At 42.0% G+C, this 576,716-nt stretch overlaps 1 protein-coding gene and 1 long non-coding RNA gene across 7 annotated transcripts; one reads left to right on the plus strand and one right to left on the minus strand.

Moving 5' to 3' along the window:
* The first annotated feature begins 120,943 nt into the window (after window positions 1-120,943).
* NTRK2 (neurotrophic receptor tyrosine kinase 2) lies at window positions 120,944-412,989 on the plus strand. 6 transcript variants are annotated; one of them, XM_075931775.1, is made up of 19 exons: window positions 120,944-121,230; window positions 121,626-121,843; window positions 122,192-122,636; window positions 149,789-149,863; window positions 150,149-150,220; window positions 155,290-155,358; window positions 158,435-158,592; window positions 178,375-178,511; window positions 184,173-184,305; window positions 185,805-186,104; window positions 193,268-193,300; window positions 202,126-202,226; window positions 203,426-203,525; window positions 288,262-288,438; window positions 337,902-338,032; window positions 344,369-344,541; window positions 351,837-352,071; window positions 405,750-405,908; window positions 407,703-412,989. In XM_075931775.1, exons 3-19 carry the CDS (start codon window positions 122,425-122,427, stop codon window positions 407,886-407,888), a joined length of 2,451 nt encoding a protein of 816 aa, XP_075787890.1. In that variant the 5' UTR covers window positions 120,944-121,230; window positions 121,626-121,843; window positions 122,192-122,424; the 3' UTR covers window positions 407,889-412,989. The 6 variants fall into 6 exon arrangements, with proteins under 6 accessions (XP_075787890.1, XP_075787889.1, XP_075787891.1 ...); XM_075931774.1 differs by having other exon boundaries at window positions 120,946-121,230; window positions 288,250-288,438; XM_006135900.4 differs by lacking the exons at window positions 120,944-121,230; window positions 121,626-121,843 and having other exon boundaries at window positions 121,919-122,636; window positions 288,250-288,438.
* On the minus strand, window positions 246,602-248,023 carry LOC142829854 (uncharacterized). Its single transcript, XR_012904721.1, has 3 exons — window positions 247,891-248,023; window positions 247,602-247,659; window positions 246,602-246,741 (listed from the first exon to the last, which is right to left on the minus strand). It is a non-coding gene; the product is annotated as an uncharacterized LOC142829854 (long non-coding RNA).
* Window positions 412,990-576,716: the final 163,727 nt, after the last annotated feature.

A 576,716-nucleotide genomic window follows, 5' to 3' on the forward strand; every position in this document is an offset into this window, starting at 1 on the left:
CAGTCGCTGATGTTCTGACCTTATTTCTTCACAAAGAACGCAAAACAGATGAGCATTGAGTGGTTCAGTCTTGATAAAGTTGACAATTTTAATTTTGAAGATTCATTTGAAACATCATGTAGCTAAGACCTCATCTTTTCCGAGAGAAATTACTTTCTGTGTATGATCCAGTGCGCCTATTGCAAGGAAGGATTTTCTTTTCTGATCCTTGCCACATGTCTGTTTACTCTCCCAGTCGTTATGGTGACACCATCAGTGCAGATGAATTTACAAGCTTCCGAGGGGTAGCTGAGTTAGTCTGTAACAGGAAAAACTTGAAAAACAATAAATAGTCTAGTGTATCAACTGTTGGGTTTTTTTTTAATCAGACATATATTTCTGCAAGTGCTACAGTGGCAGGCAAAATCAGATCTTCTGTACTTGTGCATGGCCTCTTTGATTTTACTGTAAGAAGGCTGACAGCATATGACATTTTGAGTGCTTTTGTAGATATAGTTGAAGCTTTTTTTCAATTTAAGCTGTTAAATCTTGAACTAAAAAAACTTTCTTAGAAGAAGTTTTACTGGTTACCCACAGGCACAGGGTGTTTTGTCTTCAAATATTATTTCAAATGCACTGGCTTCATACTGTTTGACAGAGTTTTTCTGCAAGGGAAACCCAAAGCTTGAGGTGGATTGCTATTTGTAGATGTGAAGTCCTACACAATATATCCCTTGCAGAACTGAGGAATGGGTTTTTCCACTCCTTTTCAATTGCTTACAGATCTCAGTGTTGCCACCACTTTCAGCTCCTCATTTTAAAAAATATCTATTTTTTACATTGCAACCTAATCTACACCAGAACAACTTCAACATATGTAATGTATGCATCAGTAAATGACAAAACACATGACTAATGTGGTGCATATGCACACATTACTTTACTTTATAGTATATAGAGAGCCATGTAAATAAGTCATTGCATGAAATTTTAGTTTGTATTGACATTTGCAAGTATTTTTTATGTCACTTGTAAAATTAGGCAAATATCTAGCTGGGTTGATGTATCCCCTAGAAGACATCCGTACAGTCTCCAAATTTACCAGTTACAATTTTACTTTCTAGAATATGGGTACAATTTGTAAAAGTATCCAACCCTTCAAATACCTGTGAGGCTTGGGTTTACTTTTTTGAAAACAGAACTTGGCACTTTTGGAAAAAAAGGTATTATGAATAAAATATTTGTTATCTTTGTTAGAGACAGTCATTATATATAGTCTATCAAAGTATGCAGTAGGATAAGAATTTACTTAAAAAATTCTTGGAAATCTCTTTTGAGCCCTATATTCTGCCCTAACTTGTTATGATCTCTGCACCAACCAGCATACCTACTGCAGTTGCTAAAAATATAACTCTGATTAGATTTAAGAGAGAGAGTAACATTGACCAAATCGTTCTATGCCTCTGTCTCAAGTCTTTCACTGGAAACATTCCTTTCTTTCATCTTACTCCACTACACTATAACTTGTCTGTTCTGTAAAACTGAAACAGACCAGGAGTCATTACACTTTCTGACGTGGAATCTTTAAGATAAGTGGATTTTTTTTAACCTTATACAGGCTAATTGTTCCTAGGGAGCTGACCAACAAATCCATTCTTAAGATTGATTCACTCTAACCTTGCAGATAAGCAGTTATCTATATTAGTGACAAATGGGTGTAAAATAACTCCATTCTGAAGTGGTAGCATGTTATATTAAAGCTATACTAATTCTGAATACAAATTGGGTAGAAAATGTAAATTGGCACAGTTTGCTGGTTATAGACACTGGAGACTGATTATTATAACACAATTACAGCTGCTTACATGCTGCTGTACAAATATAGGTTTGTGTGCTAAAATGTTTGAGGGCACCTTCACTTTAAAAAATAAAGGTAAGAGATGCCCAACTGGCTGACATAATGCTGCACAAAAGTTGTTTTACCCTACTCTCCTATTCCCAAAAAACCTCCCAAACTGAGTGGAGTCTGTTTGCATCCCTTTGGATAAAACAATAAAAAGGTTTTTCACAACAATGGGAATATAGAAACTTTGATTTCAAACCAAAGGATTTGAAAATTAGGCCATGACAGAAATATCATCTCCAAATCCAATCCTGCGTCCTTTGCTCTGAACATTTATGGGTTGCCAGATTTATAGAATCAGTAGAAAAATCTAGTGTCCACTATTTTCTGAGTTCCTCCTGGCCAGCATTTGTGTCAATGAAGCTGAAACGTCACAGCAATGCCCAACAGGAAAAAAAAAAAAAAAAAAAAAAAAAAGAACTGTACCTGGACAAACATATTTACTATTGTGTGTTATGGTTTAGCAATAATCTCAAAGGAAAGGTGAGAAACAAAACAGGGCCATTGTTTTCAATGGTGTAAAATTTCCTCATTTTGCTAAGAAAAATATTTGCTCTGAAAACTAAGCAACTGATCCTGCACAGTTTATCATTACCAATCCTGCACTAGTCTTAACTTCAATGGGTGCTGTATCAGGTCTATACAGTTTTGTTAAATTTGGATCAGTGAGAAATTAATCCTTATAAGGGCTGTGAAATTTCATGAATCTCACATTTTAACATATACACAGTTTTTTATAACCACTTTCTCCAGTGGAAAATTTGTATATGGTAATGAAATACGAAAGGGGAAGGCGAAGAACATAAGCTACTACTCAATACAGGGGAATATGTAAAAAGTACAAGTAACTAACTAAGAATTTGGTCCCTTTTCCTGGCAAAAGCCTGACTTTTTACTCCGTTTTAGTAAAGAAGAACATTTTTGTGAGTATTCTTCTCTGCTATTGCTCTTGAAATATGGATCTTTAATGAGCAATACACATGATTAGGTTAAGGTGAGCCACTTCATATTTTCTGAGAATATTTACAATTTTGATTACAGAACGAGATACACCTCATGGGACAGATTAGGGTGACTGACCTATAAGGAGCAGCAGAGAGCTGCTCTGAAGTTGAGAAATCAGGAAATGTTAGGGAAACTATGCTGGGTGTGAAAAGCTTTTGCAGGGAAGACTTAGCTCATGTGTATATTGCAAAACAAAGGAAAAAACCAAAGCACCCCACCCTCTCACACTCCTGAGGCAGTGAGTCTCAGAGCCTGGGTCTATAGACTCAGGCTCATGCTATGGTGCTAAAACTAAGTGTGTAAATATTCTCACTTGGGTGATGATATTCCCACTGAAATGGTTTCAGAACTGTAGACCCAGGATCTGAGACTTGCTGCCATGGATCTGTGCCCCAGCATAGACGTGTACCTTCTGACGTCCAGAGTGCTGAGAGAGGGGGAGCTGAAGTGAGCAGAAAGCTTCTGCTAGAGACTCTGGATTCAGGCCTTGAAGATAGAACCTCAGGGTTGAAAAGGGCTGAGCTTCAACTAGGTAAAGTCTGGGAGTACTGCAAGAGACCCTAACTGGGAGCAGAGTATGGGAACCAGAGGGTTGAGCTCCAGTCATGTAAAGCCTGAATGCAGTAACGGATATAGGGCAGGGTGAGTGGGGCAGCTGCCCCGGGCCCCGCGCTTCAATAGGCCCCATGCACGCGCTACTACCAGTCGGCTGTGGCCATGGTGCATGCACGAAATTGTGCTGCCTCGGGCCCCCGTGCTTCAATAGGCCCTGGGCCCCGCAAAACTCTCATCCGCCCCTGCCTGCATGCAAACCTACATTAGAAAGGTAGGTTGGCTAATTACATCACTGAAGACTGTGAAAAAATGTACTCCCAGGATAATGTAAATACGCTGATGTAAGCCTCAGAATAGGCAACTCTATGTGGACAGAAGAATTCCTCCATCCTCTCTGAGAGGCAGTAGCTAGGTGGAGGATTTACTATATCTGTATTAAAGTGCTAGAGCATCACAGCTGGACCTCTGTAGTATTCATAGCAGAGGTGTACTGAAAGAGATTTAGAATTGGGAACTAGCTCTGGGAAGAGAGGCTACGTTCTTCCTGCCTAAAGGGAACATGACTAAACTGGCGTTGGAGCCGGGAGACTCAATTACTGGAACCTCAGTAGAGAAATGCAGGCCTACCAATGGGGAGGGAGACAGGGGGGCAATTGTTCAGGGGCCTGGGCAGTTCACCACTGTGGGCAGTGTCGCAAGAATCACAGGTCCGATGATGCATACCCAAGGGGGGAAGGACAGAACCAGGTGGACAGTTTTATCAAATAAAAAATATTTATTTATGACAGTGATGAATTTATAGTATTTATTCTAAGATTTTTTAATAGACTGTGTTAATAATGAATTTACAGTATTTATTATATTTATTCTACGATTTCTAGTTAAATGTGTCAGATATAAGGATGGGAATGGCAAGGGGAATAGTTTCTAGTCTAAAAATATCCAGCTACACTAATTAAATAAGTGATAACTACAAACACTATGTACTACCCAAAACAACTACAACACTAAGCTTATACAACAAGAAAAAATCAAATCCTACATACCAACTTACACAGCACACCGAACATTTCACAGATATCGGTTCGGTTGCGAAGGCCTTGGTTATGCCCGAGAGTCGGGGGAGGTGGCTGGTCGGTTGATCAGGCCGGCAGCGCTTTGAAGTATACTTGAAGGCACACGCACGGTGGTACGTGTGTTGCGAAGACCTCCTAGAGCGAACTGTGCCATGGGTATTTATCCCCAAATCTGCACATTGCTTTCCTGTGCTTGCATATTACCATATATGGCCCAATGGTCACCAAGTGGGGGGTGGGGTCTGTGTCCCAGGGATTGGGCCGAAACTGTGCAGGTTTCATGCGACCAGGTAAGCCCCGCAGTTCTCACGCCAAGGTGACGGGTGGGAGAGTCTGAGGCTATTTTCCCCTTTTCACACCTTCCCTTTTTCTAAAGGCAATGGTATGCAAGAAGGGTGCGGCCGGTTTCTCCCAAGGAGTACTGCAGCCCACTATAGCAAGAGCAGCCTGGCCAAACTTTTTTACTGGGGGGGCAGTTTCTTTTCTCTAACAGGCAGTGGAATAGGGCTAAGGCAGGCTTCTTGTCTGCCCTTGCTCCATGCCACTCTCAGAAGCAGCCAGCAAATCCCTGCAGTCCCTGAAGGGCGAAAGAGGAGATCTCTCTTGATCTGCTGCTCACAAACAGGGAGGAACTAGTAGGGGAAGTAGAGGTAGGTGGCAACCTGGGAAGCAGTGATCATGAGATTTCAGGATCCTGACCAAAGGAAAAAAGGAGAGTCGCAAAATATACACCCTGGACTTCAGAAGAGCGAACTTTGACTCCCTCAGGGAATGTCTACACTTGCCGCCTAAATCGTACTAGGGCTGCAAATGTAGGCATTTGGAATTGCAATATTTAAATATCCCGCGCTTGATTTGCATCTTCCCGGCCGGGTGCCACTTTTTGAAATTTACAAGCCCGAAGTAACTGCCTGCGTCTACCCGCGGCAGTGAAACAGGCGTTCGAAATAAAGCCCTAGTTCAAACTGCCTATTAAACCTCATTGCAGGAGGAATAACAGGTAGTTCCAACTAGGGCTTTATTTTTGAACACCTGTTTCACTGCTGCATGTAGACGCAGGCAGTTACTTCGGGCTTGTAAATTTAAAAAAAAAAAAAAAGTGGCGCCTGGCCAGGAAGATGCAAATCAAGTGTGGGATATTTAAATCCCGGGCTTGATCTGCAATTCCGAATGCCTACATTTTCAGCCCTAGTTCGAATTAGGCTGCAAGTGTAGACATACCCTCAGAGAACCGATGGGCAGGATTCCCTGGGATGCTTACATGAAAGGGAAACGATTCCAGGAGAGCTGGCAGTATTTTAAAGAAGTTTTATTAAAGGCACAGGAAGAAACCATCCCGCTGCTCAGTAAGAAAAGCAAATATGGGTAGGTGACCAAATTGGCTTACCGGGGAAATCCTTGGTGAGCTTAAACACAAAAAGGAAGCTTACAAGAAGTGGAAACTTGGACAGATGACTAGGGAGGAGTATAAATATATTGCTTGAGAATACAGGGGAGATATCAGGAAGGCAAAAGTGCAATTGGAATTGCAGCTAGCAGGGGATGCGAAGGGTAACAAGAAAGGTTTCTACAGGCATGTTAGCAATAAGAGGGTGATCAGAGAGGGAGTGAGGACCTTACTGGATGAGGGAGGTAACCTAGTGATAGATGATGTGGGAAAAGCTGAAGTACTCAATGCTTTCTTTGCCCCTGTCTTCACAGACAAGGTCGGCTCCCAGACTAATTCACTGGGCAACACAGCATGGGAAGGAGGTAGACAGCCTTTGGTGGAGAAAGAACAGGTTAGGAACTCTTTAGAAAAGCTAAACATACATTAAATCTGGGCCCATGGATTTGTGTATCCAAGGGTACTGAGGGAGTTGACAAATATCATTGTGGAGCCTTTAGCCATTATCTTTGAAAACTCGTGGAGATCAGGAGAGATCCTGGATGATTGGAAAAAGGCAAATGTAGTGCCCATCTTTAAAAAAGGGAAGGAGGACAATCCAGGGAACTACAGACCAGTCAGCCTTACCTCAATTCCTGGAAAAATCATGGAGGGGATCCTCAAGGAATCTATTTTGAAGCACTTGGAAGAGAGGAATGGGATCAGGAATAGTCAACATGGATTCACCAAGGGCAAGTCATGCCTGACCAATCTGATTAGCTTCTATGATGAGAAGGGAGAGATTTGTGACAGGTCTCTGTAGAGGCTCCTCTTGCCATGGGTGCTCAAGAGATGACCTGAACCTTATATGGTCATTTACATTCATATAGGCTACATCTACACTGCAGGCTTCTTGTGCAAGAAGCCTTTTGCGCAAGAGTTTTTGCACAAAAAATTCTTGCGCAAGAGCATGTCCACACCTCGAAGCTCATTGCAAAAGCGATGTGCTCTTGCGCAAGAGAGTGTCCACACTGCATGAGGGTTCACAGAATGGCCATCAGAGCACTTGTGCTTTTTCCTGTTGGGGTTTCTTGCACAAGAAACCCCTCTGGAGCGTCTATACTAGCCTTTTTGCGCAATAGCTGTAGTGCAAAAGGGAGTTATGCCTTGTAGAAGGAGGTTTACCTACACTGGCAAAAGCCCTCTGTTCTGCCATTTTACGGCTGATTTACTTGTGCAAAAGCGCATTTGAGGTGTGGACACTCAGCAGGTTTTTGTGCAAAAACCTGGTAGTGTAGATGTAGCCATAAAGTGGTGGTAAAATGCTCCACCAAATAAGAATGACAAATGACCATCTGAGTTGCAAAGTGGTGAAAAAATTGTAATTCTACTGAGCAAAGTTGAAGAATAAGCCAAAGACACCTTCTGCTTTGGAAAACAAACATTCCCGTGGAATTAATACTTTAGGGAAAACACCACACAGTTAGCCACAAGATGAGACACAGGCTGTCTAGGTCAGAAGAACTGACCAGAGCAACTGAACTCAGAGGCCTCGAGTATGAGGACTGACCTCTTTTTTACCATTACAACAACTCTCCTCTGTGCAGCTATAAAATGTGCAGCCCAGAATGCTGGGAAGGAAGGAACAAGGAGGATGCAGAAAGCAATTCCTTGAAGGAAATAGAAATATAAAAGCTGTTTTCTTGCTGTAACTTTGTAGGTGTTTCAAAGCCTCCTTAGTGACTTAATGACACCTACATAGCCTCTGAAAAAATGAAGCACAAAGGGATGGGCACATAAGGAGGAGAACCTGGCTACATTCCAGTGGACGAATGCCACAAAAGGTGAATTAGAGGTAAAGGACAGTAGTTCACATATTTTATCTGATAATTGATCAATCTCAATTGTCATAAAAAATAAAGATAGGGTCAAAAGGTCATTTGTTAGGGTGACACTTTGAATAGACACTTGTTCCTCTCCTCCTTTCACTGGTTAAGATAGGCCTCTGGTATCTTGGTAGGAATCCCTGATCAGAATCAAAGTAACAAAACATTGTTACTTGATGTTTAGCTGATAATGGAATTCCTGCTTTCTGCTCAATAGGAGTGAAACTTTTGCCTTGCAGAGGGACAGCAGGCAACTGAAGTACCACTTAAATCCTCAAGACAGACTTGAAATGGTACTTCACTGGTGCCTGGATCTAGTGGAAACCCTTTCCAGATGTGTGAATTTCTCCCTAAGAAAATAACTTTTGTTATAAATGATTCAATTTAATAAATATTGCTTCAGTGGGAGATGTAGGATATGATCTGTATTAAGAATCTCAATATACATTTTAATAGTAAAGGATTTACCCAGGATTACTTGGGTGATTAACTCAATTTTTTTCTTCATTTGAATTTTTACTCTGGGGGTTGGGCTTGGGATGAGGGGGTTAAGTTTGCAGGCTACCTCAGGGAGAAAGGACAACCTCAGCTCTCTCCCATCTCTGCAGCTTGGGGCCAGGTGAGAAGCGTCTCTCCATGGCCGCTGCAGCTGGCATAGCTGTGTGGGTGCGAGGGAGGGGGAGAGAGGGTGCATGTTCCCCAGCTGGGGGCAGACAGATACATAGACCAAGGGTGGGAACCTTTTTTGGGTGGGAGCTGCTGACCCACAGAAAAATCAGTCAAGGGCCACACACAAGTGAGAAGCAGAAAAGCCCTCCCCACATTTCCCCCGCACACGAGAATCTAATGGGGTCCAGGCTAATAGATTTTGTGGGCTCCAGTGGGGAATCACTGGGGTGCCAGAGTGCTTAGGAAGGAAACCCTGAGCCTTGGGGGCCAGATCCAGGAAAGCTGGGAGCTGTATCTGGACCCCAGGCCTTAGGTCCCCCAATCCTGCCATAGACAGATGCACTTTCTCAAATATATAGTAGATAGCTGTCCCTTTCTCAATTCCTGCCCCCTGCTGGCCCAATGGGTTATAGCTATCCCAGTCCCCACCTCTTGCTGAGTCCATGGTCATTATACAGTATAACTGTCCCTGCTTGTAGACCCCTCCCTTTCTGTTTTATGATAAGTAATCACATTTCAGGCACATTCCCTTGTCCTTGCACAACCAAGCCCTTATCTTGCTTTAAGTTATGATAAGATGAAGCTGCATTCCAAATTTAGTGGTCCTAGCACTTACTGTTTAGGAGGAGTTCTTGAATAAACCCGCTCACGGACAGACACGCACACAGACACACACACAAACTCTTTCAAATTTATATAGATTAGAACCCACACGCTTTTTTAAGTAAGTTTTTAAAATAGGCGTAGGCATCAGTGGCCAATGCAGTCATTAATGCAATACAATCTCACATTAAACCAGTGGAGTAATATTGATCTCTGGGTCTGGCAGTATAAAGAATAAACATTTCTTTTAAGATTAAGTATTTGGAAGAAGAGCTCTTGCTTTAGCAGAAAATAAGAGCTTTTATACAAGGAAACTTGAAGACCTGGAAAGTCCCGAGATCAATTAAATGCCAGTATACCAGGAACAGATGTACAAATACAATAGCATGCAGGTAAATTCCCTTCTTTATGTTTATCATTTCCTTGACAAGTTTAACTATAATTCTGGTTTAGGGACTTTGTAAGGACATTAGAGACTGCTTGATCTAACTTACCTGGAAAACATTTAAATACTCTGATGATAAGCATTACAAAAAATCCTAAAATAAGTAGAAGTCTCTGAATTGCCCTTCCTCTCTAATCTTTCAATAATCATTCTGACTTTGGCTCTGCTTAATCTTGGAAGATCCAATCATAGAACTCAGCTTCTGATAGCCAAAACTAAGATGCTTCTTTTGAATGCCACATATTCTGGCCTTCATTAAACTCCTGGGCACGATGATGGAGGGCTACTGAAAAATAAGGGAGATGGACCTTCTGGACAGTCAGAGAAGAAATGAGGTATTAAAAGGAAGTTGAATGGGAGACCCTTGCAAAACTCATTCTAAACCTGAATATTAGGCTTTAAGTACATCTTGATAAAGTGGTACATGAACAGTTGGTAGTAGCAAGACATAATTTAGAACAAGCATCTATTTAAACTGAATAGTTCCAGGAAGGCAGAATAAAAACCAAAAATCAGTAAAAGGCAGCATTGGACGATAACTATATTAATGAATAGGATGTTCTTATAAAGATAGTCCCTATTACAGAACATAATGTAAAGACAGATGCAGTATACTAGCAAATGCTGCAGAGCATATTTAAACAGTAGACAATTTCACGTGTGGGTCACCAAGTAAATAAAACTAATTTTTTTTTAACTAGGCCTGTGAAGTTACATACTACATATCCCTGAATTCCTTGTCACATCTCATTGTTGTTGCCTCTTCAGGCATGGACAAAATTTCTTTTTGTACATTTTAGAGCTACTGGCTGCAGTCCATGCAGAACTCATCGGAAAGTTGTTTCTTCTGGTCATATACTAAAACAAATAACCAATTAGCTAAATGCACATTTGTTTCTGACTTACTATATAATACTGTCTAACTCCTCTTTGGCAGCTCCAATTATTTGTGATAGATTATTTATTTTACATAGATTTACACTTAACTTCTTTAAAATTCCTCTGGAAGAAAATTAACTTCCAAAGCTGCCTAAATCAGCTGCAGAAATGATTGTTAGAATCAAATCATAATGGGTTGGATTCACAGTGTAGATGCAGCAGTGACCAGGGGAGGGGAGAAGGGAGGGAGAGAGTTAATGAAAACAGATAAATTTCTTGATTCTATTGCATTTCTTGATTCTGTTGCATTCTAGAGGCTGTGGGCCAAATTCTGCTCTCAGTTCTTCCAGTGTAAACCTGGAGTAACTCCACTGAAATAATGAACTTGTTTTGTACAGTAGAGTCCGGATTATCCGACCTTCGGTAATCTGACATTCCACTTTATCTGACTCTGCAGCTCCCAGAGACAAAGCGGTGCCGGCAGGAGTGGCATCAGCGGCTCCAGAGCATGGGCCGGGAGAATGGCCCCGCTCGCTGCCCTGTCACTCTCCTTGAGCTGCTGATGTTGCTCCTGCCAGCGCCGCTTCATCCCCTCCTTGCAGCACCCGGGGACAAAGCGGCACTGGCAGCAGCAGCATCAGCAGTGCCAGGAGAGCGACGGGGCAGTGAGCGGGGCCATTCTCTCAGCCCATGCCCGGGAGCTGCAGGGAGGGAAGGGGCCGGGGCCAGGGCCAGGGCCAGGCAGGGATGGGGACCAAACGGCACCGACTACAGTAGAGTCCCTATCATCTGACGTTTTCAGTATTCTGACCACCTGTCAGTCCCGTTTAGGTCGGATAATCGGGATACTAGTGTATTTACACTAGGGTAAGCAGGCGAAGAATTTGGCCACTGTGTATACTCTATTTCTTTTGGGACTTGAACCAAAGGCTATGTCTACACTGTGGCTACATCTAGATTACATCCCTCTGGTGACAGAGGGATGGTAAATGAAGCACTGTGAAAAAGTGCAAATGAAGCGGGGATTTAAATATCCCATGCTTCATTTGCATAATTGTATCATGGCGCTCTTTCGAACAAGCGACATTTCAAAAGTAAAACTGTGGTCTAGATGCAGTTCTTTCGAAAATGGCAGGCTTTTAAACCCTGAGGTTTTCGAAAGAACCACGTCTAGACTGCAGTCAGGGCCAGCTCTAGGTTTTTTGCTGCCCCAAGCAAAAAATATTTTGGCCCTCCTCTCCTTTTTTTTTGTCTGGGGAGGGTGTGTACACAAATGCAGCTTGTGCGGCTTGCTAGGGGGTGGGGTGTGTGCTCCGGGGGGAGCCCAAACTCCAGGGCATTTTCATCTCGTAGGAGAATGCCAGGGACTCCCCATGTGAGGACAATGGGAGGGCAGGTTCATCCACAGCAAGTCAGTTAAAGACTTCCAAAGCACGCAGCTGTTCACATCACCTAGTGCTGGAGACCCGGTACCACTCCTCACTCTGCAAAGGGATTTTATTATCAGAAGCCTTATAATCGCTCAGACTCCAACCCCAACACATAAGCTGTCCAACTCTTGGTGTCCATGGACAAGAATCAGCCTCACTATACAATGAGATAGTTTAAAGGGATTAAGAGAACGTTTGTTTCAACTCCCCAGCTCTACTGTCCAGAACAAGACAGGCATCAGACAACAAAACCCCACTAACCTAGGACCTATTCCATTAGCGCAGCCCTGTGCTTTCTCCTTCAGGGATGGACCAAACAGCCTCTGAAGCAGGGTGGATTGATTTAAATAGCTTTGATATAATCTCTAATTTTAATCATGATTTAAACCGGTAAGCAGAAAACCTTGGTTTAAATGAGCAGTTAATCATTTAAATTATACTTTTAAAATATTTTCCTAACGGATGGTTGAGTCTTATTGATTAGCAACCTTTAAAACATGTTGATTTACAAGTAAATATAACCTTTATGCCAAATTTGGTGGTTCTATTTACTAACCAGGAGAATACACTCAGTCCAGCTACCAACTAAATAAATGCCCAAATAATTGTGTAACTTACATGTAATCAGATTCTTAATTTTTACATTTTTATTCTATTATAAAATGGTGTATAATAGGAACACTTAAGAGACAAGGTTTTACCCCATTTATTATTTGCTAAGTGGTGGCTACTTTTTTAAAACATACGATTTGCATCTACTTCTGTCTAGACGGAAATTCAATTTAAAATAAACAAAACCAGCATTTAAATAAAACTACCTTAAATGTGAAGGACACAACAAAAAGTATCCAAACACATTTTGCATCTAAAATTCATTTATTAAACACAGGAAATATCCATAGTGAATTTAACAGATTGATTCTAGTCATCATGTTCTTCAAGATGTTAGAATGCTCTCATAACCAGTTTTACTGAAAGAAGAGGAAAACAAGTTTTTCTGCTTTGTCAACTCTCGGTTTTGTAACGGTGAATGAACTAATCATTGAATTGAACTAGCTGAATAAACCAAAGTGATAAAAACATTCTCTCTTCACCTGCAGAAGAAGCTAGTGCTGATGTAAACACTGGTTCCAGGTGCTTACACAGCAACTTACACTAGTGAACTGGTAGGATTTCTTTAAAAGTTGACAGGACACATGTTCTATTTAATTTTTAAATTTAATTCATAAGTTATTTAAATAGGTTATGATAAATTTAGGCCATAACAATTTTTAATTTAATTTTAAAGGTATATTATTTAAAACAAAGGCTATTTAAATGGGATCACAATTCCAATTTTAATAAAGCTCTCCTGCCCCAGACAGGAAGGGACTTGGGGACACAGGCATTTGGAACGCCAGAGTTCCCCTTCCTTAGACAAAGGGGGAGGGAGAATCACCTAGGTCCCAGGCAGGGGTGAAGTTGTCAGGACATAGCACAAGGGGGCTGGGTTCCTGGGCAGGTGTGGCGGTGGGGGCAGGGTTCAGGGCCCCAAGAGTAGGGGGAAAGGGGATTCTTTAGAGAGCCAGACATCAGATGGGGATCCAGGAGGGTGGCAGAGAGGCAGGGTGGGGAGGTGCGGGGTTACTGGACAGAAGCCGAACTGGGGGAGAAGGAGAGGAGGAAGGTAGCAGGGAAGGGGTCGCAGGACAGTGGGCAGGGGCACACAGGTGAGGGGGGGACAGCTGGGCAAGGGGTGTTCACAGGCAGGGGAGTTGCAGGGGAGAGAACACAGGTGGGGAAAACCCCTCTGTTCTTTCGATTTACTTTCAGAGGTACGCAATTGCAGTGTGGACGTAACTTGGGATTTGTCGGAAAAACAGCTATTTTTCTGACAAAACTCTGTAGTGTAGACATACCCTTAGCCATTAGGCCACTGGGATCTCCGCCGACACTCACCTCACTACCTTCAGCTGATGCCTAATCCTGCTTGCCTTCAGCTGATGCTAGCTCTAGTATTCCCAAGATCATAGAATCATAGAGCTGGAAGGGACCTCAGAAGGTCATCAAGCCCAGCCCCCTGCTCTAGGAAGGACCAATTCCAACTAAATCAACCCAGCCAGGGCTTGTCAAGCTGAGACTTAAACACCTCTAGGGATGGAGACTCCACTACTTCCCTAGGCAACCCATTCTAGAGGCTAATGCCTTATCTATTAGGCCACTGAGACTCTTTTCCCTCCCCACCCCCCCAGCTTCAGCTGATGCCAAGGGTGGCTGCCCAGATGCTCCTGGGGTGGGCAGGAGAGTGTGTGGGTAGCACTGAAACATACAATCCCAGGCTCTGGAGGCTAATGCCTTAGCCTACTTATATTACTAAAGGGACACACATGTAAAACAAGGGCACGTGAAGTGAGGTGCATGATGATTGCACACAACATTGACTATGAGAGCCGTGTGCTTGTTTTGCATTCAGAGACATGCTACGGTTCAGTCTGAACATCACACAAATTCTCGGTATGCAAGTGCAATTAGCAAAATTACCCTATCCTAGGAGATCATCTTGGTTACAAGAATCTCGCAGCCACTGAGATGATGGAGGGCTACTTTTGCAGTCCATTCACTAGCCTAGGTTGCATATGACTGACCTAGTACTTAATACTCTAAAGAGATGGTGTGGGCATTGCAGCAATGTTTAGCTTTATTTTGTGCAAGCTGGTAATGACGATTATCATAAAGCCAGAAACAAAAATGTTTGATACCTCCCTGAGGGAGTAGGTTGCATCTTCTTTCCAAATGAGGGCAGCTATGCCTAGGGAAGTTCATACCTTGTGGACTGTAGTGATGTTTCTACCTCCACCCTTGACCTGAGTTTTGCTAGGCAAGCTGCTTTAATTTGTGATCAGTTTCATAAGAGCCCTACTGCTAGCTGCTGCTTAGGGAATGCAGGGAATTAGTACAGCTCTTTGTGGGTGCCTTGCACTAGGACAATTCCACTGTGGGTACACTTTTCACTGCCACAGATTTCAACCTTAGGCTAGGTGTTCTAGGTCTCAATCAAGCCAGTGGTGTTGAAATCTTTTCTTTTTAGGAGATCAAGAAAAGAAACAGACTTTAGATATCTTCTCAAGCACATATATGGAACCAGTCACACATGTATAAATCATCATGGCTGAAGTGGATTCACTAGGCTTACATTTGTGTAAATTAGATCAGAATCTGATTCATGCACTAACTCTCTTATGTCTTGCACAGAATGCATGTGTGTGTTTTCAGAGCTGTCATGCTTCTGTGCTTGTTTGCGTACACACAGTATTCATAGCCTAGTGGTGCAGCTGAAGCAATTTGTTCTGTGATGATGTAAAATGGGCACTTGATGGCAGTATTTCTCTTGGATTTGCCTTACCTCTAGTAGGTCTATTAGATCACTGTTTTCCATCATAGCCTCAGGAGACCTCTAGCCATTTCTGGAGGAGGTAGGAAGCAAAAATAATTTACACTCAATTCTTGCTTAGTCTGCATCATATAATCAAACAATTTCTTTCTATATATATATATATTTCACTATTAGTATTATCCTTCTGTCTCAGTCGTAGGCCATAAGTGAATGTGTGCTTGGATAATCTCAATATTTGAACTATCCCAGCATAACTGATACTATTTATATGTGTTAAATGTATTATGTTTGGGGGTAGGCTTATGTCAGTGCTAGCCTTAAGGAATCATTGCACTCAAGAGGCCAGATCTTTGGTTCTAATACAGCCACTTTGTACTCTGGTGGTGCCAGCCAGCTGAGGATTCTCCAAGCATGAGGTATTTCCATGTGATTCAGCAGAGCTGATATCGTTGGCTCTGTGCCACCATCACAAGCAGCATAGGACAGGGGAAGGGCCAAAATTGTGCAGCTTCTGGTGATCTATAATCAGCTAGTATAAATCAGAGCAGCCCTGAGGCTGCTCTAACTTGTGTTGGGCACTGATCCAAGTTCCACTATACTCCAGGAAGATGAATGTGTATGGGAGGGTATAAAGGTGATACTCCTATTTTGGGTACTCCACCAAGTGCATCTCACCCAGACCCAGTTACAGGAAATTCTAGAACTATGCCTAACCCCCCAGAGGGGTTAAAGAAAGGCGTGTGTGGAGGTCTGTTCCTGGCTTTTTTCTACTCCTTGTACAGTTTTGGCAGGGCTATTCTCAAAGAATACCATAAGCAAATTTCCATGTTATGTTCTGAAACCAGTGTGGGGTAAAAAGGAGGCAGATATTTTCAGTCCTCTATTATTGGCAAACTTGCTCCATGGAAAAATTTGGCATGTACTCTCTAATGTGCAGACAAAAAACACAAAGTGCTAACTTTAAGAACCAACTAGAGAACTCCCTAAACAGGAAGTTCCTGCATTTATTAAGCTTGCTGATGAAACAGATAACTGTGGAGAACCAGGAACTTTATAACTACACCACATCCCCCTTTCTTTATATATAAAAAAAGTTAAAACAAATTATAAACCAATGCACCTCTGATTTAAAATAAACTTCAAATTACTTTACACCACTATGTCCTCTTACCAATTGTGTTTAAATAAGCCTGAGCTTTATTTGAAAAAGACTGAATCTTTGAGGAGCAGGGTTGTGTGATCAGACTTCCAGACTATTATTCTCACTTCAGCTGAGTTTGTGCATGGAGTTCCCTAGGCAAAAGGTTGATTTCTGACAGACCACCTAAAGGTCACAGATATCTGTTTACTGTGTTGGCAAATACTAAAAATAAACCTGAAGTCCTCTGTGACAGCCTTTTGGAATCTCCACTAGGTAGGACCTAGGAGTTTCTGTCAACTTCCAAACAATTTCAGCTTTTGAGCCAAACACTGTGGCTTCAGCTCAGCTCTGGGAGTGTTTTTGCTCCATGTCAAACATTGAAGTTTTGCTGCTGCCAAACTTTTACTTTAGCATCAATTTTTTAATTTACTTCAGTTGAGGCAACTTAGGTTTTAGCTTTTGTGGTGCCACAGATTAAGGCATCCTGGATCATCTTCCCATCAGAAGTTCTGCTGGAGACAGGCCAGGTAAGTTGCTGTTAACTGATATATAAAGCATTCATATCCTACTATGAGTCCTCTGATTTTTGTAGAAGTCGTCTTAAAGTCAGCACTGGGTGTAACGCGGACGATTAATGCCATGTTCACATTCTAGGAATGTTTCAAGGTAAACTAAAACTATGATCAGATGTGAGCACTTCAGGAACAACATGTCTTGGAAAAACTGACTATTTTCTGGATGAACTGTGCTGATAACGTCTGTAAGTACAGCCAAGTCAATATATCTAGAGGTGTAACTGAGTCCAGTAATGTAAGTGTCTTTTCCAGAAAAATAAATCTGTGACTAGCCACTGCCAAGTCTGTCAGGTAACTTATCAGAGAGAGTAACAATTCTGGCAGGGTTTTTCCTCTTTCTCCTTCTTCTCCCCCTTCATTACTTCTAATAAGGTCTAACTTTGCATACTTAGAATGGGTCACTATATGCATTGTTGTGCACATGCCTTAATTTGTTTATACCTTGATGTACTTGATGGATTTTGAAAAGCCTCTGTTTGTAGAGTACCATGGGGATAAGAATGCACCATCTTTCAGAAACAGGCCATCAGCCGTGCAAAGATGATTTTTGTTCTACCAATAGGGCAGTATGTGTGTTGGAAGTTGGTTCCTTCAATCCCATCTCTCTTTGGCAGAATTGAGTCAGTTTCTGGCAAATCTCATCCTTTAGCTGTTCATCTTTAATTTGCTGAACTCATCTGGCAGATTCTGGAATTAATGCTGGCTCAAGGTCAAGTGTAGACATTGACATCTTTCTCTAAAGGTTTTTCTTCTTCCATCGGTAGCTGCTTCATTGGGGCGGTAGGTATTGTCTCTGGTATGAATGCTTTCCTGGTACAAGTTGAATTTTTCTTTAAACACTGGTCTGCTATCATCAAAATCTTTGGATCCAAGGGGGAAGGTCATCCAGTGGTCTCAAACCCAATAATGCAACCAAGAGCTTGTGGTCTGCCTCAGTATTAAAATCCAGGCAAAGAGATATGTGCTGAGCCATTCAGAGGTCCAACCTTCCTTTCCCACTTGAGCATCGCACCAGAGGTCTCCGAGAAAAGCAATGCTGCATCCAAGGAACACGTACGCATTTTCGGAACATTTTTTGAAAAAGTGGACACGCTCTTTGCCATACCTGTAAACATCATTTTATGAGGAATAAAGGATATGTTGAAAGAGCATTTTTTCCCCAAAATTTGGTGCTGTGTAGATGTGTATAAGGCTCTGACTGTTCAGATTCATTCTTATATACTATTGTGGATATAGTTTGACTCATCACCATGGATTTATTGCCATTTTGTAACACTTTCTTTTGTACCGATTCTAATATACTTGGGATACGTCTACACTGCGGAGCTATTTTCAGGTACCAGAAGTATCCTGAAATAGTTATTCCACATCTTTTGAGCATGCCTGTTACTTCGAAATTTAATGGGCTTGCTATTCTGATGTCTCTGTAAACCTCGTTCCACGAGGGTTAAGGGACGTTTTGGAATAGTGCTTTATTTTCAGAGAATCATAGAATACTAGGACTGGAAAGGACCTCAAGAGGTCATCGAGTCCAGTCCTCTGCCCTCAGACCAAATACTGTCTAGACCATCCCTGCTAGACATTTATCTAACCTACTCTTAAATATCTCCACAGATGGAGATTCCACAACTTCCCTGGGCAATTTTATTCCTACCCTGACAGTTAGGAACTTTTTCCTAATGTCCAACCTAAACCTCCCTTGTTTAAACCCATTGCTTCTTGTTCTATCCTCAGAGGCCAAGATGAACAAGTTTTCTCCCTTCTACTTCTGACACCCTTTTAGATACCTGAAAACTGCTATCATGTCCCCCCTCAATCTTCTCTTTTCCAAACTAAACAAACCCAATTCTTTCAGCCTTCCTTCATAGGTCATGTTCTCTAGACCTTTAATCATTCTTGTTGCTCTTTTCTGGACCCTCTCCAATTTCTCCACATCTTTCTTGAAATGCGGTACCCAGAACTGGACACAATACTCCAACTGAGGCCTAACCAGCGCAGAGTAGAGCAGAAGAATGACTTCTCGTGTCTTGCTCACAATATGCCTGTTAATGCATCCCAGAATCATGTTTGCTATTTTTGCCACAGCATCACACTGCTGACTCATATTCAGCTTGTGGTCCACTATAACCCATAGATCTCTTTCTGCCATACTCCTTCCTAGACAGTCGCTTCCCATTCTGTATGCGTGAAACTGATTGTTCCTTCCTAAGTGGAGCACTTTGCATTTGTCTTTATTGAACTTCATCCTGTTTACCTCAGACCATTTCTCCAATTTGTCCAGATCACTTTGAATTATGACCCTGTCCTCCAGAGCAGTCGCAACCCCTCCCAGCTTGGTATCATCTGCAAACTTAATAAGCATACTTTCTATGCCAATATCTAAATCATTGATGAAGATATTGAAGTGCCGATCCCAGAACAGACCCCTGCAGAAGCCCACTTTGTTATACCTTTCCAGCAGGATTGTGAACTATCAATAACTACTCTCTGAGTACAGTTATCCAGCCAGTTATGCACCCACCTTATAGTAGCCCCATCTAAGTTGTATTTGCTTAGTTTATTGATAAGAATATCATGCGCGACCGTATCAAATGCCTTACTAAAGTCTAGGTATACCACATCCACCGCTTCTCCCTTATCCACAAGACTTGTTATCCTATCAAAGAAAGCTATCAGATTGGTTTGACATGATTTGTTCCTTACAAATCCATGCTGGCTGTTCCCTATCACCTTGCCACCTTCCAAGTATTTACAGATGATTTCCTTAATTACTTGCTCCATTATCTTCCCTGGCACAGAAGTTAAACTATCTGGTCTGTAGTTTCCTGGGCTGTTCTTATTTCCCTTTTTATAAATTGGCACTATATTTGCCCTTTTCCAGTCTTCTGGAATCTCTCCTGTCTGCCATGATTTTCCAAAGATGATAGCTAGAGGCTCAGATACCTCCTCTATCAGCTCCTTGAATTTTCTACGATGTATTTCATCAGGCCCTGGTGACTTGCAGGCATCTAACTTTTCTAGGTGATTTTTAACTTGTTCTTTTTTGATTTTATCTTCTAAACCTACCCCTTTCCCACTAGCCTTCACTGTTAGGCATTCCTTCAGACTTCTCGGTGAAGACTGAAACAAAGAAGTCATTAAGCATCTCTGCCATTTCCAAGTTTCCTGTTACTGTTTCTACCTCCTCACTGACCAGTGGGCCTACCCTGTCCTTGGTCTTCCTCTTGCTTCTAATGTATTTATAAAAAGTCTTTTTGTTTCCCTTTATTCCCGTAGCTAGTTTAAGTTCATTTTGTGCCTTTGCCCTTCCTAATCTTGCCCCTGCATTCCTGTGTTGTTTGCCTATGTAATTTGTCCTACTTTCCATTTTTTATATAACTCCTTTTTTATTTTAGATCATGCAAGATCTCGTGGTTAAGCCAAGGCGGTCTTTTGCCATATTTTCTATCTTTCCGATGCAGCGGACTAGCTTCCTTTTGGGTGCTTAATAATGTCCCTTTGAAAAACTGCCAACTCTCCTCAGTTGTTTTTCCCCTCAGTCTTGATTCCCATGGAACCTTACCTATCAGCTCTCCGAGCTTACCAAAATCCACCTTTCTGAAATCCATTGTCTCTATTTTGCTGTTCTCCCTTCTACCCTTCCTTAGAATTGTGAACTCTATGATTTCATGATCACTTTCACCCAAGCTGCCTTTCACTTTCAAATTCTCAACCAGTTTCTCCCTATTTGTTAGGATCAAATCTAGAAATAGCTTCCCCCCTGGTAGCTTTTTCATCCTTCTGAAATAAAAAGTTGTCTCCAATGCAGAATAGTGCTTTATTTTGGTGTGTAGACAGTGCCAAATTTCAAAATAAGCTATTTTGAGGTAAGGGTGCTGCAGACACACTCTCTAGGTGACTTGCATATATAAAAATATCCCTTTTTTGGCATTTCCTAGACCCTGTCTCTTCTGCTGGATGTTACCACCAGTTGTGGCTTGGTCTCTTACCACATTCACAACTTTCCCAACCTTTGCTTCTATTAAGATTATTTTTTCCTCCCATTTGCACTGTTCCAAAGTTGTGAATTGGGTCTGTCTGCGGCTTTCACACTTGTTTCTTCTCTTTATTGTGTCGGTATTTTCTGATGCAGTCTCCCCTATGTTGTTAGCATGGAAACGTGGGCGGCAGGTAACTCCCAGGCTGTGGGAGGCTACTTCTTCTTCCCAAAGCTCTGACCCTTCCATTCTCACCCAGAACTCCCTCTATAGCACAGCCACTGGCCTGCACGCCCCACTCCAGGCTGGTTCCCTGTAGCCGCAGAGCACAGGGAAGGCTGGCAGCATATGGCCCTAGCCACTCCCCCAAGTTCTGGAGCATGAGGAAAGCAGGCAGTACATGGCTTCAGTCTCTCTAACTCCAAAGTGCTGAGCAGAACACGGCCCCAGCTGGGGCCTGGAGAGGAGTCTCATGAGGGGGTAGGGGCAGTGCAGAACGTAGTCCGGGCCACTCCTGGCTGTTTGGGAAAGCTCAGCCTGCCCTTGTTTATGCAATCTGCTGCACATGCATGTAAGTCACACTCCTGGTTCTTTATGGCTTCTTGTATTCCTGCTTTTGCTAGTATGAGATCAGAGTCTGACTGAACCTGTGCTCAGAAACTGGCGTGTCTTATATCAACAGCTATCCTGTCTCTTGTTATTTCTTTTAATATCCATATTTACTATGTTCAGCAAGACTGTGAACTGCAGTAATAAAGGTCTCAGCTGTTCCTGGCATCTTCTATTGAATTTGATCATTCCGCATATAATACTGTCTGACCATGACATGGGCATCAGAAGAATTTTGCTGGAGTGTGTTCTTTCTTTATCTTACCCACAATGGTAGGGCATAGAGGATATAACCTGCAGCATGACCTCTGGCAAACATCAGGGCATTTACCTGGTATTCTTGCACTGTCTCTCGAACCAGAAGCGACCCAGAATTACTCAGATTTATTGATCCAGCAAGGGCCAGCTGATCCAGGTTGCTAAAAATCAAACGTTTCTAACACGGCCATCTGTGCTATGGACTCCATTGCTGCTGTAAGACCAGGCTCTGCCCCTTTCCTGTAGCTACTGTCACAGATTTCCTCCCTGAAAAAACAACAAATGGTCCTGCAGCACCTTAGAGACTAACAACAAATTGTAGCTGGTATCATGAGCTTTTTCAGATGAATAGAGCAAGGGATCCAGAGTTGCAAATAAGTAGCAGGAAAAAAAAGGGGGACATCTCCTTCTTGATTTTTTCAATCTTTCTGGACACCCACACACCCAACTCCCAGGCAGCATGGTGTGTGTGTCTTTTTTCTTTTATCTTTTGAGAAAAGGATTCACTTACTTCTAACACCATTAAATGTGAGGACAGAAACACCTAAGCTATGTCTACACTGTAGCCTTCTTCCAGAAAAGCTTATGCAAATGAAGCATGGAGTGGAATATTGCTCTGTTTCATTTGCATAATTAATTAGCAGCCGCTTTTGCACAAGAGGCTTTTGCGCAAAAAGGAGCTGTGTAGATGGCTCCTTTTTGCGCAAAAACACCCTCTTGCGCAAGAGCCATTCTTCCTCATTTTTTCAGGAAGAACGGCTCTTGCGCAAGAGGGTTTTTTGCACAAAAAGGCTGCTAATTAATTTGCATAAGCTTCATTTGCATAAGCTTTGTCGGAAGAAGGCTACAGTGTAGACGTAGCCTTAAAGTCACACTTTAAGCCACAAATAGAGAACTCACTGCCACACTACTTCTTTGATAACTGTGGAAGACCAGTAACTGCCAAGTAATGCAGGGATCAGCTCTCACCTAGACCCGGATTGTGAGCACCTCAAAGAGAAAGAGTTTTTGAGTCCAGGCTTTTAATTTGGGCCATTGCCAAGCGTTTTAAACCACTGAGGCTTGAGTCCAGATATCCCATATGTGAGAGCTTCCAACTTGCTCCCAGTTTCACAGCTGATGTCTTTTATCCAGCTGAATTATTCCTCTCTTCCCTTGAAATGCTCTGTAATAAATTAATAATTTATGCTAATTGAAGCGATTCTGCTCGGAGCCAGGCTGATCAAATGCAAAGGTTGCGGGGCCCCTTGAAAGCAGTTATTGAAATCCTAATGGCCCCCAAAGAGCTCAAGATTTATTTGTGTGTAGGGGTGGGCCATTCAGTGATGGGAGGAGAGCTGGGCTGATGGAAATTTGCTCTATTTTGTCCCTTCACCTTTTCCCCAAGGAAGGACTGGTGGAGCCAGAGTCCTGAAATGATACACTCACTACTGCTCCTTAACAGGTAGGTTAGGCTTCTGAAGAGCCAGCAGGTGATGATCCCTGTTTCTTTGTTTAGCCCTTTAAAGCAATGAATCATACTGTGGACCTCCAAATCTCCTGTGGTTCATTGGATCCAACTCCCTTCAACCAACAGGACTGCATCCTGATTTATTCTCTTTATCATCTAATGTTTTTCTTAAAATACCCCCTAGAGAGGGTCTACTGACTGTCTCCCTTGGCTGACTAAGTGCCTAAGTGCTCTGGTTTGGCTGTGCCTTTAAGGCACAGGTTTGTGCTGGGAGAGCTGCAGAGTATGCATGTAACAGGCGTAGTTGAGAAGAGAAAGCCCTGTATTGGATGTGTGTGTTATATATGTGCTAGATGAACATTTTCTGTATGAGCAGAAAATTGGGGATTTGATTATACAAAAAATGTTCATGTACAGTGTCTGCTTTCCTTGATGTTTTTCACGTTGGCTTTCAGTTTGCTAGTGAGGAAAATAAATATTCCATTGAAAACATTCGAAATTCAGTTTTGGGCCAAAAAGCATAAGCAGCCTTTTGAAAACTTAATCAAAAATTAAAAACTGCTCTATGAGATAGATCAGGTGCCAATAGCTGGTGCTCAAGAATATGCAGCATTGTTCCTGGGGTTTGTAGGAGCAGTAAAATTGTGTGCTGTTGTGCATTCAAGAAGCTATTTGCAGTGTACCTCCTGGAGCTGGAGGGAGAGGCTTGCTCTGCCAGGAACAGTCCTGGTATTCTGCTGAGTGCAGAAACCACTAATATCCAAAGACCCCTGCAGCTGCAAGTGCTTTGATATCTCTGAAAATCAGGTCCAGTTGTTCCTCGTTTTTGCAACGAACATGCAAGGGAGGGAAAGGTCCCTCCCACTCCGTGTGCTCTCAATCCATAGGGGCAAGTGCTGGATGCTATGACCCTGTATTAGGAACCATTTCAAATGGTCTCTCACATTTATTTGGTTTTTGCCCGAGGAACACCACTTAGTTTTGCCATTTTCCGATAAAATATAAATGAGCTCCTTCCTTCATTCCTGGTACAACATTGTACATGTCCATTCAACTTCTTTTTTTAGAACAGGATTTCCCATGTGGTGTTATACCATTAATCTGAGGGAAGCAGGCTTCTCCAAATGGAAACTGTTTGAATCCAGGGGAAAATTTGTTGAGGAAAAAAAGTGTGTTTAAGAATTATATTTTGAGCATGTGAGCAGGACAATCTGCTGATTTTCATCAGAGCTGGGTCATTTCCATTTTGGACTCAGCAAACAAGCAGGTAGAGTATTTAGCATGCAGTATTGAATGTTAAAAAAATGGTTGCTGGTCTGGCAAGTTCTGAGCCGAGCCAAACCAAACAAGAATAAAAGCTTCATGTTCTTCTCTTTCCCTTGGCTTGCTCAAATGCTCCCTAAAAGAGGGGAAATCCTCAATGGGGAAGCATCCCTCACAGCTAGAAGTGACTGTTCCACGTTGCATACCTTGAGCTCTCTCAGCCACCTTGGACTTGATGTTATTCCTTTCAGTCGTCATATCACTTCAGCTGCCCTTCTCTCACTGACCAAAAAAACCCCCTTCATAAACCTCCTCAGAACCTTCTCTAATTCAGCTCCTTAGGGTGGAAGTATGATGAAGATTTTCCACAGGAGGTGCCCAAAGTTTGACTCCTGAATCCATAGTTGGGTAACTGAGTAAGTGGTCTGACAAAGAAATGATGAACATCTCGCAGCTGCCCCTGAAGTCTTTGGGAGGTGCTAGGTGCTTGGCATGTCTGACAATCAAGCTGCTGATTTGGGCACCTAAATCTGGATGGACTCAAGAGTCTCATTTTAGGTGCTCACTTTGGAAAAGCTCAACCCTTGCTGGGTGCTGCGCAGAAACAATAGTCATAACTGCTCATATTTAACTATCTACTTTTTGTGTATGAAGCTGAGTATCTATAGTTAGATTTATTACTGTTACACTCACCCAGCCACACTCCTACATTTTCCCTATTGATTGTTATGCTCGTTTGTTGCATCTGGTCTTAAATTTAACCATAAACTTTTAGTCTCCTGTGTATTTATACAACATCTAATACATTGGGGCTCAGATGCTGAGTAAAACTTTTCGGTACTATGGAAATAAGAACAACATTATCCTGATTTTCTAGGCTTTTTAAAGGTGAGGAGCCTCTCTGTAAATGTGGAAGTGTTAACCCATTTTAAATAAAATATTTATAAATCTAGCAAGAAATCTGTAGCAGCAGAATCTTGATTCACTGTCATTGTAGTCTCCTTTATACTACTGGTCTTGGGAGTTAGAGATCATTATAGAAATTGCCAACGTTGAAAGCTGAGAGTTTACCATAAATGTCACAAGCAAATGTATTAAACCAAGGGTCTCAAAAACCCAGCCCATGAGCCATCTCTGGTCACAGGAGTTGTGCAATCCAGCATTGGTGGTCTGGGTCAGGGTTGTCTATTTCTGTCCTCCCAATTGCCCCACCCTCTCACCCTATGGAACCCCAGAGAACCCTGGTGAGGGGCAGCAGCAGCGGTTGGGGCCCTGTGCACCCCCCTAAAGCTTTGGGAGCCACAGGGAAGCGGAGCACACTGGCCAGGCCCCCCTCCCTTCTTGGTAATCCCAGAGGCTGCTCTAGTGATAGTTTCAAAATTCAAGCCAGGTTTTGGTGTCTAAAACTCTCTTAAAATATGGAGATGTTTGGCCCTGTGATTTAGGCTTATCTCTAGTTTGGACACATTAGACAAAAATATATTTAAGGCAAAATACACAACAGAAATCACAAAGATTTCTTCCTGGTCTTCACCTGTCCCAACATGATGACCATTGATCTTCAAAGTATAATTTTAAAAGTATGCCAATGAATCAGTATGCAAGCCACTAGTTGCATTATTTATGCAATCAATAATGAAGCCCTCCAAGATGTTAAAAATGAATATGTTTGATGGTTCTTTGGGATTTGTGGGGAGTTCAAATCAATAAAAAAAGAATTTCATGCTATTAAAAAGAGACCAATGTCAGGATTCATGACACGGGGCATCTCATTTACACTGAAGTAAATCAGGAATTCAGTGAAGTTACACCAGTGTAAAACCAACATAAATGTTATCTGTGGCCCAGATACTGATAGTCTTATTGCTCTAGTCTTAATGACATCCATAGGATCACTCGTGGAATAAGGTACCATTTAACTTGACTAAGGGTGTCAGTGTTGCTCAGATCAGGCCTTAATCTGCTTCCTCAGTCTACACATTCTCAAACAGGCAGCTGTATCATCTCTGTAAACACATGTCAATCAGCTAAAACATGAAGAGGTTTGAAACATACTGGAGGTGTAATTATGGTCACGTTCATAGAGGAATGATTTTCAAGGCAATAGGATTTTAGCAAGTTCTATAGGAATGTTCTGGATGGGGAAGAGTTAAGGAGAGGCTGCTTAATACTAAGGACCTGATTCTTCTTCACCCCATTCCAGTGTTATGTTGATGTTAGTGGAGTGATACTGGCACAGACTGGGCCTGACTATGGAGTTCTTTGAACCTTTTAAAGTATTTTTAAATTACAAAGTTCACAAAACTCGCTTGAACTTACTACTGAGCTTTGAAGGCAGTACATATACTAGCTCAGAATCCCCAAAGTGTCCAATTTCTGCTAGGCCTGGCCTAGAGAGAGTGCTATTAGGGAGCGGGTTATGGCTACTTGATTTGCTATATGCTCTTAACTCTGGGTTCCAGTTAGATCAGCCTGGGAGCTGCTCTACTGTGCACCAACTCACTTTTGTCCCCAGGGGAACATACACGAACTGGGATTGGTGGAGTTCATCTCTCTGGAGTTCATTTCCTCTCTCCAGCTCTGCAGCAAAGGCTGTGGGGAGGGAGGTATGAGAGCCATCCAATCTCTGCACCTATTAGAGATGCTGCAAGGTGGGAAACATCCCTGGAGAGAGATTTATGGTAATTGTCTCATGTTTTTGTACCACATTAGCCATGCAAAAGGAGCAGTGCACAGCAGATTATCTAACCCATATTTATATTTTTACTCTAGAATTTCTCTCTTCTTTCTTCTGTTTCTCTTTTCCAGGTGGGACTTTAATTCTGTTAACTGTCTGTACCATATTTGCCTCCTTCCCTCCCCTGCCATTGAGTCTTGTCCATCTTTATTCTGTACCCCAAGCAAAACCTCAAACAACATTCAAGTCAAACTTTTGAGCCTATGATGATTTCAAACTGGGAATAATACTAATTTACCTTGGCCTAAAAATGTATGGCTAGTAAATACATATGCACTGAGAATGTGCATAGTATAATTCAGAATAGAAATGAGTAGCTGGGCAGAATATGTATAAATAATGGACATGAAATTGTGGTTCAATTACTAATAGATTATCACTATCAATAAATAAGTATATAAATCTCATGTTTACCATAAATTACATCCATTAAGTCCTGCTTTCCTCAAGCACATAAATCCATATAGTCTGAGCATACATAATATATTTATGGATTTAAAGGAACTGGTGTAATAGTTCTCTTTGAGAAGATAATGCTTTGTTCAATATTTTGTTAAAATGTCTCAAATGAAGCAAATGGGCTTCAAGGGTATTCTTTATAGAGGCTTGGGAATGCCACACATAAAACAAATAAAATCTCTTGCCACCTGAGAGAACACAAAACCACTAACTTCAAACACTGAATGGAAGCCAGTAAAAAACTGATCCTTATTTTTTTTATTATTACTTTGAGGCTTGAGGATCTTTGTGATTGATTCTAGATGATCTCTGAATGTTTTGACATAAAGGACAAGTGCAGAAGCATGACACAAAACCCACCTAATTTTAATTGCCTTTGTTATTACAAATGTAAGTTTTCCCTTTGTCTTAAATCCAATGGCATGTATATTTGGCAGCATCCTGCTAACCAATCGTTTCCTTCACCTCACCTACATTACACATTAAAAAGGGCACTTTGGCTGAGGAGGCCTTCTCAGAGATGGCTGCGCATGCGGGCTGGGACAGTAGGGGGCTGGGGAGGAGGTGGGGCTGTACTTGGGTCTGGGATGGCAGGGGGTGAAGGGAGAGCAGAGGGTGGGGAGGGGGTGCAAGCTGAGCAGGAGGATCAGGACCAGGCACAGGACCGGGGAAGGTCATGGCCTCCCGGATAGCAGTGCAAATATCAGTGCACTGCTGGACAAACTCATTCAGCAAGCGCCTGCGCCACTCTGCTTCTCCCTGCATCCTTTGGTTAAATGTGTCCTGCATCCCTTGCAGGACCGAGATGTGCTGGTGCACCAGGTCCAAATATGTGCGCCGGTGCCAATGGGTTCCTTGCAGCCGTCTGGGTGGTGGGACAGGTGTGGCACTCCTCTCCTGGCCAGCTGTGGAGGACAAGAGGGAAAAGTTGTCAGTCATGCATGCTCACACTTTCCCTAAGAGGGCATGCCCTCCTTCTTCTCATCAGGCAGTGCCTGTCCTAGGGTCAGGGGATGCTCATGTGGGTCTCAGTAATGCATGCTGTGGCCTGGCCAGCAGCCACAGCCTCCCTGGAGCCAAGAAGGTGCGCAGGCCACCATCCTGCCCCCCCTCACACATACCCCATGGCTAAGCAGCACAGACAAGTGTCAGGCCACAGTTGGGGTTCCCACAGGTTGCTGAGAAGCCTGAAGCTGTGTGGCAATCCCAGCGTTCCCAACCCATGCCTGCATCTGGCATCACTGTCTGCAGGAGCAGGTGGTTCCTTGCAGCCATGCGGGTGCAGGGGTAGGACAGCCCTCCCTGAGGTCAGCTGTGTGTGTGCCCCCCCCAGGCTGTGATCAGCATGACATGTCACAGCACTGCACCATCCACTCTGCTCCCACCTTCCCTACCCTGTTTGTGTTGGACCCTCACAGCACTCACCTGATGTTCCCTCCCCAGTGTCCAAAGTTGTCTGGGAGGCCTCCTGAGTCTGGGTGTCTGGCTCCTGGATCAGGGTCATGTTTCTCCTACTGGTGTCCTCTTCCTTCTCCTCTTGGAGCTGCTGGTCCTCTGGGGTCTCACCCTGGAGTTGCGGCTGCTGCTGTACAGGGGTCTCCAAGCCAGACTCCACAACCCTCTCGGGAGGCAGGGGTTCCCCTGCTCCCAGGATCCGGTCCAGGTCCTCATAATAGGTACAATAGTGTGCTGTTTCCCCAGGACGGGAGCTGCGCTAATGGGCCCTAACATACCCCTGCTGAAGCTCCTTCACCTTGGCTCTGACCTGGTCTAATATGCAGGGGTGGTGGCCTTTCTTAGCAAGGCCATCAACCATTCTGCCATAAATGTCCATGTTCCTCCTCTTGGATCATGGGGCCTGAAGAGCCTCCTCCTCAGACCAGAGCTCCAAGATGGCTTTGATCTCAGGCCCAGACCAGGAGGGTGCTCGGCATTTGGTGCCCCCAGCTTGCTGTGGGGATGTGTCCCTGGAGGAGCCGGCAGGGTCTTGGGGGCTTGTCCCTGGGACATGGCTCTAAGTGGCCCTACCAGGAAGGGTCCTGGTTGGAGCTGGCTTGCTGCCATAATGCTACTCCTGGGTGCCTGTGCCTTTTAAAGATGGCTACAGGCAGGAACAATAGAGTTGAAAGCTCTGGCAGGACTGTCCACCAGGGCTTCTTCCTGGATGCCTTTATTTTCTAAGTAAATTCTTCCCCGTGTCCACACATACCTTTTTCTGACAGAACTATGTCGAAAATAGCGTTATTTCTCATAAAACAAGGTTTACCGCCGTCGACAAAACCGCTGTGTTCTGTCGACTTACTGTCAACAGAATGAGGTGGTAGTGTAGATGCAGGTATAGTTTTTTCGAAAAAAGGCCACTTTTTTTGAAAAAAAAAGCCTGTAGTCTAGACACACCCCTTGTGATGAGCAGAATTAGCTGGAAAATAATTGTTTTGTGAAAAATATCAATGTTTTGAAACATGTCTTTGTTATGATGCAGAAAAAAAATTAGACTTTTTGATATTTTCCATGAAAGAACACAGGAGCAGAAAGCCCAAGAATAGTCCAGTGGCTGGAGCACTAAAAGAGGATATTTGAAACACAGGTTCAAATCCTTGTTTGTCTGGTTCAGAGCAGGAATTTGAACTTGGATCTCCCATACGTGCAGTTAGGGCACTGTTAAGGTTAGTCACTTGATTCTTGTTCTCTCTCCCCCTATAGCCCTTATAGGTTCCACTCTTGGACACAGGAATTTTCATCAAAACAGTTCACTTGTGACGAAATAGTATTGTTTTTTAAATGGTCACACATCAACTTGTGTTGTCATTGCATACTACTAGAGAATTCATATAAAGCAGGAAGTATAAAATATTCACCTGTACTTTGAGTGCAACTAATGATGTAAAGCTCTGTAGGAACAAGCATGTAGACAATTTCACTCCTGTAGTTTCACTCTTATTTTCTGCAGCTTGAGCTGATTTTCCCTAGTCTTTTAACATTCCATGGCCATAGTGAATATTATCTGACACTGCTGGGGTTCTGCAGCTGTGACTTTGGATGTATCTAACTGGAAAATTGCCCAACGGGCTGTTGTAGGCACATAATTGACCATTTAATCTCTGAACCACATCTGAGCTGTGATAGGAGTGTGATGCTGGATTCTTTAAAAGCCTTGCATGGCTTTTTGTCTGCATGGTTATATAAATCCATGAAAAGCAGAGTAATAAAGCAATAGCAGGATATTCTTCCTCTGGTAGTTAAAATAAACTGTTCAGAATACAGGGGCACAATAAGGCAAAAGAATACGCTCAATAAAAAATTTGTAGCAATGTGATTCAGACTATGGGCTCAATCCTGGAGAACCAATGCAGTTGATGGGAATTTTGCTATTAATCTGAATGGATGCAGGATCAAGTCTTAGACTGTGTTTTTCAAGACCACATATAAATAAATTTTGTCTGGCAGTAATGCTGCTACAAACTGTCATATGTTAGGAGCTTGATTCATAAAATCCTAATAACCACTTAAGAGCCTAATTTGCAGAATCAGGCCCCACTGGGATTTGACCCCTCTCCCCTCACTCAGCTGCTCCTGAATCTTATAGGTACCTAAATTAACTTGGGGCTTAAATTTTTGTTGTAAAAGTTCCTTAGATGCTTATGTGTCTGCCTCTGGACATGAGCATTGCAGTCCTATACCACCCATCCAGATACATAAGCCTCAGAGATATGCAGGAACCTAGGGAAGATAGGTGTTCCTCCACCTAACGTCCCCATGGGGTCCAGGTCAGTAAGCATGCTCATAGTTTGCTTACCAGAGTGCGCCCCTATAAGCAAACTTACATGAAACAGGGGATGGAGAAGGACCCTCCCCCCCCCCATTATAGGCCGGAGATCAAGCACTTACCTGGGCTTCAGAAGCACGTCTGCCAACAGGTGGGGGGAAGGGCCAATGGGGAGAACTGCCCCAAAGCTCAGCAATTTAAAAGGGACTGCATCTCCCGGCTGCTGCTACTGCAGCAGCGGCAGCAGCCAGAACTCTGGACCCTTTAAAGGGCCATCAGAGCTCCGAGTGGTGAGCTCAAGGCAGCACTGAAGGACTGGGTTGGGGAGATGAGTCCCCATGTCACTCCTTCTGCCCACCCCTTGTGGGGGAGCAGAGCCAGCCAGCACATCTTGCCCAGGGGTCCGACAAATCTGTCGGCTACCCTGTTCAGGAGACAACTGCACCTTCACCAGATGAAGAGAAAAGATTGAAGAGGGATCTATGACTTCTCAGGTGAATACTCTAACCATGAGGCTATGGGATATATTGATGCGGCGCTACCTCAGTCTCTCCAAGTGAAGCTGTTCTCCTGTGGGATAGCTAATTCAAGCTAGTGGAGCATAGGAACTGGATCTTCTCAGATGTGCTTTAACTACCAAGATACAATGTCATTCTTATACTTGCTTTCTCTCTCTGGCCTGGTGACTTTTAAAATCATTTAGCCACAGTGAAACAGATTCAACAGGAGACACTGAAAGTGCACCATGTTGGATTATCAGAGTCCAGAGATTAGGGCAACTATTCTTTTTTTTGATATTTTGTTATATTTTCAGCACTTTTCCTTTTCTATAGAATTTCTTGTAACGAAGGTCAGTGAAGAACACACACATACACATCACATAGCTCCCACCCTCAGTCCACTTACAAGAACTTTTGCTAAAAATGAATAAAATTGAATGAAAATAAATACAAATCGGTGGGTTTTATATAAATGAGTTTTAGGTTAGACATTAGGAAAAACTTCCTAACTGTCAGAGTAGTTAAGCACGGGAATAAATTGCCTAGGAAGATTGTGAAATCTACACCATGGGAGATTTTTAAGAGGAATTAGATAAATACTTGTCTTGGATAGTCTAGATGGTGCTTGGTCCTGCCAGGAGTGCACTGGACTGGACTTGATGACCTCTTGAGGCTCCTTCCAGTTGTACTACTGAATTCTGTGAGTGTTCACAAAAGCTTCCTGATCCCCAGTATGTGTCAAGCTCTAGTATAGTGGTAAAACCCCACTCCTCTGTTGGGGGAACAGCACAATAACTATACGCTACTTAGAGCCACTGAAGTCAAAGAGCAGTGTAAGCTGTTGAAGTACACCAGCACATGTGTCACATTGACTATTATTGTAGAATTGTGTGCAGCTGGGTTTAAGTAGATAAGTGCTATGCAAATCCTTGTGCTGATCCTTTTACAAAGCAGTAAAATTCACCTTGATGCTTTTAAAAGGTATAAAAATAAAGCAATGTGCTCAGAAAAAGCTTTACGATACCAACCAGTCCACAAATAGCCTTCCTCAGAAGTGTGTTAATGGAAACTTTTTTTTTCCAAACTGCAGACAGAATATCAGTCAACCCAACACAGACAGAATTTAAAATAAGATTACATGCTTTGCTGCAGCTCCCATCTTGGCTAGCTAGGAATCTTGAACTATGCTGAAAACCAGAAGAAAGAAAAACAAGGTTATCTTTGGAAGAAGCCCATCCCATCTGAAACACAGAACTATAAAAGCTTTGGTACTTGTCTGATTTGCATTAAACATTTCTTTTTAATCAAAGGATTATTGACTTGACTTGAAGGTTACAACTGAAAGAAACTGCTCAACCAATCAAAGGGCCAGATTCACTGGTAGACTTCAATTATTTTACCACTCTCTGGGATGCCAAGCAGCTATAATTTGCTGCTTTGCATCCCCAGTTGCTGGCACATTAAACCAGTTTATGGATGCTTTACATGGCTGGAAAAGCACAGAGCACTCAAAATACATAGTGAAAATGGTCCTGAAACTAGAATTTGAAGGATAAGGTCAGACTGTTGATTCCCCAGACAATTGACACTGCCCTCTTCAAGTTAACATTGGGAAAAAATGATAAACTAGAACTGAGTGATAAAGTCCTTTGTTATGTGGAGACCTGATAATATAGCAGTGACCTGCAACAAAAAACAGGAGACATGTGTACACAGCAGGGCTAAAGCTGAAATAAGCTACACAAGTTGAACTACGTCAATTGGGTAGCTTAAGTTGAAATAGCTTATTTCGGCTTTTGACACTGTCTACGCAGCAGGAAGTCCGAGTTAGAGCACTCTTCCTTCAACTTCCCTTACTCCTCGTAAAATTAGGGTTACTGGAGTCGGAGTAAGAAGTTCTCTAGTTCAACATTATTTCAACATTATGTCAAAGTAACTGCTTGCTGTGTAGATGCAGACTATGTTATTTCAGAACAACATTTGTTATTCCGAGATAACATTGCTGTATAGACGTAGTCTAAATATTTTAGGGCTGGGCAATTTTTTAAAAAAAATTCAATTTTTGACATTCAACCTTTTTGCCAGCTTCAGTGTTCTAATTTTATTAATTCTAAAAGTACATAGATATGAGGAAGAGTTTTCTTTTTATTTTAAACCTTAAAGATATTTAAAGTGAATGCAACTTCAGGTATTGCTCATTTTAATTCCTGTGGTTATGATGCTGATATATGTCTTACGTCTTCTAAAAAGAGGCATAGTCTCTGCCACTCAAGTTGTACCACTTCGGGATGGAAAATGATTCAATCAAACCTAACGTCTTTCAGGCAGTGTCAGGGAGTCCATAACCCATATATTGTGGAGCTAAATTAAGCTCTTATCTTTACACATCATATTAGATTATGTCTCAGAGTGTTGGATTCATCTGGATGAAACAGTATAATAGGAGAGGAAGAGCCTGTAGTCTGGAAAATATAAGCTAGCAAAATGCATTGGGAATGTATATATAACAAAATATTCCACCCCTATGAGAGACTGTGCTTCGCATGGCTGGTAAACAAGGAACTCCTGGGGGCAGATGGGAGAACAGATGTCCCACAAAAGAAACCAGTTGTTATTTTGTTTGCCCAGCACTGCCTGAAATGATTTTGGGTCAATTCAGCATTGCTACACTTATATTAAAAACTTAAGTTTTCAATTTCAGTCATAACTTGAATGATGAATCTTTAGGATTTTATTTAATTAGAAAAACTAGGAAAGTTCCCGAAACATATAGGGTGTAAATAGAGAGATTTCAGCAGGAGTCTCTTTGCCCGTGAACCAATTTGAATTGAAATTTGTATAAAATTTCTTAGCGGTTTTCAAAAAAGCCTACAAAAAATTGTTGCAGTACAGATCTGAATGAAGTCACCGATTCAGCAAAGGTCTTCAGCATTTGCTTAAATTGTTGCCCAAGTCAAAGGAACTTTTCACATGCAATGTACATTTCCAAATCAGGGCCTAAATGTCCATGGAAAAGTTTTAGAAAAAAGTTTCTATATTTGATCTAATGAGGTAATCGGAGTACAAGAGCTCTTTAAAATGGGCTTAATTTAGAAACTGGGTGGTATTCCGAATAAAACTGCCACATCATATATCTCAATTTACTGGAATATGCAAAGAAAACAGAAAGAGCTTCTCAGAGGCTTTAATCTAGTTTACAAATATTTATAATCATTGTTGCACTCTGTCAGTTGTGGAACAAAGTCCTTACTCTTGCCTCAGTCCTGTACGGTTATAAAATGAAAGAAAAAAAAAGTAGAGGACGAGAAAAATGGGCTGGCCCACTTTTAGGAGATGAAGTATTTGTATCCATGTATGTGAGGACTCTTGACCCTATTATCTTTTCCAGGGTGACATTCCACAGTGGTCCATCCTGGTCTGCTGCGAGGAGGCTCTTTCTGCTCATCAAGAGCATAACTAGAATATCTATCAGCAACAGAGTGGACTTCAATTAAAACCTAACTTTATGTAAAGGGAGAGAATTAACATTGTATACTGATCAATCTACAACTATAATCAAATACAGGGCCAATGGAAGGGAGAGATCTCATTAAGCATTTTGCTTGGCAGAGCTTTCCTGGGATTTGGGCTCTGGGGAGCACTCTCAGATTTGCACCCTTCCCCATTTTATCCTTAAATATCGGCTTCCTTTTTTTTGCTTTTCTTCTAGCTCTCCAGACCATCGAGGGGTGGCGGTGGGGTAACCTTGAATAACCTGGAAGTGCATTTCCCCTCCCGGACACAGGACAAACACACACATAGCTACAGTAAATATGGGCTAAATGTCACTTCTATCAACTGTTTCAACATGCCAAGGGACCGATCATGCCAACTTTGTGTGTTTTACTATTTCTATTACAGTAGCTCTTACAAACCTCAGTCAATACTGGGCTTCCATTGTTCTCAGAACTGTGCAAACACATAGTAAGAGACAGTTCCTGCCCTAATTAAGCAGACAAAACGTAGACAAAGGAAACATTGTTTCCCCCATTTACAGGTGGGTAACTGAGGCACAAGTAGTGCCTTACCCGTAACCACACAGGAACTTGATAGCAGAGCTGGAATATTAACCTTATTGTGCTTAATCACAATCCAGTGCCTTAACTATAGGATCGTCCTTAACCTACGAAAATCCCCTTGAATCCAGTAGGAGCTCTGCATCTATAAAGACTGCAAGAATAAGCTTTACCTATGAAAAACAACAAAAACCTATATCAAAGGTTTATACACGAGGAGCGAATATCAGCTAGTGGGTCAAACTGTGAGTCTCATTCTGCACAGATGTACTATATGACTCACTAGTAGCTCAGAAGTGTGTGGTGCGGAGTTTCTCCTGGGCGTGGACTTCCAAGAAATGCAGAAATGACTAGAGGGTGGCACAAGCAGCTGCAAAGAATTCCAAGCATGGTACCTAGCCCCTAGCAATCCAAGAACATCTCCTCTTTGCCTAGGAGTTCTGCTGTAAGGAGTTCACTTGACCCTTCAAATAATCCCATGTGTTGGCAGCTTGTTCATTAGAATTAAAATGTACAGATTGCAGGTCCAGTTGTGCCTCCCTAATACTGAATGCAGCTACCAGAGAATAAAGCACTAATCAGTGTGACTAATGCTGGCACAGCTAGGTCCAAAGGAAATAATAAACAGCTCCAACTTCCTGTGCAATCTACATGTCCATCATTGCAAAACTGCATGCTCTAATGCTCAGTGCTGTTTTCCAGTTGTTTGGCTAATCCTACAGATGCTATCAGATGCAAGATCAGCAAAGCTGCTTTGAACCAGCAAGTAATATAGGCTCTTGAGAAGGAAAGGGAGTGCCCAGGGTGTTGGTGGTACAGCTGGTCAAATATTTTCTGTCAAAAAATTTCTAATGGAAAACTGGATTTTGTAACTAAAGAAAAAATGGCATGTAAAGCATCCTCCAAAGTCTTCAATATTTTTGCCAGAAAACCAACTTCAGCTCCCCTGAGTCACCCAGCCAAACTTTGTTGTCGAAAACTTCAATTCTGGGGGAAGAGTGGGAAGCCTTTGGTCAAAACTTTTCATATTTCTTTGAAGATGTCCAGTTTTCATTTTGATGAAAACATCAATTTTAGACAGACAAAAAATGCCAACCATCTCTAATTAGCAATTTGCCATCCAGTTGTGTTTGTGAAGCTGTACATATGAATATAACTTGTTAGTTACCCTTCCAGAGGGTGCCACTACAGAAACTAATACCTGTCCTTAAGGAGGAGGCTTGTATTCTGGGAACTTCTGAGGTCCCTTGAGCATGGAGATTGTCTGTAAGGCAGTTTAATTTCTATACAATTGGAAACATATAAGGAGAAATGCTGGTCACACTGGATTTACTTCTGGTACTTTGTATGGAAACTCCAGAGACCAAAATACTCATTCCTTGCCCTTATTTTGCTCCACTTGCTCGTCTTCTTTGTAATCCTGTTGTCTCTTTGCTTCATTTTTGGGATGAAGATAAACTATGCTTGTTTAATATAGATCTTGAACATAAAGCCTCAGATATTTCCCCAGTCCCTGAATGTTGAAAGCTGAGCATACCCTTTTGATTTATATACAGGCAGTCCCCGGGTTACGTACAAGATAGGGACTGTAGGTTTGTCCTTAAGTTGAATTTGTATATAAGTTGGAACTGGTACATATTGTAGGGGAAACTCTAGCCAAGCATTTCTCCAGAGCTCAGTTTTATTCTCCCACATCTCACTTCCCTCAGTCCTTTATTCTCAAGCTGAGGTGTCTGCTGAGAAAAGCCACTCCGCGTCTCCCTGGTCTGCTGGGGGGAGCGCAGCTAGTGCAGGGTTGCCTCACCCCATTTGTAAGTAGGGATCTGATGTAAGTCAGATCCGTGTAACCCGGGGACTGCCTGTGTATATCTATAGACAAGTTCCCTCACACTAAATTTTCAGAAGCTCCCAATGTGTTTCTTAGATGTGATATAAAATCCTTAATAGTTATTTAAGCTATTTCTACAATTAGTCTCTAAGGGTATGTCTACGCAGCAGCATTATTTTGGAATAATTGGCATTCCAAAATAACATAGTATGTGTCTACACTACAAGCCTTTATAATGTCGAGCTGGAGGACTTCTTACTCTGACTCATGGTAACCCTCATTTCATGAGGAGTAAGGGAAGTTGAAGGAAGAGTTTCCTTCTTCAACTTCCTGTTGTGTAGAGAGCACCAAAAGCTGAATTAAGTTATTTCAAGGTAGGCTATGCAATTGACGTAGCTGAAGCTGTGTAGCTCAATTCAACTTCAGCTCTGCTGTGCAGACATACCTTCAGTTCATAAAAGTAATTTTAAATTAAAACAAGCCCTGTTTTATATATTTCAGACTGACATAATGTTCCATGGTTATTTTTTGAAATTGCACCATATCCAGCTCCACATATGAAATGCAAAAAAGATTGAACAAAGATGCATATTTTGGTTGGACTATAATATTTTTATGGATTGGACTCCTGAGAAACAATTGATTTGGTCAAAGATAAACTGATATAGACTTAGCTGAGCCCTGCATAGAACTGATGAAAACTTAAAATTAACTTACAGGTTAATTATAAAAATAATCATAAAGAGCCAAATTTTAAATAGCAACTCCATCTGATCGCCATTACCACATGATTCCTTATGTGTAAGCATAATCCATTGCTTGTGATATTTTTACAAAATTGTATGCATAAGTTTATACATAGTTGCTAAACAATATTTGTCCTCTCTTTGTGTAGTTCAGGAGAGCTTGACCTGTCAGTTATGACAGTGTTAAGACTAGATTGTGCTAGTGCAAAGTGGGTGCATTGTATTTGAAAATCTGGCCCTTAAAGCTTAAAGTTTGTGTGTTGTGTGCCAGCCTCCTAGTTGGAAGCAGGATTTAAAGCTAGGATGTTTTGGGAGAAAAGCATAGGGTCAAGACTTAAGGTCGAGTACAGTCCAAACCTACACTTAGGGGAGTAGGCAACCCTACAGTGTAGGTTTGGACTGGACTTCAGTTCATTTATTTGTTAATAAAGAGAAATCCCAGGAAGGGGGCCCATTTTCACCATTCACACGGCAAGATGACGCTGTCCTATAGCTGGTGAGAAAGTCATCAGCTCGCATTGTCTAAATGAGTGGGCCAGGCAGGCCTACAGGCACTGCCATATATTTAAATGTTCAACTACATTTTCATCATCAAAGACCCTTGTAGCCACTCGATCTGGGAGCAGGACACCAAAATGATGGCCAGCTATGGTTACCATGTAGATAGCTATAGCGCTGTCCTCCATAGGGATACAGCTTGAGCATGCTGGAGACAAAACTTTGTCTAGGGCTAGTCAGAGACCATGGAGCATATCCCCCTAAGATCTAAAAACTGTCTCAGTGCTCACCACTTTCCAATGGAAGTGCAAGGTTCACTTCTTTGCCATTACTTTCAATAGCACATGCCACACTACAGCAGACATAAAATAAGTAAAAAAAAATTAAACAAAACCAATTCTCACATAATTTCCCCCTTGGAGAGAGAAAAAAAGAGAGAACATGTGACAGATGTTAGTAATGTTGCTTAAAATGCACTTCTGGAAGGCTGTCATGCTATGATGATGAGCATAGTAGAAGAACCTATCTAGAATAAAACACTACAGTGAGGAGGTGGTATAAGGATCCGAATAGAAGATAATTACTATGAGGAGCAGGTGGTAAGCTCTTTGGAGCAGGGATGGTCTTCATTTTTTGTCTTCTCAGAGTCAAGAACACTATTTTTACATAATAAATCATTAATATAATGAGTCATCAAATTGGGTACCTCCTTGGCCAGCCCAGGAGCAACTACCTTAAATATTTGAGAAGTGATTGTCTAGGAAGGAGTACTGCTGACAGGGAGTTAGGGGTCGTAATGGATGACAAGTTAAACATGAGTGAACAGTGTGATACTGTTGCAAAAAAAGTAAACATGATTCTGTGATGCATTAACAGGAGTGTTGGGAGCAAGACACGAGAAGTCATTCTTCCGCTCTATTCTGCACTGATTAGGCCTCAGTTAGAGTATTGTGTCCAGTTCTGGGCACCTCATTTCAAGAAAGAGGTGGAAAAATTGGAGCAATTTAAGCAATGGGCTTAAATTGCAGCAAAGGAGGTTTAAGTTGGACATTAGGAAAAACTGCCTAGAGTGGTTAAACACTGGAATAAATTGCCTAGGGGAGATATTTAAGAGCAGGTTAGACAGACACCTGTCAGGGATGATCTGACAGTGGTTGGTGCTGCTGTGAGGGCAGGGCAGAGGACTGGACTCTCAAGGTCCCTTCCAGTTCTATGATTTGCAGCTGGATGTCATTGTGTTATCTTGGCAAAATTGCATTCGTATTATGGGTATAAAATATCCATGCTTATCAGCTGCAACAGCAGCTGAATTTTTCCTTGCCTTTTCTAAACTACTTTTTACCTTCTGTAGCACTATATAGTTGTAAAAGCCTTTTTGGTCCAACTAATTTTTCCTCAAGTGTAATTTTTTAGCAGGCTGGTCAGCAGCCTGTCTCAGTCCTGTCCTGCAATTGGTCTGGGACCCACCCCTGCTGTGGCTCTGTATTTAAAGTGTTATTAGGACATAGGTGGGCAGGCAGTTCAGCTCAGTTCCAGTTCATGTCGGGTCCAGGAGCTCAGATCCTTCCTCCACCCCGGACAGGGACTACTGCCACCCCTGTATTAGAGGAAACAGCATGGGGCAAGAGGCAGTTGGTCCACTAGTGGAGCTTGTTTTTAAAATGGCTCCCCCTGCAGACCAGCTCCCACTTGGCATCCCACACTGCTGCCTCTGAAATAGAGGCAGCAGCATGGAGAGGCGGGGGCTCCTCGGGAGTGGGGCTGGATTGCACTGACTGCCAGCTGTGCAACCGGGGACTATAGAATAATCAAGTAACCATTAAGAATTTATGAGGTTACTTGACTATTCAATTAACCAATATTTAACATCCTTAATTATAATAGATATAATTATAATAGTAAAATTACTCAGTTTTCTTGTCCTGTTGTACCAATTACATCTGCAAAGACAAACTTGTTGAATCTGCAAGTTTCAGATTTGTACTTAACTAACAACATCAGAAAGGGATTCCCATATTGCATCCAACCTACTGTATTATTGGTGGATAAATACATAAGTGGCATAATACATTTATTATTCTGGAATGTTCAACTCAATGATATCAAAATATGCTATTTTTAGACTGTGGATGAGATTTTCAAATGACACCAAGTAGACCTGACTTTCAATGGGTGTTAGTATCCTAACTTCTGTTTGTTCCTCTTAAAATATCCCCCAGTTTCATTGAAGAAGTAGATGGCTCAAAGTGTTGTTAATGGAACATGGAAGCTTTCACTTATTGGTCATCTGTGCAAGAATTTCTTTTAGGTTACTGTAGTAACCAAAGTTGTGCTATCCTGTCACTCTTTGGAGGCTTTGTTGATGGATACTTGTTGGTGACCAGTGTGTAATTCCTACTTATCTAGTATCCACATTGCCATCAGTGGTCATGTCCCAGTTGTAATCTCGAGATAAAAGCCAAGAATTGGACAGGTGTCTCTCCTGGACTCTTCTTTACCTCATACATCATTCACCACTAGATGCGTTTTGAGTCACAGTGTGGAAGAAGCTTACACTGAAGTTCTCTCTAACTACAGCACAGGCAACTTCCAGTGCTGTCTATCATTACACCTAAGCACTAACTCCCCCCCCCCCCCCAAAATAAGAGCTTGTCAACAAATGAGGAAATTGCAAGAGTTTTAACATATTTTGAACTGTTTTTAAATATAAATTCCGACCCACCCCAGAACTATTTGAAAGAAAGCAGAGGTGGTGCAATGAACAATTTTTATAAGCCTTTTACAATATTTTTGCTGAAATTCTGTCAAATTCCAGGCCCAAAAGAAATAAAAATCCTCACTGTTCAAGTTTTAGCAGTAGCTTCCACCACTACCTTCCTATTGCACTGATTGAACGAAACACTGAAGTGTTACCTATCACATTTCATTTTGATTCCTATACCATTTAACTTGTATCATACAGATTATTTAGGGCTTCCTATTTCTTTTCAGTCCTAAGTTTTCTTTTCAACAAACTCTATAGAAACCACTATCTACAAACCTAGTCTCCAATCTCTACAACCTATTATTCTGATACAGCTTATAGTCGGGAATAATGACACTCCATTGATCTTAGCATAACATGTTTCAGGAATAAGATCAATAATGAAGTCTGAGGATAGTGATGTGGAGCAAAACAAAGAGGTATTTCAATTTTGTAATTTCTTAAAAGGTTACTGTTTTGTAAAGTTCATTTAGGCCCTGATTCAGCAAAGCAACAAAGCATGTGTTTAAAGTTCACATGCTTAAATGCTTTACTGAATGGGGATAGAGTTCATGAGTTTAAAGTTCATAGCACAAGTAGATGCTGTTATTACTGCTTTACTAATTCCTGAAAGACAAATTACAGCTGATCTGACCAGGCATGTTGGTCTTCCCACTAGTGCACAGGCAAAGCAAGAGGTGTCAGGGTGGTCATGGTCAATGCCGGGGGGCCAACTGCTTCTGTGTGGAGGGTCGGCTCCATGTGCCCAGAAGGAATGGGGCCTCAGGTGGAAGGAGCAGAGACCTCAGTGCTGCCCAGACTGCGGCACTGGATCCTCCCAGCCCTTAGCTATGCCTGGAGCGTGCAGCAACAGCAGCCAGGAGCCCAAGGCCCCTTTGAATCACTGGACCGTGGGGCAACTACCCCCTTTGCCCCTCATGTCAGCAGGCCTGGCTAGTTAGTCTGTAGCAAGGCTTGGACTGGACAAGTTATGAGGGCAAAACTGAAACACAGCCTCACAGTGATTGTAAGGGGACAGCACACTGGCTACATCTCTTCAGAAAATAGCAAAACCCACTTCTCACTCTTGGTCTCCTCCCCCCGCCCCCACACTTGAGTACTTCTGGCCGGATCGCACATAATACCTGCAGTGCATGGACAGGACACTTCTTCCATTGCCTGTGCAGATCTTCTCTGTTGAGATGTCATTTAACTGTGAATGGAGGACCAAAGCCGCTAATGCCAAATTGATACATGGCAGGTGAACGGGCAGCACCAGGGCAAATGAAGTTCACTGTCAATAAATGCAATTAAGCCAGTGAGCCTTTAAACTACTCCTACACCCCACCGCATTCTAAATTATGAAACTATGAAAGCTCAGGAAAGAGCTTGGATATCACTGTAGGTTAGGTCAAAGATCTCTGCTCAGTATGCAGCTGTGGTTTAAATAAAAAAGCAGACTGGATGTTAAAATGCATAAGGAAAGGCATGATGGACAATACAGAAATTCTCATAATGCCAATAGGTAAATCAATGGTAGGTCCTCATCTGGCATACTGCATTTACAATTTTAAGAGGATATTGCCGAATTAGAGCAGGTCCAGAAAACGACAATGAAGATGGTTAGGAACATGGAAAGTCTCTCAGAAAAAAACTGAGGAGATTGGGATAGTTTGCTTTAGAAAGAAGATGAATAAGACGGGTCAATAATAAAAGTACCCAAAATAGCGAATGGTCTCGAGAAGGCAGAGGTTTTGTTTCCTATGTCTCATAACCGGACAGTCAAGGATATGAAAATTGACTAATTAACAAACAGAAGGAAACACTTTTTCACACATTGTGATATTACTGTGTGGCAAGAATTTAATACGATGCAAAAAAGGACTAGACATTTATCTGACTAATACGAATATCCAGAAATGTAACAATTAATTATACATATTTTGGAAACCTCAGTTGTTAAACTAATCACTAATTATTGGAAGTCAGGATAACATGGGTGGCAGATTATCCCACATCCACCTACTGCAGGTTCTTGCACCTTCCTCTGAAGCTTCTACTAGTAGTCACTGTAAGAGATGGAATGCTGAATTAGAGGGACCACAAAGCTGACCCCCTAAAACAATTGTGTTCCTATGCACAATGTCATAGCATGCCTTAGGTTTTTACCTCTCTGCCAACTCTTTGGCTATTATGCACTATAAATAAGTTGGACTGCATTTTTTCTCTGAAATATGCAACTAGGTCAATGAATAATTTGGTGAAGCATCTTTCTGTTTTGTAAGTTGCAATGTTCTGATTTGTTTTGAGCTTAGATGGCTAATGTGTAGAAACCTTTAGTCTCATTAAAATGACTCTCGTATTCTGCCATTCCACATCTCTGCTTCAGTCTGATGGGATCTCATATATTACATCGCCAAACACATAGCCATCTATAATTCACTATGCAGTTACCATGAATGTAGTTTTAACATTTTTTTATGTCTGTGGGTAATTGAAAATACACACTAAGAATAATAAATCACAGTTGGGGTCACTTACTCCTGCCTAATCCCACATGATGAGTTTATCACTATCTGCTGAGAAGTGCAGATGAAGACTGAAAATCTGAGTGTTTACCATAACATCTAGAGATTTAGATAAGATAGGGACAGATGGAAAGCAAACCTCTTGGCCTTTGTTATTAGTGCATTTACTATTTGTTTATAGTCTGTGGTTAAAGCACTACATGTCTGAGAGAGTTACTTTTATAAAAAGTTGACCAGTGGTTTTCAAACTTTTTGGCCTATGGCCCAAACCACTCAACATAAATCTTCCCATGGACAACCAGCCAACCACCCATGATGACAAAATGGATGCATGAGGGGGTGGAGGTGCAAGGTCAGGGAGGGAAAGAAGGTTCAGGAGTGGGCAGAGGGTGGGGGTGTGGTGGGAGGGTGTGTGTGTGTGTGAGTGTGAGGATGTGGGGGTGTAGGACCTGAGCATGATGGGAATGGGGGGTGCTTACCTGGCCATCAGGCACTGCCCTTTGCTGCTTCCTTTGTCTGGGATTCCGGCCAATGGGAATAATGGGGAAAGCCTCCAAGCAAACAGTTTCCCCAGCTGGGGGGAGAAGGAGCAGCAGTGTGCAGAGTTGCTTTCTCTCCACCCCCCCACGAGTCAGGTCTGGCCCACAAGACTCAGGGTTCCCCCACACACAGTGGGGAGCCAGCACTGGCACTCTAATGTTGTGTGTGAAGGAGGTGGGGTGGGGGCTGCAGGGCTGGAGCCCCAGCATGGGCTCCCTACTGTGGAGGTAGGGAACAAGTTTTGAGCTGGCGGCCCACTTGCAAGATGGTTGTGGACCACTAGTGGTCTTCAGACCCTGCTTGGAGAACCACTGATGCAGACAGAAAAGTAGGGAAAGTATCTAATAGGCTCAGAAGAGCTCTATAGGGATCCACATCGGGACTACTATAGCACTATGCCTAAGGAGGGTAGGATTATTATTTTTTGCCTACAATCTCCAATCATGGATCAGGGACGCATTTTGCTAGGTGCAGTAGGAACACATAATAAAAAAAATGATCACAATTCTAAACCATTTGCACTCCAACTAGGTAAACAGCCTCCAGAAGTGCTGAGTGTGGTGCAGTCTTCAGCGAACAACTGCATGGCAATAGGATCATCACTGTGATCAGATGCATCTTGGGGAGGGAGGGCAGTGAGCATGACCATCAGCACTGGCTGACTTCCACTCTATGGACAGGAGGTAACCTGTCCCAAAGCTTATACGTTTTCTTCTCCACTGTGCACCCCTGCTTCTGTCATCCAGACTTGATGCCATATCGCATGAAGCTTTCCTTTTACCACTATGCTATATATTAAGGGGAAATTTCTGTTTAAAAATATGCAATTTGGTGTAGTGAGTCTAAATTCCCTGATCTTGGCTGCCTGTGACACTTTGCACATAGGGAGAGAAATGACATTTTCTTGGTGAGCCTTAAAAAATAAATGCGTAACATATGCAGAGTACTGATGTGCCTAAATTTCAGTTTGATATTCGCAGTGCAATTGACAGAAAACCCATACTGTACATCAAGGTAATTGGACACTCTCCATCAGTAAACTCCATTTCATTTGGGGAAAAAAAACCCAGCTACTAGATTTTTCTCTTTATGATAATTTTTCTTTAGAATGGGGCTCAAATCCCCAGAGAGAAAGCATGCTGCAAATCCTTGTGGCACTCTGGCACTGCCTGTACTATGTGCTGAGATTTACAACACATGAGAGGTCACACTGTCTAGGAACACTCACGGGCTGCACGCTACAAAATCTGGGATAATGCCTTCTCCTTCCTTCAAGCAGGAAACTAGAAACCTGTCCCTGAACCCTTATATAAAATATTTTTAAGATGTTTTCAAATAGGCCCACATGACTTCTGTACTTGTACAATGTGTTTGCCAGTGGCATATGGAACAGAAAGCATAGTATTGGGATGGTTTAGTTTGTTTTACTCATATCTGCTCCAGCTTTGTGGTGTGAGTTTTCATGTCTCTAATCTTCTCAGCACTTACACTCCTGACAAGAGGCTATTAATGTACAAGATTTACAGCGGCACCTCTAGGAATGCAAAAGCTCTCTCGTTTATTGTACTGTTGGGATCAAACAAACTCCACTGGTACACAGAACAGAATGAACCAAGCCAAAGGCAGTTGACGGTGCTTAGTGCCTTGCAGTTAGGCCACTAGTAAGTAGACCTGGGACCTGTGAGAGACGGCTCCAAAAATTCCAATGTCTAACCCTATAAAAAAAAAGAAATAAAACTAATGTTTAGAATTGATGATCTGAGCCCAGAGCGATGGCTTAGACCTGATGAGTAATAGTCTCCAGGTAGGGCTACTGGTAACGATCACTTGCAAGTTCTAACTGGTGCAGAATGTCCAAACTTCCACAGAGACAAACCTCACAGAATTAACCAAAACAAAACGTGCATTAGAGAACCTATTCATCTGAAATGGTGAGTAGCCTTGTATAGATAAAGACCATGGCATTATGAGAAGAGAGTAAAAGCAGAGCAGCTTCTTTCCATGCAGTTGTGTGCTTCCAGCAAGTCAAAAGGCCTATCCCTGTATTAGATTACCAGATACTCAGGTTTTTGCTAATCCGTTTGCTATTATAGCTGCGTTCCATGGTTTCTATAAGAACTGCTACAGTTGTGAATCCATTAAGTGTCTCCTGAAGTGATGATGGACTCTTGAGATTATCACTCACCTCTCCTTCAAAACAGGATGGAATCTCCCCAGCGGCCTCATAACTCTGGAGGAGATCCAAGATAACCTTATACTATTTAATCCTAGCAAGTCTTCAGGAATGGGGTGGGACAGGAACAGCTTTCTCCCTGAATTCTATGAGTTCTTATCCTTCAGGTGTTTCCTGTTCTTCAAAAGGTGTGTAAGGACTGACTATAAAGATACCTTTGTGGCTTCCTGCAATTAGGTTTTCAGAGAGACAACGGCACCATGCAGTCTATTGAGTTGTACACCTTTCTCCTTGAAGGTGAAAAAGTTCCTGGTAATGTTTTGGCCATATGCCTAGAAAACTTGATCCTCTTACCTTGGACCTGATTCTCTTCTCACTACCCAGGGTTTACACTGGTGTATCAGAGAACAATTAGGCCCCTTTGCCAATCCACTGGCAAAAAGTGATCATTGCAGAGTCCAATATCTGTTTCCAATTAAAACAAAAGCATTTTCACTTTCTCAGCACTGCTCACACTACCATCTGTCTGAATGTATTTTCTTTTGTCCATTTCAGAGCACGGTGTACATGGTATTGGGTTGAATAGAGATGCACTGCAGTTGATCCCTTCTTCCATGCCACAGTAGAATACAATTTTGATAACCTTATAGTTGTTGCTGCTAGTCTGATTCACAGTGTGGCCATATTTTGTGCCTCATTAGCAAAAAGTAATTCTCTCTTCCAAAATTCACCTTGGCAGACTATCAGGATTTAAAAGTAGTAATCCTCGTACAGCATTAAATATGAAATGCTAAATTCTCCAGCTTACTCCAGCTTTTCATCTTTGCAACTTATCTATAATCAGGTTATGACTCTTTCAGATTTTTTGCTGTTTTCAATCACATGCACAAACCATTTTCCAAACAAATTTTACACTGTAGGCTTTTTTACAACCTGTCTGCTATAAATAACCAGGGCTGGCTCAGATTATTCACCCAAATAACACGTTTCTGTTCATGGATTGGATGGCCTAACCTTTATAACCTGGAGGAGTACCTGAATAAACAAATAGGACCCTCATCTTCAGCGAAAAGATGCAGGGACACTTTAGAGAAGGGGAAATGGAAAAAGGAGAAAATCAGTAATTGCTCAGTCCTAGAGGACATTTACAAGAATATTTTCCCATCTCTTTTGCACAAGCGCGTTATGTTGAGCCACTATGTTAGTAAAAGGAAATCTCTTAAGTGTTCATTAATCATTGTTAAATTACAATGAAATATCTATGGAAGTAAATATGAAAACCACAGCAATAACACACATATTCATTTTGGTAAGTGTCACTTATAACAAATAAAAATGAATAAATAATGTTGGGACACCACAATAAATAAACAGGCACTTTAGTACTGAAATATTCAGTCTCTATCCCCCCCCCCCATGTCATTCACAAACAACGTTGAGAAATCCAACCAAATTCAGGCTTGGGTTAAGAGACTACAAAATGACTTCCAATGGAGTTGCCTCCTCTAAAACCAGGTGTACATTTGGCTGTGTTTGGAAAGCTCTCCAAATGTAATGAAACACATATTTTCAGGATTTGTCACACTGTTCATGCCAAACAAATGTGTCTGAGATGCACATTCTACTTTGTTACCAGAATCACATCTCATATTAAATAGAGACAAAAACGTCAAAAGATACATGACTGTTCCCCCTGTGCTCAATCACGTGTTAAGCTTGTCTCAATTTTAATCTTGCTTCAAAATATCATTATTTCAGTTCTTGCTAGCTTTCTGTTTAGTTTCATTTTATCCTGCACACATTTCAGAAGAAATTAGTCTGATAAAGAACAGGTCAGAAAACCTTAGCCAGTATCTCCTAGGCTGCGTCTACATTGGCATGATCTTGTGCCGAAGCAGCCGCTTTTGCACACAAACATGCTGCCTGTCTACACTGGCGGGGAGTTCTTGCGCAAGAACACTGATGTTCTAATATGTGAAATCAGTGCTTCTTGTGCAAGAACTATGATGCTCCCGCTCAGGAATAAGCCCTCTTGTGCAACTGTTCTTGTGCAAGAGGCCAGTGTAGACAGGCAACATTAATTTCTTGCACAAGAAAGCCTGATGGCTAAAATGGCCATCGGATATTTCTTGCACAAGAGAGCGTCTACACTGGCACGGATGCTCTTGCACAAAAGCACATCTCTTGCGCAAACGCACATGCCAGTGTAGACGCTCTCTTGCACAAATACTTAACGTAAGAACTCTTGCGTTAGAGTATTTGCGCAAGATCATGCCAATGTAGACACAGCCCTATTGTTTACAAATCATTTTTAAAAAAAAAATTATTTCTATTATAAAGGCTGAATCAATAGATGTCTAACCTTGCTCCATTTTTAAATGGCACTTGTCACAGTAATTCAGTTCTTTTGAAATGTAGTTTAAAATATCAGGGCTGGATTTAGTTATGTTCATTTTCATTCATAGATGATATAACAGTTGGGTGTGGATCTATTCTTCACGCTTCACTCTGAAATCACATTTTAACTCTTAGTGATACCATTGGGGGCTTCAAAACTTATTTAATCTTTATGGTTTGAGAGAAATTAAGCAGGTCTTAAGCAGTTTCTCTTGCTGGGATATCACAGTATAGTCAGGGAATTTACCGTCTAAAAATACCTGAGTCAGAAGGGAGTGAGATGCATGTCTGCATGCAAGAGAGGTGATGGCCAGGGCAACCTGTGTTGCTGGCTTGCCCTGAGTACTTACAAACTCACTATTTGAAAATCATCATTCTGATGGAAAACAACAGGAGTGCTATCTGTCAAGGTACTGGCCAGCTGCACGTGGATTCCCCCTCTTTAGTCCATCAATAGGCTGGGGTAGATTTTGTAGACTTACAATTAAAAGAGTAGCATTATGAATGCAATTATTCAGGCCAGACCTATTCTTAACTTGGACAAGACTCTTCAGACCAAACTTTCAATTTCCCCATTTGATTTGATTCACTCATGAATTGTCACTTTCACGCACAAATGATAGAGCACACGAGTGAGCACGTACACACACAGATTGTATACAAGTGATTGTACAAAAGGAGGCCAATGTGGAATCTTTTGAAAAGCTGACCTAGTACTTTGCATGAAGTTATTAAAGTCTGTTGGTCAACAAATACAACTAAAGAGGAGATGACTTATTTTTGCAGTTCCTGCATGGATAATAAATATTAAATAAACAAGAAGAGGAGCTTTATGATTATTGCATCTCCAGTATAGAAAGATAGCTTTGACTTTAACATTAGTACAACTTATTGGCAATTCTAGGAAGGATTTATTTTCAAATGATCACATTCAGTGTTTTCTTATTCAATCATAGGCACTGAGTTCTTATGCAACACAGGCAGAGTATGAATGTCTTAAGTTTAGCTTTATACAAACTAAAATAATTATTGGATTCATGTCAATTCTACAACATTCAAATGTTGGCAAAAGATTCAGTAATAAAAGAAACAATCTGTACTTGAAAGAGCCGCAAGCTTAATTAGCTCAGTGAAAAGGCATGGGTGCATTAATAGGAGAGTCAAGACACATTATTTTTCAGATGCTTGAAATCACTACAAGTACACAATACTACATACATAGGCAATACCTCTAGGCTGAAATTTTCCCATGCAGAAAATCAACACAAAATCTGTGCAGCACAAAAGTCCATCTCTCTGAATATGGGACAAGTCCATAAGATTTATTTGGGGCAAAGACTTTGTACTGGCTGCTTTCCCAAGGATTCACTTCTAGGGTGCGTCTAGACTGGCAAGATTTTGCGCAAAAGCAGCTGCTTTTGCATAAAAACTTGCCAGCTGTCTACACTGGACACTTGAATTTGTGCAAAAGCACTGACTTTGTAATGTACAAAATCAGTGCTTCTTGCGCAAATACTTTCACACTCTCGCTCGGGAAAAAGCCCTCTTGCTCAAGAATACTTGTGCAAGAGGACCAGTGTAGACAGGGAAGAACTGTTTTGCGCAAAAAAGCCCCGATGGCTAAAATGGCGATCAGGGCTTTCTTGCATAAAATCGCGTCTATACTGGCCACGGATGCTTTTGCACAAAAGCACTTTTTGCACAAAAGCATCCGTGCCAATCTAGACGCTCTTTTGTAGAAATACTTTTAACGGAAAAACTTTTCCGTTAAAAGTATTTCCTCAAAATCATGCCAGTCTAGACGCAGCCCTAATGTTTTACATTGTGCTGTAGGATCCTGATTAAATGCTACATGTACATTTTATTGTCACATTCATTTGCATCACATGCATGAAAGTGATCAAGGCAGAACTGGGATGACAGTACTTAATACCAGAGTAAGATATTTGCATTCCCTTAGCAAATTAACCTGTTAGTGAAGGTAGCCACCTGCTTTTACTTGCCAAAACTTCAGTCAGCAGCAGTGCCTGCCTACTCATCTAGCCCTACCCTTGTCACATTCAAATTGCTTCTAATAGTCCACTTCTTTTGCAACACTGCTTACCAGAAGGAAATGCTCTCAGAAAAAAATCAGAAGACTGAAATTAGCAAGATAAATGACTGCCACCACAATGATTTCCGCTACAGTAAAATAAGAACATGCATGGGCTAAATTCATTCCTGCTACAGCTCCAAAGAAATGGCTGGCTATAACAGGTAAATATGTCCATTTTCCTTTTTGTCATTTCCCTAGGAGCATCAGAATCACTCAGTCACAACTTCCTTAGACCCAATATCCATATCCAGGGCATAAAAAATAATCTCTTCCTTTGTATACCCCTATCAGGTCTCTTGTCTCCGCTTTGATATTTCATTAGTTAGTAAGAAGAGTGTACTGAAAATTAAAAAGCATTCTTTTCCTCTTTCCTCCCCTCCTGGAAGGATACTCTCACCTTTACTCCCATTTATAAACCCAATATACAGCAATATCTCAAATCTATTCTTTCACAGATATTTTTCCAAGGGTTAACTGCATATTTTATATGAGAATTTCCAAACAGGATCAGACAGACCAGAGCACTCAGTGCTAGAGTCAGCAGTCTCTTCAGCTCACCCTTCCAAAGCAAACAGATGAATTCAATGCAGCTGAATGGGCCAATCCAGACACAAACCTAATAGGTGAATTATGAATTCTGCTACCATTTGAGAGCTAATGAGGGTTGGATTGACAGAATGCAAACAAGCTTCTGGAAGAGAATTTGTAACGTTAAGGCCTGCAGTGTGCTCTCAGATAGAATTCATCCCTGGTAGAATTCCTCTGGAATCAATGGATTTAGAAGAGATTATTTTAGCCCAATATGATGCCTTCCTGAAATCCCGAAGTACACCTATTGTTGAATAGAAACATTTGTCTCAACCTCTGTTTTATAAAGAAGTGGAAGAGAGGAAAATTTCATTAAAATGTTAGAAGTTAACAAAAGGTTCAACTTACCTGAAAAAACTTTAAAAACAACAAATGGTCCTGCAGCACCTTAGAGACTATCAAAAAATGGAGATAATATGAGCTTTCATGGGCATAACCCACTTCATCAGATGAATGGATCAAGGGGTCCAGAGTTACAAATAAATTGCAGAAAAACAATGGCATGGGGTATGGAAAGGGGGAAAAAAATCTTGTCAATATTAGCCTCATTTAGCACAGACACTCTAATTAACATTATTTTTTTCCTTCCCTTTCCTTTCCAGATACAAATAAATAGCAGAAAAAGAGGGTAATTCTGGACCCCTTGCTTCTATCATCTGAAGAAGTGGGTAGTGCCCATGAAAACTCATGATGCTATCTCCATTTCTTGTTAGTCTCTAAGGGTATGTCTCCACTGCATTCCTCTTTCGAGAGAGGAATGCAAATGCAGACAAACGAAATTGCAAATGAAGCATGGATTTGAATTTCCCGTGCTTCATTTGCATAATCGTGGCCGGCCACTTTTTCAAAATGCCCTAGTTCGAGCTAAAAAACGCTGTTTAGACATGGTTATTTCGAGAAAAAACCCTTCATTCTAAATAACCCTTACTCCGAGTTTTAAGGATTTTTTTACATGCAGGACAGTCTATTCTGTACTGTTATTTTTACAAAATAAGGCATAAAAGTCTCTCAGCAGCTGGTCAAAGAGTTTCCCTGGTGCAGGCATAGTAAAGGCACCATCACAAGCCCCAGTATGTGGGGCATGTTGGAGCAAGGCCATGGCACATGCAACTGCAGGGATTCTGGGCACCTCTGGATTACAACTTCCCATAAGCAGCCCAGACATGACTGCAGTAATTCAGAGCTTTTCCCTGGGCTGCTTAAGTCACACCATGCACTGCTTTGGCCTCCAATCATCCACATTCCCAAATCACAAGGATGATGACGGCTTAAAATCATCTTAGCCCCTGTATATATCCCTTTGTGTATTTCCTGTGCACACTCCTGTCCCATGTGTAGGACTTCTATTAAAATAAATTGTAATTGTATTTCAGCGTGTACAGTGGCTGAAAGATGACACGCCGAATATGATGCTTTAATGTATTAAGCCTTCTTCATTTTTCTATCAGCTTTGAGAAATGGCTACTCCTCATTCATTCCGCTGCTGTCAGAGAAATGTCAGAGCTTTTCATTAACATGTAAAGAGAAATGTATGGTCCAAGTTTCAGCCCAAGCCACTGCTCTGATGAATCCTGATTGGGGTATGTAGCACATTTGACCATGCTAAGACTCTGTATGCCTATTGTTCTGAAGGATTCAAGCACTAGGATTCTACCTAACCTAGGTGAAGGCATGCAAAGAGGGGTGAAAAACTAAATGGGAACAACCAGAATGAAGCTGGTCCACATTCTCCTTATAACTTGGCACCAAAGATCACTATTAAGGTCAGAACCATGGCTGGTTACAGTTTTAATCGTATTTATTGTCCACTGACAAAAAGACTCCATATGTGAGTATCTTTACTTATTTTACAAGTATCAGAGGGGTAGCTGTGTTAGTCTGAATCTGCATAAACAACGAGAAGTCTTGTGGTACTTTATAGACTAACAGATTTATTGGAGCTTTCATGGGCAAAGACCGACTTCCTCGGATGCATTTTATTTTGCAGATATTAATCAAGATACATATAGAAGAGTACTGCTAAATGAATGTGTCACTTCTAATGTCTGCCCACCTACTGTAAAAAGCAGAGCAAGTAGCACTGAATAGGCCTGATCCTCCCACTTAAATCAATTATTTTGGCCTGAGTAAACTCTTGTCTCATGGATGGCCTCATAGGACCAGGACATAATGACTGAGTGCCATGCACTAACAGGATAAAGGCGTGTGAACCCAGGTAATAGCTTCCATTGTATATAATATTCCCATTTCTCATTGCATGGGTGCACATTGGTGTGGCTCTGGTGTACATAAACTGTTCTATTAATAACTGAATGATACTCCCTGGGAACTCTTCTCTGGATTACTGTCACTCTGCTCTATCATTGGTTCTGTACATGTTCTTTAAAAATAATAATACAGGAAGTGGAATTTTTGTATTGAAATAATACTTCGTTCCAGGAAGAGGAGGAGACACTATAGTACAGTGTCCATCAAATTGGCAAGCATTAATCTCTTCCTGGAGGATAGAAAATGTTCCTAAGAGGTAATGGGAGGGTGTTTCATTTTTGAGTATAGAGAGCCGTATTTATAGGGGAGCCTAGATGCTCAGGTATTCCTTTAGGGGTGTAGGAACAACTTGTACAGTGGGGGTGCTGAGAGTCATTGAACCAAACTGTACACCCTGTATGTGATGGAAAGCACTTTAAGCTAGAGGGTGCAGCAGCTCCCCCAGTACCTCTAAGTGGACAGGAAATGAGCCAGCAGAAATTAACAGGCTGTCTCTGTCCACATACTTAACATATACTTGGAGGGTAGAACTGCACACCATTTTTCCCCCAGAGAGTCTTGCTCATTTCTCTTAAAGTTTATTTGAGAAGGGAAGGCATGTGACTAGGTAAGGGACAGAGTAAGCTGACCTAAGAGACATAAGATGAACTCTTGCTCACCTTTATGGATGATTTACCCCGGGCCAATGCCAGTGTCAATCTGAAGAGCTAACAATGTCTCAACATCACTGAGGCATGAGTACAGCAGAGGGATGGGCTTTCCCTTCTCAGACTGGGCAGTGGACATCCAGAGCTAAATGGACAGACTAGGGCATTAGGTAAGAAACAAGATCAAAATCAACCAGTGAGGAATCCATTGCATAAGAAGTGGGCAGACATTCTGTAGTGCTCAGCCCTGGTGCTATTCAGGTTGGTGATTATTCTCACACTCCTCTAGGAGCAGGAAAGACACAATGCCCTGCATGGGCTCACTACAGCAGATGTGTGTGATGCTGCATATGTAGGGCATGGGGCGGGTAAGCAAAGCCCTCCTGGAGCCCAGCATCATAAGCCCTAGAACCAAGCCCCCTGCTTTCTCCTCCAGCAAGATGCCATACTGCCCTGATCAGTCCAGTATTGCCTGCTGCCCAAATGGCCTCCTCTCACAATCCTCCTGGCATGATCAGAGCCTCCCAGGTATTTCAGAGCAGCTGAGACTCTGGCATTCTGCTACAGGTGACTCATTGCTGGTCGCAGCTGGGATTGCTAGGTCAGTCAGGAGTGACCCCTCCACTCCTCAGTGCCTTCCTGGACTCACCAGGGCCGCTAGGAGTGAGCCCTTGAGAAGAGAGAGACACACTAGAGACAGCGGAGCCTAGCCCAGCCAGCATTGTGGCAGGAGGAGAAATCACATAGGAACAATAGCACCTATTCCAAGAGCCCAACACAAACTCCAGGCAGGCACCATCTCTTCCCAGGCAGCTGCCCTTACAGCAGGGACATTGCTCTGAGCATAGCCCAAGCAGAAGGAGCTTCCAACCATGCTGCAAAAACATCAGATGAAGTATGGAGGGCACAGGAGCCAGCAAGGTGGGCAGTAGGTCACCCAGAGCCACTAGGCTGGATGCTGCAGGGGGTCAATATTCCTACCTGTGGGTGTGTTGCTTGCTCCAGACACTGCTGATGGGGGTGGGGGAGAGAAATCAGGACTCTTGGATATTTTTGGGGCTTGTAATGGCATGGCACTCACCTCTGAGAAACACTCCCTTCTGGTCAGGTGTGTCTGCACCATAAAAAATCTTGGCATCAAGTCATCCCACCAGGGCTTCCTCCCTGGATGAGATCATTTCACTCTGCTGGGTTCTTTCAACCCCAGCTTGGCTTTCTACCAGGAACTTATCACTGTCTAAAAGTAGGCCACTTCCTTCCCTCTCCTATGGGGGAGATCCAGGCCCGCTCACTACTATAAGTCCCAGCCTAAGGACCATAGAGGAGCAAACATGAACCATCATGTTCCTTTAACAAAACTTTCTTCAATTCCTGGGCCACTTCCCCATGGGCCCAACCTTCACAAATGCTTTGCCCTTAGCACAGAATTTTTTAAATTTAGGTAGGGTTGCCAGATACCTTCATGATCCCGAACATGGTGGGTCGAAAAAAAATTAATTGAAATTACATGTCCGGTATTTTCTGTGTGTTTATATATATATATACCAGACTGTCCAGGTGAAAACCCAGCAGCTCTTCCGCACTCCTCAGTCCTGGCCTTTGGGCAAGGCGAGTGAGGCGGTTGTCTCGGGCCTCATGCATTCAGGGACCCCTGCTGCCCTGCTCCCGGCCCCACCCACCCGACTGCTCACTCACTGCCCTGACTGTGTGGCTCAGCCACGCTGCCTTGGACATCGCAAACTCTTTGCCCAGGCCTGTTGCTATCACCAAACTGTTCATGGGGTTACAATTCCATTTAACCAGCCAAAAACATCATCTGCACTCCTGTAACTCCAACAAGGAATTGACTAAGGATGTTAAAATGCGGTTAATTGACTAGTCACTGGAATTTCCATTGACTAGTCGATAGGCACTTCCTCATTCCTCCTTTGAATGGGGCTCTTGTACATTTCAAAGGAGGAATGTGGAACACCACATACAGCCCGGGGCCAGCGGGAAGTCCCACTGACTCCGGGCTGCATGAGAGTGCCTGCTTTGAAATGCACAAGAGTCCCCAGCCTAGTAGATTTTGTGTGCTCCAGCCCTACAGTGGTGCAGCAGGCTGGTTGGAATGCCTTTCGGGCCCCCTTTCGGCTTTATTTTCTGAAAGATCCCTGTCTAGACTGGCGCTTTTTTCCAACAAAACTCCGAGCCGGAAAAAAGCGGCAGCCATGTTTATGCAAATGAAGCGGGGGGGATTTAAATCCCCGCTTCATTTGCAGTTGCGATGGGTCTAATTTGCATTCCTTTTACGGAAAAGGGATGCAGTCTAGACACAGCCTATGTGAATTATATTCCACCCAGGGAGACTTAAATGGAGCTACACTGGGACTGAATTAAACCACATTGTGCTTGATAGTACAGGTTGGACCTCCCTGGTCCGGCACCCTCGGAACCTGACCTGTCTCAAATGAGGGAATTTGCCAGACCGGTAGAGGTCCCCTGCCACCGGTCTCCCAGCCCACTGCCCTCCCTGTGGCTGGCTCTGTTCCAGCCCCACTGCTGCTGGGCTCAGACTCGGATGCAGCGGGCTGGCTCAAGCTCCTGGGGGTTGGAGCTCCTCAGCCACTGCAGCCCTGCTTCTGCTCCATCTGGCTGGGGCTTGCTGGCAGTCTTGAGGCTGCCCTGTCTGCCTCGGGCTTACCGGGTTCCCAGCTGCCACTGGCTTCCCGCCACTGGACTCCCAGCCACCTCGCACTCTCCAGTGCCAGGGCTCTCTGGTCCAGCCACATCTGTGGTCCTTCCAGATCACAGATGCTGATGGACCAGAGAGTCCAGGATTGAAGAGGTTTAACCTATATCACTCTACAAAGACAAAAGTGACAGCTGAGAGTGGGAGGGGAAAATAAATCATCTTTTCCAGGAATGGATGACCCTCAGCATCACAAAAGAACAGAATAGAGACTTTCCTCCCCTCAACTAAATAACACTTTTTAAATCTGATCCAGAGTCCTTGAGTTGGCATGGATGGCTGAGCTAATAGCAGGAAAAGAATAAATTATGTCCCTCAGAGCTTGTGTCCTTCATAAGTGGCTGCAGGGTTGGTCTAAGATTAAGTTAAGCCACCATGTTGTTATTTTTTTTTAATTAGGTTGTAGTCTTAGCTCAGTGGAGCTCAGTGTGAGATCATGATTTACACACCTCAGACTGAAGGACTGAAGTCCAAGATTGTGAGCTCCTTTTGTGCAGAGAAGCAAACTTATTTGTTCTATGACATACCCTACATATATATGGAGTCATGTAAATAATACTAACTAATGGACAAATGAAAAGTGAATCAAAGTCTGAAGAGCCATGCCCTACAGTCACTCAGTAACCAATGTGATGCAGGAACAGGCTGTGTGCCCGAGGATATGGCTCTATTGGAATAAGAGACGTGTGACATGGCTATGGCTGGCCCAAGTCAAATGACTTGGGATCACAGGGTTTGGGCTGTGGGACTATTAAATTACTGTGTAGATGTTTGGGCTTGCGGCTGGCATCTGAGCCGGAACCCAAACATCTACATGGCAATTTTTCAGCCCCACAGCCTGAGTCTCGTGAGTCAGAGTCAGCTGATCCCATTCAGCCAATGGTGTTTAGTTGCCATGTAAACATACCCTGATTGTTCTCTCACTAACACTGGTGTAAATCAGGAGCTCGCCAGTGAAGTTAATGGAATAATTTGTTTTAAAAGTGGTATAAGTGACAGCAGAATCAGGCTTTAATTCTGTATAAAAAGCCTATAGTTCAAGTCGTTACTGAAAAACTCTTTGTCTTCTGAACAAACCTTGCATTTTTCAGAAAATAAACAGTGTGTACACCATTTAAAGGTGAGGAACCCACGGGAAGCATATCCCAGGCTGGGATATCTACTTCCTTGTATTAAACAGAAACATTTAAAACAAGCACATTCCCAGCCATTCGCTTTACATTCAAGGTTGGTAAAATATGACATAATCCCCTCTGCAGTGAAGCCATTTGAAAGCAGAAAGTTAAAAAGGAACATGAAGCTAAACTATAATGTGAGGATTTACAGAATAAACAAGATTTTCATGCCAATAGCATGACCAGGACTACAAAGCAGTGAGGGAGCAGCTCTTGGGGAAGAAAAAACCTCCTGCTGCAAGTTCCTTTTCTGTGTCTCACATGCTGTTCATATCCTTAATCCTCTGTAGCTGCTGACTGAGTGAACTCCAAAATACTTACACAATACAAGTACGTGCTCGTTGGGAAGATATACAAAGCTCTCCAGAAAACTAGTGTGGCATAAGCTCCCTTCTATATGAAACCACGTTTAATAACTCTCAACCTTCTTTTATCTATCTCTGTCTGTGATATTTTAACGGAGGAGAGAGAGATGATCTCCCATAGGCTTTGTCTTACCCTGATTCCTAAATAAAATTGCAGGCCTGGAAGGTATCTCTGGAGGTCATCTAATCCAGTTTTCTACACCACCAAGTTTTGTCCACAGAACTTATGTTGACACTCAAGTTGACAAAATAAAAATCACCAGAGGGTGTTCACACTTGCTCTCACTGTCAACAGATCAGGTCAACACTGGGAACACCATCATTAACTGTGTGAGCTGAGCAAAGCAGTGTGTGTATGTATCCCACAGTTCAGTATTGTGGGAAGGCAGAGCTGATCGCATCTTGGGATTTCCCCCCAAGTTCTCCCACAGTCACTGAGGAATGTCAAAGCAGCACAGCTGTCTGTCCCCCCTCTTCCCACAGCAGCAGCAGTTTGCCTGCTGCTGTGTTCCAAGTGCAGTGCAGAGAAGGACATTCTAATGATTTGCTCTTTGTTTGTTCCCTAAAGGGAGCCTCACATTTAGCTATCACATTTTAACACAGGACTTGAAAGAGAATCCTCTGAACTGTCATTCATGCTTAAATTCGACACTTTACGCCTCGGTTCAAACAAAGACATTAATTATCTTACCCATTACAAAGATAGCCTCCCCAATTATCACCTCTAATATCATTAGCTCACAGACATTTACCTCCCGCCCTCATCCCCATTCTGTTCTGAAATTTGATTTGTCCTTTTCAGATGTGTTCATTTTTTTGATTGTATCCTTTGGTATATATGGTTGTGACAATTTTCTTCCACTATTTGATCCGAGGAAGTGGGTCTGGCCCATGAAAGCTCATAACCTAATAAGCCATCTTGTTAGTCTTTAAAGTGCTACATAGTCCTGTTTTTTATTTAGCTATCAGATACTTTCAGGACCTTTGAAAGGGGAGGCGTGCATATTGCCAGGATAACAAAGATCGAAACACTGATTAGTACAATCAGGGCAGGCATTGTGGGATACTGGGGGAAGCCAGTTCTATCAACAAAACAAATACCATTGTCTACACTGGCTCTTTATTGACAATAAAGGGAGGGGAAAAGGAAAAAAAGTTTTGTAAGGTGAAAGATTTTGTTGCTGAAATGGGGCGTTATTCATGACAAAAGTTGCACTGGAGAGTGTATACTCTCACTGTTTTGTCACTAAAAGGCAGTTTTTATCAACAAAATGGGGGAGTGTAGATATACACTATTATTTAGACTAGTGGTCCCCAACGCGATGCCTGTGGGCGCCATGGCGCCCGCTGGGGCATTTGTGTGTGCCCGCCGACAACCTGGGCCGGCTCTGCCCCCGGCGCGCAGTGCACTGGAGGCGCCGGCCCCAGGCGCGCGACACGCACCTGCGCCTGGTGTGCGGTGCTCGGGCAGCCCCAGCCCCGGGGCACATGCAGGCGCCGGCCCGGGCCCACGGGCCCCCTGGGGCACATGCCGGCGTCGGGTGCAAGGGCATCCCCGCCCCTGGTGTGCCCCAGAACGCGTGGCCCCGCCCTCCGGGCGCCTGGCATGTGAGTGGCCCTCCCCCTGGGCGCCCGGGAGGCTCTAAAGGTTGGGGACCACTGATTTAGACAATTCCTGACAGGGTGTTAGTCTAACCTGCGCTTAAAAATCTTCTGTGATGGAGATTCCACAACCTCCCGAGGCAATTTATTCTAGTGCTTAACTATCTGACAGGAAGTTTTTGCTAAAGTCCAATATAAACTGCCCTTGTTGCAATTTAAGCAGGACTTCTTGTGCTATTCTCAGAGGTTAATGAGAACCATTTTTCTCCCTTCTCCTTATAACAAAATTTTTAATGTGCTTTTTTATGTACTTTCTTTTCCCTGGACTATCTTCAATCTGTCCACACTTTCCCCAAAATGTTGAAGCCACAACTGGACCCAATAGTCCAACTCTGGCCTAATTAGTGTAAAGTAGAGTAGGAGAATTCTCGTGTCTTGCATACAACACTCCTGTTAATACATCCCAGAATGATATTTTCTCTTTTTGCAACCATTTACACTGTTCACTCATATTTAGCTTGTGATACACTATAACCCCAAATTTCCTTCCCACAGCTTTATTTTCTAGGCAGTCATTTCTGTGTTGTATGCGTTCAACAGATTGTTCCTACCAAAGTGGAGTGTTTTGCATTTGTCCTTATTTAATTTCATTCTATTCACTTCAGACCATTTTTCCCATTTGTCCATTTCTCCTGTTTGTGTTTTAATCATGTCTTCCAAAGCACTTGCAAAGCCCTTCCAGCTTGGTATCATCTGCAAACTTTATTAGTGTTCCCTCTTTACTATTATCTCAATCATTGATGAAGATACTCAACCCAAATCAAGCTCTATGTGATCCCACTTGATATGCCATTCCAGTTTGACAGAGCCACTGATCACTACATATCATGGGGAAGGCAGTAATTTTTTATGTGGGGGGCACTCCAAGATTTTGGAAAGTGATAGAGGACCACACTCTTCCATGATATTAATGGAGGAGGTGCAGAGTCTGGGATAGAGGTTGGGTGCAGAAGGGAGCTTGGGGTAAGGGACTAGAGCTCAGGAGGGAGAGTGGAGTCTGGGAGGGAGTTTGGGTGAAGGAGGCGGTTGTGACCTGGGGCACTGGACTTGGGTGCAGGGGTTTGGGTTGAAACCTAGGACAGGAGACTGGAGTTTAGGGATTTGGGATGGGACCTAGAGCAGGAGGGGGTTGTGACCTGCGGAAGGGGATTAGGGTACAGCAGGGGGTGCAGGGGTTTGAGCTGTGACCTAGGGGAGGGGATTTGGGTTGAGGAGTTTGAGCTGTGACCTAGGTCAGGAGGACATTATGATCTGAGGCAGAGGTTTGGGGTGCCAGATATGGGAGGGGATATGGATGCAGGAGGGGACAGAGTGTTGGGGAAAGGAAGAGCTGGTGTGCCAGGCTCTGGCTAGGAGACTTACCCGTGTGACTCCCAGCCAGCAGCCCAGCATGTTTCTCAGGCAGGCACAGACTGCAGAGCTATGTGCATGTGTGAATAACTATGAGCCAGAGGGGTAGAGGAGTAGTGCTTTGTGTGCTGCTTGTTATTTAACAGGCAGCTCCCATTGGCTGGTTTCTGGCCAAACACTGGCTAATGGGATTGTTCTGGGGGCAGGGAAAGTTCCCGAAGGCTTCCCCATCGCATCCAAGCTCACAGTTTTGAAAGAGAAATGGTCCAGCAGCTGCTTTTCTGAGCAGTATGCGGGTAGGGTGAGGCAAGCAGGTAGCCTGCCTGGGGCTCCCTGCAGTGTCCGCAGGCCAGATCTGGTAACTTGGTGGGCTGGATCTGGCCCACCGCCTGTATTTTGCCCAGGCCTGACATATCAGGTATAACATCACTGACTTACATGGAGTTACTTACATAGTTTATGAACCTGGTCCATTACTAAAAGTCCATTTTCTAACAATCATACGCAAACTGAATAGTACCTTACTTCATGGGCAGCTAACCTCAGTGGGATAACTTGTGCAGTAAGTTATTAGTGGGTGAAACTTGGAACAATTTACATCAGTGATTTTTTTTTATTGACGATGAATCCAGAATTTCACCCAGTGAGATTACTGGTATTAGCATCTGACCCTCAATATTTGTCCTGATTTTTCAAGGATTCAGCAGCCACCATTGAGATCAACTGGAGTTGCTAAAATCACAGCATCTTTTAAAATCAGGTCTTGTTGTGAGCACCCATTTTGGAAAACCTTGGTCTCTTCCTTTTCTGGAATTTACCTCCGTGATCTTACCCTGCCTGCTCTCCAGAGCACAACATCCTCTTTGAGGGAGCAACATTTTTAAAGGCTGAATAATTGAACTTGGCATTTCTTTTCTTAGTATGAAGATGAAAGAAGGGACATTAGCTAGTATTTAATCAAAGACTAAATCAACATAAATGATTGTAGGTCTTTCTTTTTGTCCTTCTATGCTAAAGGTACAGAATTCTGCACCAGCATTCAGTTTTCACAAGCTCCTTTACTAAACCCAACCCAGATGTATCTCTAGTAAAAATATAAAAATAAAATCTCTTGTTCTTCATGAATAAATTGGACATTGTAAAAAGAACATAAAGCACCTAATCAAGAAACTTAAAATATAAACCAGTCAATTAAAAAGAAACTAAAACAGGTGTGTCTGGTGTTTTCTGTGCATACTTTACATGTTTTTCATGGGTGTGGGACTCAAAATTCAAAGTAGTTCCTTATTTCACAAGCAGAGCAATTGAATTGGGTTCATCGGGATTATTTGTGGTGAAGAGTACTGTTTGGCATGAGTAAAGGTATAATCATTTTTATAAATATTTAGTTAGCTTAGGTATTCTATTGATTCACAGTAGATTATTATTAAGGTAATTTAAGATATGTCTACACAGCATTTTGGAATGTGGATTGCCTGATTTGGGGAAGTGAGGGTCATGCGGGTGCTCTAAAAATAGCTGTGTAGACAGAACTTTGAAGTGATGGGTTGGACTGGAGCTCAGGCTCTCAAACCTTGGGAGCCTGAGCTCCCTGGAGCCATAACACACAGTTATTTTTGGAGTGCTAGTTCAAGTTCTTCTAACACAAATCTGTTGACCAGGGCTTGGATACTGAATAGGGTGACTATTTCTCTAAACCGGGCATGTTAAACTCAAAGCCTACGGAGGGCCACACAAATGAAAACTTACAGCTTTCAGGGCCATTTAGGGTTCCCAGATGCTTTGACCAAAAAAATTTGTTATCGAGCAAAAAAAAAAAAAGAATTTTAGAAGGCACCAACATACCAACCCTACGGCCACCAAAGAAAATGTATTTTGTCAGAAAGTCGTAGTTATTTATTATTATAAATTATATCCTAGGTATTTTTTATAATATTACAATAACTTGATGTGTAAAATTGTTATTTGCTCAGATTACATATTTTTAAAATTAATTTTACATCATTTTTAATTTAAATTTAAGGTACTTTTAAATTTTGCATATGATACATAACTTGCTTTGTTTAAATAAAAACAAGTATAGACTATAGTTAATCAAATAGAACAGGCTTCTGTGAAAATTTAAGATCCTTTGTAAGTTTGAGATTTTGAGTAAAGATATAATTATTCATGCAATTGCAAAAAATTGACATTTTTTATATAAAATTAATATGCATTTTACAAAAAACAGGACTATGTAGCACTTTAAAGACTAACAAGATGGTTTAATAGGTGATGAGCTTTCGTGGGCCAGACCCACTTCCTCAGATCATATTTTGGAAGAGAACTGGCATGACCATATATAGCAAAGGAATACAATGAAAAAAGTGAACACATTATTAAACTGATTTATTACCTTACCTATTACAAAGATAGCTTCCTCACTTATCACTCCTGATGAGCCATTCATTGACTCATAAATAGCTATTCCCTCCATCCTTCTCCCTCACCCCACCTTCTGTACTAAATCTGATTTGTCAGTTTAATAATGTGTTCATTTTTTTCATTGTATTCCTTTGGTGTATATGGTCTTGCCAGTTCTCTTCCAGAATATGATCTAAGGAAGTGGGTCTGGCCCATGAAAGCTCATCACCTATTAAACCATCTTGTTAGTCTTTAAAGTGCTACATAGTTCTGTTTTTTGTTTCAGCTACACCAGCCCAACACGGCTACATTTCTATCTCTATTCAATATCCATTTTGTGATTTTATCTGGGAATAAATAAATACAAAACAAAATATTAACAAAACAACCCCTTCCTCTCCCCCAGAATCAGGTACTCCCAGCCCCCCCCAACCTAATGCCTCCCTCCTACCACAGAGCCAGCTCCCCCCCCAGCTAATGCCTTCCCCCCTCCCGCAGAGCCAGGCTCTCCCAGTCCCCCCCCCCCCACCTAATACCTGCGCCCCAGAGTCGACATTGCTTGAGGCACTGGGGTGGCTTGAGCACAGCGGCCAGCTGTGAGCACCTACTGAAGTGCCCAGAGAAGAGCACCCAGCCGGCTGTGAGCGCATGCTGGAGAGCCCAGCGCAGAGCACTCACCTGGCCTTGAGCGCATGTGCAGAGCGGCTCAGCTGGCTTTGAGCACCTGCTGGAGAGCCCAGCGCAGAGCACCCAGCTGGCCTTGAGCGCGTGTGCAGAGCGGCTCAGCTGGCTTTGAGCACCTGCTGGAGAGCCCAGCGCAGAGCACCCAGCTGGCCTTGAGCAGCCGCTGTGGCACAAAGCAGCCAGGCCAGCCGTGAGCAGGCACTCGGCCACATCCTCCGAGTGGCCAGCGGGCAGCACTTCATTCTTTTATAAAAATGTTCTGGGGACTGCAAAAAATTTCGATCAGGCTGCATGCAGCCCTCCAAACGCCAGTTTGACATGCCTACTCTAGACACTTCGTTAAACAAGCTAGGGACAGGACAGGTTGTTTGTTTTGAGACTGAATCACTTGATATGCTGCTCAGTCATTGCTTTCTCAAATCACAGGATTTTAATTACATCCAAACAAACTAGGACTAGTCTTCTTTCTACCACCCCACAGAGAAAAACAAAAGCAGCACAGCCCAACACAGTTAAAACAATCTGAATATCAAAGATTTAACTTGTGGCCCATGCTCAAAACTTGTGCCAAAAGGCCAATGAGCCGAAGTGTGAAAAACAAATTGTTCCAGGTGAAATCCCCAGTGGTAAAAATGAAGAGAGGATGTGTTGCATTAATTATGTTGACATCCTGCCCATGACTTTATCTCCTCTCTTCTTCCTTTGATGTGGCTTGAACTAGTAGCCTCTGTGCTCAAGAGAGTGAAGAAACTGCAGTTGTACTTTGCCCCTGCTTTGTACATGTGTAGGGGGAGGGAGAGGATGGAGGGGAGGTGTAGAAGTGAATAATCCTTGCAAGTTCCTACATCTTGCACTCCTGTGCAAAGGCCAGATACAGCCTGTCCCTGTGTGTTCTGTTGGTTGGCCTTTAAGAAAAATCAACCTCAGATGGTGTGGAGTCAGATTTACTAGGCAGTTGATCAACACCTCAGTAAGAATTTCCACTTTGTATGAAATAAGAAGTTAGGTGTGTAACTAGAACATGCTGTCTATTTTGGCCTGCATTTGCTGGTAAGGAGAAGAGAACATCATTCACATAAACAGAGAAAGTACAGTTGGATTCAGCTTCTCAAACTATGAGCTGGAGGGGGCTCCCAGAATCTCTTATTAAAATTCCACTACTAAAATAGAGGGAGGAGTGAAGTAATTTTCTTGCCTGTGATGGAGTCATCCTCTTTCTGGTTACTGTTAAATCATCCTTATGTGGGATGAATTTTATTTCTTGGGCTCATAAAAGCACCAAAGTGATCAAATCTGTTGCCGCTGGGATCCATTAGATTGAATTATATATCATGAATTTTCTAAAGAATATACATTTCCTTCCTGTTGAAATGTAATTCTTTGCTATACTACCAATCAAGTAAATATGCAGTGTTGTTTCTGTATATTTAATATAGCAGTATGGTCCCAGAAGTTGGGTGAAGTGATATATTTTATGGGACCAACTTCTGTTAAAAATGTGTCTCTCTTACCAACAGAAGCAGGTCCAATCAAAGAAATTTCCTTACTTACCTTGTCCTTAAAAGCCTACCCAATATATTAGAGACATATATTACTCTTTCCTTAGTATAATTTTGTTTGGTAAGTGCTGGTGCTTCCTTCTATGTTCATGGCTTGAGAAAGTGTGTTTGTTGTTTGCCTACATCTGTGTGTGTGTGAGTGTATAATATTCCCCTGTCTCTCCCACCTCTCAAGCCAAGCACATGCACCAGTAGGACAGATGGTTTATCACCAACTAAACAGAACATTCTTGTCCAAATCACTTGTTAAACTATTGGCAGCAGGTTGCTGACACCTCCTGGAGAACATGGAACACCCGAGGAGTAAAAATTCACAAAATTCATCAGGAAAGTTGCTTGTTCTTCTTCCCTCTCCCAAAGCCTTGGTAGGATTAAAGAGTATGAGATTATTCTGGATCTCCTCCAGTGATATGAGGCCTCTAGGGAAGTTCCATCCTGTTCTGAAGGAGAGGGGACGGGTAATCTCCAAAGTCCATCAGCGCTTCAAAAGACACTTTATGGATTCACAGCTGTAGCACTTCTAATAAAAACCATGGAATGCAGCTGTAATAGTGAACGGATTAGTAAAAACCTGAGCATCTGGCAATCTAATATTGGGGATAGAGGCCTTTTGGATTGTTGGGAGCAGAATTGCGTGAAAAGAAGATACTCTGCATTTCCTCCCTGCAGATAGTGTGCCAGATCCAAAGCCCATTGAAGTCAGTGGAAAGAATCCAACTATCTTCAGTGAGCTTCGGATGAAGCCCAGTGCCGCAGCCTTTATTGAAACAAGAATCCTCACTTTTCAGCAAACAGCTTATTTAATGCAAGTCCTCTTCTTTTCTCTCTCTCCTCTCTTCTCTTCTCATTCTTTGTCCATCATTGTGAACCCTGATGCTGGTAATTTGTGTTCTGGTTAGTCTGCCTCAGTAGGTGCTTTGGGTTTTCCTGTAAAAGACCCTGGCTGCAGAGCTTCATGTCTAAATACTAGCTTTCTCTTGCCTCTTTTTAGAGCACTGATCACTGAGGGTACGTCTACACTACAGCGCTAGTTCGAACTAACTTAGTTCGAATTAGTTAATTCGAACTAAGCTAGTTCGAACTAACGCATCTAGAACTAAAAACTAGTTCGAACTAGCGTTTTGCTAATTCGAACTAGCAAGTCCACATTGAGTGGACTCTGAACAGGGCTTAAGGATGGCCGGAAGCAGTGCTGGCAGGGCATCAGAGGAGGACTTAGAGCGTGGAGATGCTGTCTCAGGCTAGCCGAGGGCTGCGCTTAAAGGGTCCCGACCCCCACCCCGGACAGACAGTTCTCAGGGGTGCCCCGCTTACAAACCAGTCCTGGCTTGGAGTGCCCGAAGTACCCACACTGGGCACATCACACCACTCGGCCATCAGACCGGCTGCACTTGCCGCATGCTGCCATCTGGGGAGAGGGGACAATCGGGGGGCTGCAGGAGAGCTTCCACCCCCAGAAGCCCGCAGAGCCAGCCCAGTCCTCCCCATCGGGGGCTCGTGCCCCATTCCTCCCTCACCTCCTTCCACTTACTCTTCCCTAGCCCCCCTTCTTATTGATGTACAAAATAAAGGACACATGTGTTCAAAAATAGAAACTCTGTTTATTTAACAAAACTCGGGGAAACTGGGAAAAGGAGGTGGGAGAGGGGAAGAGAGAGGCTGGGAGAGGGGAGGGGGAAAACTGGGAGGAGGGAGCTGAAAGGGGGAAGCAAGGGAAAGGAGGGGGTGGGGAAACTGAAGGATCAGGGGTGGGGGTCTCGCCGGGCCGACCGCCTCCCAGTACAGCGAGGGAGGGGGCCTCGGCGTCCCCGGGGCGATGGGGTGGAGGGTGCGGAGGTTGAGGTGGGGGGTGTGGACATTGAGGAAGAGGTTGTGGGGGTTGAGGAGGGAGAGGTGGGAGGGGGAGCAGGAGTGGGAGGAGGGACAGCAGTTGGGGGGACAGCTGGTGCAGGATCAGCACGGGGCACCATGCTCTGCAGCAGGAGCTGCAGGTTGGTGCTCAGCCCTCGGACCTCAGACAGCAGCTCGTGGCGGACCTGCAGGTCTTCCTGCATCCATGACCGTAGTGTGCGGTGCACGGCTTGCAGGGCCCCAAGGTGCTGGTCCCAGTATTCCTGCTCCGTGCTGGCAGTCCGGAGCAGGCCGCGGGTGCGGGAGCATGTCCCAGGCGGGGTGGTGCGCCCTGCACGAGCAGCTGGTGCAGCTGTAGAGAAAGAAGAGAAGGGGTCAGTTCTCCCTGGGGACGCAGAGGATGATGCCCAGCCCCCTCCCCAACTCCGCAACGTGAGGGTGACCATGTCCTGCACCGTCACAGCCGCTGTGCTTGTACAGAGGCCATGGTCAGGATGTCTGGCTCTCCCCGGGACTGGAAGCTGCCCCAAGACCGCACCCATGTCCCTGTGCCATGTATAGTGTGGCTGGGGCGGTGGGGGGAAAGGGGAGATGTCCCCTGCCTCCGTGTAGAGGGGACATGTGAAGGGAAATCATCCTGCTGGGTCCTGCCCCGGGGTCGGGAGCATGTCACGTCTCTTTGCACAAGCATGTGCCTATTGGGCAATGGCCCCTGGGTGTCACGCAGCTGGAGCCACCTGCCCAAGGGTGGCATGGCACGTGCTCGCACGTGCACAGGTGTCTGCGTGATCCGTGGAAGGCATGGCCCACGCGCGCGGTCCCTGGTCTCCCTGCCACCTCCCCCCCCGAACTACTTAATTCAAACTACTTACCTGGTACAGTCTCCCTGGACGACGCTGCTGGCGGTGACCCTTCCGGTGTGCCCAGGTCAGGGCCCTCTGGTCCCGGCTCAATGTCCCCCGGGCTGGCACGGACCGCCCTGCCCCCCAAGACTTGGTGGAGGGCAGTGAAGTAGGGGCAGGTGGCAGCCCCTGCAGTGGCGCCGCCTCTTGTGGCCCTGGCGTACGCCTGGCGCAGCTTTTTAATTTTAATGCGCACCTGCTCCTGGGTGCGCCTGTGTCCCCTGGTGGCCATGGCGGCTGCTATGCGCCCATAGACGGCCGCATTCCTCCTCCTAGTGCGGAGATCATGGACGTTGGGGGCCTGCCCCCAAACCTCAATGAGGTCCATGACCTCCGCACTAGTCCAGGAGGCCGCGCGCCGTCTACGGCCCCTGGCTGGCCCCTGGGTGCTGGGGGACTGGGCAGGGGACATGTCACTCCCACTGGCTGCCTGGCTCATGGTGGGGCCACTGGTTCGGGGCAGAGACTCCTGGCAGGGCTGGCTGACTCCAGTGCCGTCTGGCCAGAGTCTACCCCTTTAAGGGCCCGGGGCTGGGGGAGAGGAGAAGAGTTTTCCTGGTTGTGCCCAGAGAGGCCACCAGGGGGAACCTGGGAAGGGCTAGCCTCCCACTAGTTCGAACTAAAGGGCTACACAGCCCTTAGTTCGAACTAGCTAGTTCGAACTAGGCGTTAGTCCTCGTAAAATGAGGTTTACCTAGTTCGAACTAAGCGCTCCCCTAGTTCGATTCAAATTCGAACTAGCGGAGCGCTAGTGTAGCACCTATTAAAGTTAGTTCGAACTAACGTCCGTTAGTTCGAACTAACTTTGTAGTGTAGACATACCCTGAAAGTGCAGTTCTTCTGTGCCAGCCTTTGTCATATGTGTACATGCTGTTCCAGTCATAACACATTAAACATGTCTGATCTTAACCATGCCTGAAAGAATGCCAGCATATCATTTCATTGAGAGGCAAGAAGGGAAAGCATTGCAAATGCATGAAGGACATGAAAGTTAATATCACAAAATTACATAAAGGTTTAAAAATTGCATTTCTAGAGCATCTTCCTTCTGGAGATTTCAGAATACTTTATTAGGTTCATAAACTCCTCCCTTATGCCTTGTACTGATGGATAAACTGAGGCACAGAACCATTCAGTGACTCCCATAGGGTTACACAGTGAATCAGAAGGGGAACAAGAGACGAACCCAAAGATCCTTACACCCTGCACTAGCCATGAGACTACACTTTAATTTTCCAGTATTATCTATTCAGTTTGGTACAGAACCCAAAATGGACGATTGTAAAAGAACGATTGTTCTAAGCAAAGAGATGGATACTGACGACAGTTGGACTGCAGTAGGAAAACAAAATGCCATGGCTAGTATGAACCAAACATAATAATAAACAGACTTTAAAAGTTTTACATCCTGTAGCCCTCAGGGCTCCCACACATTGAAAGCTCTTAGGATTTAGAAGATTTCTACATGTAGTACATCAGCTGCCAGGGGGCATCTTTCTCCCATCAGGCTCTCAATGAGGGATCAGGGCCTCACTCACAGGAAAATTATTATGAAGGAAAGATTCAGGTTTTCTGATTTAAATTAGATTACACTAATGGAGAGCTCTCTACATTCACTTATATAATACAAGCTTTCCACACATCCCATTATGATGTGTTACATATTTTACACTGTGAAGAATGTGAGGTTGCTGAAAAGTACTGAGATATCTAAACAGATGTTATGAGTTTACATTTCAGGTGCGAGCAAAGCTTCATTTTTCATTCTACACACCCCATTTAAGGCAGCCTAGCTCCATATTATATTCCACTATAACTATATATTGGATATATAGTTGCATATAAGATGGTCACTCCTTATGTGGGATGAATTATTTCTCGGGCTCATAAAAGCACCGAAGTGATCAAATCTGTTGCCATTGGGATCCATTAGTTTGAATTATATATCATGAATTTTCTAAAGAATATACATTTCCTTCCTGTTGAAATGTAACTCTTTGCTACACTACCAATATAGTAAATATGCAGTGTTGTTGCAGTATATTGAATAATTTTACCACATACATGATTCTAATCTGACACTGCTGCAAATCAGATTTTATTTCGGGGAAGCTGATGGTCTATATGTGCTTACCGCGGTAAGCTGACCTAAGTTATGATGCTCTAGCTACGTGAATAATGTAACTGGAGTTGACATAGCTTAGGTTTATTTACTGCAGTATCTACACCATGGTGTGTCAACAGGAGATGCTCTTCCATTGACTTACCTTACTCTTGTCATTTCAGTGGAGTGCCAGAGTTGATTGGAGAGTGCTTTTGGGTTGAATTAGCAGGTCTTCATCTGCATTGAACCCCTGCTGCATCTCCGGGAAGTGTAGACATGGCCTAAGAATCAATGGCAGAAACCCAAATTTTCTGTTTCTGTTTTTCTAAAGCACTACCAAATTCAGGGCCATTCAAAATTTGTCATGGATTATGAAATCTGATCTTTTGTGTGATTTTTTTTTTACCCTGTACTGTACAGATTTCACATGAGAGACCAGCAATTCTCAAACTAGGGACCCTGATCCAAAAAGGGAGTTGAAAGGGGGTAGCAAGATCAGTGTGTGTGTCTGTTGGATGTCACGGTATTGCCACACTTATTTCTTTGTTAACTTCAGAGCTGGGTGGCCAGAGTATGGTGGCTATTAGCTAGGTGACCAGCTCTCAAGGCAGTGTCACATGAACAGCTGCACAGAAACAAGGTTGGCAATATGATACCATGCTGCTACTCTTACTTTTGCACTGCTGCCTTCAGAGCTGGGCAGCCAGAGGGGCTGTCCTCTGACTGAGGGCCCAGCTCTAAAGGCAATGGTGAAGAAGTAAAGGTGACAATACCATACCATGCCATCCTTAGCTCTGTACTGCTTCTGGTAGCAGCTCTGCCTTCAGAGCTGGGCTCTTGGCCAACAGCTGCTGCTTTCCAGCTGCCCACCTCTGAAGGCACTGTTTCCATCATTTTCATCAGAGATGGAAGGGTAGCAGTACCACAACCCCCGCCCCCGACATTAATCTTGTGACCACCCCAAACAACAACTTTTGGGGTTAGGACCCCTACAATTGCAACATTGACATTTCAGACTTAAATATCTGAAATAATGACATTTATTATTTTTAACAACCTATGGCTGTGAAATTGACCAAGTAGACCATGAATTTAGCGGATCCTAATAATTTCTAAACAGACTGTAATAGATGGATCATTGAGATTGGATAAGAATAAGTTTTCCCAGTAGTGATTTACTGCTGCTAGTATTTATTTCAGTTACTTATAGGAACTACATAGGTTAAAATTTTATAATTATGGTAACTGCATAGTGAATTATAGATGACTGTGTGTGGGGCACTGTAATATGCGAGCTCCCATTATTATGAAGGCGACATACAGAACATCAGAATAAAAGACTCTTTGTTGGAATGAGGACTAAAGATTCCTACACATTAACTACATGCAAAAATAAATCAATATATTGCAATATAAAAAACCATTAAATAGTGCCTCAAGTTATTCACTGACATAATTTACATGTTAAAAAACAAAAAGAAGTCCAATGTAATTGCTATAACCTGGCACATATGGCTTCTTTGGAAGCTGCCCTTCCTGAGCCCCTGTCATAGTCATTAGAAACTTGGGGCACAATCAGTTGATGACACACCATGCACCCTCAACTCGTACTGAAGACAACGGAAGTTGAGGGTATTGTGCACCTGGCAGGATCAAGTTCTGTACTCATCCCTAGTGCTTCCTGGTTCTTTTGAATCTCACAAATGAGTGACAATCTATATCATGCATGATGATGATGATTAATAATATAATTTATGTAGATGCTTTTATCCTGAGAGATCTCTAAGAACTTTATAAACTCTCAATTTATCGGAATCAGATGTTGGCTACTGTCTAATGGAAAAATATTTTTTTCTAGTCTCTTTGAGTTGTAGGAATATTAGATATTACCTGTACCAATAGAAAGTTAAAAAATAATCAGAAAAAGCTTGAGTCATAGTTTCAAGGTAAATGCACTTGTATGTTCCCTTCATGGTCCATTGAGGGTTTTAAGGCTGCATAAATGCCTGCAACATATGAAAGCTCTAAAAAGGTATGTACAGAATTTATATCAATATTTCAGGATTTATCATGACAGTCTGGCTATAGACCAGGGATGGGCAACAATTTTTGAGAGAGGCCACTTCACAAATTTTGGTAAATCATCATGGGCTGCACATTTCTTGTATATTAATGAAATTATTCCACCATCTATTGTAAAAAGACTCCATTGTGTTCTTTACACAGCAAAGAGCAATTTATATAGCAAACCATTTTGTGAACATTTGTAATAAGGACACTAATCCTAAAGTTTCTTACAACTTAATTCATTATTAAAATTAAATATAAAAAAGGAATGAAACTCACTTAGTGTGAAAAAGAAAGTCTCAGATGGGCATTAATAAGGGAGTCGAAGTCAGATTCCATTTTTGTTGTTGCAAAGCAGAGCACTGCTGCAAGGGGGTCATCATTGATTGAAGAGCTGTTCTTTGATTTATTGAATTGCATCATAGAAAATGTCTGCTTGCAGATGTACGTTGATCCGAACAATACAAGCAGCTGTTGGGCATGAGCCTTGATCTTCAGAAAGTTCTGTTCATTGAGAAATGTGTAAACCTTTCGGTGTAGCGGCATTGATTTAAATTGCTCCACAAGCACTACATTGCACTGCAACTCAGTTAAGCTCAAGTTGGAGGTTACTTGGAGCATTGGTCAAATCACATGTGAAAGAGGAGAAGATCAAAGTCATGTCATTTTCTATCATTCTAAAATCCTCGAAATGGCAATGAAATTCAGCATGCAAAGCAAGCAGTAACGTATATCTTTCCAGGCTCTGATCAGATATTATAATCTGTTGCAATGTGGGGGAAGTGTGTAAATTGCTTGTTTCCAATCTGATGGGAGAAAAGGAGCAACTTTGTCATGAAAGACTTGACAAGAGCATACATATCATGAGCAAAAAGCCCCCTTCCATGCCATTTCAAGTTAATGTTGTTTATGTGACCCATAACATCAATGGCAAATGGGAAATCAGAGAGCCACTTCATAACTGAAGCTCTATTGAGAGAAATCAAATGTTTCCCCTTCATTTTCAAGAACAGATTAGTTTCTGCTTTCAGATCCCAAACTTCCCCTCTTTCTCCAGAACATTTCCGGAACTAAGCCATCCAACATTTGCATGGTACTGGGCATCTCTGAGCTCTGACTTAGACTCCTCCAGCAGGAGGAATGGAATGGGGAGTAATGGTAGTTCGAACTAGGAAGCCTAGTTTGAACTACCTAGTTCGTGCCCCGTGTAGCCACGCGGCACAGGGTTCGAACGAGCGGGGATTTAAAAATGGCGGAGCCCCGCTTATGCAAATGAAGCCCGGGAAATTCAAATCCCGGGCTTCATTTGCAATTGCGGTATGCCTACATTACCCTCCTATTTCGAATTAGGAGGGTAGTGTAGACATACCCTATTTCACCTTGACAATGAAACAGTTTTGAACTACCTTTTTTGTGTCTAGGTACAATATTGCAGCAGAGTCAAACAAACATTTCTTGATAAATTCCCACTCAGAGAATAAGTTATTGGTTTTGGTGATTTTGTGTGCAAACATGTAGTTTGTTCTTGTAATTCTGTCTTGTGCTATGGGTAGTTTCATGAAAAAGCTTTCCTCTTTTTGCATTCAAGCAGCTATCTAATGCACTTGTCTAACTTTCTATTTGCAGACATATTCTTATATTTGGATTCATGTTTGCTCTCACAATGCCAGTTAAAATTGTATTATTTGAATATGGCCACATTTCTTTGCAACGTAAGCACACAGCTTTCCTTGCCACATCAGTAAAAAAGTATTTTGAAGTCTACTTTTGAAGTAGTTTGTTAAATACTTGGTATTTGACGTCTACTTTCCTTTTCTTTGATAAACTGATTTATAAATTCTACCCCACCACTGCAGTGACAAATAGTATAATAGCTCATGCAAAAACTGAGGGCTACTCAATTTTTCCTCACAGCTCTCACCACTTAAACATAGCAATGTATAGCCAATCAGTCGCAGGGCAGTATTGACATTCTGCACGCAGACATTGCATTTTATCCTTCTATATATTGTTCATTGACAAGTAAATGTATATTAAGATAAAGTCTTCCTAGTGCTGTTGCTTCAGTGGTGTTTAACTAGCCATTTTAAGGATAACAGACGATCCAATTATATTAGTTTTAATGGAGAAATGTTCCAGTAGTTTCCTCAGTTGCTGGGAATCAAGGTGGACCAGACTGAAATGTTAGGCCAGATCCAGCCCACTGTATTTTGTCCACTGTAGACAGTGGCTCAAATCTGTTAGGGCTGAGTTGCATTCTGCATTGTGTGGTATCCTGTCAGATTTCCAGTAAGAGTTAAGGGTTTCCAGAATTTTGAAACTCTGTATTTCAATGATATATGTGATATACATTGATTCATTCTCTGGACAGAAGACATAAACTCCCTCATAGATTCCCACCAAAACTTCAACAGTCACCACCCATCCATTAAACTGTCTTTGGAACACTCCCACACTAGCATCAACTTCCTGGACATCATGATCAGCTTCAACAATGAACCCTACAGTCAAATTAAAATGGGGTCCCAACCCTTGTTGTGGTCCCAACCTACAGCTTGGGTACCGCTATGTTAAATAGTTGATAGCCAGATCCTCAGCTGCCCTGAAACTGAATTTGGTGTGCCTGCAGAAGGGGGAGGCAGCATACGTGGATTTTTATCTTTTTCCTTTTTGTCTTTTTCCTTCTTACTCCCGGGGCTCAGGGACCCTGCCCACGTTCTCCATCATATGTAAACAAGTCCGCCACAGTGCACCAACAACACGGCCGATGTCCCTCTATTCCGTTTTCTTGAGTATGCACCCCAAGCTGGATTCGTCGGCCAGCGGAGTAGGGGGGTTCGGGCCCGTCCTCTCTCCGAACCCCGGCCCAGGGCCCTGAAGGCAGGGACCCACGGTCCCTCCCTAGCGGATGGGGGAAGTGCCACAAAACACACCCGCTCACGGGCTCCATGACCCTGCCCTGGGCCGCTTCCTACTCCACCAGTCCTTAAGGGCTCGCCCCTGCCGCGCTATCCAGCCTCACCTCTCCCTTCTCCTTCCTCCCTACCGCTCCGTTCTCCTCCTCCCCTCTCGTAGTGCCGGCCCCAGGTTTAAATCCCCCGCCGGCTCCGCTCCCCATGTCCGTCACTTCCTCCGCGACGCCCCAGAGCCTTCCTTCCCCCGTGACCTCACCAGCCCACGCCTCTCTGGCCCCTCCCTCCTGGGCCTTGTCTATCGGCGCTCTTTGCCTCCCGGCGCTCCCCGCGCCGGGTCCTGGCGCGTCTGCGCAGCCCGTCGTGCTGGGGCCGTACGGGCTCCCCGCCACCCGGTGTGTCCACCCGGCGTCCCCCCAAGCACCCTGAGTGCGCGGCGGGAGCACCCCGTCACACTGACAAAAGTCATTGCAGTGGAAATACACTTAACCTATGTCTACACTGGCGACTTCTTGCGCACAAAAATCTTGCACAAGAACTCTTGCACAAGAAAACGTCCACACTGCCATGTGAGAGATGTGCTTTTGCGCAAGAGCATCCATGGCAGTGTGGACGCTCTCTTGCGCAAGAAAGCTATGATGGCCATTTTAGCCATAGGGCTTTCTTGTGCAAGAAATCCCTGCCAAGTGTCCACACTGCCCTGTTGTGCAAGAGCTCCTGCACAAGAGGGCTTACACCTGTTAAAAAAGAGTGTAGCTCTGGCGCAAGAAGCCCTTTCTTACCACGCCGTACTGTAAATTTCCTTGCCAAGAGCAGGCAGGCAGTGTGGACGCTCTGCGGATTCTTGCGCAAGAATGGCCGTACTTGCACAAGAAGCCGTGAGTGTAGACATAGCCTTACTGTTTTTTCTCCAAAAGTCAGTTTTGGCCAGTGTATATAAGCCCTTAAAGTTAACTTTAAATTATGTTCCATGCATCTAGGAGTCAGGCTAAGAGTCTCCATGTACATAGAGCTAAATCAATTGTTTTTTCAGGTGTCATTCATGAAAATATAATCACTTCTGATCAATCTAAATATATATTTTCATTTAATCTTTTTTCCACATCACATGTGCTGCTGCATTTTATGTAATTTCCAGAGTAAGATGAGAACATTACCTCATTCTGAGAATTGTAAAGTGAGGTTTGTTTTAATTAAAAAATTACTCTTTTTCAGATGGGAACTGATTCTGGAACTAGATGAAATAACACTGTGGATTTTTAGGTCAAGCCTGACAAATATTTTGAAAGGTTCTCACAATTTTCATGTAAGAAAATTTGTTGCCTATTTTTTTCATGTGTAATGCAAATGGAACTATGCACCCTGTGGGTGTTGGAAGCTAGAGAGTTATCAAATGCTTTCCAAGGTTAAGTGCAGCACATCTCTGTCCAGACAATAAGCAAAAGGCCAGCAGAACTCCAAAGGAAACAGGCAAGAGGCACAGAATAGGGGAAGAAAAACTGCTCTGCCTTTGGAGATTTCTTGCAGAGTGCAGGAATTCAGGCAGATCTAGCCATTTATAACAGCTTCTTTTAATGCAGTTTCTCCATTTTTTTTGCTAATTGCAAAATAAACAGCCACAGATACCCTCTCAACTTTTTTTTTGGCTAAGTGCAGTGTTGACAGGCACTAATGGAGAGGTCTCCAAAGCCCCATCGAATATCAGTTCCTTCACTCAGTAATGAATTTTTGGAGTGCCACTTTTGCTGATATGGAAGAGTTATTCATAAACAAATTGAATCTCTGATTCATACATAATGCAGGTGGAATTGAACCTGGGACCTCTGGAGCTTAGTGCATGAGCCTCTACCACATGAGCTAAAAGCCAGCTGGCTCTCAGCTAAGGCTATAAAGCAAATTCAGTCTTTCTGTAAGTGATCTCAATGCCACTAGATGGACCCACACCCAGCAGCTGCATGGGTTACACTTGCAGTGCACATTCCCTTTCTTTCCGTAGAATATATGTACTGAGGGAAAGACCAGGAGCAGAAAATTCCTTCTTAGCCACTTCCACGCTTTATAGTAGTAACTACTTATACAGGAATGGAAGGGCGAAAATCCCCTTGAGAAATACCAAATTCCATTTTTCTTGTAGGTGCTAACAGAGGCATTCCAAGGCAGTTCGTTTTAGCACAGTGTAACCTGTTTCACTCAAGAGAAGGAAAAGGGGTTTTTTTGCTTTGCTTTTTTACAGCCATACTGGGTCAGACCAAAACTCCATCTAGCCCAGTATCCTGCCTGCCGACAGTGGCCAATGCCAGATGCCACAGAGGGAGTGAACAGATCAGAGAATCATCAAAGGATCCTTCTCCTGTCATCCATTTCCAGCCTCTCACAGAAGCTAGGGACACCATTCCTACCTATTTTGTCTAATAGCCATTGATGCACCTAACTTCCATGAATTTATCTAGTTCTTTTTTGAACCCTGTTAAAGTCCTGATCTTCACAACAGAATCTGGCAAGGCATTAAGGGATGTGATTAAGTAATTGGTGACTTTGACCTCATTTCACTGTAAGCCATAGAGGCAGTTGATTAGTATTTGATTAAAGCATTCACCAATTTTTACTTTTCTTAACAAATATTTTGTGCACCATTTTCGGATGTTTATCCATTTCAAAATACCTTTTGTTGAATAAAAGGTTTATCATATATTGGTAATTCTCAACAGATAATTTTTTCTGATCTTCAGTCAGCAGAATGTCATTGTAACTAAATTCACTATAAGTAACTTCCAGTGTTACTTGCTGGCTCATTTCTGACATCCATTCTGTACATGGAGAGAGTAGCTACCGCTAAATAGCTATATTTTACTAACTTGTTTGAAAAGCACTGCCTTTCTTACTTTCCCATTCTCTTCCTGCCGCTATGTATAAAGTGGCTATTTTATATTTTTTAAAGTATTTTAACTTATATAAAATGATTATATAAATATTGGTTTTGTGTCTTTGGGACTGTGTTAGATACAGGGCATCTATACATATGATGGCTGGATCAGCAATTGTGTTGCAAATATCCATTTCCTGCTCATAAAATTTCCTTCCAAATAAATTTGTAGACATAAGCTGGTTCCCTGAGGCTTCATCTACATTGTGGCTTTTGCTGCAAGAGCCTATACAAATGAAGTGCGGATTAGCATATCGCTGCACTTCATTTGCATAATTTTTCAAGCCATTTTTGTGCAAAAAAAGTCCATGCTGCTTGTTTTTGCACAAGAACCCCTTGCGCAAAACCGGCTTGTATAAATTATACAAATGAAGCACAGAGATATGCTAATCTGTGTTTCATTTGCATAGGCTCTTGTGGCAAAAGCCGCAGTGTAGACGTAGACTGAATGTTTTAGGAAAAGCAGACAAACACTGGGAGTACAAACACTGGTGAGGTTGCAAGTCAGAATTAGCAAATATATTAAAGAGTTATAAAGAAGTGTTGAACCAGACACTAAGAAAGGAACAATCCAAAGAAAACAACAGGACAATAAGATATAGTTGATTTTTTTGTGCACCATCATCCCTGAGAAATGTAGTGGAAGGCTGGAGGAGGAAAAGAAATAGAAAAGACTTCTCTAAGTCAGGAACAAGTTTTCTATGGACAACAGATCACCCATTAGGAAATGGAAAGATAAACTAGAAAAGGTTATTCAAAGGCTGGATATGTATATCTTGTAAAGGTTACCTTGCACCCAGTTTTAGGCTTAGGGTACGTTTATGTGCAAACATTCACCAAAATAACAAAAGTTTCAATTAAAAGAAGTTATTTTGGTACAGGTCAGTGTGGACATTCTTACTCTAGAATGAAGTAGCTAAACTGACAATAGCTAGGGTTGGTAACACACCAACTTTACCTAAATCACCTGTATTCTGAAATAAGAGAGTTCATACTCACAGACTTTCACCAGAATACCTTTCAGTTTCAGTTTACTTTTTTCCCAGTAGCGTGGAAGTTTGTGTATGGACCAAACTTTAGGAGCTTCCTATGTGACAGACCACCTCTTGCCCCAAGCTATCTTGTCATAGCTAAGAGTAGAGCTGTTGGAGCTGTAATCATTCACCCCAAATGACAGAGGACAGCCAACAGGGCCTTCTTTGGTGTGTCCCTTTCCTTTGTAAGGAGTTTTGTCCTAGGTACTAATCAGTCTGAATCTGTTGATCTTCAGAGCATGCTTCAAGGTCCCTCTCTTTAGTAGTGTGACAGAAGAAGCGCTGTTGATAAAGGGTGATGTACAGGGGAAGTTGGGAATTTGGTAAATTTCTTCTGCTGCTTGGTCCTGGTATTATCATATGCCAGGAATTTGCTGATACAGCTTTTTTGCTGAATTATATTTTTAAGTATTTTGTAAGAGTTGCTTAGAATATTCAGATAGGCACCTAGTATTTTTATGCATTTAAATAATTAAATACAATTATTGATTATATTTACTTTCATACTCAACTTGGGCACACAACAGAGTTTTGAGCTGAGCTTTTTATCTTTGGTCATCTTGGTTATCAACCCATTCTCTTTTATTTTCATTCACATTTTCTTTCCTGTTCCCGATTTGTATTTTATCACAATTTAAAACTAATCTATTATATGGGCCTCTCCTAACACTACGATACTTTTAATATGTACTTACGATCTTACTACACTGATGCTTTTATATGATCAGCCTACTAAAATATAAGTTTATTTGGGGGTGGGGTGGTGGGAAGAGAAAGTGTCTGCACTAGATATAGCAGAAGGAACATAGGGGGAATTGGAATTGTTTTCATGGGCAGGGAGAAGTTTTTCCCTAAAGAGATCCGTGTGAGAACACTAGTGATCGAATGAGAATAATAAACTAATTATTTTACATGTTTTGTAGGAGATACTCTGAAACTACAGATCTTGGGAACAGAAGTGAAAGCTTAGTAAATTGTTTAAGGGCACTGAAACTGATTTCAGGAAATGAGCTCAACTAATGTATTGGAATTTATTGCAATTTGTTAATAGCATTGCTAGAAAAAGAGAAATACAGGCATTATATTATGCTTAGACTTTCTGGAAGCACATGACCAAGTTCCAAGTTCCTACCTAATGTGTAGAGTCATCCTGGAACAGGAGAAATGCTATCATGCCATATAAAATTGAAATCTGCAGAAAGACAGAAAAGAGAGACTATCAATCCTTATATGGAAAAGTGTCAGGCTTGTATTTCTTATGTTGCTTTCTCTGATGGTAATTAAAGCAAGGTTTCCAGCTCCACAACTGAAACTTATCTGGTTGGTTTGGTTTGTAGTCAAGATATTAGTAGCCAGTACTGGATGGATTTGCAATATGGAGGTAGCAATTTTTGGAAGATAGAAATTCAGTTCACATAGCAAGCATGAAAATGAAAAAACAAAATAAAGAAAGAAATAAAAGGTATAAAGAAAGAAATACAGGTTGCACCTGTATAAACCAGAATTCTCTGGTCTGGCAACCTGACCACAGATATTCCAGGATCAGTGTGCCCCGGTGTGCTGCGGGGGGTTGGGGAGCCCAGGAACCTGGCACAATGCTGGGGCGGAGGGGGAGGGGGGCAACGTGCGTCTCAGCTAGGTTGCAGGGATCTGGGAAGTCCTGCACAGAGCTCAACTGGCAGGGGAGGGGGAGACAGCACATGGTTCAGCTGGGTTGCGGAGGAGCAGGGTGGGAACTTGTACATAGCTCTGCTGGCCTGCAGGATGAGGAACCAGGAAGCCCATGCTGAGGTAAGCTAGGGATGGGGCCAGTAGCAGAAATAATCTCCCCTGGTCTGTCAAAATCTCTCATCCAGGACCAGTCAGGTCCGAAGGGTGCCGGACCAGGGAGACCCAACCTGTACTGTTACGGCTGAAAAATTGCAGAGGGGACTTGTTGGAGCAGATTGTGATGGGGCCATGTTCCCTTTCCTACTACACAACAACAAGGCTTGGAGAATGTTGTGGAGTGTGCAAGCTGTGCCTTTTCTAAAGATGTAGAAATATCAAGGGAGCCACTTTTGAAGTAGAACTGAGCAGCTTTTTAAAGGCATGCAACAATCCTGTGCAATGGGTTTATCTAGTTGGTACTGTAGGTAGGAAAAATAGAACGGAGCAATCATTGAAGCTAATCCTCATAAAATATGCCACGGGACTACAACTGAAGTAATCATAAATAGCTCACAGATAGAGTGAAGGAAGTGTGTGTGTACATGAATTCTCAGAATAGATTTTTAGAAATACCCGCTACTATCCATTTAGTTAATGCTGATAGTTTCATGATAGTACATCACGCTTCCTAACTAGTAGGCTGAGTCTCATGAGGCACATCAAGACTGAGAAATGTCAGGATGACTAAGAAAGAAGGAAGCATGGAGGGCCACCCACTGAATTAGAGGTGTTATTAGAGTTCAGATTGTGCTGTTTCATTGCGATTCCATTTCATATTGTCAGTGGGTAACTGATTTTCTAAAAACTGATATTGAAACACCTTAACAAAGCAACTGTCTATCACAAAGCAAAATAAAACCAATTTTCTAAATGAACAGGCATAAGAGGTAGGAGCAGAATGACAGAGGAATTCACTTGGATATAATTTGGGAACATAAATAAGGCTGTTTTTCCTCATGGATATAGATATATTACACTTTGTAAATGTTTCTTCCTGACCAGACTCAATTGAATAATGAACTATATGGTGCCAACATGATTCAGAATATGCCCAGACAAATTCTTCCTTATATTGTTGCTTTTTGGAGCTTTAAGTTGAAAATTTCTGAAAAATTAAAACAATAAACATGAGATTTGCAATAAAATCAACTTAAACTTTCTGGAGTTTCTACTATTAGAGAGTAGATCTTATGTTTATGGGTGAATGTCTCTTACCCTGAGCATTGAGAGGCAAAGGACAGATATTCATGCTTTCATCAAATTAAAAATGACTATTTTCTTGATATAGGGTGCTTTTTGTATCAAACAGCTCTTCTACAAACACCAGTTCTTTTCTTCTCACAGAGGAAGCTGTGAAAGAATCAATCTTTCTCTTTTTCACAATATGTGATAAAGCTTCTAGATGGTGATCCCATGTAATTTTCTGTCATGATGAATTGGAATCTTGAATATAGTTTAAAATGTATCATGAGATATAAGAAATGTTCTGCTTTCATACAGAGGAGGTCCACGTTTGGCAGAAATACTTCCACATTTAGAATCTGCCTTTTGTCTCAACATGTTACATCCTCCATACCTAATTCTCGCTTTGAAGTCTTTTAGTTTTGCCATTTTAGGGTAAAGAAGGCCACGGGAAAGAAACATATAAGAATGAAGCCTGTTCCCTTTGAAACCTGAGCAAGCAGTATCTGTGTAAGGCTGTTAATAATACTCCAAGGCCTTCCCTTTCTCTTAGGTTATTTAATATTTTCCCTCTCTCCTTTCTTAGTGGTTGTGTATCTCTGGTTTCTGAAAGAAGCCCTGCAGACTAAACAACTGAAGAGCACCTAGGATAAAATGGAACCCAGCGCCCCTCCTCAGAGAATACAAGTTTTGTTTTCTTTGGGACAACCAGGTCTCCTTAAACTCTAGTGTTGCTTTCTCCTTCCAGTGATCTTTGCTTTTAGTGGTCTGATCTGTAAAGCTGCTAAAGATATGCCTATACTGGAAAAAATATGTGTGTGTATGAGAGAGTGTGTGAGACAGAAAGATTTACTCAGGTTAGCTAATCTGTTGGCTAATTTGGGTTAAAAATAGAAGTGACAACAGCAACACTGCTTTTAACTTGAATCAGCAGCTTGAGTTCACGCTTTGAAGCCTTGTCTTCACCACTAAAAAAGATTATTTTTTTTATCCTCAGGGACTAATGCATGAGCTGTCCTAAGACAAAGACACAGTACATACAAGGCACTTTAATTTTACTGACTGATAAATAACCCTATGCATTTTTTATTTTATTTTATTTTATTTTGCAACATAGACTTATCCCTCAAAACACAAGAGCCGGCTAGCTGTCTTCAGCCTACAACCTGCTCTTAACGTTCTCCTTCCATCCACACCTCTATGAGATTGCACATGGATCACATCTAGACCTTTCATGGCAAATGGTCAACTTTACTTTTTCTGTGAATGCCATTCTTTTTTATAAGAATCCAGAAAGAGATGAAATACCTAGATCTGATTCACTAGCAATTTAGCGTTTGTATTATTAAGTTTAAAAATAAAGTATCTGCATTAGATGCTATTTTAGCATAATGGGAAAATAATGACTGTGTTAAGTCAGACTCTGTTAATAACTGTATGTAATGCTTTATTTTTTTTTTTTTTTTGGTGCTGGTTTCCTTTTTGGATCAACGAGGCATATATCTATTGAGACAGGCTTTTAGAGTGATGTCTTCTTGTCATACCATGAGGATTTCTGAAATCATTCTTCATTTCTAAAATGTTAATCTTTATTTTTCCTACAAAGCAGGGGTGGGGAATCTTAGGCCTGGTGGCTGGATGCCAAGGGTACCATTTCGGCAGGGTATGGGAGACAGCAGCCATGTACTTGCAGTCCATGCATGCCTCTCACACCTTAAGGGAACTCACCTACCAGGTGTGAGAGGCATGCACGGATTGCAAGCACTTTTCCCTCACTCCCTTAACGTCTGTGGAATGGGAATGAAAAACAAGCCATGTCCCGGAGTGCACAGCTGCTGCCCAGCCCCCTGAAATGGTACCCTTGATGGATGCGGCCCCTCGCTTGCCTAGATGAAGCCCCCCAAGGCTCAGGGCTTCATCCCCAGTATTGGGGAGCCTGCACTGGCGCTCCAGCCCCTCTGCTACTCCATCATGTGGCTGCAGCACAGAGAATATACTAGCATGGGTCCTCCTAGGCTCTGGTGTCCAAGGGGAATATGGGGAGTGTCATTCTCCTTCTCAGTCGGGCCAAATCACTGAGGGTTTTTTGTTTGGTTGTTGTTGTTGTTGTTGTTGTTTGGGGTTTTTTTTATTCTTTTGGATTTTTTGGATTTGTATGTGGCCTCCGACTAATTTTTCTGAGGGTCAGCTGCCCCGACCCTGCTATAAAGCTATTTTCATTTCTTAACATATTTAGTGTTAATTTATAGGTAGTAAAAATTAAACGGAGCATGGTTTTTAGTTAGGAAGCTGTTTCCACTGATTTCTTAAAGGAAATGCATAATTAAAGAAGCTGCATTATTTATGCAAAAGAATAATAAAATCCCAATTATTGTAATGCACATTTGTGGTACTAGGTTAATTTCAAATGTTAAACATAATAATCTTTTCCTCCGTCAAAAGGAAAAGTAATTATTCTTATGTTTCAGCTCTGGGATTCATGAGCTTTTCTTAGATTTAGAAATGGTTGTGAATGCATAGAAGCACACTGAAAAGGGCTAGAGAGAAAATGGGAGATTTCACTGGTCAGTGCCTCCTGCCAATTTTCTTGAGTTGCAGTCTACATTTTGCTTTGTGCTTCAGTTTCAAACTAGCCCAAATCTTAAAAGCATAACTCAACTGAATCTGAATTGGGCATTGCATGATTCTTACATAAGACCCCTGTAAAACTGTAATTTGCATGGTTTTGGTGCAAAACCATAACATGGTTTTGGTTTGATTTAAATATGAATCACTAAGGGTATGTCTCCACAGCAAAGTTAATTCGAAGTGTCTGCTGTGCAGACACTTATTTCGAAATAGGGGGCCGCCAGCCTTCCCAGGGTCCCCTGGTGGCCAGTCCAGCCTCAAACAAGAACACTCCTCTCCTTCTCCTCCCTCCCCAGAGCCCTTAAAGGGGTTGACTCTGGCCACAGTGCCTGTGCCAGCTCCAAGCCTGCCAGCCCAGAGCCAACAGTCACTTCCCCTGGCCCAGTGGCCCCAAAACATGAGCCAGCAAGCCACTGGCAGCCAGCCCTCCACCGCTCCCCAGGAGCAGCCTGCCAGCTCCCATGAGCCTGCCAGGGCCTGGAGAAGGTGGGTGCCTTCCTGGTCCAGGGTGGAGATCAGGGTGGACCTTACTCAGATTTGGGGGGGATGCCCCCAATGTCCATGATCTCCACACTAGACAGAGGAATACGGCCATCTATGGCAGGATAGCTGCCAGCCTGGCTGCCAAAGACCACATGCGAACCCAGGAGCAGGTTTGCATGAAAATCAAGTTGGTCTGGCAAGACCCCAATCCTGAGCCCTGAGCTTCCCCTCCCCCTTCTTCCCCTTGCTTCCCCCTTCCAGCTCCCTCCTCCTAGGTTTCCCCCTCCCCTCTCCCACCCTCTTTCCTCCCCTCGCCCACCTTCTTTCTCTGGTCTCACCATTCCCCCCTCCCCCCAGATTTTTGTGGGCAGACAAGGAAAACCATTGATTAGTTTTGTATTTGCCAGGTTTTTGTTATCCTACAGCCAAACCACAACAAACTACAACATTAACACAGAAATAATGCAGATTCACTCAGCTACATTTGTTTTCTTACATTCCTAATGCAATCTGTTACCTTTCAACCTCAGTATTTCAGACTATGATCTCTTCCTATCCTGTTATCAGGCATTATATCCAGATGAATCTGATGTCTTTAAAACAAATCTGAAGTAATATGATCAAGCAGGCAAAGTGTTAGAAATTCTATAAACCAGTTTTATCCAATAAGGTATTATTGTTTTCAATTTCAATTCATTTTTGGAATGTCATTAAGACTCCCATGCACTGTAATTAGTAGGGGGAAATTTAGTAGTACCTAAAGTTGCATGCACTTTTATAGTCTGTATACATAGGTTGTGTGCTTGAAGGGAAATACTTCAACCATGCCCATATATCTGATTTATTAAAGACAATCTAATTTGGCTTTTTCTTTCTCTTTTTCAGGTCACATCCACATTATTGCATGAATGTAATTTATTTTTCACTCACATCTTCTCTGGGAGAGGTCAATGCCTATTGTGAATAGTAGTGAAAGCTGCATTTAGCTGCTTTGTAGCATGTAGGTCTAAATGTGCATTGCTTTGATTACAAACCTACTTTATTATCATGTTCTTATACTCTAAAAACTATTCTGGAATTTCTTATAGCTATTAGTTTTAGAAATAATCACCAGTCCTCAGATAAATAGAAGCATATAATGCAATTCAGACAGAAGTAAAGTCCTTTGTTGTTGTTTTAAATTTCTCCCAGGCTAGATTTTGCAAGAGATTATCTCATAGAAAGGCAAGATATGATGATCACACTGTTTACTGTAGTTCTCATCTTAAATTACAGATGTGTTTGGGTTAACTCATACTTTGTTCCCTGACTTATTGCTCTTGCAGTAATACAGAGAAAAGTATAGCAATCCCAGTCTGTGCAATCCCAGTCCTTTTTAGTCATCAATCCCTCACATTCAGCAAGCACAACTCTTTCAGTGTGACTAAGGGTACTAAGAAAGACAGAGCAAATAACTTGCATCTGCTATATTGTGTATGAAAAATGGCTTTTAGCTGTGTTCATGTAAATTCTGTGTGTGTGAAGCACTTCCTATACATTTTTTTTCGTATTTACCAGAGTCTGTTGTTCTTTTCCAAGTGGAATTTTTTTTAAATGTACAAATTTGAAGGGAAGCTAAAATATCCTTGTGGAGAAGCAGAGGTCAGGGGTGCTTAGGAGTAAGATAATGCATTTGAAAATAACAGAAAATTTGGTCTTTCTCCTTAGGAAATCAGCCATTGTCATAATCTTAGGACATTTGATAAAGACTCTAGTTTGATTCTAACTTAAATCCACCAATTCAGGCTTTTCAGGGCACGATCCTGATTTTTTTCACATTAGAATAGAGAAATAGGATATCATCATATAGTGAAGATTTGGCTACTCATGGACAAAGCAGGTAGTTTGACCAGTTATTTTACCTGCCAAAAATTATTTTTGGTATTTCACTATCAAATGAATGTGTCATTGAAATGACTCACTTCAGGTGGGAGACGGGATATAGGAATTTCATGAATTATTTAATATAAATTGGCCTGTATCCGTCTGTAGACCTCATAAACTATTGGGTGGAGCAATGCTGCTATGTTTTTGTGGTGAGGAATACATCTAGCCTTTCTTCACTGAGGATGTGGAGAGAGAAATGAGCCTTGACAAGGTTTCACCAGAAGCATTACTACTTCTTGGTATGAAGACATAAAACAGCTGTCAGTTTTCATATCCTGTGTCATCTAAGGGTACAGCTATACAGCAGCATTATTTCGGAATAACTAACATTATTCCAAAATAACATAGTGCATGTCTACACTACAAACTTTTATTTTGAAATAATGTCGAGCTGGAGGACTTCTTACTCTGACTCATGGTAACCGTCATTTCATGAGGAGTAAGGAAAGTCGAAGGAAGAGTGTTCTTCCTTTGACTTCCTGCTGTGTAGGCAGTGCCAAAAGCAAAGTTAAGCTATTTCAACTTAAGCTATGCAATTGATGTAGCTGAAGTTGGGTAACTTAATTTGACTTTAGCCCTGCTGTGTAGACATACCCTAAGAGAACAAGATGCCTAGGATGCTGCATAAAGGTAGGGTGATAGCTATCCTCAAACTAGGAAGGTCTATACTATTGCAGTTAGCTGCCACCTGATATCACTTTTTAGCTGTGCTTTCAAACTTTTGGGGTGACTAATTCTGCAAGGAATCATGCCCACAGTATGTCAGGGTCTGAGAGATGACTAGGAAGGTTTCAGGCCTAATAAGAGCACTTATAATGAAATCCTTGGTCTTATCACCTATATAGAAAATGATTTTCAGCAGGAGGAAAAACAGGGGCTATTTTTCTTATCTAGACAGCAGGATATGATATTTTCGGACACACTGGCCTGCTGTTCAAGATCTCAAAGATATTTCCTCAGTGCATTGTTATGGCTATAGAAATGATGCTTTGAAACAGTTTATTTCCCATCATTGCCTGGAATTGTCTGAACATGCGGAGGAGTCAAATGAGGAGCCCCACATTTTTTCCAACATGTTTATGAATGATTGGCCTCCAATAATCTCAAAGCTATTTAAGTATGTAGATGACATTCACCTAGTGTCAAGAGACAGAGATTTCAAAAATACTGAGGATAATATGAACTAATTCCACAAGCCAAATACACAGGGTAGGGTTGGAACTTAACTTAATTTACAAGTTTGATTCTTATCAGAGAAGAATTAATAAAGATATATGTTGGCTCGCACATTACCTTCCACATCATAATGACTTAACCAACCAACCAAACAAACAATGGGCACTTATAAAGGTACAAATAGTTCTTATCAGCAGGGCTCGACAAATAATGTAATCTACTCGCCAGTAGATTACAACCCGGAAGAGCTGGTGCAGAGTGATCTGCGCATGCGCAGAGCGCAGAACCGCATAAAACCGCGCAGCTGGCAAGAGGGGCTCGCCACCGCTTGGCGAGCCCTGCTTATAAGCCTCTTGTAACTTGAACAATCTAATTCACTATTTTTTCTCTTTTTTTCCTTCCCCCTTCCATCCCCCTGCCTTCCCTTATTTATTCTTGGATCTGGACTTCTAATACTCTAGTCATCTGAAGAAATGGGTTGTACCCATGAAAGCTCATGATACCATGTACATGTATTGTTAGTCTTTAAGGTGCTGCTAGACTATTCAAAATAAAGCAGCCATCAGTGGCTATTACAAGAAGTGGAGACTTAAGCCCAGTGTATCATTATATTTCATCCCAATCATGCTAATGCTTCATGAGAACCCAGTCTTCTTGTAATGGAGAATGACAGGCGTACGACTCAAAACCAATATACTTTGGAGTAACTGTAGCTCACACACTTACATATAAGGACCATCTCACCAACATAAGCAAAAATGGCCTCTTAAACAACTCGGGCAGCTAATATACAAATAGTATTCAGCTCAGAGCTAGATATCTGAAACTATTGGAGAATATAGAGTTCCTGTGTGTTTAAACTCTCCACAGACAAAGCTAACTGATTTGCAATTGAATCAAATAATAAGAGTAACATCCATGTATATGGGACCAGCAGAGTGGCTACCAGTCCTTTCCAATATCCCTCCTCCTTTCCAATACCCCTCCTCCTAACATCAGGTGTTATATTGCACAGAATTTCCTTGGCAAAATCCATAAGATCTCAAACTGCCACTTTACAAGGATATAAGGGAAGTGACTCGTCAGATGACCAATCTGGATTATGTCACAGATCATCTCCATTGTGGACGCTGTCATACTGTAGTGAGCAGAATGGCAATGAGTATGTCTCTCTGAAAGAACGCCTTCCTCATCACTCAGCCTAATGAGAGACTGCCTGATTTTGAGCTGCTATGCTAAACCTAGCACGAGCTCAGCTGTTTCTGATGTGGGATGGTGAAATATACGGCAAATCTGGAGACTCAGAAATAGCCATCTGGGTAGCTGTGGTGAGGCAGAGGATTCCACACACACACGGAAACACCACCATGAGATGAGCAGCCAGTCGGAAACTTTTCAAAGTCCATACTGCTGACCCAAAGCTATTGAATAGCTAAAACTTGTGTGATATCTACTAAAGCCCTTTTGACATTTTTCTTTTTTACTTAAAACACAAATGTGATATTTCTCCATCTTATTTGTACCCCCTGTGAATTTGCTAATAAATAAATAAATAAAATTAGCAGACTGGTACATGTGATTTGCACTACGGAATGCGACATGTGTCACCTGAAAGTATCTCTCTACCAAGTAACATTTGAAGGAGCCAGCATCAATGTCCTTAAGAATCCCTAGCTGTGGGACAGCACTGAAATATACTTTTCAATGAATGTGTTAATGTCTCCATTTGTGAAAGCAGCTCTAATAAGGCTGCTCCAGAATTAAACCTTACAACTTTTATATTTCACACACACGGGGCATTCTTTGACCCAATACATTCTCATTCATCTCTCAGGCAGCACAAAAGGAGTGCAAATCTCTCCTCAAAGGTCTACTGGGACAAGCAGCCCTCAGAGCTGGCTTCCATGTCTCCCTACCTGAAGGTCTCTGCACAAAGGGTTGTGGTGGGGGAAAGGGTCAGGGAGGGAAAGTGGCTGAAGCACGTGGTTTGTAATACCCTGCTGGTGCAAGCTAGAGTGATTTGTACTGGGTTAGAGCAGCTGTAAGAGCTGTTGTAAATTCAAGGATGGCCCCCTGCTTTTGGTGCACCGGCAAAATGTCTAACGCAGATGAAACAGTCCCATAGGCACACAGAAGATCTGACCCTTTTTTGTGAAACAGACACTTGTGAATAGTTTTTGAACTATTTACTTGTACATCTCATACTCTTTGAAGGGCTTATAGGAGAAGCAGAAATTACTATAAATGTGCATAATGGTGTGATGGGCCTGAGGCATCAAACATTACTGGGGGCATGTCTATGGTAGAAAAGCATTTCAAAATAACTTATTTCAGAATAATAACTCCCAAAATAACTATTTTGAAATACCATGGCCACACTACAGAAAAGCCTCAAAATTAGTCTGAAGGCAAGCTCCCTTAATGTGGATGCACTACCTCAACCTACAGCCCCAGAGAGCACTGTGGAATAATTACTGTGAATGGTCCTAAGGAGTATTTATTTCAAAATAGCAGCAGTGGAGCATCCACACTACTGCTATTTTGAAATAACTATTTCAAAATAAGTGACAAGGAGTCCTGTGGCACCTTATAGACTAAGAGATGTATTGGAGCATAAGCTTTCGTGGGCAAAGACCCACTATGTCAGATGCATGCTAGGAGAGATGGGTAGGAGAGATGTCCTGGAGGCCAAATTTAGGCTGCTAGGAAAGAGACTGAAATCCAGGACCTCTATGGTGGCATTCTCAGAAATGCTTCCAGTTCCACGCGCAGGGCCAGGTAGGCAGGCAGAGCTTCAGAGTCTCAATGCGTGGATGAGATGATGGTGTAGGGAAGAGGGGTTAAGATTTATTAGGAACTGGGGAAACTTTTGGGAGAGGGGGAGCCTATACAGGAATGATGGGTTCCACCTAAACCAGGGTGGAACCAGACTGCTGGCACTAAACATTAAAAAGGCCGTAGAGCAGTTTTTAAACTAAGAGATGGGGGAAAGACGATTGGTGCGGAGATACACGTAAATCGGAGGGAGACTTCTCTTAGAGAAGAATCCATTGATAGAGATTCTCTAAGCTGTAGTCAGAAAGAGAAGAGGGGAGAGGGCGAACCATGGGCCAGGGCAGACAAACAACTGCATACAAAGGAATCCAATGCATCAGGGAAGGGCAGACAAATAAACAGTGGCAAATTTTTAAAGTGCTTGTACACAAATGCTAGGAGTCTGACTAATAAGATGGGTGAACTAGAGAACCTCGTATTAAATGAGGAGATTGACATAATAGGCATCACTGAAACCTGGTGGAATGAGGAAAATCTGTGGGACACAATCATACCGGGATATAAAATATATAGAAAGGATAGAGCAGGCCGGGTGGGTGGCGGAGTGGCACTGTATGTGAAAGATAATGTAGAATCAAATGAAATAAAAATATTAAGTGAATCAATATGTTCAATAGAAACGCTATGGATAGTAATTCCATGTTCCAATAATAAGAAATTAGCAGTAGGGATATATTACCGACCACCTGACTAGGACAGTGATACTGACATTGAAATGCTAAGGGAGATTAGAGAGGCTACCAAAATAAAGAGCTCTATAATAATGGGGGATTTTAATTATCCCCATATTGACTGGATACATGTCACCTCAGGAAGAGAAGCGGAGATAAAATTTCTCAATGGCTTAAATGACTGCTTCTTGGAGCAGCTGGTGCAGGAACCCACAAGAGGAGAGGCAATTCTCGATTTAGTCCTGAGTGGAGTGCAGGATCAGGTCCAGGATATAACCGTTACAGGACCGCTTGGGAATAGTGACCATAATATAATAACATTCAACATTCCTGTGGTGGGAAGAACACCTCAGCAGTCCAGCACCCAGGCATTTAATTTCAAAAAGGGGAATTACACAAAAATGAGGAGGTTAGTTAAACAGAAATTAAAAGGCACAGAGACTAGAGCCAAATCCCTGAAAGCTGCATGGAAACTTTTTAAAGACACCATAACAGAGGCCCAACTTAAATGTATACCCCAAATTAAAAAACATAGCAAGAGACCTGAAAAAGAGTCACAGTGGCTTAACCACCATGTTAAAGAAGCAGTGAGGGACAAAAAGGTATCTTTTAAGAAGTGGACGTCCAATCCTAGTGAGATAAATAGAAGAGAACATAAACACTGTCAAATCAAGTGTAAAAATGTAATAAGAAAAGCGAAAAAAGATTTTGAGGAACAGCTAGCCAAAAACTCAAAAAGAAATAACAAAATGTTTTGTAAGTACATTAGAAGCAGGAAGCCTGCTAAAAAGCCTGTGGGTCCCCTAGATGATCGAGCTATAAAAGGAGCAATCAAGGACGATAAAGCCATTGCGGAGAAACTAAATGATTTCTTTGCTTCAGTCTTCACGGCTGAGGACGTTGGGGAGATTCCTGAATCTGCACCGTCCTTTGTGGGTGATGAATCTGAGGAACTGTCCCGGATTAAAGTGTCATTAGAGGAGGTTTTGGAACAAATAGAAAAACTTAATGTTAACAAATCTCCGGGACCAGATGGCATTCATCCAAGGGTTCTAAAGAACTCAAATGGGAAATTGCTGAACTATTATCTGTGGTTTGTAACCTATCCTTTAAATTGGCTTCCGTACCTAATGACCGGAAGGTAGCCAACATGACACCAATATTTAAAAAGGGCTCTAGAGGCGATCCTGGCAATTACAGACCGGTAAGTCTAACTTCAGTACCGGGCAAGTTAGTAGAAACAATAGTAAAGAATAAAATTATGAAGCATGTAGAAGAACATAATTTGTTGGACAAAAGTCAACATGGTTTCTGTAAAGGAAAAACCTGTCTTACTAATCTGTTAGAGTTCTTTGAAGGGGTTAACAAACATGTGGACAAGTGGGATCCAGTAGATATAGTATACTTGGATTTTCAGAAAGCCTTTGACAAGGTCCCTCACCAAAGGCTCTTGTGTAAATTACATGGCCATGGGATAAGAGGGAAGGTCCTTTCTTGGATTGAGAACTGGTTAAAACACAGGAAACAAAGGGTAGGAATAAATGGTAAATTTTCAGATTGGAGAGGGGTAACTAGTGGTGTACCCCAAGGGTCAGTCCTGGGACCAATCCTTTTCAACTTATTCATAAATGATCTGGAGAAAGGGGAAAGCAGTGAGGTAGTAAAGTTTGCAGATGATACCAAACTGTTTAGGATAGTCAAGACAGAAGCAGACTGTGAGGGACTCCAAGAAGATCTCACCAAACTGAATGATTGGGCAACAAAATGGCAAATGAAATTTAATGTGGATAAGTGTAAAGTAATGCACATTGGGGAAAATAACCTCAACTATACGTACATATGATGGGAGCTAATTTGGCTATGACAAATCAGGAAAGAGATCTTGGAGTTATCGTGGACAGTTCTCTGAAAACTTCCACGCAGTGTGCAGCGGCGGTCAAAAAGGCAAATGGGATGCTAGGAATTATTAGGAAAGGGATAGAAAATAGGACCCAGAATATCTTACTGCCCCTGTATAAAACTATGGTACGCCCACATCTTGAATACTGTGCACAGATGTGGTCTCCTCACCTCAAAAAAGATATTTTGGCCTTGGAAAGGGTTCAGAAAAGGGCAACTAAAATGATTAGGGGTTTGGAATGGGTCCCATATGAGGAGAGGTTAAAGAGACTGGGACTTTTCAGTTTAGAAAAGAGGAGACTGAGGGGGGATAAAGAAAAGTTATTTATTAGTTCCCTAAATAGAAGAACTAGAGGACACCAAATGAAATTAATGGGGAGCAGGTTTAAAACTAAAAAAAGAAAGTTCTTCTTCACACAGCGTGTAGTCAGCCTGTGGAACTCCTTGCCAGAGGAGGCTGTGAAGGCTAGGACTATAATAGAGTTTAAAGAGAAGCTAGATAATTTCATGGAGGTTAGGTCCATAAAAGGCTATTAGCCAGGGGATAAAATGGTGTCCTTGGCCTCTGTCTGTCAGAGGCTGGAGAGGGATGGCAGGAGACAAATCACTTGATCATTGTCCTCTCTGGGGCACCTGGTGCTGGCCACTGTCGGTAGACAGGATACTGGGCTAGATGGACCTTTGATCTGACCCAGTATGGCCATTGTTATGTTCTTATGTTCATTTAGTGGAAATTTCCAGAAGCTTCTGGAAATTTCACTACATGCATCTGACGAAGTAGGTCTTTGCCCACAAAAGCTTATGCTCCAATACATCTCTTAGTCTATAAGGTGCCAGAGGACTCCTTGTCGCTTTTGCAGATCCAGACTAACATGGCTACCCCTCTGATACTTCAAAATAAGTATTATTCCTTGTGGAAAGCAGGAATTATTTCGAAATAACCAGCCCGTTATTTCAAAATAACAGGCATGGTAGTATGGATGCTCCGCTTTTTTATATAATGGGAGTTAATTTGAAATAACTCCTTAGTATAGACCAGGACTGAGAATTACTATACCATGAGTGGCCCCAGTGATGTCCAGGAACAAAGTATGGTAATAAGCATTGCCCTAGTAGTAAGTATTTGCTGGATGGTAGCTCCTAACATGATAATAGTGGGTGCAAGTGTACACCTGTAATTCTTTCTCTAATTACGGCATGAAATGAAACCAGTTTTGTATTTTTTTAAAAGGCGGAGTTAATATTTTGGCTTTGCAAAATGTTTCTTAATTTCAAAAGACAATTTTTGCTTTCGTGTTTTCTGCTTGTTTGTTTATGCATTTCGCATAAGTGCCCTAAGCCTTTGTTTGACAATATTTGTATTTGTTGGCAGCAAAAGACAAAACAAATAGCTTTGTAAAGAATTTGAACAAAGAAAATTGATAAGTGGTTTGCAAAAGTGAAGCTGGGCAAGAAGAGTTTATATGCACCCTAAATTTTTCCTTATCAACTTCAGATGTACCAGAAGAAAAGCCTTCTATAAAGCTGGCTTTTTATTTTAAAATTATGTTTTAAAACAACAACGTGTGCTTGGGGAGGAGGCATGGATTGGTGTCACAAAGCAGCTGCATTAGTTTTATATAAATCAAGACCTTAACTGCATTAGTTCACAGTGCAGTCTTGGATTTATATCAAATTCAGATGATTTATCACACAAACAGGTTCTGAAATTAAAACAAGAAAATACACATTTTTACTAGACGTAGGAACTGTCCCTCTGGAGAGGGGGATACAGTACCTATGTTTCCTCCACTAAACATTTTCTAAGTATCTTTATGGGCTATAAAGTTATCTTTAAAATCCTTCTCATGTGAACCTGGCTCCAGGATAGACTTTATAATCCAGATACTCAGCTGCAGCTGAAGAGTACATATTGCTATGCAAAGGTAGCTTTAAGTTACTTTTGTTTCCCCCTGATCCTGCACAGGCTGGCTGTGTCTAGACTGGCCAGTTTTTCCGGAAAACCAGCCGCTTTTCCGGAAAAACTTGCCAGCTGTCTACACTGGCCGCTTGAATTTCCGCACAAGCACTGACTTCCTACTGTAAGAAATCAGTGCTTCTTGAGGAAATACTATTCTGTTCCCGTTCAGGCAAAAGTCCCTTTTGCACAAAGCTTTTGCGCAAAAGGGCCGGTGTAGACAGCTCAGATTTGTTTTCCGCAAAAAAGCCCCGATCGCGAAAATGGTGATCGGGGCTTTTTTTTGTGGAAAGGTGCGTCTAGATTGGCACGGATGCTTTTCCGCAAAAAGTGCTTTTGCGGAAAAGTGTCCGTGCCAATCTAGACACTCTGTTCCAAAAATGCTTTTGACGGAAAACTTTTCCGTTAAAAGCATTTCCGGAAAATCATGCCAATCTAGACGCAGACGCTGTGGTCAGGTCCAGTCCCCAGGTGCCAATAGTTCTAAAGAGCAAATAGAGCAATTGAGGGGCCAATGGGGAGTAGCCATTTCCTCTTTCTTCTTAGCCACAACCTGGTGGCAACATGAGTGGACAATGTAAGTGCTGCTATTCTGGCTCTTGATGCTCCTACACAGGAGCTGGGGCTATGTGCTATTTAGTCTTCGCCAGAACTGAACAACAGCTCACACTGGATCTGCTTTTGGGAGAAAATGAAAGTATGCTCTAGACTAGTATCAGACCATATAACCAAAGGGAGACACACAAATAGAATACTTAAGATGCTATTGCTTTTGAATAAGGAGTTAAAATTTCCCTTTTCTCCCCCTTGTAAGCTTGGTAGTAGTATAGTAGACCTCAAACAAGTCTTTTATATCAAAGGGAGGTAAAGGTATCTCTAATACTTAAGCTTTTTCTTAGAGCATCTGTTTTATTATTCATATACTTTTAATAGCATCTCTTCTATTGTTTTACAGGCTAACTGCAACTTAAGTTAATGTCAAAGACATTAAGAGCATGCCTTTTCAATTTTTAACAAGAATAAAGGTTTACATGGAGCATGAGCTTTGTTGAACCACCTCTATATTACATAAAAATAAACAGACTCTTTCACACATTGATTTAAATATTTTAGTGGAAGTAATAGATGGCTTTTATATTTTTCTCTTTTGAGATAACTGCTCTCTAAGCAAAATACACACTGGCTTTGGTTGGTTAAGAGATCTTACAGTTTTCCATTTACCTGCTAGACAAAGTTCTGGGGGAGTGAGAAGTTGATGCTGATTAATTTCAGTTGTGGAAGAAGCTGTTGATTGTGTAGAAAAGCTAACTAGCAGATGGAAGGAGAAGTAAGCATGAAGAAGGAAGGGAGAGAGGGTCTTTTTGTGCTGAATTCTTATTCCCTTTCTTTCCACCATGTAAAGAACTATCTGCAATAAATCTATAGAATTAAAATATTAAAATAATTCTGACATGGGATTCTGAAAAAATTAAGATTCGTGGACATTGTAGCACAGATTAACCTCTTTACTACCGACATAAACTCAACTTAAATGGCAGGTAGATCAGCCAGCTTGATCAGCTGAAGGTCTTTATTCCTTTCAAAAAATAGATTCTTGATTTAGTTGTGTACCACCCAGCACGGTCTCTAAGGAAAATGCAAATCTTCTGATAATTTCAGAGGGACTGCACTTTTTACTACTGCAGCGAATAACCATGGAGTAGCCAACAGAGGTGAGCTTTTTTCCTTTCCCTCTTACTGGAGTCTGATTAGCAGAGTTCAGACAACATGAATTATTGTATACTATACAGTGAATTGAGGAAGAGGAAAGTAAGGGTATGTCTGGTGTCCTGGAAAAGATCTGCTGAATCCAAGGAACGTATCTGCTTTTCTGAAAAAAATTTCGGAAAAGCAGATGTGTTTTTCTGGCATCCCTGTAAACCTCGTTTTATGAGGAAGAAGGGATGTTCCAAAAGTTGTTTTTTTTCCGACATTTGGCCTCATGTAGACGGGCCAAATGTCAGAAAAGCCTCTTTCGGAAGAAAAGCGGAAAAAGATATGCAAATTGCGGTTTGCAATTTGCGTATCTTTTTCCGGCTTTTCTTTGTAATGTAGACATAGCATAAAGGAGGAGGAGAGGGACTGCTGAGCTGGGATCTGCAGAAGCTCCTGAGAGATTGCAGTCTCTATTCTCTTTACCTTCTGGGAATTACAGAAACAGAAGTGCTTGAAAGTTCGTCCTCTAGACAGAAAGAGGACACCTGCTCCATTGGGACCGTTGCTCTGTCAGAAGAAATAACAGACATTAGGGGTCTGTCTATGCACAAACAACAAGCTGAGAGCATGTCAGAACAAGGAATTAACTGTCCATTTGATGTCACTATAATAACATGTCTAAAAATACAGTATTGAACTCATAAGTTCCTGAATGGACAAATGTTGGCTATGTTTAGTTCTTCCTGTTAAATGAATGTGTGTATCTTATTATGCTACAGTGCTACGGTGAGAAAACTGGTTTCAGGAGGTGTACATGAAGCATTCATTCTCTTGGTAATGCTGGAGCTGGAAACAATGACTACTTCTTAGTATGAATAAATACACTGTGTACAGACTACCACTGTCATAGAACAAATTCCCTCCCCCACCGAAGATTTAATTTTTTTACAGTACACAAAGAATCCTGGTAATCTTTCATGCATTTCTTCTTTATGATGATAATTTGTTTTTCTGTTAAGCAATCTGTGATATCATTTGGGGGAATGGATGCTGTTCAGAGTGTGCTACACTAATGCCTCATGTGAAGGATACTAGGAGTACAGTCACTGTCTACTAATTGATTATGATGGCAGAAGGGTGTAAGAGGCTAGCTTTTTGTCTGGGAGCTGAGCCTGTGAGCTTCGAGTCCTAGAAGGAGAATCACAAATATTGGTTTTCTAATGGGATGAAAATATTGAACATCTCAGGATATTGTGCAGTTTTTAAGATGCTGGAATTGTAATATGGTGTGGTATAATAAATATCCTAACACCTAAAAGAAATATATCTTATATTGATTCTTCTTTAATGGCACCGATCATCAGGTTGTACTATTGCACATAGTCCTCCAAATGTATTTCCTTAATATATCAGCAAGTGTTTAGTCTTGAGAGAGCACACTGTCCCACTAATTGATGTAATCCAAGTTCTGAGTAGAGGCAGTGGTCCTTAGAGGGAGCTGTGTGAACTGTAGGAGAGATTGCTCACAACAACTTTCATAATTACTGCTCAGATTTCTATCCTGAGAGTACGAAGTTGTGGAAATTCTCACAATGATGTTGTACCAAATACAGCTTGTCTGGGATATATATGTGCAAAACATTTTAGGAGTTAATATCTGGAAATACATGTGATGGGCTGGATTCATCACTCCGTTATTGTAGTTCTATGCTCCCCAGTTTCAAAGGCATAATACTGACATAATTATACATTCTGTCATCCTACTTACTGCCTCTACATTGACAAAAACACTCCTTCTATTGAGGTAGGAAGCATCTACACAGTAAGGCCATAGATGCAGCTGTGCTGTGGCACAATTTGTAGTGTAGACAGTCTGTGCTGAATCAGGCCCTTTGTCTTTCTACACATTTATGATGAGTAGTCATTAACACCAGACAATGCTACTGACATTGCCTATAAACATGGCTTTAAAAACTCAGCATAGTCTGCGGCATAGTATTAACCTAAGTTTTTATTAATAACAGTTCAGAGTTGTTCTTTAGGCCTTGTCTACACTGGCAAGTTTTGTCACCCAAAAACTCTTTTTGGTGACAAAGCCTGGAGAGCGTTCACATTGCAACTTGATAAAAGTCGCAACAAGCACCTAGTTTTGGTGCCAAAAAACTTCCAACTCCACAAGGAATGTTAGTCTCTCCCCTCTCCCTTTACTGTCAACAATCATGCAGGGCATAACACAGTAGGTTTTTTTGTTGAGTTTATTGAACTCCAGCATGTTTCCCACAATGCCTGATTAGCCACTCTAACCAGCACTGTGAACTTCATTGCTCTGCAGCCTTGTAAACAGGTAAACAGATGCACCTCTCCTATCTGCCAACTCTGGGAACTTTAAAATCCATTACCTGATGTTTGGCTCATTGCGAAGTGATTCTTATGGCTTCTTCTCAGGGAAACAGGGGTGGCTATCATTCAAGATGCTCTCCTGCTTGGAGCACCTGAGAGCTTTTGGATCTTATCTGTGTGTGGGGTGAGGAATCAGTGCAATCACAGCTGCGAGATACCTGTAGGAGCTGGGATACATGTGGTCACATTTCTTGAGCCCTTTGTGTGAGGGGGTGTGATCAAGACACCCTACAATGCAGAGCCAAGATAAAGGAACTGTGACAGGTGTAGCAGGAGGTGAAGGAGAAAAACAGCCTGTCTGGCACTGCACCCAAAACTGGTGCAGGATACATTGCTGTGCAGATGGCAGATGGGGAGTGTGGGTGGCAGTCATGCGGAGAGGTAAGTTGCTCTAGTGCAGCTGGGAGACGGAGGGCGAGGGAGGGCTGTGGTAGCACAGGGTGGTAGATTGCTATGTAGGGCAGTAGGGTGGTGGTGGGGAAGATGGCAGCTCGGGAGGTTGCTTTTGCGGGTGGGGTGGGAGAGAGCAACTCCTGGCATGTCTGCCCTTCACCAAACTATTGTAGCCAGCTGCCCTGGGTCTGTCACAAATATAGATATGACAGAAATTAGGAGTTCCCTATATTGGGACATGTAGGTCATCTCTGTGCCAAAGCACCATTGTTCCCAACAGTATATTTTTCTTATGTTTTATCCAGTCTAATTTGAAATGTGCCAAGTATTGGCACTTCCACCTTTTCTTTTGGGGAAACTTTTCCATAATCTTTTATATATTACCCTCTGAGAAATGGTCTCCAATTTCAGATTTTTCCTTTCTTCACTTGTGTTTTGGCAGCAGCAGAAGGATATCTAATATGGTCACTTTTATCAACCCTGTATTCAGTTCTCTTCCTGCTTGATCTTACAAACCCCCCTTTCCTCTTGTCATTTCTGCACAGTTAGCAGAAATTTCCCAACAGTCTTCAAGATATGCTCCATCATTCTTACATCCCCTGCAATGAAGTTGTTTGATAATTTTAATCAATTACATGTATATACAGTTATTGAAGAGGTGGATTCAACATCATTATGATAGTTGAAGAGGTTGAAGAAACCATATCAATAGTTGACAAGTGACTGAAATTGGTTTTCTATGGTTTTCTAATCTTTAATAAATATTTTCATACATCTTTGAGAATACTCAGTCATTCCAGGTATCTAAGAACTGGAAGTTAATCCCAACTAAAAGACAATCAGAACATATCTTCATGGACACTGCTTTTCTTGCAAAAGTGTGTATTTTCTGAAACATAAAATTCTTTTACTTGTAGTCTTACAATTTGCATTTCTAGGTAACTATGAATAAAATTCTAGTGTACCGGTGGACAAGATGTGACCCACGGCTCCCCCACCCTCAGGTCCTGATAGGAAGTGTGCAAAGTCATTCACTGTTCAAAGTGCCTGGTGACTCTCTCCCCCAGCCAGGGGCACACGGCTCCTAGAGAGAGCCACCAGGCACTTAGAACAGCAAATGACTTTGTATAGTCCTCTATCTCCAGGTCCTGACTGGCCTGGAGCTGGGGGAGTATGCGAAGTCTCCTCTCCCCACTAGGGGCATGTGGTGCCCAGAGGGAACCGCCAACTGTTCAGAGCGACTTATGGTTCCCTCTAGGCATTGCCTGCCCCTGGCAGGGCAGTGGAGGGGGGGGGGGGGGGGCGAGAGACTTTGCGTGGTCTCCCATGCCCAGGCCCTGAATAGCTTGGAATGGGGGAGTGCGCAAAGTCTCTTCCTCCCACTGGGGGCCTGTGGCACCTAGAGGGAACTGCCCCTTTTTGCCTGAGGCCCCACCCTTACTGAGGCCCCACATCTTCTGGGGGGCCAGAGCCGGCCCAGGACCATGAACCAAAATTCCTGAAGTGCCACCCCTCCAAAAATTATTGCCCACTCCTGCTCTAGTGTGACTAGGTTTTAGATATTTTTATAAAGTTCTATCAGGACCATTGTCTTTTCAAATAAAACTATTACACTAATTCTCTTTACTCCATAAATATGTCAGCTCAGCCTATATGGGTTAATGTGCTCGGGAAGAAGAATCCAATAGATGTATCTTATTGTAAGCAAATGATATTTATATACTTACTTATTGGCAGTGATAACTGAACCACAGTTCTATTCCAGTGTCCCATTATTTATATATGATCAGTGCTATATGTTAGAATACTTTTTACATTAATTTCCACTCCGTTTTATCTCTAAAATTAAGTGTTTATTGAATTTTCAAGCAATACAAATCTACATAGTACAGTGAAAAAAACAAAAGAAAAAGGAAAAAAAAACTTAGATCACAGCAAGACTTCAAGAAGAGGTTTCACTTTGTAATTAATCATCTCCCACTAATCATATCACCCTTATAGTCAAGGTCCAAATTTCTAGATAGCTCAGTATTAATTTTTTTAAGGGTAGTAACACTTCCTATTCACATGAGATTAGCTCAGACTTGGCTGCATCTTGTTCCCAGAAAAGTGAGCCTAGCTTTGAACCAAGATCTAAAGTGATCATTTGGCATTCCTATTTTCAAAACATGGTTGAGGGGCCATGCAATCCAAATTAGGGAAATTCTCAAGAAGATCAAAATTGGCAGAATAAAGAAGCCAGATTCCACAAACTACTACAATTAATTTCCACATAGTTTCAATGCTTTTGATCCCACGTATTGGCCTAGAATTGGCTCATTATAACAGTTAATAAATTGGCAATCTGCTAGATCACTTTATAGGGTATTAAATGAGGAGGAAAAACAGTGTGCGTTACATCAGTGACTGCTTCTAAAAGTGCACTTAAATACTATCAACTCCACAATCAATGGCAATGCACATCTATGTTTAACAAAGCTTTTAACCTGTTAACCATGAGGTTGCTGGCCAGGATATATTACTCTTGGGGTGAACACTGTTCTCATTGTCTTGTACTGCAGTGGTAAATGGGAGTCTTTTACAAAGATGCAATGCAGATAGGAAGGAATGACCTATGAATGGATGCTTTCCATCCTCAGTAGGATATTTTCTCTTTAGTCAAACTGGGGGACCAACATGCACAGTTTCAGCAAGATATAGGGGAGAACTAGGCTCTTCTGCATGTCAGTTTCCTCATGGATGAACAATAATATTAGTGATGAGCTATCTGGTTTAAGTACTACAATTTTAACAGAAATTAAATTATATTAGGCTAGATTATGATACCCTTACTCATGTGAAGTTGTGCATTACTCTTTCAGACATATTGAAATCAATGGAGTAAGGTACTTCTTGCCAGGAGAAGTATATCCCAGGCTACCTCAGTGTTAGGTAGTCAGACAGTGTCGGTTCTCACTCACAATGAAAGAATGGTGGTAATGCCAATAAAGGCATTTTAATGTATTTGATAGAAAGGACAAACTATGTCTATTGTAGCAAGTGAGTCAGGTGCACATGAGCATTCACACACACACACACACACAAAGCTAAGCAACCATGTCACAGTAGTCCAATTATTCTGTTCATACCCTATAGCAACACTAATTTAGACAAACCCAGAAGAAAATTTCATTGAGAATGAGAGGCCACAACAATTAGCAAAAATCACATTTTCTTGTCAGACAACTAAATATGAAATTTTAGCTGCCCCATGGTCAGGTGATCAAGTTAATTTGCTCTCTCAGCTTGCCTCTTCTGCTGTCTTAATATTTTTAAAAACTAGATTCTGATGAAACACATTAAAGATCTCTTTTGGCTTTCTATTATAGCAATGCTTCAGATGTAAATTTTCTATTGGTCAAGTAAAAATATTGCTTATCTTTTAACGCACCTTTTAAATTCTATCTGGGCCTTATTTATCAAAGTCCATTTCCATGCTTTATCACACAGTATTTAGGCTTAAATTACAGGATACCTTTGTGTCTTGAACAATAACTTTACTTGTGAGATACGGATGAGCCTGCATGATACTTGGAGTTGCTAATATCCTGTCCTTCTCAAGGCAACTGAAAACTGGTTCTCAGCTGCGGTAAGTTGACAGGTATAATATTGCATAAACCTCCATATTCTCTTTGTAGCCTAAACAAAGAAACTCCAGAAAGTTATGTTTAGTTTGCTGACTACAAATGAAATTTCCACTTGTGAATATCTGAATAGAGAAAAGACACTACATGTAACTTTCTATTTCCATCCAAAGCCTTGCCTATCCTCTGCCAGTGCAGGAAGTCAAAGGAAGGTAACTTTACCAGTTGATTAATTTGATTTGGTTGGCTAGATCAATGAAGATTTTAGTGAAAAATAAAGTAAGTTTGTTGACATTTTAGCTACTTCATATCATCATGTTCATGCACTGTTCTTGGAATATATGCCCACCCTTCAAATCTTTGAATCCAGTGTATAGACTTGCAGAAAAGTCTATGATTGGAACGCAGATTTCAGTTTAAGTTTTGGAAGTGTTAAGAAAAAAGATGTCTTAGGGAGTGGCCATGCTAGTCTGTATCTGAAAAAATAATGAGGAGTCGTATGGCACCTTAAAGACTAAGGGTATGTCTACTACCATTCGAACTACCATTACTCCTCATTTCACGAGGATCAATTAGGATCTTTAATTCGAACTACCTACTCTGTGCCGCGTGTAGCCGCGGGCGTGGAGTTTGGACTAAGGGGAATTTAGAAATGACGGCACCCAGGAACATGCAAATGAAGCCCGGGATATTTAAATCCCTGGCTTCATTTGCAACTCTGGTTGCCCTCATTTGCCTACCTAGCTCGAACTAACGAGCTAGTGTAGACATACCCTAACAGATTTATTTGGGCATCACCTTTTGTGGGTCAAAATCACTTTGTCAGATGCAAGGTGCCACAGGACTCATTGTTTTTAAGTACAAATGAAGATATTATCTATATCCTTTTTACTAGCCACACACTGTAAAAAATATTTTCCATTTGTACCTTCTTGATGGTTCTTGATAGGATACAGCATACCAATGAACAATATTGCACTCTGGCAAACATTTCTGTTAGCACATTAGATCGACAGAATTTGGTGTGATTGAATCAATCATGTGATAAAATGATCCATCACAGAATTTTAACATGTCCAAACAAATTAATCCCTACCATAAAAAAATCCAGAGAAGGGAAAAGCAGCTGAAAAAAATTGAAAATGAATGCTTCAACACTTGCGCTATGCTCACAATTTGTATGAAGGAGAGGTACAAAATATATTACAGAATGCATAACTCCTAGTAGTGAAATGCCCTCTCGTTCACCACATAAAGTAAGATGCAGTTAGTATTATAAGAACCCCGTATGGACTTCAGATTCAGAACCCAAACCATTAATATGAATACTTTATATATAAAAATTAATATCTTGAAATACACCCTGAAACAAATCAACAACTACTTCAGCCTACAGAGCACATATGTAAAAATACTCCATAAAGCAAGCACCACTTAATAAGTAGGCAGCTTTATACTGCACTATGGGAGACTGAGAGTGGAGTCTAGGAGCCTTTGAGGTTCCTAAAGACTGCACAGATTGTGAACTTCATTGACACACACTCACGTAGAGGGATCAAATATTAACTCTACCATATCCTGCAAAGCTTCCAAGCCATCCACCAGCATCAGCTCTCCATTGTCCACACTGAACTTCAGTCAGCTGACTCCCATCCATGTTTTTGTCTTGACTGGACACTGGAAAAGCAAGGAAACCACATTCTCTGGGGGTGCATCTCCACTGGCTTGCAGACTGAACTAAAGGGATATAAATTGTAGTGCACAGCAAAGTGCAAAAACCTTTCTGTAATCTGCAGCTTCCCCCAGAACTGACTTCCAGACTTTTCTTAAAGGACCCAGGCTGCTCTCACTTAATCAGTCTCTCCTAACTTACCCAGGCAGATTTGACTCACTGGGTTTCTCCTCCTGCCTTTTTATAGCTTCCATGTGCTTTCTCCTATCCTCTTAACCCTAATCTACACTAGGGAGTTATTTTGGAATAACCCCCCTTATTTCAAAATAAGAAGTGGAGCATTCATACCACCCAGCTCGTTATTTTGAAATAATGGGCTGGTTATTTTGAAATCTGTACTCCTGCTTTCCTTGGGGAATAATGCTATTGTTATTTCAAAATAGCATTAGTGTGGACAATCTGGTGCTGCTCATTCGAAATAATTGGCCTCCAGGGGCTTCTCATAGCCACACCGTCTGGGGTCATGGAACCACACAGCAGTGCCATACATGGCACAGAGTCATGCCTGCACTTGGACAGCTTTCGCTCCAGGTCAAGCACAGTGATGCGGAGGCGACTGATTCCGTGCATGGGAACCTGCCAGGCGGAGGAAGAAGAGGGGACCCCAGGAGCACTCTTTCTGGCAAGTGGCATCTGCCAGTCACACACCCCTCCCCTGACACAGTCCCTCCCTCCACTGGGCAGGGACAGAAGTTCTCTGCAGGATGATGCCAGTGCCAGGCCTGGTGTGTGCGGGACACAGATGGAAGTCGAGCTGCCCCATCTCATCTCTTACCTGTAAGTTCTTGCCCTGGTGAGTACCTTCCAATGCCTGTTTGTTCCTGGGCTGTAGGTGTAGCAATGCTCTTTTGGGATGTTCATGCCTCTGCAGGAAGGTGCCCACTGTCTAGGCCATAGATGGCCTTGCTTAAAGCACATCGCCATCATCTGAACCGAGACCTTCAGTGTCGGTTCAGAGATTAGGGTTGAGGCTTCATACATAGTGTCTCTTGGGATGACTGTCCTTGTAACTTTTCTTCATTGCTGGGCCAGCTGTGAGCTTGGTGCATTCACCACCTCCCAGGCCATCTTCCCAACTCTGTGGGATCTGCCAGAGGAAATGAACCTGGGAAGACTTCATGCATGAGCAGATGGCCTGCCTCCAGTCCCTCATCTGGGGGCTTGACAAGGATCACTGGGAGAGGGCCGCTGACTGGGGAGGAATGCCGGGCTGACTGGGAGCAGCAAAAGGCCATCTGGAACAAGCTGCCATGCCAGAATGAGGCTGTCACGTTATTGGATTTTAAAGATCACTGTTGCACCCATAGGGGGTGGGAGGTGGGGATGTTTGCCCCAAAGTCTATACAAAGGGGTCCATGTGACCTGCTCTGGCCAGGAAGATGCCAGGAGAGGTATATAAGTGCCATATGGCAATCTCCATCTTGTCTTCAGCTACTGATTCCAGATGCAGCCTTGCGAGGAACAGCGAGCCGGAAAGAACCATGGACCCATCCTGACATAGGATGTACACTAGAGACTTTTAAGATAGCAGTTTATAACATCTCTGCTAAGAGCCTGCATCCAGAACTGGGTGATTCAATGCATGTAATGTATTCTCCTTAAACAACCTTACTCTCATGCTTTTCTTTTTTTTTATGAATAAACCTTTAGATTTTAGATTCTAAAGGATTGTCCCAGCGTGATCTTGTGGGCAAGATCCAGAGTTTAAATTGACTGGGAGCTGTGGTTGGTTTCTTGGGACCGGAAGAATCCGTTCAGGGTAGGTGAGATTGGGTTCTATAACCCCTCACCTGTGTGTTAGGCTTGGGGCTGATTGCAGCATAGAGGGAGCTTGGGTCTTAGAGGGGTTTTGCTCAGGCTGGCCAGAGAGGCAGCTGGAGCGCTGGTTTGTGGCCTGTTTGGGAAGGTCTCCAGTGTGGGGCTGTAAGGAGCCCCAAGCTTGAGCAATTTGCCCTGAGCAGACATCCTCAGCTGTGCCCAGACCTGGCCTGGTCCATCACAGAGGCCATGTGCTCCTCCCTCACCTCGGTGACAGAGCACATGGCCTTGTGCATGGAGTAGGGATGTTAACTATCGGTTCATTGACTAATCGAGTAGTCAATGGAATTTCCATCAATTACTCAATTAGTCAATAGGAGAGGGGGATAAGGGGAGGAGGGTTCCTGCTGAGGCTCTGCACTTTAGGCCCATTGGGCTCTTACTACATTTAAAGTGCGGAGCTGCAGCAGGGTTAGTTCCCCTAGACCACTGAAGCTCTGCCTCCCCTGCCTCTCCCTCCACACCATGGAGACAGCTGGGGGGAGCTGATAAATCTATGGGTGGCCACTTGTGGAGAGGCCCAGGGGAGAGTCTCACCACAGGTCTTGGCTGAAACTCTCTCTCAAGGCCCCCAGATGAGCACAGACCCTTGATGTGCTCATCGAATGGCAGCAGCGTCTGGCTGCTTATCAGCCTTGGCCAGACATTCAGCCTCTATTCCCCACCCTGGGAGGAAAGTCTCCCCTTTGCTCTTACAGAGGTTGTAGAGCACACACAGCAGGCTGCCACCACAAAGGGAATGTTGCACTTGCTGAGGTCCAGATAGGTAGGGAGACTCCTGAACCTCCTTTTAACCAGCCAAACACACACTCCACAACCGTGCGGCACCTGCTCAGGCACTGAAATGCTCCTTGGTGGTGTCCAGGCTACCCCGGTAGGGCTTCATAAGCCAGGGAAGCTAGGGGATCCAGGGTAGGCTCCGTTGCCCAGGATGCAGATGGTACAGGTGAGGAAGAAAGTGCCAGGGTGCATCTTCTGGAGCAGGCATGAGTTCCAGAAGCTGTGGGCATCAAACTTCTTCCCCAACCAGCCGACACTGATGTCAGTGAAGTGTCCCATGAGGGCCTGCAGCACCATTTTCTGTTTATGTTGTCTGAGGCCTGGTGGTTGGGGGCCAGAAAGGGGATGTGGGCACTGTCTATGGCCCCCTTGCATTTGGGGAAGCCATTGATTATGCTGTCAACATTGATGACCCCCGTAGCAGCGCGTGGTTTATGGCCTTGGCTACTTGCAGGAGCAAGACCCTGACTGGGGATTTCTTCATGCCAAATTGGTTCTCGATGGAGTGTTAGCTGTCTGGCATGGCGAGCTTCCACAGGGTGATGGCGACGTGCTTTTGCAATGGGATAGCAGATTGTAGTCAGGTGTCTTGTCACTTGAGGGCAGGGGCGAGCCACTCCCAGAACTCGAGGAAGGTTCTGGAGCCACTACTGGTTGTCCCATCGCTGCACGACAATGTAGTCCCAGCAGTCTGAACTGGTCTCCCTCTGCCAGAAGCAGTGTTCAATGGTGTCCAGGGGATTGAGGAGCATTTGCAGCAGCAGGAATGCCAGGATTTGGGTGAAAAGGTCCTCTGGTTTGGGCAGGTCCTCATCCTGCTGGAGCAACATATGTGCAGTCAGGACAAACTGTGTCATGAAGCCCGTGAGCCTACCACTGCTTTCCAGCAGTTCTGCCTCCATGCTTTGAGTACTGTGGTGTCTGCAAGAGCAATCAGAACACACTGTGTCCATTTTTGTGTCTGCCTTCCTGGTACCCTCCCTGGAGTACTTCTGGGGATGCTATTTCGAAATAATTCTCAGCAATTTCAATGCTCCCCTGTAGTGGTGATGCACTGTTTTGATTTTGTTATTTTGGGAGTTATTATTTCAATTTTACTTATTTTGAAATTATTTCCTAGTGTAGACATACCCTCCATGTTCTCCTGCTACAGCAGAATGGGGCTGGATCTATTTAGGCTGTGATCCTGTGACATAGCTCCCCCATTTAAAAAAAAAACACCCTGCCCCTCTGATAGGGAGGTTTTATCTGTTTTTGAGATACTTCTGGGGCTATTCACACCTCTAAACCAAAACATACTCTGCCCATACATATTCCATAAAACTTTCCTTGTAATACTCCATAGTCTTCTGCTGCACCTGGCCTCCTTACCCAGCCTCTTCCATATCACTGCCAGGACAGCCTCCTCAGTCCTTCTCACAGCCTCTCTGTTGGGAGATCATCTTTGCCCGAGGAGTATCCCTTACTCCCCTTGGTTCTCTTCTAAAAGCATGCAGAAAAAACCTCTCTTCCTGCTGGCTGGGTGACACATTGCCTGAGCAATAAGCTATAGAATCTTCCATCTTTATATCACTAGATCAGATATAACTCAGGGGAATAAGGGATTAAAAAGTCATTATTAGCTCCTGGTTTCTCAGGGTTTTAATAAAAATTACCTCATCTCAGTTTCTGTCAAGCAGGTGTCCATCATTGTAATACGCAGTTTCAACATACACAGGAAGGAAATAGTTGTTCTGGGATGATGCTAGAATACATTTCAGTTGATTTCTGATTCTATTAGGTAGAGGCACTGAAGATCCATTTTTGGACGCTAATTTTGTTTCAAAGAAGATTTCTACTCATCATTAGCTCAGCCTGGCTTAATGAGAGAAATGTAGGAATGAAAGGGTATGTCTACACTACAAAGGCACTACACTAGCGCTCCGCTAGTTCGAACTTAATTCGAACTAGCGGAGCGCTTAGTTCGAACTAGGTATACCTCATTGTACGAGGACTAAGCCTAGTTCGAACTTACTAGTTCGAATTAAGGGCTGTGTAGCCCCTTAATTCGAACTAGTGGGAGGCTAGCCCTCCCCAGCTTTCCCTGGTGGCCACTCTGGCCAACACCCGGGAAACTCTATTGCCCCCCTCCCGGCCCCGGCCCCCTTAAAGGGGCACGGGCTGGCTACAGTGCCCGTGCCAGGTGCAAGCCTGCCAGCACCCAGCTAGCAGAACCTGCACCTGGCACGGCTCAAGCCAGCCACCCAATGCCCCCCAGTCCTCCCCTTCTTCCCAGGACCAGGCTGGCGGCTCCTGGGAGCTTGCCCGGGACCGCAAGAGGCAGGCACCCGCCTGGTTTAGTGTGGACATAGTGGACCTTGTTCACGACCTCCGCACTAGGCACAGGAAAGTGGCCATCTAGGGCAGGAGAGCTGCCAGCCTGGCCACCCAGGAGCAGGTGTGCATGAAAATCAAGGTGGTCCACTGAGACCCCCGACCCTGAGCCCTGAGCTTACAATGGCCGTACTGGGTCAGACCAAAGTCCATCTAGCCCAGTAGCCTGTCTGCCAACAGCGGCCAACCCTAGGGACCCTGGAGGGGATGGACCGAAGACAGTGACCAAGCCATTTGTCTCGTGCCATCCCTCTCCAGCCTTCCACAAACCTTGGGCAGGGACACCACTTCTACCCCCTGGCTAATACCACTCCATGGACCCAACCTCCATCACTTTATCTCACTTCTCTTTAAACTCTGTTCTAGTTCTAGCCTTCACAGCCTCCTGCAGCAAGGAGTTCCACACATTGACTCTTTGCTTTGTGAAGAACAACTTTCTGTTACTAGTTTGAAGCCTGCTACCCATTCCTTTCCTTTGGTGTCCTCTAGTCCTTCTATTATGGGAACTAATGAAGAACTTTTCTTGATGCACCCTCTCCACCCCACTCATACTTTTATAGACCTCTATCCTATCCCCCCTCAGTCTCCTCTTTTCTAAACTGAAAAGTGCCAGTCTCTTTAGCCTCTCTTCATATGGGACCTGTTCCAAACCTCTGATCATTTTAGTTGCCCTCCCCTCTCCCACCCTCTCTCTTCCCCTCTCCCACCTCCTTTTCCCAGTCTCCCCGAGTTTTGTTCAATAAAGAGAGATTCTATTTTTGACCACACATTGTCATTATTTTGTACATCAGGAAGGGGGGCTAGGGAAGGGTAAGTGGAAGGAAGTGAGGGAGGAATGGGGTACGCGCCCCCGATGGGGAGGACTGGGCTGGCTCTGCGGGCTTCTGGGGGTGGAAGCTCTCCTGCAGCCCCCCAATTGCCCCTTCTCCCCAGATGGCAGCCTGCGGCAAGTGCAGCCGGTCTGATGGCCGAGTGCTGTGATGTGCCCAGTGTGGGCACTCAGGGCACTCCAAGCCAGGACTGCTTTGCAAGCGGGGCACCCCTGAGAACTGTCTGTCCGGGGTGGGGGTCGAGTCCCTTTAAGCACAGCCCTCGGCTAGCCTGAGGCAGCAGCTCCATGCTCTAAGTCCTCATCTGATGCCCTGCCAGCACTGATTCCGGCCACCCCGGTTCAGGGTCCACTTAATGTGGACATGCTAGTTCGAATTAGCAAAACGCTAATTCGAACTAGTTTTTTAGTCTGGATCCGTTAGTTCGAATTAGCTTAGTTCGAATTAACTAATTAATTAACTAATTAACTAAGTTAGTTCGAATTAGCGCTGTAGTGTAGACATACCCAAAGAGACCTTGAGTCATCTAGTCTAGCCTCTAGTATTGAGGCAGGACCAATAAATCAAGATCATCCCTAACAGGTTTCTTCAACCTGTTCCTGAAAATGTCCAGTGACAGGAATTTCATGACATCCCTTAGACGCCTATTCCGGAGCTGTGAGTGAAAAAAATCAATTAGGTTTGCAAACTTTTTAATAATTCTTTTGCAATTTCCACATTTCCAAATTCAAATATAAAGACTCGCCTACCTTTTATAGTGAAATGTTTGTGTATGCATGCTCACACGTGCACATACATAAGAAGGAACAAAGCTCAGCTCCATATTGGATCCTCTAAGGGGGAATTGATTTCCATGAAGTAGGCAAGACTATACAGTTGATAATAATTTTGAATGCAATTGAAATATATACCAATTAACAATAGCATAAGCACTACATTAACATTAAAGCAAGTTGACCACATTTTGTGGAATTTCTTTTTCCTTGATACTTTACTGGTAGACACAAAATTCAGTTCTGCAAATCTAAAGTTTTCCAGAGTTCAGCTAAAAATGAACTATCTAAGAAGTGGCCTGTGCCCATGAAAGCTCATGATGCCATCTACATATTTTGTTAATCTTTAAATTGCTACTAGACTGTTGTTTTTTAAGTTTTATCTAATTTATATGTAACAAACAATAGATTGTTCAAAACACTGGAGAAGAGAAGTGTTCTCCCTATTCCTTTAAACAAGAAGGAAGAGCTGTGCTTCCTCTCTTCCCTTAACTCTGGCAAAAGGTTTAGGTTTTTGTATAGAGAGAAAAAAGTCCCGTACAGCATGTCTGCTGAAGAGAAGTAACAGTGCTTATAGCATACTGCAAACAAATATAATAGAAGGCTATTAGGAACCTATGACTAATACAGGCAGTCCCCGGGTTACGTACAAGATAGGGACTGTAGGTTTGTTCTTAAGTTGAATCTGTATGTAAGTCGGAACTGGCGTCCAGATTCAGCCGTTGCTGAAACTGATCAGTTTCAACAGCGGCTGAATCTGGACGCCAGTTCTGACTTACATACAGATTCAACTTAAGAACCCCAGGCATCCCCAAGTCAGCTGCTGCTGAAACTGATCAGCGGCTGATTCCAGGAAGCCTGGGGCAGGGGATTCCTGTAGTCAGCCGCTGGTCAGTTTCAGCAGCGGCTGACTTGGGGACGCCTGAGGCAGAGTAGCTGGGGTGCTGCTGGGTTGGTCCAGTAGCGCCGCCGCTCCTCGGCGCTACTGGACCAACCCAGCAGCACCCAAGCAGCTCTGCCCCAGGCGTCCTGATTCAGCCGCTGCTGAAACTGACCAGCAGTGGCTGAATCAGGACGCCTGGGGCAGAGCAGCTGGGGTGCTGCCGGGTTGGTCCAGTAGCGCCCAGAGTGGCGCTACGGGACCAACCGGCAGCGCCCCAGCTGCTGTACCACAGGCGTCTGGAGCAAAGCCGCGGAGCACGGGGGCAGCGGGACAGCCCAGACGCGTCTGGGCTGTCCGCTGCCTGCGTGCTCCGTGGCTTTGCTCTGCTTTGCTTCCCGTCCCCCTGGTCTGCAGACCAGGGGGACGGGGAGCAAAGCGGCGGAACACGCGGGCAACGGACAGCCCGGACGCGTCTGGGCTGTCCGCTGCCCGTGTGCTCCGCGGCTTTGCTCCGCTTTGCTCCCCGTGGAGACCAGGGGGACGGGGAGCAAAGCGGAGCAAAGCCGCGGAGCACGCGGGCAGCTGACAGCCCAGACACGTCTGGGCTGTCCGCTGCCCACGTGTTCCGCCGCTTTGCTTCCTCTCCCTGGTCTGCTGGAGAGCAGGGAGAGGGAGGGCCCTGTTCGTAACTGCAGATCCGACGTAAGTCGGATCCGCATAACTCGGGGACTGCCTGTACATCTCTTCACCAGACAGAACCAGGTTAAAGGCCAAGCGACTAGATTATGTGCCACTCTTTCAGGACATCATTGGGACCTCCCCTGAAGTTCCATTGCATTGAAGCCTGGTGAGAATGTAAAATATATTATGGCATGGACTCAGGAACATTTAAATGTATTGAAAAGAAGTGTTCAAGAAATACAATACACAATTAATTTTGACCATGATTTCCTTAGATTCTAATTTCATTCTTTATTAAATAGGAGCACAATGTCTATTCTGGGATAACAGGAAGAAGACAACAGCTAATCTAGCCTCCTTCCCTCCCAAATAAAAAAAAAAGTACTTTTTAAAGAGTGTTAACTCTCTTGAGCACAAGAGGGCAGGCGTCAGCTTCACTCCTAGGGAAATAAGCATGAAGAAGAATGTGATGAAACAAGGAAGAAAATGCTTCTATTATACAGCAAAATCAGCAACAATCAAATAGCTAGACAAACTCATAAATAAATGGATCATTTCAAATAACAGGACCCAGAGTGTGGAATTAAACCATTAGCCTGTGTTGGGCCCAAAACCTACCACTCTCATTGACTTTAATGGAAAGTACAGTTTTTCAGACACTCCAGCTGTGAATATTTTGGCTGTTGCTCTTTTAAGAAGATTATCTTTCAATACTGTAAGAAGGCTCTCATAGTTGTATATTTTAATTTCTTCTGATATTTTCTACCATGATTATGTTATAATGAAAAGATCATTTATTTGTGGGGGCACAAGTTAACATCATAGTGATCAGTCTAAATCTCCGAGGACTGTAATTTCAAGAAAATATTTTAAACCTTTCACTATATTTAGATTTTGCCTGTAATGCAACAAGATGGATGTACTGTGGTGCCCTTCTATATAGCTGTTTAATTCCTGGTCCAAAGTCACACTTTCACTAATCTGCAGGTTTCCCACCTTGATGCTCAGGAGAGTCAAATTTGCCTCCATGAGATTACTAGGAAACTGTTGGGTCTGGAGGAAGTTTGTTGATGTGGATGGAGTTCTGTTTCTTTTCATTCCTTCCTCTCCTTGATCCCTTGATCCTGCCTTTCTTAGGCTATCTCTTAAGCGAAATTCTCTTAGGAGAGAAATTAGCTGCTGTTTCCACCCTGCACTTGAAATACCAGAGAAGACTGTGTTGCTACATAAATGAGCATGTGTTTTTAAGGCAAAAACTAAGCACCAATATAAACCAATAATCTTTTATAGACCTAGAATTAACATCATCAATGCCATTTAGTCTTCTCCACTGAAGTCTAGCTGTTCTTTATTCAAAAAAAGGGATATTAGCAATGCCATGATCAAACCACAACTGGAAATGAAGGGAGGGAGGCAACTGGTACAGGTGAGTGTACCAATCTCTGAGCCACAAGCTATGTTGAATGGATCATCAAGGTGGCAGAATGATCCTTTCTTCTTAATATTCAGCTAAGGTGCTTTATTCCTCCTTAATCATGCTAAAAAAGTATCCGTTTCAGCCATATATATCCTTATTTTGGTTACTTCTACAATACTTTAATAACTGTTCCATTAATATTGATATAGAGAGACCATCGCATACCAAGGTGATCCATAGTGTATTATTGCTTCTTCGTACTCCCTTGTCTGTCTAGGTATCTATCTGTTGTCTCTTGTCTTATACTAAGCCCACATCTCCAATTACTGGAGGATCGATGCTATGGCAATCGACTTCCAGGGTTCAATTTAGTGGGTCTAGTAAAGACATGCTAAATCAAATGCTAAGGGCATCTTCATTCACCGTATCAACCTCCTCCTGTGTGGAGCCACCTCAGAAAATCGACGTAAGATATGTCAACTCTAGCTATGCAATAGACATAGCTGGAATTGCATATCTTACACCATTTTTTTCTGCCAGTGTGGATTTGAGATTACATTTTTTGGGGGGGCAGAGACCATCTTTTCATCCTGTATTTGTATAACGCATAGTATAAGAGGGCCTAGTCCATGCTCTTAGGCACTATGGTAATACACAAATAATAAATAATTTCTCTCCCCCATATACATCGGGATTTTAAAAAAAAGGACTCATGAAAGTATTCTTATTATTTACACTGGTGTGAATTGGTAGAATTAGACATACATACAATTAATGTGAGAGAAGTATTAGGCACAACAAATGTCGTCTTTGCAGAAAATAAGAAATCAGGGACAGCTAAAAATTTATTTGGTCCTGTATAGGGATGTAAGTGACTAGTCAAATCACTACTCGACTACTTACTTCCTCCCACCCTTGCTGCCTCTGTATCAGAGGCAGCAAGTGGGGGGAGCAGGAGCCAGCACCAACTGCACAGTGCAGGGGGAATGGGCAGGAGAGGCAGAGGTGTAGTGGTCCGGGACCCTGTGGGAGCCAGGACTACTCAGTTCTGTCTCACGCCAGGCCAGGGACATACCCCTGCTGTGACTCTGCAGTTTAAATGTAGTAGGAGCCAGGATGCCTGTGTGCAGGGCTCCTACTACATTTAAACTGTAGAGCCTCAACAGGGCCCCTTATCAACAAATTGTGTAGTGGATACAAATTGTATCCACTACACGATTAAGTCAAATACCCGCTTCTTAACATTCTTAGTCCTGTAGTACCAAGATAATTGTCACTAAGCAGAGGAATCCTAGAAACGTAGGGCTTGGAGGGAGCTTGAGTCAGGGTGATAATTTTGCGAGGCCCAGGGCAGCGCCGCGGGGCTTGAGATGGCACAATTTCGTGCATGCGCTTCTGCAGCAGCCAACCGGAAGTAGCGTGCATGGGGCATGTGCACAGGGCCTATTGAAGCGCAGGACCCAGGGCAGCCGCCCCACTCGCCCTGCTCTATATCCACTGCTGGCTTGAGTCATCAAGTCCAGTCCCCTACGCTATGGCCAGACTAAAGAAAGATACACTAATCCTGACAAGTGATTGCCCCACTTGTTCTTAAAAACCTCAAATGATAGAAGCCCATTCCAGTGCTTAACTACCCTTATAGTTGGAGGTTATTGCTCCTAGCATCTAACCTCAATCTCCCTTGCTGCAGAATAAACTCATTACTTCTTATGCTACCTTGAGTGGACATGGGGAACAATGTATCATACTTCGCTTTCTAACAGCCTTTAACACACACACACACATATATATATAAGAAGACTATTACCAGTGCCCTCCACCCTCCACCATCTTCTTTTAGCAAGACTTACCATGCCCACTTGTTTTAACATTTCCTTCTAAGTCAGGTTTTCTAAATCTTAACATTTCTGTTGATCTCCTCTAGACTCTCTCCAGTTTGTCCACATCTTACTTAGATATGTGGCATCTAGAATTGGACGTGGTATTCCAGCTTCTGCCTCATCAGTGCTGAGTAGAGTGGGACAATTACCTTTCATGTTTTATATACAACATTCCTGTTAATACATGTCAGAATATTACCCTTTTTAAACTGCATCACATTGATGATGATACGCAATTTGTAACCTACTATAATTCCTGCATCCTTTTCTTTGTATGACCATCTTACCAATTATTCCCCATTTTGAATTTCTTCATTTGATTTTTCTTTCCTTAGTGAAGGATTTTGCAGTTGTATTTATTGAATTACATCTTACTGATTTCAGACCAATTCTCCCATGTCAAAGTCATTTGAACCCTCTTGTTTATGACCTCTCCCTGCTTGGTGTCATCTGAAAATGTTATAAGCATATTCCCCACTCCAGTATCCAAATTATTAATTAAAATATTGAATAGTGTTGTATTATCCCAGACCGATGTCTGAGACCCCCCATTGGATACATCCTCCCAATGTGACAGTGAATTACTGATAACTGCTTTTAAAGTATGGTCTGTCAACCAGCTATGTATCTACTATATAGTACTTTAATCTAGACCATAGTTCCCTAGTTTGCTTATGAGACTGTTGTGGGGCCCTTTGTCAAAATCCAAATCAAGATATATTGCATCTACATCTTCCCCTCTATCCATCCACTTGACCAGTAACTCTCTCAAATAATGAAATTAGATTGGTTTGAAGTTAGGATGACTGTTTCCCCTTTTAAAGATAATTACTGTAGCAGTCAAGATTTACTGGCATGGCTCCCTGACAGGTATCCTGCTTCTTTTATGATGCTGTTTGGCTGCATGCATTTTGCCATGACATAGGAAAGAAGGGGAATGTACTCTTGATAGTAGATTTATATCTGGATAACAATTTAATAACATTTACGCACATGCAAAATATATTTAATTTAACCCAAAGACATTGTTGGCAATATTTCCAAATACAGTAGAGTCCTTATCATCCAACCTAAATGGGACCGACCTGATGCGGCTCCTGCCGGGGCGCTTCTTCCCTGGCAGGAGCCGCATCAGCTGCTCCTAGAGAGCAACAGGACAGCTGATGCGCTCCTGCCTCGTTGTCTCTGGCAGGAGCTGCAGCAGCTGCTCAAAGAGAGTGACAGGGCAGCAAGCGGGGCCGTTCTCCCAGTCCGGACTGTATCCGACCCTGAAGCTTCTGGGGACAAAGCTGCAGGGTCAGATAAAGCGGAGTGTCAGATTACCAGGTGTCGGATAATCCGGATTCCACTGTATGCCTATGTTTCTTATCTTCAGTCATTCCATTAGAAGAGAGGTATAATATTACTAGGATGGCTGTGGCTATGCTTATAAGATAATAGGGATTTTGTCTGGAAGTGCCAAATCTTCGAGTGCCCAGTGAGAATTCAATGTTTTTTGAAGCCTGAGCAGACTTACACAAGAGTTGAGTGCTCATGCAATTAGTAAAAGTGCTATGTCAAGGTAACACCTGAGTGCTTTCAAAACATTGTGATCACCGCTTGATACACACTTCTAGAACATCACTTCAACCTATCTGCCTTTTTAATTCTACAGTGAAGTTCTGAACTAATTATATAAAAATCCTCAGTTGGTTAATATAAAATTAAGATGAGATAGAGCCTTCAACGCAAGCTTTGTAAAAGCTACCATTTCTAGACCAAACTGCTTGGAGGCCTACTTAGGAGAAATTTAATTAAAGGTGATGCAGTGAATGCACTGGTGTTTTCCACTGTTGTTCAATGGAGCTTGGTCAAAGGCGATCTGTGATGAAGAAGACAAGGCAACAAGATTAGTCATATTGAACCAGATATTTAAAGTAGGTGTGTGCTATTTCACTTAGTTTATATGTGCAAATCAGATAGTGGTGTGCACACCTGTTACATGCTTATTTACCTGTAGGAGATCTAATTTGTGTCCACACATCAATTTGCTCACGTAAATTAGAAAAGATCTAATTTACATCTAATTCCCATTTCCCTTTTGGCATTAGAGTAAAACACTAATACAACAGATAGCACAATTCTGAATTCCCTCTAAGACCATCACTATTACGGTGGATTTCCTTGAGTAGTGCAGCCCAGAAGAAGGAGGAAAGGATGTACACGGTAAGATGGGCAGTGTACTGCATACACTGCCTGCTGGCGCATTCTCTTTTGCTTGTGGTGGTGTTCAGGTTGTAAACACGCGGTGGCGCCAGAGCTCCCTGAAGTCTGAAGCACTGCGGTGGATTTTCCTGTTTCTTTCAAATTACTGCGGAAAAAAAAATCCTATAGAGCCACTAATGAAAAGGCAAATTCCCAGACAAGGCATTTTAATGTCGCTCATTCATCACATACCTGAGTTCTTAAAGCGATTGCATTTTATTATGCGAGCATGAAAGATCATATTCTTTTCAATAACCGTTTTTCTCTTCGCATATGTTTGTGTATTATATGCCCCAGCGGAGGCGTGCAAATCTATAAGGCGAATTAGCCTAATAGTGATCCCCGCCGAGGATTAAAGGGCTCGTGGCAAAAGCGGTGTATGTCTCCAGTCACTATTACGCAATGTAAGCGCACGGAAGGTCCGAGACACCGGGCCGGGATAACTGCATCCAAAAAAAGCAAGGGAAGAAACCAGCCAGCTGAGCAGTCGAGAAGGGGCATGTCACTAGGTATGTCAGTGAGCCGGGCACAGAAAGCCCGTACAGAGCGATCTATGCAGAAAGCCATGATGTTCATATTAGAACAAGCCACACGCAACCGGCTGCCTTAGGTTGTGGCGAAACGCGCTCCCTTTCCCATGCACATCACGTCTGTGTCTTTCTGGGGATGGGAAAGATGCGTGTCTGGGGTTGGAGAAGGAAGCTTTGGCTTCCTACACGGAGAAGACGGAGGGTCCAGAGGAGGGCCCATGCTGATGGTTCACCTCTCTCTTGTGCGTGTGTGATTGTTTGTATGTGTGTAGGCTCCTGGCTGCCTATTGGCATCTCCTTCTCGGCACCCTCCCTCCAGCCCTCCCTCGCCCCTGCTTGCTTTTGTCTTTTTTTTTTTTTTTTTTTAATTCCAGGCTCATTTTGTGGAGTTTCTGCCCCTCTCTGCGTCAGCCCCACGTCACTTTGCCAGCAGCTCCTCAGCTTGGGCTAGAGCAGGAGCCTGGGTTGCTTTATTATCAGCTGGAGACGGTGCTTAAAGGGCAGAGCCGGGAGCCCCGATCCCCCCGCAGCAGCAGCGCGCTGACTCCTCTGCCCCCGGCAGCAGCGGCCGGAGCAGGCAGCGCCCCCGCAGGTAGGAGCCTCCGCCCTCCGCCCCCTGCAGTGTCCAGCCCGGGGGCTGCGGGTGACCGGCTCCCCTGCCCTCCCCGCTCCGCCCGGCGCTTTGCAGCATCCTCGGGAGCCGAGGAGCTGCCGCGGCCCCGCCGCAGGCGCAGCTGCCAGGGCGGGAGGGGACGGTCCCTGCCCCGGGTGCCCGCCAGGGGCCCGCGCTCGGCTCCCGGGGCAGGTGCTAGTGCCCGCGGGGGCTCCCCGGCGGCTTCTCTCCCTGCCCCCCACCGAGGCTGTGGGGACCCCGGGCGGGCCGGGGGCCAGGCTGGGCCGGGACCGGCTCCGCTCTCACCCGCGTCTCTCTCTCCTCCAGCTCCGCCGCCTCCAGCGCTCGCCCCGAGCGGCCCCGGGGAGCCCGCGGGGAGCGGAGGCGTCGCTCCCGCCCGGCCCGGCGCGCCCATGTGAGCCCAGCCGGGGCCGGCACCGAGCCCGCCCGCAGCAGGATGCCCGAGTCGCAGCCGCTGTGAAGCGCCCAGGGGGCTCCGCGCACGGTCGCGGGAGGAGGCCGTCGGGGCAGCGGGCAGCGCTGGATTGATCGGGGCCAGCATGGTGTCCTGGCGGAGGAGGTGGCAGGGGCCCGGCCTGGCCCGGCTCTGGAGCGTCTGCTGCCTGGTGCTGGGCTCCTGGAGGGCTTTGCTCGCCTGCCCCGCGCCTTGCACATGCAGCGCCTCGCGGATCTGGTGCATCGAGCCCGCGCCGGGCATCGTGTCCTTCCCGGTCTTGGAGAGAAGCGCCGAGCGGGAGAACATCACCGACATGTGAGTAGAGCAGCGGCTGGGCACAAACGAGGAGATCCCTTTTATCGCTTTAATTTTATGTCATTTCCATTATGATACTGCATCCAGCTCGTGTATGGATATTCTCTCTTTCGGTGTATCCACAGCTAGTACATGTGTGTACCAGCTAATTTACATAACTAATCATTGTATTTTCTATGTGTGTACATCAATCTGCCTAGGAGAGAAAGCCAGAGAGAGAGTGTGTATGTATAAAGGGACAGAGAATCTCCACAGTATGTAGATACAAGAGAGAATCCTTTGCATTTTGTGTTGCTTGCCTCTAAGGCTTGCAGAAATGATGCTCACATTTTCCTTGCAGCATCTCTTTTGCAAGCCTCAACAGTAGCCAGTATTTTTTTTTAATTTCGCTCTGCGAAGAACACCAAATAGGAAAGGAGGTTTTGCTTAAGGAAAGATTGTGAACGATCTGTAATAGGAGAAGTTCTCTGCATTGAAAGGCACTTGCTCGGTAGGAAAATGTGATCGTTGGAAGCCTAAAAGCCTGGTATGATTTAATTTAGACTTGACTTCCCAAAGATATAATTTTGAAGCCATTTAGATTATACATCTTAATTGCCCTTGGTACAGTTTCCTGGGAATAAGTTAGATAATAAAGGAGTATAGCGCACAGATTGGTGCTGATTTTGGTAGAAGGCCAATGTGTTAGCAGAAAATTCTTCTCTGTCAGATTTTTCTTGGGAGAGGTATCAATGTAGCTGCCACTTTATCTTTCTCTTTTACAGATTTTTTTTTTACAGATCTGTAAACAATTGCTACACTACACATATCCCACATCTCTTCTAGAGAATAAATTAATAGGGACCTCTTTATTCTCTCATGTTCACCTCTACCTGTTCGTCCTATTCATTATTCATGAACAAGAACATTTTGATGGGTCACTCTTTCCCCAATCAAAAATTTGACCATTTTGTTTTCTTCACTTTTTTGAAATGGAAATAGTGCATTCTGATAGAGTAAAAGGAGGACTGGGTAATATGCATGTAAGCTCCTTGTGCACGTGCTCCTTTTCTGTAAGGTAGCTAAAAAGGATGCAATGCTGTGTCTGCTTGTGAATGCAGAGCGACACTCATTTCCCCCTAGTTGTAAGCAAGTATTGTACCATGATAATACCCTTATTTTTTATGGGGCTTTGACAAGTAGGTACCAGAGGGTTTTCAACTTCAGCCATTGTGAGCCACTACAGTTGAGACCAGTGTAGAGGATTGTGCTCCTGCTTGGGGCCTGATTCTGTATTCTCTGCTTAGGTGGGCCATCTTCCAATTCAGGGGTGGGGAACATCAAGTCTGGGGGCCAACTGCAGCCCCTGCCTTGCCTGGCTCTGACCCCTGAGCTCAGGACCCACTCAAGTATTGGGGAGCCCATGTTAATGCTCCAGCCTTCCTGCTGCCCCCCCATCTCCCGTACGGCTGAAGCCCACAAAATCTTCTAGACTAGTGTGTGAGGGGAATGTGTGGAGTGTCTTTAGACACAGTCAGGAGGCACGCCATTGAGGTTTTATGGTGGTTTTTAAAATTTTCTTTGCTTTTTTAAAATTTGTGGCCCACAACTGATTTTTCTGTGGGTCAGTGGCCCCAATTCAAAAAAGGTTCCCCACCCTTATTCTAACTGGAAAAAAAACAGATGTTTTATCTGAGAAAGGACTCAAAGATCCATATTTTGGATAATAGAGCTGTAGAAGTTAGAGTTGGAAAATATTTCTGCCTCTAAGACTATCGTGTTCCCCTTACCCCCAGCCACTGATGTATTGGTCCCTACAGTATATTTAGTGAACAGGTACCATGATCTTTTTGCCAGAAACTTTATGGAAACCTCTCTTTCTCTCTCTCCCTCTCTTTCTCTGTCTCTAGATAAATAGACGAAAAAACATGTTCAATTAAAAGCATATGCAATTCCATGTGCCTTTACATTAATTCTTGTCTGTGGCCTACCTTATGCAGTTTGATCTAATTCCTTTGCTGAATTTGCAATGTGTATGCATGGCAGGGGGAGGGTGGGAGATATTCTCTCCTACTATGGCCTACATTTTATACATCTATTTATTTTGCATTCATGCAAGATAATTATTATTTCTATGTTATACTAGGAAAGATAATTTCAGGTGTTTTTTAATATTCTGTAGGTTGCTTCTCCTGGAAAAAATCCTTTCATACCATGTACTACCACCATTCTATCCTCTTCCTTATTATCAAATCACTTCATTGTAGCAATAACTTAGCAATTTTGACTCATCATCTGAACTTCATTTGAAAGACAGAGAAAAGAGTCCATGTGTAAATATATGTGGCAAACTTGACCAACTTAAACATGTATGTTGCTGTTTACATTTTGATTTCTATTAGTTGATTTTTTTTCCTTTCTGCATTTTTTATCAGCATCATCATTTGTCTTTCCACCTCTTTTTCCATTACCACTGTGTTACTCTGTAACGTTGCATTTTGCATTGATGAGGGATTTAAAAATAACTTCACATCACTGAGTCCATAGCATACAGTAATGCATGTACTTAACACAGAAAACATTTAGACTTTTTTTTAAAGATCAAAACATGGACAGGCCTTAAGATGCAAACATAAATTTAAAACCAGACTACTGTAGCTTTCCTATTGTTTCAGTGTGGAAACTGAGGAAGCAGTGAACATTCTAGGAAGGCATTTTAATGTGATACATTCAGATTGTCAAAAAAGAGAAAATATTTTGAAATGCTCCACAGCCTGCTGTATGTTAGGTAACAGTATAAGATAATGGGATGTAAACTTCAGACTTGGTTCTCCATTCAGATATGCTAGGTTTACACTGGCATAACTTCACCAAATGATAAGACGGTGAGAGGAGAATTAGGCCCTAATTTTCTATTCATTCCCCTCTTTCTGAAAAAGTTTTGACACCAATGTTGCTTTATTGCACACATCCATCTCTTACGTGGGTACAGTTCCTACAGTTCTTGACTCCCAATGACTTACAAGGAATTTTTATTGAGCAAGGATTTCATGACAGGGACATTTAGCCACTGGGAATTTTGAGTATGCAGTAATTAATGGATTAGGTATCATGTGAAATTTCATTAGGTTAAACTCAGCCACATGCAGAAAGCTGGCTGAAGGCCTGATGTATGGCTTAGTCCCTGTGGTGAGACTATACAGGGAGGAGAAAGGGGCAAACTGTGGGTGGGTCTACTGCATAGTAGACTCTTGATTGGATGCAAATATGAAGGAGAGATTGGTGGGGGGATAGATGGGGTAGGGGCTAGAAGATCCACAAACACCCAGATGCAGCAACCTGAAACCCCAGCATAGACTCAAGTGCATATATAGGGGCACTGGACTCTATTCCAGTCCATAGGCAAGTGACAGAGGCAAATGCCATCCCATCCCTACTTAATTCCTTACACAGCTCCTGATCCAAAGCCCATGGAAGTCAGTGGAAAGACTTCCATTGACTTCAGTATATTTTTTACCAGGCCCACAAAGTCCAGGCATTGTGAGGGGGAGTGGTGAATTTCTTTCACTCTGTGTGTTCCTCATGATCATCTTCCATGTTTTTTTTTCCACAGTGATTTGGGCACAAACATGTATTTGTATTTTAATTGAATAAAATAGAAGTATTCTTAAAAATCTTTGCCTGTAATTGGATTAGATTTTATCCAGTTACTGAGGGCACTAGCATATGCTGGAAACATTCTGAAAAGCATGCTGCCACACTGAGATTATTGTACCATCACAAAGTGTAACCTACTTGTGACATGATCATTTCATAATATTGCTGTTACAGATAAATTCCAAAGTGAAACTCTGAATTAGAATCATGAAATCGGCCATTCCAGAGCTACAGCTCTCACTAGGAGCTAAGGAGCCAAAGCCGGAGAAAGCAAAATCCATATAATACAGGCACACTGGGACAGAAATATGTAATTGCAGAATCACTTGAGCTATAATATTAATAGGATGGTAAATTATCCTCTTAAGAGTTCTTAGATTTTTAAAGATCAGGTCTAATATTCTTCCTTTAATAAAAGGTACAGTTAGTGTATCAGTATATATTGTTGTTTATAGCTCTTGCTATCAATATCTCCTTGTAATACAGTCTGTTGCTGGCCTAGTTTAGCAGCTCTAAAGTCATGTCATTAACATACTGATTTCTGACTATTTAGCTGATCTAGGGTTAAAATAATCTGGTGTATTTAAGAATTAAATACTGACAAAATAGTAGGTGAGTTTTCATCTCTTTCCCTGTAGAATACAGAATGGATTGTGTGTATGCACATTTAAAAACCACAAAGTAAATTTCTAATGCAATTATATAAACCTCTCTAGGACTGTTAATAAATAAGCACACTATGTAATTTACATAGTAAATTATTTAATACATCTTCTGAGTGTGTCCTGAAAAAAATCCTAGTTACATTGACATGCAGTTCAGTTACATTTTTGGTCTTTTGTCATTTTATATTTCTAGTCTCTTGCTGTCGATTACATATAATGTAAAATTGTCTTGAAGGATGCCCAGTCTACCTCCCTCCTTCTACCTACGGCACTTTAGGGCTATGTCTACACTACACTTCTTTTCTGGAAAAAGGTTCGAAATGCGCTCTGCAATTTGCGTACCTTTTTCTGATTCTTTTTTCGGAAGAGGCTTTTCCAAACTTTGGCCTGTCTATATGGGGCCAAATATGGGAAAAACCTCCCCTTTTGGAAGAGTCCTTATTCCTCATAAAATGAGGAATACAGGGCTTCTGAAAGAGCGCATCTGCTCTTCTGATAAAAATTTCAGAAGAGCAGATGCGTTCCTTGGACATGGCGGATTTTTTCTGGGATAATTCTGGTGTCCCGGAAAAACTCAGTAGTGTAGGATGCTATGGTCTAGCTGGAATTGAAGGTTCTTCCTTATCAGTTGGAGACAGGGAGTAATAGGAGGTATCAGGATGCACATATTATTAAAGTATGGACAGTTGTGAAATAATGACACACCCTAACATCCTAGGAGCTAAGAATTTAGCCATGATTCCATTGTAAAACCTGTGCTTATAGGAGTTTCAGTATCTGTTTTTAATACTCACTATGAACTGAAAATTGATATTTTAAAAAAGCTGTTTTCCTTTTAGGATATAGACATTACAAAATTTTTACAGGTTTAGTTTTTCTGGTGCATTTTCCTTTTTGTCTCCCAGGGAATCCTTATGAACCCATTGTTTTCATTCTTATCTTTCCAATGAATGAGTACTGGATGGACTTCCTTTGGGAACCTGGTCAATGCGGCAGCACCTTAAGAGCGGGGCTCTAGGAATTGCTGAATACTTCCAGAGAAACATTGTGCTCCAGAGCTCAGCACCCTCCAGAAAACAGTCAACACTGCGCAGGACTGGGCCTACAAAGCACTGTCTCTCAGACTGTAAATCAGGGGAGGACAATAAGCATACTATGGGCTGGATAAGGTTCACCAGGGTTAATTTCTGGCAGGCCACCAGCACTTTATTTACCTGTGTGTCTGCAGGTGTGGCTGTTTAAAGCTCCAGTTGGCTGTAGATTAGCAATGTGAAAGTGTAACCATATACATGCTTACACACAGGCTCCTATTATGCACTGGGAGCTGGCTAAAAATGGGAGCTCCGGGAAGCAGCACAGACTGGGATACCACTTCCTGCAACTCCCATTAGCCGGGAATAGTTCCTGTAGAAACATAGGTAAATAAACTGCCGGCAGCCTGCCAAGTGCTAATCCTGGTAAACTGCATTTGGTCTATGTGGCGCTTATTGCCCAACCCTGCTGTAAATCCTTACTTGCCTAATAGTTTTATGAGTTCAGTGGAACTACATAAACTACTCATATAAGTAAGCAGCTGCAGGATTGAATCCTGAATATGTTATCTCCAGCACACTCCCATGAGAAGATTAGGGCCATGGAATTTAAATGAAGTCTTTTTCAGTCCAATGTAGAAGAGGGGCCCATTAGGACAATATCCAAAGATTGATATTTTTTTAACTTGGTTTAAGGGGACGCTGTCAGGGGATTTAGACTCCAAACTTGGGTTTTGTGAATTTTTATTACAAAACCTAATAATAATAATAATAATAATAAATCAATAATAAAAAATGAGGAAGAATGGCTCTTGCGCAAGAGGGGGCGTTTGCACAAAAAGGAGCCGTCTACACAGCTCGTTTTTGTGCAAAAGCCTCTTGTGCAAAAACGGCTGCTTGTTACTTATGCAAATGAAGCACGGCGATATTCTACGCCGTGCTTCATTTGCATATGCTTTTCCGCAAGAAGGCTACAGAATAGACGTAGCCCTATTGTCACCAGTTGGTCATTTTTCTAGCGTAGATCAGTTCAGAGAGCGATGTGCTTCTGCTTTGTCCAAGGTCTGAATAAACAAGCTATGTCCAGACATAAATGAGGGTATTGTCCTCACTCTGCAACCAGACCCACATGGTGCTAGACTCTTGTGAAGCAAATCTGTACAGCTGGTCCCCGACTTACGAACGAGTTACGTACCAAACACTAGGTTGTAATTCGATCTGTTCATAAGTCAGATTACATTCACTTATGTACGGCCGCGCTGTTCGTAAGTGCGGATTTCATTCGTAACTCAGGTTCCAGCTGTATAGGAGATTGGTCGTAAATACAAACAGTCATAAGTCGATGCATTTGTAATTTAGGATCCGGCTGCATTATTATAGCCTAAAGCAGGGATAAACAAACTTTTTAGTTTGAGGGGCACATCTTGGTATGGAAATTGTATGGTGGGCCATGAATGCGCACAAAATTGGGGACTGGAGTGCAGGAGGGGATAAGGGCTTCAGCTTTGGGTGTGGGCTAAGGGTTGGGGCCAGGAATAAACAATTTGGACTGTGATTGTGAGTTTCAGAGGGCAGAAGGGAATTAGTACTGGTCGGGGGTTGGGACATGGAGGATGAGGGCTCCAGCTGGTGGTCTGTGTTCTGGGGTGGGGCCAGGGATGAGAAATTGTGGGTGCAGGAGGGTTTTCTGGGCTGGGATAGAGGGATTCAAAAGTGGGGAGAAGGATCAGGGCTGGGGCAGAGGTTCAGAGGTAAGGGGTGGCTCAGCTTGGTATGCAGCCTCTGGGTGGCATTTATTTTAAGCAGCAACCAAAAGCAGTGGCATGTCTCCCTTCTGGCTTATATGTGGAGATGTAGCCAGTTGGTTCAGTGCAATGCTCATCTGCAGGCGCTAGTCCCACAGCTCCAATTGGCTGAATTTCCTGGCCAATGGGAGCCTCAGAGTGAGCACATATGGAGCCCCATAGTTACCCTGTAGGAGCCAGAACAGGAATATGACTCTGTTTGCGAGAGCCACGTGACACATGCAGAGCAGGGCAAGCCCCAGACCCTGCTCCCCGGCAGGAGCTTCAGGGTCTGACTAAAAGGTCTGAGGGTTGGATGCAGCACATGGGTATAGTTTGCCCATCCCTGATTTATGATCTCTATAGCTCAGACTTGCAAGGTGCTAATTACTCTGGCCCTGATCCAGCAAAGCACTTAGGCATATCCTTAACTTCAAGGAGATGCGTAGTTCCAGATTCTCTCTCCATTGAAGTTAGGGGCAAAAATTTCAGAGACTTCAATGGGATAAGTAGTTGATGAACCTAAGGCCCGCAGTCTGTATGCTGTCCCTGGCTTGCCTGGATCCAGCCTCTGAGGCTTGAAGGCTCCTCCCACGCATTAGGGAGCCCGTGCTGGTGCTCCAGCCCATCTGGCATCTTCCCATAGGTCTGGAGCGCACAAAATCTACTAGCCTGGAACCTGCTAGGCTCTGGTGTGTGAGGGGAGTATGGGGAGTGTCTTTCTCTTTCTCAGTTGGGGGCCACGTCAGCTGGGGGTTTTTTTTGCTTGTCACTTGTGTGTGGCCCCTGACTGATTTTTCTGTGGGTTAGCATCCCCTGACCAGAAAAAGGTTCCCCACCCCTGTTACAGAGCATATATGCAGTTATATATTGGCTCGGCAGAATGAACTCAGGATGAAAGGAAGCTGCAAATGTCCTGGCTTTTCTGAGTTTAAAAGAGAATGGATATTGTCAAGAGTTGTAGGCCCACAATTTGACTAACTTTTTAAAATTATTTTTTAACCCTGACCTTTTTTTTTTGTTATCTGAAGATTAAAAATAGTTAATATCAAACTAAATTAATATCAAATTAAGTATCAGAAGAAGTTCTGCATCAATTCCTTCATTTATTTTCATATTTCTTTTGATAAGGGCCTGACCCACTGGGAGGACTCTCATTGTCTTCAATAGGCATTGAATTGGGCCCTGCATTTTCCTATTTATATATAGCTGCAGCAGATTCTGAAGTGCTGTAGAATGCAAGGTCATGTAGAAAAATTTAGGTCAGGTTTGCTGAGGAGCACATGGGCCTTGGATAACATCATGAAATGCAAGACACTACTACCACTATGAATTAAAAGGTTGGAGGATTAGGACAATCTATTCTGGATTTTCTGGAAGGGATAAATCCAGGTAAATGTTTAGCTGCCTCTTTCAGGTACCAAATACACCCTGACACAGAACAAGTCTATACTACAGCGCTACGTTACCAGAGCTGCATTGCTGTAGTATTTTTGGTGAAGATGCTCTGTGCTGATGAGAGACCTGCCGTCAGAATAATTACTTCACCTCAGTGAGTTGCGTAAGTTATGTTGGCAGGAAAGCCTCTCCTGCTGACGAAGTGCCTGAGTGGACAGGGTGAAACTTGGAGGAGAGGAGGAAAGGAGGCTTTTTAACACCTTTGAGTGACATCAGTGATGGGCAACCTCGCTAGTGAATGGGCCGCATGAGTGGCCCTCCTTCATCTCAATGGGTTGAAAGGTTGTTGTAACCAAGATGGTTTCCTGAGATTGGGTAGTTTTGCTAACAGCACTTGCGCCATGTGCCAATTGAACCATAGTGGCACTTGGACTGGATGCAGACGGAGCACTCAGCTCTCACAGTCACTGATTTACATGCACGTGACTTACATGCACGTCACTTTTGTAATACTAGTAGGAAGAAAACTACATGAACAGAAACCAGAGGAAGATGGCAACACTGTGGGCAACGGTAAACAAAATTCCACACAAAAAACCCCAATAGACTGTATATAGCCCACAGGCTGCCTGCCAGGCTATGTCTACACTGCTGGCTTTTGCTGGCAGAGAGTATGCTAATGAAGTGCTCATTAGCAAGTTCTCGTGCTTCATTAGCATAATCTCTACCTGAGGCTTTTTGTGCAAGAGGTTTTTGTGCAAAAACTAGCAGTGTAGACGGATGCATTTTGTGCAAAACCCCCCTTTTGTGCAAGATCTTTATACCTCCTTTTTTGAAGCATAAGGATCTTGCACAAAAAGGTTTTTTGCACAAAACAGATCTGTCTACACTGCTAGTTTTTGCACAAAAACCTCTTGCGCAAAAAGCCTCGGGCAGAGATTATGCAAATGAAACATGAGAAGTTGCTAATGAGCGCTTCATTAGCATACTCTCTGCCAGCAAAAGCCAGCAGTGTAGACATAGCCCCACTGAATTAGATCAAATTAAGCAGCAGTGTAGACAGGCCCACAGTGTGACTGTAACTGCTGGCAGGTAGATTTGAACCTGGGGCCTCTAAAACTTAATATAGGAGCTGCTACAGCATGAGTTATAAAGCCCACTGGCACTCAGCTTAGATTGTAGAGCTCAGTCATTCTTATCTCTTGCTGTAAGTGACCTAAGTTTTACTACATGGGACAGTGACCATGTATTACACAAACACTGTTAATTACATGAACACTGTTAAATCTTTGAGTTAGAACCTTTTCTCCTAACGAAGTGTGTGGATGCCGCAGTCCTTATATATTTTCAAATAAGAATTAATGTGTTTATTGCACTCTGTAGGAGATGGAATGTTCCTACAAGGGGTTGGGAGAACCTGTGCATATTCTCCTTTGTTCTAACTTGTTCCTATACATTGAGGCAGATCATCCTGAAAGGGAGCAGAATGTGACAGAATGCTGCCTTTGATGTGGCAAATTGAAGGAGCCTTCAGAGCTCCGTTAAGCAGTAAAGAGGCAGGAATTTCAAACAGAGAGGGGGAAAGGACAGCCAGACACCCCACTAGCTCTTCTCAAGCTAGTGTGCTGACGATAGCAATGAAAGGGCAATATTGCTAAGATTTGTATGGGTTCTGACTGAATTATTTTTAGTTGAGCTTGCAAACGTCTTACAATCAAGTTGGTGGCTTTTATGTCTCTCTATAGTGCAATAATTTTTGAACTTTGCATCTGATCAATTCCAGAATTTCTGGTGATGCCCTTGGTATCAATGGACAGAACTTTTCTGATTTTTGGAAAACTGGAAAATGAAAAGAGAGAGAATGGGGAAGATCCCATCCCTTGATTAACATGGAGAGATCAATAGATCAAACCACAGCTGATTAATGGCATCCATTAACACCTTCCAGCATAACAATATCACTGCACATCTCTGCCTGTCCTCCCAATGGAGTTTAAGGCAGAGTGGCAGGAGAGAATGGGAAGGCATGGAGGAACTGGGCCATTGTGTGTGGAGGGAGAGAGGCTGGGGATCCATGATACAGGGGAAGGGTGGAAGGATCCTAGAATTGGTATAAATGGGGGGGGGGGGGGGCGGACAGACATCCCCTGGCATCAGGGAAAGGAGTACTTGGGGTGCACAGACAGTCCATGGTTTGGGAGGAAAATGGATGATGGTGGTATGAGGAGGAGGTAAGGAGGGTACATAGAATCCCTGACATAGGGCTGGGGAGAATGTTGGATCCTGGAAAGGAAGGAAGGGGGAATGAGAAGTATGCAGAACCCAATAGGGGTGGAGATCGGGGGAGCTTGATATGAGGTAAGGGGAACACAGCCCCTGGCATGAGAAGTAGATGGGGATGGTAGAAATAGAATGAGGCACACAGAGCTGCTGGCATGAGGGGAGAATGGGAAACTCAGGTGTAGGATTTGGAGGCTTCGGGGCAAATATAGGACCTCATGGCAGGAGGGGATTGACAAGTGGTGATGGACATTTGAGGTCACAAAACCGTCAGTGTCAATATGAGAGGGCACACAAGTCCAAGGTGTAAGGGACGGGATGTGGGAAGTTGCAGGTAGTCTCTGAGATAGAGGGGGATGGAAGAGTGGCCCACAGGGAGCATGGGAGGGGATGGAGGGTTCAGATTAACTTGGTGTGTGCAATAAGCTCAGCCTACACAAGCTCCCTAAATCCCTAAGGGTATGTCTACACTACAAAGTTAATTCGAACTAACGCCTGTTAGTTCGAATTAACTTTCATAGGCGCTACACTAGCGCTCCGCTAGTTCGAACTAGGTAAACCTCATTTTACGAGGACTAAGCCTAGTTCGAACTTACTAGTTCGAATTAAGGGGTGTGTAGCCCCTTAATTCGAACTAGTGGGAGGCTAGCCCTCCCCAGCTTTCCCTAGTGGCCACTCTGGCCAACACCAGGGAAACTCTATTGCCCCCCTCCCGGCCCCGGACCTCTTAAAGGGGCACAGGCTGGCTACGGTGCCCATGCCAGGTGCAAGCCTGCCAGCACCCAGCTAGCAGACCCTGCACCTGGCACGGCTCGAGCCAGCCACCCGATGCCCCCCAACCCTCCCCCTCTTCCCGGGACCAGGCTGGCGACTCATGGGAGCTTGCCCGGGACCGCAAGAGGCGGGCACCCGCCTGGGCTAGTGCGGACATCGTGGACCTCGTCCACGATCTCCGCACTAGGCACAGGAAAGTGGCCGTCTAGGACAGGAGAGCTGCCAGCCTGGCCACCCAGGAGCAGGTGTGCATGAAAATCAAGGTGGTCCACTGAGACCTCTGACCCTGAGAGCCCTGAGCTTACAATGGCCGTACTGGATCAGACCAAAGGTCCATCTAGCCCAGTAGCCTGTCTGCCGACAGCGGCCAACCCTAGGGACCCTGGAGGGGATGGACCGAAGACAGTGACCAAGCCATTTGTCTCGTGCCATCCCTCTCCAGCCTTCCACAAACTTTGGGCAGGGACACCACTCCTACCCCCTGGCTAATACCACTTCATGGACCCAACCTCCATCACTTTATCTCACTTCTTTAAACTCTGTTCTAGTTCTAGCCTTCACAGCCTCCTGCAGCAAGGAGTTCCACAGGTTGACTCTTTGATTTGTGAAGAACAACTTTCTGTTACTAGTTTGAAGCCTGCTACCCATTCCTTTACTTTGGTGTCCTCTAGTCCTTCTATTATGGGAACTAATGAAGAACTTTTCTTGATGCACCCTCTCCACCCCACTCATGCTTTTATAGACCTCTATCCTATCCCCCCTCAGTCTCCTCTTTTCTAAACTGAAAAGTGCCAGTCTCTTTAGCCTCTCTTCATATGGGACCTGTTCCAAACCTCTGATCATTTTAGTTGCCCTCCCCTCTCCCACCCTCTCTCTTCCCCCTCCCACCTCCTTTTCCCAGTCTCCCCGAGTTTTGTTCAATAAAGAGAGATTCTATTTTTGACTACACGTTTTCTTTATTTTGTACATCAGGAAGGGGGGCTAGGAAAGGGTAAGTGGTGAGTGAGGAATGGGGTACGAGCCCCTGATGGGGAGGACTGGGCTGGCTCTGCGGGCTTCTGGAGGTGGAAGCTCTCTTGCAGCCCCCCAATTGCCCCCTCTCCCGAGATGGCAGCCTGCGGAAAGTTCAGCCGGTCTGATGGCCGAGTGCTGTGATGTGCCCAGTGTGGGTACTCCGGGCACTCCAAGCCAGGACTGCTTTGCAAGCGGGGAACCCCTGAGAACTGTCTGTCCGGGGTGGGGGTTGGGTCCCGTTAAGCACAGCCCTCGGCTAGCCTGAGGCAGCAGCTCCATGCTCTAAGTCCTCATCTGACGTCCTGCCGGCACTGCTTCCGGCCATCCTTAACCCCGGTTCAGGGTCCACTAAATGTGGACATGCTAGTTCGAATTAGCAAAATGCTAATTCGAACTAGTTTTTTAGTCTGGATCCGTTAGTTCGAATTACCTTAGTTTGAATTAACTAATTCGAACTAAGTTAGTTCGAATTAGCGCTGTAGTGTAGACGTACCCTAAGTGATCTTAGTTTAAAAATGAATTTGAGAAAATTAATGTGCATACGCTGACCCTGATCCTGCAAACACACATGCACATGCTTAACTTTATGTCTGTGAGTAGCCTTGTTCACTGGAACTATTTATTGTCACTAAATCAAGTACCAGCGTAACTGTTTGGCAGATTAGGCCTCATGCAAACTCTGTTAATACACCTTAGGGTGCAGAACTGGCCTGAGCCATTCCGGTGCCCCAGGCAGACATTCTAATTGTGCCCGGGTTGGAGGAGGGTGCATGCACAGTCCCAACCCTCGCCTGGCCTGGCAGCACCGTGCGGCACCCCTTACAATCATGGTGCCCCGGGCAGCTGCCCGGCTAGCTTACCCCTTAATCCATCCCCGTTAGGGTGTGTTTTAAGAGCTGTGTAAATCCTCTGGGTTCAATCCAATTGTGGAGTTTCCACAAATATTTGGAGTCACCTTAAGTTTGCACTAGGGTGTGCCAGTTCTGAAGTGGAAAACATTTGGGCTAGATAGAAATTGGTTTTCTCATAGCTGACCTTCATTCAAATCAGTGGAAGTGGGCATGCTACAGGTTCCAAAGGTGTTCACAGAATTTCTGGAGATAGAAGTTAGATGACTGGCTATCTCCCTGCAATCAATCCCTGCTTGGGGGTTTGGGGGCTGGTATAGCTGTACAATGGGCATCTCTCTCAGAAACCAGTACTGTGCTTTTACTGGGGTGAACCCTCCTTGCTGGCACAGATATGCTTCTGGGGGAGGGAGAAAAGTGTACTCACCTGCTGTAGAGGTTAAATATGTCTAGTTGTACCTTTTAAAGTTCTGTTTATCCTAAATATGTTCTTACTATTTGCAAAACTACAGTACAGGTTTCACCCTCCAAATCCAGGATTCTCTCATCTAGCAACATCTGTGGTCTGGCATGACCATGGATGTTCCTGGATGAGAGAGTGCTGGGACAGAAGTGCCAACAGCTGGGAACCCAGTGCAACCCTGCGAGTCTGCTAGCAGTGGGGCCGCAGCAGCCTCAGTGGAGCATGATTGGGACTGTCTGCTGCCCAGCAGCGGGGCCAGGACCGCAGCAGCTCGAGGGGAAGCCTGGCCAGGCTGCATCAGCCCAGGAGGTGGCGATGACGGTGGCAGCACTAGAATCTGCATCTGGCGGTGGAGTTGGGGCTGTGTTTGGAAGTGTGTCTGGACCTGCTTGGGTGGCAGTGGAGCCGGGATTGATCCACAGACAGCCCAGCTGAGTTGAAGGAGTTGGCAGTGGGAAGGGGCAGCAGGCTGAGGGATTGATGTCAGGGGATCTCCCCTTGTCCTACAAATTCCCTCATCCGGGACCAGTCAGGTCCTGAGGGTGCTGGACAAGAGAGTTCCAACCTAGGGATGTAATAGTGTAGTCTATTAACTGACTAACAAAAGCGTATAGGTTAATGCTATAGACTACACGCATTTTGCCCCCCCCCCCGAATCAGTAAATTTTTTAGCAGCTGGCCAGCAGCCCAGCTCAGTTCTGGCTCACACTGGGTCCGGGTCCTACCACCACTGTGGCTCTGCATTTAAAGTGTATTAGGAGCCAGGCAGTCTGGCTTAGTTCTGGTTCGTGTTGGGTCCGGGAGCTCAAACTCCTGCCTCCCCCCCTGGACAGGGGCTGTTGCCAGCTTGTACTGCTGCATCTTTATCAGAGGTAGCAGCTCAGGACAACTAGCAGTCGGTTCACAAGAGGAGCTGTTTTTTAAACTTGCCCCCCTTGTGGACTAGCTCCTGCCTGGCACCCCATGCTGCTGCCGCCCCCAGGGACTATAAAATAGTCGCCTAACTGATAAGAATTTATGAAGTTACTCACCTATTCAATTAACTGGTACTTAACATCCCTAGTCCAACCTGTAATAGCAAAGACGGCCATCTTGGATTAAAGTTCCACAGGTTTTAATTTCTGTCTATCACATCCATTTTTAAATGCTGTATTTACTCTCATAACAGTGGCAGCTCCTCCTTGTGCCTCAAAGCATGCTTGAAAATATTGTTACTATTTTTATTTCTGCATTCTTTTTACTGTGTTTTTGTTAGACTCTGCCTGAAAAGCAGAAAAGCTTCAGAAGAGCAAGAAAATCTGACAGAAATGTTGCATCAAGTGTGCAATATGCTTAAATGCCTCAGATACAGGGTTCTGCTTGCCAGCAGTGTGCTATATCATGAGAATTACCAATGCTTTTCCATTCTGATTGATAGGGAAAGGGCAGTCGTGTGGTTTTAAGGAATAGGCTATAGGGCAGGAATTTTGGGTTCAGTTCCTGGTTCTACAACACACTTTGTTGTTGATTGGGAGGTGCTCAGGTTCTAGAGTAAGTGATAGTTTACAGGTAGATGGAATTACAAAGGCCAATTTTAATGTGGTGCAATTGATACTGTATTATTATTTAGTGTTTGGCTTGTGATGATTAACTGAAGTGCAACTTTAGTTTTGGTCAGTGTGGGGTGCCACACTGGAGGGGGAAGGAGTGCTGAGAATAGATTTATGATGGAGAGCTTGATTTTCAGGTGATCTGGTGGCATGCAATCCCACCTCTCAGCTTCTAGAATCAGGACTATATTTGTATTGCTCTTACTTATTAAAGCACTCTTTGTTATGTGCCTCTTATGTTAAGCCTCTAACTCTTACTTTAAACCTCACTTATTTGAAGGAGACAGAAAAAAAATAAGTCTGCAACTTCATTCTTGTTTTGACTTTGTCCTTATCCACCAAACTCACAAAGATGAAGTACCCATTGCCTCACAAGGTCAGACAATCTTCGCTTAACTTATTCCATATGCTAGTGAGCAGGTAGAAAGGCAATAGTACAAAACTATTTTAGGTCAAGTGACCCTGTCTCTGAACTGCAGTTTGGTAATCCAAGCGTGTAATTATATATTTTCCAATGTTTTATTTGTTTTATTACCGTATCTAAAGATTATAAAATATTTTGCAATCCATTTATTTGTTATTATTTATTTTATTTAGAATTAATTATGACAGCATGTCTGGCTCTGCCCAGGCCACAACTTACAGTACATAGCCTACTACTGTGAAGTCTAGAAGAAAGAAATAACACATTGGGTTTAAAATTAATGTTATATTCTAAATCAGGTTATTGGGCCTAGTCTTGTTGTGTGGTTGACTGGGAGCATAATACAGCTTGTTTCACTCCTATTTGCTCTTTCATGACTAAGGCCTAGATTCCCTCAATGTATTTTATTTGCAGTCAATGGGATTCTATGCAGACTCAGGCTACGTCTAGACTGCCCTGCTTTTCCGGGATACCGAAAGAAGCCCAGAAAAACAATGCTGCGACCAAGGAAAGCATCCGTTTTTTTGGAAAAATTTTCTAAAAAGTAGATGTGCTCTTTCGCCATCCCTGTAAACCTCATTTTATGAGGAATAAGGAATGTGCTGAAAGAGTACTTTTTTCCAAAATTTGGTGCTGTGTAAACATGCCAAATTTCATGAAAGCTTATTTTGACAGTAAAGTGGAAAAAGATATGCAATTTGCATACCGCAAATTGCGTTTCTTTTTCCGACTTACCTTTGCAGTGTAGACCTAGCCTCAGGAGTCCACTCATACAAAATAGGATTCCGGGTGGGGGCTCAACTCTAGTGGTTATTCATAAATGTTATCTCTTTTTCCAACTTTGTCTCACTTCTTTTTGTATCTCTTAATCCACAGCAAAAGTTGCTCTCAGAAAAATAGGTTTAAGGGCTTTTTAATTTTTTTTTAATTGAAGTTAGATTTCAACCCCTGTGTTGAAAACCATTCAATTTAAAGCTGCTCTTTCACCCATTATTAATGCAACTGTTTTATTTATGACAATGAAAACAAATTGCAGGCAATAGCTCTGGGGGCCACATCCTGCCATCAGAGTCCCATATATTTCTGAGAGCATAATTTAGATCATGCTGCTTAATAACATACAGCCACATCCTGGAAATGAGTACACTGTATGCTCTGAATAGTGCCACTGGGACAGATTCCTAAGCCCTAAACTGTGGTAGCTGCTATTGCCACAACAATCTATCGTTAGTTCTAGCAGCAGCTCTTCATTTTTCTGTGCCTGTCACAGCCCTCGCTATCACATGGGATTTCATTCATACCTATCATTTACCAATTTTGAAGATAAAATAACTGAGAGTTTGTAAAAGGTCACTTACCTGTAGGCTGAGTTGGGATTGGAATCTGGAGGTCTAATACAGCAAAGTCTCTTCCTGTTTGTTTCACTGTCTTTCAGAAGGTGCTCGTGTGACCAAAATTAATCATGTGTTGTTTTGTATCACCATGTAGCAACTAATCACATGTAATGGTTCATAACTTTACTACTTCTGTGATAAGAGAGTCTGCTCTTTAGTTAGGCTTTTGCCATGAGAGCTTCAGTCCCCTGCAAATGATCCAAACAGAAGTGGTGTTACATTTGGCGGTGCTGTCTGTAACCACAAGACCGCATTCTGCTCCCAGGGCCAGGAATAGAGAAGCCCTGTGCGTGGTGCTATCTTACAAATACTTATGTGACCCACTCAAAATGTATTTTGTGTCTCCTTCTGCATGGTGGTCCACATATAAGGTAACAACATGCATTACCTTACTGGTTATTCCTACAGCTGAAATAGGTTGATTTGTGCTGTAGATTGGAAAGATGTATGTGCAAACCCTCTTCATACTAAGAGCAAGTATAAGGACATGGACATCATTTTGGGAGTGGTTTTATATTTCAAAACATTTGTCTATAAAATGAATTTAGATGTGCTAATATTTGGGTTTTTCTTTTATCTTAGCATTTTTATTAGTAGTAATTGGCAAATAGGAGTGGTCCCTTTAAGAACAAGATGTGACAGACTTAGTTTGTACAAAACTGAAAGCACTATGTGGGAGATTTTGCCTGTGAGTCCAAGAGAGTGGAAGATCCTGTCTGTGCAAGCTTAGAAGGATCAGAACACTATTAAATAAACTTGCCAAAAAGTAAACCTCATTATTGAAAATATAACATTAGCAATTTTGGGAGACAAGATGCCTGTGGGCATTGGTAATGAGCTAGAGAGCCTTTCATCTGAAGGTCACCAGTTTGAATCCAGCTCAACTCAGCCAAGATTAAAAGTTGTTTCCTTCTGATGGATCTTCTACACTACAGACTTTTGCTGCTGCAAGTTACATCAGCATAAGCCACTGCAATTAGTGTCTTGCTTGTGCATGTGCATACTTGGTGTCTGGCATTAATACTGTGTGTACTGACCAGGAGTGCTTGTTTCAATGCATAGTGAAGTGCAAGGGGGAAGTTATGAGTGTGCAACTTGCCACCATCCAGTGCACTTTTTGGGAAGTCAGTGCACAGTATGGCAGAAAGGATTCACGCTGAGACTGCAAGCGGAAGTTCCATCATGCAACTTTCTCCATCCCATAATGCCATATCCAGCCTGTAATTTCAATGCCAATTTGTAAAATCCCATGCATGTGCTCGGGACTTGTCGCTGTCCACCATCTCTGACAGAAGCAAGGAGCCTGCACAGCTCTGCTCTATTGAAATGAGTGTTGCAAACACAGAATGCAGACGCCTATGGTATTTTCAGAGCTGCAAGAAGAGCCACAGAGAATAGAATGATTTCCTAGCGGTCTGGTTGCTCTGAGGCATAGTGAGAACCAAGTCAAAGTTGCTGTTGACAATCATGGAGCAACTGCTGATGGCAGAGTGCAGCTTCTAGGCCCAAGGGGGAAAAAACACACTGACTGACGGGGTTGCTTTGTAATACTGGTTTGATATGATGAGCAGTGGCTGCAGAACTTTCATATGTGCAGGGCCACTTTTCTGGATCTGTATGCTGAGCTTTCTCTAGTTCTGCAGTGTAGCGATACCAAAATGAGAACTGAACTGACAGCGGGGAATCAAGCGGTGATCGTACTGTTGAACCTTACAATGCCAGCTTGCTACTGGTCCGTGGGAAATCATTTTAGACTTGGTGAATCCACTTTGGAAGCTATTGTCCATGCAAGCATGCAGGAATGTTGATTGTCTTCTGCTATAGTGTACTGTGACTCTGAGCAATATGCAGGACATAACACATAGCTTTGTGGCATTGGGGGCCCTGAACTGTGGTGGAGTGGTAGAATGCAAACATATACTTACTTTGGCACTTTGCCCACCAAGTACAATAGAAAGGACTCCTTTTCTGTGGTTATGCAAGTGTCAATAGATCAGTGGGGTTGCTTCATTGACATTGGTGGTGTCTGATCAGGGAAGGCACGTGGCAGCCTCATCTTTAAGAACACAGGATAAGCAGGTACTTTCCCCCCGGCTGGTGGATTACCACTGGCAATGTTGAAATGCCAGTAGTGATCCTGGAGGACCGAGGACCCAACTTATTCCTTGTTCCCTTGGCTCATGAAGCTGTACACAGGCCACTTCAAGAGCACCCAAGATAGATTCAGCTACCAGCTCAGCAGGTGCAGAATGAGAATCGAATTAGGGATGTTAAATTGTAATTGACTAATTGAATACTCGATGCATTTTGCATCGACTATTCAATTAGTCTATAGGGCGCCTCTGCCCTTGAAGTGTAGAAACAGCCCTAGGGCTGTTGCTACACTTTAAAAGTGAAAGCGCCGCGTGGAGCCCAGGGTCAGCGGGGGGAAGGGGCGAGGGACACTCCCCCGCTGATCCCAGGCTCTGTGCGGCACTGCCGCTTTGAAACGCTGCAGGGAGTCTGGGGCCAGCTGGGGTGTCTCCAGCAGGGGCGGATATAGGTCAGGGCGAGCGGGGAGGCCGCCTCGGGCCCCGTGCTTCAAGAAGCCCCGCGCATGCGCCATGGCGCCACCACACATGCGCCATGGCAAAGGGGGGCCCCGCAAAATTGTGCTGCCCTGGGCCCCGCGAAATGGTCATCTTCCCCTGGTCTCCAGGCTGCACATGGCATTTCAAAGCAGCAGTGTTGCATGGAGCCTGGGGTCAGTGGGGGAGTTCCCCGCTGATCCTGAACTCCATAGGGTGCTACTGCTTTGAAACGCCGCTTGCAGCCTAAGGACACCCCAGGTGGCACCAGGCTACATGCAGCATTTCAAAGCAACAGCACCGTGTGGAACATGGTGTTTGGTCCCAGGCTCCATGTGGCTCTGCCACTTTGAAGTACTCCCTCCCTCCCCCCTTGCTGCCTCTTTCTGATAGAGGCAGCAAGTGTGGGGGGGGGAGGGAGAAGGGGGAGAACTGACTAGTCAACTAGCCCGTCACATCCCTAAGTTGAATGTGCTTTTAATAGGCTGAAGGGGCACAGGTGTGGTTTACTCACAGGATGGGAACTCAGTGAGAAAAATATCCCAATGATAATAATTGCTTCATGTGTCCTGCATAATAACTGTGAAGCAAAGGGGGGGGGAAGTTGCCTACTGAGTTTGAACAAAATGACACAAGGACTGTCCGAAGAGCTCAGAGTGGAGTGGTAAGGCTCAGTAAGGCTGTGGAAGAGCACTTTAACAACAAACCACAGTAATGCGTCCCGGTTTACTGTGCTCTACTTGAACCTATCGTATGGGGGCCTTTTCGGAATTGAATGGTGCTTGGTGTACATCTACGAATGTAACATTGACAGTGCCATTTTAGTTTTATGGTGCTTTCTGTATATTTATGATTATTACGCTTGGCCCTCTGAGTTCTGTCACGGTGTGCATCAAAAAGTAAATGGTTTTTTTTTCAGTACTGCTAGGCACCCAGAAGCTTATATTGAGAACTAATAAAGATGAATTATTTTCCAAAGAATAGATTTATATTAAGTAATGAAAACACTTGAAAAAATTCAGCTCAAGTTAAAGCAAAGACCTTAACACCTTAATATATTTCTGGAAATGGAAGGAACATTCGTGTGTGTTAGCTACTCATACGACAACTGTGATTCTCACAGGTCAGTGCATGTGAGGCTGTGGCTTTCCTTAATGTTCCCTGGTCTGGCATGGCAGGGATGGGGATGCAGCCCCTGGTGCTTCCTGGATTGGTGAGGGGGTGTAGGAAGGAATACAATGGAGTTATCCATAGACTGCATAGGGAGGTGAGCCTATGTATCGAGTCTGTAGGTCCACAAGAGTCTAGAGCATCTAAAGAAGCCTCATTATATCTTGGTGCTTCTCCCTCTCCTCTTCCTCATAGGACTCCTGAGCCTTTCACTTCTACACTCATTCCTTCTCCATACAGTCTGCAATGTTAATCTCCCAGGCTCTCTCTTCAGATTTTGAGGCAGCACTGGCTTGCAGGATCTCTCAGAACATGTTATCTCAAGTCCCTCGCCATCTGCCTCAAGTGTGCTAGGGGTATGGAAAGGGAACCCCCTCAAGGCTGCAACAGCAGCAGCAGCTACAGATAACACATATAAAACTATTCTTGTCAATACAGTTACAACAGAAAGTTTCAGGAGTTATCCGTGTGAGTCTGTATCTGCAAACGCAAGAAGGAGTCCAGTGGCACCTTAAAGACTAGCACATTTATTTGTGCAGAAGCTTTCCTGGGTAAAAACCACTTTGTCAGATGCACCTCCTCGTTGTTACAACAGAGAGTAAAAGTTAAGATTCAGAACTCCTTTCCCTTGCTCCCCTAAAGTTTTAAACAAGACATGCCGATTTACACTTCTGTTTCAGAATGCTTGTGCACGGCACCTGACATAGCAAATGTTGCCCACCAGGGATGAGAGATACAAGGAGCTGAATTTGCTTGATTGGATCTTTGGTTGGGAGCTGCAGTAAATAGCACGGGCTTCAGGGAAGTGCTGGCCACGGCTTCTCGCAGCTTTGATTGGTTGGGAACACAGAATCACAGCCACTGGAAAAGCTGTATGGGACCAGGCCTTTGGACAGTCAACATCAGCAAAATGTCTTGCAGCTTGCCATCAGATTACCCTGATGCACCAAAAGCCAAAGGTTGCCAACACCTGCTTTAGGGTTTTGTACCGATGCCTATTGCACCAGCAGATAAACAAGGGTGGCCATGGCAGTGGGCTTCTTTGAGCGTCTGTCTCATCTCTTTTTCCACTGAGGGTTGTTTCTCAAGAACTGGGGTGGTTAGTATGGTGAATTTTAATTCTGTTAACACTGCTGTCAACCAAATAAATACTTTGGAGCAGGCTCAGTCCTTCATATTTATAAAGGAACTGCTGTCTGTCTGTCTATGTATTTTAACTTAAGACAAGTGTCATGATATGGGAGCATTTTCTAGGTATTACATCTAATTAGGAGTCTGATCCTGCACCTAGAGATTCCCTGTTTGAGTAGGAGTTGCATTATTGAAACATGTATTTGAAACTTGACAGTTTTGGTGGATCGTACAAATATTTTCTTCATATTCAATCCATGTGCATTCACACCTCTGGAGTCTTGCTTTTGAGACTTCACTTCAAAGGAACTCAAAATGCAACTCATTTGAAAGTGCCTGGTTTCATCTCGTATGTCACATTTGCACGTCACGTGATTTTCATGCATACCCATAAATCAGACCAGGTTTGCTGAAATGGTTCATAAATGTCAGCAAATCTTGTGATGAACCTTTACTGACATTTGAGTTTGTAACAAAATAGGACATTGGGGAGCTTTGTGTGGTTTACCATTTCATACATCTCGAGTGCAAAAGCAATCTTCTAATGCAGACTAGACACATATTTGACTTGTCAATCTACAATGAGGTTCATCAAGTCTAATTCAAGGTCTAGAGTGCTCTGCTGTTCTCCCAAAAGGACTGGATGAAAAGAAATAACCCGTGGTAAAAGTTCTCCTGAAGCCTAGAAACTCGCGAATGACTTGTTCACTAGGGAATGTTTATTCATGTTGTTTTCAAAACCTTCCCTCCTCAGTATGACCCAAAGTTTGTGGTTTTTTATTTTTTCAGCTTTTAGACTTAGGAAAGGAATATGAAAATATAACATTAGAAAATTAAGAATGAATCCTTTTTTTCTGACCTGGTTAAATGCAAAAGAATCAAAATGGTTTTAAATTCTGTGAGCATGAAAATAATATATTTTTCATGAAAGAATAAAAAAAGTATTGTTTGCATGCTCACGTAATTTAGACATGCTTCAGTTGATTTTCTGCATTTTTCCCCAAATATTTCACCTTTGTGTTGAGCAGGAGCTTGTTACATTCTGGTTCAAAAACAAAATCTTTGAGAAAGTTACAAGTCTTTGATCATAGGATTTAAAATGGGCTTGCAATAGTGAAATATAAGTATGTGATGTTATGCAATTTGAATCGTGTTGAGACAAACAACTTAATGTGGATTGAAATATGAAATCAGTCTGAAATGCAATTCTGAATGTCTTTATCGGAATTAATAGGCCTCATAATGGCCACAGGGAGATGAAATTAGAGGTCTGGAAGCAACTATTGTTAACTGATGAATCATTCCAGTAGGAGAGAAATCTGGTTGTAGTATGTTCCAAGGAATTGTGTTGCTGACTGTTTAGGATTCAGTTTGGAGCTGTAATTGGTATATGTGTTCTGATTGGTTAATATCTTTCAAAACCTCAATATTGTTGTAATATGCTGTGGTACACAATGGTAGCTTCTGACTTATCACATGACTTCAGCCAATCATAGAGTACGGGTATTTTTCTCGTATGCTGCACTGATAAATGTTCAATTAAGAGAAAGGATGAGTATTTTTAAGGGCTGGCAAGTACATTACATTTCTCAACATCGCCCACTGACTTTCAGAGCTTTTAGGAGTATTAATATATGATGATAAGTAGCATCAAGGTAGAGCAGTTGTGAAGATGGTAAAAATAGTCTTCAGTCAAATAAGAGCTTTTATTTCAAACCTCTCTGTGACTTAAACAAAGGATTTATCTTATAGACTTCCCCTCCTAGTATATGTGCTACCGTAGCCATATCTCTTTCTCTCATCTATGAAATAGATTTGAAGATTTAATCAAATAAAATGTTAAGCAAAAGATAAAATAGGCAGTAAGAGGACACAACGTTTTTATGGTTAGCTTCAACAGCCCATTCTGCCTCTCTTGCCCCTGAACTGAGCAGCAGGTTGTGATGATTTGAGCCATTGTTATTCTTGCTCTGTCAAAGCAGTGAGTTTTGCTGCTGCTAAGCTGTGTGTCAGCTGTCTGGCACAGCAGCTCATCTGCCTTGACAGCAAACTCTTCAGGTCTCTCCCACTCTTATCTTGCCCTTGAAGGTAACAGTCAGTGAAGGCCAATTCTCCAAATTCCCTCTCATTGGACACTCACAGAATTTATTAATTTTGCTGCCTCCAAAGAGACAGAGCACACGATAACCTGTTAGGTTATCTGAAGACTTATATTTCTCTTCAATTTAACAGCACTGAGAAATGCTCTTGTAATAAACAAGACTAAGTTTTATTAACAAACAGAGGTGTAAATAATTTCAAATAAGTGAGAAAGAGAGAGAGAAGGTTACAAAGAAAACAAAACGTGCCTTCTAGTATCTAAAACTTAACTTTAGCAAGTTACAATTTTTGTCTAAGCAAGATTCTCATCTATATTCAGTTCTCAGAGATTTCAATCCCCTGGGTTAAAACAGGCCCCTACACAGGAATTTCTGTGTGGGGGTGCTTTTTTTGTAAATGTGGACCGCAAGGGTGTGAATGCATCCCCTATGGTCCTCCAAGTAAGCGGGAAAATCAGCCCCAGCTTTCCCTTGGTTGGCCAGAACATAGAGGAGGGAGGCTCAGGCAGCACTGTTCCTGCCTTCCCTGGGCTGTCTGGAACATGCTTATTTGGGAGACCATAGAGAGGTGCTTTCCCACCCGTTAGCACACACACCCCACCCCGCGGATGGGCCTGGTTGAAAGACTCACTTTTCTCAGTTTTCAAGGTCTTGTTTTCCTCTCAGCTGATGGATTGTCATTTCCCCCACAGCTGACGGATGGTCATTTCCCCCACTTGCTACTTTGATGGCTTTGGATACCTTATATGTAAATGTACTCCTATTGTTTCTGGTCTCACTTTGCTCGGTTTACATTGGAGACAGTCAAGCAGGTGAAACAACATTAATTTGTCTGGGGCAGGCTGGGGTTATGCACTGGTTGCCACTCCTATTTTAAGAACATATTTTCCAACACATATCTGTTATTCTTTAAACACCACCCTACAAATATCCCACAAAAACAGTAGTGACCAGAAAGCTATCTGTTTTCATATGAAACCTTACATGCTGCCTTTTAGATACAGATCATGACAACAGTGTGTTGAAGCAATGAGTGTATCAAATCTGATATGAGTAAAGGTATAGTGTGCCCTCTGCCAGTTGGCACTGGGGGGCTTGCAAGGTCTCACAGATAGAGGAAGATTCTAAATGACATCCCCTCTCCTGCTTGAGTGAATGGGAATGGGAACATAAGAGTGGCCATACTGGGTCAGACCAAAGATCTATCTGGCCTAGTATCCTGTCTGCCGACTGGCCAATGCCAACTGCCCCAGAGGGAATGAACAGAACAGGTAAATATCAAGCAATCCATCCTCTATGGCTCATTTCCAGCTTCTGCCAAACTGGGTTGGGACCCAATTCCTGCCTATCCTGGCTAATAGCCATTGATGGACCTATCCTCCATGAATTTATCTTGCTCTTTTTTTAATCCTGTTATAGTCTTGGACTTCGCAACATCCTCTGGCAAGGAACTCCATAGGTTGACTGTGCATTGCCTGAAAAAGTACTTCCTTTTGGTTACTTTAAACCTGTTGCCTATTCATTTCATTTGATAACCCCTAGTGCTCATGTTATGGGAAGGAATAAGTAACTCTTATTTATTCACTTTTTCCATAGCAGTCATGATTTTATAAGCATCTAACATTTCCTCCCTTAGTTGTCTCTTTTCCAAGCTGAAAAGTCCAAGTCTTATTAGTCTCTCCTCATATCAGATCAGGAAGATCAAGCTGATGACTCTCAAATGGGAGGATTTTATTATCCATCATCTTTAATATGTTATTTCATTGTTTTTGGATTGGCCTTTAATGAGTTCCGCGAGTTTAAATCAGATTGGCTTATAAAATCCATGGAATAATAAGATTTTTTTATTATTAATTCACAATGGCTTTAGTGTGCTACACTTATCCCAAAAAATCCTGCAGAGCCATCACTGTCATTTGATACTCATATCAGCTACACTGGTGACACATAAAGAGATGCCTGGGGTATAGTAGGGTTGTCTGATGCTTTTGATCTATCATGATCCTTTCTCCTTCTGGGGAGCTATATTCAGCTGGGGCTCATTTTATGCATAATACAACCAAGAATGATTACTTAGTTTTGTTTTTCGATTGTACTGTAGTATGGAATAAATACATCTCCAGCTAAATAGGATAGGCAGGGATAAAAACAGCTTAATGAATGATGATTTTAAATGTATGCAGTATTAACAAACTAGGGCCCGACTCTCCATTTGTGTACAATTTACATCAAGTGAGGGGCAGGCTTTTTTGTTGTGCAAAAGTAATGAGCTAGGAAAGAGCAGGTTTCAGTGAAAGTGGCATTATAAAGAAATTTTATGTATCACCTGATGAGTGTAGAGATCCCCCTCTCTGTGTATGATGTTTTTCCCTGAGTAAAAATTAAATGTTCAGGCGGCCAATTAAATACTTGGGAAGAAATATTTTACCTTGCAGACACAAGCACTACAAGTGCATGTAGACTGAAGCTGTTCAGGAATCTTCATAATCTTTTACATTTCTCCTATAAACAATGCCGGGGACAATTTAAATAACAGAGAGAAGTACTGGAGCTGCTCTCTTCACTTGTCTATTAACTTCGATTTTTATCTGCTTTGGTTTAACTATCCAATCTTTAGATACTTACTGATGCTCTGTCTCCCACCTCCCTCAATTTTTCTTCCCTTCCCCCTACCCTTCCCCTCTCCTATTTATATCGGGTGTGCAGATCCCAAACTCATAACTCTGGTCATCTGAAGAAGTGCCCATGAAAGCTCATGATACCATCTATGTGTTTTGTTAGTCTATAAAGTGCTATCAGACCATTTATTTTTTTTCTGTAATAGACTAACTTGGCTACCCCTTGAAGTTTCTTCACTTGCTGTTTCTGTTTTGTTTTTTCTATAGTTACATTGCAAACCAGCGGAAGTTAGAAAGTATCAATAACAATGAAGTTGGACTTTATGTTGGACTGAAAAATCTGTGAGTATCTGACCATACTATCTTTGTTTAACATTCATATTTTTAGTTTTTCTTACAGTAGGATCTATAGACCCAGTCAGTGAAAAGGGCCTAATTGTACTGGATGCAGTACAAACATGAATTTAAAAATATAGTTGTTGTCCCAAAGAGGTTACAATTTAATTAATTATAATGATCTAGGTTAATTGTAATCCCAAATCTTATTCTAATCATTATTACTATTTATCAATCCACTTTATTTTAACTGACCAACACTAATGATTTTAACATTATATGTTTTCACAGAACCGTGGTGGATTCAGGTTTAAAGTTTGTGTCCCGTCAGGCATTTCTGAAAAACACCAACCTGCAGTACATGTGAGTCAGAAAAACTCATGTTTTATAGGTCAGAAATGCCCAGACCTTGTTACTTCTGATCGCTTTCCTTTCTCGTTTTCCTGGTATAAAGTGTTTTAAATAGAGGCACATAAGGATCTTTCGTTAATAACTTTGGCATGAAAGTGGAAAGTATTATAAGCAAGGGGGAAGAGGGCAGCCTGTTAATTTTGTTGTGCTGGATCATTTCCCTTTGGACCTGGCAAAGGATGAGTAGTCCAAAGTCCTCACTGAAAACAACTCAGAAACATAATCAGCTCAGTTTATTTTTTGTTGGTTTGATTACATCTCGTTGAAGCAGATAGTTGCCATTCATTTTCGACTTGTGTACACACTGTGTTAATCTGCACAGAAGAGGTCTGAATTCTAGTTCACATCAGCATATCATGCACTAACTAATCCATGTAGATTCTGCTATTGTACACTAAAAGTTCCCTGGAATGTAATCATGTCTGGGACCAAGTTAACAGACACAAACGGTCTTTTAGCATGTGCCAGCAGACCAATTTGAGTGTGATATAGTGGTGAGCAGAATTTACACTCCCCTAGGGTACATCTAGACTATAAGCCTCTTTTGAAAGAGGCTTTTTTGAAAGATTCTTTTGAAAAAGCCTCTTTCAAAAGAGAGCGTCTAGACTGCAACCACTTCTTTCGAAAAAGCGAGCTGATTTTTTGAAAGAGAGCACCCAGGAAATCTGGAGGCTCTCTTTCGAAAAAGCCCTGTTTTCATTCAAAAACTCCTTTTTTCAAAAGAGAACTTTCGAAAAAAGGCATTCTTCCTCATAAAATGAGGTTTACCGCGGTCAAAAAACCCGCTGCGTTCTTTCAATTTAATTTTGAAAGAACGCGGCGGCTGTCTAGATGAAGGGGAAGTTTTTCGGAAAAAGACTACTTTTTTTGAAAAAACCCTGGTGTCTAGAAACACCTCTAGTGCAGACCTATATATACATAGCGTAGACAACACCATTAAGAAACGTAGTGCTGAACTCACTCCTCCTTCTCACATTTAGGATTGTGGTCCCAGTTCTACAAGGTGCTGAAATTTTCATCAGGGCTTAGAATATTCCATGAACTCTAGTTCAACAAAGCATTCAAAAGTAAGTGCTTAAGTCTATCACTATTCAGCAAAGCTCTTAAACACCTTCTTAACTTTAAACGTGTATGAGTGAATCAGTAAGGCTATGTCTACATTGCACCGTAGTTTGAAATAAGATATGCAATTTTAACTATGCAAATTGCGCATCTTATTTCGATTTTATTTTGAAATAGCTTATTTCACAGACAGTGCCAAATTTTGAAATAATCTGCTATTCCGAAACGTCCTTCACTCCTCATGGAATGAGGTTTACAGGGACGTCGGAATAGCGAGCCCGAAATAACGGGTTTGCTGTGAAGACGTGGGATCGCTATTTCGGGATATGCTGGTATCCTGAAAGAGCATTGCAGTGTATATGTAGCCTGAGAGCCAAGCACAGGCATTAAATTAAGCAGGTGATTGATTGAGTGCTTTGTGTAATAGTGATAAATAGCTGAATTGGGCTATGACTGAATGCTGTTAAACTATAATAAATTCCTTTCTGCACTTTTGCTTTCCAAGAAAAAATATGTTATAGGAGGATAAAATGAATAGTAATTTAAGAACAAAATTCATGTGATATTTCAATTTGCTGGCAGCAGTAGTAGTCTGTTATCTCTTATGTTGTCCAACTATGAGAGAGCAAATGTAACACATATTTTACAGGCATGTTAAATTATTTCATCTAGTCATTAATGTAACAAATTGCTTTGATCCGAGCTCATACCCATGCAAAGCCACATAAAATCATATAAAGTAAGAGCTATTCGCTGGATATATACTTGCTTTTCCTGTGACAATTGGTCTTTTACAAGTTGGATTAATAATATTGACAAATGTGTAAAAAGCTTACCTAAGACTAAAAAAGATTAGACGCTTCGGGGGTAGCCGAGTTAGTCTGTACAGTTTGTTGTCGTTGTTTTTAAAAAGATTAGTTAGTGTCACTTGTTATAGTTACAATAGCTGAGCCAATGTGACAGCAATTAGCATGAAAATAGTTCTGCCTATGTCTCCACTTGTGTTTTCTGTAGAAAAATTAATTTGTGTGTTCTTTTCATGATTAATGAAAAAAAATTAAAAATTCTCCACAAGCCTATTGCTTCAATGCCTGGGACCACTGAAATTTGGTGACAAAGCTTCTACTGACGTCCCTGGGACTAGGATGCACCCTGAAATGGACAATAAAAATTCTGAAAAACTGAAATCAGTCCCATTTAATGCACAGTAACCTCAGCAACAGAATAAGGAAAATCTGACATTTCATTTGAAAGCAAATTGGAGCTTGTGCAGGTTTTTTTTTACAAACAAACATTCTTATGAAGATTAATATTAATTGTGTGAACTTTAATTTTGCCACTCAAATATTATGGCTGTAATCCTTTCACTGGTGAATTTTCTGAATGCAGTTATAAGACTTCATTAAAAATAAATACCGTATTCTTACAGCATAAACAATAATAGCATATAATAATATCAGATGCTAAGGAATCTATTAACACTGAATTCTTTAAATGCTTTTTGGCATTAACTTCTTTCCAGGCCAAACCTCTGTAGCCAAAATGCCTTTCTACAATTGATGTATGATGATTAAGGTTCAGTAATAATGTAAACAACAGAAAGTGAAATGCTCCAATAGATATCATTTAAATGTAATTAATAGCCTGGTTAGTTTAATTCTGGTATTCTCATTGACCTTAGACTCAAATTACTCAACAATCACCTTTAAAAGCTATTAAATAGTACTGTTTTAGCAATCCTGTAATTTATAATCTCAGCAGCAGCTAACAATATTTTTAATAGACCTGTTTAATGCACTTATTTTATATTATATTAATACCTTTAACTGTAGGAAAAAAGGTCACCAGTAGTGAATATTTCCTAAAACATTAAAAAGCCATTGTCATGTACCAAGAATGTACATAACTGCCTGCATTTTATATATATTCAAATCTACCTTGGTATTTTTAGTGTGCTGTTACTGCAGTATCTGACTTGATTAGATTAAGAAAAGAGACCTAGGTTATCTATATGTTATCTAATACCAACCGAACTATAGCCTGTTCCCTTTGTGTAAATACAGTTTAACACCATTTATCTCTTTATAGCTGGTTGAGATTGGCCTCAGGCTCCTTGCTAGAGTTGACCTTGAACAGCTAAATTGAGGTTAATGTTCATAGGAGACTGGTGCCTGCCGGGAGTGGGGGACGGACAAGGGGGTGCAAGATGCAGGCAGGGCCATTCAGAGGAACAGGAAGGGCACAAGGGGGGCACCCCATTTAGCAATTAGAGTTTTGGTAGATGCACCTTTCAAGGGCTACCATGAATCACTCATGTTAATGGTAGAGCCCTGTAAATCTGTAGATATCCGTTTTATATTCATGGGTGTCTGCATCCACGGATATGGATGTGGATATCTGTGGCTCATTTTAGCAGATACCGATACAGATGTGGATACTCATTTTATATCTAGAGCCCTCCGAATCAGTGGATATCTGCTTTATATCTATGGGTATGAGCATCTGTGGATGTGGATGTGGGTGTAGATATCTGTGGCTTATTTTTACAGATATGGATGTGAATGATGATGCAAATTTTGTATCTGTGCAGGTTTCTACTAACTTGTGTCTGCACTAAGGAGAAGTTTGTGGTTAGGTTGGGATTAGCAGAGACATGTTTAGTAACAGGGAGCTGATCTGATTTTTTTGAATCACAGTGTAAATGTGCAGTACAAGATTTTGTGTGTGGTTTTGTAATCGAATAAGAAATGGATCTGAAGTAGAGTGCACGAAGCTGGTTTAAAACCACTTTTGCCTTCTTGGCCTCATCTTCCCTTCACTTCACAAGCACTTGTCCAACTTGTCTGTAGCTCAGGACAACTTGGCTACAGCTCAGGATCTAGGCCCTTAACTTTAAGTTAACAACGTCTTATGTGTGTATATGCTTATTACTGTGTATGCTTGCCTTTATTATTTTTTACTATGATATTAAACTGGGAAGGTAATTTATAATTACCCTTGAATTTGTTTATGAATCTAGTCTTCATAACAAGCTTCAGAGGGGTGGCTGAGTTAGTCTGTAACAGAAAAAACTTAAAAAAACAACCAATAGACTAGTAGCACCTTAAAGACTAACAAAACGTGTAGATGGTATCATGAGCTTTTGTGGGCACAACCCACTTCTTCAGATGACTGGAGTATTAGAAGTCCAGATCCAAGAATAAATAAGGGAAGGAGGGGGAGAGAGAGAAAAAAAGAGAAAAGGAGGGGAAAAGAAAAAAAAAGAGAGAGCTAGTGAGTAGATGGTTCAAATAGTTACAACAGGCTGATAATAACAATTAGCTCCGTCATTGTTTGGTTAGTTGGTTGGTTAAGTCATTAGGATATGGAAGGTAGCGTGTGAGACAGCCGATGTCCTCATTTATACCATTTGCATAAAAATTAAACTTGTAAATGAAGTTAACTTATGAACAAGGACATCCGCTGGCTCGCACACTACCTTCCACATCCTAATGACTTAACCAACCAACCAATGGAGGTGCTAATTGTTCTTATCAGCCTCTTGTAACTATTTGAACTATCTACTCACTGTCTCTCTCTTCATTTTTTTCTCCTTTCCCCCTCCTTTTCTCTCTTTTTTTCCTCTCCCCCTCCTTCCCTTATTTATTCTTGGATCTGGACTTCTAATACTCTAGTCATCTGAAGAAGTGGGTTGCGGCCACGAAAGCTCATGATACCATGTACATGTTTTGTTAGTCTTTAAGGTGCTACTAGTCTATTTGTTGTTATTAAGTTTTTTCTTTATAACAAGGTTCTGGTTGGATTAGGAATCTTCAAAGCCATATTGGAATAAATGGAATAAAATCCACAGATTTTCTTGGGGTTTAAATTGGGTTCAATTTTCAAAACAACACCTTTTCTATATTTTGGTTATGAAAACTAGAAATAGTAATAAAATTTAATGTTCTGTTTTCTCTCAGTAATTTCTCCAGAAACAAGCTCTCAAGTTTGTATAAGAAGACTTTCCGCCATCTGAATTTGTCTGATCTGTAAGTAGTGAGGCTTTTTTTAAATGAAGATTGTTTATGTTTTGGAAATAGAATAGCACTCTGAGAGCTTTTAGGGTGCCATTGACCACAGTGGAGCCAGAATTTATCCCATATCTTTAGGGAAAGTAAGCAGCTTTTGGATGATGACATTGTTTTAAACAGATATTAATTTAACGCAGTACCAGAGCAAAACACCATGGTATTTGCTTTCTCTCCAATGCAACATAAATTAATCTGTGAATAAAACTTGCATTTCCTTGTCAGCTTTAAAATGTTGTATTATGAAATTGTTTCACATGGAACTATAGAGTTTTGGATTATACAAGGTGGAACCCTCTCACTGCAGTACAGGCAGTCCCCGAGTTACGCGGATCCGACTTACGTCGGATCCGCAGTTAAGAACGGGGCTTTTCTCATCCCGGACGACGGGAGTGGCGGGACGCCCAGATGAGCCGCTGTTCCACCGCCCGCATTCTCCGGGGCGAGAAAAGCTGCTCCCCGTCTCCTTGGTCTGCTGGTCAGACCAGGGAGACACGGAGCAAAGCCGCGGAGGACGCCCGCAGTGGGACAGCCCAGACGCGCCGCGGCTGTCCCGCTGCGGGCGTCCTCCGCGACTTTGCTCCCCGTCTACCTGGTCTGCTGGTCAGACCAGGGAGACGGGGAGCAAAGCCGCGGAGGACGCCCGCAGTGGGATAGCCGCGGCGCGCCTGGGATGTCCTGCTGCGGGCATCCTCCGAGGCTTTGCTCCCCGTCTCCCTGGTCTGACCAGCAGACAAGGAGACGGGGAGCAGCTAGTGCCCCCTCTCCCCCACCAGACCAGGCTTTTCTGCCCACGACGCCTGGGGTAGAGCAGCTGGGGCGCTGCTGGGTTGGTCCCGCAGCACCGCTCCTCGGCGCTACTGGACCATCCCGGCAGCACCCCAGCTGCTCTGCCCCAGGTGTCCCCAAGTCAGCCGCTGCTGAAACTGACCAGCGGCTGACTACAGTAAGCCCGAGGCAGAGTTGCTCTGCCCTCGGCTTCCTGGAATCAGCCCCTGATCAGTTTCAGCAGCAGCTGACTTGGGGACACCTGGGGTTCTTAAGTTGAATCTGTATGTAAGTCGGAACTGGCATCCAGATTCAGCCGCTGTTGAAACTGATCAGTTTCAGCAGTGGCTGAATCTGGACTCCAGTTCCGATTTACATACAGATTCAACTTAAGAACAAACCTACAGTCCCTATCTTGTATGTAACCTGGGGACTGCCTGTATAGTAAAAATATTAACCACTTGCAGATCTTCATGTTAAGTGTTTTCCTCATTTTCTTGTATTTTACTGGCTTGCAGTTTGCCTAAAAACAAAATAGTTTTGAACTGAAATATATTTTATATAACCACATGGCTATAAAATATTTTGCTTATTCTGGTTGTTTAATACATTTATATTCCAGTCTCTTTTAAGCAGGATGTATGTATATGGATTAACATATAACTTTCTCACATTTAATCACAAGTAAAATAGGAAGAAAGAGATGTAAAATACCGCTTGTGTAGCAGTTGAGTGGTATTCCTGTTACTAGATTGGATAACCTATGCACAGAAGAGGTTAAGTGTTTGGGTCCTGGTTCTTAGATTTTGTGCTACTCAGTGCTGCAACAACTAGTCCCTTAGGAGCCTGCAGGCCAGTGGAATTGTCATCCACAAGGTAGGCATCCAAATTCCCCATACAATGTATGGGGAATTCTAGGTGCCTAAAGAAAGGACTTTCAGAAGCCAGTAAACTGAACAGGTTGTTCTGAAACAGGAAGGATTCTGGTTTCTCAGAGATCAGCACAAGTTCAGGGCCCTGGAAATATAAAGTAGACAAGTCAGAAATGTGCTGTAATCCCAGACATCTTTTGGAGTATGTTCTCATTTCAGTATAGTAGAAATGAAGTGCACACACTAAAATGAGATTATGCCCCTTAGGTATGTTCTGTTGATGATTAAGTGGTGTAATAACTTTACAGTCCACAGAACTTCGTTCATTGGAATTTTCCTTCATAATTTGGTAATCGTTAAGCATTCACATGGAAAGAATAGCTAGTTGTAAAATGCTTCCATTTGATTTGTCCTGTTAGGTATCTGTAATTTTTTTCTAAAATCCCAAACTCTCCTCACATTCTTCTTTCTGTTCCTGTCCACTCAAAAAAGGCTCTTTTGCCTGACATCTGGCAATAACTTCCCTGTCTGTATTTGGTAGCTGATATCACCTCAGCAATAATGATGATACTGGTTAAACTGGAGCACAGTAGCAAGCACAAATCAAGGTGTTGAAACAAAATTTTTGTCCCCTGAATTGCACAAGTAATTGCACAAATAGCGGGATTTGGCTCAGGGTAACTGTGAAGAAGTACTGACTTCAATTTTAAGTCCAAATTCTGCAATCATTTATGTCAGTATGTATCTGGAGTCACTTTGCTGTGTTTAGCTGAATAACTTCAATTTACACATGCACTACACTGACCGCCTCTGGACCTCTCTGTTATCAGGTGACCAATTTCTTATTGGTATCAAGGTTGAACAAGGACTTGAAAGGGATTTATTAAACTTAAACCACAATATGGGTCTGAATGGGTCCCTAAAGAGTTCACCATCGACACCAGTAAGTCTTTTTCAGGAGTGTTTTTTATAAATTAGTTGTCCAAAATTCACTATGGAGCAGATTCTGATTTTCATTTAATTGGTAAAATCCAAAATGATTTAATTGAAATGAATAGAGTCACTCCAGATCTTCACAGGTGAAATCGAGACCAGAATCTGGCCCTGTGTATGGTATCTCAGATTTGTGATAAGTGCCCTGGGCCATATTTTCATCTTGAATTAATGGACTATGGCTATACTGACTTCAGTAGAGATGTACCCATGTATACAAGCTGAGGACTGAGGCTCTGGATCCGTAATTTTATTAAACAAAGTATTTAATTTCTAGGCTGCTCTTGAGGTGGCATTTAAAAACAACCAAAACCCTTAACAAACAAAACAGAAACCATGCAGCAATGTGTCCACACACATGATGTCAACTGAATTTTAAAAAAACGATTTAATTTTTGCTATAGGATTCTAGTGGACAATCCGTTCAAGTGTTCCTGTGATGTTATGTGGATCAAGATATTTCAGGAGACCAAGTTTTCTAACACAGAAACTCAGGACTTTTATTGCATCAATGACAACAACAAGAGGATACCCCTATCAGACATGCAGATCCCGAACTGCGGTAATATACTTTAAACAACTACTAAGTGAAATTACCTAGTAAGGAAAAGTAAGGATGTTTTCAGCTCTAGGTGCTATATTTCTTTCTCGAGGTAGCATATCTGCATGAAATCTCAGGAAAATGTCCCTCTGACTCTTTACGCCTTTGCGGATTACTATTGTGAGCTTTAGTTTGAATGCTTAAAAAAATAATCAGAAATGCATCAAAATGAAAATATCTAAATATAGAAAATGTAGATACATGCATTAAATTGAAAAGGATGCTTTTATGCATCTTAAAATGTTCTTTGTTGCTTTCATAGAATCCCTAGATTAATTGAATCTTTATTTGTCTTTGATAATGCATACAATAATGCTATTAGCATCACCATTTTTAAATTCAGGCCATAAATTGTGCCTATTTAAAAAAAACATACAAGCAAATAATTATGTACTTTTGCATGCAGATCTTAGGAACTGTGTGTGCAAACAGAGCGAGAGAAACCTTGCAGAATCCACTTTTTATGGCTTGCATGAAGCAGACTCTGCAGGTTTCAGTTTGCAGCATTTGACAAAATACTAATCTACACTGGTTTGAAAAGAAATCCGATGATAACTCCCATCTCCCTACTTCACTTGCTTCTTTCCACAGCGTCCTTGGAACAATTGTCAGGTAGTTTCACTTCTTATTATATAGAAAAAGTATTCCTTAGCCTCAGATCTAGTGGCAGAGGGAGCAGCTGGGCTTGATTCCTTTCTTGAGCACAATTCTTTGTGACTCAAAGCGAAACTCACTAGCAAATACAAATTTCATTTTGTTTTCCTTGATGGGCAGAGAGGGGGAGAGAGAACTCGCAATGAAGCAAGCATGGAGGAAAAGCAGGAAGAGGGCAGCAGGACAACACACACAATGGATGTATTTGGCTGGAGAGAGGCAAAGAAGAGTGAATTGGAGGGGGATGGGAAGAAGCTAGAAACAAGCTCAGCTTTTCTTCCTTCTGTTGTAGCACTCAGAGTACTCTCTGCTGCTTATTTTTTCTGTGAGTGCTTCACAGACTGCTCTTCTCTGCAGCACTTCCAGTTGTGCCTGAAACTCATAATCAGGGAAGAGAACAGAATGGGAGTAAAAAGAGTACTCTGTTTCATAAGGACGCTGTTTAGTACATACTCCTGCCATGACTATATGTGTCAAGCAGAGCCAAGAGTGCTGATAATTGGAGAGCAAAGAACATCCTGGTATTTAATGGCTTTCCTGTGTCTTCAGAAGTGTCAGTGGATGAAGAAAGGAAGAGAGGAGCAAGAGTGGGGCTATGTACACACTGCCGGTTTTGCTGGCAGTGAGTATGCAAATGAGGCACAGATTAGCATATTACCACACCTCATTTGCATAATTTACGCACACCATTTTGCTCAAAGGGTTTTTGCGGAGAAGAAAGTAGTGTGGACGTTTTCTTTTTCGGCAAAAAACCCTTTTCCCGCCATATCCTTATGCCCCAAAAAAGGAGGTTTACTGATCTGGCGGGAAAAGGGGGTTTTGTGCAAAAAGAAAACATCCACACTACTTTCTTCTCCACAAAAACCGGCTTGCATAAATTATGCAAATGAGGCCTTGCAATATGCTAATCTATGCCTCATTTGCATACACACTGCTGGCAAAACCGGCAGTGTAGACGTAGCCGAAGAGTGGAGGGCGAAAGCAACATGGTATGCAAAATACAAATCTATCTGAAGTACTTAATCTCTCAGTCCAGCTCCGAGCAAATCTGTTTTCAAGTGCTGGCAGAACTTGGCTGATCTGCTTTGAGGGGCTTGAGGGAAAGCTGCTGCATCTTCCAATCCTATAAGGGTTTTTGGGAGGACTGGAATTAGTAGGCACCAAACAGAGATGTTAGCATAAAACGCTGGAAGCCAGAAACAGTCTCTATTCTGCTGCAGCTGGTCAGAGCCAACATAGAGACCCCATAATCCAAGCTAGAATCCCTCTGGTAACTAGAATAGTAATAAAAATGTAGCCGTGTTAGTCTGGTGTAGCTGAAGCAAAATACAGGACTATGTAGCACTTTAAAGACTAACAAGATGCTTTATTAGATGATGAGCTTTCGTGGGCCAGACCCACTTCCTCAGATCAAATAGTGGAAGAAAATAGTCACAACCATATATACCAAAGGATACAATTTAAAAAAATGAACACATATGAAAAGGACAAATCAAATTTCAGAACAGAAGAGGGATGCAGGGGAGGGGGGGGCGGAAGGTAAATGTCTGTGGGCTAATGACATTAGAGGTGATAATTGGGGAAGCTATCTTTGTAATGGGATATAGTCACAAAGATAGCTTCCCCAATTATCACCTCTAATATCATTAGCCCACAGACATTTACCTTCCGCCCCCCCTCCCTCCTCCCTCCTCCCGCATCCCTCTTCTGTTCTGAAATTTGATTTGTCCTTTTCATATGTGTTCATTTTTTTAAATTGTATCCTTTGGTATATATGGTTGTGACTATTTTCTTCCACTGTTTGATCTGAGGAAGTGGGTCTGGCCCACGAAAGCTCATCATCTAATAAACCATCTTGCTAGTCTTTAAAGTGCTACATAGTCCTGTATTTTGCTTCTGGTAACTAGAGATGCCCTTAACTCAACAAGAGAGACTTTTCCTGAGTCATTGAGTATCTGCAGAAAGTTTGGATTTGTTTCTCAGCCTGTGATGCCCTGTGTGTGGGAGCTGTGTTGCCTGCCACATAAAAGGGCTTTGCACAATCAGGTGAGTCATTGACCTATCTGGTAGCCCTTCCGAGTGGTCAACGTTAGAAGGAGGAAGAAAGGGGCACTCGGCCTTCAGTACCTCTAATGGAAAGGTTGGAGACCCTGTCTGTGGTGGTTGTATTTGAGAGGCCTATGTTTTGGAGGAGAATGGGTGTTAACATCAACACAGGACCACAAATTATTCATGTGCTTGATCTGATGTTGATTTTTGTGCATGGAACTTAAACTTACTTGATTATGGATAGATTTGTATTTCTCTTTAGCTTTAAGAGAATATTTAGTGAATAGTACCTTAATACAGCATTGCAGTTTACTCCCTTGAGTGACACTACAAACACAAATCCAGAGCATGGTTTTGTACTTGGAACAAGACACTCATCAGTGCTAAGTCTGCCTTCTCCCAGGAATATAGCAGATATACTTAAAGGAGACAAATCACAACATCCATGAGCACGACCTCCATTCTGAAATTCTTTTAAGAAATCTTATATTGAGCAACAATTTTAACAGCATCTCTCTAACATGTGTTTTACATTGCTTAGGTTTTCATGGACTTAAGATTCATAAAACCCACAGTTCCATAGATTGTAGCTGGAGTTGTGGCTCCTCATTTTAAAATCTGAAACCATATAATTAATTTTGTCCCCTGCAGATATTTTTCTGAAGCAGTTAGTCTGTTAATGAGTAACAAAATTTAAGTTAACAAAGGCTAGTTGTTATCTAACTCTAGGGAGCATTTAACTTTTGGGCTGATTAATTCTTTGCAGTTTTCTTCCTCTTTGTGGGAATTAACTACCCCTACTCTTTCTTTTGACTTTGGTAAGTGTTGTGAGTGGACAGGCCTTTGTAAACTACATTGTCACCTAACTGAGTAAAATTTTGCTCATTTGATATTCTTATCAATAAACTAGGCGAATACAACTTAAATGGGGCAATTGTAAAGTGGGCGCATAATTGGCTGGATAACCATTTTCAGAGAACAGTTATTTATGGTTCACAGTCCTGCTGGAAGGGCATAACAAGTGGGGTTCCACAGGGGTTTGTTTTGGGACTAGTTCTGTTCAATATCTTCATCAACTATTTAGATATTGGCATAGAGAGTACGCTTGTTAAGTTTGCAGATGATACGAAGCTTGGAGGCGTTGCAACTGCTTTGGAGGATACGGTCATAATTCAAAATGATCTGGACAAACTAGAGAAATGATCTGAGGGAAATAGGATGAAGTTGAATAAGGACAAATGCAAAGTACTCCGTTTAGGAAGGAACAATCAGTCTCACACATACAAAATGGGATAACATAAGAACATAACATAAGACCATAAGAATGGCCGTACTGGGACAGACCAAAGGTCCATCTAGCCCAGTAGCCTGTCTGCCGACAGTGGCCAACACCAGGTGCCCCAGAGAGGGTGGACCGAAGACAATGATCAGCGATTTGTCTCCTGCCATCCTTCTCCAGCCTCTGACAACAGAGGCAAAGGACACCACTTCTATCCCCTGGCTAATAGCCTTTTATGGACCTAACCTCCATGAAATTATCTAGCTTCTCTTTAAACTCTGTTATAGTCCTAGCCTTTACAGCCTCCTCTGGCAAGGAGTTCCACAGGTTGACTACATGCAATGTGAAGAAGAACTTTCTTTTATTAATTCTAAACCTGCTACCCATTAATTTCATTTGGTGTCCTCTAGTTTTTCTATTATGGGAACTAATAAACAACTTTTCTTTATCTGCCCTCTCCACATCTCTCATGATTTTATATACAGGCAGTCTCTGGGTTACGTACAAGATAGGGACTGTAGGTTTGTTCTTAAGTTGAATTTGTATGTAAGTCGGAACTGGTGTCCAGATTCAGCCGCTGTTGAAACTGACCAGCAGCGGCTGAATCGGACACGCCTGGGGCAGAGCAGCTGGGGTGCTGCTGGGTTGGTCCCGCAGCACCGCTCCTCGGCGCTACTGGACCAACCCGGCAGCACCCCAGCTGCTCTGCCCCAGGTGTTCCCAAGTCAGCCGCTGCTGAAACTGACCAGCGGCTGACTACAGGAAGCCTGAGGCAGAGCTGCTCTGCCCCGGGCTTCCTGGAATGAGCCGCTGATCAGTTTCAACAGCGGCTGAATCTGGACGCCTGGGACAGAGCAGCTGGGGGCTGCCGGGTAGGTCCCCGCAGCGCCACACTTCAGTGCTGCGGGGACCAACTGGCAGCGCCCCAGCTGCTCTACCCCAGGCGTCTAGCTGCGCCCCCCCCCCCAGCAGACCAGGGAGACGCGGAGCGGCTTTTCTCACCATGGAGGATGCGGGCGGCGGGACCGCCCAGACGCGCTGCGGTCCCGCCTCCCGCGTCCTCCGCGGCTTTGCTCCACGTCCCCCCCAGCAGACCAGGGAGACGCGGAGCAGCTTTTCTCGCTGCGCAGGACGCAGGTGGCGGGACCGTGGTGCGTCTGGGTAGTCCCTCCACCCGCGTCCTCCGTGGCGAGAAAAGCTCCGTTCGTAAGTAGGGATCCAATGTAAGTTGGATCCATGTAACCCGGGGACTGCCTGTACCTCTATCATATCCCCCCTCAGTCTCCTCTTTTCTAAACTGAAAAATCCCAGTTGCTTTAACCTTACTTCATATGGGACCCGTTCCTAATCATTTTAGTTTCCCTTTTCTGAACCCTTTCCAAGGCCAAAACATCATTTTTGAGGTGAAGAAACCACATCTGTACACAGTATTCTGACACGTTATTGCCCCACACGGCTTCCATAAGGATTGGACTCACAACCCTGGATTTAACAGGCCACTGCTCAAACCACTGAGCTATTGCTCCTCTCTAGGAATGTGACTGTCTAGGAAGGAGTACTGCAGAAAAGAATCTAAGGGTCATAGTGGCCTACAAACTAAATATGAGTCAACAGTGTGATTCTGTTGCAAAAAAAGCAAACATAATTCTGGGCTGCATTATTAGGAGTGTTGTGAGCAAGATATGAGAAGTCATTCTTCCACTTTACTCTGCACTGATTAGGCCTCAGTTGGAGTATCGTGTCCAGTTTTGAGCACCACATTTCAAGAAAGATGTGGAGAAATTGGAGAAGGTCCAGAGAAGAGCAAGAAGAATGATTAAAGGTCTAGAGAACATGATATGTGAATAGTGATAGAGTTGCAGCCATGTTAGTCTGGTCTAGCTGAAACAAAAGACAGGACTATGCAGCACTTTAAAGACTAACAAGATGGTTTATTAGGTGATGAGCTTTCGTGGGCCAGACCCACTTCCTCAGATCAATTTGTGGAAGAAAATTGGCACAACCATATATACCAAAGTGATACAGGCAGTCCCTGGGTTACATGGATCCGACTTACATCGGATCCCTACTTACAAACGGGGTGAGGCAACCCCGCACTAGCTGCTTCCCCCCAGCAGACCAGGGAGATGCGAAGCTAGCGCCCCCCACAGCAGACCAGGGAGACGCGGAGCAGCTTTTCTCAGCAGACACCTCAGCTTGAGAATAAAGGACTGAGGGAAGTGAGGTGTGGGAGAATAGAACTGAGCTCTGGAGAAATGTTTGTCTAGAGTTTCCCCTACAATATGTACCAGTTCCGACTTACATACAAATTCAACTTAAGAACAAACCTACAGTCCCTATCTTGTACGTAACCCGGGGACTGCCTGTACAATAAAAAAAAAAGTGAATACATTTAAAATTGACAAATCAGATTTTAGAAGGGGGGGGGCAGGGTGGAACCCCTAATATCATTACCTCACAGACACTAACCTTCCCCCCTCACCACCACCCCCACTGTAAAATCTGATTAGTCAATTTTATATGTGTTCACTTTTTTTTTATTTTATCACTTTGGTATATATGGTCATGCCAATTTTCTTTAGTGGATTAGTGGATGTGCAGTTAAATGAGCTTCTGATTTGGTGGCTGATGTGGTTGGGTCCAGTGATGAAATTGCTAGTGTAGATGTGTGGGCAGAGTCGGCGCTGGGGCTGATTGCAGGGGTGGGTTCCTTGATGATTATGATGGAGGTGTGTTGCGTGGTTACTGGAAAGAATTTGTTTCAGGTTAGGGGGTTGACTGTAGGCGAGAACTTGCCTTTCCCCCAAGGCCTCTGATAATGGGGGATCATTTTCCAGGATAGGTTGTAGATTATTGATAATGTGTTGGAGGGGTTTAAGTTGTGGACCGTAGGTGATGACAAGTGGAATTCTGTTGTTTTCTCTTTTGGGCCTGTCTTGAAGTAGTTCATGTCTGGGTACTCTTTTGGCTTTGTTGATCTGTTTTTTTCACTTCACCGGGTGGGTATTTCAGTTTTAAGAATGCTCTATATAGATTCTGTAGGTGTTTGCCTCTGTCTGTAGGAATGGAGCAAATCTGGTTGTATCTTAGGGCTTGGCTGTATACAACCGATTGAGAAATGTATCTGGGGTGGAAGCTAGAGGCATGAAAGTAAGTGTAGCAGTCAGTAGGTTTCCGGCATAGGGTGTGGAAATTTGTCCAGCATTTAATTATACTGTAGTGTCAAGGAAGTGGATCTCTTGTGTGGTCTGATGCAGGCTGAGTTTGATGGTGGGGTGGAAGTTGTTGAAATCCCTGTGAAATTCTTCAAGGCTCTCTCTCCCGTGGGTCCATATGATGAAGATGTCATCAGTGTAGCGTAAGTAGAGTAAGGTTCTTGAAGAAACAGACAGACAAAGTCTCTCAATATATAGTAGATATCATGCCACTTCACAGCAATTATTTTTCCTTGTCACTGGTTGTGTACCCTAGCCAGAGCTTCTTGGCCACATTTTCATAGTGCAAAAGCCCAATTTACATATTGTAGATGTGACAGATATGGCAATTTCCTGCAAAAACCTGAATGACAAATGGTATTGAGTTTATGTATTATTGTGGACAAGGATGGTATGTAACCACTTTGTGGACTGTATGAAACAAATATTGCAACCCAATATTGCAGAATCTTTGGGATCTGTTATTTTAAATGAATGCTTTAGCTAGGACTGTATTCTTCTGCATGAGGGAAGGCTACCCCAACTCCTGTAGTAACTGAAAAGAGTGGGTGGTGATAAAGGAAAATGAGCCAGGTTGTCACTCCCCCAAATAAGTAGATCTTCCTGGCGAGGCTTGCTTATGCTTGTTCAAAGCAGATTCTCCAGAGACCAACAGACAAAGAAGGACTAATGAATAAATAACCCAGTTTAAACTGGATCAAGGCTGTCTTTTTGATCAGCACATGGCCAGGGCCTTCTGTTAAAGGAGGTCTCAATCCATTCTGGGAGAGGTTGGAAGGACTGACAACCACTAGAGTCCAAATTTGGACCTGGGGTGATCTCTGGCAAACTTCTTAGTAGGACTGTAGGTCCTTTTATTATTTCAATTATTTTTTTCTGTAATGCTTTCACCTTCAGAATAAATATGCTTGCATATAAAGAGTTGTGTGGCATAACTGCTGGAGATGTCTGTGTTCACAGTTTGTGAAGAAAAAGCAAAGTACAGATGCTGGCCTGTTTGGACAGCACAGTACAAGTGGGTTCCTGTGCAGTCTAGAAAACCCCCAGTTGGGAGTGAGAGAAATGCAGAGCTCTATCCAAGTGTGGTGACAGCTGAAGAGCTGGGAGCCTCGCATGGATGCCCTTGAGGGATGACAGAAGGAAAGTACAGGTGTCATTGCCCTGAACTGTTATAAGAGAGATATCACAGATGTGTAGGCAAAGTGGGTATTTGAGCATGGATACTGCCTGTCATTCAAGGACAGCTTGTCTAAATGAGAACAAATCAGGGTCCAAACCTTATCTAAATAATAGGATTTTTGTTTTCATATGCAGAAGGGGCTGACTCTTTTCCCTTGTACATAGTATTGTAAATCTTCCAGCAGGGGTTGGGATTTGCGTGTTAACTTGTATTATGTAGCTGACAGACTTTTAGAAGGTGCTGCTCCCTGTTTGCAATTATGATCTATTGTTTGCTTATTTCTTGTTGTGTCCAGGAAAATCATGTCCAGTAGTTTGTATATGCAATGAGGAGTAACAGTTAATTCGAACTAAGGACTTAGTTCCAATTGCTGTTTCACTGCCACGTGTAGCCGTGGGCAGTTACTTCGGACTAGTGGAATTTAAAAATGGCAACCGGACGAGAAGATGCAAATAAAGCCCAGGATATTTCAATCCCGGGCTTCCTTTGCAACTTCGAATGCCTACATTAGCCTCCCTATTTCGAACTAGGGGGCTAGTGTAGACATACCCTAAGGTGTTACAGGACTCCTTGTCGCTTTTGCAGATCCAGACTAATACGACTACCCCTCTGATACTAAATAAATTAGACTCATGCAGGCTTTACTCCAGACAGGCCTGCACACAGGGGAGGGGAGCAAAGGGAGCAATTGCCCTGGGGCCTGGTGATTCAAAAGGGCCTGGCATCTGGAGTCCTGGGCCATTTCAATTGCTGTCAGCGAGTGAGGCAGTGAGCTCAGCCAATGCTGAGGGTTGTAGGGTGGAGTGACGTGCTGCAGTCTGGGCAGTGGTGAGGGCTGACTGCTCCTTGACCCTGTGCCTGAGGCCTCACCCCTTCAGGGAGCATGGAACTGTCCCCCCGCCCCCCTTCTGCCCTGCAGCTATTGGCCTGGTAAGGCTGCCAGCTCCCCTGACACCAGACTGCAGATATGGCTGTTGTGATGGATTTCTATTCTGGAAGTAGATAAATATAAAGTATACCAAGTTAGAGAGTTTTGTGGGGAACAGAGTGGGAGACATGGATTTCAGCTGCTAGGGAGAAAATGAAGACAGATTGAAAGATTGGCATGATTATTTGTTTAAACTAGCCAATTAGCCCGTCATAAGATGGGATTTTCAGGTCTCTCTTCCATGTTGGGCTTCTCTCCTGAGCCTCCAGTTTCGCACTCCATGTCTCTTTCTCTCACTCTCTTCCTCCTACTGCCTCCCCTCCCTCTCTCAGCTCTCCTCTGCCTTCTGCCTCTCTCTCTTTCTCTTCTTCCCCTACTGCCAATCACTGTCTCTCCGCACTCCTCTGTCTCTGTCAGAGATGCACGCTTGTCCAGGGGCATGTACGTCACCACCCTGCCTCCCTTTGCCTCCCGCCGTGGTGCTCGGCTGACTTCTGCGCTGCTCAGCCGGGCCGCTGTGCGGGAGCAAGCGGCGAAATCGGCCTCTCTCTCTCTTCTCCTCCTACTGCCTCGCCCTCTCTCTCTCTCAGCTCTAGTCCACCTCCTACCTCTCTCTCCATCTCTCTCTCTCTCTCTTTCTCTTCTCCCCCTCCCGCCTCTCACTCTGTGTTTCTCTTCTCCTCCTCCTGCTGCGTCTCTCTCACTGTCTCTCTCTCGCTCGCTGTCCTCCACCTCCTCCGTTCTCCTCTCTGTCTCCTCCACATCCTCTGTGTCTGCTCCGCTTTCCTCCTTTTGAATCCGGCGCCCTTTCCTGATGTCAGAGATGCACGTTCATCCAGGCCCCGCCCGCTGGCAGTTCCCTCTGGGCAGCGCTGTTGCCTACCACCCTGGCGCTTGGCTGACTTCTGCACCGCTCAGCTGAGCCGCCGTGTGCTCTCCATGCATGGACCCCAGCTGCTCTGCCCTGCCGCTTCCCCAAGTCTGCTGCTGCCGCTTGCATCCCCGGCTGGCCTGTCGCCGGCAGCTGCACGGGGCTTCCCCTGCCTCTCTGCAAAACTGCGGAGGGTTCGCCCCTCGCTGCGCCATTCCCCACTGACCCCACTCCCCACCCCCGCAGGTTGCAGTGCAGGTCCCGGCAGACCCGTCACAGCCTCCCGCTGGAGTACCTCCTGATACTCAGGCATATCCGATAATCCGGCACCCCCTGGATCCCAAAGGTGCCAGATTATCGGAAGTCTACTATCAAACGTCACAGATAAGGCTGACAAAATTAGAACATAACAAGCAAAACTATAGTGGGCTTTTTTTTTAAAAGAGTCATAAACATTCTCTCTGTATTACCTGTCAGAATATTCATTCACTCTTTCTTCTGCATTATTTACTTTGGCTCCAAGTAATAGCTATTGTGGATGATGTATGCTGACAACCTATTTTTATTCTCTTGGTACTGAGTTTAGTTCTTATCTGTGATCAAGATCAGATGAATAATGGTTTGTATGAGAGTTTTGACAGAAGCAGGGATTACATTGTAACTCAGAAGTTGAGTTACTGTTTTCTCATGCCACTGACTGTAATTAACACATTTTTCATTATTAAGAACTTTATAAATGAAAATAAGCGAGTTGATGGCCATAATTTATCTGTGAAGCTTCTGGTTGGGAGGGAGGGAGAGAATATATCTTTCAAAAGTGCATGTACCTCACTTGTGCACATATTGTGATGCATATATGCAGATCCAGATTATTCTCATGCACAAACGTATATATCTGGGCCTATTAGGGGTTGTGTGAAAGCAAAAGTAAATACATATTTTGTACATGCACTGTTGAAAATTTGCTCATAATTTAAAAACAACACTCCATGTTACAGTTGTGACTTTGTCTCCTAGTTACTTTGAAAGGGAAATATTTTATAATAGACATAGAAAAAAGAAATAGGAATATTTAGAGGAAGCAGGGACAGTAGAGTCTTCTACTGGGTAGTGCACTGGATTGGGACTTCAGAGATCTGGGTTATATTCCTTGTTCAACAACAAGATTGATGGGTGGCCTTGGGCAAGTCACTTAACCTTTGTGCTGCCAGCTCTCCACCTGTACAGTGATGATACTTATTCCCTTTATAATCCATTTGAGATGTGATGAAAAGTTCTCTGTAAGAGTTAGCTAATATTAATGATTCATTATTATTGTCATTATTATTTCATCTTTGTAATGTAACTAGATAAAGACTGATACTACCTCCTTTCCAAAAGTCTAAAGAAATGACTCTCTTAACTCCTTACAAAATGGAGTCTGGGTCAGGATTTTGCCATGAGGAATATACATACTTGATATCCAGAGTGTGAGATTCTTCTGATTCCAAACATTTTGCTTGGTCCTCTTCCTCAGACCTAAAGAGTTCAAAAGCTCCATGTTTCTCATATTGATGTTTGACTTTACTGCTGTGTTTTCAGTATTCCTAATGATAGGAACAGCAAATACTGCAGGTAGAGCACAATGAACATTTATTGCTCCATACTAAATGTGTTTTTTAAATAGTAACTATTGTACAAGAAGTCCTTTGCCAGAGATTTGCACTCCATCAATCCAGCCCTCATTAGCTTCCATTAAAATTGTTAGCAGAGGTCTTGATTCACCTGTGAAGGCTTGTGTCTGCTTTGCCCAGCTCAGTTGCATTGAATTCATGTGATTGCTTTGTAGCAGTGAGGTGGAGAGATTGCTGACAGCAGCACTGAGTGCTTTGGTCTGTCTGACCTTGCTGTGAAGCTCTCCCGCAAAATGAATGTGACTGTCTCCTTGGAAGTAGCTCTGGGAAAGGCTCTTTTGAACCTTTAAATGTGAGCAAAGGTGGGATTTTGCAGCCACAAAGGGTGGAGGAGGAAAGGAAATCATGCTTTTTATTTTGTGTAACTAATAATGCTTTGCATCTAATCTTATGGGGTATTTTGCTTTCAGTGCTATAGAAGCACCACAGAGCTGACTCCCTCATGGTAATTCTGTTGACTTAATTGGAAATGTACCCATTTACCCCATGGCAGAATTTGGATCACAGTTTCTTGGCTGCAGCTGGTTGCTAAATGCAACACAGCAGGTGCATCATGTTATCAACCATTCCCAGATTTATGCCCTAATTCAGGAAAGAAAACAACAATCCTTGTCTTGATTTTAAGCCCATGAAAACTGTAAGTATGTATGTGTGTACATATATCATTTTTTTCAGGATTTTTAGCATCCTTGTGTTCTGGAAGCTGGCCAGAGTTTGACTGAATTTATCCTACAAAGATGTTCATTTTTGTAGACCTATTTTTCTTTATATTTTCTAATTCTCAGCCAGGAAATTTACGTTGTTATTAGAGGAGCCATATTCTCTCATATCTTGCCAAGCCCACATCCATCCACCAAACAATATGATTGGCTGGATAAAATGAATAGCAAGTTTGCTGTTGGTGCTGTGCATAAAAACAAACTATATACTCACACTGGAGGGGATTCTCCCTGTCAGCATGAAGAATGCAGTGAGAAGCCTTGGATTGCTTTGGAAACTTGTGAGCGAGGCTTGCTTTGGGTTACTGTACCTCCTGAATTGTAGAGAATATTGGTAAAGAAGAGGATAGTAAAATGTCATAAGTTTAAAAACATAATAAATTATTATTGTTCTCCATATTAAGCTCATCAGTTTGTGACTGAGAGTTGTATTGAGAAGATGGTTGAAGAGATTCCAGCTAATTACTAAAAAAAACCTTATGAAAGTCAGATATAAATTGGCCTGTGTGAGAAGCTCTGGGTGACCGTTTTCTCCCCTTCTGCCCAACAAAATGTCTGTTCTTATCACAAGAAACATTCTTTGTTGGTATGCTGAGGGATAGTCCTTCTCAGAGCTCCGAGTAACCCTCATTTTCTCGCTCTTAGTACTCAAACTTCTGGGGTTCCCTCCACATCTCAGGCTCTTGAAACCCATCATCTCTGCTCTTACCCTGGCTAGAAGGGTAGTTATGGAAATTTTTTTTCCCCATCTCAGACATTAAGATCTAAATTCAAATCTCTAACTTGGTAAGAAACTTGGTGCATCAGAAATCAATTGTTAAAGATCATCTTTTGTGCCTAACATCATCCTGGTCTGATTTTAGACTAAGGGCTGCAGACTTTAAATGGACAAATCTCTGGTTGATTTCAGTGGGAGTTCAGGTTCCAATATGTATTTGTTATGTAGTCAGTATAAGTTTTACCATCGACTTTAGTCAGGTAAGGATATCACCTTAAAAACACTATGCCCACGTACATTGTGTATGCAATATGAGTGCTAAGTACCATAACTATGAATTTCAAGGCTGACCGAAAGATTTAGCTGCATGCAATCCCTTAATTTCATTGGCAGTTGTGACACAATCCCCAAGGCATCTTTGAAAATTGCAACCAAAGTATTTGTTTCTGCTGTTGTTGAAGTGCTTGCTTTGCCCTGTAGAGCGATGGACTGCATGGCTGTCGAACAGCAGATCCTCAGTGTTATGAACACCCAGAGTTATGCATTGAGCAATTAACCACGTGCATCATTTGGAGCCCCGTAGCAGGCAGCAACAGAGATTCCCCCATCAGCTTCTCTCTGTTCCAGGCCTTGCTCCCATTTGAACCCTCTCTCGAAGCCCTCCCACCACGCTACATTTTCCTGCCTCTGTTCCAGTCCAGAACTCACCCCATTCCATCTTCTCTCCTGACCTCTTCCTGTCCTTAAATAGCTGAATGTGTGGGACAGGAGGTGCTGGGGGTAGAGGGAAGTGCTGATCCATGGGGCTGCTGGTGGGTGCTGAGCACCCCATTTTTTTCCGTGGAGTTGGCACCTGGAGTTCAGAGTTAGAAACATTTCACAGTCATGAGTACCTCCATTCCCAAGGTTTCTGCACCACTAGAATTTGTCCATCTGTAATGTGGCTTCAGATAATAAATGTACACTAACAGAGCCTATGGAGGTAAATAGTGTTCCAATTAGTTTTGCTATTCAAGAATTTTGTATAGGATATAGCCAGGGCTTAGAACTGTTCACATAAGTGGTGCCAAAGTCAGTTGTGCCCACGTGTGCTTGTAATGAATTGAAGGTGTGTTCTGATAACATGTAATCTGAAAACTATCTGCCAGAGTAAAGTTTTTTTTTATTACCTTGAATATATTGCACAGACAACTTTTTTCATATACTGAACAGTATTACAGCTAAAATTGCTTAGTTATTATGTACATATTACATAATTCCAAGTTATACAATTACTCTAGGTGCTGTATTCTTTATGGGCACAAAGCATTTGCTCTAGGGAAACAGTATATCATGTTAGAACTGATAAGAAAGGGCAAAGGAAAGCTCTTGTGCATATGTCTTTTAAATAAACATTAAAAACCTCATGAGCTTAATTGTTAAATTAAATCTATTAAATTAGAACTGTGTAGACCAGTAAAAGGATATAATTAGTCCTGAATAAAAGTTTACTATGATTTAGCTTTATGCTAATTCAGTGAAAATTTAGATATTTCACTCTTACTTTTTATTCTACATTTGTATTTTAAAATTATGTTTAGCAATCCCGGACCACAGGCCTACTGATGGGCAGAGGCTAAGGCTACGTCTAGACTGCTTTCCTCTTCTAAAAGAGGAAATGTAAATGAGGAAAGAGGAAGTGCAAATGAAACGCCGATTAGTATTTTCTCATGCTTCATTTGCATATCATCTTCCAATCCTTTTTTTGGAAGAAGTTTCAAAAAAAGGAGTCTAGATAGGGTTTTTTGGACCAAAAAAACCCCTCCCTTTTTCGAAAGAACCCTGTAAACCTCATTTTTTGAGGAAGAAGGGATCTTTCAAAAAAGGGTTTTTTTGTGTGGAAAAACCCATCTGGACTGCTTTTCTTTTTTCGAAAAAACCTCTTCTGAAAAAATGATTGGAAGAGGATATGCAAATGAAGTGCGAGAAAATGCTAAACAGTGTTTCATTTGCATTTCCTCTTTCCTCATTGCATTTCCTCTTTTGGAAGAGGAAAGCAGTCCTAGATGTAGCCAAAGAGGGAATTTGCCCAGGGTCCGGGTGATTAAAAAGGGCTTGGTGTGGCCTGGTCACCACTGCTGGTGATGAAGCAAGGCTAAGGCAGCTTGCTGCTGGCCTTCACTCCCAGAAGTGGCCAGCACCATCCCTGTGGCCTAGGGGGAGCATGGGGAGACCACCCCCCATACTCCAAGCACCAACTCCACAGTTCCCATTGGCTGAGGATGTGTGGCCAGTGTTGCCTATAGGCAGTAGCATGTGGATGCTCCACAGTCCCCCCAGGAGCTGCTGCCAAAGGGGTGTGATGGTGGCTTTGGGAGCTGCTAGATGTAAGTGCTGACCCCTGGCCTCCTCCTGCACCCCAACCTCCTGCCCCAGCTCAGAGCCTGCGCTCTGCACCCTCCTGCATCCCAACTCCCTAACGGATCCTGCACATCTCACCTCCTTCTGCACACCAAACCGTGGCCCCAACCTGGTGAAAGTGAGTGAGAGTCTGGTAGAGTGAGTAATGGAGGGAGAGGGGATGGAATGAGCAGGGAACAAGGCCTTGGAGAAGGAATAGGACAGGATCATGGCCTCAGGGAAGAAGCAGAGCAGTAGGTGGGACAAGGATCTTTGGGTCTGTGTGATTAGACAGTAGGTCACTCAGCCAGTCGGGCAGGTGGAAACCTTGGCTGTGCCTGAAGAGAACGTCCATCAGTGCAGCCAACAGCACAATCACAACGCCACCCAAATGTCAGGCAGACCATGACTGTGCGGGCATGGCTTTTGCATGTGTAGGGGCCCATTTGTTGCTTTGCACTCTGTTAATTTCATCAGGTGTCCCCTAGTCCATATCTTATGTGAAGGAGTAAATAAAAAATTCCTTATTCACTTCCTTCCCACCAGTCAAGAGTGTATAGACCTCTGTTGTTTCCTCCATTAGTCATCTCTTTTTCCAAGCTGAAAAGTCAGTCTTTAAATTTCTCCTCATATGGAAGTGGTTCCACAGCCCTAATCATTTTAATTGCCCTTTTCTGTACTTTTTCCAGTTCTAATATATCTTTTTTTGAAATGGGGTATCCAGATCTGAACATGGTTTTCAAGATGTGGGAGTACCATAGATTTATAAAGTGGCATTACGACCTTTTCTGTCTTATCTATCACTTTCCTAATGGTTTCTGTCATTCTGTTGGCTTTTATTTTTTGATTGCTGCTGCACGTTGAGCAGATGTTTTCAGAGAACTATCCACGATGACTCCAAGATCTCTCTTTTTTTGACTAGTAACAGCTACTTTAGACCTTCTAATTTTTTATGAATAGCTGGGGTTAATTAGAGGGCACATGTTATATCTCTATCAAATAATAAATAGTCAAAAGAAGAACGATCAGGAACTTCTGTTTTCCATGTCTCATAACTGCCCCCTCCCTCCCAAAATGGAATATTCATTTAAATAAAAAAGGTGGCCCAAAAATCACAATTCTCCTTTTAAATAATTCCTGCCTGGCTTCTGGGGCTAGATGGGGAATATGACAAAAGTGTACCTCTCACTAATATTGTGATCAATACTGCTGCAGCACTTTCTACCTCAAGGATTTCTATAAGCCCATGTAGTCAGTTGCTAAGGAAACTTCAACACTCTGGCAAAATAATAAGATAAACTAGGATATTCCTCTAGTGCTGGTTTGAGCTGGTTTTTCACCTTCCTCTGTAGCATGGGGCACAGATCACAGCTGGAGGATTCTCTGCATCTTGGGGCCTTCAAAGTATTTGAAGGCTTCAATATCTAAGATATAGGTGAGAGGATTATTCTAAGAGGGGTGGGTGAGATTCTGTGGCCTGCACTGTGCAGGGGGTCAGACTAGATGATCATAATGGACCCTTCTGACCTTAAAGTCTATGAGCACAGCACACACAATTCAGCCATTTCCCTTTGAGAAATGGAGCCACTATGACCTCTGATGACCTTCACATGTAAGTAGAGTTAGGTCCCGTCGATCAGGGAACCAGGACCAATAATACCATTTGACTTTAACTCAGTTCAATAATTAAAAAGCATTAGAAGAAGCTATCTTGAAATTTTAATGGAAATCCAAGAAATGCAATAAATGGTAAACACTTTGAATTTTTTTTTGGCTTATGTGATAGGGTTCACATGAAGCTTTGTGTCTTAGAAGCTGTGTGAACTCCACCAGTGACACACTTTTTGAGTAGTTTTAATTTAGCATAAGAGATGTTAGCAGGTCTTGTCTAGAGAAGATTACTGCGAGGAAGAAGTTGGCTTTGAATTAGAATAGCCTTGATGGTTAAAATTCTTTCCTGGAATTAGGTATGACCACAGGAGTCAAATAGTTTTAAGAAGTGGTGTGTGAGGGTGTCTGCATGCGGTAAATTATTTCATTAGTTCTTCTTCATGGTCCCTATCCAACATAATTAATATCTAAATGTTCTGTAGAATTAGTCTAGTTTCCTGCCTGGCTGGATGACAATCACCACTGAGGTTTGAAGTCATGGCAAGCAAAAGCAGATGGTCACCTTTGTTAACAGATTACTGCATCAAGGGCTACAGCCATGTAGCTCTGTTTCAATAAACTTCAATGTATGATTTACAGAGTGGTCATAATAGAAGAAATTCATGATGCCTATAATCAGAATCATATTACAGTACTGCTTAAAGCACTAGCAGAATTGCCTAAGCAGTTATTGTATACTCCTGATGATTTCAAATCTTATTAGTCAAGAAAGCAGTGCTTGGAAAATAATTTGTCTTCCCTTTTCTGTTATGACTTTTCATTTCATTTTTATTGAACTAATTAAACTTCAAGTGGTATTTCAAGTACACATAGTTTCTATTGCATTTCTGGCCAACATATTAATGTGCCAAAATGAACACAAATCTGATATAAGAGACTAAGTATGGGTGTTCTAATAATAAAATAAATTCACCTTGCTAAACTTGTAAACTAGCAAGTACATGATAGAAACTGCTCCACCCTAATTTAAAAAAATGTAGATAGAAGCTCTGTTGCAGAAAAAGAAAACTCATTGCAAAACAATAAATGTCTAACACTGCTGTTTTGCTGTGCAGAATATTTGAGATGATAAATTGCTAACAAAACAGGTCTAAGATTGCTGCTGAATTGAGTCACAGTGAGGACAAAGCTAAAGTTATCTTTCTACAGTAGAGAAGGCTCAACATCCCATAACAAAGCTCATGTGCTTTCAGCATTCTGCTTATTGTCAGTGCAAAAAATATAGTTTTGAAGCAGAGAAAAACATACTTGTCATGTCTCATGTACCTGAAAAAAGTTGATTTTTTTTGGCCTAATATGCTGCTGACCATATTTTTAAAAGAGTTTAGGCTCCTAAATGAAATGTTTAGGTTTTCAAAATTCCTCAGAACATGACATCATCTATTGTTCTGGGAGTTGAGCTCTACCAAAAATCTGACCACTTCATTTGGGTGCCTAAAATGCAGCAAAGAGCTGAACTCTTCTGAAAATTTGCTCCAGCATAGATTCTCTCCAACACCAGAGCACCACCCAGTGCAGGTGTGGTGAAAAGGATGAGATATCAGGTTTCAGCTGCCTGATTCTTGGGTCAGCCCTGATCCAAACAGAAGGTAGAGCTGCTATCTAGCAAATGATACAGGGAGTTCGTTTAATTCTGTGGCTGAAGTATCCTAGAAATGCCCTGGAAACAGTTAAGGAGCAGAGGACTTGAATAGTTTGAGCTGCTCCAGATGTGCCTCTTCATTCCCTTGTCATGCCAATCTCATAGCTCTTGCCCTTCTTATTCAGTTTATCTCAAGATCTGGATATTTCTATCACTGGATTATGTGTGTGGGGGGGGGGGGGGGGAGAGGGGGGAGGATAATGACTTTGTGGACTGGAGCCACTCTGATTCCATTGTTTGTGGGACTCTTTCCTCACCTACCCTGCATGATGTTGTAGGCTAGATTTTCACTTTAGTACATATATGGCTCAAAGCGCAGAAGGAATACTACCACAGTGTTAATTAGGCAAAAGGAAAATTTTATTGTAACAATTACAAGTGAGAAAAGTAAGTAGTATCTTATTTTCCCTCTAGAATGGAGAGATTTTCTAAGATAGGCATCTGGCTGTCTTTTCTACCTTTTGAAAATGTTTCCCTTGTCAATATCTTAAGGCACCTGAAAACGAATTAAAATATTCTGGATTGGTGGAGTGGAGTAAAAGCACACAGTCACTCACTCGTGCTGAAAGATGGTGGTACCTATGTATTTCCAAAAGTGATCTTTGCATTTTGCCCCCCAAAGAGTATCTGACCTCAATGAATCTCTGATTAGCTGAGAGAGCAGTTTTCAATTACATATAGGCTCTTCTCAAAGAGGGAAACAGCTCGTTTGAATATCTATCCTATTACTATGACAAACACTTTTTTTTTTTGCTTGTGTCACAGGCTTACCCACAGCAAACTTGAGTGTTTATAACTTTACTGTTGTGGAAGGAAGGAGTGCTACACTGTACTGCGAGGCTACTGGAGTGCCATCTCCCAATGTCTCCTGGGTTGTCCCTAATCTTGTTTCAAAACATGAGGTAAGGTTTTTTGTTTTTTTGTTTTGTTTTTTACTTTCAAATAGCTGGCTATCCAGAGATGGGATTTACCTGTTGAAGTATAGTGTGTGGCTAATCTTCAGCTTATTATGTTTCATAATCGCAAATGCACAATGGCAAATGGTTTATATTGCATTTGGTTCGCAGCTATTCTTATTCCACAGTAATTGAGGCAGTGCTTAGAGACAAACCAACATTTCTTCCTTTGAGAAAATGGTTTTTATTTACATTTTTGTTCTTCCAGTTATACAATTCTATGGTAGGTTCCTGGTAACATAATGAATGAGGAGAGTGAAGGTCAAGTGAGTTTTGGTTGTCTCCCTTAATATAGAAAATTACAGAGCTTTCCCTACAAGACTGTGTGTGAATTTACTATCTTCACAAACCAAACATGTGCGGTAGATATGAATTATTTTTGTAGGGAAAACATCTTGAGAACCAATGTTTTTTCTACAAATCAACAAAAGCCAAGTGTAAGCCTTGAAACTCAGTGTTAAGTTTATACTATAAGAATAATGAAAAACAAGACTATGCTTATCCAAGAAGGTCACCTAAAGAACTCTGACTGTCCCTCGTGATCCTACCATCTCATATCCTTGTTTCACATTATGTATAAAATGGAGCTGCATCAATTACATCTTTACTAATGAAGGAGATATTGATAAGGACTGTAACAAGGCTGCAGCCTGTTCCTGCTGACAACTTAAATCCACTTAATTTGCTTTGTGCTCTGGAGTTCATGGCTTTCTAAGTGTGGTTACCTGCTACCTTGAGGTACAAACTACATAAATTATTTTTTGGCCTTCAAGAGGAGCATGGGCCTAGAGACAGCTGATTAGACTCTGGTCTTCATACTTTGTCCTGCAGTGCAAAGAGAACAGAGTTTGTCTATGAGGGCAACTAGTGATTAGGTCAGGGTTGGGCAATAATTTTTGTCTGAGGACTACTTTAAAATTTTTGAAGTGGCCCTAGGCTGCCCCAGAAGGGGTGGGGTCAGGATGCTTCTGGACTTCCCAATTCCCCGACAATGATTGGTCTGGTGGTTGGGAAGACCCTTTGCCCATCCCTTCCCACTAGGCACCCATTCCCCTGGCAGGGTGGGAAGAGGCTTCGCACTCTCCCGCACCCCCAGGCCAATCAGGGCTTGGGGGTTGGGGAGTGCGCGAAGCCTCCTCCCGCCTTACTCCCCCCCTCCCCCACCGGGAGAACATGGCATTTCTGCGCTCCTTGCAGTGCAGAAGGAGGCTTTGCATGTTCTCCCAACCCCCAGGCCAATCAGGGCCTGAGGGCGGGGGAGCTGTGTGAACCGTCCTTTGCTCTGCCCCCACCCAGTGCAAGTGTACGGCACTTTGAAGTGCCACGCACTCCTCGCAGGCTGGGGGGAGGGCGGAGGAAACTTCATGCAGCTCCCCTGTGCCCAGGCCAATCAGGGCTTGAAGGCAGAGGAGCTCATGACGTGTCCTCCCACCCTGCGATTACTACATGGTGCTTCAAAGCGCCACGTGCTCCTGGAAGGACAGGAGGAAGCTTCATGTGCTCCCCTGCCCCCAGGCTCTAATTGGCCTGGGGGCAGGGGAGTGGCAGGGCCTGCATGGGCTGGATCCACCCCACAGAGGCCCTTTTGCCCTCCCCTGGATTGGGAGCATTCTCAGGAAGGTTAGGATGGCATAGCTGTTTTTTTTTTTTCTTTCTCCCCTCTCATACTGTCTCCCCCCCCCCCCCCCCTTGCTCCTTTAAGTAACTCGTAGATCAGGGATACTCAACACGTGGACCATGGGCCACATGCAACCTGCAGCCTGTTTTTTTTTGTGGCCCACAGTGCGGTTTGGGTTTACACAGGGCTCAACATGCGGCCCGTGGGTGGGATTCTTTGAACATGGCCTCCACTGGGAACATACTCCATAATGGCACATCAATATAATGGCCTTCTGTTGATCTGCATTTTAGTAGTTAAATTCCTGGACTGTTATTGCTCATTAAAAGTGCTGTCATGTGGGCGGAAATCAGGTAAATATTGCATTTTATTAATATCAGCAGAAGTGACTTAAACAGGGCCTGCATGTTGTATAGTCTTGCCTTAATCTTTATATTAAGAGTGAAATAATATATTTGCATATATATTTGCATGTATATGCAACCACACTTAAGTTGCAGCCCTCAGCAAGTACTATGAGTATCATTGTGGCCCCCGGAGCTTTCAAAGTTGAGTAGCTCTGTCCTAGATAGTTTCATCCTTGTGTCTGCTTCAGTTATTTTTACAAAGAATTGCCTTGAATTTTGAAAAATGTTCACAGATTCCTTGGTGACAGGAGGATCTTGAAAACTGCCAAAGGACTCTTTCTCCTTCCCCCACTCCCAACAATGGCTCCCAACTTCATGTAGCTTTAGCCCTTTGTTATTTTCTTCATTGTGGCCATTTACATGGACCTATGCAAAATATATGGGACTTGCTTTGAGTACTATATATGGTGTTTAAGAACACAGGGACCTATAAAGTACAGAGAAACTGAGTTTAATAACTAAGGCAACCTGCCTGTAACTAGCCAAATGCACCTGTCCTCACCTAAACCAACAGATTAAAACAACCTGGGGAGTCTCTTGGTTTTTCTTCTAAGTTATGCTCTAGAACAAATGTGGGATAATACTCAAGAAGTGAAATCACCTCAATTTTTAAAACTCTCCTATCTTCAAAGTGTCTTTTCCAATTTACATCAAACTTTCCAGAAAAAAATCTATCTTGGCATAATTTTTTGCATGTGAAATTTCACAGTGCAGTATAATGGAAGGCTTTAGCCTTAGCTATGGAAGAACACTAGTATTATTAGTAATATAACAGAAGACCATCTTAAAAAACTCCTTTAGTGTACACCATTATCCCTGTCCTTCTGTTTGCCATGTCTCTGTTTTTAGTTCTCTGCTCTTCTCTTGCTGCTTCTGTATGTTTTCTTCCCTTCCATCTTCTATAAAGAAAAATCCCAGAAAACGGCTGCAGTCCTGCAGACGGCTACTCATGTGCTTCACTTTATGCAAACGTATAATCCAGTTGATTTCCATTGGAGTTTTTTTTAAACTGCGTACTTAAGTTCTGAACCTGCAGTTGACTGCCCATTGATGGACTGTTGGACCTACTGCTGCTTCTTAGTGAATAAGCCCCATGCGGCAGGTGATCAGGATTAATTTCTGAATTTGGTCGCCTGGTTGGATCAGTAGGTTCTTGGGCCAGGGCCTAATGGGGAGCTCAACATGAATGCTGATCTATGCCCCCCCTTAATGGGACTGCTCATGGCTACAGTGAATCAAATGTGTACTGTATGTTGTTAGTAGGGTTACCAGATGATTTAAAAAAAATACTGGACACACTTGATCTCAGATGGCAGGGGGGGGGGCTGGCCATGGAAGATTTGGGGGGAGGAGGGAGAAACAGCTGGCAGGAAGCAGGGCTGGTGGGGAGTGGGGCTGGCCGGGAAAGGGGGATAGCAGGGGAGGGAGAAACTGGCCGGCGGGGAGCAGGGCTGGCCCAGGCGCACGCAGATCCCGGGGTGCTGGCTGTCCCACGCACGGTCCTGGTGGTGCACACAGGCGAGACCAGCCCCAAGGATTCCATCCTGCCCCGCCTCCCTTCCTCTCTGCTGCGTAGTTGCATAGTGCCTGACTGGTGGACACACTCATGCAGTGTGAACATATCCCAGCCAGGCAGTATGCAACTACGTATTGATACTCATGATAATAATAAAACTTACTTAATTAGAAAATACCGGACATTTATATGTCTGGTATTTTCTCAATTTGTTTCCTGGACAGAAAGCTCAAATACTGGTCTGTCCGGTTCAAATACCGGACACCTGGCAACCCTAGTTGTTAGCTTTGGGATGAAATCCTGACTTCAGTGAAGTCAACAGTTTTGCTGTTGATTTCACCCTTATTAACTTTTATTATTTGTATTACTGTAGCCTCAGTACTCCATTGTGCTGCATGTTGTGAAAAAAACCCAAACCAGTCTTCCAAGGTCCTGATCTTGAAATGTGACACCCAAGGGTGGATCTTATACTTCATAGAGTGCCATAGAGGTCCTACAGCTACTGGAGCACTTGATTAGAGATTCAGTGGCAGGCTCAGCACTTAAGTGCATATTAAGAAGAATCCCAGCAAAGGATATTGTTAAGCTGTTGAAGCAATAGCCCTAACTGTTCATTTATTACAATTATTTTTAAAAATATTCCTTTATATTTTATATGAAATTAAAGACCAGAAATACTAACTAGAGGTCTTCTAAAGAAACCAATATTAAAGATCAGCAACAAAACTTCTTTGTTTTAAGTTCTAGTTTGTTTGTAGCTAATCCCAATGTACTTAAATTTTGCAGCACATATGGTGGTTTTTGTCGTCTATTTTGTGCGCTAAACGTACACAATGCTTTACAAAACATGGAGGCAATAACTGTGATTTTTTTCCCCTATCTGTCTATACTCAAATACACGTAAGACAAAACATGGGCCTTAATTTAGGTACTGTATGAAAGATTTAAGACAAGGAAGAGGTTTTCAAGAGAGAGCTGAGGGAGGAGAGAGGAAACTTGGTAGTCAAGCTGTGGGGGACCATACTGAGCCTACAGCAGGAGAATAGGTGTAAAGTCCAGAGTGAGATAACAGCAAAGTATTGATTGGGAGGATTGGAGGCAGGGAGAGAGCAAGATTAAGAGGATCTCTGAGCAGAGACGACTCTTGGATGTAAATGGTGAGGTGGAGGAAAGGGGATGGGTAATAAATTTCAAGAAAAACAAGTGGTGATCAGGAATTGAGGGGGAGAGAGATTGGAAAAAGAGTAAGGGCCAGATCCTCAACTGATGTATATGTGCAATGTACCACTGAAGCCAGTGGAGCTGTGCTGATTTGCACCAGCTGAAGGTCTGGCCCCAGGCCAAGAGGGTTAATGAGATGGTGAATGAGAAAGTGAGTTGAGAGAAATTTCATGAAGTAGTTAACGAAAGAAAGTCAGCGGCAGTGGAGTCAGCCTTTTCAACACGGAAGTGGATGTAATCCAGAATGATGGTAGGGGACTGGAGAGTGGGAGGATGTACCAGGAATAAAAGTGAGGGATAAATGGAGTGGGAGGATTGAAGACTATTCCCACATGGAGCAAGGGAAGGAAGGCAGATGAAAGGAGGGACTGGATGTCACAGGACAAGGAGTAGAGGAGCCAGGTGATTTATTTGGAAATCTATACTTGGGTTGTGAGCCAGAACCCCTGGTTATCCCAAAGTTTGGGATGTTTTGAGATGTTTGAATAAGTGAGGTTGTGTAGCATACAGAGTAGCAGTATTCCCTTTTCCTTCGACTAGTACCAACCAGCCAAATTCTACACTGGTTTATTCCTGATATGATCTCATTAAAGTCAAAGGAAGGTATGCATTAGCATCTTCCTCAGTGGGATTACATGGGTGTAAATCAACATGGGCCGCAGTCAGGCCCAGTACATTGACTTACAACATGAAATAAAATATTGTGGAAATATAATAACCTTGTTTTGTTGTTAGAAAATTAAGTAACAGGAAGGGTAACCGAAGGACTCTTTGGAACCTAATATCAAGTGTCTCCTTTTTTAACACTCGGTTCAAGCCAAACACTTTTTTCTTCTTGTTTGTAGAGTAATACAAGTAAGAACCCTGCTTCCCTAACCATAAGGAATGTTTCATCTAAGGACAGTGGAATACAGATTTCATGTATAGCAGAAAATATTGTGGGAGAAGACCAAGCTTCTGCTGACCTTGTGGTGTTCTGTACGTAAACAGGCTTGCATATAATTTAAGCTGCTGTCCAAATTATATCCATGCAAAATATTTGGGGTATATATTTCTTTGAGGCATGGAAGGTGCTGAAACAAAAATATCACCTAAGCATTTGAATTACATCACATTTAATGCTGAGGAACAGCACACCTAACAGCAGTTGTGCTGTTCCTTTATAAATGTGCTCTGAGTACTCTTACATATCTGTCTTCTTATAGCTGCTTGTCAGCTTCCAGTTTGAGATTCCAAAAGTAAATTTCTGAAATCCAAATTGTTCAAATGGTGGTGTAAACATGAAAAGGTATCTAGGTGCATGTGTATTTTATATACATATGAAAATAACTACACTTCAAAGATGGAAGCCAAGTTGTTAATAATTTGGTATTTTAAAGCCTTTAATCTAAGGCAATAAACTTGGTACATTTTTTAAAATTAAAAAACCCAACAACCCGGCTTGTAACATTAGTTTTCCCAGGAATATATTACTTTGTCTTTTGGCACTGAAATAATCTATTTATCTGTCAGATCCAGGAGAAAAGGATGGATGCAAAGGATAAAAACATTGACTCCTTAATTCTAAGCTCTCATCATTAATCTGTCTTAAGTTAATTAAGTAAACTGTTTTTACAAGATTTATATATTGACCATCCAGATCAACCCCGATTTTCTTAAAAATGGGCATGCTCATTAGAGAAAAATATTTGTTAGAGAAGTAGCTATAGATTAACTTCACTGAGTATGAAATAGCTAACGAAAAGGATATATGCTATAGATACTAGAAGGGTGTAAACAAGGAATCTTGGATTGGTATTAATATGATTGGTATAAGGACACAATACTAGATGTAATTAGATGCAATTAACAAAGGAAATTTTTGTGTTAGTATCAAATTTCCTGGTAGTTGAGATAATGTAGAAGGCTGTGGAGCAGCCTCCCAAGGAAAATACTAGAAGCCTATAACTTGGGCACTTAAACTGGATTGGACAAAGTACTAGAAAATTACTATGGCAAACAATTCTGCATTAGCAGGGGAATTCAGTGAATGAATTCACTGTCTGTTCCCTGACTCTATGATGAAAATTTTCTAAATGTTTGCATGCCTATCTGAATGTATTTTCATCACATTTGACTTTGGCCACCTGTGAAATACCCTTTTAAAAAGAGTACGTAGGTGCTTTGGTTCAAAACGGAGTGATAAAACACCTTTCACTGAATGTGCATGATTTATTTAAAGTTAGCCCTTGTTTTATCAAAGCCAGTTCCTACATCTCACTTTAAAGAATGACTTAGAGGCGTTGTCCATTTCAGGTCTGAATTCAGTTCACAGATATAGCAGAAGGCTTTCTGAATGCATAAATATATATATACCCATTAGCACAAGTCTGTCGTTTCCAAAACTGCCAGTTGTTTTTTTTTTAATTTGAAGCTATGTTCCCCAAGAATTTGTGTTTAGGATATTCTGATGTTATTCACTCTTCTTTTCAATATAGTTGCACCAAATATCACATTTATTGAACGTCCAACCTTGAACCACCACTGGTGCATTCCATTCACTGTGAAAGGAAACCCTAAGCCCACATTGCAGTGGTTCTATGAAGGGGCTATACTGAATGAATCTGAATACATCTGTACTAAAATACATGTTAGCAATCAAAGTGAATATCATGGCTGCCTTCAGTTGGACAACCCTACCCATTTGAACAATGGTGCTTATACCTTACTGGCGACGAATGAGTATGGAGAAGATGAAAAAAGGGTTGATGCTCATTTCATGTCAATGCCTGGAGATGGTGAGTACCCTTTATTATATTAGCAATGCCATGTTGATGACGTAGAACTAGTAATGTTGGCCAGGTTTTTTTTTTTTTTTTTTTTTGATGTTGCTGTTTAAAAGAGAAGCTTTTTAAAAACAAGTTTTCTCTTAAAATAATTTAGTTGTAGATATTTTGAGATAGCTGCTTTAAGAAGAACCTTTGCTTTTCAATTAGATTTGCTCGTGAGCCACATAGTACCTCTTTCTTTAATTCTGTGCCTTTGCTCCATGCCTCGACAAAATGAAAAAAAAAATTTTTCTGAAGTATTTTTCCAACATATATGTTCTGATCCTATAAATGATGAGTGCCAGTTCTATACGAATGGAGGGTGCTTTATTGGGAAGAGTTAGGTCTAAGCTGTGTATCCATAAGACGTGTACAAAGTGTTTTGTGTAGCCATAAGACCATGTACAAAGTGTCTTAAGTCTGTAGAAGATAATGGAAATTGGGCAGTGCAGTTCAGCATGTCGATGCCAATATTTTCTTTAGGACACTAGAGGGAGCAAGAGAGAAAATAAGGAACCAAGAGGCAGGAGGGACAAGATGGCTACTATTACATTTATGTGTGTTTTGGTATACTAACGGGTCTATATCAGTGGTTCTCTGCCTGCAGGCAGTTTGTGGTTCAGTCAGCACACAGCTGCGACCCATGTGACATCTGAGGGCCATGCAGGTAACATGTATGGATGCAGTGCAGATAATACAGAGAGAGATACTTATTTAGCACGCAGTGGTAAATAGGTTGAGACTCACTGAGCATCAGTCCTTTTTATTGCAATCTTGGCAGAATCAGGACATGAAACGTACCCAATAAACTGCAGGGATTACACTAAATGTATCGTTTGTTTTGCTTGTTTGATATATTCCCAGTTCTTTAAAATACATGTATAGTAATTGTACAGGTAAATGACCAGCAACTGTCCACTGGTATGAAAACTTATGCTAATTGCATAGGGAAATCAGGTGTGCAAATGCATGTGTATTTTATGTGTGAAAAACAGCAAATTCATATCTGAACATCTGGGCACTTGTGTACATTTCCCTAAACGTGAGCACTAACATACCAGTTGAAAAGTGATGTACAGTCCTATGTAATATTTCACAATGACAGAGTAGCTAGCTTTTTAGTCTTCTAGATTTTAATTTCTTTCACCTTCATTACAGGTTACACTAGTGAAAATACAGGTCATATTCAGTATTTATCACAAGCTGTTTTAAGAGAAACAATGAGCTATATGACACTTCTCTTCCAGCCTCAAGTAGGAGTAGATACAGAATTGACACAGAGAGCTCTAGTTACTCCTGCTACTCTTAGAAATGTCTCTCCTCCCTTTTCCCCCTAGAGTCCTTTCCCTAATAAAATTGTTACAGGAACAGACCATGAATTTAGCTACTGGCAGCTTCCAATAGTGCATTATAACAATTCAATAAAACAGTCCACTTTACATATATATTGTATAAAATGGAAAGTGATATTAATTTGGCTGCATTTACTTAGAAGAATAAACAGTTCCCCAGTAAGTTTAATAAGGCTGCTTTGAACTTAAAGGAATTTATTTTTCATTGAACAAAATGCCTTTTATTGGCACATTTTCTCCTTCAGGTTAAAAACTGAAAACCTTCTTTCCCATTAGTGGCCTTTTTAATTATCAATCAGACTCCTATAACCTTCCATTTATAGAGGCAATGTTTATAGTTTTTAATTGAAGTTGTAAATCTCAGCGAATATCTGTGTTAGGTTCTTTGAGCATAACCCCATTCTCTGAGGAAATTAGTATCATAAATACATTGTAGGAAAGACTATGATAAGCACTGCCTGTCTGCCTATCAGAGAAATCACTGCCTATGTCATATGTGGCATCAAACCAGTCTTAAAATTTAACAGGAGGAAACCATCTACTCAAGCAGACTCCTAAAACGTTTTTCTTCGTGGGATTTCTACATCATGCTGTTTGTGATCCTGGAGTTAGTATGCTGTACAGAATTGATATAGGTTCCTATATTTATACTTCCAACTCTCCTGCCCTAGAAGCTGAAAATACAGGTCAGAGGAAAAAATATAATTTCCTCATATTCATTAATATTTTTACTGTTGCTATCTAAAGCACAACCAAAAGTTTTGAGCCCTTAAATTACCTCCACCCCATGATATCGCTACAGTGTAATTTCTTTGTCCTGCACCGTACAGTGAAGCATGAAGATAGGCCCACACCCAGGCATTATGTTCATTTTGATTCCTGAAGGATAGAAATTAAATATTCTGCTCCATTAAACATCAGGGCAGGTGTCTTCATCAGGCTTTGAACTGATTCAATGACTCTTAAATCACTTAGGGGCAAATGTGCTGAAGCTAAAAACAAAGACAAATAAAAACCCCACCCATAAACTATAGAAATTAAACATGAATTATTAAAATAAATAAAAATGAAGCCTCAAGTGCTTTCGAGCATGAGATCATCCAGATCAACATAATACTCTACCTTAAAACCTGCATCAGTCATGATGCAGATAGGATCCATGCCAAGAATTTCTCAACCTACAGTGTCTCTTCTGCAAAGAGCACATTCTCTCTCATGTGATACTTGGCTGACAGTGCAGGTAAGCCAAAGTAAAGAGAGGTTATTTGTACTTGGAGCACAGTAATAGTATCACAATAATCATTGTGAACCACTTCATTCACTAGAACCTTTGTTTCAAAGCTAATTTTTGTGATCTGGAGCTTTGGCCCCTGGCCTTTTATATATCTTTGTAGTGAGCAAGTTAGCAAAGATCAGTCTTAACCCTTCCCTGCTTACAGCATGTATCTTATGATGTCTATCCCGCTTCAGGGATGGACACTATTCAAACTCATACAGCTTTAACCACCAACTATCCCTATATTTGAGGCTATATTAAGGAGGAGGTGTTGGCTCAAGGTGCCTGGGATGAGGCATACCTGGGAGGTCAACATATGCCTTTGATGTCGACCACAGAACGTCCAGACTACCGCGCTGAGCTGACAAACAGCTGATCGGCTCAGCGCAGCAGCCATGTAAATTTAAATGAAGCGGCGATTATTTAAATTGCCGCTTCATTTTCCTATGCCGGGTAGTCTAATCTACATGCCTCTGTCGCCAGAGGCATGTAGTCTAGACGTACCCTTTGTTATAGAATAGCGAGGGAATGTTCCATAATAATTCTCCCAGAAAAGAGTTGCCTACAAAAATCACCCTATCTCAGAAGGCCTCTATGCCACGTAGTTTCTCAGGGGTTTTTAAAATAATTTATTTTGATTACTATTTCTTTATGGTAGCACTCACTATGTGCCAGGCACTTCCCAAACATTCAAGGACAGTCAATCCTTGAGAAGGTTATAATCTGAACCTCTTAGTTTCCCATGATCTTGCAACAGAGGCATCACTATCTGGAGAATATCTCAGCTAGTTTTGCCTCCCCCAGGATAATCTAGAGCGCAAATGTTTAGTTTGTTCCCAGATGAACACAGAAGTCTGAGGGTGCATCTACACTGCACCTATAGCTCAAAATTAGCTACGCAATTGGAGCTATGCAAATTGCATAGTTTATTTTGAGTCAATTTTGAAATGGCTTATTTTGGAATTTGCTGCTGTCTATACAGTGCCAAATTTCAAAATAACCTGCTATTCCAAAACGTACCTTACTCCTCATGGAATGAGGTTTAGAGACATCAAATAGTGAGCCTGTTATGTTTCAAAATAATGGGATTGCTGTTAAGACGTGGAATCTCACAGTAGGCAAGAATTGAAAGTTAGTATTTTTTACTTACTGAAAAATAGTCCAAGGACAATAACTTAAAAAAGGAAAAAATTGAAATATCAAAATAATATCTGATACCATAGTTTTATGAAGGGGATGCAAACCGACATGTAGTTTCTGGTGAACTTTTGGTTTTCAGATGAAGGCTCTAGTAAGTATAAAAGGTAACTGAATGGAATATGTTACTTCCTAGCCTTTACCTCAAAGGCAGAGATTAAGGTTTTTTAAATTATTCTGTGTCTAATGGTTTAAATTAATCCTTTATTTAATGCAGCCTAGTTAGATCAGGAGTTAATTTTATTCTGGGGGCCAAATCTGATCCCACTGACATCTAATGAAAGTTTCTCTGTTGAGTTCCTGAGTTAATCCAAATACTTTGTGAATATCAAACATACACAAATGTAGGAGGTATCCCCTGAAAACTTTTTCACCTAATCTGAATGCTTTATACTAGAAAAAAATGTATTAATGAAGCTTTTCAAAGAGAAAAGTCCAATAAGAAGTAGCTTAAGGTTAGATAGCAAGTGCTCACTGTATGTGATGTTTATTTCTACAGATGAATGTGGCCATTCTCATGGGGGGTACCTTAATTTGCATTCTAACTCTAAGGGTGTATCTACACTGCACCCATAGGTCAAAATAAGACACACAATTTGAGCTACACAAATACCGTATCTTATTTTAATCTAATTTCGCTGTTCTTAATCCTCATGGAATGCCAGAATAGTATAGCCGTTATTTCGAAATATGTTTTGAAATAGTGGATGCATTTAAAGATGCAGAATAGCTATTTCGGGGTACTTTCAGTACCCCGAAATAGCGCCGCTGTCTAGACGTAACCTAAGTGTTAAAATATCTGCAAAGATATTTTAAAAATTGAGCCCAATACTATGATTTCATTCAATAGATGTTTTGCAGCTCCTAGTCTCATATTTCTCACAACAGATTCCCAAGCATTTAGCATAAGAAAAGAAGCAAAGGCTATGTTCCATTTATGATGGCTTTGTACTGGTGTTACTCCATTGCTGTGAAGTTACTCCTGAATTACAGTGGTGTAAATCTAAGCAGAATCTTGCCCACTGAGCTTGTTTTCCTAATTAAAGGTTTTAAATTTCTTTTAAATTAAATGTTCAAACTACATAGAACAACCAGTAAATATATAGAAAACTTAATTAGGAGATTACTTTATGGGATTTATGCAATAGAAAACATCAGATTATCATAAATGGAATTTTGAAATATAGTGTAAAATAAACAATAGCCTTTCAAATGGAAATACAGGCAGTCCCCGACTTACGCGGATCCGACTTATGTCGGATCCGCACATACGAACCAGGCTTTTCTCGCCCCGGAGCTCACGGGCGGCGGGTCTGCCACCCGTGTCCTCCGGGGCGAGAAAAGCTGCTCCGGTCTCCCTGGTCTGCTGGGGGGGGGGGTCCAGCGGCTTTGCTGGACCCCCCCAGCAGACCAGGGAGACAGGAGCAAAGGAGCAAAGCCGCCGCCTGTGTGGCTTTGCTCCTTTGGCCTGGAGCAAAGCCGCCCAGGCGGGGGAGGGGGAGGTCCCCCACCTGGGCGGCTTTGCTCTGGGGCAAAGGAGCAAAGCCGCGCAGGCGGTGGCTTTGCTCCGGTCTCCCTGGTCTGCTGGGGGGGTCCAGCAGCTTTGCTGGACGCCCCCCCAGCATACCAGGGAGACAGGAGCAAAGCCGCAGAGGCGGCGGGGCCCCCTCCTCCACGGCTTTGCTCCGGGTCTCCCTGGTCTGCTGGGGGGCGGGGGGCGCAGCTAGTGCGCCCCCCCCAGCAATCCTGGCTTTTGTTGCGGGTGCCTAGGGTAGAGCAGCTGGGGGCTGCCGGGTTGATCCTGCAGCACTGCTCCTCGGTGCTACTAGACCAACCCTGCAGCACCCCAGTTGCTCTGCCCCAGGCGTCCCCAAGTCACCCGCTGCTGAAACTGACCAGTGGCTGACTACAGGATGCCCCGGGCTTCCTGGAATCAGCCGCTGATCAGTTTCAGCAGCAGCTGACTTGGAGACACCTGGGGTAGAGCAGCTGGGGTGCTGCCGGGTTGGTCCTGCGGGGACCTACCCGGCAGCACCCCAGCTTTTCTGTCCCAGGCGTCCAGATTCAGCCGCTGTTGAAACTGATCAGCGGCTGATTCCAGGAAGCCAGGGGCAGAGCAACTCTGCCTCAGGCTTCCTGTAGTCAGCCGCTGGTCAGTTTCAGCAGCAGCGGCTGAATCTGGAGCCAGTTCCGACTTACATACAAATTCAACTTAAGAACAAACCTATAGTCCCTATCTTGTACGTAACCCGGGGACTGCCTGTACATTGATGTGATAGTACAGACAGAAGTAGTTCTGTACACTGATGATTTGTAGGCTCAGGCTCCTTCATGCTATATGAAACAGATACAAAATGGTACCAGAATTGAAGATTAGAAAATATAAATTAGTTTTGTTCACTTCAGTTGGTTATCTAGATTATTTTGATTATCTAGTTGCCAGGTGTATGGGACTCTTATTCTCTTCATTGAGCTGTCTGTGGGAGCAGCTATGGAATTGGTTCATTAGTCGTGCAACACCAGTAGAGTAAGTGACGTTGTACTGCTTAGTCTAGCAATCACTTTGACCCTAATTCTTTTGTGAGTTGCTGCCAGCTGACGGTATCCTAATTGGAAAGTAGTTTTTCTTCACAGTGGTTTAAGTTAAGAACTAGATGAAAGCCGTGCACGGATGTAATTTATAAGGTGCACACAAACTGAAAATTACTGAAAACTTAAAACTGGGCAGTAACAAACCACAAATATGAGTAGTGATTGAATCTGGTGATATTCTAGACCAAAGAAGTTCTCAACCATGATTGTAAATAGTTCCATCACTTCACACTGATAAACAGATATTCTGGGCTTGAGAGAAAAATATGGAGAGAGTTTCAATTCTGGAATCTCATTATATAGATTACAATCTGAATACATCCTGTGCTAAATCATTGCCACTCCCATTGAAATTAATAGTTCAAATTCAGGTTCAATGCGATTTTGCCATTGATTTGCAATAGGAATAGTACATACTACACTTACTCCAGATTTACAAGTGTGTAACAGAGCATAATTTGGTTCAGTGTGGAACTGTCACTATCTTTGCTGAGACTCAATTTAACCCTAGGAATAGATGAAATCTTTCACATGAAGCAAATATTAACATTTTGTGTTTCTCTGAAAATAATTTGAATATGTAATTGAGTAAAGAGCCTAGTAGTTCGAATTTGTGGAAAATTGATATGAAATAAACCAAATTTCTAAAAACTATTATTATTCTGGAAATTTGCAGGATATTTGCAAACTCTTTCTCTTCTTTTTTTTCTGTTCAGGTAATGGCCCAATCTTGGATCCTGAAGTTTATGGTATTTTTTTCTATTTTTCTTTTTTTTTTTTTAATGTACAAAAAAGAAATGACAAGTAACTTGAAAATTGAAAGAAGGTCTGTTATGCTCAGTTTAGATATTATTTTAATGTGAACCAAAGATTCTTTATTTTGATCATTCTTTTCTGACATTATTTTTAAGATACATGAATACAAATACCGCTTTCTACTGCTTTTTCTGCTGCTGCTGGTTCAGACTAGGCAAAGTAAATGCATTGCTATAGAATGCATATCCCTAAATGTAAGATTAGAGCTACTGTTGGCCTGACTCTCTTTTGTGTGTGTGTGAGAGATTTGGTGTTATTGCACAAGGTTATATTTTGGGGTGCGATTGAGTTCATTATCTTTTCTCCTATAAGTGAATTAATATTTGATGAATCAGTGTTTATATAAAGCATGTTTTAACCACCAATACGGAAGCCATGCTACATCTTGGAGAGGAAGGAAAATTCCCATTAAAAAATGAGGTTGGCACATATAAGTGCCTCTATTACTTTTTCTCCCCTTTCCCTTCTTTCCTTTGTCTCTCTGTATTGTGTTTGACTCCTTTATATCTGCTCATTTTCACCCTATTTTTACTCCTCCCTCTCTTCTTTTCTCCAGTTCCTCTTGTATAGTCATTATGTGTGCCTGTTAACATCTGAGTGAGAGTCATGCTTTTGAACCCAGATTATTTTAGTTGGTGCTGATTTAGGCAAAATGTGTTAGCCTATCCCCGGTGAAAGCTGAATCTGTAACTGTAATAGCAGAGTGGAGTGTAAACTTGATGATAGCACCATTATTCTCTTAACATCTCTGGACTGTCCTGTCCTGGTTCAGTAACAGTTTTTAAAATAATGAAATAAAAGTCAACGTGGGTTAGGTGCTGCAGAAAACTTTATCCAGACAATTGCCTTAACACAGATTACAGAATTTCTTTTTAAGCTGATAGTACCATGTTTTTGACCTCTTCCCATATGGCTGGCCAAACTATTACAAAATGATCCAAAAACACAACTGGAAGAAATGAGTCTTGTTTTAACACATGGAATTTGAGGGCCAAATGTCAGGAGACAAATCTGCTAAACAGTTGGCTACTTTAATAGAATATTGTCATATAACACAATACTGTTGTATTTGATTAAGCATGAAAATCTATCTTCAACAGTGCTTCCAAACTACCTTTTATGTTTTAGGCGGGGTTGGATCCTGCTCAGTACATGGTTATTTGGATGAAATGGCTCATGACTTAAGTTTCCTTAAGCAGATTTAAACTGTATTGCTTTGATTCCATTCCATGGCATTAAACTTCAGGAAATGTGCAACCGGGGCATCAAATTGTTTTAAAGTGATTTGGAAATATTAAAGCATGGCTTCCCCTCCCTTTTTTGCAAGGAGGGACAAGTGCTTTTTTGGGGGGTGGGGTTTATTTGGACAGTTTCCTACATGTACTCTGTTATGTAAGTTGTATGCATAACACACAGATCCTTTGGTTTTGATCTTTGTATTTCTCTGAGGCCCCCATTGTGTAAAAGTGCTCAAGCACATGCATAACTTGATGCATGTGAGCGGTGCCAATGACTTTAGTAGGGGTTACTTACATTTTACAGTTATGCATACTAAGGAGCCTGTAAATTCTAATCCCACTCAAAAACAAGATTATTTTGATATTTCTATTTTCTTCTTTTTAAGTTATTGGCCTTGGACCATTTTTCACTAACTAAAAGATACTGTCAATTCTTGCTTTCTTTGAGACTTTTTATAGTTCAAATTGTCTTAATTATTCCAAGCTCACAGGTCCACTTAGTGGAATGTGCTACAGAGAAAGGTGAAAATGAGCTTACTGGAAATACTGTATAATTAGTTTTTTGGGAGAGTCATTGGTAGGAGTGTTTTTACACGGAAATGACTTTGGGACTAGCTTCTGCTCTGTAGCAAAAACAAAAAAAAGTTGTTCTTAAATTCATCTCATCTGAAAAAGGGGGTTTTGCCCACAAAAGCTCATGATACTATGTTCATATATTTTTTTTAGTCTTTTAATATTTTATTATTAGATGCCACAAGGACTACTTGTTGTTTTTAAAGTTGCAGACTAACTGTAAGGGCTACCCCTATGAGACATCAAAGAACAGACATTCAGCTAATAGTGAACAAGAATATTGGAAACAAATAGGGTATGTCTACACTACCCCCCCTAGTTCGAACTAGGGGGGTAGTGTAGACATACCCATAGTTATATGGAAAACAAAATCATAACTTGCTCTTCGCAGCCTGTACTTAACTAACAAGTTACCAACTTGTCTGAAGAAGCTTATCTCACTCAAAGTTCTTCTTAGCATTTTCAGCCAAGAGCTGGTTGAGATCCCACTTTCATTATGTAAATTTGCTGTCCATTTAATTCCTAAATGAGGGATGACTGGGTATCTCTCCTGTGTCCCTCCATGCCCCCAATACACTTAAGCTGGGTCTCTTCCCTCATCCTGGAGCTATTTTTCTCTTCTTGTTAGTTTCTTTCTGAAGTCTGTCAGCTCTTCATTAGTATTTAAGGGATACCTGGTTTACATACAAATAGATAGCTGGATAAACATCTCTTGTCTGGCAATTTGTTTTCACTTTTGCTGATTGTATACCTTAGATACATATACTGAAAATTATGCTCATAAATCTTTATGTAGTGTCAGTACATACCTTACACAATTATGAAAATGACCAGACAGGTTTTTAAAAAATTAGAAACCTTACATGACCCTCTCTAATAAAATGTAAGTACCAGACTCAGGGGTTTCTGGTTACTCTGTCATCCTCTCTCTGCCCCTTTCCAGTTAGCACCAAGAGGTTCTTGGGTCACAGTAACAGGGAAAGGAAAAAGTTTGGACAAAAGGTCAGATTCTGAGAGCTTGCTCCTGGCATGTGCTAAACATCTTCTGTAAATTTCCAAGTGCTGTCTATTCCTGTTAACTTCAGTGGGTGATGGGAGTATTCAGTGGCTCACAGGATTAGGTGCTTCTTCAGGAGTGAGTATATACTGATGCTTGGATATGTGATAGGAGAGAAGAGACCACCATGTGGGGATGGTATTAAAGTCCAGATCAAATGTAAATTTGAAAGCTAATAATAAGGATAGTTGAGCAGAGTGTAGAAGGGATACCTTTTCCCCTACTGAAATAACATTGGTCAGACAGGCCAACCAGAAGATGGAATGGAATGGATGAATTTTCAATTTAAAAAAAAATCAAGAGTGTTTCCTCACACCCTAGTGTGCTTCAAAGATTTGTGATAGGTCTTCCAAGCTCTCTTTCTAGTAGTCAGACTGTGGATTTGGGCAGGTGATAAGCAAGATGGCATTGCGTAGGCTTGTCAGGTGAAGGGCTAAAAAGGTGTGGTGAAGAGGGACATTTATGCTACTCTTCCCAAAGACTTGTGTTAGTGTCTGAGCTGGGCCATGCTTGAGTAGACTTGGTGGGTGAGGCTGAGGCTTTTATGTGGAGAGAGCCCTTTGAGGTAGGATTTGATCCATCCCTCTGGAGTTAGCTCCATGTTGCATACGGTAGTTCTCAAATTTTCCATTAATTGTTTTTAGAACACACACTCACCATCCGTAGATTAGAACTTGGAATACAGGATATCTAGCTGGTAATGCTTACATTTACACAGCACTTTAGGTGTTAAGCACTGTGTTAATAAGCACTGCACAAACATTAATTCGTTAAAGAATTAATCTTCCCAATATGTCTGTGAGGCAGATGAGGAAGAAATATTAACTTTGTTTTTATATATGGAAGAACTGAGGCTGAGCAGAAGTGACTTGTCAAAGGCCCATCAGGAAATCAAATGTGAACCCAGCATTTTTGGTTCCCGGTCACATATTTATGCCTCCTTGCCATGCTGCTTCCCATCATATAGTCACACAATGATTTTATTAGGTTTGCAACAAGAGTGTTCATTTTATGCTGACACTTTGTGCTGGTAAAGGAGCACAAATGTTACCGGCCACTGAAGAATCAAGCCATAAAGTGGGTGAGTCAGAGTAAGGGTGCATCTGCACTGCACCGTTAATTTGAGATAACTGGTGGTTTTTTTTGAAATAACAATGTGGGGCTGCGTCTAGACAGGCAAGTTTTTCCACAAAAGCAATTGCTTTTGCGCAAAAATTTGCCAGCTGTCTACACTGGCTGCTTGATTTTGCGCAAAAGCACTGACGTTCTACTGTCTGAAATCAGGGCTTCTTGCGCAAATGCTTTGACGTTCCCGTTCGGGCAGAAGCCCTTTTCCGGAAATATTTTTGTGCAAGAGGGCCAGTATAGACAGCTAAAAACTGTTTTGCACAAAAAAGCCCCTATGGCGAAAATGGCAGTCGGGGCTTTCTTGCACAAAACTGCGTCTAGATTGGCACAAACGCTTTTCCGCAAAAAGACGCTTTTCCGTGCCTATCTAGACGCTCTTTTCTGCAAATGCTTTTAATGGAAAAGCTTTTCCGTTAAAAGAATTTGCGGAAAATCATGCCAGTCTAGACGTAGCTTGAGTGTCTACACAGCCATTCCATTATTTTGAAATAATTTCAAAATAATGGATGGCTTATTCTGAAATCTGTAAACCTCATTCTATGAGGAATAATGACTCTTCCGAAATAGCTATTTTGAAATAAGGTGTGTGTAGACACTCCACCACTGCTATTTTGAAATAGCCCCTCACCAGGGCCATTCTAACTTATTACTCCCTAGTGCCTCCTGGGGCTTTAAATCGAGATAGCACTTCTGCATTAGGGAAGCCGGCTTTGGACTAATTTCGAAACTTCCCTGCAGAGTAGATGTGCTATTTCAAAATAAGCTATTTCAGAATAATGATTCCAGAATAGCCTATTTTGAAGTAAACGTGCAGTGTAGATGTACCCCAAATGTTTGTGCACCTTATATATGTCACAATGCTACATTTGTATGGACAAATCCAGTAATTGTATGCACAAGAACCTATTTGAATGCAAAACTGCCCCACTGGTGCATTGCAAATATGCAGTTTTGCCCAGATGGTGATTATGCATGTGTTTTTCAGGGCTCACCCACTGCAAAGAGCTTTGAAAATTTGGTCCTCATTAAAGGATCCTCTGTTCTTCAGCATGAAGTGGTAATGCATCTCTAATGTGCCTAAGTGGCCTAATTTAATTCTTGCCCAATGTAGTGTAATACAGTATTCAGCATCTTTTAAAAAATAAGTTCTGGAACAACATATATGCTTTTGATAAGTTCAGGCCTACTGATGGGGCAATTGCCCTGTCCCTCAACAATACAAAAGGTCCAGGAGCTACTGGCAGGGCCAGAGCCCCGGGCTCTTTAAATAGCTTCTGGAGCGCCAACTGGCACACTGAGTAGCACTGAGGACTGCCTGGGGGAGGTTCTATGCTTTCTAGGTGATGCTAAGGGCTGTCTTGTCCCAGACCCACCCCTTCTACCAGAGGCCTCACCCCTTCTGCAGGTGCAGATCAGGGGTTCCCTTCATTCCCCAGGGACCTGGTGAAGCTTTTGGCTCCACTGGATTAAGTCCCTCAAGATACACTTTTGCAGGCCTACTGATCTATAGGAGGAAAAACTTTATTGACAAATATTGCTTGCCAAATTTTACCCTCTGGTACTTGCAGGTAATTAAGAACAAAGTTTGTCCCTCTGAAAATGTGATTACACCTTTATCATCACAATAGGACTATCTTGCTATCTATTAATGTGTGTCCTACCCTATTTCTTGTTTTATGAAAACAGATCCAAGAATGTGCCCCTGCAATAGAACTAGAATAGAAGACTAATAAGGTCAAAGTTTCCATAGTAAAGACATTGCCAACAACTTCACTTCTTGTGGCTGTAGTAGGTAGCTTTCTCTAGACCCCAAGTATATTTTGTCTTTTCTTCGCGCAACAAATTTAGGGAATGGAAAAATCACAATTCCCTCAATCACTGTGTCATATCAAGGTTTTCTATGTCAATTATTTTCATCTGAAGCAAATTCTTAAATATACAAGAACTTAACAAAAAGGGTTTATAAAGGAAAGTGTTACACAGTCTGGCTACGTCTAGACTGGCCCCTATTCCGAAATAGCCATGCTAATTTCAGACCTTGGAATAGGGACATCCGCGGGGGATTTAAATATCCCCTGCGGGATTTAAATAAATATGTCCGCCGCTTTTTTTCCGGCTTGGGGAAAAGCCGGAAAAAAGCGTCTAGACTGGCACGATCCTCCGGAATAAAGCCCTTTTCCGGAGGATCTCTTATTCCTACTTTCAGGCCCTACTTTCAGGTAGGAATAAGAGATCCTCTGGAAAAGGGCTTTATTCCAGAGGATCGCGCCAGTCTAGACGCTTTTTTCCGGCTTTTCCCCAAGCCGGAAAAAAAGCGGCGGACATGTTTATTTAAATCCCCCGCGGATTTCCCTATTCCAAAGTCTGAAATTAGCATGGCTATTTCGGAATAGGGGCCAGTCTAGACGTAGCCTCTGTGCCTTCACTGTAGAGTTAATTCAAGTGATCTGCTTTGGGAAGAGTTAGGGATAAGCATCTCCACCCCTTTGTGACATGGCAGGACAAAAGTGCTAGTGACATTAACTGTCAGCCTTCTCAGCACTTCTTGGCCATCCTACTGCCTCCATAGATGTGTAATATGAAGAATGCTGTCACCTTGCCTTACTCTACAGTTTGATGCCTGCTGCGTATGTGTAGCTGCTATCTATTAGAGCGGGTCTAAATCCTGATCTTGGGCCTATTATGGTACAAACCTAGGAGAGTCAACTTGGTCTGGCTGCTCTGAGCAAATTTAACCAGTGCCAAAGAGTCCAGCCCCCTAATAAGGGTCATATACGGGATGCAGAATGCTTTGCAGCAAGGAAATGTATGTGCGCAAGCATGAAAACTGAATGTGTCCAGACAATATATTTCCAGCATTCCCAACTAGCCTTTTCAGAATGGCACTGAGCAGCAGGTGAAAATACGAGTATTAGAGTGCAGATCTGTTGTATTATGCAAGCAAGGTACTAACAAACTTCAACAGGCCTTTTTTTTAACAAAGGAGAAACCTCTTTACAAAGCTGCTGCTGCTCCCCTCTGTAGCTCTCAATCAGCCCTGGCTCATCTCCTCCTTCCCGTTTCCTGTGCTTCCAGACTCCCAACAGCCAGTGCTCCCAATTCTAATAATTACAAGCAGCATCTAAAACACCACATTCCCTCCTCTCTTAAGAAGATCTCTCAATTATAAAATAAACATCGTTGTTCTAACCACAGCAACAAATATGGAATAAGACACTATACTGTTGGCAGAAATATTGCACTGAAAACAGTGTAAATACTATATAACATAGTTTCTAGTCCAGACAGATGGTTGTCTGGGTCTGACAGACCGTCTCTCAAGCCCCGATTCCAGTGCAATGTCTTGTTGTGTTGGTGCTACAGTGAAGTCATACAACGCGGACTGGGTGTTGGCCTGATCCACAAAATCCTCTCCCTCCTGTAGCAGCACTAAGGATCCTACCCCCCCCCCCCCCATTTTCAAATTCCATTTACAGAATTTTGACATCAAAAATTCTTCTTGATTTTATTTCAAAGTTAAAGAGGGAAAAAATGTGATTGTATGTATATTTAAATACAATCACACTGGGGCTGAATTACATTAGCTGTATTGATTGCATTTATTTGAATGAGTTTCTGTCTCTCACACACATTTTAGTATGTATTCCTAGAAGTAACTGCAACTTTGTATTAGTTTTTGTGTTTATCTTGAAAACAAGGTGGAAAATCTTGCATTTGATAACCCCAGTGTGAAGTTTTCAAATAATTATAACTTTGTTGGGCCAAACTCTTCTTTCAGGAGATTTATTCTGGATTTTTCCTTTGCACTAAGACTATGGTCCATTGCTTCTGACAAAATTTGATTTGAGAAATGTCTGGCACTAAGACTTTTTCAGGGTTAACTCTGGCAAGTTAGCAAGTTGGAACATAACATGAGACAATCTGTCCCTTCAACACTTTGATAACTCACTAGCTATATGAGCTTTTGTCAAATTCTCAAAAATAAAACAAAGGGTATGTTTATCCTGTAGTTAGGAGTGAGTCCCTTCCCTGCTTTTTCCCCCAGCCTAGATAGGCTTGCACTAGCTTGACTTACTCTAGTGTGCTATAAATAGTAGGGTAGATATTGCTGCCTGGGCAGCAGCTCAGGTTCTCAAACCCACCTGAATGAGAGCGTGGGTTCTTATCTTGATCTCCATTGGAATTTGAATATCCACACTGCTATTTGGAATGTATTAGTGTGAACCAAGCTGGCAGAGGTCTGTTTATCTGGTCTAGGAGGTTCAATTCCAGCTGCAGTATAATTATACCTTAGAAATCTCCCAAACTAATTTTTTTTAAAAGAACTCCTCTTTGGCCAAAATAAGGCTGAAATAGTTCAGTTTTGATGACAGTTTTGATGACAGTCGTTTGTTTTTAGTCACAAGCACCCATAACCAGGTTAACCATAAGAAGGTTAACCTTCTTTAACTTGAAATCTAGCGTCTCTTGGTAGTATATGTTACAATGTAGCTCCATCCTTTGAAGTTTTACAGAAAATAATAATAAATGAATTATTACTTTTGAAAGGAAAATGCTATTTTTAAAGACATTGACTGGTTACATGTTGGTTAAAAATGTCTGGTGCAAATAAAGCTTTGGCTTTGTAGATCCCCAACAGAATTCTTAGTTGACCAAATAGAAACAATGCATCTTTTACAAAGAATTCAGGATTCTCAAATGTTTCAAACATTGCAGTATTATAGTAATGCAAGTAATGATAACATTTTTTCTCCTCCCTAAGATTATGAAACCACGCCTAATGATATTGGGGACACCACGAATAACAGTAATCAAATCACTCCTCCAGATGTTTCCAACAAAGAGAATGAAGATAGCATCACTGTAAGTATATACATAGACTTTCTGACTGTAGAACTGAAATACTAACCTAACAGTTTACCAAAGCCAACACTAGAATTTGTTCAAGATGCCATTTTAAAAAATGAAGGGAGGTTTGTGGGGGGGGGGAGGCGAGGTGGAGAAGAGTGAGTGACTATTCATACCAAATAAAATGGATACTTAATTTGTGTCACTATTCCGATCAACTCTTTGGGCTTTTCTCCAGTACCAGAAGATGGACACTGCGGAGATCGATCTCCTGAGTGGTTTGATTTAGAGGGTCTATTGAAGACCCAATAAATCAACCTCAGATCGCTCTCCACTGGAATGAGAAGCATTGAGCTAAGTTGACAAGAGACTTTCTCCCATTGATGCAGTTTAGGCACTGAGATAAGTCAACCCAGCTACATTATTCAGCTTGACTTGCTTCACTTAGGTCAACTTAACCCCATAGCATAGACCTGTCCTTAGAGATGATCTATAATGCCATGTTGTTGTTTTTCTTAAGACCTAAAATACAGTAATTCTATTTTCAAAGAGATTGCACATCCTTGAAATTCAAGGCGATTTGAAAAACTTGCTCACCAGATTTAACAACCTAGTAGTCAAAGAGTTATGGGTTTGGGGCAGCAAATCTTCAGGAGCGTTACCTCACAGAGCCTCTTCCCACACTGACCCTGGTGTGATTTGTGCACAGCAGGGACCATCTTGTAATCTGCAGGATCCTGAGGGATCTGTGCGAAGTTAGGGCTGTCTGTAAAGAGGCTTTGTTCTGTACAGTGTTTTAGGTCTTTGTGGTCTCTGGTGCAGCTCCTTGTCAGTGGCTGTGTCCCAAAGGTGCACCGTATCAAAGGTACAACAGACTGTATTATATTTTCTGATAAAACTCTGTAAGACTGGATGGGTAGATGGTATACAGGCCTCTGATTCATCCCCTTCTCTGAACATCTCACTTGGTCTCCTCTCCCAGTCCCAGACCCATGAAGAGGTTTCTGCAGGATGTGGAAGTGGCAGTCTTTGTTTTTTGCAGGGTGGGAGAGATCCCACATGATGACCCCCTCTGTGCTTTTAGATGTGTTGCTCTTTGTTTCCTTTTAAAGCAAACTTTTCTTAGTTTGGTTATTTTTTAATAAATGCTGATTAATTTTGAAGGTGGTTCATCATCATGCAACAGAGTCAACTGTTCTTGCTCTCTCTTTTAGGTGTATGTTGTGGTTGGGATTGCAGCATTAGTGTGCACTGGCCTAGTGATAATGCTCATTATTCTGAAGTTTGGAAAACACTCCAAGTTTGGGATGAAAGGTAAGAAGGGTTATTTTATTTATATATATATATATTACCTTAGTTGTCATGGGTTTGACTAGCACACTCCATGTGCTCCTGCCCCCAAAGTACTGATGAACTACAAAGAATGGCATCACATCTCTGTCCATACTTTTTGAACAATAGGTAGGGAGATGGCAAGAGGTGAATAAATGCAGAAGTAAAGGTATTTGAACCAAACACATGATTAAGCAATCACCTGTTCTCTGGCCTGAGGATTTTTGTTTGTTTTTGCTTGAAGTTCCATTAATAGTACCTACCTTTGCAAACCCAATGGACTATTCATGGAGTGAGGTGCTTCTCAATGGAGGATGGCAAAATCTGGTCCCAGACAAAGGAAATTTACTCTGATGTGCATTGGATTGTGAAAGCCACACTTGGTAATTCAAACTACAGTTTTGGAAGTGGGTGTGTGTGTGTTAGAGCTGCAGCAACTGAAGGTACTACTACAAATACTACACCAGCAGGTTAGAGTTTCCTATTGCGTGGTGCTACACTGTAAGTAGAGCTTATTGAAAAGGTTGTCAGCCCTGTCTGAGGGGTGATAGAGTGAGATTCCTAACCTTTTATTTTTGTTTTAACCTTCAGTTCTACTCCTTCAGCTCATATCTGGAGATTTTCGAAGAGGTGTATTTTATAAAATAACTTGTGTACTTGGTGAGGATAGTCAATTAGGGACTATTTTACTATTGATCAAAGAGGGACCATGTTTTGTTCTTGGGTTGAGGGTCTGTGGAGAAGAATATAATTAATCTTTTAGACCCTTCATTTCCCTTTATCTTTCTTGGGATCACAAACCACACTGCCAATGCCTCTAAATCAGTCCATAAAAACTCAGTCATAGAATGTGGCTCTGACTGGACCCTAACACTGTGCCACTAGCTCTGTCTCCTGTATCATCAGCTGGGATTCTTGATGGGAGAATTCCTAAAGCATCTGATATGTAAACAGAGAAGAACTGTAGTTAGGGCAAAGCCACAGATATGCGTCCTAAGATGATGCACCACCTCCCTACGTGTATGTGTGCTGCTTCCAGTCTTTGGAAATTTCCAGGATATTATTGGGGATTTGAAGCCTAAAGGACAAAGGGGTAAAGTTACAAAGAAAAGAAAGTTATGTTAGACTGAAGAAGGCTTGAAATATGTTTCCTCCTTTGCTATAGGCACTGGGTTGCATCAGGAAAAACAAGGAAGTGGGAGCCAAACTGTAGGAAAGGATGGTTAGATTTCTGGCGATTGGATTCTAAAAATCTCCATGGAATAATGTGCTTATTATGTTACTTGCCATTTTTTCATGCTAATGTCTAAAGAAGTTATTTATTAAAAGTTATGTCTCCCTTCTGGTAGAGTGATAAAAATTAGTTCATTTTCAAAATTAGTAAGTTATACTTTTACAAAACACATTAGTGATCGCATGATTTGCTTTTCTTTCATGAAGAAATTTTGGGCTATGGGGCTGGTGGCAAGGGACTCCCCCCCCCCCCCCAACCCCTGAATTATCTTGTTCAGGACCAGTCAGGTCCTGACAGTGCCAGATCAGAGAGGTCCAGCCTGTACACCCTCCCACTTTGAAGTTTGAACCAAGGCCTGAACTTAACAACTTGGGTTTATGCTTAACCCAGAGCACCAGAGACACTTTTCAAAATATTACCACTATCATTGTGTTACAGTAGGGATTAGAGATCCTCCAGGGATTCAGATACCCAATGTACTAGATGCTGTAAATGTATGTAATAATAATAAAAAAGTCTCTGCAGCAGAGACATTGTAGTCTATGCATATGATAGGAGACAGGAAATGAAGATAGACTGGTTGCGGGTTTGGAGGACAAGGAAGAAAGGCAACAGTGGAGAGATTATATTTTGTACCAGTCACAGCATACTGTTTTAAAAGTTTAAAAGCTGTCATGGAAACAAAAAGGACCAAACGCACTGTTCCTGAAGTCCGTGGGTGTTGCTTTTCGAATGAAGACCCAAAAAAAGAAAAGTCAATTTACAATTGGTGTATTTTGTTCCAAGTTTTAGTTGGGATCAGGGAAATATTTAATTTGATGTGGGACAATCTGTGTTCAAACATGGCAAAAATCATCCTTTCAAGTGACTGTCTTATTAAGTGCTTATGTAAGCATTTTGCATTCACCAGAGTTCTCTTCCTGAATGACACAGGGCAAGAATACACAAAGGGTTTTTACTCCTTTTTTTGTTATCTTGAGGGAACACAATGAAAGCCACTCAATCACTACATCATTCAAAATTCTCTCCTCCCTTCCTCAAATAATGGTCCAGGAAAAACAACAACAACCCAAATATGCATGTAATGAATCTTGGTAATGAGCAGAAAGAAGTAGTAAGTGATCCTTTCCAATGTATCTAGTATCTACAAATGGGGGGAATATGTTCCATCAAATGTCAGAGGTGTGCGTCAAGGTTACAGTGATACACAAAGTATGGCAGTATCTCGTTGTGAGGAGTGAAATTCAAGCCTTACTTGCAGTCATGGCAGGTATCTGCAGTATTTCCAGTGCAACAGAACACACACTTTTTCTTCAGGGCTGGTTTAGTAAGTGCAAGGATCATTCATATTCAACTCACTCTGGGTACGTCTACACTGCATCCCTAGTTTGAACTAGGGATGCAAATGGAGACAACGGAAGTAGTTAATGAAGCGGGGATTTAAATATCTCGCGCTCCATTAACATGATCTCGCCGGCGCGCTAGTTCGAATCACAGCTGACTCGAACCAGGAAGTGCGCGCCGGGACGCGTTAGTTCGGACTAAAGCCCTTAGTCCGAACTAATGTTCCTCCTCAAAAAATGAGGAGGAACATTAGTTCGGACTAAGGGCTTTAGTCCAAACTAACGCGTCCCGGCACGCACTTCCTGGTTCGAGTCAGCTGTGATTCGAACTAGCGCGCCGGCGAGATCATGTTAATGGAGCGCGGGATATTTAAATCCCCGCTTCATTAACTACTTCCGTTGTCTCCATTTGCATCCCTAGTTCAAACTAGGGATGCAGTGTAGACGTACCCTCAGTGTCCTGGCTCAGACATGGAGGCCATCACAGTCAAGGGCCCTGAGGCTACGTCTAGACCACAAGCCTCTTTTGAACGAGAGCATCTAGACTGCAACCACTTCTTTCGAAAAAGCGAGCCACTTTTTCGAAAGAGAGCACACCGGCAGTCTGGATGCTCTCTTTTGAAAAAAGCCGTGTTTGCATTCAAGAATGCCTTTTTTTGAAAGAGCACGTTCAAAAAAAGGCATTCTTCCTTGTAAAATGAGGTTTACTGCTGTCGAAAAACCTACTGCCTACTTTCGATTTAATTTCTAAAGAACGTGGTGGCAGTCTAGACACGGTGGAAGTTTTTTCGAAAAAAGGCCACTTTTTTTTTTTAAACCCTGTAGTGTAGACACACCCTAAGGGTCAAGGTGATGCTATCCTCCCCATAAAGGGACAGAAAGGGGTAGGTTTCCCCTTGGTCCAGTGGCACTGTTGGTCACCCAAGAGTAGCACACGCTGAACACTTTCAAAGAGTGCAATGGTGGTCATATTCATCCTGATCTCCTAGGCATGATTGTGCCTGTCTTGTGTACAGAGCCTCTGGGAATTCCCACTTTTCTTCCCTGAACACTTGCAATGCACCATAGCCAGTGGCTTACAACCATAATGCATTGATCCCTGTATATCCAGCCGTGTCAGCAGAGTTATATAAAATAACTTATATCTGAGTTTCTCATTTGGTTTTACATAACTGAGAGGAGATGGTGGACAGGAACATTTTGGTGTTTTTTGCCATACTGTTACTTTTTCATAGTATGGGCGGTTAACTCTGCACTAGATGTGTGAACCAAAACCACCACCACTCACCAAGTAAGTGAAGTGAACTGTGGTTGAAGTTGAGGTTTGTGTTGTGTTGAATTACAGCTGCCAAATCAGGTCTTATTTCTCCTTCAAGTTGTGTCCTATCTCTTACACGATGGGAAAGTGCTGAGTCCTAATGTCTTGATGATTTACTTCAGAAATTAAGATATATGGCTGCTTGGCGTTCACTTCTTGAAACTCTCACTATATAGCCAGCACTGCATACCAGAAGCAAATATTCTTCTCTTCCCACTACATCTCCGAACTTCCATGTGTGCTGTACTTATAATAGTAAACTTGTAAATGCACTTGTATCTGATGAAACCTAAGGGTGTTTCCTTTTGTACTGGCCATTTCTTCCCCCCCCCCCCCCCCCCGGCTCTAAATGTGATCACCTTCATCCTAGACTTCTGTATGTTTCCTGAATGTGGGGCAAAGACCTTTGGAAATTCACCTGGGGTTATAGTGTAGCTGAAGAAACCTGTTAATTTCTTGAATTCATTGGCTAGTAAGGTCATCAAGATTTGTGCATTGTTCTTGTGCAAGTTTTTAGTTTGCATGTTTGCTGGAGGGCATGAAATGCTTGTGATGGGTGAATGTCTGACTATATCCATCTTATAAAACTGGAGGTGCTCAAGGGTATTAAACCAGAGAAGGCTGCAGTGAGTTCATGAGCCCTCTGAAGAGACTTATAGAAAAATACTTCTGGACACTTTTGAGACTACCTGCTCTATTAGAAGAGACATTCAGGTGAGGTGAACAGCTGAGAAATAAGCCCCCTTTTTATTTTTCAATTATTAATTAGTATCAATGTGACTCTAGGAGAGAATAGAAGAGAAGGAAGAAATATGATGTAATTGAGAGATTAAAGCTGGAATACAGCAAAAATGTAGAGGGTGACATTTGAAAGTGCATACTTCAATGAAAAAAGTTCAAAAATAGTTGCCATTTTGAACCAAAATTAAGGGAATTTTAAAAAATGAATTTATATTTTTAAACAGACAAGGAGGAGTTAAAAGAAACAATCAAGCCAACAAGGTGTTCATATTGCAAAGGCAATGCTTGGAGTCCCTAAGGTTCTTTGCTTTTTAAGAACTATGGGGGAAGAGTCGGGAAAAATAATTAGACCCAAGTTTTGAGAGAATTGCTCTTTACCAAAGACCAAATGGGACTATTATTGGAACCAGAAAGTGTGTAAGGAGATGAACCCTCTTAAGTAAACAACAATTAGATTAGGAGAGAACTTGAGGGAAGCATATGTATGCTTAATTCCCTTGAGCTAAGAGATTTTTGTGTGTGTAAAGCTGCTGTCAGTGCTTTAATATTTGTACTATAATCCAAAGAAAAGGGAACAAATTGAGTCTGACATTCCTATTGTACTTAAGCAATGCCAGAAAAGTCAAATTTGAGCTTTGTAGCCCACTTTTCAATGGCTACTTTTACTCCTCAAGATATCTCATGCATCGTAAAGGGGGAATGCATTTTAAAATTATGTTTATGCTCCCATGAGAGCATGTATGGAAGTCTGTATCTGCAGTCTGAACAAATAATAATATGCATCCATTTAATAAATAAATCAATGACCTTTATATAGCAATTGATTCAGTTTATCCATTTTTTAAATGCTGGACCTTTAGGCTCTTGCAAGTATATGATAGCAGCTTCTGTATGTAAAATTTGTCATAAACAGACTAGCTGTTATGGTTTTTCACTAGCTTGAGTATAAGATATCAATCCAACAAAAGCTCATATATTGATTGTGTGCCTGCACATAGGTAAAGTAAACGTTTTCTTTATTCTATTTTTGGTGCTTTTCCCCCCCTGAATCACTTCACCAACATCCATATTTAGGCCATGAGTTTTCTTTACAATTTTTGAAGTTTAAAAAAAAATCTTCTAAACAATATCACTGTCCACTGTCTTGAAAAAGTCTATCTTTAACCACAGTTTATTACCTTTGCTGACAAATTCTTCTCACATTTTGTACTTCAGTTTAAAGATAATATAGGAGAACACAGCTAGGAACTTGGCTTTGGATGTGACATTTCACATTTATCTTATGGTATTTTAGTTTAAGTAAAAAATGCTTCACAACCTTATGAATAAAAAAGGCTTAAATCACCAATATTGTCATTCAGTACTTCTGGTAACAGCTTTTCTGACATAATGTATCATCAATCCATTATTGTTAAAAGTCTTTTAACCCTCATTTGCCCAGCTTATCATATTTATGACTTTAAATAATGGGGCGTTGGGGTCAGATTGGGATACTTTGTGATTCTATTCTGTGTGTGCGACAAAGGATAGGGGTTTTTTTTTTTTGCACATTCCTGTGGAAAGAGCATTCATTGCCAGAGAGAAGAGTCTCTGATCCCCTACTTGTCTGTGAGCAGAGAATGCAGCAGACACTTGTTGTGTTCTCCATTTGAATATATTTCACTTTTCTTTCTGTGGGGGACGCATGGAGCTTCAAAATATCTTTGTTTCAAAATAAAGTCTGTATCCTTTACTCTGGTTGGTGTTCTTGAGCATTCCTAGTGTGCTAAACAAGTGGATTAAAGGACGTTCAGGAAAAGTGGAGACATACAATGTATTTTTATTTTACTCAATATTATTGCAACCCTACGTCAAGTAATTGTGCTTCCTATGAGCTAAAGGAAGAATCTCAGTATTACAAGGGAAGTGCTGTACTCCTTTTGGTGCACAACTAAAAGCTTTACTTAATCCCTCCCTGGGAAAGCCCTGCAATTTACAAAACATTATTATGTTTTCAAGCTTTTTATGTATCTGCAACAAGCCTTCAAAGAGCCCATTATGGACACTTTTTGTCTTGTATGTCAAATGATTTAGAAGCAGAACAGCTGGGTTCTTTTCCCAGGCCAGACCTAGATTTGCTGTGCAATCTTCATCCAGTCACTTAGGCCATGTTTCCACTTACCGTAGGATTGACACTCTGACAAGCGATCTTCTGAGGTTCGATTTTAGCAGGTCTAGTAAAGACCTGCTAAACCAAACCCTGAGGGCTCTCTCATTGGCACCAGTACTCCTTGCAGCTGTGAAGCATAAGGGAAGTTGATGAGAGTGTTTCTCCCGTCAACCTCCTGCTGTGGGGCTACCCCATAAAATCGATGTGAGATACGTCAACTCCATCTATGCAATTCATGTAGCTGGGGTTGTGTATCTTGCATTGATTTTCTTTGCCAGTGTAGAGACGGCCTAAAACTTTCCTTCCTTCTGTTTTCCCCTCTCTGTTGTGGTGGTGGTAATTCTGATTGTACCTGCTTTACAGAGGTGGTGTGAGAGTCAAGCCCTTGAATATCTTTACATTGCTTTAGTATTTTTTATTTCTATGACTGTTAAGTAAAATGTAGCAGAACAGAGTTAGTTAAAGATGTTTGGTGAAAATGAGATGTATACTTAAGACTTAGTATGTAACAGCAAAGAAAGTAGCTGGCTGCCATGAAACAGAGATTGGATGTTGTTTTACATCATTGTTCCAGTGCCACCTGTGACAGTGACTACCAGAGTGCCCTGAGTTTGCAAAACTTGCCCATCTGCCTTCACATCGCCCTCTGTAATGTGGGGATGGTGACATGTATCTACCTTGTGTTTTGGAAGATGAATTTGTTAATGCTTGTAAGTTCATGCAGGCTTAGCTCTCCCTACCACATAGCTAAGTCACTGCTTTAACATGCCCCCTTCTGGCTGGGTATGCCATTGCAGCACCCTTTTGCATCTGTTGCCTCCACTGTCCTTTGGTGAAGTCCAGCCGTAAGTGTCCTGCCTGACCACTTTACAGAGATGTGCCTTTTCTGGGGCTAATGGTTTGTTTGTTTGTTTGTTTTAAAGTCCCATCAAAATGTATATAAAACCAAACTTTCAGCCTAGCAGGGCTTAGCTGGCAGCCACCTCATTACCAGTATGACTCTTCTGCATGCTAAGAACAAAAAGTGGGGAAAGTGATGCAAGTGACAGAGATCCTAGTGAGAGAGGGGAAGATCCCAGTTGTAAAGCCTTAACCTTGGCAACAGCATGCCCTCACGTTTCCAAGGGGACTCCTTGTGTAAGAGCTCAGCAAGGTGTGTAAGAGCAAAGATAAAATAGGGTCTTGATAGGTCCCTTAATGGCTGTTAGGCTAGACCGTCAGGAATACTTTCCTATACTCTGGGTGTTCCTAAGCCTTGGATTGCCAGACTTGAACTGGATGACAGGGAGGGAACATTGAAAGTTGCCTGTTGTGCAAATTCTCTTTGAAGTGTCTAGTACAGGCCAGCATCAGAGACAGGATACTGGGCTAGATAGAAACATTGGTCTGACCCAGTAGCAATCATTCCTATGATCTTAAGTTCATTTTCTGAAGAAGGCCCCACTTCTCCTGTACATTTAATTGTGCTTTGTTGCAAAGACGACATAAGACTAGTGGATCTAGTTGCTCGAGCTTTTCTTTGTAAAAAAAGGAAGGGCCTTGAAAGGCACTAAACAACCATAACAGCTGCTTTGCAACACCCCTGCAGGCTACTTGTAGTGCTGGTTGAAATGGCCTTTAACTGTTGTTAAACTGTTACGGCTCCAGCTAGAAAAATGGCCCTTGTGGGCTGTTGGCAGCAGGTAAAGTTTACAGGAACTTCAAAATTATAGCTGGGATCTGGCCCAGAACCCCCTGGCCTCAGGGTCAGGTGAGGACCCATGTCGGGCTTTAAATTACTTTTTCACCCCTTCTCCATTCTGAGCTGTGCTAAATGCTCTCTAGGTGCAGTGTCTGGTCTAATTTTGTAGAGTTAATGCCAAAAAAAAATTACAATAAAATGTATGTTGTTTAAAGCTTAATTCTTTCCTGAAAATCATTTCGGAAATGTATACCAACCACTATTGAACCGTCTCAGTGGAGACCACAAACTTGGGCTGCTCAAGATATTGCGCTGCTGCTTGTACTATTTACCCGTGTGGCCTAGATTTTTTCCCTTCTTGTTCTTCAGTTGTTATTCTGCCCTTGAATGACAGACTTCTATTAGAATCATAGAATCCCAGGGCTGGAAGAGACCTCAGGAGGTCATCAAGTCCAGCCCCCTGCCCAAAGGAGGACGAACCCCAACTAAACCATCCCAGCCAGGCTGTTGTCAAGACGGGACTTAAAAACCTCTAGGGGTAGATATTACACTACTTCCATAGGTAACCCATTCTAATACTTCACCCTCCTAGTAAAATAGTTTTTTCCTAATATCCAACCTAGACCTCCCCCACTGTAACTTGTGACCATTGCTCTTTGTTTTGCCATCTTTCACTACTGAGAACAGTGTCTCTCCATCCTCTCTGGAATGTCCCTTCAGAAAGTTGAAGGCTGCTATCAAATCCCCCCTCACTCTTCTCCTCTGCAGACTAAATAAGCCCTAATTCCTCAGCTTCTCTTCGTAGGTCATGTGTTCCATTTTGGTTGCCCTGTGCTGGATCCTCTCCAATGTGTCCACAACCTTTCTATAGTGGGGGGCCCAGAACTGGATGCTGTACTCCAGATGTGGCCTTCCCAGTGCCTAATAAAGGGGAATAATAACTTCTCTAGATCTGCTGGAAATGCTCCACCTAATGTACCCTAATATGCCAGTAGCCTTCTTGGCTATTCTTGCTCCATTTATCTGAAGAATTGGGTTGTGCCCATTAAAGCTCATGATACTATCAACATTTTTTGTTAGTCTCTAAGGTGTTGCAGGTCCGTTTGCTGTCTGTTTGTATACTGTTTGGCTGATTGAATTGTCCGAATTTTTCTATCAGTCTTTGAGCAGTTCAACTTCTTTCATGATTAGCCTGGGGATCCCATGTTCTCAATCCGGATTCTGGAAAATGAGATAAGATTGGTACCTGAAATTCTATAATGTCTGGCCATATTGGATACATATCAATTCTTTCACTAGAAGACCATAATCTTCTTATTCTGAAGTGCTCTTTCTGTTGCTGCTGTTGCATTCAGTATTTAATTTCTCATCACTAGAAATAGTTACTTTGGTCTTGGAAATTAACTTAAACCTCACTCTGTAAAAAGCACATGATCTCCTTAGAGCTACCGTATTTTCCGGCGTATAAGGTGACTGGGCGTATAAGACGACCCCCTAATTTTCTAGTTAAAAGATAGGTTTTCGTCTTACACTCGCCGTATAAGACTACCCCCCTTAAGAGGCCAACCGGCAGCGCCCCTCCACCTCCCCGGCTTTGCTCCCGGTGTCCCTGGTCTGCTGGAGACGGTCCCCAGCAGACCAGGGACACCGGGAGCAAAGCCTCTGAGGACGCCGGCAGCGGGACAGCCGCGGCGCGTCTGGGCTGCCCCGCTGCTGGCTTCCCCCGAGGCTTCCCCCGAGGCGAGAAAAGCCCCGTTCCTACCTGCAAGTCGGGGATTGCCTGTATACCCGGCGTATAAGATGACCTCCGATTTTTGGGGGATGTTTTTTAGCATAAAAAGTCGTCTTATACGCCGGAAAATACGGTACTTGACACCATTGTAATTCCATTGACTTCAATGGAACTAATCTTGATTATAGTAATGAAAGGGAAATCAGAAGAAAGTTGAATTGATTTAAATTGAAATCAGACTAGTGGTAGGTGGATTTCAGAAACTCAAAAAATAAATTTGGATTAAAAAAAAAAAAGCTCTGAGACCTTTTTGAGCTTTTCCTCAACTATCTAGACTTCTTGGGCAATGTTGGTTTGGATCTTCCATGGGAACCGCCTTTATCAACAAGAGTATCAACATCTATGCTTCTGGCTGGTCTGGAAATGCTCCCATTCTCAGAATATTTCCATTCCTGGCATTGGAAGTTGGGACAGAACTGTCAAAGAACGGATTCTCTTGTAAGATTTCTGGTAATTCCATTTCTCTTTTGGAATGAGCAAGAAGTACTGTCACACAATTATCACTTCCGTAGCGATCTTAGATGGATCTGGAGAGTACAAAAGCTTGCAGAAATGAAGGGAGAAATAGTAACCATACTTTCTGAACCTCCAAGAAAGTTCAGTTTTGGATTGGTTTTAATTCCAGGGAAAAGTTCAGATAAAATTTTATCAGAACCAATGACCCTTCATTATCTCAGACACGCCAATGGACATGTATTTTTCATCTTTAGCAGCCAGTAAACCTCATTTTACAAGGAAGCTGGAAAAAATTAATAAAGAGCTGCCATGTCTGAGTATAAGTGTGGAAGAATTGGCGCGAGCCCCGTATTTCTCTTGCTCTTCTATGCAAGGAGAGCCGGCATTTCATGAGTCTGGATCCACTGCCAGGGTTCCTGTCTCCTAGTGGAGAGCAGTAGACAAAGCTGTTTCTATGTGGGTAGCTGAGCACGTGCTACACCTGTCAGCAACACAGTAACCGTGCTCGGCCTTCTTCCTGGAATTACACTGCCTACCACTAGACTGGTGCACCTCTGCACTGCCTTTTCTCTCCGGGTACATCTACACAGCAACATGTTTCGAAATAACTAACATCTATGCAGCAGGCAATTATTTTGAAATAATATAGAAATAATGTCATGTTGGAGGTTTTCTGACTCCGACTCCTGTAACCCTCCTTGTACGAGGAGTAAGGGAAGTTGGAGGAAGAGTGCTCTATTTCGAAATAAGTGCTGTGTACATGCTCCAAATTTCAAAATGAGCTATTTCGAAATAAGCCACGCAATTGACGTAGCTCAATTTGCGTAGCTTATTTCGAGTTAAGCCCTGCTGTGTAGACCCACCCTCAGACAGCACACAACTAAACCCTTCTCATTTATTAGTCTAAAAAATTATACCCCAATTCTGTCTTCAGCTGCAACCAGGCAACCCTTGCATTGATGTCACTTTGGCCCATGCGTTGAGTTGATGTGCTGTAAATCATTCAGCTAGTGCTCACTTAAAGTAACTTTGGGGTTGCCGAGAGCGTGAAATGAAGACACTAGGCTGTACTGACCTTGAGAAGGGAGCGTGGTAGCCTTACCCAAATGTATTTTCAGAATTGTGCCACTGCCAAATCTGTCTCCCTTGCCACCTTTCTGTCTGTTTTATCTCTCTCTCTCACTTTCCTTTTTCAAGCAATTTTCTCTATCTGTTCCTTTTCCCGTTCTGTCTTACTCAATGCTGCTCACTTCACTGATTTCTGAATCAAGAGAGGAATGATGCCTCCAGAGAGGAACTGAGAAGCTGATATTGGAAAATGAGATCAATTTTTAATTCTTTCTGAGATTTAATTTTCATAAAGGGAAGTGGACCAGGGAAAGAGGAATAATGATGTAGGGGACTCTCCTTATGCTTTTCTGTTCAAGTTATCTGGCACTCTTAAAAAAACCCAACCCTAACAGGATCCTTTACAATGAAGTAAAGTGGTCCCAGTAACTACTGAAAGCAGTCTTAGTTTTTCTTGGTTATTTTTACTTTTAATGTTAAAGGTTAATGCCACTGTTATTTCTTCAACTGTCTTGCTTAGCTGAATGCGCTGGGGCATAGTGTGCAGTAAAGCTAGCTATGTAAGAAGTGTTTTTAAAATGTCAGAGAAATATCCTTCATGTCCCCCACAGATTACTAAATACTTTCCCTGAAACTTTAATTGGTACTTGCACTGTGGACAGCTAGCCAGGCCATGTCTTTCCCATGCTCTAAATGGTCAACTGACAAAATGGAAAGATAGGGATGGTATGCATGAATACTCAGACATGTTGTAGTTATGTTTTAATGCCCCATAGGATTAGCTATCTCTTGAGTGATGTGTACATAATGGAGGAAGTGGCCCACTGGTAAGGGTACTAGCCTGGAATTCAAGTTCTGTCTGTTGTCACAGACTTGCTGTGTGCCCCATTGGCCAAGATGGCTTCCCTTTTTGTGTGTCTACCCCACCTGTAAATGGGGGTTATTGTACTTCCCTACCCTTACAAGAGTGTTACTAGGATAAACTCATTATAGACTATGAGGTGGTGGTCAGATACTATGGTAACAAGAGCCATACTAGTATTGAACAGATGCAAGCCACAAAAAATTATAATTCTGCCTCACTATGCAGCCATTGTATAAAATGGCAGTAGCCATTAAATCTGAGGCTAAAAACACCTTGACTTCCGTGTATTGTTAAATAACCTTCTCCTTTGTAAATGCACATTAGGTAGCTCCACATTATAAAAGAGAAGTGGGAGCCTGTTTATATGTTTAAAAGCATAAGAGGTTTGACTTTGATAAGAGGGTGTTACAGTATCCAATGATATAGCTAGTTTGAAATGTGGCAGTTGAGACTCAACATACAATGATATAGTCTTATGGGACCTGTGAATGGAGCACAGTCATAGCACGCTTTAGGAATGTCTGTGCATATATTTCTAAAGTTCACTTGTGGTCCCCAGATTTTTAATATTGTCTCTACATGCAATGCACACACAAACCAATGGATCTTTTAGAACACATCAGAAATTTACCTGCAGCTGTGGACAGTGAATATCGTCTGTTTAATTAAAATTAAAAAAGAGACGTATTATTCAAAGTAATTGAATTGAGTTAATGGAGATTGATTAGTCTTCTGTTACTCCTGGGAGTGTTTGAACACTACAACTGTAGCTGTGGCTGAAAGGTACTACCCTTATGTGTTTCTGAGAGCTCCTGGCCTGAGCCTTTCCATGCTTCTGCATTGTTTTCTGTTTCGAAAAGTTGGCATCTCTGATTCGTGATGTTGCTGCAAAATATGGCTTAAAAGGAAAATAAAAGCAAAAATGTACTTTGTTTTTGTTTTTTGCTTCTGCCTGTAGTCTAGTACTTGTGCTTCCCCAGTTAATGTTTTAGCAGATGGCTCAAACTGCCTAAAATACCACTATTACTTTTGCACTTATCAGTGTGTATACACTGATGTGTGCATAATGCAATAGCTAGTTTTTCTATTAGCCTTGTGAAAGATCATTATGTGGGTATTTCAGACCCTGTACATCAGTATCATTTCACAACTTCACAGAAATATTGCTTTTTCATGCTAAAAACTGCCCATACCACTTATGTTTTCTCTGATCCGTCTGTGGATGATCCATTGTAACTTCTTCTTTGTCCCCTCTCCCAAATGCTAAACCACCACTCTATCACACTTTTCACTTTTTACTGTGACATGTGGGAAAATATGCCAAAAGCAGCGCCTCGTTTCAAAAGTTTCTAGCTGGCTGAGGTCCAGCAGTTCATTTGCTGACCTGCACTTACACTGTAGATACTTGTGGGCCAAACTAAAGCATGCAGTATATTTCTTAGCTGGCAGCAGTTGCAAAACCAGGACTTCTGTCCAGTGCCAGACTTTTGTGGATTTCTTGTGACCTCTTGCAGCTCTGAGTCTCTGTAAAGAAAAAGTCTTGCATACACTGCAATTTCTTTTTATATTTTCTGTATTTCTGAATAGTCATTCTTATTTTTTTCTCCTACATAGGACTTCCTCCGTGCCCCCGTTTTCCTTATCTTATTGTATGACACCATCAGGAAGTCATTCAAGATCAGAGCCCCATTGTTCTAGGTGCTTTATAAATGTATAGTGAGAGAGACTAATCTAAGTACGTAGGACTGGTAAAGGGTGGGAGGGAAAACAAAGGCACAAAGAAGTAAAGTGACTTACTCAAGATCATCCAGCAAGTCAGTGGCAGAAATGGGAATAGAACCAATATTTCCTGACTCCCAATCCCATACTTTACCCACTAGAGAACACTGCTTCCCAATTTCCCTCATGATTATATTCTGCTTGCGTTTGGCTAAGATTTTTTTTGACACCATGGTGACCCTTTCTTGGTAATACTGTTGTTTTGCTATTGTATGCTGTGTGCCATTTCTTTGTTTTCCTTTGTTTTCTCTCACTGTTCTTTCAGTTCCTGATTCTTTACATCAAAACATTTTTTGCCCAAAAGCTAAAGCATAGGAACACCCAATATTTTTAATCCTTTGGTGGTGGTTGCGATTGGTTAACAGCAGCTTTGCAAACTCCTTCATGCAGTGAGCCATCACTCGGTCTTAAAAGTGGTCTTTTTATGGCTTTTTAAAAAATAGCATGTATTTACTCTCTTCCAGTCATGGCAAAATGCCACAAAGTATTGACACTTTGTACAGTAATGATTCCCTAGACATTTCAGTTTAAAATCTCTGCATTGCCTATTCCTCTTATTTATGCTAGCTTTACACTAACATAACTTGCACTGGCTTTCCATTTGCACTGATATAAGTGAGAGTCAACTGGCATTTCTTGGTGGTAATGGTGCATGTCAATGGTTGGGGGGTTATCAGTGTTCAGTTGAAATGGAATGAGTGGCAAAACCCCTGAGATATGGGTATGAATGTATTTAGAACAATTGGAAAAGTTTTTGGAAAATGCTCAGAAGGCTTGTGCTTTATAATAAGGACATTTTCAAAACCTGGATCTGAAGGTGGGCATGCAAAATATGGGCCTGTGGGAGGAAACAGGTTGTTGTGCTCGCACATATGGATGCACACACATCACGTTTGCACACAGCTGCATACTTGGACATTGACATTGACTAACTTGTGCCCTGTGAATATGCTTAGCCTGTGCATGTAAGTTATCTGTTTGTGAACATGTAGCTCTTGCCTAGCATAAATATTCCCCTTGGTATCTGAATACTAGAAGGTTGGATGATGGCATCATGATTAATACAGCAGGTCTGTTATGGGAAAATTATTTTGCAAAATACGCAGATGAGTCACATCCAACGATTTTTAAAGATCACCGATAGGTTGCAAGAATTTCTATGTTTTCGAGCTGGTCAGTCTCAAGCTATAGGCCACTTGTCTTCACTGCACTGGGAGTGTGCTAGAAGAGAGGAAGGGACCAAAGGCATTGGCAGCCTCTGCCCTCTCTCCAGCACAACAGCTGGCCATGACTCCAGCTTAATGTACCCTTGAACTCTGGTCCTGCAAAGTAAACCGAGGTTTCCAACTATAAGGGGGTCCACTGAGGACACTCAGACTCCGGACAGACGCAGGACTGTGCTAGTAGATCCAAATGTAAGAACAAGGGCTTGAATAGTAATCTGGGAGAGTAGCGATGTGCTAAGTGGACCAGCATGGTCCCAAGAGAGCACCGACTGCCAGTTTGGAGGCATGGTTTGACCCCAGTGCTCTATGTACCTTCTGACTTTGGCACATGCTGCTCTGGGATTTGTACGCTACCTAGCACATGTTCTGTATGTAGAATGTGATATCTAGTAGAGGGAATACTTTTCTGGTAGCTGTCTTGGAACTATCCTGAGCCTTGCACTCTGCTGCTAGTATTGCTAAGAAGAGGAGATTTTGCCCTCTATTAATAATAATGAGATCCAAAATATCATTTGGTGAAAATGGAGCTATTTTGTAGGTCATGTGACCATTCCCTGATAACCCTCTCTACATTTTCCCGTCTTATAAAAACAACCGAACCCAATGTTTTTGGTTTCAAAATAAAAGGAGAAATTCACTTCTCTGCTTTCATTGTGGGGGAAATGTGTTCTAGGACAGTGTTTCTCAATCTTTTTTTTTATAAAGTCCCCCCCTTAAAAAAAACAAAAAGTACCCCAAGTACCTACAAGTATCAGACAGGTAGCCATGTTAGTCTGAATCTGCAAGAACAACGAGAAGTCCTGTGTCAACTTATAGACTAACAGATTTATTGGAGCATAAGCTTTTGTGGGCAAAGACCCACTTACTTTTTACACCCGGCTACGATTAATTGTTTAAACAAATGTGTTGCAATGGAAGAAAAAAAAACCTGTGTGTCTGAAAACTGTAGGTACTGGAAGAACACTGACTGAAATGACTGAGATTATTTGCTTTGCAAAGGAGACAAATAGGAGAAGACGTGATAAATGTATATGAAATAATTAATGGTTTAGAGAGGGTAGATGAGAGCACCTGGTCTCCTTGCCCTATTGTACAAGAACAAGGGAACACAGAATAAAAATAAAAGATGGGAGATTAAAAACCAATACAAGATTTTTTTTTTTTTTTTTTTTTTTTTTTTTTTACACAAGATGTCATTAAACCATCAACCTCAGTGCCACTGGATGTCACTGAGGCCCAGAACTTAGCAAGATTTAAAAATAGATTGGGCATTTGTATCAAGAATATCCAGAATTTTGTTAATTTTGGAAGGGATATTTAACTAGGATAATTCAATCCTGATGGAAACATCAGTCCCTTGGATGTTTACTGTTGTTTTGTAATTAAACTGATTGCTTGTTAGTGTTTAAAACTGACAGGTCTGATAGATTGTTAGTTTCCAAAGATGGTGCTGTGGTGAAATATCTAATTCCATACCCGTGAGAAGAGCTTCTCTTCATAATAGAGAGATTGTGGGCTTGATTTTCATGTATACTGAAGACTCTTTACACTGCTAGTGAAATATAAAGAGGCTTAATGTAAATCACACTTGAGCTCCGTGAGCATATTGATTTGGGGGAGGGGTTAACTTTTTTGAGAGGTGGTATAGATTCTTTATATAGTAGACAAAGCCATTGTGGTTGGTTATGTCATCTTCTATAGCCATCTATGAGATTGTTTGTACCAATATAACACAGGAAATTAAACCCTCTCCTCCCCCTAAATACAACTGAGTCTTGGCGTTTAAGTCGACATTGTGCCAAGAACACACATGTTTTTAGATGAGAAAGTCCTCATAGAATGGTGCTTGATCTTAAATAGCTTTTTGGCTGAAATGCTTCCAGTGATTTAGAATATTGAATTTTACACTTATTTCTGAATATATCTGTTTACAGGTGCAAAAATCCATCTTCATTACTCTCATTCAGCAAAGCCCATTCTGTTGACTTAATGGGGCTTTTCAGGTATTGAAGTTAGGCAAATGCATAAGTATCTTGTTGAATCAGAGCCTATGTGCAAAATTCATGTATGTTTACACTGAACTCTTCATATCCATGAATGCAGGTGGGTCTGCACATTCAGGGGTTCCGTATGCAGCATTCCCCAGGGAGAGAGGTCTATCTCAGCCCTCTTTAACTGCAGCAGCTTGGGGCCGGGTGAGAAGTGCCTTTCTATGGCTGCTGCAGCTCCAGTGAGGGCAGGTCCTGGGCCCGCCAGAGTGAGGAATGAAGCAAATTATGCACTTTCCCCTCACTTCCTGACGGATGGGAGCAGCCAGCAATGTTCCTGTATGAATAAGAGGGGGAGGAGTGGTAGGAGAGCTGCAGCCCCCCAACTATCCCTAAAGGGCACTTGAGAGTGGGAGGTTTGGGGCTGATGCAGTCCCAGATGTGGGGGGGCGGGGGGGGGGGTGCGGAGGGCACATCTCCAGTCAGCCCTTTTCACCTGCTTGGTGGTTCTGTCTCTCTTCTGTATGGTTTTGTGTCCCTGGACTCATAGGGGAACAAAACCCATAATTTGCTTTGTTATGATAAGAGGAAGCTGTATACCAAAATGAGGTGGTCCTAGCTCTTACTGTTTTTAGGAGGAGTTGTTGAACAAACAGATGGATGGACAGAGAGATTTGCTCGCTCACAGACAGACAAATGCTCTCAAGTAGTTGACCTAGAGAAAAGGCTGTATGAATTGGACACATTTAATTTTGCGAAGTGGTGATTGCATAAATCTTCAACAACATAAAAGGCTGTAATAAAGATGACTGGGATCATTTGTTCTTCGTGTACTCTGAGGGAGGTTTAGACTGGATTTTAGGTAAAACTTTTAAGTCACAACGGTACTTAAGAACTGGAACAGGTTAGCAAAGGATATTGTGGAAAGCCCCATTTTAAGATGGGTGTTTAAGAACAGGATTGAGAAATACCTTCAGGGACAGTCTAGGTGTACTTAATTTTGCCTCATTTCTATGACTCTTAGATTATGCAGATATATTCTTGTTTCTCTAGTGTGTTGATACTTTATTCTTTTATATGGCAACTTTGTCATGTTGGGTGATCTCATTTTAGATTTATTCCTCATGATTCACTGTTTAGGATGTGGCTATGGTTCTGAGGCATTCCTATTGTTTTGTCTCATTTTTTAAAAAGCTGCTAAGTATTCAAAACATATGTACAAATGTAGTAAAAGAAGGCGAAAGAAACACAATGAATTTTAATTCTGTTAATCCAATTAACAAAGTCACTTACTTTGGGTTTCTTCTACCTGAAAAATAGTATTTATTTGTTATGATTTGAAGATTAGAGCTAAATTCACCACTGATGTAGATGGATGGAAACTCACTTGCATGGATTTGCACCTATTTTCAAGAGCAGTGCTTTTGGTCTTTAGTTTGGCAGGACAATTAATTTTATGTATTTTCCGAGCTTGACTCTAAAGTTAAGGACCTTCATGTAGAGCAAAAGAATAAATTACTAAATTGGGCTGACTCAGATATGTTTTAGATCAGGACAGGTATGACTCATACTAACCTTAGGACAGGCATGATAAATATCATGTTGTTTGTATTATCAAATGGACCAGAACTCCCTTGCACTAGGCAATGTACAAACACCGAACAAAAAGAGCTTGAAATCTAAGTATAAAACAAGAGACAACAAATGGATCCAAACAAGCAGGGGAGCATAGGGAAACATTGAAACTATATTGGTCACCATGATAGGCAGTGGCCTCCATGCACCAGTGGTCTAACTGATGTCAATTTTTTGTACGCAACTGTAAGGACAGTTTTATAGAGGATAATGAGGTAGCTTTGTGGATATTTATGGGAACCTCTATCCAAGTATGAGGGGCATCATCGGCAGATCGGAAGCAAAAGTCAACATCTCAATAGTGAATGAGAGAGAGGTTGTAAAAGAAAATGGGGAAAAAAGTGAAGACAAATAGCTCATATTTGAAGTAGTAGAGAAAGAGGAGGGATACAAAGAGACATGGTCAAAGTGACAGGCTTAGGAAAGGGATCTTTGCAGCAGCATTTTAAATGGGGGCAAGATGGCATTTATCAAGGTTAGAGAAAAGAATATTGCCATAATTGAGACACAAGGTGATGGGAGACTGGATATACCTGTGTGCATGGGTAGGAACAACTGCATCTTAGAGAGGTCATGTAGCAAGAAGACACTGTCATGGAAGCTATGAGAGGACAAGATTTGAAGACCATGTTCTCTGGTTATGTTGTCAAAGATGGCTGACAAGTATAGGAGAATGCAGATGGAGTCTGATTCTAGGGATATTAGATGGTGTGTAATTGAATAGTTGTGTAACTGCATGAAACTTTAGTGGTTCTATGATTATTCGATGCTCTCCAGGGGTTGGGATTGCAGCCTGTGTGCTCCCACCTGCACTCCCAGGGAGCCCCTTGCCAACCTGCACTGTTACCTCTCTCTATCAGAGGCAGCAGCATCAGGCGACAGGCCGTCGCTGGTCCACGAGGGAAGCCAGTTTAAAAACCAGCTCCCTGTGTAGATCAGCTCTGCAGCATGGCGGGTGGGCAGCCCCTGTCCGCAGGGAGCGTAGACCCCTCCAAAGACAGGGGACTATTGCTACAGAGCAGCCTCTGTCCACAGCAAGCCCAGGTCCACCATGGACTGAGGCTGTTCTGCGGCAGCCTCTCCTGTTCACCCCCTCCTCCCCCCACTACTACTTCTTCCGTAGGAGGAGGCAGGCAGGTCCACGGACCTCGCATGTGCGGAGAGCTACTTAAAAGCTGGCTCCTCATGCGTATCAGCTACTGCCTGCCCTCCTCACTCTCCATTTTGCTGCCTCTCTGCCGGCTCCCACCTCCCTCCCCTTTCTGCCTTTGATACAGAGGCAGCAAGGGGGCGAATGCATTTAGTCAACAGGATTAACCGATAAGCCCAGCTCATCAGTTAATCATGTAATGGTCTACACCTTGACATCCCTAATTGGTTCTTAGTTTGGGTCAGAAAGAGGTCAAGAATGTTTCAGTGGAATTCATGAGGTGGGAGCCAGAATGAAGAGGCTTTTGGATGGAATTGCCAGAGAAGAAATCCAGATAGTATGTGCTCAGTTAACTTAGCGGGCAATGAGTGGAGGAAAGGGTGAGAACCCAACTGGTGTTTGGATGTCACAGAAAGGCAGAGAGCTGCAGTTTTCCTCCCCTTTGCCTCTTCATTCAACAAGTCAGAAGGATCATAAACGTAGAAGCTGAAGTTACCCTGGATGAGTGTGGGAAGGATGTGAGGAGAGGGAAGCGGGGAGTCAGGAGATGAATTTAAAGAGGAAGGCTGATGGGGAGGAGATGGGTGATGGTAGCTGACAACAATGTAGGAGGAGGGAGCTGGATGCAATGTTGCTCTGTAGACAATAAAGGATAAAAAGGGGAGTTGGGAGGAGTTTGAAGGGACAGGAAAGGAAGAGGAAAAGTCTAGTATCCTGCACTAGCTCCTTTTACACTGGGAGAAAGGAACAGACTGGCATAAAGGGGCATTGAAGGCCCCAGTACTGGCTGGCAGAGGATTCCTTTAGAACAAGCACTATAGAGGACATCTGCAAGGCTGGTTTTTGAGTCTACCCTTGCAAGTCTTGTCTTAGGGGCATATTGGGCATGGAGCTGGGAGTAGTTCTGAGAATCCCCCTGAGCTGTCTAAATTACACTGGAGATGGCTTCTGCTGCTGGAGCTGCTTAGGACTGAAAATATGAAAAAGTGAGGCTAAAACCTCTTTAGATCCCTTCCTGATGGGCCATGAGTTCTATGCTGCTCCACCAAGAAGCACAGCATGGATTATCATGACCTGTGCTTCCTTGATTAGTAACTAGCACAAAGGGGGAGTCACACTCTTATTGGAGGCCCTGGTTACTAGAGTCATGCAAACAAAACAGACATTTTTCTCTTCCCACACTGATACAAGTTTGGAGTGATTCCACTGAAGTTAATGGAATTATGTGTAAACCTTAAGTGAGTGTGAAACTTAATCCAAAAAGTGATGGCTGCTTCACAGGTATCAGTTTTGGGTTATCAGCCAAGTGCTCTTTTGAGTTGTTAGGTAAGAGGGCAGGGCAGGGCAACTTTTAGGAGTAGGAGGCAAAAGAGCTTTGGAAAATTCTTACATATGTTTTGTCATTGTGGTGGAAGGTCAAGGAGGGGAACAAATTGGTGAGGAGGAAGAGAAGGTCAGGAAAGATGTGGAAGGTCATCTTAGGATCTGCAACTTCAGCTACATAAATAATGTTGCTTGAATTAACATACCGCAAGCCAGATTTCACAGTGGGAGGTCAACAGGAGAAACTTTCCTGTTGACTTCCCTTACTCCTCATTTCAGTAAGGAGCTCCAGAATTGATGGGGGTGCACTCAATGTTCAATTTTAGTGTGTCCTTACTAGACCCACTAAATTGAACGCTAGAAGATCGACATCCACAGCATTGATCTTCCGTTTAATATAGACATGGCCTAACTATATGCTAATAGTGCAAGTTTCTCCCAGTGACAGCAGGTGTGTGAATCTATGCCACAAGGGGAGCAGCAACAGAGTAAATATCGAGTCTTCTGGAGGACCAAGGCCTGCTATTATTGGGTAAGAGAAATCTGGCTGAATATTGTGGGTGGTATAATTGAGCGAGTCAGGGCTCTGGGGGACAGCAGATGAAGATACATGGAGAGTGAAGGACATTTAGAGTACTGTGCATGAGGAATTTGCTTTGTCTATTCCCGTTGTGGAGCTGGAAGATGTACTAGTCCAAGAGGAAGCACAATTGGATCTGGCCTGTCCTGTCACTGAAACAAACAACATACTGCAGTGCAAGAGACACCACTCCATTCCAAAATGAGACCAGTGGCAGAGTATTGTTCTCACGCTGTGGAGAATCTCCCCCACCACTGGTTGGCAAACCTTTTGGCCTGAGGGTCACATTCCATATGGAAATTGTATGTAGGGCTGGGCAGAAAAGACTGAGGGAGGCCATGCCTACCCAAATAGCCAGGCAAGACCTGGTGCCTGCTCCCATCCAGGACCTTCTACTCCCTGCCCCCCTGACCTTGCCATCCAGAGCACCAGGGCTGGCAGCACTGCAGCCTTGCCACCTGGCCAGAGCTGCAGCCATGCCACCTGGTGCATGGGAGCTTCCAGTGCAGCTATTGTGCCACCCAGGCACTGGGGGAACTGAGGCTGTGGGGAAGGTGGGCAGAAGGGGAGGGATGAGTAGCTTCTCTGTGCTCGCCGTGCTAGGCTGGCTTCTTCCAGCAAAACAGTCCCAAGCCCACTTCCCAGCAGTACTTAGGGGCCAAACTGAAGGGTCCGTCAAGATGGATGTGACTCATGGGCTGTAATTTGCCCCCTCTGACCAACACTCTACTCCTTAGATGGGTATGGGCTCCTCTGATTCTTGCTGGTGGTCCTCAAAGAGCCCAAGAGGTCGCAGACTGCTCTGCATCTGAGAGCTGTTTAAGCGGCATCTCAGCATTAATCAGCATGGCCTTGAGGCATGTACGATGGCATTGACGTCCAGCAGGCAAGGCCTAGAGTTGAACATCTCCAGCCACAACAGGATCAAACAGACTGGAGATGAGACAATTTGTGCAAAGTGACGCACCTAGCACAGCGGCAGCCAGACTGGCCACTAGCCCAGACACCTCTCTGGACAGCATGGAGCCAAAGGATTACTAAATTTTCCCCTGCAGCGCACACAGTCACAAGGCTGAAGGCAAGCACATCAGCATATAATAGAATAACAAGCTCCATCAGCAGCTGACCTTCACAGTAGTGAGCCCAGACCTACTGATGTAGGAAGGAAGAGCAACAGAAGCAATTTGCCCTTTGGCCTGGCAATGTAAAAGGGTCCAGAGCATTGGGCCCTTTAAAGCACTGCCAGGGCACCGTGCAGCACTTTGAGGGCCAGGGTAGGAGCACCACAGTCTGGGAGGCTCTGAGATCTGGTTGCCTTTGTCCCCAAGGCCCTGCCCCTTCTGGGAGTACGGAGTTGTCCCCCCTATTTTGCCTGGGGGTTCAACAAGGCTGTCAGCTCCCCTGAGTGAGCCACAGAGGTTTCAAAGGATAAAGCGAGTTTGTGTACACGCGATATGTGAATTAAAAATAATGATAACCAAAAGGAGGTCTCTCCCACCCACCCATGTGAAGCTATTTCTGTATAGGCAGGTTCAGCTGCACAAATCTAAAAGAAAGGAGAGATGGAGACGTAGTCTGGTGATTGCAAGATAGAGTTCAGCCAAGAAGGAGGACAAAATGTCTTCTTCCTGTTCTGCTGGGCAGAATCCTATTGTGTATTCTACACATGAAACTATCATGGACATAAGTAGAAGTTCTGTCTCAGTGTAGTCTGTGCAATATTACCTACAATACAGATGGTAGTATTTTGCTTTTGGTTTGTAATACTACATAACCCCATACATACCCCCAAACAGAATTATTCATTGGTTTGTAGGATTCTTTTTAGTCAAGTTTTCAAAATAATTTCATTTCTAACATGACACTAAATGGCTCTGTTAAGGGCTTGTAAAGCTAGCGTAGTCTATTTCAATTTTATACACACACACACGGTTCATTGCATGTTATATTTGCTTGAATGCATAGAAAGTTTATTCAAGATTAGTGGAATAAAGGAACCCTGCTGCACTAAAAGCAGCATTGTTTGTAGCACCCTGCATGTAGGAAGGGTACATGAGGAAATAAGGGGTCTGAAAAAATGGTGTTCTTTATGGTGTTCTGTTGTCACCAGAAACAATTAGAGGATTGTAGTTCTTAGAGATTCTTCTCTACTATTCCAGTACAAGAGAATTCCTTAACAAGAACTGTCCATCACCAAAACCCCATTATGTAATTGGTGGCTTAACTGCAATTTCCCAGTAATATTTAAAGCATATTATTGTCTGCCTTTGTTCTAGTATGTTTGCAGTGTGGTAGCCATGGTGGTTCCAGGATAGCAGAAAGACAAGATGAGTGTGAAATAATATCTTTCACTGGCTCAGTTTCTGTTGGGGAAAGAAGCAAGCTTTAGCAATACAAGCTTTTTAAGACAAGCATGATGTACCACAGAAGTGTCCCTTTTTCAGCAACAAAAGCCAGTGCAATAAAAGATATTGCCTCATCCATCTTGTCTTTTGTTCCAGTATGTTTTTTATAACAGTGTTTGACAAGGTGGTCATCACAATAATAAATCTTATCTCTTGCTCTCTTCCTTAAACACAGGGTAAGTGAATCTTCCTTACCATATTCTAGCTCATTGTTCCTTCAGAATAGTGTTCTCATTTTTTAAGGCAGTTTTCTCTTTAGGATAAAAATAGTAAATTTCTATGAAGATCAAAACGGTTATATTTCAGCTTTTATGCCAAAGGATAATTTCTGCTTTGAAAGAGACTGTTTTACACTGTATAAGCTGAAATCATGGGCACTCACTTCCAGTTACCCAGTCCATTTGTGTGCCAGATATGACATAACATTCTGTTGTTAAATGAATCCTGAGCCATTAAGTATGGAAGTGGTGACATTTTTATAGTGGCTAACAGTGTCATGTTACTGTAGAAAAGCACCTGAATTTGACACCAACTGTACTAATTTTCACCTCTGTCAATGGCATTATATTGTCCTTGGGAGCAGAGGTTAAATTAAATATTCCCTTTTTCTAATGTGCTGTTTTTTTCTAAGAATTATTACTGCTTTCTAGAAATTTGAAATCGCATTAGTGATAGAAGCAGTTATTAGAAGAGCTTAGAAGAAATTTTCATCACAGAGGACTGTCTAGAAATAGCTTATTATGAGGGCTATCAACCTTCCAGGATAGCCTTGAGTCTCCAGAAACTTAATATTAATCTTCCATTAAAATTATGTAATATTATGAAACCTCTAGGAATAGATTTAACCAGAATTGGCAACCATACTTGTTACACACACACACACCAGCTACCATAAAAGCTCTCTTTTATGTGTATATAATTTGAAGAGTTCTCCATAAACACTGTAATGCATTAATTGGACCAAGAACAAATGGATTTATTTCCTTTGCATAGTAGCTCATAAACGGAACAGTAATTTCATATCTATGGTTTCCTAATATGCATTTCTCTATTTGATACTATTGCTTCTGAGGAAAATACCTTGGATTTATGATAATTTGGCTGCTTGTGGTCTTACCAATGTTGGAAAACAAAATTGCTGCCTCTTACAAACTTCTGCCGAAATCTCTTTAATAAATGTAGGTCCAGTCCTTTTAGGTAGTGATTTGCTTAATAAGGGCATTCTGAGACCAAGAAGTCTCTTCTCCTCCAATTTTATTTGCTTTGTAGAAATAGATTATTAGACGTGTGCAGTATATACCTCAACTAAAAAAGTAAGTGCTCCCACAAAGGGCATTATAACTAAAAAATAGGCAGTTAGAGATAAAAAGATATCCTTTAAAAAGCTTAAGTCAAAACTGACTGAGGAAAATAGAAGGGAGTATAAACAGTGTAAGCGTGAACATACAATTAGGCAGACTCCCATGCCCCAAACTGAAGAGCATCTACAGGTTGGTCCGGCACAGTTGAGTCCTGATTGGTCCCGAATGGGAGAATTTGCTGAACCAAGGGAAGTCTCCTGCCACTGGCCCCCAAGCCCATTGCTTGCTGCTGGCAGGCACCCCAGCAGGCACCCTGCCTCACCCTCTCTCACCCCAACCTGGTTGGGCTGCTTGCCAAGCTACTGCTAGCAACCTGGGCAGCACAGGCGCTGGCTCCTGCTATGGGTTGTCAGCCCCATGCTCCTGTGGGATGCTGTGGTGCCCTAGCCCCGCACTCCTGCGGAGTTCTGCCCCAAGCCAGCCCATGCTGCTGGGGGACTTTGGCCCAGCCTCATGCTGCCACGAGTTGCTGGAGGCTGCCATGGGGCTTCAGCCTGGGCTCATGGTGCCCTCAGCCGGGATGCTGACCCTGTTGCTCTGACCCCAGTTGTCCCCCCTGGGCTCTCTGGTCCAGGAGCATCCATAGTCCTGCTGGACAATGGATATTGCTGGACCAGAGTGTGCCAGTTTTTGGAGGTACAGCCTGTAGTAGAATAGATACAAAATAACAGCAAAGAAACAAAGAAAAATTATGTGTGTTGGAAGCAGGAATCCTGCCAAACAGCCAGTGAGGCCACTGGATGATTGAGATGCTACAGGAGCACTCAATGAAGACAAGGCTGTTGTGGAGAAGATAAATGAATTATTTGGATTTGTCCTTTCTGTAGAGGACGAGAAGGAGATTCCCACAGTGGAACCATTCTTTTTAGGTGACAGATTTGAGAAACTGCCTGGATTGAGATCTCAGCTCTAAACTTTTTTGAACAAATTAATAATGAAGCAGTAAAAAGTCATCAGACCCAGATGCTCTCACCCAAGAGTTACTTCCACCTGGAACCCGGAAGTGCTCCAGGAAGCCGGACAATTGGAGCTGCTCTGCCCCGGGCTTCCCCGAGTCAGTCGCTGGTCAGTTTCAGCAGCGGCTGACTTCAGGCGCCTGGGGCAGAACAGCTAGGGTGCTGAGTTGGTCCCGTAGTGCTACCCCTCGGCGCTGCGGGACCAACCCGGAAGCACCCCAGCTCCTCTGCCCCAGACTTGGGAACGCCTGGGGCAGAGCAGCTAGGGTGCTGCCAGGTTGGTTCCGCAGCGCTACCTCCCCAATCCCACCCCACCCCAGACTCCTCATAGCCCCCCCCTTTCAATAGTCCGGCATGTCTGATAATCCGGCACCCCCTGGGTCCTAAAGGTGCCGGATTATCAGAAGTTTACTGTAGTTTAGACCAGGCTTTTCTGCATAAGCTACTCAAAGTTACACTTCAGTGGAGATCCAATTATGTTAAAGAAAAGCTGTAAAAGGTTTTAGATGGAATGTTTCATTCCAAGGTTTCCCTGCCACATTAAAAAGCTCAAGGACTGACATATCCTCTTCTGCATCAGTTGGAACTAGTGAGTACAATACATATTTGCACACACATGTACAGTGTCCTTTCAGTTTTGACACTTTTTTCTAAACATATTTTATAAAAGGGATGCTAAAATATGCAAAAGTAAATAGAGAATGTTTTTAAGCTACCTAAATGCATTTTAATATTTTTCAGGAGAAGTATATGTGGGTTTATGGAAGAAAGTGTGCAGAAAGGTTTCACTTGAACACATATAGGAATAGAATTAGGAGTATGCTATTCAAATTCATTAATGATTTAGGATGGTAGGTTTCAGTTTCACCTCCCTCTGTTCACAAGACAACCCAATCAATACTTCTCTATCAAGGTCACCACTGATGTCTCTTCCTTGTTTTTCTGATCATCGCTCCCTAGTTTTCTTCTCCAAAATCTACAGATATTTTAGAAGATCAATTTCTGAGGAATTAAAATAGAGATTGATATTTTTATCATACTGAGACTTGGACTTAAGGCTGTTTTATGTATAGGAAAAGCACTCCAGTTTTGAAACACTGGTTGCAAGCAAACCCTCAGAAGTCCAGATGCTTATCTGAGCTATTTAATTTCCTAAGGTTTGCAAAATTGAGCTGGAAATTGTGCATGAGAATGGGCTGTGTTCTGAGATTTCCAGTACTTTTAAATTCCATATTGAGAACAGTATTTGGTACAGATTTTGGACATGTCTGATTCCAGAGCTGCAAGTGTGATGTTTGAGGGAGGAAGAACCCCACGACAACCACTGATAAGAAGTCATCTGAATTTTTCTAAACCTATTGGGACATTGATTTAATATGAGCCAATACTGAAAAGTTTGCCACTTATTTAATCACCAGTTGTGTTTCTTTCAGTTGTGTTGGAATCTTAAGGGTAGATCCAGAATCAGTAGTTTAATTCCAGCCAGAGAAAAAGTGATCCAACAGAAATGAAAATCTGACTGCATCTATAGTAGCTTTCCTATTCTGAGAAATACAATAAATGGCACCAATGTATCTTAAATGTGCTTCTGTTCGAAATGCCATAGGAAATACCACAGCTAAGAATATGTTCTATTTAAGTTCTCCAATGAAATATAGATGTGTTATTTTGACTAAAAACAAGTAAGCATTCCCACTCTCACATGAGTTAAGGTCATGCATAAGATGGATCTGGGTTTGTTTGTTTTTTAATCTCAGTGTTATGGTTAAGAAATACTTCTAAAATTTAACTCAAGCTGAAAAAAAAGATATTTTTTTGAGGCAGAAGGGGAACAGTTGGGAACACAGCTGAACAAATCCTGCAAAGCAGCAAAAACAAGTGAATGTGCGAAATCCTCTGCTGGTGTAAATGGTTGCTGCTTCACTGACTTCCATGGTGTTTGGTGTGTTTATGCAAGCAAAGAATTTGGTGCAATATATTGTGAGCTGGATAAGGAATAGAGAAGAAAATTAAGGAATAATTTCTTCCTTCAGTTTCCTTGAAGGCAGAAGTGTACACAAAGACTGAGGGAAAATCCAGCCCCTCTAAGAGTCTTCAGTTTTGACATTATTCTGAGTTATCATAATAATTTCCAAAGTGAGCTGCTGGAGTTGAGCTACATTGTTGGATGTTATGAGCACAGTTAATCATGACTGTTAAACAAGGCAGATCCAAATTTGCAGTGGGTCATAACCCTTAATCAGTCAAAGAAAATACAGAGTTTGCTTTATTCATTCTACTGACGTTATGTTTAATATGGTTCAAACAATTTTTATATGCACTGTATTGATTTTATGCTGTTCATAAAATGTTGGTAATAGAAAACCTATTTTGCTCTGTGGAAGCAGTACCTTAATGTTAATGTAATTTGTAAGGGAAAACTGGCTTGATTCTCTTAGTTGCATGGATGGTTATTCAATGTATAACTATACCAACTCTGCAACAATACGGCTGTGTCTACACTGCACCCCTTTTCCGGAAAAGGGATGGAGATTAGACACATCGGAATAGCAAAATTTACATGGATGTTGCTTTTTTCCGGCTTGGGGATAAGCCGGAGAAAAGCGCCAGTCTAGATGTGATTCTCCGGAAAATAAGCCCTTTTCCGGAGGATCTCTTATTCCTACTTGAAAGTAGGAATAAGAGATCCTCCGGAAAAGGGCTTATTTTCCGGAGAATCACGTCTAGACTGGTGTTTTTCTCTGGCTTATCCCCAAGCCAGAAAAAAGCGGCAGCCATGTAAATGCAAATGCTGTGGGGGATATTTAAATCCCCCGTGGATTTTGCTATTCCAATGTGTCTAATCTGCATCCCTTTCCCGGAAAAGGGGTGCAGTGTAGACACAGCCCCTATGAATAAGATACAATGCTATGTAGCTGGCTAGGTTAGCTTTCCATGTATTTCTTTTTTACTGCTGATTAAGCTTAAGGTCAGTATGGTCAGATGTTGGTCCCCAAGTGGTGCCCACAGAATATGTCTGCATCAGTTGGGCATGGAAATGTCATGTTTTCAATGGTGGTGAAACAGTTCTGCTCAAAATGACCCTGTGCTAATGTAGTTTCCGGGTTTGCATGCAGCAGGCTTGTGCGTTCTTTTGCAAGTAAAGCTTCGCACTGGAGGCCGCAAATTTTGGCCTGACAGGCTTAATCTTGCAAGTCTTCTACGTATGATCGCTATTTCTCACCATTGGCTCAGCCTGATCTACTCTTGGTGCAGGCCCCAAAGAGGTTGGCTAGTGATAATGTGCTACTTTTGCATTTCCTTGATTGTGAAGGCAGTTGTTTGGTTCCTGATGTAGTAGTCAGGAGTCACTGGTGTGGTGTCCTAATAGGTCTCCTTCTCCATCAGTGATGATAACTATTCGGTTGCATGCATGTGTGCTCCTCTTGTGCATTGTGTTGACTTTGTGCCTCCAAAGACCACAAAATCAGTTAAGGATCTAAGGTTCGTTGTCAAACCAAGTTCAGTAATGGTTGTCAGTAGACTCTCCCAAACAAGTCCAGGGCTGGACCGAGCCATTCCAGCGCCCCGGGCAGACAGTTTAATTGCGACCTGGGTTGGGGCAGGGCGCATTCGCGGCCCCACCCCTGCCCGGTGCTTGGGGGAGGGCATGTAGAGCTGGCGGTGGCAGGACACAAGTGCCCAGCCTGGCTACCACTGCTGGCACTCAGCCCGGGGCCACCCAGGCCGGGCCGAGCCCGGCTGTGCAGGGCGTCGGGGGAAGGGCGCTGCTGGCCGGTGCTGCAGGGTTTAATGCAGCCCTCGCCCCAGGCGGCTGCTGCAGGATGGCTGCTAGGAGCTTCTGCAGCCCGCGATCCGGGAGCTGGGCTTGCGGCGCTTGATGGTAGCTATAAAGGGTCCTGAGCGCCCCTTACAGCTGCCATCAGGCACCCTCCATAGGTTGGTGCCCTGGGCAGCTGCCCAGCTAGCCCATGCCTTAATCCAGCCCTGCAAACCATTACTCGTATGTACCCCTGACAGTGGATCAACTCAGTCAGTGGGAGGGCCCACTGCCCAGCCCCTCCAAGACACAACTTTGTATACAGGTACAAACAAGTGACACATCACTCCTGATGTGTCCAATTGCCGCCCTCTGAGGTATACACCTATCACCCTGCACTTGGTGATTCAATCAAACCATCTCTGTTCATCATGCTGTCATTTTAGAACCTTTCCTGACCCTGGGTCACTATCTGTGGAGAGTGTGTGGCAACCAAGACCCTTTTTAAGGAGGGAGTGTTTTCATCCTTCTGGAATGTGCTTTCAACCTATGCCCAGTACCAGTTACTCTTTTACAGCTGGTAGCTAGTACCAATTACTATTTTACACCTGTGCCTATTATCAATTAGTGTTTTACACTATCAGCCTTGTTTGTGCCAAGTTCCGTGAGCAGGTGTCTGTCTCTTGCTCACAGCTTAGCTTTGCCTTATATTAGCGAAGTCTTGACCATTGTTAGGCCTCAGACCAAACCTGTGATACGTGGGCTTATGTTTCAGGCCCTCATCTTACTACATCTGACATGTCAGAGCAGCTGTAGAGGTGGTTAATGACCCGTCTGGGGCAGTTCTGTTGACCAGCATTGCAAGGATGCGAAGTGCTACAGACTACCTTCCTGCAGGCTTCTAGAACCTGCACTGTGCTAGGAGGGCCAGGAGAAAGTGCTGGCTATAGGCTACCTGGCGATTCTTCTATGCTGAGAAATACAATACAGGGCACCAAAATCTTTTAACTGTGCTTCTGAGGAGCAGCATAAAAAATGGGACAGAGCAGGGCTGAAGATCTAGTCTACTGATTTCAGTGGGAATCTTTCAAGCTTTATGAGCCAAATTCATAATGGAAAGTGATGCAGATGCTCTGGGCCAAAATAATTCTGGGAGATATAGCTATACTGGAGCAGGAAGTGCAATTTTCTGCTTGATAAGTCCTCGTGCAATCAGAGCAGGTGCTGGGGAAAATGCTAAAAATAGCACAGTAGCCACAGATTTATAATGGTATAATAGATTATGCAGTTAGTCCATTCTACTATTGTGTAGCTGCAATGCACTGCTATTTTTAGTGCACTAGGTTGGTGAGAGCTAGTGTAGGTGTGTCTATCTAAGCTGGAAATTGCTCCACCAGCTTTAGTGTATCTCTTAATTACTGAATATGAAGAATAAAAATGCAAATGATTTTCTAGAGCTATAAAATAAATGCTTGTGCTGTATCTATTTACTCTTGTGTTTGTATAGCCCAAATCCAGTAAAGTACAAGTATTAACTAAGGGTGCATCTACACAGCAGCATTATTTTGGAATAACGGACGTTATTCTGAAATAACAATGTGAGTGTCTACACAGCAATTCCGTTATTTCAAAATAAATTAGAAATAAAGGATGGTTTATTCCAACTTATGTAAACCTTATTCCATGATTGAAGTAGCATGTCCACAGTAGGGAAACCTGACTCAGACTAATTTTGAGGCATCCCTGTAAGGTAGGCACACTATTTCAAAATAAGCTATTTCAGAGTATTTCTTCCGGAATAGCTTATTCCAAAATAATTGTGCAGTGTAAACGTACCCTAACAGAGAGTATCAAAGGTGAATTAAGAAGATCAGTTAAAAAAGTAATAGGAAGGAAGGATATTACTCTGTATATTGAGCTGAATATTAAAAGCAAAACAAAGTAAAGTCAGTAAAAATCTTTATAAACAAAAAGTACAATAGAATTTACAGTAGCAAACGACTGCCTTCACATTAGATTAAAGTTAATACATTCTATTCCAGTTCATGTTGAAGTAAAAGGAGTTGGTCTTGTAGATCAAATGTGGCTTTCATTGCAAGATGGATAATGAAGGTGAGACAAGAGGATATATAGTCTCATAAACTATGAAGTAAGGACCAACGACTACATTGTTTTTATGTATACCTAATGGACTACTAAATAATTTAATCTTAGAGAAGCTTTCTTAACATAAAACAACATTACAACTAGATTTAGTTTTACTTCACTAAATGTTCTTTGCATAAATCAAAACTGGACACACCTGAACCTATATATAGTGAATAGTACATTTTAAGTTCAGTAAAGAATCTTTGACTGTCAGGATTTGGAGCTAGGTTTGAAATAAACCATATGTATTTTTGCAATATTTGGTACATTTGGACTGAATGATTGTATCTGATTGCAGTTTGCAATGTACTTTTGTTCATTGGCTCTACAATGTTGTGCACAGCTCAACATACATCTAATTGGTGTAAGCACAGCTGGGTATATCACCAGAAGTTGTGTCCCGACTAGTAAGTATGGTATGTTTAAAAATGTTAGGTAACTTGTTTGCAAACATGATCTATTTTCCTAATATAGACAGGTCTAGAGTCTCAAGATCTCTGCAAATAAAACTTCCTTAATGCCCTTTCATAAAGATCTTTAAAATGTTATCTGTTCTATATTTGTTAGTTTATTGAATCAAATAATGACCAGATTTGGGCAAATACCAGAAAAATTGATGTGTCACATACATTAATTGTTTGAAAACAGCAAAATCAGTTGAATAATGACTTTAAAATATTTGATCAGATGTAAATTCAGTATATATTTAAAATAGTATATTGCATATCTTTAAATAGACAGGTTTTTGTGTTTTCTGTAAATTAGTCATCCTGATGTGCATATATTGTAATTATTTCACTTACTTCCATGGTAAAACATGGCAAGCTTTAATGGCCTGATCTTTGTTCCTTGAAGTTTTTGACAAAATCTTCCTTCATTTTAGTAGAGCTAGACTGGATCCTAATGCCACACAGGGAAATCACTAAAATGCTCTGATGGCACTAGGGAAATGTTGGCATGCTAACTATCATTTGGGCTCTAGCACAGCTCATATCTACACACACAATTATGGCTAACATTCACTCCTTTTTTTGGCTCAGGCTTGCTCAAAGCAGGGCTAATCCTGATTTGTAGTCAGAAAGGAAGAGAAAGAGGAATGTATTTGGGCAGGTTGGAATGATTCTTGGCTCCACTGTGGCTCCTTTCTGCCGTGCCAACACACACGGCCATAAAGCATAACTGGCCCGGTGAAGAATCTTCTGGCATAAGGGATTCCCCATGTGCCCCTTTGTAGCCCCTGGTGTAGGGGGCAGGGCTGGAGCATCGCTGTGCACGTGCAACCTCTGGAATGCTTAAATTGATCTCTGTTGCAAAGTACGATTGGCCTGGTGCTTGGCAGTCCAAGGGCTGGGGCAGTTCAGAGATGGCTTATGTCATCTTTGCTACGCTAGGTATAGAGAGGCTGGGCTTAGGGATCTGCTTTTTACTCAATGAAAAATGTATGGCGTTGGTGTGGACCTTGATTGTGTTTGATCTCCATAACAGCACTTCTAGCAGCATTGTGCCACCATAAATGCTGCAGTGTGCTAATACTGGGCATTGGCTCATTACTAACTCAGAGGCATGTGTCACCTATCAAATCACTACCCCCCTCTTCCTCCAGTGCCTTAAGTGTTTTTTCCATTATTGCCTTGCCCTTAATTAGCATGTAAGGCAATTCTCCCTGAGGAGAGGCTGTGCTCCAGGCACAGGGGATCCTGCAGTAGCAACCCACAATAGCTTCACTCCATCCATATCCCTTCCCTCCAGACAGCTCTGTGGGAGCCAATGCCTTTGGCTCTGTGCTGGGAACAGGAATGTGGTCCAAATGCACTAACAGAGGCAGAGGGCTTAACGCTTGTGCTTTTCATGCTCTTCAGAAAGTCCCTTGTGTGGCACTGGTGCTCTCCCGTGGATGGTAACAGACATAGGCTTGTGTTTTGAAAAGGATTCATAGTGTCAATAACTCCTGTCACAGGAATGTAATTGGTTTTAAATAAGATAGCCTTACTCTAAACACTCACTTCCTAATAGCCTCCCCTGGTAGGGAAGGCAATAAGCAGCTAAACCTTGGTATCCATTATAAGATGAAATCTCTAATTTATTTTATGTTAATTAAGTTTATAATTACATAGTATCGTTTAGTAAAACTGTTTATTTTCTCCCACAAGAAACTCGCTGAGTCTTCAGTAGGGGCTTTTTGGTTGTAATTTAGATGCAATTAGCTTGTTAGAGGCAGTTTGTGTTTAGTTCAATTGGTTACTATTCAGTGATGATGTAGTAGGAGGCAAGGTAAAAAATTGAGACTCCTTACAGAGCTGGGAGCATGAGTGAACAAGGCAGGGCCAGGCTGGAGTCGACACACATTGTCTTCGCTTTGGCCTAAAGAGTTGTAGTACAAAGACTGCAGCTGATTTAGTCTAGAGTTGTATAACACTTTCCACAGAGTCCCCCTCCCAGGAGGGCTAGCAGCAGCCCAGCCTAGCTTCAAATAGCCTTGGTGCCTTGGGAGAAGGGGGAGCATTATTAAGGACCAGAGCCAGTTGAAAGCCCCAGAGCCTGGATGTGGTTGGCCCTGTCCGCCTGTGATTCTTTCAGGAGGATCTTTCTGGAGACTTCCTTCCCCAAAGCCTCCAAGGTCTTCTACAAGAGGCGCTCATGCAGATAAGGGGTATTGAAAGGCTGCTCTGCAGTTGATGCTTCTTCGGTGATTATTTCAGTCTTCATAGAGTTGCTGGTCTCTGGGATCTCTGGCAAGGCAGCAGTAATAGCATTTTACTTTTTGTGTAAAATAAAAACAAAATATTTTTCTTGGCAGTTGCATCTCTTTTCATTATGCTATCAGAAGGCCATCTATGGGGTACAAAGCCCAATCCTGGGTTATATCAAAACATAGCAATTAGAGATGGTTGGATCAAATAGTGATTTTTGCAGACTAGATCACACTGAAAAGGAATACAGATCAGCGTCTCCATGCTATTCGGGCCAGTCTCTTACTGTCTGGAGAAAGGAGAGGAAAGAAGCCATTCTGGAGCTAGACCATTTCAGTTTTGTTATCACTAACTCTGTAACGTTAATTTCCCCAACTGAGACCAGGACCTACTGTCACCTGACCCAAAGGGCTCGCAGTCTAAATAAACAGAAGCACATAGAGAGAGAGTGACTTGCCCTGAGCTAGGATTAGAATCCAGGTGTCCTTTCCTTAATCCACTGGACCACACTGCCTCTTAAAGGCATTTATCCACCCTAAGTCAGTCCTTGTGGTGGGTGTATTGACTCCCAAATGGAACTGCATGCATAGTAAGGGTTTTCTGTGGGTGGGAAAAGTGAATGAAATACAATAAGTAGACGAGCCAGGAGATGCCACAAGCAAAATGTTAGGCACAATGAATGATTAGCATATACATCTGACAAGTATAGTGGCACTCAGACTTCATAGATTTATAATATGTCCTTCAGAGAAAGCTTGAGAATTACTCAGTCATAATTGGAAATACTGTGTTAATATAAATTCCTTTTGATCTTTATAATTCAACATGAAGTAGGATATTCTTGCAGTATATTGATGTGGTAATGGTATGTAATTCCATAGCTATTCAGAGTGCACCAAAATAAGAAATATCAGTTCCTTCACTCGCTTTTCTAGGAATGTCTTGGCTTGGCTTTTATAGCAAGAAGGCTATATAGTTCATGTCTGGAAGTCCATTAATCTCGGTAGAAATTACACACACCAGATTGATGGCAGAACTGTCCCAACTGCTCAGGTAGAGAGAGACTGAATAAATTATAACACAGGAATTACTCTGCTTTTCATCAGAGTGAAATGTAGTTACACTGTGTGTTTCTTTCATGTGCTGTGATTTTCCTTTGTACCGAAGTAAACAGACACTTGTCAAAGATGCATTTGTGTTATAGTGCATTTGTGTGTTCAACATGCATATCAATGAGCATATTAATCTCAAATGGGATGTCAGACGGCAAAGAGTCCTTTTTCTTAATAGCTTTGACTTTTCAATAACTACAGAAAGCGCTAAGAAAACATTTCTTGAAATATTGATGGATTTCTTATGGCACTGAGATTTTCATGCAAATGAAGGGTGAGATAAACTTAAGAGGTTCTGATTTTGAAGAGTCTATGAGGCGAGTAACTGTTAGGCACTTTTCTGTGAATTGCAAATATGACTTTTCCAAGTGGTGTGAAAACAATTAATTTTTTTCTTTCCATTGTCTTTCATAGCATTTATATACCGTATCTTTAGTTCCCTCAATTGATAAAAAAATCCATATTTCTTTAAATGACTACTTTATCTTTTCTGTGGTTTTCTTTCATTTTACCATTTCATCACTTCAAATCTTCTGACTCTTTATTGTTTTGGACAAATGCTTGTTGTCAGAATTCTCATGATGTCTTTCCTAATTACAAAAAACAACCAGATACTTTCAGTCTGGGTTGCTTTTTTATTTTAGATTATGAAAAGCAACAAAATAAGAACAAAAATAAAGCATTTGTGAGAGAGTAAAAGAGAGCTTTGTGTGTATGTGTTCTCTGAAATAAGCTGCATCCGGTCTGTATGTCGTATGCCTCTAGAGAGGCCTGGTCCTTATACATTTAATGAGGCAGAATAGTAGGAGATGAGTTACATACAAACTACAATTCTTTATTGAATCTAAAGTATTCTAATGGAATATCAGGAGTCAGTGGGAATTTCCATGATCATAGAATTGTAGGGTTGGAAGGGATCTCAATAGGTCATTCTCTGAGGCCGTGTTAAGTGTAGTTGGCCAGCCCTGACTTGTGTCTAACTTGTTCTTGAAAACCCCCAGTAATGGGTGTTCTACAACCTCCCTCTTACGCTGATTTCTGAGACATTGTCAGATGAAAGAAGAGATGACCTTTCAGTACCCTTAGGTTTGCAGTAGTAGAAGGCATGTATAACCACAGCGAGAGCTCAGAGGGCCACCATGTCTTAGTGAATCAAAATGGCCTTATAAGTGGAAGAACAGTCTGGCCACTGTGCAACCTGGGATTGGCTGAAGAATGCACTTTTTCTTGCCACTGAACAGGAGCACTTCTGTTGAGCAGTGCAGCTCTCTCTGGCCACTTTTTACAGACTTTATTTAGCTGCAGAGGAGTAAGGACTGTCACTGTGTGAGCAATTCCTGCATGGGTGTGTAAGCTCCTTACCCTGTCTCTTTCCGCGGGGGTGTGTCTTTATGTTAGATGCAGCTGAGGTTTAGTGCCTCGGTCTGCAGTTGCCTCGGTGCTTCTGTCTGCAGCAGTTGCTTGCATGCTGTCTTTCTTGCCTGTGCCTGAATGATAAATTGTGCAAATCCTGCCCACTGTCTGGCTCTGCGAGCAAGTGGTCTGAGCTGCAGTTTTTAATGTTCCTTGACTCTCTGTATAATTCAGAACAAGCACAGCATCAGCAGCAGTCCTCTAAAAGGGAATATCTATTGGATACAGACAGCACTGGAAGACAGGAGGGTAATGTCTCTTCTTGGGAAACACACTGTATATATTCTCCTTATGAATGCTGAGTATGCTTTTGTTTCCTATCTGCCCCATACCGTTCAAGGTGTCAATGCAAGGGAATAGAACAGAAGACTCTTTCTAAGATATGAAGCCCCCATAAACTACCTTTAGATATTTAGTGTTCATAGTAGGCAGGGCAAGGGATCATGAACCCTACTTACTTTTCACTCTTGGAGCTGCTGAATAAATAGTCCAGATTTTACTACCTTTTGCGCCTAATTCATTTTATATTGAGATCAGCTTTATAGGGTGCTTTTACTAAAGTACATATAATTTTGTTTGACCCCCACCCTTTTTAGTTTTATGAACTTGTAGATCAATGACCCAAACCATTAAAGAGATTGAATGCTGCCTACAACAGTAATGTTAATGGCTCCAATTTTATTAAGATCATTTGCAAATCTCACATAGGCGGCAGTATTCCTGAAATGATAAACTGCATATCCATCTCTAGTATGCTTAAACTCAAGCAATAGAAGAAATACCAGTCGTGATGGGAAAGAACCATTTGGCAATATTTAATGAATTACAGGGGAACAGTATAATTTGTCATTTTAATTTCATCCAAATTAGCCCTTAGTCTTTTAGCATATGATATTGTAGTGTCTTATACCATGTTGTCTTTGGAGGCTGAGCAAATCTGGGGGCAGGGCTTCTCATTTCTATTCTTAGCTAATCCACTTACTTGGTGTTAGACTATATTGAGCAAGTAATTTAATGGCTTTCTCCCTTGATTTCCTCTGAAGTAAAGTGAATATAATAATTAGAAATGGTCCAGACTCACACATGTTGAACCCCTGTGCCATTTTGCACTCTGTGATTCTGGGGTTTTCAAGCCCGGGGTTTTGGTTCAGCCAAGGGATGGGGCCTAATGTGACATTCAGACTAACTCTCTCAAATATATACAAATAGTTATCCCTTTCTCTATCCCTGCCCCCTGCTGGCCCCATGGTGTTACAGCTGTCCTGGTCCCTATCTCTGGCCCCTTGCTGCCCCCATTTTGTCATTATTCAGTATAACTGTCCCTGCTAGCAGAGCCCTCCCTTTCCGTTTTATGAGAAATGGCTCCATTCTAGGCACATCCCATTGTCCTGGCACAGCCAAACCCTTACCCTGTTTTAAGTTATAGTAAGAGGAAGCTGCATGCAAAATTTGGTTATCCTAGCTCAGTGTTTCTCAACAATTACTTAGAAACAAGATTATCAGCTTTATTCCAGCAGTATTTTAAGAGCTAAATTAACAACAACCGTGGTATAATAATATATATTTTTTACTGTAGAGGAAGTTCCACAACCATAGGGTAAGAGTGCTTTACGAAGGGTGGGACAGCATTATTCTATATTATTTATGGAGATGGAAAATGAAGCTCAGAGAGGTGGTTACTTGACTAAAGTCTGTCAGATACTAGGGACAATCAGGAACAGAACCAGTGTCTCCTGACTGCTGGTACTCAATTGACTGCATCACAGTTGCCGTCCACAACCTAGTTGTGCTTTATCAACTGAAGGCATGATTTTAAAAATACATAGTATTGGCCTAATTAGTTGCTTTCAGAAATGATACCTTGAAACCACAGTATGGATGTGGTTGTATTTTTTTTTTATATACAGCACTGTCTTTGGGTATGTCTACACAGCAAACAAAAACCTATGACTGGCTCATGCCAATTGATTTGGCTCAGGGTGACTGTTGAGGGGTGATACAGAAGTACACCAGCCATATGACCTCTCTCCAGCCTGAGGGAAGGCTAGGACAATGCCCCTCTGTTCTGGGTCCTGCCCCTTCCCTGCCCTTGCTCTGCCCTCTCCCCTACTCTCCCCTGCCCTTGCTCCACTCCTGCCCCACATCTTCCCCCAACTCATGCAGCCCAAGGGACAAGCAGGGCTCAGGGGCCTGCCCTGGAAGCAGTGGTTCACCCATCCCTCTGCACTCACTAGTAGTGGCAGAGGAAGCATAGCAATCCATTTCTAATTTGCTCTTCTTCCTGACCACATTGCTTTGCTCCCCACCAGTGATAGTGGCGGCAGTCCTACTCCCTCCCTAGGGCTATGTCTAGACTGCAGGCTTCTTTCGAAAGAGGCTCTTTCGAAAGCATCTTTCGAAAGAGCCTCTTTCGAAAGATCGCGTCTAGACAGTAGGCGGATCTTTCGAAAGAGAAATCCGCTTTTTCGAAAGAGAGCACCCAGCGAGACTGGATGCTCTCTTTCGAAGACGGCCTGTTTACATTGAAGAACGCCTTCTTTCGAAAGAGGAACTTTCGAAAGAAGGCGTTCTTCCTCGTAAATTGAGGTTTACCACCATCAAAAGAAAAGCCGCGTTCTTTCGAAATAATTTCGAAAGAACGCAGCTTGAGTCTGGACGCAGGGGAAGTTTTTTCGGGAAAAGGCTACTTTTCCCGAAAAAACCCCTGAGTCTGGACACGGCCCAAGTGACACTCCAGCCCTGGTTTATACTAGGGAGTTATTTTGAAATAACTCTCTTTATTTCAGAATAACAAGTAGATTGTCCACACTATCAAGTGTGTTATTTTGAAATAAGGGGCTGGTTATTTCAAACTAACTCCTGCTTTCCATGAAGAATAACACTTAAAAAAATAGTTATCTCAAAATAGCGGTATGTGGATGTTCCACTGCTGCTATTTTGAAACAACTACTCCTCAGAGTCATTCAAAGTAATTAGTTCCTAGTGTCTGAGCCTGCCTGGGACTAATTTCAAGGCTTTTCTGTAGCGCAGGTACACTATTTTGAAATAATTATTTTGGGAGTTATTATTTTAAAATAAGTTATTTTGAAATAATTTCCTAGTGTAGACATACCCCAGGAGAGCAGAGCAAGCTGGGGCCATGTTGCTCTGCTTCCCCCACCTCTGCCCTTAAGTACAGGAGGGGGTGGACTCCTGCTGTGGACACCAGACCTCCCTTCCCTTGTCCCTTTGGTTGCCCAGGGACTCTGACCTCACTGAGTGCTGGCTGGCTCTTTGTCCCTCCCACCACAGCATTTGGAGCATGTGCATCGCCCTTGCTTCGACTTGTGGCCCCTGGATTTGAGGGGCTCTTTTATTTCTGTGTAGACTTGCAGGCTCAGAGACCTTGTGTGGTGTGAGGATCCCAGCCTGAGCCCAGAAATCTATACAATGTGGAAACAGCCTCACAGCTTGAGATCTGTGAGCCCAGCTCTGGTGACATACACCCACCACAGGTGCACAGTTGCTGGGTAGACATACCTTCTTAGAGTAGGTAACTTAGGAGACCTGAATTTGAATATTATATTGCATTCATCCATGTGACTGATAATCTGTTCTTTGCTATTGTTTCAACCAATTTTACCTGGTTCTGAATTCAGGCTTACTGTCCTTTAATTTCCCACATTGCCTCTGCAGCTTTTTAAAAGATTGGCATTACATTAGTTATCCTGAGGCTGATTTAAGCAATGGGTTACATACCATGCTTAGTAGTTCTGCAGTTTTGTATTTGAGTTTCTTCAGAACTCCTGGGTGAATACATCTGATTCTAGTGACTTATTACTGTTTAACTGATCATTTTGTTTCAAAACCTGCTTTATGCAGTTAGTATTTGTTCATGAATATTAATCTGATCGTAGTATTTATGAAAGTCTCGTCCGCAACTAATACCGGAACAAAAAATTAACAAATCCCATTTTCAGAACTGTGGACTTTCCTTATTATCTGGGAGTAAACTGCACATGTGATCTGACTTGCTGTCATCAGCATTACAAAACACTGAGGCTACGGCTACACTGCCTTTTTTTTTGCGGAAGAGGATTTGCAAATGGCTCGCTCATTTGCATATCTTCTTCTGATTCTTTTTGTGGAAGAGGTTTTGCCGATAAGAAGCCCCGTGTAGATGGGGCCATTTGTAGGGGAAAAAAAAACCTTTTGCGCAAGATCCTATAAACCTTATTTTTTAAGGAATAAGGGATCTTGCGCAAAAGGGTTTTTTTCCAACAAATGGCCCTGTCTACAGGGGGTTTTTATAGGCAAAACCTCTTCCATGAAAAGAATCGGAAGAAGATATGCAAATGAGTGTTCCATTTCCATAACCTTGTCCACAAAAAAATGGCAGTTTATCTGTAGCCTCAGAGTACAGCGTTGGTCACTCCCTATACACACGAATAACTAAGAAGAGAATCAGGTTCCGGTCTCTTTGTGTATTAGACAGTGCTTGGCACTTACTTGCTCTTAACACATAATAATAATAATAATTAATAATTGTCCTACTGAATGAAAACAAGGAATGAAATTGACTCTCAAATCATTTTCATTGCCTGAATTGCAATAGGCAAGCAACAAGCTTGAGATTCGAGAAGAGAACTTGGCTCTTTGAAATTCCTTCATGTGCAGCAGTCAATGGAGGTGTCAGTTATGTGTGATGAGTTTGTATATGTATAAATAATTTGAAATGAAACTTTAGATTTAATAACGAAAAAGCCCATACAAATGCTCTGAGTATACTACCAATAAACTTCCAATAACAATGATGATCATTCAGCAATATTAAATACTAATATGAAAGTTAGCTCCCCCAAACAGCACTATATTTTAAAAAAATCAAATGACGATGATGATTGAACACAGATCAATTGTGGTGATTTTAATATAATCTGTAGTGATATTAATGTGCAATTACATTGCTTCGAACTCTGCATCTTGGTCTTCTTCATGGATCCACGGCATAGCCTGAATACAGTAATTTAATTCAAAGTCCCTTTTCTGTGTGACAGGGGAAAAGCAGAAGAATTATCAAGATTTAAATGATCTAAATTATAATAAGAGCACTGAGTCCAACAATAACATAGTATTCTTTAGGAGTAGGTAAGACTCTCATCACTTCATGTTATTATTACTTATGTAACTAATCCTCTCAACAGTAATGTAGCCTGAAGCCTTCCTTTCCCAAAGTTTAAAAACAGTGTCTGTGCAGAAATTTAACAGCTCAGAAGTGATAGGCACTTGTACTGAAATTATATTTTGTATGCGGATTAGCCAAGCCTCTCTCTCTTTCTCTCTCTCTCTCTCTCTCTCTCTCTCTCTTTTTGTTTTTGTTGGCTTATCATTCTAACTCACATAGATTGTTTCAGTGAAAAAGAATTTTGCACACACCCTCTTGAAACTGTGAAGTAGCACCCTAATCAGCATGTTTGGCTTACATGTGTGCTATTACCTACACTCAAACAGAAGATATTATCTCCTAAAGGTTTAAATTAGCAAGAAATTAATTGTAAATGAATTAGTCACTGTTAGGTACTTTCTAACAATCAAATTCTACTCCTATTGAAAAATTCTCATTAACTAATATGGCATCAGGATTTGACTCTAAACTTTCAGTTGTTTGGAGTAATCTTACATCTACATAAATAGAGTTCTATGTGGATACAAAATCTGTATCTGCATGTGTAACCTCAAAAATGTACTGCAGATATCAGCATTGACATCTGCAGATATGGATATCAATGGATATAAAACAGATATCTGTAGAGCCCTACAAATCCACAGATAAGGTTTGATCTCCTCACAAAACTGTGTGGACTTACAGAGGCAAGACTAATAAAAGACCTACTGATGAAACTTACATTTACCGAAATCCAATGCTTGTAAATCCAATTCTCATGTTATTTCCTTGTTTTTTAACTGTTAGTAGAATAAACAATGGTGACAATAAAAAATGATGCATATAAAGACATAACTGCAGTCAGATAACAACAGTATATATAAGACGATGCTGTGCTAGGAAGTATTTATGAATTGAGTGTGTGGATTTAATCCCAGTTCAAAACTGGTTTTCCAAAGGTTCTCAATCTTAGACAGCCATCGCTAAGGTTTACCTTGTGGACTTGATAGTAGATTGACGGAAAAACTGACCTGTTTTTTTTTTAAGTTGTTTTGATTTAGTCATTGTTTTTCAGAGATAATTAATTCATTATGAAAAAATTGGTAACTTTTTCCTCAGTTGTAATTTTCTGTGTCATGACAAAATAAATGTTCATGATGCTGGGGACTTGATCCAGTACATAGACCGTGTAGAGTTTACTGCATATAAATACAAGGTAAAAAGTAGTAAACACCTGGGAACCTGATGCTGTATTAATAAGAGCATTGCAGTGTGGTAGCCAATTTTCTTTTTTCAAGCACCCAAAACAGAGCAAAAAGGGAGGGGGGAAATGTACTGATAATCATCCTTAAGCTCATGACTCCTCAGAAATTTCCATGGCTTAGCCATATCTACTCCTTATTTGGCAGCAGGTATGATTAATTTTCTTCTGGTCAATGGAGAGTACTATCCCTAATGCTTATCATTACTTGTTCCCATTTATAGTCTCTGTTCCTATAATACTACTGAGTCAATACATGGTGCTATTTTACTGGTACACTAATGGTCTGTCTACACTATGGAGATTAACAACGCTGAAGACCCACTAATTTGAACTGAAAGGGTGCTCCCATTGGCATTGGCATTCCTGCTCCTTATGAGGAGTAAGCCATTGACCTCCCACAGTATGGACAGCACCAAAACGTGATTTAAGATGCTTTGACTCCAGCTACATAATTAACATAGCTGGAGCTGCATATCTTAAGTTGACTTTCCCCTTTAATGTAGACCAGGCTTAAATGTATAAGGCTATCAGCATTTATAGACATTTAAAACTGGAAATGTTGTGGTGCTAGTTCTGATATCATTCTTTTTAGGAAGAAAGGATAAAGCTGGGAGGATACCCATCTAAACCAAGTATATTTAGGACTATGAAAATATGCCTATCACCATAGTCGGTATCTACCAGTTGTATTGCATCTGATTGTGAATATTCTTTGTGTTTGACATAAAAACCACATGCACAGTAATATTTGATTTAAATTAACTAATGAAAACCACAGCCGTAAGACACAGCAAATTATGCAATTTCCATAAACAGTTTTTATTTAGCGTTTATTTTGCACGTTTTGAAATGCATTCCATATGTTTGTCGTCGTCTTTATCTAGTGTTCATCTGTGTTTATTTCCTTGTGTTAATTTTTCTTTGAATTTTGTGAAGCATGATTTCTCATATTTTATTTTGTTTCTTTTAGGTTTTGTTTTGTTTCATAAGATCCCACTGGATGGGTAAATGAAATAAGGAAAAATGAGAAAGGGGCTGTGGAGCTTATTTGTTGAAGCTGCACACTAGGGAGTGGACATTGTTCTTGTCCTGTGAATTGCCACATCCTTTGGACTTCTGTTTTAGACATGGGTTGTGTTTGGAGGATACTAGACGTACACACAGCTCATTAGTTGTTTTGGAGACATCAGGGCAAAATCAGCCCTCAGGCTGCCATAAAACTCAAGAAAGCCCAGAAATAAGCTATCAGATTCTTTTTTATTATCCTGTTTTTAATGTAGCTTCCAAATGGCATTTAAATGAAATTTGGTTATGCTGTTTTGTCTGTCAAAAAGTTTTTCTGTTTGAACTTAACTGGAAAGATGTTGGGTTTAAGAAATAATATTTATTAAAGGTGAATTGCAAAGTTTTTTAAATTAAAAATAATGGAAAAAAAATCAAATGTTTAAAGCCCAGATTTTATTAGCACTTTTTGCATGTACTTAATTTTAAATTTGCAAGTAGTACCATTTAATTCAGTGGGACTGTCGATATACTTACAGCAAATTGGGGCCTAAAATCCTGAAGCAGTAAACATGTAGGTCTGATCCTGCAACTCTTATTCCTGTGAGTGGTCTCATTGATTTTACCGGGAAGATCCTGGTAAACAAGAATTACATGAGTTAGGATTACAGGATTGGGCCTTAGTGCATGTGAGTTGATTAAGCAAATCATGTAAGCAGGTACTCAAGCCCATCCTTGTTCAGAATCTTACTTAACTATGTGCTTAACTTTGAGCATGTGTTTGTTTCCTTTGCTAGACTGGGATGGTTTCAGCTAGAGTTTAAAATGCAGATGCAAAAATAATACCTTATAAAGTTGATTTTGCAGATCAGTCATACACATGTGCATAAGTATTTTCAAGGTCAGGGTCTACACTTTAAATATAATTTGTGAACATCATTTCCATGTCAAATGCTTGCCAAATCCTGAGTTCAGGACTTGAACTTTCCTATTCAGAAGGTGATAACAGGGTAAGAAAGAAGGAAGAAAATCAATTAAAAATGTTTTTGAAATTTAAAAAATGAGTTAAGAGGATTCTCAGACGCTGAGATGAACCTTTAAAGATACATAATATCTTTATATTAAATTTATATTTTCCATTTCTGCACACCGAATTTGTGGGTTTTGAATAAACAAACAGTCACTTGGAATTCCTCATAGTTTGTTAGAAGTTGAGAGCATTCTGTATCTCATTTATGGTTTATCTTTATTCTGTTCTTTCTCTTTCCATTCACCCTCATTTTTTTTCTTTCTACTGTTTCTACTAGTGTGTCTTTTGGTTGCTGTACTCTTTTCATCCACACTACAATCTTCTAGCTTTCATCTATGCTACAATATTCTATAATTGCGTCATTTGTTTTTGCTCATTTCCTTCCAAGCCTTCAATTTATTCTTTTGTTTCTTCATTGTGTATGATCCCTCCTTCACTCTTATGTGTTTTTCCCAATCTCTTCCTCCTTCCCAGCCCGGTGCTTTGGCGCTCTTCTTACATTCCATCCAAACTTTCACAACCATCATTCACTCTTCCTTGCATGTCCACCCTGAAAGAGTCTGCCTCTGAGTCAGGGAACAGGGCTTATCTTGTCCCAAATGGGATGTTATTTTCCCCCTCTTCGCTGATATGAGGAGTGGAGGGGGTGGGGGTGGGGTTTCCCTTTTCTTCCCACAAGCCAAAAGGCTCCCAATGAGGTGTCTTCTCCTGCTTCTCCCCTGGGGAATAGATGGAGATGGAGTTGGAATTCAGTGTATATTCAAAATCCACACTATCTTAGGTCAACCTATACCTGTTTTCCGTAGGCAGTAGCATGTGTGGGAGGAGGAGCAACAGTTAGGGCTAATCTTCACAGTTGTTCAGTTGGAGTGATATCAGCTAAATCTTTCTTTTGTTCCCCAAAATAAAAGCAGAATATCAGCCTTCTCTTTTCCAACTGCAAGAGTAAGTGCTCTTTCAAATCATATGTTTTTGGAGATACCTATTCTCTTCTACCTTATTGGTCTTTTTAACTCATTTTTTAAAATTGACTTTTACACTGACATCTTGTTTGCCCATGCATTTCCAACCTTATTTAAATTGCTTCTGATGTCATTGGGCCTGATTCTAATCTCTCATACACTTGTGTAAATCAGGGGTAACTGAACTGCAGTTAATGGAATTACAAAAGGATAATACTAATGTGATTTCAGAGCATGAAGTGCTGGGCCAAATGTCAATCTCAATTACAAAGGTGCAAATTCATTGTGTTTCAGTTAAGTTAGTCCATATTTACTCCTATGTAAATGAGATCAGGATCTGACCCCTTTTTATCTTGGCAGGGAAAGGACTAAATGCCAAACTCAGAATTTGGCAGCTAACTTAAGGAAAAGATTATTTAAAAAAAAAAGTTTTAAAATTTAGAACGTATATTCTATTACTGATTTAGGATCTTACATGACATTTTTTTGTATTTATTTTGTAACACTTTGCAGTTCAACTTTAAAGAGCAGCGATAGGTTTGAATTTCAAATAGCTCTGCAAGTACTGACACTATTTTGGATTTTATGTAACTAAGACATTAATATTAGTAAATCAGAACTGATTTATGCACTATTGATAGATAGCTATCTATCTAGCAATCAGTTATTGTAGGATATCCTTGTTAAGTATTTTGTACTGTCTTTTACATTTAAATGCACTGTTACTTAATACAGACATTCACAGAGCCTTATGGATTACAGCATGTGATTAGTTACTACTTTTTTTTACACAATGATAATGTTGAAATAGTGGAACTAGGTTATGTGTTGCTAAAATATATTCTTTCCATTATGTCAATAGATTAGTTTCTTAAAACTAAAGGGAGTTGAACTTCAAGCAGGGACAGAGCAATACATCCTAAATTGCTATTTTTCAGCTTGATTGTAAATGACATTGCCTGTCACTTTAGAGATTCTACTTTACCCAAATAGTGTTGGTTTACAGAGGGATCAGCAAATTACAGAATTCTTTGAACTAAAGTGAGATTCAAACCCAGAATCTGGCAGGAGCCAATAAAATGGTAAAAGTCACTGACCATCCAGCATTTGATACTAAAAAGCTTTTATGTTACTTCACTGAGCAGTAAAAAGTTAATTAAACATTTAAAGCCCAAGTTTACAAGTTTGCCAGAACTGAAAGGAAATAAAAATATATTTTATGATGTTAAAAGGGGTTTATTTATTATATACAATTTGTTTTAAAATGAGGATTAGTGGATCAGGCATTAAAAGGCCATATGGCAAAACTCTTCTGTTGATGAGCAGTTACTTACACAAATAGTTCAAGTGATTTCAACAGGACTGCTGCTCACCAATGGAAACAAGGGGTTGCATAGTTAGGTCCTTTATGTGAATAACGGTTTGCTTCTTTTCCCTCTGAAGTCAATGGGGAGTTTTGTGACTGAAGTACATCCCCCATTAAGGCAGGGAGCATCTCCAGGAAACCGATGGAGCATATTTTTGTTAGAAAACATTCCACTTAATTTATTTTGTGTATTTATTATTTCTAATTGCTTGTGATCATTGACCAGAATATAGTCCTCTCTCCTGCCACAAATAGCCCCTAAAACATTTTCCCAAGAATTACAAAGCTGTTTATGGGCAACTACAGTTGCAGGTAAAGGGATATGGTTTCTATTGATCTATACCCAATGCAAAAGGTCCAGTGTTGACTTCTTTTTGTCCTTTTGAGCTGTCAGTAGCCCCTGACAGTCCTTCCTTGTCATTCTCCAGAGAGCCTCATTTTCGTCTTTCATGCCCTCTATCAAATCCCTTGGCTTGTGTGCATGCATTCTGAACAGTTAATCCCAGGACCCAGTAGCTATGGATGCCTTTCTGGAGGGCTTTGGCATAATATGGGAGTAGGTGCACCAAAGTACATTGTGAAAGGTGTAGAATTAGTAACAGCAGAAAGGGTTCCTGAGTGCTGGGCACATTATATAGTTTTCAAAATGGAAAGTGGTGTGCTGCAAGGTGAGGGGGGTAGGGCGGGAGAGTGAGAGAGACAACATTGTAGGGAACATAGAGAACTCTATGGTTATATAGTTCATTGTCTTGCTTCCACAAAAATATCTGGGACAAAACTTTCAAAAGTGGCCTCTGTCTGTGCTAGCACTTTAATACCCATAAACCATCCTCTGCTCACAACGTTTGCAAATGCAAACGGATTGGTTAGGTGGAAATATGATGTCTGACTACTCTGTGTACTTACATAACTGTTATTTGGGCCCATCTGTAGAGGATTAATCGAGTCCACTTTTCAGCTCTCCCTATAAGAATTTAAGCTTTTTAGGACTGAAGTAATAATGGTAGTGGTGGGAATTAAAATACACTGCTAGAAACAGAACTACAGGCAGTCCCCGACTTACGCGGATCCGACTTATGTCGGATCCGCACTTACGAACGGAGCTTTCTCGCCCCGGAAGTCGGGGCGAGAAAGCCCCGTTCGTAAGCTGCTCCGGTGCCCCTGGTCTGCTGGAGACCGTCTCCAGCAGACCAGGGGCACCGGGCGGGTTCCCGCGCTTCTGAGGCTTTGCCAGAGCAAAGCCTCGGAAGCGCGGGAACCGCTGCTGCTGCCACTTGGGTGCCGGTGCCTGTGGTCTCCTGGGGACCGTCCCCAGCAGACCACAGGCACCGGGACCCAAGCGGCAGCAGCGGGCGGGTTCCTGCGCTTCTGAGGCTTTGCCAGAGCAAAGCCTCAGAAGCGCGGGAACCCCCGCTGCTGCCGCATGAGACCCGGTGCCTGTGGTCTGCTGGGGACGGTCCCCAGCAGACCACAGGCACCCTGACTGAAGCCGCAGCCGCGGGGGGTCCCGCGCCTCAGAGGCTTTGCCAGAGCAAAGCCTCAGAGGCGCGGCACCCAGCTGCCGCTGCGGCTCTGCTCCCCGTGTCCCTGGTCTGCTGGGGGGGGGGGGGGGGGCGCAGCTAGTGTTCTCCTCCCCGCCCCCCAGCAGACCAGGCTTTTGTTTTGGACTCCGGGGCAGAGCAGCTGGGGCGCTGCCGATTGGTCCTGCAGCGCCCGTGGGCACTACTGGACCAACCCGGCAGCACCCCAGCTGCTCTGCCCCAGGTCCTGATTCAGCCGCTGCTGGTCAGTTTCAGCAGCGGCTGAATCAGGACGTCTGGGGCAGAGCAGATGGGGTGCTGCTGGGTTGGTCCAGTAGCACCCCAGCTGCTCTGCCCCAGGCGTCCCCAAGTCAGCTTCTGCTGAAACTGACCAGCGCTGACTACAGGAAGCCCCAGGCAGAGTTGCTCTGGGGACGCCTGGGGTTCTTAAATTGATTCTGTATGTAAGTCAGAACTGGCGGTCAGTTTCAGCAGTGTCTGAATCTGGACGCCAGTTCCGACTTACATACCGATTCAACTTAAGAACAAACCTACAGTCCCTATCTTGTACGTAACCCGGGGACTGCCTGTAATTGCTTCTGTATTGTACAAAATATTAATTACAGTTGCATTAACACGAAAACATCCTCAGCTAGTGTAAATGTGTATAGCTCCATTGATTGTAATGGAGCTATGCCCCCCCCTTGCACCAGGGGGCAAGCTGACCCACTGAGCACAGTGCAGAAAATGTGCAGACCATTGCTTAAAGGAGCAGAGTCTCAGAGAGATTAGGATTGACTACAGAGATCAGTTCTGAGTGTAAGCATTTGCACTGCTTACAAAAAGGGCTAGACATTGCCTCAAATCCAGGTAAAATTTGAAAATGAAAGCACGAAGCTAGAGTTCCTACAATTTTCTTACATTTCACACCTGGTCTTGTTGCTAAGTTTTAATCACAGAATAAACTGGATGATGCTCACATCTGTACAAGAAAACTGAGTTACTTTAGAGTTAACCATTTGCTCAAAAATAAAGAAATGCAAGAGTTGTTCTGTAGGATTTCAGATGTGTGTGCAGTGGGGAAGATAGTTGTACTGAATTATAGGTGGAAGCTGGGGGAAATCCCAGCCCTTTGGAGACTAACTAGTTTTCCATTGTGGGGCCAGGATTTAATCCTCTAAATCAGTGTTTCCCAACCAGGGTTCCACGGGACCCTGGGGTTCCGCAGACCATCATCAGGGGTTCCACGAGAAATCGTGGAATAAATAAATATTTTTTTCTTAAATAAAAGCTGACATATATATAACAGCTCTTTACAAATACATTTTCTTGACAATAATTTAGCAGTAATAGAATTGCGTTCCCCGCTGTCAACTTTTTCTGGCCAAGCAAACGTTTTCATAGGTAGGGGTTCCTCGGGATATGAAAAATTATTTTAGGGGTTCCTCTATGGGAAAAAGGTTGGGAATCACTGCTCTAAATTTATGCTGATTGCGTGCTGACTTAAGCAAGTTTTGTAACATTGTAATACCATTGGTTTAATTGGCTTCACTACTGATTTACCCCAGTGAAAGAGCAGAATCAGGCCCTTATACCACAAATTAAACATCAGAACGTCGGTTTCTTGAGTAAATTTAGAAATTCTCTCTCTGCTATTCTGAGCTCTACATCTTAGTTGTTTTTAAAACTTTAGTTTCAATATAGAAAACCTAACCCACCTGTATCCAAAGTCTATTTTCTTTTATATTAAGGAAAATAATGTTCCACATGATTATCAGAAACTAGGCAGTGAGCCTAGCATACTTTTAAAAAATACATTTGCTGTAATCCATCAACATATTGTGAATCTTAGATTTTCCACTCCCTGTTTAAAGCTGATTTTATATTTCTTGTAAATAATTTAGTTTTTATTTCAAATACAATCTTAATAATGTGGACAGACTACATAAATGTATTTGCTGGACTTATTTTTAACAGGCCAATAAAGTTTTATCATTCATTATCATTGTGTCTTGTACTCTTTATAAAGACTTACCATGAACTTAGTATTTTACCAGTAATGTAGAATATTTTATTGGAAAACATGTAATTCTGTAGGGTGTTTCCTCAGTTATCACATGATACCAGATATTATAAATCAAGTCAGAATATGGATGTGTTTTTTTTGTTGTTGTTGAAAACACTGAATTTAATGTATGAATTACCCATAAAACCATGTGAAACATAAATTCTTGCATGAGCTCTGTTTAAATTGAAAAAAGAATAGAATTTTGAGGACTGAATTTATAAATATGTCTCACAAAATGTGTGCGCATGTAATTTGTGTATACAATACAACACTTGTGTATTCAGAGCAGGTAATTGTATAGATAACTGTATCCTTGTTCCTGAAAGAGAATGCTTCAGTTGGGCTTTGCATAGACAGAGGAGTCTACCCAAATGGATCCTATATAAGTATAGATTTATAGGATCAGAACTTAAGAGCATTACAATCATATAGTTCATGTTTCTGTTCTGGAGATTGCTTAGATAATACGGTCCTTTTTAAATAGATTTATAGAATGTTGACTACTTGGGTTCAAGGACAAACCATTCTGATTTTTTTTTGGTAACGTTGAAGGAAAAATCGGTAATATGGTCTGAAGATTTGAATGCCATAGTGTTACTGTGAGCAATGAACTAGGTTTCCTGAAAGTTCTATAGAGGTAGGAAAAAAGTTTAAGAATGTTAAAACAATTATGTCATAATTCAAGCCCAAGTTTTGCCCTTTTTGCTTTCTGCACAGGCATGTCATATTTTCCCATGGTTTTCATTAATGTAGTTGGAACTTGGCACATTCAGATTTGGCATGATAAATTGTTGTTCGTGTTTGTGAAGTGTACAGGCCCATATTTCACTTCTGGAAGGAATGTACATCCTCAAACATTTTACCAAATCAGCTTAATATGGCCAGAGGGAATAACTATTTTTTCTGAAATTAGTCTGTCAGATAGCATCTGTGTCAAATATACGTTCCTAGCCCTCATATAAAATATGCCATTGGAGATGACATAATGGAGCTTCATCGTCCAAAAGAAATGAGCCTCATGTAAGGCCCATCCATTTATTTTAAAAGGCTTTACGTATAACTTTCTACTATTGTAATTCAAAGGAATATTGTCCATATTAGTTTAGGTTCAAAATATAGGATGACTTTTTTAATAAAAAAAAAGCGTGGTTCAGAAGGGGAATAAAATGTAATTTGTCTAGAAATGTTTTAATGAAGTAAAAATGGGTGAGGTGTGTTTCAGTTTTGCTATGCAATATATTGCTGTATGAATTATCGCAAACACAATGGAATTGTGACATCTAGAGAGGAGAATCAAAAACTGAAACAGACAAGAAACAAAAGTGAAACTAACCATTTACACTGTCCTGGGTGAGTGAAGGAAGAAAACAAGCAGAATATGTGGTAAAAAGAGATTTAAAGAGACTACAGTTTAAAATTTAATAATCCAAGATGTCAGTAAAAAGATGATTCCTTTTAAATATATATAAATTATATCTTTACAGTAATTCCTTAAAAATAGGTTCTGGCAAAGAATAACTATAAGAGAGGGGATTAGACACAAACATAAACTGTACACATTCAAAATGTTTACCAATGCATGTGATATGTAGAATTGCTTTTGACAGTGGCATTTAATTTCTTCATTTTGAACACAGTGCAAGACTTTTGAATATAAGGAAGGAATAAAATCTCACTGCTGCCAGCATACAGTAGCTGATGTTACTTTTATTCTTACATTGTTTTAATAATCATAAGGATTAATAGACTGAAGCTAAAATAATTACACATAGTAATAATTTGTCAGCATTCCATGTCCTAGGATTACAGAATTAGACCCCAAAAGTAAAGAAGTCCAATCTTAGATATTCATGTTATTTGTGATGACCGCCCTTTGGGGGCAACATTTGTTAAAGTAAATAAAATATACATAAATTGCTAATGCAAATGTCTTGGATCTGGGATATTGATGATGAGAAAACATTAGTCAGGATATTAACAAATTAATTTTGCTCAAGGTTTACCATTCAAACTTCTAGCATCCACATTGTCAGAGAAACTCTTTAATAATCAAGGAGATGGAATACTGATGATGTGCTTAAACTAATAGAGAACAGAGCATTTAAAAATTCAATCTCTCACAAAATATAAAGCTACATATTAAAAGCCTAATAATAAGGATTGCAAGAAATGGATAAAGACTTGCTTCTAACCTTCACAAAAAGAAAAACACTCAACAAACAAAAAACCTAGAAAGACATATTTGAAGCAGGCAAGGATGTTTGGTCTAATGACTGATTGCAAGTTGATGCTGCATTTGGTCTAACTTGCTGTGGAATCTGCAAAGTAGCTGGGTTCAGTTAACTTCCTTGTGAGGCTGGTATTTCCCCTATAAACAAATACTCTACCTTATTTTGGTGATTCAGACCTTTTTCTCATAGCCCCACTGATTTACAGGCAGTCCCCGGGTTACGTACAAGATAGGGACTGTAGGTTTGTTCTTAAGTTGAATCTGTATGTAAGTTGGAACTGGCGTCCAGATTCAGCCGCTGCTGAAACTGACCGCCAGTTCTGACTTACATACAGATTCAACTTAAGAACCCCAAGCGTCCCCAAGTCAGCTGCTGCTGAAACCGATCAGCGGCTGATTCCAGGAAGCCCGGGGCAGAGCAACTCTGCCTCGGGCTTCCTGTAGTCAGCGCTGATCAGTTTCAGCAGCGGCTGACTTGGGGACGCCTGGAGCAGAGCAGCTGGGGTGCTGCTGGGTTGCTCCAGTAGCGCCGCTCCTCGGCACTACTGGACCAACCCAGCAACACCCCAGCTGCTCTGCCCCAGGCGTCCTGATTCAGCCGCTGCTGAAACTGACCAGCAGCGGCTGAATCAGGACCTGGGGCAGAGCAGCTGGGGTGCTGCCGGGTTGGTCCAGTAGTGCCCAGAGCGGCACTGCGGGACCAACCGGCAGCGCCCCAGCTGCTCTGCCCCAGGGTCCACAACAAAAGCCTGGTCTGCTGGGGGGGGGCACACTAGCTGCGCCCCCCCCTCCAGCAGACCAGGGACACGGGGAGCAAAGCCGCAGCAGCGGCTTTGCTCCCCGTGCCCCTGGTCTGCTGGAGACAGTCCCCAGCAGATCAGGGGCAGCTTTTCTCACCCCAGAGGTCGAGGTGGTGGGACCGCTGCCTGCGAGCTCCAGGGCGAGAAAGCCCCGTTCGTAAGTGCGGATCCGACATAAGTCGGATCCGCGTAAGTCGGGGACTGCCTGTAATTGTACCTGTATGCTTCACAAGGATAAATTTTGTATACAATTCCAGTTATAAGCACCAACGTTAAACAGACCTGTCTTAATTAAAATCTCAGTTTGAGTGCATTAAAGTAATGTAACCACAATATGAAGAAGTGTGGCAAGACCTCCCTCTAAGATGATTCCTAGCCAAGTTGCAGAGGAAAAAGGGGATGATTCACTCAGGTCTGCTTGTATTAAACACCTACCAATGGCTCAGAAAATTCCCTGTGCACACACATTAACGCACTTGCCTATACGAACATCCATACGGGTTTCTAGTCACACCTATATATTTTTATAAACACACAGTGTGAATTAAACTGAATTCATGGTTCTGAACTTTGAAGCAGTTCATGTTGCTTGAAATAGGAGCTATACAATGGTAACACGAAGAAAAGGTTTTTAGTTCTCTTCTCTGATTGTCTTGCCACAGAGTATATTGAATGAGGACCGGTTCCCAGTGAAATGAATGGAAGACTTCCACTGACTGCAGTGGGCTGTTAGACATGATTATTCAATGTATTGAATGGTTTTTTTTAGTAAGGTGCCCTATATATGAAAAGAAATCCAGCACTATTGGCCTAATGTCCCTCTCAGTTATAACTTTTGTTAACCCAGATGTAACTTCAGTGAACTCAATGGTGGTACACCTGTGATTGAATGTAGAGGTACAGCACTTGGTTTATATACTCTTTTTGCTCTGTTTTTTACTGAGTCTAGTACAATGACCTCTTGAGGTCCCTTCCATCTTATGATTCTATGAGGTCCTGGTCTGTGACTGGGGCTCCCCATGCTAGTGCCATATAAATAGTTGATATGTCAGTGCAACCAACAGAACAGTCAGACCTGTGTTGACTAAATTAGTAAGTTTGTCAGTCCTCACCCTTTTTCTGACTGCCAGCTCTAAACCTGATTAAAAACGTGAGTGGATGATCAATTAGCTCTACCTTTTGATTCGGGTGGAGGTAGAGGAGATTATTCCTTATTTTGTATTCTCTAATTCTTAATATATTGGTCATAAGAAAAATGAAGAAACCCACCAAGAAATGCAGAGGTCACTGATTCAAGGTCCATCTGTGTAAAAAAAAAAAATACTAATCAACATCAGGTAAGTTCAGAGATCTTATGTGAAATATCAGGTCAGGCGTCTCATTGTGTCTACTAATGCAGTCATTGCTTCTTATATAACAACCTGGGTTCCCTATCAAGAGTTCCCATAGCCTTTTTGCAGGCAAAGAGTTCTCAGTCCTTTTATCAGGATGGCATAAAAATCCCGTGTTTCTTTCTCTGGAAAGAAATGTTCATATGTAATTGTATTTTTTCTCTTTGAAGAGAATCCCAGCTTATCTCTTCTTCATGTATTATTTCAATCCAGATGTAGGATTAAACCTGTATTCTTGCCATAATCATTTCATGCTTTCAAATCCCGGGGGAACTGTTGTTTTATATCAGAATTATGTACCCTTTTAACTGGAGAGTGATGAAATCAGATCTCCCAGGAGATCCCAGTTCCAAATATAATGATTTTGGCTGGTATGTATGGTTCAGAGGCCTAAAACTTTTCTCCTATGGCTTAATGGTCTCAACTCCACCTAGTATGGAAGTGACTGAAACTCCTTGTTATCTGATGGCAGTTTGCTAACCTATGTGATATGGGTTGGATGAGCAGTGATCCCCAAAGGAAGGTGCTCATGCCAAAAAAGGGCCTTTTGTTGGCAGTCTGGCCAGGAATGTCAGGAATTGTATAGACATGAAAACTGAATTATTCTGTCATCCCACTAACTACTAATGGTTTGAATACCTCAGGGAGAGGTATGGTAGCAAGCTAGGGTGCATAAGGGAATCTCAGAGAAATGGTAAAACTTTATCTTTCTGGGACACATAGGCCTCATCTGAGGCATCATTTCAAGAAAAAAAAATAGACTTCTGAGGGTGTATTTGCTCAATGGCAATCTAATTCTTCCCCATGATAGTCACAGTAAGGGCCCACTATATGCATGTTTCAGAAGTCTGGTCAGCTCCTGGTCTGGTTTATCTAGTGACCTAAGTAGCACGGCTTAGTCTCTGAGCTATGTCAAGTAGTGTTTTATCCCTTCTAAAATAATCCAATTTGTCATCGCAACCATTGACACCAAGGGATTGGGTGTGCCTTTGTGGTTCCTGACTGTAGTCAGATCCTTGTCTGGCTCACTAAGAGCATGTCTATGCTGTAGCGAAACACCAATGGCTGGCCTGCATCAGCTGACTCAGGCTGGGGGCTATACAATTGCAATGCAGACATCTGGGCTTGGGCTGGAGCCTATGGTCTGAGACCCTGTGATGGGAGATGATCTCGGAGCCTGGGCTCCAGCCTAAGCCTCAGCATCTACACTACAATTTTATAATCCAACTGCCCGAGCCCTTCTAGCCTGAATTGGCTGATGCCAGCCCATTGTGTGTGTTGTATTGGGGTGCAGGTGCACCCTTAATTTCCTCTGCCTCTGGGCTCTGGTAAAGGATGCCTCTGCAGGATCAGTGAGTGTCCTCTCTGGAGTGAAATATGTCCACTTTCACTTACTGATCTGAAAATGTTTCACATCCTCTTTGATTCTCAAAGCACAACCTGAGTCCCCACTTCCTTGCATCTCCTGCTATTTACACCTATGCTACGTGGCTGTAAAACTGAACACAAAGAGGACGCTAACAAAAATTAAGCAACTTAATTTTAAATTAAAGCCTGCGTTTCATTCAGACTGGAAATAAAATGCAAATTCTGAGAGTAATTACTCTTGATGACAGTTTACCAAGGTACATAGTGGCATAGGCACTGACTTCCCCTCTACACAGGGAAGGAGGTTGGTGCTTGAAACCCCCTCCCATGGGTCAGGCTTCGCCCATGTTCCACCTCTTCCTGATCTCTTCCCCTACTCTACTCCAAACCCATTTCAGCCCTTCCCCCAAGCCTTGCCCTTTTCTGTCACCCCCCCACCCACCCGTTTCACTCCTTTTCTCAACTGCCACCCCTGCCTTCCTGAAGCTTCCTAAACACTGCAAAAACACGTCATGGCACTCTCAAAGTGCAGGGGAACCAATGGGTTGGAGACATGGGGGACAAGGGAGGTGAGGGAGGGCGTGCTTAGCTGCTGGTGAGTGCTCACAACCTCCTTATTTTTCCCTGTTGGTGAACCAACTCTGGAGCACCCGTGGAACTGGCACCTATACATGGTGGATTCACAATCACTGACAATTTTTAAATCAATATTGGATGTTCTTCTAAAAGATCTGCTCCAGGAGCTATTTGGGGAAAATTCTGTGCCCCGTATTATGTGTGAAATCAGAGTAAATGAACACAAGGGTACTTTCTGGCCTTAGACTATATTAATCGGTTTGTGTTGTTCATGCAATACGAGGAAACATCTTTACAATGTTATAACATTGTTTAATTTAATGTGAGTTTTTTTCTGGTTAAAAATCACTTAGAGAATTTTTCCAGTCCGTTTTTAAAATACTGATTTATGCACATTTTAAAAGATGTTTATTAAACAAATTAAAGGACCTAGTAAACCAGTTCTATTTTGGGCTGTTAGATGGTGAGTTTATCTGGAGTACACTATATTGAAAATATCAGTTCAGAAGACTTACTATTGAACTCAAAGACCATAACTACTTTGGTCTGATTTTATAAGTCTGTGTTTAGTATGATATTGATTATTACTATGCAAGTTAATATGGTTAACAAAAATGGTTTTAAATACATATTATAAAAAAACTTTTACTATGTATGAGTAATTAATTTTCTAACAATAATAGCTGTTTCATTAAAAAAAGCCAAAATGGCATAAACTGCAATATAAAATATCAAAAAGTTTCCCCAATCATTCTTGAAATGAAATTTTGCTTTATTTATAGGAACATAAAGTGGCTCCTGAAATGAGTTAATGTTGATAGACGTGTTAACCTCTCTGTATTCATTCTCCCATATGGCAGTTTTCAGCCCAGGAGTGAATTTCTACAACCAATTTGTGAAACTTCTGGAAAAATTCTTGTGGCCAGATCCTGAGCTGGTATAAACTGACATAGCTCCATTGACTTTAGTTGGGTTGCAGAAATACACAGAAGTTGAAAATATGGCCCTTAGTGTGTGAAGAATTGATATGGTTTGGAGGGCAGGGCTCCTGTTGATTTAAATCTGACCCCTGCTTTCCACAGAAAACTTATGGGAAGGGAAAACCGTCTATGAATTAGCACTTAAGGAATTCTTGATGCATTCTTGTAACCAATGCTGGATTAGTGACAGCATGTGATGGCACAGGGGGAGAAACCTACAAAACCTAGAGTTTGTGGGAACATAGTGTACCGCCCTTTAGAACCTGGCACTTCCCCAGGGATGACTTACTCTTCTGTGTTAGTTGCTGGATTCCATTCCCCCAGGAAGGAGCCCAAAGATGCTTTAATGCCATTGCTATTTTCTGCCAGTGCCAGATCTCCTCCTCGGAGTCTGGGTGTGCAGGCACAGAGCCTTATTTAGAACTTTCCGAAGGAACATATGCCCAGGCATGCTCTGAGTACTCCAGAGGCATGAGTTTCCGGGCAGGTGCAGCATGTTGCATTGTCTCTATTTAACCCTGATCCTTCTAATGTCATGGGTTTCTTTTTCATCCTTCTTCATTTGTTCTGCTCCCATATGTGCCTTAGAGTGCAGGGGTGAGTAGACCTATTGATATGAAGGTACAACATGCCTGCAAATTCACAGACAAGTGAAAATCACACCTTCTAGTAAAGATCTGTCCTACAGTCCCTGCATGTGCGTCACTACCACTGGAGCCCATGGCAACTGTGTGAATGCAAGAGCAGTGAAGTATCAGGCATTTGCTATTCTTTACAGTTCTAGACAGTGCCATTTTAAGAGCCTGGATAGATAGCTGGATAGATGTCATAGATTATACATTACTGGTGCTATGTGCCAAGTCATATAGTCTTAAAGACTTAAATCCCCACTCTGGCAAAACTCCCAATGAAGTGGATGGAAGTGTTGCCTGAGCATGAAGAAATTAGGAATTTCAGAGTTTAATCCAATATTAATAACTCAGTACGAAAGAAGGATGGGTTTTATGGATTTTTCAGTTAAACATCATGTAGACATGAAACTGACACACTTTATAACAGTAATACAGGTATCTGTAATTACTTTTTTGGCACTGTATCTTGGGAAAATATAGATCCATTACTTTAACCCATTCCTAATATAATTCATGCACAATCATATATTTGAGATGTTCACTTTCCATTTCAAAACCGACCACCACAGCAACGTAAAACCTTGTATACCAAAAGTCTGTAATTGTGCTTCAGAAAAAGTGGGTCTAATTCTGCTCTCATTTATGCTGATTTAGACCTTTGTAACTCTTGATTTATGTTCGCTTTAGATAATCAGGCACTTCACATCCATTCCTTCCATGTCATTGTTTTCTTTCATGCAGCTTCACTCATTTTTTTGTTTCATTTTTCCTTTAATCCCTGTTATGTTGCACCTCCATATTTTTAATAGAAATATTTTTTTAATATAAATATATCTTACTCGAATATGCATTATGCAAAATGTAGCAGGTAAACTATCATTGGAGAGCTTGTAATTCCCTGAACATGTACATTCTATTTGTGTGTGTGTATCACTCATGTATTTGAAGTTATAAATATAAAATATAAACCTGTTTAGATAGCTGGGTGTGCTAGTGAAGGACATTAGCAGTACTCAAGGAGCTTAATAGCCCAGTACTCAAAGTGATTATCTGAAAATAGTCATCCTGGACTAGTGTTGGTCCTGCCAAGTCATGTGTCCAGGTCACCTGATGTTGGAACCCATTTTGAATGTGGTACTTTTCCATGAGGTGTAAAAGTTTTGAAGCTGAATACAAAGCATTCCTATTTTGGGCAAAAATCTATTTATAGGGAGGGACCCAAACAATGGGAATTGGCAGCTGCTAGACACCAACACACCCCCTGCTTATCACCAAGATGACTGCTGGAAACATCAGAAACTGAACCAAGGGAAGGATTAGGCCCAAAGTAGGAGGCTGACTAGCTCGTGGTTGATACTACTTGTTACTTGCACGTAAAAAGTTTCTTAGAATATTAAGCTTAGCTGGCATGTTTGGTTTTGTTTTGCTTAGTAACTTATTTTGATCTGTCTGTTATCACTTGCAGCCACTTAAATACTATTTTTATATTTCATAAAATCACTTTTGTTAATTTTTAAACCAAATGTAAATAATTGTTACCTGGTGGGGGACAATAATTGTGCATATCTCCCTTTCATTGATAAAGGGGGCTAACAATTTATGAGCTTACCCTACATAAACTTTATGCAAAGTCAGACCGACTTATTTGGTATTATTGACGCTGTGTCCCTGGGGGCTGTGTTAAGTCCTTGCGTGTGACTGAGCCTTACCAGAGCTGGGCCTCCACTCTGTGCCTTTGTGTAGGGAGACCAGAGGTTCTGGCTCAGCAGAACAGTGTAGTGGGGTGCCCCAGATGGCAGATAGGCAGGCTTAGTAGTATGCGTAGCCCATCTAATGACTGTCTAAAGAGAATCTCTGTGACCCAACCCATCGCAATCCCCTTTCCTAATTCTGTTTTAATTGCAGTTTGGATTAATAAGCTATTTTTGAATGAAAAATGGTGTATATGTAAATCTTACAATTCTTGGTGCAAAGGATAACTTGGCTAAAAATGCTCAGACAATTCATATACCATTGAAAAATCTGTGAAAATTGGCCCTTTTTCAAGATTTATCAAATTATGAAAAACCTAAAATTTTAATTAAAAAAAATTATGATCTGTTCGTTGGCCTCTGTCACCAGTGTATGCCCACCTAGCCATGTCCTGAAATGAAGAGGGCATATGGAAGTACTATGTTTTTGTACATGCTCACAAAATTGCATGCCTAATTTATGTCAAAATACATGGGTACATCATCTGAAATCTAGCTCTCTGAAACCCCTGGTGAATTTATAGGTAGCTGTTTACTGTTTCAAATCTTGAGCTGAGGCAAGTGAAAAGAAGTTTTGTGATCTTGTATTGTCTGGTATAATTGTCCATCTCTGCAGCTTGTTGTTGCAATGCACTAGTTGGGGAAGTTTGTATTGTGTTGTTGCTTCCATCAGTGCTAATGCTCTATTGATAATCAAATTCACATAGCATTACAGAACTATTGTGTTGCTGTATTAGATCGCCAACCTTTAAGGGCTGAGACTAAGATCAAGTTAGCAACTTTTTCACCAGTACCTGCTTGTCAATATGTGTCTCTTCACATGGACCTGAAGGTATGATTGCCATCTGTAGGAGACACAGTTGTGGTAGCACAGGCAGCAGGCTAGCCACCCAAGTATGTATCTCTTTAGTGGTAATAGCCCTTCCTGCCATGGCTACACTACTGTTGTTAGTGTGCCAACTCACTGAGAGCTAGTAGAAGTATGTCTTCTCAAGATGGGAGTCAGCCCCAGAGATGCAATCAAAGCATACACAGTATTTTTATTTTCATGGGAATTTGGTTGATTTGATCAGTTTTTTCTAAGAAACAGCAATGATCGGACCTTAGGTAGAAGAGGTATTGATAGACTACTTCAACGGATAACATTCCATTCACATATACTAAAATTATTTAATGGTTATATTGCAACAGCTCAAAAGGCACCAGTCAGGATCAAGACCAAATTTGCCAGGTGCTATGCAAGGTGACAGGAAGAGATGGTACTGTCTCAAAGAGCTTGCAGTTGAAGAAACAAATTGCAAGAGGGAGAGAATAGGAGGGATTCGGGACGAGGGGGTTAGGTAGAAGTTGATATTGGCAATTGATCAGGGAGGGAGCTGTTTAGAAAGAAAGAGGACATTTTTCAGAGCAGACAGAAGAAAGTGGGAGAAGCTGGCATAGCCATGGGACTCTGGCCAAAGGCATCGAGCAGCATGGGAGAATTGTAAAAGTATTTCACGAAATGTTCTGAGAAATGAAAAATGGTTCCATGTTCAGCCCTACAGAATGGAAACAATGAAATTCCAAAATATTTTGGGAAATTGTTCCCCATTTTATGACCAGATTTAGTAAAAATATCAGAGACCTTTGGAAACCAGAACCTGGTATCGCTGCCATTGTACAAGCACAACTGGGGCCGCACCTGGCTTTAGTACTAGTGGGATTTTTTTAAAGTGAGGAGAGAAGATGAGGTGGGTGTGAGTCTCAGAGGGGCTGAAAAATGGTGTGGTGGTGGGAGGAGATGGCTTGGCTCTAAACAGCAATAGCATGGGTGAAGTAGATTACCATTGAGTCTTTGAACTCATCATGCAGTGTTTTGGCTGACAGCACTGGGGCAGCCCACAGAAACAGGCTGAAGTTAAGTGACAATAAAGGGACAAAGCAAATAATACTTATGCTCTCAACTCTGTTAGAATAATTTTCAGATCTGCATTTGCAGAGCATTTTCAGGTGTGATGACTCAATTTTAAGTGTGCTTGTGGAAACAAGAAATATACCTCTCTGAGCCAATCCCACTTTTTTTTTTATCCTGGGGCATGTAGAGTGGAATACTTGTCCAAAATTACAGAGAAAAAAAGCACTAGAACTTTTTTTTAAAAAGCAGAGCTAAAATAATGTATATACTGGGCCATGATCTAACTGCCATAATGAAGCGAGTGTTATTTATTCATCTTTTCAGTTTCTTGCAAACTCACAAAACACCAGTTGCAAGCATGAGTTTTAAGTATTGGTGAGGTAATGATGGTATGGGTTACCTTCAGGACGACCGAGAGGCGATTTCTATAATCTTGTGGCTCTCTGCAGCCATTCAAGACTGACATACCCAAGAAAATGTTTTCAGAATTGAGACTGTTGCAGGCTGACTGAAATTTCTGTGAAGGGAGATCATCGCTGATCTGGAAGAGAGATCTGTAGCTCTCAAGTACTCCGGGAGAAGGATCTTGTGCAAAAAAGGGTTTTTGTGCAAAAAGGAAACATCCACACTGCTTGTTTTTGCGCAAAAAACCCATGCACAAAAAGGCTCTAAATGATTATGCAAAATGAAACACGACAAAATGCTGATCAGCACTTCATTTGCATACTCTCTGCTGGCAAAAGCTGGCAATGTAGACATAGCCTGGGAGAACACTTGTATGGGAAGCTACTGAATGGCTGCTGCACCAGAAATAGAAAAGGAATCATTTTCACTACTGCCAAGGAATGTAACATAAATTAGGATAAATTATTAGCATTTATTGCTGCTTTATCTCTCTTAGTGGGTTGGTATTTAGCAAATCATGTGCGCATTGTAAACAACACTAATATGAACTGGTTTATTGGAATGGCTTAATTTGTACCATTTAATATGAGACCTCGAACAACAGTGAGATTTCATCAGAAATCTTAAATAAAATAAACGCAAGTATGAACAAATGAGGCCTCCAGTGCAGCGCAAAACATTTAATTTACATTAGAAGGATCATGCTCCAATCACTAGTGACTTTGTTTGTGCTATCCTCCTTAGTGCTTGGAAACAGAAGTCCTGATTCTTCTCTCTCTTCACCAGAACATACCAATAGTGGCTCTGTCAAACTACACCTATGAATAAATAGTGGCAGTGATAGGAAAATCAGGTTTGACCACAGTGGTGTCTGTCTCAATATAAAATATAAGATAAAAAACAATAACAATCTTTTGTTAGACCTTTTAAAGAAAAACCTGAGGGTAGCTCTGACACTTATGATTTTAGTAGCTGATTTTGGAAAACAATTTAGAAAGCCAGCTCGTAAGTGGCTGTGAAGCCAACAAACGGGAACTGCTAAAGGGAGTTCTGTGAGGGAGTTGAGATGGAGCGTGAGAGCTAGCTATATCTAATAAACATTCTCTAAAGTTAGGCCAAAATTCTCCCCACTAATCAAAGAAAGAAAAACAAACTGCACATAAAGAATAACAAACAAATCCACAAGAATAAAAATATTGGAGGCAGAATTCCAGTAGCAGAGTGGGTCTTTCCAATTTATTTCGTTGAGTGGAGCATGAGCGATTATCCACCTTGTGGTCAGACTTAGGTGGCACAAGTGTGCATTCAATGCAAGCAACTCATGCCCCTCAAAAACTGAGTATAGGCTCTTGAGAGTGGCTGAATTGGGGGAGTTAAGGGAGACAGAAAAGTACGTAGATACTGGGGTACTGGGACACAGTAGAGCATTCCCACCCCCAGCATGACAGCCTGTATGCTGTTGAGGAGGATGAACATCTCAAGAAGGAGAACATTAAGCTGGAGCTGAGGGATCCATAGTTGGGACTTTCCTTCCAGGTGATGCCATGGTATCCTCTCTCACTATCACACTGAGGATACTCCTCTGGGGGAGGAAACCCCAGTTATTGAGAACAGACAGGTAATAGTAATGGGGAATTTGAGTATTAGAAATACAAATAGTTTGGTTTGTGATGTCTGGCTGAATCTTTGCTCGGTGCAAAGGTTATGGCCCTTTCAAGACATCTAGACAGACTTATGTACAATGCCAGGGAGGATGTAGTAGTCATGGTATAGGGAAAGGTAGGAGAGAAGACTGGAGGCCATATTTAAGATGCTAAGAAAAAGAGTAAAGTCCAGAACCTCCATGGTAGCATTCTCTGAAATGCTTCTTGTTCCCATCACAGGGCCAGTTAGCAGGCAGAAATGCTGGGACTCAATGTGTGGATGAGATGATGTTGTAAAGAGGAAGGATTTAGGTTTATTAGGACATGGGAAAGGAAGAGCCTGTTCGAGAAGGATGAGCTCCACTCAAACCAAAACAGAACCAGATTTTAGCATGTAAATTAAAAAGGTTGTAGAGGGAATTTTCCCAAAGGGAAACAATACCAAAGAATTTCCATGGATAGAAATTCCAAGCTTGAATAATAATGCAAGTCTACACTACAAAATAAAGTTGACCTAAATTACACCGATGTACAGACACCACAGGAATTAAATGGCAACTAACAAATGATACAAAAGCTAACAGCAAACATTTTTAAAGTACATCAGAAACAGGAAGCCTGCAATGCTAAAACAACACTCAAGAAAGATAAGGTCACTGAGGAAAAGCTAAATTAATTCTTTGCATTGGTTTTCACTGCAGAGGATGTGGGGGATATTTCCACACCAGAGCCATTCTTCTCAAAAGACAAATCTGAGGAACTGTCCCAGATTGAAGTGTCAGTATAGAAGGTTTTGGCGCATACTGATAAATTAAAGAGTAAAAAGTCACCAGGAACAGACAGTACTCACCCACGATTTCTGAAGGAACTCAGATATGAAATTGCATAACTACTAGCTGTGATATGTAACTTAAATAAGCCTCTGTACCAGAGGACTGGAGGATTGCCAGTGTAACACTTTTTTTTTTTTAAGGCTCAAGAGGCGATCCTGGTAGTTACAGGCTGGTAAGCCTAACTTCAGTACTAGACTAATTCATTGAGACTATACTAAAAAACAGAATTATCAGTCACATAGATGAAGGCGATATGTTAGGGAAGAGTGTGGAGAAAGTGATTAAGGAAGTGTCGTTTACCTCTTCACATAATGCACCAACCAACGGTCACCCAGTGAAGTAAATAGGCAGTGGGTTTAAAACAAACATAAGGAAGTCCTTTTTTGCACTATGTTGCCAGAGGATGCTGTGAAGGGCAAAAATGGAACTGTATTTAAAAAAGAATTAGGGAAGTTAATGGAGGATAGGTTAATCAATGGTTATTAGCCAACATGGTTATTAGCCAGAGATACAGCCCTATGTTTTGGGTGTCCATTAACCTCGGATAGTCAACATCTGCAACTGCACAACAGGGGATGGATTACTTGATAAATTGCCTTGTTCTTTTTCACTCCCTCTGAAGTATTGACACTAGTCGCAGTTGGAAGACCATTTGTTTGATCCAGTATGACCATTCTTCTGTTCTTGTTCCTTTTCAGAAAGGGCACTCATGTACATGCTTAAAATCAAGCACGTACTTACATAATTTTCTGATGAGGGCCTACAAAATTTAGTTAGGGCCTTTCAAAACTGCATCCCTAGCCTGGTTTTTAAGTGTGAGGGAGTTTTTGGAAAATAAAATGAAAATGTTCATGCATCATTTGGATCATTGCTCTGAGGTGGGGCTGGGGATGAGGGAGCCAGAATACATGCTGCCCCAGGGAGAGAGGACTACCCCAGCCCTCTCTTAGTGCAGCAGCTTGCGGACAAGTGAGAAGTGCGCCTCTATAGCTGCTGCAACTCCAGTAGGCACAGCCAGGGGAGGCGTGCATGTCCACCAGCTAGTAATAGTAATCCCCAACCATTTGTATAGGGAAATTGCTGACTATTCTCCTTCATCATGGAGCAAGGGGAAAGTACACAGTTTCCTGTATTTTTCACTCATGCTGGGGAGGACAGAGGGCAGAAGAACCGGGACCTGCTCTAGCTGGGGGACATGCACGCCTCCCCTGGCTGTGCCTGCTGGAGTTGCAGCAGCTATAGAGAGGCACTTCTCAGTTGGTCCCAAGCTGTTGCACTGAGAGAGGGCTGGGGTAGTCCTCTCTCCCTGGGGCAGCCTGTATTCTGACTCCCTCATCCCCAGCCCCACCTCAGAGCAATGATTCAAATGAAGCATGAACATTTTCATTTTATTTTCCAAAAACTAAAAATTAATTGACTTAAGGACCTGAGCAACACCAAGTAAATCTTCTTGTTACGTATAATTAGACTGTGGTTGGAACACTGAGCTACAAAGCTAGATTCTGAGTAACTGGGTGAATCTTTTTCATTATGTCACAACTGTGCACCAACTCCCACCTCATCATGGATGGGACCTCATCATGTACCCGGGGGAGTGGGCAGTCCTTATACACATTAGTTTAAATGAGGAACAGAGAGAAGGACAAATTAATTTGAAGAACAGTGACCCTCACTTGGTCTCACTGGTTTCTTTTATCTTTTGGCACAATGTAATATTTGGGGTCATTTTGCTTATTTGGAATGCCCTGTGGATGGTAAATCTGAACCTAAGAAATGATTCAAAGAGAGCTTGAGGAGAAAAACAACCCAAAACTTTGTACTGATCAATTTCTAAAAACAAGTACATCCTAACTAACAATAAGCATTTCTTCAAAACTTAACTACCTAGATGATATGTCATAATGCCAGCTAATGATTTCAAGTAATGTTTCAGGTTAGGTGAATATTGAGGTATGGTGAGAAGGCAGTCTGGGAAGTTTTGCATTTGTCATGTGACTGTAGAGGAGCTTATTCACCAGATAGCACTAAAGTTTCTCTTTCACACACACATGAATAAGGCTACATCTAGACTGCAAGTTTCTTTTGAAAGAAGCTTTTCCGGAAGAGATCTTCCAAAAAAACTTTTTTTGAAAGAGAGCGTCTATACAGCAAAAGCACAAATTAAAAAGGATCTGCTTTTTCGAAAGATAGCGTTCACATTGATTGGATGCTATCTCGCGTTTCAGTTGTGGTTACTGTGGACCGAGTAGCCACCAGGGCACCTGTGCTTTTTCCTGGAGGCCTCTTCTTTTGAAAAAACACTCTTCTACATCCACACGCGCTTTTTTCCTAAAAAGCTTTTTCGGAAAAAGGCTTCTTCCTTGTAGAAAGAGGTTTACTGCTGTATTCTTTCGACTTTCTGTCGAAAGAATGCAATAGCAGTGTGGACGTAACTGCAGTTTTTCCAGAAAAACTCTGCAGTGTACACTTACCCTAAGTGGGAAAGGGAAGGTTAACATTTAAATTAGCTGGGAAGTACTCACTGGTAAGCAGTAATATTCCTAAAATGAAATGAAAAATAATAATTTTATTTTTAACTGAATACTTCTTGTTTTGCTTGTGTAAGCCATTCTATCTGATCTTTTATTCTCATCACAGATAATTTTCAGCATGGTATTTTAAAATGATTGTTATATTATCCAAGTTCCCTAGGCAGTCAAACCTGCACTTGCCTATGATAAATGGTCTGGATAATGTATATTAAAAAGATAAATCATTTTCTATCTGTTGTTAGCATTTTCTGTTCCCCAGATTAATACACCATCTCCCTACTACACTATAGGATCAGATATGTGTTTCATTTGCCTGCCATAAATTCATCATTCTCCGGTATAGGGCACACTGGGTGAACTGCTGCTAATATAAATGTTGCCACAAAACAGTGGGCAGCTTTGCAGTTACCATTTAGCCTGCACATGAAAGAATGGTACATGTCTTGCGAGGCTATATGGTCTGGTAAAAAACGGGGAGAGTTCCTCCCTAGTTCTAACAATGGCTTTTATAAACATTCGCTCCATGTCTTCTAGCGCTACTTCAACCTTCCACGTCTGCTATCTCAAAAAAGGGGGTAATAGCACTTATTTGTAAAGCACAATATTGAATAGATTTGCAAATTCTTGTGGCCCAGATTATGTCCCTGTGATTGGTATGCAAATATTTCCTGCTCTGGCAAGAAAGGGAGGTTGACCATCTCTTTACACAAACCTCTTTCTTCCTGGGACCTGGCAGAGATCTTTCTTCTGTGTTCCGTGTCTAATGTGTAGGGAGAGGTCTTCCTGTCAGACCTCTACAGATTACAAAAAAGAGGTGACAGAGGGTGTGTCTAAACTACATGGCTCCGTCGATGGAGCCATGTAGATTAGGCTGATCGGCAGAGGGAAATGAAGCGGCGATTTAAATAATCACGGCTTCATTTAAATTTAAATGGCTGCCACGCTGAGCCGACAAACAGCTGATCAGCTGTTTGTTGGCTCAGCGCGCTAGTCTGGATGCTCCCGCGCCGACCTGAAAGCCCTTTATCGACCTCCCCATTATGCCTCGGAGGATGAGGTTTACCAGGGAGGTCAATATAGGGCTTTCATGTCGACAGGGGAGCATCCAGACTGCCCCGCTCTGTCGACAAACAGTTGATCGGCAGAGCAGGGCAGCCATTAAAATTTAAATGAAGCCACGATTATTCAAATCGCGGCTTCATTTCCCTTTGCCGAACAAACAAATCTACATGGCTATGTCGACAGAGCCATGTAGTCTAGACGTACCCAGAGATATGGGCTTTATTATCTTTCCCTGGTGCAGAACAACTAAGGAAAACTCGCTTCAAGTAGGATGGAAGGGCTAGCTAGCTATGCTCCCCAGTAGCCATCCCATTTATGTGACTGGTAGATGCCAGATCTATCTTGGGTTCTAGAGGCAGAATGCAATTTATTCTCCTCAGGAGAGGGGATAAAGTGCCCCCTTCCTTTTGTAATAATTTGGGGGTGAACTGCATGTGCAGATCCTAGCAGTTTTCCCCAATTCTAATGACCTCCATTTGCAGGTATTTCCACTTCAAAGGTAGGTAGGGGTGTGTGTGTGTGTGTGTGTGTGTGTGTGTGTGTGTGTGTGTGTGTGTGTGTGTGTGTGTGTGTGTGAGAGAGAGAGAGAGAGAGAGGGGGGAGAGAGAGAGAGAGAGAATGAATATGTTTGTGAGAAGGAAGTTAATTAGAATGAATTGGGATGCTTTGTCATCCAATCCTTTGTCATCACAGGAATAAAACTGAAACAAATATGCAGTTGTATTGGGGGGTAGGGGTTGATGAATCAAAGCAACAACAAATAAACTGATAAAAATTTGAATAGATGCAGTCCAGTCAGTGTGTGTTAATTTCAATGGAAATGGCTAAAATTGCTTGTTCCTCATTCTCTAGGGGAGTCAAAGTATTTGATATGAAAGGCTTTTAACGTGTATTACAGGAATTCCATTGAAATCAGTATGACTGAACTTTTGAAACTTAATGTTCAAAATTCAGTATTGGGAAGCTGACTAACATAGCTATTATTTAATTACCCTCAATAGTACCTATTACTTAAGCTATTCTATATGATAAAGATTTAAATTTGTCACTGTAATACATTTTCTCAGCATCAAAGCAAAACAGAGTAATACAATTTAGCCCTCTTATGTCACTGTAACAAATATATTGATTCTTATCTGCTCCAAAAGGTAAAACATAATGAGAACTTGAACGGCTAAAAGAAAGATAAAATAGAGTTCTGTGATTCTGGCAGGTTTCATGAAGTGAATCCTGTAGCTTGGTTCATAGATGCAGAAATTTTAAGGTCAAAAGAGATCATTGTGATCATCTACTCTGAACTCCTGTATATTGCAGGCCACAAAACCTCAAGGACCCACTTCAAAAATAAACCCCCTAACCGAGTTACTGAGTTGAACTGAAATTACTGAACTCCTCAAATCATGGTTTAAAGATTTCCAAGTTATAGAGAATCCACCATTTACACTCATTTAAACCTGCAAATGACCTGTGCCCCAGGCTAGAGAGAGAGGAGAAAACCCCCCAGAGTTTCTGCCAATCTGACCTGGGGGGAAATTCCTTCCCGACACCAAATATGGCACTGTAGTAGAACCTGAGCATGTGGGCAAGACGCATCAGCCAGATACCAGGGAAAGAATTTTTTGTAGTGTCTCAGAGCCCTCCCCATCTACTGTCCCATCACCAACCATTAGAGATACTTGCCGCCAGCAGTTGCAGATTGGTTATGTTCCATTGTAGGTAGCTTCATCATACCATCCCCTCCATAAACTTAACAAGCCGAGTCCTGGAGCCAGGTAATTTTTTTTCCTCCACCACTACATTTGGAAGCCTGTTCTAGAACTTCACTCCTCTGATGGTTAGAAACCTTTTCCTAATTTTTAGCCTAAACTCACTGATGGGCAGTTTATATCTATTTGTTCTTGGGTCCACATTAGCACTTAATTTAAATAACTCCTTCCCTCCCTCATATTTATCCCTCTCATGTATCTATAGAGAGCAATCATATCTTCCTTCAGCCTTTTTTTTGTTAGGCTAAACAAGCCAAACGCTTTGGGTGTGTCTAAACTACACCCCTCTGCCGACAGAGAGATGTATATTAGGCACATCACTGTTGCAAATGAAGTGGGGATTTAAATATCCCGTGCTTCATTTGAATAGAAATAGCCACCTCTTTTTGCCAATGTGGCACTTTGCTAGCAAAAAGCGGCAGTCTAGACGGGGATCGGTCAACAAAGAAAGCCTTTTCAGACCCATCCCTTATGTCTGGCGCAATGAGGTTTACAGAATCAGTCGGAAAAGGCTTTCCTTGTCAACCAATCCTCATCCAGACTGCTGCTTTTTGCCGGCAAAGTGCCGTGTCGTCAAAAAGTGGTGGACATTTCTATTCAAATGAGGTGCGGGATATTTAAATCCCCACTTCATTTGCAATAGCAATGTTCCTAATCTACATCCCTCTGTCAGCAGAGGAGTGTCGTTTAGATACACCCTTTGAGGCGTCTCTTGTAAGGTAGAATTTCCATTTCTCCAGTTGGCCTAGTAGCCCTTCTCTGCACCTGTTCCAGTTTGAATTACTCTTTCTTAAACATGGGAGATCAGAATTACACTCAGTATTCCAGAGTTCTTGATCTCAAACCTTCCACCCCAGCCAATTGTTGAGCCGGTATTCTTAACAATCCTGGGTCAGCCAATTTCTTTGTATGTGAGAGATCTTCAGAATAGAGTCTAAGGAGTCTGCAGAGAGGGAGAAGAGACAGGAGCATAGAAAGGTGCAAGGATATTCACCAGCTCCCCATCCATGCAGAAACCTCACGTGCCACAGCTTTTATGAGGAGTGCACATTTTGCACAGCTCTAGAATGCTTTTCTCTGTACATCTTATTGGAAGAGCAGCAGCACAGTGAAATTTTAAATAGTGCTTAGGTACGCAAACTAGTACAAACAATAAATAATATGCACTTTATTACTTACCCTGTTAATACATATACCTGCCAAATATAACTCTTCTGAGCCACAAACTTAGAACTTAGTTATAGCTCGGAGCCATGCAAGTTGTAGGCTGACAGATGATATCCCTTGTTTGAGTAGTGATGGAGGGAGTCATTGTGTCTGTGTAGGATTCAGTCATTCAGAGGGTCTCCAGCGGTGCTCTGATTGCCAGCACTTTCTTCACCTCTGAAAAAGGTTAGCATATATTGCTTCCAGCTTCTTGCTTGCCAGTAAAATTTGGGGGTTTGGCAAGAGACACGCTAATGATACTCTTCAGACGGTGGTGGTGCTGATGAAAACAAAAGCTCTGGCAACTTCCCTCTGGTGCTCAGAGAACAAAACCAGTCCCATGATGTTTAATTCCTGTGTGGAAATATGGGTGTTGATATTTTGGCCAACATTCTATTGAATTTGGGATCTTGAGAGATGAAAGCATGAGTCTCTATATAGCTTAAAGTAAAGAACCTGGCTGTCCAGCTAGGAGCTGTAGCAGACTTACTTACTCTATGGCTCAGGCATCTAGAGGATAGAAAACACGTGCTGTTAGATTATACTAGCATAAGCTAGGGGTGGGGCAAAGAAGGAAGCCTGCCACTGTGCCATAAATGCTGGGGCAGCTATATGGTAAGCAGCATCACCTTGAGCAGCACCATTAGTACAGTAAAAGGTTAAAGTGCCGCTTCACTGAAGTCACACATTTCTAATGGTGTCTGAATTCACTGAAAGTAGCTGCACTCCCCTGAGGTGATGTTAAACAGGTTTGTCTCTGGGTGACCTGTTCAACTTGTCTTGTACCTTAAACACCAGTTTTCTTTCTGGTCTATTTATGCCTTTTAATTCAATTCCCTGTATTCAAAGTGCAGCATCTAATACAGCAATCATATAAAATAATGTTGATGTAATTCTATTACTTCCTATTCTGATGTGCTCTCTTCTCTTATTCACTTTAATAGAATTACTTAAACGTTATTAGAGATCATTATTGCTTCAGAGTTTGCCTGCGTCTGTTGAACGTAAATATGTGGCATGAATATTTAGAATAGGGAATGTCATACCTGGGTGGATAACCTTGCTGATGAACAGTGACTACAGGATAATGGCACATACCAAGTAGAAGGTGAGCTAGGGATTCAAATGGGGTGTATACTATGGTGAGAATCTCACATAGTGGTTTAATAAATCAGCTGGCCATGGGGCTTCTGTTTTGGCGAGCTTGCATGCTGGTTTAATAACAGGAAATATTGAGTCTTTGCTCTCTGGGAAGCATGAACCTTGTCTATTAATTGGGAAAAAAAAGCACTTCATAGAATCTGCAGCAAATATGGGAGTCTCATGGGGAAAAGAAACTTGCATAAGTGCCTTTTGACAGCCATGTATTTAATACTTAAAAATACACAAAAAAGAAGAAGCATCAATGCAGGAAGAAAATCAGTGCCTGAGAAAGCTGATGTTACAATGGTGACACATATTCACATCCTGCTCTTGCCTGGTAACACAGTACCATTAATGCATCTCTACACAGATTGATTTGATTGCAAGCTATTGCTTATGTTTCCTATGGAAGCAAGAGCTTGAAGTCACAAGAGCCATTACCAGTGCAAGATCTGGTGGGAAGTCATCCCAGATCTTATGAAGGAACCATGAAGTTCATGCTCCAGTGTAAGAGTCATGCAGAAGGATCACTTATAAGCATGACCACCTCTCTCTGATTTGTAGTAACTGTTTTCTTCACACGAGAATGCTTCATAATACTTCTATGGGCAAAATCCATCGCTAATGTAACAACATGACTTCAATTGCAAAGCCATAATTTACTGGCTCTATTAATCATCAGGCATCACAGCACAGGGAAGTTTTAAGGAGAGATTTGAAGGAGGCTGAAGTAGTGTTTTGCAGATTATTACAAAGAACTCTCCCAAGTATTGGGGTGGGGGAGGGGGTTACTTGGGAGAAAATAAAAAGGTGTCTATTAGAAAATGTGACAAAATAGGCAATAAAGGCTGGCATTGCTGGCAGAGCATGTATTGAGGGCTGTGTGCAGTGAACAAGATAACTAGTAGGGCAGGGCTAGTCCATGAAGGAGAGAAGAAGATTCTCCAAACAAATGTTCAAAAGAGAAAATAAAGAGGCAGGAGAGATAACAGGAGACGATAGAGTCATGAAAGCCTAATGAACAATGATCTGATATTAAGACACGTTAAGCCAGGGTTATCTAGAGCCAACATTCTGACTGAGGATATTTTATCTAAGCTTCCCCTAAAATCCAGGAGCCGAGGCTGTAAGTGTCATGGGGCTCCAAAACAGCCTTTGGCTTTCCAGAGAGGATGGCTAATAACCTGTGGTTTTTTTGAAAAATCACAGACAAAATGCCAACATTAGTGACAATTAGTTTATTTTGTAGCAGGCTTCCCCACCTCAACAGCGGGGGTGATTTGAGAGAGCCTGGTGAATGGACATTGAAACTCAGCATTCTCTTTTGTTTATCTTTTACTTTAGAGTTTCATACAGTTACCTATCACTATAGTATCTCGGCATCTTCCATTCAAAATTGATCGCAATAGCAATGTGCTTAGCAGACATCACAGAGTCTCTAGCTCTTCTTTTTCAGAGTAAAACCCCTGCATGGGATGGGGTGGTTTTCGGATTTTGTTTGTTGGCGTCTTTGCTTGTTTTTTTGGGAGCCTCTGATCTCCAGCATTAGTGGGTGAAGGACAGAGCTGCATTCAAGTTCGTCGGATTCTTTTTGACAGTGTTGTGCTAGCCTCATTCCTTTAGAAACCCCTAACACTACAATAGGCTCTCTGCTAGAAAAAGGACTAGTGTCAGCTGCCTGGTTGTTTAGCCTTGCGCACTGAGTACCCCTACCATATATTTATGGTTTCCCAAAAAGAAAGGGAGCTCAACACCCATAACAGAACATTTCCTCACACTTGATATCACCTATTACTATACTAGTAAAGAATAAAATTGTGAGGCACGTAGAAAAACATAATTTGCTGGACAAAAGTCAACATGGTTTCTGTAAGGGGAAATCATGTCTTACGAATCTATTAGAGCTCTTTGAAGGGGTTAACAAACATGCAGACAAGGGGGATCCAGTAGATATAGTATACTTAGTTTTTCAGAAAGCCTTTGACAAAGTCCCTCACCAAAAGCTCTTGTGTAAATTATATTGCCTTGGCTATGACAAGGAAAGAGATCTTGGAGTTATCGTGGATAGTTCCCTGAAAACTTCCACACAGTGTGCCGCAGCAGTCAAAAAGGCAAATAGGATGCTAGGAATTATTAAGAAAGGGATAGGAAAAAAAAAGACACAGAATATCTTACTGCCCCCTTATAAAACTATGGTAAGCCCACATCTTGAATACTGTGTACAGATGTGGTGGTCTCACCTCAAAAAAAGATATTTTGGCCTTGGAAAGGGTTCAGAAAAGGACAACTAAAATGATTAGGGGTTTGGAACGGGTCCCATATGAAGAGAGGTTAAAACGACTGGGACTTTTCAGTTTAGAAAAGAGGAGGATAGAAATGGTGTTCCTGGCCTCTGTTTGTCAGAGGCTGGAGAGGGATGGCAGGAGACAAATCGCTTGATCATTGTCTTCGATCCACCCTCTGTGGGGCACCTGGTGCTGGCCACTGTTGGCAGACAGGCTACTGGGCTAGATGGACCTTTGATCTGACCCAGTATGGCCGTTCTTATGTTCAGTTGACAAGAACATTAATGTATGTGACAAAGGCATCCAAAACCCAAATACCAAAGGGAAGAAATCCATGGAAAATTCCGGCAGTTGTAGCTGCAAAGCAAAACATCTTGGTAGCCTTGCAGTGGTCATAAAGGAAGAACATATGACCAAATTCTCTATTGGTGTAAAGGGGCAAAACTCATTTGACATCAGTGAAATGACATACAAGGGGGATCCAGTAGATATAGTATACTTAGTTTTTCAGAAAGCCTTTGACAAAATCCCTCACCAAAAGCTCTTGTGTAAATTACATTGCCTTGGCTATGACAAGGAAAGAGATCTTGGAGATCAGCTGAGATTTGGCCCATTGAGATTACTTTTGTTTTGTAAAAAATATGTATATTATAGAAGTTCTCATTGCAGACTTGTTCCTGTGGGCTAATCTATGTGAGTACTGCATGAAGCCAGGAAACAAACTGAACTGCAGAAAATGAATATTAAAAAGGCCATGATAAAATTATCTTTTGAAGTAAGGAACCAGTCAAAGGGCTATAACTCCAAATGATCCATATTGGGATCTGTTACACGCTTTCAAGCACTAGGCTTTGAACACATGATCCCTGCAAAATATAGCAGACAATAAGAGTACAGGATATGTCACTGTGACATGAACCCAGCTGGCCTGTGGTCTTGGGGCTCAGGCTGCAGGACTGTAGACGTTTGGGCTAAGTATGCTGGTTCCCAGAGCTCTGGCTCTTGCCCAGACCCCAACATTTACACAGTAGTTTTACAACCCTGGAGCCTGAGTCCTCTTAACCAGACTCAGCTGACCAGAGCCAACGTGGGGTGTTTAATTGCTGCGTATATGTGCCATAAGTGCACATAAGATGCATCATTTATCTTCTAACCACTATCAATGGATAGAAGTAGACAAACATAAGGGATTGGTTGTGACCATCTGATCCAAAGCCTAAAAATGTCTTTAAGCCAGGCCTTGCCAGGTATAAACCCAAACCATATGTTCTTTCCTTTGAGATTTGTCTGCTGCAGTGTTGTTCTAATTCAGCGTTTTTGAGCTTCTCCCCTCCTGTGTGCTATCATCCGAGTTCTTGTCTGAGCATGCTCAGCTGAGAAAATCTTAGGCCATTATTTAGTTTATGTCTCTTTTCATCTTCTAACATGTGGGAAGGTAATCTGCATTAGTTCAGTGGCTGTCAAAAGCCAGACATACTTCCAAAGCTAAGAAGCTAACTACCACAGGAAGTCAGAAATGGAGCTAGAAAAGAGCCAGAGGCCAAAACCAAGAAATCATGGTGACTACGATCAAGTGGAATTCATATAAAAATCCATTACCACTCTTTAGTGTCCCAACAATGATAGAAAAAAATCTCTTTCTTTTTATACTATGATCATGAAAGTGTTTATCCTGGTCAGAAATATCTAAGTCCAAGTCTACACAGGCACTAGAGTGCTGTGATGAGCCAATATGGACCAACTACAGCACTGGGAGCCGTGCTTCCAGCATTGTTAGCTACTCCCCTCGCAGAAGTGGTTTACATAAAGCGTTGGGAGAGCTCTCCCCAGCACTCATGCCACGGCTGCTCTTTAAACTGCTACATGTAGACAAAGCCTGAAATACCCTAAAATATAATTCTGTAAAAATATTATTTTTCCAAATCTAAGGAAAATTCAGTTACAAGCATGTAGAAAAAAAATCTGGATAAAATTGCCTGCCTGGGTCTAATTGTTGCTCTGTAATGCACTAGCCAATATCAGGGAAAGCACAGAAATGCACTCCCCCAAGGGGAACTGGGAGAGGGGCATTGTACATCACCAAGCTCCATGGGCTATCAGAGGTTTGTGCCCAATGGTGCAACCTTCTACCCATGTAGCCATTGCAAAGAGTGTGGATGTGAGCCATAGCTCTGTATTCTCTCTTCCCCCTCTGTGATACTGTGATTGTCTCTGATAATTTTGTGGTGTGTGCAGCAGGGAGCAGACAGGCTCCTTGTACCCTCCCACCTTTATGCATCTCACAACTATTTTTACCAAAAATATATATTTTCCCTAAATCTTCCCATGTGGTTACATCTTGGAAATAATGTGCATATAGCAAATGGGTAACATGCTCACGTCTATGCTACATTTCTTTTTTGGTGCACAGAGGGAGAGAGCTCAGCCCTGCAAGATATATTTTCTCATCATCTGTCTCCCTGGCTGACTGTTGTTTCTTATCTGTCTCCAGCTTCAATCTTTTTAAGACAAGAAATATGTTCTCTAAAAATATATATATACAGGCAGTCCCCGGGTTACGTACAAGATAGGGACTATAGGTTTGTTCTTAAGTTGAATTTGTATGTAAGTCGGAACTGGCTCCAGATTCAGCTGCTGCTGAAACTGATCAGCGGCTGACTACAGGAAGCCCTAGGCAGAGTTGCTCTGCCCCCGGCTTCCTGGAATCAGCCGCTGATCAGTTTCAACAGCGGCTAAATCTGGACTCCTGGGACAGAACAGCTGGGGCGCTGCCGGGTAGGTCCCCGCAGGACCAACCCGGCAGCACCCCAGCTGCTCTACCCCAGGCGTCCCGCAACAAAAGCCTGGTCTGCTGGAGGGGGGGGGGTGCACTAGCTGCGCCCCCTCCCCCCCAGCAGACCAGGGAGACCCGAGCAAAGCCATGGATGCGCAGAGGTCCCGCCGCCTGTGCGGCTTTGCTCCTGTCTTCCTGCTGTGCTGGGGGAGTCCCCCCCAGCACAGCAGGGGAGACCCGAGCAAAGCCGCACAGGCGGCGGGACCCCGCTGCCCGTGCGGCTTTGCTCCTTTGCCCCGGAGCAAAGCCACACAGGCGGCGGGGTCCCCTGCCTCTGCGGCTTTGCTCCTGTCTCCCTGCTGTCTCCTGCGCCCCCTCCACCCCCCAGCAGACCAGGGAGACCCGAGCAAAGCCGCAGAGGCAGGGGACCCCGCCGCCTGTGCGGCTTTGCTCCGGGGCAAAGGAGCAAAGCCGCACGGGCAGCGGGGATCCGCCCGCCGCCTGTGCGGCTTTGCTCGGGTCTCCCTGCTGTGCTGGGGAGTCCCCCCCAACACACCAGGGAGACCCGGAGCAGCTTTTCTTGCCCCGGAGGACGCGGTGGCGGGACCGGTGCGCTCTGGGCGGTCCCGCCACCCGCAAGCTCCGGGGCGAGAAAACCCCGTTCGTAAGTGCGGATCCGACATAAGTCGGATCCGCATAAGTCGGGGACTGCCTGTATATCCAATGAGGATATGAGGCACAACATTTCAGGATGGAGAAAACCTGTCTTTCTTTGGAGTTTTCTAAAAAACTGCAACTGTCCCTTGAAGCGGTGGCAAAGGACAGCCAATTAATTTAGTTTCCATTGGAGTCATTTTGTTTAACAATTTCTAACTTTGTGTATGAAGCCAAAGTTGGATTGAGACAGTGGAATCAATAAAAGGCATCAGCAAATGGTTGCCCTGCTCATTCTGCCTTTGACAAGTAATTTTGGGTGACCCCCTTAAATCAGGATGATACACTAGTTAGACACTGTTTAAGAAATTACCCTTTGATATGTGCTCTGGATCAATGATTCATGACAGGGCAATTCCAGGGTCTTGCCAACTCAGAGTGGCTGTTTTCAAATTGCATTCTGAAAATGCAGCAATGAAAACTTCACTGAAGTGTCAGCTGCCATGCTAGCCCTCAACTGCAATGCAATTTTAGTCAGAGCAATGCAGAAATGGAATGGTAAAGCAGACTGTCAACTAAGCAAGCAACGAAACAATTTGTGTACCAATTTACTCATAGGCTGTGTCCAGACTCAAGGGTTTTTTCGAAAAAACTTCACTTGCATCTAGACTACAGCCGCGTTCTTTCGAAATTAAATTGAAAGAACGCGGCTTTTCTTTCGACGGCGGTAAACCTAATTTCATGAGGAAGAACGCCTTTTTCGAAAGTGCTCTTTCGAAAAAAGGCGTTCTTGAATGCAAACGGTGTTTTCAAAAGAGAGCATCCAGACTGCCTGGGTGCTTTCTTTCGAAAAAGCAGCTTGCTTTTTCGAAAGTACTGGTTGCAGTCTAGACGCTCTTTTTCGAAAGAGGCTTTTTCGAAAGATACTTTCAAAAAAGCCTCTTTCGAAAGAGGCTTGCAGTCTAGACGTAGCCATATTTATCAGTGGACCCTGATGAAGTGGATGTTTGAATTGGTGTAAGTGTATTTGTCTCCTGATACGTAAAAAAACCCTTGCCATCTCTTTGATTATTTTTTAACTATATAACAGATGTGTAGAAAACAGAAATGGGTATTTTAAAATTAAGCAAAGGCCATTGTTTTATCTTTTTCTGGTTAGTAAATATAATGTGCTTATTTGGAGCTATAACTTACAGTCAGTTCCCTGTACTGAATATTTAAAAAGATTTCCTTGATTAAGTAGACCAATAATACAAATCACTGTGTTCTAGCATTTATCTTCATATTTTAGGTATTGCTCAAATATATCAGAAATGTTTTGAAATCTAATTAGTTTAACATGGAAAATCAGTTTAATTAGTTGGCTTAGTTTAGTACTCTCATTTATGAAGAAAGCAGCCACATTTTAACCACAATGCTTTGAAACGTGCAGTGATTCAAAAAATAATTCAAACTGTTCTCCCATGTAAAACTAGATAGAAGAATCTTGATCTGTGCAAAATGTATGTGATTAGCAGATTGCCTTCCTTTTTACTATTCTGTTTATATTCTTATTGATGGTGTAATGTACATTTCTTCCTTCCAATCCTGTGTACATGCGAGGAATGAACAAATGACAAAGGGATTTGTTTTTCATGCAATCTGAAAATGCTGTGGCTGCAGAGGACTTAGAAATACCTCTCTTAAGTTATGTGGCTAAGAAAGCTTACAAGCTGTTGCAATAAAATAGATGTGGCCCTTCACTCTAAAAATACATTAATATAAAAAGGACTGCATTTTTTCCAATCAAAATTTGTATTTGTCTGACAGCTTAGTGGTAACATTGACTTGAGAAATGGCAAGTTCAGAGACATGAGACTGAGTGGGTTTTTTTCTTGAAAATTTTAGCAAGATTTTTCATTCTTCTCTACATTTTCCATTAGGTTTATAGCAGCACAGATGTACACACAAACCCATACATATTTCAGATAATGCTATGACATGCTACATGTAGCTAATGTTCCGTCACAAGGAATGTTTTCTCCCAACTATTTGCTGGGCTCTGGACTTCATTAGATACAAATCTTCTCCAAAAAAACAGGCACAATCCTTGTAGCCTTGCTAGTAGCATTCATCTTCTAAGGATCTGCAATATCGGGAATGACAAGAACAGCATCAGTCTTAGTATTTCACTTGATAAATTGCAGAGATCTTGGTGCATTGCTTAAACTTGTCAACAGTGACTTCCCAGCAAAGTGAAAGGCATTTGAAAAAAGTTACTACTGATGTTTTGGGCTAGAGGAAAGCTACTTTTTCAAACAAAAAGTTTTTCTTTATGGACTGCTAAACCAAAGTCAAGATTTTAATTGGGGCTGGGGTGAGAATCAGGGTCTTTCTTGTAGTTGAACCCTTTAGGCCAGGGCTACTCAATTTTGGAAGCCTTGGGGACCACAATGATATTCATAGCACATGCTGAGGGCTGCAACTAAAGTGTGGTTGCATATACATGCAAATAGATATGCATATATATGCAAATAAGTTATTTTACACAATGCCCTGATTCTTGCGGCACCTCCTCCCTGGGAGCTAGAAATGCTGATGACCTGTACTCATCTGTTCCAGCCAGCCCATCCGCTTGCATCTTGCAGTGCTCACCCTGCCTGGGAGATGCCTCACTGTTGTGGAGTGTCCCAGTGGAGGCCATGTTCAAAGGATCCCACCCGCAGGCCCATGTTGAGCCCCACACAAACCCAAACTGCTCCATGTAGGGTTGCCAGAAGGTTTCAACAAAAATACTGGACATACTTGACATTACATCACAATCTACATTACATCTTATTTAGAAAATAACGGACATTTAAATGTTCTCATTTATATTTTCTCAATTTGTTTCCCGAACAGAGAGTTCAAACACTGGACTGTCCAGTTCAAAACTGGACACCTAGCAACCCCAGCGCCATGGGTCGCAAACAAATAGCTCATGGGCCGCGTGTTAAGTAGCCCTGCTTTAGGCTATGGTCAAAATGGCAATGACAGCTTATTTAAAGGCAGAATTCCTAATGTGATCTCCATATCCATTCCCTTCTTAGAAGCCATCTCATAGAATTATAAAAATGTTTTCATGATGATACTGTGAGCCAGTCAAGGAAGGAGAATCACATAAAACACACAATTTGAAAATGTGACTTTGTAGCTGACTCTTCAGTGCGAAGAGGAAGTTTAGCAGTGATTCGTTCTGAGCTTGTGGTGTGCAAACTGTGGCATACACAGAATTAAAGGAAAGAGAGCAAATAAGCTATAAACCCTGATTGGGTTGCATGGTTACTTATTCTGACCTTGAATATACTGTGAAATGTAAAATCAAAGCCTCTTAAATATACCCTGCAGGTGCACAATTTGCATAACCTTTAATTAATTATTTAATCTTACTACTTTTCATCTCACCTGTTGTCATGGCTTACTTGTAAAATAATAGTAATAATTAATCATAAAGAAAATAAAATGCAAAGAGAACAAAACAGAAGTGGCCATGCAAATACTGGGTTCTGACAGGCTGCCAGGGGGAGCATTATGCTCCATTGGGTTGGAACAGTCTTTGAACAATGACTCCACTGTCCCTCTGAGGCATGGGGTAAGAAATGGGAGGAGTCCTTCCTTTTGCCCTTGTCATGTATTTTCCCGGTACCTGCTATGGTCTGAATTCTGGCTTAAACCTCTTAGTGCTTTAGAATTCAGGCAACTTCCTTCCTCAGGGAGAATTCATCACATCTACATATCCTGTCTCACAATAAGGCTATGTCAGAGAAAAACATCCCTCTGTTTTTGATAGCCTTACATGTTTATGTACGTAGCAGGAACTAATGCAAACAAGCAGTGAATACAGTTTGTAACTTATTGCTAGAAACAACAAAGAATTCCCTGCATTTTGATATTTCTTCCACTTTATTGAATCTAGTGCTATCAAATCTATGTAATCTACCAATATAGGTACTTATAACACACGTATTATCATAGTATCTGAGTGCTTTAGGTCCTATGGAACTAAGAGTCTTGTGCATAAAAGGGAGTCACCAAATGAAGCCTCTGTTGTCCCATATGAAATATATTCTCCACCTCCCTCAACACACATACGAAATCCTCTCAGGAAAAACACCAACTAGCAAAAAGAAGGCTTCTAGATATTGGTGTTTGAGAACAGACTGGTCAGCCAAAGCAAGTGGCTGAGGGAGGGGAAAATTGTGTCAAATTACAGGGGCATCTTTGTTTCTAACTCTAGGTCCTTCTTCAGTTATCAGCAATGATGATGATTCGGCAAGTCCCCTCCATCACATTTCAAATGGAAGTAACACTCCATCCTCTTCTGAGGGCGGCCCAGATGCAGTCATCATTGGAATGACCAAGATTCCTGTCATTGAAAATCCCCAGTACTTCGGAATCACCAACAGTCAGCTTAAGCCAGACACCTGTAAGTACAGATGTTTATATGCTTTTTGGTCATGCATTTATGAGCTGGGTCTCTTTACCTGAGCTAACAGGGAAATGATGCCACTTGCAGGGATGGTGTTGGAGGGCATAAAATGTATGCAAGTCATTAAGAACATCAGTACATGGGATGAACTGCTTTACATCTGTCAAGCCAAATTCAGCCCTTGTGAGGAGTCAATTAAGACAGCTACACAGAAATCTTGATCCAAAGTACACTGAAGCCACTGAGAGACTTTCCACTGATTTCAATGGCCTTTGGATCTGGACCTTCTACTTAATTTGAATTTGACCCAGTGTATTCTCAATCTTGCTTTGGGCCAGAACCAGAAGTCAATATTTGCAGAATACTATATTATGTACATTCTGTTACCAAATTATTTATTTTATGGCTACAAATGTAAATTTACTTTGAAATATATTTAAATTATTAAAAGTAATACTAAATATAGTGTTGAGATTACAGAGGGTGACCTCTTTTATTCTTCTGCTTTATTTGTATAGTTCAGGCTATATTTTTAAAGAAAGGTGTTTGATATATAAGATGAAGCACTAGGTTTTGTTTTCACCTCAGATGTACAGGAAGTCTAATGGTCACATATATGTTCTCAGTCAATCAGGTTGGAGGTATGTGAAGGAAGCAGTTAAAGAAGCCCACCAGGTTTCTGTTACTGATCTTCAAAACAAATATTAGTTTTGCAAGTGAGAATTTTAAAATTTGGGTACAGGCAGTCCCCGACTTACACGGATCCGACTTATGTCGGATCCGCAGTTACGAACGCGGCTTTTCTCGCCCCGGAGGACACAGACTGCGGGACCTCGCGGTCCCGCCGCCCATGTACTCCGGGGTGAGAAAAGCTGCTCCGCGTCTCCTTGGTCTGCAGACCAGGAAGACGCGGAGCAAAGCCGTGGAGGGGCTCGGGCAGCCGGGCTTTGCAAAGCCTCGGGGGAAGCCGGCGGCGGGACAGCCCAGGCGTGCCTGGGCTGCCCCGCAGCCCCAGCCCCTCCGCGGAGCAAAGCCGCACAGAGACACGGAGCAAAACTGAAGAGCACGCGGGCAGCGGGAGAGTCCAGGCGTGCCGCGCTGTCCCGCTGCAGGCGTGCTCCAAGGCTTTGCTCCCCGTCTCCCTGCAGACCAGGGAGACGGGGAGCAAAGCCGCGGAGCACGCCCGCAGGGGGACAGCTCAAGCACGCCCGGGCTGTCCCGCTGCGGGCGTGCTCCAAGGCTTTGCTCCCCGTCTCCCTGGTCTGACCAGCAGACCAGGGAGACGGGGAGCAAAGCCTCGGAGCACGCCAGCAGTGGGACAGCGCAGCGCGCCTGGACTCTCCTGCTGCCCGCGTGCTCTGCGGCTTTGCTCCGTGTCTCCCAGGTCAGCAGACCAGGGAAACAGAGCAAAGCCGTGGAGGACTTGGGTGTCCCCACCCCCGTCTCCCTGGTCTGCTGGGGGGGGGGGGGCGTGTAGCTAGTGCCCCCTCCCCAGCAGACCAGGCTTTTCTTACCTACCCCTGGGGTAGAGCAGCTGGGGGCTGCCGGGTTGGTCCCGCAGCGCTGCTCTGGACCAACCCGGCAGCACCCCAGCTGCTCTGCCCCAGGTGTCCCCAAGTCAGCCGCTGCTGAAACTGACCAGCGGCTGACTACAGGAAGCCCGAGGCAGAGTTGCTCTGCCCCAGGCTTCCTGGAATCAGCCGCTGATCAGTTTCAGCAGCAGCTGACTTGGGAACGCCTGGGTTTCTTAAGTTGAATCTGTATGCAAGTCAGAACTGGCGTCCAGATTCAGCCGCGGTTGAAACTGATCAGTTTCAGCAGTGGCTGACGCCAGTTCCGACTTACATACAGATTCAACTTAAGAACAAACCTACAGTCCCTATCTTGTACGTAACCCGGGGATTGCCTGTACTTTGTTTTTGCTTGTTGAAACACTAAATAGAACAGCAAATAGTAAATATTTTTAAAGATCCTAATCCAAAGTAACAAGACCAATGAATGTTACAGGAACACAAGTCAGTCCGTCACCCACAAATATTGTGGATAAGCACTGACACTGAGGCCAGGTCTACATTAAGGGACAAAGTCAAAGTAAGGTATTCAACTCCAGCTATGTGAATAGCATAGCTGGAGTTGACATACCTTAGTTCAACTTACTGTGACTTTCCCACTGTGGGGAGTCGACGGGAAAAACTCTCCCATCGACTTCCCTTTTACCTCTCGCAACCTGGAGTACCAGAATACATGAAAATGCAATCAGTGGTTGATTTAGCGTGTACTTACCAGACTTGCTAAATCGACCCCCTGGGAGATCAATCTCCGCTGCATCAGTCTCCCGGTAAGTGAAAACAAGGCCTTACATATTACTGCAGGCAAGGCAGTGGTTGCTATAATCAGAGTTTTTTAATGGTTTCTATGCTAATTTACCATTTTCAGTCACTCATTGCTATCTTAAACTTTTAATTTTTGACTGAAATTGTGGCTTGGTCTCTTGTGATTTTTGTAATGCTTCAGCAGAAAAAAAAATCTCTTCAAATAATCTGACATACCACATCCACTACACTGAAATAATTTTTTGTATGTGATAAGCATGAGGAGAGTATTGGGTATATGTATTGTGACTGGGAAATCAATTCCTGTGCAAAATAGAATTCACAGAGGATTACAACTGGGGCAGTGTACCCTCATGCCATCTACGAAGTTACATAAAGGACCAAGTGTATTAATATGAGGCTCTTTTACCTCTGTTCCCAGCTATTTTAAAACACATTTTAATAGTTCTTCTGAAAGCAAACTTCCATGCATGCAAACTTCCATAAAGTCTATGGCTTTAACAAAAATGTACATGCTCTGTTCCAAAACAGAGAGGTCGCTTGAGTTTAATAAGAGGTTGGAGCTCAGTTATAGAAGCATTGCATCACAACTGAGCAACACCTAACTCATTTGTAAAATCAACAACCTCGGGTCCTGTTCCTGAGAAGACTCCAGTTTTATCTACTCAGGTCTTAACTAAAGCAGCAACATGTACTATGTGGGGGTGACCAGTATCAGAGGGGAGCCATGTTAGTCTGAATCTCCATAAACAACCAGAAGTCCTTTGGCACTTTATAAACTAGCAGATTTATTGGAGGTAAGCTTTCGTGGGCAAAGACCCACTTCGTCAGATGTATGTCATGTTAGTCTATAAGGTACCAGAGGACTTGTTGTTTATGTGGGGGGTGGTTTCTAAAGTGCATTGAAGTGTTGTGAATTAATTGGTCTGAGTCCACCTTGCTGTTGCACATTAAAAACATATAGAAACACTCCCCTATTGTGCATTACTTCGCCATATAGATGTGCCCTTAAATGTACTTGATTGTGTGCATTGTGAGTAATACCATTGATGCTGATGGAATTACTCCCATTGTGTAAAATTAAGCATGTGTGTAGATGAGTGGAGAATGAGGATCTAATGCTTCACATTACAGTGCATGATATGATTTGAATGAGAAAGGTGTATCTGAACATCAGATTCCACATTCTGTGACACTGTGTGGATGATCTCAGTATCTGAGATATTTGGGGTTTTATTATGTTTAACAAAGAGAACAAAGTAAACCACTATAGCCTGATGGAATCAAGTCAAATCTGGTTTCTTCTACTATATGGAGCATGTCCAATACAGAGGGTAATTTGAATTGTCTGACACACAAATAGTCTTCCCATGAATAATTTCACACTCTCTCTCTCTGTTTCATTCACTCACTTTTTATTGCAGTATTACGCTTGTCCTTCTTTGACCTGCAAACGTCCTCCTGATTTGTATTTTTGATATTTTTTATAAGCTATAAGCTCTAATACTGTTTTCCTGTTAACCAGTTCAAAATGTTATCTGGTTTCTCATCTCAAGTAAAATAATTAACATTTATGTTTATTTCCTATCCAGACTCAGTACAGCTGTTGTCTAAGTAGTAGACACTGGATCAATGACTATCATGATGGAATATGATTGTCATGCAGGACTTTGTGTGATTAATATTTTTATGCTGCATGTTTTGGGGCTAGGTGGAATCCCATCCCACAGTAATGCTATAATTATATGGAATTTGAAGGAGAATGTTTGCAGTGAGTAACAAGTGGACTTTGTTTTTCCATTATCCATTTAAGCAATGTTTTAACCTCTCATCATATACCTAATCCTGTACACAGTGAACCAACCTCGAGCATCAACTCTGAGAAGCATGTGCGTTTATAAATATAGTGATCACAATAATTCCCATTTGAAATTCCATCACAGCACCAAAACATCAGCACTTCTTTCTGCCACTGGAAAAAAAATCATTCCCGAGAAGTATCAGCATCTAAAAGTCTGGGAATGCGGAGATGAAACATGATGGTGCTCCCTTCCTCCCTCTCACTGGTAAAGTCACTCAAGATGAAAAATTAGAGGTTTGGTTTCAGTAAGCACTCAAAAGTATGAAGGTGAACTCCAGGCCTTGATTTCATCCCAGGTGCTTATCTAGATATTCACTGATTGTCCTGATAGACAACTGAAAGTGACCCTCCCTTCCCACTCTCCCATCCATGCCTATGTTATATTTCCCAATCTAAATATCGGTGGCTAACCCATCCATATTCCACTAACTGTCTGGCAAACCCACAGGACTATAGCTGCTGCTCATCTTCACCCCATCCTGCTATGAACACTCACTTGCTGCTAGGCTCAGGTTCCTCTGCCTTTTATTTAGAGCCATACAAAGGTTTTGGAGGATCGAGGAAAAATCTGACTCAGGGCCTCCATTCTTCCAAAGATATTACCACAGGGAGTGGGGTTGTTTGGGAGCGATGGCTGAAGAGGGTCTCATCCTGCAGTAGCATTTCTTTTCCTGGAGGGCAGGTCCCAGTGCTCTGCTCCAAGTGTTGTGAGCTGGTAAGTGTGGTTTGGCCTGCTGCTGATCAGGTTGTAAATTCTGCCAGCCCCTTGGGTTTAAAAATGTTTACTGGAGTTCCGTCATGACCTGGTGCACTAAATGGCTGTGCCACAATTTGGGAGCCCTCTCAAACAGGGGGGCTGGGCAAATTGCTCCTCAACTCCCTCCCCTGGGTGGCTCGACTTCTATTTGACTAACCTGCCACTACAGAAGTCCTGAGGGTTTTCACTTGAGGGCTTGCTTTCTCTGTTGCATTGAATAACTTAGGGCACTCCAAACTCACTTCTCTGTTTTAGGCGCGTACGCAGGAATTTCTGTGGGGAGGTACAAGTCGTGGGGAGAGACGGGCTGGTGGTGCCCCACCACAGCAACCTACTCCTTCCCCCGGTGTTGCTCCTGGGGGCAAAAGGAAAATCAGCCTGAGCTTTCCCCTGGTGGGCCGGAGCACGAGGGAGGGAGTCTGGGGCAACATGCCACTCCTGCCTTCTCCAGGATGGCCGCAGGTAGGCTGGGTTAATGCTCTGCCCCAGATTCACGCTTATTTGGGGGATCCTGCAGGGGTGTGGTCGCAACCTTTGTGCGCACCCCTCCTCCCCCTGCTTATGGGCCTGTGTTTCAACTTAAAATCAAGAGGCAGCCTTTTTATTTGTAGGCACCTGGCTAAATATAATGTGTCTAGTTGTAAATAGGTTAGCAGTGGTCTCCAATGCGGTGCTTGCGGGCCCCATGGCACCCGCCGGGGCATTTATGTCCGCTCACCTAGTGACCAGGGCTGGCCTGAGCCATTCTTGTGCCCCAGGCGCTCGGGGCATGCGTGGCCCCCGCTCCTGGGCACCCGGCAGCCCCAAAAGGTTGGGGACCACTGGGTTAGAGCACTCACAGCCTGGCTATGACTAGGGATGTCACCTGTTAAATGGTAAGCATCACCCTTTCCTCACCTGTTTAATCAGTAAATACAGAGTTTAGCTCAGGAAATGTGTCTTGTGGATTATTACTAATCCTATTGAGAAACTGTAAACTTGAATCTCATTAGCCTTGATTGAGACCAGGACTTTTCCAAGATCTACATTCAGATCTGACAGCTAAAGTTACCAAACTGACCTACCAAAGCTGCTGAGATAGGACAGAAAAGATGAAGCCTATAAATTCAGTAGTGCATTGCTATTGAATTTCTCAGTCACTTTGAGAGCTGCTCAGCGTGTGGACCCTATAAGACCATTACAATTATGTTATAAAGATTAAGGATGGAAATTCTCACAGTAAATAACTCTGCCTTGTTGGTAGTAATGTGAAAGACAAAAGTTCATAAACAGAGATGTGTAAAACATCAATGGGATTGTAAGTGATTTAGTGCAGAATTATCTGAAGTAACACCACTAACTTGAATTTCCCCATAGCAGCTCATTCAAATGCCATATAGTTGCAATAGGCTCGGAGTTACAATCCTCCTCTCTCTAGTTATTTCTTAAGATATTCTTATGTCACAAAATGACATTATTTTTTTTAGTGCACAAGATGCTGTTCGTGTCTTTGCTATGAATTGTTTTCACACATCCAGTTGGTATCTGTTAGTGAATGCTGCTTCTGCATGCCAGTTGTTAGAAATAATGTGGTAATTGTAAACTAATCACTACTAATTTTGCAAAAATAGAAAAAATTAATTTACATCAATAGCTCCAGTCCTATTGTATATTTCTAACTGCCCATATGATGATTCATTTTTAAAATAGTAGCTTTTAGAGTAATTCTTCTATATGCCATTTTGAAAACTGACAGTTTCTTTGAGATACATTTCAAAAAGTCACACTACCTTATTGAAGTTGTTTTAGAGTATTTTACTTAGTTTATTGTGCCTTCCAGTTACAAATTTGTTAGCTTATTAAAAGCCAGATTGTGGTTTACCCTGACATTACTATCTGGGGGTGGAAACTGAATATTCTATTTTGAATCTATTTCAAAATAGCTTATTTTGAAATTTGGCGCATGTACACATCGCTTACATTTCAAAATACTGTGCTATTTCGAGACATCCCTTAACTCTCATGGAAAGAGGGTTACCGGGATGCTGAAATAGTGCACCCGTTATTTTGAAAAATATTTTGAAATAACTGGTGGCTTGTGTAGACACAGGGTAGCTATTTTGGGATACCCCAAAAAGGTATCCCGAAATAGCCGTGCAGTGTAGCCATACCCTGGGAGGATAGATGGAATAACTCTGCACCAGCCCCTCCTGGAAACTTACAAACTTATGGTAGGGTTTCCCTGACTATGGATGTGGGATCAGGGAAAGAGAGCAAGGAGTGTTGCCAGCTCTTGTGATGATGAGTATCTCTGGTGTTTCTGCTTAAAGCCCCAGCTCCTGGAAATCAAGTAATCATTTTGGATTTTAGCTTAAAAACAAATGAAAACAAGTTTCTAGTCCTCCTGGCTGTGGAGAAAGGTGAATGAAAAGATCCTACCATTTATTATTTTTTAAAATCTCAAGATTTTAAAGCCTGTCACATCATTCTGAGTGGTCTGATTCCTGAATGTTTGAGGCTGGCAATCCTGATTAGGGCTACATAACTGGTAGAACCCTGATCATGAGGTCAAGTATCATGTGGATCATGTGGACAAATATCATGTGGATACAAAGAAGTGAAGCTAAGCCAATGAGCAGGCCAACAGAGTCAAACATCTCCGCAAGAAGTGAGGAATATGATATACCCAATAAAGCTGTGTATTACTCCCCCTAGGACGGGGTGGATAGCAAGACAGAGGTGATTCTCCAGGGTTAGCCTCTAGTGGGCCACCACTGCTGTATTTACCTGCGCCTCCGCAGGCACAGGTACTTGCAGCTCCCTTTGGCTGTGGATTGCCATTCCTGACCAATAGAAGCTGCGGGAAGCATCATGGACCGGGGCGCTGTTTCCTCCAGCTCCCATTGGCCAGGAACAGGGATTCATAGCCAACAGGAGTTGCAAGCACCTGTGCCTGCGGAGGTACAGGTAAAGGCAGCGATGGTGGCCTGTCAGGGGCCAACCCTGGCAAACTGCATGCAATTATTGCCCACTGCTGCCCTGGGAGGAGCAGAGAAATAATTGTGTTTCGAAATTGCAGTTCCTCCTTGGGGCTCTTCCTCCATAAGCAGGGCTTTGAACAAAGGCTCAGTCACGCTTTATCTCTTCGAAGGCCAGTCCTGCACCAATAGTAAACAGCAGCTGTGGCTCTCATCTTCCATTCTTGCAGTTTCCCCCCATATGTTAATGACTCTAGGCACTTATAAAACAGCACACATACCAATATAAACCCCTTCCCCCCAAAAAAACTCCACTGAATGGATAGTCCCGATTGAACCACTTGTGGTAAACAGTACTACCCAAAGTAGTAACAATTAATAATTGCTAATAACCTCCCATTTATAGTCACACCATATCCCATATTTCTCCTGCTCACTAAAGGTCTGAGGAAAAGACCAGATTTCCTGCACCTCTCACAGGTTAACAAATCTCTCTGTTGGGCCAAGTGGGGAGGCAAGAACCCCTTGCAGAAAATCTGATTCCAAAAGTCTCTTCCCTTTTAAACAAGGGAGCGGTTTGCATGAGGGTCTCTGCTCGTCACAGTGGTGAGTCTGTGGCACACAGAGAAAGAGAGATGCTCTGTAAGCTAGGCTCCAAACCTAGGCATCACCCCGTAATTATTATTAATAGTCAGAGTTCTACATTTTTAAACAGCGCTGCCCTTCAAAAAAGCTGTCCTGGCCTAATGCTCCAACTGAACAGAAAACAGAATAGCAACAAATCCAAATGATGTTTAGTCAAAGCTTAATTAAATGGAAAAACCTCACAGCATGATCTGAACCTGTCAAACTTAGACTGAGCTGATAGATGTGGTTCCAAAGATGGGAATCTTTAGCGGAGAACACCTTGCTGTCAAAATTAGCATGTTTAGACACTGACAATTAAGGGCTTCAACTATCATGGTGGGATACAAGCAAGGGATGATATTTATATTTTTCCCAATCAAGTTGTGTGTGTGGCACAGAAGATATTTGCATATCTTATTCATCAAGCTAAATTTTCTGATTCAGTTGCTCATTCCATATTGCTGATTCCATTAGATAGACTACCTTGGCTTCTTGTTTGCCCTGTTGTGAACAGGTCCTTCAGTGCACCCCGTTAGCGCCTAACCACCTCCCCTTCCCCGTGTTCCCATCACCGTTTCGAGTGCCCTCCGGCATCCAAGTCTGTCTTGCCCAAGGTTCGCAGGGCCGTCCCTTGTTTGAAGCTTTGCTGGCCCCTGAGCCGAAGCCGGCTTTGCCCTGACCACGGGGAGAAGGGGGGCAGGGCTCGCCCCCCTCACAGATCCCAGCCCAGGGCCCTAAGGACACGAACACCTCTACCGTCCGGTCTGGCTGATGGGGCATCCACCATAACTCGCCAGCCCACGGGCTCCCTTTGCCCGCCCTGGACTACTTCCTCTCTCCGCAGTCAAACATGCCCTCGTCGTTGGGTTCACCTCCTCGCCTTGGGTCCCATCCATCGTGGATCCTCAATGTGGGGCCGCTCTCTCAGAGCTCCTCTCTTCCCCAGCATCTCCCAGGGTTTAAATCCCCGTGCCGGCTCCCGGTCCGCAGGGTCCCGCCCCTTCCAGCATGCCCACCCTTCCGGTTTGTCGGCAGAGCCGTGCACCGACGTCACTCCGCCCGTGCCAGCACCCAGACTCCCGGGCGTCCAGCCAGGGCCACCCAGGAACAGCTGGTGCACCGCCGGTAGGCGGGCACCGGTGCCGCTTGGCCCGCAGCCGGCAGCGCGCCCGGCATCACTAGTCTGCCCCTCACCCCAAGAGCTGCCAGACAGGCAGCTGCCGCCGGGACTGGAGTGCAGGGCACCTCCGCCCCGTCACACCTGTGGACTTCAGTGAAGAAAATATTGTTCATGCCAGTAATGAAACTTTACTTCAACTGTGGTTGAAAATTTTGACATTGTAGTCCATTGCAGTTTGAGTCTTATACATTTTGCTAGTAATCTGGCTGCATATTTCCTTTGCCCAGCAGACAAAATGTAACACAAAATAAATTTGGTAAAAATTAGAATGTGTATCCCCTGCTCTTCTGCTAGAATCTCAGCAGACCATTCATTGCTTTAGTTTGATGTGTGTAGATATAGTGTCATGAGCGTTCAAGGGCAAAACCTACTTCTTCCGATGAGCTTGAGTGGAAGAAATAAAAAGAGGGGTGGGGGGCCACACAATGTATTACAGAAAAAGAAGGGAGAAGGGAATAAATACCTATCAATTGTAGTGCTGGTGCTAATGAGGCTGAGTGGCTAGCACATTATAAAACCTACTTTCCTTACATTCAACATCCAATTGACATCAAAAGCTCAGTGTCCTTTCAAGCCCAGTAAGCCTCATTAGCACCAGCAATACAATTGACAGGTACTTTTTTTCCCCCTCTCTCCCTTGTTTTTCTGTTATAAGTTGTCAGGGCCCCTCTTTTTCTCTCCACTCAAGCTCATCTGAAGAAGTGGGGTTTGCCCACAAAAGCTCATGATGCGCTCTCTCTCTCTCTCTCTCTCTCTCTCTCTCTCTCTCTCTCTCTCTCTCTCTCTCTCTCTCTCTATATATATATATATATATATATATATATATAGAGTTAGTCTCTAAGGTGCCACAGAACTACTAGTTGGGTTAAATAAAAAAAAACCAAAACACTAAGTTCTGGCCCACCATTTGTGAACTATGTAGTTTAAGCAGCCTATTGGGTGAAAACTCAACCTGTGAAACATGCTTTTGGAAGTTTATAAAAACAAGATCTGAACTGAAGTATGCTTGTCGATGTAGCAAAGCACAGTGTGGAATGAGCTAACCTGAAATGTGCAGCTTAACGACTAATGTATATAGAGTACCAGTTTCTGTGGTTGAAGTAAATACTTCATTAATAAATTTGACAGCTCAATTAGGCTCTACTAAGCAAACCATCCCTCTTTAACAAAGCATCTATGTACATGCTTAAAGTTAAGCACATATGTAATGCAGAATAATGGATGGAGGTGCTTAAGAGGTTTTCTGAATTGGCGCCTTAGCTAGGGATACTGATGGATCAATAGAACAGGCAGAAAAACTGTTGAACAAGTGTAACTTCAGTGGCCCCCATTGAACTGGGCCATTTGCCTCAGTTATTTGACTGTTCAGTTCTGTCAAAAATGTATCCAGCACCTTTTGACTTGAAAGAATATAGCTAAATCAGTGACAAATAACACCATACAAGTTATAGTAACTGAATGACTTGTCTCCAACTGCATGGTGTCTGAGAAGCTCAAGAGGTGTTCATTTTTAAATATATAGATATTGAAAGCATTTGGTAAAATAATTTAAGGAGATTCCCTCTGTGACATTTGTAAGAAAAGATGTAATTTATGAAAAGATCTTCAGTATTAAGAGTGCAGGTGGGATTCTTGTTCCTATACAAGTTAATGGGAGAAGGAGAAGTTAATGGGACAATGGTTCTGTATTCATTGCCCCAGTGGAAATTTTGTCTCAACTAGAAATGCAGGTTCCAAGGAGGAAAAATAATATGTAGACACAGAGAACATGAGTGCAAAATAAGAAAAGAATAAATTGCAAAATGTATAGTTTACATTTCAACACATAATGAATTCAACTGTGTGACGCTATTCTTTTGGCATAAAAAGTCTAATAAATCTTAAAGTGAGAGAGTCAGAAACAAATAAAAAAAACCTCATAGCCAAAATGATTCATAAAAGTATCAAGTATCACATTCTTTCTAATCCATTATCAGTGATTGCCTCACTATTAAGAAGTTTGTGCTTGCTTGATGTGCCTGATCTCAGGCAAAACCATTCCAAAGATTATTTTGGAGAAAATGAATGCTTGTTAGTACAATAATCCACATAACATGTTGATTTAAACAGACTGGTACTTCTTGCAGTTACAGTAGAAGCAACATTGTTTCCAAACTATGCAGAGTTTTCATTTCTCTTCTCAGAGAAATGCCTGGAAGAAAATGAGATGCTTAATACTATATGATAGTATTGAATTGAGTGGGGTAGATTCTGTCCCACACAGACGTGCTAATGGGCCTGGGAAAAAGTGAGAATATTTCCAGTGTAGAAAGAAAGGAAAGTGTGAAAAAAGGGAGATTTGGAGTGGGAAGTAGCTAGAGCCTTTTTGGTATTGTGAGCTACGGAAAAGCTCATTGACAGCTGTGGAGATATATGCCAGGAGACTGCGTCAGTCTAGAATCCAAACAGGATCTCTTTGAACTAGGCCTTCTGTACAACAGTGCAGCACAGAATCTAGCCCAATAACTCTGATGATATCCATGCCCTCGTAGGGGACTGTGCTACTCCCTGTGGAAAACTTTGTCAAGAGACAATTATACAGCATCCTCAGGAGGAAATCCAGTCTAAGCTAAAATATGAATAAATTCCAGAGCAGGTTGTCGATGAATCTTGATCAGGATGTACTCATGAATTATGGGCAATTGGAGGGTCAGAGAAAAATGGAATGTAACTTTTAAAGTGTTGCCAGTGGAAAAAATATTATCTAGCACCTACAGAATGTTTTTGCCCCTTCAAAGCACTTTAGAACCTTTAATTAATTCATCCTATTGATATCATTCCAATTTCTTATTGCCCATGACAACAGTTAGGTCAGAATGATAATGCTGTACTCCTCCTTAATCAATTAATTTGATGTTGGCACTCCTTGACATGTTTTGAAAATACATTTATACACTTACATAATTCCAGGAACTCCCTTCATGCAGTAATTAACATAAATCATAGCCCTGCAGCTAAAATATATTTCTGATATTTATGATCTTCTATCAGAGCCTTCCCAGTCTTCCTTGCAGGTTGGGAAAATGACTGGGCCTTTCAGCATGCTTTAACTTAAATTAGTTTTACTTAGGACTGGCAAGAGTGAGTTTCACAGTTGAAGGGTGTTTCAAAGAACATCCTGAAGGCCATAAAACTGAAGCCTTGAAACTTTAATTAGCCCAGCTGTTTGAAGTCTCTGAGTGGTTCATCACTCCCTGGTGATGAGGGGCAGAGATGAACTGAACTAAGCGTAGAACACTTGCTATAGAAAATCAATTGCGATCCAAACTCAAGAGCCACAAATGCAGGCAGCTATCAGGAACATTTTGGTGGGAGTTTAGAGAGAAACTAGGAGAGACTCAGTACTCTGTGATATATCATTTTGGACAGCAATGGAACAGTGATGCTTACATGCTTCAGATGTGCCATGTTCTTTACTGCCTGAAATTAGAAGCAATATCTTGTACATGCAGTGCAAGTTGTTCTCTGTGCTTTATGAAAAGATGATTGGCTTGGAGGGGCAAGATGAGAAGCTATTGTGAATCAAAGAAACTGAAGAATTCCTAGACAACCAGATTTGGTAAACTCTTATACCCCAGGTTTAAGGAAGGAAGGGACCTGGTTGCAAAGGAATCAGTTATAGATGAAGTCAGAGAGGAGGTCCGGCAGTTCATAGCCATCTCACAACCATATTCTACATGACTAGAGATAGGATAGGCAGAGTGTATTGACCAGAGAAAAGAGAAGTGGAAGGAATTCCACACATCTAGAAGTTGCAGATCAATACCTGCAATTCCTCATGGAAATGGTGGAAGATACTTTTCAAGATCCAGCAGGTTCAGGGGATTGGAGAGAACACATTGATAGCAGCAGCATGGGTCAACCCATAAGAAAATCCATCATAATCACAGAGTTCTCTAATCATTCAAGGTAGACAGACAACCCTTGAAGAGATTCAGTTCTCAGGATAATTGAAGGACCTTCTGTCACAGATGGGCAGACAAGACATTATATGTCATGCCAGGATTAGATAGGCTTCTGATGTTGAAGAGCAAGAATCCATTAGTCATGGTTCATATAGGCACATATGAACATCATGAGACACCTCACAGATAATAGAGGACTTCAGGGAACTCGGAAACATAGTGAAGATGACTATCCAAGCTGTCTTGTCTGAAATCCTTCATATCCATTGAGCAAAGTAAGACAGAAGGCTGAAGATTCTGGAAGTGCATTGCTGGCTATATAAGTAGTGGAGAGTGGAGGACTTTTAGCTTGTGGAACATTGGTCCACTTTCTTTGGGGAGAGTGGGCTGTCTTTTTTGGAAGGCCTCCATCTCAGTAGAAGGAGGACTAATCTCTTCAGGTACAGGTTGGCTAGAGCAGTCAGGTGATAGTTAAACTAAGTGCAAAAGGGAAAGATAAAAAGAGGGACAGTCTGAGAAATCAGTACAAAATGGAGGTGTTGAGAATGAATCCAGGAACCAAGCAACAAAAAAAAGAGAAGAAATTCTTGAATTGACTATGCACTAATGCAAGAAGCCTGGGTAACAACAACAACAAAATTGGGATTGCTCATTTATCAATATACCTGATATTATAAAAACCCAGTGGGTTGGTTCCCACAAGTGGAATGTTCAAATCAATGGTTATAACCTGTTTAGGAAAGATCAGAGAAGGGGAGTGGCGCTCTAAGTTAAAATAGCAATTACTTGTTTTCAAGTCAGGGATAATGCTGAAGAAAATAATCTTCAATGTGTGTAGATCAGTGTCATAAGAACAGCTGTGCTGGGTCAGACCAAAGGTCCATCTAGCCCAGTAGCCTGTCTGCTGACAGTGGCCAGCACCAAGTGCCCCAGAGAGGGTAGACTGAAGACAATGATCAAGCGATTTGTCTCCTGCCATCCCTCTCCAGCCTCTGACAAACAGAGGCCAGGAACACCATTTCTATCCCCTGGCTAATAGCCTTTTATGGACCTAACCTCCATGAAATTATCTAGCTTCTCTTTAAACTCTGTTATAGTCCTAGCCTTCACAGCCTCCTCTGGCAAGGAGTTCCACAGGTTAACTACACGCTGTGTGAAGAAGAACTTTCTTTTATTTGTTTTAAACTTGCTACCCTTTAACTTCATTTGGTGTCCTCTGGTTCTTCTATTATGGGAACTAATAAATAACTTCTTTATTCGCCCTCTCCACACCACTCAATATTTTATATACCTCTATCATATTCCCCCTCAGTCTCCTCTTTTCTAAACTGAAAAGTCCCAGTCGTTTTAACCTCTCTTCATATGGGACCCATTCCAAACCACTAATCATTTTAGATGCCCTTTTCTGAACCCTTTCTAAGGCCATAATATCTTTTTTTGAGGTGAGGAGACCACATCTGTACACAGTATTCAAGATGTGGGCGTACCATAGTTTTATACGGGGGCAGTAAGATATCTGTGTCTTATTTTCTATCCCTTTCTTAATAATTCTTAGCATCCTATTTGCCTTTTTGACTGCCGCTGCACACTGTGTGGAAGTTTTCAGAGAACTATCCATGATAACTCCAAGATCTCTTTCCTGATTTGTCATAGCCAAATTAGCCCCCATCATACTGCACGTATAGTTGGGGTTATTTTTCCCAATGTGCATTACTTTACACTTATCCACATTAAATTTCATTTTCCAGTGTCCTAATAGATATACAGGAAGATGAGGGTACTAGATGAAGTCTGATATAGACCACCAACCGCACTAAGGAACAGAATGAACAGGTCCTTCTGCACCCATCTACAAAATATAGGGGCAAAAAAGCCTGTGACATCACAGGTGACTTCAATTTCAGTGACTTACTCTGGAGGTCTCATGCTGCCAGTACATTCTTGTAATTTATAAATGCTCTAGATGACTATTTCCTAACTTAAAGTGTGATAACCAACATGGGGGAATTCTAGATTACATCTTGTCCTAACAAATAAAGAGGGAGCTGATCACATAACTAAACATTAATGGTATCTTAGATACAAGTGATCATGACTTGGTTACAGTTATAATGTGCAATCAGAACAAAGTTCAGATGAATAATATATATACTAGGTGCTTTAGTAGGGCTAATTTCACAAGCTGAAAACAATTATGAACCAAATATACTGTGAGGAAGAATGTAATCAGATAAATGTGAATGATAATTAGGGATAATGTAAGAGTACCTTCTTAGATTACAAAAAAGTCACATTCCATAATCAAGAAGAGAGCTGAGCTGTGCTGGTTAAAAATTAGCCTGGTACAGTGGAAAAGTGGAAGGGGTAGGGTGTGTGTGTGTGTGTGTGTGTGTGTGTGTGTGTGTGTGTGTGTGTGTGTGTGTGTGTGAGTGTGTGTGAGAGAGAGAGAGAGAGAGAGAAGGGGTGTGTGTGTGTCAGAGAGAGAGAGAGAGAGAGAGAAGTAATGAATATAGTGTAGAAATTGTCAAAAAAACGATAAGAAAAGCTAAGGGATACACGGAGAAATTTATGGACAGCAGAGTTAAGGACAAAAAGAAGAGTTTTAAAAATATATTAGGAATAAAAAGATGAAAATAATATTAATAATAATGGAGAAAAGGCAGAATATTCACTAAATATTTCTGTACTTTATTTGTGGAAAAACATATGACATAGTCTCATATGGTGACAATAATACTCTTTCTGTATCACTAGTATCTCTGGAGGATGTTAAAACAGAAATTATTGAAGTTAGACATTTTTCAATTAGTAGGTGCAGTTATTAGTATTGATTTTCTATACTTCTTGGAGAACTGGGGAAGATTCAGATGATTTTAAGAAAGCTAATGTTGTACCACTTCTTAAAAAGGCTAAATGGGATGACAAGCCTAATCATAGACCTATCAGCCTGAGATTAATCCAGAGTTAGATAATGGAGCAGCTGATATAGGGCTCAATTAATAAAGAACAAAAGGAAAAGAATGTAACTTATGCAAACCTACATGGATATATAGAATTGGGACCCCCTCAAACTAACTTGATACCTTTTTGATGATTTAACAAGTATGGTTAATAAAGGTTATAGTGTTCAAGTAACAAACTTCTGTGAGGCTTTTACTTGGTACCTTAGAACATTTGGATTAAAAACAACAGAAAGACATAAAATCATCATGGCACACCTTGAATGGATTAAATATTGGCTAACTGATAGGTTTCAAAATTTTATTATGAATGGAGAATCATCATTGGGCTGATTCCAGTGGCTTCCTGCAGGGATGGGTTTTTTGCCATGTTCTATTTAACATTTTTCACAATGATGTAGAAGAGCATAGAAAATCATCACTGATCAAATTTGTAGGTAACACAAAAATTAAAGAAGTGGTTAAATATTAACAGGATAGGTTGCTGATTCAAAGTTATCTGGTTTTCTTGATAAAATGGGATTAGCAGAGTGCCCACAGCCAGCAACAAGTGTTTTTATTGGCAGTGCATCATCTGCAAGTACCTTGTGCACATAACAAAGTTTATTCTGCACACAGAAGGAAAAAATAGAGGGAACATTTGGAGGGACTCTATCCTGAGAAGAGAGAGAGAGTGTGTGTGTGTTTGAGAGAGATCATCTTAATATGAAATCCCAGTATGGCCCTATGGACAAAAGAGCTAATGAGATCCAGGGACACATAAATGGGAATTTGAAGTAAGAATACAGAGGTTATTTTACCTCTCTTACTTAGCATTGGTGTCATCTTTTCAAGACTACAGTGTCCAATTCAAGTGCCCACTTGAAGGATATTGATAAATTGGAGAGGGTTAAGAGAAGAGCCCTAAGAATTATTATAAGATTAGAAAATAAGGAGTGGAGCAGGGGTTGGGCAGAGCCAGAGCAGAAGGCTTGTCATGGGCCCTGCTCCTGCGATACTGGGGGCAGGTTGCCAGGCCTTGTGCCCCCCTGAGGATGGGCATGCTGAAGAATAGGGTTACCAGATGGTTTAAAAAAAATACCGGACACATTTGATCTCAGATCAGGGGTGGAGGGGAAACTGGCTGGTGGGAAGCAGGGCTGGCCAGGAGAGAGGGGGGGGGGGGGGGGAGTGGTGCTGGCTGGGGGAGGAGCAGAAGGGGAGAGGAACCAGCCAGCGGGAAGCGGGGCTGGCTCTGGTGCATGCAGATCCCAGTTGCTGCCTGTCCCACTCATGGTCCCAGCAGGGCTCACGGGCGAGTCTGGCTCCGGGAATTCCATTTGGCCCCGGCCCCTGCCCCCCTTTTCCTCTCCTCTCTACTACGTAGTTGAGTAATGCCTGGCTGGTAGACATGCTCACGCTGTGTGAGCATGTCTACCAGCCAGGTAGTACGCAACTCATGATAATAATAAAAACTTAATTAGAAAATACCGGACATTTATATGTCCAGTATTATCTCAGTTTGTTTCTCTGACAGAAAGCTCTAATACCGGACTGTCTGGTTCAAACCCAGACACCTGGCAACCCTACTGGAATCAGTGTAAGTGTGATTATATACCAGCAGAGAGGAAGGAAAAACCAAACAACTGAGATCTAGACTCTATGGTATAACTTTAAATTGTTACATTATGTTGATGAAAGGTTTAGTAACTCTAGCTAGCAGCATTCCTATTAACGTTTTCAGAAGTCCCATTGTCAAAAGTCAATTACAGCAAGATTTTCAAAAGAGTTTAGGTGCCTAAAGATACACATAGGAGGTTACTGGGATTTTCAAAAGTATTTCACAGTACTTGGTACCTAAATCCTGTTGAAATCAGTGGAACTGAGATGCCTGTGCTGGTTGATGCTTTTGAAAATCTTACTCGGACCTTTGAAAATCTGGCCCTTGGAAGTCTAAAGCCTATTGAATGGCAGTAATTCAGTGATACAATAGGAACCAATGAAATTCAAAGGCCCAGGCCTCCATGTGGCTGTTCTGTGTTGCATCTGTAGATTGGGATCCAAATTAAGGACGTATAAAGAGGGCTTAAAACCAGCTTTGCTTCACTTCCTTACTTTAAACATCTTTCTTAAACGCAGCTTTGAAAAGGACAAACAGAGAGTACTTGGACTTTTGCCTCTGTCAAACCTCCAGATCTAATTATTTTCAGTCTTGGGGGTTGGAATTTGTACCTGACCCCAAAACTTTCCCTAATTGTATTGTTTGGATTCAGTGTATAGTTTTGACTTCTAGAGAGTTTTAAACAGCAAACATGAATGTGCTTTCATTTTTGTGCCCAAAGCCTGAAGGCCTGTGACTGCGTTAATAAAAATAACTGAAAACAAAGGACAACACGTCCCAAATAGAGCAATAAAGAAAAAGAAAAGAAAATCCATCCCCGCTTTTCATAAATAACATAAATAGCTTATTCAGGCTCAACCTTGTGAGAGTTTTTTGGTCTCATCACTATTCAAATCAGGAAAAAAAAAAAAGCAGCACATTTTTCCATGAATGGCAGTCTCTGCTCAAGAGAAGTTTAGGACTGAAACAGAAATGGGGTTGCAGGCCAGAATTGGGCTGCATTGAAAAAGTTTTGTGGGGAAGCTTGCACGGCTCCTGAGTCTAGTGGCACAAACCTGAGGTATTTGTTTTATCTTGCAAACGTGAGATGGAAACTGACTTAATCCTCATCAACCCATGTAATTCAAAATAGTGAGTGCAGGTTCCCCACTCCACACACACACACACTAAAATCATGCCTCTTTTTGGTCATATCTGAGCCATTTTATCTCTGGAGATCTTGCAGATGTCCTATGTCTTTCCTCACAGATCTAGGAAATCACAGGGCAGTGTGCTGAAAAATAACTTTAATTCAGCTATTGCTGACCATCTCTATTCTATTGGAAAGTGACCTTTTACCCAATAAACATCTTCTTTGTTATCTAGCTGAGCAAACTTGTTTGCCAGATGGAATCATCTCTGCAACTTATTGTTATGATTTCTGGGGATATTTCTTGCCAGTTTGTTTAGGATTTTATGCTTATGATTTTTATATTTGTCCCATTTTGCCACAGCATTCTTGACAAGCCTGGAGTTGAGCCAGGCTGATGAATAAACATAATGCAAACCAAGGCAGGTCTTTTAGAATTAGAGAGAGAGAACAAAGTTGCAACATTTCCTTGCAGTAGTGGCTTCTCTCCAAGGGCTTGATCCAAATTGATTTCCCATTAAGATCAACAGAAGTCTGTCTGTTCCACTGATTTCAGTGTAATTTGAATCAGGTCCAGGGTGCATAAAATAGGACATTTCAAACAGGAAACAGCACAGTTAAGTAAACCTACAATATTGGGTTTTTGTGACGTGACTCTTAATAAATCTAACCCATGAACATTCTGTACCTTTGCTATACATACTATGCTGCAGTAGGAGGTCTATGCTGGGCCAGTAAACTTTCTTGTTTCACATGCATGAAGAATCATAATCTTATAGAATAGTGTCAAAATAGAGCAAAATCCCAAGCAGTGTAAAGGAAGCCTTGTCATCTCATGCCTTAAGCTTGTGTTGGAGATTAATTGAATTTGATGCATTGAAAGTATGCAAGCCTTTTGGGGAAAAAAGGAGTAGGTGTTATTTTTAACATTACAGAGTAAGTTTATGGGGAAACCTTGACATTTTACTGGTGCTTTTTTTGTGTGGGTTAGAGAAGGGAGCTCTGCCCAAGTATATGATATTTATTTTGCACCATATAAAAAGAGTTATTGCAAAATCATGCCCATCCCAGTAAACTCTTGGATTTATCAGCTGCATAGTCCCATCAAAACTTCCATAAATGTCTTTGAGGGAACATTTTGCTGTGCGGTATTTGAGTTTTCTGTGTATGTAATATATTCAGACGCAAGTCAGAATCTTGGGTGTTTGTCAGCCAACCATCTCAAGTGCTGAGTTCTTGAAACTCAGTTTGCTTTTCTATTATCTCAAGTACAGAAAAATAAAACCTCAGCTGATTACACAAAGATTGGCTGTGTGTTTTGAAACTCTCCTCAGTGAGAGCGGGAAAAAAATCAGAGAAATATTGAGAACAAAATGTTTTCCTGCATGAGATTCTTTCTATCCTAAGATGTTGTAATTCTTATTGAGATGAGAGAGGGACAATTATTTGGAGGAAATGCAGTCTAAAATACAAGAGAGGATGATGACATTTTAGACTGAATGCTCGTGTAGAATCTCAGGCTTCTATTCTGAGGAGATGGATACTGTATACCTCTTGATTTAGAAACTCATCCCCTCCAAGTCTCCATCCTGAAGTATTCTGTAGTCTTAACTTTAGCAAGTTCTCATTAAGTTACATCACGATTGCTGGCACTAGCTGAAATTCTATCTTTGGTTAGCATTGTGATAATCTGCAAAACACACAATAGTTAAACTTGCTAAGAAAGTCATATACAAGTTGAACCTCTCTAGTCTAGTCTAGTACCCTTGGGACCTTACTGGTGCCAAACCAGAGATTTGTTGGACCACAGGAGATTGATACTATATAGCAGAATTACCAACACTTCCTCTGCTTACTGGGATGTTAGAAGACATTTAGGGGTAAATTAAAATTAAGTAACAGCACAGAACAGAGAGCCAGGACTAGTGGCTGTAAGCAATCTTTATGGGGCCATGGGAAATTTGGCCACACCCATGATAAATGGAGAAATTAATAATCTAGTCCCTTAAATTGATAACAGTTATAATGATGAAAATATAGAACAAAGGATATTCTGTGGAGACTCTTAAAACTTAACTGCTTTGATAAATAGATACTTTTACCTTTGTATTAACAGCATTAACTATACTTGTCCATGCTTTACTATAAGGAATATATTTTTATACTGCAAGTTAGGAGAACAAGTTATTTTGGTCTCTATGGATATGACTAGAGTGCACCCTTCTGTCGGCAGGAAGCATAAGGGATCTGTCGAAAAAGACCTTCTTTCTCGACAGAGCCCCCTCTAGACTGCCGCTTTTTGCCGACAAAGTGCTGAGTTGGCAAAACGCGGCAGCCATTTTTATGCAAATTAGGCATGGGATATTTAAATCCCAACCTCATTTGCAATGTCAGCCTGCCTAATCTGTATCCCTCTACCGACAGGGATGCAGTCTAGACATACCCTAGGAGTATGTCTACACAGTAGTGTTATTTTGGAATAACTGACATTATTCTGAAATAATAAAGAGTATGTCTACACTGCCAGCCATTATTTCAAAATAATGTTGAGCTAGAGGACTTCTAACTCTAACTCATGTAACCCTGATTTTACTAGGAGTAAGGGAAGTCGAAGAAAGAGTATTCTTCCTTTGATTTCCTGCTGTGTAGACAGTGCCAAAAGCTGAGTTAAGCTATTTCAACTTAAGCTACACAGTTGACGTAGCTGAAGTTGCATAGCTTAATTCTACTTTAGCCCCGCTGTGTAGATACCCTAAGAAAATTGGCATGTTGTAATGGCTGACCAATGTTCATGGCAATTGTCATAATAAATATAAACTCGTATGCACAATCAGTAATAAAAATCATTAGATAAGACAAAACTTGAATGGTCTCACAAAGCTGAAATACATAAATTACACTCAGACAGTAGTGAAACTACAGGAAAATATACAAAAGCCTATGATTTGCAAGTATCCAAGCAATAAACAGAAATCTGATATGTACAAATTTCCCTCTTCAAGACAAATAGAAGGAGAGAGGGTGAGGAGCAGACATGACATTGAAGATAAGAAAGACAAAAAGACAGGTTTAGTGGTCATTGACTCATCATATCATTATGTCTTCAATTAAGACAATATTTTGCAGCTGTGCTGCTCCAAAATTCAGGAAATTAAATTTACTAATAGCTTTTTACCCTCCCTGACAGTTTGACTGAAATTTGGGGTCCAGAAGCAAAAGACTTGGGGAGAGTTACCCTTGCTTTTGATACATTATCTGACTTAAGAGCTGTATTGTTTGATGAAAGGTCTTTTTAATTGCCTTTCACTAGAACGATTTGTTGGTTGCTGCTTTCCTTTCCTTCTGCATTTCATCCTGACAGCAAGATAATTGAATGTGCTGGTTAGGTTATGAAGGGAATTCTAGCTACTTGTCCGCCGAGCCAGAACTCTGGCCACAATTAAGAGAAATGGAGATCAGTGTGGTAGGGCCTTATATCAGTTGCTTCAACCGCATGTTGATATGGTTTTCTAGCTTTTAAGCTGAAGTGCATTGTCTCTCTAAATGTTAGGAATTCCCCTTGAATCCCTGATGGAATTCAGTTATGGTTATATTATAAAACATCTCCGATCTTCGGGGAGTATGAGCGGATCAATAAAGTACGGAACAGCTGAGGAACAAAAAGCTCTCAAGATTGTCTCCAATTCTCTCCCGTCTCCCTTTCCCCCGTCCACAACCCTGTCCCTGGAGAAGTCTGTGAGGAAAGAGTGGTGAGTTATCAAAAGGCATAGAGTAAGGGAAACTTAACAAAAAAGGGGAAATTATTGTCTCAGATGATTAGATTAGTAGCTGGGATTTCAGAAAATGTTCATGACTTGCAGTAGTAGTGGAGATGTAGATAAGAGCTGCTGCAAGATTTTTGTTGCTGTTGTTTTATTAATGTTAATATAAAACACTGGCAACTCTGAATGAGAAACTCTAAGGTCCAGTGTTCATTGTAAGCCAAAAAAGAGGAATTAACACAAAAGTTACTATTCTGTACCAAAATTCTGCTATTTTATTGGAATAACAGATGCATGTACTTTCTCAGTGAAAGGGAAAACCATGCACATATGGAAGGCTTATTTACTGATACTTTTTTCCAGTAATACTAAGCTACATTTCAAAATCTGTTGGTGTGGGGGTTCTGGGGTGGTGTTTTGTTTTGTTTTGTTTTGTTTTTTTTTTTTTGCATCCATTTTAACTTGTGGAGAATAATAGATTTTCACTGGAGATGGATTAGAATCACAATATTCAGAGGTGGATACAAAGTCTATTAGGCTGTGTCTAGACTACATGCCTCTGTCATCAGAGGCATGTAGATTAGACACATAGGCAAAGTCAAATGAAGCCGCGATTTAAATGATCGCGGCTTCATTTAAATTTACATGACTGCCGCGCTGAGCCGACAAACAGCTGATCAGCTGTTTGTCCGCTCAGCACGCTAGTCTGGACGCTCCCCTGCCGACATCAAAGCCCTTTGTCGGCAGCCCCATTATTCCTCATGGGATGAGGTTTACCGGGGCTGCCGACAAAGGGCTTTGATGTCGGCAGGGGAGCGTCCAGACTAGCACGCTGAGCGGACAAACAGCTGATCAGCTGTTTGTCGGCTCAGCGCGGCAGCCATGTAAATTTAAATGAAGCCGCGATCATTTAAATTGCGGCTTCATTTGACTTTGCCAAAACAACAAATCTACATGGCTCCGTCGACAGAGCCATGTAGTTTAGACATACTCTTAGAGTCCAGATGTTTTCCAAATCTTGGTTTTTGGTTCAAGCCCTTCTCTTTCTTTAACCCAGTTATGCTAACAATTTTTGTGATTGATGCTTGGCACGATTAATGCTAAGTTCTGGCTTACATTCCCAGCCCCCTTTCAGGCACACACAATATTCAGAATGAGTTTCTTTGTATATTAAATTTAGCTGAAAGGTAGTGATTGCTTGATAAAATAGAGAAAACCCCATTCTAACTGAAATGTGTGGGGCTCCATGCTGCTGTAGAGATCTGCCTGCATGCTTCTTTTTGCAGGCTTGGCACCCACTCCTTGTTTGCTGGTAGAATTAAGAGCCTGGTTCCTACATAAACGTGCAAGGAAATAGAGGAAGTAGGCTCCTTGTATCTTCTTTCCTCCTTGTGTATTCATCTAGGACTAGGATAATCTAGATTTCATTGTATTATTTCATAATTGGCACAACTCTTTCCCAAACTCTGTCTTAATGATATGTACAGATGAAATTTTAAATGTACAGAAGTAAAGCTGTTCAAAAACCAAACTTTTCCTTACATGGAAAATTTCAACATTTCAAAGTTATTTTCCATTTCAAATCAGAACAAAAGTAAAAACATTGGCCATTTTCATGAAATAAAAAATTCCCAGAATTTTCAAATTAGAAATGTTGATAGAAATTTGACATTTTCAACAAAATTGAAATGATTCACCATTTTGAAATGAATTTTTATTTCAAATAAATATTACAAAATGGATTTCTTCTGAATCAACTTTTTGTAATCAAAAATCTTATTTCATTTTGAAATGTTGATTCAAAACATGAACATTTTATTTTGATTCTTTCAACTTGAAAATACAAAAAAATAATTGAACTCAATATTTCCCCATAGAGAATGTTTATTTCAGTTAAGCAACATTTTACCATGGGAAATTGTTCAATAAAATAGTTTTAACCAGCCTTACACAGGACTTAATGTTGAGCAATATCATTTTAAATGTTCTGACATTTATGCTTTTTAAAATATGAAGCATTGTGTCACATTATTACACTTATTTCCCTTTAATTTCTTTTGCTGTTTTATTGTGGGTTGGGAAACAATAAAAAATGTAGTTGTATATATTTGCATGTGATGTCATGCTGGGCCAGATCTTTTGGTTTTCAAGGGTGACACTCTATTGAAGTTAATTAAACTGTGCCCATTTAAACCAGGAAAGAATTTGGTCCATTGACTGTGATCACAGTATTGCAAATTGCAATGGACGCACACACATCTGTGTATATTTGGGTTAACTCCCTGCTTCCCAGCACATTGTTAGAATATAGTCTTTTTTCAAGTGCTTATGCATTTATTATTTTCAAACTAAATTTCTTCAGATTAGGAAGCTGCCATCATAATAATCTAACCTTGTGGACATTTTGAGTTTTTAAAGAAACTCATTTTGAGTTATCTGGTGACAAAAAATACTACAACTATTGTATTTTGACATTATTATAAATTAAAAACAATCTAATAGAATTTTACCATACTTTAAAAATAAAGCAAACTAAAAATAACTTACATTTGGATTGGTAGGGAAAATTCCAGCAGGAAAAATGTCAGTCCAAAATGTAATTGTTCTTAATTAATCCCTGAAATTAGGGTTCTTAATAAAAATGTCTTCCCTCCAATTACTTTTATCATTATCATAACTCTATCATACAGTATTTATATTGCATCTCTCTCTATATATAAGAAAATAGATTGCACTTATCCAATGAGGGACAAATATAGTTTCTTTTGCTTGACTATTCAGTAATGCTGGGTTTTCCCTCCTTGTCTGTGCTCTTTTCCTTAAGAGGAGAGGAGAGCACAATTATTATTTATTATTCCTTGATTGCATTATATTAGCAGCTTGAGCCCACAACCAAAATCAGGGCCTTGTTGTGCTAAGCACACTATACTAACATATAGTAGCTGGTTGTCCCTGTCTCAAAGAGCTTAAACGCTTGGGCCCCCATCCTTCAGTCCTTTGTCCTCTGGCAGATTGTTGAGCCTGCATGCAACAAATTGCTGAATGAGGGCCGAATGGACAAGACAGACAAAGGATGGGAGAAGAAAGATTTATTGTCCCAATTTTATAGATGGGAAACTGAGGCATGTAACAATTAGATGCCTTGCCCAAGGTCACACAGGAAATCTGTGGTAGACCTACGAGTTGAAGCTAGATATCCTGATTTGCAGTCCAGCACCTCAGTCAAAACCATCCTTTCTCTCTGGTATAACATTCCCATTGGCCTCAAAAGCAGAAATTTCTACCCAAAGAGATTTTCAGTTGAATTCTGCTGTTGATCAGTTTCTTTCTCACCAATAGGTGGAAACTGACATCCCGGTTTCTCAGGTGACACAAGGAACGGTTCTGCCATCCCCAAATGAGGCAGGAAAAACACCATACAGAACAAGGATTTTTCCATAAGAAACTGTACCATAGCAACTGAAAAGAACTTGAAGCACATGCTCACACTTTCTCTGCTTGTTGTGGCCTGTTCATTGATGTAACAGGATATCACAAATGTGAAGACCTGTTTTTTCTTATTCCTTTTGGCGAGGATAATGAATGCTTTAACCGTTACTGTGTGATCATGGTGAATTTATTGCAAAATTCTGTAATCTTTCCAGATCCATATCTAATGTCCAAGTCAACAGCCACCACTTGTGCACTGGCAAGTGTTGTCATGCTGCAGCAGAGGGGGGTGAAGGAACTGAACCGCCAAACCTCCATAATAAGGACCACAGACTGTTGAAGATATAGGATCAATAACCAAATGGGACACAGAAGTGTTTCCAACAGGCAGGCAATTGTGCAATGTGTCACACCAAAAATAAAGCGTAGTCACTAAGAAATTGTGAATAATGAGCTAGCAAAGTTTCTGTATTTTTTCCCTCTCCCTTCCCTCCTATCCAAAAATGCTTGGCCAGCTTAAAAGAGGAGGTCAAGGCTGCAACAACAAGCAATTATGGCATTGGTTATGATGCAGGGCAATATAATTTTTTGCTGAATTATGGACAGTATTTAATCAGAGTGATGTGCAAACTCCCAGAGAGGAGCTTTCTCTAGACAGATGTTTGACCAGTTGCTGAGCAGATGCTACAGGCTGTTCAAGATTAATGAATCTAAATTAACAGTACCTAAAATGCTTAAGTGGGAAAATGGGAGGTAATCTGATTAGTGCTACAAATCAACTGAGGTTCAGAAATTTCCTTTCTTTTGAACTGCAATGGGTTAGTCATCCTCTTTTCCCTTTTATTTAGAGTTCATGATACTTCACCCTTTCCACATTTAATCTTTTCCCTGCTTCCCTTTTACAATCCTATCAGCCTCCAGCAATTCACCCTGACACTTCTCACTGCAGTTAGTAACACTGTGCTGAAAATACATCTCACTTTCCTGCCTGACCAGTGACAAATATATATTAATAATGTCGTGAATTCCTTCTTTCTATTATTTCCTTTTGGCTCTAAGAAATCACTTCTCAAGATAATCAGAATATTTTGTTTGCAGCAAGTTGTACCTCTTCTGATCCTTTGTTAGACTGACCATTATGGGTCTTATCCAACTCCAACAGAGGTTACTGAAAAGACTCCTACTGTTTTTAATGGAAATTGGATCAGGCTGTCTTATTGGAGATGGAACTGCAGCACAGAAGTCAAGACTTTATCTTGGAGGTATTCTGAGCTGAGGCTATGAGTCTTGACCATCTGTTCTTAAAATCAGATTATTCTCACCTCAGTAGCACAAAAATATGTGCATTCTTTCCAGAATGCATATAACTCCTCTGCTTCTGAGAAGCAAGACTTCTTTTATGAGGATAATGGTTGACAATTTTGTTGAAAGAAAAAGAAGAGGTCCATCCACTGAGAAGATTCACCTAACCTATAACAAATGTGTCAAGGCTGAATTGCCATAATTGGAATGCAATTTAGCATCTCCCCAATTTCCATAACAACAAAGTCTTTTCAGAATCTAAAGCCTGAAGACCTACCACACTGGAATACTGAGAGAGAAACATTCCAGGCACTTCTATTCAGAAATCTTGTCTTGTTTACATTGACAAAGGTATGGAAGAGAAAACATATCAACTATTTTTGGAGTGCTGGATATATAATACTAAACCCCAAAGGCTTGTTTATTTCTTCTCAGAATGATATATAAAAGACTATAAACCATCACCTGAATACAGGAGGAAGAGAATAATGTACCACAGTTAACAAAGGAACAGACTTAGCACGAGTTTCTTTAGCTGCATAGCATGTTTCTTTTTGTATAATTTTTTAGTACTGTACTTTCAAGATATTGGGCTAGATTCTCCTGTCACAGCCATGGAGATAATTCAGTGGAAATTATTCCTGATTTACCCCATTTACTTGAAAACAGGATTGGATCCCATCTTGTGTCAGCTAACAGTGATGGTAATGTAAAAGAAAACAATGTCAAATCTTTTTTGTCAGAGACGTTTTGTCCTTCAACTTGTTCTTATTTTCTGAATGTATTTTAATACATTTAAAACTTCTCTGGGAGTTACAAGATCTAGAAGCATACAAATCAATCAAATCACATTCTGTACTTTAATATATGTTCAGACTTCTCCATCAAGGCATTGAAGTTAGCGGTGCTTTACCAGGAAGGAATTTAAATCTTTGTTTTGAAAACAGAATTTTATATAAGAACTTCATATTATTATAGTATTTACTACTTATATCTCACTTTACATCTTCAAAGTATTGTATAAACATTATCTAATCCTCAAAAGAACCCTCCATCCTCCCGTCAGCTAAGTAGGCAACAATTATCATCACCATTTTCCAGATGGGGAAAATGAGATATAGAAAGATTAAAAGATTCACCCAAAGCCATAAATGAGTCACTGGCAGAGCTGGTAACAGAACTAGGAGTCTTCACTCCAAAACCCCTGCTATGTGTCTGTCTGTCTTTCTAGGCTTCTATACAATCACAGTTGACAATATAGCCTCTCTATACTTTATCTATAAGGAAATGCAAATGAGTCAATATTTGTAGCTAGGAGAGTGCTGCATTTTTAGAGCAGGCAGCTGAGTTACTATTCTCATATCTAAGGAAATGTTTAAGGGAGCCAATATGACCAAAACAATTATTATATTAACATACTAATATGTTAAAATATGCCAACTGAAGGCACAGCATGTCTAGAAATACTTTGAGGAACATTCAGGTTGTTGGCATACAAAAGTCAAAGCCTATGTCCTTATTATGCACTACCCCAAAAAGCATGATACATGGAACTGCCTTTCCTGAGGCCAATTTTAAACTCCCCTTTTCCACTCCTGGTAACATTTGAAGGGGAACGGAGGGCCCTGAGCCACTTATAAACCTTTGTAAATCGCCCTTTTAATTTACCATGATGACATCTCTTTATTCAGACTGAATAATGACTAGGTGCTTTTCATTTACCTCAGTGTTTTGAGTAGTTCTTGTTTGCTATAAACATGCAAGTTCCATTTCCTTAGCTGCAAGTGTCAGTGCAGAGTGAATTAAACCAAAAATCCAACTGTTTTACTGGTACAATTAAAAACTACTGTATGTTATATTTCCCTTAGGAATTTGCATATCTTCTTCCAATTGTATTCTTGAAAACCGCGTAAACCTCCTTTTTTTAGGAAGAGTGGTTTTTTCGAAAAAGGGGTTTTTTTTCAAAGAAAAAAATGCGTCCAGACTACATTCGTTTTTGAAAGATCCTCTTTCGAAAATGCTATCAGAAGAAGATATTCAAATTCCTGCGGAATTTGCATATTCTTTTTTGAAAAATCTTTGTAGTTTATACATAGCCTTAGTGATGAACTCTCCCCTTGGCTTGAATTACTCTTAACTGGTTATATATAACAGCTAGTTATTACTATTTATGAAATTACTAGTGCATAAGTTGCCACAGTAACTGAATATGGGGTAAAAGAACCCAGCTGGTATATCTTGCACTATGTAAGGGTTTTAAATTCAAGAAGATCAGGAGAGCAGCCCTCCATCTCGACCCATTTGCTGTGTTTCCTGATTACAGAAGACTTTAACTGTACTGTAAAGTCATGCTGTACAACATTTGTAGTGAGCCAGTGGAGGTATTAAAAACAGAAGCAGCCAAATAGATGATAGGTCTTCCTTGGGCCACACATTTTGCTCGCTTGAAGAGACGCAGGAGTTGCATTTACATTCAGTTCACTACACTGCCCTGAGTGTTCTGAAGATTCAACTGCAACTGTTCTCCAGGAATTAAGATGAAAAGGGAGAGAGATGACTTTGATTCATGGTGACACCAATGAAGCTTTTATAGAAGATAATGCACATGTTCTGGCTATCGCCATAAAATTAACTGCTCATAATTGGTCAGAGCTGCCAAATCAGCTTGCTTAGGAGTGTAACATTCTTTCTTTTAGGTCATGTTCATTATATCGGTGTAGTAAGCTGGAGCGTGAGTAAAGTTCATTCAGCCATTCCTGCCATTCCTTATTATGTTTCCCCTTGTTACGTTTGCATACTGTCATTCAATGAGGTCTCATAGTCACATGGAAGCTGGATCTCTATGCCTCTGTTGATCAATGCCTTCGGTGTTTTCCAGCAACGGTGGGCTGTGGCTATGGGTGGGCAGGTGTAGATAAATAATCTCCTGATATTTTCCCATTTTGTTTGAACTGACCAGAACAAAATGCTCAGTGCTGTTTCTCTCAGTCTCTCTCTTTCTTCAGAAGAGTGTCGCCGAGTTTATTATTATATGATAAATCAGCCAGTTAACTTGCATTATGGTGTGTTTGGGCAGCTCCTGCTCCTTAGTGACAGCTGCTTGGCATAGAATGTTGTAATTATCAACTCAAAAAAGAGAGGCTTATAGGTGCTGAAAGCATAATGGCAGTGGCTGAGCATGTCTTCAGCTTCCTCATCAGCCTCAGCTTCAAAGCCCTGCTTATGGTTGATTATATTCTTGGCTGTTGGCACCATGACTCTGGGAGTCGCCATCACTTTGGATCCTTTAGAAAGCTGCTGTTCCTGTAAAAGGCAATGGGTATTTTTGTTATGTGCTAGTTGTCAACATGTAACTGTGGACACATCCTTAATGTTTGTTGGTGCATTTGCATTCATTCTCTTTTTTTCTAAAATAAAGTTTTTAAGGGAGGATAAGCACATCATACGTTCAATCGAAAAAAGTTTTTTTTAAAATAGTACTAATCATATGGCTGAAGAAAAACTACAACAGACTATTTGCTTGATCCCACACAAAGTCATGTATGTATAACATCACACACTGTGGGTAGTTCCATTGTGGGGCCTCGTGAATTAAAGCAGCAGTGAAGTGGTTAATGGGCCTCCCCTTACAAAAGCAGACTAAAATGGCTTGGCTTGTTGAGGCTAGCAAAATGAAGACTGAGTAGAAAATTATTGTTCTCTATAAGTATGTAACCTGGAGCCACTTAGATCACTGAGAAAGGGACAATGAAGTCTGCTCTACAGCCTTAGTTAAGAGCCAGTTGGCTTTTAGTTCATGCTGTAGAGACACGTCTTTTAGGCCCTCAAGGCGCAGGTTCAGTCTTACCTGCTGATGACCTGGGTTTGTCAGCTTTACAGATATGTCATGGGGCTAAACACCAGAGAGAGGAAAAGCTATGGAAACTAAAGGTTGATGGTGGCACAAGAACGAATGGGTATAAACTAGCCATAAATAAATTTAGGCTGAAAATTAGGTTTCCAAACATTAGAGAAGTGAGATTCCAGAACAATCTTCTAATAAGTGTAGTGGGAGCAAACAAAGTAGTTACTTTTAAGATGGTGCTTGATGCGTTTGTGAATGGGATTACATGATGGGATTGCCTACAATAGCAAGGGACAGAACTATCTGACTAAGGAAGTCCCTTACAATTGTATTTCCTAATAAAGCAAAAAAGATACTTTTGGAGTTTATAGTACTTGAGTGGAGCACTTTCTTTACCTCTGTACATGCCCTTCTAAGCTTTGCTTTTGCAACAATACAGTACTTTAGTATCCATCACGGATACTGTTCACAGCACATATAAGATTTGTATGTGTGTCTTTGCAGAGTCAAGGCTTAAATCTTGAATAATAATTTCTTTAAAGTGCCCTTTATATAAAACATTTCAGTGTGAAATAAAGAAGCAAGCATCAGCGATGTTATAAGCCTGATGACCAGAAAATCAGGGCTTCAGCCAAAGATTCAGGAAGCAGTGAGACAGAGATAGAGAGAATAGCAGATCTCCATAACTTTTATAGAGGAGGAAGATTAGTGTTATATGGATGTGCATACTAAACCTGAGCAAGGGAGAGAATGGAAAACACTTAGAATTTTCTCAAGAGAGATCTCTGGGAATTTTCCTCTATTTCCTATATCCAGATGCATGTCTGGGTTTCCTTGTCTTCATCCATGTGGCCAAGTTTTGTTTCCTCTTTGAATTGCCGTGAAAACAGTTCACTATCAATGAAAACTTTGAAATATTTTCAAGTATTTTAAAGTCTTACTGTGTTATAGTTTGGTTTACTTTCTAGTCATAATCTAATCATGAACTCAGTAGAGTATACATGCAAATTCCACAGTTGGGGCTAAATATAGTTACCTCATCATACTTGCCTAAGCTCAGACCTTAGCAAAGTTTTTCAGAATCTCAGCACTGCCTAGTGGGCATAAGTCTCAGAACTTTCAGTGGGCATAAGTCACTCTGCGTGTAAAAATCTACTTACCTTTTTCACAATGAACCTATAGGTTTTTCTCATCCAGTTAAACATAACTACACAAGCAGGTTAATGGAGCAATATTCATCAGTTGAATTTTTACATATTGAAGTGTCATAGACCTTCAATATATCGTTTTAATTAAGAAGTACTGGACGTGGTACCACATTCAAATGGAAGCAGAAGGAAAATCTTTACTATTAGGTATGTACAAAATCACAAAAGTGAAATGAATAAGTACGTTAAGGCTGAGGGACTGATCCTGCATCTACATTTTTGTTAGTCTTTAAAGTGCTACCAGACTATTTGTTGTTTTTAAGTTTATATCCTTAAAAAAATAGGTCGACATAGCTTCATCTGTGAGTGACCTGAAAAAAAAACACACTCCTGAGTGGCACAGCTGTGCTGATCTAACCTACACTGTAGATGCAGTAGTATTGATGGAAAAATACTTCCATCGATGTCTCCACTGTCACTCAAGGAAGTGGTGTTCCTTAAACTGATGGGAAAATCCCTTCAGTCAGCATAAGTAACGTTTACACTATGTTGGCATAGCTAAGGTGACCTAACTATGGTAATATAGTCCCTATAGTCATACGCTTAATCATATTCAGTCCTGCAAACCTCCACGTGATTTCAGCTGGATGATTACATGAGTAAGGGTTTCAGTGATTTCATATGCAATAGGATAACAAAACTGTTACAATCTCCGCCTGCTTTGCAAGTGTGCATGATACACCTGGTGCAATTAAAGTAATAATTCAAGTGTTTTGTGAGTGTACCTTGTATGTGCTGCCGGATGAAACTGCTTTTGTTTTTAGTAAGCCCTGAGTGGCATTCAGAAACTATAGGAAGGGCCCCAAAGAATATACTACTTGGGGCACATAGGTGGAGCCCTGTGTTATTTGCAAATGTAAAATAACATGAACTAAAAGGAAAAACAACAACAAAAGTGATCCCACAGCAGAAGCTTCTGTGGCTCCTATTGATGGGGATGAGCCTGGCTCTCCACTCCAGCAGGCTGCATGATCCAGAAATGTAAGAACATCAGAACAGCCATTCTGGGTCAGACCAAAGGCCCATTTAGCCCAGTATCCTGTCTTCCAGCAGTGACCAATGTCAGATGCCCCAGAGGGAGTGAACAGGAGAGAATCATCAAGTGATCCCTCTCCTGTAATCCATTTCTAGCCTCTGACAAACAAAGGCCAGGGACACTATTCCTACCCATCCTTGCTAATAGACATTGATGGACCTAACCTCCATGAATTTATCTAGTCCTGGTCTTCACAACATCCTCTGGCAAAGACTGACTATGCACTGCATGAAGAAAAACTTCTTTTTGTTTGTTTTAAACCTGCTACCTATTAATTTCATTTGGTGACCCCCTAGTTTTTATGTAACGGGAACAAGTAAATAACTTTTCTTTATTCACTTTCTCCATACCTGTCATGATTTTACAGACCTCTATCATATTCCCCTTTAGTCTCTTCTTTTTTAAGCTGAAAAGTTCCAATCTCTTTAATCTCTCTTCATATGGGACCTGTTCCAAACCCCTAATCATTTTTGTTGCACTTTTCTGAACCTTTCCCAAGTGGTAAAGAAACCTGCTAAGGAAAATACAATACAATAAAGAAAAAAAGTCCCAAATCTGGGAACTGCCACTGCTGAATGGGGGAAAGAACTCATTTAACTGCATCCCAGGCACTGCATTATTTTATAATGATTATATCCATCATCTCTTCTGCTCCGGTCTTTACCGCAGGCCTCAGATTAATGTTTATCCCTAGTTTGTCTCCATAAGGGGAAGATGGACTGTCGTCTTTTTCATGAAACACATTTGGTTATTTTGGAAGGTCTTTCCCACTCTCAGTTCATTTCAGGGAGGGACTGTGGGGAGCTCTTCCTCTTAAATCCCATCATTGGAGTCATAGAAAGACAGTCTCCCACTGGTTGTGTATGGGAATGAACAACCAGTTGATGTGTGTGTCAGAGCGGGAGTGGTGGTTCTTGCCTTGCAGTTGCCATTATTCCTCTGTCAGAGGGGGCTGGGGTGTGATGCGTGTGGAGTTGTTAGCTGATGGGGCTCTCTTCCCTCTGGCTAAGCAGCGAAACAAACTGTTAGGGAGATGACTTCTGTCTGGATTACCTCTTTGTCATTTTTCTTCAGGAAGAACCCACCCTCCTCTGACAGAATGTCAGCAGATAGTATCAGCGTTGTCTCCCAGCATTCCTCTGTCCTGACTGAATCCTGTGACAGGATCCCTTCCAGGAAAAAGAGAGAATGATAAGAATGAGTAACCAGCCACTATGCAGTTAAAGTACAAGGAATGCAGATAAAAAAAACCCACAGCCCATCCAATGACAGTTTGCCTGGGGTACCTCAAAGAAAATGGAGTTACAAAATGTGAATACTAATACACTTTCCTCATAGGAGGCAGCAACTCAGCAGCAAGTGCATTAACCTAACAGCCAGCCTAGTGACCAAGATGTATGTAACCCTAGCCAATTTGATGGGAATTGTAACAGTTCCTTTGGGGAAATGGCAACCAATTATTAGGAGAAGTGGTGTATTATATTCTGGGGTTCTATGGGTTGGCTTGATTATACTGTGACTTTTCTGACATCTGAGATTTCTTAGATTGAAACACAATGGGGCTGCAACTGTGACCTCAGAACTGGTCAGCAGACATATGCAGATCAGCTGATAGTGCTGTGTGGCTCCAATCCAGAAAAGAATGTCAGCGTGTTCTTAATTTTAAGCATGTGCATGGTTTGATTTACTTCAGATTAAGCACATGTTTAAATCCCGCATTGGATCAGGACCTAAATTCAAGTTTCTTTTGTAAGTCCCCTTTAAAATGACTTACAAAGTAAGTAAATCCTGCTATCCTCCCCCATATGGAGGTATGTAAAACAGTTCCCTGCACCTTTCAAAACCAAAGAGCAAAAAGAGAGCAGAGACAGTTGAAGTGTAAATGGAGCAGCCTTTCTGACTATTGTAAAGTTACACCTATTTACACCAGGCCGGAATTTGGCCCAAAGTTCTTGAATTTATGAAGTTGTCTTCATACCCTACTCCTCAAATTTGGGAGTGCCTGAGTTTAGTGAGGCCAATCATATAAGAGAGAATCCTCACTTCTGAAAACAGAGAGAGAAAAGAGTTAATAGTGTGAAGCCAGTATATTTATTAGACCTTCTCCCCCCTCTGGTTTCTGTCATACAAGATGTGCTGCATGATACATTCTCATTCTTCCCTGTGTGCAGCACAGTAGATACCTAAATATTAGTATCATGCTGAGGCATAGGATTTCCTGAGCTGTGCTGAAAGAAGGGAGGGAAGAGAAGGGTGATGATAATAAATGAGATCTGTCTCACTCCAGTTAACTTACATGTGGAAGAGTGACTGGATTAGCCATAATGAAATAATACCAGCAGTCATTTTACACAGTGGCTCATACATGATAGCCTTGAGGCTTTACAATCAGTTATTTGTTGAAAGAAATGCATCTGCTGTTATGGAGCATATTAAACACATAGATGTATAGCTACACCCACAAAGGCAAGGGGTGGCTGGAAACCTGGCAGGATTATTTGCTCAGAACTGATTTACCAAACTGTATCTGAAAAGTGTTAGCTTTAAAAACTAAGCAAGAGAGGAGATTGACATAACATCTGCCGTCTGCTTTGAACATGGTGACTCAGATTTGGCTTTCCATTACACTGATACATCTCAGTTGTTTTAAACCTTTATAGCCCAAACCTATATTTCATACACACCCTACTCTTCTACTCATGTCAAGTACAGGATCAGGTTTAAAAGGACTGTGGAGTCGGTCAGCTTTAAATACTTTCCCGTTTTCAAATGTAGAGCCAAATTCAGTCTGGGTGTAATTATTCAATTTGGTGTGCTTGTTTACCCCAAGGTAAAATGTAGTCAATAGGACACATTAATTTAAAGTTATGACAATACAGTTTTTATTATTTATTAAATAATTCCTTTACAATTGCGAAGCAAAATATAACAATACACATATCTTAAAGAAATTATAGGGAACTAGGCCAAATACAATAAATATCAGAGGAGACACATGCAATATCTTACATGACCCACGCAAAAAACAGTAACTCAAATCCAACAACTCTCAAATTTAAACCTTAAAAGAAAACAACCACTGAGTCTCACCTAGAGATCTGCCACTGATATCCGGTAGTAAATAGCCTTACCTTAGCTGTCAGCTCTTGAATACAGTGGTCAAGAGCCTAACCCACCAAAACCTCAGAAATGAAGATCCATAATCAAGAACGGTTTCTCAGCTGTGCCATGCTGCATCGCTATGCAAGCATAACTGCCAGTAAAGGTAGCAGAAGTTGTGGGTTCTAAAAGAACAGCCACAGGAGGATTAAAGTCTAGTTATAAATACAGCTATAATACAAACTGTAATATTTACATTCACACAAGAGCCTTTCCTGAAACTAATCTGTCCACTTCTCTCACAAATGTCTCTGTATCTTCTTCCATGCTGTCCATTATGCATGAAACACTTTTCCTCAACTAAACCTGAAATTACCTTCCCAGGACTCATTTCTGCTGCAGAGGCTACAAGAAACATCAGTGTCATGAGGGCCAAAGTGAGGGTCAATTGGGACAGCTCATATTATTTATTTCTTCACTATACTGTACCACAAGAAAAACTGGAGTCATCAAGTTATGTGTTAAAGCAGCTATGTGACTGTAAATATTACCTTCATCCTCCCTTTTCTCCTGTTATTTTCTGTGTTCACTGGAGACTAGACTGAATTCCCATTGTAATCAATGACAAAAGTCCCATTTACTTCACTAGTGATGGCTAATGCCATGGTTGCACCTTGGTTCAAATTATAGTGTAAGCTTGTGGGGGGAAAGACTGTGTTAGTTCAGTGCCTGGAACAATAAGACTCCAATCCTTATTAGTATTTTGGTTGTCACTGTAATATGAACCTTAAACAATAATGATAATAAAGTTACAGTAATAATTAGTGAAGATGATCAATAATAAATAGGTGGAAACAAAACCAGAAATTATTCTAAATTCAAATTGAAGGATGAGCTGAGATTTCTGCTGCAAGACACTGTCCACTCTGTAAAGAAAGATTAAAATATCCAGTCAGTGTCCAAGTGCAACAAGATTCTTAGCTACACAATGTTGATATGTGAGTGACTGTGGGTGGCAGGCCAAGTCTTCCATTTTGCCTAGCAGTAAGAACCCTAGAGCTGGTGCTGCCTCAGAGTCAGGAGGACATGAGGCTAGCCTTGCTTTATTCCATCCAGGGTGATTTAATTGCCCCTCATTACAGCATTATCTCTTCCAATCCCATTGTTAGGGAACAACAAGTGCAATTCGAAGTTGGAAAGCCATCAGATCAAATTAAATCCAGTCCAGTCACTTATACCTACTAATTCTTCCAAGATCTTAGAAGTAGCTGTGTCTGCTTTATATGGCTGTCAGTCCCCGTAATACACGAGGTTCGAAGGGATGCCGGAAAGGATGAGACCACAACTGGGGGTTTCAAAAAGTACAAACTGATTTTATTTTGATGGCGCCAGACAATCATCAGAATAAAAATTAAACAGATTGCCAGACAACACAAAACAATTCCCTGAGGCTTTTCTAAATCACAATAATTCCCAATAACTGCCCAGGGGTTAGGAACAGTTGAATTAACACTGGTATTATCCATAGGGCTGACTATTTACACAACTTTATACAAGGAAACAGTAAAAAACCTAAACCACAACTATTTATAAACTAACTTAGTAACTTTTTAGCCACTGTCACTTGGCAAGCAATAAGGACAACTAAAAAATCAATTAGGATAGGGATGATGGTGGGGGGGGGGGGTGTTATACCAGTTCTGGAGACAGCAGGAACACAAGTACCGGTCACACGCTCATAAACTGTCTCCACTCGGGTCGACCAACTCGGAGTACGCTCAGTAAGACTCAAGAGCGGGGGGTGCAAGGCGTCTGGGTGATCAGGCCAGGCGTTCACTCAATGCGAATCCCCAGTGAGAGAGGGGCTGCCTGCCTGTTTTATTGCCTGTGAACTTATCACCCCATAGGTTGGTTTTTGCTGCAGTGGGTGGAGTAGCAGGCCTGAGCACCAGTCAGCCCACTGGCTGATCTGTTACTGCAATGGGTGGAGCGAGCAGGGGAAGATTATTAATTTACATGCCCTTATATGGAAAACACTCCACCTCACAGACAGAGCCCCCTATACCAGCCTCAGAGGTATTACAGGCTATGGCTCCCTGCGACGGGCAGTCATTTCTGATGTTCTGTCTCGGACATGCCCCTGTGGCTGTCCGGAGCAAGCGGTAAGGGGGTTGCCTAAGGTGAGAGCGCACGTAAGGGTAATCAGCAAGAAGCCAATTGGGTAAATTGAGGTTCTGGTGAGCTGCTGTCTTCAGAAAGGGGAGAAAGGGAAAAGTAAGCAACAGTAACAGGGAAAGCGGAAACAACTCTGTGGATAAGAGCTTTTGCAACAGCAGTGCCCACTAAAAAGGCTAGTAACACAAGAGCACATACAATCAACCACTGCTTAATGGTGGATGCCCAAGTACTCAGTCCTCAAGAGGAAAGTTTTGTTTGCCACCAGTCCCATTCTTCCCGCTGTTCGCGAATCTGAACTGCAAGTGAGGTCAGCTGTTGGGTGATGGCTGAAACGTTGTTCCACCCGGGCTTGAAACGCAAACGGTATTGGTCCTTAAACCTGGGGTCAAGGTCCTCGAGTGCCATACAAAAGTCCTTCTGCAATATAACCTGTATCATTATACGATTCTTTTCGGCATAATGAGCTAGTACAGTAAGAGCCAAATCGACTTGTCGAAACCCTTCAGCGGTCAAATTAGTGAGGGCTTCGAGATTGCGGGACATTTGGTAACATATTCCCAAACGAAAGATTCAGTGGCAGACTTAAATTTTTTCCATCTTAATGGTTCTCGTCGGCTCCGGAAGTCAAACAGCCGGTGGGGGGCTCGAATGGGTTGGTACCTGAAAAACAAAAAGGGGACAAACAACGCCCTCAAGGCGGGCTAATTAAGATCGAAGAGAAAGCCAATTGTGACGGACTAACGTAGGTTGCTTCAACGCTATTTAATCCCTGTACAAAGACTATCTTTCCAGTGGGGGTGTGGGACATATCGGGGGGGATGATGGATACCTGTGCCCCCGTGCCTAACAAAAAGGGGATAATTGTCTCGTTTTCGGTAGTCAGGTTTTGATAGGGTCGAGGGTCATTTAAATCGGGCCGAGTGACCGCTAGGCACTCGGCCTCTCCCCGTTTTTTGGCTGCGGGGGAATAGGGCGATCTTCCCACCCCAATTTCACAGCCAAGTCTTTCTGTTGATCACTATTCATTTTCCTAATAGCTTCCTTGGCGAGTCCCTTACCCAATAAAAATCCAAAAATCTTACGCTCGATGAACGAACGCTCGGGGTATTTGGGTTTGGGCACCATTTTGGACCCTTTCACCAGAGTAGAGGGGGTTGCAAGTAGGGCGGCCTTTAGTGTTGCCCACTTCACCCTCTCTACAGCGTCGTATAGTCGGCCAATAGGTTGTCCTGTGTATCCCCTTAGCCACAGAAGAGCCCCTGTGTCTAGATTAGGGCTGTTGTCCACGGCTAGGGTAACAGCCGCATCTTCTATGGGAATCTGAGTGGGATCATCAACAAAACGAAATGGGTTTTGTGCTACCGTCTGAACGTTAGTTAAGTTGAGGGGGTGTGCGGTGGGATCCCAGAGCAGAATAGAACTCCCAGCGATTGCGTACATAAGGGTAGTGGAGTTATTCACACAATCAGGTGGCATCTGTACTGCGCGAAATCCCCCTTGTATTTGGAGGTGCGCGGCAGCTGCGGCCGTTACAGGCCAATGATTATTCGCTGCCAATACTCCCCCCATAAGGCCCCGCGACCAACTCCCGGTACGGGTTAACGTTAAGGCTTCCTCCCGGTCAACCCAGTCACTCCCCTGTTCCAAGGCTAATCTCCCTACCCAGATTATAGGAGGCTCATCCGGACGTCGGGCAGTATCTGTGATGAACTCCTTCATTTCCGCCTTGGTTCGGGGGCGGGTCTCAGTTACCTGAGAGGTATTCTCCTGACCATCCCTTTTTAATCGGGTTACAGTCACAGGGAGGGCCTCCGGTACAATCAGGTCGGGAGCTGTGGGTATGGTTGAACTCAGGGTAGTCAAGCCAGGGTAAATGTTTGGTGGGTCATGAGAGCCTTGGTATGGGGGAGGAAGTTGTGTCTCTAAAGGAGGCGTCTTTGGCGCCTGAGGGGAAAACTCCGGTTCTCCCTCTGACTGTGAGTGCGCCACCCCACGTGCACAATTTGTAACGGCCCCATGGTAGACGGTAACTTTATCAAGGGCCGCTGCTAGGGTATTGCAGATGGCAGCCAGAACATCCTCTGATTTATAAGAATCGGGGCGTAGTTTTTTAACCTTTTTTATCCCATCTAACCTTTGGACCAATCCTATTAACAGGTGGTGTGCAGGTGATCCATGTGGGGCTCTTGGCTCGGGGGCCAAGATGGAGGGGGCTACCCCACAGAGTTTAATTACTCTGTTCACCTCTTTCCAGAGGCTAAGAGGGTTTGAATTAGGGGCTGTCTCACCCACTTGAGTGAGACACGGTTGAAGGCTATTATCAGCCGGGGTGGCCCTGAAGGTGGGATGGCAAGTTAGCAAGCAGCCCACATCGCTCAACCCCAAAGGAATGGTGTAGGTCCTACAATCATGGCCGTGTCCTATGACACAGACCCAGTCAAAAGTGTTAGGGGCCCCTTCGCGCTGTCGAGTACAGAGGAGATGGTATTGCAAATGATTAAACTGATCCTCCTCAGAACCTGGGGTCTCAGTTTTAGCCCAGGGGCAACTATCAGAGTTGTCATGGTCTCCGGGGTTCCGGCATCCTGTTCGTGACGCCATGTCAGTCCCCGTAATACACGAGGTTCGAAGGGATGCCGGAAAGGATGAGACCACAACTGGGGGTTTCAAAAAGTACAAACTGATTTTATTTTGATGGCGCCAGACAATCATCAGAATAAAAATTAAACAGATTGCCAGACAACACAAAACAATTCCCTGAGGCTTTTCTAAATCACAATAATTCCCAATAACTGCCCAGGGGTTAGGAACAGTTGAATTAACACTGGTATTATCCATAGGGCTGACTATTTACACAACTTTATACAAGGAAACAGTAAAAAACCTAAACCACAACTATTTATAAACTAACTTAGTAACTTTTTAGCCACTGTCACTTGGCAAGCAATAAGGACAACTAAAAAATCAATTAGGATAGGGATGATGGTGGGGGGGGGGTGTTATACCAGTTCTGGAGACAGCAGGAACACAAGTACCGGTCACACGCTCATAAACTGTCTCCACTCGGGTCGACCAACTCGGAGTACGCTCAGTAAGACTCAAGAGCGGGGGGTGCAAGGCGTCTGGGTGATCAGGCCAGGCGTTCACTCAATGCGAATCCCCAGTGAGAGAGGGGCTGCCTGCCTGTTTTATTGCCTGTGAACTTATCACCCCATAGGTTGGTTTTTGCTGCAGTGGGTGGAGTAGCAGGCCTGAGCACCAGTCAGCCCACTGGCTGATCTGTTACTGCAATGGGTGGAGCGAGCAGGGGAAGATTATTAATTTACATGCCCTTATATGGAAAACACTCCACCTCACAGACAGAGCCCCCTATACCAGCCTCAGAGGTATTACAGGCTATGGCTCCCTGCGACGGGCAGTCATTTCTGATGTTCTGTCTCGGACAATGGCAAAAAAGGATATTTCATTGCACAATAGTATTTGCAAGGAAGGTTTTCTAAAATACATTTTAAAGACTTTGCATGGCTTATAAAATATCTTTCTAAAGATATTGAATAGTCTATCACATAATAATTCTATCAGCCATTGTTTCCCACTTATAATTTTCACCAAATATGTTAACATATTTTCTTGCTCTGCTTTGTTAAAGTATTATAGTGCTAAATTCTGTTCTTAATGACAGATGTTATTGATTTCACTTGGGATACTCCGCACTACACTGATGAAGAATTTGTGAGATTATACTCTGAAAAGCAGTGACTGACAAGGACAGAGGGGTTAAAAAAAACCAAGCAAATTAACATCAATTCCTGATACAGCAATGTGGCAAAAAGGGCTAATGTGATCCTTGAATGTAAAATGAGAGTAGTGGGTTGGGACTAGGAAGTTATTGTACCTCTGTATACAGAGTTGATGAGATTGATATGAAAATACAGCAACAAGCTCTGGTGCCTACCCTTTGAAAATGAGAAGAGCTTCAAAAGGATTCAGGGTCTGGAGAAAATGCCTTACGGTGAGAGTCTTAAAGAGTCAACCTGTTTAGCTTAGTAAAAAAGAAAACTGATAGGTGACTTAATCACAATGTGTGAAGTACCTTCACAGGGAGAAAATGCTAACCACTAAAGGACTTTTTAACAGAAAAAGGTATAATAAGGGGTGAAAGTTAAATTCAGACAAATTCAAATTAGAAACAAAGCACACATTTTTAATAGTGAGAGTGATTAGCTATTGAATAAACTACCAAGGGAAATGGAGAATTCTCCATTTCTTGGTACCTCCAAATCAAGACTGCATGCCTTTTCACAAGATAAGCTTTAGTCCAATACAAGTTGTTGGGTTCAATACAAGGGAAAATGGCTAAAATTCAGTGGCCTGTGTAATAAATGCAAGGTTCAGATTAGATAATCTAATTAATGCCCTCTGGCCATAAAATCTATACATCTAATATCCCTCTCCCCCCCCCCCCCTCAGGAAAAACTAAATAAAAGACATTTTTACTTGCTGTTGCTTTTGACTGTTAAAATAGATGTCATCAAATTTTAATAGTTTATATTACAAAGTGTCTTGATCCTATTCAAGTCCATGACTTCAGTCAGGCCAGGATTTCATCCCAGTATGTGAAATCCTGTACTCGCTTACTATCAAGAATAGACTACCTGACAACAAAGCATGAGGCCCAGTAGGAGTATTTGTAGGAAGAGGCCCTCAATGCATCTTTTAAAATATTACTTTCTGAATGTAATATATTTGACTAAATAACTATAAGGGTCCTAAGTCTCTGTACTGTCAAGGAGAATTACATATGTGCTTGAAGATGATGATAGGTTCTTTTCGTGTAGAATTTTCTGTTCATATTGGTGGAGTGCTCCACTTCATCTCCAACTCACCACACTCCACTCCAACCTACTACTCCTTTGTTTTAATTGGATGACACTGTAATTTTTCACCACTACCTGTTTTGAACAATGTGCTTTTTCTGATTTATCTAGTCTAACTTTGTTTTATCTCTAATTTTTCCCTGAAGTATTTTGACTCATTCTCCTTTCTAATCTTTTTCTTGTAGTCGAGTGAGACCCTTTTGGCTTGTAGAGGGGAGGTTTTCAAAGGCTCAGGTATCATACATGCCATTCAATGGTTGTTCACTATCTGTGCCTTTAACAACCTACCCGTAACCACACTAAGAGCAGAATTTGACTCAGTCTTTTTGGCTTCTGGAGTCTCTTCCCACCCAAGTCCATAGCAGCATGTTCGGGCTATACATTTGCTAACTGGATTTTTCCTGAGCTCATATTTATGTCACATCGTATTGTATATATTTGATTAACGTATGTTGTTTTCATATTTAATCTGTGCCCACTTACTCACATTCCCTGCCATTTTGTATTTATTTAGCACTTAGTTTTGCACAGAAAGGTAACTGTGATCGATACAATGTGACAAGTTGCAAATACATATTCTGTGCAGATCTATTTTGCTGCAGTTGACATAAAGAACTTTGGAATAATGGTATGCTGTGTTTTGCATTTGACACTTTGTTATGGGACAAGTTATTCACCCAATAGTTACTTTATATAAGAATATTTTTCTGTAGCTGTGAGTTCTCTGTAAAGCAATATTTAACCATTCTTATTTATTTTACTGTCCATTGTGATGTCCTCTTAGAAACTTGACAATAAAATCTATTCACCACTGGGACAAACACTGATGCTTCTCTGTGTTTCAAATGGAGATGAACAAAGTTAAAATGTCTGATTTGTTTATCAGCAATCGCTCCTTGATAACATTATAAGGAACACAGAAAAAGTTTTGCTGTTGACTTCAGTGGACTTTCTCCCATGTTCTCTGCCTAACAATAGTTACAAGGTGGGGCAAGCATTTTTTAAAAATATGATGTCTGGTAGGTGGATCTGACTTGCCCCCTCTCCTCCACAAAAGGAAATGAGACAGTCTTACAATGATATATGGGTAGCAGAGGGAAAGGAAATCCCAAAAGCAAATGAAATGGTTGACCGGGAGTCAATCCAATGGCGTGGAGGAATTTTCAAGTCCCTTCCTGATGAAAGATGGAGCTGCTGCTCTCAGTACTTCAGAATCCTAATTGTGGCAAGAACATAGGTATTTAACAAATGCAAGGTTCCTGAGCTGATAAAGCTTCTGAAGAGCCTTTTCTAGTCTGTCCAGTAGCTAACTCTTAAGGGTGCTTTAAATCTTTCCAATGCCATCTTAGCCACTGCTGTACTAATAGTCAAGAATGCTGGTGTAAAGTGAAAGACCCAAATGTTTCCAGTGAAGAGAGATCCAACCTCTTATCAGTACCAGAAAGCTTCCTTGAGATTACCCCTTCCCTCACCCCCTCAGAATCTCCTTATCCACTGGAACAAAGTGGACCAGGACGTTCTCTGATCACAATTGGCCTTCCCTCCACCCCGACAATCAACCTTTATGATGATAATTTATTAACTCTCCTCACCTCAAAAAACTGGAAACTGCAAAAATGGTAACGACTGAAGAGATTTGAACTGCATTTTTGCGAAATATCCCTCTCTCGTGACCTCTGAGCAGTAATTCAAGACTTCTGTTAGTGAGAGGGACTGTTTACTCAATTAATTATTGCCCGGTTTGAAGTAGCTGAATTGGAACGGGAACAATTAATAAAAGGCAATGAAAGCAGAGCAATTAGATCTAACAGGATGTGAACTCTTAGGCTATTGCTGCATACCTCAGGCATGTTGTGATCCACAAAGCCTAAGTCATGCACCAGTGACCCAGGAATGTGCACCCTATTTTGGCTTAGTGCTAATTTCTATTTGAAACATACTCCATATTCACAGAATTTAGGCCACTCTCCAAGACATTAGACTGCAGTCCAGATTTGATACTTATTTTGTTGTGAATACTTAATGTGAATAGAGATGAATGTAAGATATTAAATACAGTTTTGCATCTGTCAGGGGGAGAGTTTGGCCTGGCTCTTGTTATAACTTTTATTACCCTTTACTTTAAAAAAAATTCCAATGTTGGGGAGGACATGGAAATAGAATCAGATCTTCAGATAGTGACAGCTTCATCAATTTCAATTTAACATACCAATTTCTAGCACTTTAGGACCAGCACCGAAAACTCTATGTCAAACAGTAACAGCATATTATAGAGTCCTTTTCCTGGACTGATAATGGAATTTGAGACCAGAGTCTCACAGAAATGGATTCCTTTAGTACAATGCTCTACTATCACGAGCCATTCCTGGCTTATGGCAGGAGTATCCAACCTGTGGCCCAGCCCTGAAGGCTTGACATGGTGGCTGCCAAGTTCAGTAGGTCAGGATTTACTGGTGTGGTGAGCTACTATACTAAGAAAAGGTATATTCGATTAGGCATTGAAAGTGTGCTCCTTGGGCCTCACCCTATAATTTTTAAACTGAAATATCTGAATCCGTCCTGATGATATGAAACACCACTTCTCCAGCTGCCTCCCATTGGTTTCCCTGCAACATCAGGAGGAGCAGCTCTGTTCTGAGTCAAAGGGGTCTGAGCATCTATTGCCCCTTCCTTTTCTTAGTTGCTCATCAGCTTCCTTGCTGGCCATTGGCTATACTCGATAAGAAGGAAGTAGTTCTGGCTACTCCATTGTTGCTTCCCTGACAGGCAGTGGGAGCCCAAGAGAGAGCTTTACTGGCACTACTTGAACCCAAGAGATGTCTCTCCTCACCCTCACCAGGAAACCCAGCAGCAGAAGAAAAAGAGTCAAAGCTGGGAACCCAAAACCTATTATGGCTTCCAGATTCTCTGCTCTAGTACAGCGTAAGGACTGCTATAACTTACTCCAGCTGTCTATGGTACCTAATAATGGCTGTTATTCCAAAATAACTATGCAAGTGTCTACCCAACAATTCCGTTATTTTGAAATAATTTCAGAATAATGGCCAGCTTATTCTGACCTCTGTAAACCTCATTCTACGAAGAACAACACCTATTCCAAAATAGTTATTTCAGAATAGGAGTTGTGTAGATGCTCCACTTCTGCTATTTTGAAGTAGCCCCTCACCGGAGCCATTCTAAGTTATTCCTCTGGGGCTCTAAATCGAGAGAGCATATCTACATTAGGGAAGCCTGCCTCAGATTAATTTTAAGGCTTCCCTGTAGTGTAGATGTACTATTTTGAAATAAGCTATTTCAGAATAACTATTCCAGGATAGCTAATTCTGAATAACTGTGCACTGCAGATGCAGCCTAAGAGACCATATAATGGATGAAGATAGCTGGAGGCCAGAACATCTCAATCACTCCCATTCATAACCCATGCAGTAGGGAATGTGAAAAGGAAGTTCAAGGAGCTAGATATGCTAATTCTGTGCCTACTGGGGTCTCCCCCATATTGAGGGAATCCCCATCAAGAGACTTGAGAGTGACCTCTCTTCCCACAATAAATGTAGTGGAGCATGATAGAGAATATGCCCTAAAATCGTAATTGGGGCCTCCTTTGATCTTTGTGAAATAACATATTTGGTACTCAGACTGGAGCAGTGGGACACCACTGGCTTGTAGGAACCTATTGGTGGTGGGGCAGAAGTAGCCATAAGTTCTCTGCATTCCTTGCCTTCTATATGGGGAGTTACAACTTTTGATGTGCCAGGGCGTGAATAGCCTTTCTTGTATCATGGGCTTCTTTCCACCCATACTGAGCTCCTTCCTTTGTTTCCTACTGAGTTGCAGCCAGCACTCATGAAGCACTCTTCATAGGCTTGTCTCCAGCAGACTAGCCATTGAAGAGGCACAGGTAGCCCTGCAGCTGTATGCTGGATTATTTCAGCATCAAACTGAAATATGAATACAGTAATTGTATGCAGGGGTCAACAGCAGCTGTCTGTGGCATAAATATCCATTTCTCCTTATGCTGTGGCTGCTTTCTCCTTGTGTCCTAACACTGAGGGGGAACAGGAGACCATTTGGATTTTTTCACTAGGGTGAATGGGAGCACATTTTTAGCAGTCTGTGGCTGTTTTCTAGAGAATGGATGGGCACTGGATTAGAGATTGGTCCATAGACTTGAATTATCCAACGCTCACTGTAGCTTTCCTGTGTGTTGATTCAACAAAGTTGGTGCAATTACATATATAGGTTGGAGTGACATTCACCCCTGTGCAAATAGGGTGCAAGAGGCCTATGTACCACTTAAGACCCATTTATTTTTCAGGTTTTAATTAGGACTGAAGTGGTGCATAGGCTTTGTGTTGGATTTCCACGTTTGTGAAACAATGAATTTCCACTTTTGTGAAACCAAATAAATGAGGCAAGGGCAAATTCACCATTATGCCGTGGCTGCTTTGTGCCACTCCTGCAACACAAAGAAGCTATAAACACAACTTATTGGACCAGCTAAACTGGGCTTTCAGTGGCTAGCACAGTGCGAAGTTGCCAGTAAATCTGATCCAGTATTTTTAAATATTAAATCCTTTAATTAAATTTTGTGTTCAAAGGAAAGAATAAAAATTATGCTTAAGGGCTTTATGCATTGGTCCATTAGTAGTGAGTTCTTTCAGCAGATAGTTGAAAGGTTCTGTCAGCAACAGTGACTAAAACCTAGGTCCATCTTGTCTTATTTTTTTCATTTACCTTCAAGCAACAGTGTAAATCATATTTATGAGAATGAAATATCTGCTCCATCCTAGCTGTAGCATGAAACAGACAGAGCAAGTGGCAGTTCAATTTAAGATGAACAAGTGATAAGCAGAGAGCCACAGAGTAGATTGGATTTAATTAAAAGGGGGCATACTTTATCTTCTTGGATTATGTGAATGTTTTATTTTGTTTCCTCTCTTTCCCTCTTCCCCATTTTTTCTTTGGAGCTGAATGAAAAGGATCAGCTGCTGCTAGAAAAATAAAAATGGAAGTGTCATGAGAGAAGGTTGATCTGATTCCTGCATTTTCCTCCTGTTTTTATTTTTGGAAAAACAATATTCACTCTTACGTTCAGAGGACTTATCTAAGTCATAACCCCCTTCTTACTGATTTCCAGGTTCTTGGTGCCATGTCTTATAAAGCAAATAAATTGTGCTCTCTCTCTGAATATATTAACACACACTTCTTACAGTGATTTGACTCGACTCTAATGACATCCTTGGCATTCTTTCTCGAATATGCACAGTGTCCTATACAGGCAAACCCTCTCCCTCTAGAGTATAATGGACATCTGGGAACCCTTCCACCTTTTTTCCCTAGAATTCATGTCTCTCATACATTTTATGTTCACTTTACAGTTGTTCAGCATATCAAACGACACAATATTGTTCTAAAAAGGGAGCTGGGAGAAGGAGCCTTTGGGAAAGTCTTCCTGGCCGAGTGCTATAACCTGTCTGCAGAGCAGGATAAGATCTTGGTGGCGGTAAAGGTAAGAAAATCTAGGATTTCCACTGTGGTTTCAGCTAATGATGTTTTATTTGTAAGTGATCTTGTTTGCCTGTTCGGTAAACCCAATGTGACTCCTGTGATATATGTGCAAGGACTCATGAGGCTGATGAAATGTCAAGAGAATATGATATTTGATCTTGCTGTGGGTTACAAAATGAGAGCTGAGTTTCATAAAGAAAAGGGGGGAAATTAGAATATTTCACTGGAGCAAAGTCTTTCATGATCCATCTGAAATATGAAGAATGAAAAATAATGGCAGACGTCATTAAAAATAGATGGGGAATCGTGTTCATATGTCTAAAAAAACTACTTAAACCATAGCCAGCTACATGACTAGGTTACACATGTAACTGCTAGTCAACAAAGAGCTATTTCACAAAGGTTCATGTGGTTCTTAGTCAACTGCCAGAATTTTACAATATCTCTTCCTGGCCTAAACTTTTAGGGTATAGTTGTGTTGTGCTCTTAAGCAGCTGCTATATTGGAACCCAGAAGAGATTGCATTTCGGTACGAGGAGGATAATTCTTGGTTCTAGCTCTCCATTCTGCCCTTCCAAATTAAAAACAGTGAGAGGAGGAAAACTAAGGAGAAAGCATCAATAACTGTGAAGTTGCTGAGATCTGGAATTAAAGGGGAGCAAGAGTTTATCAACGTCACAGAAGGGACCAAATTATGCAGAACCCCAGGCTCCAGAGAGAAATAGGAGGACATCCCCACTGGTCTTGGGACATCTGTACGGTAGCTAGGCTGTTGCACAGGCACTCTCCTGCCAAGCAGCAGAACTCCCAATCCCATCTGTGGACATACAATAGAAAACATAGTTCACTATGTCCTTGTCTACACTAATGGGCACCGTTGATCTCCTTCAGCTATGTTATTTGCATAGCTGAAGTCAACATATGCACCGCAGCATCTTACATGTGGAAAGGTTGTCAGGGGCTGCTCTCCTGTCAATACCAGTTACTCTTCTTGTCTTGGTGGAGTACCAGCATCGATGGGAGAGCATTCAGAGTCAATTTATCGCATGTAAGCAAATGTGATAAATCAAAGGCCAGAGGATTGATCGCTGTAGTCAAGGCCTGATCCTCACTAATTTCCACTCCAGATTTTGGAGTTTGCTGGGAGCATCCAATGAAAAAAGATCAGTTCCTCTACTCTTCCCTCTACCTTTGTCCCACCAAAACACACAAGGTTCTGAATATGAAAAGTAAGGGTATGTCTACACTAGCTCATTAATTCGAGTTAGGTAAGCAAATCAGGGAACCGGTGTTGCAAACAAAGCCCGGGATTTAAATATCCCAGGCTTTATTTGCATGTTCCCGTCCAGCCGCCATTTTTAAATCCCTCTTAGTCCGAATGAACTGCCCCATGGAATGAGGAGTAACAGTTAATCCGAACTAAGGATTTAGTTCGGATTAACTTTAAACTGCCGTGTATAGCCACGGGCAGTTCATTCAGACTAAGGGGGATTTAAAAATGGGGGCCAGACAGGAACATGCAAATAAAGCCCGGGATATTTAAATCCCGGGCTTTGTTTGCAACCCCGGTTCCCTGATTTGCCTACCTACCTCGAATTAACGAGCTAGTGTAGACATACCCTAAGAGTCCCATTAAAGTCAGTGGTACTATTCATGAACATCAGTTTTGCAGTTAGGGAACAAAAACAATACCATGTGACCTTTCACAACTAAACAACTATTTGCAAATTTTGAATATTCATGCTCTATCCATAGAGTAAATCATCCTAGCTGATCTTCAGCATATAAATGTAACCAGCAAATAGATCTGAGTAACTTGCAATGTGAGAACAGGAAAAAAGGCAAGACTTGTCAAATGAATAATTTCTTGCAAATGTTCTCTGAAATGTAGCTTTGAAATGATATATCAGAAGCAGGGAAGAAGTAAGGGATTATATATTACAACCTTAGGATAAATGAACAGTAACAAAATATGTAGCTCTTATATAACATTTTTCATGTATTATTTTGTGGAAGAGGTGAGATTATTTTCTGATCAATTCATTAATAAATCTACACTTCTTCTCTTTTTCCTCACTTAGTAGCGTGGTGCTGTAATCAGAGCCTTTCCACTCTCTTCCTCCCTTTGTCGGTACTGAACGAATGGAACCCAAAGCATAGTCACTTCAGGGGCTTTTTAGATGCTGCCTGCCCTCTCCCTTCTTTGCTGCTCTTTCTCACTACAGTTCACAATGAAGATTACCCAAGGCTTTGAGGGATGGATATCTCCATGGATTAATGGAACAATTCTGTCAGTTCACAGCACCAAGGCTGGTACCACAATCCATGCCTAGGGTAGTACTTATAAGCCATCTTATAGTGAAGGAAAGGATCTAAGCCTCATGTTCCATGGCATAAGTTACCATCTAACTGAACCCATTACGAAGACATTTCCTCTGTGGACAGGTTATTTGCTAATTGCCCATTTGGGCATTCTTACCCCTTTCTCTAAAATATGTGAAACTAGCTGCTGTCAAAGAGACTTTGGACTAGGGTGACCAAGAATGTTTCACCGAGTGTGGCAATTCCTGTGTTCCTTTACCTCTATACATATGGTAGAGCAGGGTCCACTGAAGTCAATGGTAAAGCTTGCATTGACTTAATTGGGAACAGGAATGGGATCCGAGGGAAACATATCTCAAAGCTCAATTCAAAGTACAATTTCTACCTGTCAGAGTTCTGAATAATTTAGAGGGTTTTCATACCAGTAAACCTAGGAAAAACCCCTTGGGACAGAGAACAAAATAAAAATGTTCCTGTGAAAAAGCTTTAGCCATCATCATTGAAGTGCATATTTGGTGACAAATATGTCTATCTCTGGAGGATTTAGGCAGCAGAAAAGCTGGGCATGCTAGCCCAGGGGTGAGCGTCTTTTCACCTATGTGAAATTGTTGTCAGAGCTTCTTTTTATTCATTGGAGGTTCCTCTGGATCTTTGACATGCCTTCTGCTGGTTGCCTGGGCAACCGCAACAGCATTGTGCATGCATGTTAAGAAATAGCTTATTGTGCCTTATGGAAGGAATTGGGCCTGACTCAAAATACAGCACTTTCCTTTTGGCTAGACAAATATGTTAAAGTTTGATATTGATTCAGCAAATGATTTCAGTGCTAAGAGATTCCAAAATACCTGGTTGTAGATAAAATCATATACACACCCAATTACCCATGCTTCTTCCGTTTGGAAATAATACTATTTTTTGAGCCAGTTAGGTTTCATATATTTTGACGTCTAGGTTTTCGGGATAGTGCACTGTGTGTACGCAAACTCTTTTTGTGTAGCAGTTCCTATGCACAGAAGACTTATGTGAGATTTAAATGGTGCATAAGCCTTTAACGAGCCCCCTCTCTACATGGTTGGGCTATTTGCTTCATGGCAGTTCCAGAGGGTTTGGTGAGTGGATGGAGGAGTAGCCGCATCCCCCTCTACTCTATGTCACATTGTCTCTCCAAACCATTACTGCAGACTTAGGGTTGCAGTACCCTCCATAAGCCACTGTCATGGGAATAGTCCATGGGCATTATCTTGGATTCACTTGACCCCAGTAGAGTCAAAGGGAAATAGCTCCTTTGTGGTCTTCCTGAGCCTATGTGGCTGGAATGGCCAAGACATGTCTCATGTTATTGAGCAGCTGGATGTTCAAGTCTTGATCCTGTTCTCAGAAACTCGAATGCACCTCACGTATAGTGCGGGCTACAAGCTAGTGGTGTGATTCCTCTGTCTGTGTGCATATCTCTGTGCAGTCTTTCATTATGATTCAGGTGGGTTTATACATGGTGCGAGCTCAAAGAAAGGTAACCCAAAGATTTGTACACAAACCAGGGACTCACATCCATATCTTGTAGTGTAAATGTAGCCTTGAGAGTCAGCTGCTGCACTTGCATATAGCCATGCATGTGTAAGTGGAGTAGCTGATTTTAAGAGACCAGTGCCTACTATTTCTGACATCAGGAATGAATCATATAGATGGCCATTTGCTTATAGATTTTTATTCTATTTAGGGAAATTCTGCCTTTATAATACACAGAACTACAAACACAACAAAAAAGAAAGGTGAGGATTTTCAGCTTGTCAGATTTACCCAGTTCAAAGAGTTTTTTTAAATCGAACCAGACTTTTCAGTGAATGAACAACTTACCTCCTTGCATGGCATGGGATGGAGAATTGAACCCAATAAACAGTGAAAAGAATCTCATGGTGAAAGCTCAATGCGCTGTGAAGGAAACATATCTATATGATTTTGTTATTCAGAACATTAATGGTAATAATTATTATGATAGACAAACCCTCTAATCCTTCCGTATGGTTCCCTCCTGTTCCCCATGCTTTTTTGTGGGCATACATCACAACTCCATTGCATACTGATGGAGGGTGGGGATATCCTTGTAACAAGTTCTGCACCATGCACCGGCAGAGCAGAGACCCAGAGGAGCAATTTCCAAGCTGTTTCATGAACAAGGGCATGGATTGGGCTAGGGGGAAGGGAAAAATGTGGCCAGTTGATCCATGACTAAACAGACTTTTATCTAGGACAATTCAGGCTGTAGCAGATATGGGACTTTTGCAACAGGTATGGAGGAACTCTGCTACCTATGGGGATACTATGCTATGGAGCATCTCTGCCAGCAGCCAATGTACTTGGGGAATTTGAAGGGCCAGAGTTGTTTCTCAGTCCTCGCTGGCAAAATTCCTATTGACTTTGCTTAGCCTCTTTGTCACTAATGATCATTATGACTATCTCAATTTATTTAAGACACTTCTGTTTCCCCTCTATGGTGAGAATAAGCCAAATATAGTATTCTGTGTCATTTGTGTGTAAATTCTTTATTAATTTTTGCTTACCACAAGAATCTCCATGTATGCCTATTTCATCTCTCTCTAATGCAGTAAAGTTATTGTGTGTGCTACATAGGGAAGAATGAAGGGAAAGATGGGAAGAAGTTGAAACAAACCCCTATGGTAGCAGAAGCTCTCACTACCAACCAGCCTACCCAGATTTTAGGTCATAATTCATTTTGCTGTTTGACGGAAAATGTGCAGTTACCATAGCAACTGCTCCATCACAGGATAATGTTGCTGCTTCTTGAGGGGAAAAAAATAGTTTCTGAAAAACACAATATACCACCTTGATAGAACAAAGTTATCAGCATTTTTACAATCCTTCCAGGAAAATGTGTTATAGGGAAGCACATGTTTCCCCCAATTTTTATTTTTTTTAAAGTAGTCCTCATGAATGCTTGTTTTTAAAAATTAGTTTTACGATGAACTACTTTTTTAAAGCTGTCATATTGACATTTAGTTGAATAAGGGCCCAACTAAAAGCATCACAAGAAACCACATTTTGACGCAGTTGTCCCCTGTAATACCATTATTTGTTGTAGACTGGACTTTAGCTCTGTTCCTGTACTACTCTAAAAGTCCTGAACAATCTAATAATGTGTTATAACTTGGTCCCGTAAAGTGGATATACTGTGTCAGTAGATGGAAACTGAATTTATGTTGCTATTAGATGACTTATCACCATATAATGATGTTGTAGAATGGGTAGGTAGTGCAGCAACTAAAAGCCATATTGCACCTCTGACAGAAAGAGCAACCTGAGAGTTACCAACACCTCAGAAATGGAGATTGTTTGTAACTTTGAAATGTTTGGAACGCTGAGTACAACACAGTGGTTGTTCTTTCAAAAGTTTACAGCTGAACATTGACTTTATGCAGCTTCAAAACTTCACTATGCAGAAGAAAAATAATGCTTTTAACCAGAGCTTTTTTTGTGATGGTACTGCCCAGTATGCAGTACCGGCACCTCCAGACAGAGCTCAACAACTTTTCCCCTGGAGTACCAGCACCTTTTTTTTTTTTTTTTTTTTTTAACAAAAAAAGCACTGCAGTTTTAACCATCTTAATTTAGATGAAAGAAGCATAGAAACAGTTTCCTTATATAAAATCATGGGTTTTTTAAAGTTCTCTTTGTTTTTAGTAGTTTCTGTTTAACACAATATGTATGGTATTTGCTTTCTTGTTTTGGTCTCTCCTGCTTCCTGATTATGTACTTCTGGTTCCAAATTAGGTGAATGGTCGACTGGTCAGTTCATAACTCTGTGATGAAGTATAGCAGAGGCAATGCTATAAAAGCACAAATCTATACTTTATTTGGATCTATAGCAGATATTTACAACCAGTCATGCCAAAAATGCTCTGTCTCTGACACAGTACATTACCTTCAGCTCACTCTCTCACCTCCCCCGCCCCCAAATTGTTCTTTTCATTTTACATATACCTTTCCCTTCCTCCTCCAGACACTGAAAGATGCCAGTGATAATGCTCGAAAAGACTTCCACCGAGAGGCAGAATTGCTGACTAACCTGCAGCATGAGCACATTGTAAAATTTTATGGCGTGTGCGTGGAAGGTGATCCACTCATCATGGTTTTTGAGTACATGAAGCATGGAGATCTGAATAAATTCCTCAGGTAAATTCATGAAGGTGTATTGTACTGGGCAGTTTTTCTGAAACCTGGTAAGGGCAGAAGTATCATCCAACCTAAGCAAGAACATCTGCAAGGCTATTTTTAGCCTCTCAACCCAAGCCCTGTGAGTACAAGTCAACTGACAGTCTCTCTATGCCATGTTTTTTTCTTTGAAATGTAGTCATACCCTAAGAATTAAAACCTGTAAACATCCAGTTAATTCACATTTTGTGATATGTCTTGCCTCATCCAGTTCTTTACCTAATTAGAAGTATCTTTAAATCATTTCCTTACATTTTTTACATTGTACCACACGGATTTTTCCCCAGTTCCCTGTTTCATTGGCCATAGTTTCCCACGACTAATTCTGCAGATGGTGTTTGTTTATAAAACGTTGAGAGCTTGGCTAAAATGGCATCTGATTCCGAATCATCTTTGGTTTTGCAAATCCAAAGCTTGACTAATGAAGTTTGGCAAAATCCAACTCATATTGTGTTTTTTATTTCTTTCTAGTACTGGGGCCAAATGAAAAACCTGGATGGAAACACCCCTGAACTCGGGGGGTGGAGGGGAGGGAGCGGGGGAGAGAGAGTTTGGATTCAAATCTCAGTTTTGCAGCCCATTCTCTTTTCAGTCTCTATTGTAAACTTATAGTATGGAAAGCATTTTACAGAATTTCTCACAGCTTCTTTTGCTGTAAGAAGACACTTGCACAAGCCTTTTTTCTGCAAAGGAATATTCTAGGTGGGGCAAGCAAAGGGGGAAAGGAAAATGCAATAACAACAGAAAGAATGCATGAAATTCTAAAAATAAATCTCTCCTATTGGCGCATAAAGGATTTAAGGAGCAAAAGATAGAACATTTCAAAAAACACCTTTTATTGTATTTGTGATTTATAGTATAGGTAGAGAACCACATCATGTAATTGCTTAATCTATAAAAGTTGAGCCAAACTGAAATCTTAGATCCGCATCTGAGATGGAAAAATATTACAAGAATTACAAGAGGAAAGATTTATTCCCAAATCCACAACTATTTTGTTTTAGAATAGATCTAGAGGAATTTGGTTTGGGTTTGTTGCTTGGTTAGAGGAGAGTTCCACACTGGATGTAGGCAAAATCTTACAAGATAATGAACATTTACAACAGTTTTTTTCCCCCCATGAAATGTATCTCTCGGGCCTGAAATCTTATGAAAACACCTCACAAAAATGTGTTTGTGTTTCTATTCAATCAGAAATCATCCCTTAAAGATTGTCCCTGATTTAAACTCAAACACAAACCTCAAACCCCAGTTTAAACCTAATATAGAGTTAGGGTGTGTCTAGACTACATGCCTCCTTCGACGGAGGCATGTAGATTAGCCAGATCGGAAGAGGGAAATGAAGCCGCGATTAAAATAATCGCGGCTTCATTTAAATTTAAATGGCTGCCCCGATCTGCCGATCAGCTGTTTGTCGGCAGATCGGGGGAGTCTGGACGCGATGCCCCGACAAAGAAGCCTTTCTTCATCGACACAGGTAAGCCTCGTGAAACCAGGTTTACCTGTGTCGATGAAGAAAGGCTTCTTTGTCGGGGCATCGCGTCCAGACTCCCCCGATCTGCCGACAAACAGCTGATCGGCAGATCGGGGCAGCCATTTAAATTTAAATGAAGCCGCGATTATTTTAATCGCGGCTTCATTTCCCTCTTCCGATCTGGCTAATCTACATGCCTCCGTCGAAGGAGGCATGTAGTCTAGACACACCCTTAGATGCACACATTCAACCTATCCCTGGAATGTATGATTTATGTTGGTGTTTCTGGATAGATGTTATGACTCAATTACAGACCTAAAAGCTTCAGTGGCATTGCATCTGTTTAAACCAATTTAAATTGGCCCTAGGAGAGGCTGGTAGAACTGAGAATTTGAAACACAGTTACAATAAACAAACTATTTGTTTTATTTTTCTAGATATAATAAATATTTTAACATTTAAATTATTTTAGTGCTGTACTTTGTACTCTGTTGCTATTCTCTGCATACATGCCAATGTATAAGCAGCAACTATAATTCACAATAAGATATGAATGTCCTTTTAAGAAATAAGAATCTCTTATCCTAACTGGCAGTGTCACCCTAATTTTAATTAGGTTTTTTAAAATTGGAAAAGGTCATTCTGTTACTCTTTGTTGCCCTTGATTCTTAACTAGACCTAGTATTGGGGATCTAGTATGGGGACATAGTGATCTAGTATTGAGGAATGGGGGGGGGGGGACACATAAGACAGCATAGTTTGTGTTTCAAGTATATAGAGTTATAGCAGGTTGCCACCCCTCTCTCTCTGGTGGCTTTCACAGCCAGAGAGCATTATAGCCTGATGATGTCATTCTGTCGCCCAGCAGGAAAAACTTTTTTTATGTAGAGAGAGAGAGATTATAGAGTTTAAGGCCATAAGGGATCACCAGATCATGTAGTCTGACTTGTATATCATAGGCCACCAACATAAGCCATCACCCATTCACTAAACCCAACAACCAATATTAGATCGAAGTATTTTATAGCCCCCCAGGAGATGAAACTATTATGTGCTACAGGCAAAGACTAGGAGCAACTGAGGTGAAACAATGCTCAAGGCCTCTACAATGAAAGGGAATTGATTAATACTGGAAAGTGATCCACAATGCATCTGGCAGATGAAAGTGAAAACCTGCAAGATCACTGCCAGTATGACCTGGGAGAAAATTCCTTCCCAACTGCACATATAGAAATCAGTTAGAGGCTGCATATGGGTGCAAAAGCCAGGTAACCAAACACCTGACTACGAGAATGCTCTGTGCTGCCTCAGAGGACTGCCCCTCCCCGATCCAGAGTCCTATATCCAACAGTAGCCATCTCTGATGCTTCCATACTCCCCAGCCCAACATACAAGAATACACTCGGAGGGAGAAGGGGTAATCACTTCCTGACCCTGTCAGGTGACCATCTGAAGCCATGAAGCATGAATGTAAGACATAAAAAGGAAGGGAGCCACAGGGCCATTGAGCCTTGCTAACCACCATCACAAGCGACCCCATCATACAGTTCCACTCACAAATGGATTGAGTTGTTTGCCTTGACAACTCCTACTTGGAGGTTGTTCCAGAACTTCACTCCTCCGATGGTTAGAAACTTTCTTCTGGTTTACAGACTAAATTTGTTCATGCCCAGTTTATGCCCATTTGTTATTGTTCCAATATTGACCTTTAGGTTAAATAGCTCTTCACCCTTCCTAGTGTTTATCCCCCAATGTATATATGGAGCTTAATCATATTCTTTCTCAGCTTTCTTTTACTAAACTAAACAAACCAAGCTCTTCCTGTCTCCTCTCATAAGATAGGTCCTCCATTCTTCTGATGATCCTAGTAGCTCTCACCTGTTAAATTTAAATTAATATTTCTTGAAAATGAGTGACATGAATTGTATGCAGTATTATAGAGGAGGTCTTACCAGTGCCTTGCCCTATGCCATGGTATTAATACCTATGCATCTCTACTGGAAATGCCTTGCCTAATACATTTTAGGATCACAACAGTGACTCATAGTCATCCTGTGATTGACCAAAACATCAGGTCTCTTTCCTTTTCCATATCTTCCAACTGATAATCCCCCAATTTATAACACAGTGTCATTTTATGACACTGAGCTGAATGTGCTTATATTTGGTACTATTGAATTTCATCCTATTTCTGTTACTCCAGTCCTCAAAGTCATCTAGATCTTCCAGTATAATATTCAGTTCCTTCTTTATATTGATGATGCCTCCTAACAAATTTCACATTTACTTTTGCATCAAGGTCCTTAATAAAAATATTGAAAAAGATTGGTGCCAAGACTGTTGCAGAACTATACAAGTAACCTCCCTCTAATCCGATATTTCATCTTTCCACACAAGTTGATGTCGTCTCCTCTTAGCTAGTTGCTTATCTACTTTACTATTCTTGTATTCATCACTATCTTCTGTAATTTATCTAATAGTTTCCCATGTGTTACCATGTCAGATATTTTACTGAAGTCCAAGTACAGTATATTAGATCTACAGCATTTTTCTTATTTAAAAATAATCAGTTATTTTCTAAAAGAAGGAAATCAGGTTAATCTGGCATGCTCTACATTGGTAAATCCAAGTTCCAATATATTCCCTTTGACATTTCCCTCCATTAATTTAATTATTAATTTATTTTCATGATTTGTTCCAAAGTCTTTAATAGTACTGAGGCTAGACTAACCAGGCTGTAATTGCCCAGATCACATTCTTTCCCTTGCTTAATAACGGTACCATGTTAGGTATCTGCTAGATATGTGGTAGAACTCCCAAATACATATATTAATTAAAAACACTTGTTACTCAACTAGCAATCTCAAGTGCCAGTTCTTTCAGTATTCTAGGGTAGAAATTATCTGGTTCCCCCAATCTGTGTGCATTAAGTTCTTTGAGGGTTTGTTTTTTTTTAATCTCAGATGTGATCATTTCCATATCTATACACTGATTTCCATCAAGCATACTTGATAACCGGTTCCATATTAGTCTTCATATTGAAAATTCAGGCAAAGTATTTATTTATAAAAAGAAATGAATCGGGCTCAAAAGAGTATGGATACCATTTTTAAAAGTGAATAAGTGACTTAGGATCCTAAGTTCCATTTTCAAAAGTCACTCAGGCCATTAAGTTTAATGTGACATAGGATCACAAGGACAAGATTTTCAAAGGTGTTTAGGTGTCTAAAAATGCAGATAAGCTCCTAATGGTGCACCCAGATGCTTTTGAAAATCTCACTTGGTGCTTCTGTCCCATAAATCATTTCGTGCTTTTTCAAATTTTACCCTTTATCTATAACAATACAATTATGAATAAGGACTGTTCCATTAAGGGCCAATTGTTAAATCTGGAGTGTTGTCACAAAGGAAGCATCAGAGAATACTAATGGTCTATTATGGTATAGCAATATTGATAGTTCTTGATTTGATTAAAAAATGCAGTGATATGCATCTCGGTTTCAGAGATTGAAATCAGCTGTTTACTATGTAGAATTGCTATTATCAATGAATATGTGTTGACCAAATACTTGTAGGTAACTCATGGACCAGCCTAAAAATTTGTTGGTTTTATGTGTTAACTCTATACACGGGTATATATTGCCCTGCATAACAGTAAACAAGGACAGAATTTGCTCTTAAATGAAAACATTTTCATAGGGGACAGCAAATTCTGCAAAATCTTCTTGATGATTTCCAGGCCCTTGTTCCACCACAGGGATGAGGGTGCCGAATTAACCCTTCTGATCCTGTTGGTTTCAGGATCTATTGGAGACAGAGCCACATGCATAGATATCCCGCGTTATCATCCTGCATCCTTCCACCATAGCAGCTTGCCCACATTTCTCTGTTTGGGCAGCCCTGTTAAATCTGACAGGGTTTCCCCGGGGTGTAAGTATCCCTTGTTCCACAGTGAGAAACTCTGGATAGATGAACTATAAAGCAGTTTTAGGGGAGATATGCAAGTTACTTGTTTCACCTGTATGGCCCTTCTCTGTCTATCCCCACCCTGTCTATAACCTCTGCTTTTGAGACATGATGCTACCTGCACTTGGCAAACATTGTTGGTCATGACTGGCTGGTCATAATATTTCAGCATTAAAACTGCCTGGAATAGTAGCAGCTACTTATTCATCATTTGAAATATTGATTTATTTGTTTATGTATTCTCTCATTAAATATAGGTTTGTAACTCATGCACTCTGGTTTTGAAATATCATATAGTAATACAGTTTAGCAGGCAGTACATGCACCACATTGGAGATTTTTTTATTAATAAGCTGTATTTAGAATATACAATGATTTATGTTAGGACAAGCTGTTTAATCTGATCCTAAATTTGTCATTCCTCTCACATTTGCTACAGCTTGTACTGCAGATGAAAGGTTAGTTGTAATTGGTCTGTAAAAGAGCACCTTATTTCTTACCCTGCAGCGCCACCAAAGGCCATCGGGGGAAACTGAATCCAGAGTTTCAACCCTGTAGGACCAAACTGAGTCTTGTTGCTTCCTGCAATAGTGTTGCATTTCAGAACTAGGACCTGAAGGTCAAAAGCTTCCCTTTGTGCACAATTGTGGTGTCGGAGGAATGATGTAGATCAGGCAGAGTCTATGCTACTGTCTCTTGCAGCTGTGCATTGCTGAAGATAAGCATTTTATGATTAACAAGGAAAATCAAGAAGATAAGCAAGATGGGATGAACGTTAAAACAAAAGCAGAAGTTTAATTAGAAAATAAATATGTGGTGAAAAAGGAATAGTTTCTAAATTAGTAAAGACGTTCAGCTTCCTCCATGAGGAGGGCTACTAAAAATCTGTGCAATGAGGATGTACTGTGCTTTTCAGGGTGACCTCACATTTGGGTCTCAGCCTGGGATTTCACATCCTGCCTTTATTTCTTTAACTACCACCAGTTGCATGGCTGTCTGTGCTCCATGGCAAAACATGTGTAGCTAGCTTTTCTGCATAGTGCCAGCTGCAGTTCCAGGGATGTGACAGACCTTTCTCCATTTATCTCCCAGATCTGTCACATCACCTATGAAGTTTTTTTCCCTCTCAGCAATTTTTATATCATATTTCTGGTAGGCAATATCAGAATTTGATCTTGTAGATTTTGATTGATTGGCAGACATTTTCCAAGCTCCTATACTTTCTTCCCAAGGATGAATTTAAGGCTAAACATAAGCCACGTTGATCATAAAAGATTTCTTTTTTTCTGTTCCCCAGAGTAAAGTTAGCTCTTTCACCTTAAATAAATAAAAAATGTGTGTCCCATCTCCCCGTGGAAGGGGATATTAGGCTTTAGAAAGCGGGAAGCAGTCTGGTGTTACTACACTGGCCTTTCACTTCTAGAGACCTAAGTATAAATCCTGACTTTTATGCTCCCCTGCAGCCATACAGTTACAACAACTGGCAGTCTTTGCTCAGGGATGGCCCCTATGCTAAAGCAGGAGGAGTGTAGCAGATTAGGATGGGATGTATTGTTATTAGTCCCAGATCCTTGCTTTCAGGAGTCATATATTCAACCAGCTCTCCTCCCCTCTCTGAAAGAAAGAGAAAATGGTGAAGGAAAAGAAAAAACACTAAATCACACTAATTCCTACCATCCGGAAGAATTGAGCCCATCATCTTTAAATAAGTCACTATTACATTTTCAGTTTCCCTACTGACAACCCCACAGTCATGCTAGTTTATAAGGCACCTCTTTTTTTTTCATGAGCCTGTATGTTTGTGTGCTCCACGCAGGGCGCATGGACCAGATGCAGTGCTGATGGCAGAAGGCAACCGTCTAGCTGAGCTGACCCAGTCCCAGATGCTACACATTGCCCAGCAGATTGCAGCTGGCATGGTTTATTTGGCATCACAGCACTTTGTGCATCGTGATCTTGCCACCCGGAACTGCCTGGTTGGTGAGAACTTGTTGGTGAAGATTGGAGATTTTGGAATGTCCAGAGATGTATACAGTACTGATTACTACAGGGTAAGTGGACTCTCCTATTCTGGGTAACTGGGGTTGTGTTCAATCTTCTTTTAACATTGATCCTACTGCTGCCACTTTTAAACTGGATGATACGCACATTGGGGACTCTTAAAGAATTGTATATGGAAGGCTAATCTTGAGCTTTAAAGTTTGTTAAATGTGGAAGCTCATGACAAGAGTTGATGGAGAATCCTTTTGTTGAAGTACACTTGCTTTGGTTTTCTTATAAAAGTGACTTAACAATCCTTCCGAGGTCAGAACTTTGGCAAATTTACTTGGCTGCAGAAAAGAAAGGCACCTTTAAAGCGATGATGGTTGAGAAAATTTGGCATAGTATGAGGTATTATAAAAATGTGTTCTTACAAATGTCTAAGACCAATGGTTTGCTTGAATGGATATAACCTATAGGCAGCAGCACTGCACCTATAAAAATTATTTTAGTGAGAAAGAAACAGAGATTAAGGCAGAACCGTTTACAGCTGATATGCTCAGCAACCAAAAAGACATGCCTCATAGCTGATAAGTATTTCCTATCATGAACTAGGGATGCTAAGTATTGGTTAATTGAATAGTTGAGTAACCTCATGAATTCTTATTGGTTAGTCGACTATTCTATAGTCCTTGGGGGCAGGGCCGGCAGCAGTGCAGGGTGCCAGGCAGGAGCTAGTCTGCAAAGGGGGCCAGTTTAAAACCAGCTCCTCTTGTGGACTGGCTGCTTGTCACCCTGTGCTGCTGCCTCTGATAAAGAGGCAGCAGTGAGGGGTGGCAGCAGCCCCTGTCTGGGGGAGGGGGAGTTTGAGTTCCCGGACCCAGTGTGAACCAGAACTGAGCCAGGCTGCCTACCCGCCTAGCTCCCAATACAGAGCCACAGCGGGGGTAGGTCCCAGACCCAGAGTGAGGCAGAACTGAGCTGGGCTGCTGGCCAGCCTGGTAAAAAAATTCCTGCTGGGAGAGGGAGGGAAATGCATGTAGTCTATAGCATTAACCTATAAGCTTTTGCTTATCGGTTAATCGATTAATCGACTGAACTATTATATCCCTATCATAAACCCATTGCATTTGCTTTGTTGCACTCTTAGTGATGGTTGCACTTTGATGGCAGGTGAAGCTATCCTGGTATACATGCTGGCCTATATGATATTCATTCATGTCTGTGGGATTCACTTCCATTTTTTTCAAATTTGCAAAGGACTTTAAAAGCCTTATGACTAAAATATACTGTGTTCATTAATGATCAGTTTTACTGTTGTGTGATAAATATTTCTGTCATCTTCACCTTAATTTATCTGCTCATTCTGTAAGAGGACACGGTTGATTCTGCACAGTTGTTTGTGAGAGGCCTGAGAAGAGACTGTTATTACATATGGTTGGGAAGGGGCAGGGCAGGGTACACACAGGAACTACTGTAGTATTTATATTCATTGAGTTGTTTTAATTAAGAGCTGAGAACCACAAATCTTTTTGTTTTTGTTGTTTTGCTTCTTCCTTTTTTTCAATGGGCAAAACATAGCATTTAGTAAACAACTGAACCAGATTTCCATCACATTTTGTCCTTTGGGAATCTGGTATTTCAAGCTATTTGATGATTGTGATGGAAGAATGACATAATTCCAAAACTTGAAAAACTTGTACTGTGGTGGTTGCTGAATGTGCAGCACAGACCTATTTATCTGATCCAATTGAGACCAGGGCCTGATCAGATGTGAGGCTGCAGTGCCGTCTAGAGGCCACAGGAGAGAGCACCCACTTCTGGAGTTATTTGCACTGGTTGTATAGTTAATATGCAGAGCAGGATAATAGAGGGTCAAATAAACAGGGTTCTACTGTATTTTTTTATAGCAGAGAGTATTACAGCAGGGGGTTGAGACTCAGGGTTTGTGGGGGTTCTATTTGCAGCTAAAGTATCAACCTTACTTGTTATGAGTTGGGCAAATCATCATTCTATGCTTTGTGTCAGCCCATCTGTCAAATTGGTAAAAATGAATTACAGAGCCATGATGAGCCTTAATAATGAACATTTGTAAGGCAGGTGGCCAACCTTAAATAGAAGGTGCACTGTAATTGCAATGCCAGTTTTAATTACAAACACCTTTGTTTTACACTTGCTCGATGGCAGATGGGAAAGGGATGGGAACGTGGATCTAATGCTGTCAACTTCAAATGGGCAAACCTAGACCTGGCACTAGCAGGTGGAACTTCATTGATAGCATTCTGCTTGTTTACACTAGGACTGAATTTGACCCATATGTATGTTCTTGCCTCATCTGTACTCAGGCAAAACTCTCACTTGAAGTAAATGGGGAAAGGGGAAAGATCCTGCCCTGACTGGCCCCAAGCCACATGTCAGTTGCTCAAGGCACATTTCAGAACCATCTGTCTAGACCAGGGGGTGTGGAATCTCTTTTGGGTAATGGGCTGCTGACCAAGGTTCCCCTGTAAGGTGCGCTCCTCCACGGGTGTGCACCAAGAATTTCAGTCCTGCTTACCCCCGCAGCCGTGGCCCCAGCTGCCCCCAGGGGTAGGGCCACATAGCAGGTGGCTGCCCCACCCCCGGAACAGCTGGGCAGCCACCACATGGCCCACATGGAGGCTGCTGGAGCTGGAGCCTGGGCTGTGGTACTAAAAAGAGCACCATGGCTCCGGCTCCAGTCTCAGCACACAGGGCAGCCACCCACCATGCTGTTTTGCCTGGTAGGTGCAGGTCTCAAGATGGCAGAATGGAAGGGAAGGGGCAGGGGGGAACTAAGGGGAAGGTAGGGATGAGGAGAAGAAGGGGCTTATGCTGAGGAGAGAGGGAGACCAAGGCAGGACTAGAAAGGGGAAGACACCAATGGGCAGCATGGAAGAGAGACAAATTCCGGGGACCAAGAGGAGGCAATGAGGAGAAAGGGCAGGAGGAGCGGCTGGGGGGGGGGAGGTGAGGTAGGAGGTGAAGGGCTGGGAAGGTGTCAGTGGGGGTGAGAGAGGGGAGGGGACAGGGTGATGCTAGGAAAGGAGAAGAGAGGGGCAATGGGGGCAAGAAGGAGGAAGAGGAGAGGAGTGGGTGCTGGGAGAAGAGGGGTTGAAAGGAGGGGTGGGCATGAGGAAGGCGGGGGATGGAGCAAGTCATGTGAGAGGGTTCAGAGAGGAGTGAGGAGAACTGGGACAGAGAGTGGTGACAGGAAGGAAGAGAGCAAGGGAGGCAGGTGTTGGGAGGGCCAGGGCAGTGAGGGATGAGGGGAAGCACCAGGAAGATGTAGGAGGTAAACGAAGGTGAAGGTGCCAGGGGAATTGTGAGGGTGAAGCAGAAGGACAGACACGGGGAGGGGAGTGGACAGAAGGGATGGACACCAGTGAGCAGAGGACGGAGGCAGGGCAGGTGGGAAAAGGGAGGTGTTAGGAGAGGGAATGGGGGTGGCTAGAGTAGGAGAAGAAAAGTGCAAGTGGAGGCGGAGTCAGAGAGGAGGGGGAGAGGGGCAGGTCCCAGAAGGGCTGAGGGGAGTGAGAAGGGCAGGAGCCAGGACAGCAGAGGAGGTTGAGGGGTGGGGAGCAGCAGCAGTCACAAGGGAGCAGATGGGGCAAGGGGAGTGTGGGAGACATGGCAGCAGAGGGGAAAAGGGAAAGGTTTATAACTTGAGTTCCACAGTGGCACACGTCCAAACAAGCACACGTGACCCAATATTGGTGCACAAGACAAAACTCGCTCTGCTCCTGGATGGAAAGTCTTAGAGAGAACACTGCTGCTGGCCCACAGAAAAGCAGTCGGGAGCCACACACCAGTGAGAAGTGTAAATCCCCCCCACCCTCACTGATGTGGCCCCCTACTAAGAAGCAGAAAGACACTACTGGCATTCCTCATGTACACCAGAGCCTGCAGGGGCCCACGCTAGTAGATTTTGTGTCCCAGCCCCGCGATAGGGGGTGAGTTGGAGTGCCAGAGTAGGCTCCCCAATGCTGGGGAGGCTGAGCCTTGGGGGCTGGATCAAGGCAAGCTGGGGGCCACATTTGGTCCCTAGGCCTTAGGTTCCCCACCCCTGATCTAGATAATCCAGTACATTTTTCTCTCTCTCTCTCTCTCTCACACACACGTCACTTTCTTTTCCTTCTCTCACTCTGCAAGAGAGGAGACGAGAGCTGGAGAGAGAAAAGGTGGTGGGGAGGGAAAGTGGAAGTAAAAGAGTGAGTTGTGCAATAACGAATGTGGGGATGCAGTGAATGAAGCGGGAACATAATTTGTGGAGAGGGATGTGTGACTGAAAAGGTAGAGTGTGATGATGGCAGCAGAACAAATGGGGGACTGAATAGGACATGGGGAGATTTTGCCTATGGGCCAGAGCCTCAGCTGGTGTAAAGGAGTGAGGCCCTGTTGACGTCAACGAGCTAGGCCATTTTAGATCAGCTGAGGGTGACACACAAAAATATTTCTTTTGAGCTTGGGCATTTCTTTTGCACACAGAGAAGCTCTGTTGCTCTGCACTGAGTAGGTCGACAGGCAAATGCAGAAGTTGAACAGAGCCATGACCTGCCTCTCACCCCACCTTTCAGACTGGTAGCACCTGTGGAGCTGCTAGTAAAGACCAGGGACTATGTACCCGAATGAGATTCTGACAAGCTTTGTGAATAGGGGAGCTAGTTATAATGGGATCCTGAAAGGCTCAGGCCAGGAGTGATTTGCCAGAGGGCTGTCTAGAGAATTATGGCAGTGGCAGGGATGGATAATGGCACTGCCATTAGGTGATGTTGGAGAGACTTTGACCTTTGTGTATAGTGAGGTCTTTTTAACAGTTTAAAGTTTAATTAATGTAGGGAGGCACTTCTTCACCTGCACTTGACAGTTTCATCAGTTGCTCACTGGAGGGAATTACACCCCTCAAAAATGCAAGGCAAGAAATGCTTTGGTGGCTGCCAAAATCCATATAGGTGAGTGTATTGATACAGTGGAATTAGTTTACTCTGAGGCAGCCCACTCTTATTGGTCAATCCATTCAGGTTTTAGGTTTGTTCAAAGAGAGTTGTTTGATGTTTGCATAGTTAAGTGAAGATGGTCCTCAGCCCCTACACTCTGTCAGATCAGTGGTCTTCTGCACGATGTCGGGGCAGCTCTACAGAGATGCTGCAGGGATGACTGTGGAGAGAAATAACGGTTTGTGTGTGTGTGTGTGTGTGTGCGCCGTGTGGCACTGGCTGCACGGGCCTTTATTTTTTTCAGGGTCTGTCAGTAATCTTAGTGGAGAGGTGGGAGGGAGAGAAATTTAATTTGCTAGTCCAAGTGCTAACATGTAATGAAACGGCACTAGTTTTCTAAAGCCATACCAGATGAGCCTGAGGACACAATGAAATTGCAATCATTTTTTCTTCCCCATGCTGTCACCTACCTGAGCCGAAATATGGCGACTAACAAGCAATTAGTTTGTCACCTGCTTTAAAGAGCTCTGCTGACACTCTGTAGAATTACATTCCCTTTATAGCATCACATCCTTGCATTTATTTGAAATATTTGTATTTCACAGTGGTGGCGAGCTTTTATTTATTTTGCTGATGTCTACTTTTTGTTGATCGTGCTCTCATTCCTCAAGACTGGGGGTTTCTTCTGACATCAGTGTGACTCATCCACACTAGTCGGTGACATGCTGTAGTGACACTGGATCCTGGCAACCACAATTTTTGGGGGTATTTGTTCCTGTATTCAGAGATACTATTTCAAACCATTTTATGCATCCACTTCAAATTTGAAGGTACTTGCTCTGTACTTGTTTTGTTTAGAGCTGTTAATGAATTGTTCACCTTTTCACAGGAGCTCTTGGATCAGAAATTATTCAGAGCCATAGCAGCTAATCTGGCTGGCCATGCATTTGATCATATAAAACACTCTCTAAGGGTATGTCCACCCAGTGGCTGGCCTATGCCAACTAACTCAGGTTTGTAGGATGCAGGGCTGTTTCATTGCGGTGTAGACTTCTGATTTTGTGCTGAACCCTTAGCCCCAGAGCCCTCCCATCCCTGCTGGATTCTATAGTCCGGGCTCTGATCCAAGAGTAGAAATGTACATAGCAATAAAACAGCCCCACAGCCTGAGCCCCACAAGCCTGAGTTGGGTTTTTTCCTTGCTGTGTAAACATACCTTAAATGAGCCATCACAAATTCCTCTCTCTCCCTTGAGCACTGGGGAGCTTCCATTGGCATGATGTAGCTCTGTACCTCCATCTACCAAAGGCTTTATGGTATAATATAATCTAGTGTGTGATACGACAAGAACAACGATAATCACAATAAATCTGTCAGGTGATATGGCTTCTTCTTCCATCTCTGGCTTAACTGTGAGTGAGTCACTTAAAAGTGATCTGCAAAGGCCAAAAAATAGAGCTTAGACAATATTTTTGTTTCTTTTGATGTTTAAAAAGGAACAGGAAGACCTTTGTTTAAAAAAATCTGTTTTTTCCCCTTGTTTGATTTTTTTTTTCACTGAACAGTTGAATCTTATCTAGTCTAGTTGTGACTGGAGAACTAATGAAATGACATCATGACTCAAGAGATAGAAAGCTAAGCAAGTGGGAATGGGAGCAATTTTAAAATAAACTGTAGAATTATGTGCAGTTTTGCTTTAATTGTTTTGTGTTAACAGCTATTTAACTCCTACGGTAAATGAGTACATCAAACAAAGGCTGGTTTTGTTAAACATTCAATCCTGCTATCCCTTCAGTTAACGTGTGAGAACTCAGTACCATTCTGAGACCTCAGGAAAGTTTTCCAGCAATGATAAAGCTGATCTGACTTGACATTCCTGTGGTAAAAATTGAACATTTAAAAAAAACCAATAGCCCTCTATATCATAGAAATACTATTCAAAAAATCCTTTGCTGGTCATCTTTATCCTTAAAAGTCATATCATTCTTAGCATATACTTAAGAAATTAGTTATATAGGTCTAAATCCAGAGCAATGCCCTTGAAGTCAGTGGAGTTAAACTGGTTTACAACTGATGAACTGAAGTCTATTCTGTACCTTAGAATATAAGCCTAACTCCTAGTATTGTACAGTGTTTTGTTCCTGGCAACTGCCCATAGTATGCTTTCTGTTGACTTGACATATAAACTGTTTGTTAAAGATAATGCTAATAAAAATAATCACCCGAGGGTGAACTCACAAAGCCTGTTTCCAGGGCAAAATGCATGTTTGTAAAGAAAATTAAAAAATATGACAGCAGGATGCTGAAAAAAGCAGAAGTTGGGGGTTATATTTATTTGAGCTTTAACTAGCCAGGCTAGCACCAGAGTACAAATGTTTACAGCAAGGGACAAGTGTCTCTTCAGTTGCAATTGGCAGTAGTGGCAGACATCTCTCAACTGTTAGTACACAGCTGTTTACCCGTGGGGGTGAGTTTGGCAGAGGAAAAGCAAGAAAGAATTTGTGAGTCAAGCATCTTGTCAAGGCATCCTCGTAGGTGTCTGTATTCAATTGTCACAGTTTGAAGGCTTTTTATTAGTTGCTATTTCAGCATCTAATGCACAGATGAAATTATCTCTTTCCCTATAAGGTCTTTTCAGCTTTGCTCCTCCGTCATTGCATTGCGTAAAGAGCTCAAGAGTGACAGAGGGTTCCTATAGCCATGGAGTATGCACACCACTGTGCAGATGATTCCACAATCCACATAACTGATGATAATATTATATACTATAAACAATGGGCCAGCTGCATCAGTGTAAATTTGGAGTATCTCCCTTAAAGTCAATATAGTTACTCTGGTTTTACGTTTCCAGAAGATTTTAGATGGCTAATATGAGCTTCCAGGAGGTCGCCATTATGTCTTTTGTGAAGAGTTTATATACAATAAAGTCATATCCTGGTGGCCAAGTTTAGAGCTGGCACACTTAGGCACAGTTCCCTAGACATTTGTGGACCTGCACTGGTTTCTGCCAGGCTCAATTTGGCATTGGATCTCTAGTTGTTCACAGATGTGGTTACTTCTCAAATACTGGTTTATATGCCAACTTTGCATCCCTTGCACAGGGTTCATAGAGTTTCCATCTCTTCTCCACTGACACAGACCTTGCACCAGGGGTGGCCAACTTGGCTCTGGAGACACCTGTGGCTCTACTGAAGTTAATATGCAGCTCTTTGCTCAGGCACTGACTCTGGGGCTGCAGCTACAGGTGCCAACTTTCCAGTGTTCAACACCTGGCTCCACCTCTTCCTCCAAGCGTATTGTGCCCTCGTTCTTTCCCTCCCCCATGGAGCCTCCTGAGTGCCATGAAACATCTGATTGAATTGGGCAAGAGGCGTGGGGAAGGAAGAGGAGGTGCTGATCAGTGGGGCTGCTGGTGGGCAAAAGATACTGGAGATAAGAGAGGAGGAAGCACCAGATGGAGACTGCTGACAAATTACTGTAGCTCTTTGGCAATGTACATTGGTAAACTGTGGCTCCATCTCAGACTCAGGTTGGCCACACCTGCCTTGCATGATATATCCGAAGAGGAGAGCCCAAGACTCTTTTGTAGGCAGCGTCTCTCTTTTTGCCTAATAATCCTGACTGAACACAGTTGGCTAGAGGAAGGAGTGTTACATACAGGTTATACCAAACAATGGCAGACCATTAGAGTACATATATCCTCCATGTACAGAGATATTATGGATACTAAAGTAAGAGAACACAATAATAAGCTCATCTCTCTGCTTGGGCTTGTGCTGACCATCTGAGTTTGGCATGTTGCATTTAAAGAGCTCAAGGTTTTGGATTTCATGATGCTGGTGACTTGTCATCTCTGGAGTTTTAAGAATTCACACAGTTTCTATGATTTAAAAAGGAAGAGAAATGATAGGCAGATGTCTGAGCAGCTGATGCAAAACACAAATATGATATGTATATACAATATTTTAGAAGGCACATCACATTTTCAAAACCAATTATATAAAATATAAATGTGCATACCCACCCACTGCAAACGTACTCCTGCATTTGCATGTATTAAATAGGGTCTGTGATGTGTGAGTGCCACAAGCCTGCACAGCTATCTATTTGTGTACACAAAGTGGTCTTTTTGCACACACAAACCTGCATTTTGTGGCATAATTTAGACAGGAAAAGCCAAATCCATCTTTGGTGTAATTCTATTGTCTTCACTGGATTAATATCAAGGATGCATTTGGCCCCTGGGTTAGAAAAATTGGGCGCTCAAATAAAAGTTTGAAAAAATCACAATGACTAATAGAACACTAGCTCATTCTGTACGTGAAAGTTTGAATCTAACTCTGACTTTACTGTCTGATATTCTGCTTACAGACTGTTTTTCAAAAACAGTAGAGGGATGGCAGCAAGAAAAAATAGGGTAAAATATGGGTCTGAGTAATAAGCATAAAATTCCAAAGCAATTGTAGCAAATACAGGAGGAGGGGCTTCCAGTTATTTTATTTTCCATTGGACTTGGATGGCTTAGAAAATCTCCCCCAACACTAAAGATTTATACTAGAAGTGGTTGCCTATGAGGCACCACAGTGGCTCAGCTATGCAGAGACATCTGTCCTGGAAGATAGAGTGTAGCCAGGGAACGGGGGAGGGAGGGTGTGACACACCCAAACTGCAGTTCTTATGAGGCACTCTGGTGACTCAAGCAAATACAGAGACTAATCTTAGCCCAACCCAAAGCAAAATGTTTATATTTGGGAATGTAAAAGAATTTTGTTTTGATCAAAAATGTCAAAACATTGTGACATTTCCAAATTGAAAAAATTTGGATTTTTTTCTTCCGTTGTAGGTCTGATAGTTCTACTTTTTGTTCCAATTTTGTTTGAAAACAAATGTCAAAATCAGAATTCCCCCAGGGACGGAGATTCTGGTTTTGATCAGTTCTGTTTTATACTATTGTCATGCCATAGATTTCAATGAAGCTGCTGCCAGTTTACACAAATAAGAGAAGACTCAGACCTAGTTCATATACAGTATGGAGGACATCCACCTGCGTCAGCTTGTCTTTTGGGGGCTTCTGAGCACAGATGTCGATTTGCTTAGAATATCTTTTTTTAATGCATTTACAACATTGTATCATGCTTTAAAAAATGAAACAAAAAACCACAGAGACATGAGTCTAGACTGCAAGAAAGCAATGATTCACAACCTGAAATTAGTTCTGTGAACCCTGGGCTGTGCCTACCAGTGCTGAGCCTTACACAGCCCAGTCCCAGAACTCCCTTCCTCCCGCTCTGCGTGGGGGATGAGGAGGGGACTATAGCTGTGCGGAAAGGGGTTGCCAACTCTCCTGGACTGGACGGACTTGACAACAGATACCATTAAGCTAGGGGGAGAGGTAGATATGTCAGAGGGTAGGGATAGGGTCCAGAGTGACCTAGACAAATTGGAGGATTGAGCCAAAAGAAATCTGATGAGGTTTAACAAGGACAAGTGCAAAGTCCTGCACTGGGGATGGAAGAATCCTAAGCATTGTTACAGGCTGGGGACCGACTGGGTAAGCAGCAGTTTGGCAGAAAAATACCTGAGGATTACAGTGGATGGGAAGCTGGATATGAGTCAATAGTGTGCCCTTGTAGACAAGAAGGCTAATGACATATTAGGGTGCATTAGGAGGAATATTAGGAGGAGCATTAGGAAAATCTATTTCACTAGGAGGGTGGTGAAGTACTGGAATGGGTTACCTGAGGAGGTGGTGGAATCGCTATCCCTAGAGGTTTTTAAGTCCCTGCTTGAGAAAAGCTCTGGCTGGGATGATTTATTTCGGGTTGGTCCCGTTTTGAGCAGGGAGTTGGACTTGATGATCTCCTGAGGTCTCTTCCAGCCTTATGATTCTATGATTCTATAATGTTGTCCAGTCCGGGAGAGTTGGCAGCCCAGGTGCAGGGTCGGGAGAAAGACATGGGCCAGAGGAGGTGGTCATGCAGGTGGATGGAGAGAAGCTGTACTTTTAAGGGGAAATCACCACTTCTCTCCAGCTGCTTGTTGCATGGCTGCCCTCTGCTCCATGAGTCCTCTGGTCCTGTGAATGCTGCTCAGTGAGTGGGATGGGGATGGGGATGAGGATGGGGGCTGCCAGACCCCATAGGCAGCACACAGCTTCATGGGGCACCATGAAATTTGAGCCAACGGTTGGTTCCGTGTCTGCAGATTTTGCCTATGGTACCCTATGTGAACCCTAATGCTGGAGAGGTTTTGAAAACCCCAATCAGAAAGTCTTCCTGCTGCCAGTAAATAGAAGCTTGATCCTGGGAGGTCCTCAGCACCTCCTTGGGGGTGTTGGAAGGCCTCCACTCCCATTTAGGCACTCTGCGTCTGACAGGACCATGCTTTGGATCAGAAATCCTCTCTCCACAAACCAAAATTTGCTGTCCATTAGTTTATAGTTTTAGGGGAGGAAGTTGGTTTGAAATTCTGCTCATTGAAGGCAATAGAAATTTTGTCACTGATTTCAGTAGGATCAGCATTTCACCCAGGGTCTTTCAAGATACATTTTCAATCTATTTTTAATACTCATTCTCTAGAATATGGGGATATAAATGGTTCTGAGGAGTGACTCCTGTGGTATCTGTTCCTGGGAAAAGTATAGATAGAGAAAACTTAGATCTGTGTGCACACCATTTATAGCATTTTGTAATGGGGGGGGGCAAGATATAAATACCAATACCAAGAGAAAGACATTGTATAGCAGTGCATGTACTTTAGGGATGTTAAAATTAGATTAATCAGCTAATTGATTAGTCGATAAGGGTGCTTCCACTTTGAAATGTAGCAAGAGCCCGCCTGGCTGTTGCTACATTTCAAAGGCAGAAGTGCTGCATGGCATTCCGCCTTTGAAATGTACAAGAGCCCCAGTAGGGGCTCAAAGATTGAAACGCTGTGTGGAGCCTAGGACCAGCAAGGGACTTAGAGTTCCCTGCTGGCCCCGAGCTCCATGTGGTGCTTTCACTTTGAAATGCCACATGGCGCTCGGTACCAGCGGGAAATTCTGAGTCCCCCTCTGGCTCCAGGCTCCATGTGGTGCTTGTGTTTTGAAATGTACAAGAGCCCTAGTGGGGACTTTTGTACAGTTCAAAGGTGGAACGCCACTGCTGTGCCCCTCCCACAGAGCTGGAGCTGGGAGGAACTGGCTTTTTAAGCTGGCTCCCCCCATCACCGCCTCCTCCCCCTTACTCCCCCACTGCCTCTTTCCGATAGAGGCAGCAAGGGTGGAGGGAAAACGATTAGTCACTTACATCCCTAATGTACTTACTCCTATAAGCATTCATTTAGGCTGGCAATCTGGAGAATGACAGAATCTAGTGGGTTAAAAATCAGAGTTGTTGACTTTGTGCGTTGTACAGAATGGAAAAAAATCTGGGAACAGCGTGGTAATAAAATCCCTTCCTGAGGGATCAGACATCTCTGATCTTTTCCACCACAGTCAGGAATTGGAACTGTTAGCTCTTTCCCTGCTGCAGAACACTGATGCACCTTGTGGGAAATTGGCATTGCCTTCCAAGTGAAGTGGACACTGCAAAGAAAGGCCACCCAGAGGGATCAGGAGAAAAGGGAGGTTTCTTTTGAGAGGTGGTCACTGAGCAGTTCTCAACAGAATCTTCATTAGCCTCCAACAGGGGGGCTTTTTTTATGTAAATAGCCTTGAAATAGAGAAAGTGGTTGCTAGGCAGTTTTCCTAAACAAGCATTTTTTGCCCCGTCAAAGGACAACGGGGACATTTCTACTAACAGAAATAAGAAAGTGTGGAAAATGAACAGTGATGATTAAACTGAAATATAATATATAAAGGGGATGGATGGAGGTGGAGAAGGGGTTGTGTCAGCTAGTAATACAGCAAAGCCTGCAATTCTGGCTCTGTCAATTAATACACAAGTTTAAAAAACTATTGACAGGGACACAGTGGGTGTCTTGTATATCACAAGGCATATACCTCTTCCCTTTTTGACTCACTGACAGTGCCTGGCACAATAAGTCATGGGTACCCAAACTGCATGTAAATAGGGCCTACTACTAGGAATGTAAATACCCATTAAAATAATTAACCAGTTAAACAATTAAAATTGTAGCATTTAACCAGTTTACCATTGGAGAGCTGGTGCAGAGCAACCAGGACTGGAATCCTACCGGCTGGCCTGCTGTGGGTAGGGGAGCTCCCCAGCTTGTGGGATGGGGCTGCTCCATCCTGGCCCACTGTGGCTGGGTCCTGCTGGCCTGCTGAGGTCAGGCGCTGCTGACAGGCTGGGCCGCTGGGCCCGGGGTCCTGCTGGCCGACCCTCTGTGGCTGGATGTCCACCGGGGTTTGGTGGCCAACTGGTTACCAGGTAAGCATTTTAGTATGCCTAATGCTTACTGACTAACTGGTTAACCTTTTATGTCCCTACCTACTACCCACACATATTTTGCTTCGCTTGAACTCTTGGTCTTCGACCAGTTGCCCAGGTGCCTTAAGAAGGCCCTGTCGTGCTGTTTTTCTTTACCAGAAGATGACTTTTAGGAGAGCCATTGCTGTCCACTTGTTCTTGAACATATTAGTGGTCCTTACATATCAGACTGCAAATCAGTTAATGAACACTGCTTTCCAGGTCTCAGTGTCCCAAAAGATCTGTAATATTGATCAGCCTACCCAGGTCCACCTATGCAGGCGTGAAGGGGTTGAGGCAAAAGAGAGCAACTGCCTCAGGGTCCAGCGATTCTAAATATTTTCTTCTGTATATTCTAAATGGTTTCTTACTAAATAATGCAGTTTTGTGCTACTCTCTGATGAGACATAAATATTATCTTTTCAGTTTTCAAACTATTCCCCCAAGTATGTTTGTGGGGGTCAAAAGTTTAACATGCTGAGTACATTAACTTTCGTTTTATGTTTATGGAGGCGTAACTCTGCTAGTGCTACAGCTGCTCCTTACTGCTCCCTTTGCTGAGGGATCTATTAGCTTTTTAGTTGTGTTTTAATTCCTGATGTGACCTAGAAGGATTCTTTTTAACCTACTGTGACATTTTAACATGTTTGTGACAGTGCTAAAGAAAAACAGATTTGAATATGGTTTTGCTCCTAAACCTGTTTTCAAGCCCATGTTTTCATATGTATTACCTGGCCAAGAACCATGTGAAACTGAATTGTGTCTGCACTAAAGAGATGGTGAATTGTGTGAAGTCAGAAATGTGTTAAGAGACTAATCTCTTTTCAGAGAATCATGGCTGCACCCTCCTTTCAAAATTGTGTCATAAAAACACTCTAAGACCCCTTGTCAATTCTATGCTGGGAAACTGAACAATGTCTGAAATGAGTTTTTAGCAAGATGTATCCTGAGTTAGTGCTAAAATTGTATCTTCAGCCCCATTGTATCTTGTATCTTCATCCCCATTATAAAAAAATGTTGTTCTTGACAGGTGTGTGCTGCCAATTTTGTCAACAAGGGCTTCCTATATTATTGTCACCTAGAAGCACTCAAAAATCATGAGTCAGGCACCCCAAAATCTTGGGATTGGCTTAAAAATCATGAGATTTTAAAATTAATATATTTTGGAGTCCCCTTTCCCTTCTCTTTTTGAGCCACAACCATGACAGGAAATGCCCTTTAAAAAAGGCAAGTTAAGATTCTCTTGGAGGGTACAGCTACGCTGCAGAGAAAGACCCATGACAGTGAGTGTCAGAGCCCCAGGCTATAGATTCAGGCTTGGTCTCATGCTATGTTGCTAAAAATAGTGTACATATTCCCACTTGAGCTTGAATTTAGGGAGGGTTAGAGGCCCAGCAAACAGAATGAATCTTAAGAGTCAAGTTCCAACCCTAGAGGAAACATCTACACTTTTATTTTTAGCACGGTAGAATGAGAAAGTTGAACCAGGCTCTCAGACTTGCTGCTGTAGGACTGAGTTTTTTGTTTTGGGGGATGTTTGTTTGTTTGTTTTTGCAGAGGAGGCCTACCCATAATCACACAGCTCAAGGAAATGGAGCTTTAGGAAAAACAAATATTGTGAGACTTATGATTATATAGTGGCTGTTGGTAACCTGCTTCAATGGACATTCTGCGATTCTCTTTAGCAGCACCGTTTGTGCCCGTGAAACAAACTACATGCTGTTTTCAGATAATAAAGAGACTTTTAAAGATAAACGGACCTTGGAGCTGAAACAGAGTAAAATACAAAATATTCACTATGATCCTTCTTCACATATTGAACAGATTTACAATTTCCTGGTAAAAAGGGGCGGGGGAGTATATTCTCACGGGTAATCTTGGCCAGTGTCCAAACCAGTGGGCAAAACTCCCACTGACTCCATTGGGCCAAGCTTTTACCCATAGACCCTCTGAATCACAAATATTAATTGTTGACAGTGTAGTTCTATCCAAACTGTGATTTCAATAGATACATTTGTGGGGAGGGGGGCAGATTCCATTTCAGCATGTGGTAAAATCTCCATGCTCCAGGATCCAGGCACTTGCAGAGTGGAGGGAGAGACCCTGGGGAGCGTATTCATGTGTTTTAAACACAGACACTTTCCCACAACTAACTAGGATGCGGGTTGGGGGGAAGCTTTGCTGGAAATGGTTAGTTTTCCTCCTGAAAGCTATACTTTGTATATTAATGGATAGCAGTTTTCAGTTAATATATTATTTGAAATAAGTACATCTTCCCACAGGGAATGTTTTGAAAATAATTTGGCCCATGAAGAAAAAATAAAATTTCTCCTTAGAAATATTTTTATGATCTCTAGGGATATGTCATTGCTACAGGGCTCGATTTAGCAGGCTCTAGAGAAAGGGGATTCCATCAGGGCAAGGAAATCACCCAAGCTTTTCTTTCATTTTGAGTATGCAGAGAAAGAACTCTTTGTTAAAAATATTTGCAAATCTCCAATCATGAATCAATCAGGTTGAAGTTTGCAATTGTTTCACAAACAGTTTGCAAACAGAAAAAAGGAACATGTATCAAATAAATGATTAATTACAAATTACTTACTCATATCTCATCACTTGCTACCTTTCACAGGATTCAGCTTTACTACATGAAGAAAAATGCAATTGTGTCTTGGGAATACACCTGCCTTGAAAATGGTTTAGCAGGTGCTTGGCATGATTTTTTGGTGCATTCATTGTTTTGCAAAGGAGAGATGATGTGCTAAGTATCTCCCACAGTTTGTTCTATTTAAATGTCTTTTACAATAGTTCATATTGCCCAAGTTATTTTCTGATCATGAGATATAGTTCAATGTAACCGGTTGATGATCTCTCTTTAGATTATTTTTTTTGTGAGGAGTGAGTGAGTTAGATGAGAGGCAGGACCCTGAATTCCTGGAATTACATCATATGCATGAACTGTTTGATTTTTTAGATTTTTCAGTAAACATTTTAAATCATCCTTAGCACAAGAAGACATGAATAAAAAGAATGATCAGAACAGATATAAATATTTCATTTCACAGAGTAGCAGAATAGCTTGTCTTATCTGCTACCTTTTAAAGTATGAATAAAAAAAGATTTCTGGGAGTCTTTTTTATATTTTCAGTTTTTAAGCCAGGTGAATTTTTTGTATATTCTTTGAGTTCCTCACATATTTTAGAGCCAAATTATTGTGCCATAGACAGCTTTATTGGAGAAGAGAACCTAGTGCTGAGAGACTTTTTGGGAGAGGCATATTTATATTATAGCCAGTGGGAAAGTCAGTGAATAAAGTAGAAGGCCTAAAGACAAAGTATGTCTATAAAATAAGGGTTGAATGCATTTTAAATGTTGCATAGGTCTTATGTTGTTCCTCTGCAGAGGGATGGATTTCACCCAGAATGAATGACGGGAGACTAGTGTAACAACTCCTGCTATTTGCATATGCTCACATGTGCATACAGACAAAACTATGGTCTGAGTCATGTTTGAAAAAAATGAGTTTTGAAAAACAAATATTTGTGTGGTACTTTTGAGCTGGAATAGATGGTGAGTTTGGACCTGAATGGCTTTGAATATTCCTTCGTCCCATGTGTTAGTAAATCTACTGCTTTTTGTCTTTGTTCTCTTTTATTATGTAGAAGGAAAAAGAAATAGAAAGGGGAAAGTGAAGGTTGTATAGCAGATACAACTATACTAACTTAAAAAAAACACTTTAATGCAACTTTAAGAATGCACCATTAAAATCACAAAAAGACAGAAAATGCACAGCAGCATTTACTCAGTTACATTGGAGGTCCGGAGAAACGGTTTATGAAATGAACAGTAAGGCTACGTCTAGACTGGCATGATTTTCCAGAAATGTTTTTAATGGAAAAGTTTTCTCTTAAAAGCATTTTCGGAAAAGAGCGTCTAGATTGGCATGGACGCTTTTCCGCAAAAGCACTTTTTGCGGAAAAGTGTCTGTGGCCAATCTAGACGCGCTTTTGCGCAAAACAAATCTCAGCTGTCTACACTGGCCCTTTTGCTCAAAAGATTTGCGCAAAAGGGACTTTTGCCTGAACGGGAGCAGTATAGTATTTCCGCAAAAAGCACTGATTTCTTACGGTAGGAAGTCAGTGCTTTTGTGGAAATTCAAGCAGCCAGTGTAGACAGCTGGCAAGTTTTTCCAGAAAAGCGGCTGATTTTCCGGAAAAACTGGCCAGTCTAGACAGAGCGCAATATATGAATGTACACATTTAATCAGAAAAAGAAATAAAATGCTATATTCAACACGTCTGAGTCAACACTGCTTTTGGAATTTTAATGAATAGCCTTTTTCTGATTTTTTTTGTGATTTTAACTAGTCTTGATCTTGCATTATTTTTGCATTCAATTTTATAAGAGTGGTTTAAATAAAAAGCAGTACAAATAAAAAGAGGGAAAATCTTGATATTTTTGGCTTACAGAATTTATAAATTCCTCGTTCAGCATTTATTCAATCTTTAAACATTAATAGTTTCACATTTTATTTTCAGCTCATTTAGCATCTAAATATTTGGGTACAAATGCAAAACTTGTCCTTCCAATGAATCTTATAATTCTTTTCTGCTGTGTCAAACTACTTTGCACACTCCCTGACTGGTACCTGGAACTGCATTTTAGAAAGGCTGACTTTATTTGCTTTAAAATTCAAAAAAGGTTTGATTCCAGGTTGGGCCATATTTGGGAGCAGAGTGAGAAAAATATTTTATGTGAATCGGTTTGCTCTGTCTTTAACAGTGAAAAAGACACTGGAATGAGAGATTTTAAAATTTGTGGAAGACCACTTACATAATGATGAGATATGCCCTATTCTGCTAGACAAAGTCTCATAGGGGTATGTCTACACTATGGGATAAGGTCGAATTAAGATACGCAACTTCAGGTACATTAATTGTGTACCTGAACTCAAAGTACCTTAACTGGACTTTTGGCACTGTGCCCACTGCAGGAAGTCAAAGGGAGAACACTCTTCCTTCAACTTCCCTTACTCCTCATGAAAGCAGAACTACTGGTATCGACTGGAGTGCCCCTTTCACTTCAAATTAGTGTGTCTTCACTAGACCTGCTAATTTGAACCCTGGAAGATCAACAGCAGCAGCTTCGATCTTCTCTGTATTGCAGATATACCCATATGGCACATCTACACAGCAGAGCTAAAGCCGAAATAAGCTACACTACTTGAGCTATGTCAATTGCATAGTTTAAGTTGAAATTGCTTATTCCGGCTTTTGGTGCTGTCTACACAGCAGGAAGTCCAAGAAAGAGCACTCTTTCTCCAACTTCCCTTACTCCTCATAAAATGAGGGTTACAGGAGTCAGAGTAAGAAGTCCTCCAGCTCAACATTATTTTGACATTATGCTAAAATAACTGCTTGTAGTGTAGACGCCGACTATGTTATTTTGGAATAACGTCATATATTCTGAAATAATACTAGGCTACGTCTACACTGGCCCCTTTTCCGGAAGGGGCATGTAAATTTCATGAGTCGTAGTAGGGAAATGCGCGGGGGATTTAAATATCCCCCGCGGCATTTAAATAAAAATGTCTGCCGCTTTTTTCCGGCTTTTAAAAAAGCCGGAAAAGAGCGTCTACACTGGCCCTGATCCTCCGGAAAAAGTGCCCTTTTCCGGAGGATCTTATTCCTACTTTGAATAAGGATCGGGGCCAGTGTAGACGCTCTTTTCCGGCTCTTTTAAAAGCCGGAAAAAAGCGGCGGACATTTTTATTTAAATGCTGCGGGGGATATTTAAATCCCCCGCGCATTTCCCTACTACGACTCATGAAATTTACATGCCCCTTCCGGAAAAGGGGCCAGTGTAGACGAGCCCCTGCTGTGTAGACATACCCATAGAGAATAATAATTTCTTAGCTTTCACCAGAACAGCCGGTGCCATGATCTTCAAATCCAGTGCTTTTTTTTCTGTCCATGCCCTCCATGAAAGGTGAAACAGAGTTAACACAATTCCCGCTAGCTCAAGTAGGGAGAGTTCTCTTTCCACTCATTTCAGAAATGCTGCCACAGCTCTTGAATTATCATTGTAGGGATACAGGAATTACTACACTGTGCCAGACCAGTGATCCAACTCTGATTCCTGCTCCAAAAACTAGAGCTGGCTATCTAGTTTTGGACCTGACACTCGGGGAAAGTTGGGATCTAATTTTGGATCCCAATTGTGTAGTTGGAACCTATCTATAATATTGCTCTGGTTCTTTCTGATTAGTATCAGACACAGCAAACATTGTTTAATCTTTAGTTTCCCCCCATTTCCCATGATATATCATAAATATTGTAAATTCAATATCAAATGTCAAAGAATGAAAAAATGTATGAATACTCTTTTTGTGCGTTCTCTGTATCTCACTTCTGGTTTCTTCCTTTTTGTTTCTTTTGAGAAAGGGGAAGAATTACACTTTTTTTCTGTCTATGTCCTCCATGAAAGGTGGAACAGAGTTCACACAATTCCCGCTAGCTCAGGTAGAGAGAGTTTTCTTTCTATTCACCTCAGAGATGCTGCCACAACTCTTGATTATCATTGTAGGGATACGGGAATTACTACACTGTCAGACCAGAGATCCAACTAGTCTAGTAAAGTGCAGAATATGTAATATATTGTTCAATGTCTCCCTTGGGGATTGGTCTACAAAGGCTGTGAGAGCTGGCTGTCTCTGATACTGTGATGATTCGTACTTTTAGCTCTGGAGGTCCCCGGTTAAATCCCCTGGGTGTTGGGAGGAGGCAGGAGCTTTTGGGAAGGGGGATTGCAGGGAGGGTCCAAGAGCTGCAGTCAGTATAGGAGTGTTTAGAGCTTGAGGGGGTTGAGGCTGGTGGTGGGGAGAATGCCTCAGAGTGAAAGAGGAGGGTCAGGCTGCTATGTGTGTAGGGTTTGTTTGGGGGGAGGGAGAAGTGTCCCAAGTGAAAAATTTCAGAGGATGTTCCTGGCGCCAATCCCTCCACTGGATAAAACATCCAGCAGAGGATGTAACAGATATTAAACTGAGGCTGCCTTTGATCTTATTCAAAAGGTCAGTGTTTATGTCTCAGTTCACCTCTCCCTATCAAACCCAGGAAAGCTATCCTGTATGGAGTCATGATGCAGGGCATTTATCTTAGTTCTCAGACTTTGAACAGCTTAAATTCCAACTCAGTTCAGGTGCTTGATTTCCTGCATTTCTCTGAGCATCTGTTTTAGAATCAGTCTTCCATTGCAAGCTTGACAGGGGAACTTCAGGGAGCTTGAGAACCAAGCTTTAGAACCTCGAGGCGGTAGTGGAGTTTTTGCGCCAAGATTGAAATCCCAGTGAGTAGCTCTCTGCAGCTGTAATTTTAATTACATAGAGATACTCCCCTGCCTTTTGAGGAGCAACTATCCAGAGTTAAAAGGAATCTGGAGACTGCTGGGCATAAGCAGATTAAATTATAGTTATTAGCAGACAGCTATTTAAAGATCAAAGATGACTACCCTCTGAATAGCAAATCTGCCACCCCCTATGAAACACAAACAAAACAAAAAGTTTGCTTGTTATTCCAGAGTTTCACTTGCAGTCAGCCAATAATTTGCAAGGTCCAATGTTTCACTCTACTGCTCTTTTTTCTACTTAAAAAAATCCTTCTTTGCTATTCTGAGTGTGCCAATCCCATGAAATTAAAGGCATAATTGACTTGCACATTCTATTGCTCTGCTTCACAGCTTTTATTTCTATTGACTTATTTGATTAATATGTTAGGCTTCAGTTTGAAATAAACCTTACCTGTCCACGTAGCAAATGTGAAATGTGTATATATGCAAGTGTGTGTTTGTGTGCGCGTGTGGATTCACATACATATGTAATTTGTATTATGAGCTGATTGACACTCCTTTATTTAAAAACAATGAGTAGTCCTGTGGCACTTTAGGTCATGTCTACACTAGGAAATTATTTCGAAATAACTGAGTCCTCTAGCTGATTGTTTGAAGGTCATCTCTATATGTAGCCAAGTGTGTACTTTCAGTATGTATGCATTAACAGTGTCTGTCATACATGATGTTTCTACAGCAGGGCAGAATGGCCTTTCCTTCTCAAGTGAGCCTTCTGGCATATTCACTCAGACATGCACTTATGGCCAATTTACAAGGGCCCTGTGTAAATGCACTAGAAATAGGAAAATGTCATCTGTAATTTAGCAGCAGGGACTGGAGAGCACAGGTAAGGTCCAAATTAGTAGCATCATTAACATTAGCATACTTAAATCGGACATTTATGGATTGGTTGGGCACATTCCCCCTGGAAGCCAGTGAAGTTGCACTAGCATCATGCTTAAAGATTTAGCAGTAAGCACTTCCTTTACATACTTACTCCCTACCCCAAAAGTAACAGTGGATACATTACACTTATCATAGACACAGTCTCTCTTGGCACTAGGGATGGTAAATATTGGTTAATTGAATAGTTAAGTAACTTCATGAATTCTTAACTGTTAGTCGACTAGTCTATAGTTCCTGGGTGTGGGGCCAGAAAACAGTGTGCCTCACTCCCAAAGAGAACCCTGCCACTCCATGCTGCTGATACAGAGGCAGCAGCATGGGGTGCCAGGCAGGAGCTGGTCTGTGAGAGGAGCCAGTTTAAAAACCAGCTCCCCTCGCAGACCAGCTGCCTGTCACCCTATGCTATTGCCTCTGATAAAGAGACAGCAGTGCGGGATGGCAGCAGCCTTTGTCTGGGGGGATCTGAGCTCGCGGACCCAGCATGAGCCGGAACTGAGGTGGGCTGTCTGTTTGCCTGGCTCCTAATACACTTTAAATGCAGAGCCACAGCAGGGGTAGGTCCCGGACGTGGTATGGGCCAGGACTGAGTCAGGCTGCCTGACTGCCCTGCTCTTAATACAGGCTACATCTAGACTACGAACTTTTATCAGAAAAAGGTACACAAATTGCGCTCCGCAATTTGCGTACCTTTTTCCAATAGTTATGTCGGAAGAGTCTTTTCCGAAATTTGGCCCATCTACATTGGGCTAAGTTTTGGAAAAAAAACTCCTCTTTCTGAAGAGCCCTTCTTCCTTGTGGCATGAAGAAGACAGGGCTTCCAAAAGAGTGCGTCTTCTCTTCCGCAAAAAATGTCAGAAGAGCAGATGTGTTCCCTGGACGTGGTGGAGTTTTTAAAACTCCATAGTCTAGACATAGCCACACTTTAAATGCTGAGCCATAGCAGTGGTAGCAGCATGCTAAAAAAATTTACTGGTAGTGAGGGGGGGAAGGAGAGAAATGCATGTAGTCTAACATTAACTGATTAGCTTTTGCTTATTGGTTAATTGGTTAATTGAATACACTATTGCATCCCTACATGGCACCACTACCTCTGATAAAGCTCAATTTTGTCCAGAGCTGTATATACAAACATTGTATCATGTGAATTCAGTATTCATATTATTCTCCTTTCTTTCTATAATTGGAAATTACTTCAAAACACATTCATTAGTAACCTACCATTCTGGACTCTGAAATGTGAGGTTAGTAGAAGAGTACTGTGGAGGCTGGCTATGTGTGTATATGTGCGTGTGTTTTCTGGTTTCAAGGGCATGCCAAGCTCACTCATCTGAGGAATCAGTATACTTTCTTAGATAAGGAAAAGTTGCAGGATTGGTTGCATCATTGTCTTGAGAAAAAAGGGTTAGCCACGTGATGGTCCATGATTTGAATTATCTCACATTACAAATATCTAAAAACACACTATTCCAAGTTGCAGATCAAAATCTTCTTACTTACATTTTATAGGATGGATGAAAATATAGGTCTTTTAGAAATAATTAGACTATGAAAATATATCCCCTCTTCGTTCCTATATCATAAAGCCTTAAATGCTAGTTAAATCACTGTTTCGTATATGAAAGGTACTACAGTTATAATAGAGTACAGGGAACATTAAAATTAAGTCACTTTATTTCTGCACACTAAAAATGAATCATTCAAACTTGTATCATGCTAACAAGTAGGAAATTGTTTTATGGCCTAAACTTTGGGGGCAACATGCGATTCTGCCTGCCATCAAACTTAATTTCTTATTTGATATATTACTCTCATTTGATTTCTTCTGTTTTCTGTTGTGCACGGATTCTGTAGATTTTGTAAAACAGTTACCTGGAACTATGGTTAAGTTATATTTCTGTAAGTAACTAAATCCCTCCTCTTGTATTTCCTGGATCTTTACATTATTATCATTAGCTGTGACAAACCTGGGGCATTGCAGGCTTCTGAGAAGCCAATCTTGTTACTTTTCAGTCCGTGGGAATTGTGCCAGTGTCCACAGTGGGTGCAAAATCAAGTCCATATGGAAGAGCACTCAGAAAGTAAAAGGCTCACATTGCTGGTACCAGATGAATAGGGGAATCACAGTGGGAATGGAGTTGTTCTGTCTATATCTGTTATAACAAAGAACCTCCTTCCTGCTAATTATAATATTGTATGCAGCCGGGTGCTGCAGAGTAAGAACCTTCTTTGCTTCATCAGAATGCCAAGCAGGGCCTGTTGTCCTGTATCCTTTGGTACTTCAGCTTCAAATCTAAACACCACTTAACTCCACGAGGCAGTCTGACTTGGATCTTAAATGAGTTCCCAGCATTAAGTTGGTTTGTTTGAGTTGTCAGTAATGCCAGACACAGAAAAAAAGAGCTAAAAGATTTGTTAAGCCCTTTGCATGAGAGGAGCTGCCTGGGACATAATCAGCTCTGGTTTCTCTTTAGAAAAGTGCTGAACAGGTCTCCATTCTGAAGAACATTCCCCTTAGAAGAACACTTTTTCTTGTTTTGTTTTGTGAGCAAAAACAGGTTTATCAACATTATGTTCCATGAAGGCTCAATGAAATAATGAGTCATGTTCTGTGGAATTGTGACGTCAAAGGTTACATCGAAAGAGATGGTACATTGCTTTCATTACAGCTAACAAATAAAGAGGGAGCAGAGGGAAGTTTCCTGTGAAGGCAGAGCCTTTGGAAATTATTCAGGATGAAGTGAAAGCACCCTACCCTATCCCCCTTCCTCCACTCCCTGAATATGTTTAGGAATCCCAAGGAGGCAGAAATAAGACTAGTGGGAGCTAGGGTTCTCACTGTCACAGATCTAACCATTGAAGAAAGTCCTTTGAAATGAGTCTTGAGGTAGTTTTTAAAGGCTTTTAAAGAAATGTTTTAACCCCCTTTTTCCTACAGGATGACGGCTCAGATTGTTTCAGAACAACAGAAATCCTGTTTGTTTATGACAGTCTAGCCAATACCTGTCCTTTACACATTGTAGTAATGGTCTGCAATATATTTTCAAAAACTGGCAGTCACTCTCTGAAATGCAGAATCTATAAAAATATTACGATACATGCTCCACATTATAAAAGGGGTGGAAGAGCTTAACTCAGCTAATTAAAGACAAAAATACATGGAAAGAATCTGATAGTGTTCCATTTATTGTACTTTGGATGCGTATGAATGTTTCTGTATGCTATGTTCATGGTGTGTGTACAGTTCTAGAAATAAACACATCTCAGCCCCCCCACCATGCCAGTACTAGCACTATAGCCCCTACTTCCAACTCCTCCCCCTTTCTTTGTGCCCTTCTACTAACTATCTTCTTTTAAGATTCACCAGTGGAATTTGTTCAAAATGTTGATATGGCAGGTTTTGCGCATTTGGAGACTCAGTTTCCATGGTAGCAAACCTCATCAGCTAGGGGCAGGCCATTCAGAAAGGGGTGGGGGGAGAAAGAGAGAGAAGTCATTAAAGTGTGTCAATTAGTATGCAGTGCCATCCTTGCCTTTGTAGTGTGCTCTGACAAAAGCAAGCAGTGTTTTGTGGTGTCCCAGCCGCACAGAGCTGGAATGAATGAGAAGATGGATTCTTCTGCTTTTAACTAGAGCCAGGCAAAAGCTGAATGGCAATTAGCCATAATATCAACATTAGCATGCACAATAACGGAAGGTAGGAGCTAGGCAGGAACACCGGACGTGTTCCTTCTATCCTACAAATTTACTGTGATCACTTCCCACTTCCCCATCTGAAAATAGACCACAAAAATAGTTCAGTCTGTTAGGGAAAAGAAGACATTTATTTGGTTCTCAGAGGACAAGGAACAGGGCAAAATATAAAGAAACCCCTATGATGTTGTAGTATTGGACAGTAGCATAGACAATGCAGTAAAATGTATCTGGATAACTGGTAAAAGAATAAACTCAGATTAAGACGATATTTTCTGGGCAACCAACCATGTAATAAAGAATAGCAGATCAGGGCTTTCAGTCACATTAGATGCAAAACTGAGACAAGGGCCACTTGTAATCATTAAAGATCCCAGGCCCCTTTTTAATTAAAGCAGAAGGGTCAGATCCAGTGTCATGGCCAGATTATGATTTAGTAAATTACATTATGCTGGTCTGAATTCACACTTTCCACTGGACACTTACTGGCCTATGCAATCGACAGATTTTCTTTACGCTGTTGAACAGCTGCAACATTTTGCCCCAAACTGGTTACATTTCAGTCATGGATGAAATCATACCTATGCATAGTTTACCAAGTTGCATATATTTTGGAAGCCCTTTGTTGTATTTCTGGATGAAAGGTGCTGTATAAATTTAAGTAATTTAATTGATTAATTACAAGAATTAATTCTGGTGTGATAAATATCTATTAAATTCCATTGTGATAAATATCTACTAAACTATTGTACAAATAATATTAAAAAATTAATATAATATTGTAAAATAACACCTTTTACACATGTTAGGTAGCTCATCAGGTACCACGCAACATTCACGTGGTTGGGTTATTTTATAGATTGATCCATTTCCCGTAAGTCCCCACCCCATTATTTTCATTGCTAGAGTAATCTGCCCCATAAAATTACAGATGGAATTGTCCTGTTAATTAATTATTATTGTTCATATTTATTGGCTATGTCAAATAATCCATCCCTTTGTTAATGTAGGATTATTCCCCACAGTATTCTTTTAGTTCTTTATTAAATATCCAGTTGTTTTATTACATGGATTATTGATTCCCACTGAACGGAGGGATTTTTTTTTCCTTCAGTCTCTCTAAGGCAAATCCTTCCTTAAGTGCAAAGCTTGAGTGGCTTGTCTGAATACTGATCCCTTCAGCAGGGAGCAAAATCTTCCCCACCAGGCTGCAGAGATGCTTAGTAGCATTAACTTCTGTGGCTTACGTGCTCCTCCTTCTGAGAGGAAATAGCTGGTGGAGTTATGTAGTGACTAATCCACTACTCCCATTCCAGCTCTTCCCCCCAGCCACACTGCCAAACTACCTATGTGACAACTATCTGGGAGGTCCCTCCCCCCCCCTCCCCCCCGAGGTGTGCCCCTTAGTATACAGGAAGGTGCATTCAGCAATTCAAATAATTTCAAAATCTTCCTGTTACAGGGGTCTGACTCTGGGCCCCCAGAAGGGGAAGGGGTTCAGACAGAAGGGATGGGGTAGTGGTCAGCCTCTCCTAGCCAGCCCTTTAGTGCTGTAGGGTGCACACTGACTGGGACGTGAACACTAATTTAAAAGGCCCGGGCTCTGACTGCTGTCACAGTAGAGAAGGCAGTGGCTGGCAGCCCGCTGGGCCCCTTTAAATCACAAGGCCCAGGGGCAGCTGCCCTGCCCCACCCCCATCTGCAGCCCTGTCCCCCTCTTCCACATTGTCAGCTCTGTGGCTTGAAGGAAGGGAGGATGGGGAGTGGCAGTCATGTTAAAGCGCTGCTGCTGCATGTTTCCAGAGCCTACCAGCAGGACTACTCCTGGGGGGCAGATTGTGTCAAAAAGATCAATGACTTTGAAGCACTGCCATGATAGTGCTTTAATATCAGCTGTGTTGAGGCCAGTACCAGCAGTTACTTTTTACCAGTCCACCGTACCAGCCCGTACCAGCTCACTTTCATCTCTGTGTACACCCCATCTGAGATCTCTCCAAATTAGCCTCCTTGTGCAGTAGAATCATTCCACTTCCCTGAGACCACCTGGACAGCAGAGGTAGCCAGGAGTCAGATTTTCTTGATGTCTCTTTAAAAATATGGCTTGGTCAAAAATTTTCCATTGAAAAATGTGGTTTCTTCTAAATTGCTGTGGCTGTTTCTCAAATTTTCAGAGCTAAATTTTGTTTCAAATTAATACTACAGTTTTGTTCTCAAGGTGGTTGTTCAAAACACATACACACAAAACTTTTTTTCAAAATGTTGGTTGGAAACAAAAAAATAGTTTTTAAAAGTCCAGTTATTTTATTTGGATTGAAATTTTCTAGTCAAGCATTCAGTTCCAAGCTTTTCAAAATGTTTCATTTTGTGCAAAATTTTGATCTTTTCATCTTTTTTTTTGTTCCAATTCAGAAAGGAAAGTAATTTCTAAATATCAAAATTTCTCACTATAGGAAAATTCTGTGTTATGAACTACTCTTGTTTGTTGAATAGATTAGTCTAAGTGTATTAATAACCCAGGGAGTAGCGTGTGTAAATCTGTTTTTGACATAAGGAGGATGTTTACTTTACAGTCCTATGGTAGCTAGCACCTATTATTACTCTTGATGCATCTTATGACATTTTTTGTCCTGTCATTACAATTCACTGTGAGACCTCTAAATATACAAATAGTGTTCTTGTAAAATAGTCATTATTAATCTTCCGTTATGCATAAATATATTAAATGCTCTCCACCCCCTTCTACCCTGCATCTGTACAGTATATTATTAGCTGTTTTTCCTTACACTTGTACATAGAGCAAATAAATCTAGATGCAGTAGCAGGCTCAATTTCCTGCAGACTGTTTTTGTACCCTGAATGCCCTTCAAACTATATTGAAAATAGAATCCTCTGTCACCATTTCTTCTTAATACTGTGGAAAGATTCTGGTTTTATCATCTGAATCCTAACTCCTACTTGTAGTCTGCGGTCTGTCACTTATTTAAAATTGTTTTCCACTATGTGCATGCATAACTGTTGTTGTTAATTATTATTAATTATTATTATAACTGTAACATTCATTGTTACGCAGATGCATCCCAGGAACATTCAGCATTATTGAGAGAGCGAGATGCATCACTGTGTGGAAGACTAGCACAAGGCTTATGGCCTCCTAAATCCCTCTCTGCCTTAATTTAAGAGGTGTGGGATTTAAGTAGTCTGGGTCTATTTGTATAGAATCAAGGACTAAGACAGAAACCATATAATTGTATTAGATGTTAATTATGCAATTTATGAATTTATATTATATCTTATTCATGCAATTTATGAATTTGAAATAATATTTCAACACACAAGACACTGATAAGAAAGATAAAGGACTGTAAATGCTGTGTTAATAACAGTGGGGGCCAATACTTTATGCAAACGAGAGAAGATTAAATGCTGTTTAAAAGGAGCATCTACCAGCACAGGGCAGAACACTCTTACAGCTATTCCACATGGGAATTGCAACTACACACAAGCTATGTGTTGTCCCTGGCTTCCTCCCTCATCTAACTGCAGTAACTGTACTTTGCAAATCTCAAGGGATTCATGTTTGTATTGGGTATTGAGATTCACCCCCAGACGTCCATGTGAGTTTCACGCAAGCTAACTTTCTCAGGAATCTCACTGGGGATGGTTGAAATGCGCAGATCACTGCAGAGCCTTCTGAAAGCAACTCAATCTGTGAAATCCTCCAATAAGTCAGGGAAAATTGGCCTTGCAATACATTGTCTCCTGGAGTTAAGTGCCCTTGGGAGACCTGCGGTACTGTGGAAAGCATGTCATTTCTTCACTTGTATCCTAGAGAAGCTCTTCTAAAAAAGAGAATCGATTTCACTTTGCCTCCTCTCCTAAATAAATAAATAAATAAATACTCCTAGGCGCTGTTCCTGGACAAGGACATGGCATTGTATTTCTGTTTGTCTGTCACTGTGAAATAGGGTAAATATTTGTGCACAGCCTGCAGACTTCTCTATACAGAGAATTACTGCATGGCAAGCCATGGTGTAAATCTACAGCACACCACCTCACCATGCTGTAATGCCTAGCACACGAGGCATCCCAGACTGCAGCTTGACTTACTATTATTTATTATTACTGGAGAAATGGTCTGAGGTAAATAGGATGAAGTTTAATAAGAACAAATGCAAAGTACTCCACTTAGGAAGGAACAATCTGTGTCACACGTAGGCTGTGTCCAGACTCAGGGGTTTTTTCGAAAAAAGTAGCCTTTTTTCGAAAAAACTTCACCTGCGTCTAGACTGCAGCCGCGTTCTTTCGAAATTAAATCGAAAGAATGTGGCTTTTCTTTCGACGGTGGTAAACCTAATTCCACGAGGAAGAATGCCTTCTTTCGAAAGTGCTCTTTACATTGGATCCAGTGCTCTACAAAGTGTAACTCAGTGGATCTCAGCCCGTGTAAGTAGGTGTCCTCTATGTGGTAGATAAAAGGATGGACATATGTCCATCTCACTGTGTCATCACATGCCAGGGCATAGCACAGAAATGATTTTCTGCCTGTCCTGTCTCCATTCCCTTTCCCTTCTCATCTTCGTAACATGACAGTGACTCTGCCATGGCATCTCCTACTGGTTCTTCTTGGAATTAGCTCTGTTATTGGCACGCCTCACTCTAGTGGTGATTCCCTTTATCACTTCTGCTGTCTCCAACATCTGGATCTGCCTCTCTCCAGATGGCAGGATTCCCTTGAATTCATGGCCCTCTGACTGAGCCCCTGTCTCTCCCCTTTCAGGCCCACCACTTGCTTAGTGGTCATCTGCAGTCTGTAGCCTAGCCCTTGGCTTCAGAGCAAATTCCAGTCTGGATTAAGGCCACTCTCCAAATTGGCAAGTAGGGGCAAAAGAGGGGGAGGAATCCCAGGCCCACCCACTATTCTGTGTCCCAAACCAGGACCCTTATAGCTAGAAGCCACTCATTGTCCCACCTCCAACTCCCCTGCTGCCTCTTTTCCCTGGGCCACTTCCCCCATAGCCATAGCATTGTATCTATCCTTCCTTCAGGGCCTGAGTCTCACAGCAGTCAGACAGAAGCTCTTTCTGCTCTGATACCCTGCCTAGCACTGCTCTAACCATCATGCTCCTAGTTTGTCAGGAAGAGATTGCCCTCTGCTCTGTTGAGCAGTCCTTGATATGGCCCCTGCTGGCCCTGACTGGCCATTTCCCAATTTGCTTCCTCAATAAGCCCTCTTCTAATAAGCCCTGTTCTACACTAGCTCTCTCTGGACTGCTTTAATTGCTCTTCTTCCCAGTATGAGGGAACACACCACTACAAACTTGTTTTTCTCTTTTATTGGTTTCTGGATTTATTTATTTTAATGCTTTTTCTCACTTGTTCTCACTTTTTTTCACTTACTTTTGTATAGATTTACTTCCAGGTCTTTGGAGTTCAGTGAGATTACTCAAGTAAATATGCATTAGTAGAAGTAAGAAAGCCACAATCTTGTCTCTCTTTACCACTAAAGGCAACCACTAGTGTTTCTGTGGAGTCAGGACACAGACTCCTGGGACCACAAGTGGCTTCTATTAGGACCCATCACAGGAGGACAGTGGATTTCAAGAAGCTGTCTGCCACTATACCTAGATCATCACAATCACAGGAGGAAACAGAATAGACACTTCTCCTTTCTTACTACTTTTCAGTGAAAAATATAGATACAGGGCAACTGAAGCTTTCTATGAATTTGGATCATAGAGTCACTGAATTGTTTCAGATAAAAAAAAATCCTTCTAAAAACAAAACTCCCCCAAAAATCTAAAGGTTTCTTTTCATTTTTTAAACTAAACATCTCAATTTTTAATTTCCCTTTGTTTAGAAATTTCCTTCTGATTTTATTATTTTTTTAATGATTTGAATACCCAAAATCACTAGAAACACTTGTTCCACCTGAAATGCTTTTAAAATTTGATTTACTGAAAATTCTGTGGTACATATTTAGGTTGCTCCAAAATTATTTCCCTCCAAATTTTTGGAATTGCCAGCCAAGTAAATATTGATTATTTGCACTGTACTAATTATTACTAATACTTCATTAGTTTTTTAAATTCCATTAATGTCCACCATCATCCACAGTCATTCACACACAACTGGACTACACATTCCTTTCCTTCTGTTCTGTCTTGCTGTCCCCTGTTCCTCTTCTCTGCCCCACATCTCTGCTAGTCTAACCTGTCACCTTGAGGAGTCTGATTTTGGTGCAGCCCCAAGATGCTTGCTTATTGGCTTCCTTTTCTCTTCTTCCATTCAGTTGCCCTGTTTGGAAAGTCTATGGCTAGTGCCATGTAAAGAAACCCCTTAGAAGGAATATTACACTTATGGATTGTCTGAATTAATTCATACTAGACAGCAGCTTTGGGGTATATTATGTCATATACTGTTGATCATCTTTTTAAACTGAGGCTCATAGGCAATGATGTGTAACTTTTATTTTAGAAAATTACACACAAGCAGTTGAATCTCAGGTGGTTAATTCTCACCTCAATAATTCCCAAGCCCAATAATTCTCACACAAAAAATGGCAGTTTCATTTCACGTTCCAGCAAAGATTTAATAGCAAAGAGCAACAGTGAGGTCTCATATCATTAAGAGTTAATTACTTTTACAAAATATACGACAGTACATTTACTAGTAGGCTATGAAATACCATCATAAATAATTAAAACTAAGCAATACTTGTCAAAATAAATGAGGTGCATTTTGTAATTTAGTACTCATATACTGTTTTTTAATTCTTTGTTTTCCTTTGCTTCCTAGTCCATAAAAGTCAGTAATCTATAATAGGGCTTCTACTTCCTTGTACAAATTGATGGGGTCTCACTGTATTAGGTTTTCAATGGAATTTAAAAAGCAGATGTATTAAAAGTAGGTTAAATATCATGCCCACCAATCTTGCTAGAATAGATATAAATGGATGGCATTCATAAACAACTATCATGTTAATTAATCAGACTCCTTTGACCATCTCAACTCAGCTCTGATGAACTAGGTATTGGGAATTAGTGTTAAAGGTGAAACAGCTAAAAGATAAAATAGAATCAAGAGTCAGTTAAAACTGGCTTCTGTGGATGATGGGAAGTTAAACTATCCATGCATGTATGTTTGGGAACAAAAAAATACCTTGGTTAGTATGTGGTTTTGTGAACTTTATATTACTATGTAAGAGAAGGATCATTTCATAGATTACCTTTTCACCACCTTTTATCTCTCTCAGGTTGGTTCCTAAAATATTTTATTCTGTGGAATACCACGGCTGTCTAGAGAGATTGCTGGGGGTTCAAAACCACCGTACCAATGGTTTAATATAAACCAAATGAGCCAAATAACTGAGAAAGGTGCTTGAGGTAGAAATTGGCTGTCTTGAAAAAAATGATCCTGTTAGCTAAGAAAGGCAAACCTTGCAGGCATACTTTTAGGCTGTGAAAGGAAAGTTACTATTTTGTGCTGTCTGTAGATAAAATATCCATGCCCTGTAAGTCAAGATTTGTCTCTCTTAGATCTAGATTGTGAGCCTGGCTACCTTCCTGCAGAGACAAGCAATAGAATGTAATGGGTTCCCTTCTTGCCTGCGTAGGGTTATCCATATTGCTTACAGAATTGTGACGGGAGAGTAGCCACCACAGAGGCTCTTCTTCCTTATAGAATCATAGAACCATAGAACGGGAAGAGACCTCAGAAGGTCATCAAGTCCAGCCCCTGCCCTAGGCAGGACCAATCCCAACTAACTCAACCCAGCCAGGGCTTTGTCAAGCCGAGACATTCCTGTGCTAAGGAATGGAGTGGAGAACACGCTGGCACTTGGGTCTCCACCTCACTGCAGTGTCCAGTACAACTGAGCAGGGACAGAGAAGGGAGGTCAGCTGTGCCAGGAAAAGGACAGGTGAAGTTTATATCCCTTGTGGAACAAAGGGAAAGTGGAGACCGAAATGTGATTGTCCCCATCACAATTCAGTCCCTGCTCTGCACCAGTGGCACTGTAGCTATGCTGCCCTTAGTGATATTTTCTGTAGGATCTGAGTAGATGCCTTTATTTTGAGATGTTTTTCAGTCTGTTTTGATAATTTGCCAATACATCTGTGTTTATTTAAGAGAGCTGGAACCAGACTCTCTTAGATGGGTGAGTGACTGACTGGTGTCTCAGAAAGAAGCTGATCTCAGACACTGAAGGAGGGTAAAATGAATGGGGTTTTCAGCCTGAGTGCGAAGGGGAGTGTCCTTCTACGAGCAGTATCCTCTCTGGGCAGACATAGGTCAGCATTCATAGAATCATAGAACTGGAAGAGACCTCAGGAGGTCATCAAGTCCAGCCCTCTGCCCAAAGCAGGACCAATCCCAACTAAACCATCCCAGCCAGGGCTTTGTCAAGCTGGGACTTAAAAACTTCTAGGGATGGAGATTCTACCACCTCCCTAGGTAAGCCATTCCAGTACTTCACCACCCTCCGAGTAAAATAGTTTTTCCTAATATCCAACCTAGACCTCCTCCACTGTAATTTGAGACCATTGCTCCTTGTTCTGCCATCCGTCACTAATGAGAACATCCTCCATCCTTCTCTGCATCCTCTCTGGAACTTCCCTTCAGGAAGTTGATTCTGCTATCAAATCTCCCTTACTCTTCTCTTCTGCAGACTAAATAAGCCTCAGCCTCTCCTCATAGGTCATGTTCACCAGCCCCCTAATCATTTTGGTTGCCCTCTACTGGACCCTCTCCAATCCCACTTCCTTTCCATAGTGGGGGGCCCAGAACTGGATGCAATACTCCAGATGTGGCCTCACCAATGCCGAATAAAGGGGAATAATCACTTCTCTAGATCTGCTGGAAATGCTCCTCCTAATGCACCCCAGTATGCCATTAGCCTTCTTGGCCACAAGGGCACACTGATGACTCATATCCAGCTTCTCTTCCACTGTAATCCCCAGGTCTTTTTCTGCCAAACTGCTATTTAGCCGGTCAGTCCACAGCCTGTAATAGTGCTTGGGTTTCTTCTATCCCAAGTGTAGGACTCTGCACTTGTCCTTGTTGAAACTCATCAAATTTCTTTCGGCCCAATCCTCGAATTTGTCTAGGTCACTCTGGACCCTGTCCCTGCCCTCCAATGTATCTACCTCTCCCCCTATCTTAGTGTCATCCACAAACTTGCTGAGGGTGCAATCCAGGTCATTAATAAAGATGTTGATCAAAACCGGCCCTAGAATCTAGAACTGTCACCCCACTTGAAACCAACTGCCAACCAGACATCGAGCCATTGATTACTACCAATCAAGCCAGTTTTCTATCCACCTTGCAGTCCATTTATCCAATCCATACTTCCTTAACTTGTTTGCAAGAATATAGTGGGAGACCGTATCAAAATCTTTGCTAAAGTCAAGATATATTACATCCACTGACTTCCCCATGTCAACAGAGCCAGTTATCTCATCACAGAAGCTAATCAGATTGGTCAGACATGACTTGCCCTTGGTGAATCCATGTTGACAATTCCTGATCACTTTCCCCTCTTCCAAGTGCTTCAAAATGGATTCGTTGAGAATCACCTCCATGATTTTTCCGGGGACTGAGGTAAGGCTGACCGGCCTGTAGTTCCCTGGATTATCCTTCTTCCCTTCTTTAAAGATGAGCACTACATTTGCCTTTTTTCAATCATCCGAGATCTCTCCCAATCTCCACGAGTTTTCAAAGATAATGACCAAAGGCTCAGAAATGACATTTGCCAACTCCCTCAGTATCCTTTGATGCATTAAATCTGGACACATGGATTTGTTTATGTCCAGATTTTCTAAATAGTTCTTTACCTGTTATTTCTCCACTGAGGGCTGCCCACCTCCTTCCCAGACCTGCATTTCAAGGTCTGAGAGCTGACCTTGTCTGTGAAGACAGGGGCAAAGAAAGCATTGAGTACTTCAGCTTTTCCCACATCATCTGTCACCAGGTTACCTTCCTCATCCAGTAAGGGCCCCACACCCTCTCTGATAACCCTGTTATTGCTAACATGCCTGTAGAAACCTTTCTTGTTACTCTTCACCTCCCTTGCTAGCTGCAATTCCAATTGTGCTTTCACCTTCCTGATTACTCCCCTGCATTCTTGAACAGTATATTTATACTCCTCCCTAGTCATCTGTCCAAGTTTCTGCTTCTTATAAGCTCCCTTTTTGTGTTTAAACTCACCAAGGATTTCCCTGGTAAGCCAATCTGGTAAGCATTAATGAGATAAGAAAACCCCCCACCAATTTAGTGCTAAGTCTGGTTACTATGGATTGTTGTTTTTGTTTGTTTTGTGTTTGAATTGTTATTTTGAAAGGGAAATATAGAGCAGAACTCCAGAATATACCACAGTGAAAAATTAAACACACACAGCAGCAATAATACTTACCTGGCAAAAAAAACCAAGATTACTCATCATGACCTGAACTGTACAACATTAATAAAAATATTGAGTGCGTTAGATAATACTGTACATGGACCATAAACATGTCTAAAGAACCATATAAAATGGCATGACTTTAAGAGGAAACATAGACTTTACAGAAAAATATTTCAAAAGTTTTCATTTAAAGCATATGAAAATGTTTCTGATGGACACAAATAATCCAAACTTCATTAGCATGTGTAGTGAACACAAGTTAAAATGCAATTGTTATTGTGAGCACTCTCCCCATGTTTTACAGTTGTTCAGATAAAATATTTATTATTATTATTTATTACGGTAACACCTAGGAACCCTCATACCCCATTGTCCTTAGCACTGTGAAAACACAGAATAGAAGGACTATCTCTGCTAAAAAAGCTTAAAGTCTAATTCCTTTTGGTGTGAAATTCTCTAAGGATGCACCTAACAGCACCATAACTTGAAATAAGATATGCAATTTGAGCTATGCAAATTGCATATCTTATTTTGATGCTATTTCGAAATAGCTTATTTCATCATTTGGCGCGGTCTACATAGCGCCAAATTTCAAAATAAAGCACTATTCCAAAACATCCCTTACTCCTCATAGAATGAGGTTTACAGGAATGTTGAAATAGCGACCCAAAATAATGGGCTTGCTGTGAAAATGCGGGGTCATTATTCCAGGATACTCTGGTATCCCAAAATAACATTGCAGTGTAAACGTACCCCAAGAGATTATTTGTATCCAGCATGTAGAAGTTATTTCACAATCCCCACAGTGCTCAAATGCTCTAGGGTTTGAGATGATCTTAAAAATAAAATGAAAAAAATCTTTACAATCTAGCACATAATTTTCAAACTATTACTGAGCATTACAGCCTGGTACATTTATATATTACTGAACAGGGGGGCAGGGTTCCTTCAAACTTGACTTGTTTTGTAGATATCAGTGACATTTAAAAGATTTCAAATGCTGTAATTTACTATATGTACATCTGTGTAAGAAATCTCCATTTGTATTATACTAAAAATTGTAGTAAATGACACATTTTTTAACAAGAGAGAGGGAGACAGACCGACAGACAGACAGACTACAGGGACTAACTGATCATCCTGATTACTGTAGTATAAAATCGAACAAATGTAATTTGGCTCAGATTCTGAGCCTGTCTTTCAAGGCAAAAACAGATGAGGCAAGAGCTAAATATTGAGCTTTCAGCCTTAACATATCCTAAATTTAGTGTGATTTATCAGCCTAAACATTAATACTAAGTTTTTGAATGAATTATATAATTACAAAGTTGTACAGTGAACATACACTTTGGTAGGATTCCCATTCCTGTAGGATGAGGTATAATCAGCTTTTATACACTGTACAGTATGGGAAAGGAGTAAGAAACCTTTCCCACTTTTCATGGTTAGTGTTAAGGTTCATCAGACTCTGTGTTCCCCCAAAGAACATCTCACTCCTCCAAGGGCACATGAAAAGGTGGGCAGATGGCAGAGCTGCTCTATTTGGCCTTCATACACTGTCCCTTACAGCTGGCTAACCACATGGGGGAAAAGGCGGAATATGCTGGACCCCTTAATGGGGTGTGGCATTTTCTGTTGTTCTCCTTGTACCGGAATGCTTAACAAGGCATTCTTAGTCTCTGAAGCCTCTGGGACATGAAAAAATAAGCAGCAGGGCTAGTTGAGGTCAGAGAGGGCCCTTAGCTTGGCTGTAATGCAGCCCCACTGCCAGGAAATTGAGAGGACTGCTGGAGGCCAAAGAGTGCAATGAGAGGCCAGAACCTGTGCACAGATGGCTCTGGTCTCCCAGCAGGTCCCTAGCTCTGCCAGCTTTGGGGAGAGATTGTATAGTCTTAAACTCCATAAGCCAAACACACACCCCAATTATATGCTGTGAGAAAACCTTCATGTGGAAAATCTGAGAGTGGTTTCTTCCTAAAATAATCCTTCCTGCCAATTTTTATGTCAGAGGAAAAGATCTGGCCCAACTCTGAAAGCAAAAGAAAAGCTGTTTTGGCATGATAGTCCTCTATGTAATTTTCAGCTCAGTGTTAATGTTAAACAAAAGCAGTCTTGGTAATGCCGGTGCCATTGAAAACACAAGACAATGTGACATCGGCCAAATGGAAAATGAGAAGTTGATGGGAGAAGCCTGCATTACTATGAATGAAGAGAGGAAAAATAAACATGGAGTCACATTCTGCACTTTTACATTTGTATCAGCAGAGAATGTTGCCCCAAAATTCTAAATGTTCTTACAAGTTGTTTCCACTACACTTTGTCATTTTATGTTAACGTACAATATTTTATACGCATGATAAAGGCTAATCAGATGTATGGAATTGATAAGAACAAGCCAACATGTTTTAAACATCACAGGAAAGAAATCATGAATGATGTTTGGCTGCCTCTTATAGCAACAGAATCAGCCTCTATATTTTCTAAACATCAAATTCAGTGCTTGATAACCATGTCACTTTGGAATTAATGCATCTATTTCAACTCATGCACAATAAGGAGTTAAAAGCTTTCATATGTGGAAGGCCACTAGAATTTTTTTCTGGCCATTCTTTCTTGGGAATTTTCCCTTTGTATTTTACATTTTACATCCAGAGAAACTGAATCACAAAGAAATTAAGGGACATATTCATGTGGTGCTGCATATGAGAAGGGGAGAAAATACAAAGAATATCAATATCTGGCTTGTTTGCTTGCTTGAACAGGGGTGAGTAATCCTAGGATTCATATACAAAATGGGCAGGGAGGACAGGCAAAGATTCCCTCTTCTTTCTCCAGGTCACCAGAACTGATCCTACATGGGAGAGAATGTATGGTGAGCATAGGATGTAATAGTATCTGTGTTCCTCCCTGTGTCTCATAAAGGGTTGTGCTTGTCTCCAGGAATGCCTGTTTAGGCGGTGCACCTCTTCATTCTTAATGCAGTCAGTTGTTTATAGGCCACAATTGGCCCCAGGTGAGATACTCAAGGTCAGGGCCGGCCTTAGGCCGATTCAACCTATTCCCCCGAATCGGGCCCCGCGGTCCCCCAACCTGTCGATCGCGATCGATTGGTCAATCGTAAGGCCTCGACCAGCCGATCGTGAGCGTTTGTGGTCCCTCACCCTCCATTTTCTCCCCACCTCCGAGAAGCCCCACTACCTACCAGCATAGTGCCGGCTTCCCACGGGGTGGACAGAAGTCCTTCCTGAAGCAGCTTTGCGCCACTTCCGGGAATTCTGGAAGTGTGCTGGCTGCTCCCCTCCCACAGCTCTGTAGCATGCCAGGCGAGCTGTGGGAAGGGGTGTCGGCCCCGGAGGAGGAGTGTGGTACCGGCGGCTTCCTTGCACCATGGCCACAGGACTCAAGAGGGGTGAGTCGAGCGCAGGGATTTTGGCTGCACCGCGGGAGATTGGCCCCGGGGCAGGCGCGGGAGGGGTTTTGGCTGTGCCAGTGGAGGGGGTTTTGGCCCTGGGGCCAGGGCAGGTGCGAGTGGGGGATTGGCCCCGGGGCAGGCACGGTGGTGGGAGGGGTTTTGGCTGCGCTGCGGGAGGGGGGTTTGGCCCCGGGGCAGGCGTGGGAGGGGTTTTGGTCGGCTTCCCTCGGAGGGGGGGAAGAATCCTGGGAGGAGGCGGGTGTAGGGGACTCTGCCTCCACTCCCCTCCTGTTCCTTCTCCCCACTCCCCAGCCTCAGAAACCTGTCACCACTGGCACCCTATCTCCTGCCCTCCCAGCCCCCCTATTCCCTCTCCCCTGCCGGCCCCCTGTTCCCTCTCCCCACTCCCCTGCTCCCTCTCCCCAGCCGCAGAAACCTGTCCCCACTGGCACCCTGTTCTCTCTCCCCTCCCCACTCCCCTGATCTCTCTCCCCACTCCCCTGTTCCTTCTCCCCAGCCGCAGAAATGTGTCCCCTGCTCCCATCAACACAGTTGGGGCCACATTAGTGAAGCTTGGGAGGGGGGATTGGAGGAGGGTTTTTTTGCAGCTCACTTGTGTGGCCCCAACTGACTTTTCTGTGGGTCAGTGACCCCTGACTCAAAACAGGTTCCCTGTCCTCAGAAATAACGACAATGCAGAAACTTTTTGTGTTTGACATAGTATTTTATTTAAAAATGAAGCCTGGCCAACAAATCCCCTGTTGGAGCCAAGCCCCCATCTGGCCACTGCATCATAACACTCCTGCACTCCCCTTTCCTCCAAACCCTACATCTGAGCCTATCATACACTGGGACCCCCTGCCCTGAGCCCCTCACATACCTCAACCCAAATTCCTGAACCCTCACATCCAGAAGTCTGTGGCTTAGTACCCTAACCCTACATCTGACCCCAATACTGCCCAGCCTGGAGCCCCCTTCATGAGCAAGCGTTCCCTAATCCACCTCCTCCTGCATCCAGATTTCCTCCCACAGCTTGCACCTCTCACCTCTTCCCACACCCAAATCCCTCATTCCCACTCCAGAGCCTACACATCCTGTCTCAACCCAGCGAGGTTCCGGCTAGACTACAGGAGTTTTTCAGGATTCCGGAGATATCCCAGAAAAACTCTTCTGCATCCAGGGATGCATTTGTTCTTCCACTTCTTTTAGTGGAAGAGCAAACATGATCTTTCAGTCACCCCTATATTCCTCTTCCCACAGGGAATAACGGGGCTTCCAAAAGAAGGGGGTTATCTGACATTTGGTCCAGTCTAGACAGACCAAATTTTGGAAAAACTTCTTCCTACAGAAGAATTGGTAATAAAAGCAGCAGTATAAGGGTTGGGAATAGCAAGTGATGGAGAGGAGGAGAATAGAGAGGGTGGGGCTTCAAGGAAGGGGCGGGGCAGTAGATCTTGGCTTGTTCTGTCATTTAAAAAGTGATCTTGGGTGTAAAAAGATTGGAGACCACTGATATAAAGCAACTTCCTGTTTTTTAACAAATCAAGTTGCGCCTCCTATCTCCCTTATTTTGTTTCTAGACATTTAGTTTTTTAGTTATTTTCTTTTTCTCTACCACAATACGAATTTTACTTTTATTTCATGATTTAATTAAGGGTCATTTCACATTAGCGCTTACTGCCCGCGCGTGTTTGGGTCACACACTGGGGATTCAAAGTGGCTGTTATTGTTTTTGTGTGTGTGGTGGATTGTTTTTTTTTTTTTTGCTCAACAAAAAATCCTGGCTGCCGGGGCCATGTTCGAATTGGGCCTTGCATTTGCTAAAGCCGGCCCTGCACAAAGTCATCCCAGAACTCTGTGACAGAGCCAAGAATAAGATGTAATGTTGCTGAACCCCTAATCTGTGCTTGAACCAAAAGGTCATTCCTTTCCTTGTGTTACTAGACATGGGGACTCAGCAGATCTCTTCAGTTACCCATATTTTAGAAATTAAATGCCTGAGTCCTGGTCTACACTAGGAAGTTATTTTGAAATAAACTCCCCTTATTTTGAAATAATAAGCAGAACATCCACACTACCACACCCTTTATTTCAAAATAACAGGCTGGCTATTTCAAAATAACAACTCCTGCTTTCCACAAGTAATAATGTTTATTTCAAAATAGTTATTTTGGGAGTAGTTATTTCAAAATAATTTCCTAGTGTAGACATACCCGGGGTGTCTCACTTTGTTGCCTTATGTAGCTAGAGGCTGCTCCGCTAAATTAGCTATCAAGAAACATGGGTTGAGACTATCAAGCTTAATTCCAAGGCCTACAACATCTGAGGCATTATGGCTGAAAACCGTGGTTCTGCCACGCTGTATAGATTATAGAAATGCTTTTGTGACTCCTAGGGGAATAGTAAAGCTATGAACCAAGCTCTTTTCCCTTCCTCCCCTTTTCTTCCATGATGTAACTTGACATGACCGATGGAATCAGACATGCTGTGTTAACCTGCAATAAATTTGATAAAACATGGTCCTCTGTAAAAGAAAACATGGGGAAGGTTGTGAACTCTAGTGTTCAGAAGACAGTTTTCAGACTTGACATTGGGAGTAAAGCTTTCCCTCTGAATTGTACTGATGCAAACTGATTTGCTTGGCATTTTGCTTAGCCTTCTCTGGGTCTGAATTAAACTAACTGTTCCTTTTAGATATTGAAATGCAGCACAGTTAACATGAATAATATTATACCCAAAATCACCAATAAAAACCAATATAATTTAGAGTTTTGACCCTAATGTAGACTCTGCAAAGGCTAAATTTGCAAACACATGGGCTACGTCTACACTGGCATGAATTTCCGGAAATGCTTAAAACGGAACAGTTTTCCGTTATAAGTATTTCCGGAAAAAGAGCGTCTACATTGGCAGGATGCTTTTTCAGAAAAGCCCTTTTTCTGGAAAAGCATCTGTGGCCAATGTAGATGCGCTTTTCCAGAAAAAAGCCCCAATCGTCATTTTCACGATTTGGGCTTTTTTGCGGAAAACACAACTGTGCTGTCTACACTGGCCCTTTTCCGGAACAGTTTTCCGGAAAAAGGACTTTTGCCTGAGCTGGAGCAGCATAGTTTTTCTGGAAAAGCAGCTGATTTCTTACAGTGCTTTTCCGGAAATACAAGGGGCCAGTGTAGACAGCTCGCAGCTTATTCCGGAAAAGCGGCTGCTTTTCCAGAATAAGTGGCCCAGTGTAGACACAGCCATGTTGTTATGAGACCCTCATTCACCGTAATGACAATCAGCTGAATTTTAACAAACATTGTTTTCTCTTTCCCAACTGCATTGTAATAACTAGCAGGCCTCCAGATTGTTTTATGAAAATATTGGTACAGTACAAATGGCACTGTGGTTGCTTGATTAAAAAGTATACAACTGTCTATGTCTGAAAGCTCATAATGCTGATGCTGAAGTTATCAGTGGCTACATGTCATAGTGGTGCAGGCTAATGGAACATAGGGCATGTTAGGAGCAGGAAGAGACAATCTGGTTCAGTACAACAGCCATTTTCTGGGTTATGCTACTCCCATCTTTCTGCTTTTTGACCATGCTCCTAAATCCCCGATATCTCCAGAAACAAACTGAGGTGTCTCAAGAATCTCTTAATATATTGTGATTCAGTTGCCCTTGCCTATAATTTATACCATATGGTTATAACATTTAGTTTTGGCGTAGATCCTGATCTACAGTCTAAACTAGAAATGCATGTCATTAAAAAAAAAAGAAGTATCCCTCTTTTTTAAATTGACAGACACTTCAGTCCCGAGGCATCTAAATGCTGATAATTGCACCAGTGTACATTACTTTGGGGCGGGGGCTGCTATTTTTCATTCAATTAACACTTCTTCAGTTCTTTTGCATTATTGCAACCACTATGGCAACTTGCTTCTAATCGGGGGTGGAGGTAAGGGGTGAAACACATGGCCTTTTCCATAGCCATGGTCTATTCATGCCACTATTTAGGGCTCTCATCTTGGTTTCTTGGAAAAGTAGTCCCTGCCTATCATTATTACCACTACAATTATGATTTATTATTTGTTTAGGGTTACCATGTGCTTTGTGCTGCACAAGAAACAGCTTCTGCCCTCAGAAGTTACAGTTTAAGGTACTGATTATGCAAATTATTCCAGATCTCTGTGCCTGCCTGGAGTATTTTATAGGACTGTGACATAAAAAGCAGGCATAGGTCAGAAAGATCACACTGAGACATCTAGAAAAGGGACTAACTTACTTTTAAAAGTATATTTATTAATTAATGCCACCTGTGGCCAATATGAGAAGAGTGGTGAGGGTTTTTTTAGAAGGGATATAAATGTGGAGAGGGACGGTTATTCTGACTGGCCTGGTTGTGTTTAAAGATTTCTTCTCTCTATCTATCCTAAATATTTAACCCTTCCATAATGTACTGTGCTTTGACGACAGTGGCCTTAGGAGGAGAAGTCCAATTCACCATATTTTATAGGGACTTTTCTCCTGTCTCAGAGGGCTAAATCTTGCACCTGGTTACCTCACCACAACCCATTGACATCAGTGTATGTCAAAACTTAATTTGATGCCATTTTTTATCACTGTATTTTGGCTTACTATGTGAATTCAAAGTTTTGTTGGCTTTGAAAAGGAGAACGTTTAGAAAAATTGTTAGAAAGTAATACAAGTTAAACCAGCCAAGCCAGGATCACATTGTTAATAGATCATCTCACCTCATGTGTATCCTCTGCTTGAAGGTATGAAGTTAAAGACATCTCTAAGGTTACATGGGGCAAGGCTGAGAGGTTAAGAAGCTTTAAAAGCTCTGTGGTAGATGTTTTTTGAACTAGGAGATTTAAATGATCACAAACATTTTCTTGTTCCATTTAGGACTTTATTCTGCCACATTGACACGATTATTTCCCACTCCTCAATAGGGATTGCTTAGCCACGCTGATAATCACTAGTCCCTAATTTGTACTTGTTCCAAATGAGGATGTCCTATCCACTGCATGGAATGGAGAGGAGAATTTTGTTTTAAGAGAGGATATTGACACATGATTTTGAATCGGCGTTATGCAGATATTTTGTAGAAAACACAATTCGCAGAGTTCAATAAATTGTTGGTCAGTCATCATTTCAGTTTTCTGACAGTTATTGTTAGTATTATTTAAGAGCTTTATGAATGAGCCCTTTATTGAACAAAGATGAGTAAAAATGGGGTTAAAGGCCTTTGTGGAGTAATATTGTTCATCATTCAGACTGGGATTGTGACAAAAATCTACTGCGCTTCTGCAAGTGGACATGGCAGGATTAATGATATTTCAGGAGAAGACCTTGACTTTGTCTTCATGACCAGAGTATGGAAGAGGGAAAAACAACAATTATTGATCTGTCTTGTGCCAAGAGAAACATTTACCATTCTTTTATGAGAAGGAAAGAGGATAGACTCATCAAGAGACAGGAGGTTTTCGGTTTAAGCATGACAGGAATTTTTTAAATTGCAATTATAGCATGTTTTAGGAGTGGGTATAACATAAGAGACCCAAAGACAAGTAACACAAACCACCACTAAAGTACGATAATCAGCCTGATGCACACACTGCCTGGCATGTTTTATTAAGTTTGAGTGAATCATTCAGATTAAAAGACAAAATAAATAAATGACTGTTAGAATTAGCCTGGTGACAAACTAAGGCTCTAGTTCAGCCTAAGTCCCACCAATGTTTAACTAACTATGTGGTTAACATCTTTTCTGAATTAGGTCTTCAGGCCTCCATCCTGCACTCTGATCCATGCAGACAAATAGCTGCGTAACACGGCTGCCATCCCATCCATGTGGTTTCATATGGGTGTTGTAGTCCATCCACATGAGTGCTGTGGCCAATGCAGAACAAGTGACTAAGTCTTGTGCATCTCTGGCAGTGCACAGGACTTAACACGTAAACAAAATCTATTAGTTATTCTGGGGAGAAAGGTATGGCTGGCCTCTAGGGAGAAATGGCTGGGGCAAGGATGGAGGGAGTAGACAAACATGAGAAAAGACAGAAAGGGAGTAAAGAAGGGTAGACAGGGGTTTACATTGTTTTTAGAAATCCAATATATCTTTCAATAATTTAAGAAATATTTTCCTTCCCTTTAATTTAACTGTGTTGGCATTTTGAGTATTAATGGCAATATATGTTTTCTGTGATGATTTATTATTTATGCAGAAGTAGCATATAGAAGCTTCAACCAGCTCAGAGCCCCCTTGTGCTTTAGGTGGTGTTGTGACAATACAGTGGACACATGTGAGTATAGTGTTGTTCTTTTAAAAAATGGCTTGAGTAATGACAATACAGTATTTTAATGAAAACAGAGAAATGTGATTTAAAAGAATCACAGTGGTTTGGGTTTTATGTATGCAAAGGAGCTTAAAAAGGAGGAGGGATCTGAATAGCTTTAACATTGTGAAAACAATTGTAACATCATTCTGATTAGTTATAAGAACATAAGAATGGCCATACTGGGTCAGCTCAATGGTCCATTTGGCCCAGTAGCTGACACTGGCCAATGCCAGATGCTTCAGAGGGAATGAACAGAACAGGGCAATTTTGAGTGATTCATCCTGTCATCCTTTTCCAGCTTCTTGCAGTTGGTGATTAAAGGACACTCAGTGCATGAGGTTGTGTTCCTGATGTTCTTGGCTAATAGTCATTGATGGAACTAGCCTCCATGAACTTGTCTTTTTAATCCAGTTTTACTTTTAGTCTTCACTATGCCCCATGGCAGAGAGCTGTGCGCACTGACTGTGCATTATGTGAAAAAGTACTTCCTTTTGTTTGTTTTAAACCTGCTGCCTATTAATTGCTTCAGGTGATCCTTAATTGTTGGCTTATAGGAAGGGGTAAATAATTCTTCTCTTTTTCCACACCTTTAATGATTGTATAGACCTTTATCATATCCCCACTTAGTTTTCTCTTTTCTAAGTTGAACAGTTCCAGTCTTTTTATTCTCTCCTATGGAAGCTGTTCCACATCCCTAATCTTTGCCCTTCTCTGTACCTTTTCCAATTCTGATATATCTTTTTTGAGATGAGGCAACCAGAACTGAAGGCAGTATTCAAGGTGTAAATGTACAATGGATTTATGAAGTGGCATTATGATATTTTCTGTCTTCTTATTTACATCTTTATTAATGGTTCCTAACATTCTGTTAGCATTGATGACTGCCGCTGCAAATCGAGCAGATGTCTTCAGTGAATTGTCTGCAATGACTCCAAGATCTCTTTCTTGGAGAGAGTGTAAAGGGCTTCATTTGAAAATTTAACAATTAAGCAAGAATGGTTTGATGGACTATTTGGAAGTGAGCCATCAATGGTTCCATAACAAGTGGAGTGGCAATAGCAAATTTAGACCTATTTGAATTGTATGTGTAATTGGGATTATTTTTTCCAAGGTTCATTAATTGACACTTATCAACATTTATCTGCCATTTTGTCCCTCAGACAACCAGTTTTAAGAAATCTCTTTTTGTAACATCATGCCAGTAACAAAAACTTGAAGGTTCATTCTATTCACAATAACTCTACCCTGAGCCAAACAAACTGGAAGCTTAAAATATTTGGGTTTTTTTATATCAAGACTCTGTATCTGTTGCATATAAAGGCAACGTTGCTGGATGATATTGGTAAAAGTGTATAGTATTAAAATATTCATAAACAGTTCCAAATGTGGGATTAGATGGCTTTTGATAGGATATAAATCCCTTCACAGCTAACTGATGCCAATGCTGCCCAAGTGGATAGTATCTAAAAATTGTTACTGTGTGAAGACTGTTCCATAGTCTGTGTGACACAGCTTTCCATTCTTAGTACAGAAATGTCCTCATCACAAAAAGCACTATATGGTAACTTCAGCAAGAAGGACATAAGGAATGCATAAGCATAGAAAGTCCACTAACGTCCCAATTCTTGAGATAGACATTGTAGTTCAAACTGAAGGCACATTGGTGGGGCAGCGCAAAGCCTGATACTTGTTCTGGGGATAAATAAAGGGTGGGCATTTCAAAGCACTGCTTATCTGGCATCTTTCAGGAGAGCTAAATTCATTTTGAAAATACAAATGGTGAGTGATGAAAGCAGTGATCAGTGGAATGACATTGCATTGTCTAAAATGTGACATTTCATATTTGAAATATTGTGGCAGCATTTCCTTCTGGAGGTGATTCTTTTGAGAAGGACATCATAGCTCAGTGGCTTGGCATACTGTCCCTGTGGACATTTAGGCTACGTCTAAACTACACCTCTCTGTCGACAGAGGAATGCAAATCGAGCACATCAAAATTGCTATGAAGCAGAGATTTAGATATCCTGCGCTTCATTAGCATAAACATGGCCGCTGCTTTTTTCGACATGGAGCTTTTTTGAAAAAAATGGCAACCTAGACGTGGATCTTTTGAAAATAAATCCTTTTTCGACAGATCCTATATTCCTCAAAAAATGAGGTTTACAGGATCTGTTGAACAAGAGTTTATTTTCGACAGATCTGCGTCTAGACGGGCGGGGGGCAGTTTTGGTAGGTGGGTTTTGAAAAAGCTCTGTGTCAGAAAAAAAGCGGTGGCCATGTTTATGCTAATGATGTGTGGGATATTTAAATCCCTGCTTCATTAGCAATTTTGATGTGCCTAATCTACATCTCTCTGTCGACAGAGAGGTGTAGTCTAGACACGCCCTTAGTGTGCAGCAGAAGCTAATTCTAATTGAGATTATAATTGAGTCGCTAGTAATATAAGAACACTGCAGTGCCTGTGATTTCTCAGTTACCTATATTATGACTTGGAAACAAGAGCTTCAGTCTCATTAGGTTTATATGGCTATGCAATTTTAAATAAAAAGTGAGCCATAATAAGGCAACTGTCTCCAAATAAGAACCCAAGAAAATATACCATATTTTTATTGAATTTATCATTTTGTGGTACTGATAAAGCTATAATAAAGATTTAAGTGATAGCTTATTCAGTTAAAACAGTAATGCTGTTAAAGCTGTCATAACCTTAGCTATAGTGAACACTAAAGATGGTCTTCATCTGAAATGTTATTCTACAGAATTTTTAAGTGATGTATATGTAGTAGTATTATAATCATACTTTAGGCAGGTCCCTACAAGGTCCTAAGCACCTGTAACGACAATTAAAGAATGAGCCAAGGGCACTTAACAACCTTCAGAAATACTCAGCACTGTGCAGGAATGCTCCCTATATTAATATTTTTACCCGTTGATTCTTCTTGGGAAACTCCCATTGATTTTGTTTAGAGTTGCCCATGGGTGTTATGGCATGGAAGTATCGAGGTGTGAGGGTAGTGAACAGAGAAGAGAGGATGCTTTAATGTACAGCCTCTCCCCGACTTACGAACCGGTTACGGACCAAGCAATTGGTCCATAACTCGGTTTGTTCGTAAGTCAGACCCCATAGAGTTACATGCAACCGCGCTGTTTGTAAGCGCGGATCGCATTTGTAACTCGGGGTCCACCATTTACGATAGCTTCGGTCGTAAATGAGAATGGTCATAAGTAGACTGTTCGCAACTCGGGGAGTGGCTGTATATATTTCTCAGGACGCAAACAAGGAAGTTCACTTCCTTGAGCTGAACAAGGAAGTCACTCAGTAGTTCCTCTTGTCGCCCCAGGAAAACTCCAACTCACTTCTCCTGGGGGACAGCAGAGGAGCTAGCAGGACATCAACACAGTCCTGCTTTATAAGCAACTTGAATCTATTTATAGTTTTGGAAGAATGACAAAAATCTATTTTTTTCATACACAGTGTGTCACCATAACACAGCCCTTCAGCTTACCAAGCAAATAGACTTAAAACTCTCTTGGCAGTGGCAACTCAGTGGTTCTTATTAGGCTGACAAAGGAACGACATGGCAGGTGTAAGTTGTCAAGTCAAGAAAACACGGATGCATGTGGTAAAACACATACTTAAGTCCTGCCCTAAGTCGTGATGGTTTGTTTTTCTTGAAGTGAGGACTTATTGCTGAATCATTAATTATTGGTACTCAATACAGTAGACTTCTAATAATCCGGCACGTTTGGGACTTAAGTGGTGCTGGATTATCGGATATACCGGAGTCCCAAGAGGTACTATAAGGGGGCATACTCCCAACTCAATCCCTCCTCCCCACCTTATGCTCGGGTCCCAGAGCCACCGGTACAGCCACGCATCTCCCTCCAGGTGCTGAGGCATGTGCGCTGAGTGGCCAGCTTTTCAATGAGCTGGCCGGGATGCCGTGTGCAACCCAGTCCCCCTCCCCTCTCCTTACCTTCCCCAGAGCCAAACACCTCCCCTCCCTCCTGTCATCCAATCCCCCTTCTCCTCCAGTCTTATGTCCGTGTCCTGAAGCAGCTGCCTGTGCTCAGTGGCCGGCTGCTAGCACATGCAGGCTAGATGCTCTGTGCGCTGGGGACCATGAGTGGAACGGCGCGAGCCATGATAGTGCATGTGGCTCACAGCAGCTCGGCCGTGAGAGTGGCTGACCTGAGCAGTTCCGGGTTCCAGTTAATGCCGGACTATCAGGAGTGCCGGACAACTGGATGCCAGACTATTGGAGTTTTACTGTAATTAAATACATGCATACATTGCATGCTGCTTGGCCAAAACCCATCAGATGACAAGTACCTTGATGAGCATTAATTTCAGTGGGAGTTGCATGTGCACTGAGCCTTTCAGAATTTGGTCCAACTGGAGCTGAGGGCGCTCACCCCTGCAGAGATTGTGCTGAACATCTTACAGCCTGGGTGTCTTGTGATCTAAATGCAGCTTGGCAAGAAAGGCCAGAGTGCAGGCAGTACTTTCTTTGCAGGTGATGAACCAGGCCTGCTTTTCCTGGTAAAGGAGACAGCTAGAGTTGAGGTGCCTTGGTTTTGGTCACCAGAACAGTGATTGTGCTACAGTCATCTATCATAATTGTACAGATGGTATTTTTTCCCTTTAATTGATTCTAATAAAATCAGTGCTCTGTCCTACCACAACTATACTATGGTTTCGAGGTATCTAGCCCTGGGGATTAGAGTGGAAAAAGTTCTCTTTTTAATTTGCTTTTTAAAACCTCATATCACTGATATGACAAACAAACAATAATAAATAAGAGAACCATATTTCACAGTTGATAGCTTTCATAAATTTTTAAGGAATGCGTCAAAGAAATTGCTGAAACAAAGCTATCATGGATGCTGTATGATGAGCAGATCTAAGAGACACTTTAATATTTAACAAGACCAAAAGCCTTTAACAACTAATCATCTTTTACTGGCACTTGCCCTTTGGCCTGGCAAGTGACTGTGTTTCTAAGGGATTAACATTTTTTACTTTCTAATGAATTATCATTCAACAGTAAATATATATGGCAGGATGGAACTGTTTGCTCATTAGTTTAGTTCAGGAAGCAGGATCTTTGTTCATATATCTTTATTTTAATAATACTTTATTTAAAACAATACTTCCTATTCTTTAATAGTGCCTTTTCAGCCACAAATTATTCATATTAATTAATCGAGCTTTACAACATCCTTGTGCTATCAGATGGGTATGCAGTGACTTCACATAAATGGGCCTTGATTCTGCAGAGCTTAGGCCTTGTCTACACTAAACAGTTTGGTCAACAAAAATCAGCTTTCCCCAACAAAACCATGGTGGAACACACCCTGCAATGTTTCTCCCACCGATTTAACTTTCCTACTATGCTGACATAATAAAACCACCTTAACAAATGACATAAAAATGTTTGCAACTAAGTTAGAGCAACGCAGGGTTAATGTAGACACTGCACTTGCTTATGTTGCCCTAACTGTTTACCAGGAGGTGTCTCACAATTCCCACTCTGGTCAGCACAGTGGAGCAGTTTCACCTCTGCCTCATAAATGTCATGAGGAGCACTGCAGACTCTATGACCATAGAAATACTTTTCTTAGTGAGGTCTAACCTGCCCAAAAGGCAGCACCAGCAAGCCCTTAATTTTCTAAATGCACTTTCAGTGGTCATTCTGCACCTGCTGAGTCTGTTGTTGAAAAACTTCATGCTACTGCCAGAGTTTCCAGTCTAAGTCTTCAAGAGCTGTGGGAATAAGGAGTAGGCTGCGTCTCCCAGGATTTTCATGGACACTTCCACAAGTCCTGTTGGAATTTTCTGGTCTAGAATAAAAGTCCCTGCATACATGCAGCTTTCTGTATAGGCCCGTGTTTCTGAAGATGGAAATGTCATGCACCTTCTCTGACTACCTTCTGTTGATGTCAGTGGAATGATCCGGTGCACCAGTGGTTGCAGTACTATTGAGAAGTAGCCCCTTCTGTTCATGTACTCTGTCTCAAGAGTATATCTTGCGATAGGTGTGGGGCCAAAATTGGGATATATATGCCATCTATCACCACACTGCAGTTAGGGATTCCTCTTACTATTCACTGTCCATTGTCCAGAATCATAGTCCTTCATAGCAGGAGGCAATTAACAGCCCTGCACACTTGCATCACTGCAGAGATAGTGAGTGCAAAGTTTATACAGGAAATTGAAAATGGCATACCACATAGAAGCCCATGGACTAATGGAATAGAAAAAGCTACATTATTGGGTGGTGAGCTCATCCCTATAATGCCCTGTGATCCATTCCCAGAATACCTAGTGTCAGAAGATGGTGATTTGCACAGTGCAATAGCTACTCACAGTGCTGTGCTCCATCTGTGCTAAAGCACCAACTGTGCACACACTCTGCCAACACAAGGAGCATTGTGTGAACATGCACAAGTGATGTAATGATAGCAGTTTATCAGTGATGACAAAACTTATGTCAACTCACGTCAACCTGTAGTATAGTCATGGCCTTAGGCACATGTTTGAAGTTCAACAGTCTTAAGCCACATTGAAGTCAGAGGGAGTTAGATCCCAATTTAGGTCCCTGTGCACATAGTCCATCATGAAATACCCAGGAATAGAATTCAGTCCTGACTTCCAGTCTCCGTATCTACCTACTAGACTTCACTCTCTTCCATATTATCTAGATTCAGGTGCAGCAAAAAAGTGCCTAGAAATAAGACATACCTATATAGGTTGTGACACTTGTATGCATTTTTATGGAAACAACAGTGATCTGAGTCTATTAAGGCAGTGTATGCAGCATGATTGTACTAACAATGATGACTGTATTTTTGATATGCTACACTAATGCTGAAGCACTGACAAATATATGGGAAAATATTTTCCGATTGCTTTAGAAGTAATCTGAACCCTGACTGAACTTTTATTAGTCTCTGCTATCATTTGCTCTTTTGACATCAGAACAAGGAAAATATCATTTATAACAACTTATGTAAAGTCCCAAGTAAGAGGAATGATCTTTTCAAAGAATGGAATCTTAAAAAGTGAAAAGTGTGTTCTGATTTCATAAATTAAATAAATTTATGGTTTCATAAATTAAATTATTGGACAGGAAAACACGTATTAATCAAAAATTATATATCCTTTAGAAAGAAAATATTCTTTCAGAGATAATCAGAATGCCATAAAATGGTCATACAGAACGGGCAATTTAACAAGTGATCCATCTCCCAGTTTCTAGCAGAGAGTGCCAACTCATAGTAGTTCAGTAGATCGCATTTTTAAAGATACATGTGTAGATTTGTTAATTTGTATAATCCAGTTGGAATGACATATCCAGAGGCAATAAATCAATTGAAAAATGGAAATATATTTTTAAAATAATTAAGCTTAGTTATTTATGCAATTTGAGAATCACAATTATTTATACATTTTGACATTCTAATCTTGACACATAATTCAACTTAAAATTCACTTTTCTCAAAGGCTAATTGACAGGAATCTCTAGAATATTTATGAAAAATTAATTTGCCACAATGCTAAAGCTTATTCACTGGAATGTCTGTGAACTATAAACACCGGAAGGCCATGAATATAGTCAAGACCAATATATGAAAAAAATGCTGATTTTCATAGGTGAATATTAATTCTCCTCTCCCAGTTCACTTTCAGTTCTTCAGAGGAGGAGGGGAGAAGTCTTTTGGGCCAGGCATGGAATTGGGAATTAAGAGATAAATCACCTTGGCTCTGCTTCTACATATCGACAGACTGCTGTGGAGCTCACTTGAAGTCAATGCGGGTTTGATCTGGGGCAGGGCAATGTCTGCACAGAACTCATGATGTGATACCTTAGTCCATGTGGTAAAGTGAGGATAAAAATACTAACCTGTCTCACAGGGTGTTGTTGGATTGTGTTCATTAATGACTCTGAAGTCCCTGCGACAGAAGGCATTAAATAAATCTAAAAAAACAGTATATAATTCAGAAACAATTTCTTTGAAGGTACCATATGATGGAGAAATTGATCTTGGTAGTGATTGCCATCGACTTGCATTGATTGAGAGATGAATTTATGATCGTAGGCAGAAGTATCTTGCTAATCTGTTCTTACAAGCTCTTTAAAGTTAATGGGCACTAATCAAAAATATCAATATCCACTCATCCATTTTGACATCCATTATGCACTTCTTCCCCAGGAACCCATCCGAATTCTTTTAAACAAGTTTTTTTTTTCCATTAGGTGGGTGGTCACACCATGTTACCCATTCGTTGGATGCCTCCTGAGAGTATCATGTACAGGAAGTTCACCACGGAAAGTGATGTTTGGAGCTTGGGAGTTGTTTTATGGGAAATCTTCACCTATGGCAAACAGCCGTGGTATCAGCTCTCAAACAATGAGGTGTGTATTAGGCTCTGTGGATAATAAAATGTGCTTGAGATGGTGGAATTTAAATAAAGATATGGATGCCACCAGGGAATCATCTCCTGATTGGAAAGGATAACACACAAGCTGCCATGTTATTTGCAATAAAAAATCACTATACTCTTGCCAACACTTATGATATCACAAGTGTCATAGTTGGGGTCCACTTTTCTTGGGGTTTTTAATTTTTCCTGCTAAGAAAGAAGGTTGTTATCTAAGCTGAATACAAGAAAGTTGTGGGCTAGGTTGGAACCTTCCAGGAGTATGGAGAAAAAAACTCAGGTGACAAGGTGTAGCAGTCTTGCTAAGGAGAGGGGCTGGAGTACATCTTTAGTACAGATAGTCAGCAGTGTGGGGACATGACTCAAGAACAATGCTGCTGTCCCATCGCAATCTATAACAAATTAAGGAAATTGGAAGTCCTTTGCAGCCCAGGAAAACTCCAACAGGGATGAACCCTTGCATCCCCTGTGATGCCTCTGTGAGAATGTGGGAGTGGATAGTTCTGAGTGAGAAAGGGGCATGCAGCGTGAGATATGGAGTATGTATGACACCTCCTACCACAATTGCCAATACTTAGGGTACTTGTGCTCAGTTGCAGTAGAGGCTTTTGTGGGTTCTACAGGTGAACTGAAGCCCTCAGAATGAGTTAACCTTTTAAGTAGGCCGGCCCCTTCAAGTTAGGATTTGGGGACACTGATGGAACAGATCTGGGAAACATATCCCATTGTTGCCCATGAGTTCAGTAGACAGAGAATTTCAGCCAATTTAGCCCCTTTCTTAAGAAATTCATACTGAGTGCTTGTCTACAGAGGAAAGTTGTACCAGTATGAGGCAAAGTATGAATTTAAACTGCTATGGCTATATCATTTCACTCCCCACAAGGACCCTTTTATTCCAGTCTAAGAATGCCTTTATCTGGTTTAGCTGATGTCATTTTGGAATTGGTTCAAGCTATGCCGATAAAGCCAGTCTTATTGCAGAGAGTGTCCACGTGGAGAGTTATACCAGTATATTTATAGTGGATTAACTATACCAATAGAACCAGTGAAATGTTCTTATGTAGAAAGGCAAATTTCAGAAGACTACAGGTTCGTTTCGGAAAAGTGTCCATGAGCTCAAGTGCAGATGCAGCCTTAGTCTGGATATGATAGCTATGTATCTTAGGTCTGCAAAACTGCAGGGAGAGGCTCAGAGAGGATTCTTCTCAGGCAGCTGCCCTATTAGGGGAGATCTGCAATGCCCTGTTGTGTCCATCACACTCCTGCTTCCTACTGTTGCATCTGACCTGCCCCTTCCCAAGGGCAGATTCCCAGACCTGCAAAGTTCTACCGGCATCTGTACACAAGTGGTTGGTGTCCCAGAGGTCACTATTCCCTCATTGTTCCCATCAGTCATGGAGGGGGTATATCCTGGTGGATGATCTCCCTCCTGTATCATATAGTACACCTGCTCCTGACTAACAGATTAAAAGTGCCCTCCACAAGAGAATCCTGCCTAAAGATACATTTGGGTACAGAGCAAACATAGGTGGTAAAATCCTGACCCTATGGAAGTCTATGGGAGTTTTGGCACTGAGTTCAATAGGGCCAGGATTTCAGCTATGATGCTGATGGATCAGATGGCTTTTTGGAAGCTCTTTGAAGTAGGAGATTAAGGGTGTTGGGCAAAAGTTAATAGGGAGATGTGCCAGGCATAGGTTTCAAGTGGTCTGGCTGAGCTAGACATAAAAGTATTGGTCCATTGATTCTTTCTTTGCTCTTTCACTAGGTGATCGAGTGCATCACTCAGGGCCGAGTTCTGCAGCGACCTCGCACGTGCCCAAAGGAAGTGTACGACTTGATGCTAGGTTGTTGGCAACGGGAGCCTCATATGAGGCTCAACATCAAAGAAATCCATTCCCTTCTTCAGAACTTGGCCAAGGCTTCTCCAGTGTACCTGGATATTCTAGGCTAGAGCCTCCTAGCATTTCCTCTTCTGGGCTGTGTGAATGAATGTGTTCAACTGCCGCTGAACTCCATCAAAATATGTTCTTAACTCTAACAGCAGTAATGGTATGGCAAAGATGCGGAGAAGCTTTCAAAGGGCAAGCAATGTGCACTTCTCCATCTGTAGACACAGTATCGACTTCTTTGACATCACTGAGATGTATCTCTTTCTGTTTCTCTCATTTCCTCTCTCTCTCTCTGTCTCCTTCTATTCAATCTGGCTTCTGCGTAATTGTAACTCTGCATAGACAAAGGCCTTAAAAACCTGATCTGTTATATCAGCAGACACTCCAGATTGCCCACCACAACTAACAATGCCTTGTCGTATTCATGCCTTTGATGTGGATGAAAAAAAGGGAAAAAAATATTTGACTTGAACTTTGTGACTTCTGCTGTACAGATATTGGGAGTTTCTATTTATTCACCTCTACTTTTTTGCTTCGGTGTGTCGGTGGACAAAGAAGATTGGTGCTCTCTATGGGAAGCTTATTTCTAGCTAAGATAAAGCCAGGTAGAAAGAAAATGGCATTGTGAGAACCGCTATATGGAGGAACTCTGGGATCAGATGGCATCCAACCCTACTCAGAAACACTGAAATGATTTAATGGGAGGAAAGTATTCCCTGCTTTCCTCTGGGAGCCTGTCTAAGGAGTAAAGAGATTGTTTAAAGAGTGTGCTTGGTTAGCACTTTTCATCACCAGATCCAGTACAATGGTCTGTGGTAAAAAGAAAAAGATGCTGCCTGCATTGCACTAGATTACACAACACTCTGATAAACTAAATTTCAATCCCTCAGCATATTTTAGAGTAGGCTATTGTGTAAACACTGGTATGAACATGTTCTCCAGCTAACCTTTGGTAAGACAGGCTGAAGCTAGGCTTATTAATGTACACTATGAATTTCAGGGTCAAGTGTTGAAGCTGAGGACTTTGATCAGACAGAACAAAGTTGTAGATGCTGAGGCAAGCTGTAGATACCATGCTTGTCAGGCAGCACATTCCTACTGCTCTCCTCCATTCCTGTTGTTTTCACTGTGCAAGCAAAATTGTGCATGGTCTTCGTCGATTAATGCCCTTTGTGCAGAAACTATTGCTCATCATGTTGTACACTCTGATAGGAATAGCAAATCCATAAGGGAATAACACGTATTTAATTAGAGGGAGCTAATGGAGGTCATTAGCTACATTCAGATATTTTTACATTGTAACAGGTATGATAGGCTGATACTACTCAAATAATCTAAAACATGGAAATAGCAGATTATGTTTGAGCCATGACGGGGGTAACGGGGATAGAATTAAGTCCCTGGAGACAGTTAGATGTGATCCTGCAGTTATCACTTGATATTCATAGCATACAGATCCTGAGTTCATCACTACTCTCTGATTGATATAGTGGTGTCATTCCCAGCATCCACAGTTCCTTAATTAATTTATGTCTGGTTGGAAAGGCATTGTGTGCATACGGTATATGCATGGCCACTGTGCTGATGGCAAGTGCATGGGCATCTTTGTTTATTTTTCAAACAGATGCTGAAGATTTAAAATTTAGATTTAGGATTATTTTTCTTATGAACTTTACAAATGGAAACAAATCTTACCTGTTCCTCAAGAACTTTTGCCTCCCTCTGTGAGGGGGCCTGTGCTGCAAAAAATTGTCCTTTTTAAAAAAAAATTTTTTGAGCCAGATCAAAGAGTAATAGTTCTTCATCTTTGTGTTGTGGTATTTTATTTAATACGTTAAGCATTTTATTTTTGTAAGTGTTCCCATAATATTTTAATATATAGTTTGCTTGCATATTTTATTTATTGAGGCACTTTCTTTTTTTCCTTCAGTGGCTTTTAAAGCCAGCTCATAGAGATTTTGAACATTTTCAGAAATAAAGCTATTGACTGGACAGTGATGGAGTTGAACCCTCCTCTTTGTCAGTGGGGGAGGGGGAGTGTTAAAAATAAACTTAACAATGTAACTATAAAGCCATATGCAGTATTTCTTTAATAAACCAGATATTATTTCTGAACCACTAGAACTGGAAATAAAAAAAATCAAATCCAGGAGACGATTAATACAAAATGGGCTTTATGATTTTATCTGGGCTGTCTTAGAAAGTTTGAATAGCGATAGCCCTGTTTAAAAAAAAAAACAATGTTTAGGGAAACCCATTCTCTTGAGGGTTGAATTTTATGTATTTACGAAATTCAGTTTCAATATAATGGAAAGTGGAAAAGAAAATGTAAAGTAGCAGAGTCCACTGAGACTGCACTTTCAGTGTAAAAAGGGAAAGTGTGTTGGAGAAGGGAGGCACAAAATTCTTATCTGTTATAGTCCTTTATGCCCTTTAGAAAACTATCCCTTCTGTCTCCAAGATATTGTTTTGGCACTAACCTGAAATCAGACAGGTCGGTTTTGCAAGAACTGATGGAGTATATACCAAATATGAAAAAAAAAAAAGTTTAACTGAGTGGTATCCTTTTTTCATTATTAAAAGAGCATACTAGAGTCATGTATGGAGAAGATGTAGTATGTTAAAATACTCTGTGCAACCACCATATCAGTATGTCAAACTTAAAGGACCAAATGTTCTATAGAGCCAAAAATATGGATAAATTTGGCTTATATCACACGTCTGACCAGTATTGCATAAAAGCTGTAAACAGTGTAGACTGGCTACTAACAAAATCTAAATGAGATTTTGCATTTAATCATAAGAAGGGGTGTAAGTGTAGCAAAATGGGTGGAAAAGAGAAGAAATATTTTCAAATGGCAAAGCGGGGTGAGTGTATGTATAGACATTTGTCGTGCTTGCAATTTCAGCCAAATCTTGTACACTGAGCAAATATGACAATCAGGCTCATTACAGAATCTTTCTGGACTATGCTACAAACTGATCATATATATAATAAATATTATATATATGTGTTTACATAGTGTATGTATATATTCATGGGATATACAGATATGTATATGTGTGTTATAAATATTTGATTTATACATATGCAGACATGCATATTTAGTATGTGTGATTGTGTGTATATGTATAAATTTACATATACATATAGTCTAACAGATGATAATTAGGGTACAATATTACTAATAGACTGATAAAGTTTGCTAAATAACCAAAATCTTTTTTCCTTTAATATTTCTTTTTCTATGTTTATACGATTTAACTTTTATGTGAATGCTGTTCTGCCTGGGAGGAGGGAGTACTAGAATGCCAGAGATATTTTGAACAATCAACATTTTTTCCAAATGATTGTATGAACGCAGTCCCTCCATTATTGTCTAATTCATTGATTTTTTTGCAGAGAAATGAATGGCTTCAAGCTTCCTGGAGGAGAGTTTGGTTTAAAATCATTTCTGGTTTTGTGCTATTATTGTTGTATTGTTCCAACAACAGTACTGCAGCTCCACTGGCATATTGCACTTCTCTTCAGTTACAGCATAATTCCAAGAATAAGACGGAATTTTTCAGACTGCAACACAAATGGTAGAACAATGGTGAGAACTCCAAAACCCTGCACTAATAATGGCAGCAAGCTAGTATTGGGAATTTCCCACGTTCCCTCTTTCACTCTCAGTAAATCTGCAGAACTCAGCAACCAGCTGTGGCAAACAATATTTGTAAAGCAACAGCACCCCATGAGGCATGTTGTAACTTCTTTTTACATAGGAGTTCATTCATTTTGATTTATAAACCAAACTATTTATATATTGTCTAGTGTTCAATAAATAATTACCATTTCTCTCTCTCTCTTTCTCTCTCTCTCTCCTTGAAGATATTTTTGTTGTGGTTTATATGGACTTTCACAGAACACTTTAAAGATAAAAGAAGCAACCCAATAAAGCAATGGAGTCATTGGCTGACTAAGTTATAATGCATATATGTAATAAGTCTGTCTCCAGGTTGTTACAAACTGTAAAAGAAATTCAAATATTGTTGTAAAAAAGTAGGTGTAGGGTGGGGTTGATGGTTCTGGTCAAAAGTGAAGGTTTTGATAGCACAGGAAGCCGTATTGTTGTCAGGGCAGGGATGAACCACTACTGCTCTGAATCAAAAGGTCCTTGAAGAGCCTTAGTTGATTTATTTATTTATTTTAAAACATTTTTTGCTACATTTATCACAAATATGAAGCAAAAAAAAAAAGTCTACAATGTTGCAGGGAAAACACTGTGAATTTCACAACAGCAACCAAGTGACTATTTTGCCATCTTTTTAAAGTACGTCTCAGGAGAAGAAATGGGAAACGATGGGTATATTATTTTATTGTCTATGCATTATAGGCCAGGTCTATGGGCTTTTTTGTTTGCTTGTAGAAAGGTCTGACTGAAGACTGGCTGAAATGTATTTTATAAACACAGAATACTTTGGACAAGCATAGCAGAAGCTGCTTCTAGCAAGGCTGTTTGACAGGAAGGTATAAGGAATCAAAAATCAAATCAAATCTTTTCAGAGGCCTATATCTTGCAGCTTATATGTATTGTTCTTTAACTTAATTAAAAACAAATGTTGAACATGCAGCTGAGAATGTTTTATACACAAGTAATTCAATTCAGTGTAGATATTTAATTACATCACCAATAGAGAAAGTTTCAATTTATTATGAAATAATTGGCCCAGCCCTGCTCTCTACCTATACTTCATGTGTATATATATATATATATATGTATATTTCAAAATGCCAGTCTCTCTCTCTCTCTCTCTGTCATGAGAGAGACAGAGAAAGTGAGATATCTGCATATAAATATAGATTGCTAAATTGTCACTAAAACTGTGACCTGGTGTTTAGAGCTATCTTTCTCCTTTCTTTTTCTTTTTCTTTTTCAATGTGAGGTCCCTGTGCAGATAATTAATGGTTCTTGTTTTGCAGTTTGTTATAGAAATTCATTGCTTTAAAAGATCCAGTGCATCTTGGCTGATTTTGAAGTGATGCCTAAGTATCAGTGTTAAAAGGTTTGTTTGTGAATCCTGTGGCCAGCTTCTGTCAACATGACATGGAAAGTCTCTTGTACTACAATGTATTTAATACAAATGATGTCTTTCAATAAACAGTGTCATCAAAAGAAAGACTGTAAGTGATACAATGATGATTACTTTAAAACTGTACATAATTGTCATGAAATGTGCTGTGGTATTTTCTTTTATTTGAATCACAATAATGATTGTTTATAAAACACAATAATGAATGGCTAAATGTGCTTGGAAATGTGATATAGTTACAGTCTAAAATAATGATTATAACAGACCCCTACAGGTACTGTAGCTCCTATGAGATGATAGACGCACCACAAAAAAATACAGTTATAAAATTTACTACTTGTATTTACATAATTAGGGCTATTTTTTTTCAAACAACCGAGTCTTAAAATTAATCAATGGGAAAATTTGCACATATAGGTACATGTGCATATGAATACTTGTTCATCATACAGTTATCCACTTAGCATACGCTGCCCTGCAATAACGTGTTTATGAGTGGGTAAAAGTATTTTCTGGCTACTGTTTAGGTGTATACTTTTAAAAATGTGTCCCGTAAACCAAAGCACCATTAACAAACTAGTGCAGATTATGGTTTGAGTTTCTTCCTTGTCCCAACATAGCATTAAAATGTTGTGAACAAATGTAGCATTAATTCCAGGCTAAATAGCAAAGTAGTTGAAACACCTATATAGTAATTTCAAGACAATGCAGTGTGTATACATTCACCTTGGTTTCATAGTTGAAGATCCTGCTATAGGTTATTCATTTACTCAAGGCCTTCAAGTATAAAGATCACCGATAGGAAAGCTGTTGAATGGCTACCTCTGTTTGACTTGGCCAAGAGGTCTGCTTGAGATTGCAAGAGCTGGCTGTCAACTTTCTAAAAGTTTGAGGGGAAATTATCTGGCAAAGAGCAGCCCAGCACAAGACTAGTCTGATGTTATAAAAATAGCATCAAGATCCGTGCTCGTGTGACTGCCAACAAGTGGGACTGAACCTGGGACCTTTGAAGCTTAGTTCATGAGTTTTGCAGCTTGATCTATAAAGCCAGTGTGTCTGCTGCTAAGACTGTAGAGGAGACTACAGGTTTTTTCTCTGTAAGTGGTCTAGGTGCCACTACAAGAGACAGTGAACCACAGCCAGGTGGTGTGTGGGTTAGACTAGCAATGTACTTTCACTTGGGATATGTTTCTGCAGCCTGTGGAAGCAAGCCTCCTAGGGTGGGTTGATAGACTGAGACTAATAGGGCTCCCGTGAGTGCTCTAAAAGACTTGCGTGGACAGCACTTTAATGTTGTAGCTCAGGCTGAAGCCCAACCTTTGAAGCCCAGGAAGAGATGTGGATTTCAGCCTGCCAACAGGAGGAGGGCAAAGGGGTAGATGCCCTGCAGCCAGGTGATTTAAAATAGCCCAGAGCTCTTGGCCATTGCTTCTGCAGCAGCAGTGGCTGGCACCCCAAGCTTTTAAATCACCACCAGAGCCCCAAGTAACACATGGTGGCGCTGCAGGGCTGACTAGGAAGGAGGAGACTAGCCCCAGCCCCACCCTCCCATCTAAGGACCTGCCCTTTCCAGGAGCACGGAGCTGCCCCTCCACCTGGCCCAGGATCCCAGTGAGCCTCACCAACCCTCAAAGCTTGGTGGTTGTGCTGAAATGTATCTCCTATCCACGATGGTCTTGGCTCAACTTGAAAACTGGCTTGTTTGTGATTGAACTAGATACACTAAACCACTTGAAGTGGAAAAAATTTCCTTGTATCCACACTTCCTGGGCTGAGTGGGATTATGTTTTTCCACTTGTTCCCACTTGTTCCAAGTAGTGTCTTAAGCCATTTCACATAAACCTGGCCATAAATTCTAGATGTTGTTGCCAGCCACACATGTGCACAGAGAGACTGTAAGGGGAAGCCTAGGTGAATTGTTGCAGCTTGTCTGTGATCACACTGACACTAAACTAGTTAAGCCTTAACTAGTTATTTATGCTGTGAAAGATAACCTTTTCTAGCTGTTTATGTATGTGCACCCTTCTGCAAACATTACTAGGGTTATAATAACTGATTTAAGTTCTCTAGAGCTATGTGCAGTCTGCAGGCTTCTTTTGGAAGCGATCTGTTTTTTCAAAAAAAAAAAAAAGTCCATACTGAATGGACGCTGTCTTGCATTTAAGCTGTGATTACTATGGACGGAGTGGCCACCTGTGCTTTTTCCTCTTCTTTCATAAGAACTCCCTCTTCCCTGTCCACACATGCCTTTTTCTGAAAGAGTTCTTTCAGAAAAAGGCTTCTTCCTTGTAGAAAGAGGTTTACCAATGTTGGAAAAACTCCTCTGTTCTTTCAATTTTTTTTCAAAAGAACGTGATTGCAGTGTGGACGTAAGTGAAGTTTTTCGGGAAAATTACCATTTTTCTGAAAAAAAAAACCTGTAGTGTAGACATACCCTATACAAGGCCAATGTGACAGTTCACACAGTTGTGCTAACTGGACTCCTCCACCTCTCTAGCAGCAAAGTGATCCAAAGTACCTTGTAGCCACAGGCTGCCCATTTTATTCAGTACTCCTTCTAGAGGATGGTGGTGTCAGACATGCAGCAGGATACAACAAACTCTGACAATCAGGCAAAGGGACCATAGGGCTTTTAGAACCTGATCAGTGGGACATTTTCCAGTACCAGGAATATTGGATGAGGTCCTTGCTCAGGATCATGAAGGTTTGATCCAGCATCATCCACTAACACAAGAAATTGTCATATCTGTATTCTGTAGCACCTACTTGGTGAAGAGCAGTGCTACTAAATACACAGAGTAGCATTACAAGAGGTTTAACTTAATGTTTTTGTATTACTGGCATTGTTTATTTTCTTTAGTTCTTGGCAAGTGCAAAGATGAAATTTGGTTCTGATTTGCATATAGGTATGCATTAGAAAGGCTGACAAGCTTGCAGATCATCTCAGTATTTGCAGTGAGTGATTGCCAAACTGTGATGGTTTGCCAAAGCCTTTTGTTATCACCCCACCCACAAAATGTTAACAAAGCATACTCACCTATGTGCGACTTTACCTAATAATGATTTGTAGGCAATTGTCAGCTGTGTCACAGAAATCCCTGTACCCTTTCTGTTACATTCTTCTCCTTAGAGTGCATAAACTTATTTAAAATTGTGTGTGTGGTGGGGTGGAGGGTGAGACTGAATGTTCAACCCAACTGCTGTGGCTGCTATGGTTTTAGAAAATTTCACAATTGATTTTGTGCTGAAAACAACTGTCAACCCTGAGTATTAAATGCTTCAAATAACTGTAAGATCAATAATCTTGATAACTGTATTATTAAAAAAAATCATTGACAGTATCTGATTGATTACTCCTTAGTATTTTTAATTGACATAATTTCTTCTGAGATCAGTGGAAAAGTTCATTTTACAAAGAATAATTATGATGATGGGCGATCACTCATTGCCGAGTATGATCATCTTCCATGGGAGTTATGGACCTTCAGGTGGCTGATAGAACTTGTGGTTAAAGAATCAGCCCTATTACAGTGAGGACAGATGTTTCCAGTTACAGCAACAGGCTGTTAACCACGACTAGAAGCCAGTCTCGCCTTCCTCCTGCATCTCTTCTCCTCTTGAACGTGTTGGCAGGCAAATTCAAAATGAAGGGGCCATTGCGTAAGACTTGTTTCCATTTTGAGCGATCCTGGGCAAGTGTCTCCCAAGTGTCAACATCAGTGTTGCATTTGTTTAAGTTATCCTTTAGCAAGTCCTTGTAATGCTTCCATTGTCCTCCCACATTACTGTATCTTTCTTTTAGCAGAGAAGACAGGACCTGTTTTGGGAGGCAATGGGCTGGCATGTGAACAGTGTGACCAGTCCAGTGAAGTTGCTGGCAGATGATCATTGTCTCAATACTGGTGGTCTTTGCCTGTTCCAGAACACTGGTGTTAGTGCACCTGTCTTCCCATTTGAAAAGAATAACAAAAGCCTGTGAAATATAAAAAAATTTGAATCATTAGATGAGGTCTAGTCATATTCTGACAAACTAGATCATCCTGGATCATTTACAAAAAAAAGAAAAGAAAAAGGCAGTTATTATCCAAGCAATCTTCTCTGAGGGCCTTCCCAGCCATCTAGCAAAGAAAGGCTGATGGCAGAATATTCTGGAAAAATTCTGACTAGGTAAGTGGTGTAGGGTATAGAGCTTTACTTTGTGGAAAACAGGTCTACCTTCTTTGAGGTGAGAGGGCTGTAGTTTGGATGGCCTCCACCTCAACGGTAAGACGACTAATTTCCTCAGGAACAGGATAACTTTAGAGCAGTCAGGTGGGAGTTAAACTAATAGTAAAAGGGAGGATAAAAAGAGGGGCAATAGAACTCAGCACAAAATTGAGGTATTGAGAAAAAAAATTAAGGTACCAAACAAGAAGCATTCTTCAATTGACTAAGCACAAATGTTAGAAGCCTGGGTAACAAACAAGAATGGGAATTGCTCATTTATGAGAATAAATTCAATACAAAAATCTGGCGGGATGATTCCCACAATTGGAATGTTCATATCAATGGTTATAACCATTTAGGAAGGATCAAGTGGGCAAAAGGAGGGGGCAGTGGCACACTCAGTCAAAATGGCATTATCTATTTCCAAGTCATGGAAAACTCAAAGAAACATGATTTTTAATGTTTATAAATCAGTGGCCTAATAGATATAGCACAAGATGTTGATGTCTGCTACAGATCATAAAAATCACACTAGGGAGTAGAACGAACAGTTCCTTATGTATCTAACTACAAGTTATGGGGGGAGAGAAATGTGATCATGGGGAACTTCAGTTTGAGAGTCATATGCTGACGGTCTCATGCTGCCAGTCCAAAAACATTCTTGGAATTTTTAAACATTAGAGAGAACAATTTCCTATCTTAAAAAGTGCCACAGCCTACATAGGGAAATTCTGTATTAGGCCTTGTCCTAACTAATAAAGAGGAATTGTTCATAGCAATTAAACGTTAATGGTAGCTCAGGTACAAGCAATCATGACATGGTTGTATATATAATGTGTAAACAGAATAAAATCCAGAGCTGTCATTTTCTACATCTATATCCATATACATAAATACAACCAGAAAACAATTAATAGCCAAATCAGCTGTTTTTAAATAGAAACATTTAAATTATAATTGAGAATCATTTAAGAACAATCCTACCAGATGACCAAAAAACTGCAATCCCACCATTAAGGAAGAAGGCTATGCTGGTCTTGATGTAGGGGGGAAATGAAGGCAGCTTTAAGATACAAGGAAAAATGTATGGCCAGCATAGCTAATGATAATAAAAGAGGAGTTTTTAAAATAGATTAGGAATAAAATGGTACTACAGACTGAACCTCTCTAGTCTGACACACTCTGTTTCCAGCAACATCTGTGATCCAGCATGATTCTAGTTAGCCGGATGTCCACTTATCATGAGTGTGGCCAAATTTCCTGTGGTCCCATAAACTTTACTTGCAGCCACCAGTCCTGACTCTGTGTTCTGTGCTGTTATTTAGCTCTGATTTACCCCTAAATGTCTTCTAAGAGCCCATAAGCAGTGAAAGTGCCGGTCATGCCACTAGACAATATTGACCTCCTGTGGTCTGGCAAATTCTCTGGTTCAGCACCTTGCTAGATGGAAATGGTAGAGTTATCAATAATAATGTTTAAAAGATAGATATGTTTAATACATATCTCTGTTCTGTGTTTGGGGGAAAAATAAATTACCTAATCTCATCATATGGTGATGATAATACTCTATCCATTCCACTTGTATGTCTGGCAGATGGCAAAAAGGCACTACTAAAACTAGATATTTTTAAATCAGCAAGTCCAGATAACTTCCTTTGACAGTTTAAAAATGTTGTCTAAGGAGCTTGCTGGACCATTAATGTTGATTTTCAATAAGTCTTGAAAAACTCGGGAAATTCCAGAAGTCTGGTAGAAAGCAAATGTTCTACTTTTAGCAATGGGTAAAGAGGGTGACCTGTGTAATAATAGGCCTGTCAGCCTGACATTGATCCCAGACAAGCTAATGAAAAGGCTGATACAGGGCTTGATTAAAAATGAACTAAAAGAGGATAATGTAATTAAGGCAAATTAGTAAGGGTTTGGTGAAAATAGATCTTGTTATTCTAACTTGTTAGCTTTTTTTGATGAGCTTACAAGTTGGGTTCATGAAGGTAATTACATTGACATAATACACTTTGACTTGGTAGAGTACAAATTATTGATTTAAAATAGAATATACATGACATACATTAAATAGATTAAAAACTAGCTAACCAATAGGTCTCAAAATGTCACTGTTAACAGAATTTGTCATGATTCTGGGCCCTCAGCTATTCAACATCTTTATGAATGGCCAGGGGAAAAAAACATGAAATCATCACTGTTAAAGTCTGCAGATCACATAAAAGATGGGCAAGTGGTAAATAATGAAGAAGACAGATCACAGATTCAGAGCTTGGTAAACTGGGTACCAGCAACACTATGTATTTTAACATGGCTAAATATAAATGGATATATCTTGGAACAAAGCATAGAAGCCACACTTACAGGATGGGGGACTTTGGAAGTAGTAACCCCCCCCCCAAAAAAAAGATTTGGTGGAGAGATGAAAAATTAGCTGAACATGAACTCCCAGTCTGATGCTGTAGACAAAAGAGGTAATGCAGTCTAAGGGTACATCTATCCTGTGGGCTAAAGTAGAGTTAAGATATGTAACTTCAGCTATGTTAATTGCATAGGTGAAATCGAAGAACCTTAACTCAGCTTTTGGCACTGTCTATACAGTGGAAGCTGAAGGAAGAACACTCTTCCTTCTATTTCCTTTCCTTCTCATGAAATGACGATTACAGAAGTCAGAGTAAGAAGCCTGTTATTTTGAAATTATTTTGAAATAACAGGTTTGCTGTGTAGATGCACACTCTGTTATTTCAAAATAACATAAGTTATTTTGAAATAAGCATGCAGTGTAGACATAGCCTAAACAGGGGAACTTCAAGTAGGAATAGAGAAGTTATTTTACCTCAGTATTTGGTACTCTGTGACCATTGCTGGAATACTGCATTCAGTTCTGGTGCCCATAATTCAAGAAGGATGTTGATAAATTGGTGACAATTCAGAACAGAGCTATGATAATGATGATGGAGTGAACGTGTGCCTTATAGCAATAAACCTGAGGAGCTCAATCTATTTTATCAAAGAGAAGATTAACAAGTGACTTGCTTACAGTTTCTAAGTTCCTACATGGGAAACTAATATTTAATAAGGGCTTTTGATCTAGCCTAGAAAAATGTAACATGGGCCAGTGTCTGGGAGTTGAAGCTAGACAAATTCAAACAGGAAATAAGGTGAATTTTTAAATGGCGAGAGTCATTGGAACAGTTTACCCAGGGCGGTGGGGATTCTCTGTCACTGACCATTTTAAAAATCAAGATTGGATGTTTTTCTAAAAGCTCTGCTCTAGGAATTGGCTTGGCTAAGGCTTCCTGTAGTATACAGGAAAGGAGACTAGGTCCCTTTTAGCCTGAGAATCTATGAAAACATAAAAAATAAAAAGACATGACAAGATCACTGCCACGGAGAGTTTGCAGTCTATTTTGCAGACTGATCCGTGTATCTGCATGGAGTCCCTTGGCTACAGTAGGGTAAGGTGTGATCTCAAGTGTAGCAATATCAGGGCCTAATTTTAGGTGTGTTACAAGGAATAAAAAAGGAAATTGCTAATGTTAGCTCTTTGGGCTGATTGTGATATGCATATTCAAATATATCATTAACAACAAATCACTAAAAACTTAGAATTGACCAGGACAGGGAACTAATAAGGCTGCTGAAAGCAGAAGAAACTCATTGCATTTTGAGCACATTCAGAATGAGTTCTTAACATAGTGTGTTGCCTGATCTAAGATTACATTATAATTTCTAATTACCCACTTTTAGGGTTGACCGGTTCTTTGTCCCTGGATCAGGCCCAATATTCGATTATTCTATGATTGGGAACCCTAATGTGCACAGTTGCAACACTCACACTATAGAAACTCTTCTATATTTACAAATATAGTTTATTAATACAGTTAGCACAGCCACAAACACCCCAATTTCATAAGATAGGGAATGTACATCCATATTTTCATACCATATACTTACATCATTCCTTCTAGAATAATCTTAGGTGTTAGCCCATCATCTCTCTCATTATTTTCACCTTCCCCATCACCAGCAGTCATCATTCTGGCCCTTCCTTGGGCTACATCTTCTCCTCCCTCTGGACCCTAGACTGAGGTCCCACTTCTATACTATGTGACGCTGATGCTGACATGTTTGATGCACATTCAGTAGGGGATGCTTCTAATGTTGAAGTGTCCTTTTCCTATAGGTCAATGTATCATTGCTCTCAACTTATCATCACGTGTCAATTCATTACCATGGGCCTTTGTGGTCATTTATCACATCCTGTGTCCTGATTGCTCAACTCAGCCTGAATCAGTGACTTTGGGACTATTATTTAATGACGCACCTGCTGATTCTGAGAGTATTTTTCCTGCCATCCTATGGGGGTGAAAGGTCCCAGACATAAGTTCCCTTTTCAGTCCCGAGAAACCATAAACAAGCTATGACCTGTAGCTGGGTGAGGCCATGTCTCAACCATGGAAATCTGCTAACCTTAGCTTCTGCTGATCTTGCAAACGGCCTGTTACAGCCTTTAGCAGATTTCTAGCATTTCAGCTCTTAACTATTACATCTATACTTAATCTACCCATTAATATATTAATGAATTTGTTTAAATCATCACAACCATATTATTAGCATGATAGGCAAGTACAGTAACTTGATAGGCTACAAGTACATGATATGTGTATGTAGGGGAGAGGAAGAGGTTGATGAGGAAAGAGTACAGATCAAAGTCATGTTCCAGTTAAGAACAATATTAATTAAAAACACAGAGTGAAACAGCCGAATATATATCAGCATCTTTCAGCAACTTCTTTATGTTTATTGCTCCACTTTGTGAGTTCAAAGCCAAAATAAGAACAGGCAATTAAAGCAAAGATGGGCCAAACCATGTATTTTGTGTGTCTCTTATTCAAGAGAAAAGGTTAATAGGCCTATAAGGAGAAGCAACTTTGTATGGCTTGGCCAACATGTTCTGTACCTGTCCCTGACTGAAATCTACTATGTATTTAAATACATGTAGAAAGTTACTGTTTCCTCTGGTGAGAGAGAATTCAGAGTGAAAAGTGATCTGAATCTGCCACTCTGCCAGGGTAAAGGCTGATTAGGAATGTTGGTGACTCAGATAAGATTAACAGCAAATGGTGATATCAACAAACCCTAGAACTTTAAAAAACCAAACAAAAAAAACCCCAACCAAACAAAAAAAACAAAACAGAAGACATGTTGTCTTCTGGGTTCAAATTCTGTTCCCAGTCACACAGCTGGAAAGAAGGAATTACTTAATTGACTTCAAACAAGCAGTCCTCCAAACTCAGAATTGTTGAGACTTGGAATAATAAGGATGATCAATTTAGCACCTTTTAGTTCGAAACCTCAAACAAATTTATAAACATCACAGAGCTAGAGCCCTTTAGGTAGCAATTTCCTTTATGATTGTCTGGATCCTGCTAATTCCACCAGTGAAGGGTTGTCCTCCAATTGGAACATTTTCCCCAGCATGCAGTTCTAGGGCTGTGTGTTTAAATGTGGCGGAGCTGTGATCCAAGCTACTTAGTGCATTGATTTGGATTTCATCTATAGTTATTAAAGCATCATTCATGAAATAGAAATATCATGTGCAGTAATTGAAAAAGCCTGCCACTTGTTACCAGTGCAAATACCTCTGTGTGTGTGTGTGTGTGTGTGTGTGTGTGTGTGTGTGTGTGTGTGTGTGTGTCACTTGTTATAAATTGCCACATTTCTCCAGAGTAACTATTATGTTAGGACATCATGTAATGCTTTACTCAAAACCACAGACCATGGAAGGAACCTGCAGGAGCCTCCTCATTATCAGCTACAGGATCACCGCACATTGGACCAAGTGTGCTGGGTTTGCATTGAGCAATGACATGATGTCACCACTATATAATCAGACAGACTCTGTGTTTTTTTGGTGAAGTGTGTTATAACAAGTTCTTAAATTCTTTTATATGATCTCCTTAGAGAATCAAGGTTTGGCACTTGAAAATGGAAGAAAAGAGTTTTCACTCGGATGAAAGCACTCAATATGTTGTGCATAAAGCCACTTTATCTAAGGTGAGTAAGGATGAGCTCTCTACCGAACACCTGTGGTTCTGGCCATCTTAAGCCCTCATGCCCTGTGGTGGGGTGTCTAGCCCCGCGCCATCCAGCCCTGTGGCCGAGTCTCTTATAAACAGGCCCTGCAGCCTAGTCTCTCTCCAGCAGGCTCAGAGGCCTAATCCTTCACCCACGGGCCCAGAGGCCTAGTCTTTCTGGATCTGCCTCTAGTCCGGAATCTGGGAAGGAGGAATAGGAAGGCTCTCCCTCTCCACTAGGCCCCAGCCCAGAGCCCTATCAGTGGGGAGTGGTTCCCACCACTGGCTCAGCGGGGAGTTTTCCCCGAAACATGCTGAGCCCGCTGGGCCTGTTCCTGCTCCCCATCCTGGGCTGCTTCCTACCCCGTCTCCCTGTCTGGTGTAGGTCCCACCTGGGTATGCAGGTCCAGCTATAGCAGTGGCGTTGGCAGGAATGGCTGAGGCACTGACTGGCAAAGCATCTGGTGCAACGGTGTTGTCAGGTTTGGGGTCGACCACTGGCACGGCAGCAGCTGGGGTGGTAACAGCGGCTAGGGTGGCTGCAAGCCGTGGGCGCCGGGGCGGCAGCGACTGGTGGGGTGTCAGTAGCTGCGGTGTTGGCTGGGCCTGTGACTCTGGCTCAGGAGACAGAGGTCTGGGCCAACTGAGCTGTTTCCCTGGCCTTTATACCTGGCCTGCAGTTGGCGCATGCCCAGCACTGCTGTGGGGGCGGGGCTGTCACAGCCCAGCAGGACAGTTGGCTCTTTCCTTGGCCAGTGCAGGGTTGGGCCGCTCCGTCACATGACCTTAGTAGGGCATGAGAACTCCTCTGCAATGTGCATCACCAACCAATGTTGTAGTATTTGAGGTCACATGAAAATAAAGAGTGTTCCCTGTTAATACCTTGTCCCCACACTGATGCTGGAGGGGAGTGCATGCTAATAAACCCTGGATACTCCCTGGAGTGCCTGGAAGCACCAAATACATCCTTGAGTTACAGAGTGGAAGGACAGTTCCAACGTGAGCCTGTGCCTAATAGACACGACTGAGTCATGTGTTGCCTTCATGTGTTGCCTTCTCATTGCATCTTACTGTATCAGCTGGCTTTTAAAACAATAGCCTTGCTGCTGCAGGCACTGATTTTGCACAGATGATAAAATAACTCTGTTGCAACACTTTTGTAGCTGGTTGAGCTGCTTTGAGGCTGCTTGCTATTGCCAGCAGGGTGAGGAGATTTACACCTGCTTTCTGGGTGTGTCTAGACTACAGTTTTGTTTTGTTTTTAAAGTGGCCTTTTTTTGAAAAAACTTCCCCTGCATCTAGACTGCTGCTGCGTTCTTTCAAAAGTAAATCAAAAGAACGCGGCAGTTTTTTCAACTGTGGAGAACCTTGTTTTAAGAGAAATAATGCCTTTTTTCAAAAGTGCTCTTTTGAAAAAAAAGGCGCTATGTAATGCAAACTGTGCTTTTTTGAAAGAGAGCATCCAGACTGCCTGGGTACTCTCTTTTGAAAAAGCAGCTTGCTTTTTTGAAAGTACTGGTTGTAGTCTAGATGCTCTTTTTTGAAAGAGGCTTTTTCGAAAGTATCTTTCGAAAAAGCCTCTTTTGAAAAAGGCATGTAGTCTAGACATACCCTCAGAGCTACGCTAATTACGTAGCTTAAGTCAAAATAACTTATTTCAACTTCTGGTGCTGTCTACACAGCAGTTATTTCAAGATAGAACACTCTTCCCCCAACTTCCCTTACTCCTTGTACAATGAGGGTTACAGGAGTCAGAGTAAGCAGTCCTCCAGCTCAACATTATTTCTACATTACGTCGAAATAACTGCTTGCTGTGTAGACATGGACTATGATATTTTGAAATAACACCAGTTATTCTGCAATAATGTTACTGTGTAGATATAGCCTCAGAGACCTTGTGCCTGCAGCAGGCGCAATACATCCAGCAGTGCCAGGGAAGGGTGCACATACAATCAACAGCTGCTTCCTTCTCTAACAGGGTGCAGCATCCAGCACCTTTGTACCAGTCCAATTTTGCTGGTGCAGGAAAGGATGGGTTCATGAGCTTGCCTTAGCCTCATTCCTCCAGGCTCTTGTTAGGTTTCTTAGCATGGCTGCTGACATACCATCCAGGTCTGGTTGCTTGGAATATCACAATTAAGATTGTGATTAGCCCTCTGCAGAGTAGGGGGAAGGAAAGACTTTGCTAGGCACAGCATTCCTATAAGTCAGTTAATAAAGCACAAGCTGGTATGGTTTTTGTTATTTTAATAATTGTGAGATTAAAACACAGAGAGCTCTGTGTTGGCCTTATTGCATTGATTGGCTCTTGTGTTGTGAACAGATTTAATCTATATTGTTCCATCGGCTATTTAAACATACTCAGAGGCACAAGCAGCCACCTCACCTTTCACTCATTTATCCCACTTGGAGGTTAGCCCATCATAATCACGCAACATGACAGGGGGGGCATTCAGACAGATGCAAATTCACCCCAGCTGCCTACCCTCTTGGACCTCCAATTATGTTGCTGACTTAGGCTTAATCATTTCAAGCATTTGCAGGTTCCTCTGGCATCCTACTCAACTCACTGCTCTTCCATCAGATGCTTTTTGGGAGCTATTTTAGGAATCGGCACACACGCACATACACAAACCAATTACTAGATCCCCCAGCAATTACGGAGATGATAAAAGTATAGTCCTTCTGTCTCCTAGCAACAGAGAGGGTAACAATGAAACTCAGAGACCTGGTTGCCGAGCAGTATTCCTGCATGTTAGACATTTGCGCATTTTGCTTTTGTTGAATTTGATTGCTATTTCTAAAACTGGCTTTTAATTCAAGTGATTTTTCGGCACTTAAGTTATTCATGTAAGAGCTCTGCTGACATCCCAAATCCTGTAATTACCATTTCAAACAATCATAACCTGGAAGTGGGAGCTTTTGAAAGGCAAAACAGGATGAGCATATGAAGAGCATATTCCCTTCCTCTATCCACAATGGTTTCGATGGACCAGGTGACTGTTTTCTAATTCCTTCCAGACTGTCACTTAGGAACATAACTCTGCCAATAAAATAACATCATGGGCTCAGGTCATCTCCATTTATTTCTTGTGTTTGTACTATGTTTGGGAACAACATCCACAAATGTTGTAAGCACCTGTCATTTTTAACGAGCTAATCTAAAAATGACTTAAATGAGAGAAAGCAGCCTGAAGAGAAACACAATGTCTCTGGTACCTCGGAGGCTGTTCAGTAAACACTCTATTCTTTCCCTTAAAATGACACAAAGTGGTAAACTTTGTCCTTGTTTTTACAAGTGAAGGAGCGAGAGCCCTAGCTAGAGCTTGGCATTGTAAACAACAAGTGTTGTTGTTTACTCCACGTAACACAAGAGCTAGAGGTCACCCAAAAAATTAAGAGGTGGGCAGGCTAAAACAAACATAAGGAAGTACAGGTTGTACCTTCCTGGTCCAGCACTGTTGGGACCTGACCAGTCCCAAACCAGAGAATTTGCCAGATCAGGGAGGTCAATGCTGGCTTCTCTGCTGCCATGTTCCACTTCAGCAACAGAAAAGGGGATGACATTGACCAAGTGGGGACTGGGGGAGAGGGGCGGGGGGAGGCAGGGTAGCTGCAGACGTCTGCACCCAGGGGCTAGGAGCACAGCCCCATGGGAGTGCACCTACCCCCATAGCTGCTGTGCTGTGCTCCCAGACCCTGCTTCTGGCTGCAGGACTACACTCTGGTGGCACCATGGGGCCCATCATTGAGGAGAGGACAATGGGGAGGCCCTGGGGGAAGAGGCAGGGTGGAACTGGAACCCCCAGGTTTACAGCTTCACAGAGCTCCACAGCCACCTTGCCTTTTCACCCAAGCGCCCCCTTCTCCACTTCTCTCCTTCCCTCTTTTCCTTTTCCCACCCTGAGCATGTGGCACTCCAGAAGCTCTGGGAGGGCGGGGGAGGAATTGCCAAGCAGGGGACCGGCTTTTCCCTGTGAGTGTTCCAGCCTGGGAACATCCACAAGAATGCCAGACCACTGATGGTGCCGGACTATAGGAGTCTGGACCGTAGAAGTCAAACCTGGACAGTACTTCACACAGTGAACAGCCAGTCAGAGGAACTTGTTGCCATGGGAATGTTGTGAAGGCAAAAAGTATAACTGGGCTCAAAAAAGAATTTGGCTCAGGAGCTTAGCCAAGATTTCAGGAATGCAGCCTCATGTTCTGCATGTCCCTAGGGCTGCACAACAGGGAATGGATGGCTTGGAATTGCCCTGTTCTGTTCATTCCCTCTGAAGCATTTGTCATTGACTACTGTCAGAAGACAGGATACTGGGCTACATGGACCATTGGTCTTACCCATTATGACCATTATTATGTAAATATTAACTTATAGAGTTGTGAAACCCAAACTGTGGCAGTGACGGACAACCAGAAATGAAAGTCTGTTTTAAACAATAATGAAGCTAGCTGAGGTCCAGTCTGAGTGCTGTAACCACAGAAAGGTGGAAATGTAAACTTGAGTTCAAAAACCTCTCCCATAGTTAATTAACTTAGATGTAATTGGCAACATTGGTTAAGGATATTAATTTTTAAAATAAATGTGTAATAATATGGATAGTTCCCCTTTAAAATTTTGTTCAGTAATGTACACCCAGTGGGACCGACAGCCACCATGGTCCTGAGGGCAAAATGGAGGGGGTGGCTCTGTGCCCTGGAAGGGGTGGGACCTCAAGCAGAAGGGGAGGGACCAAGGGCAGTCAGCCCTTTGTACTGCTCTGACCGTGGCGTGCTCCCCCCAGTCCTCAGAGCCACGCAGAATGGTGGAGTGGTGCTCCAGCAGCAATTCAAAGGGGCCCAAGGTTCCAGCCACAAGTGCCCCTTTTGCACCTCTGCATCAGAGGGCATGTGTATCCCAAATAATCCCTATTCTTGACTCGTAATGTGTTAAATATTCTAACAAAAGGACACAGACATACCTCCAGCTTGTTTTTCTGGTTATTCTGGATAGTGCTAGCAGCCTTGATTTCACTGGCTACCTGAAGTTCAGTTACTGCGTATTACTATTCTGCTCTGACATAAGGCCTTTGTCAAGAGAGACTAGTTACCATGGCACTGTCTCTAAAATAGAACAAATCCAATACACATCAATGCCTGTACAATAAACAGAATAAAGTAGTACTACTTATAATACATTATTCTGCATTCACTGGGTAGTAATTTGTGCAGAGGGCTGCATCTAACTCTTTTTCATTTAATTATGGGAAAGCAATTCTTCAAATCGGAAATGCTCTGTGCTTGAGTTGAAGCAGAGCAGGGGAGCTGTGTGAATAACAAGACAGCACTCGTTGCTCAGTTAAAAATACTAATAAATTGTTCTTCATATAAGGGCAAATCCAGTTAAATTTGTCTTCATTCAGGGCTGGATTATGCCCATCATCACAGAGATGCATGAAGCATTTGTGGCTTAGTTGTAAAATGAACTTGTTGAAAAACAAAATGTAGGGGCAAAGTATCAAGTCTTTGTGTCACCAACCATCCCAGGGTACATGCAGAATTTTACACCAGCTCCATTGGTGCATGCCAGGTGGAGTTAGCTCAGCAAGGACAGCTTCGCAGAAGTAGGAAAGACTCAAAGATCATTAAAGAAAAAAGGGCAAATATGTCCAGTAGATGCCAGAGGATATGTGGAGAGTCCTGTCTTTGCAACCATTGGAAGGGTTTCAGAACAAAGCATGATGGGAAATACTGTCATCACAGTTGTGATGTTAGTACTTTTTCAGACATATATATGTCTTTCAATCTTAGGAATGTGTTCTCTCTAACACTAAACCAGAGTTAGTTTGTTGGAATAAGCCTGCTTGTTTTAGAGTGAAAAAAAAGAGAAAATAACTATCCATGTGATGTGTTGTACATATAGAAATAATGGTTACTGCTGCCCAGTAATTTACAGTTCTTGGTTGATTGTGAGCTGTGGAAATATTACCATGAATGTCTAGGGTGAAACCTGGCATCAGTGAAGTCAATGGAAAACCTGCATTGGTCAGGATTTCAATGCTTGTTCCAGGAGCAGTAAAATTAGTATGTGGACATTGATGTCCAACAACATAATTTACTTTAGTTTTGATGGGTGAATATTGCAGATATTTGTGTCATTCAACAAATTAAATAGTCAGTTGGCTGATGCCTGGTTACATATTATTGGACTGATTCTAATTCTAAATTAGCTTGGTAGCTTATTATTTATATCATAGTGCTTTAGAAATCATTTTTTCAGCCCTTAATCACACTGACTAGCATTTTTTCATTCATGTAAGACCCTTGAGTAAGAGTCCAAGAGTCTGAACCTTAGGGATCACACCTTCTGTACGTTCACTGGCACAATGGTAAGCCGTCATGTTCTTTTTTTCCAATTGCCATAGGGCAGAATGTAAGATTTCCTGTTCACGTTCCTATTTCTGCTACTTACAAAGTTGCAGCTTAGTAGCTCAGTAGCTGCACAGCTATCAAAAAGGGATTGAAAACAACACACTAGAAACCACTGTGGTATGAATAAAGATAGAACTATGATAAAGCATGGCTATTTTTGGATAATTATGGTAAGAGGCACTCTTTCAGTGAGCTTCATACGTGGGAGATGAAAGTATGGTGTCAGTTCAAACTTTTTTATATTAAACCACTTGGTCTGGAGAAGTAGGAGAATGGATTTTTGACTAATGTGATTCCAGCAGTATGTCATTTGGGTTCAAATTCACTTTGGATTTTCCCCAGACATTGGAGTAGAATAAATAGCAACACAAGTCTGACTAAACCAAGCCACTGGTTCAGTTGCATGGACTGTGTTAATAGACTAGCAGTAAATTTGGAATGGAAGTCTGGAGTCCCAAATAAGAGTCTATTATAGTGTCATGAGGAGAAGATAGTGGGATGGATCAGAAATAGAACCAGATTACAAATAACTGATTTCATATTCAGGAGTGAAAAGATAGAAGGAAAATGCATTACTTCTTTATTAAATGTCATAGCATAGTTCTGTCTTTCTGCTTGAGTACATATAGAGTTAAATTCTTTTCTCGCTACCCCTATTCATGGATTTTTTTCAGCCCTTGATGACAGAATTTTTACACTACTTCAAACATCTTCCCAGTAACATTTATCATGCAGAAATCAGTCATCTTCACAATTAGAATCGGCCAACATTTTTCAGTTGAAACATTTCCCCACTAAAATATATAGTTTTTCTTCAAAAATAAAGGGCTTGTCTTTTTTGATTGTGGGGAAAATGTCATTTTCAGCAAAATGTTTCTACAGGAATATTCTGTATACTTCCAAGTCTTATTTTTTTATCATAAGAACATAAGAACGGCCATACTGGGTGAGACCAAAGGTCCATCTAGCCCAGTAGCCTGTCTGCTGACAGTGGCCAGCACCAGGTGCCCCACAGAGGGGGTGGACCGAAGACAATGATCAAGAGATATGTCTCATGCCATCCATCTCCAGCCTCTGACAAACAGAGGCCAGGGACACCATTCCTACCCCCTGGCTAACAGCCTTTTATGAACATAACCTCCATGAAATTATTTAGCTTCTTTTTAAACTCTGTTATAGTCCTAGCCTTCACAGCCTCCTCTGGCAAGGAGTTCCACAAGTTGACTACACACTGTGTGAAGAAGAACTTTCTTTTATTAATTTTAAACCTGCTACCCATTAATTTCATTTGGTGTCCTCTAGTTCTTCTATTTAGGGAACTAATAAATAACTTTTCTTTATTCACCCTCTCCACACCACTCATGATTTTATATACCTCTATCATATCCCCCCTCAGTCTCCTCTTTTCTAAACTGAAAAGTCCCAGTCGCTTTGGCCTCTCTTCATATGGAACCCATTCCAAACCCCTGATCATTTTAGTTGCCCTTTTCTGAACCCTTTCCAAGGCCAAAATATCTTTTTTGATGTAAGGAGATCACATCTGTACACAGTATGTACAAACTAAGACTGTATTATTCTTTCCTTCTTTTAGCTATTGTAGAGCCAGTACAGCTAGGAGTGAGTTGGATTACGCTATGGCTCATAAATCAATAGGAGTTTTAATGACATTCAAAGGATGGAGTGGGCAATAAGCAGACTGTGGGCTGGATGTAGTTCACCAGAGTTAGCCCCTGGCAGTCCACCAGCACTTTATGTACCTATATGTCTGCAGGTATGGCCACTTGCAGCTCCCACTGACTGAAGATCACCATTCCCAGCTAATGCGAGTTGCAGGAAGCAGTCCCCTGGTCCGTGACACTTCCCACAGCTCCTATTGGCTAGGAATGGTGATCAGCAGCCAATGGGAGCTGCAACAGCTGCACTTGCAGACATGCAGATAAATAACAAGCTGGCAGCCCACCAGGGGCTAACCCTAGTGAGCCACCTCTGTGACTTATTGCCCACCCCTGGTTTGAAGTGTTACTGGCTCTGTTCAATATCTTCATCAACAATTTAGATATTGGCATAGAAAATACATGTATTAAGTTTGTAGATGATACCAAGCTGGGAGGGGTTGCGACTGCTGTGGAGGATAGGGTCATAATTCAAAATGATCTGGACAAATTGGAGAAATGGTCTGAGGTAAACAGGATGAAGTTTAATAAATACAAATGCAAAGTGCTCCACTTAGGAAAGAACAATCAGTTTCACACATACAGACTGGGAAGCAACTGTTTAGGAAGGAGTACAGCAGAAAGGGATCTAGGGGTTATAATGGACCACAAGCTGAATATGAGTCAGCCGTGTGATGCTGTTGCAAAAAAAGCAAACATGATTCTGGGATGCATTAACAGGTGTATTGTGAGCAAGATGCGAGAAGTCATTCTTCCGCTCTATTCTGCACTGGCTAGGCCTCAGTTGGAGTATTGTGTCCAGTTCTGGGCACCGCATTTCAAGAAAGATGTGGCGAAATTGGAGAGGGTCCAAAGAAGAGCAATAAGAATGATTAAACGTCTAAAGAACGTGACCTATGAAGGAAGGCTGAAAGAACTGGGTTTGTTTAGTTTAGAAATGAGAAGACTGAGGGGGGACATGATAGCAGTTTTCAGGTATCTAAAAGAGTGTCATAAGGAGGAGGGAGAAAACTTGTTCATCTTGGCCTCTGAGGATAGAACAAGAAGCAATGGGCTTAAACTGCAGCGAGGGAGGCTTAGGTTGAACATTAGGGAAAAGTTCCTAACTGTCAGGGTAGTCAAACACTGGAATAAATTGCCCAGGGAGGTTGTGGAATTCCCATCTCTGAAGATATTTAAGAGTAGGTTAGATAAATGTCTATCAGGGATGGTCTAGACAGTATTTGGTCCTGCCATGGGGGCAGGGGACTGGACTCGATGACCTCTCGAGGTTCCTTCCATTCCTAGTATTCTATGATTAATAATATAGTTTAAGGATGTTCACCTTTAAAACTAAATGTTTATGCTGACACTCTTTCTTTACCAGAATTAAGTCAACTAAATTGTAATGATAGAATACATATTCTTGCAATTATACATGGTCCAAAAATAGACCTGCTTGATCTTCAGATCCCAGGTTGCATTTACAGGGCTGACAATGAGAAAAAAATGTTGCTTGTACACTGAGTAAATTTGATATGGATTGGAATCATTAAGAAACAATAATTACACAATCCATTAAAAATTGGCTTAGAAGCATTTTCAGTTAACTAATCTGTGTATTTTTATTTACAGACACGTACTACATGTCTTTCTCTGCTTTTTTTCTGCTCTGCCCCAGGCATCCTGATTCAGCCGCTGCTGAAACTGACCAGCAGCGGCTGAATCAGGACGCCTGGGGCAGAGCAGCTGGGGTGCTGCCGGGTTGGTCCAGTAGCGCCCAGACTGGCGCTGCGGGACCAACCGGCAGCGCTCCAGCTGCTCTACAACAGGTGTCCGGAGAAAAGCCTGGACTGCTGGGGGGGAGGCGTACTAGCTGCGCCCTCCCCCCCAGCAAACCAGGGAGACGCGGGAGGGGGACCGAGACGCACCGTGGTCCCGCCGCCCGGGTCCTCCACGGCTTTGCTCCGCATCTCCCTGGTCAGCTGGAGACCAGCAGACCAGGGAGATGGGGAGCAAAGCCTCTGAGGACACTGGCAGCGGGACAGCCGCGGCGCATCTGGGCTGTCCGCTGCCCACGTGCTCCCTGGCTTTGCTCCCCGTCTCCCTGGTCTGCTGGTCTCCAGCAGACCAGGGTGACGTGCAGCAAACCCCGTTCGTAACTGCGGATCCAACATAAGTCAGATCCGCGTAACTCGGGGACTGCCTGTAGTGAATAGGATTGTTCAAGTTACAAGAGGCTGACTTAACCAACCAAATAAACAATGGGAACTTATAGAGGTCCAAATTGTTCTTTTCAGCCTTTTGTAACTTTAACGATCCAATTCACTATTTTTTCTCTTTTTTTTCTTTTCCCCCTTTTTCCTCCGCCTTCCCTTATTTATTCTTGGATCTGGACTTCTAATATACTCCAGTCATCTGAAGAAATGGGCTATGCCCATGAAAGCTCATGATGCTATCTACATGTTTTGTTAGTCTTTAAGGTGCTGCTAGACTATTCGTTGTTTTTTAAAGTTTTTTCCAGTTACAGAATAACTCGGCTACCCCTCTGAAGCTTTTGAACAAATTTTTTGGTGGCCTCAGAGTACATCCACTAACTCTTGCTAAAATACTTGTTTAGCTTTAGAGAGAACAAACAAATGTGCTCATTTACACAATCAAGTCAGTGTAATTTATGTAGGGCTTTTTTCAGATTCAATAATAAAAATAATGCTTTGAAAAGTGATATTTGTATATTTGTTAATATCACTTTTCACAGGACACTTAGGCTGTGTCTACACTGGCATGAATTTCCGGAAATGCTTAAAACGGAATACTATTCCGTTTTCAGTTTTTCCGGAAAAGGAACGTCTACAATGGCAGGCTGCTTTTCCAGAAAAGCCCTTTTTCCAGAAAAGCATCTGTGGCCAATGTAGACGCGCTTTTCTGGAAAAGAGCCCCGATCGCCATTTTCACGATCGGGGCTTTTTTCCGGAAAAGACTACTGGGCTGTCTACACTGGCCCTTTTCCGGAACAGTGTTCCGGAATAAGGACTTATGCCCGAACGGGAGCAGAATAGTTTTTCCGGAATAGTGGCTGATTTTGTACAGTAGAGCATCATTGCTTTTCCGGAAATTCAAGGGCCAGTGTAGACAGCTCGCAGCTGATTCCGGAAAGGCGGCTGATTTTCCGGAATAAGTGGCCCAGTGTAGACACAGCCTTGCTGTGTGGGAGGCTGTTAAAAGCTATATTAACAAACATTTACATATCACTTTTCACAGCCTCCCAGCCATCTAGTGAGTTTGGTGTGAAAAAGTGATACCTGCATATTGTGAATATCACTTTTTTCAGCAAGCTCCAGGGCAAATTAAGCCCTGGTTAGGGAAGTCAAACGGGCAGGCAGCAGGTGCCACTAACAATGATGGGATGGATATGTGGCCAGGGGAGGCAACAAGGGGGCCAGGGTGATGTGGGGAATGAATGCAAGGCCAGGAAGAGAGGAGGATCCAGAGGCAAAGGGATAGGAGATGAATATGGGGCATGGTGAGGCAGCAGAAACCAGGTGTGATGGGAGTGGCAGGTGAGCCCCACTGCAGTGCAGTCAGAGGTGGGGGTTGGCACCCTCTACTGTGTGGCCACAGGTCAATGCCTGCAACCAGAGCTGGAGCAGGAGCCACATGGCTAGAGCTGGGGATCAGAGCCTGCTGCTGCATGGCCGAGTTGCATAAGAACATAAGAATGGCCGTACTGGGTCAGATCAAAGGTCCATCTAGCCCAGTAGCCTGTCTGCCGACAGTGGCCAGCACCAGGTGCCCCACAGAGGGTGGACCGAAGACAATGATCAAGCGATTTGTCTCGTGCCATCCTTCTCCAGCCTCTGACAAACAGAGGCCAGGAACACCATTTTATCCCCTGGCTAATAGCCTTTTATGGACCTAACCTCCATGAATTTATGTAGCTTCTCTTTAAACTCTGTTATAGTTCTAGCCTTCACAGCTTCCTCTGGCAAGGAGTTCCACAGGTTGACTACGTGCTGTGTGAAGAACTTTCACTTATTAGTTTTAAACCTGCTACCTATTAATTTCATTTGGTGTCCTCTGGTCCTTATATTATGGGAACTAATAAATAACTTTTCTTTATTCATACCCTCTCCACACCACTCATGATTTTATAGACCTCTATCATATCCCCCCTCAGTCTCCTCTTTTTCCAAACTGAAAAGTCCCAGTCACTTTAGCCTCTCCTCATATGGGACCTGTTCCAAACCCCTGATCATTTTAGTTGTCCTTTTCTGATCCCTTTCCAAAGCCAAAATATCTTTTATGAGGTGAGGAGACTACATCTGTACACAGTATTCAAGATGTGGGTGGACCATAGTTTTATACAGGAGCAGTAAGATATTCTATGTCTTATTTTCTATCCCTTTCTTAATGATTCCTGACATTCTATTTGCCTTTTTGACCGCCGCAGGCACTGTGTGGACGTTTTCAGAGAACTATCCATGATAACTCCAAGATCTCTTTCCTGATTTGTCGTAGCCAAATTAGCCCCCATCATATACATATTATATGTATAGTTGGGGTTATTTTTTCCAATGTGCATTACTTTACACTTATCTACATTAAACTTCATTTGCCATTTTGTTGCCCAATCACTCAGTTTGGTTGAGATCTTTTTGAGGTTCTTCACAGTCTGCTTCTGTCTTGACTATCCTAAACAGTTTAGTATCATCTACAAACTTTACTACCTCACTGCTTGCCCCTTTCTCTAGATCATTTATGAATAAGTTGAATAGGATTGGTCCTAAAACTGACCCTTCGGGGACACCACTAGTTACTCCTCTCCATTCTGAAAATTTACCATTTATTCCTACCCTTTGTTTCCCATCTTTTAACCAGTTCTCAATCCATGAAAGGACCTTCCCTCTTATCCCATGACAATGTAATTTACACAAGAGCCTTTGGTGAGGGACTTTGTCAAAGGCTTTCTGAAAATCTAAGTATACTATTCCTACTGGATCCCCCTTGTCCACATGTTTGTTAACCCCTTCAAAGAACTCTGGGGGTATATCTACACTGCCACTCTACTTCGAACTAGGGTGGCTAATGTAGGCATTCGAACTTGCAATGAAGCCCGGGATTTAAATATCCCAGGCTTTCTTTGCATGTGCCCGGGCGCTGCCATTTTTAAATTCCCCTTAGTTCGAACTACCTGCCCTCAGCTACACACGGCACGGACTAGTAATGGTATGAGGAGTACCGTTGCAGGAGGAGTAACGGTAGTTCAAATTAGGAGCTTTAATTCGAACTACCTAGTCCGTGCCGCGTGTAGCCGCGGGCAGGTAGTTCGAACTATGGGGCATTTAAAAATGGCGGGCATTTAAATTCCGGGCTTCATTTGCAAGTTCGAATGCCTACATTAGCCACCCTAGTTTGAACTAGGGTGGCAGTGTAGACATACCCTAATAGATTAGTGCATGAGTTAGTGCCATGGAGTAGTGCACAGGTCTATACAGCCAGAGCTCAGAGCTGGGTGCTAAAGTCCAGGGCTACACGGCTGGAGCTGGGGTCAGTTCTTGACATTTACTGCTGCATGACCAGTGGCAAGGGCAGGCATCCAGGACCAGGACCATCCAGCCATGCAGCCAGAACCATGAATTTCAGGAGAAAGACACTGTCCTGGATCCTCTAGGAGAGTCTCTGTAAAGTTCTTTGGACAGAATGGAGAGGAAATTGAGACAGGGTAAAGGCAAACAGGCACGTTCATTGATTTGTGCTTCTCTATTGACGAGTAAAGTAAAAGTAAAGTCTTTAGAATCAGGGACGGACTGGCCCGGCAGGATACCGGGAATTTCCCGGTGAGCCATCCTCCAAAGGGCCGGCCGAACAGCCAGCTGGGAGCTGCTGGAGGACGAGGGGGATTGTGATGGGTTGCTGCAGCACCGCACTTTAAATTCCCCAATGCTGGCCATGTACGGGGGACAGTGGGGCCAAGGGAGCGCATGCGCGGTTTGCTCAAACACCGCGCAACAGCTGAGAGGAGAGATGCCTGGGAGTGGCATGACATCATGGCCCGGGACTTTAAAACCTCCCAGCCCAAAGTTGCACCGCGCGACCCAGCTCCAGGCCCACCAAGCGGTCTAGAGCCCTGGAAGCAGCTGGGGCCAGGGCTGTGGGGACTTCTGGGGCCCGATCACAGACTCCAGCACCGCAAACTGGAAGGCAGAAGATGGAGGAGGGGAGGGGGAGGGGGAGGTGAAGGGGGAAAAATAGGGGGAAGGGGTGGGAGAGGAAGGGGCTTGTGCTGAGGGGTAGGGGGCAGGTCAGAAGAAGAAAGAGGAAGGCACCAAGGGACAGGGTGGAGGACAGACAAATGCCGGGGGGGCAAATGGAGACAATGAGGAAAAGGGCAGGAGGGGTGGTGTCAGTGGGAGGAGGGACAGGATTATGCTGGGAGAAGAGAAGGTAAGGGCATTGAGAGCTAGAAGGTAAGGGTGAGGTGCTGGGAGAAGGCTTGAAAGAAGGGGTGGGCATAAGGAAGACGGGGATGGAGCAAGTCATATGTGAGGGCACAGGGGGATGAGGGGAACGGGGGCAGAAGGTGGTGAGGGGATGGGCATCAGGAAAAAAGAGGGCAAAGGGGGTAGGAACAGTGAGGGAAGGGGGGCACCAGGAGGGTGCAAGGCTAAGGGAAGGTGCAGGTGCCAGGGGATTCTGGGGCTGAAGCAGAAGGGCAGACACCTGCAGGGGAGGGACCAGCACCAGAGGAGAGAGGAAGGGCAGGTGTGTAGAGGGAGGTGTTAGGAGAGGGGATGAGGAGGGGTAGCTCACATGATCAGAGTGGGGCTACTGGAGGAGTGGGCACAGGGGGTAGAGTAGGGCTGGTGGAGGGGGGCAGGTTGCAGGAGGGCTGAGGGTAGTGAGTCAGGACAACAGAGGAGGGTGAGGGGTTAGGGGGAAGCAGGTACCAGGGGAGCTGATGGAGCAAGGGGAGGAGACATGGCAGCAGAGGGAAAAGGTAGAGGTTTATAAGATATTTATTAATAACTTGGGTGCCACAGTGGCGCATACAAACAAGTCACATGAACTCAGTACAGGTGCACAACACAAAATTCATTCTGCTCATGGGAGGAAGCTCTTAGGCTACATCTACGCTGGAGGCTTCTTGCTCAAGAACAGCTGTTCTTGCATAAAAACTTGCCGGGTGTCTACACTGCACACACGTTCTTGTGCAAGTAATTTTACAGTCTAGTGTCGGAAACCAGGGCTTCTTCCAGAAGAATTATTCCTCTCCCCACAAGAAATAAGCCCTCTTGCTCAAGAGGGCAGTGGAGACAGGATGAATTTCTTGTGCAAGAAAGCCCTGTGGCTAAAATGGTCATCAGAGCTTTCTTGCGCAAGAGAGTATCCACACTGCAGTAGACGCTCTTGCGCAAAAGCACATCTCTTGCGAAAAAGCCCATGCCAGTGTAGATGCGCTCTTGTGGAAGACTTTTTGCACAAGAACTCTTCCACAAAACAGTTCTTGCGCAAGAAGCTGCCAGTGTAGACGTAACCTTAGAGGGAACACTTCCCCCAGCCTCTCCGCCCTCTCCGCCCCCGAGTTAATGTCACACACATTGGGTTAATGCAATTGCAGGATAGTTGCATGAGGGGAGTTTGGTGGGGGTCAAACTAATCCCTATTGGTAGAAGGATGGTGGGAAAGGTCCTTAGAGAGGGGTCACATGACACCTTTTACTTCTGGTCATGTGTCCATCTTGCCCCGAGAGTGATACCTCTAGAGGCCTGGCTATTGGGAGTCAGGGGGTGTAGCTAATTGGGGTCAGGGGCATGGTTAACAGGGTTCAGGGATGTGGCTAATGGGGGTCAAAGAGTAAATTAAAAAAAATATATTTGATGTGAAAAAGTTGGCTGTTTGCAACCCCTTTCCTGGGCCAATTTTGATTGCCAGTCCGCCCCTGTTCAGAATCCTGTGCAAAGTCAGTCAGTCAGTCAGTCTGGGTATGTCTACACTACCCTCCTACTTCGAACTAGCAGGGTAATGTAGGCATACCGCACTTGCAAATGAAGCCCGGGATTTGAATTTCCTGGGCTTCATTTGCATAAGCGGGGAGCCGCCATTTTTAAATCCCCGCTGGTTCGAACCCCGTGTAGCTCAGCTACACGGGGCTCAAACTAGGTAGTTTGGACTAGGTTCCTATTCCAAACTACCGGTACACCCCGTGGAACGAGGTGTACCGGTAGTTCGGAATAGGAATCCTAGTCCGAACTACCTAGTTCGAGCCCCGTATAGCTGCGCTACACGGGGTTCAAACCAGCGGGGATTTAAAAATGGCGGCTCCCCACTTATGCAAATGAAGCCCGGGAAATTCAAATCCCGGGCTTCATTTGCAAGTGCGGTATGCCTACATTACCCTCCTAGTTCGAACTAGGAGGGTAGTGTAGACATACCCTCTCTACTTTCACTGTCAGATCTACCTTGCAAACCCAGAACACCCATACAGATGGAGTTCTGGGCAAGGGTGTGCTTAAACTATGGTGGATTCTGAGGAGTCTGTAATAGTTTCAGCGGATAGACAAGGAGGTCCTTGGAGTCTCAGAAAGGATTGCTAGACAGAGGAATTGTGCCCTAAAGGTATGTCTATAGATAAGCCATGTATAGTGCCTGGAGTCTGTTCACACTCAGGAAGCTTCAGTGAAGTGGGTTCCAAACAAAACAGTCTGGGGGAGTGTCCAGCCAGAGGTGAAGCTCTTGTGTTTTGAGGGAGAGAGGAGTTCCAAATAATTGTATCCCCCTAATTATGAAATAAATAAATAAATTCACGAGGCATAATGGAGCGGTCGACAAAGGCTTCCATTGTCGACCACGGAGCATCCAGACTGCCCCGCTGTGCTGCCAAACAGCTGATCGGCAGAGCACAGTGGCCATTTTTATGTAAATGAAGCGGCGATTATTTAAATCGCTGCTTCATTTTCCTATGTCTAGTAAACTCATCTACGTGGCTCTGTCGACGGAGCCACATAGTCTAGACATACCGTTGGGTTCTTGCAATGCCTCAGGAGACACTATAATTAATGACAAGCAAAATACTTACTATTACTAATGATGACTATTTTACTATTAAAGAAAGAAAAATAAATAAAACCGAACAGAACACAAGCATACAAATTATATATAACCAGATACCATCTCTTTGGAATGTCTCTGTGTGCACAATTTAATGGAATTATATCTTAAGAGTTCCTTCTTCACTGGTTGGGACACTTCTTTAGGAAAATTGAGACCAAAGTATATTTTTCACAAAATCAGTTGTGAGCCCTGTCTCGGTGAATTATAGATAACTGAAACAGTTTATAGGTGGGCAAAGGAATTTGTTTAAGGACTTTTTAATCTGTTTGGTTTCTCATGGATAAGTTTATAAATTGGCAGAGGTTAGTAATTTTACTGAAATGTTTTTGATTTTTTAACTCACTTAAAAGAAGCCAGTCAAGAAGCAATCTTTAGACAGGCAAATTAATAAATATCAAATCCCACAACTATTTTCTCTATATATTAAGGTGATTTTATGTCTCTTTTCTAGGACTACACTATCTGAACAATCTGGTGTTTAGCAGAAGAAGATGTTAACATCCAAGATTGCAAAAGCATTTCAATAGCCCATTAAATTATTATTATTATTATTATTATTATTATTATTATCGCAATTGAAATCTGATCCTTTGGCAGTGCTTTTGCCATCTCCAGCTTCCGAATGCTGCTGAAGTCTCAGCAATGTTGCCATGTAACACAAGCAGTGCCAGGGCTGAAGGTTGTGTCTCCCTGATGCTGTGTGGTGGCTTCTTGGTTCTTCTTAGCTCTCTTGTTGCTTGCTTGCAGAGGTAAGATGAACAGGCTAAGCAGACTTCTGAGATCATAAGGCTACATCTACACTGGCAGCTTCTTGTGCAAGAACTGTTTTGCGGAAGAGTTCTTGCACAAAAAGTCTTCCACAAGGCGCGTCTACACAGGCATGTGCTTTTGCGCAAGAAATGTGCTTTTGCGCAAGAGCATCCATGGCAGTGTGGACGCTCTCTTGCGCAAGAAAGCTCTGGTGTCCATTTTAACCACAGGGGCTTCTTGCACAAGAAATTCATGTTGCCTGTCTACCCTGCCCTCTTGTGGAAGAGCTCTTGCGCAAGAGGGCTTATTCCTCGTGGGGAGAGGAATAACTCTTCTGGAAGAAGCCCTGTTTTACAATGCTATACTGTAAATTTTCTTGTGCAAGAACACACGTGTAGTGTAGACAGCAGGCAATATATTGATTTCAATGGCAGCAAAGAATACAAAGTGTATAGTGCTCACTTGTGTTTATTTTTTATTACAAAACATTTACACTGTAAAAAAAACCCTGCTGTTCACCTCACTGAAGTATTGTAGTGCAAATTCTATCACGAAAATTCTTCTATATAATCCATATATTTGTGTCCTGTTCAAAAGAGTCCTTTTTTAGCTCAGCCCCAGCTGCAGGTGGCACAGGGCCAGAGGGGGGTAGACTCTGCTGTGGACAGTGCAGAGTTTGGCGGAGCTCAGCCCCCAACTGCAGATGGCATAGGGCTCAGGGGTGGGGAGGTCAGCCCCTGGGCTTTAGGGGGAGGTAGACCCCATCATGGGCAGTGCAGAGTTCGGGAGGGGGAACTCAGTCCCAGAATCAGATGTGTGAGGAGGGTCAGTCCCAACCCCAGGGGGCAAAGAGAGGGTTGCTTGGGTGAGCCTTGCTGGGGTGGAGGGGAGACAGCTTGGGCAATGTCCCCTTCCCCCCATTTGTTTTATTTTAAAAAATATCACCTGGGAGAGGAAAGGGATGGGTATTAGGGTCTTTACTTTTCTTGTTTACTTCTCCGCTGGAGCTGGAACCACACTTCAGTTTTTTTCTTCCTTTCTGGCTGCTTGGTTTTAATATGAACCCTCTGATGGCAGTTTGCATTACTGCACCTTACCAGAGACAGCCTCTGAAGCAGCTCATGCTGGTTTGCTGTCCTCTGCGATTAATGCAAGTTACATTTTTTTAACGCATTAATTCTACCCTGCATTAATCATAGGCGTTAACACCCACTAATTGACAGTGCTATATTTTTAATAAAATATTCCAAAATTCTTAAAACTGTTATTGAAAACTTTGCTCAAACAAGTTTTAACCAAAACATAGCAGCAACAAAATCCTGGTTCATGTACTTGCTAACTTCAACTTTCCCATTTTACTGTATTCAAGGATACATCTACGCAGCAGAACTAAAGTCAAATTAAGCTACACAACTTGAGCTACGTCAATTGTGTAGCTGAAGTCAAAATAACTTAATTCGGCTTTTGGCGCTATCTACACAGCAAGAATTACACTCTTCCTTCAATTTCCCTTATGCCTTGTGAAATGAGGGTTACCATGAGTCAGAGTAAGAAGTCCTCTAGCTCGACATTATTTTGAAATACAGACTTATAGTGTAGATGCACACTATGTTATTTCAAGATAATGCCAGTTATTCCGAAATAACACTGCTGTGTAGACATGGCCCAACTGTCTCACACTAGCAGCTTCAATTTCTCTTAAACCTCTGCGGTTAGGCTAGATTAGGCCAAAGCCTAATTGCTATTTATTTTTTAACATAAACTATCCGACAGCCTACAATATGCAGCAGGATTTCACCTTTTACTTTAATATTATATTCATTTTGTCTTTCTTGGTGGCAAATCTCAAACCATCTTTAAAGACAGTTAAAACTTTTTTCTTGTATTAACTTAATTTTCTGCAAAACCCTTTAATTTTGTCAGGGTAGACTAGGAATTGAAATTTTGTTTCAAATTAGTCTAGATACTTGGATTTCCCGTTTTAGTCTTTCTGCTGTCTCATAGAGCCTTAAGAGAGAAACTTTAAACTGAAATATTCATCAAACAATGTACTGTTCAAATCTTTCTAGCACTGTATTATGAGGTTTGTCTTATCTTTCTGAATTTGGAAATTATTTTTTTTTAATTACCAGATAATTAATTAATTCCCCAATTAATATAAATGTTTTATACTAACAGTTCTTACATTAATAATCAGTTATATGTGTATATATATCATCTTACTATTCACAACAGTGGCATCAGGAAATTTATTATATGAAGGGCTTGTACCTGAATACCGAATATTTGCAAATATATATCCCAAAACCCTACAAATAATAATATGCTATCTTAAGCATTTGAGGGACAATGAAAGAATAGTTATATAGAAACGTAAGTTGGAAGTATCCAATGTAGTATGCAAAGTATTTTCCTACTATAATTATTATCCTTAATATTTGAAGAATGAAGACTTCACAGTGTAGATAAAATCAAAATCAAGTTTCAATAAAAATATTTCTAGAATTCTTTGTGTAAGTTTAAAACTAAATTATTTTCTTTTTACAATAAGGGGTAAAGAAGCATATTTTAATAACTTAGTTTACAGCTCTGACAACATCACTCTTCTCTGGAATCACTTGAATAAAAAATATCCTCATATTCTTTTACAACAACCAAGTTTTTTCTAAAACATAAATATCTTGAGAGTTTTTTGTTGTTTTTAGGTAATAATTATGTGGACACCAAGCTGCTGTCTTGTGAAAAGGGATGTGTCCTGTTCTTTGAGAAGTCTCTCTTGCTGGTGGTTTATCGCTTGATAAAATGATTCCTAAAATGATAACTTACCATTTGTAGCATATTTACAACCTGCAGTTAATGACTCCCATTAAATAGTCTATACAAAGCATGCATAATTATCACTTATAAACATCATTCAAAACATACCATACAAGAAAATAGAGCCAAATAGAAATTATTCTGGCCATGGGTCCAAATGGTTAGCCAATACTCAGTTTTTTGATGGATTATTTCTATTATTAGGGGAAATGGATTATATGAGTCAGTTATTTCACTGAGGCAATCCTTAACTTCTCTCCTTGTTTATTTCCTTATTTTCCTTATTTACAAAATTGTACACTAAGTTCCATTTCCCTACACGCAATAGAAAGAAACAGCAAGCAGTTTCCTTGCTCATAATTTCCAAGTCCTCCTTTGCAGCCAGTTCTGTCTCTGTTTCCCCTAAGGCCCTGCTCACAATGACTTCTCTTAACTGTCTGCTGGCTGCCTCCTGGATTTCTGCTCCTGTCTACCTCTGACACACTAATAAATACCACGGAAACCAATCAATGTCTTAGCCTCATGTTTGCAACTGGTCTCCAAGGAACCTCATTTGCATACATGACTTAGATTTTGCTAAGGCTTTGTCAAGATGTCCCATGCTTTGGACATTAGCTTCAATTGCTTAGCTATCATTACACCAAGGAAAATTGAATTGCTCCTTCTTTTAGCCTGAATGAAATGAATACACACCTCATTTTAGCCAGGTCTAAATTTGCTGATAGCCATTAATATCTTCCAGCATAGCATTTTAAATCTGTAGCCCAGAAAATAGAAATATATGTGGAAGTAATGAATACAATTTTATGGCTAGGATGGGTGTCATCCTTTTTGCAACTTTTAATGCTTATCACTAGTTTAAAAAAGCAGAGATTTCCTAGGAATTTCCTTAATTAACTTTGACATTTCATATAACAACAAAAGTAGCAAAATATGGGCCATATAATCTCCAAGCATCAAAATTCAGTAATTGTGAAGGCAAATTTATAACAACCTAAAATTACAATAATAATTATACAGGTTGTTCCTCCCTAAACCAAGACTCTCTGGTCTGGCAACATCTGTGGTCTGGCAGGTGGTGGCAGTAGGACCAGCAGCCAGCAGCCCAGTGATAGGGGGCCCGGCATCTGATAGCAGTGAGGCCAGAGCCAGTGCTAAGGGACCCAGCCAGGGCTGGCAGTAGGGGTGCTGGCGTCCAATAAGCCTGGCCAGGACCAGCAGCCCAGCTGAGCCAGAGGCAGGGGGTGTGACTAGACTGGAAGTGGAGCTGGCAGCAGGGAGGGGCAGAGGGCTGGGAGGCCTATGGCAGGACACCTACACTGGTCCAGCAAATTCCCTTGTTCAGGACCAGTCAGGTCCCTAGGGTGCGAGACCAGGGAGGTCCAACCTGTAATTACATAATAGCCATTATTGCAGCTGTACTGAAGTCTACACAGCCAATGGGATAAATAATCTCAGACATTGCTTCTTTACCCTGTCTATTCTGGAAATTCACTCAAGGGGAAGATACCCTCTCAACTACAGCTTTGCCTGCCTGAGGTTCCTGTAAGTGATACTGCCAGGTTAGAATTGAGAAAGAACCCCTTTAGAGTTGTGAGAATTAAAACTGTTTTTTAACAGTTGTGACAGTCACAAGTACATCACAGCTCTCCAGAAACAAAGAAGGATGGGAAGCATCCCCCAGCCCAATGGCAGGGAGCACTGAAATTCATTTTTCCACCCTCACCACTTGTCTGTCAAGTATTTTTATGTATTTGTCCCAATGCAGCTATTTTCTCATCATAGCTACTCAGGTTCTTTATATTTGTTCCCCATAGTAACAACTGTCTGTAACCCTGTCAGTCACCCTCACAACCTACAGTCTGCTTAGGTATATTTGTGTCCCTCCTTTAACTTCTGGGATGTCCTGAGAAATACTGTCTAGATAATGCTCCTGTAAGGTTGGTGCAATACTGGTCGAAAGACTTTACTCAAAGAGCAGTTCTTCTTTGAGGTTCCTCAGACTTGAACCCCTTGTGCCCTGTTTCCTCTAGTCTGTTTCTGTTCCATTTTCTGCATGGTCTCTGAAGAAACTCATCTCAGGCTGCCCCCAGCTCCAGCTTCTTGCTTCAGTCCCAACCTGTGAACCTAGCCAGTTCCGATCTCCCTCTTGGGGTTATCTGTCTGAAACCCAATTTGCTCACTCCGGCACCCAGATTCCCACTACATTGCTCATCCCAGACTCCCTGCATAGATAGTCCCCTGCAACTCATTCAGCCTCTTATCCTATCTGGTTCCTTCCCTGTTGCCCCTCTCCATCCCCCCTTCAGCTCCCTGTGACCGTCTCCTCGCTAAGCCAGTCACAGTTTCATCTAAGGGCATGTCTACACTAAGAAATTACTTTGAAATAAAAAATAACTCCCAAAATAACTATTTCAAAGTTCAGTATCAGAGGGGTAGCCATGTTAGTCTGAATCTGCAAAAGCGGCGAGGAGTCCTGTGGCACCTTATAGACTAACTGAAGTGTAGGAGCATAAGCTTTCGTGGACAAAGACCCACTTCGTCAGATGCATGTCAAAGTTGTGCATTCACACTACAAGGCAGCGTCAAAATAGCACAGAATCACTTTGAAATAGCATGTCCACAATAATTGGAGCTTGCATTGGATTTAAAGCCCCCAGAAGCACTCCGGGGAGGGCACCAGGAGAACCGACGCTTCCTGTAGTTGCTTGCTGAGGCTAGCTGGGACACATGCTTAAAGGAACTCCTCTCTACAGCTACATCTCACACACCACTTCTCCACTGCTTACACTCTCACGGGACACCAAACTCAGGCTGTGTGCTCTGGTTGCCTTTGTGCATGCCACAGTATTTACAATATGGAACTGGAGCTGATGCAAACCAGTGCCAGCCTCACAGGCCTCGTGCTGTGCCTCATGGCACAGTTCATCCACACTGCCCACATGGTGATTAAGGATGATGAGGACCAGACCAGAGGACCTCTTCATCCAGGCCCTGGCACTCCTGCTTCAGTAAGTGACCCTCAATCTCCTGTGCACCATAAAACACCACTTCTGGCAGAGGGAGACCAGTTCCAAGTTGTGGGACCGCATTGTGCTGCAGCAATGGTACGAGCATCAGTGGCTCCAGAATTATGCATGCAGAAGGCCAACTTCCTCAAGCTCTGCAAGTAGCTCACCTCTCCCCTCAGGCAATGGGACACCCACATGAGACCTGCCATTGACCTGCAGAAGTGTGTTGCCATTGTTCTGTGAAAACTCACCACTCCGGACAGCTACTGCTTTGTGGGGAGCCAGTTTGGCGCACGGTAATTCACAGTTGGGGCCATGTTTATGCAGGTCATCAAGGCCATCAACACCATCTTGCTATGGAGAGTCATCACTCTGGGGAACATTGACCCTATTGTGGATAGCTTTTCTGCCATGCATTTCCACAACTCCAGGGGAGCCATAGACAGCACGCATATCCACATCTTTGCACCGGACCACCAGGCCTCAGACTATATAAACAGGAAGGGGTACTTCTCTATGGTGCTGCAGACCCTAGTGGACCACAAGGGACACTTCATGGACATTAATGTTGGCTGGTTAGGGAAGGTGCATGATGCCCGCATCTTCAGGAACTCAAGCCTGTTCCAAAGGATTCATGCCAGCAATTTGTTTCCTGACCACACCACTAGGGTCAGGGATGTGGACATGTCCATCTGCATCCTGGATGACGCAGTCTTTCTCCCCTGGCTGATGAAGCCCAACATGGGCAGCCTGGACCCCACCAAAGAGCACTTCAATGCCAGGCTGAGCAGGTGCTGCATGGTGTACAAGTGTGCCTTTGGCTGGCTAAAGGGGAAGTTCAGGAGTCTCCTCACCCACCTGGATCTCAGCAAGGAAAACATACCCTACATGGTGGTGGCCGGCAGTGTTCTCCACAACATACGTGAGAGCAAGAGGGAGGCTTTCCTGCCAGGATGGGGCACAGAAGCTGAACAGCTGGCCAGGGATTGTGAGCAGCCAGACACCGCTGCCATACGGAGAGCACATAAGGGGGCTATGCTCATCCGGGAGGCCTTGAGGGAGTGTTTCAGCCAAGGCCAGCTGTGAGAATCTCCCGAGGCCTTTCCATGAGGGGTCCCTGCATAACCCATGTTCCTTTCCTCCCCCACCCTTCCTTCCCCTGCCCTCCATTCCTACCTTCCCCTCCCCCCTTTAAGACCAAATAAAAAAGCCTTTTTGTTTTGAAAACACAACTCTGATTTTTTATTTGGGGGATATACAACATGGGAGGGACTGGGGAAAGAACCTGGAATGGGGGAGGGGGAGCTCAGGGATGGGCCTGGACTGGTGCCTGCTTCGGTTAGTTCAGGAGGCTTCAGCTCCATGAGAGGTCACACTGTCACATGTTTGGGAGCCCCGGCAGCCCCGTGTGTGTGTGTGTGTGTGTATGGGTGCAGGTGTGAGGAGTTGGGGGTCCAGGTGCGGGGAGGTGGCTGGTGGCCCATGCCATGCACACAGTTATGCACTCCATAACAGATGTTATGAAGGAGCACATGGCCTCATGCTGGCATGGCAGATGCCCCCACATGGCCTTCCACTGCTTCTGGTCAGCCTGGCACTCCTCGTGGATGGAGGCTTGCTCTTGGTACTCCTGATTGAAACTCCAGATGAGGGACTGGAGGCAGGCCATTTGGTCCCGCAGCAGGTCTTCCCTGGTGCACTTTGTGCAGCAGATCCCAAGGATTCAGGAAGATGGTGTGGAAGGTGGTAGACATGCCATGCTCACAGCTGGCCCAGCTATGAAGAAAAGTGACAAGGGGAGTCATCCCAGGTGACACTACGTATGAAACCTAGCCCTAATCTCTGAGCTGACTCTGAAGGTGTCAGTTCAGATGATGGTGATGTGCTTTGAGCAAGGTCATCTGTGGCCTAGTCAGTGGGCACCTTCCTGTGGGGGTATGGACATCTCAGGGGAGCATGGCTACCCCCATGTCCCAGGGACAAGCAGTCATGGGAAGGTGCCGGCCAGGCCAGGAGCCTGTGGGCAGGATGTAGGGTCAGCAGTGAAAGAACTTCCATACCTGCCCACTGGAGGAGGGGAAGAAGGTGTTGTGGAAGGCATGCATGAGTGACAGAGGCTGCTTGCTGGAGAGAGTGCTATTGAGGCTCCTCTTCCTCTCCCCAGCAGGTTCCTATGTAGGGGATCAGTCTCCTCTGCATCACCACACTTGACCCCATGCCATGTGTGGCACTGCTGTGTGTTTTCATGACCCCAGCCTCCTCAGTAAGTCCAAAGTAAGGCAGGCCTCTCCAGGAACCTTGTGAGAAGGAGTGAGGGGTTCCTATGTGAGAGCGTCACAGAGCTGAGTGCTCTGGCCTGACGCTCCATGTGCACCCATATGCACAGGCTGTTGTGCAACCCCCAGACTGAGAAGACGGAGCAAGGAGTATGCAGCACCTTGTAGCCTGCCACCTGTCCCCACATGTGTATAGGGAAAGTTATGAAACTGATTTGAAGTGCCTTCCCCAGGGTCGTCTGCCCTTGGGAGACATCCTGGGTGGGAGCAGGAGGACCAGCTACAGGGTGAGCATCAGTTCCTGGCTGGCAGGCATCATATCCTGGCTGGCTTCATCCTCCTCCACAACACCGCCCTCATGGAGGCTGATGTCGGGCGTGTCCTTGCTGAAGTCGATGTTGACGGGGAGGGAGGTGACTGATCTCCCTCTGGGATAGCATCCATTTACTCACAGAAGTGGCAGGTGTGAGAAGCCAACCCACACCATGAACTTTGCTCCCTGGCCTTAGTGTAGGCCTGCCAGCGTTCTTTGATTTTCACGCTGACCTGGTCAAGGGTTGGCACATGTCCTTTCTCTGCCAAGCTGCCAGCCATCCAGCTGTACATATCTGCATTCCTGCTTCTGGTGTGGTGATCCTGGAAGTTGGTCTCCTCCCTCCAGACCTTGATGAAGTCCAGGATCTCCTCACCAGTCCAGGACATTGCCCTTTTTCATCCCTGGCCAGGGGCATCAGAGGATACCACAAGAGAGCTGGTAGGCCTGGGGGGAACAGAGGGAGCAGTGGGGTCAGCCATGGCTCCAACAAAGGGTGGTGTGTGACATGGGGCTAGGCAGGCTGTCCTAGTGCCACAAGCCCTTTCCTTTCTGTCTGCAGCTTTGAACTCTGCTGGAGAAAGGGAGCATTGGAGTTGTCAGGTGTGTGGCCAGAGCAGCCTCAAGTGCAGCTAGGGGAGGCCTCTGGAGGTCAATTATTTCAAAATAGCAGCAGCTGAGCATCCACATTAATGCAATTTTGAAATAATAATTTCAAAATAAGCATTATTTCTATCATAAGCAAGAGTTGTTATTTTGAAATAAAGGGCTTGGTAGTGTGGATGTTCTGCTTGTTAATTTGAAATGAGAGTTATTTCAAAATAACTCCCTAGTGTAGACCAGGGCTAAATCTACTCCCTCTGAACTTCCCAACTGATTTTTGTCCCTTTGTATTCAATCGGATGGCTTTCTTCTCCATGCTGCTTGGATGCCAACAGGAGGAGCGTGGAGAGACACAATCTATCTGCCCTCAATTGCTGTGCCTGCCACCATAGTCACCATAGCAGCCAGAAGGAGCAATTGCAAGGAAACTCATACTCCATTCTACAACCCTCCGCTGGAGCATGCTCTATGCGGATAGAAGATCAGGAGAACGTAGCTGACAAACTCTATCCAGTCTCTTGATAATGGGCAAAATGAGATTTGTCAAAAGCTTATAACTCAGATGAATGTGAGTGCCTTTTCATGGAGAAAGCAAAAGGCAAATTCTGGATATCACAATAACATACACTCTCCCTAGCCAAATGGCAATTCCCTCCTCCAAACCACAGAGGTACTCAAGCCTTCCAAAAAACATAGTTGTAAGAATTGTTCTAACATGTCCCAACAATGTGTTTTCCTCTGACATTGCTGAATTATGTTTGATGATAATAATGTTCAGCCTGGGGCAGATACTTGCCATGAAAAAATTCAGCTTAAATGATTAAAAGTTGGCAAATGTAAATCCTTATTTACATTGTGTATGCACAAGTATTCCAATTTGAAGGGAGGCCCTCTATCCCATGTCTCTTTCTAATACACAAAAATGTAGGAAAGCCAGGTTAAACCTTGTCTTGTCTATTTGTGGGATATTAAAAAGTTCTCTGTAAAAATGAAGGCTGCTTGCCCATGGTGAAAAGCTAAAGGTTCTAGTCTATTCAGGGAAGCCTATTACTAATCAGGATCTAAGCATTTAGGTAGCAAGAATATGGTGGGACTTGGGGGGGGGGGGGTTCCCATATGCAATCAATTGGAATTACTACCTGTTTTTTTTTAGTAAGGCCATGTCTACATTAGGAAACTATTTCAAAATAACTAAATTTGACTTAAGTGCTCCCAGTTTAACAGATTCAAACTAGCATGTCCTCAGTATGGGAAAGCATTGAAATTAGTCAGAGGCAGGCTCCATTAATATGGATGCACTACTTTGGACTTAGAGTCCCAGGATATGTCTACACTACAAAGTTAATTCGAACTAACAGACATTAGTTTGAATTAACTTTGATAGGCACTACACATGCAAACCACTGGTTCGAACTTAATTCGAACTAGCGGAGCGCTTAATTCGAACTAGGTAAACCTCATTCCACTAGGACTAACGCCTAGTTTGAATTAACTAGTTCGAATTAACTTGTTCGAATTAAGGGCTGTGTAGCCACTTAATTCGAACTAGTGGGAAGCTAGCCCTCCCCAGCTTTCCCTGGTGGCCACTCTGGGCACCACCAGGGAAACTCTTCTGCCCCCCTCCCGGCCCCAGAGCCCTTAAAGGGGCACGGGCTGGCTATGGTGCCCGTGCCAAGTGCAAGCCTGCCAGCACCCAGCCAGCAGACCCTGCAACTGGCACGGCACAAGCTAGCCACCCGCTGCCACCTAGCCCTCCGCCTCTTCCCGGGACCAGGCTGAGGGTTCCCGGGAGCCTGCCCAGGTCCGCAAGAGGCGGGGACCCGTCTGGTCGAGTGCGGAGATCGTGGACCTCATCTATGACCTCCTCACTAGGCACAGGAAAGTGGCTGTCTACGGCAGGGTAGCTGCCTGCCTGGCCACCCAGGAGCAGATTTGCATGAAAATCAGGGTGGTCCAGTGAGACCCCGGACCCTGAGCCCGGAGCTTAGAACGGCCGTACTGGGTCAAACCAAAGGTCCATCTAGCCCAGTAGCCTGTCTGCCGACAGCGGCCAACACTAGGTATCCTGGAGGGGACGGACCAAAGACAATGACCAAGCCATTTGTCTCGTGCCATCCATCTCCAGCCTTCCACAAACAGAGGCCAGGGATACCATTTCTACCCCCTGGATAATAGCACTCCATGGACCCAACCTCCATGAATTTATCTCACTTCTCTTAAACTCTTTTATAGTTCTAGCCTTCACAGCCTGCTGCAGCAAGGAGTTCCACAGGTTGACTATTTGCTTTGTGAAGAAGAACTTTCTGTTATTAGTTTGAAGCCTGCTATCCATTAATTTCATTTGGTGTCCTCTAGTCCTTCTATTATGGGAACTAATGAAGAACTGTACTTTATGCACCCTTTCCACACCACTCATGCTTTTCATATCCCCCCTCAGTCTCCTCTTTTCTAAGCTGAAAAGTCCCAGTCTCTTTAGCCTCTCTTCATATGGGACCTGTTCCAAAGCCCTGATCATTTTAGTTGCCCTCCCTTCTCCCACCCTCTCTCTTCCCCTCTCCCACCTCCTTTTCCCAGTCTCCCCGAGTTCTGTTCAATAAAGAGAGTTTCTATTTTTGAACACACGTGTCCTTTATTTTGTACATCAGGAAGGGGGGCTAGGGATGGGTAAGTGGAAGGAGGTGAGGGAGGAATGGGGTACGAGCCCCTGATGGGGAGGACTGGGGTGGCTCTGCTGGCTCCTCGGGGTGGAAGATCTCCTGCAGCCCCCCGATTAACCCCTCCTCCCCCGATGGCAGCCTGCGGCAAGTGCAGCTGGGCTGATGGCCGAGTGCTGTGATGTGCCGAGTGTGGGCACTCAGGGCACTCCAAGCCAGGACTGCTTTGCAAGCGGGGAACCCCTGAGAACTGTCTGCCCGGGGTGGGAGTTGGGTCCCTTTAAGCACAGCCCTCGGCTAGCCTGAGACAGCAGCTCCACGCTGTAAGGGTACGTCTATACTACATGCCTCTGTCGCCAGAGGCATGTAGATTAGGCTATCAGACATAGGAAAATGAAGCTGCGATTTAAATAATCGCCGCTTCATTTAAATTTACATGGCTGCCGCGCTGAGCCGACAAACAGCTAATCAGTCTGGACGCACAGGTGGCGACATCAAAGGTATTTGTCGACCACCCAGGTATACCTCATCCCAAGAGGCATACCTGGGTGGTCGACAAATACCTTTGATGTCGACACCCGCACGTCCAGACTATCGCGCTGAGCCGACAAACCGCTGATCAGCTGTTTGTCGGCTCAGCGCGGCAGCCATGTAAATTTAAATGAAGCAGCGATTATTTAAATCGCCGCTTCATTTTCCTATGTCTGTTAGCCTAATCTACATGCCTCTGGCGACAGAGGCATGTAGTCTAGACATACCCTAAGTCCTAACCTGATGCCCTGCCGGCACTGCTTCCGGCCATCCTTAACCTCGGTTCAGGGTCCACTCAGTGTGGACATGCTAGTTCGAATTAGCAAAACTCTAATTCGAACTAGTTTTTAAGTCTGGATGCGCTAATTCAATTAGCTTAGTTCAAATTAACTAATTTGAATTAAGTTAGTTCGAATTAGTGTTGTAGTGTAGACATACCCCCAGAAAACTCTCTGGGGAGCTGCGGGAGGCTTCCTGGAGGCCAATAAATTCAAATTAGTGGCACTAGAGTGTCCACACTAATATTATTTTGAAATTACTATTTCTGAATTAGCATTACTCTTTGTGAAAAGCAGTTTGAATTCCATGGCCTGTTATTTCAAAATAATGGGCTTGGTAGTGTGGACACACTACTTATAAATTCAAACTGGGGAATGGTTATTTCAGAATAAGGTCCTGGTGTAGATCAGGGCTAAGAGAGCAATAATAGAGAAAAGAGTAAATATGAAATCTCCATAAGAAAGCACCGTTTGTGAAAGAGTTTTTGTGCCCTCTCCCTAAGTTTTCCTGGCTCGCCTTTTGATGATATGTACAGAGAGAGAGAGAGAGAGAGAGAGAGAGAGAGACGTGGCATCAGATGTCAGAACCACAGGCTTGGTTATCTTAACAAGTTGTATGCTCCCAGAAACAATAAGGCTGTGTCTACACTGGGCCACTTATTCCGGAAAAGCAGTCGCTTTTCCAGAATAAGTTGCGAGCTGTCTACACTGGCCCCTTGAATTTCCGGAAAAGCACTGACGATCTACTGTAAGAAATCAGCTGCTTTTCCGGAAAAACTATGCTGCTCCCGCTCGGGCAAAAGTCCTTTTTCTGGAAAACTGTTCCGGAAAAGGGCCAGTGTAGACAGCACAGTAGTCTTTTCCGGAAAAAAGCCCCGATCGCAAAAATGACGATCGGGGCTTTTTTCTGGAAAAGCGCGTCTACATTGGCCACGGACGCTTTTCCGGAAAAAGGGCTTTTCCGGAAAAGCATCCTGCCAATGTAGACACTCTTTTTCTGGAAATACTTATAATGGAAAACTGTTCTGTTTTAAGCATTTCTGGAAAAGGGTGCCAGTGTAGACGTAGCCTAATAGATTACTGGCCTACCTATACAATGAACTGGATGTTTTGGTTTGTTTGTGTTTTGCAAGGTAGTAGATGGTCACTGTCTTTCTAGACAGCATCATATTAGAAATAATGCAAAGTGTATATTAATTTTCAATGTAAACGGAGCAAATGTAAGAATTAATAGCCATGTGTCTTGTTTTTTTGTTTAGCTTTTATCTGTTCATGGCTTTAGAAAGTCATCACTCTCCCTTTTGCTTCTCTAAGTGACATTAAATGCAATGAAAATACCATCATTGTGGAAATAACTTTGCTTAGGAGTTCTATGACTGTATCCTTGGCTTATAAATTATCTATTGGCTGCTCAGCATATGGTAGTTAACTGATTCCCATTTGATCTGTGGGCCATAATTCATTCTCAGAATGTGTTTTGGTTGTCTTGCTTTCCCTTTCACAATGATCCCTGCATAAGCTTAAACTGATTTTTACCAAATAAATCCTGGGTTTTAAAAAAAGTAGAATTAGGATTTTTTCCGATATTAACCATACTTTTGTATCATCCAAATATATGTATAAAAAACTTGTTTTTTAGGAAACTACAATACATTGCATGAGACACATGTATTTTGATAGACATTAGTCTGTGCGTATATACACAGCTGCTGGTTGGAGTGAAGCTACATATCAGTTTAGAAGATACACATGATAAACAAACATTCATGCATGCAAGCAAGCTCTGAAATGTGTGCACATCTCAATGTACTGATGAACCTCATGTACAAATTTCAAGCTGTTAGCTGTTGCCAGTTTAAAGATTTGATACACAAAAAATAGAAAGAAAAGGAAAATCTGTATCCGAATATTTTTCGGAATACAGTAAAACTCCAATTGTCCGGCATCCAGTTGTCCGGCACTCCCAATAGTCCGGCAGCAACTGGAACCCAGAAGTCCTCCTGTCAGCAGCTCTCACGGCCAGGCCACTGTGAGCTGCATGTGCACTCCCAGCCCATACTGTTCCACTCTCAGTCCCCAGTGCACACAGCATCCAGCCTACACTTGCTAGCTGCCGGCTGCTGAGCACAGGCAGCTGCCTTGGGACCCGGACCTAAGGTTGGGAGAGAAGGGGGACTGGGTTACTACAGGAAGGGGAGGTGTTTGGCTCTGGCGAAGGGGAGGGGAGGGGAGAGAAGGGGGATTGGGTTGGGAGTATGCCCCCTTATAGTATCTCCCGGTACTCCAGCATATCTGATAATCTGGCACCACCTAGGTCCCAAAGGTGCCGGATTATCAGAAGTCTACTGTACAAGGAAGTATTTGGAAGTTTAAAACAAAACAGGGGGAAAGGACAATGTTCAGTGCATATATTGCGAATAGAGTAGGCCAAATATTAAATGTAAATATGTATATACTAATAGTTCTACGTCTACAACAGTAAACTGTTTATTCAAATGAAAAGATTAATTTGGAGATTATAGGTATATTGTTTTCTTAAACTTGGAGATGACACTGTTTTTTGAGTTCTGTTTCAGTTCTTGCAGCAAAACACATTGTATTCCATTCATCAAAGCTTTAATCTATTATTACTTTCCCCCATCCTTCCAATCATCAAAATAAACCCCAGTATTTATCCAGAAAAAATATTAATAGTTTTTCCACAATTTTTACCTGTTTTTGCTATTTTAATAACACAAACCGATAAAGAGGGAAAAATTAAATAAAATAAAACCCAAACACGAAGGGCCCTTATCCATGTAGTAACTCATTGCAGATGTCAGGCTTGACCATCAGTATGAAGTAAAATTCTTTAAATTCTCCATATCAGATGTACCCCCTTGGAACTTCAAAGTAGCTTTTCCCTTTTTTAGCACAGTGGTATGGTAATAATTGTTTAGCTCTGCACTGCCATTGCCACAGTGGCTGAACTGTTTCTTTTGAAGCTCAAAAGGTCATTGGGGAATGGAAACAACTTTATTCTCTATTGCTGAAATCACTTTCTGTAAATCCACACGACATGTACTCTGTTAGCTAAAACAAGAAGAGATGGGGAGTCAGAAGGAAAATATTATTGATAGTCAATTTACCTCCAGTCTCAAGGAAGTGGCAATTTGTCATCTCACAAATGAGTGGAGGGTAGGTTTTAACAGCAAAAAAGTGAAAGGGCACATGGTTTTCACTTGGTGAACCATCCCATTGATATAAATAAGGGTATGTCTACACAGCAAAGTTATTTTGAAATAACTTTCCTAGCTCTACACAGCCAAAAGGCTATTTTGAAATAAATTCAAAATAGCGGAGTGCTTATTTCGAATTTGGTAAACCTCATTCCACAAGGAATAACGCCAAATTCGAAATAGCTATTTCGAAATAAGTGCTGCGTAGACACTTATTTCGAAATTGGGGGCCTCCAGCCTTCCCAGGGTGCCCTGGTGGCCACTCCAGCCTCAACCAAGAACACTTCTCTCCCTCCCCCACTCCCCAGAGCCCTTAACGGGATAGACTCTGGCCATAATGCCTATGCCAGCTCCAAGCCTGCCAGCCCAGAGCCAGCAGTCACTGCCCTGACCCAATGGCCTGAAAACATGAGCCAGCAAGCCACTGGCAGCCAGCCCTCCACCACTCCCCGGGAGCAGTCTGCCAGCTCCTAGGAGCCTCCCAGGAGCTGGAGAAGGTGGACGCCTTCCTGGTCCAGGGAGGAGATCATGTTCCCTGGTGGAGATGATGGACCTTATTCAGGTTTGGGGGGAATGCCCCAATGTCCATGATCTCTGCACTAGATGGAGGAATGCGGCCATCTATGGCAGAATAACTGCCAGCCTGGACACCAAAGGCCACATGCAAACCCAGAAGAAGGTTTGCATGACAATCAAGTAGGTCCAGTGAGACTCCCAATCCTGAGCCCTGAGCTTCCCCTCCCACTTCTTCTCCTTGCTTCCCCCTTCCAGCTCCCTCCTCCCAGGTTTCCCCCTCTCCCACCTCCTTTCTCCAGTCTCACTGGAGTTTCATTCCCTCCCCCCAGTTTTGTTAAATAAAGAGCGCTTGTGTTCATGAAAATACATGTATTTTATTTTACATCAGGAAAGAGGGCTAGGGAGGGGTAAGTGGAAGGACATGAGGGAGGAATGAGGCACAAGCCCCCAGTGGAGCAGACCAGGGAGGCTCTTAGTGCTCCTCAGGGTGGAAGCTCTCCCACAGGGCCTCCTGGACACTGACAGCCCCCCGATGGACCTTCCAGATGGCAGCCTGCAGAAAGTGCAGCCAGGCTCACAGCAACGTGTCCAAGAGAAGCACCAGAGTGCCCAGGGGCAGCTCTGGTTCCATGTTGCAGAATGCTGTGGTGTCCTGAGTGAGGGCAATCAGAGCACGCAGAGACAAAATGCTTTGCTGTCCCTCATTGAGGTAGAAAAGCAAGCAGGGAAACCTGAGAACTGGCTGTCCTGGGGGGTTCCTTTAAGCACAGACCTCAGATAGCCTCAGGCAGCAGCCCCACACAGTAAGTCCTGACCTGGTGCCCTGCTGGAACTGGTTCCGGCCAGCCTTAAATGCGATTCAGAGTCCACTCAGTGTGGACACGCTATTTCGAAATAGCAAAATGCTATTTTGAAATGCATTTTGTGTGTAGTTGTGTTATTTCAAAATAAGATATTTCAAAATAAATAAGATAGTTTGAAATAACACTGTAGTGTAGACATACCCTAAGAAAAATAACTTCAGAATAGAATGAAACCTTCATTCTACTTCTAGGTGCCACTGACAGCTGTTAGTTAATTAACCAGAGTAACTTTCATATGTGCTTTAAATTGTCTAGTAATGCCCAACATTCTACTGAGGACTACAAAGTAGCAGTCCTAGAATGTCAGGAAGGCATCCACTTAGGAACATCTCAGCAGTTAGGGCATGAAGGAATGATGGGCACTTTCAAAGTGCCTTTAAATGAGTGCATGTACAGCTAAAAGGAGTTACATATCTAGTGCCCTACAAACCTGCAGATATCCACTTTATATCCATGGGTATCTGCATTTGCAGATGTGGGTGCAGATATCCATGACTCATTCTGTGGATATGGCTGCAGATACAAATTTTGTATCTACAACTCTGCAGATTTGCAGATATCCACTTTAGACGATGTGTCTGTGGATATCTGTAGATGCAGATGTTGATACAAATGTTGTAGACGTGCAGGGCTCTATGCATGTCTCCACTTCGAATGTGAACTCACAACTGCCCCTGTTTTTTTTATCTCCATAGTTTTTAACAAGTTCGTAGATGACTTTGAAGAAAAATGGCCAGCTCATGTAAGTGGGTGTCATCAATCCCATCAAAATCTTTTTCAGGTTTAATAAATTGGGAGTGGTAGTCACTGTAAGGCTCCTCACATCTGGAAATAGGGTCTGTTATCTCTTGGATGCCACCAGCATATCTGATGATGTAGGGTTCAGAAGCCTTTGGGCACGTCTACACTAATGGACAAAGACAAATTAAGATGAGCAACTTGAGCTATGTTAAGTGCGTAGCTGAAATCAAAGTAGCTTAACTTGGCTTTTGGCACTGTCTACACTGCAGGAAGTAGATGGAAGAACACTCTTTCTTTGACTTCCCTTACTCCTCGTGAAAGCAGTGTTACCAGCATTGACCGGAGTGCCCCCTCTCACTTTGAATTAGCTGTCTTAACTAGGCCACTAATTTGAACCCTGAAAGATCAACAGCAGCAGCTTCAGCCTTCCTCTGAAGTGTAGACATGCCCTATGAGCCTTATGTGGTCAGCATCACTGGAAGTACTGACTGACTGAGCCTACCAAATATTTCATGGTTGGCCAGGCACCCCATTTAAGGCTGAAGGAAAACTTCTCCAGGTTCTCTGTGCAACTATGTGAATAACACTTTTGGGCAAAAACTTGCTGCCTGTCTACACTGGCCGCGAGTATTTGCGCAAGAACACTGACTTTGTACTTCTTGCTCAAATACTCCGACGGTCCCGCTCAGGGATAAGCCCTCTTGTGCAACTATTCTTGCACAAGAGGGCCAGTGTAGACAGCCATGTTAATTTCTTGTGCAAGAAAGCCCGATGGATAAAATGGCCATCGCAGCTTTCTTGCGCAAGAGAGCATGTGGCACGTATACTTTTGCGCAAATACTTTTAACGGAATAACTTTTCCGTTAAAAGTATTTGTGCAAAATCATGCCAGTCTAGACACAGCCTTAGATAAAACTAATGTCTGGTTAGCTCAAAAAATCTGACTAAAACTACTACATTTCATGTCTGCCTGCTATGCACTGTCATGTGTGCCTCTGAATCTATCTCCTTTGAACATCACTAACAAGTAATAGCTGAATGGAAGAGATGACAGAATGGCTCTTATTGGAGTAACAGATACAGAGCCACCCTCCAGACCTTTACATAGCTCAATAGAAAACTATACTAGGTAAACCACTGAAATAAATTAGCACTGTGATTCTCAAAGTGGGCTCCCATAGCACTTCCCAGTTGTCCACGGAACAACTTCTGTCAAGATAATGATACATAAGTCTGTCTCTCAATTGGTAACACTTCCTGTTAATTGTACTATTACTCAGTCTAGGAGTCTCAGGATTTTAAGAATCTTTTTAACCGAATACATTTTTTAAAAAGTTAAATAATAAAGTTAAGCACATCTCTTTACATGGTCTGCCTACTTAGCATTTGTTGTTTCTTTGGTTTAAATTCAGCTATGATCCAAATTATAGTTTACACTATGGTTGGGAGCACAGCAAATTCAAATTAAGGCAAAACCAATGTAAAGTGACCTAAAGAGATTAACAAGGGATGATGCGCTACTACCTGTTTGAACCTCTCTAGTCCAGCACTCTCTGGTCCAACAATATCCATGATCCATCATAATTTTAGTTAGCCATATGTCCACTTATTATGGATGTGTCCAAGTTTCCCATGATCTCATAAAGTTTGTTTATGGCCACCAGTCCTGGCTTTCAGTGTTCTGTGCTGTTATTTTGCTCTAATTTACCCCCAAATGTCTTCTAAGAGCCCAGTAAGCAGTGGACATGTTAGTAATGCTACTAAACAATATTGACCTCCTGTGGTTCAACAAATTCTCTGGTTCAACACCAGTCAAGTCCCCAGGGTGCTGGATTAGAGAAATTCAACCTGAAAATGGTTAGCAAATGTGATTATTTTAATCTTTACTTCTTAATTCTAGCTAAGAAGAACTAGAGTTGCCACAGGGGAGACATTAAATAAAGTTTGAAAGGGGAAGTGATCCACGTTAAAATTTTTCTCATGTGGTCCATGGTTTGAAAAAGTTTGAGAATCACTCAATTGGTAGAAGTGTTCAGATTTGATTGGTAACCTCAGCAATACTTAAACAGGGTTCTATTTTGGGAAGTGAGCTATGTTACTGATATTATCATTAGGAATTGTGTTTTATGTTAGAACAGTTTGAAAATCTTTTGCTTTCCATTTGTGTCTTCTGTTTTCTCATCTTCTTCATTTCCTTTGTGCAAATATAAGACTCCAAAGCTTGTTAGAGGAGAAAGAAGCAGATGATGAAAATAGTGCTTTTTAATAACAAATGTATTTTTTTAAAATCATGAACAAATATACAAAAAAAATTACTTTAAATGTTCAACGTTTTAAAACCACTGAAGCAATTTATTGGAAATTAATTTAGTCTTAGATCTCTGCAAGTTCTATATAACTATTCACATTACTTGTGTTTATTTTTTAGTGTTTCTGTGCTAGTCATATGAAGAATTTATTATTATATAATATAGAGAAGAGTGTAGCTTTTTTCCTGCAAGCATAAGTTTAAAAAAAAATTCCTCTTTTTTTTTCTCAAACCCTAGCCAAAATATTTCACGCTGGGTTAAAACAAAATATATTAATCTAATTCATTTTTTTCAGTACAGCTCTGTTCAGCCATAAGATTTCACACATGTGGATCTGATTGCCAGACTAGAACTTCAAAATGGATTAGAACCCAAACTTATCTGTACCACGTGAGCTAGCCAGACTTCAATAATCCACTCACCAGTCTTATTTCTTCAGTCCCAAAACACCTACATTGATGCTGATTGTTTTATTCTCTTACCTACTCCCATGTTATATCAGTACATCTCATTTTCACCAGTGTAAATGAGAGGAGAATCTGGTGAACTTATCTTAATATAATTTTCTCCAAATTATTTTAACATATGCTGTACTATTAAACCTTACCTTGGCTGTTTTATGTAAATTTTTCTTGTAATTTCTTATTGCAGACACATACCTAATAATATCTTATTTTTTATTTTTTTTAAATATTACTTTTAGTTCATTAATGACTTCATCTAAAACCCAGTGAAGTCAATGGGGGTATGTCTACACTACAAAGTTAATTCGAACTAACAGACGTTAGTTCGAATTAACTTTGATAGGCGCTACACTAGCGCTCCGTTAGTTGGAACTTAATTCAAACTAGTGGAGCGCTTAATTCGAACTAGGTAAACTTCATTCTAAGAGGACTAATGCCTAGTTCAAATTATCTAGTTCGAATTAAGGGGTGTGTAGCCACTTAATTCAAACTAGTGGGAGGCTAACCCTTCCCAGCTTGCCCTGGTGGCCACTCTGGCCAACACCAGGGAAACTTGTCTGCCCCCCTCCCGGCCCCGGAGCCCTTAAAGGGCCACGGGCTGGCTACACAGTTTGTGCCAGTTGCAAGGCTGCCAGCACCCAGCCAGCAGACCCTGAACCTGCCACAAGATGAGCCAGCCACCCGATGCCACCCAGCCCTCCCCCTCTTCCCAGGACGAGCCTGGTGGCTCCCAGGAGCCTGCCCGGGGCCGCAGGAGGTGGGCGCCCGCTTGGTCTAGTGCGGAGATCGTGGACCTCATCGAGGTTTGGGGGTAAGCCTCCAATGTCCACGATTTCTGCACTAGCCACAGGAACGCGGCTGTTTATGGCCGCATGGCTGACAGCCTGGCCGCCAGAGGCCACCAGCGGACCCGGGAGCAGGTCCACTGCAAAATAAAGGACCTGCGGCAGTCCTACTCCCGGGCCTGCCTGCCAGGGGCCCACCCGGAGGCCTGCCCCCACTTTCAGGCCCTGGACCGCATCCTGGGGGCTCAAGCCGTCCCTGCCCCCCGGGTGGTCATCAACCCTGGGGCAGAGGGACCGGTCCTGGACACCGAGGAGGAGCCGGAGGCCGCCGCGAGCCAGGAGCCTGCCAGGAGCCTGCCCAGGACCCAGGACCCCCGAGGAACCCCACAGACAACATCTCCTGTGTCATCCGAGGCCGGGGAGGCCTCCACCTGTGAGTACCATCATGCTCCCCTTATGTGTATGGGGGAATGGGGGCAGAGAGGGAGCCCAGGGACCGTGCGCCTGGGCCTTGCCCACCATGGAGCAGCAGCTGGGTGTCATGCAGGGGCCTTGGCCTTGCAGAGGGGGGCTGGGTTTCACCCACCTTGTCCCCAGGGGGAACTGACTGCTGCTCTTGTTTCACCACAGCCGCAGCACCTGGGACTGCAGGGCGCACCAACCCTCCTGCAACAGCCACCCAAGCCCGGGCCAGCCGGCGTGCCAGAAACCAGGAGGACTACCAGCGGCGGCACCTCCGGTTCATGGAGCAGCTGCTCCGCAACCAGGAGCACTGGGTCCGGGAGGACCTTCGGCTGCACCAGCGGAGTGTGGATGCACTGGAAGAGCAGGGCCGTGGCCTCAGAGGCCACCTCCAGACCCTGGTGGACCGGTTCCTGCCTCCTCCTGCTCCGGCTCCTGCGGCTGCCGCAGCTTTCACTCCTCCTCCCACCCCTGCTGCCCCTGCTCCCTCTGCTGCCCCTGCTCCCTCTCCCACTTCCTCTGCACCCCCCATCCCTTCTGCCCCACCCTCCACACCCGCTCCCCCCCCGAGGTCCCCGCACCTGCAGTGTTGTGAGACGGGAGAGCCAGCCGGACCCGCAAGCCTGAGCTTTCCCTTCCCTTCCTCCCCTTCTACCCCCTTCCAGCTCCCTCATCCCAGGTTTCCTCCTCCCCTCTCCCACCCTCACTCCTCCCTCCCACCACCCCAGTTATGTAAAATAAAGAGGGGTTTTTTTGCCAAAACAGGTGTCTTTATTTGACATTAGGAAGGGAGGTTAGGGAGGGGAAAGGGGAAGGGAGGGAGGGTGGAAGAAGGCCCCAGTGGGGCATGCAGGGAGAGATCAGTCCTCCTCCTCCACCTGGAAGCTCTCCCGCAGGGCTTCCCGGATCCGGACGGCCCCCCGCTGGGCTTCCTGGACGGCGGCGGTGTGGGGCTGAGCATACTGGCCAGCCATGCGGTCAGCCTCAGCCATCCAGGCTGGCAGGAAAGCCTTCCCCTTCCTCTCGCACAAATTGTGCAGCACAGAACATGCTGCCACTATGGGAGGGATATGCTCTGCGAGGTCGAGGCGGGTGAGGAGGCACCTAAATCGGGCTTTCAGTCACCTGAAGGCCCCCTCAATGATGATGCAGGCCCTGGTCAGCCTCGCATTGAAGGCCTGGCGGGAGGGGTTGAGGTGCCCCGTGTAGGGCTTCATGAGCCAGGGCTGTAGGGGGTAGACCGCATCCCCCACCAGGCAGACGGGCATGTCCACGTCTCCAACCCTGATGTGGCGGTCAGGGAAGAAGGTCCTGGTGTGCAGCCTCTGGCACACGGAGGAGTTCCGGTACACCCTGGCGTTGTGTGCCTTGCCGGACCAACCCACATTAATGCCCATGAACTGTCCCCGGTGGTCACACACAGCCTGCAGGAGGACGGAGAAGTACCCCTTGCGGTTCACATACTGGGAAGCCTGGTGTTCCGGGGCACGGATGGGGATGTGCATCGATGACCCTCCCGCAGTTGGGGAAGCCGAGGGTGCTGAACCCCCGGATGACGGCGTCTGGGTCGGCGAGGCGAGGTGGACCACCCTGTGGAGCAGTACCCGGTTGATGGCCTTGACCACCTGCGGAGAGACACAGCAAAGCGTGAATCAGTGGGGAGCCTGGGTGGCTGGGAGTGCTCGTGCCCTGGCAGTGCCCCGCGCCCCACTCCCGGGAGCAACCCCCCCCCCCAGGCGGGAGAGACCGGCCCCTCCGGTGCGGGGCACTTTTGCCTCCTCCCCCCCGACCTCCCGTTTTCCCTGGGGTGGCCCATCCCCTCCTTCCTCCTTGCAGCCCCCCTCACCCCCAGCCCAGTGGCCGGCGAGTGCCGTACCTGCATGAGCACCGCTCTGACGATGGCTCTCCCCACGCCGAACTGGTTCCCAACGGATCGGTAGCTGTCCGGCGTGGAGAGCTTCCAGAGGGCGATGACCACATGCTTCCGGAGGGGGATGGCGGGCCTCATGCGAGTGTCCCTTCTACGCAGAGCAGGGGCGAGCCACTCGCAGAGCTCCAGGAAGGTGTCCCTCTATATCCTAAAGTTCTGGGTCCACTGTTGGTCTCCCCAGCGCTCCAGGACGATGCGGTCCCACCAGTCGCTGCTGGTGTCCAGACGCCAGATGTGGCGGGGCACGCCGGCGCCCAGGCGCTGCCGCAGCTGCTCCATGGCCCCCAGGGTGGCCAGGCGGAGAGGCAGGGGGCTGACGTGCACCAGGTGGAACCAGGCAGCCTCCAGCCATTGCTGGCAGGCTTGCAGCAGCAAGTCCATAAACTGCACCAGAAAGTGCAGGGCGAGCTCTGGCTCCATGTTGCCACCTGCGGCGGCGTCCCCAAAGGGAAGCACCGACATAGACAGGCACAGAGAAAAACGCTTTGCTGTTCCTCAGTGAGGTAGGCAAGCAAGCGGAAAAACTGAGAACCGGCTGTCCAGGGGGGTCCCTTTAAGCACGAGCCTCAGATAGTCTCAGACAGCAGCCACTCAAAGCAACTACTGACCTGATGCCCTGCCGGAACTGGTTTAAGCCGCCCTTAAATGCGCCCCTGCATCCAATCAGTGTGGACGCGCTAGTTCGAATTAGCAAAACGCTAATTCGAACTAGTTTTTAGTTCTAGATACGCTAGTTTGAATTAGCTTAGTTCGAATTAACTAATTTGAACTAAGTTAGTTCGAATTAGTGCTGTAGTGTAGACATACCCCTAGGGTCTTTACACCTCAAATCAAATGAGATACTAATAATCAATGATGGATGAGCTAATTGAAGATGACTTTATGGTTAATTAAGGGAGCGAAAGAGAGATTTTTGAGTTGAAGCCTATATCTCTTCATTATAAAAGATTTTTCCAAGCACTTTTTAAAATAAGTAAAAATTATTTTACCTTTATCTCATTTGCTTTTTAAAATATTTAACTGCAGTAAAGTGTGGAAATGGGACAAACCCCCTGGCTACGTCTACACGACAAGCTTCTTGCGCAAGACCTTTTTGCGCAAGAGTTCTTGTGGAAGAGCATGTCTACACTGCCATGTGCTTTTGTGCAAGTGTCCATGGCAGTGTGGATGCTCTCTTGTGCAAGAAAGCTCTGATGGCTATTTTTGTTGCCCATCCACACATGCCTTTTTGCGCAAGCGCTCTTCCTCGTAGAAAGCGGAATAGCTCTTGCTCAAAAAGCCCTGTGTTCTTACGATGTACTGTACTTTTTCTGTGCAAGAATGGGCTTATAGTGTGGGCGCTCCACAAGTTTTTGTGCAAAAACTCTGCAGTATAGACATAGCATCTGTGTGTTTATAGAAGCATAGGAACAAACACACATTCACATTCTTAACACCATTTATATAATTTCTACAATTTAGTGCAACAAAGCAGTTAGATTAATGCATTAATTGAGCTAAAAGTAATGAAATATTTGCTTATTTTTAAAAACTGTCCTAGAAAAATTATAATTAGAAAGTGTGTTTGTGTGCATATTTAATTCATGTTCATGTCTATTTCAAGTTCAACAGTTAAGGTTAATTTTGAGTTTGTATGCATGTGTGTATATATATATACACACACACAAATATAAAAACAAAATATTTCATTAAAGTTGATTAAATTTTGATTTTTGAATATAAGTAACTCATCCACTCTGCCCTGATCTGTATGAAAAAGATGATATTATTTGTTTAAATAAACAAGAGGGAGAGGACAGAAGTGAAATTAAGCAATATGAACAAGGGTGCAGAATTACACAGGCTCATCTAAAAATAAACTATACTAGCTCCTATGCTGATTATGTTTAGAGATATAATTCCCAGTACATTAGAGAGCTAAACATGTTGTTAAGGGGCTTGGAAAGAAAGCTCCAATTCAAGGCACTTAGATTTGAAAGTATTTTAAATATTACCAAGGAGACAATTCTCTTCCTGTCTGATGATATCCTTTGGCTCCAGCTTCAAAATTGTTATGAGGTTTTTTTGTAATCATAAAGCCCTCTTTAAATGACTCGTCCTTCACAAATGCAAGTTAAACTTCATTGGTGATTAAATTTGAATGAAAGGAAACTGCTAATTTCTAACAAACTTGATGATCAACTGTCTTTGTTGTGATGCTCAGAGAAACTGAATCTCTTAACAAGTCTGCCAGTTCTACACAGAAATACAAGGACACAGGAAATTGGCAGAAAGAAGAAAGGGGAGGAGGAATGGCCAGTTCATTCTCAATGCCGGAATATTCCTCAGGTGTTGAATATTTACATGACTAAAAAGTAAATTCCCATTAATTACTCATGGGACAAAATAACAGAAATGGACAGTCTCTCCACACACAAAAATAAAACAAACAAATAAACAAAAAAACCTGTTGTAATTATAAAGTGGGATTTTTGGAAGCAGCTGAGTCAGTTAGGAACAAAAATACAATTGGCAGCCCCAGTTTAACACAGTTTAACAGATGAAATAATTGAGGCACAGAAAGGTTAAGTAGCTGACCAAATGCCACACAACAAATTTTGTGATAGTTAGAAATAGAGCCTTGCTTTCCTTACACCAAGACTTCTCCTTTGTTCACAGAATGACCCAAGCTCTGCTGTAAGATGTGGAGCCAATGCACAGGGATGTCTCTAGTCTGAAAACTGACTCATAAGTACAGCTTGCGAACAGTTAACTGAATTTCTAAATCTCAGATTTTAAGGCCAGAAGGGACTACTAGATCATCTATTCTGATCTCCTGCATATCATAGACCTGCGGTCACCAACAGGTCGATCGTAATCTACTGGTCGATCGCGAGGCCTCGACCAATCGCTCGCGAGGCGTCCTGTCCACCCCGCCCCTATTTCCCTCCCACCCCCCAGAAGCCCCACTACTTACCTCAAGAGAAAACGGAAATAGTGTCGGCTTCAGAAGTCCTGCAGCTTAGCGCCACTTCCGGCGATTCCAGAAGTGCGCTAGCTGCTCTGCCGGGTGTACTGTGGGAGGGAGCATCGGCTCCCTGTACCACACAGATGGGGTGAGTCAGCCCCATGGGAGGTGCGCAGGGGGTTTCCTGGCGTGCTAGGGGAGGATTGGCCCTGGGGCAGGCATGCACGCGCGGGGCTTCTCTGCGCAGGGGGGGGGGGCTGGCCCCGGGACAGGTGCATGCACGCGGGGCTTCCCTGCGCCGTGTGGGGTCGGCCCCGGGGCTGGCACATACTGGTTTCCCTGGGGGGGGGGGAGAATCCTGGGAGGAGGCAGATGCAGGGGACTCTCTGCCTCCACTGGCACCCTGTCCCCACTCCCTACCCCCACTCTTGCCACAGAACGCTGTCCCCACTCCCCTGTACCTAGCCACAGAACTCTGTCCTCATTCCTGTCCTCACTCTCTGAACTCTGTCCCCACTCCTCTGTCCCCAGCTACAGAATGCTATCCCCACTCCCCTGTCCCCAGCTACAGAACGCTATCCCCACTCCCCTGTCCCCAGCTACAGAACTCTGTCCCCACTCTCCTGTCCCCAGTTACAGAACTCTGTCCCTATTCCCGTCCCCACTCCATGAACTCTGTCCCCACTGGCACTCTGTCCCCTGCTGCAGAACCCTGTCCTCTGCCCTCCCAGCACCCTGTTCCCTCTCCCCTGCCCCCAGCCGCAGAACTCTGTCCCCACAAAATGTATAATTATAAATGCTTCATTTTAGATTTAAATAGCATGAATAAAAAACAGACCGTTTATTTCATAACTATAAACACGTGATTTTAATTGAATGTATCGCATAATTTAAAAATAAACTGTTTATCAGAGTGTTTAAGTAAGGGCTGGGGATAGCAAGTGATGGACAGGAGGAGAATAGAGAGGGCGGGGCTTCAAGGAAGGGGCAGAGCTTCAAGGAAGGGACAGGATAGTAGATCTTCGCCTGTTCTGAGATTTAAAAAATGATCTTGGGTATAAAAAGGTTGGAGACCACTGTCATAGACCATTAGAATATCCTACATATCAAAGACCCATTCACTCTCAAAAAATTGTGTTTTGCTAAAGCAGATCTTCCTAGTGTCCAGTCTTAATATGAAGACATCAAAGAATCAAGTACTTTCATAGATAATTTGTTACAGTTTCCAACCATTGGTTTGTGTTATGCCTTCTCCATAATGACACTTGTAGTACCTAGTATTTTCTCCTAGTTAGGGTGCTTAGATGCTGTAATCAAATCATCTCTCTGTCTTCTTTTTGATAAAAAAAAGTGATTGAGCTTGCTAAGTTTCTTATTGTGGGGCATTATTTCCAGCCATTGAAAAATTTTTGGTGGCTCTTATCTGCATTATTTTCAGCATCATTTAAAAAAAATGTGGACACTCGAACTGGATGTAGTATTCCAGAATTCATCTCACCAATGCCATTTACAGAGGTAAACTCACCTGTACTCCCACTCAATACTTCTCTGGTTACACATACAACAATTACATTTAATTGTTTTTGCCATAGTTGCTTACTGTTGAGTTGTTTGCCTATTATGCCCCTGAGTCCTTTTTAGAGTCATTGCTGACCAGGATACATTTCTCTTCCCCTACCTCCATTCCTTGTATTTGACCATATTAAATGTATTTTTTAACAGTGACAGCTTCTTGAGACACATTATGAACTGTTTTACTAAAATCCCAGAATATCACTTAAACTATGTTCTCTGACTAATAGGTAATTATTAGGTAATTCCAGGAGGTAATTAGGTGATTCCAGGAAGTAGGAGGGGGAAATACGATGGTACTGGTATTTGGCCCCATCTATCTAAACTTATAGAGGCCAGTGGAAAATTACTGCTCCCCTGGAAGAAACCTGGAACCTGGAAAGGAATTCTGACCCCTTATTCAGTGTTTCACTATTTTGCTCTAGGAATGGTGTAACTGCATGCTTCCTTTTGCTCAGGACAGGTTGCAATGCTAAAATCTAGCTCTTACTGGCCACTGCTAGGCCACATCTTCTCTTACTGGAGGATGGATGGTCTGGTGATCAATGTTTTGAGGTTCAATTAGGCAGGTCTAGTAAAGACCCGCTAAATCAAACGCTGAGGGTACCCCCATCAGTGCCGGTATTCTTCACTTTTGCAAAGAATAAGGGAAGTCAAAGGGAGCATTTTCCCCATTGCTCTCCTGCTGTGGAGATGTCACTGAGCTCAATTTAAGATACATCAACTCCAGCTATGTTATTTACATTTCTGGAGTTGCATACCTCTTAAGCCAACTGTCCCCCTGCAGTGTAGACATGGCCTTTGTTTGTTTGTTTCAGTCTGGGTCTGGTAAGCTAGGCCAGAGGCATTACATCCAGCACCATATGCCTAAATGTTTAATCATCACGGAGAAGGAGCCCTAATGAAAGTCAGCATTTTAGAAAAATGTTCAGGTGAATAGATGTAAAAAAATTCAAATAAAACCTATGCATTTCATTGTGCCTTAGTTTTCACTGTGCTTAGTAAAATTTCATATTATATTGTCTGTGTGGCCTTTACATTCAACGATGTTACATTGTACGTGAACCAAAGATTCTCTATGAACATTTAACAATGTTTCATGTAGAATTTTACAGACAAGATCTATTGGGATTTTCTTCCCCATATCTGTGCGTTTTCTACAGGAAAATGGAAGGTTAATTTATATTATCTTCTTTTCTTGCCTCTATTATTATATTATCAAGCATCATTGTAAGACATAAATAGTGTAATTAAAAAAAACTAATACAATGGACTTCACTGTTGATACATAGATGGATTATGAAAAAGGATGTCTTTCAATCAGGGGAAAGAAATCTGAGACACTGTTTGGTCATATGTATGTTTCAAATTTACAATCTTAGTGGTTATTTTTAAAAGCACTTTACTTTTAGTGAGGTAGAAAATTGTTAATATTGAATAATCATGTTCATAATGTAGCATAATTGTCCAATCCTTAATCTGGCTGGGTTAAAAGAAAATCTTCCGATTGTATTGCAGCAATTTGTTGTTCTTTCATGAGATGTAATTTAAAAAGCAAATGTTTTAAATGTTCAAAAATTCATCCAAAATATCCATCCAAAATAATGAGATTAAAATAATTTGGGAGTTCTTGTTTTCATTCTGCATTTTGAGTTTTCAGGTGCAATTAGGTCATACAGTCTACCTTTTGTCTGCAATCACAGCAGCTAGAAACTTTCTTAAAACAACATAACAGCCACCCAACAACAAACAAACAAATAAAAATGACCTGAGATTTTCAAGCAATTCAGGATGTGAAGCTTTAAAAAGCAAAACACCAAATATAGTAAGAATTGTGACAGAATTGTGTGAGTTGACAACACTGAAAAATGTTACTTAAAGTGTTTGCAGATGGCATGGAATCAGCTAAACAAGACAAGCAAACAGTGAACTGTAGATGACATTACTTCGTTAATGTCTGTTTGTTCATTTTGATCTCGCTCCCTAAACAATACTAATTCCTCGTGAAAGCAAAATGTTGTTGAGTTTTGCATTGTAAAATACCAAAGTAGGGGCAGCAAATTAATTAATAGTCTATTGCCTTGTTGCAAAGTAAGAGCTATTCATTTAAAAGTGTCTGTGGTTTCCTCCCTTTTCCTATATGTTTCGTTCAGTTTTCTAATGTAGTGCCTGGAAATAAGAGAGGCTGTTCTTGGTTCAGTCACTGATGATGGAAGAAAAACCAAGAGCCCAATCTGGCTTTCCTTATGGAAAATTCTCAGAGTGAAATCCTGGACACACTGAAGTCAATGGAAAAAATTGTTTTCCTTTATTTCCTTATATGAGAGTTGGAGAGATTAATCTGTCTCTTTCGTAACAACAAATAGTCCTGTGGCCCATTAGAAAGTAAGAAAAATATATATAGTATCTTGAGTTTTCACAGGAAAAACCTACCTCTTCAGATGATGAGCTTTATATTTATATTTATATGTTTTTGTTAATCTATAAGGTGCCTCAGGATTACTCGTTTATAAAATTGTAGACTAACACGGCTATCCCTCTGAGACTTTTTGTCTCTACATGTTCATTCACAACTGGTTACAATAACCAGACTTCGTGAGACAAATGGATTGAGACACTGCCAAATAATTACCTTGAGACTAGTTACACACTAGTTTAACTCCCATGTGGATCTGCCTACTATTTCCCTTTTTCACAGTGGTGCTTCCAGGCGTGATTAATGAGGGCCAAATGCTGGCTGTTCTAGTGCTGCTGGCAGAATTTGGAACTGTGCCTGGGAATTGCCAAAGGCAGATACAGGTATAGATGTTGAGGGCAATGGCATTTCTGCCCTACAAATGTGCTGCATGCCCTTTACTTTGTGCTTGCTGTTGGATGGCAAGCAAAGTTTAGATGAGGCGTAGTCATGCTCTGATCCAAGTTGGTCACATCCCATTGGAATTGTGAAGCACCACTGGGCACAGCATTTATCTCTAACACTAATGCTCGGAAGGTAGGGGTAGCCTTTTACCTGAGTAGCCTTCTACATGTGCCCTCAGTGGTGTGCAAGGGGAAGAGATATTACGGACTGTTCCGTCAGTGGCCACCTGTACAGGGATAGTCAGAGTTTAACTTTTTATGGCTCGTCAGAAGAAGAGTGCTATAAAGTTGCCAATTATTATTACTATTAATATTACTAATATTATTACCCCATGCATATTATTTCAGCTTGCTGCTTTTTACAAACTCTGTCTACACTGAATTGATTCCCATTGTAATGCTATGTCAAGTCAGATTCTTTTTTGGTTTCTAAGGGTTGAAGAGAATTAGAGGGACTCAGGACAACTGAGGATAGCTGGATAGCCAAATAAAAGGAAAAGGAGCTGTGGCAAAGCGTAAGTTCTAAATGTGTGTATGTCCAACCTCAGGTTTCCCATTTTCCTGTCCTGTATTTTCAAGTTGCACAAAAGACTATTAGAGACGCTGGTGTTGAGGTTTGCTAATCTTGTACTACAATCAGGAGCCCATTACAGTAAAATTATTAATCTTCCATATTGTCTTAGGGTATGTTTACACATCAAGTTAATTCGAAATAACAGCTGTTATTTCGAATTAACTTTAATAGCATCTATACAGTCAAACCGCTATTTCGAAATAAAATCAAAATAGCGGGGTGCTTAGTTCAACCTCATTCTACAAGGAATAACGCCAAATTTGAAATAGCTAATTCGAAATAAGCACTGCATAGATGCTTATTTCGAAATAGGGGGCCTCCAGCCATTCCCAGGGAGCCCTGGTGGCCACGCTGGGCCAAACCAGGAAAACCTCTCTCTTCTCCCCCAGCCCCGGAGCCCTTAAAGGGGTAGACTCTGGCCACACTGCATGTGCCAGCTACAGGCCTGCAAGCACAGAGCCAGCAGTCACTGACCCTGACACAGTGGCCCCAAGATGAGCCAGGCAGCCAGATCCAGCCAGTCAGCCATCCACCACCCAGTCCCCCAGCTCCCAAGAGCCAATCAGGGGCCAGAGAAGGTGGGCACCATCCTGGACTAGTGCAGAGATCATGGACCTCATTGAGGTTTGGGAGGAGGCCTCCACCATCCATGATCTCCGCACTAGACAGAGGAACGCGACCGTCTACAGCTGCACAGCTGCCACCATGGCCACTAAAGGCCACATGAGCACCCAAGAACAGGTGTGCATGAAAATTAAAGAATTAAGGCACAGATACGCCAGGGTCACATGGGGCAGCTCCCCAGTCACACACCTGCCCCTATTTCAAGGCCCTGGACCACATCCCAGGGGTCGGGATGGTCCGTGCCAGACCAGGAGGCAGCGAGCCATGAGAAGAGGGCCCTGACCTGGGCGCAGAGGAGGAGCTGCCATGGAGGGTGCCACGGAGGGTGCCACGCTGGCCAGACCCCAAGCTGTCCCAGCAGCGGAGTCACCAGGGTCATCCAGGGAGTCCACACCATGTAAGTGCCATCGCTGTCTCCTTCCCGGGGGGTTGGAGAGGGAGACTAGGGACCGTGCCTGGGCTCTATCTGTGTGCCACACAGGGGCCGTGGTCTGATAGCCACATGCATGTGTGAAGAGACCTGACATGCTCCTGACCCCTGGGCGGGACACAGCGGGACACCCTCCCTTCACAAGCTCCCACTACACAGAGGCATGGGACATCTCCCCCCACCTCGGCCATACTATACACAGCACAGGGGCATGGGTGCGGTCTTGGGGCAGCTCCCACTCCCAGGGATAGCTGGAAAATCCGAACATGGCCTCTGTGCAAGCACATCGGCTCTGACAGTGCAGGGCATGATCATCCTCACCTTGCAGAAGGGGGCTGGGCTTCACCCACTGTGTCCCCAGGGAGAACTGACCACTTCGCTTTTTTCTCCACAGCCACACCAGCTGCATGTGCAGAGCGCACCACCCTGCCTGGGACATGTTCCTGCACACGAGGGCTCCAAGGGAGAACCAGCCAAACACTGCCAGGGTAACGAAAGCAGCACCTGGGGGCACTGCAAGCCCTGTACTGCACCCTCGACTGCTGGGTGGAACTAGATTTGGAGCTCCGGTGGGAGCAGCGTGCCAGTGGGCAGACCTGGGAGGCTCTTAGTGCTCCTCAGGATGGAAGCTCTCCCCAGGGCCTCCTAGATACTGACAGCCCTCCGATGGACCTCCCAGATGGCAGTCTGCAGAAAGTGCAGCCAGGCTGATAGCAATGTGTCCACGAGAAGCACCAGAGTGCCCAGGGGCAGCTCTGGCTCCATGTTGCAGAATCCTATGGTGTCCTGAGTGAAGGCAACCAGGGCACTTCGAGACACAAATGCTTTGCTGTCTCACAGCAAGGCATGCAAGCAAGCAGGGACACCTGAGAAGGGGCTGCCCCATAGGGAGGAGGAGGTGTCCCTTTAAGCACAGGCCTCAGATAGCCTCAGGCAACAGCCACACAAAGACACTCCTTACCTGATGCCCTAACCCTGACCTGGTTCTGGCCAGCCTTAAATCCGAATCAGTGTCCACTCAGTGTGGACATGGTATTTCGAAATAACAAAAAGCTATTTCGAAATTCATTTTGTGTGTAGACGCGTTATTTTGAAATAACTTATTTCGAATTAACTCTTTTGAAATAAGATATTTCGAAATAATGCTGTAGTGTAGACAGACCCTTAGAGAATAAACAACAGCTTGTGAAACGACAGCAAGTTGGGAATGATGGAACATTAAAAGGATTCTGTTTGGAGACCTGGTGTGAAACCAACACAGCGAGGCTTAATTTAAATGAAACAAAAGCCATTGCATCCTTTATACTAGCAAGGTTAAAAGGGAAGGAATGGGGGAGGGGTGGTTGCAGAGTCTGGAATGACTGTCACTCAACATATACTGTTACATAAAATATCCTTGGTGTCCCTGAAAATGTGTTTTTTCTCATCCTGTTGCCAGATCAGACCAAGATTAGAATGTGAAATGTAGTCTGTGCTGAGAGCCTGATCTTGCAAAGTGCTATGCACTTTCTGTTCCCTTTAACTTCAATGACAGGTGAAGGTGCTCATCTCATTTCAGGTGAAGGCTTTAAGAAAGGTTGGAATTGCTGCATACTCTAGAATGATTATTGATACCCTGCTTTTAATTTTATCACATTGGCAGGTTAATGAGCCTTTTTTGTATGGGATGTGAGATACATTATAGAGATAAATGCCTTTATAGGATATCATCATTAGTGCACAATGTTCTACTAATGCCACTTTAACAAGCACAAATATAGTGTTAGAGGTGATTTCCACTGAACTTTAAGAACTAGCAAGCAAAATTTAAAATGAATCACACAGACTACAATTAGTGTCCTCGTGTGATTCATTTTAAATTTTGCTTAAAGTTCAGTGGAAATCACCTCTAATACTACATGACAGGAATAGTCAGTTTCTGCTCCACTCAACCTGATTCATGTTGTGTGTAAAACAAAATTACTGTTTCAAATGACTGAAGTGGAGGTAGGTCAGTGCAAGAGACTAAACACATCTGGGACAATTGAGGATACCTTCATGGCAGCAGGGTTGTCCTTACCCATATGCTGAATATGCAGCTGCGTAGGGCACCCAAAAATTTGGGGCACCCCTGGCTTCATTTCCACTGGAGAGGATCTAGTTAACTTAAAAGGGAAAAAGGTTTCCAGACCTATTAACAGAGTACCCAATCTGTAAGAGAGCCATTCAAGTGGTAATGAAACCATTTAACAGGCATTTGCCAACTCCAGGGATATACTGTCAGTTTCTGAATTTACTGGATTAGTCTACAGGACTTTAGTTTACAATTTGCTTTAAAAAAATGTCATTAGTGTGTTGCTGAAGATTATAATATCACATCTCTAAAAAGCACCACTCCCCTTCCCCAGCTGCCATCAGGCATAGGAGCACTTGTTTAATAGAACTGGCTAGCGCCCCATAAATCCTAAGGATGGCCCTGTTTGGCCGACTGATATCACCCTTTCATTTCAGTAAGACTTCAAGAACTTGCCTATATGTTCACAAAAATTCTTGGTGCAGCATCTCCCTGGCCCTCCTTACCACAAATCCAGATAGAACAGAAGATAGTGAGAAAAGCTGTGACTGGCCAGGAGACGGAGCAGATGATCAAAACCTATAACAACTAGCAGGAAAGTCATAGAAGCACTGAGAAGAAAAGCACTTACCCAGTTCTTATAGTTCATAGCTATAGGCAATGCTGCTTTGCTCTCTCCTTTCCCCGCTAAGCTCAGTTTGATGGTGGAAGTAACCCCCTACTAGGTTCTCAGCCTATGTTGAGTAGTAGATAGATGATTGGGATTATGATTCATGAGCCTCTTGATGAAGAATCCCCTCCTCTTTGCAAACAATTCACTTCAGACCATACAAACTCACTACATCAAACACATTACCTACATGGTATTTGCCCTTACAGGGTAACATGTAATGTCTCTATTGAATGTTTGCAAACTATCAAAGTTCATAATCATGGTATGATGCATGTATAGGTAATATTTAAGGAACATTTTAACTGTATTGAAGTTTGTACCCCTATGGTCTTAAGGTTCGAAGAAGTCACTGGCAGTGATATTACTTGATGCTGACCTATCTGTGCAGGAGGAAGTTGCTACCCCACCCTGGTCAGCTGGCAAGGTAATGCAAGATTCTATTGTCTACCGTTGCACCATCACAAAACAGTCAGTGAAAAACCACCAAAAACAACTGCAAACAATCAAAAGCACTTAGAGGTAAATAGGAACATGATCACATACAGGGGATCACTCTATGAATAAAGTCAAAAGAGACTAAGGAACATGGAGTGGGGAGAGGTTCTGTGTATACATTCACTGAGGAGATATCTTGGGGTATGTCTACACTACAAAGTTAATTCGAACTAACAGACGTTAGTTTGAATTAACTTTGATAGGCACTACACTAGCGCTCCGCTAGTTCGAACTTAATTCAAACTAGCGGAGCGCTTAGTTCGAACTAGGTAAACCTCATTTTACGAGGACTAACGCCTAGTTCGAACTTACTAGTTCGAACTAAGGGCTGTGTAGCCCTTTAGTTTGAACTAGTGGGAGGCTAGCCCTTCCCAGGTTCCCCCTGGTGGCCTCTCTGGGCACAACCAGGAAAACTCCTCTCCTCTCCTCCAGCCCCGGGCCCTTAAAGGGGTAGACTCTGGCCAGATGGCACTTTGCAGAAACAGCCCTGCCAGCAGTCTCTGCCCCTGACCCAGTGGCCGCAGGATGAGCCAGGCAGCCAGTGGCAGTGACGTGTCCCCCACCCAGTCCCCCAGCACCCAGGAGCCAGCCAGGGGCGGTAGATGGCGCGCGGCCTCCTGGACTAGTGCGGAGGTCATGGACCTCATTGAGGTTTGGGGGCAGGCCATGCCACCCTTGGGCAGGTGGCTCCAGCTGTGTGACACCCAGGGGCCATGGCCCAATAGGCACATGGTTGTGCGAAGAGACCTGACATGCTCCCGACCCCGGGGCGGGACCCAGCAGGATGCTTTCCCTTCACATGTCCCCTCTACACGGAGGCAGGGGACATCTCCCCCTCCCCCCCCCCCCCCCCGCTGCCCCAGCCACACTATACATGACACAGGGACATGGGTGCGGTCTTGGGGCAGCTCCCAGTCCCGGGGAGAGCCAGACATCCTGACCATGGCTTCTGTACAAGCACAGCGGCTCTGACGGTGCAGGACACGGTCACCCTCACGTTGCGGGGTGGGAGAGAGGGCTGGGCATCATCCTCTGCGTCCCCGGGGAGAACTGACCACTTATCTTCTTTCTCTACAGCTGCACCAGCTGCTCGTGCAGGGCGCACCACCCCGCCTGGGACATGCTCCCGCACCTGCGGCCTGCTCCGGACCGCCAGCACAGAGTAGGAGTACTGGGACCAGCACCTGGGGGCCCTGCGAGCCGCGCACCGCACACTGGAGGCCTGGATGCGGGCAGACCTCCAGCTCCGCCAGGAGCAGCTGGCTGAGGTCCAAGGGCTGAGCACAAACCTGCAGGTCCTGCTGCAGAGCATGGTGCCCCGTGCCAGTCCTGCGCCTGCTGCCCCCCCAACTGCTGTCCCTCCTCCCACTCCTGCCCCCCCTTCCACCTCTTCCTCCTCAACCCCCACACCCTCTTCCTCAATGTCCACACCCCCCACCTCAACCTCCGCACCCTCCACCCCATCCCCCCGGGGACGCCGAGGCCCCCTCCCTCGCCGTGCTGGGAGGCGGTTGGCCCAGAGAGACCCCCACCCCTGATCCCTGAGTTTCCCCACCCCCTCCTTTCCCTTGCTTCCCCCTTCCAGCTCCCTCCTCCCAGTTTTCCCCCTCCCTTCTCCCACCCTCTCTCTTCCCCTCTCCCACCTCCTTTTCCCAGTCTCCCCGAGTTTTGTGGAATAAAGAGAGTTTCTATTTTTGAACACGTGTCCTTTATTTTGTACATCAGGAAGGGCGGCTAGGGAGGGGTAAGTGGAAGGAGGTGATGGAGGAATGGGGTACGAGCCCCCGATGGGGAGGACTGGGGTGGCTCTGCGGGCTCCTCGGGGTGGAAGCCCTCCCGCAGCCCCCCGATTGACTCCCTCCCGGATAGCAGCCTGCTGGAAGTGCAGCCGGTCTGATGTCGAAGTGCTGTGATGTGCCGAGTGTGGGTACTCAGGGCACTCCAAGCCAGGACTGCTTTGCAAGCGGGGAACCCCTGAGAACTGTCTGTCCGGGATGGGGGTCAGGTCCCTTTAAGCACAGCCCTCGGCTAGCCTGAGACAGTAGCTCCATGCTCTAAGTCCTCATCTGATGCCCTGCCGGCACTGCTTCTGGCCAGTCTTAACCTCAGTTCAGGGTCCACTCAGTGTGGACATGCTAGTTCGAATTAGCAAAAAGCTAATTCGAACTAGTTTTTAAGTCTAGATGCACTAATTCGAATTAGCTTAGTTCGAATTAACTAATTCGAACTAAGTTAGTTCGAATTAGTGCTGTAGTGTAGACATACCCTTGGGGAGCAGAGATGTTTTTCATGAAAGAGTGAATTGTGGTTCTTGTGAATCTGGCCAGCTTTGCAAAAGACTGAACTCTGTGGGAACTGGGTAAGGGAACTTACTTTATTAGTTAACAGAGCTAAGTATTAAGTGTAGGTCCTAGCTTGCATTTTATGATTTTTTGTTTTGTATTGTGACCATTTATTTCCATCACACTTTTTTTTGTTTCTAGTGGAATCTCTATTCTTTCTTAAATAAGTCTTCTTTTGTTTTAAGGTATAACTGGGACACATGCTCTTTTGGAGGCAGAAGCTAAGGAATTTCTGTGAGTAGCCTGTACCTAACTGAATATCACAGTGGAACATTTCTAGAGGATGTTGGGACTGGGGGGGCATCTCTTATTAACCTATAAGGCAAACACAGGTCTTGGATAGCCTGGGGGAGTGCGCTTGAGTGACTGAAAGACTGGTGATGTTAGCTTCCTAAGATCCTGTTCGCATAAGCAAAACTCCCTCAGTCTGGAGACAGAGGTTACCAAGTCCTGGGTACCCCAAGAACTATCACTTGCATCTTCTTTGACCATTAGCCTCCTTAGATAATCTGCTGCTTTGACAACATAAGTGCAGTCCATGTGGCATCCCCAATCCCTGCTCCTTAAGCCAGAAGGACCAAGCAGAAACTGGAAAAGTGGGAAATAAATTATCTAAAATGTTAGATATTAAATGTTAAAATTAAGCTTTGTTAAAACTCCCCTGAATTTTAGCTTCAGTCAGCATTTGTCCAGTCTCAGTCTTAACAAGAACTACATAAGAAGTGAACAGTGTGGGAAGGAAAAAGGAGCAACCAGGAATCCCTTGCCTCTGGCCCTGTAGAGGCATAGGAGAGCAGTTGATGTATGAAGATATGTGTGCTCTTTCCTTACAACTATTTCAGGAAGCTGAGAAGGGGTCCTAGGAAAAGTTTGCAGAAAAATTAATATAATAAAGAAGAAACCAGAACAAAGTGGCTTCCGCAAAGACCAGTTTTCTTTATTCTGATCAAATCCTTCTTTCAGCATTACAAGGAAGTAACTTTGTCCTGCGACTCTATACCTTTGTCTCATGATAAACTGCATCCTTTTAAAGAGCTTCACATTGTCTGTGCTCCTTCTGCAGTGGAGCATGCATAGTTGCAATAGAACTCCAAAGATACACCCCAGAGTTATGGACTGAGTGGTCACACAGGAACCATGTGAAACTAAAAGCAACCAATGAGTCATCAACAGGGAAGAGAAAGAAAGAAAGAAAGAAAGAAAGAAAGAAAGAAAGAAAGAAAGAAAGAAAGAAAGAAAGAAAGAAAGAAAGAAAGAAAGAAAGAAAGCCAAAGAGTGTACTGTGCCTGTTGTATCTTAAAGATAGGCACATCTGGGCTGCCTGTCCCCACTCCTACCCCACAAACATTGGTTGGACGAATTCCTGTAGATTTCATTTACATGACATCATCTTTAATTAAAGATTAATCTTTAATTCCTGGAGACTCCAAGTCAATCCTGAAAGGTTGGCAACTCTACCCTCTCCGCTCCAACTGGGAGGGAGACAGAAGTTTGCTCAGGCAAGAAAAATTAGCTGCCTTTGGCACTTGGCCTGGAGTGTAAACTGCTGGAGCCAGAACTGCATTTTGTTCAGAGTTAGAAATACTTCAGAGTTCTGGACAACCTCCATTCCTGAGGTGTCTGTAACTCTGAGGTTCTACTGTATATGAAGCACGATGATTCCAGGAACTCTCAATAAGGTGGTGTAACTCCAAACTCTCCCCAACACTCATAGCATCTGAAGAGCTACAATCTATCCCTAAATGAAGGCCTTATGGTGCCACTTATTTCCACAGCCAAACAAGCTTTCACATGCTTTGCAGTGTGTGACGCGCATAAGTCCTTATACACTTCTAGAATCACTTATGAGGTAGTGCACTACAGATTATTAGCCTGTGATATCTATCTTGCTGCACATGAAAATATTATGCATGCAGAGAGTAACAAACTAATTATCCCAACTGCTGGTATCCAAGATACAGGCAAAGAAGATTAATGTGTTGTGCTCTTTTTCCCTCAGAGTGAGAGACAGTGGTCCTAAATAAATTGCACTGAATTGCAAAGAAGATGAATCAATCTCTTATTTCACTTCAAGCACTGTTATATGATCTATAGCTATCTGAGGTGATTTCCATAACACACAGTGTAATATGCAGCACCTTGTGCTCTATATTAAAACTGGGAAATCTTTTAGATAAGGAAAAAAGGCAACAACAGTTCACTTTAACACTCTCCCTAAATTACTGTTTCCTAGTGTATTAGATTTTCCTTAATCTCTCTATTCACTGTGCAATTGGTCCAGAACAGGCATGGTCTACATTGGCTTCAGTCCTACAGACAACGCCTCCTCTTAAAGGTAGCCAATGAGAGTTTTCATGGAATAAAACCTAAGGATGAAACCCACAGAACTACGTAGAGGCCTAAATGCTCAGTTATGTGCTTACTTCTCCCATTGCAATCCACCGAACTCTCACTGAACACTGGGGAAGTCTAAATCCATTCAATGCCTGTGACTTTCCAAGAAATTTCCTAGTGACTTACCCCAGGGGCAGAGATAGTGCTGCCTACTCCACAACTTTTAACTTTAAGCGGTTTGAGCAATCAGCTAGGATGTGGGAGACCAGAGTTCAGTTCTCCCCTCACTGGTAGATGGGACAGGATTAGAACTGGAGTCTCCCACTTCACAGCTCTAACCAGTGAACTATCAGATAGCCTGACATGGGTGCCCTCAAGGTCTCCTAATAAATATATTCCACCATGTCTAAATCAGTGTGCCGGAGAGAGAGTGGGGATGATGCTGTAGTCCACTGGTTAGAGCATCTAGATGATGCGGGGGGAAGACACAGGCAGGAGACTCTGAGACCAATTAACTTCCTCCATTCACTTTTCATGTATCTATCCTGGAACAGCTTCAATACGCAAGACTGAGGGATCCCAATATCTGTTGGGTTAGAGCACTCTCCAGAGAGGAGGAAGGGTGTCCATAGTGTCACATCTTTTTCCCATTCTGACAGGGAGGCGGGAGTTGAAGCTGGCTTTCCAACTGTAATTATTGGCCTAAAAATTATAAGGTTGTCATATCTATCGCCAACCGTTTCATGTAGGGCAAGGCAAGGACCTAACTCATTCCCACAAGAAACTGCATAGGTGCCTAAGCCAGGAGATGAGTTCCTGTCTGTGTCTCTCTATAGCAGAGCTGAGTACCTTCTTGCAGCCTTGACTTAGGCACTTATCCCTAAACAAGGGAAAGGGCTTGCGCATTGGCATTTCCCATTGGCTAGTTTAGGCAGTAGGACACCTAACATTTCTGGCTTTGTGGATTGTATTCTAAGACACCGATCTCCCCCGTGCAGTGTATAGGCAACCTAGGCACTTAACTCAGCTTTGTGGATCTCTGTTGCTCCTATGATCTTCTAGGCACATTTCATTGTTTAATACAATTATTTTTTATTTAATCAAGCTGTTATTCAGCCAAACACAGAGAAGTACAATGAGGCAGAAAGCTGAAACAGAAGGATGTCAAAACCAGAAATATTTTAAGTGATACTGCAATGATAAGATTGACAAAAACACTTATGAGCCATATTTGTCTCAATTTCTATGCATACAGTTTTGTGAACATAATCATTGTCAGCCGACGGTCAAGGCAGTGTGTGTGTGTATGCTTCCGAGAAAAGGTTTAACGTCCATGTCTTTACTGCTAGGACCGGAGTCCCATCGCAGAGGGTGGCCAGCAGGCCAACAGACACCCCGTTATATAGGAAGAGCTTATTACACCTTAGATTTTAGCTGCTAGAACACAGGGGTTCCAGAGGGATGCAGATTAGGCAGGTTGACATTGCAAATGAGGCAGGGATTTAACTATTCCGTGCCTAAATTGCATAAAAATGGCCGCCACATTTTGCTGACTCAGCACTTTGTGGGCAAAAAGCGGCAGTCTAGAGGGGGATCTGTCAAGAAAGAAATCCTTTTTCAACAGATCCTGTAAACCTCCTTGCAGGAGGCATAAGGTGGTAAAACACTGGAATAGGTGCCTAGGTGGTAAAACACTGAAATAAATTGCCTAGTGCAGTTCTGGAATCTTCAGCATTGTAGATATTTAAGAGAGGTTAGATAGACAGCTATCAGGGTTGATCTAGTGCTTGGTTCTGCTGTGAGGGCAGGGGACTGGACTTCATGACTTCTCGAGGTCCTTTCCCGTTCTAGTATTCTATGATTCCATTATTGGGAGCAAATCAATACCCAAGACTGGAATTGTGAAAACCACTAAGAGGACTCCTGTTAATTAATTAGGAATGGGACTTAAGCATGAAGCTGCTTGGCAAAGACATCCTTTTGTCAAATGGCATTGGTATCTGGAAATCAAGCAAGAGATTTGCGTCTCTAATAAGGAGAGGCCTGTGCAAATGGAGGTTACAAGTGTCCTGCTTAAATCTCTGCCCTCCCTTGCCTTTCCCACCCACCCCCATAAAGGCCCAGGTGGCACCCAGAGAGACTATCCAAAGCCCTCTTCATCTGTGCAGCTACCAGGCAGCCCCTGGAGAACTTGCCCATCAAACACAACAGAGGCTGAATTAAAATCAATTTGAACTTTTGGCTCCATGTAAATGGATGTTCTGAAAGCACGGAGTCAAACTGGATATTGAAAAGAGCACTTGATATACAATTCTCACATCTTAGTCTCGCCCAAGAGTTTGCTTCATCTTGTGTATGGAAAAGGGAGTGAAAGTATTAATATTTTTCGTCTTTCTTTTTAACAATTTGGAGCAAAGAAAAAAAAAGAGAGCGCAGTATATTGGACTTTGAGGATGGGGTGAAATTGCAGTAATCTGAATATTCAAATAACATTGAGTATTGAATCTATATATTTCATGGTCCTGAAAACAGAGGCATTTAATACATGGCTCTTTGCTTGTACTTTCCTTGGGTATTTTATATACCATTATCTTCTTACGAAAATTTTAGACAATAGTGAAAAGTAGTCATGCTGTTGTACTGATCATTCTGTTTAATATAGAATGCAATGTGACATCTAGCCAAGTTGCAGAGAGGATCAGATTTTCATGGCAACAAGCAACATGTTGCAGCTCAGAATCAGAAACCTTTTCTATATAAGAACATAAGAACAGCCATACCAACAGTCAGACCAAAGCTCCATCTAGCCCAGTATGCTATCTTCTGACAGTGGCTAATGCCAGATGCCCCAGAGGGAGAGAACAGAACAGGTAATCCTCATGTGATAACTACCTATTAGTTGAAACATGTTGGGGGAGGAACGGGAGGCGAATGAAGCAGATTCTCTTCAACTTTTTACTCTTGCATTTTATTTCCCATGATTCATCAAGATTTTAATTCCTTGGGTTTGGCTCATGCTCTCTCTCTCTCTCTCTCTTTTTCTAAGTGTGTGTGTGTGTGTGTACACTATTTCGCAGAGGCTTATTAACTGCCTTATCACCTTAACATTCATTGTTAGTTGTAGTAGAGCCAGCCAAATAAAAAATATCATGTCAGGGGGAGAGAGGACAGGGACAGGCATGGCGGGGGGGACAGGGACAGGAGTAGAGCCAGGAGCCAGGTATGCCATCATCTCCCGTATGGTGGCACACATGTTTTGGACCTGTTGCACCAGCTCAGCCCACATTTGGGTCTGCCATTGTGCATCCTCCTGGACCTTTTGGGCCAGGGTCTGCTGCATGTCCCAGAGGACAGCCACGTGCTCCCTCATAAGGTCCTCTTGGACCTTCCTGTGCCTGCAGCTCCCCCGGGGTTAGGCGGCTGGCTCTGCTGGGGGTGATCGCCCCTCAGTCATGGCTGGTGCAGCAGTGGAGAATAAAGAGGGAGAGATGGTCAGTCATCCATGCAGACACTGTCCCTGAGCCTGCCCTCCTCTGTGAGCTGCGAGCAACAGTCCTCGGGCCAGAAGACAGTGAAGTCCTGGAAGCAAGTTCATATGTGGCCTGGACAGCAGGCTCTGCCTCCCAGGGGACAGGGGTGCCCAGCGGACAATGCTTCCTCCCCGCCCCGCCCCGCCCCCCCATCCCATGGACAAGCAGGCAAGGGAAGTGTCTGGCCACACTGGGATCCCATGGGTGGGAGAGGGGCTTGGAGCAGCCTGGCCTTCCATGCAGGCCACACACACAAACCTGTGCCTGGCAGAGTGGTCCCTGGGAGCAGGTTGGTGCGATACTCCTCAGTGTGTGTGCGTGTGCACCTTTGTTCCCAGCCTGCTTCTAGCGATGACTGGTGGAAGGAGGGCATCCCCCCCGGGGATCAGACGAGTGTCCCCTCCTGGGGATCAGATGAGTGTGTGGCCTCCCCAGAGCCTGTGAGCAGGAGCCCGGGGTGCTCTGGATCTGCCACATGTGGCTGCGTTGTGCAGACTGGCGCTGCACCTGCATCCATGTGCAGAGACTGCAGTGCGAGGGCCAGACCGAAAAGGCCATCGACGATCGCACTCCAGCCCCTTGGCGCATGCCTCCCCAACCCTGTGTGTGTGAAAAACTAAGAGCACTCACCTGATGATCCCTCCCCAGCCTTGGAGGATGCCTCAGAGACACCCAGGCCCTGGGATACCGGCTCAAGGGTCAGGGTGACGATGCTTTCCATCTCCTCCTCTGTCCCCAGCTCGGCATCCTCCTCCTCCTCATCATCATCACTTGGGACCCCCAGTGTGACCACCAGGGGTGGGGAAGGGGTTGCCCCAGACCCTGTGCTCCTTGGCCTTGGCATAGCCCTCCTGCAACTCCTTAACCTTACTCCTGACCTGCTTGAGGCTCTAAAGGTGGTGGCCCCTCACAGCCAGGGCCTCAGCCATTCAGCCATTTTTGTCAGCATCTGAAGCAGAGATCTTTCAGGGTCTCCTCCTCACCCCAGACCTCCAGGAGGGCCAGGATCTCTGCTCTAGACCATGACGGGGCACACCTTTTTGTGCCCCTGGCAGGGTTCTGGGAGCCCTGTGCATGCTCTCTGTAAGGGCCAGTGCATTCTCAGGGGGCCTGAGGCTGGGCCATGGGTGGCGAGGAGTGTTGCAGTGTGAGACACACGGTGAGGTGAAGCTCTCAGGGCCAGCTTCCTGCCACAAGCCTTGTCCCGGGTGCCTGCAGCTTTAAGTGCTGGTAGGAGACAGGAACGACAGAGTTGTGATGAGTTTGGACGGAGTGGCCACCAGGGCACCTGTGTTATTTCCTGGAGGCCCCTTTTCGTCAGAACTCCCTCTTCCGTGTCCACACACGCCTTTTTCCAAAAAAGCTTTTTCGGAAAAGGCGTTCTTCCTCATAGAAAGAGATTTACCCCCATTGGAAAAACTCCTCCGTTCTTTCGAATCCTTGTTGAAAGAACGCAATAGCAATGTGGACGCAAGTATCATTTTTCTGGAATAACGCCCATTATTCTGGAAAAATGCTGCAGTGTAGATATACCCTAACATAATAGGATCTTGAATTTGATTGTTGTACATAATAATAATATGTGATTTTTTTGGACACGATGATATTTATTTTAAAACTATAAAAAAGTATCTTGAATGTCCTTAAATCTTCATTAGATGGAATGGACCAAATTCTGAATTCTTCATTCAGATTTTACTTATTTAGCAAAATTCTCAGTGGGCCAAACTCTGCACACCCAGGGTACGTCTAAACTACATGGCTTCGTCTACAGAGCCATGTAGTTTTGTTTGTTCGGCAAAGGGAAATGAAGCCGCGATTTAAATAATCGTGGCTTCATTTACATTTAAATGGCTGTCCCGCTCTGCTGATCAGCTGTTTGTCAGCAGATTGGAGCAGTGTGGACGCTCCCCTACCGACATGAAAGCCCTTTATCGACCTCCCCAGTAAACCTCATCCTACGAGGCATAATGGGGAGGTCGATAAAAGGCTTTCAGGTCCGCGCGGGAGCGTCCAGACTAGCTGACAGCTGTTTGTTGGCTCAGCACGGCAGCCATTTAAATTTAAATGAAGCCGCGATTATTTAAATCGCGGCTTCATTTGCCTTTGCCGATCAGCCTAATCTACATGGCTCCACCGGTGAAGCCATGTAGTTTAGACACACCCCCATTGACTTCTCTGTGCAATCTCAATATTTGACCCACTGAAATCAAAGAATTTTTCAGGAGTAAAAACTAAGTCAGGCACTTTAGGATTTAGCTCCATAATACTATTCCATATCTTACGTTTCCAAGAATCCCTCTGGGATTTATGCACATTCCCTTGTTTTCCTTTCCCTTCAATCCCTTTTTCCTAGATAATATTTAGAAAGGGATTATTAAAGCATCTGATCCAGCTGAAGTCTTACTCCTACAGCTATGCTACTAAACCAAAAAATATATATATTTAGATGTTTTTTCATATATTTTAACAAAATGAAAAAGTGTTAAAAATATTTTGGATTTAACTAAATGGTTAATTCAACCCAAAATCAAAGGTTTCATTGGGGGTGAAATGAGTGTTATCCCTCTCTCCCCCTTCCCATAAATGCTTAGTAAAATGTTAATTAAAAAGATGTTTTGAATAGAAAAATGAATACATTTAATTTTGAAAATGTTGAAATGAATTATTTAGATTCCTTTTTTTGGGCGGGGGGAAAGGAGGGATGAAAGTGGTCTGAGGATGTTCTGTTTTTTAACCAAAACTATTTTGTGAATTTGACTTGACTTAGAAAATTGCTTTGGTTAACCTTATTCTCTTTGTTTTTAGTGAAAAAAGCTTTTTCACAAAAAATATAATTAAACCCTACTTAAGCATGTTCTTACCTTGAAGCATGTGAGTAGCCCAACTTTAAGAGTCAATGGAACTATTCATGTGCTTGGAGGTAAGCAAATGTTTAATTGCTTTATTGGATTGGGGATAATAATCAAAGCATTTACCACTGGCGTAGTCCACTTCTTTTCTTGTCATTTTTCTCTTTCTGCACCCTTCTGTGTCCAGAAAGAGGAGTTCCTGGCTTGGGTGGAGAGGTAGTTTTTCCTTATTAAACATAAACTTGCTTTTATCTTTCATAGCTTGAAAATAATTGAATCTAGACAACTTCACCCAGCTTGTCCAGTTTAGAAATGGACAAAAAAGGTACATGCTAAATGTTTTTAAGGACAAATGGACCAATATTTTAAAAAGCATTAAGAGCCCTTTTACTCAGTATGTTCCCAGAATATTGTACTATTTCTAATTATCCTGCTTTTCTTCAAACCTAGAAACAACAAATGAATAACAGATGTCAACTTCTATTGAAGGCTACTTACTGAATACTAGCTATTCTTGCTTATTGGAAATCCTTTTAGAATGATTTTTTCTTTCTGTTGCCATGACAATATTTGGCCTAGTCCCATAGCTTTGTTTCACCAGTAAAGAACAGAGTGTAGGCCAGTGGAATTGTCATTAAAACTAATACTATTCTGTTTACAATGAATGTCTTAAATGTGTCCTCCTTTGGAAGTGTTGTGTTGTTAATAGGATTTCCACAAGGAAGGAATATACAAACACTCATCTTTCCTTGATTCCCCCCAAATTGTGGGTATGCTATAAATCACTTTGGAACTCAACTATCTTCCTAGTAGGGTGAAAGTGTTCTCTAATCCTGTATTATAGCAAAGTTAGCCAAGCAGAGACTGGGTATTTTAGTGAAATATCAAGTTCCAAAGCTCCATAAAAAAATCTGTCTGTCTAATTTCTTATTCTTCATCTGAGACACAGAGTAGTGTGTGTGTGTGTGTGAGAGAGAGAGAGAGAGAGAAAGAGAGAGAGAGAGACAGTGTAAAACAACTCCAATTTTAAACCTATGATTAACTGCACATATACGTGTTAGCATGTTGCTCTGTAACTATGCACTTGAAAAATCAAGGACAATTGCAGTCTATTTAAAAATATGAAACCCCCACCACCACCAATTTTACTACAGTGGAAGAACCTATCTGAGTCACAAGTATTTGCAGTGTAACTAAATAAATTTAAATTTTAAATTGAATTAATTCTTTTAAGTTAATTTTCCCTTTTACATTAGCAATTCTACCTAAAATGAGATTTTTGACTTCTGGTCACTTGGGTATGTCTAGATTACATGGCTCCATTGACAGAGCCATGTAAACTAGTTTACCCAGCATAGTCAATGAAGCGGGGATTTAAATAATCCCCGCTTCATTAAAATAACTATGGCAGCCGCACTATGCCGACGATCAGCTGATCCGGCACAGAGCGGCAGTCTAGACGCGGATCTGTTGGCTGAGGAAGCCTTTGCTGACGGATCCTGTAAACCTCGTTTCACGAGTCATAAGGGATCGGACGGCAAAGGCTTCCCCAGCCAACAGATCTGCGTCTAGACTGCCGCGCTGTGCCGGATCAGCTGCTCGTCAGCACAGCGCGGCGGCCATGTTTATTTTAATGAAGCGGGGATTATTTAAATTCCACGCTTCATTGACTATGCCGGGTAAACTAGTTTACATGGCTCCGTCGACAGAGCCATGTAGTCTAGACATACCCTTGTGTGTTTGGAAATCATAAGAAATAATGTGTAAGAGAGGATTTGAAGGAGTTGAGGCAGGTGGCTAGACAAAGACTAATTGAGAGGACACTATGTATGAGAGGTAGTGGGGGGGGGGGGAGGAGAGCGGGGGAGAAATAAGTAGATTATTTAATGGATACCAGCACAGGTCACAGGCATCTTTCATCTTGCATTCTGCAAAGGAATTGAACCTGATAATACTTTTTCAATTAACAACCACTGTCCAGAGGTTTTGACCATCACCTTCTCTTTGCCCTTAGTGTAAACCTTTGTATACACTATCTGCTCTGCTAGACTTGCTGTGGGTGGAACGCCATTGGGTTAGCACCTTCCATCTGGAATGTGCAAGAGCTAGATTATTTTACACCTGCTGTTCATTCTGAATAACAGACTTAATTAAGTTCACCAAGTGAGTAAAATAGGTGCCGATTTTATAATCTTATGCCAAATGTTTATGACTCTCATCATTCTTTGGAAAATCCATGCATCAACAGATTCTGACTTTGTATAAAACATGGCATATGAATGACCTTTATATCTCAGGGTGATGTGATCAGTTTGGCTCTTGTACTTAATAAAACAATGTGAGGGACCCTAGGAGGCAAAGCATTCAATTACTTGTCTCTTAAGTTTTCAAGTAGGATGCTGAGTAAGTTTTATTAAATGGAGAGATGCAAACAAGGCAGCTTGTTTTCAGAAGTTACTGCCAGTGCCTGAGGTGGATTATTCCTCTTTTTGCCTCCTCATGTGACAGCTGCTGAGTTGCTGTAAGAGTCATTGTTAAGTGCTTTTCATCTTCTATGAAAAAGTAATTAAGTGGACATATTGTGATCACTCTGGCTTCTTAAATGTAATGGCTTCCTGCTTGTTTTAATAAATTGGATGCTTTGTCATACTGCTTTGACATTGTGCAGGTTCCAAAAAGATTTTGCTATGGGACCAAAATTGTCCAGATTCATTTCACTCCCTCCCCCTGTGATGTAAAAATAATATGACAGGGAAATAAAAAGGTATAGATTTGTCTCTTACAAGAGCAGCATTTGGGGGTTTCAGATGATCCTTTGTATGATCTTCTTGCATGTTTGGTTAGTGTTGGACTGAGAGGGCTAATGTAATGCTAACCAGCAAATATAAGACCAGCCTTATTTCAAGCCTTTCTGAGTGTAACACTAACACTTCAGTACCTGACTCGCTCTGGTTCACAATCTTGAGCTTCAAATCTAGAATTAAAATGCTTTTAAAAAACTTAAACGTATGCTTAATCCCTGGACCAATAACACTTCAGACACTGTAATGCAATTGGACCTACAATTTGTTCTCTTTTGAAACAAGTACAGTGTCTAAGCTCTTGGCATTTGGCTCTTTTCTCATCTAAAAAAATGTAAAAAGTTGGAGTTAAATTAATGTATTCTCCCTCTTTCTAGCTGACTGGTCTCAGACTAGAGTCAAACCTTATGAGCCCCAAAGGAGCACTTTGTATATGTGTTTTTAAACATGGCTTGAAACTCTGAACTATATTCCAGAAATAATGTCTTCTTTATGAGACTTGTGTTTGGAAAGGTCAAATGCTTTCCCAGTTTCTTGTCTTTCTCATTCTGATGAATGGCCAAAGGCAGTAAAGCATGTGCATACACCCCATATAATAATTTTATCTGCCCACTGAGAAAGTGTTGGTGTGATGTCCTGCTGAGTGTCTTCTCATGATTTCAGAAGGTTTCTGGAGGTGCCCCATTTGAAGCAGTTTGCATTTCCTGATGACTTGGACAAATTATTATTTTTTTATTGACAGAATAACAGGAACGTTTCCGTTAAGTTTTTATACAGTCCATTATAAGTGCAATTTTTAATCTGTGATTATTAAAGAATTTTGAATTGCCAATTTCCTCTGAGATTGCTGTTGAGTTTCAGACTGTCTCTTTTGACAGCCAGATGGGTGAATCTGAATGCTAAGTCAGCTACAATAAGCAACTTTAATAATTCATCATTGCCAGTCTTTAGTGACTGTGGTTCTCTCTTCTCTAATTGGAACCCAGGAAGATAATGTGGTTTCTGATCATGTATTTATTTAGTGCACCTATAAATCCATTAAAAGAAGCCCATATCCCTTGCTCTAGGAGTGCCTTTAGAATTCTTAAATAGACAATCTTATCCAGACCATTCCTGTAACTTCCCTTCTACATCAACCAATAATCTGACAGCAGAAAAACATGTTTAAGGACTCCTACCAGAGCCTTGCCATCTACAAGTGAGCCATGCAGTATGCCCTGAAGATAATAGTAAATACTGATGATTTAAGGAATCCACTGTATCACCATTTGGAAGCCAGTTATATTGCTCAAGTATAGTATCTGTCTGTTACCATCATATCAGATGATATCAGTACCAGTGGTAAATTATGCCCCCCCTAAAAAGTGCTCATGTCTGATGACTTCTTGTCTTAATAGACTTCTTGAAGCATGTGGCCTGAAGCAAGATGCCTCACATCCCATTTCTTTGCTTTAGCCGTAAAGCACTTTTTAAAATAGAGGAAGGGACACATTTAGTATTTTATATACATTATTTATCTGAATTCAAACCAGCACAAGGTATAGATTAATGAAATACATCAAACTAAAAGGAGAAAATGTTCATAAACTTTGGTTTTGACATTATGGCTGTGTCTAGACTACATGGCTCCATCGATGGAGCTATGTAGATTAGACAGATAGGCAAAGGCAAATGAAGCCGCGATTTAAATGATCGCGGCTTCATTTAAATTTACATTGCTGCCGCGCTGAGCCAACAGACAGCTGATCAGCTGTTTGCTGGCTCAGTGCGCTAGACTGGACGCTCTCACGCCGACATCAAAGCCCTTTGTCAGCAGCCCCGTTATTCCTCGTGGTATGAGGTTTACCGGGGCTGCAGACAAAGGTCTTTGATGTCGGCAGGGGAGTGTCCAGACTAGCGCGCTGAGCCGACAAACAGCTGGTCGGCTGTTTGTCGGCTCAGCGCAGCAGCCATGTAAATTTAAATGATTTAAATCGTGGCTTCATTTGCCTTTGCCAAAAAAACAAATTTACATGGCTCCCTCGATGGAGCCATGTAGTTTAGACGTACCCTATGTGATCAACGTTACTGTGTTGTCAAGATCTCAGAAGTTTGGGAGCAGTGATATCTTGAAGTGAAAGGAAAGCAAAAGGAATCTGAGGTCTGTCTTGGAATCCTGTATTGTCAAATGCAGGTTTGATGTTAAAAAGGCATCCTTTTCCATGAAATACCTTTCTGAAACTTCCTGTCTCCACTCTACCCTTGTATGGTGTGCAGTCAAAACTGAGGGTAGGATGCAGGGATAGAGTGTAATAGTGCCACAGGACCAAATTCAGCTGATGTACTTCAATGAGAGTACTTATGAGACCTGCTCCTCCAGGATTAAGGCTGTGATTCAGCAATATAGTTAAGTATATACCTAACTTGAAGAATTGCAGTAGTCCCATTGACTTCATTGAGACTAGCCATGTTTAAAGTTAGTCATATGCTTAAGTACTTTGCTGAATCAGTTGACTAGAATGGGTTCTCCAGCAGAAGAGTCTGTGGCACCAATGATTATCCATGGTCAGAAGAACGTATTTCATTTATAGTTGGAAACTGAAGGAGAAGACAGGGACAGAGAAAATGTTAACACTGTAAGTCCTTTGCATCGCTATTTATTCTGTAGCCTTGTGACTGTCAGGGAAAAATAACTGCATCAGGCTTTGTCTACAGTACACTGACAATTCAGCAACAAAGCTTTTGTTGTTCACAGATGCTTAATCCCGCCCTCTCCCCACCAAGAGTAAAAGCTTTGTTGAGGCAATTACTAATATAAACAGTGCTTTGTAGGGAGTAGGTGTTTTTGTTGGCAAAAGTGCTGAAAAAAGATGTTTATACTACCTGACTTTTAGCAACACATCTGTGTCAAGACAGCCTTGTGACTAAAAGGTGTGTAAGGGTATCAATATACTAGGGTATGTGTACACTGCCACCCTAGTTCAAACTAGGGTAGCTAATGTAGGCATTTGAACTTGCAAATTTAAATATCCCGGGCTTCATTTGCATGTTCCCGGGCGCCACCATTTTTACACGTGGCACGGACTAGGTAGCTCGAGTTAAAGCTCTTAATTCAAACTACCATTAAGCCTCCTTTCAGGAGGAAAAAAAAGGTAGTTCAAATTAGGAGCTTTAATTTGAACTACCTAGTCCATGCCGATTGTAGCTGTGGTCAGGTAGTTTGAACTATGGGGCATTTAAAAATGGCGGCACCCGGGAACATGCAAATGAAGCCCGGGATAAATCCCGGGCTTCATTTGCAAGTTCAAATGCCTACATTAGCACCCTAGTTCGAACTAGGGTGGCAGTGTAGACATACCCCTAAGGATTTAAGGGTCACAGTGGACCACAAGCTAAATATGAGTCAATAGTGTGACACTGTCACACAAAAAAGCAAACATGATTCTGGGATGCATTAACAGGAGTGTTGTGAGCAAGACACGAGAAGTCATTCTTCCACTCAGCTGATTAGGCCTCAATTGGAGTATTATGTTCAGTTCTGGGCACCAAATTTGAAGAAAGATGTGGAGAAATTGGAGAAGGGCCAGAGAGGAGCAATAAAAATGATTAAAGGTCTAGAAAACATAACCTATGAGGGAATATTGAAAAAACTGGGCTTATTTAGTTTAGAAAAAAGAAGACTGAAAGGGGATATGATAGCTGTTTTCAAGTATCTAAAAGGGTGTTACAAAGAAGAGGAGGGGGGAAATTGTTCTCCTTGGCCTCTGATGATAGGACAAGAAGCAATGGGCTTAAATTGCAGCAAGAGAGGTTTAGGTTGGACATTAGGAAAAACTTTTTTCCTGTCAGGGTGGTTAAACACCCGAATAAATTGCGTAGGGAGGTTGTGGAATCTCCATCACTAGAGATATTTAAAAGCAGCTTGGCTAGGCAGCTATCAGGGATGGTCTAGATCAGTGGTCACCAACCTGTTGATCACGATCAACTGGTCTATCAGGAGGGCTTGATCAGTCAATTGCAAGGCATTTGGGGTGATGCCGGCTCCAGCAGGGTGGACAGAAATCCTGCAGCTGCGCACCACTTCTGGGGTTCCCGGAAGTGCTCTGCCTGCTCCCCTCCTCCAGGTCTGTGGCGCGCCAGGGATTTGCTGTGTGGGGGGAGGAGGAAGGAGTCCCGGTGGGAGGTGCACACTGGGGTTTCCCTCCTCTGCAAGGTGGGAGAGGAATTAGGAGCCCCCAGAGGAGGCATGTGCTGGAGCTTCCCTCCTCTGTGGGGGATGAGGGAGGAGTTCTGGGGGGAGGCATTCGACGGGTATTCCTTCCTCCACGGGAGGGGCATGTTGGTTCCGAGGGGGCACATGCGCAGGCTTCCCTGCTCTGCGAGAAGTGGGAGTTGGGCCTGGAGGAGGCATGTGACTCTCTGCCCCCACTGGCCCCCTGCCACAGAACCCTGTCCCCACTGGCACCCTGTCCCCTTCTACAGAAACCTGTTCCCTGCCCTCCTGGCACCCTTTTCCCTCTCCCCTGCCCCCAGCCACAGAACCCTGCCCCACTGGCACCCTGTCCCCTGCCCCCACTGGCACCCTGTCCCCTGCCCCAGCACCTACTAGCACCCTTCCCCAGTACCATGTCCCCTGCTCCCACCAGCATAGTTGGGGCCATGTTAGTGAGGCTTGGGGGAAAGAAGGGTTAGGAGTTTTCTTTTTTTTTGCATCTCACTTGTGTGGCCCCAGCTGACTTTTCTGTGGGTCAGTGACCCCTGACTCAAAACAAGTTCCCTGCCCTTCTCAGAAATAAAGACAATGAAGAAACTTTCTGTGTCTGACATAGTATTTTATTTAAAAATGAAGCCTGGCCAACAAACCCCACAGCTGGCCACATCATCACAATACTCCTGCACTCCCCCTTCCCCCAGACCCTACATCTGAACCTATCATACACTGGAACCCCCTGCCCTGAGCCCCTCACATACCCCAACCCAAATTCCTGAACCCTCACATCCACAAGCCTGTGGCTTGCTTAGTACTCCAAGCCTCCATCTGACCCCAACACTGCCCGGCCTGGAACTCCCTCCCCAAGTCAGCTTCCCCTTCTCCACCTCCTCCTGCAACCAGATTTCCTCCCAGAGCTTGCACCTTTCACCCCTTCCCACACCCAAATCCCTCATTCCCACCCCAGAGCCTACACATCCTGTCTCAATCCAGCGAGGGTAGGGCTAGACAGCAGGAGTTTTTCAGGATTCCGGAGATATCCCAGAAAAAATCTTCTGCATCCAAGGATGCGTTTATTCTTCCACTTTTTTTACCTAATGATTAGAGCAAAGATGCTCTTTTGGTAACCCCTATATTCCTCTTTCCACGAGGAATAAGGGGGCTTCCAAAAGAAGGGTTTTTTCCAATGTTTGGTCCAGTCTAGACAGGCCAAATGTTGGAAAAACCTCTTCCTTCAGAAGAATTGAAAAAAAAGCAGCAGTATAAGGGCTGGGGATAGCAAGTGATGGAGAGGAGGAGAATAGAGAGGGCCGGGCTTCAAAGAAGGGGTGGGGTGGTAGATCTTGGCTTGTTCTGTCATTTAAAAAGTGATCTTGGGTGTAAAAAGGTTGGAGACCACTGGTCTAGATGGTTCTTGGTTCTGCCATGAGGGCAGGGGATTGGATTTGACAATCTCTCAAGGTTCCTTACAGTTCTAGTATTCTATGATTCTACAGGTATGTGTAAACTACCAAGACTTGTTGACAAAACTTAAGGCAACACCAGAAAGTCAACAAAACAAAAATCAGCAGAGGGCATTCACACTAGCTCTCTCTGTCAACAGATCATATCAACTTTGGGAACACCATCATTGACAGAGTGAGCAGTGCTGTGGGAAGACAAAGCTGAGCCCTGTGCATCTTGGGATTGCTTCCAAATTCTTCCACAGCTTCCTCAGCTGCTGGTAGTAGCATCATGAGTAGCTCTGTGAGCTCTCCATGCTAAGGAATCTCAAAGCAGCAACCCATCTGTCCCCTTCAGCCTGCAGCCACAGGCCATATGCCACTGTGTTCCTAATGCAGGACAGAACAGAAGCAGTCCAATGGTTTGTTCTTTGTTTGTCTGCCAAACAAAGCAGGTCACTCAGCTGTCAGAAACTTCCCAGAGTTTTGAAAGCAGAAAGACCCATGCCTGTGGGGCAGCAGAGATAAATACACTGAGCAGAGCCATCAGGCCAGGCATTGTGGAACTCTGGTAGAAGCCAGTTCTGTTGACAAACAGGAGAATCTACACTGCCTCTTTGTCAACACTAAAGTGAGGAGAAAAGAAAAAAAAGTATTTTCTCCTAGGCTATGTCTAGACTATGGGTTTTTTCCAGGATACGGGCTACGAAGAAAAAGGGCTCTTCTGAAAGAAAGTTTTTTCTGAAATTTGGCCCAGTGCAGAGCACAATTTGCGTACCTTTATCCAATAAAAAGCAGCAGTGTAGATATAGCCATAGAGGTGGAAGCTTTTTGTCACCAAAACTGAGTGAATGCTCCCAATGTTTTGTTGCCAAAAGGCAGTTTTTGGTGACAGAACTTGGTAGTGTAGAAAAAGTCTTATGCCTACATACCCTGAGGGTGAAATTCACCCCTGTACAGGGGCCCAGCAAAACACCTCTGTGCTGCTTAAGCCCTGAAAATAGGATTTAAATGGTTATTAGGACTCATACCAACCCTAGATGTAGAAGTGAATTTGATTTCCACATAGAGTAAGAAAACACAGCAGTGGACATAAATGGGCAGGGAAAAGAAAAGATCTGAAAGACTTAAGAAAAAATAATCAATAAAAGCAGTCACTAGTAAAATATAAGCAAAATGTAGATATTAGCTCCTTTTTTGCACAATAAAAACAGTGACCTCCATATGAATAGCAAATAGTAACCTCACGCAAAGTCCAAGCAACTGATTAACAAAGCAGTTCTGGTGACCTCATCCATCATCAAAACTCAGTGGTTGTAAACAACTCATCTGTGTGCGTGAAGTATGCTTAACCTCTGTCAGAGTTTAGAAAATTAACAAACATAAAAACCAAACATTTGTTTTGAGCAGATCATTCATATGTCATCATTCAAACAACACCTTGCCTTTGCTGGTGGTTGCAAAATAGATGTGAAAAGCTTAAATGTTTTAAGGTGTAGAAAGCATGGCAATACTCAGCAATACTCATTAGAATAACCAGTAAAAAGTCATCCCTTCAGTAAAGCAAGGTATTTTCAAAACACACTATTTATATGTACTGGTAAGTGGTTTCAAATATATATATATATTGGATTGACTCAGTTTGCACAAATTGTCTTGAAGAGATAGAAAGTTTACAGAATTCTCTACGAGAGAGTACATGAAATCCTTGCCCCATTTATGCCAAATGGTAAAATTTCCATTGACTTCAGTAAAGCTAGGATTTCTCTCAGTTTATGTCCTGAAAGAAGAATATGGATTTTTATCCAATTTGGAATGATAAAGTAGAAGATTGTGAAATCACCATTCCAAGAGACAAATGAACATGAGCATTTTCTGGACTGTCTGTGAAGAATAAAGACCCAGTAGGCTTTATGATTCATAATTGCAATATATAAAGATGGAATAAGATCAACAAGGCTACATCTACATTACAAGTTTTCTCGGCATAAAATATGCAAATGAAGGACACATGTGAATGAGTCGCAATTTCATTTGAGTATTTTCTGCCAATCTATTTTTGCGCTGGGGTTTTTGCGCAAAAACAAGCAGCGTGGAGTTTTCTTTTTGTGCAAAAATCCCTTTTTCCACAAGATTGGTAAGGAACTCATGAACTCATGAAAATGAGTCCTTCATTTGCATATTTTTTGCTGAAAAAACCTTGTAGTATAAATGTAGCCCAAGCGTACTTTCACTCTGATATTATTCATGAAAAGGAACATGATTTTTACCTAAATCATTAGTAATAGCAAAAAATGTCAACTCTGAGAAGTCTAAAAGGGAAGCAAAGAAATATTTCCACAGCAAAGAGGGGAAAGCCCATTAGATGGATCCAAGAATAAAACACCAGGAAACAAATTGAAGCACAGCTGGGTCCTGGTTAGTATTAGAAAAGTTAAAAGCTAAAATCAATTCCAATTATATATTTTAAGATTATGAATCCAATTCTTGCTCTCAGCAAGGAGGGAGGGCTTGGACAGAAGGCTGGTCATTCTAAGCATTACACCACAATTCTTTTTTGGTTACATGTTTCGGGGGGTTGGAATTATTTCCACATTTCTTACAAAAAGAACCAGGTCTGAACATATAATACAGAGTTGCACTTGGCAGAAACCACATAAAACATGTGCCAACATGATGTCTCCAATATTTCCTTTCTGTCTGTCAGATAGGGAAATACTATGGTCCCCATTTAGCGATAAGGAACTGAGGCACAAGAGCCTAAGGCTCAAGTGTGTCAAACTTATTCAGGTTGTAATGCTTCCCTGATTCAGAAGTGTAAATCTCATTTAAAGTCAATGGGACTTAGGATCCTAAGTCCTGTAGGGTATGTCTACACTAGCCCCCTAGTTCGAACTAGGGAGGCTAATGTAGGCATTCTAAGTTGCAAATCAAGCCCGGGATTTAAATATCCCTTGCTTGATTTGCATCTTCCCAGCCGGTCACCATTTTTGAAATGTACAAGTCTGGACTAACTGCCCGCGTTTACACGCGGCAGGGACCCGGTATTTCTAATTAAAGCCCTTAAATCGAACTACCTGTTAAACCTCCTTGCAGGAGGAATAACAGGGTAGTTTGATTTAGGGCTTTAATTCGAAATACAGGGTCCCTGCCACGTGTAGACGCGGGCAGTTAGTCAGGTCTTGTAAATTTCAAAAATGGTTACCGGCCGGGAAGATGCAAATCAAGCGTGGGATATTTAAATCCCAGGTTTGATTTGCAACTTCGAATGCCTACATTAGCCTCCCTAGTTTGAACTTGGGGGCTAGTGTAGACATACCCGTAGTCACTTGAGAATGAGCTTCTAAATCAGTTAGCTGGTGAACACTCAGCACAGCACTGCCTAAATCCTTTTAAAAATCTGGGCCATGGAGAGTTGCCCAAGAAGTCTATAGTAGAACAGGAAATTGATTTTAAGTCTTCCTGAATCCCAGGCTAAGGCACTAACTACTGGGCAGTCATTCCTGCCCTCATTCTCTAAAGATTCATGGATATGCTTAACTATGTATGTCTGTATTCCTATCAAATATCATTCCTTGCAGCACTGGAACCTTCAGATTTGTTATAAAAGGAATTTTTAAAGAAATACGCCTCTACCAAGGCACCAGGTTTGATTATGATTTTGGAGTCATACAGCTAAAAGAAACTTGTGGTCACTGGTATGATAACATCTCTGTTTCACAAAGATTTTCACTGAAAAAAAATAAAGCTTACTAAAGCTATTACTTTATAGTATTTCTAATGATCATTTAATCCAATTTATGAATTAGTGTAAAGCAGGCATAAAAATTCTTGGCAGCATAGAATAAATGGCATTGTATGACATTTTCTGTATTGCTATTCCTACAGAGGATTGCTTTAAAAAGAAAAGAAGGGATCATTTTAAATTAGATTGTTCAAGTCAAAAATGTTTGGCCTAGGACCTTGAGGAGCACTCATTGCAACCCACAAAGTGGCTTTAAGCCAAAATTATGATCCTGGGGGTGTCTAGGCACCCAGCTATTTAGAGGAGCCTGAAGGCTGATACAAACCTATTCTACCTGCCAGTGGCCTCAAGGGAATGCTTAAGCACAGGTAAACTTTGACCATACCATCTTTTACCCAGCCATAATGCTATACCAGTTACACTGAACTGATCCTTTACACTGAGTTGATCATTACAATATCACCTTCAGGGCCACTCTATGGCTATGTCTAGACTGCAAGCCTCTTTCGAAAGAGGGTGTTTCGAAAGATACTTTCGAAAGAGCCTCTTTCGAAAGAGCGCGTCTAGACTGCACACGGAACTTTCGAAAAAGCAAGCCGCTTTTTCGAAAGAAAGCACCCAGTGAGTCTGGATGCTCTCTTTCTAAAAAGCCTGTTTGCTTTCAAGAACGCCTTCTTTCGAAAGAGTACTTTTGAAAGAAGGCGTTCTTCCTCGTGGAATTAGGTTTACCACCGTCGAAAGAAAAGCCGCATTCTTTCGATTTAATTTCGAAAGAACGCGGCTGCAGTCTAGACGCAGGTGAAGTTTTTTCGAAAAAAGGCTACTTTTTTCGAAAAAACCCCTGAGTCTGGACACAGCCTATGGGAAAAAAGTAAGGAGCCTTTGAATAGTGCCCGAAGTACATTATTCTGAACATCTGTCCTGGTTGATTAAATGAGAAAATTTGCAGGCTGGAGCTTTCACCCTGGCTTCCTTTGCGAGTACCAAAATTCTAAGAGAAAAATGAAAAATCCACCTCTGTTCTTACCCTTTTTCTGGCATTAATTTCAAAAGTTATGTCACAGATGCAGTGGCTTAATAATATATCATCACATATGATGAAGCCATAATGCAACAAAAAAGCACACTTAGCAAATTTAACCTGAACTCACTTGCATCCAAAAAGCTTACTTTGGCAGGAGGGGGGCAGGGAGGACTGAAACTTAAGCTTGAACCAGCTTTGCTCATCTCAATTTTTATATGAAACAGACCTCTTTCTAAGGCCGTGTTCTTATATTTCACATGATGGTTACCAAAACACAAAAACATGCTATGATACGATGGAAGCACCAAATGCTGGTTTACTAAACTGCAGACTTTAGAAATTGAATGAACAAATTATGTGTCATGTTCAATACAAATCCAGTAAACAATTTTTAGACATAAATTATAACTCTTTTTTTTTCATAAGGTCTATTTGCTGTGTTACTGTAACATTTGTAGCTCATGTCAAATGTACGCTTTGAATATTTATGTTCTTAATGCCTGTTAGGGAGTGTGGAGCTTCAGAAATGGTTTGGTTTGAATTACAAGCTTTCCTCCCATAAATACTATTTGGCCACCTTAAATGAAAATGCATGTACACAGTCAATAGTATTGTTATATGCCACATGTCTTTTCCTCTTCTCACATAAAACTGTCTTGCTTTAAAATTTAGGTACAATTTTTTGGCTTCTGAAAATGAAAGAGTGACAGCCCTTCATAGGGGAAGAGCAGAGGCTGCACAAAATTTCCTGCCCACTTCTTCTGAAGCATCTGTCTTGGGCCATAAGAACCCAAATATCTTCCGTCCTGATTAGATATAGCCATAATTCCAAGTTGTGAGATCCACATGCAAAAAAGGTTCACTTTTGGTAATGGGAATAGGCTAATCCCATCAAACTCATTACACTTGTAAAACTATGATTCTGTTTATTGCTTATTCCCCACTGGCATTAATCTGCTAGTTCACATGCATATCAGCTCCTCGGGGATTCCTCTAACTATACTGTTACAACATAAGATGTGTGAGACATAGGAGTACTAGCATTATACTTGGAGCAAGCTTGATCTGTCCTATACTATAAAAATAGCCAGTAAGGTGCCAATTACCAACCAGCAGCTGAAAGAGAATCCAGACTCCTTCTCTCAATGCACTCTTCTTTCAAACCTTCGTCTTATTCCCATGTGAGACAAAATGGGGGAAAATAGGGGAAGCATTTTGGATTAAATGACTGAAAAGAGCTGGACTGGTCTGAAAAGAGCTGTTAAAGATTCAGATAGCAATCTTAGAGTTTGAAAGACTTTATGGGCTTACGGTAGATTAAAAAATGGACCAGGACTGAATGATACAATACCATACAGATGTCATTAACTGGATTTAGATTTACCTTCCATTGGAGCGGAGTTGGAGCTCTTTGGAGGTTTAAAGGAAAGGGTGAGATTTTCATTGTTGGGACCTCACAGTATTGGACACCGCAGGCACATAATGTGGAATGGCTGTTGCCCCAAAGAGCTTACAGAGATAGAGAACGGAAGATTATCATGGATGAAAGAGAGGGAGACAGTCAAATACATACAAAATGTTAATATCCATATGTACATTTGCAATTATGTTATTGTTATAAACTACCAACTATTCCTTAATATCCCAAAACTTAGCTACCATTAATTAGGCAGACTTTTTTCTAGGCAACGTTACAGAGTATGTCTTGAAGAGAGTGTTTGAAGGAGGAGGTCATAGCTCTATAGATCAGTTTGAAGAAGGCATTCCATAGCATGGAAGAGGGCATGGAGATATTTTAATGAGATTCTGAAAAATGGGCAGACTTGGCTGATATTCTGGCTGGATCAGAGGAAGCAGGGTGGTAGTGTGTTGCAGTAAAACACAAGCCTGAATTAGTAGGGAGGAATAGATTTATGAAGGGCTTTGAAAGTGAGGACAAGAAGCTTAAGCTGGACGCGGTAAGTGTCAGGGTTTGGTTGATTTTTCAGAAAATCTTGTGCCCCATTAAAAAGGCATGAGCAAGTGTCTAACTGATGCTGCTGTCCAAGGTCACAAACCTAAGCAGTTTTATGTGAGTAATTAAGATCCAAATGTGGTTTTAAAAACGGCATGTCTTCTGCACAGGAAAGTAAAGATGATGGTAATTCACAGTGGTAATTCACACCTAATGTGTGTCTTGGGAGATCCAGGGTAGAACCATATAGCACACCAAGAAGATGTGAGGAAGAGAGAGGGGGATGCATGTAGAATGGGGATAAGCGGCCCATGCACTTTACTGCATTTTTGATGGTGTGGTAAGCCCTTTACATTAAAAAAAAATAAAAACCAACCCTAACAGGTGCCTTTCACTGTTGAAAAAAAGAAAGCAAAGTACTGCTGTTCTAGCAATAGTGAAGTGTTAAGCTACAGTAAGGCAAAAATGTTTGACTTGTTTCAGATATTTTCAATGTCTGCTGTATATAAAAAGAGAAAAAATGTGACCCAAATCTGTAAGTAAATAGCTTCAGTGCCAGGTGAAATTTTCACATAATCTTTATTTATTTCCCAGTCTGCCCTCAGCAAAATTGTACTGCTCATTTTAGGGAACAATCTTCTGGCCTGATGAAAATGTCTGTCTGCCTATTCCTGAGTGCAAGTCTGTGATGACTTGGCGGTGAAGAGGATAATCTAAGTGTATGAAAGGGTTTCATTGAAGATCTATTGTCTTCCTATCTCAGCACAGTTGGCATGCGACTGCTATTCATGGTACTTTAGAGCACACACTGCACTTAACCGTGACATTTTGTTGTTTTAGGTGCTATGCCATTGGCAAAGATATCTTGTTGAAATGTATCATTATATACTTGACATTATTTTAGTAGCTTTAGTAAATGCATCAGAGAAATAAATACATCACAGACATGCTGCTGGGCATGGGCTTCTTTTCATGTCATTTTCTGATTTAATTCAATACTAACTTTCTCCAAAGTTATCCAAATGTTTATACAATAGATCACAACCACCTACCTTTGCAGTGTATTTTCACTGTGTGTATGTATGTATAGGGATTGGGGAGTTCATACAGATGGCTGAATTATTCCTCTAATCGAGAAATCTGAGTCAACAGAAAATAATGACTTTTTATTTTCCTTAAAGGATTTTGTTGTCATAACAAGAAGAAATTGGCTAAAAGAACACTGTGCCTTTTATACTCTATCCTTGCACTTAGAGTTCAACAGATAAAATATCCTAGGAAGTCCATCTCTCCAGGTGGGCATGAAAATATACTATGAAGATTCTTTAAAAGGACGCTGCCATGTGGCATAGTCACAATTATACTAGAAATAATTTTTATTCCTTTAAAAAAAGATTATGAGTAGTGTGTTAGATCTTGAAATCATAGCATTGCCACATCATAGTTATTGTATATCAGAGTTGATATATTACAAGAAAATGGAACTTTCTAAACATTAAAAGTATATTCCATTCTGAATTATGTCAGTAAAAATATGCATATTGATAGGATGAGCATATAGTGAAAGATCAAATAGGAAACTGGGACTCAATTTAATTAAGGAAAAGTCAATAATGAAACAGATCACAGCACACAGCAAAAACTGGACTTTTCTGAAATAAAATGGGCAAATATTTTCAATAACATTACATGGGCTCTTGCCATAGAGCTCTTGTATTGTTCACTGGAAGATTTATCTGGCATTACTCGGGTCCTTAATTAAAATAAGTTGTTTTGTTTTTCTTCATTTAAATCATTGTTCTGAGGTAAGACTAGGGATGAGGGGTTCAGTATGCAGGCTGCCCTGGGGAAAGAGGCTAACCCCAGCCCTCTCTCACTGCAGCAGCTTGGGTATAGGTGAGAGGTGCCTGTCCATGGCCGCTGCCACTCTCACCTAGCCCCAAACAGACATACAAACAGACAAATTCTCTGAAATATATAGTAGATAGCTGTTCCTTCCTCCATACCTGCACCCTGCTGGCCCACTGGGGTTATAGCTGTCCTGGTCCCAATCTCTGGCACATTGCTGCCCCCTGTGGTCATTCTAACATATAACTGTCCCTTCTACCAGACCCTTCCCTTCCCAATTTATGAGAAACAATCAAATTTCTGTAGCCTAATCACCTCCCTCTTAGAGCCAAGCAAGAGACTCAGATGAGGTTTATGTTTCTAGCATGCAAAGAAAATTATGGAATGCATAAACAAATTGTCTCTTACGTGTTATAAATGAAGTAATATGTATAGGTTTTTTCTATTTTAGTATGATTTTTTGTAAAGATATGTTGCTTTTTTAATTTGGAAAAGTAATAATGACCTTATTGATTTTTAATAGTTGAAATCTATAAAGCAATTATTTAGCCATCACTGCAATAACTCCAGAGTGGGAAACTGACCGAAATGCAGGTACCTAATTCAGTCAAAGCAAAGATTATGTCTCTGCTACATTAGCTACAGCATCACAACTCTAGTACTGCATCAGGGTTGCTATAGCACCATAGTATAGACATCTTCTGCATCAACATAAGGTATTTTCCACTGATGTAGTTAATCCACCTCTCCCGTGGAAAAAATATTTCATTAATCTCACTACATTTGCAGGGAGGGGTTAAGTCAACTTTACTATGTTCATGTGGTATGAGATCTCTTGTGGTTCTGAGCAAGGTAGTTAGATCAATCTAATTTTTAGATGTAAACCGGACCTCCTATAGGTTGGAAGTTAATGAGCCAGGTTCTGCTCTCAGTTATGCTGGTGTAAGTTATGCTGAAGTCAATGCTGTCCAAACGCAAATGTGTTGAATGATATAAAATAACCCAAAGATTTCTATCACTGTTTCCAGAAAAGAAAAATCCCAGCTCTGCCCAAGGCCCCCCAATCATAAAGCATTCACACATATGAATGAAAGATTTTTTTAATCTTCCTTTTTATCACTGATAAAGCCGAGAGGGCGAGCTTGTTTATTATAATGAGCAAAACAGTTTTTCAACCTTAAATTCAAATTTGATTAAACTAAAACTTTTAATGGGAGAACACGCAGTGATGAAACTGTCATCAGGAAAATTTCTCAGGTCCAGGATGAAATTTCTATGGAAAATCAGAGCAAGAGAGCGAGGCTGTTTGGAACGGGGGAGAAGAGCTGGGCCTGGTGAGCTCTGAATAGAAATCCTGGTGAGGATGGTACAGGTGGCTGGGTTTGAAGGTTATGGGGGCGGGGAGTCTTGGGACATACCATAGAGCTGGTGGAGCGTTGCTGATGAGGGTGATTTGCTTCTCTCTGCCTGCACAGTGCTCAGTTCTGGGGCATCTCCATTTCAGAATCATTAGCACCGAAGATGCCAGGCAAAACTGCTCCAAGCATGGGACATTTTTTATGCTCTTAATTGAGACAAAAATCAGCTCCTCCATTCTTATTTTCAAAGTGCTGTTGAAAGACCCTCACAGAAGTTGTCTAGCATACCATTATGGGATACTCCCTGAACTCAAATTTCTTACACCCACCATAAAGCACCAAGACAAGAACTTTGGACTGACACCTGAGTCACAATATCAGATTTAAAATCCAAACTTTCTTTGCATTGAAAGCTTCAGAATGAACTTGTATTGCATGTTATAACACAGAGGATCTGTTTTCTACTGGAGATAGTTAGGTACCATTCTGAGAGTTTAGGCCCAATGGGCTAGATTTACAAAAAAGACTTACACTCATTTTTGCAATGCTGAAGGCCTTGTCTACACAAATAGAAGGTCACCACTGCTGCAATCAATCTTCCTAAGTTTGATTTAGTGAGTCTAGTTAAGACTCACTAAATCGAACTCAGAGGGCACCCCGGCCTATGTCCGGTACTTCTACTTTTGTGAGGAGTAAGGGAAGCCAATGGGAGCATTGGCTCCCATCCACCTCCTGCTGTGGGGACACAGTTGCATACCTTAAGCTGAGCTGCCAGTTCTAGTGTGGACCTGGATTAAGGTTTATGTGCCCTGCCACCTAGTAGAATTCACAGCCCTATGTTAAGTACCAACTATCCCTATACAGCGCATGGGGAGAGTGAAGTGCCTAAGAATGGGATCCACAGAAGTCAGAAAAATAGAAATTGCTAAGGAGAGAGGTGGGTCCTATATCCTACTTCTCAAGGGAATTTAGATGCCTAAATCCAGGCTGGAAGGAAGCCCCTCCCTCAGTTAGGGATTTACATCCACAAATCCTCTCCTGAGAGTGGTGACTAAGCCCTTTCTCTCAAAAAACTGAGAGGAGGTGGTAGTGCCTCCGCTCTTATAGATTTTAGCCTATTGGTTAGAACACTCACGCAGGATGTGGGAAACCCATCACCTTACCTGAAGGTTTGCTCTCGAGGGTGAATCTTCCTGTCTTGGGCCACTAGAGGCCTCCTGTCAGTATTTCATGTTGCACCAGAAGAAAAATTGATGTCCTCAAATAAAGTTCCTCAGTTGCTTCAGTGACAGATGTGTTTATAGCAGTCTCACTCGCATTCTGAATCATGCAATAGAAACAGTGGTCAAAGGGGCACTTCAATTCATAGAAAACAAATTTGGCTTAAGTTCCACAGTGATTCCATAGCCATGAGAAGTCAGATAACAAGCAGCACAAACCCTGATTCTTACTGTCATATGCAAGATGACTGTATGCTATTGTGGCTGAATCCCATCTGCTCTGGTTCTGTTTCCTGAAATAGTGGGAATTAGTGGTAGGACACCAGTACATAAGGAAGTATAGATGTTCTCCCTCCTGCAGTCACAGAACTAATGGGTTTAGTTAGATTACAATTTTATGCTACAAAATACTTCATTAATCTATATTTAATAAAAATCTACAAAATCATTGCAATCAAAATACCTATGGCTGTTATTCGATGGGATGTTCATATGAGTGCTACTGCTGCTGTTAGCTAAAAGGGAGAAAAAAATGTTTACCCTCTGTTCCTTGTCATGGAGATGTAGAAGGATACAATCTCGATGTTCCAGAGACTCCTTTAAGGTATCATTGTACTGAAAGATTCCAATCTGTAAAAATACAACTCTGCTTTTTCTCCAGCTTAGGTCAGCAAAAAAGGGTAGAGAAGACCTTTGTGTTATTCTGAAATATGCATGAAGTGACTATTGACTTAGTATAATCGTATTTCCTTCATTAGTTTTAATCCATCAGCCACATTAATTTGGCTTCAATTTCTCTGCATATTATGTTGGATGAATAGCTTGTGAGAAGCATAGTCTTCAGTAAGAAAGGGAGAAAAGCAAAACAGAATGTGTTCTACTCACATTTCATATTTAAATGCCTACAGTTTTATAGGAACAGACAAGATCAAACCTGAAGTCCATCTAGTCCAGCATCCTGTCTCTCACATTGACCAGTTCTGGATGCTTCAGAAGAAGGTACACAAAACCACATTTTAAGCAACTGCGGGGTAATCTGTTCTCATTAAAATTTCATCCTAAACTCCAATAGATAAACTCTTAAACCCTGAAATATGAGATTTTATATCTCTTCAAACCTTTTTTGTTTCATTAACTATTATAACTGGATACTCTTCTTACACACAGAAACATCCAATCTGTCTTTGAATTTTATTAAATTCTTGCCCTCAGAGACAACCTGTGGCAATGAGTTCCACAGCCTAATTATACTTTGCATGCTATATATTTCCTTTTACTCAATTCTGAATTTATCACCTTTTAAGGTCATTGAGAATGTCCCCTTGTTCTTGTGTTATGTGGCAAGGTGAAGAGAAACTTCTTATCTACCTTCTCTAAAACATTCATTCTTTTATCATCATGTCCTTTCTCACTTGTCTCCGTTATAAAGTACACAATCACAATCTTTTCAATTTATCTTCATATGACTATTTTCCCATGTTCCTAGGCCTAATCATTTTTATTGACTTATTCTGCACTCCCTTTAGTCCTGCACTAGCCTTTATGAGATGGGATTACCAGTCCTGAACACAGTATCCTCAGTGAGATCATACCATCTAATCATATTCACAAGAATAAAGCTAAGGGTGGAGGAAGTCATTCTGAACCTGTATGAATGCTGTAAATATGTAAATTTGATTCAGTTGTGAATGTTCTTGGGTTCATGTTCCATTTTGGAAAGAAGTCCATAAACTATGAATACATCTTTAGTTTGTCTAGTATACTCATGCAAACTATGTCCCAAAGTGCTTTACGAAGATAAATAATACAGTTACAGAATTCAATCACAAATAAGAACAGTGACGGTATGTCTATACAGCAGAGCTAAAGTTGAATTAAGCCACGCAACTTGAGCTATGTCAAGTTGCGTGGCTTTTGGCACTGTCTACACAGCCTGCACAGCCTCTGACTTCCTTTACTCCTCGTGAAATGAGGGTTACTAGGCGTCAGAGTAAGAAGTCCTCCAGCTCACCATTTTTTTCTAAATAATGGCTTGCAGTGTAGACGTGCTGTTTGGTATTTCAGAATAAAATCCGTTATTCCAAAATAACACTGCTGTGTAGACATAGCCGAAGAAACTAAGGCCCTAGTCCTGTATAAACTTAACCCTGTGCTTAACTTAACTTATGTGAGCAATTCCATTGAGCCCATCCAAGTTGATAGGGAAAACAATCTGTTTTCCTATCAGACAATTTTGCTAATTGCACAACAAGTAGCAGTCCCTTTTGTTGTTAGGAATCAGTCTTTTGGCCTCTCAAGCTGTTATGCATGCATTAATAGTGAGTTTGAAGGGTAAAGCTGAAACAGCTCAAGGCCAAACTGGAGCATTTAGCTAAGCAGGGGATCAGTACCGAGCTGTTTCACTCACTGGGGAGCTCTGGGAGAGACTGTAACACAATTTCTCACCCTGGCACAGTGTGCAGGGAGATTGAAAGTGATATCGTTTGCCTCAAGTGTGAAGCCAAAGCCATGACATTGGGAAACACTTGAGGAAGCAATCACTGTGTTCACCTGAGAGCATGGACTGTAAATATGGCAGATCTATACATTAGACCCTGGCTTCAGACCTATATACAAGCCAGGCAGAATCTGTCCCTTTGAATATTATCCTTTAGGCTTCATGTGCTGCACACAGCCTTCCTACTGTGGGGAGAGCTTGTCAGTGGCAGGAGGCAATGCAGAGAACTGGTGAAAATGTAATAAGAAAAATGGTCTAAATTTCTTTTGTAGTCATGTATGTTCTTGTAATTGTTAGACTGAAAAGCTGTAGAAAATAGTTCAGAAAACAATGAGAGTAAGAATCATAGGAAGAGACAGGAGCTACAGAAGAAAGACAGTAAAAAAAACTGGATCCAGAACTAATGGTGAGTGGTGTAGAAGGCAAAACAGGAGACAAATGTGTGTCCAATTGTCCATAGGCACAAAAGACAATCAGCTTGGAAAAATCCCAACAAGCAACTATTATTTTCCGCCTAGATACAAAGGGCAGTGGAAATACAATCTGCTATTCTTGTAAAAAAAAGCATCAGTAGAGGAAAGGAAGGCAAACATATGGGAACATCTGCTCCACTTGAAAGATAAGCATGCACTAAGGTGGAGATATGCTGGTACTATAAGCATCACATTACTACTAACACAGCAGGGAAGAAAGAAGGAGGAAAGGAAGGAAACAGAAAAGAGGCTGGGGTCAAATGCAGCTAAAGCACTGAGTAGAGTCAGCAATTCTAATAATGCAGAAAAAATGTTCTTTCTCATTGTCATGTCCTCCAAATCTGACAAAGAAATATTTCTTTCATAGCTGGTATTCCTAGCCTCCAATCAGCAACACTAGGAGCAATAGTGGGCAATTAAAATGAGCAGGAGTAATAAGGTGAAAAGACAAAATGTGTAAAAATTATATTACACACCACACACACAGAGACTTTTGGCACATTGAAGCAAGCCACCTTAAGTCAACATAATTTAAGCATAAGCAGTGCCATGAATCAGAACCTAAGAGAATGTAAATATCATTGCTCCGGTTAGGCACTGTACCCTAGAAAACCTGAGGAACTGCTGCAAATACGACAGAAAAAAATAAAACCCACACGAAAGACTATAGAAATAGACATGCTGCATAAATCATATCAGAATGATAGGTATGGCTAATTAAACTACATGGAACACATTTGGGAAAGATGTCATTTTGGTTACGTTTTAATATTTCCTTCTGGGTGAATAAGCCACCATAAATTAAATAGTTTGAGTTCATCCATTTTCATTTGTGAGTACACCAGATCTTTGAGACACATTGAATTCCCTGGGGGTTTCCTTGAATAGTGTAGCTATGCATCACCTCTTACACAGGGCAAAGTGCAAAACCACCAGCTAGCTCTTACTAGCTGTAAAATGCTCTTGAGTTCCTTTTAAAAAATCGTGTATAATTGTGCAAAATGTTTTTATAAGTGGCTGCAAAAATTCAGTCTAAAATTATGTTAGTTTGTAGTTTCAGGTAAAAACTCTGTAACTACATTAAAGTCGCTTTTTTTTAATAAAAGATACAGTATTTGGTCTGACATCCAGTATTCTGAGCCAAAATGCCAGTTATAAATAGCAGAAAGCTGGAGTTTACTATGAGAAGGAGTAGCATGAGGCAAAAAATTGATTTCATTGAAGACCACTACACTTGATGCCCAGTCCTGCAAAGGTATGTGCATGTGCTTACCTTTATATATGTGTGTTTAGCACCATTGACTTCCAGTTAAGCACATGTGTATACTTTTGCAGAATCAGAGCCTAAAAATAAAGTATGCTGTTGAGTGCTCATGTAAAGAGCAGCTAGGGGAACCCATTTGCAGTCCACAAGAAGTTTTATTGGTTAGTCGGTTAGTTAGTTCTCATGCTGTCACTTCAATAACCCAGAAGCCACCAAACATGTTCTGAGTTTCCATGCTGCTCTGTCCTGTTCTGAATCTGATACTCTATGTGACATGATGTGAGCGAAGGGTGTCTGACACCATCCAGCTACCATGTTTTAGTTTTCTAGGATGGGAGAGTGGGGTTTCTTCCATCCTGCATGGGTCAAAGTTTAAGATGATTCTTGCAGGGAAGTTGATAGGCATTCTAAACAGATCACTATACCCCCTTTCAAGCATGTTGGGTGACCACATGAGAGATCTGGACTTGTTTTGCTGGAAAATGGATCTTTTCATTGGACTTCAGTTCATACCATTTGATGTTTATAATAATTTGGCAATGCTTCATTTGAATGGTGTCTAACTTTTTTTTAATCTTATCAGTGAGGGAACCATGCGTCAGCCCCACAAATCAGCAAACTTACCATCAAATTATTATGCATCCTCAGCTTCCTCTATTGATGAGGCACTTCAAATTACTGACAATGGCTAATATTATTGGTTCTAAAACAAATCAGAACTTTTGATACATAAGTTCAAGGGTCATTTATTGACATATATCTTTTAACTAACTATGTTAATATGTACAAATATAGATCATTGCTGTTATAAAGAAAACAGAGCTGATAAAAAAGTGGAGAAACTGCTTTTAAAATACTATCCTAATTTTCATTCTATAGTTTTGCAGTAGGAGATAATTCTACCGTAAATTACTATTTAAAATGAAATATGTTTTGGTTTTGTTAAATCAGACATTTACATCCTTATTTACCATGCCATAGTATTGTATCATTCAAATTCTCCTTTTGATTGAAAAAGTTTAAAAATTGTTCCTTTGATGATAATAACAGACGAGTGAGAAATCTATACCGATGACTTTAGAACAGTTACCAGCCTGGCGTTCATATGACTCCAAATAGCGTTTGGATCTATTGCAATGATTTATCCTCCCATAGTCTTTCATGGTCAGAAATGTTAATCTCTGCACATATGCAAAGATTTTTCAAATGCAATTATCTCTGAAGACCATCACGCAACCAGAGAGCCAAAATTAAGCTTCCATAACAGCATCCTCAAGACTGGAGAGATCTCTCACGTCTGGGCTGTTCCTCTGTAACCGCTTCCTGGAGGGCTGCTTTCATACAGAATTCAGCTTGAATATTCCCATCCCATTCCCCCAGGGTCAGCATTGCTGGTTGAATATAGCACACTGTTTGCAGGGATCAGGAATGTTTCTTCTAAGAATTAAATATCCCCAAATAAAATAACACAGGGTGAGATTCTGTCACCCTTCCTCATTTTGCACAGGGCCTAGCTCCACTATCAGCCCCATTGACTAACATCCAAGTGGGAGAATCAGGTCCATAATAATTGCTGTATCAGTCCAGGATTCGTGCAGCTACCCCAACACCAAGACATTTACACAGCAGGGTCCAGAGAGCCTCCTGTGCATGACCACACTACATAGTTTTATTCCAGGCATCTAGAGTTCCAGAGGTTTATTTCTGATCTGGTGCAACCTAGTTAATTATGGGTGAGTGCCACCAGACTATGGCTGGGAAGTGTTTATTGACCTGAAGATCACTTGAAGTGCAGGGATTTTGTCTGAGAGGTAGGCAACATGACCAAAAGAGAGCTAGCTGGTGATAGCCAATGATGAGTTCAGTCCTCCCCAGGACAGTTCTCAATGATACATCCCTATTACTGATAAAGCCAAAGCATCTCATACTGAGTAGATGCCACTGGCAACACATAGGAAATGCCTGCAGCCTTCATGTCTACTGTTTAATTCTGATATTCAAATTGTGTAACAGCAGGGTGTATCTGTGCCTGAAAAATTGGTGTGTGAGCTTTCCCACTGCAAGTGTAACATGTATAAGGTCATAACCATTTCTGGGGTGTCTGGGGATTTTTAATCAGAAAAGCAGTTTAACTTCATGAAGGATGAAAGGCAGAACTTGACAATGGGCCATGTAATGGCACAAAGGCAGATGAACTTGAGTTCATCAAAAACATTTGAAAAAGATAAGTCCCCATCCTCTGTTACCACTAAAAATGTAGCAAGTGGTAAAAATGACAATGCAAACAGCTCATTCACTGTCTCTCTACCTTCTGTCCTTATAAGCATGCAGCATTGCTCCAAATATTTTTGGAATTTACTGTATTCACCCTACATACATCTTTATCATTTATCATTTGAAAACTTCCTGTATGTGTGTTTGTATATGTGCTTAGTTGAGGTATGACGTGAAGTTGTCAATGATACTGTAAGCCTCTGGGCAAGATGAAACAATTGTACCCAAAATTTCAGTTTTGCACAGTTTCAGAAACACTCAGGTCTGCCAACAGAGAGGGGGCAAATGGCACAACAGTCCTGGAGTCTGGCAATTCAAAGAGGTCCCAGCTGCCAGACATGGACCCTAGATAAGGCTCCACTTCTGCCTCTGCTCCCACCCCCAACTGTAGCCTCAGCCTCAGCCCCCTTACCTGGATCCATGTCTCCACCCACTCTGACAGAAGTAAGGAGGGGGGGCTGCAAGGAAAAAAGTTTAGGGACCTCTTTACTGGGCTATAATTCTGTGATATGCAGGAGGGAGTTTGTTGATATCAAAGCCAAACCTGACGCCACATTCCAGTCTGTATGTATAGGGAGAACAGGTTGCTGTGCAGTTTCCTGACCAGTTGCTCTGACTTTGTGAATGTCAGGAATCGTAGTTATTATTATAAGATGCTATATTATTGATTGGGGCCTTTCCATAGTTATTTCATTCTTTCACTCACACTCACAAAGGAAAAAAAAACTCCCTTCATACGATCATTCAGCTCCTGTAATTTAGCTGCAATTAAATTTAGTGGGAGCACAAAAAAGATCAATAACAGGAGATGACTGCTCCAGGGATCACTAATGAAAGGTCTCAGGGAGGTAAGATAACCTTAAAGTCTGTCCAGAGCTATCCCAGAAGCACCCTTTAGGTGACAAGCTACAATTTCAGTAGCTATTGAGTGGTTATATAATTGTGGGAAGGCCTTGAAGATAAAGCACTCCCTGGGATAACTTAGTGCCTACCATATGCATTGCCTACTATTAACCATGCCTCAGACTGAAGTGATGAAGGCTGTGGTAGAGAGATGGAGTGGGGTTTACATGCAATTAGATCTCCTTCTAAAATACAGACCAGAATACATGGTATCAGGGAGAGACGATGGGCTTTGGAAACAAATGAGCAAGAGAATGGGAATCCAGTGTGGTGGTAAGTGATTCTTTGAACATAAACATAGTGACTCCTTACTCCTTTCAGATGAACCAGGTAGCGTAGCACCATTATAAAAAGAAAAGTGGAGATCAGGTCAACTATTTCATTTTGCAGGTGGCGTGGGATTCTGTAGTAAACCGTGTTCTCGGACTGTGCTGGGTGCAGAGCAGTACCCACAGTATCAGCCCTTTTTAGAAGAATCATACTCTAAGGGTTGGTCTACAGTGCAGTTAAACACCTGCGGCTTCCCCATGTCGACTGACTTGGGTTCATGGAGCTTAGACAATGCAGCTATAAAATTGCAGTGTAGACATGTGAGTTTGAATTGGAACTCAGGCTCTGAGACCCTCCTCTCTCATGGGGTCCCAGAGTTCAGGCTCCAGCCCGAGCCTAAAAATCTATCCTGCAAGTTTGTAGCCCTGCAGTCTGAGTCAGATGACCAGGCAGCTGCAGGTCTTTTATTAAAGTGTAGAGGGTATGTCTATTTTTGCAATGTTAGCCTAGGATTTAAACTCAGGCTCTGGCCTAATGCCCCATTTTTTTTATACAACCAAAACTCAGATCCAGGGCCTTGTGACCCCACAGTAATAGAGGTTCTTAGCCTGAGTCAAGCCAGGACTCAAGGTTCAAGCCCTGATGCTCTGCAGTGTAGATACATTCCCACTGGACTCATACTCTGTGAGGCCACCATAAGTATTCCACAATCCCACCATCAGACTTTGTCCTCTGGGAAGTTAAGTTTTCCCACACTGCAGCACTCTCTGTTTTTATGAGTGTGCTCGGAAGTTTGGGAGATGGGTTATTGGACTCAGAGCCCATAATGCAGTGCAGAGGGTGGAGCACAAGGTTGAGCCCCATGGTTTAACAATTCCTAACATGGTGTTGCAAATGAGTGTAGATGCTCAAGCACTGGCTTTACAAACCCAGGGCCTGTTAACTGCAATTCTACTTACCCAGGTCTTCCCTGACAGTATGGACACACCTTAACCCAGCACATCCTGGCTGAGTCTTTTGTTCTTCAGTGTCTCCCTTACGCTGCCACTATCTCTCTGAACCTACAATGATTCATATCACCGTGCCTCTTAAAATACACAACAAAGTGTAGAGGGCACTGCACAGCCGTATTGCCCTTGCTACCATTTTGGTCTCTAATGGAAACCTGGCAAAAAAAACCCTCTTCTAGGCTGTGTCTACATTGGCAAGATTTTGCGCAAAAGCAAGTGCTGTTGCGCAAAAATTTGCCATCTGTCTACACTGGCCGGGAGTTCTTGCACAAGAACACTGACGTTCTAATGTGTGAAATCAGTGCTTCTTGCACAAGAACTATGATGCTCCTGCTTAGGAATAAGCCCTCTTGCACAAGTGTTCTTGCGCAAGAGGCCAGTGTAGACAGGCAACATGAATTTCTTGGCCATTTTAGCCATCTGGCTTTCTTGTGCATCGGAGCTGTCTTGCGCAAGAGAGCGTCTATACTGGCACGGATGCTTTTGTGCAAAAGCACATCTCTTGCTCAAAAGCACATGCCAGTGTAGACGCTCTCTTGAGCAAATACTTTAATGCAAAAACTCTTGCGTTAAAAGTATTTGCGCAAAATCTTGCCAATGTAGACATAGCCCTATATTATATACCGGCTGTCATTTCTTACAATTTTGACTCATGTCCAACCTTGCTGATATGTAGGAGGAAAGGAAAAGGGGCAGGATTGAAAAAAAATGGCCAGAAAGGATTAAGCATCCTGCAGGATAAATTGTCCAAATTCAACCTTTAGGGACATACTGGTAAATAATATTTGTGTTTGTGTGTTTACATATATACTGTTAGTGAGCAGTGTCACGAAATGGTTCTGTCTATGCTGTATTCATCTCTCTTTCGAGTATATAGCAAATCATCCTTGCAAATAATGGATAACTGGCGACTGCATTGTGTTAATCTGTGTAGATAATTATTGATGATGCTTAGGAAATAAGTCTCCAGGATTGCCTATTGTTCACCTAAAGACTGAATTGGACAGAGAGGCCTGGGACTGTATAAAGACCCTGGGGATCTGATCTTTTTAACTCTGATTTGCTTAAGTTTCATCAAGGGATGTTGAGTTGCCAAGATTGAGATATTGGACTATTACCTGTGGACTAATTTTGAAAGAATTCTTTGCAGCTACAAAGTTCAACATCTTTACTATGGATCTGATCTCTGAACTGTATTCATATTTATACGTGTGCTGATCACTTTTAATCAATAAGCTCGCTCTTTCGTTTTTAAATGAATTTTAATTTAGTTAATAAGACATGGATGTAAATGTACATTGCAGTAAGATCTGAAATATTCATTAACCTGGAAAGTAATGTGTCTGATTCTTAGGGATTGGTAGAACTTTCTTATATGATGAGCTAGCAGATGTACCTGGCATTGCTTGGGTCCTTTCCTTAACTCAATTAAGAGATGTGTTTTTTTAAAGAAAAATGTGTTTTATTTAAATGATTGTATTTTTCAAAAATACAGTTATTTTAATTAATTTAATTTTAGTTGGATTTCTAACAAAAAGTAATTGTTAAACTTTTTCCATTTAGTTGGTTTTTTAGTAATTTTTTAAAATGGGAATTCCATGAAGTGTATTTTTTTTCTTAATCCCTATAAATTTTTATCATTTTCTATGTTTTAATGAAAAAGGGGTATAATCAATGCAGGGGTCGCAATAACATTTTCTTCTAGTTTTCAAATGTTAAGACAAAACAAACCTTGCTCCAAAACAGAGCACTACTCCAAATGTCTCTGTTTGTATCTGTTTTCTGAAAGGCTTATTGAGAAGCAATCCTGTTCCTGTTCCATCCTATTTTTCTGTCTAAACTTGGTTCAGGACAAGGGTGAAAGTAAATTTCTAACAGGGCCTTCCGGGCACGAGGTTAGGGGTATAAGGGTTGTGATACAATACTATCTGTAAGAAATTTGTGTATGGAGTGAAGTGCAGGGAGGAGGGGCCTAAAGGCAGGGGCTTGAGGAGTGTTACGGTGTGAAAGTTTGGGGAAGGGGCCCAGGCTTGGGGATGTTGGGGGCCCTCAGAACAGGGGGCTGAAAGTGTTGGGGGGGTGCAGGAATCAGGGAGGAGAGGCTCAGAACAGGGAGCTGGGGTTCAGGAGTCAGGGCTGGGGGTAAGGAGGGGCTCAGGGCAGGGAGTCTGGCGGGTGCAGGAAACAGATGGAGGTGAGGAAGAGCTCAGAGCAGGGGGGTTGCAAGACTCAGGGTTGGGGGTGAAGAGGGGCTCAGGGCAGGTGTGTATGTGTGTGTGTGTGTAAGGGTATGCGGGGAGGGCTGGAGTGAAGCCCTCCCCCCTCCTCAAGATACATACCAAGACTTATTGCTCTTCCCCTTCCTGTCCCTATCAAAGACGAAGAGCAAAGCGCACAGCTCATATGCCTCCTGTGTTCCCCCAGCCAGAATGAGGAATGCAGCAAACTGTGCACTTACCCCTTACTTCCTGACAGTGATGAAGAAGAACAGCCAGCAACATCCCCGTATAAAGCTAGGTGGAAGAGCTTCAGTCCTCCCTCACCCTCTCTAGAGTCTCACTTCAGCACAGACTTATTTTGGCGGACAGGTGCCTTCCTAATCCCATGAGATCTTTCCTTTGTATTGCAGGACCTTCACATGGGCATAGAGGAGCACTACTTTTACAAGTGGCACTTCCTGCCCTCTGCTGACTGAAAAGACACAAGACAAGTGGACATAGGAGATAGGGAGGAGTAGAAGGCAGCAGAGAAAACTCTACTGTCCTAAGTCTGTTGCTGAGGCTTATCCCAGGGATGCCCTGTTCAAGCCATCAGATGGAGGGGAGTCCCAGTGCAAAAGGGAAACAATCAGGAAACAAGTAAGTGAGGGATGTGAAGCTAGGGTTCAGGAGATTCTCAGAAGCCTGTCAGGGGCTGGAGAAACTGGAAGATGCCGGGTTGAGGAAAAAGAACAGGGATCTGAGTTTTGGATTCCTGCCTGAGAGTGTTTGGTGGGTATTTTATTCTTGGAGTGAAACAAATAAAGCTTTGGGGAGCTGGATGGGGAATGAGTAAATAGCCTAAATATCCAAAATCCCTGCAGTCTAGAGTTTCCCTGTTGTCACTCCATCTTTTTAAATGGGGCTGCACATTGGCAGAGAATATTGACAAGAACAATGGGATGTGAAATGTAATGAACACTGACATAAACTCATGCTGCTGGCAGCATAAATGTTATTACGCCCATAAATACCCTAAATTGCTATAAACAGTTCCAACATAGTACTAGAAAGGACAGCATTAATAGTAACATTGACAAGCTGGATGGGCGCAAAAATCCATCCACCTTTACAAAAGTTGTGATGGTATGATTAGAGACGTTCTTATACTTACAACCAGGAAAATGTAAATTCTATTGATCTCTCTGTGGGATTTTTTTTCTTTTGTAGGGTGGACTAACTGGAAGTCACATTGGCTCTCCTAATGGAAATGTCGGTGGAGGGGGATAGAAAAGGAGGTGCCTGGAGTGTCTGGCAAAGAACAGTCATCACAATATGTCATAATCAGCAAGTAATGCAAACCAAAAGCACCACTTAACTGGCAATACCGTGGACTGGATTGTAGTTCATTATATTGCTTTTTAATGTGGCATCTGTAAAAACAATTAGCTTTAATAAGCTTGACGATCTTTGCCAAAAGAAAGCAAGACTAAAACATTGTTTAAGCAGCAATGTTTTTCCTTCCCTTGGCACCAGCAAAAAAGAAACAATAGAATGTAAAATGCCATAAATCAATGGATTGGTGTTATATGTCCTTTCGCACCAGGCCACTACAGCAGCTCTCCTGATGTGATCATTGTTGAACCTCACCCTGGGCATTACTGCTGCCTCAGCATTTTCAGTATGCTTACTTGAGGGAGTGTGGAAAGAGGAGACACAAAATGGGGCATGGTGCCAAGGTGGAGCTGGGGAGAGAGTGAAGAAATGTATGTGGGGAGAACAGATGCAATGGAATGTCTAAAGCCCTATGCCTCAAGCACCCCCATTCATATCCAGTCTGCTTCTTTCAGAGGGGAAAAGGGACACTAAGGCTATGTCTACTCTGGTGGGTTCTTGCGCAAGAATGGCCATTCTTGCTCAAGAACCAGCAGACCGTCCATACTGCCCACCTACTCTTGCACAAGATTTACAGTACGGCGTCGGAAGAGAGAGCTTCTTGCGCAAGAGTTACACTCTTTTCTAACAGGTGTAAGCCCTCTTGTGCAGGAGCTCTGGCGCAAGAAGGCAGTGTGGATGCATGGCAGGGGTTTCTTGCACAAGAAAGCCCGATGGCTAAAACGGTCATCAGAGCTTTCTTGCACAAAAGAGCATCCACACTGCCATGGATTCTTCTGCCTAATTAGGCTATGTCTACACTGCAAGAACCCGCCAGTGTAGACATAGCCTAATTAGGGTATATCTACACTGAGGCACTATTTCAGGATACTTCTGGTATCCCAAAATAGCTATTCCTCATCTTGGCAGCACGCCCGTTATTTTGAAATATTTTTCGAAATAATGGGTGCACTTTTCCGACGTCCCTGTAAACCTTGTTCCGTGACGATTAAGGGACATTTTGGAATAGCGGTTTATTTCAGAATTTGGCTTTGTATTGACAGCACCAAGTTACAAAATAAGTTATTTTGAAATACATTTGAAATAAGCTACACAATTAGCTCAAATTGCATAACTTATTTCGAGCTAAGGGTGCAGCGTAGACGCACCTTTAGAAGCTAATTCATTCATGTCCCATAACTACTTTGAAGCCAATTCATGAAGATCTCCTTAGCAGAACTGGTCAGTTTCTTAGCGGGCATGTTTCATGGTGGAGCTCCAAGGCATAATTTTGCCACATATAAACTTGATAGCACTCTGCTTGTGTTAAGTCTATACCCTGTTGCTTTCACAGATAAAATAATAGCTCTGCATCCACAGAACGGAAGGGAAAATGGTAATGTCAGGTCCTCTAAAAGTTGGCCCCAGGAGCTCCACATGCTTGCATTGGCCACATATGGTTTCTTGATGGGCTGCTTAGAGTCATTTCTTAATTTTTGCCATCACAGCTACTGATAGTTGCATGATTTAGACCATTTGCTCAGTGGCAGATTTGGCATCACAAAGTTTGTTATCTGAGCGTCTGTTTAACATGAGGGCACAAGCAATGCCATCTCCTGGCTCTGACTCAGTCTGGCTGAAGCATGATGAATCAGAGTTCATTATTTTGTCTTTCATTATATTTATGCCATTTGCAGGAACTTCAGTGGATGTTTAAAGCACAAACATCTGGCAGAATAACAGACACACAAGCTTCTGCTATACTTATCTTTTTTCTCAGTTCTTGAAATGATCTGAATATACAAATTACCAATTCAGCAATATTTCCGGGATGGAGTCAAAGCCATGGCATTCAGAGATACAAATTCATAGAGCATTTGTTTTCAGTGATATCTTTCTGCAAATGAAATGACAAATTCTAACTTGGAATATGGATATTGATTAATGGACAGGCAGTTTCCTGTCTTACTTTGTCGTGAGTTTAACAATTGGACAGTATTATGTTTTAGAACATTTTAAAATAAAATAAAATCCTGTTTACCAGGAACCCTCCCCCAGAACATTTTCATATCCACTTTGACCTGTGTTCATAGTGACCAGATGAATATTATCTAGGCGAGGGGAACCAAAGGCTTAGGAAATTCTTAAAGCAGAAGATTTAATTTTCTCCCTTACATTATTTTGAAAGAAAGAGCTGGGGCCAAAGGTCAGAGTTGGCTTGTAGCAACTGTCCCAGCCTGGAGTTGCCCACAACTCATTTTCAGCCCATCTTGGAATTTCCCTGGAGAGAATTATCTTATGAAAGGCCCAACATCTTCCAGAACAGAATGAGCATCATCAGGTATCGTCAGCAGGGGGCTGAAATGTGGCTACAGTCTGTGGTCGGAAACTACATGGAGCAAGCATTGCTTCATTATTTTCTCTATTCAGGAGAGATTCTTAGTGACCCAAAATTAATTTCTACAAGTTATTGAATATCACTAATGTTCTATCATCTCTGCTTGGGCAAGGAACACGTTTTTGTGGTGGTGTTCATTCTTCTTGAATTATAAAGTAGAGGTTTTCAGATGGCTCTATGTGGCTTGGCAGCAATATATGGAACCCTTCCTGCTGGGCCACAGAATGAAATATTTGAGTACCAACTATAAGGGAATTATGTTGGAAAGCGGTTCATAAGTGGATCTGTCTTATGAAGTAAATGAATATACTGGGGAACTCCTGGCACAGTGTAGAAATTGGCACTATCGCTTAACAAATGTGGATTGCATAGCACATATTGGTCAAGTTCCAAATCTCCTGCTTATTTTTTCCGAGAGACAACCACAGAGTTAATAACCTCTGACAGATTGGTTCTGGAGAACAACCAGTTAGAGGCCCTACTATGGAAATGGCCATTATTTCCAGAATGAAGAATGGAAATGACCAGAATCCACTTTTAATTGCCAATTCTGTAATGTTTTTCTGATGATCTCAAAAGTGAAAAATGTGGCACTTGTATGAAGCTACATATTATATACTGTCAATACATTTGCTAGTAATTCATTACAGAGCGTAATGTTTGGATGTTCAACACGTACCAAGTCAACTTGGGAGGAGAGGGCAGAAGGAAAGAATTCTATTCAGAACTTAAATTAGAAGGAAGAAATTTTGCAAACAGTTCAGACTATGTTTACACATCAAACCCTATTTCATCAGGAATTCCCCTTGTGACTTATGGCTTTAACTAGTTTGGCCTGTTCATAATTTAAGCTGACACACGAAGGTTCTAGCCTTCTGTGGTCCATAAGTTATTTACCTGTGAGAGAGAAGGGTAATGAGCATTCTTAACCTCCAGTCAATTCCACTACATTGACTTCTGTCAATGGGTCTTTGAGGTCACTATCAACTATTTTGTCAGCAATTTGTTTACAGATCAAAGCCTCTGAAACGTTTATGTAACTGGAGACCAGTGGGCATTACGGCAAAGACCTGACTCTTGAGATCCACCAGATCCACTGTGAGTCACTGACCTGTAAGAAGTCTGTCCTAACATGTAAACACATCAGAATGACGTTAACCATATATTTGCAAGGTATAGAGATGAGTGGTCCCATTGTATGCATTCTGATAGTGCTTTCTGCTGCGAAGCTCTTTGAAGTAATATGGACTATAGGGAGACTTAGGTTAGATACTAGGGGAAACTTTCTAACTATAAAGGTATTTATGCACTGGTATAGGCTTCCAAGAGAGTTGTAGAATCCACATCATTGAAGGTTTTAAGAAGAGGTAGGACAAACAACTGTCAGGGCTGGTCTAGGTACATTTGGTCTTCCCACAGTGCCAGGGGATAAACTAGATGTCCTCTTAAGGCCCCTTCTTGTCCTACAATTCTATCATTTTATATTTTTATTAGAACTGTGTTCCTTTAACATAGTCTTCTACATAACTTCTTGCACTGAAGAACAGATTGCATGCCAATTTGGAAATGTTTTATCAGATCACAGTCTTTAAAAATTAAAAAAAAACAATAATTTGCTGACAGGCCAACATCTGAAAGCTATAAATCAATACATTTGGGGCGAACATTTTGGGAACACCTTTTAACTCTATCAAAAAAATCTCTATTTCAGTCACAGATGTTTTGCTAAAAAAGTTAGAGACTCTCTCACCTTAAGAGAGATTATTGACATTTATGCTTTGAAGAAAGTCTCTCTTATTCCATATAGACATCCTAACAGATTGTTATTTAAATGAGGCCCGACTGGTAGTCTCCTTTTTAAAATGGGATATGCCTTGGAGTGGTTAGTGGAAGATCATGCAAAAATGGGAAGTAGTGATTTAAGAGCACAAGCTTCGGTTTCTATGTATTTTGTTCCTTCATAATTTCAAGGGCATTAAAAACACTGAAGAACAGTTGGAAGCTGTTATGTTCGACTTCAAGGTATCCACTTAGGCAAATATTTCAAGGTTGGCCACCAATATTAGGCGGTCTGATTTTTTAGAGGAGAGGGTGCCCTTAATTGAAATCAGTTGAAACGCTGGTGCATATCTCACAATAAGGCATATATGCTGGTGCCTACGTATGCATTCAGATGCTTACATATGCATTTAGACACCTATCTTCAAAAACAATTGAAAAGTTTGGTCTTAGCTTAGCTACACAATTATCTCTCCAGTATGTCAACTTCAGCACTGCTAGCAGATCCACATGCTATAGTGCAAGTTCTTGTGGAAAATTACAGAAGAAAGGAAGGACCCCTCTCTGTTATTGACAATGTGACATAATTCACACACTAATTTTATTCTACCAGAACCAAGATGCCATAAAATAATGAACTAAAATCCACAAAATCATACTTTGAAACAATATGATCCTTTGTATGTGTCCTTCTGTTCTACATTTGCAAATGCATAAAACAACTAAATCAAGAAAAAAAGTCTCCCAAATGCTTACTTTCTGACAAACAGACACAGAGTCTTTTAATGTGATCTTAATAGAGAGAATATAAAATAAGAGTTTACTCTGCCACACAACAAGATGTTGCCCTTCATGCATATAATGTACATCATACTTCCCAAGCCCTCTAGTTTCAAGCTCTACACACACACACATTATCAGGAGGGCAAATCATTTTCTTGGGAAAATTGCTGATTTAAGTAGTGACAGACCAAATACTGTCTGGGTCTGATCCTATATCCACTGAAGTCCTTCAATGGGAAACTGAAGAGAGGGAGACAGACAGAACAACAGGATTTCCTGGGAAAGTATTGGATTTTTGTTCTATGGTCTGAATCAATTTGCAGAATGCAGGTAACCTACAGAATTTCAAAGACAGTTAGCTGAGCATTTAGGACCCACAGAACAAATTCAGGCAGCTTGTATGAGCTGAATACACTTTACAATTTGTGGCACTTCGTGTAATACAGAGAAGCTAATGTATAAAGAGAAACAATATATTACACAGGTATTTAATCATGCTTGTATATGTTAGACTCAAAATATTAAAAGATGTTGATGAATAACATTAATAGACACCTTTTAGTTAATTGATTTCATTACATTTGGGGTGGGAAATGATGATGCTATCCAAACTTTTAAAGGTTATGCCTATGTCCTAATACTTTACCTTAGCTTGTCATCTGAAGAAGTGGGTAATGCCCATGAAAGCTCATGATACCATCTACACATGTTTTGTTAGTCTTTAAGGTGTTACTAGACTATTCGTTGTTTTTTAAGTTTTTCCATTTACAGACTTACTCGGCTACCCCTCTGAAAGCTTTAGCTTGTTTGGTAAGCCTGAGGAAACCAGTGGGCACAGAGGCAGAAAGGAGAAAAGCTCCAGGAGAGAATGTGTGGATCATGAATGCTGGGTCAGAAAGTCACATGTAAAGCTGAAATAGAAGTGGACCCAACATTTGTATTTGGACATAAGAGTTAAAGCTTTCGCTTCAGACAGTGTAAGGACAGCTTTTCTGGGGTTGCTAGTTTGCCCATTGTCCCGAGTTAAAGGCACATGGCCACAACAGATAATGAGATACAGTGTGCAAATCTTTTTACTTCAAGGGAAAATTTACACTTCAACTGTCCCTGCATTGTCTCAGTAAGCCCTTCAGGAACAGCTGATGCTGAAGAAAATGTGTTTTCAAGAACAGTAGAAACATCAAGAGTTGATTTCGACATGGACTTCTCGTGACTCCCCTTTTTGAGAGACAATGTACAAGTTTATTCCATGCAGCTGCCTCTGATATAATATTGTGTCACTGCTCGATTTTAGTAAAGTAATATAGGAGACCATCGCAATCTGCGGAATCGCCATTTGCAATTTTGCGTATTTGTGGAGTCTCCTGTCCTGGCGAATGTGGGGCAGCAGGGGCCAGAAGCTGTGGTGAGTTCTCTGTGGCTCTCAGCTCCCAGCAGCTGTGGTGAGTTTCCCACAGTGACTGGGCCAGGGCTGGGGGCAGCGATAGCAGGGGTCTAGAAATGACCTCCCCTGGTCCAGCAATCCCGCATCTGGAACTGGTTACGTCCTGAGGGTGCTGGACTAGGGAGGTCCAACCTGTAGCAACATCCAGAATAGATTTTCCACCTGTAATATCAAATAATCAAAACAAAGCAAAAAATACAGACTACAATCATATTCTGTGTTGATATAAACAATGGAACCTGTATAAAAGGCAATCTCCCATTTTAAATGACCATTTTAAAGTATTCGATGGTTGCCTTTGTAATTTTGTTTTACCTTCAGTTAAAGACTATCAGCAACCAATTTTCACTGGTTCCTTCAGTGGTTGCTTAAGACAGCTTTTGCGGTATATAACATTCGCATAACAGTGGAAAGTAAATTCAAGGTTGTTAACATTTACTGTTGAAGACAAATATCAGGACTGAAGGCTTATTTAAGTGAATCATTAGCAGCCATCTATAAATATCACCATAGACAGTCTGTGTTTGTGACTGTACATCTCCTTCAAAGGCTCTTGCCTCCTGGCAAATGCATACAGTATATATTGTGTGAATGGCAGCTTACCCTAAAATTTGTCCCTCAAAGTAGAGTAAGCTTAATGCTGACAAATATGCATTTTCCTGCTATGCTTTTCTTACACAAAGAACAAAACATATTTTTAGTCATGATTGCTTTTAGTTCAGTTTCAAGGAAAAACAATAAATGTGAAGGAACAAATATAAAACAAGTATTACATTAGGCCCATGTTGGATGGGCAAGGTCATTTTGCATAGGTTACACTTGTAGGAAAGTTCAAATAATTAAATATATGTAACAGAATTTTTTATTAATGTGCTTGCAAAAGGGAAGTAGAAGAAGTTTTAAATGTGTAGGATTTATGCTTCAAACATTATTCATTTTATTGAACAATTACCTTACATAGTAAATTTGAATCAGAAACTCGTAAAGCTTCCATAACTCTTTCCGTAACTAATTTGAATTATTTTGTGATTTGTAACAGTAAACATTTTTTTTGCACTAAAATGACAATTGAATAGATGACTCAATTTTTAATTTTGTTAACAAATATTTTTATGAATTCTAATCATAATAGTCATGACTATTTTCCGATTAAAATAAAAAATAATTATTTACATCTTCACCCAGCATATTCAGGTGTAAAAAGTAATACATTCAGTTAATTTAAGTGGCAGGATTCTTTATGCAAAATTTGGTATCTGTATGTAAGTATGACTTTATTTTGCACAAACAAATCCATATACAAACAAAGCCTTCAAAATATATAGTAGATATTGTCAACTCCTGTCATTCATATATCATGAGTCAACCCCCCAAAACATCACAATACTCGTTTAACATTATGAGATTTTAAAAATAATAAACATTGGGTTATTTTTATTTATCTTCTGTGTTTTCAATGTTTATGTTTTCAATCTCTCCTTTGCAACCAGGAGGACCAGAAAAATTCTAATTTTAAAATATGAAAGCTGAGATTCTCATGTAATGATAAAATAAACCAACGACAATAATACTGTTGCTGAATGAACTCCGGCTGAAGCTGTGGTTCAATAGCTTTCCTACACTCAGGATCAATGTAAGACACAGTTAAGCACCATTTTTGGAGTAAGATAGCTGAAACGATAGGAGCCATCACCCATAACACAGGTCAGGGTAGGCCAGCCAGAAGCAGAACTATGTGGACAGAATTGTTTTCACTGCAGTCTGAAAGCAAGTTCAGAGGGCTGGATGTTGCTTCTGAGGAAATACATGGGGGGGGGGGAGGGGCAGACAGCCCAAAAGAAAACACCACTGAAGCAGAAAGTCAAGGACAGCCAAGGACACACTTGAGGTGTGACTTTGAGGGAAAGATAAGAACGAGTGATTATAAGGGAAGCTGAGAAAGAAAGGTTTTTGCGTAGAGTGCTGCCAAATCAAAAAAGTTTACCATATTGAGCAAAGAAACTATCCGCTGCCATTGAATTCCTGCTGTTCAGGGAAACTGCTCTCTATACATTTTTTGCACCAAAGAAATATCTGACTTCATCAGCAATTTCTTCTCCTAATAGAAACAACCTCAAGTCCCTGAATATTCATAATACTTTGTACTTATTTCATGCTTTTAATGCTTTTCAAGGCTCTTATAAAGGTGGGTACATACTATTAGCTCAATTTTAAAGGTGGGGGAACTATAATAATATAATTTCATGTGTTTAGGCCTTAAGAAAAATATCAGATATAATGAAATTCAGGATAGAACCAGGATCTTTTTGGATCCTGGCCAGAGTAACAAACTTTCTGTCTGCAAGAAAGCAGAGTATGTCTCTTGCTCTACAAATTCCTTCAGTTTGTTAGCCTATCCCCATCCCCATCGTCAGAACACTAGTAAGTAGACTTTTTTTTAACAAGTGTTGAGGTACAGAATCCCCAAAACAGCATCTTACACCACATTTCTCTCTCTGTTCAGAGGAAATTGCAAACTGCAAGAAATCTAATGTGTTTCAGTGGGGGTTCAAGAATGCACTGCCATGAAGAAAAAAGAATGTCACTGCACCTTGCAGTACTGTCAGCATATCAGATTGTTTATCTTCCTCTACCACAAGGGCAAACTATCCCTGAAATACCAATCAGTAAGTAAACTGAATGACTGAGAAGAATTGTGCAGCCATGTCTGCACAAGTCCAGAATTTGCTAACCAGCACATTTGAGAGGCTGAATATTAAAGGGGTTAAAAAAAAGACCTACGTTTCTAAGCTTTGCAATTACAGCAAACCTGTTTCTTTCCATTTTTTCTTCTTTATTGCAATCATTTCCTATCTTTATGATGAAGGTTATATAAGCAACGAACAAGGTCTCAAAGTAAAATAATATTCCCTGTTGGAGAGGTTAAATTTCATTTAAAAGGTGGGGGTGGGAAAACAGTGTCTCAGGGGTTCAAGAATGCGGTTATTCATTTCAGTGGCAAATGATACTTTCCTCTTAAATCAGGTTGTTACATTTAATTCATTGATCAAAACTAATTAGCAAGGTCCTCAGCTGGTGGAAACCAACTGAGTGCCATTGACTTCAACAGAACTATACCAGGTCATGCCGGCTGACTGTCTGCCCAACAGTTTGTAGCAGACAGACTTCTATTACAAACAACTTTGCAGAAGTGAAACATGAGTTAAACAGCACATGAAAAACAGAAAGAAAATGAGACTCAAAAGAAATGAAAAGAAAAAAGACATAGAATACAGACCAAAGGATTTATTTATATGTAGATAATATTTAAAATCTTTCTTGGCTGAAAAGCCATACTCTGAACTCCTTACTCATTTATGGCATCTTATTTAAATAACCTTAGTGAAAGGTCAAGGCAACATCATCTGGATCTTCTGTTTGTATTCCAATATTTTGTTTCCTTTAACGAATGTTCACCTAAAGTCTACAAAGGGTCTTAGAGACTACAGGGGTAAGATAGAAAGGGAAAGGGTAAAATTGGTAATAACCCTGTTTGGTACATAATACTACAGAAATTCACACCTAATGTGGCAGACGGGTTTTTTGTAAATTAGTGGAAGTAACACTTCTTACACAGATAACAGTCTTTACCAGGGGATTCGCTCAAGTTTTATGACTCTGCTCCAGTTTTCTGCATGATATTAGTAAAATAAAATTGAATACTCATTTTGGGACCTAGAATCCTCTGAGTAACTCCCTCTTTAGTCCTATGGGATAAGAATCATGATTTTCTGAGGGATATTTCTACTTTTCTCATTGTAGAATGCTGGCAAGCTTACTGTACATGCTAGATGGCAAGCCAGTCAGAGAATTAAGCAATAAAATCTTTTGGACGGTTTCAAATATATGTATGAAAAGGTGAAGAAAACAATTACTTTCTAGATACTTGTGCCAATAAAACCCTTTCCATATGACTAGAGATTATTTCATGATGTTACCGGATGATTTAAAACTAGTAACAAAATAATTTCAAATATAGTTATTTATAAATGACCCCTCAATATCTTGAGACTTAATCACGTAAGAGACCACGTAGCTCCCCGTGTAATACTGCAGTTCTTCAGAGCAGTGCACCCTTGAGGTAAAGTAGTCAAGGCAGAAGGGAACCCAGAGCACCTTGCCTTTCTAGACTGTGGAGTGAAGGATGGTCCCGAGGCCCACGTAATTTTTGAGTGAGCATGGAAGCCATGTGCCTCAGTTTCACACATCTGAAAATAGGTATAATACTTACACATTTCAGTAGGAGGGTTGGGAGGCCTGATTCATTAAGATATACAAATATGTTGGGATCTTCAGATGGACATCTCTGAGCCAATGGAAAATATATATAGTAAGCCTTATTACTTATTTAATAGTGTGAATTACGGTCAGGCTGATTAACTCTTAGCTGCCTCATTAGGTACCATTGCAAAATTCATGTTTAGATTATTCATATCTCAGATGTGAAACTCAGATGCTCTCCAGTGACTGAGATTTCAAGGCAGATTATTTTACATTACTGTGGCCACAATCATTATTGTCACAATATTTAATCCGTAACTCAAGCTATCATTACTATAGTTCCGAGGTATGGTTGCTACCTCTTACAATTGTGAACAGCTCTGAAGGCATGCGAGTTTGGAATGGAAAGGGGAGGGGACTTGAGAGGGGTATCGTGTTCCCTCTGCAGTTTTATTGCTAATTATCTAGGGATAACATGATCCTTCTAGAAATACTGGCAATGCAGACAGAAGGCATGAAATGAAAGAATGGATGAGACCTTCCTTAATCTATCAATCTGTTCCTGAGCTTACTATAGAAATAAAGTATTTGGAGAAAATGCAATTTGCAGAAATAATTATTTAGGAAAAAACTCTTTTGAACAAAGCACCAATTTTTCCCTTAAAAAACCCCTATCCCTTGTTTACAGTAATGTTCCTCAATTACTGAAGTAGGACTATAACTGCATTCCAGTGTACTGTTTGAACACGTTAGCATAGAATACACCATGACACTTACTTTCAGATTTAGATTACTAATATTAGATGCCTAAATATTTAAGCACTTTAATAAAAATTTTAATGATGATGAAACCCAGCAGCTTCCACTAAGTCAAGCAATGATGGTATCAACACCTTTGAAAATTAGGCCATCTACATCAGTTTTTAAATATGGATTTAGATGCCTAATTTTTGGCAACTAATTTTGAAACTTTTAGTCTACAATCTTGATTATCGAAACCTTTACTAGCCAAAATGCCCTATGATCTAAAACAAAGCATTGTCCCATATTCCTATGATCTTTACTGAAAATTACTCCAATTTATTCAATATTTCCTGAGGTACAGGCTAATGGGGGCTGTACTTCCTCATTCCTCGAGGTGTACCGGTAGTTCGGAGTAGGAAGCCTAGTCCGAACTACCTAGTTCGAGCCCCGTGTAGCCGCGCTGCACGGGGTTCGAACCAGCGGGGTTTTAAAAATGGCGGCTCCCCGCTTATGCAAATGAAGCCTGGGAAATTCAAATCCCGGGCTTCATTTGCAAGTGCGGTATGCCTACATTACCCCGCTAGTTCGAACTAGCAGGGTAGTGTAGACATACCTTCAGAGACACAAATAATGGAAGCTTGGCAAAGGAGAATGCGCTCTATGTATGGGGTGGTAGCATTTTAGCAACACCATCTTAAAGGCTGAAGACATAGAGGAAACACCCCCACACTGGAAATTCACATTCCCTTTTTTATGACGTTACCATTGTCCTGACAACCAGCAAGTTCTTTGATGATTGAGCTGTATAGTCTAGGAAATACAGATAAAACCTATCAAATATAGCCCTCCCAGATCAGGAAAGCCCAGCAAAGTGCAAGGAAACGAGACACAGCAGAGTCTGGCAGTTGTATTGCCATCCCCTCTCCACACTGCCAAATGGAACTTTTTCTCAGACCCAGTACATAGCATGAATGACATGCAACAAGTGAAATGACTTGACCTGATTCTAGGATCCATAGACACAAACAAAATCTACTTGAGGAGGACAATAGTGAGAGTGAAAAGATGCACAGTCTGAACTGGAATCCAGCCTGACCTGAATATTTGTGTTATTTTCTAGAGGGCAGCTGTTCGGAGAGAACACATTTGACCGTGACCAAATAATGAGCAAAGAATTCTTACACACAGGGGACCCCTATGTTGCAGATGAAAGAAAAACACACAAAAGAAGGTTTGTAAGCAGGATCATGCATCATCACTAATAATTCTCCTCCTATCTATATCAATGGACTCTGTGTGAGGAATCATTCAGGTCTTGAAGAAGATGGAATCATGCTCCTTCTCACCCCCTATGTGACGACTGGACCATGCTTCCTCTCTCACAAGTTTAAACTACTAAGGATCATTTAACTCGCCATCAAAACATAGCAACTTCTGTGATGAAACATAGCTGCTTTGTACAGGGTCTAGCTACAAGACACAACATTTGCCAAGATTACAGTGGAGAGGGTAATCCAACTGAAATTACAATGGAAGTTTAGGTAGGCAGAATAATGCATTTGCCCAAACAGGAATTTGCTAGAAGTCTAGAGACAACAGGTGCCAGGGTTTTTATTTTGTTTCTCATCTAAAAGACAGCACATCTACAGCAAAGGGTTCCATTACATTGCACTGTTAGGGCTCTGGTTCAATACTGGCTTGGAAGGAATGCCACCTACTGGATCACCCACATCACTTCTTATAGGACCTAGTTGTTCTTTAGAGGTTCCCCTTCCAAGTACTGATACTGCTTAGATTGTGACATTTACCCTGTTGTGGCTGCTGATTATCAGTGGACTTTTATTTATATATTGCCTTAATGGTAGATAAATCTTCTCTGTAGTATGCTGTCTTACAGGAATTCCCAGGTGGGTGGTCAATCCTTCCATTACATCTAATGGACAGATGTGTTTGATAAATTAGTTTTGAGGAGGAAAAAAAGGGAAAATAGCTCATTCAAGCAATGACGGTCCTGCCAACTCCCCATTGTGAAGTTTGTCAGGTTTCAGAAGGAAAGCTAAGTCTTTCAGGGTAGTATATGTGTGGTTTCCAGTGTGAGGAAGGAAAATTATATTTTCTTCCTCCTCTTCTTTATTACTTACATTACAGTATCTAGAGACCTCATCCAAGATCAGGATCCCATTGTGCCAGGCACTGTGCAAAAAGGTAGTAAAAAAGAGTTCCTGCTCCAATGAGTTTACAGTCTAAGCAGACCAGATATACATAGACATGCCATCTTCATTAGGAATAATATAAAAATATTGCAGCTATTTTTCCAGCAGAAGTGCATGATGTCCATTTTTCTATATATGCTTGTGTATATATTTTTGCCTCCTTCTTCTTTTCATTTCACAGAGACCTCTCCTGTTCTGCCCAACTTGCTTCTTCAAAGGAGTCCATCAAATGAATCTAAGCAGAAGCAGCAGCTATTTTCTTGCTGTCCCCAGATCCAAATTATCCAAGTGTACCTTTTTAATTGGCTGAGGAAAACAAGAACAATAAAACAAAATAAGCACAACATGCAATCAGCATAACACAGTGGCTGTGTCTAGACTGGCAAGTTTTTCCGCAAAATCATCTGCTTTTGCGGAAAAACTTGCCAGGTGTCTACACTGGCCATTTGAATTTCCGCAAGAGCACCGACGATCTCACGTAAGATTGTCAGTGTTCTTATGGAAATACTGTGCTGCTCCCGTTCGGGCAAAAGCCCTCTTGCACAAATCATTTGCGCAAGAGGGCCAGTGTAAACAGCACAGTAATGTTTTCTGCAAAAAAGCCCCGATCGCGAAAATGGCGACTGGGGCTTTTTTGCGGAAAACCGCATCTAGATTGGCCACAGACGCTTTTCCGCAAAAAGTGCTTTTGCGGAAAAGTGTCCTGCCAATCTGGATGCGATTTTCCATAAATCCTTTTAAAGGAAAACTTTTCCGTTAAAAGCATTTCTGGAAAATCATGCCAGTGTAGACGTAGCCAGTGAGTGAATCCTGGGCTACGTCTACACTGCAGGCTTCTTGCACAAGAACTGTTTTGCACAAGAGTTCTTGCACAAAAGGTCTTGCACAAGAACATGTCCACACTGCCATGTGCTTTTGCGCAAGAGCGTCCATGGCAGTGTGGACTCTCTTGTGCAAGAAACCCCTGTTGCCCGTCCACACTGACTTCTTCTGCAAGAGCTCTTGCGCAAGAGGGCTTATTCCTCGTGGGGAGGGGAATAATCTTGTGCAAGAAGTCCTCTGTTCCGATGCTTTACTGTAAATTTGCTTGCTCAAGAATGCACATGCAGTGTAGATGCGCCACAATTTTTTGCGCAAGAACAGCTGTTCTTGTGCAAGAAGCCTGCAGTGTAGACCTAGCCCTATTGTATAGCCCTGTGACTGGGTGTTTGCCCTGTACTGGCCCTTTAAGGGCAAAACCAGAGCCCTGAGTGAGGGCTGATAGTAAAGCCCCAGCTGAGGCATTTTTTTCTAATGGGGGCCCAGCTGGGGGCTATATAAAGAAGGACTCCAGGTAGAAGGAGAGCTGATGGCTGCTCTGGACAGAGAGTAATAGGGACCTGACTGCCTGGGAAGCAGGCAGCTTCCTGGAGGCAGAGTAGTGCTAGGGAAGGAAGGCAGGGCTAGGGAAGCTCTGGCCAATCAAGCTCCCAGGCTGCAGGGCCTGAAGTAGCCAGTTTAGGCAAAGGCAGCAGGTCCCCTTTGCCAGTGATGAGTAGCCATTACAGACAGTAACTTGCCCTGAGGCAGGAGCTAGATGAAGACCGTCAGTGGTTCATTGAGGCAAGCTGGGTACAGGAGAACTGGGGGTTTCAAGGGAGGGGAGGACCCTGGAGTGCACAGTGGAGTAAACAACACCTTCTCTCCCCCCCCCCCCCACGAAAGGGGGTGCAGAGAGACTGGAGTGGACGCTGCCAGAGGGCAGTGTCTGAAAGAGAACGCTGTGGTCAAAGAGAAACACAGGAAGACACCAGCTAGAGGGAGACATCCGATGAGCCAGACAGGCTTATTCCCAGGACTGCTGGCTGGAGGCACCATGATGGTGAGTCAGCCCCCTGACAAGCCCCAAAAGCCAGGTTTCCCTCAAGAACCTGGTGAGAGAGAGTGTAAGGAGATGATTGAAGTCATGTTCCCCAAACAAACTTCCAAGCTATGAGACGTGTGTTTCATTTAAGAAGCTAAAGGGAAGGCAAAAATATATCTGCATTCCTGAACAGCCCTACAAATCCATCCACAAGCTGTCAATCATCAAAGAGAACAGAGTAAACAGGATTCGAATGCACAAATTCATGTAGATATGATTAAGGCTATATTTTAGTTATGGGTATTTTTAGTGAAAGTCATTGACAGGTTGTGTGCCATAAACACAAATCCATGGCCTGCAAGCTGTCCATGACACTTACAATAAATCCCTTACTAAAACTTGGGCTGAAGGGCCATGGGTGCTAGGGGACTGGAGTCAGTTGAGGGCATGGCAGGCACTAGGGAGGGTGGCCTGAGACAGATGATGCTGCAGGGGGTGTTTATGTGGTGGAATGCAGCCTGGAACCCCGGCTGATGCTGGAGAGGAGCTGTCCAGCATTATATGTCTCAGGGCCCCTGCTGGTGCAGCTGGAAGCCTAGGAAGTGGCAAGAGTCCCAGGAACTCCCACCCATGCTGGTGCTGGGCCAGGTGGTGGCAAATGGCCTAGGAGCCCCCACTGTTTCTGGTAGGGGGACACTTGGCAGGGCTGTCAGGTTCCTGTCCCTACTCAGCTCTGTGCAGCTCCCTGGAAGTGGCTAGCATGTTCCTGCATTCCTAGGGGGAGAGAAGGCCTGGGGGGGGGGAGGAGGGGAGGGTTATCTGCATGCTACCCTGCCATGAGCTCCAGCTCCAGGGCTCCTATTGGCTGAGAACTGCAGCCTATGGGAGTTGAAGGGACAGTGCCTGTGGGCAGAGGCAACATGTGGAGCCTTCTGGACATACCTCAGCCTGGGAGCTGCAGGCACATGTCAGCCACTTCCAGTAAACCCCTTCAAGGTAGGTGTTGCCCTGCACCCCAACCTCTTGCCCCAGCTCTGAGCCCCTCCCACATCCAAACTGTCCCAGCAGTGGCTAGTGCAGCTGGCTCAGAGGTTTCCTGATCTACTCAGGAAACCCTCAGAGCCAGCCACCACTGACCAGTGCAGGTGTCACAGAGATTATGGAAAGACACAGAATCCTTTACTTCCGTGACAGACATGCAGCCATAGCTATGAATAATATAAATGAGAATGGAAGCTGATACAAGCACAGCAATATTTGTACAGTCTGAAGAGACATCTGAGATCAACACTGCTGTTGTAATTCCAGAAGAAATTGATGTATGGTAGTAAAACTAAAATCAAAAGGAGATAAAGGTTCCAGGATGACTAGAGGGCAATGTAAAGGTCAATGATATATTGTTTGTACCCTTAATTGTCACACAAGGAAATGGCTCTTCACTAACTGTCAAAAATTAGTTTAGTAATAAAATGCTGGACTGGACGACCATAGACCTCATTTTAAATCTGGTGGCAGACTTTTGTTTTGTTTTCCATCTGTGGTTAGGCCTACCCTACTGTGTGAATGTAGCTGGAGTTGACATAGCTTAGGTCGATTTACTGCAGTGATTACACCGCATCGACTTACCTTACTTTTCTCATTAGTTTCGAATACTCGGGTTGACTGGAGAGAAATTTGTGGTTGAGTTGATGGGTCTTTGCTAAAATCCAAAGGAGATAAAAGTTCCATGATGACTATAGGACAATGTAATGGTCAATGATATATTTTTGTACGCTTAATTGTACAACTAAAGTTATAGTTCAATGCAGATTTACTTGCTCTGTGTGTTTTAATGCAAGACTTTTTGTAGGTTTAATGATACACGTTAATTTTTAGTAACAGGGTAATGAATAGAACTGGTTGAAAAATGAAAAACTAGTGTTCTGAAAAATTCCAAAATTTTGAAATGTTTTTCAAAATATTGAAAACTGACTCACTTTTTCATTGTGGAGAAAAAATTATGATTCTTTTTAATTTTTTAAACATTTTATTCACATCTAAAGCATTATTGAAACATATAAAAATGGTACACCATTCTTAAAAATGAAGGCTTTAAAGTGTTGACTATTTTTCTGAAAAATAATCAGTTTTTTCCCCAAAAGGATACATTTTTTTAATCAGAAAGTCACCGGCTCTAGGAATGACTTGTAGTCAGGAGTGACCTGTGACACATTTACTGCACGTCACACTATTATTTCCCCAAGACATCTGGTGCCATACCAGACAAGATTTTAATTACTTTATTTCTAAATTGAAATATGAACAAGATGCTTGGACATCACAATGATAAGCAGGATATATATGCAAAAAAGTGAGTCGGCTGCACAGCCTGTTTCTGTACATTTCACCATTACCCAATAATAAACCTCTACCCATGAAGCCCCAATGAAAACCACCTTTGCTGTTATTACAGCTGACTAAAAGTCTTCATGCCTTTCCTTAGAATCATGTTGGATTAAACAATTAGCTAAATTCAGGTGATCAAATGGGTTAAGTAACTCTGTCCAGCTGAATGAAAAAAACATTCCTTGTCTGTTGTATCAGCTGGCTTTGGTGGATTTCTCATTCATTTATTGAACTTCCTTACTGTTTTGCTGTCTTGTCTTGCCGTGAAAAATATCAGTACAGTGCCCCGAAGTCTGTATGCTATATTTAGCACTAAAATTGAGTGGTGTCTTTAAACATGCATCTTTTCTCAAGGTTTACTGGAAGATGATCTAAATCTCAGGTTTGTGAAAACCTGAGGCACACTATTACTCTGTAAGCAGTCAAGGAGACAGGCTGCAGAGCTGGGTCAAGGAATCATTTTGACATGGATTTTTGTTCAATACTATGTGAGCACCATAAACTTCCTTCAGGGTTGGGGTTTTTGTTTTTTTTGTTTTGTTTTTGTTTTGTTTTTGTCTCTGGCTTGATGCCTTCTCCATCATAACAGTCCTTAACATTTAACCCAAGGAACTGTAGCACTGAACATATTTCTGGCTATATAGTTCGCTCTGTTTATTAGCTTGTTTTTGTTCTGTCCATGCATCTCTTCTACTAAAAGATGCACAACAGGTAGAAAACTAGACTTGTGATGTTCATGATTCTTTAAAAAATCCTAATTAGGGCTTTTTCTAATTATTAGAAAGTTTGGCATCCCTTCAATAAAGACGGGCGATAATTGCAAAATTCCACTCCCACACACTCCAGTGAACACCATAGGAGTTTCTTTGGCATGTACTACATCCAACATGCACAACTACTGTTGATGCCAGCAGATCTTCCATTCACAACAGGGAGTATGGAGATCTTAGGCAGAGAGCTTCAGTTAATGTCGGAGCAGAGAATTTTGTCTTTAGTCTGTATATCATGTTTGCTCATTCTGCAGCCAGTGCAAGAGAACAAAAGAAAAAATGGAAGAAAAGAAACATCTGTATATAAGTAAAAATTAAATAGATAAGTGGGTAGATGTATTCTGGAGAGAGAAAAGAAACCAGAGTAAGGGGAATAAAGAGACCCCAGAGGAGAGAATTAAAACAGGAAGAAACACAGTGTCAAGAAAGGGGAGAGGCTAAGAGAATGCATTAGGGAAAACTGTCCCAACAGAGAGAATAGACAGAAGGGGAGACCCATAGCAAGGGACAAGAGGGAGGAAGGTAATGGGGGAATAGAGGCAGAGAGAAAAGATAATGCAAGAGAAGCCTGGGTGCAGGGCCAGAGAAGGAAAGAAAAAAAAAGTTAGCAAGGGAAAAGAGACAAAACAATAAAATACAATTTGAGAGACGGAAATAGAATCAAACAATATGCAAGGATGACACGGTATGCTAAAATTGTTGTAGGAAGTGTAGTGCCAAAATATTACATAAAATACACATTATGTTCATCTTTATCATTGTTAACTCCAGCACTACATAAATGTTCTCATTAGGCTGTGTTACTGATATCTCCTGATATATCATGGCAGAGAACAATAAGACAGGGCCACTCAGCTGAAGAACTCAAAATGTAAGTTTCATGAAGCACAAAAGAAGAGCTGTTGAAGTAACAGTCAGTTGTCAGATTTGTCTTCTTACTGCCTGATACTCAAAGAGCTTTGACAAGAGGGGAATTAGCCTGATCCTCACAAATATGTTCTGTCTAGCTCTCCAGTTGGGGAGAAATCCTGGTCGTGCTGAAATCAGTGGGAGTTTTGCTGTTGATTTTAATGGAGTCAAGATTTCAGGTTACGTATTTATAGGGCAAATACTGGACTGTTGGAGGGTGCAGTGCACTTGTTAGGCTGAAGTTTAGTGACTGTACTGTATATTTACTTTACGTATTGTCACAGGCTAGGATGCAATCCAGACTACTGAGGGCTATGTCACCATCTGCCCTGCATCCTTGGGTGCCTCACAGTGCTTTGCTGTTATAGCATGCTGATCACACCCTGAGTATTTGTGTATAGCTACAGCCCTGCTTCAGAAATGCTGACCCCAGCAGCCTGTTAGCAACACACAAGCCACACACTGGCTTCCTGCAGCCTTGTTACTGCAGGGTGACCCCACAACACACACTCCAGTACTGAATTTTCCCAAAAACATGGGGTCTGCACTGTCCCGCCAATTCAACTATTAGAGGTCTGTTGTCCTGTATAGGGTCAATAGGCATCCATTTTCTACTTAGTTACTCAAACATTTTAGTTTAAACACAACTGAATTAATTGTTTAAGAACTAAAACAAGTTTATTTAACTACAAAAACCTACATTTTAAGTGAGTACGCATGCAAGATATTAAATTCAGAAAAGGTTATAAGAGGCATAGAGATAAAATACTTTCTAGTAGCTAACACGCAACAAATTAGACTCAGTTCAAGGTAAAATCCTTATCACATGGTCCTAGCAACACTGCTAACCAAATTTTCATGTCAGGATTCCTCCCAAAGTCAAAAAGCTGGTTCTTTTCTTAGGGAAAAGAGAGAAAGATGGAAAGAGAGACATAACTTGGGCTGGTTTTATATTTTATATTCCAGTCACCCATTGAAATGCATTTTCCTGAAGGTTTCCTGTAGATAAAGTTCCTTCCTATTGGAAGGACAGAGGCATGGAGTCTCATGGTGAAAGAGGTTTCATATTGTTGCTTGCTAAAATGCAGATTAATCTATCCCTATCCACCTTCGATGACCACTTGTCTGGTGATTTCCAGTCAACTTTGCTAAAGTTGTCAGCTTGTCCTTTGTTTCTGAGAAACTGGTTTGCCCTCTCTTGCTGGTCCAAAGACCCTGTTTACTACCTATATGTAAACACACATTGTTTAAGATAGACTGGTTTAATAACAGCTGCCTAATCAGGGCTACATGGGTTAGAATATGTGCTAACACAGGTGAATTCATAACTTTACATATAGTGTTGCTACCTACATTTCACCATCATATTACTGACCAACAACATATTTGTTTTCAATTGGTACCTTGCAAGATTACACTGGATGCCTACATTTTCAAAATTTTCTCATGATTTAGATTACCTCTGTTTTTGGGTCTTTCACCATAATAAAGTTACTTTCTTCTCAAAAAGTGCTAAGCATCCACCTTCTGAAAATGAGGCCCTTCTAAAAGTGTCTCAGATTGAGTTCCCCCAATTCAGGCACTTAAAATCTCTAGTCACTTTTGAACATTTAGGCCATGTCTAGACTACAGGCTTCTTGCGCAAGAAGTTTTTGCGGAAGAGATCTTCTGCAAAAACTTATTGCACAAGAGTGCATCCACATGCGCTTTTGCAAAAGAGAGTGTTCGGACTGCATGGACGTTCTCTCAAAAGGAAACTCTGATTGCTATTTCCAATGGCCACCAGGGCATCTGTGCTTTTTTCAATTTCCTCTTTTTGTGCAAAAAAAACCCTTGTTCCCCATCCACACACAGCTTTTTGCGCAAGAGGTCTTGTGCAAAAAGGAGCTATTCCTTATAGAAAGAGGAATGCCCACACCAGGAAAAAAAAAAAGCCCTGTTCTTTCATTTTACTTGCAGAAAAACACACTTGAGGTGTGGGCACTCTCCCAGTTTTTGCACAAAAACTCTGTTGTATAGACATAGCCTTAGACTAGCTTCTGCCACGGTATTGACTGTGACTGTGCATTCCTTTTTCTGGTGGAATAATTGTTATAGTACCTCAATAGTTTGTATCATATGCTGTCCATTTTCCAGGCATTCAGAAGCTTGCAAAGAATATTGTTTAACCTTTTTAATATTGGAGTTGCCAGACTTCCTAATCCAAATCAGGTATGATTTTAAATTGGGTTACTTAAATCACTGCAAAAGATTGTATAAACACTTTTATTTTAAACCAAGCTTATTGCAGTTTAGCTTAAGTCAAATAGTCCTGCTTTATGCACAAAGTTGCATCACTTTAACTAAGGATATGATTTAATAGAAATGTAGTTAAACAGATGCAACTTCATATGTGGACACTTTCATATCAGTTTAAACCTGACTTACTCTGGTTTAGTTTATGCCGGTAAGGTTACAAGCAGACACAAGATCCATTGATATAACCAGTCTTAAACCACAATGAGTTTGGTTTTGTTTACTTAAATAGCTTTTTTTAACCAATAAAATTAAATTGGCCCAATTTCTGTATGTAAATCAATCATTAGAACTCAATCTAAGATTCACTGAAAAAAAACCTACTCTTTGACTCAAATCCAAGAATCCATACAGTCAGTAACTGAAAATCAGTCTCTGTGCCTACAGATACAACAGCGCAATAGTAAATTGATATTGTTTAATGGTATCCTGATGTGTTAGAAATACCTTTATTTCCCGTGTAAGTTTGGAGTCTGGAGAATACTGTAAAATCTGTAGGGGACACAACCAGTTGAAGACTGTGCTCTCAGAGTAGTTATGAATGGCTTGCTGCCAAATTGGGAGGACATATCTAGTGATTCAATAAAGCTAATTGCAAAGTATTTCATGCAGGAAGGAACAATTAAATGCATAACTACAAAAAGGGGAATAACTGAATATAAGTTGTCAATGTGCTGCAACAGCAAAAAAAGATTAATATGATTTTGAGATGAATTAACTGGAATGGCGTATATAAGACACATGAAGTAACTATCCTGTTGCACTTAGCATTGGTGAAGTCCTAGCTGTGTCCAATTCTGAGTACTACAACATGGGAAAGATGTGGAAAAATTGGGAAGTGTCCAGAGGAGATGAACAAAAACAATAAAATGTTTAGAAAACCTGACCCAGGAGGAAAATTTAACAGAACTGGGAATGATGAAGTCTTGAGAAAGGAAGACAGTCTCCCAGTATGCTAAAGACTGTTATAAAGAAGAGGATGACTGAGTGTTCTCCATGTCCACTGAAGGTAAGAGCAGAACTAATGGGCTTAATTGCAGTAAGGGAAATTTAGGTTAGTTATTAGGAAAAACTTTCTAACTGTACAGGTAGATAAGCTCTGGAATAGGCTTCCAAGGGAGGTTGTGGAGCCCCCATCATTTGGAAGCTTTTAAAAACTCGTTGGAGAAACACCTGTTGGGACTGGACTTGATGACTTCTTGAGGTCCTTTCATTTCTATGGTCTCTGGAAAATATTCAAAACTCTAAATGCTTCAGATTCAGAGATTTTCTGTGCCTTCACCTATCATTACCTCTTCATATGGCATTTGCATTGCTCTGATTGGCCATTGCACAAGTTAACCAACTTTTAATAAAATCTTGGCAGGCACCATTTTGGGCCCGTCTTTCTGATTTGGGATTTCTTGCAAGAGGATTTTGAAAAAAGGACCACCTGCTAGCTATCACAATCATTGCAGCTGTTCATCAGCAAATGCTATAAGTGAGACACTTATCTCACACAGGTTATTTTGCAAAATTATTTTGAGCCATACCCTGTTTTCAGTTATTCTGGTGTAAGTGCAAACTAGGGGCATGTCTACACTATGGAGAAGATCAACCCTCCAGTGGTCAATCTTCTAACATTTGATTTAGTGGGTCTAGTGTAGACCCCCAAATTGAACGCTGAGGGCAGCCCCCGCCAGCATCCCGTACTCCTCATTCTGCGAGGAGTAAAGGAAGCGGATGGGAGTGTGTGCTCTCATTGGCCTCCCACAGTTTAGACTCTGTGGCAGCTTGGCTTAAGGTAAGCCAAATCCAGCTATGCATTTTTCAGGGTGACTGCTGAGTGATGTACATGTGACATTAAACCAAGGGCTATTAAAATGTGATAGTTATGACGTGGATCCATTCACAATGATCGAGTTTTCGTTTTATATGATTCGATTCACCAGTCCCTACGATAGATCATTACTGATTCCTACCACACACCAGGATGTTATTTTGTTATTGACTTTATTACAATTACTTAAATTCATCAGTGAGAGCCTATCTTCTTAGTTCTTAGGTAATAGGTTATAATCTTAGGTTTCTTAAGTGACTGGGTGATTGAATAAGTATAATTTGCTTAATTTGAATCCCTTACTTAGCACTTAACACCTCTTCCATTATATTGAGTTTAAAATAAACAAAAGAAACTCAAACAAATTCAGCAAAATTGAACACTTATTCTTATCTGTCAGATTTGGGTTACGCATTTGTTTCCATTGACGCTAATGAAAATGACTTAGGTAAAACACACATCAGAATATATCTCTCTGATATTGTATTGCATTTTAAAGTCTTGCTCTGACTGGGTGTGGTTTCCTTGAGCCATCCTCAAACACTGAGAGTCCACCTCACCTAAACACTATTCTTTGCTGCATATGAGATGTGACTTCTATCTCAAGGCTCTTCCATTAAATATTTTTCTTAAACTGAGAAGAACCCTCTTATAATCTGTGATATCACTGAAAAAGTAGTTGCCCTGGTTCCAGCTAATTACTTCCAAAACCTGTCTTGGATGGGCAGGGCAGGGATGGTGTCCCTTGCCTCTGTTTGCCAGAAACTGGAAATGAGTGACAGGGAATCGATCACTTGACAATTACCTGCTCTGTTTATTCCCTCTGGAGTACCTGGCACTGGCTACTGTAGAATGACCTAGATGAACTTAGGTATGACCCAGTATGGCCATTCTTATGTTCTTAGGATGATTGGACAGAGAGAGATACTGGAGAACCTGTGAGGAAATGCCTCTTAACAGGTGGAGAAAACATGTATTGACATACGAGACAATTCTAGTTTAGTTTTCTTCAGGCCAGATTTCAGTTCTAAATTTACCTACTGTACCTTTTTTAACTGTTTGGAGTTTTGTTGGATAATTTTTAATTGTTTATGTAGTTATTGCTGTCTCTGGGACATCTAGAATTAAGAAAAGTTTGGGTTCTTTTTCATTTTATGGTGTTCTATTAACATTAGAGTTAGATTTCAGGGCCACACATGGCCATGATCGTCACATAGTCTGGCCTCCTGTAGAGACTATAGAACTTTCCCCACAATAATTCCTGATTGAACCTAAGCCTGCATGCCAACGACTAGAGCTTGTGCTAAACTTTCCTAATGAAGTATGAAACTCAGCACTTTATTAAGGAAATTTCCCTAGTACAGGTCCACTTATAACATTACTTTGATCAGTATTAGATCTTTGATGTTTGTAATGCTTTCATGAACTATTCATGTATTTCCCGCAAACATCATGTGTCAATTTAATATTTATGTTAAAATATGGCCATGGTTATTGACAATTGTGTTGATGCATGATGAGAAAATGTAAAATTATCTGAGTACACATTTGGTCTTGTTATGGGTCTGATTGCAAAATGGCAACATGAAGGTGATACTTGATCTATTGTCAAGATCAGGAGCTCGTTTATTTTGCTAGGGACAACAGGAGTTTTGTATCCTATAACGTGGTAGTTGCTCTAGTCATACAAATTGTGCTTTTTAATATTAATTTTAGCATGAACCACTTGTATATTCACAGGAGGAAATGGCAACAAATATCCATATAGAATGCTGCTACACAGATCATTTTCCTAGTTAGTCACTTCTCTCTCTGCATCCCTTCACTTCTCTGCAAACACAAACTGCTTGTCTTCACTTTAAAAGCCCTTCACAGTCAGTCTCCATCCTACCTATCCTCTTTCAGTCACTACTGAGCTGTTGACATTTGTATCCCATCAGACCACGATTCCAGCCTCCGTTAGTAAATTTCCAAACAAGCACTTTCATGCTTTTCATCATGCTGCCCATGTGGTTGGGATGGGATGCGCTCCCTGTAAACATCCACAGAGATACCTTATTCATCTCTCACCTTAAAACTTCCTCTTGCCATTATGCCTACAGAAAACTTGACAGTAATTAGGGTGCTAGTCTGCTGAGGCCACTGCCTATCACTAATATTGTTGCATGTCTTAGATGATAAACTTCTTAGGAAGAAACTGTTCTTTTGTTCTGTGTTTGTACAGCACCTTACATGACTGGGTTCATGGCTAGAGTTTTTAGATGCTTCAGGAATACAAATAATAACAGTGATAAATAAGACAGTCTTCTTAATTCTACTGATGAATAAAATGAGTAATTTCTCCCCATTAAGACTATAGTTAAGTGATTATAATATCCCATTTCTTTATACAATAGGAACTTAAAAGCGTTCATTTCTCTCTTCTTTCTGAAACCTATAGCTTTATCATGTTACTTTATTCTCTCACTCAAATACATTTGCATTTGATAGCGGAACCAGGGAGGAGCCAGTATTCAAATATTTAAGAACCACATAATGATATTCTTGAAACAACTTGAAAATCAGGGAAAACATTCTGAGCAATTGTAAGAAAACATTTTTTTCGTAATTTCAATTTATTCTAGGATTATTTGCTTATTTCCTCTCGTGAGTGGGATAAGCAGGTGTGCAATTGACTTCAGTTCACTGTGCATTGTGTGGTATACAAGAGGATGAAGATATACATTTTGTGGGTAGAGTGTTCAACTTTCCAAGCAATCACCTTGTATTGAAAAGCAACAGAATTTCTTGAAAAATGCAGGCTTCTTCCATCTGCTTCTGCAATTCAGCTGAAAAATCTGCAGCTGTCGCTAAATTGCTTCAAAAAAAATCTAAATTTTCTGAGCTGTAGTGTCTCTCTTTGAAATGATTATTGCTGCCTCTGATTCACCAGTTAGTTGTGCTGATAAGCCAGGTGGCAAAACAGAAACATAACCAAAAATGCTAAAGTGATGCTCTCTATATTTGTTCTGGAGTCCCATGACCACTCGCATCAGTGTAGGCAATAACATTTACAGCAGAAGTGGTAGGACAAAGACGCACATCACAAACAACCGTGAATGCTAAAGGAATCCACATGCTGATGTTCTCTATGTGTGAGATGTATATTACTACCAAACGCTAAAAAACTGTTCTGGGCACCTTCAGTGAGTTCATGGTCTTCATGGTGAGTATTGGTACTTTCCTGCAGCCTACAAAAACAGCAGAACACTTGAACTGACTTCAGTGGCAAAAGTATCAAAGGGGCCTCTCTTTCAGAACCTGTCAGTTCAAGTGTTCTGTTGTTTTTGTAGGCTGCAGGAAAGTACCAATACTCACCATGAAGACCATGAACTCACTGAAGGTGCCCAGAACAGTTTTTTGGCGTTTGGTAGTAATATACATGCCACAAGCTACCCAGGTCATTCTTTTTTGTAATCACAAAAAATCAGTAGCGTTCATTCAGTTTTCTACCCAAGTAAATGAATGAAGAAGTGGGGCTCCAGAGCTTGATTTAATACCATGCCCCTTAACTTGCTGTTTGTCATCTCCTCACATTTATTTTTTAAGTCACTGACAGTATGCAGTTAACAGGATGATTTGCAGCACCTCCTGCTTCCCCAGCTGTTTAAACATGTTCTGGTTTCAGTTTCTTTGAACTGGGCTCTGTAATGCAGATTTCCTTACTTGAGCTGTTATGGAATATTTTGGTTAATAGGTGAAGGTTCATGTACAACATCCATCATTATTTAATTAGCCATTTCCAGTGGTATTTTGTTTGGCTTTTTGGTACAGCAGCTGTGTATCTTTACTATTTTGAGGAACAACAAATCTTCAGGGAGCCTGGAGGTGAAATAAGAACACTGACTGTTGTGGGTTTTTTTTAAATTTAATCTTTTGCACAGAAGGCAATTTGGTTAAATCGGGGAGGCATTGGGCATTATATTTCCAAAATGGCAATCTTTTTGGAGATTGCCTATGCAAACAACCTCCAGTTCAATTGCAGACTCCAATTTGTGTTCATCCAATCAGAGCCATAAATCTAGTAGCTAAAGTTGCCAGCACAATAACAAATGCATATATGATTCATTGTAAAGGCACAGAAGTGCATGTGTAAACAGCTCCCTATATTGGAGGCTACAAGGAAGCAGAGTAAGGTCACTTACATTGGCTAAACACTGGGGGAATTCTCCCCTTGAGTCATAGCAGCAGCTTTATGTTGCTGAAAGAGGGACCAGTATCACTCCCAAGGTTTCTAAATTCAGAAATATGCAGCTATGACCCTGCTAACTTTCTGAGATAAACATCAATGCTAGAAACCATGAATATCATAATGGAGGTTTGTTTTCAAATTGCTTGTATCATTCTGAACCATTCACAATTTTCACTAGAATTCATCCCCAATGTGTTTCTATCAAAGATGATGGTATTTTTATTTAATTTTAAATTGAGCAAAAATAGCTCAACTGTTTTGGTATTATGTAAAGAAAAAACAAATGTTTTAAAACTGTTCTCATGACACTCTAGTTAAAGGAATATACTGTGTTCTGGTTACCATAAATACACTTTACATTCACTGTATTTCTTATTGCTATTGCCCTATTGTGAGCTTTTTCTTTGAGTAGTTGTTTTAATAAACAAGCCATTACTGGAAAATCACTTTTATACCCAGCATAGTTCCTTTCAAAACTAATAAATCTTTTCCTAACTTTTTGGTGTATTTTTTGTTGTTGTTTTACTCAATCCACATCAAGCCATGTGAAGGAAATCATGAATCAATTGATCATTTGGTGGGGTCGATAGTTTTGTTTTGACATTCTGCATTAAGCGGTAACTAATTGCCCAATTCTAAATGCTTTTAAAAACATATCTAGGAAATCAATAATGCAGTAACTGCATTTTAAACAGAAGAATGAACGCAGCTATGTAGGAGGAAATGGACAGCCGTAACATAGGCATGCTACACAACAGTACAATCTTCCACTGTTCTCTCTGTGTCTTCGTTCACATTTGTTTCCTGACAGTCACTTCCGTTGGCACTGGCTAAATCAATAGTTCACACAGAACTTCAGTAGCTGGCAAGTCACAGGAGTTGCAGTCTCTTATAGCTCCTTCCTTCAAGTGTAATCACTGAAGTTTGTCCCCAATGGAGCAGCTGTGAGCTATCAGAGTAAGAAAACAATCTCTTTACTCCAACAAATGTTTAGCCTGGAAGTCTGATTTCAGTGAGGGAGCTTACAGAGATATACATACTTGGTAACATGTCCTGGGTTTCTTCTTAATTTTTAATTTAAATGTTCTTTTCTCATTTTCATTTGTATTTTAGATTCCCCCACCCACTTTACTAGTAGTAATTAAAACTGTCCTTTTAAAAGGGTGTTTCATGCCAGTGACACCATACTGTTCTAATATCTATTTATCTTTTTAATTTATAAATCTCTTATGTGTGTGTTTGTCCAATATGATTCATTAGAAAATGATTCATTAGAATAATATTTCACAATGATGTAATAACAATATATTGATTTTCAACCACCCCTCAATTTTAAACTCAAGTACCATTAGTATCTGGCAATTGTAAACCATTGCAGAAAAGAAGCTGCCTAGTTTTATATTCAATGAATGCTGGAACAAGATACTTTGAGAGGATTTAGCCATTTCAGGGTAGACATACAGCAAGAAGAGATGTAGCCAATTTAATTACTAGTTCATTACATTACCTGATGAGTAACTGTATTCAGTCAAAACTTCTACAGTGAAATTTTGGCCCCATCAAAGTCACTGGGAGTTTTGCTACTGATTTCAGTGGGGCCAGAAGTTCACTGTGACACACAAATATTTATTTAATCATCTATTTATTTATTAGGACACAGAAATATTTATTTTATGCTATAATCTTAAAAAAAAGTACACCAAGGACAAACTTCTTTCATTGAAGATCTTGAAGGAATTAACAAGTCTCCCTAGACAGATAGGTAACCGAGCAGTGAGTGTGTGCTATGGGTCCCCACCTCTGTGCTGATCAGCAGTAGACATGAGTTGTTATAGCCTCCAGCGACAGAACCTTGGCTTTTTAACTGAAGCTGTAGCAGTTGATGTTTTTTAGCTGTGGAGGCTTCGGTTCAGTCCTAGATGTATTGACCAAGATAGTGCTCATCATACATAGTCAATTGGGACCTGACTTTCACATATTTGAATGTAAGAGCAAGATCTAAAACACACACAATCCCTTTGGGTTATCCCTGTGATGTTCATTGGTGATACCCAGCTTTGTGGGTAGCTCCTTACCCACTAACTCGCTAGCCACTGGAGTTAACATGAGAAAGTCTTGTCTGTGCATCAGCTCCCTCACTTGCAACACTAGCCCTGATTTCTAGGCTCCCACTGGCCTTGCTTTCTCTCTACGGGTCAGTGACCATGCTTAATTTGTGTGAGGGCTTAGTGCGGCCCCACTACGCTTGTCCATTCGTAGCCCCAGCTCCTCTATGCTTGCTGCCAGAAGTATGAAAAGTAAAAAAATTGCTTGGGACCTGGCACCTAATTACATGAGTCCCAGCGCATCTTTCATTACAAATTAGGTAATGGTTAGCTATAGGATCTGCACAACTCCTGAGTCCTTCAAGCATCCCCTATATTGACCTGCCCCATATCCATGCTTACATTTTGCGTTGATTGTGCTCCATGTGACACAAGCTTTCTTTAGAGATCTTACAGGACATTCTTTGACAAAGTGATATGTAGAGCCCAAACCCAGGGGTGTCCCATAACCCTTAAGTATCTTTTGCCCTTTGCCAATTGGCACAAAGAGGGCAATCATGTTCAATTTGTGTCCCTCCCTGGAGGAATTTCATTTCATACCCCAGTAAGTTGCTCATGCTGTTCTCTTTAAAGCACATATTTTTTCAGTGGAGACTGATCTAATATGGATCATCTTTACTTAATGAGTGATTAGAAATGATTCAGTGCATGTATATAGCAATATAAATTAACTGGTCTTCATTTTATCTGACTGTTCAGAATCTCACATGTGAGATAATACAACAGCTGGAAATTTCTTCTATGCAAGGTTTGAAATTGCATGCAATAATTTATTAATATGAGGTGCTGACCATTTATTATGTCATCTATTGTATGCAGATATTGAGTTAATTCATGGCCTGGTCAGCAAATGATGATTCTCTGACCTCAGATATTTCATTGACTCTACTGCAGATTTAACTAAACTTCCTAGTATTCTGGCTTTAGCCAAGAGTTCCAGCTGCTGACAGGCTCTTTGGCAGTGTCAAGGACCCAGAAGTCCTAGTATTTGGAGCTTTTGTAGTGTCAGTTTATTTGTGTTGATTGAGCTTGTTCCTACATTGTCCCCATTTTACTTTTTTTTCCCCGTCCCACACAAAAATTCATTCTGAGTTTTGGGAAGGGCTTGGAGGATGTGTTTTGCAGGGTCAAGAGGAGAAAGATAAACACCACAGAATCTAAAAGTTTAAAACAGCCTTTCTATATCATAACAGGCAATTTGGTCCAGGGGAAGTTATTCTGAAGGTTAGTGTGGATACTGCAATCCACCCTCTTTGATGTTCTGTTATCTCCTAGTTCCTTCTTAGGCCTGGTCTGCACTACAGTGGAAGGTCAAATTAAGATAAGCAACTCCAGCTCCGTTAATTATCTTAAATCACATTTTTGGGCCATCCACATAGCAGGAGGTCGATAGGAGGCAAACATTCCTGTTGGCTTCCCTTACTCCTCATGAGAAACAGGAGTACCAGCCCTCTGAGTTTTATTTAGTGGGTCTTCAAACCCCAAAAGATCAACCACAGCAGCATCAATTTTTTGGGTAGTGAAGATGTGACCTTAGAAGCTGTTTAAAATTTGTGTGAAATGTGGAGCTAGAGGAGGGCATGTAAAAGAGAGGGGTCTTTTGCTCGGGCACAATTTCTGTCTCTCTGCCTGTTCTGTCAGAAGAAGCCTTTGGCTCATGAAAGGTTCTTGTGAATGGCTTTATCTGTTGGTTGCTGGAGATGAGCTCTCAGAAAATGAAGGGATGAGGGGTTCCCTGTGGGCCAGAACTAGTCCTATCCAACACCCTGAGGATGAGTTCCAAGAACAGAGAGGTTTTCTCTTAAGCTGATAATGGCTATGTTCCACTATTCCATGCTCACTAAGAAGTTGGTATTTTTTCCAACTAAATGTTCTGCAAAACAAAGTTCTTGAAGCAGAATGTAGAAGATACGCTATGATAGTTCTCAAGCCATTCACGTGCTTACCCAACACTAAAGCTATCTCTAGAAAACAAATAATATTTAAATGTATTATTTATCTTTTCTAATGTGATGATAGGTGTGCATGCATGGGAGCCAGACATCAGGTACCACATTCTCAGGTAATAAGCTCATTTAAAAAAATCCATGTTGTGATTTTAGGATTAGAAGATCTGTGTCCATCGTTCTTTATTATTCATAATGCATCGATTGCCTTCACTATTCCTTTTATGCTATTGACCTTACTGTCCATTACCTTCAACTTTAGAGTGCTAGTCTCAAACATGGCCTGTCTTTGGGAGATGACTTTTCTGTCAAAAGTACATTAAAAGTGACAGCTGAAAAGAGTGACTTGAATATGGTGTGACATGAATTTTTCAACTTGAAAACAGCTGCTATATGAGCTGCTTTCCTGTAAGATGCTGTATTACCAGATGTCCTTGATGCTTTTCAAGTTAAAGGATATTGCTGCATATTTCTACAACACAGGTGTACTGAATAGTTTGGGGGAAAATTCAGATCCTTCTGAACATGGCAATATCCATTGGCTCTAAGTTAAACCAGTTCTGAGAGGCTAAATTCATCACTGATAATAAATCCATTAACTTAGTAGGCTTGCATCAGGGATGAAAGTGACCCAATATTTCTGTGAAGTGCAGTTTTCTACTGGCTTCCATTCATGCAGGCAGTGAGTTCGAGAAGAGACTCAGGATATAACACCTTTTTCTACCATCAACATGCTTTCAACAAACTTAATAGCATCTTTTGTCAAGAATCTAAGTGTGCTAATAAAAGTAGCAGTGCTATTATATAGTTAGATTTCTGTACAACCACAAAGAATTTATTATTTTGGAAATTAATAGTATGCAACAGGAACATGGCATATGTAACAGGAATGTGGATCAAAAACTGCCTCAGCAATAGATCTTAATGTAAGTGTTAATGGAGAGTTACGAAGTGCTTTTAGTTAGTACTTATAGTGGCTGGTCCTTGTATCAGTGCTAGTCAATATATTTATTAATAATATGGAAGAAAAAATGCTGCTGGAGTTTTCAAATGCTGCGAAGAAAGGTAGAGTAGTGAATAAAAATGAGGGTGGTTCACTGTAAAGAGATTTGGATTTCTAGGTAAACAGGATCAATGAAACATGGGTTTTAATACATTCAAATATAAATGCATATATTAAGGAAAAAGAAATGCCAACCATATTTACAGGGTGGGAGATTATATTCCTATAAAGCAGTGACTCTGAGAAGGTCTTAGGGATCATTGCAGATAACCAAATGTACATGACCTCTTTAAATTAAGATCAGATTTCTGTCTAAAACATATGCTTTACTTCAATCACAAGTTATTTTAGTCTAAGCAAGTGAAACTCTATGGTTTGTAGAAATCAGACCACATGAGCATAGTGGTTCCTTCTGCCTCTTTTAAATTAAATGTGATGATACAGAAATCACACCTGATTCAGATCAGTATATTTATTTAGGTGAATCTCTCATTGTAAGCACATTGTAGATATAATCACTCACTGTTTCTGCTGATGTATGACAAACTGCTGCAATTGATCCCCCAAAAAAGCCTCCTTCAAAAAAAAGGTGGTAGGGGAAGACAGTTTACCCCAAAAAAATGCTTTAAAAGGAACACTGCATAGTTTGGTTAAGACAAAGATCCATTGTACTGCTGTGATCATTTTATTCTGTAGTGTAAGATATAATTCAAGGGTTTAGTTTTATCCTCCAGGCTACGATAAATGACAATTTAAAAAACCATGAAGAGATTTACCACGTCAGAAACAATTTCTCATACATACGGTAAAAGAAATGAAACATGAGTCCTCCAAAAGGCCCAGAAACACTTGTCCTCACTGCAGAGAAATGTTCAGTAATCTGGTGACTAAAAATGTCTATTTCTGTAAATCAAAACAGAATTTATGGAACTAGCACATTTCACCACCATTCTGTCACACTGTTCACACTGTGGCTGGCTCCCAAAGCCGTTTTTGCAGACTGTTAACTATGTCCCAGAGGGGTACAAGGTCTACCCTCTCTGACCCTGCCTTTATGTCCCTCCACAAGAGTGAGGCAGCAATGCAGGGCCTGCATATCCCAGGGAACAGAAAATAAGCCCTCCTTGCACACCCAATAATCAAACAAGAATCTCTCTTTACCAGAATCAATCTTACTGTATGCAGAGACTCATTGTAAAACTGGACTTGAACTTCTGAGGTAAGTTTGTCCTGGCAAGGCAACACATGCCATGGAAGTGGCCAATAAAGAATCATATACTTACTTGAATATCATCTCAGTGATTAACTTCAGAGGAGTTCTCTGAACCTGGGGAACAATTGGACCAAAAAGCATATGGTCCAGACTCATAACTAAAAGTTAACCCAAAAAAGGCACTTCCTCTCCAGCTGCCACATAAGTCCGTTTGTTTGACTGTGGGTGTGTATTTCCACGTATGCATTTTCCATTCTGACTTGTAGCAGAATTTATTTTATTAACCTTATAACCAGGAGATGCTCAGGAGAGATATTTCAATAGCTGAGCAAGAAAGTGACAGATGAATTTCCCTCATGTGTCAAGAGTCCGAGGATCTTAATGTTTCAGCATTTCTCAACACATGCCCCATCTATGAGGGGAAGCCATCCACCTTTTAATTTCGATGCATCTTCTAGAGCCCAAATCCTTTATCTTAAATCATACAATTTGATTGCAAAAGTCACTCAATCCTTTAATAAGTATGAGAAGTGTTAAGGTCCTACCTGGAGAAATATGTGATCTGCTTTCCTCTAGATACATGCAATCACAAAGCTGTAAAAAAGTATTAAGCAAAAGCCACCACCCTCCTAAAAGCAACCCAAATTGGTTTTACAAGAGCAGTAAATAATTAAGTTATAGTTTATTCTACAGGTTGAACCTCTCTAAGCTGGCACTTTCTGATCCAGCAACATCCAAGGTCCAACATGATTTTAGTTAGCCAGAAGTTCATTTATTATAGCTGTGGCCAAGTTTCCCATGGTCCCAGAAATTTGTTTATAGACACCAATCCTGTCTCTCAATATTCTGTGCTGTTATCTAGTTCTAATTTACCCCAAATGTCTTCTAAGAGCCCAGTAAGCAGTAAAAGTGTTGGTCATGCCGCTAGATAGTATTGACCTCCCATGTTTCAGTAAATTCTCTGGTTCAGCACCAGTTAGGTCCCAAGGGTACTGGACTGGAAAGGGTCAACCTGTACTAAAAAATCTACTCTGAATTGATTGCCCAATTGCCCTATCACTCCCCTTTTGGTGAAAATAACTTTTTAAAGCATCTGATTGTTCCTAGGTTTGCAAGATTTAAAAGTTGTCAAACTTACTCTGACTTGGATGGAAAAATAAGTATCTTTAAACTATTTAAGTGTACCTGAAAAGCCAGCATCTACCCCTTGTTTAGTCACTTAGTGATCAGAAGCATGGACAGACAAGTTCAAGGGGATCTCAGATTCATGCTCAGAGGTACTCTTTTTCCTGGTCCCATTCTTTATTCCTATTGCATGGATAACATCAACTAGATCATTCCTTCTCCCTACTAAATAGTAGCCCAGTCCATTCTATTCCTCTGCTCAGCACCTCTTCTTTCCACCCCCTTCTTTTTGACTGGCAGATCAGTATTGATCCCCATGTATTGTCTGTATGGTAGGCAATTGCCCACTTAGATCTTGGATTTGCCCTGGCCGCTGGGATTTTCCCAAGCTTGGACTTTCAAACAGGAAATACAGAGGTATTGGGACCACAGCTGTAGGGCATATATTGAGTTTGAGTGGAACTTTTGCTATTGCACTCTCAGGGCATGTCTACACAGCAGTGTTATTAAAGAATAACTGACGTTATTCCAAAATAACACATTGCTCATCGATACTACAAGCCTTTATTTCAAAATAATGTTGAGCTGGAGGACTTCTTACACCAACTCACGGTAACCCTCATTTCACAAGGAATAAGAGAAGTCAAAGGAAGAGTATTATTCCTTTAACTTCCTGCTGTGTAGACAGTGCCAAAAGCTGAGTTAAGCTATTTCAACATAAGCTACACAATTGATGTAGCTGAAGTTGCGTAGCTTAATTTGAGTTTACCCCTGCTGTGTAGATGTACCCTAACAAAATGACTCACCAGCAAGAGCACTACTCCTTCTTGTGACTAGGAGTATAGTGGCACAGTTTCATCTACAAGTGGTCCCCTTTTGCCTTATGATTTGACCCTCCAGTTGGGTCAACTTTGGTCTCTCCTGGTTAACCAGGATTTTCACCCCAATGTCCTAGGCTCAATAGTCTTTCTGTGGTGGGGTTTTCTGACTAGTGGTCCTGGTGACGCTGTAGGAGAATGCAGTCCCTCACTCTGCTGGTTTCAGCCCCAGAACCCCATAGTAAGTAGTTCTCCTCAGGATGACTCGTTATCAGCAGGAGTCTGCTCCTGGGCTTAGCTCCTAGATTCAGTTCTGAAAGCAGCAAAGAAAAAGAAACTAAATTAACAAAAATAAGAAGTGGCTTCAGATTCTCGGTCCCACCCAGATCCTCCTGCTCTTGAAATCATAGCTGGATAAGCTATTGGAGATCAGAGATTAAGACAAGAGGTTGATTATTACCATATACTGCAATTTTTCAGGGAGCAGGGTAAAGGAAAGAGGGAGAGGATTTATAGTGACTTATGCTGCTTAGGTGTAGTTTATAGTGAAAGGCAACATGGTCCACTGGACCGAAATTGGAACTTGGTGCCAAGATTGTTTAAATTCTATTTTCGGCAATGACATTGAATTGCTATGTGGCCTTGAGCCAGTTGCTTAACATCCCTGGATAGGTCTACATGCCTTTTGGAGCACAGCTCTAAGCCTGGGTCAAAAGGATATGAGGGCTCACATCAGTGTTCTAAATCTACTGTATAAACAGCATAGACTGGAATGCCATGAAGCCTAGTCTCTGTCTCTAAGGCTATGTCCAGACTGTAGCACTATTTTGAGATACTGGAGGTATCCTGAAATAGCTATCCTGTATCTTAACAGCAAGCCTGTTATTTTGAAATATAACAGGCTCACTATTCTGACATCCCTGTAAACCTCATTCCATGAGGAGTATTTCAAAACAGTGCCAAATTATGAAATAAGCTATTTAAAAATTGACTCAAAATAAGCTACGCAATTTGCGTAGCTCAAATTGCGTAGCTTATTTTGAGCAACAGTTGCAGTGTAGATGCACCCCAAGTCTCTGTGGCCATGTCTACACGAGGGAGTTATTTTGAAATAGCCCCCTTATTTCTAAATAATTCCCCTTATTTCAAAATAACAAGTCCACACTACCATGCCCGTTATTTTGAAAAAACGGACTTGTTATTTTAAAATAACTGCTGCTTGTGAAAAGGAATAGCTCTATTTCAAAGTTGTTATTTTGGGAGTTATTTTGAAATAACTTATTTTGAAACAACTCCCTAGTGTAGATATGCCCTGTATATATAAAGTGTTGGTTTATATTTTAAAGCTACTTCCTTCAAGCTCTGAGAATAACTGGATGGGTGTACATGCTGCATTACAAGTTAGACTAAGTTAGGCTTTTATTTAAAAATGTAGTTATTTTATAAAGTGTTTATAAAAAACGGACTTTATAAAGTCTGTTTGTTTAAATTCTAAAGTTTTCGGGGGGGGGTGTTTGGGGTTTTTTTGAGACCTCACTCACTTTAAATAGAAATATTTTGTTGCTGTGGCAATATTTTTCTCTTTGTAATTCTATTATTTCAGGTTCACTGCAACTGCAACTATATAACCAGAAGTCATGGATGGAAAAAATATTGTAGATCATCTCCTCCCATTCCCCTGTCAGCATAGGAATGTTCTCAGTGTAGGATATTTTCAGAGTTAGATTTTGTCCAAGACAATGTGCAGTTTCATTTCAAATTACTCAAAATACGGGGCTTCCATCACCTCTTTTAGGAGACAATTTCACAATTTAAAAGCCATTTTTCCTGATATTCAGCCAGATTTTTCCCATAGAAGTTTTATGTTGCTATTCCTAGACACATGGGCAACTCTAAATTATACCTTTCCCACCTTTGGTGATTATCAGTTTTCCCAAAAAGTTTTGGACAACAGTGTCAATGTTCAACCCTCGTGTTATCGGGAAGAGGTAAGTCTGGGAGCCTTTCTTGTCCTTAAGATTGCTTAACACTTCCCTTTATAAAGACCCTGTCTTCAGTTATTTATTTTAACCATCCTAGGTGAAATTTTCCATGCTGAGTGTCTGTCTCAAACTAAATTGTTTTGGAAAGCTTCAGTAAAAATTATGTGTAATTATGATTTAAAAAGCAATAGTGTGTAAAGGTCCTAAAAATTGCAGCAGTATTGCGCAATGCATTATAGAAACACTGCAAATTAGAGTCCCTCTCCTGAAATATTTACACTCTAACTAGACAAAAAAGACAAATGATAAGAAGAGAAACAGAGGCACAAAAAAAATGAAGGGACTTGCTCAAAGTCACATGGAAGTTCTAAGGCCAAACGTGGAACCTTACCCCATCTCTTGGGTCTTTAACCAGTGTCCAGGATACACGGTTTCTTCTAGCGCATGAGCTCCTTAGCATAATATTTATTATATCCTGTGGGACTGGACCCAGCTCCCCAGTCTGTCATTGCAACATGCTACAAAGGGTGGCATGGCACTGACACACCATGTTGCAACACTACTCACTGAAAACACATCGAGCCGCCCTATCCTAACCAAACTAGAATGGCCCTAGAACCCCCACTTGGAGTGGGGAATTGGACCCAGCTTCTCAGGACAGGAGCCACCACTGCCAGTTAAAAACTGGATGGGCTCTCTCTCCAACCTCCATCTCCCGAGGCAAGCCTCTGCACTGGGCTTGGCTTAAGATTGTGGCTCTGGGGTGGAGAGCGCTGCTGCGGGTAGTCATTGCCCAACAGCAGAGCAAGAAGAAGGAAGTGGCAGGAGAAGGAGTATCAACTGTGGAGACACCACTGATGACCCACCGCTGTCCCCTTCCACCTCTGCTTGCACAACCTGGCTGCATCACTGACTGTGCCTCATCAAAGACATGTTTCATCACTTATGAACTCTCCTTTCATAGGATGTGATTTACAGTGCCGGGATAAACCTGAAACGCAGTGTCACTAGGCTTTTAAGAGCTGAAAGGCTTAAGAACATGGTCCTCAGGGAGAGCCAAGGAATTCTGAGTGCTCCTGAGAAGCGGGCTGGAGAGCACATGTGCTTCTCAGTCCTCTAGCATGTGGCTATTCTCTTTGCATTTGCAGTCCTCCCTCAATCTGTCCAACACTGAAATTTAGAATCAGACTGACTAGCAGGGCTATTGCTGCCAAGCCTGGAAATCTGTATTTGACTGGTAGATCATGGCCTACGCATATTTTTAAGCATTCTGACATTCACCGCAGCCAGTGCTTTCCCCCTCTGAGTTTCAGGCACTGAAGAGAAGCCTCTAACAACAACCTAGTAGGCAACTTGCATGTAAGAGGGAGTTAGCTTGAAATAACACTGTCAAGAGGCCAAACTTTTTAGCAACCTATTATTTTATCCATTTCAGGACTAAATTAATTGAATTGCTTTTAGTATTGTACACTCAAAAGCTTCAATATCCCCTGTCACTTCATACTTTAAGCGGGATTTTATGTGTTAACTGTCTAATAAAAACCCATCTACTTCTGCTAGCCCAATATACATGAATTCCACCCTTTTTTACTGACCAGATTAAGTCTGAAACCTAAGGAAAATGTTTAAAATTTAGAATCTGATAAAATGTTAGATATTTCTGGGACAGAATCCAAAGTGATTTGGAATCACCCCAATCTAAACTTCTTGTTTTAATTGCCCCTCTTTATTGCATGCACATTAGCTGGGCATCTGCTTCTACAGGCCACAAGCAGAGTACCAATTCGCAAAGGGAGTCAAAGATTCTGGAAAAAGGCTATTACTAGTAATCATTCATAAATATTTAAAATCTTACCCAAAAAGGCAAGTTCACAGAAAAAGGAAGGTGTGTAATTTACTACCACTCTCTTGGGGAAAATATTAATAGTTAACAGCAGTCTGCAATGTTTGTGATGTGCTCCAGCCATATATTAGCTGAGACCATTTACTTTTATAATAATATTCACACACTCTCCTTCACACAGAGACAGACATAGAAAGACACAAAGGCCAAATTATTTCCTAAAATATGCAGACACAACTCCTGCAGAACTCAATGGGAATCAGATGTGTACATTTGAAGCTGGAAATGGACCCAAAAGGACAGAAACATTAGAGGACTTTCAAAATCTAGTCTGTTTTCCTTTGTAAAAAATTGGATGGGCATGGGTATTAGTTTGGCAAACAAGGAATGAAAGACAAAAACAACATGGAGTGATGGATAATCCCTTTTTAATAAACCAAAGGAAGTGGATATGTTTTTGAGAACCACGCTCTCAAGGGACAGCAATAGATATGGTGCTGATGACTTAATTAACACTTAATAGAATTGCAAGAATAGAATCTTACAAATGTAGAAATATGGGGCTGGAAGGACCATTCAGTTGCTATATAATCCAGCTTCTAGGATGAGGCAGAATCAAGTCTGCCTAGACCATACCTGACAGGTATTTGTCTAATCTGTGCTTTAAAATCTCCAGTAATGGGGGTTCCATAACATCACTTGGAAGATTTGAAGCTGACCATTATATCATTGTTACACAATTGCACTAAACCCTATATAAAGTATGTCATGGATTATATCAATGGAAAAGTTTTAAACTTCCAAGTGTAATAACCTTGTTTGTATGTATTTAACCTCTTTATATCTGAAGTTATGAATATTTGCTATGTATCTGTATCTCAAACATTGGTTGTGTTCCTGGATGACATCCCTCAGATAAATTTACATTTAGACTTGCCATTAGGACCATTAGGGGACATCAGTTCTTTACTGACTCTCCCTGCATGCCTCAGATAGTGTTGAGCTAATGGCCACCCTATTGGTCAGCAAGTATGTAAAGACAGACATTGATGGCATGTGACCTAAACTCTATCTTTTACCGGTAACTTTCCATACTCAGGTGACCCTGGACTCCATCTTGGGTCAGTAACTTTCCATACACCTGGACTGAAGGTCTCTAAGTGGAACCTGTGACATTGCTGTTTGGTCTGCATTTCTGCTTCTCATCTCTAGACTGCAATTCTCTAAGAAAACTTTAAAGAAGGAATTGAATGACATGCCCCTAACCCCTCCCCCCCCCCCAAAACCTGCTTGGGTAAAAACAGAGACTTTTCACACACTAGCAGATTTAACATCACTACTACGATCCTGACCTGCAAACTCTAAAAATCAATTATGAAGTATGAGAGTCCTTAATTATTTAATAACTTTTATTTTCTTTCTATATTATTAAACCCTTTAGTTACTAAAGGATTGGCTACATGTGTGATTTAGGGGTAAGAGCTGAGTTATATATTGACTTGGGGAAATGGCTTGCATTTGGGACTGGAAGAACTTTATACATAATGAATCTAGGTTTCAGTAACCTCTTACCATAAAGACCATGTGAAAAGAGCTAGATTGCCTAAAGGAGACTGTGTTTAGCTTCTTGTTAACCAGTGGGATGATACAGAAGCTTATTTTGTTTCTACTTTGGCAAATCTAATGTTAGAATAACCACCAGTTTGGGAGTAAGAATGTTAAATATTGGTTAACTGACTAGTCAAGTAGTCCATAGACACTTCTGCATTACTCCTTTGAAATGTACAAGAGCTCCTGATGGGGCTCTTGTACATTTCAAAGGAAGAATGCAGTATTCTGCGTGCAGCCCGGGGAAAGCGAGAACTCCTGCACGCAGCGTGCCAGCTTTGTAATGTACAAGAAGGGCTCTTGTTCATTTCAAAGCCGCAGCGCAGCATGGAGCCTGGGGTCAGTGGCGGACTCAGACACGGGCTCCATGCTGCACTGGAAATTTGAAATGCCATGCGGAGCCAGAGTCAGCAGAGTCCATGGCATTTCTGCAGAACCCGGGATCAGCTGGGGAGTCCCCAACTCCACAGTACCACTTTGAAACTCGCCTCGGCCTGGGCTCATAGAGGCAGCAAGTGGGAGGGAATAGGCTAGTCGACTGACTATCTGATAAGCTTTTGCTTATCAGATAGTCAACTAGTCCATAACATCCTATTTGGGAGGAGGGTGTCTGCGCTAGTTTTATCAGTCTGTTTTGAGTCTGGCATTCTCAGCTGTATTCCACACAATGCAATGGTCACAGAAACATTTTCCAGTGCTTAATTATCTTTCTTGTTAAAATTTTTCCTCCGATATCTAATCTAAATCTCCTTTGCTGCAGTTTAAGCAGATTACATCTTGTCCTATTGACATGAAAAATAATTGATCACTATGCTCTTTGTAACAGCCCCTGACATATGTGAAGGCTGTTACCAGATTCCCCCTACTCTGGTTTACTCAAGACTACACATGCCCAGATTTTTTTTAACTTTTTCTCATGGGTCACATTTCCTAAACCTTTAATCATTTTGTTGTTTTCCCAAGCAATCTTTCCAGTTTGTCCTTATCTTTTCTAAATGGTGGTGCCCAGAACAGAACAAAGTTCTTCAGCTCTGACTTGACCTCCCATGTCTTACATACAACACTCCTTTTACTACATCTCAGAATGATATTAGCCTTTTTTGCATTTGCATGGCATCACATTGCTGGCTAGGCGTGTCAACTTAACTAGTGCACAAAACTGAATACCTCTACCCTGTTACTTCCTGAAGTCCTTCCCCTTCTCTGAGGTCCCTGGGAATGTGGCAGGGGTTGGAGTGCAGTTTCCAGCCAATGGGAGCTGCAGAGCCGGCCCTTAGGTCAGGGGCAGAACATGGAGCTTTCCAGATCGCCTCCGACATAGGCACTGCAAGGACATGCTGGCCACTTCACCACCATTTAGAAAGCCTGCCTTAGCTGAGCTGCATTGCCAACCAGACTTTTAATGGCCTGGTCAGTGATTCTGACCAAAAATGCCAGGAGCCCTTTTTGACCAGACATTCTGATTTAAAAAAAAACCCAGCCTCCTGGCAACACTATTACTGTCTTAAATTCAGTTTATGGTCTAATATAACCTCCAGATCTGAAAAGACGTTACCTTACATCATCTAGGGTTATCTGAGTCCAATTAAGTGCTGCCTGTGACCTTTAAAAAACCCTCTTCTGGTGAAGGAGGAGACACAAGCTGCAAAAGGACTAGGGAAAGCAGAAGGAGAAGGCTTCTCTTGGGTGGAAGGCTGCTCTCCTCCCTAAAAGAGAATCAACCAATCTAACTTGTGTGGGGAAGGATTGGTACTGCAGAGCCAACAAAACAAGGCAATACCCCAAAGAGGGCACAAGGAAAGACATTCCCTTTATTTGTTAGGACTTTGTCTCGTTGGCTTGGCTGAAGAATGCTCCATAGGTCTACCCTGAAAGCCGCCTTTGTGTTTCAATTTTGAATTTACCCCAAACATCCTCCTCCTAATTACATGGTGTGACAAAGGAAGACTGGACAGCTTTAAGAGACTGTCAGAAGGGCATCCCTGGAATGCTAAGAGATCCTGAGTGAATACCCCTGTAAAGTATTGAAAATTAAAACCTCAGTGAAGAATAAAACCTGTCTGGAGTGGGACTGATTTACTCCAGATTTACTCCCACTGCCAGAGGGGGAAATGCAGAGGCCAGCCAGATGAGGGAGATGCCCTGCCATAGGAAGACCCCTACCATGACATCATTCCTTTCTTTATTCCCCTTTTCTCTTCACCCAGAGACTTTCAACAGCTTTGCCACTCACATCCTTGTGGACGTCAGAACAAAAACGCAATCTTTAGAGATATAGGAGAAAAATGATGGGTGCTGAGCACCCGCTAGCTGCCCCGGGTGCCTCCTATCTGCTGGCAGGCCCAGTCAATTCGCACTTCCCCGGCACTCCGCACTTCTCCTGCCTGCTGAAATCAGCTGTTTCACAGCATGCAAGGGGCCGGGGAGGAGCGAGGACATGATGGCTACGTCTAAACTGGCATGATTTTCCACAAATGCTTTTAACGGAAAAGTTTTTCCGTTAAAGGCATTTGCGGAAAAGAGCATCTAGATTGGCACGGACGCTTTTGCGCAAAAGCACTTTTTGCGGAAAAGCATCCCTGCCAATCTAGACGCGGTTTTGCTCAAGAAAGCCCCGATCGCCATTTTCGCCATCAGGGCTTTTTTACGCTAAACAGTTTTTAGCTGTCAACACTGGCCCTCTTGCGCAAAAACATTTGCGCAAGAGGGCTTTTTCCCGAGCGGGAGCAGCATAGTATTGGCGCAAGAACACTGACAATCTTACATTAGATCGTCAGTGTTCTTGCGCAAATTCAGGCGGCCAGTGTAGACAGCTGGCAAGTTTTTCCGCAAAAGCGACTGCTTTTGTGGAAAAACTTGCCAGTCTAGACGCAGCTGATGTGTTTGGGGGAGGGAGCCAAATGGGCAGGAAGAGGCAAGGCAAAGGTAGGAAGAAGTGCAGTGGGGTTAAGTAGCCTTGAGGGACCAGGTGCAGTGAGGACAGGGTCTTGGGTAGAACCAGGGGTTGAACACCCCCCAGCACAATGGAAATTTGGCTCTTGTGGCCTACCTTCCTTCTGGACTGCTGCTGCGGGAGGCACTGCCTCCAGCACTGGATGGCCAGATAGCAGCAGCTGCAGGCCTGGAATCAGCTCTGAAATCTGCATTGCTCCAGGTCACAGCACTGCCTTGCAAGCTGAGAACCTGTCCAACAGCCACCGTCCTCCAGCTACCCAGTTCTGATGGTGCTGCAGAAGTAATGGTGGCAATACTGTGCTACTCCTCTTCCCCCACCACACACACACACAAGCTTTGCAACCCCCTTTTAAGTCAGGCCCCCCGTTTGAAAAATGCTGACTTAAACATGTTTGCATTTTGCCATTTTTCAATAAATATTCCTGCTTTGTGCAGCGCTAAGACATTTCTGTTACATCGCTAAGAAATGTAAGATTTAAATATTTGAAATGAAATTCAAGAATTTTTAAATGCTTTGACCATAAAATTTGTGAAAATGGACTGGGAATGCAGTAAGGACCCTATCTATAGTTAAAGACAATGAACTTTGGGGCTATTCTAGAAAGTAAAAAAGACACTCTCTGAAGCGTGCACCTATGAAGTAAATGGACAGCACATTTATAGGCACGAAAAGGCTACAGACAGATTTGGGTGAGTTAAGCTTCTTCATACAGAAGATTAACCTGTTGATTAAGTTTAGTTTCTAAAAATGTGTTATGATTTTGTTGTATATGTAATATAATTATATAAATCTCTAGTCTTTGATAATAAACATATTCTTGTTTTAACTATAATACCCCTAGTGTTGTGGAGTTAAGCAAATTGCTGGTCCTGAGTTGATTCTTACAAGTTGGTTTTTATCTGTTCCCTTGGGAACAGCAGGCCTGGTGATTTTCAGTGTTCAGTGAATAAGGGACTAGACTCTGCCAGGAAAGCTCCAAGTATTGGGGCAGGGGGTGGAGTCTTTTGTTACTGGTACTGAGATTGTGGGGTCTGCAAAGGCTTATGCTCCCAGTGGTTATTGGTTTCAGGGCACTGATCTACTCCAAGCGTAGACAAGACTCCTTCATGCTAAAGGCAGGTATTGGTGAGGTGTTTCACAATCCTGAGTACAACTGGGGAGCGTAACACCAACACATTACATTAGCAGATAAAATATACAAGAAACACTGTAAATAAAGGAAAATCAGGCCCAGTTTTGCCTTTGAACACAAAGTGATTTGAAGTGCAAGGAGAATGGAAAACTACAATTTTCTCATTATAAAAGGACTCCTTAAGACTCATTTTGTAACATCCTTGCAGTCAAAACAGTGGAGGATGGAGTGCTGACATTCGGTATGCGAACAGCCGTCTGAGGAACAGTACAAGCCCCAGTCAAGGGAAAGCTGCTTTGGATTTGACTAAGTTGTAAGCATATTCAAAAATCACTTGGGGTGCGTTTAGACAGCACACTTCTGGTGGAATAAGCTACGCAATTTGCACTATGCAAATTTCATAGCTTACTCCGTGTCTAGGTCGAAACAGTTTATTTTGAAATTTGACACTGTGTTGACAGCGTCAAATTTCAAAATAAGGCACTATTCTGACAAATCCTTTAACCGTCGAGGAATGAGTGTTACAGGGATACCAGAATAGCATTCCCACGTTTAAAGACTTTTAACTTTTGTAGTTAACTGACCCATAACTTGAATTTCTCTGAAGCAACCAAGAACATGGTTGGATTGTTTTGGAAAACCCAGATCTGGCAAAAAACCACTTCCTTTCTCTTTTTTCCTCATTTCTCCTCCACCTACCACCTTTATTGATTGGTTATCATTATCTGTATTGCACTCGCTTCTAGAGACTCAAGCCCAGTTATGCTAGGCACTTTATAAACACATAGGAAAGTGATGGACACCACCCCAAACAGCTTACAATGGAAGTAATAAAACAAGCAGCAATAGATGGGTATAAGAAACAACTGGATGCAGGAAAAGGCAACAACTGATCAGCATAAACAGAAGCAGTGATACCATACTAGCTACTTAACCACAGTCTAGCATTTTGCAGGAATATTGTCAGAGAAGAGTTATACGGGTGGATCTGAAGGAGGACAATATAGCTTTTTACAGGGCGCTCTTCCTGTGCATAAAGGGCAACATAGGGGGAAAGTGCTAAGTTGTTTGCATTCTTCTCTTCTTCTGTGGCTTTTTTCTAGTGTCCTCTGTCAATTAAAGCTTAATATAAACTTCACAGTCTCACAACAGGTTTTTTTTTGTTGTTGTTGTTGGCGGGGCGACAAGATAATTTTGGAGCCCCTAGGTACTGAATGTCTTTGTTCTGAAAAGTGATTTTTTAAAATCCTTTTTCCCCATTAAAAACACTTCGAGTAACTAAATGCAATGAGCAAAGAAGAGAATGTTAAATTTACACAACTAAGGATGCCAGAAAATGCCTTAGCTAAGTTTAGTACAGAATCCTAACTCTACCCCTTATGCTGTACAGTATATTCCTTAATAAAGTGGTCACTTGGTTCATACAAGGTTCTAATCTGAAATACCTTGTGTTTTTTCAAACAAAACCTCCATAAAACTTTTGACATTCTCTCAACATTGATAAAGATGTGTTCAATCATTAGTCCATCCAATAGATACTCTTTTTCCTTCTGGTGGAAGATTGGCTGGGTTTTGAATGCTTGATAGTAGATTAAAAACACAATCTGAAGTCTATCTGATTAATCTTAAGTGGTAGTTTCATGATGAACATTGGAACTCAGAGAAATCCCTCGTAGGTATTTATGTGGTTTCAAGGCTAAGTGAGCTGCATATCTCCATTTACTAAATTTGTGGTCAGCTTAAGCACTTTATTATGGCAGTTGAGGTGGCAGCAGGAGAAAGTAATGAGATTTATTGAAAAGTATCAACTTAAATGTATATCTGACCACAAAATAAGTTTCCAAAGTCCCCAAAGACCATTTTTGTCTTTTTTGTGGCCATGTAAGACTTTATTTTTTTTTTCTTAAAGTGACTAGCTTAAATGATAAATAATAAGTGATAATAATAACCAGCTGCCTTGCACAGAATAGCAAGTGACTGACAGAACAGCTGTCATTCTGTTTTCTCTCACTCTGCTTTTCTCAGCTACAAAGAGTCTCTTTAATGTGGCACATTAACAGCCCTATAATGACTATAAAAATTAAACCCAGAACCTCTCAAGGGGCTCTATTGAGCAGCAATTTGGTTTCTGGGGATGTGAACCATTAATGGGGCTGCCATTAGTGCTACAGAGAATTCCCCTATCAGGAGTAAAGGAGTGGGTGGTCTCCACTTCTGACATGTGCTAGCCAAAGCTTCACTTTGCAGCAGCCAATGCTATGAGTGCTTCTGATTCTTCTCAGTGCACCTTCCTTACATAAATACTCACCAGGCACTTCAACACCAGCAGACAAATTGGTCCAAACTTTGTAGGAAATTCTCTCATTGTGGGATAATCTTTGACCCGGCCATTTAATTTGCCTTGCAGTGCATTTTGGGATTGTGCTTCCCAGTCCACTCATTTATACCACTCTATAAATAAAACACCACCACCTTTCAGACAGAGGTGCAGGCATAAGGCATATTGACCTTCATGGGAACTAATGTGCCCTTATCCTTTTACATCTCTTTGAAAATGTAGGGGTTTCAGATTACTCTAATAAAGGCCATAAAAGTCAATGGGAGTTTTACAACTGATTTCACTGCAAGCAAGATCAGACTCAAAAATACCCTCCTCAAACCAGGTGTTCCCTTGTTTTCCCCTCATTCCTCCATTGCTAAGTAACTCATGCATCAGTCTTTCCCAATGTTCTGCTTTGGAAGGTGCTTTCTAGCTTTTGAGTTTTCTGAAGCTATTAAAAATATTGTTGGCACTGATTACATTGTTCCAGCAGGCCCACTAGAATCTGAATTTTTGAGGAAAGAAGAAGATAATGAAGAAGGAACAGAGAAGATTTGCAGACCTTCCATACAAGGCAGAAAGAGCTAATAACTGCATGCAGACAGTAATGATAGCTGCAATGGGTCAGTGAGCAATCTCAGAGCACTCAGTAATTCACAGGAAAGGTGCACAGCTCCTCGGTTTTGAATTGAGTCTGTGAACATGATTTATAAAAGAAAGCCAAAGACAAGAAGAGGTTGCAGCCTGCAGGATTAGAATCTCTCCCTGCTCCCTCTCCTCCTGCCCCATCACTTGTACTTTCTGCAGGGAAGACAGTCCAGAGCCTTCCTTACTTAACGATAATAACTTATAGCTACCTCACAGGGGTGTTGTGAGGCTTAATTAGTTAATGTTTGTAAAGTGTTTCAAACATGAAAAATGTAATGTAAATATTAAACTTTTAGAAGACCTTTGCTGATGGTCCAAGTGAGCCACGAGCTTCCTCTCCCCCACACTGGATGTCTGCTATCCCCCACGTACTGTGTAGTACAGTAGACCTATGCAGCACTTTCCCCCAAAGTTATGTAGCAGAACACTATAGAGATCACCCTCGTTGACAACTCTAGCTAGCTCCCACAAACGCCCCCCTGCTTTCCATATCAGGAACTAAACAGGGTTCATTCCTAAACTTCACAGCAACAAGGCTGCCTACTGAAACTTAAGGGGTTGTACCTCAGCATAGCTAATCCAGGCAGATTAGCAAGTGCAGAGGGCACTTTGACAGTCTGGGTTAAAATTTGAAGCCCTCTTATAAGAGTGAATGGAGGAGAAAGGATCTCAGAAGGGTGAGGGTCCTGAGAAGTGGGCTGAAGAGGAGCCATTCAGGATAAATCAATTAGCAGTCTGACAGGAATTTTGGCAGAAAAAATTTAGATGTCAAACTCAAAGGATTTTCCATGTGACCCAGTTACAACATGATTGGCTCCCTGACCAATACTCATTGTCCAGGTCTCTCTTGTCCCAGTCTGATGTGCAGGAGACCTGTCTCCCTCAGCAGCTGTTTCACATTACGCTGCGCTGAATCCTTACATTCCCCCACCCAGCCTGCCTGGTGCCTCTCTGACTGAGCTCTTGTGGGCCGCAAGAGCTTCACATTCATTAAGGTATGTGCTGAGTTATGACGTATGAGTTGAGGTAATGTGGCCATAATTGCATTGTGCACAGGGCCTTAGAGGCAGGCATGATCAAAGAAGGGGGAGCTTCAGACGAATCTGATAGATTGAGCAAGCTTTGGATAAGCATCTAAACCAAACCCCAGAAGCATCTGAGATTCACCCATGACTAATTAGCAAGTATACTAATAATCTGGCTGCCGTCTCAGTATCAAATACAAAGAGAAAAACACACGCTGAATAAAAGGAAAAAAAATAGGATTCACTGGACCCTATAAGACAAGTGGAGAATGAAGTTCTTGGTAGCTGTTAGATCCAGGCTGGAAAGTTTCTTTACAGCATGAGCTGATTACCACAGTAAACAAAAAATAGGCCTGAAAGTAACAATCTATGAAGCGCCAAATGTTCTTCCTTGCTTGGCTGTGTAAGGCATTTAGAACTTAAAGTTGCTACAATATGCTACCTTACCTTTGCAAGTCCCCTTTAACTGGTAGCATGAATTTATGTGTGTCTTACAATATGTTATGTGCAAGCCTGACATATCTAACTGGTAAAACAGAACAAAAAACAAAAAAAAAACCTGAGATATGATTCTAGCCTCTAGAGAGCCTGGAAGTCATGTGCTGCATTGCTTTTTAGTTTTCCATTTTCTTTGTGGCCCATGGGAATTATATGTACAATTCCTGTCTGGAGATATATAAAACCATCGATTTTTCTATTTCTGATTTTATGCATGCAAATTTTCACTGTTTTTCCAGATGAATTGCACATCTGTCTATGAGCAATGTTATTTTCAGACGTTTACACAAGAAAAAAATTAGCCATTTTGGAATGAAAGTATTGTTCTGCCTCTGGGGAGAAAAAAAGCCTTCACCCTTTTCAAGTCCCTGCATTTCCAGTCTTTTCCAGAACATATAAACAGAAGACCCATAAAATAGTCTCTTCTTCACATAGATTTTTTTACCTTAACAGAAGCAGAAATATTATGCAGAAAGTTCAGATAGCTGAGATAAGTTTCAACATATTGGGAAGCTTGATAATGACTAACTCAATATTCAGATGTTATTTTTTAGATTTCTGCTCAATTAAATCTGGCTATCACTCTTTACAGAATAGGATAGTAATCCATTGACCCACCATCAGTTCTGGGATTCATCTTCTCTGATGCAGTCTGTGGTTGGGACTGGTAGGTGCAATTTTCTTGGGCATCTTCTGTGTCCTTTCCCAATATTTTCAGGTGATGGTTTGCTAGCCCAACTCTGCCTCTTGGCTTTCTAAGGCCTGGAATCTATGGGATCTTCACTGGGGTCTGCCTGTTTTCCCAACACAACTCCCAGCTGGCACATAGGTTGTCTTTGTTTCTGAGCTGCAGCAGAAGCAGAATTGAAATTACCTCCCATTTAACTGTGTGGCTGAGACTGCATGTGACTGCACCTGGAAATTAGCAGCAGAGAAGTAGCAAGAGGTTTCAGGGAGAGAAGAGAGTCCTGGGGTAGTGGAGGAGGGTAGCAGTGTGTCCTTACATTTCGATCCTTTAGCCTATCTGTGACTGAAAGATTCTTGACAGGAATCTTCAGTCCTGAGTCCTGAGAAAGGAAAGCCTCCAAATGCCATCATTTGGGATTGTCTTCTTCACCCAGAGGCTGGAGAAAGAGACTGGAATGGAGCAAAGATATTTCTCTCCACATCACCATGGAGGCCAGGAGAAATGCATGTACCAGTGTTCTTTATTTTACTTCTCTCCTGTCAGGATGAGGGCAAGTGCCCAGCCAGCATTGTCCTGCCCAGAGCAGGGCCTGAAACATAAAAGCTGAGTGAGGGTCCACAGGGCTGGATTACCCAACAGGCAGACTAAGCACATGCTTAGGGCACCAGCAAAGCAGGGTCACCAAAAAAATAAGATTTTACAGAATAGTATTGTTTTTATTCTGAATTACATATGGGGGGGAGCACCATAATCTTTTCAGTGCTTAGGGCCGCTAAAGATCTTAATCCGGCCCTGGTGAGGGAGCATTTGTGAGCTCAGTCCTTATTGTTGTATTCCTCAGAAAATTCATATTCCTCCCTTGTGTAGTAAGTATCCACAACAAAAGCCACATTTCAAACCTTCTGAAGTTTACTCCAAGCTATTCCTACTAACCCTCCAATGTTCTATAAGCTACCTACAGAAGTGAGCATGTTAGGCTATTTATTATTACAGCTGGGGACTGTTTTTAAAAAGTCAGCTGGATGCTCTGGATGGTTAGTCACGGACTCAGGAGACCCGGGTGTAATTTAATATATTTATGTCAAAGCTTCTGGGAAATTTCAGACATGAGTTTATTCAAACATGGATGTGCAATGCACCAGCATTTTCTTTGTAACAATTGACAAACACTGAGTTATGAGTTTCAGTGGCAGACCATTTTTCCCCTGCCAGAACATATTAACAAAGGGACTTATACCTTTTTCCCTCCAGAATCCATATTAGAAATAGTAATATGTCTCTACCTCAAAGGAAGTGTTTTTTATAGTTGAGGAAAGCTCCAAGTGCAAAATATCTTCCTGGATAGATTCATTGATTAAAAATCATTTGTACAAATCTCTCTCTATATTAAAAAGTTTTTCCTGACGTGCGACAGAATGATATCATCAGCCTACTTAAAAGTGGAATCTCAGCATCTCGCTTACTTGCACCAGAACCAACTGCGAAACTGAGATCTGTTTGTGAATCCATCTATCACATGTAGGATGTGAGCAAGAGATCAGTTAACAGGTTTTTACTATACAGCTTCATTTGTTCATTTTTCTATATAATCAGTGCAAGATTACCAGGCTCTCTGACCATGAAACTAGCCGGGGGGGGGGGGGGGGGGAGCGTGTAGTGAGCATGGGGCACAGCCCTCTAGTTTCCTTTAAAAACCTATTTGTTTTAAATACATCCCCACAAGTTAAATAAGTTATTTGTGTCTTCAAATAAAAGTTGAATTTTCCCCATTCCATCTTGTTGCAGATGAAATCATCAAGGCTTATGTTGTATCCAAGATAAATACAACTAACATGTGCATATCTTCCATGGTACTTTAAGGATTTTTTTACTCTGGAAACTATTAACAAGACTCATAGTAACAAACCTTTTTATGGTGCATTTCTTCAAGGCTCACCCTCACCAAGGAGTGGTGAATAGTTAATTTCTCTCCACATGCTTTACTTTGTGTTACTGAATAATTAATCATATTGATATTCTATCAATACATCTTTCTTTAATGGTTAAACATGTGTTAATAATTCAAATATCTATGGGTGACCTCTCTGCACTCCTGTGATTTTTGAAAGCCCCAATGCTCTTTGAAGGAAGTCTGTCATTATCATGTACAGCACAAGTTAAAAGCTTTTTGTTCCTCTCTCTCCCTCTCCTATTGGTATAGTCTCTTCCAGAAGGCACCCCATTTGCTAGCAACTGCTCTGAGTTAGTTTTAAATGGAATATAAAGTTCAAGGATTTTGAACCACTGATTCAATTACAATAAATAAATGCAACAGAAGCAGTCCTGGGATGATTGACAAAGGCAGTAGTGCTGTAAATGTGTTTATATACATCTGGCTTGTGGGGTTTTCCTGGTGGTAATGTGCTCAACAACAGAGTCCAAAAATCTCAAGCCTAGATTTTTACCCAATTCCTATGTTACAAAAGCACAAGTTGGTGGAGTCTGGCATGGCAGAGTCACAAAAAAGATCATTGATTTTTTACTTATTAAAGCGGATACTAAAATTGTTTTACAGTATCTTCCATAAGGTTCTCTCATGCATTGCTTCTGTCAATAACAACATTACTTTCTAACAAGGTGGCTACCCCCAGCATTAGGCTCAGAAATTTCAATTATCCATAAGCATTAGTAGCTTAGCAATTCACAATTATTAATTAATCTATCCTCACAACACTGCTCTGAGATAGTAACTATCAAACAGAGAAGTATTACTATTTTACCCACGGGGAACTGAAGCGACTTGCCCAAGGTCATGTAGAATGTCTGTGGCAGAGCCTGAAAAGTAGACTCTGAATGTCCATTGCTTAACCATGAAACTATTCTTCTTCCTTTTTAATTTTAACGCAACGCTTTACAATAAAATTCATAGTTTAGTCATAGCAAGAAGCATTTCTTATCCTATGAACTTTCATATATATTCCTGGAGTAGTTTTCTTTTAAGCACTTGTCAGAGATCTTGCCGATTTCACTTTGCTGAATTCTAGGAGGGTGGACCTGACGTGTGTCTTGAGAGTAGCATGTCTCCACTTCTTCCCTCTTAACTACCTGGACAAAACACAAGCAGAAATTGTTTTAACAGGCACACAAATGATTTGGAAACAGTCTGAAATTGCCTCATTTAAGCCACATGTGTGGGAATCCTAACAGGAGATTTCAACCTTTAAAATAATGGAAACTGCATGTTTCACCCACAGACTGAGTTATCAGATAATCAATCATAGTGGACCTATCTCCTGGTCTTTTTTTTTCTTTCCTGAATTTGTTTAGTTATTACATTATTTATTTGAAATTATTTCTTATTCAAAGTAGAGAAAGAAGCTGTAAATGAAATGAAAACTTTTAGTTAACTTCTAAAGAAGCAGCATACAGGCTTTTAAGGCTTGTAAAGGGATGGATAACATCTACTACTGTATCATCTAATTCTGGAAAGAGTTGGTTATTGAACTCAGTTAATAGAACCCCGGTTCAAGAAAATATCCTTGTTCAGGAATGCACACACACGTGTATTTAATTCTTGTGGTTTAGTCACATTGTTAGCCAATGGGACTTAAGCAGTTCATTAAATTTAAGTACATGCATAAAAGCTTTTTTAAATAGGAATAATGCACTGAAAGCCCATTAATCAGGGTCTCAAGCTTTAATACACGTGGATATATACACACAGGGCAACTGAAAATGTTTTAATTAGAATCAACATGCTTTGCTGTTGGGGACATATTCTGTTCAAAACAAAAAGGAGTTTAAAATAGATGGCCAGTGTCAGACTGAGAAAAAACACTTGCCAGGCTAATTGGAAAAAAAAAAACCAAAAAACAGGATGAACAAACATATACACAAAACCTCATATATTTCTGCACTGTCTTCTCAGAATGAATCACACCTAGTTCAAAATGATAACCACTCAATCAGCTCATCATTTCTCCAAAGAGGGGAAGGGTTTTTTTGTCTAAGTTACCAGCTGTTTGTTACAGAGAAAGAGATGGGACCTTTGTACAGTATTGGATTATAAGTAAGGATGGGAATTACAAGAAGAAATGGAGATATAAATCATATAACCATAGTTGAGTGGCAGCTGAGCAGCCACTAACCTTGGAGATGCCTAAATTCCCATGGCATCTATGTTTCTGCTAGTAAAATCCCCTAGGTTTCTAAGTTTCTGCCCACTGGTATGCACAAAGCTGTTGAAGTCTTGAAGCTGCCAAGCTGCTCAGCACTCTACCTACATAAAATCCTTGGCAGGGTGCTCAAATTGGTATTCCCTCTACTTATCTTACCTATAAGGCCCAAGCTATTAAGTATTCTCAGAGCATGGCCCCACACAAAGACTGCCAGGCACAATCATATTGGTAATTTGGGGAATGGGTGGGTACATTTCCAGGAGTCTTGTGTCAGAATATACAGGAGCCCATGTACAAGTTTCTGCTCCAAAGCAGGGATTTGAAAATAGGTGAGTGCTCCAACCACTGTCTACAGCATGGGGTTTCTCGCTTTGGTTTTTCAAAAGATAGGGGTGATCCAACATAGGTGCCTAACTCCAAGAAAAAGTTCATGGCTAATAACGTTGAGTATAGAAAGGTATCTAACTCACTTTCAGGGCCAGTGCCCAGGCCTCTCCCCAGCATTTCATATAGGCTAGCTTAGGTGACTACTTGCTCCTCATGCTGGCTTTTGATAATCCTGCTCTTTTGTGCTTAAGGGTGTGTCTACATTGCACCCTTACCTCGGAAGAAGATACGCAATTTGTGCTACGCAAATTGCATATCTTATTTTGATTCTATTTCGAAATAGGCTATTTTGAAATGTGGTGCATCTACACAGGGCCAAATTTTGAAACAACACACTATTTCGAGACATCCCTTATCCCTCGTGCAACAAGGTTTTCAGGGATGCCAAAATGGTGCGTCCGCTATTTTTTGCAATAGTGGATGCGTTCAAAAGATGTGGGGTAGCTATTTCAGGATACCTCATGTTATCCTGAAATAGCCTTGCAGTGTAGATGTACCCTAAGTCTCGTGATGCATTGAACAGGGAGCCTGGGTACCTAAGTCGGAACTAAGAATTCCATCAGGTGGCAGGGCACGCAAGAGTTAGGCACTTCATCCCTGAGGATTACAACGCCTAAATCTCCTTGTGGTTTTACCCCCAATACCACCTACACGCAAGACACATGGTATTTCTCACCCAGCCAGAAGCCACAAATACTGGAAATTGGACTCTGCTGGAAGGTCACTCAAAAGTCCCAGCTGGCATAGAATGCAGCCAACCTCCTGTCGTCACAGGAATAATGGAACACTGCTGCTCCTCCGATCACATTTACTTCCTATCTGAGTGCAAGTGAAGGTGTTAGCACTGGTCTGTAACCCTCCATATGATTTGGGTCCAGGCTGTGTGAGAGTTCACCTCTCACTCCAAGTTCTGGCATTATAGCAGAGGACAACAGAAGCACTTACGCAATTGTTATTAGATTTAAATGTCTGAGGAGCTGTGACCAGACTATTCTCAGTAAGGTGCCCTGCCTGTTCAATTTGCTTCTCTCATTGTGCTGCTGGATGAATGGCTAACCTCCTCTCTAAGCCAACTCTTACCAGGAGATCAGGTGATAATGAGTGATGCGGGACTTGTTTTTGCTGTAGATTAAATATTTGTATTGACCAAAGAGTTGTTTTTGGTCTTTAGCATTGCAAGCTTTAAAATGGGCACATTGTAATTTGAAAATATATATAAATAATTCTAATCAAAAGGACAGTGAAGTTACTTTTTATGAGGTACCTGTGAAATGTTCATCTTGATCATCAAACATCCTAACTGTTCTTTTCAGTTGTTGGCATATTGGAATGTCAGATTTTGCTATAAAAGCCATCAGTTAATACTTCCTTTAT

Source organism: Pelodiscus sinensis, chromosome 6 (assembly GCF_049634645.1).
Source record: "Pelodiscus sinensis isolate JC-2024 chromosome 6, ASM4963464v1, whole genome shotgun sequence".
NCBI classification, from domain to species: domain Eukaryota; kingdom Metazoa; phylum Chordata; order Testudines; family Trionychidae; genus Pelodiscus; species Pelodiscus sinensis.

What these genes read in the sequence shown, in the direction of transcription:
- NTRK2 (XM_075931774.1), top strand. Translation starts at nt 122,425, where the DNA reads ATGGTGTCCTGGCGGAGGAGGTGGCAGGGGCCCGGCCTGGCCCGGCTC. An exon ending in CGGGAGAACATCACCGACAT is followed by an intron (nt 122,637 to 149,788) that starts GTGAGTAGAGCA and finishes TTTTTTCTATAG; the next exon opens with TTACATTGCAAACCAGCGGA. An exon ending in CTCCAAGTTTGGGATGAAAG is followed by an intron (nt 203,526 to 288,249) that starts GTAAGAAGGGTT and finishes TTCTAACTCTAG; the next exon opens with GTCCTTCTTCAGTTATCAGC.